Source organism: Erpetoichthys calabaricus, chromosome 3, assembly GCF_900747795.2.
Source record: "Erpetoichthys calabaricus chromosome 3, fErpCal1.3, whole genome shotgun sequence".
NCBI classification, from domain to species: domain Eukaryota; kingdom Metazoa; phylum Chordata; class Cladistia; order Polypteriformes; family Polypteridae; genus Erpetoichthys; species Erpetoichthys calabaricus.
Window position 1 is genome coordinate 247,383,129 of NC_041396.2, and position 576,716 is coordinate 247,959,844.

Genomic DNA, 576,716 nt, shown 5'->3' on the forward strand with positions numbered 1-576,716 from the left:
TTTGCCTGTGCTGTGTGAGAAGCCCGTTGTAGCCTTCGCTGCCATTAACGTATGTCTGAGACGGGAGGTGTTTCGTTTTGAATCCGTGCCTGTTGCGATGCAGCACTTTGATTGATAGCTTGCGTCATGTGGATCTAGGATGTAGATTTGTGCATATTTGCGTTGTTGATTTGTTTCAGGGTGCACTGTTCCAATGCGATGCAGTATTTGTGCACATATGTGAAAGCAGTATGGGCCATTGCCTTTTGGTGGCCTGATATTTACTCCGGTATATGCAAAACCAAATGAACTATTGTAGGATCTAACGCAGTTCATAAAGTTTTTACTTTTAGGTACATCGTTAGTTAGAAGCTTTAGTTGAGCTTTGCGTTTTTGGAGTCGAGACATTTTTTCTTTTAGAAATATGGATAAGTAATAAGGAGAATTGCACTCACTGTTAATATGGAGCCTTTTCTGCGGTTGAACGGTTAATAGTGCCTTATTGTAATGAGATCCACCTATGCTGCATAGCCGTCTATTTTGTTGTTTCTTTCGTTTTCGTGTGTTTGTTCCTGTTATCCTTTCCTTTTCGTTTTGTACCCGTGACCGTGTATTCATGACTTGTTTCTTTCTCAGCATGCGAAATATGGATAAGTAATAAGGAGGATCGCAGTCACTGTTAATATGTTTCCTTTTCTGCAGTTGAACGGTTAATAGTGCTTTATTGTAAGGAGATCCACCAATGCTGACACCTATGCTGTCTAGTGTGAAGGTGTTGATGTTCACTTTAGAATATGTGGCTTTGGGTGTCACTTCTTATGGATGTGTGTGTGTGTCGGGGGGGGGGGAGTTGAGGATTGTTGTTGCGCGAGCGTCTTCTTTCTTTTTGTGTTCCTGTGTCTTGTTGAATCCCCCTCTTTGTGTGTGTCCCGTCCCTTGCTTGTAGGGTCTGTGGGGTGGTTTTGTGTTCTTTTTTTTGTGTTCCATGGGCTTGTTGAATCCCCCTCTTGGTGTGTGTCCCGTCCGGTGCCTGTAGGGGGGGGGGGGGGGGTGCCTTGCTGTTGTGCGCGAGCCTCTTTTTTTTTTTTTTTGGGTCTAGTTTCGTGTGCAATGTGTTTCGTGCTTTTCCTGCGTTTGACTTTGCGCCTCATTTCTCCTTTTTGTATGTGCTCACTCCTTTTTTCTGTGGTCTTGTCCGCCACTCGCGGCCCCTCATCCGCCTTTGTCGCCCTCTTTTGTCCGCCTTTCTCCGACTCTCGCGGACTCTTTTTGCGCCTGCGCAGTACGTCTTTTTGCAGCTACGGCCCATTGCCGGATGTGCCTGCGTCCATCATCCGGTTTAGCATTCTCGGTTAGTAATATGGATTGTACTTTTTCTCTCATGTCTATGTTGCTTTTCAATGAAGTCTGATCAAGACAAGAATTGTGCAAGCAGGTTTGACCAAGGGCAAAACAGTTAAGAATCACATGATGCTCATAATTTCATAGAGTAAAAGTGTAACATAACATTCTCAAACCTGCTTCATCAACCTCAGGATTGTAGCGGACCAAACTTGTCCTGACATCACGAACCACAGTGCAGGAAGCACACACGAATAGGGTAGCACTCCATTGCAAAGCCCCCTCATACACACTCACAACAGGACAATTTAGAGTCACCACTTCACCCAATAAACACGTCTTTTTAGTGATGTGAGAGAAAACAAAGCACTATACCTGCAGAAAAACAGAACTAGCAAACTCCACATGGAGAACTACTTGACAGCGAACTCTGAGCCCAGGAGGCAGAAGCTCTACTTACTAAGCCACCAAGTAGCTGAAAATGTGCTATCTGAAAACTAATAACATACTAAAATGTTTAAATTGTCCCACCACATAAAGTACAACATGGAGCAACATGATGACAGAACTGTGAACTGGATTAAGTAGGTTTGAAAATGAATGATGGGGTGAATGGATTTGTGAACCCCTAATGGCATCCATTTCCAAAGTGACTGGACTGTCCTTTGTTGTGAAGAATCCCAAAAAGTGGAATATGTGGTGAAGCAAATGGCAGCCTCACACCTTCCACAGCAGCAATTTTGAAAGAACCTTTTGCACTAAACGTTTTTGTGCTCAGAACTTCACACTGTTTCCTGTTTCTATGTAAAACATAATATTAATTAAATTTGAAATAATTAAAGATTACCTGCTTTCTAGTAATGTATAATACATTCATATTTCTTTTTGCAATTGCAATTTTAATAATTTGCATTTATTGATTCCTTTAACAAGTACAATTGCTTACGGGTAATTGTTTTTAAATTAATGGACTTCCGGCCATATAAGTAACTTGCTCAGGGTCATACACACACTTTGAGTATAGCTGGGGTCCGGGGTGGTGGATACAAGCTTGTCTGCAATACAAACATAAAATCAATTTCTGACTGACATACAACCATCAGGTAACATCTGATATTTACTACATCAGGTAACATCTGATATTTACTAACAGACACTAAAGAAACATCTGAGCAATGGCACTCGAGGAGCAATCAATTCTCTACTTACTCAAACACAAAGAATTTCATGAACAGACTGATATTTTATTTGCTTGGCTTAAATGTAATTGAATAGCAGCTTAAGCAGTGACTTCTACTGACAAAAATGCAAACTACCTGTGGGGAAATTACATCGGACCTCCAAGCAGGAGTGAATAGTGAATGCTCTAAGATATGAAATTTCTCAGAAATTTCAGACATTAAAGATATTCCATATCAATGGCCCTGATGTTTGTTTCTGTGGTACATGAATGAATATAAAAAGGAAAAATAAAGAAAAAACATTAGAGAAGCAAAGGGGCCAAAATTAGGAGTACACAGCTATCTAAAAACATACAAAATCACTAGCTGTGAGCTGTGAAAAAAGGGACCAAAAGACAGAGAAGAAAGAAGACAAAAGGATACACAAGTTTCATCCTGTTCCCTCATGCTAAACACCCTGCTCTATATCTTTGCTTCCTAAACTTTTTTACTGTAACACTAGCCCCAGTTAAGCATCATGGGGCCCTGGTGCAAATGCCAGAAGCATCAGGGACAAGTTAGGAAGCAACAGTAGAATGAGATGCTAGCACTGAAGGGCACACACAAAATGGGCTAATTTAGAGTCGATTAACTGAAAATATCGAGGGAGTAGAATCCACATCACTAGGGCTGGGAACAGTACTGATCTCTGCTAAGCTCATGTTTGTATGTCTATCTCAGATACTTTAATTTGAAAACATCAATAAACTCCATGAGCTTCCAGTTGTGTTACTCTTAGGATTTGATGGCAATCACCTTTCTGTCAAGTGACATAGAGCTTGTCTCCTTAGAGCCCTTTTTCCTATAGTAAGCGTGTTACTTTAAATAGCAAACTGGCCGATGTTATTTCATCTAAATGAAGGTGATAGATTTAGAATTTGTGCACAATCATCAGAAGCAACAGTTGATCATTAGAATAAAGATCGTACCTTTTCAATTCACATTCTGCTACTGAGAAATAACAATACAATACAAAAGATGTCTTGAGCGGTGGACAATGAGCTAGTTGATGTATCAGTAGAGTCATTCCTAACAACAGCATGCTTTTCATTTATGTTTCTGCATTCCTCACATCACGGACTTGGTAGAACCTCGTTTTCTATTAAAGGATCTTTTTTCATGAACTTGAAATTTCGAATTGACCGCCAAACTCCAATGTAGGCATCACTCACAGATTTCCTGCCATCTCCTCCAGTTTCACTCTCTTGCGTTTGGACTTCCATGGTTCCCACAGTTCCATTCATTGCAGGAGTGTGCACATAGCCATTGGTGTTTGAAGACTCATGCAGAGTTCCATTGGATGTCATCTCTGTGAGTTCACCATCATTACCATTGTCCATTTTGTATGGTTCACCAGGTAAGTCGTCCTTTTTGGCATCTTCTTCCAGGTCCTGGTACTTGCTTTTTTTTTTAGTTTCAAAATATTTGACAATGCAGTAAATGATAGAGCCCACAGTGTTCACCACAACGCCAGCTATAAACAGCGCCGTGGGCTTCACATCGTTGAATGCTAGCATCCCTACGGTGATGGTGGCGATGCTTTTGACCACACCAACAAAGCTGGTGGTGACTGCGGAGTTGATGTAGGTGCAGTGGAGTGTGGTAAAGTTCATGGCACAGCCAAATAAGATACACGCTATGAACGTGCATGACACAAAGGGGCTGGACCACTGGGGATATGACCAGACATTGATGGAGTCCATGCTAGCAAATGAGCAGATGATGAGAAACGGAGAGGCCGTAAAGGCAATGGCGTACTGTGCGGTCAGTGGCCCGTAGTCGTTGTCGGTGCTTGCCTTTTGAATAATTACCAGATACGTTGCATGAATTATGACGGCTAGAATTCCAGTCACGTAACCAACGGGATCTCCAGTTAGATCTCCAGCTCCTGGAAGAGCAAACATCAAAAAATAAGAATTAAAGAATGATGGCTAATCACAAGCATAGAAAAGAAGACAAAAGTAAATAGTAAATATGTTTATTTCAGCTGTCAGTAGAGAAAGATGAATGCAAATCCATTTGCTTTAAGTGCGCTAATCATGCAAACTCTGCAGTAATGACATTCAAGCGGAGCTCTTGGGAAACATCAAGAGACGTTTCCTGGCCTTACAGAAATGACAGTTTGACGCCTTATGTTACAAAATGGTTGAGGATTGAAATATTAACACCAGGATTATTTATACTTACAGGATAGGAGAGGAATTAGAATTGTTCTTGTACTTCCTCCAATCAGAGCACAGAAAGGTTAAATTACTCACTCAAGAACAAACTGTCAGTTGGAAGGTGGACATTGAAGCAACAACCTTGTGGCTGAAAGTGAAACACCAAGTAACTTGTCAGTAGTACCTGCCTGTTTTTCATGATGGCATGATGGCAGAAAACAAATGTCCCACTTCATGTGGCACCTTTCTGTATTGAACCTCTGCACAAGGTACTGTATAATACAGAACCACACTACACGGTGTTATACCTGAGGCATGGGCTGGTGATGCAAATCACTTAGGGTCACAAAATGATCCAGTAGTGGGAACTGAAGTGACAGCCATTTGATTTACAGTCTCAGTCTAAGGTGGAGGGCCAAGCTGTCATCTTACTGGCTAAGCACTGGTTCTTAAAACCCCTGAGCTGCAGGTTCGCTATGTGGCCCTGTACCTCTTTTTCCACTATATGATCCTGAGGTCAGGCTGTACATATAAAACACATAAAGGTGGAGGTCACCATGAAAGGAACAATAAAAAATAATAAACCAGGACCACTGATCGGGCACTTTATGGCCATTGTTCAATGTCTGTTTCTGACACACTGCATGATCCTGAAAAAGGCATTGACGTCTGCTTGTGCACCTGCCATAAAAATATACAGAACTAAATTGGGCTCGTATTTGCAATAAAAAGGAAGTAAAGAAGAAAAACAAGCAACTTTAATAAAGAGACTGGAAAAAAAATGAGGGTCTGATTTATTGATGGGGCCTCACGCTTCATGTCGTCAGTTTGAACTCTGGCCTGGTCAGCATCTGTGTGGAGTTGGCACATTTTTCCAGTTAAGGTAGGCTTATTTCTTCTGGATTTTCTGTTTTTCCTAAGCCACACAAGCTGGGTTAATTGGGAACTTTAACCATGGGTGAGTGCGACTGGGGAGTATTAGAGTGCTCTGTGGTGGACTGGCACCACAGATCTCAGTCCTGCCCAGATGAGCTCTAGGACCCATGGCAATAAAATGGATTAAATGGACTTGAAGATGGGCAAATTGAAGGTTTATTTGTAGAGATAAAGTGTTTTAATTTAGCACATTTAAGAACCAAAGATTAGAAGAGAATTATGTTAAGAAAAACAATGTGCATTATTTCCAGTACAGCAAACACGCATTTAGTTAAGTGTCTAATTGGACATGACTTTGGATATGGAGCAGGCATTTAATGACTCAGAAAATGTCAAATAACATTCATTTCAAATCTTTTCTCTACAAAATAAAAGCATATAATAGACTAGTAAGGCTAGTAGGATCTTTTTTAAGGTACTCCATATGACACAAAAATGATCAAAAGCAGTAAATCCAAGTCAGGGTAATGACTTTAAATGATTCACAAAGACTCTGTACTCTAAACAGGAATTGGCACTAGTGGGGTACATTAATTAATATTGTTGAATTATTTTGAGACAAAGGTTTCCCTGACCTATTTTTATAAATTAGAACCTGAATAATAATAATAATAATAATAATAATTCCAAACATTTTTTCTCAAGTATGTCAGTTGGTCAGTTGAGTGGTCAGGTTTTGGATGGACCCCCTTCTGCACGGCTCTACCAATCTATGGGGCACTTCCGTAAATCTGCAGTGGTGATATACATTACTGCCCTTTATCATTCACGGAAATAATCATGGCATCAATACTGGGTATATAGGTTTACACAACAAGAAAGACAGTCTTTTTTTTCAGAAAATTAAAACCGTCTTTCTGGTGAACACATTATTTTAGCAATTTCGGTCGTTCTGAAAAATGTCTATTTTGCAAATGCGTTGAGCCAAAATTAAAGAAGTTTTAAAGCAATTATCCTCGTTCAGCTTTCCCAGCCCAGTAATTCCAGAAGTGAGATGGGGTATGGTACACGCTGTGCTTGCAGCACTGGGGGCAATAAAGGAACCGACCCTGGACTGGGCGTCAGCGCATCGATGAGCACATATTGGTCGAAGACAAACCCGAAGACTATAGGATTTGAACTACGAGCTCTGCGTCCGCCACACAATAGCGCTAACCGCATGGCGCTAATAATTAACCTGCTAGCCGATCAAGGCGCCCACTCACCAATATCTAATTCTGCTCAGTCCCTGCATCGCGAACAGCAAAACCATCCCGATATGGAATGCCAGGTCGTCGCGAGGCACACTCACCCGACTCTCACAATCACTGCGTTCTCTTCAACATCTCAAGCATGTGCAGGTGAAGATAACTGCCGAAGCTGAACTGGTCTAGTGTTAGTTGGGTAAAGAGTGCCTTGAGATAGAATGGCACCTCTTGCGGGTCTGGTTCAATCCATGCACCCCATACTGCTAGGATATACTCAGGCTTCTCCGCACTGGAATATGTACGTTTGGAAAATTCGTTAATTACCTTGCTGGACTGGTTTCCCGTCCACTGCTGGTTCCTTCCTTGCGCATTCAACTGCCGGAACAGAAACAGACTACCCGCGATAGTGAAATCGAATAAGTGAGCTGGGAAGAGAGGTGAATGTGCGCAAGAGAGGACTGGTCCTGCCTTACACGAGATGCTGCCGTGACGGACGCTGTCTCAGCGCGACAATAATTTGGAATAAACGAGCGACAATGGGATCAGGTCAGCATGACATATATTAAACATATTATGGCGCTAAATACTTTAATGTACCGAGTCCCACAAATCAACCGTAAAACTGACCACGTTTATAAAAAAAAATGCTACTTAATCCATTCGCATACATTTACGTCTTGTACCTTTTTAAAGACGTGAAGAAATTAATTTACTTCAGTTTATTGTTTTTTTTTAACAAGCTGTATATGTAATCGGATATAAATGCTAAAAGCGCACCTTAATGTCCCAAAAATTTTTCCAAGTTCAACTTTATTGAGTGCATTTTTATTAAGTATAATGCTATATTCTATAGCTAATGTTCTATTAATACCTCTCCCTTTCTCTCTGTCTTCCGATATTATTATTATACGCATCAGTGTAATTTTTCACAATTTTCCCGTCTATCAATAATCTTCATTATTCTAAAGTTTTTGAACTAAGGTGCCTCCCAACCCTCATCGCACACAAACACCGTCAAACTCGAGAAGACTGTGAAGAGTCACCTGCCAGCGCCGCTCCCACTGTGGTGATGAGGACTGCGCTAATGACACCGACGGACGGGATGCCGTTCTTTAGCAAGCAGACTCCGATGATGAGGGTGGCCAGAGGCAGGCACCGCTTGAAGATCACATACATAGGCAGACTGAGGCCTCTCAAGGACCAGAGGGTGAGGCTGGACTGCAGAGTAGATAGGATGGTGACACCTGCGAAAACTTTGGCGAGCTGCAGGCTGTAGGGCGGCACGTCCACCTTTCCCAGGCGTCGCAGGATCTCTAAGGTGAGTGCTGCCAGGACGCTGGTCAGGCACTGGATCAGAGTGAGGTAGTGAAATTCGTAGTTCGTAATAAGAAATTTCAGTAAAATGTTTAAAGAGCCGGAAAAAAATCCGTGAGCTATAGCAACCGATATTCCAAGAAAGCGTCGCTTGCAGATTTCCATGTTTCTCTTTTTTGAAGCTGCACTTTATTTTTCCAAGTCTTGATTCCAAAAACATCGGCTTAAAACGCTCAGCCCCAGGTGTGCGTCTCCTCACTCCGCATCCCTCCAGTCGACCTCCAGACAGTCCCTTTGAAGGCAGGTGCGATGGGGCTGATGCTCTTCACTCGGGGTTGCCCAGCCTTTATCGCCTGTGTGGGACCTGGGGGCGAACCTGCGCGTTCCATTTCCTTAATTAGAAGAGAGTGACTATTACTGCGGTCGCCCCCTCCCTCTCTTTCCGTGTGACTCACTGGGCGTATAATGGTGGGGGTTGCGGGGTGGGGGGTGGTTGGCTTTGGTTCTGAAAAGAGGGAGAACATCACGTTTATGAGGCGATCTGCTTTTTTTGGTTTCCTTGTTAACGGTGCTCCCGAGTCACCGATGCTGCAGTACTTTAAGGGCAACCCCGGCGATCACCGCATTCACTCAGCATAATGAGCCGCACTTCTGCCCGGCGCTCCTAATGAAATTAAATGTGAGCAAAGAGGTGGTCGCTTCCAAAGTTAAAAGAAACCATTGATCTTGCTTTAGAAGACTGACCGAATTCATAGCCAGTCGATTAATTAAGAACACAGACCCACACGTATGCAGGCAAACTTTTTCAAATATAATTCGTTTAGATTTTTCATTAAGATCCTGCATTCATAATAAGCGCGCTACTCAGCCTGGCTGTATGAAGTCCAATTCCGAGCTGGCGGCGGTAGGGGCGGAAAAACACCTGGACAGGGACTCGAATTTTATAAAACTGCTATCCAATCTGTCATCTTCATGGCAGGCCATCACTCATTAATACACATTATGTTCCGATTTATCTTGGGGCGCACCTCACGAAGCATTGAATGAACGGAGGGGGAATCCCCCAATAGGAACTGAGTGAGTAATGAATGCGCTTAACGGCCCCGAGGAAGAATGGCATCCAGTCCAGTGATCGTCCCTGCTTCGCACCTTTTACTGCGACGATCGGCTCCACCTCCACACCATCCTAATAGAAAGAAGGGAATATAAATAAATGTACGTACGCACCAAAAATAAAGAATATTGGCTTGGAGACATCGGGGATGCGCACGTATAAATGGTCCATCGACATTTCACACAATACATTCATAAAGAGAACATGCTTTAAAAAGTAATCATGATTAGTTTCAGGAGTTCACCACGCAAACCAAAGTGCAACAATAAGAGCATCCATCCATGTGTCCATCCTTTTCAATCAGGTTGGCATTCACCACTAGCAGGACATGGTGTTTAAAATGTGATGCCATGAGAGCTTCTGAACAAGTACTGTCAGTTAATGTGATGGCAACAAGCCTTCTAACATGTTGGGCCATCAATGGAGAAGACAACTGATCTAGCTAGTGTAAAAACATAAAATGATGTAATTGAACAAAATGTATGTGTGTAAGTACAGAAAATAGGACAGAATGATCAAACTTGTTTGTGTTTTGCGTACGTGACAAAAAGCATATATACTTTCTGGAAGTTTTCTTTCAATGATGTGTGTGACAAGAAAATATACCTTTAGGGTAAGGACTTTACCAATTGGAATAATACAAAATGAGTCAGGACGCTATTTTTATTGCTTACGTGGTCAACGATCAGGAGACTAGAAAGGTATAACAGAACAAGGATATCTGCGCTTGAGGCAGATGAAGTATTGTACTGTATTTCTCTGTCATTTTACCCTTGTCTGGTACACAGCAAAAAGTCCAGTGTTGAATGAACTCCCACAGAGTTGATTTCAACACTTTTTCTGGGTTTATATAGCTCCACACTCTCCAGAGTTAAATTAACACATTCAAAAGTGTTAAATATTTAACACTATGTCAGAGTTCTTTCTTTAACTCACAAAACTGAGTTGAAGTAACATTAAGGGATTAGACAAACAACACTGCTCAGAGTTAATTTCTTTTACTAATTTAATTGTTAGTTTCACTCCCTAAAGTGTCAAGTTATCTGGACTGAAAAAAATGTTATAATAAGAATTGATGTCAACAAAACAAAATAATTTTCAAAAATAACATTTATTTTTGCCTTTTTATACTTTTTCATACAATTTGATTAAAACATTGTAAATGAAGGTACAATGTACAGTCTTTCATCTGAAACATTGTATGAACTTTGAATATCAAATGGTTTATGAATTTTAAGCTCAGACATTTTTGTTAGACAAAATTCCTCACTTTGTAATACTATGAATGCATGATGATGATCATCAAACTTCTCTGTGAATAGCTTGTTTGTCAAGAAGAAAATTTGATCAACCAGAAGTATTTCACTTATTTGAGAAAACACTGGTATGCCTTCCTCAATTGCACTGCAAACAACAAGTCCAGGTTTATATTCTACACCATCAACTTTAACCCAACTAGTTGAGAAAACATCATTTGACAAGATCATTTCAAGCATTTCATTGTTGACCACATTCTCATCTCTGAGAGAAAAAGATTTAATTGGCCCATACTCGTTTTGTTTGAGGTTGAAGGTTTCCCAGTGATAGGCAATGGCCATCTGATGCTTTTTAGCCAGTGATTTTGTGATGTTTTTGAAATTTTTGAAATAATCTTTAAACACCTTGTGTTTGGCTTCAAACCTCATAGACCACATATATAATAAGGGGCCAATCTTCCTTATAGAAGATGGGTAGTGGATCATAAAATGATGCTTGGGCAATAGGTTTCTATGTGGATACAAGTACTTAAATAGCTTATGGTGGTCAACAATTAAATGCTTTAAATATATTGTCATGCCCAGAGTGAGAGAAGGTGAAAAAACTATGTTCAATATTTGAAGTAACAACAGTAACAAATTCCAGTTTTTGTTCCCTGCATTAATGATGTCACCAAACAACAGTGGGATGTTTTTCACAAGACACAATGTCTGAACAGAATTCAAACCAATGCTGTTGCCAGCAGTCTCCAAAATTATCTTTGTGGGGCGGTTTTTTCGTTCTAAAAATCCATAATCATAACAATAAATTCTGGACAACAAGTCCTGTTCTGAAATAAAGTGTTCTGTAAGATATGCAAAAAGCAATTTGATTTCATATTGGGCCACACCTTCTAGGAGATCATGCATTATATCAAATGAATAGTTGTTACAAACATGGAAATAATTCAGTGAATTAAGTACTGAATTTTTTTTCAAACCATATAATGACACCAATTGTGGGTTTTCATATAGAGACTTGCAATGCATTTCAAATATGTCTTTTCCACGAAGGATCACCTTAGGATCATCCTCACTGTATACTGTTTGAGAATCATTCTTTTCAAGTAAACAAAGGCGACAGAAATGACGGCTACTGAATGACCCATTAAAACCAAGAATTTTGTGCATTCCTAGATTATCTCCAGTGATCTGTGAGATTGTACCATATATCTGCTCATCAGAAAAGGGAAGGCTCAGCCCTTGGTTTTCCAGTATTTTCAAATCATTTATAAATGGTTCCAGTATAACATCAAAACCATACTTGTGCAAATCTTGTGCATGAAAAAGCGATACCAAATGAATGTTCATCAAAACCGAATTAAATTTTGGGGGCAAGTTTCTTAAAACAAAATAAAGACAACCAATTTTATGAATGCCATGTTTGGAGCCCAGGGGATTGGCGGTTTCAAAATCGTCATAGTAGACTTGAATTTGTAAGGCATGTCTTTTTGTGCTAAACAAAGGATAGGATTTAAAATAACTTCCATCCATCCATTTTCCAACCCGCTGAATCCGAACACAGGGTCACGGGGGTCTGCTGGAGCCAATCCCAGCCAACACAGGGCACAAGGCAGGAAACAATCCTGGGCAGGGTGCCAACCCACCGCAGGACACACACAAACACACCAAGCACACACTAGGGCCAATTTAGAATCGCCAATCCACCTAACCTGCATGTCTTTGGACTGTGGGAGGAAACCGGAGCCCCCGGAGGAAACCCACGCAGACACGGGGAGAACATGCAAACTCCACGCAGGGAGGACCCGGGAATCGAACCCAGGTCCCCAGATCTCCCAACTGCGAGGCAGCAGCGCTACCCACTGCGCCACCGTGCCGCCCATTTAAAATAACTTCCATCAGAAAAATCATTGTAAGTGTCAGGCTCTGGTTTACACTCTTCTGTTAGGAAAGCACAAATGTCTGGATTTCTGAACATGAATTTCAATGTTTCTAAAACTGGTACATATATAAAAGTATCATTTACTGGTACTTGATCATAAGTACCAGATTTCTGATTTCGCCTGTTGTCATATCTCACTCCCAATGTTATTTCAACTGGCTCGACAACTCCCCATTTTAGGCTGAAGTATTTATTTCGTTTCCATTCAGTATTAAGATTTGTAAATGGGTTTTCTAATTTTTTAAAAGATTCATTTATCTCAGATATGTTGGGGTCATTAATAGGTATAGCAGAAATAGCGGTATGCTTTGCTTGTGAGCGGAGCTCACGTGTTAGTTCCTCCAAATCTCCTACAATTGAGGACACCAAACTGTTAGAAATTCCACTGCCCTGTAATTTGGCCACAATGGATGCACACATTTCTTTGGTTAGATCTTTAAGTCCTGAATCATTGCTCTCAGAAGAAACACTAGAAAAGTCCAATTGATTTTGGGGACCAAATCTGTCTTCCAAAGCATGTGCCTGAGATAAAGATGCAATTGTCTCGCTATCGGAACACACAATAGTTGAAGTTTGAGCAACTTGCTGAACATTGCTATGAACACTATTAAGGTGCTTCCGAAAACCTGCAAAGGTTAGGAACTGACACCTACACCCTTGCTGAGCACAAAACAATTTGAACTTTGGTCCAGGATAGTAACCATGTGTAACTCTTAAATGTGAAATCAACTGCTGACTGCTGGGATACAGTTTCTGACACATGAAACAGGTCAGCATCATTTTAGCCTCTTACTCTCAGAGTGAAAACTGTACTGGCTGGTTAAGCAGTCTGGCTCTCAATTCTCTAACTCTGGGTGACTCCTTCATCTTCCCCACATCAATGTTATATACTGTTGTCTGCAGGAATGTATAAAAATTCACTAATGCAGCATCATAAGACAAATTAAACACAAAATGTGCTTTGAAAAGTTCATCAAATGCCGCAAGGGAGCGGTTTGCCTGGCATGGGACGAGGTGCTTATCCATGGAGATGTAGAAGCTGTCAATCTTGCTCTTCTGACGCCCAACAGTGAGAAGGTATGGCTGCCGACCGTGCTGGCTGCGGACATGCTCCTCCAAACTGCAGCATGACTAGGGTTTAGACAAGGAAACAGAACATTAGACAAGTATAATCTGCAGCCATGGAAAAAACTATATTTAAAGCCATTATTCAAACACTTCACTGGCCAGATGTTAGTGCATATGAAGGCGATTTCATTCACTTTTTAATACTCATTTATACATGTGGCTTAGAAGCTGGAGTGGGCAATTAACCAAAAAAACACCAAAAGTGATTTCCTATTCCTAACTGATGTAATTGTGCTCAAGTCAGTGTATTTGGTTGTACTAAAAAAGGTTTTCTCTGTAACAGGAGAAGGGATGAAATAAAGGAGTAAGAGGGGGGGGTTGGTCGCTTCAGTGCAAAACCAGCTACAAAGATTGGAATGTTTGGGATGATAGCGAAAGAATGTGCAAAAACTTGCTTCTCATAAAGAGTTTCAGAATGTTATGGGAATACAGTCAAGGCCATGTACTTGTTTTTCACTTCGAGGGGCTTCATTGCAAGCAACGCTTGTTATTGTGTGTCTTCTGATACTAGGCACCATCTCAGTGAGGGCCAAGTAGAAGAAAAACAATACTGCGTCCCGTGGAAGGGTGTGTGCTGAAACTGATCACTTCTGTATACACTGCTTACACGTAAGCCATTTTGGGTAAGGACACTCAATTAGTATATAAGGGAAGGTTCCGCCCTCAGTTTCTTCGGAAGCTCAACCATGGGGAACGTGCACACCGCCCGGTATTGGACCAGGCTCACGAGTTGATCCTCTGACGAGACTGACACGCGGGCTCCCTCAGTCTACTGGTCTAGGATGATGGCTCTGGGTCTTTTCATATTACTGTAAGTATAGTATAATTCACATATCTGTATTACTGTAAGTCAATAGTACAATTCCTATATCTGCATGTATATTGCTATTATATTGTATGTAACTGATATTATATTTGAACAAGTAAACAATTGAAGTATTGGACCTTTCCTCTCTGATTCTTGCCTGCTTATTTTCTGTTAAAACCTTTGAACCATTTTCCCAAACTAAAACATTGGTTAATGTATTTGATGAGTGCTCATCACAGCTCTGCTCTTGAGTCCACGTTTGGGCATGCAGAGCAGAAATGCACTCTTCAGCAAGAATGGTTTTCCGCTTGCAAATACTGTTACATGTGTTCATATATGTGATAATTATATAACTGAAGAAATTTACAATTTTTAGAACTAGAACTCCTCAAATAAGTTGTTTATAAAAAGTGTTTGCTTCAGCCAATTGAAGGCACAGTGTACTTCCACATACACACATGCCCATGATCAGGATAATACCACCTCAGCCTCATTTTGACAACTCTGATAAAGGTGATTGTTTTTCATTCTATAGTAGCTTACTCACTTGATAAATAAGAATACAGGCTGCCCCCAGGTTCATTAACACACTTCTCATCACACTTCAAATAAAATAAACACAGTGGATAAAAAGCTATATGGGCCCAATTCAAAATTGTTTTGGTAAGCATGTAGACTCCCAATGGGGTTACTTTGAAAGTGAAATGAGGAGTTCTTGACAAGTGTATTAATCATAACCAAGGTAAAGGTGTCAAATAATCACAAAGTATTCCAGAGCATATGGCCCAGCCCTACTTAGAAAGTGACATGACAAATTATTATAATCCCCACAATATCATTTACCTTATGAAAGACTACAAGTCTCTCAACCGCATCACATGCACTAATTTTAGGAGCCTTTGGTCCTCCAGGACGTGGTGGAAGAAGATGTATCAGCAACAACAGGGAGGCCATTTCTTGGTCATAAGCTGAGTACAAAGATTCACAAAAATTAAATGAAAACTTAAAATTAAAGTTGAAAGAACAAGGAGACAATATGAAATTTTTAAACAGTATTGTTCATATTTATCCAAAATAACAGATCAACTGTCAGAGATGCACTGAATAAACAAATCTAGTAAAAAAAGAATATCATAGATGCTGTTGCTTCCTAATTGTAATCACTTAGTAATAAAAACTGTAACAGAAAATTCTTCAAAACAAATACAACTCACTTGTTGCCTCATCAAGATCACTTCCTGGGAGACTTTCTGCTGACTGCATCAAGCGGCGCAACTCTGGTGTTGAAGTGAGACACTTAGCCTCTTTTATGACATTTGGCTTGAAGAACAGATCCCATTTTTGAAACAGCCTAGAGGACGTGTCATCATCGAATAGGAGAGTGAAATCTTGATCCACCTTTAAGAAACAATACATTAAACTAGTACTACAAGAAATACTTTCAAATCAAGCCATTCTAAACAGTGTATTACAAATTTACCAGTCCTTTTGTATCCAGGAATCTTGGGAAAGTGGAGAGGATATCAACACTTCTGTCTGGGTCATTAACAAGATTCTGACGGTACTGAAAGGTCTCTCTCATCTTCTGAAAAATCAGGGAATTGTCTGTGGTATGGTTGAGCAAAGACATGGCCTCTTTGCAAGCATCCCCATCAAGCTGCCTTTCAACAGTAACCATCCTTTGGAAATTTGGGCCTCCTGGAGAAAAGTCTTTAGAGCTTTTTGTTGGAAGTGCAGATTCTCTGCAAATCTTTCTTTGGACTGTCTTCAGACGCCAAGAAATGTAACCCGTGCTACTTGCAGCATCATAGAAGTGTTAATGAAAGAAAAAGAACAAAATTAATTACATTGTCATACTTGGGTCATAAATAATCTCAGAAAATTTAAATGTGAATGCCATGCACACAGCTTTGCAAGTATGACATGAAAAAATCATGCAATTATTATTGTTATGCAATAATTATGTAATTATTATTTAATAATGATTATTACATAGCCTCTCTTGGTATATGGATCCTTGAGGGAAGGGAACAGTGTCACTATCCCAAGAGCATACTCTTCTCGGATTGCTTTAGTAGGATGGAGCCTGAGAGAAGATTATTAAATTAGTAATCAAAATTTGTGCAGTGTACATGCAGTTATTCATCACAAATAAAAAGAATATAAAAACATACCCATGATTATCAATCATGTGAGTCACCAATATGTGAATCATTTGTCTTCTTGTGCTATCTGTTAGGGTTTCTGATGTTTGGTACTCCTGTAGTACTTTTTCACCACCAGACTTGGCTCTTAGCACATCTTCTATCAACTAATAAAAAGAAAAGCATGAGAATGCAAAACATGGTGATACACAGCTTTTCTAGAGACAGAGTAAAAAATATGTTAAGAAACTCCAGAGAGCTTTGTTAAAACCTGTTTAGAAGACAATGCACCATCCTCAATTCTCCGTCTCTTGCTAGGGACCTCATCTACTATTACAGTTGATGCATTTGAGTTTAAGCTTGAATCAGACATCTCAGAAACAGAAGACAAGGAACATGTAGAGAACTCTAAAGGAATAGAATAGGAATGTAAAGGAATATTCTATAGGGTGTAAAAGTGCTTCAATATACCTGACTTTACTTCTTACCATCATCACAGAAAACTGTCACCACCACATTGCCTTGTCCAACAAGTTCACTGAATATTTCTGCATCAATTTCTGTCCCTGTTGCATCACTATATATAACTTTTGCATCAGGTGGCAGGCAAAATTTCTCAATGACTGAAAAAGACAGTGAGTTAAAAATTAATATGCTTTTGAGGTCAGCACTGTTTTTTTGCCTCACAACCAATGACTGTTCACATTAAATATACCCATCGGCCACTGTATAATCATTACGAGACTTTTCTCTCACAAAACCCATTCCTAGGCTGGGGATCGATGCCTTTTACATGCATTGATATTCAGAAAATTTTCCTAATGGCTATCTATATATCGACATTTTTCCGATAGAAATAAATAGGCTAAAATAAATACTCAAACTCTTAATTATTCAAGTTACAAAGGTTTATCTGTATTCACCGTCATTTAAGGAACTACCACTAGATGAAGCCTGACTGTGAATGTGCAGTTTTCAGGTCAGATTGTGTCTTCACAAGGCCTATGGATTTTATATCACCCCCTTGTCTCCAAAAGCTGTTATTACAGACTACATTAAACAGAAGGCTAACTGAAAGTGTAGATATTAATCATCCCATTTAAAATGAAATATATTAACTTCCTGATCAATAAATATTTTATGACATCACTACCCATTCCCTCCTAAATAGCTGATGTATATTTTACTCTTGAGGCACATGTTGCAGAACTTTAGCAATTTACACCCATTTATGAAATAGTTTGCTAAAGGAATGTAAAGAAATCAGAGTCTACAAGGTGCATTCAGAATGATTTTTTTTTTAACCATTTTTCTAAGCAACGTATAATTTTACCTTTTTCATGGAACTGCAGAAAGTCAAACTGCCCTTCATCCTCATCCAACTTCACATACTTCTGTTGTTGGTTATGCTTCACCTGAACTAGCATGTTTGTACTGAAACGTAATAATGATTGACAAAGTAAATTTTCATTTAAAGGTAAAACTGTGAATAATAATAATAATAATATAGTGAAGTCATGGTCACGGACAACTAAGGCCCAGTCCACGTGGCAAAAGAGGCTCTTAAAAACAATGTTTTTCTTCTAGCCTTTTCAAAAAGGTTCATGTCCTCACGACCTTTTAAGAAACACCGTCCACAAGGAAACGTAAAAACACCGTGGGATTTATTCAGACTAAACAGAAATAAAACTTAAACACCAATCGTTATAAAACCGAAGGAAAAATCACTGAAACAGACAAAGGCAGAATGTGAAACGAACTGGAATGACAGGGAAGTGCCCGAGCTGCCAAAAATAATTTGATTACTGCATCTCCGAGATGTTTAAGCCAATTTTACTATCTGTTTCTTCAGCAACGAAATGTCCTTTTTTCCCCGAAGTCGCATGGATTGTAAATCAAGACAGATACTGTGTGCAGAAAGAATGCAGCCAAGAAGTAATTATTTTAAATTATTTATTTTGAACCATTTTTATTTTGACCAGTCTATGGATAAGTTTAATCAAAGTTTTCACCTGTAAACACGGCGACGACAGTTTTTTTTTTTTTTCAAAAGTCTCCACTCTGGAACCCACTTACAAAACGTTTTGAGGCCCGGAAAACGCCGTTGTAATGTGGACACGAGGCCAAACCGCCGCAAAACTTGGGGGGAGGGGGGGTGTATTCTCCGCAAATGTGTGTTTGTGCATATTACAGTTTACTGCATGAATTTAGGTGACTTTGACTTGATTGCACTTACCGTGTACAACTGCTTGAGAGGAGGAAAATGCCGCCAACTTCTGTCCTTCGTCTCCAACTGAAGTGAAATTCATGGGTGGAGCTTAATTACATTTCTGCAGAGTTGGACTTACACTGATGTGATCAACTCTGTTTAATAACTCCAACTGTGAACACCATTTATATCGGAATGTGTTAAAATTACACTTTGGGGGTGAAAATGAACTCGGAAATATTTAACCCTGAAATTTAAACTCTCCAGTTTTTGCTGTGTATGTATCAATAAAAGGTTTTTACTAATTTTAATTTTCTTCTCTGTCTTCAGTCACAAAAAGTGTCCACAGTTTTTTGCGCCCGGACGTGGGGCAAGAGACGGCCGGTCGACTCCTCCGGCGAGACCATTTCAGTGATCCGTCTTACCAGCGGACTGCCGTCAACTTGAGTACTCCGGCAGCAGAGCATGCAGCTCCGGCAAAAGTTAGGACTGCCCTGTCCTGAAAGAGTTCTTGCGTGAGGAGCCCCTGGTCTCCTCTTTGCTACATCCACGGTGACTGAACGGATTTCCAGACAGAGCTTGCACACTTCCAGGCTGGGGTAAGCACCGGGGAATTTCCGAACATTTTTTTATTTATTTTCTAAATTACGGGAGGGTGAGTTTCCTGTTGACCGTCTAGTCATACTCATATCTCAACGGGTTGCTTAAGGTGATGGAGACTTGACCCAAGCAGTTTGACGCATACGAAAGGTCTGACGAAAGGATACTGGCCTCACCCATATCCTAGACTCGGCTGGACGTATTGATGTAGTATTCTGCTGAACCGAATCGGACACGAAGTCACCTGAGCTGGAATCCGGGGATGTGAGCGGACAGGCTAACGGGACGAGTAACGGGGTGGTATATATATATATGGAAACATAAACAGAAAAAGAGCACAGATTGCAGGATTGCTGTTAGGACGGAATAAATAAATCTACATACTAATAGGAATACCGTGTTCTCCTGGGAACTGGGACAGGACCGATAGTTAGGTGTCTCCCCTTGGGACTAAAGAAGGGAACAGTAAGGGAATAGTGAGTGGCACACTTAATACCTCGCTGATTCATACGTACAAGGGATTAGACGAATCAGTATATAGTTGGAAAATTAAATACAGGACTCGGGAAGAGCAAGGGGACATAATGGGAACTTATAACAGTAGGCCTGTTAATCGCCGCACAGGGGGATCAAAATCATTAATGCTGGAAGAATTATTTTCGGAGGATCAACAGACGCCCCGTAAAAATGGGTCTCCTAGGAAATTTATAGAAAAGAAGACAGGTTTAGATTTCAAGAAGGCATGTAAGAAATGGAATAGACAGAGTGGTGGGCGTTGGCCGATAGAGGGGACAGGAGATGTAAGTGAAATACAGGAAACTAGGAAGATCCTGTGTAGGAATAAGCAGGGTTGTTATAATAGTGGACCGTATCGAATGGATATGTTCGATAGATGGGAATTAGTAATAAAAGACAGAAATTTAGAAGCAGTACAGAAACAGAATGAATTGTTGCGGGCAAATGAGGGAAAGGCTAAAAAGGAGAAAGAGGAATTACTAATTACATTACAGAAAGTTCAGACAGGCACTGAACCACAGGCAGACGGGAGGAAAAGGAAGAATAATCCAAATAAAGACCCCCTTTATCCTATTATTTGTTCCTCTCCTCAGTACCAACCTCAGGCACCTCCATTATCCCCTCCTCTATCCCCCATTCCGACTGCCCCCCCTGCACTACAACTGGCAGAAGTTTCCCCTGATGATCCCCCAGGCACAGATCACTATGACCCCTCTACCCATCGTGATGACCCACCCTGTACTAGACAAACCCCCGTCTCCAAATGCACTCGAAGTCAAACCTCCACTCACAAACCAGCTCCAACTTTTTTCTCTCCAACCTCTTCTGATCCTTCACCTTTACTTACTTGCCCTTTAATAGAAGTTCCCAATCCCCATTATAACCCTGCCCATCCAGCCGGACCCCAAAATCCCACAACAGTTATGATAAATCGGAACTGGGACATCCAAGAACTAAAGGATGTCGTAAATGCACTTCCAGATCCAAAGGAAGTAGGAGGACTAAAATTTGTTGAACAACTTGATCAGTTAGATAGCATGTATAAATAAGCCTAACGCTGCTGAATGGACCCAGGTACTTCGTCGAAAGCTTGGGACCACATGGGCCACTGTTTGCAAGGGTGTCCGCAATGACGTTCCATGGGTATGGAACCCAGCTTTAACTCGAGGACAGGGGATTGGTGGAGAAGGCGAATTTAACCCACAATGGGAGGCGTTGAGACAAAATATTGCAGAAAAATATAAAAAAGGAACGGACTGGTCCCTTATTTCTGCTGCAAAACAAAAGAGAGACGAGACGGTTGATGAAGCGGCACATAGGATTCAAGACCTTATGGCTAATCACTCGGGCTTGGAAAATGTTGATGACCGCACCCGTGCTGCAGTTCCACCTTTTGTTTCCGGTTTGCGCCTTGATATACAAAACAAGGTCCGCACTTCCTGTATTGAGTGGGAAAGTGCCGCGTTTGATGAAGTCAAACGACATGCTGAATATGCCGAAAAACAAACTAAGCAGAAGGAATCGGACTCTCATGCCAAATTATTGGCAGCACAGATGAACTATTATACCAGGAATACTCCTGACCGAGGCCGAGGATATGGCATTAGAGGAAGGGGATGAGGACGAGGAAGAGGACGAGGTGGTTTTGGAGTTCCTCCTGTTGACCACAATAAGAATCCTTTTATTCCCTCTCCCTTTAATCCCAATGTTAATTCCTACTCTTGCTACGCCTGTGGTGAAACTGGACATTTTCGTCGGGAGTGCCCTCACAGACAGCAACAGCCCCCGCCTCCCCCTATTCCACCTGTTTTTTCTGACACCCCTGACCAACAATACTGGCCATAGGAAAACGCAGGGACCTCCAGCCACTCTTTTCAACTACCTTTGCTCACCCATAATTCAGAGACTGATCCTTTACTGACATTGTTCGTTGATGGCACTGAGACTATTTTCTTAATCGACACTGGTGCCACTCGATCTACCCTCTCGCTGGCAAAGGTCCCTGCCTCGAACGAGACTGTTACTGTGCTTACTGCTTCTGGACAACCTCACCTTCTTCAAGTATCAAAACCTCTTCAAGTCCAGTCACGTCCTGGCGGACATACCTTACTGCATCGTTTTCTTTTAAATCAGCTCTGTCCAGTTAACCTTTTAGGAAGAGATCTCATGACAAAACTTTCTCTTTCTATTTCTATGACTGACAAAGGTTTTTTCTGTTCTACCCCCAAGTTGTTGTGTCAAATTGCCCCTTACCCCAAACCCTCTTTTGCAGCTTGGACTTTAAATATTTCCCCACACACCATTCTCCTCAAAGCCCTACACTCTTTTTCCCCCTGTCTCTTTCCCAATTTACAGGCCCCTGACATTTTACACTGTACTGCCCAATACTTCCCTATAGAAGTAGACACCCCCTGGCTAGAATCTTTCCTTACTTCTGGTACTCGCCCCGAAACCCTTCACATCTCCTGTGTTTTTATTTCATCCACAAAGGCAGCTGCTTCTGTTCATCTTACATGCTCACAGCATATATTTTATCTTGGCGGCTCAGTGCCTCATATTTCCTTAGCTAAATCACGCACTGTTAAATGGGGGGAAATAGGACCATGGGTAGAAAAATGCCTTGAAAGAACAGACTGGTTACAAGTTACTCCAGGTATTTTTGATACTCCTGACTGTTTAATAACTAAAGTGGTGCTTCAAACTGATTTTTTAGTACATCGCGCTTTGTGCCGTCCTTCCTCTTTTGCTTGTTCATTGCAAACCACTTTCCCTTCTTGGCTCTCTATGCTCCCTGATTCACTATGGTCCCAGGGAAAGAATGATTATGGAAGGATAGCCCATTGTGAGCCTCTGGTGATCCACCCGAAATCCTCCTTCCGCCCGCACCGTGCCCAATATCCTCTGTCTCCCGAAGCAGAGGCTGGCATCTCCGCCGTACATTCCGATCTCGTCAAACGCGGTGCCATTATTCCAATTGAATACTCTCCAGTCAATTCCCCCATTCTACCTGTAAAAAAGGCTGACGGTTCATGGCGTTTCGTACAAGACTTGCGACAAGTAAATTCTGCCATCTTCCCTAGGGCCCCTATCGTCCCTAATCCTTCCACTATCCTCTCTACTATCCCTCCTTCCGCTCGGTACTTCTCCGTTATTGACCTAGCTAATGCTTTCTTTTCTATCCCTGTACACCCTGATTCTCAATTTTGGTTTGCTTTTACTTTCCAAAACCGCCGTTGGACATGGACCGTCAAGCCTCAGGGATACACTGAAGCCCCTTGTGTATATGGACAAGCTCTTGCCCAAAATTTAGAAGGCTTTTGGCCGGACAGAGGTAGTACATTGATACAGTATGTAGATGACATAATGATATGTAGCGCTACGGAAGATGATTGTACAAAAGATACCCAGAAATTGTTGCTGTTTTTGGGGGACAATGGCCATAAAGTTTCTAAAGTTAAGCTGCAGCTAATCAAAACAACTGTAAAATATCTAGGTCATGACATTACGTGTGGAACAAGAGCTCTCTCTAGCGATCGCATTACAGCCATCCAAAATCTTCCTAGACCGGTCACAAAACAACAGGTTATGTCTGTTTTAGGTATTCTGGGCTACTGCAGACAGTGGGTTCTAAATTTTACTGAAAGAGCACAGCCGTTGCAACAATTGGCTAATACTCCTGGCATCCCCCTTTCTGGCCAGGTCCAATGGAATGAACAGGCTGAGAAGGCTCTCTGTAACCTAAAAACTGCTCTTCTATCTGCGCCCGCGCTTGGTTTGCCTGATCATTCTCGTCCATTCACTTTGTTCGTGGACGAAAAGCAGGGATTTATGAATGCAGTACTGACGCAACAACACGGAGATAAACAAAGACCGGTGGCTTATTTTTCTAAAAAACTGGATCCAGTGGCCGCAGCACTTCCTCCGTGTCTTCGTGCTGTGGCTGCAACAACAGAAGCTGTATTAGCAAGCACGGATGTAGTTCTCATGAGCCCCCTAACAGTTAAAGTGCCTCACGCTGTACATTCTATCCTAGTACAAGCCAAAACTTCACATCTCACTACTGCTAGGGCAATACACTATCAGAATGTACTCTGTACTTTGTCAAATGTTACAATTGAAAGATGCTCCATTTTAAATCCAGCCACTCTTCTCCCAATTAACAACGAAGGAGAACCACATAATTGCCATGATGAAATAGCAAAGGTTGTAAAACCTAGAGTAGATCTACAGGAAACACCTTTAGAAACTGGAGAAATGATTTTTGTGGATGGATGTTCCTTGCGATTGAAAAATGGAGCACCCTCAACCAATTACGCAGTGGTCCAAGGGGGCCGCCTGCTGGAAGCAAATCGAATTTCATCAAGCTTGAGTGCACAAGCAGCTGAACTCGTAGCACTCACTCGAGCATGTCAGCTGTCCGAAGGGAAGATCGTAACAATTTATACGGATTCCAGGTATGCTTTTGGAGTCTGCCATGATCATGGAGCACTATGGAAACTAAGGGGATTTAAGACCAGTACTGGCAAACCCATCCAACATCAGAAATTGATCGAATCCCTTTTAGAAGCTATAACCAAACCATCGAAGCTAGCGATTGTTAAATGTCAAGCTCACACAGGAAAACAGGATCCTGTTAGCAAAGGAAATGAATTAGCTGACCACTTTGCTAAAGAGGCTGCATATAATAACACACCAATTTCTTTATTCCAACAGAGAAATGACCAGGATCCTGATAATCAAATTATTTCTTTACAGAGTGCAGCCACGGATATCGAAAGGAGAAAATGGTCCAAAGAAGGGTCCCTCTCTGATGGAGTCTGGACTCATAAACACACTAACAAACCTTTTCTCCCAAAAGCCTCTTTCCCAGGAATGGCAAAAATCGCCCATGGCCTCGATCACGCAGGTAGAGATGCCATGGTTCGAGATGTTGAAAAACATTGGAAGCTGTAGGTTTCTCTACATATGCAGAGCAATTTTGCAGACGCTGTGCAATATGTCAAAAGTTTAATGTGGGAAAAGGTACCCAGGTAAGTCCCGCCGTTACCCCTAATCCAATGGGTCCGTTTGAACACCTCCAAATGGATTTCATTGAACTAACCCCGTCTAAAGGGTACTGATATTGTCTTGTGATTGTCGATGTGTTCTCCCGATGGGTAGAGGCTTTCCCTTCAAAACACAACAATGCCAAAACAGTAGCTAAAGCACTAATTAAAGAGATTATTCCAAGATGGGGTATCCCTCAAAAGTTACAAACAGATAATGGCACTCATTTTGTGAACTCCGTTATAAATGAATTAACCACCTGGCTCCAAATTAATGTGCACCATTATTGTAAATACCATCCCCAAAGCGGAGGAATCGTAGAACGATGCAATGGCACTTTAAAAGCTAAACTCGCAAAAATTTGTGAACAAACTAATTTATCATGGCCGGATGCACTACCCTTAGCTTTAATGGGACTAAGGGGACGGACACACCGACAACTGGGACAATCGCCGTTTGAGATTCTGACCGGATGTCCCATGCCCATTGGCATGGTTGTAGGAAATGTGAATTTGCATACTGTGGACAATGATCTTCTCTCTAGTCTTGCAGGTCTCCGAACCTCATTGAAGGAAGTCCACCAGCAGGTTAATCAAGCCTGGAGGACCAGCCCACCTTCTAAGGATTTACCAATTCCCTTGGGCACCTGGATCTTGGTTCGAGATACTAGGAGGAAACACTGGCATCAGCCTAGGTGGAGAGGACCATTCCAAATTCTTCTATCCACACCACATGCCGTGAAAGTTGAAGGACTGCCTGCCTGGATCCACGCATCGCATTGCAAGAAATGGCTATCTTAAAAATACTTTTTCTGTTGACTGTTACCCGCACCCTCTCGGGCTACCCAAGGATGGGTGGTGATCTCTATCTAAGTACTTTACTGCCTCTATGGAAAGGGCATATATGCTACATGAGGAGCACATGTCTCGTATAGCTTCTTCCATTTTCTCCTCCCCATCCCCTTTCCCCCCCCCCTTCCCCTTCATCAACCATTTCAATTTAATTATACTGCCCACATCATTTTGTTCAAAAAGGGAGGAGTGTAAAAACATAAAATGATGTAATTGAACAAAATGTATGTGTGTAAGTACAGAAAATAGGACAGAATGATCAAACTTGTTTGTGTTTTGCGTACGTGACAAAAAGCATATATACTTTCTGGAAGTTTTCTTTCAATGATGTGTGTGACAAGAAAATATACCTTTAGGGTAAGGACTTTACCAATTGGAATAATACAAAATGAGTCAGGACGCTATTTTTATTGCTTACGTGGTCAACGATCAGGAGACTAGAAAGGCATAAAAGAGCAAGGATATCTGCGCTTGAGGCAGATGAAGTGCGGTGTCCTAGGACTGTATTTCTCTGTCATTTTACCCTTGTCTGGTATGTATCAATAAAAGGTTTTTACTAATTTTAATTTTCTTCTCTGTCTTCAGTCACAAAAAGTGTCCACACTAGTCTGTCTGTGACAGGTTGCAGCTGCCATTAAATCTGGCATCCCACACTGTTGGCAATACATGTAAATGCCACGTGAAATGACACTCCTTTGTATGGCCACTGCTATGGCCCGATTTTTTACCATCAGCTTCCAAAATTAATCAAAATACAAGAAAAATGTATTGTTTTACAAAGAAATATTAAGACTGTCATCTTTAAAATCTTTAGAAGTTATTCTTGAGATAACTTGTCCATAACAGTTACTGATGGAGTGGAGCTTCTGGAACAGCATTTGGACCAGCAGGGTGAGCTGCATACCACAATGCTTTCAGATTGGTTAGAACTAAACCCGGTGATGTGTTTATCTTTATTTTTTACATTTTTTCCCTTAGTTTTATTTTGCAGGCTAAAATGTCTGAAACTATGAAAATAATTTGGTGAAAGAATGTTTTTAAATTTTGTTTTTTGGCAATAATGGATACAATGAGGCTATTAGAAATAAATTGGATGCATTAGGATTAAAAGTCAAATCGGAGGTAAAAAGCTTAGGGGTAACCGTTGATTGTAATCTGAATTTTAAATCGCATATTAATAAGATGACTAGGACAGCATTTTTTCACATAAGGAACATAGCAAAAGTTAGATCTCTTATATCATCGAAAGATGCAGAGAAATTAGTTCATGCGTTTGTCTTTAGTCGGCTAGATTACTGTAATGCACTCCTCTCAGGACTACCCAAAAAAGACATCAATCGTTTGCAATTAGTGCAGAATGCAGCTGCTAGAATCCTTACCAGGAAAAGAAAATCCGAACACATTTCTCCAGTTTTGATGTCACTACACTGGTTACCTGTGTCATTCAGAATTGACTTTAAAATTCTGCTTATGGTTTATAAAGCTTTAAATAATCTCGCCCCGTCTTATATATCGGAATGTCTGACACCTTATATTCCAAATCGCAACCTCAGATCCTCAACTGAGTGTCTCCTTAGAATTCCAAGAGCAAAACTTAAAAGAAGTGGTGAGGCGGCCTTCTGCTGTTATGCACCTAAAATCTGGAATAGCCTGCCAGTAGGAATTCGCCAGGCTAATACAGTGGAGCACTTTAAAAAACTACTGAAAACACATTATTTTAACATGGCCTTCTCATAACTTCACTGTAATTTAATCCTGATACTCTGTATATCTAATTCATTATAATAACTATTCATTCAAAATTTGTACTAACCCCTACTCTCTCTTCTGTTTCCTTTTCCGGTGTCCTATTGGTGGTGGCTTGTGCCACCACCATCTACCCAAAGCACCATGATGTTCCAACAATGATGGATGGATTAAAAGCCAGAAGTCTGTATAACCATCAGCATCAAGTGACTCCGTGAGAACCCGAACTACAAAAAGGACTATTTCATTTATGTTAGGTAGAATGCCCAGAGGGGACTGGGCGGTCTCGTGGCCTGGAACCCCTACAAATTTTATTTTTTTCTCCAGCCTTCTGGAGTTTTTTTTTGTTTTTTCTGTCCACCCTGGCCATCGGACCTTACTCCTTTTTATGTTAACTAAGGTTGTCTTATTTTAATTTCTTATTTGTCTTTTATTCTTCTTTTCTTCATTTTGTAAAGCACTTTGAGCTACTTTTTGTATGAAAATGTGCTATATAAATAAATGTTGTTGTTGTTCTCTCTCTTTCATTCCCTCTCTCCTAAAATAGATAGTTGAAGAGTCACACTCTCTCTTAACATTTGACATGGTAGTCTGTCTCTGCTGAGAGATCATTTGTTCCTGTGTTGTTCTCTGATAGTTATCAAGCATAATTTTACGTTTTCACATTATATGTTCTGTCTGTCTGTTTCTCTCTCTCGCTATACATATATATATAGTGACGGATGGTGGCTGGTGTCTTTACCCGGCCGGGACACTTACTTAAGGGAAGGACAGGGGGAGATTGCACCCTTCAAAAGCAAAAAAAGCTCTTTGGCAGCCCCCCTGGAGTGTAACGACCCCTCTGAATCCCACAGCACTATGTGGGACTTGGTATTAGTCTGCTCAGTCCTGTTGGGTTCCAGAGATGCTGCCAGGGGGAGCTGTGGGAGTTGCAGAGCCCTACATTGGGCTTCCACGGCACCTCGGAATATCAGACCTCCCTATGGAACCACCTGGAGTTCTCCTGGGTGCGGCTTAAAAAGGAGCCAGTGTTGGGTGGGAGAAGACAAAGCTTGTCAGTGGGGGAGGACAGACAGTCAGTCAGTCAGTCAGACAGACAGACAGAAACAAAGAGGAAAAGAAAGAAAAGACTGTCTGTCTGTCTGTGCTTGTGCTTGTGTACTGTGCTCTGTAGTGGGGAGCGAAGGGAAAGTGCTGCCCCACTTAAAACAAAATGTGTCTTGTGCTGGACTTGTGTTTCTGTGTCTGGTGTGTCAGGTGTTTAGGGAGCTATACATCCCCTGGTTTCCACTATATATACTGCTGAAAAAATTAAAGGAACACTGTTTAATCAGAGTATAGCATCAAGTCAATGAAACTTCTGGGCTATTGATCTGGTCAGTTAAGTAGCAGAGGGGCTTGTTAATCAGTTTTGGCTGCTTTGGTGTTAATGAAATTAACAACAGGTGCACTAGAGGGGCAACAATGAGATGACCCCCAAAACAGGAATGGTTTAACAGGTGGAGGCCACTGACATTTTTCCCTCCTCATCTTTTGTTTTTTCACTAGTTTTGCATTTGGCTATGGTCAGTGTCACTACTGGTAGCATGAGGCGATACCTGGACCATACAGAGGTGGCACAGGTAATCCAATTTCTCCAGGATGGCACATCAATACGTGCCATTGCCAGAAGGTTTGCTGTGTCTCCCAGCACAGTCTCAAGGGCATGGAGGAGATTCCAGGAGACAGACAGTTACTCTAGGAGAGCTGGACAAGGCTGTAGAAGGTCCTTAACCCCTCAGCAGGACTGGTATCTGCTCCTTTGGGCAAGGAGGAACAGGATGAGCACTGCCAGAGCCCTACAAAATGACCTCCAGCAGGACACTGGTGTGAATGTCTCTGACCAAACAATCAGAAACAGACTTCATGAGGGTGTCCTGAGGGCCTGACATCCTCTAGTGGGCCCTGTGCTCACTGCCTGGCACTGTGGAGCTCGATTGGCATTTGCCATAGAATACCAGAATTGGCAGGTCCACCACTAGCACCCTGTGCTTTTCACAGATGAAAGCAGGTTCACCCTGAGCACATGTGACAGACATGAAAAGGTCTGGAGAAGCCGTGAAGAACGTTATGCTGCCTGTAACATCGTTCAGCATGACTGGATTGGTGGTGGATCAGTGATGGTCTGGAGAGGCATATCCATGGAGGAACGCATAGAGCACTACAGGCTAGACAATGGCACCTTGACTGCCATTAGGTATCGGGATGAAATCCTTGGACCCACTGTCAGACTCTATGCTGGTGCAGTGGGTCCTGGGTTCCTCCTGGTGCATGGAAATGCCTGGCCTCATGGGGCGAGAGTATGCAGGCAGTTCCTGGAGGATGAAGGAATTGATACCACTGACTGGTCCCCAAGCTCACCTGACCTAAATCCAAGAGAACAACTCTGGGACATTATGTTTCGGTCCATCTGATGCAACCAGGTTGCACCTCAGACTGTACAGGAGCTCAGTGACGCCATGGTCCAGATCTGGGAGGAGATCCCCTAGAACACCATCTATTAGGAGCATGCCCCGATGTTGTCAGGCATACATACAAGCACGTGGGGGCCATACAAACTACTAAGTACAATTTTGGGTTGCTGCAATGAGATTTTGGCAAAATGGACTAGCCTGCTGCATCATTTTTTCACTTTGATTTTCGGGGTGTCTTTGAATTCAGCCCTCTGTAGGTTGATAATTTTAATTTCCATTAAACAATGTGGCATTCTTTCATTCCTAACACATTACTCAGTCCAAATCAGTATAGATATCCAGCAGGATTTTTTTTGCCATTGAGATCTGATGTGTTTTCAAAGTGAACCTTTAATTTTTTTGAATAGTTTCAAATATATATATGAAAGAATCCAAATGATTAGCTTCAAAATAATAAAACACAAAATAGGACTATATGTATATATATATATATATATATATACATATATATATATATGGAAGTGAAGGTCTGTGATACGGTTTGCATATTAGCAGCTGGAGATCCACAAAAGGAGAAAAAATGAATCACGTATCATAAAGTAGTTTTTATTCCTGAGTTTTCAGCCCCTACCAGGAGTCTTCATCAGAGGATAATGCTTAGACTTACAAGAATCAAAGGCAATATATAGCAAAATTAGGTGAGGGGAGGGGTAGGTATTGGTCATAACGTTTTATTTATTGTGAATATGTTCTACTTAAGTTTGCATATGCTGGGTTTATGTCCAAATGTCTGTTAATGGCGTTTTTGTCTGATAGCCAAGATTCAGCCAGTTCTCTGGCACTTTTAGTACTGGCCTTAAATCTTACTTGTACATTGTCCCTTGTACATCTTCGTACATACTTGTACATCTTTTCACTTCAAACGGATACTCAAAGACATTCATTAAACAATGCCTACACAGAAGACACCAAAAAAATCAGCAAACAATTGACTCGAACCAGACCCCCCCATCCCACCTGGTAGACACTTCCATATCAACACGGTGTGTCTGAAGGTGCAGCACGCATCCTGGCCAAGTCAGGCGTCAGAATAGCACACAAGCCTGCAAACAATCTGCGCACTGTCCTTTTCAATGCTAAAACCAAGAAATCGACAGCAGAAACATGAAACGCAGTTTATAGCATTTCATGCAGTTCTTGCCCAGTGGTATACATAGGACAAACATCAAAAAGAAATGCAAAAATGCAACTCGCATACAGAAACATCGCAACGCCGTCAGAAGGAAGGACTCACGATCACAGATCTATACGCATACAAAATCAACAGGACGTACATTTAACTGGGACAATGTACAAATAAAATTTAAGGCCAGTACTAAAAGTTCCAGAGAGCTGACTGAATCTTGGCTATCTGACAAAAATGCCATTAACAGACATTTGGGCATAAACCCAGCATATGCAGACTTAAGTAGAACATATTCACAATAAATAAAACGTTACGACCAATACCCCTCCCCCCACCTAATTTTGCTATATATTGCCTTTGAGTCTTGTAAGTCTAAGCATTATCCTCTGATGAAGGCTCCTGGTAGGGGCTGAAAGCTCAGGAATAAAAACTACTTTATGATACGTGATTCATTTTTTCTCCCTTTGTGGATCTCCAGCTGCTAATATATATATATATATATATATATATATATATATTGATCACAATCTCAGAAGTCTGTTTCTGTGTTATATACTATATACTTATTGCTTTCTGTCACACTACCAATTGTTATTTAAGGCTCAGCTACTCCTAGAGTTTCAGCTCACATACTAGTTTTTATGTGTGGTTCCCTCAGTGCAGCTAGTTGAGGCCCAGAAAATAATTCAAGTTTAAGGGGCTTCCTTCCTCCTAGACCCACCCTGGTCACCTCCTATACTGATCTGGCCTCATTTCTCAAAGGCACTTCAAAATGACAGTCCTGTCACTGCAGATAACTGGCTATACAGCATATTCAATACCTACTCCTACTATTTGTATTTATATGAAACCTTTCATGCTGCCCAAGATTCATGAACTGCTCAACTTCTTCATTCACACTGTGGTATTCATTTTCAGTTTGATCCTCCTGGCCTTGGTCTTTTCTGTGCTGATCCGCAGCCTGATCTTTGCAACCTCCTCTTTCATGCTTGTGCTCACTTTTTCCCTTAGTTTTATTTCACAGGCAGCCCAGTCTTCACAACCTCCTATTTCAGGCTCCTGGCCGCTTCTTGCGGTTCCTTTATCATATGCGACAGTAGTGAGGTATCATTAGTGAAATCTAGATCAGTGACATGGGACTGGTCCCTTCCAGGGGATACCGAACTCTGGTTTCACCATCATCCTCTTAAATGAAGTCCATCATGAGAAGAAATAGACACAGGGAAAGGATGCAACCTTGTCTGATGCCCGTCTCGATGTTAAAAATGTTAATGCATCTATCCTTAGTTCTCACGCAGGAAGAGGGGTCCTAGTAGAGATTCTTGAAGACATTGACGTATCACAACAGGATGCTAAAGCTTTTTGCTGTGTTCCACAGTGAATCCTGGTGGACACTGTCACACAACTTTTTGAAGTCAATGAGGTTGATCAGGAGTGTCTTCTGGAACTCAGGGCTCTGTTTGATTATATTTCACAGCATTAAATTTTGTTCGCTGCATGATCTTTTGTCTAAGGCCTGACTACTCTTCTTGCAGTCTGTGATTCACTACTTGTAGGACTCACTTAAAAAGAACCACACAGATCACCTTACAGGACATATACCTGACAGGAGTATAATCCCACGCCACCTATTACAGTTGGTAGGTTGCCCTTCTTCGGTAATTTTAAAATCACTCCCTATTGCCAGTCACTTGGAACTTGCTCCACCCACCAGCACTCATTCAGCAGCTTTGTCAGCATTTGCACTGCACCATCGCCACTGTGCTTGAACAGCTCAGCTGGGATTTGGCCTAGGTTAGGGACTTTGTTGCTCTTCAAGTGTTATATTGTCTTGACGACTTCTATATCCATTATCTTGCTGATTTCCAAAGCTAGTTATTCTTGGAAAGGGATAGTGTCAAAGTCATAGATGATGACAGAGGCAGCCTGGTTCAGGGTCTCTTTGAAGTGCTCCACCCAGCGTGTGTCCTGCTCTTCTTTGCTGATGTGAGTCCTTCTTGTCTTGACTTAATTGGTGTGCTGGTGCCACTTTGAGTGCCAGTGATATCCTTGACCATACACAATGATTGATTGACGGTCCCTTGGTGTCATTCCTGTTGGCAACTTCCTGCACCTTGGTCCCTTTCTGCTTCCTGCCACTGTTTTTTGTCTGTACAACAGCTTCTCTTGAACTTTCAGTCCAGTGCTTGGTATTTCTGTGCAGTTTCTTCCTTTTCCATGCCCGCCTTTGCCTGGCCCCTTTGGCTTGTCAAATTTTTTCTCAGATTGATCAGCTCCTACGTCCTATCCTGTATTCACTGTTCTCACTGTGTTCTCTAAAGCCTACCAATCATCATCTCTGCAGGTTCGTTGACTGCCTGGTTGAAACCATTCCACTATTCTTCAACGTCATTCATGCACTGGAGCAGCTGGAAGTGGCTTCTGAGTTTCCGCCGGAACTGCTCAGCAGTATTGCAGTCTCACAGCTCACTGCTTTTGTTTCTTTTTTGGCGCTTCAGGAGGACAGTTGCCACAAATAGTTAGTGATCAAAGCCCATGTCTGCACCCTGGTAGACCCTCAAATGCTTGAACGACAATTGCCACTGTTTATGAATGCAGATGTAGACAATCTCATTATAGGTGTTTCCATTAGGCAACCACCACATTTTCTTGCAGATGTTCTTGTACTAGAAGTAGGTATTCCCCACACAAAGATATCTAGGCTGCAGAAAGACATCATGGCATCCCCATTGTCATATTTAATGCTGTCAATTGTGGGTTATTTATAGAGAAGTATCTAGCTGCAGCAAGGATAGTTTTTAGCCTCTGGACATATCCGTGCACTTCAGACACTCTGAAGCCTGCGAAGAGAAGCTTATTATATAAGCACAAGCATTTTTTCTGGAAGGATGGAAAACTTTTGCCTGTTTATGTTAAAGTTTTCCTTGCATAAATATTCTATTACCATTACTATACGATACTATTCTCGACACAAAAACCGACCTTTATTTATTTTTTTACCTTTATTTATTTTTGAATTTCTACATGAGATTAATAAAGTTTTAACTAATCTAATAAAGTTAGACAGTTTCTTATTGAAGGTAATAAACACAACAGCAAATAAAATGTAAATTTACCTTTAAAATAGACATTGTGAGTCTCACTGTTAAGTGTTACTTTTAAAACACAAAGTTTATAGCTATTGAATTGTATGACCTATATAACACCATATCGTCATGTTTAAGTAAATGTTTAGTTCTGAGGCTTGATAATACCTGAGATTGCTGGAGGGTGGGCAGGGTCTAAAGAGAATACAGGGGCCTCATAATGTCTCATGTTGCTGAACGAACCTGAGACATCAGAGTGTGTCGTCTGCGGCTGGAGTCTACTTTATTGACGTGGTCTCAACCACACCGATTGCTACTGCTGCTGATATGTGCATTCTGGTCACCCATCAGATCATGATATCGTGGCGCAGGATGGTGCTGATCACATTATGCAGTTGTTCATACAATGCGTCTTTCTCTTCATCCCTGCTATCATTCATTTCTGACACTTGCACAAAAGGTGTTTTTGTATGGACTGGAAGCGAGAAGCAATGATGTGATTGCTCATTGGTTTCCATCCAAAGATGACTTGTGTTTCTACCTTTTTCAGGACCGAGCCTACACTGCGAACTTCTTGTGCTCGGAGTACATGATGGGTTTCCCAGGCTGATCAGCTTGCTGCTTCCCTCCCACTACATTTTGCCAGTTCCAGGTATATCGAGCCAGTAGTCCTCATTTTCGCATGCAAGAGTGCAAGCCTTCCACTCAGGTAAAGCTTTCACACATTTCAGGTTCCACTTTTGGTGGTCATTTTGGAGATGAAAATTCAACTTTGCATAGTGTTCTGGACAACCTCATGGCTTTGATCCAGTGCCATCATTAATGAACTTTAAGATTTCCCACGCTGGGATTGTTTGATCTTTGAAGAAATATTTTATTTATTCTTTTGTTTCCATAGTAGTAAAGTAAAAGACAACAGAGTAAGTAAGGACCAGCTGCCACTCAACTGCAGATGTCTTAAATCCCAGCTGATCTGCCCAACTGTCCACCTTCTACGTTCCACTAAAGCACATCCCCTTTCTCAACTCAATCTTTTCCCTCATGACCTTTGTCACTCTTCCTCCTGCCAATTGAGCCTTTAGATCTCCTCTCTTCTCATTTCTCAAATCAGTGACACCTCTGGTTCAGGGCAGTTTTAAAGCCCAGCTGTGATCATTTACAGAGTCAAATAAGTTCTATTTTGCTATAGCAACATCAAGCATGGAGTTCCCTCTGTCATCATCAGCTGTCCCTACATCCCTGACCTGTCAGATTGTGTTAGAGGGTCATGTCTAGGCTGTTCATCAAATAAAGGAGCTAATTGGTCCCTCTTCTTCAGTTCAAGGACTGCTATACTGTATGTACTGTCTTTAGTGGTTAGATAGAAGATTATGTATCTCATGCAAGTCTTATTCAAAGCTCACTTTTGAACAGACAGCCTGGCTACAGCTATGCCAGTGCTTGGCCACATTTTGCTATCTGTCAGCCAAGATGGATGGATGGATGGATGGATGGATGGATGGATGGATAGATAGATAGATAGATAGATAGATAGATAGATAGATAGATAGATAGATAGATAGATAGATAGATAGATAGATAGATAGATAGATAGATAGATACCCAAGGAGAAACTTAGCTTTTAACAGCAGCTCAAGACATATTATAGCAAACAACAACAGTAACTCCATGTTAAACACATACAAGATTTACAAAAAGAAAAACTTCTAACTTAGGTAAAGGTAAGAGTAGTCACAGAAGCATTATAAAGGTGTACTACCACAGGTATATAAGAGCTCCAGTATCATTTCTTGACACATTTCTGCTGAATAATTCCTTCGCTAAAAGTATTCATTGATGGTGTGCCATACAGATGTTGCACAGAATTGTTTATAATTGCCATCAGTTTTGTCTTCATTCTCTTCCTGACTACTACATCAAGTAGGTTGAGAGTACGTCTAACAACTGAGCCTGCCACCTTCAGTCAATTCTTTTTGCACCAAGAATAAAATTTCTTCATGTGAGCCCTATACTCCTTTTTAATACACACTGTTAGGGCAGAATCTTTTCAAAATTTCTGCAAGTGACATGACCTGTTTTTATATTTATGGTCCAAGTTATACAAGGTGAACACAAATACTGTCAGAACTGTTCCTTGTGGTTTTCCAGTGTTGCACACATCCACATCAGAAGCAGTCGTTGAGCCTCATAAAATATGGGCTGGCAGATAGATTGTCCATTATCCAGACAATCTTAAGCTCTTCCACCTGCACATCTCTGAGTTTACCTCTTAACAGAGATGATTGGATGGTATTGAAGACACTGGAGAATCAAAAAACATAACCCTCAAAGCCTTGTGCACCAGACTGATAGCCACATCCTCCACTCCAATCTTTGTCAGGTAGATACACCACAGTCATTCTGAAAGACAATTCCCAAAAGGTATGATATAGTCCAGGACTAACTTCTTGATTGCTTTTCATGATGCGAGATGTCAAGGCCCCTTTTCTGCATTTATTAGGTGAAGAGGTACCTGCCTTCTTTGGAATGTGAACAACACAAGATGTTTTCCACAGCAACAATAGTTTCTGGAGCTGTAGTAACAGACTCAATAGGTAGAAGAGGGTACTGCATAGTTGGTTAGCACTAACTTGGGCATGCCTCTCCTCTTTTTTTCTTGGACACCTGCCTTCTAGTGTCCTGCGGGGACATATTTGCACCCACAGCTCCCTTCATCTGTACTGCTGCCTAGGTCTATTACTCAACTTATATATCAAAGCTTGAACAGAGTATAAAGCCCACTGTCAACCATGCTGCCATAAGAAAGACCTCCATCTTCTCCCTAATTGTGTAGCTTTCTCTGTACTGTGTCATCTGGTACCTCTTTTCATTATTCATTCATTCGCAGAACCCACTTATTCCAACTGCATGAGGCACAAGGCAGACATCAATCTAGGAGCAAATGCCAAACTCATATATTAATATGTTTTGATTTATTATTTTAATTATGGGTAGCTCCAGAGTTCTATGTTTATATTTTACACCCAGTTGCTGTCTGTGTGGAGTGTGCATTTTTCCCCTGTTATCCGTATGAATTTTATACTCACGTCACAAAGGCATGCAGGTTAGGTCAACTGGTGATTCTGTCATTGTATGTGCACTGAGTAAAATTCACTGGTAAAGGGCAAACTGAAATGCCAGGAAAAGAAAATTATGTAGATGGGTGTACATGAAAATGATCAAACTGGCTAAGGTCAGTGGGAAATCGGAAGTACCACAATAAAATCCAACACACAAAGAAAAAGACTTGGAAATCAATTTAACAAAGAAAAGTCCTGACTGTCTAAAATCATGTTCCCTATTTGGCTTTTCGGTTGCTCATAATCCTCAAAAGATTTCAGAAACTTGGATGAAAAATTATTGCTAATGATCTTCCCTACATATATAGTTACTAAATCAAATTAAATTCAGTTTTATTTGTCACATACAAATTATACATACAGTACTCACTCACAGTACACTGCTCAACTCCAATGACTGTGCCTTTATGCAGAATAATAACAATAATCCATAACTTTATAAATAGCAAAAATCATTAAAAAATGTAAATATATGATAACAATAAATAGTAACTAAATAAATAAATTCATAACTTAAACAACCTTGATGTAAGCAAGTTAACAATAAGGCACACTTTCCTTAATCATTATGGATATAGACTGTTGAAAAACAATCCTCCACAGTCTCTGAACTTGTCATTAGGCAGTGGTAGCGTTTACTAGACCACAACACAGAAAACAGTCCATTGTTTGGATAGCTGGAATCATTGATAATTTTCTTTGCCCTGGTCCAGCATCACTTGGTGTAGATGTCCTTGAAGTTAGGGAATGTACACCCAGTTATGCATAAAGCTCACCACTCCACTCTCTGCAGAGCCTTTCAGACCTGATGCATGCTCTTCCCAAACCAAGCAGTAATACTTCCTGCCATGATACTTTCAATGGTGGATGTGAATATGTTCTTTAGTAATTTGGAGGGCAGCCTGAAATCCATGAGGTATCTGAGGTGGCAAACACGTTGCCATTCCTTCTTTACCAAGGTGTCAGTGTTTTGGGACCAGGTTAGGTCCTCTCTGATGTGGATACAAAGGTAATAGAAACTGTCCACCCTCTCCACCTGGATGCTATTAATATTGAGGGAAAGGCAGTGTTAGTGCCTTTGCTGTTTTCTCCCAAAGTCCATGATCAACTCCTTTGTCTTCCTAATAATCAGGAGTAGGATGTTGTTCTGACACCAGTGTGACAGACTCTTCTCCTTATCCAGATAAGTCTGTTCATTGTTGTTAGATATCAGGCCTACCACAGCTGTGTCATCAACAAACTTGACAATGATGTTAGAATCAGATGCAGCTGTACAGTCACATGTGTAGAGGGAGCACAGCAGAGGACTCAGAACACAGACCTGTGGAATACTTGGCTCAAGAGTGAGGAATAATAAGGTGTGGCCACCCACTTGGACCACCTAAGGTCTGTCTGTCAGGAAGTTTGTACATAATCCCCTGTCCTGTTTAGGAAATCATGTACTGTATGTAGGATCAAGGTGATGGCATGCTCTATAGATATTATTATTATTATTATTTTATTTATAGGCACCTTTCAAGGCACTCAAGAACACCTTACAAAATACATTAATAACAATGGTCGTAATATAGAATAAATAAAAAAACTTACACTTACAATAAAAACAGTTATTTAAAATTAAATACAACAACTAAAATTTATATCAAACAAAATAAGCAAGCTTAAAGAGGTGTGTCTTAAGGTGGGATTTAAAGGTAGGAAGAAAGTCAATGCTACGGTTGTCTTGTGGGAGAGAGTTCCAGAGGTAAGGGGCCACTCAACTGAAAGATTTAAAACCCCTTAGTAGTTAGGCTAGCAGAATGCACAATAAGATTAATAGATGAGGAGGAGGATCTAAGAATATGGAAAGGAGTAGAGATATGAAGAAGATCAGAGAAATACGGGGGTGCTAAATTCTGAAGGGTCTTGAAACTAAAAATCTTAAAATCAATGCGATATTTAACAGGGAGCTAGTGAAGATGATGAAGGACAGGAGTAATGTGTTCAGTGGAAGGGGTTCTGGTAATGCTACGAGCAGCAGCATTCTAAACCAGTTGGAGTTTGTGGAGGAGTTTGTGAGGAAGTCCAGAAAGCATAGAATTACAATAATTAATACGAGATATAACCAGAGCATGTACAAGAATAGCTGTGCTATTAGCTGTAAGAAACGGGCGTAGACGGCTAATATTACGTAGATGGAAATATGCAGACCGAGTGATATCATTAATATGTGCTTCAAATTTTAAGTTACTATCAAGAATAACATCTAAAGTGAGAGGAGGATGAGATTAGAGAATTATCAGTAGTCAAAGAAATATCACATTTGGCCAAAACAGTTTTAGTTCCTACTGGAAGAAACTCTGTTTTATCACAATCTGAGAAGGGTAGCAGACAACCATGATTTCACTTCCTGCAGCAGTCAGAGAGAGAAGAGTGTGGAAGAGTGGAATCAGGCTTAGTAACCAAAAAAGCTGGGTGTCATTAGCATAATATAGGAAATTAATATGTGCTAAAAATATATTATATTATATTATATTAAATTGTGCATGGTGAGCATGACCTCATGGGCATAGCTATTAGAAATGTGTCTGTGGAGAGAGTGGTTACGACATTGAGAGGTTTACTTAACTCTGCAGGGACATTCATATCTTTGATGTCTCTTCCTGTGAAGTCAATAGACAGATTGGGAGAGTATAGAGGGTCATGAGGTTGCTGGAAAGGGGTGTGTAGCGCTCCTGTTATCTCTGCAAATGGACAAAGGTCCAAGTGTTCAGAGTCCTGGTGCTTCCTGTTTTGCTAGATGCTAGTGAGACATGAACCTGAGAAGAAGACTGGACTCCTTTGATACTGTGTCTCTTTGGAGAATCTTTGGGTACTGCTGGTTTGACTTGACTTGGTGCTCACGGAGTCCCGTATGAGGCACATTACCTGTATTGTGAGAATGAGGCACATTACCTGTATTGTGAGAGACTGTCAGTTACGGCACTACAGCCATGTGGTGTGATTCTTCGAGAGTGATCTGACTCACAGGACATTCATTGTTGAGGACCTGAATGACTGGACCAGGCCAAGGAGACACCCACGTAACACCTGACTGCAGCAGATAGAGGGTCATTTCCAGAGGGTGGGACTGGATCGTGTGTCTGCCTGGGGGGTTGACAACTGGGATCCTGATCTGCATCATCATGTTGTGTGTGCGCATGCTCTCCAACCTGACCTGAGGTGATGGTGAACATGAGACAATAATTGTGCACCATTGCTATCACAAAAGTAGGTGCTTCCCAAAATAAAAATCAAAATGGTGGAACAATATTGTAATAAACAAAATAAAAAATAATTTTTGCAAATTAAATTATTATTTAAAATAAAGCATGCAAAATGTTATCTGATGTCCAAAACAATAAATCATTGATTAAGGGTGTGGGTGAGAGCAGGCGTTGCAATGTACTGATGTTCTGTCTGCATTTCATACTCACCCTACAAGAAATATCCAGCAGCTCCCCGAGCCACTAAAACGGATGAATCTAGTTAAAAAAAATAGACTGATTTTTAATGTAAAATGGACATTTGAACTTGAATTTAAAAAGTGCCTTTCTATTTAATAGTACCTTTTTATAATACACAGCACCCTCATCTCAGGGGATTTCTGCTCAGTTGTTTCCTTGGCAGTTCCACGCCAGTCTGACCCTTGACTTTGAGCAGGCAGCCATTCTTTATAGTGCCTTATGTCAGACTTCACTTCACATTTTTTCCCATTAATTCTATTTGTTTTTTCTCTGTGGTTTCTGGTCAGCATTGTTTCTGTATTTTAGAGGTTGTTGACATGGCCATTTATCCCCACCACATTGGATGATAATTACAATTTGTACACATAAATTTGCTTTTCAATGCCAGTAACATGCAATTCCAATCTGTGTGAGATCACCTTGGGTACAACATAAACAGAAAACATGTCAGGGTGCTGTTTTCAGAGGAGATCTGGATGGATGAAAACTGTTAAGTCTTATCATATGTGGGGCTCATAGTGAATTTTAACACTGACACTGCAAACAAGATTACATGAGAAAGCAGCACAGTACAAGGCAAGTTCGTAGTGAACATTAACGTGTTCAATTAAAATGTTAGGAAAATATTGACCAGGAAATTAATTCAGTGTGGACACGATGTGTGACATGGCCAGTAAACAGGTAAGGGTCAGACGTGAGATTTAAATAGTTGTTTATCAAAAGCCAAACTTTCCTTTGTTTAAGAAAAGCAATTAACATACAGTATATGTTTATGCAATGATTAGTATATGTTTCAGCACAACTCAAAATGCTCAAAACTACCCTTCAGGAGAGAGGATAATTGGAGACCTCTCTCCTTCCAGAAGAAAAGAAAAAAATATAACAATGTTATATTTTGAAAAACTAAGAAAAACTGTAAATCCAGAAAATGAATGAAAAAGACAATATACAAATAACCAAAAAGGGTATGCCAAAACCCAAGTCCAATCCATAATTCAAAGGCAGAATCAGAGAACAGAGCAAAATAATAAGGAAATTGAAATTCAAACAAAACTTACACAGAACTTGATTTGAACACCACAACTCACAATAAACTATCTGTATAACTTTAGCCCACAGACAGAATTTAAAGGCAGAGGGTGGTCCTACAAATGTGCAGTCAAGGTGGACCCACATCTTCAAATTTCACTCACAGCATGCAAGGTATGAAAGGAAACAATCCTCTTTAATAAAACCCCTGTGTGCGTCCAGTGTCCGTGTGTGTGTGTCTTCTGGTGAAGTGTACATGTGCGGGGCACTGTGCACTTCAAAGCAGATGCTCCAAAGGCCGCCTGACACGTCACACAAGACAGAGAGGGCGGGACCTATAAAATATCACGTGGCTGATCCAATCGGATTTCTGCAAATGAGGTGAGACTTAAAACAAAAGGCACAAAAAATCCAATCGGGTACTGAGATGTGGAGACCAGCTTCCCCAAAGAGGTGGGATTAGTGTTTGTTGTTGTGCAAGTGTTCACTCTGAGGATGTCAGATTTGTGATTAAGAAGCCTGGCCCAGTAAAGTGTAATGTGTCAGTCGTTGAAGGGGTTTTCCTAAATATACGAATTTTCATGATATTACAATAGGGTGACTTTTAAAAGTAGATTTATTTTCGCGCACATAAAATCCATTGCTGGGGAGACGCCACACATACAATAATCAGCTGCACGCCAGCACAGATTAAAATACTTGCTGGAGAGACGCCACAAGCATGATTATCAACTAAACGCCACACATTACATCAGTTGCTGGGGAGAATCTGCTGATTGCCCACTGTTGTGACAGAAAATTAAACGCATATTACGGACATCAAAGCCAGTATTACTGTCAGAGAAAATTACAGGTAGGGCGGCACGGTGGCACAGTGGGTAGCGCTGCTGCCTCGCAGTTGGGAGACCTGGGGAAATGGGTTCGCTTCCCGGGTCCTCCCTGCGTGGAGTTTGCATGTTCTCCCCGTGTCTTCGTGGGTTTCCTCCGGGCGCTCCGGTTTCCTCCCACAGTCCAAAGACATGCAGGTTAGGTGGATTGGCAATTCTAAATTGGCCCTAGTGTGTGCTTGGTGTGTGTCCTGCGGTGGGTTGGCACCCTGCCTGGGATTGGTTCCTGTGTTGGCTGGGATTGGCTCCAGCAGACCCCTGTGACCCTGTGTTCGGATTCAGCGGGTTAGAAAATGGATGGATGGATGAAAATTATGGGCATTTTATGGAAATACAAACCAGTATTACTGCGAGAGAAAATTAAAGACACACAATACAGTGACACATATTACAGCCACATACAAGCCAGTACTAACAACATGCCACCCAAAAAAGAAGAAAAAGATAATGAACGTCAGAAAAACGCTAAAAGAGAAAGACTCAGAAGAACAAATAGATCTATAGAGGAACAGGAAAATAAGCGTAAAGAAAATTCTCAAAGAGAATGCACTACTGTTCTAGCACCTGTTATTGCAACGGGCTTAATGTCTAGTAACAGAATAATTAAACAAAACTATCACCAAAACAACACGTATTGAGTAGACAGTGATACTGCATTCTCTAAACATCAGTGTGGACATAGTAAAAAGCAGTTAAAATATGATGACTATATTTTGATTGCATCAAATTTTGTGATTATATTGGATTAGTCATTTTATTTCAGGGACTTTAATTACATTTATATGTTTATAGTTTTTGTATTTTGTAAGATTATGATTTTTTTTGGTCACCATCACCACAGGCTACTTGTTAGACTAATGAATCATACACAGATCGGGCTTTATAAGTGACCTGTAGCAATGTATACACTCAGACATCTCTGACATAGACTATATTTTGCCATCATGACTTTCCTTTCACTTCATTGCAGGATTGATGGGCAGTTAACCCAATGCCGAAATAGAGAATTCCTAAGCTCAGCTGTATGCAGTCATACCTTGTTATCTGATTCGAATGTGTTCTTGAAAATGGGTAAGAAAATTAAAATTCAGATATCAAACAATTATCTACCAATATATTAAATGGGAAAATTAATATTTTGTGTGCAGCCTTTTAAAAATCCAGACCATGATTTCTCCATGATATTAAACAGCTCATTCATCAATTACCTAATTAAGAAGCAGTTAGTTATGTCATTTTAGAAAATGTTTTTACACATTAGCTTACGTCAAGGATATAACAGAGAATCCAGGTCTTCACTGATGTCTAGCATGGTGAACTCATCTTATAGCAAGTGTAGCTGTTAACTTCAGTTTAAAAATTTCACTACATTTTCAATTGGTTTAATTTCTTTCCACCTCTCTCTAGACATTTTTCAAGATTATCTAAGATAAAACAAATGGCAATGACAGAAACAAATGCCCAATACTAGCAGCAGGTAGCTCACAACTCATGGGCACCAACAGCAGTACAGTGATTTACACAAGCACACTTACGTGGGGCTACTTTCAATGTCATTTTCAGAAGTACATTCATGGAATGTGCCTTATAATGAAAAAAGAGTCTAGATACCAAATTTGTAAAACTTCATGAGCCATTACAGCTCAAAAACAAATAAGTGCAACTCAGATAAAGACGGATGACTGCATTGACAAAGTAAGAATGAAACAAGCAGTTCAGTAGGTTCAAACATTTTTTTTCAGCCCCACTGAACTCCGACAAGTTCACACTAGATGACCATTTGAGGAGGAGGAGAGGAGGTTAGGAGCACACGCTGATGCAGCACATTGCTGCACCCACCACATGGCAAACCACCTCAGGATCCCAGATTAGGACCCGAGTGCAGCCATGCAGCGGGTGACACCTCAGCACCACTGGATTTCACAGAAATCCTACACCAGAGGTAAACTTGTCTGTGATGTTCAAACCCAGAACTCTGGATATATGAGGCAGCAATGCCAACCACTGGAGCCACCAGGTAATTGTTCAGATTCATTTGCACTAGCAAACTAGAGCCTCTAGTGCTCATTATTTGTGGCTTTCCCCAAACCGTGATGTGAATCTCACTTGGATTTTGACAGACCATCTTCTACCTTTCAGACTTAACCTTAGAATTATCGTCTTTATGAATATTTTGTTAATACTGACACTGTGAGATGATTTTGTATTTCCTTCTAAATATGATTGTTGCATCTTCAGAAAAACATTGTTGTGTCCTAGTGACTATAAGAAAGATATATAAAATGTTATATAAGAATGTTATAATCTGCATAGAGCTAACAAATGGAAAGTTGTGTGAGACATACAGAACACAAAGCCTTGTGTTGCACCATGTGTGAAGATATTCCTCAGGGATGACTGGCTAGTTAAACTTTTATTTTATATAGCCTCAGTCACTGTGACCATCGTCACAGTTCTGCTCTTGTGTTGGTGATCACATGCTATTTAAGGGGGTTATGATTAACATAAAAGGACAAGACACAGCTTTCCTAATAAAGAGCAGATCTAGGCCCCTTCATATTTAGTTCCTGTTACTATTGCTCTTTATTTAGTAGACACCTTTACTCAAGACTACTAAATATAAATTTACATTGTCAAGAAACATAAGGTAGTGTAGGAGTGCAATTAGATCACAGACTATTAAAATGTCAAATACACATTAGTCAAATACTGATAATGTTGGGATGAGCTAGAGATAAGTGCTTAGACTACCCAGGACACTTCTGTCATGTTTTCAAATGAGTTCTGCTAAGATTAACCTTAGCCATTTAATAGTAATAATAAAATGTTTAGTATGACTCAATTTGAATTTCATATATTACCTTTCATGTTGAACACCGTCTTGGAGTAAACTTATTCACTGCTGTGCCATTTGGGTTCACTCAGATATATAGAGAATCAACTCCAAATGGTGACCAGTCTAAAGTACACTTACTGTAGACTTGCATATGGCACCACAGTTTCTATTCAAACTAAACACATATTGGAACATAGACTATAAATGTTAGAATTTGTTTGAAGTTATGGGTGCTGATATTTTTCATAAATTTGTCATTTTCAGATTGTATTATTGTTGTAAACATTTTTTAGTCATTTTGGTGACATTATCATGGCATCATTTTGTAACCTCACCTCTGCTGTAAGCACTGCCATATTGTGCTATTCTCATTCTACTGTCACTGATTTTTGTTGTTTGCAATAACTCTGTTGCTAACCACATTACCGGGTGCCTGTGTGATCATCTCTGTACTCTTTAAGATGGTGGTACACAGGACATGGTTTCCAAGCTTTCTGGATGAACCACAAACTTCAGAATGATCATTTGCTAAACGAATAGTTCAAAAATAGCTTATTTACTGTGTAATCACATTTTTGATCTCAAGGTTTGTTACTTCAACTCTGAATTTTACCAAGACTTCTCAGTTTTGCTTCTGGCTGTTTTGTCCCTTGTGTGTTTTTATAGCAACTCATTGTCAGAACTGTATATTTGTTTTGTATTATTTTTAACTTCTTGTGAATTGTGAACTTTTCTCCTGTTCCAATGTTTAATCCTTGTTCATATTTTTGGCTTATTTGTAACTTTGTTCCAGTCCCTTTCCCTAAGCTTTCGTGTGTGAGCTTGTCTGCTCTATATATGCTATTTTATTGCATTAATCTAACTTTTCTGGCTGTTGTTGCTTGGCTCCCCTTTTGTTCAGGACTAATATGACTTTTTATTATTCTTTTGACCATTTTCAGATTTCTCTTTTTGCCCCTTGACTTTGCTTTTGTTTTTGGTTTCTCGTCTTGTTTTTTATGGATATACTGTACTTTTGTTGCTATTGGTGGGCCAGGAAATTATATCAGTACTGGTTTAGCCCCTAATCACTTTAATTTTCTGGTCCATTTTATTGTGTTCAGTCTTGGACAGGCCATTATCTAATCTTTTGGCTACAATAATGAACTGACCACGATTTCAACCCAGGACAATTCAGTGTCTCCCTTTTTGGATTGCGTTTCTTAATTTGTTTAGAACTAAACATACTCATATTTTAATTCTTTAAGATACTATGATACATTAAAGGTGCTGTAGAATACAGACCAATAGCCTCAATATGAATATGACACAATGAGTAGAGTTACTGTCTCAGAGTTGTGAGTTATAAGTTTAGTTCCAGTCTATGGTGCTTTCTAAGAAGGCTTATGGGTATGGGAAGTGCAACATTTTTATCAGAAACTGAAACAAATTTGTCCTCCAACTCTTATCACCCAGGCTTTCTCTGTCTTCTCCAGAGATGTGGGCCTGAATCCCACACTTTAAGGCAGGAAGAAATGCTGATTTAACAAGTGTGAAAATTATACAAATGTGACATTTAATGGGCTGGCATCCCATTCAGGTTTGGTGTCTGTATTACCCCTATAGCTGTTTGCATAGGTTTCTCAGACCCACAGAAAGCAGTTTTAGAAAATGTTTGTGCAACAGGGTGCCATCTGTGTGAACAGAGGGAGGTTACATTGGTGCCACAACATGAGAACTACATCACCTTAGGAAGGTGAAGCTCTGCTATGGGGGACTACATCAAAGCTCATGAAGAATGAACCTGCAGCAGACAAAATACACCTTTGCAGTTAGAAGTTGGATTAGTCAATTAAGACAAAGGAGTTCTCTATTGGCTCAACTATTTTGGACAGCTGGGTTAATTTCAGGTGCCCAGCAGAATTGTATCAAGACAGGATTGGCACATATGTGAAGAGAACTTAAATACAAGTGGATAAATGTACCACAAAGTGAGTTGTTCATTTGTTACTTAACTTCAGTGTTTTGGATACCATTATGTCCCCAGGCTCGCCTCAGTTTCTCACCAATTTCCTGTGATATACTTTGGAAACGGGTATATAGGTTGCACACTGGTTAATGCTGCTGCCTCACAGCACCAAAACCCTTGTTTTTAAATGTAGCCTAGTCACTGTGTGCAGTTTGCATGTATTAAATATATTTTTGGAAGTTTTTCCACTGAGTAAATAATTTTGAATTTCTATGCTCAGTGATACACTGGCACCACCAGTTTTGTATAATATTCTCCAAACAGATGACTAGTGAGTTTTCAGGTGTAAATTTTATACCATACATTTTATTTTGCACCTCTCTTCTTGGGCTGCCCTGCACAAAGGCCTGCAAAAAGCAATGAAACAGAAGATGTCATCAACAGTGGTGTAAAGTAACAATTTAAATTTAATTTTGTTACCGTACTTGAGTAGATTATGAAGAAAACTGTAGTTTTTTTATTAAAAGTATTTCTTAAATGAAAATACTTTTACTCTTTAAGAAGTATATTATTTAATAATGATTATACTTAGTTACATTGTCAAGGTGGGTCATGACAAAGTACAATTATTTGGCTGTACTCAAAATCTAGAGTTTGCAGTGGACATTTAAAATTAAACTGCACACAAAACTTTTTGGGGTCGTAGGTCATGATATTTGAAGTGCAAAATAGTTTACAAAATGGAAACCACTCAATAAAGTGCTAGCAGTGATGCTCTGCATAAAAGAGATGGTACAGTTTATACCTGGTCACATTTAGAAGAGATGTTTTTTATGTGCTGTAAAGCATCCCAAATCTGTGGAGTTATCAGGGTATTTAAAATAATACAACATAAGTGATAGCTCACGTTACTGAAAAATACTACAGTATAATTCTGATAACATTGATAAGTCTGTAATATTTACCAGTAGTTTTCTGTATAAGAATATGGGCACTTGCAAAGTTTTTGGCTTCACCATTAACAAAGGCTACAGTAAAAACCTCCATATTGAGATTTATAATGGTGAAAGTATAGTGCCTGCCTTTTGTCCTCGTGTAACTCCTAAGATTTAGTTTCAAGAAGGGGCTGTCCTGTATTGAGATGAAGTTGTGTATTTAATGTTTTATTATTGTTTTTGATTAATTTGAGCTTTTCTTTTTCAAGTCTTTATGTTATTGTCATTGGTTTCATACATGATTATGGATTGGTGCACTGTCTCTTTAAATGTATGTTCTGTATTCATTGTGGTTGGAACCCAAAGTGGAGAGGCCACTTGTCCATCTCTGTCCAAGCCCTATAAAGGCTGTTAGGACAGGCAGTTCAGTGGGAATCATTGTGAGGTCTATTGGAACTGTGAGTAATGTTTGTTTTTTTCTGTATTTTTGATATTTTTTCGACTTTGCCATTAATTTCTGATATTTGGATCATGTATTGGGACTTGTTAGGTGAGGAACTCTTCTTTGTATTTTCTGCCAGGAGCTTTTATTATTTTCTCATTGGTTAAATGAACACTTTCATTTTATAATTTTTTTTTTTATAGACTGTCTTTCCAAGTCAAAAGTTGTACAATATCTCCTTCTCTTGGAAGGCACTTGGATATTTTGTGGCATTTAAGTTATTCTGAGGCTTACATCCCTTTTGGACTTGTAAGGCCTGAAGCAGGCCTGTGGGGTTAGGAGTTTAACGCATTTGGAGTGAGCCGTAAACCAGCCAGGCATAGGAGGGCTTGTGAAGGCTTTTGAAAGCCTGACACCCTTTGTGCTGTAATGCAGGCTACAATTCATGATAGGAACTGTCTGCAATAACTGGCTTTCCCTTGGCAAAAAAAAAAATAAAACCAACTCCTGTGACATTGTATAGAAAGTGGTTTGAGGCCTTCTAAAAGCTCCACAATCCAGGTGAGGCCTTGTCTGCTCTACTTAGTTGGAATACACCTTAATCCAAATAGCTTAAACCCCAACTTCACTGGCCTGCTTTGGCCTACACAAAGTTAAAGGAGGTTTAGAGTCAAAAATACATTAAATGTCCCAAAATCTCCAAGTGCCCCTCAAGTGAAAGGAAAAAAAAAACTTTAGAAAACTTTCGGCTTGAGGAAACAGCCCACCAAACAATCTTTATAAATGAAAATATTTATTACCAAAACACTACATAATAAAAGGCTTCAAAGGAGCAAAACAGAGCTGCATAAAAGGCAATCCTAACTGAACAAGTTCTAAAATGAAATCCAAATTAGAATTCTAAGATACAGAGCAAAAGGAAGATCAAAATTAGTAAATTCAAAAAAAAAAAATGATGCTAACAATGAATACACAAGACTTTAATTGCTCCACTCCTGAGGGATGGCATCTGCCTGTCTATAGGAGGTCCCGGAGTTCACAATGTATATAAGAGCTAAAAACAAGCCATGAGGTTGAAGGAGTTGCCTGCAGAACTTAGAGCCAGGACTGTGTCAAGGAACAAATATGGAAAATTCTACAAAACAATCCTGCATGATTTAAGGTTCTCATAGCACAATGGCTTCTGTAGTCTTAAATGGAAGAAGTTTGGAACAACCACATCTCTTTCTAGAGCCAGCTGCACAGCAAAAGTTAACAACTGGGGGAGAAAAGAGGAGACCAAGAATCTAATAATCATTCTGGCTGAACGCCAGAGAACCTGAGTGGAGATGGGAGAAACTTCCAGAAAGACAACCAACTCTGCAACACTCCATCAATTTAGGTTTTATGATAGATTGGTTATATAAAAGCCTATCCTTAGTAAAAAGCACATGAAAGTCTACTTGGGGTCTGCGAAAAGGCATCTAAAGGGCTCTCAGACTGTGGGAAAAAAGATTCTCTAGTCTGGTTAAACCAAGGTTGAACTGTTAGTCCTCAATGCTAAATGTCACGTATAGAAGAAACCAGGCACTGCTCATCACCTGTACAATACCATTTCAACATTGAAGCATGATGGTGGCATCATCATGCTGTGGGGTTGTTTTTCAGAGGCAGGGACAGGGAGACAAGTTAGGGTCGGGGGAAAGCTGAATGAAGCAAAGTACCGAAATATCCTTAATGTAAACCTGCTCCAGAGCACTCTGGACCTCACACTGGGCTGAACGTTCATTTTCCAAAATGACAATGACCCTAAGCATAAAGCAAAGGCAACACAGGAGTGGCTTAAGGATAACTCTGTGAATATCTGTAAGTGGCACAGTACTGAATCTGGACTTGAACCCAATCGAATATCTCTGGAGTCACCTGAAAAACAGCTGTCCACCAATGGTCGTCATCCAGCCTGATAGAGCTTGAGGGGATTTACAGAGAAGAATGTTAGAAAATTCCCAAATTTGAGTGTGTAAAGCTTGTTGCAACATACCCAAGAAGACTCCAGGCTGTAATCGCTGCCAAAGGTGCTTCAACTCAGTACAGAGTAAAGGGACGAAATAGTTTTGTCAATGGGATTTTTTAGGTTTTAACTTAATAATAATCTAAGATCCTGTTTTTGTTTTCTTATTCTGGAGTATTGAGTGTTGCTTGATAAGAGAAAAAAATAATTTAAATGGTATTAGTAGAAAACTGCATCATAACAAAATGTGAAGAAGAGAAGGGGTCTAAATACTTTGTGAATGCACAGTCCATATGTCTTTAAAATGCCTTTTGGTTAATTAAATCTATGTAATTGTTATTTACTTTATATTCTGGTTATACCTTCCAATGCACAGCAAGGATATTGGAGGATATTTAGTAATTTAGTTTTTTTTCTAAACTATCTAAATTTTACTTTTAATTAATTTGTTCCCAGCCAACATTTTTTATTCTACTTGAATACAGTAATGTCATATACCTTTACTTAAGTAGTTTTGTCTATATAATACTACTTCTGCTTGAGTACATTTTAAAAAACGAATCTCAGTGAGCTTTCTCCTTTATTTCTGATGCTGTGGTTATTGTGTCCAGCCTCCCGAAACTCCATAAATGTTAACAGCCGTGTAAAAATGAATATTTTGGATATAAAATTCCTTGACTCACCTTACGTAGTGTTGTGAAGTGCAGCGTCTTCTCTTGAAGACGTTATATAAATGAAAAATGATAATGAAACATTTCACTAAAGAAAAGAAATTTAAATCTTTACAAGTGTTCATAACAGACTCCCGGTTGACCCGATGCTTCCGGGGGGTGGCGCCACTGCACACCGCGCTCTTCAGGCACACTCTCCCGCCTTCTGACCGTGTCGGACACAATTAGTCACTGAGCTCGAGTTCAACGTGGCACACACAGTCAGAAATACGTATGAGACTTAAAAACTGAACAGTAATTGCAGACTGTGTGGACTTTAAATGGCGTGCATTCGACTACTTACTTAATCGCGAGTGTGTGTAACAACACGAACACAGACTGAGTTTGACTCCACAACTGAGTACAGGAAGCCATATACTGTTGCTTTAAATGTGTCACCCTTTCAAAACCATGTTCTTATGTGCGTTTTAACTTGCACTGTAGTTGTGTACGTGAAGAAAGGCACTGCATATCTTTGAATGAAGAAGTAATACGGCTTGAAATAATTCCACAGAGTGTAAGTGTAGCCCGCAATACCAATCGCCGTACTCCTCTGACTGACGTGCACTCCACTGCAGGGCTTTCTCACTCACATACTATGGGAAGCATTTGTTCTCCAGCGGTGTGGCCATCCTGTTAGTGTCGACAATTGGTATCTGTTGTGAGCTTTTAACAGTGACCTGGCACGTATCACAGGTAACTATAGTACCGAGTTTTTTTATCTGATCTGTTTGAAGTCATTGTGAGTGAGGTCCCAGGAGCTGGAGTCCACTAAGGGTTGCCAGACAAAGAGAGAGAGAGAGAAAATAATGGACAAAGTGATTTACATTAGACGATCAACGGGAAAACAGTGCACTGGAAACGTACATGAAGTGCCCCACTGATCCCCACACGAAGTGCAACTGTGGCACAATAATTTAATTTGACTCTTGCAGTGTATGTGACAATAAAGATCTAATCTTAAGTGAATACTCATGACGCCAGAATCCCAGCCTGTGTGCTTCTCCTTGTCTCACTAAGGCATAACCGCACAAGAAAGTCCCTTGCCAGTGGCACGCCAGTTGGAGTGAGTGGTGTTCAATCAGCATCATACTGCAGCACTTCACTCCTGCCAGTTTAGTGGTTAGGGTGGGGTACCTTCACTATCATGATCTGGGTTCAGTATCAGTCAGAGCTATCATGTGCTTGTGAGATTCATAAGCCATTTTAAAAGTGCAATTTAACAGCTAAGAAAACTGGCAATGTTTTTGGCAGTACAGTGGTGCCCTGGGTTGCGAGTATAATTCGTCCCGGAAACGTTTTTGTAATCCAAATCACTCGGATATCAAAGCGAATTTCCCCATAAGAAATAATGGAAACTCAGATGATCTGTTTCACAACCCCCATACATTTGTATAAAAATTATTAATACAAAATATAAAGTAAAAATACATCAAACAAATCAACCTGCACTTTACCTTTGAAAAGAATCGTGGCTGGTGTGAGGGAGACGAGAGAGAGGAGGAGGAGGACTTTCACTCTAACTAACGGAATCCTTGCTATCTGTTGGCTCACTGGAATCTTCTTCTTTTTTTGCGACTTTAACAAGGAGCCTCTCCAATGACAGCTGCTTTTGCCTGAAGAGTCACTACGGACACAAAATAAAAAGAAATGCTTTACGCAGTGTAAGGTTTCTAAACTCTTTTGGGATTCCCTTCCAACGGGACAACACGCAGAAGAGCGTCCCGAAGCAGCCGCAGGCTCCCAGCGCTGTAGCAGTTCACCGTAAAAGTGAATCAGAAAAGATTGCGATCGCGCTATAAGCACCTGCCGTCGATGGGTGATGCGAGGAACATTATAAATGTGCAAGGCACGTTATTACTTGCCTGATAGCTGTGTCTGTGTATTGCAGAGTGGCAGATCCCGCTACAATAAATATCTGCGCTGTTCCTGTTTCACGCTGAATAAAGCTGGTGTCGCTAAAGTACTGAGACTCAGCTTCATGTTTTGGGGTGCAAGACGGGGACTCGCACGTTACAACAAACACACACGTGGTCACAATGCTATAGTAAACAGTATACGTTCGTACAGATGTTGACTATATGAGTGAGGCGCTCCTACTGAGAACGAGCATGGGAGACGATTACCCACAATCCTCACGTGACGCTCGTCTGACAAAGCGTATACATACTACTTGTATTGCAAGACCTCGCTCGTTTATCAAGTTAAAATTTATTAAAAATTTTAGCTCGTCTTGCAAAACACTTGCAGACCAAATTACTCGCAATCCAAGGTTTCACTGCATTTAACTTTGATGTTATTATAAAAAGGCAGTTTCTTTTGTGAATATATAGGCCTACTGTATATGCACAGTTCTTGGGAGACGTCTGCATATTCTTGCCAGCACAAGGTGGGCCAGGTTTAATACTCTTCAGGCTAGGATATATATCTAAATCATTTTACAATACGTAAAAAGTTCAGGAAGACCATCTTGAAACCGTAACGTGCAACATATACATCACTCTCAGTAATCAATTTATTAAATGCAGTGCTTTTCTTGGCTGTCACCTTAACAAAGCATTCTGTTGTTATTTTTACTTATTTGGCAGTGTCTACTGCGATGTCTCTGTGTACACTGTAAAAAATCTGGGTGTAATTTAATGGTTAAATGACAGGCAGCTGATCTGACAATCATTTAACTGTCAAAAAAACTGTAAGGAGCATTGACCAGTCTACAGTTTGTCTCAGTAACATTAATGCAGTCAACAATAGTTTCATCATCATTAAAACTAAACTCAGCCAATTCATTCTGCTTTTAAATTACATCTTACAATAATGTCAAATTAAAATAACTAGCTAAATAGACATGTGATGTCATTTTTAACTTGCAATATACCTATAAAATTCTGTTTATTTAACTGTATGAGATTAACAATAATATGTAACAATTCTTAACTAAAAATGAAAAGTTTTTTTTTGTTTGTAAAAATAAGTTTTTATTTACAAATTACAAAATAAATTTGCAACAATACAATTTTACCATATAACAAACACGGTTATTTTCCATTTCTATCTCTTAACCGAAAACCTCATTCCTCTAAAACATTGGCACACATAACCATACTACTCACATATGTTTTGATTTAAAATCAATTCCCATTAAAGCCTTATTCCCCATTCCCCGGTATCAACACCTTTCCATATCTCCTTAGCAGGAGACACTTCTCAATATCCAGATTTTTTTTTTCAAGCTCCTTTTCCAAAATCTTTTTTACCCACTGCACATCTCTGGTCACAAATCTCTTTATTATGATACACCTGGCATCCCATATGTACTTCTTTGCTAGGCTAATAAGCCATATCAAAAAGGTCTTCCTTGAACTTCTGCCATTTCCAGCTAGACCCTTCACTTTCAAAATCAACCCATAGCTGAATCCGTTACCATTATTAGTAATCCTTTCACATTTGTCCACATTTTTTGTGTCCAGCTGCACTCCCAAAACATGTCTGATTGTCTCCCCCTTGGCAGGCTACAGCCTGGTCTTGGACATGTCCTTGTCTGTGTCAAACCTTGCCTATACATCCTGTCCCTCACACATAATCTTCCATAGACCATCATCCAATTCAAAGCCTTTAAAATATTTCCCAGCCATTTTGGCTGTGCCGCTGTCCATATCCTCACTTCAGACTTTATTGTCAGACTCTTTCTCCTCCTCTATTGTACACCCGACAGCTTTATACAAATGTTTCTGTTTGCAGCACAAAATAACATCTGCAAAATCCCTGTACATCATTCTCAATTTTGTTGAATATTCGTAGCCTCCTGGTCTCTCTTCTGCCTTTGGTGTCAAATTTGACCACACTGTCAAGAGTCCTCATTACTGATATGAACCACAGAGCTAGAAAAACTTTGAAAGTTGTGTACAAAGGACGATTGCAAAGCCTTGCATAAAGATGAAAAACAAAACACAGTCCATCTTTATTTGAATGTCTGTGACATCCCTACCTCCATTTTCCACACTACATCCATCCATCCATTTTCCAACCCGCTGAATCCGAACACAGGGTCACGGGGGTCTGCTGGAGCCAATCCCAGCCAACACAGGGCACGAGGCAGGAAACAATCCTGGGCAGGGTGCCAACCCACCACAGTTTCCACACTACATTCCATATCAAACCTTCTTATCCACTCATACCTTCATCCCCATACAAAATGAAACACCACTGATTTAATCTTAACCCCCAAATAATGAGGCAAAGGAAAATTGTCCACAAATGCATACATGAGGACAGTATCTCCGTTTTTACCACTAATGTCTTACCTATAAAAGTCAAATTTCTTTTTTTCTATAAATTCAGCCTATGTTTTATCATTTTTATTTTGTCTTCCCAGTTTCTTTTGCCACTTTTTGTCCTGTAAAAATTATCATCTTTTTATACAAGTCTTGTTAACTTAGAGTCCACAAGGGGCATCTCTCCTCTCCTTCCATTTACCAAAATACATCATAATGGACTTATTCCGATTCAATATGGAACCTGTTGCCTCCTGTAAAATCTCAAAAATATTACAAATTTTCACCAAAACTCTATGATCTGTAAGAAATAGGGACATATAATCTACCTTTTTGGTTATTGGATTTATTCCAATGTTTACAAAAAAGCAGTACAAGTCATCCAGTGGAGAAAAAAAACATTGCTTTGATGATATAAGGTGTGCCACAGTTTTGACAATATGTTGAAAATAACTTGGTATAAATCAGCTTCCATAACCACAAAGAAGCATTCAGAGTGCAATGAAAAATTATTTTTCTAACCATCAATAAATTTTGATATCTCACAGTACAAAATATAGCAGTGAAACTACACAGAAGCGATTTTGCTGGAGGATGTTGACTGTTTTTTTCTCTCTCTTAATCTTAGGTGTTTGTTTGGTGCTTGTCATTCCTCTCTGTGAATTATTATTCTTGTTCCATTGATACAGTGCCTTTAGTTCAGCCATGTTTTCAGTGTATTCTGCATTAAAAACCCAGCATCCACTTTCTCTATAAAATCCTGAGAGAACTGTAGCAAACAAAAACAACAAACCCTGGGGTGCTACAGGTAACAAAATCTTAATGAATTTAGGTTAAGAATTAATTTATTTTACCAAAAATACAGCTAGCTACTTATTTATTTATGGCAAAAGGTAAGGGCAAGTTTTCCTAGTAGAAAATGTATACCCCAGTCTGGGTAGATGCAAAGACTATCTTAGTTTAATAATTCTTCCCTTTTATTTAGATAAAACATATTTGTATCTACTAATAAATTGTTATTAAAATGATTGTTTTATGAGTATTTTTTGAAAATCTGGAGTCTTACTAGAATTTTCAAATCATTAATGATTAGGAAAGCCTTACTGTACAAGTTAATGGTACATATCATTATTGTGTTTGTTTTCCCCTTCAATGCAAGACACAAGATATCTCATCCTCTGTATGTTATGTAAAACTGTTTAGGTTTATGGAAAGGTGTAATAGAAAGCTTTTGTTTTAGAGCAAGATATGTTAACATTTGTAAGTTGGAACTGTTATAAGGACAGTGAAAGCATTTGTTGTAAGTGTGAGTGTGTAATCAGCAAGTTCCTGCCAACCCATGAAGCCAGGTTGACGATATACTTAAGAGTCTGAGACCATACTTTGGCATCATAAACTTGTTACCTCAACTGACAATCCTTGTCCACATCTCATAAACTTAAGGGGCAGATGTCTTCATCACTTTGCACACAATCTTCCCAATTCACTGTTCAGTAAGAATCCAGCATATTTATGGAGTGTTTACGGCTGTGCTAAGAGAGGAATGAAGCATAAACTTATCTTTAATTACACTTTTGGTTCCAACCATATATACCGTGTGTATATTAAGGTTACTTTAATTTTTATTTCTATAGTTTAGTTTTAATAACTCATTCCAACCCAGCCACAGGGGATGCAAAAACCAGTATGTTTCTACATGCCAGTCCCAAGCCCGGATAAATGGGTAGGGTTACGTCAGGAAGGGCATCCGGTGTAAAATTTTGCCAAATCAATATGTGAACAACAATACAAATTTCCATACCGGATTGGTCGAGCCCCGGGTTTACAACGACCGCCACCAGTACTGTTAGCCAACAGGGTGCTGCCGGAAATTGGGCTACTGTTGGCCAAAGAAGAAGAAGAAGAAGAAGAAGAGGGGAGAGACGTGTCCAGAGACAGGAGGAGAGGAGGAAAGTAAAGAGTGGAACTGAGGGTAGGAACTTTAAATGTTGGCAGTATGACTGGTAACGGGAGAGAGTTAGCCGATATGATGGAGAGAAGGAAGGTTGATATATTGTGCATGCAAGAGACTAAATGGAAGGGTAGTAAGGCCAGGTGGATTGGAGGTGGATTCAAATTGTTCTATCATGGTGTGGATGGGAGGAGAAATGGGGTAGGGGTTATTCTGAAGGAACAGTATGTCAAGAGTGTTTTGGAGGTGAAAAGAGTGTCAGGCAGAGTAATGATTATGAAGCTGGAAATTGGAGGTGTGATGATGAATGTTGTTAGTGCATATGCACTGCAAGTTGGGTGTGCAATAGGTGAGAAAGTAGATTTTTGGAGTGAGTTGGATGAAGTGATGAACAGTGTACCCAAGAGACAGAAAGTGGTGATTGGAGAGGACTTCAATGGGCATGTTGGTGAAGGGAACAGTGGAGACGAGGAGGTGATGGGTATGTATGGTGTCAAAAAGAGGAATGAAGAAGGTCAGAGGATAGTGGATTTTGCCAAAAAGATGGACATGGCTGTGGTGACTACATATTTTAAGAAGAGGGAGGAACATAGGGTTACGTACAAGAGTGGAGGAAGATGCACACAGGTAGATTACATCCTATGCAGAAGAGCTGATCTGAAGGAGATTGAAGACTGCAAAGTGGTGGCAGGAGAAAGTCTAGTTAAGCAGTATAGGATGGTGGTCTGTAGGATGACATTGGAGATCAAGAAGAGGAAGAGAGTGAGGGCAGAGCCAAGGATCAAATGGTGGAAGTTAAAAAAGGAAGACTGCAAGGTTGAGTTTAGGGAGGAGGTGAGACAGGCACTGGGTGACAGTGAAGGGTTAAGAGACAGCTGGGAAACTACAGCAGATGTAGTAAGGGTGACAGCAAGAAGGGTGCTTGGCGTGACATCTGGAAAGTGGAAATGGAAACCTGGTGGTGGAATGAGGAAATACAGGAGAGTATACAGAGGAAGAGGATGGCAAAGAAGAAGTGGGATAGTCAGAGAGATGCAGAAAGTAGACAAGAGTACAAGGAGATAAGGCGCAACGTGAAGAGAGAGGTGGCGAAGGCTAAAGAAAAGGCGTATGATGAGTTGTACGAGAGGTTGGACACTAAGGAGGGAGAAAAGGACCTGTACCGATTGGCTAGACAGAGGGACTGTGCTGGGAAAGATGTGCAGCAGGTTAGGGTGATAAAGGATAAAGATGGAAACGTACTCACAAGCGACGGAGAGTGTGTTGAGCAGATGGAATAGAGTACTTTGAGAGGCTGATGAATGAAGAGAACAAGAGAGAGAAGAGGTTGGATGATGTGGAGATAATGAATCAGGAAGTGCACTGGATTAGCAAGGAGGAAGTAAGGACAGCTATGAAGAGGATGAAAAACGGAAAGGCCGTTGGTCCAGATGACATATCTATGGAAGCATGGAGGTGTTTAGGAGAGATGACAGTGGAGTTTTTAACCAGATTGTTTAATGGAATCTTGGAAAGTGAGAGGATGCCTGAGGAGTGGAGAAGAAGTGTACTGGTGCTGATATTTAAGAATAAGGGGGATGTGCAGGACTGCAGTAACTACAGGGGAATAAAATTGATGAGCCACAGCATGGAGTTATGGGAAAGAGTAATGGAAGCTAGGTTAAGAAGTGAGGTGATGATTAGTGAGCAGCAGTATGGTTTCATGCCAAGAAAGAGTACCACAGATGCAATGTTTGCTCTGAGGATGTTGATGGAGAAGTTTAGAGAAGGCCAGAAGGAGTTGCATTACGTCTTTGTGGAGCTGGAGAAAGCATATCACAGGGTGCCTCGAGAGGAGCTGTGGTATTGTATGAGGAAGTCGGGAGTGGTAGAGAAGTACGTAAGAGTTGTGAGGGAAGTGTGACAGTGGTGAGGTCTGCGGTAAGAGTGACGGATGCATTCAAGTTGGAGGTGGGATTGCAAAAGGGATCAGCTCTGAGCCTTTCTTATTTGCAATGGTGATGGACAGGTTGACAGACGAGATTAGACAGGAGTCCCCGTGGCCTATGATGTTTGCTGATGACATTGTGATCTGTAGCGATAGTAGGGAGCAGGTTGAGGAGACCCTGGAGAGGTGGAAATATGCTCTAGAGAGGAGAGGAATGAAGGTCAGTAGGAACAAGACAGAATACATGTGTGTAAATGAGAGGGAGGTCAGAGAATGGTGAGGAAGCAGGGAGTAGAGTTGGCAAAGGTGGATAAGTTTAAAACTTGGGATCAACAGTACAGAGTAATGGGGATTGTGGAAGAGAGGAGAAAAAGAGAGTGCAGGCAGGGTGGAATGGGTGGAGAAGAGTGACAGGAGTAATTTGTGACAGACGGGTATCAGCAAGAGTGAAAGGGAAGGTCTACAGGATGGTAGTGAGACCAGCTATGTTATATGGGTTGGAGATGGTGGCACTGACCAGAAAACAGGAGACAGAGCTGGAGGTATTAAAGATGCTAAGATTTGCATTGGGTGTGACAAGGATGGACAGGATTAGAAATGAGTACATTAGAGGGTCAGCTCAAGTTGGACGGTTGGGAGACAAAGTCAGAGAGGCGAGATTGCATTGGTTTGGACATGTGCAGAGGAGAGATACTGAGTATATTGGGAGAAGGATGCTAAGGATAGACCTGCCAGGGAAAAGGAAAAGAGAAAGGCCTAAGCGAAGGTTTATGGATGTGGTGAGAAAGGACATGCAGGTGATGGGTGTAACAGAACAAGATGCAAAGGACAGAAAGATATGGAAGAAGATGATCCGCTGTGGCAACCCCTAACGGGAGCAGCTGACAGAAGAAGAAGAAGAAGTTTTAATAACTCATTCCCATTTCTTTTTATGTTTTTTTTTTATTGGTGACTTAACTCAAGTAGTTTTTATTTTGAGGGAATCTCTTTTTTTTTGTTTTAGTCTAAACAAATGGCTGTTGTGTTTGTACTGTACAGCAGAGACTGTACACACATTTAATAATGCCCATAAGATTCAATGAGCCTCCTACTGCTTCAGCTGTCTATAAGGAGTATTTTCTGAACGTTTTGTAAAAAGTGTGTCATTTGTGTTGTAGCCATGTCCATCTGTTCCAGAAGCAGGCTGCTTTCTTTGGCAGCACGAGGCATTTTACATTTTAAGTCAAGTACTACATAGGAGGTTGTAAAGGCAGGTAATTCATATAACCTGCTAGACATTCCTCATGCAATAAAAACGTATGGCTCTTGTGTTGATCAACTGAGGCAACTTAAGAGCAGGTTTCTTTAGAAAGAAAGTAAAAGCTTGTTGACCAATGTGAATTGGAATTTTATTCTTTTTGGTAGGCATGTTTTGTCAGCATGTCATGTGTATAAAGAAGTTGAGAACCATCTTTATTAAAAGGATTCTTCCCTTTAACTGAGGTCCATGAATCAGTCTGCTATGTCATCATTTACACACTCTTGTTAATGTTAAAAGTACTCCCAGAAGGTATCTTGCCATTTACAAGAAATTTTTTTGTGTGTATAAATGTACGTATGTTCCGTCTAGACACTGACGAATGTCATGGTCACAAGCTATACAGCCATTTACCGAAGAAATAGGGATAGTCAATAGCAAAGATTCCTGTTAAGGAGTGGGTTGATATGAACAAAAACTTTAGTTACATTACCTTTGAGCACTACTTAATATTATTGATACAATTACTATTGTTGAAATTATTATTCAACACTATCTGTAATGTTGACAGTATTTCTTGTTATTATTTTTAAATGTGTCTGCAACTAGAAGTATGTGTGGGACTGATTTTTTTTTAAAATATGCTGCTTTTTTAACACTAGAATCCCAGAAGCCTACAAAAATATTCATAATGCTGGGCCACCTTAAATTCCTTTGCGGCTCGTTATCAGCATCTTTGTTTTGGAAATATGTCAATCAGCACTGGCAGCAGGCAGCCTGCTATCCAATTCTCCACAGAAGAAGCTGAAATCAATTCTCAAATTCTGTTTATCTAGGAGTAAGGTGTCAGGAACTGTATAGGGTAAATAATATATCATTATTTGGAATACATACATTTCATGTGTGTTCCGTATCTACAACAATCTCTGTAAATGTAGGATGATAGGAAATGTGAGGCAAGAAATGTTGAACAATTATCTAAAGTAAACTCTTTTTAAAATTATTGAAATAATTGACAAAATGTTGATGTGAAGTCCAAATTTCAAATAAACACTTCCATAAAAAGTATAACAAAACAAGTGTTTTTATTCAGGAATATAACTGAAGAAAAACAAATTGTTCAATTTACATGTTACTGGCAATGTGTAAAAACTGAAGCCTGTCACTATCAAATCAATAGAAAGTAGACACTTCCCCTAGGCTGGTACTGAGGTAAGGACTTCTGTCTCATAATCAAGAGGTTGTGGGTTCGATCCCAGGTCGTCCTCACATTTAACATATTGAGTAGTGAGCTGCTATTATTGTTACTATTATATAATAAAAACATACATTTGATTTGAGTCTGTAACATCAAAATGTGTGGTGCTTGTAAATGTTAGCACTGAAGAGATAAAATCCCACAGACAGAAATGAAGCACAATCATTTCTTCTTGGTGTCTTGTTGAGCAGACACCACAGAGTCTATGGTGGATGTTACTTTTCCTTGCATACGGACATTCACATCAACATGTCATTTGAACAATTTTTTTAATGCACAAATCCAAGAATAAAACTGAATAAAAAAAAATTGATCAAATTAAGTTTATTCAAGAATAAAACTGAATAAAAATATTGTTCAAATGAAACGCTGATATGAATGTCTGTGTGCGAGGGAAAGTAATATCTTTTACAAGTACCATAAATTCAATACATCAAATGTATGTTTTTGTTATATGATAATAATAATAGCAGCTCACTACTCAAAGCGCTAAATACAGAAGACACAGGATTTGAACCTACTACCTCACCATTGCTAAATGGTAGCTTATCCACTGCGCCATCTGCACAGATCTGTGACAGAGCAGCATTATCACTGTGACAACTGGTTGAAAATGAAACAAATAAACACACACATATGTGAATGCCTTTTATTTTGTACCGACTGATAGTTGGGCTTCAATAATTGAGCAATTTCTTTTTCTTCAGTTTCAATGTTGAATAAAAGTGTACTTGTTTTGTTACACCTTTTGTGAAAGTGTTTCTTGGATATTTGGGCTTCACACATCCTACTCTTCACGTCAAAATTATGTCATTATTACTATAACATATGAAAACATTTTCTGTTTTAGCCATGTGTTCAGCATCTCTTGCCTCGCATTTTCTCTGTCATTCAATATTTACACAGATCGTTGTAGACATGGAACATGCATGAAATGTATTATTTCAAATCATGATATTTCATTACCTATATACGTAATTCCTTACAAACACATTTCCAGGTAAACAGTTCCATATATACTTAAGCTGTGAGGCTTTCAGCAGGGGCGATTTGACTGAATGGTTGGCGCGGTGGTTGGGAGTTCGGGGTGTTACAGGCTACGTTCTGCTAAACCACACATTTGCAAAACAAAAGTGGGCTGTTAACACAGTGATAAGGAGCTACGAGCTTCTTGGCGTATATCAGGAAAATTTAAGAAGGTCGGGGACAATGAGAAAAATCGTAAGCTTCAGGAAATCTAGTTGTTAAAGGGCGTCCTTTTACTCGTGCATCCTTCCACACAGAAGGATCTTCAATTCCACTCACTCCTGGCTGCAGCATAGCCTGGAGAAAAGCAATGCATCACGGATGATTTGCTACCTTCAGGATTGGGCAAAAAAATAAAAAATTCTGTGAGCATACGAAACACTTTGATTTTAGGACCAGTTCTCAGTTTTTAAATGGAGCTGTAAAATGTTTAAAGGAGAGAGTGCTTCTGACCAAGGTAATTACAGTTTTGCCTTTTTATATTAGTTTTTATTTCTATATTTTTTCTGACCTTACTTAGAAATTCAGTTTAGTTTTAGTTTTCCTTCATCGTGTATTTTTAATTTTAATTTAGTTTTTATTTCACAAAGACATTTCTATTTTATTTTTATATAAAAACAAGCATAATCAAAGCCAGATACTGAATATGAACAATTTTATAGAATTTTATAATCTTTAAAATATTATTTTCTATACAACTTAAATACAGCCTAAATAAAATGTGCACTGACTTTTGGCACTTTTTATCTTTTCCTTTTATTGCCCAGTATGGGCCAATTTATAATGAAATGTATGTGAATTTTAAGGTTTGAGGATTTTTTACTTGAAATGTCTACAGCACACAACATTTCCTGCTTCAAAACAATTTGCTTAAAATTAAAGCCTTCAATATGATAATCAAAAATTTCCCATACTGTTCTTTCTTATTTTCTATCAGCCATATTGATCTCTGATTCCATCTCAGGCACACATGGACAGAATTTTGCCACCGGCAGGCCTGAAAAGATATAAAAAAAATCAGAAAACAAATTCTACTGTGTTCTGACAGGTGTGATCATGAAAATCATGGGAGCTTAGGAAGAACATGACTCTTAGGCTTGAATTAGTGTGCAGACCCCACCTAGCTGTATTGAGAGAAACAACGAAAAAAAAGCATGTAGTGTGAAGGTTAGGGGTAGTGAGACTTGAATAGCTCATACATAAGAACAGTAAACCCTTAATGAGCAGAGCAAGAGCAGGTAATAGGAGTATAGACGAGCACAAAATGACAGGGACAGCATCTGAGATTAAGAACAATGTCTATATTATCTAAACCTGTTTACCCAGAGCAGGATGGCAGTAAACCTGGAGCCTACCCCAGCAGGTTTGGATGCAAGGCAGGGAAATTCCCAGTATGCAATATGAATGATATGGCTGATGTTATGAACAAAAAGAATAAGATATTTCAAGCATCTATTTTGAGAGAGAGAGAAAAACTGAAAAAAGGGGGACAAATATTTTAAAACATAATTCTGCTACTGGATTTTTTCACAATATCAGGTATTTTGAGCTGTGAATATAAACTGAAAAAAATAATAAATTAATAAAATATGTAATAAATACAAAAACACATTAGTATATTTAGCGTTTCACCAGTTGGCAGAATCTCTTCACCTACCAACCTGTAGTTCAGTACAGACGTTGCCAGCTCAGGAAGTTTACAAGGTTTGTGTTGCTTTGTTGTTAAATGACCTTTTTAAAACAAAAAGTGATTGATCAGTAACAATATGCTGATCATGTGTGATGACCTAGTCAGTCTCTCGATCAGTGCTGTTTTATTTTCAAAAATGATTTCTCCTGTGCAAAGTAGCAGGTGAATTATTGTCAACAAAATGCATGCACCTGAGAAATAAACTGAAACGTTAGTCACTCGCAATTTTTCTGTCCATACAGTAAAGGTTTTGTTGACCAGCGCATTCCGATTTCTGGTATCTGAATTACACCTTGATACACAACAAGCACAAAGAAAGGCAGCACAGTAAATCGCTTTCTATTTCACACACTTTACGTGCCTGTATTAAGCTCTCACTGTTACCGCAAATGCTGCGTGAACACTCGTCCTCCGTCACCGTTCAATTGATGAATATATGTGGGCGACTCATGGTGGATGACTTTCGGTGTTACAGTTAACAGTTACAAGGGTTAAAGACTAATGGCAAGAATATTCATTCAAAAACGAAAACTAAAAATATTTTTGGTAAATTGTAATTTTATTTCAGTTAGTCTTTCCAGCTACTTTAATAGCTTTGTTTAATTTCATTTCATTTATGAAAATGTTTTTTTAAGAATAGTTTCAGTTTTGATTTTAGTTTTCATATAACTAAAATAACATTGCTTCCAACAAAAGAGTAAATTTGTGATATACAGTATTTATGTTTTAATAAATATTTCTATATGTTCTACTGAAGTAGAACCTAGGCACTGACTGAGTGAAGAGGACCTCTGAGTGGATTACAGTAGATGGACAATAATGTTTTTGTGGTTCTTCTCTTTAGCCAGTAATACCTCAAATTCACATTCACTGAAGTTTTGTTTTCTGCCTTTTCTCCAATCTTCTTCCGTTGTTGTAGTAAACAAGGCCAGATTCATATAATGATTAGATCAATATACTGTATTCAAAAAAGGAGGTTTTTAAGCCTTATACAGTTAATGGAGGGAAGACAGGGAGTAGTAAAACATTTGGGCACTGGTACATAGTTTCAAGTTGATTTGAAATGTACTAAAGAACTGGCATGGCACATGCCATATGTATGGTTTTATAAATCCAACTTTTTTGTGTGTACATCTTTTTTGCCTTTTGAGCATAAGAAAAATTTCAGTATGGAATTTAAACAGGTTTTTAAATGAGACCCCTGGTGATTCATGTGCAGGAAAAGGCATCGCAAAAAGGTGGCCACAAGACACAGGAGCATAATGAAGAATGGTCCAGATGATCATCCTGAGTGTGCATGCAGAGGGGACAACAGAAGGTGAGCCACAACTTCACTCACCTGTCTGAGAGCTCAAATATGCACATCCTGTGCTAGTCTCTTCTGTACCCATGCACAATACAATATACTGTGTATTATATCTATTCATTCACAATACCACCCTCTAGCAGGAGTTCTGATTACTGTGGTCTTGACCCACAGCTGACCCATTAAGGGTCATAGACTCTTGCCCCAAGCTAACAGCATACAGATCAAATTATTATAAACTACAAACTATTGCAAACTATTTTCAAATATCACGTTAACTTTAAGAAGAAGATGGCAGTCAGAAACAACATTACCAAAATAATTTATTGTCATATTCAATTGCACAGCACTTCTAGTATAAACAGGCATTGGGTAGATACTTTTTTGTTGTCTTCTGCAGAAAGCACCATGATAGGAAATGCAAGGCCTTGACTCTGAGAAAACACATTTGTTGCACTGTCCATCTCCCTGTATGATCCTGTAGTTACAGTAGTTCTGCTTCTTCATGCATGTTGAACACCAAAGTCTTGGCAGTGATAATATCTCCATATTCATAAAGATCTGGTCTTCATAAACTCAAATAATTTATGTTACTTTAAATTGATTGAACAATTTAAACTTCCTTTGTGCAATTGTGAGTTTATATTGTGAACTTCATAACATAATTCTGTATTTGGCAGGATCTTTTGTTGAGTCCTTTGCGCTGTGGCACACACCCGAAAAAACCTGACACTTAACCGGTACATAGATTTATTAATAGATTTTCCAATGATTATTTTTTCTTTTCTAGGCCATGTATTATTATATACTGGCAGAAAATTCACATTATTTACATAACTTGGTTATGCACAATTTTACATACACTGTATGTTGTACAGTATCATTGCATAACAGCATTAGGTGTAAGTTTATATGAAGATGTATCACAAAAAATTCAAATGTCAAATAAAATGCAGAAATTACTGTAGGGGTTATTCCAGAGTGTTTACATCTCCTTGAGTTTAATTTTTTTCATCCAAATGACAGCTGCCTCCTGGTTATATTTTAAAGGTGGTTTACCAAAGTTGATGGGGTATATATTTTCACTGTTTCATCCCAAGCACAATCTGCGACCTGCAAGGAAAACCAATAAAATCAGCAGTGCATTACCATGAAGAATTAAGAGGTTACAGTCTTGGTGGTGTTTTATTGTTGAGCTTGCTAGAGACAATGATTATTTACTTAGATGATTAATGCTGGAGGCAAAGCCACATTTCATTTACCAGCTGTTATATAGTGCATGGCTTTATGTGTTTTTTTCTACACAGCTCTTGAAAAATTGCAGTACTTGGACAAAACACATCATTTTAAAATATGTAGTACTATACAGTATATTCATAAACACATTACATATGGTATTTTATTTTTATAGCATTATGGAAGATTCATAATGAAGACAGTAATATAGGAAATATGTCGCATTCAGTGGATTTCTTTATTATATTAACACATTTACTGAAAGATAATTTACTTTTTCAATTCTTAGCTATAGTTAACTAAAAACTAACAAAAATCTTGCAAAAGTCATAACATCATCAAATAAACCATTAAGCATAATAACTTTCACAATTTCACTGGTTCTTTACACAGTTGAAAAATACTTTTGTATTAAATATGCATTAAACTAATGTTTTACTATTGAATGCAGTGCATATTTGGACTTGACATCAAACAAAGTAAACACCTTTAGTTTACTGAATGCACTTGGTTGATTGAAACATTACATAAATTAGGTGACAGACAAAATAATACACTTTAGCTATGGCTGTAATGCAAATATAATTGTAACCATTGCGATACAGAGATAAAACTATAGCTAAGTAAATAAAGTGTCTCAAGCTCCCAAGATGTGGTCAACAGGAACACAGAAATAATATATTGCTTCAGTATATACCGTGAGCTTTTATTGGGCCAAATATATAATATTCTAAAAATATATAGCAATAAAATATAAAAAGAAAAATATTAGAAAGCAACATATGTAGCTTGTAACAAATATTTCTGTAAATGTGTTATGTTTTTAAAGAGGTAAAAAGACAGCTACAAGTAACAGTCTCCCTTGTCCAGTCTACATTTTCGCTCAGCAGTCTACGAATTGTGGATTATGAGGCCTGATCTCCCAAGGGTTGTAAAATGCTTTCCAAAGAAAGTTTTGTATAGTTTAAAGTAAGAATTAGCTGTCGAAATGACAATATACTACACTATTTGTCATATTACACACTATTTACTTAATATCTGCTTCACTTTGAAAGTATCACAGTTTATACTAAAGTTATTTTTTTTCCAATTAGCATTTTTCCATATGTACTTTTGATAATAAGATTCTATAGATAAATCTAAAGTAATTGTATAGTTGTGCTTGAAAGTTTGTGAACCCTTTAGAATTTTCTATATTTGCATAAATATGACCTAAAACATCATCAGATTTTCACTGAAGTCCTAAAATAATAGTAATAATAATAATTCATTACATTTATATAGCGCTTTTCTCAGTACTCAAAGTGCTATCCACACAGGGAGGAACCGGGAAGCGAACCCACAATCTTCCACAGTCTCCTTACTGCAAGCAGCAGCACTACCACTGCGAAAAATAGATAAAGAGAAACCAGTTAAACAAATGAGACAAAAATATTATACTTTGTCATTTATTTATTGAGGAAAATGATTGAATATTACATATTTGTGAATGGCAAAAGTTTGTGAACCTTTGCTTTCAGTATCTGGTGTGACCCCCCCTTTGCAGCAATAACTGCAACTAAACGTTTCCAGTAACTGTTGATCAGTCCTGCACACTGGCTTGGAGGAATTTTAGCCCATTCCTCTGTACAGAACAGCTTCAACTCTGGAATGTTGGTGGGTTTCCTCACATTAACTGCTCGCTTCAGGTCCTTCCACAACATTTCGATTGGATTAAGGTCAGGACTTTGACTTGGCCATTCCAAAACATTAACTTTATTCTTCTTTAACCATTCTTTGGTAGAACGACTTGTGTGCTTAGGGTCGTTGTCTTGCTGCATGACCCACCTTCTCTTGAGATTCAGTTCATGGACAGATGTCCATACATTTTCCTTTAGAATTATCTGATATAATTCAGAATTCATTGTTCCATCAATGAAGGCAAGCCATCCTGGCCCAGATGCAGCAAAACAGGCCCAAACCATGATACTACCACCACCATGTTTCACAGATGGGATAAGGTTCTTATGCTGGAATGCAGTGTTTTCCTTTCTCCAAACATAACGCTTTTCATTTAAACCAAAAAGTTCTATTTTGGTCTCATCCGTCCACAAAACATTCTTCCAATAGCCTTCTGGTTTGTCTATGTGATCTTTAGCAAACTGCAGATGAGCAGCAATGTTTTTTTTGGAGAGCAGTGGCTTTCTCCTTGCAACCCTGCCATGCACACCATTGTTGTTCAGTGTTCTCCTGATGGTGGACTCATGAACATGAACATTAGTCAATGTCAGAGAGGCCTTCAGTTGCATAGAATTTACCCTGGGGTCCTTTCGCCGACTATTACACACCTTGCTCTTGGAATGATCTCTGTTGGCTGACCACTCCTGGGGAGGGTAACAATGGTCTTAAATTTCCTCCATTTGTACACAATATGTCTGACTGTGGATTGGTGGAGTCCAAACTCTTTAGAGATGGTTTTGTAACCTTTTCCAGCCTAATGAGCATCAACAACTCTTTTTCTGAGGTCCTCAGAAATCTCCTTTGTTCATGCCATGATACACTTCCACAAACGTGTTGTGAAGAGCAGACTTTGATAGATCCCTGTTCTTTAAATAACACAGGGTGCCCACTCACACCTGATTGTCATCCCATTGATTGAAAACACCTGACTCTAATTTCACCTTCAAACTAACTGCTAATCCTAGAGGTTCACATACTTTTGCCACTCACAAATATGTAATATTCGATCATTTTCCTCAATAAATAAATGACCAAGTATAATATTTTTGTCTCATTGGTTTAACTGGTTTCATTTTATCTACTTTTAGGACTTGAGTGAAAAACTTGATGATGTTTTAGGTCATATTTATGCAGAAATATAGAAAATTCTAAAGGGTTCACAAACTTTCAAGCACAACTGTAAATTGAATGTCACATCTACTTCTATACAATCTTTAAAAACTAACAAAGAACAGATGCAAACTAAGAAGATGACATATTTTTGAGAAGTAAACAAACAGATTGCTGATTAATTTTTGTTTTTAAATCCAGAGGGGGAATACTAGCTAATTTTTTAAAATTATAGACTTTTTAACAAACCAACTTGCAAGAGCCAATCTTAGAAAGTTAATGTTAAATTCACATCTAATTTCAATAGAAATAGTTTCTTTTAGTTACTTAGATTTATGGTATAGTCTTTTATCCCCTGTAAATTAACATGAAATAGTACTTTCTTAGCTATATCTGTAAAACTAAGCATTAATTAAGCCAGTTAGGAAATAATCTCATTGCTAGCATGGACTGTTAAATAATTTGCAAATGGGAGATTTGGCATACAGTTTTCTGACTATTTTTAATATGAACGTTCTACACATTGTCACACACGTGCACATGGGAGGCAGCTAAAGAGCTCGAAGGTAATTCCATGCCAGACAAGGGGGGTGGCAGAGTGCACTAAACCTTTTCCTCCTTCCTGTGCAGACCAGTTAGCGGAAATTCTGCCTGGCCCACGATGATGTCACTTCCGGTTCTGGGCCCCACAACATCATTTCCTGTTCCTGCCCTGATGACCTAATTTCCTCTGCCTGACCATAAAACCGCAATTTTTGCATCCTGTAAACCAGCTCCATTTTGAACTCCAAAAAACTTTGTCTTAACAGAATGACCTACAATATACGGGGCGGCTACCCCAAACCTTTTTTGGCTTCTTTTTTCTTTTGTTGGTGTGAAAATGTAATATGAATGTATGACCAAACTTAAAGAGAAATAAAACAAGATAAATAAGCCTTAAACAGAACTGTTCTTAAACAAGAAATTTTCCTTTCTGTAGAATCAACTATTTCTCTATTTTTGTATTAACTGTTTTGCTTTGAATTTACTAAAACTTTTAAAATGAAGATATTTACTCTGCGGAATTATTTGAGAACGTATCATATACTAAGGCCAGAACAGTCCTATAAAGCAAACTAAAATTTTGAACAAATGCAACTACAAGGCTGAAATAATTTTTTAAAATAATTAAGTCCACCAATTCATCAGTGGTGAGGTGAGTAGGGGGTCCGCGGCAGTACATGTTTGTTTTATAAAATAATAACAGTGATGGTGCACAGAGTCCCAAGAATATAAGTGTATGTGTAACAAAAGCCATGTGGCTGCAGAGATTCTTGATAAGGAAGTTGGCTAATTGCGCTAACATGTTCATAAGCGGCTAACACAGCTGCCCTTCATCACAGCTCCACAAATTGTTTGGTGCACCTGCACTCACTAAGGTTAAAAAGGGTCAGTGAATAGATAGATAGATAGATAGATAGATAGATAGATAGATAGATAGATAGATAGATAGATAGATAGATAGATAGATAGATAGATAGATAGATAGATAGATAGATAGATAGATAGATAGATAGATAGATAGATAGATAGATAGATAGATAGATAGATACTTTATTAATCCCAATGGGAAATTCACATTCTTCAGCAGCAGCATACTGATACAATAAATAATATTAAATTAAAGATTGATAATAATGCAGGTGAAAAACAGACAATAACTATGTATAATGTTAAATGTTAACGTTTACCCCCCCGGATGGAATTAAAGAGTCGCATAGTTTGGGGGAGGAACGATCTCCTCAATCTGTCAGTGGAGCAGGACAGTGACAGCAGTCTGTCGCTGAAGCTGCTCTTCTGTCTGGAGATGATACTATTAAGTGGATGCAGTGGATTCTCCATAATTGATAGGAGCCTGCTGAGCGCCCTTCGCTCTGCCACAGATGTTAAACTGTCCAGCTCCATGCCAACGATAGAGCTTGCCTTCCTCACCAGTTTGTCCAGACGTGAGGCGTCTTTCCTCTTAATGCTGCCTCCCCAGCACACCACTGTGTAGAAGAGGGCGCTTGCCACAACTGTCTGATAGAACATCTGCAGCATCTTATTGCAGATGTTGAAGGACGCCAGCCTTCTAAGGTAGTATAACCGGCTCTGTCCTTTCTTGCACAGCGCATCAGTATTGGCAGTCCAGTCTAATTTATCATCCAGCTGCACTCCCAGATATTTATAGGTCTGCACCATCTGCACACAGTCACCTTTGATGATCACGGGGTCTATGAGGGGCCTGGGCCTCCTAAAATCCACCACCAGCTCTTTGGTTTTGCTGGTGTTCAGGTGTAGGTGGTTTGAGTCGCACCATTTAACAAAGTCATTGATTAGGTCCCTATACTCCTCCTCCAGCCCATTCCTGATGCAGCCCACAATAGCAGTGTCATCAGCGAACTTTTGCACATGGCAGGACTCCGAGTTATATTGGAAGTCCGATGTATATAGGCTGAACAGGACCGGAGAAAGTACAGTCCCCTGTGGCGCTCCTGTGTTGCTGACCACAATATCAGACGTGCAGTTCTGAATGAAAGCAAGAATGAAAGCAAGGGAGAAAAAAGAATGGAAGGAAGAGAGACAGGGAGAGCAGGATCAGGGAATCAGACCAGTGGTGTGGTGAGAAGGCTGTGCAGTTGAGGAAGACCCATGGGGAAGTGAGGAAAACAGTGCTACCAGGGTGGATGGACTATGTCGAGCGGACAGAGCATAGGAGATTGTAGGCTCCTAGGTATCCCACAGAAACTGAGGTGGGCATGTGGAAGATGGAGCCGGGCTTGGTGTTGGTCCCAATCTGGGAGTCTCAGCCCAGCTGAGTATACCTGTTAGGGTGATCTTGGGTCATGTTCATGAAGATGATCCTATGTTTATTGTTTTTTCTTCTTACCTGGGTTTAACAGTTTTTGAAAGGATTATTTAGTGAAGGATTTTATCTTCTTCATGAACACTGTTTTTATGGGATTATTTATTGACTTTATCTATTTAATGAAGAGAAGTGCTGCACTTTGATTTGGACACTTTGTTTAAAAATAAAAAGTATAAAGCACTTTTGATTGTGTCTTCAATCGACGTAATCCATCTTGATCTATAACTATTGAGGTCCTAGATTCAAGAATGTTATACCAGCTGTGGGCAACATGGGCATCACACCATCCATCCATTTTCTTAATCCACTTTGTTTAATACAAGGTTGCAGTCAGCTGGAGTCTATCCTGTCTGCAACTCTACAACAAATCAACTCCACAACTGTCTGTCTGAACTAAGATCCTGGATGGCTAATAATTTTCTTGATCTAAATCAAAATAAAACGGAGGTGCTTATAGTGGGTCCATCAGCTAAAGCCCAAATTGGTCTTGGTCTTCTCGGCTCTTTCTCTGTCTTTTCCAAACCTCAAGTCCACAATCTTGGTGTTATCTTTGACAGTAACCTCTCTTTTGAGAAACAAATAAATTCTGTATTCAAGAGTTGCTTTTTCCAACTTCGTCTATTAGGTAAGATAAAGCCTTTTTTATCTTCTAGGGATCTTGAGATAGCTACTGAAGCGTTTATTTTTTCTCGCCTCGATTACTGCAACTCGCTGTATTCTGGGATTAACAAATCGTTGATACACAGGTTACAGTTGGTACAAAATGCTGCCGCTCGCTTTCTGGTTGGGGCAAGAAAGTATGACACTGTCTCTCCTATTTTAGCTTCTTTACACTGGCTGCCTGTCAGTTTTCGAATTGATTTTAAAATCCTGCTGCTAGTTTTTAAATCTTTACATGGACTTGCTCCTGCCTATTTATCTGAACTGTGTGTTTTACATCAGCCATCTAGAATGCTTAGATCTTCTGGTCAGCTGTCTCTGGTTGTCCCTCGTACCAAGTGTAAAACCAAGAGGGACAGGTCTTTTGCAGCTGTCGCACCTCGCCTGTGGAACTCTTTACCTCATCATATAAAGGAGTCGTCTACAATTGAACTGTTTAAAACAAGATTAAAGACTCATTTCTACTCACTTGCATTCAGTTACCTTCAGTAATACTGATGGCTTCCTCTTTGTGATTATATTACATTACTTCTATTTTTTATGTATATAACATTACTTCTATTTATTATGTATTTTATTTTATGTTCATATATTTTATTTCTATTTATGTTTTATGTTAATTTTTTCTATTTTTGTAAAGCACTTTGGCCACAGCATTACTATGTTTGTTTAAATGTGCTATATAAATTGACCTATATTTTTCCACATCAGGTTGATTTAGAAATGACAAATAATTTAATGAATGTTTGAAATGTGGAAGTAAACCAGCTTACTCATTAAAAAATTCAAATGCACAAAAGGCATGCAAAATTTACAGACACAGTAAATGGACATGGAAATAGCTACTAAAAGTAAAACCCCTGGAATCATATACAGCAGTGCTAACTAACAACTGTACCACCACAAAAATTACAATGAAATATTTTTTTTTCTTGCTTTTCCATTCATCTGCACATAAAATTATATGCATATTGATATGGTAAATTCTAGTATGGATAACATGATCAATGACTAGACTGGAATTTTTAGGACTTTAGGTTAAATTTATTCAACTAAACTTTCTGTTCACCATTCTCTATAAGATAGATAGATAGATAGAAATGTGGCAAACTCCAAATATGATACATGAATAGTTACCAATTATTGTTAGGCAGACCTCATCATAATTATTTAATTTCAGGCCATATGCAGCAATACATTAGTTGTTGCATAAACACAAAATATATGGTGATATTCCCCTACTTGTCTTTTGAAAATGCTAAATTCAAAATAAGTGTTCTTGTTGCGGGAATTCTTCTTTTGTTTTATTCTCAGTCTACCTTTCACCACCTACATCAAATCACAATATAAAAAAACAAAGCATCCAAAAGGTACACCAAACTAGTCTAGGACAGACAGGCATTATCCATTGTACTATGGCCGGAGCACAAGTCCTTAGCTTAAAATGCCACTGCTAAACACTCCTAATATCCACTTCTTCTTGACTGGACCTCTCTTTGGAATGCAGCCTCTGTGTCTAATCTGATAAAATGATTAATCACAAGCCAAGTGACATCCCAGAGATAGCTCTCCGAGGTGACATTCAAAGACCCAAACTTAAACATAGAGACACAATTTAACAATTGCAGTCTTGATGGACAAAACTTTGCTCCAACAGTCAACCAAAAAAGAATGGGTTTATGTGCACCTAGGAAACAAATGACAAAATGTCTGTTCCGTCCTTTAAAACCCTTTACACACACAAAATCCGGACCTCTATATGGTCACTGCTCTCAACCTGGCTGTAACTTCTGCTCTAAAGCAGAGACTCCTGTGCTTATAGTGTGTGGCTGTAACAAAGGCTAAGACAATCCCTTCTACTCTAAAGAGTAACTGGCGCTGGACAGGATAAAAGGAAGACAGTCTATAACAGGAGTTCGACCAGGGGTGCCATTAGTCCAAATATTGCTAAGTTAGCAAGTGCCCAAGTAGTCACACGTTTGTCTTGCTGAAAATGGCAGCTGACTTATCACAAGTGATCAGCAGACATGATTTTGTTAGCAACAAGAGGATCATTGTGGTGTGCTTGAACCTCAATGACAAGATGATGAAGGAGAACATCTCCAGAACAGTCAAGGAAAAGCACACTGAAGAAAACTGACTAGGTAAGGAGCAAAGCATCGCTTACTCCAGACCATACATACATCTGCTTTGATTAGCACTGATTATTAATTGTAATTAGAAGTTAGGACAAAGCCTGCGAAAATATTATGGTGCTGGTGTAACTGAAAGGTAACACCATGTGAAGGATTAGTTCTAGCTGTTATAAATTCCTTCCTAAATCCTGTAAGAAAGTGCAGAGAAGTATCGCACACACCGAAACTCTGTGTGGGAGATAAGCAAGTGTAGAACAGCTACGGGTAAATCAACATCACAGTGCGGCACTAGAAACTTAATAAGTAGCTAAAGAAGTAATCCATTGTGAACATATGAATTGAAAGATCAGAATTCATAAATTGTGTACCATTTTCTACTGGAGAGAAACATATTAATCTAAGCCAAGATACAGAATTCATAACTTATGTCTTTTTCTGTATGAGAGTCATAAGTTTATGTTTTATATTATATACTTACATATATCCATGTTCAATCATCATTATGTTATAAATAAATAGTGTTATTTTGGGTATTTCAACAAGTGTGTTTGGAATATTTGCTGAAAAATGGTCTATTGCCATGCCAAATCACATCAGAGAAAGTGTTTAATGTGGATTTTTGACAATTTATGAACCTTGTTCATAAAATTGTATAGATCTCGTCATATTTTGCCATCTCTGTTGTAAAGTGAAAAAGAGATCCTTCACTCAACCTACATTAATTTGGTGTCCCTGATGTTGCCATCTTGTTAACTGAATTAATGATTTACCAGTGTTGCCAAAAGAACTAAAAATTAAGTTTGCTGAGTGATCGGACAAACAGTCTTTTCCTACACTACAGCAGTACAGTTTGGACCAGAGCAGTTTATCAAACGAGGCTATAAAGTGAGATGAGCTCTCATCCTCAAAAGATACAAACACACCTATCTGTACAAAAATCGTGCTATTGTAGGAGTCACTTTGGGAAGCTTTTAAGAGAAAAAATACTTCTTATACAGACTGAATATGTTAATGTGTGTTGCATTTTTGCATCTTTATTTTTCCATTTCCCTATTAAAAAGTAAATCAGCACTTCATAGGTGTCTGGGTAAATCATTTTGAAAAAGGACACTGATATTAAAATCAAACTTACTAATATACAGTATATCCCAGTTTACCCCTACCTCCCCATCCTAATAGCTTTATATAAAGACCCTTACATGCTGATCCAGGTAGATTCAGTACTTGCTACTCAACATTTTACCTATGTCACATTACACAACTTCTTCAGCACTTTTCAGTTGTGGCCTTCTTTTAGATAATCTTTGTGAGTCATTGTCAGTCGGCAGCATGCTTTCATGAAGCCAGTCGCATAATGGTTGCTATGATAAAATCAAAAAGGGGGCCTGTGTGTGCATATGAGCTGACAAGCAATGAATGCTCATCCAGAAGTCCAGTTTATGTAATGCTGTTATGAGGAATAAGAAATATGAGTGTTTTGAACCTCACAAACAGAACATAAACTCTTCTGTCTAAAGGGCCGAGACTGCAGGTGAACTCACCATACATATTAATCCTTTGTTCATTACAAACTCTGCTAGGCTGCAAGTTTACTGGCTGCCAGAAAAAAGGGGAAGCACAACTGTGCTGGAAGGTGGGCACTCAGTCGGTAAATGGGACATAGTCCCTGATGTTCTGTTGTTTAAATGGACATGGTTTGGTGATAAGATCAGCAACTGTGGTCAGCAAGATAGACATGCAATGCTTAACTAACACCAAAGAATCTCCACATGTAGGGAACATACTGGCCAAATGGGGTGTTGTGCCAACGATAAACATGATACAAAGAGATAGCATTATATAAAAAAATAACAACTGCAAAATATTATTTTACTTCATAGAGCTTTGGGCTGACCCTTTTTTAGCAAGAATCATTGGATGACCAACATATATTTAAAGATAAAACTGTGATAATTAAAACATACAGGCTGTTCTTTTACTTTTAAAACACAGTAGATGTGTAAATATTAAAAGCAAGATGGGTGCAAACACTACACATTCTGTGTACCTGCCTTTCCTACTATAGCATATTTTAAATGCATGTGTACATAACAAGATAAAATAGAAGAAAAACATGCATATACAGAGAGCAGAGACTATTTATATAGAGTACAGTATGTTATTCAAAGTGATGCTTGCAAACAGGTATTTGTTGTACCAAGTATATCTACACAAAGGCTGTTTAATGCTGCACCATCCTTCTAGAAGCTATAAAAAGTAATAAAGGACTACTCAGTATGAATATGTAACTGTTTAAATAGCACTTAGTAAAAACTTGTTTCCTTTTTTTCATTGGTTATTTCATTTGAATCTAATGTATTCTTCAGAATGACTTTATTAATGATTTTATTATACTGAATGATTTTATTATACTGCATACAGTACATTCCTTTACTCCATGTACTGAGTGCTTAAGGTGAGTCAGTTAATATTCCTTCCTTATCCGACCGACTAGCTTGTAATGAAAAAGACTGGTTCTGAAGGTTAGGAGTGACTGAAAGCTTTTGCTGTAACCATTTTCATAAATAGGTAGCAATTATTTTGGTTTATGGAGTATGTAATTCATTTAAATAATCTACTTCTTATTGCACCATATCATAAATTCCTTCCAGCCTATAGTTTACTTTTCAAGTAGATTGACAAGGATTACAACACCTCATTCCCTCCCTGTACTCCAAAATACTTAATTCAAAGCAATTTAATTAACAACAAACAAACAGATGGAAATGGCATCAATTTGTCTGATTAGGTGTCATCTCCCTTGTTATTAGCAATTCATTTTTGATTGCATTCTGATTAAAAGGAAACAATAAAGTACTTAAAATTCTTAACAAGTAGGTGAATGAAAAGTAAACAAAAATAAGGTAAAATTATGAGAGTTGTGTGTGCTAAAAGTCATGGAAGAAGTTAACTGCATTTCTGATTTTAAAAAAGAATGGTGGGGGGGGGGGACACAGCAAGTTACTTCTTATTTATCATTTTTACCCCAACAACTGTTAAGTGCCAACATAATAATAGGCTCCTAAGCCAGAATACCTGGCAATTACTTAAGATTATCTTTACTTAAGATTACAAAGTGTCCTCAAATGGTCAGAAGCAGCATCTCACTAACCAAACAGTGAACATTGTTAGCTGGAATGTCAAAGGTCTCAATCATGATCTAGGAGAGAAAAAGTATTTTCTTACCTAACATGTCTAAATGGCAATATAGTATTTTTATAGGAGACTCATTTAATAAGTGAGGACTAGTTTTGGATTCAAAGAGATTGGACTGGCCAAATCTTTCACTCCAGCTATAAAAAGAAAATGAGAGGTGTGGGAATCTTAATACATAAAACAATCTCATTTGTAGTATCAGAAGTAGTATCTGATCCTAAAGGGCGATATGTCATGGTGATGGGTAATTTACTTATGGTAAATATCTACACGCCTGTGAGATTTCATCCAGAATGTATTTGCATCTATTCCTAATATGAATACTCATAACATTATAATAGACGAGAACTTAATTGTATTTTAAACCCAGACATGGATAGGTCTTCATCTACATTGGCGATAACATCTAATACAGTGTAACCACGGTTTGCCAGCATAATTCATTCCGGAAACATGCTTGTAATCCAAAGCACTCGTATATCAAAGCAAATTTCCCCATAAGAAATAATGGAAACTCAGATAATTTGTTTCACAACCCACAAACATTTATATAAAAATGATTAATACAAAATCTTCATTCTAACTAATGGAATCACTGCTATCTGTTGGCTCACTAGAATCTTTTTCTTTTTTTGCGACTTTAACAAGGAAACCTATCCAATGACAGTTGCCTTTGCCTGAAGAGTCACTACACTTGGACACAAAATAAAAAACATGGTTTACACACTGTAAGGTCTAAACTCTTTTGGGATTCCCCCCCAACGGGACAACACGCGGAAGAGCATCCTGAAGCAAGCAACCGCAGGCTCCCAGCGCTGTAGCAGTTCGCCATAAAAGAGAATCAGAAAAGATCGCGGTCATGCTAAGTGCCTGCAGTCAATGGGTGATACAAGGAACATTATAAATGCAAGCGCACAGTATTACTGAGACACTAACCTGGTCACGACCCTGCCTGATTGCTGTGTCTCTGTATAGAAGAGCGGTAGATCCCGCTACAATAAATAACCATGCTGTTCCTGTTTCATGCTGAATAAAGCTAGTTTTGCTAAAGTGCTGAGACTCAGCCTTATGTTTTGGGGTGCATGACAGGGACTCGCACATTACAGCACACACACAAGTGGTCACCACGCTATAGTAAACAGTATACGCTCATACGGATGTTGACTATATAAGTGAGGCACACCAACTGAGAACAAGGATGGCAGCCGATTACCCACAATCCCCACGTGATGCTCGGTGGGCAAAGCATATATGTACTACTCGTATTGCAAGACCTCGCTCGTTTATCAAGTTAAAATTTATTAAAAATTTTAGCTCACCTTGCAAAACACTCGCAAACCAAGTTTTCACTGTACTGTAAAAATAATCACATAGCTTGTAATAGATCATAACTTATCAGACCCATGGAAATGTTTAAATCCAAACTTAAAGAGCATATTTGTTCTTCTCATCAATACATCATAGTTACTCAAGAATTGATTATTTCTTTATAGATAGTAATTTATTGCCCACTATCAAATCTTGCAAGTACAGCACTATTATTCTATTATTTCTGACCATGCCCCTCTGATCATGGATCTTAAATCAGTATGCCCTACACACTCATTTTGTAGCTGGCATCTTAATCCCCTGTCATTAGATAATGAGAACCATACAGAAATCATCTCCAAGCAAATTGATTAATTTTTAGAGACAAATGCATCCTCAGAGGTCTCTGCAGGAATACTCTGGGAAACTCTGAAGGCTTTTTAAAGATAACAGATTATTTCATATCTTTCGAAACAAAATTGGAAACCAAGATGGTGTCAGAGTTAATCAGTGAGATTACTGTAATAGATCTAGGATATGCCAAGTCTCCAAATGAGGCACTTTATAGGAAAAGTTTTACAATCAGAATTTAACCTCTTAACAACAAAAGAAACAGAACAGCAACATAATTACTATGAATACGGAGAGAAGGCTAATAAGTTCTTAGCATGCTAGACATATCCACAAACAGGACGTTTGCAGCACAATAACAAAAATTGCAAACACAAATTGAGATAAAGTCTGATCATAAAAATATAACCCACACATTTAGACAGTACTATAAATCCTTATATTCTACTCAGTTTAAAGACGATAAGACACAACCTAATCAGTTTTTTAATGCATTACAAATACGACAGCTAGATACTCTTACAGCAGAGAAACTGGACAAACCTCTGACAGTCACAGAATTACTAGACGCTATAAACTCACTCCAAAGTATGAAAGTAGCAGGCTCTGATGGAATTTTATAAAAAATGTCAAATATGTTAGCTTCACTATTATTATCAACGTTTGTTGAAGCTAGGAAAAACGAAATTTTAACTCGAAATTTTCGCCAAGTATTAATTACTATCTTTCCAAAGAAAAATAAGGACTTATTACAATATACAGTACATCATACAGACCAATTTCATTTCTGAATAATGATACTCTCCAAAGTTCTAGATAGAATGACTGAGAAAGTGCTTCCTTCTGTAATATCACAAGACCAAACCAGATTTATTAAAGGCAGACACTTATCGTCTGATCTTCGATGTTTGTTTAATGTAATATATTCATCCATAAAATATAACAAACCTGAGATATTATTTGACATGTTTGAATGGGACTATCTATTTACCACATTGTGCAAATTTGGGTTTGGCACAAATATATGTCCATGGATTAAACTACTTTATACCAATTCAGATGCCTCTGTTTGTATTAACAACATTATTTCAAACTTCAAACTAGAACATGGTAGTCGACAAGGATGCCTTGTAACATCATTTCTTTTTGCAATCGCCATTAGCCATTTACTTTCGAAATGCATCAGAGATAAAGGAGATTACATTACCAGAGAAGGACGTGCACAGAAAATCTCACTATATGCAGATGATATAGTACTGTATACTGTATATCACACCCACAGACTTCCATTAGTCCTTAATGCACAAGCAGAATTTCAAAAGATATCTCAACTGAAAATTAATTTGAATAAAAGTGTACTTTTTCCAGTGAACTCTCTGGCACACAATGTTAGACTGGAACATTCCCATTTATTTTAGCAGATCAGTTTAAGTACCTAGGGGTAAACATCACAAGTAAATATAAAGATCTTTTTCAACAAAAAATTGTTCTCAGCATGGAAAAAATTAAAAACATGTGAACAGAAGGTCTACCCTCTATCTCACATTAGCAGGGAGAATCAATACTGTCAAAATAAACATCCTTCCCAAGCTTCTTTTTCTATTTCAGAGCATCTGCATATACATTAACAAATCATTCTTTAAGAAATTACACTCAATTCTAACGTCTTTTATTTGGAATTTGAAACATTCATACATCCAAATGGCAACTCTACAATGTCCAAAAGCAGAGGAGGGCATGACACTACTTAACGTTAAATTTTATTACTGGGCGGCAAATATATAAGCTATAAAGACCAGAAACTGAAACAAATTGATGAACATACTTCAGCCTGGTCTGCAACAGAAATAAAATCTTGCTGCACTTCTTTATATACCCTTCTTTGTGCTCCAATAAATACAAATTATTCTCAATATACTAATAATCCAATTGTCCATTAATCACTCAGAATATGGGACCAATACAGGAAGCACTTTAAGGCAGAGAAGCTTTTATCTGTTGTACCTCTACATGATGATCACCTTTTTCAATCTACACAATATTTAATGTTTTGAAAACATCCAGGATTAATAGAACCTTTGATTAATAGATTATGTCTTTGCATTTTATGAACAATTACACTTCTAATTTAACTTCCCATCAACACAATTTTTCCACAACCTTCAAATCAGAAACTTTGCTTAAAGGAACCTGCCCAATTTTCCTGTTACCACCCAAAATTCCAGAAGAAATATTAGTCAGTCTTGAAGACTGAGTATCTCAATAATATATACAGTTAGGTCCATAAATATTTGGACAGAGACAACATTTTTCTAATTTTGGTTCTGTACATTACCACAATGAATTTTAAATTAAACAACTCAGATGCAGTTGAAGTGCAGACTTTCAGCTTTAATTCAGTGGGGTGAACAAAACGATTGCATAAAAAATGTGAGGCAACTAAAGCATTTTTTTAACACAATCCCTTCATTTCAGAGGCTCAAAAGTAATTGGACAAATTAAATAACTGGAAATAAAATGTTCATTTCTAATACTTGGTTGAAAACCCTTTGCTGGCAATGACAGCCTGAAGTCTTGAACTCATGGACATCACCAGATGCTGGGTTCCCTCCTTTTTAATGCTCTGCCAGGCCTTTACTGCAGCGGTTCAGTTGCTGTTTGTTTGTGGGCCTTTCTGTCCAAAGTTTAGTCTTCAACAAGTGAAATGCATGCTCAACTGGGTTAAGATCAGGTGACTGACTTGGCCATTCAAGAATTTTCCACTTCTTTGCTTTAATAAACTCCTGGGTTGCTTTGGCTGTATGTTTTGGGTCTTTGTCCATCTGTATCATGAAACGCCGCCCAATCAATTTGACTGCATTTAGCTGGATTTGAGCAGACAGTATGTCTCTGATCACCTCAGAATTTATTTGGCTGCTTCTGTCCTGTGTCACATCATAAATAAACACTAGTGTCCCAGTGCCACTGGCAGCCATGCACACCCAAGCCATCACACTGCTTCCACCATGCTTTACAGATGATGTGGTATGCTCTGGATAATGAGCTGTTCCTCGCCTTCTCCATACTTTTTTCTTGCCATCATTCTGGTAGAGGTTGATCTTGGTTTCATCTGTCCAAAGAATGTTTTTCCAGAACTGTGCTGGCTTTTTTAGATGTTCTTTAGCAAAGTTCAATCTAGCCTTTCTATTCTTGAGGCTTATGAGTGGCTTGCACCTTGCAGTGCACCCTCTGTATTTACTTTCATGCAGTCTTCTCTTTATGGCAGACTTGGATATCGATACGCCTACCCCCTGGAGAGTGTTGCTCACTTGGTTGGCTGTTGTGAATAGGTTTCTCTTCACCATGGAAATTATTCTGCGATCATCCACCACTGTTGTCTTCTGTGGACGTCCAGGTCTTTTTGCGTTGCTGAGTTCACCAGTGCTTGCTTTCTTTCTCAGGATGTACCAAACTGTAGATTATGCCACTCGTAATATTGTAGCAATTTCTCGGATGGGTTTTTTTCTGTTTTCGCAGCTTAAGGATGGCTTCTTTCACCTGCATGGAGAGCTCCTTTGACTGCATGTTGTCTGTTCACAGCAAAATCTTCCATATGCAAGCACCACCCCTCAAATCAACTCCAGGTCTTTTATCTGCTTAATTGATAATGACATAAGATGGACTTGCACACACCTGCCCATGAAATAGCCTTTGAGTCAATTGTCCAATTACTTTTGAGCCCCTGAAATGAAGGGATTGTGTTAAAAAAAATGCTTTAGTTGCCTCACATTTTTATGCAATCGTTTTGTTCACCCCACTGAATTAAAGCTGAAAGTCTGCACTTCAACTGCAGACTGCAACTGCAGTTGTTTCATTTAAAATTCATTGTGGTAATGTACAGAACCAAAATTAGAAAAAAGTTGTCTCTGTCCAAATATTTATGGACTTAACTGTAAAAACATTTTGAAGTCCCTTCCTTTCAAAGATCCCAGGGTACGCTGTGGAAAGGATCTTCATCTAACATCTCCATGCATAGAAAAAAATCTTTCATCCATGCATAGAATACACTCTAGCTACATATGCAGAAAGCATTTAATCATTCAACTTACAATCTTTTATCGGTCATATTTATCTAGTTTAAAATTGTCCAAAAGGTCTCCCGGCCAAGATTCAACTTGTGAATGTTGCAATCTAGCTCCAGCCTCACTGGGCTACAGGTTTTGGGCATGCGCCAAATTAACATCATTCTGGACAAAATGTTCGATTGCCTATCAGACAACCTTGGTGTGACAATCACTCCTAACCCTTTAACAGCTGTGTTAGGTGTACTCCCAGATAGGCGCTTCAAGGGGGAGAACAATAATAATATATTTTATTTACATAGAACCTTTCTCATGCTTAAGGAGCTTAAGGACAAATTGATTGTAATTGCCTATACCACAATACTAGCACGTGGACTTACTGTATCTTGCTCAACTGGAAGAATTCTAGCCAACATGTTATAAGTAAGTGAGCAACTAATGTTCTATACTATTTGAAATTGGAAAAAATAATTCTCACTTAGAGGATCTGTTCAAAACTTTTTTAAAATATGTCAACATGTAGTTAATAACATTTTAGAATAAGCATTTATATCAGTGAAAAGGATATTCTCCCTTCTTTATTGTTTTTAAAAGATTTGCTCTTGTTGTTGGCTCTCCTCTTTTTCTCTCAGGTGGGGGTTGAATTCTGGTTTGTTAAGTTTGACTTGATTGTATGTAATGTTATTTTCTTTGTTGTAAAAGTTACTCTTGATTGTATGTAATAAATAAAATTCTAACAAAATTCAATACAACGAAAAAAAGACGAAATAATCACATTAATACTAATTTCTGAGATAATATATAAAAATCTAAAGCGAGCCATCTGATGATGCAAAGAATTCATTTACAAAAAAAATCAACATTAAATGAAGAAGATGGTTATATCAGAAGCCTTTAGCCACTGTGATATTTCGGGACCATGACTAAGTACTCCTACTTCAGTTAATGGAATTGATGTCAAAATACTGGATTAGTATGTTCCTGTCTAAATGCCCAATTCTTCACTAAAGTAACCATCAAAGCAAATGTCCAGACCCAATGTATAGTAAGTAAAACACAACACAGTAACACAAGTAACCACTGCAAAAGTATAACACTGATCAAAACTTTAAATGTATTCAGATATTAGTTTCTATTTCATACCAACGATAAAACATTTAATAGTTTGCACAATTGTAGTAAACTAAATAAATGAAAACGAACATAAATTACTAAGAATAGACAACAGCCTGCCATTATTATTCTTAAACATTCAAAAACAAGTTCCAATTGTACTTTACAGTACAGAAATATGGTGTTGTTGTTCACCTACATTGTTGACATGTGGAACAAGGACGAGTTAAATGAACTGCATAAGGTCACACAGTGAGCTGTTAATGGTAAATAAAGCAGCAGCCATGTCATCATACATCCAGTGTTTTAGCCACTAAGCCACTGTTCCTGCTTAGGCAGAACTGAAAATTCATAATAATAAACAAGCACCCAAAAGTACACCAGTTTTTAATTAATAATAATAATGCAGCACCTAAACAATGTAATAGTCAATGACAACTTAGAAACTTTTATAATGTTATATTGCTTTCATGTAATCTTCTTTCTGGAACAGTACATTTATTTAAATCCAGGTCCATATAGACTGGTTACTAGCTAAGCTTATGTTTGATGAATAATCTCTATCTCTGTAAAATGTAGAAAACAGTTATCAGACAAACAACTACCTTAAATGTCTAATAAAATATCACTGTTCCTCTCAAGTGCAAACTATGCAAAGTGTAGTTGGCCACCAAAATTAGGTGAGGTGTAATGGTGCAGAAAACAACATTTTATAAACCTGCAAGATGTGCCAGTACCATGGAGCCATGTGTAATCAATCAATGAAACTGTCTTTGGTTTTTCTATCCTTGAATGATTTTTCAGACACTGCATTTGCAGTTCACTGATTACAAAGAGTTCATTCTGATGATGATGTGGAAGTATAAGGCCTAGGGCATTCAATTTTTTTCCAGTCTAAAATAAAGCTTTTTATGTACCCATCCAGTGAAGGTAAAAAACCTTTGTTTTTTTGATCATAAAAAATAAAACAGAAATTCTCAGATGTAACAAAAGTTCCACAATTTTCAATAGTCGTGTTCTGTACAGTATAGAAGAGTACAATGACCCCGGTGAGATAGTTCTGTTTATCCAGCCCACTTTAGGTAGCCCCACTCACTCTTGAAAAATTCTATTCATCTCATGTGAATATATATATATATATATATATATATATATATATATATATATATATATCCATCCATTTTCCAACCCGCTGAATCCGAACACAGGGTCACGGGAGTCTGCTGGAGCCAATCCCAGCCAACACAGGGCACAAAGCAGGAACCAATCCCGGGCAGGGTGCCAACCCACCGCAGGACACACACAAACACATCCACACACCAAGCACACACTAGGGTATATATATATATATATATATAAAAGCCAAATATCATTGACTCACTCATCATGAAATCTCCCGAACCATGAGGACTTGGGACTTGAAATCTGGAATGTAGGTCCCTTGGCCCATAGGTGCTCGCTAAGAAATGGTTTTAAAAATTTTGTGATCCAAGCGCATTCTGTCTGTCATGATCTGGTTGTTTTCTATTATTTGCTTGAACTTTCCAGTTGATTTTGCGACTTCTCTCATTGCGCTAAGTACCATAGTTAATTTGCGGTAATGATGTATTTATGCAAATCCAAGAGAGTGGCTGTGGGCTGAGAGCTGGGGGGTGGGGCCTTCCTCATTCACTCGCCAGCCTCTGTTCGAGTTGGTCTACGTCTCGCCACATGTTGCAATGCACCTTGCCTCCACTTAGCTAGCGATACCTGTTTGTTCAACAGACATTATCATCTACAGATTGTTAAGGAGTAACATTTGACGTTTTTGAGAGAGAGATCAGAGTTCCATGTGTTTTAGAGGTTAGCTGCTGATTGCCAGAGATATCATGGCCATGTGCTTTTCTCCCCACGCAGGGAACGCTCTCCTGTCAGAGCTGAACACGATCAGATATAGTGCCAACGTCTATTGATTGTTAAAGTTTGTCCTGTTTCATTACTATGTGGGCACAGCCACGAGGTACAGCTAGTATTTTATATAACACAGAACATCCATCCATCCATCCATCCATCCATTACAGGGTCAATTCTGGCATGATCACGTACAAACAAGGAAACAACCATGGACCATCACAGGCTGCCCTCACATAAAATCCCATACTCATTAACCAAGAGACAATATAGAAATGACAATTAACCTACAGTATGTCTGATAAATATGGGAGGAAAATCCACACAAACCTAATCCTGGTTGAATCACCACTCTATCTCTGGAGCTGTAGGCAGCAGCCTTTTCTGGAAGCATTTGCCACCAAATAGGAAACAATTCTGGACGAGGCACTAGAGTTTATTACAGGGCCCTTTTACATACACCTGCAATTCAAACTCAATGTTATTGAACTAAGCCTGACCTTTAGGGCTGCATCTAATGATTATTTTGATAATAAATTAATCTGATGATTATTTTGTTGATTGATTGATTAGCTGGATTGTAAAAAAAAAGAAAAAAGAAAAAAAAAAGAAATTGATTTGAAATTAAACACAAAGTCCATGAAAAAGAACTTTTCACCACATAAACATCTTTGTATAAAACTTTCAGAAATGTGTTTTCTTAAAAAAAGAATTGTTTGTAGATATTTTAAACAAAATACTTGTTTTTATACAACATTTATATAATAACATTGAAAATAAAATTTCAAACCAAAAGTCATATCATTATGTCTAGTCTAGCAAACATTATGTTCATATATCTGTTATCACATAATGCTGAAGTAACATTCAAAATACTTGGGAAGCTGGCAAGTCTTCCTCCTCCACACAGTGTGTAAAAGTATGTTTCCTATTCAAATGTTTGTGCATCTCTGTTGTGCTCTTGAGCCATATAAGGTCAGACCTACACATTTTTAAATTCACAATCTTTTTTTCTGCCATCAGAGTAAAGTGCTCCCAGACTTTGGAAGTCTTAGGACGCACTGTTTTTTCTGGCACTTCCTTACCATCTGCCTTTTTTCAAATGTGTTCACAGCTGAATTAAATGACGTAATAGCATGTCACAACATACTCAGCTTAATGACGTAATCAACTAATAGATGAAAGTGATCATTGCTAATGTTTTTAAATAATCGAGTATTATTATGATGATTAGTTGCGGCAGCCCAAGTGATTTTCATCTTTCCTACCAGGACCTCAAACTCCACCTCCCTTGAATGAATTCAATTAAGGCAACTGATGGTAAGCTATGATTTGATCCAGATATGTGCAGAACATGTTGGTCTCAGTTCTTGCCTGCTTTCCACTTCTCCGTTGGACAACAGTGATGCTGCATTTCTGACTACTGATTCTTCCACTAATGCTGGGCCAACTTTGACTGAGGAAATGAGACTGGCAGTCAAAGGAGTAAAAAGCTGGAAGTTACAGGATCCTGCAGTATTACAGGAGAAATGCTGAAGGCAGGAGGAAATGATATGATCAAGGGTTTGCATGTAGTGTTGTGCTGTTTGGAAGACTAGAGTTGGGACAATGTGGTCCCTGTTTGGAAAGGGAAGGGTGACGAGCAGGACTGCAACAACTATTGTAACATTATGCTTGTGTTAGTACCTGGCAAAGTTTTGGCTTGCACATAATCACCCTATGTTAACACAGTGGGCTGAATAGTCAGGTTTCACACCCCAAAAAGTCAATGGTTGACCAAATTGTAGAGCTTCATTGTTGAGTGACATTACAAATTTAGACAAAAACTGCTTGCAGCCTATTTTGAGTTGAAGATGGCTTTTGAGTCTGTGCATCAGAAGGAACTTTGGGAAACTCTGCTGTGGACTGTAGGTCTCCTTGGTGAAAACAAAAATCAGATTAGGTGATGTTGTGCAATCATTCCTTGTGTACAATGGGAATGTAGAGGTGCTAAAGAGTTTCACATGCCACAGTAGTGTTATCCATAGCAACAGGGTCTCAGATTCAGAAGTTGGGATTGAACCACAAGGTGATGAACTTCCTCAACTACAGTTTTTGGCAAAGCTGTTACCTTGCCATGTGTTTTCAGCCTTCTTGTTTTTCTCCATTTTTATGGAGCAGGGACATGAACTTTAAGAGGCTCATTGGGTACTAGACTAAATTAGTTTGTTACAGAGGCCCTTTATAAGATCTTGGTATTCTCTTTGGATGACTTTGTTTCAAACAGTAGGTTTGAGAATGTAAGTTGAAGTTTTCTACCTGCGTGATACAGAAACATCAACTGTTTCTTTTTGGTCTTGTGACTTGCTTTCCTATGGTTGATCCTGCTCACCTGGCACTGTATGCTAGAACACCTCAGAACTAGAAACAAAGGGGAGGAGTCCATGGACTAACCTGCTCCAAAAGACAGCTAGTTTCAAGATGGGTATGAGTCAGGAGCTCACTTGGGTGCTTGCTAATAGGGATCCTAGTGATTCGTGACATTGTGTGGATTTCACAGCAAACTGTCTTGTTATATGCTCATATACCTGACTTGAAAGAATTTTATTTATTGTCAACAATTAATTTCAAACAAGAGACTGCCACAACACACGACTGCCACCAGTCTAGACTGGTGAGATGGTGAGACACCATAACAGTTACCAGGTAATGGAACAAGACCTTGCAGATCCTGCAGATCCATGTGCAAAATATTAAAATGTTCAGACTTCATCATTTATATCAGAGTAAGTTTATTGTGCAGTATTTAAAAAAACTCAAAAAATAAATATGACATGAGGCAATAAACGTATGGGCATCTAAATGTTGGTAAAGAATGCACAAATCAAACAATGTTGGAGCAACAAGTCAGCTAATTCATTCACAGTGTTGTACTAACCTAATAGATTATACAAATGGTTCTGCTTCAGTTGCTCTTTCCAGTTCTTTACTACATTAAAAAATAGCTCACAGAGATGGCTCCTGAGGTTCTCCTTCAGGACTGTAGAGATGATTTTGGTGACCTGGTAGAAATTACTGCCACTTTTTGTAATGCTCATTGATTTTCATGTTACAAAAGCTGCATCTGCTACATATTAAACCTGTGTGCTTCCTCTTCTTTGCATAAGATGATTGTGATTTAATTGGTTACAAGCACATTTTCTCAAATTTGAAATGTGGAGAGGGTGAATATTCATGAGTGCAATTTGAAGAACAAAGCAACCTTTTTAGCTGTGAATGACAGAAGTGAGCCATTTTCTTTAAGCAGTCCTCTGTCACTGCCAGGTGGAAAATGCTGGCAGATGTTAAAAAATGAATGTTGATGATTCACTACTCTTTGGCCTACAGTAAGTATGTTAAAAGTCCCTTAAAGAAATACTCCACCCAAAAATGAAATGATTATCCATTACTTACAATGTGTTGTTTGTATTGAGGGCCAAAAAAACATTTAATCTCACGTTTTCATAGAGAACAGAAATGATGCCCAAAGTGTCCCACACACATACATTTTGGCAAAACTATTGTTAAATAAACCACTTCCATGAGAGAGAGAAGTGTGTTCAAACAAATTTAGGCCAGAGAGAGCTGGCTGAATCAAGGCTCTCAAATGAAATTACCATTAACAGATATTTGGACATGAACCCAGCATATGCAGGTTTAAAAAGAAGGACATCTAAATAATAAAAAGATACTTTATGACCAACACCCTCCAAAGCCCACATTACTGATCCACCCCCACCCCCTCATTTGCTATATATTGCCTTTGATTCCTGTATGTCTAATCATTTTCCTCTGATGATGACACATGGCAGGAAATATTACGAATAAAAAAAAATATTTTAAAATACATGATTCATATTGTCCATTTGTGGATTACTATTATATTATTTATATTATATATATATATATATATATATATATATATATATATATATATATATATATATACACATACATACATACATACATACAGGGGGTCCTCGGGTTACGACACAGTTCTGTTCCTACGACAGTGATGTAACCCGAATTTTGGTGTAAGCTGAAACACACCCTTGCCTAAGTCACTTACCTATCCTAATACAGTTGTAAAATCATAATGTGTGAAGCCTGAATTTCAAATATCAAAGAAACACTTTCACAAAAGGTACAAATATAACAGAACAAGTGCGTTTTTATTCAAAAATATAACTGCAGAAAAAGAACCCGCGTTAGGTTGCGACATTGACACGCATTTGCTATGACTGCTTATCCACACATTTACAGGACAAACGACGCTGACAGAGAAGTGTGAAGCACTTTAAGGTGGGACGGATCTACGAGTTTTTTCGTAGGCTCTGGTAATTCTAGTGCTAAGGAACATGCAGGAGACGCTGGAGAGGATTCTACCTGTACTATAGGTGTTTCATCTCGAGAAGCAGCTGTTGTAGAGGGTACAGGATCTGTTGCAGGCCTCTCTACCTTCTTAAAGAATTGTTCCAGGCTAGTCTGGAACTTTAATGACTTCTTCTCTTCCAAAATTTGCCTATAGCATTGCAAGGCATCCATAACAGTTCTGTAGACCTTACTGAATCTGTAATCGCTGGTGTCCTAAGCCTGAAATTTTGCCAACCCATCCTCTATCATAGAAAAACCTTCTGCTAAACCCTTGGGGGTAATTCTCTTCGGTTCTGGGGTTTCTATCTCTTCTTCAATTAGCTGCTTCTCCAGCTGAATGAGGTCCACAGCAGACAGCTCCTCTCCATGTGATGCCAGTAGCTCTGTGATATCCTCAGCCTCCACCTCCAAATTAAGATGTTTACCCATGGCAACAACCTTCTCTGTTACATTCTCCACTCCTCAAAACCATGGAAGTCATACACACACTGGGGACACAGTTTTTAACACACACCATTTAAGTTTGTTCGCCTCACTTCATCCCAGGCAAAAGCAATGTTTTGTACAGCACTTTAAATGTTATAAGACTTCCAAAAGTCTTTGAGTGTCAGGATCTTGTCCTTCTCAGTTGCATTAAGGGCCATAGCAAATGTCCTCCAGACGACAGGCAGTTGATCCTTCCAAATGTACTATAGTGCCCTTGGATTCTCTGTCTGGTACACCAACAGAGGCTTGAGTTTGATGTCACCTGCAGCATTCCCTCCAAGAAGCAAAGTCAGTCTTTCCTTGCCAGCTTTATGGCCTGGTGCTGTGTTCTCCTCCTTGGCGATGTAGGTCTTGTTAGGTATATGCTTCCAAAGCAGGCCTCTCTCGTCAACATTAAACACTTGTTCAGCACAGTAGTCCCCCCTTTAATTAATTCAGTCAACCTATTATGAAATTCGCTTGTTGCTTTCTCATCCCCACTAGCAGGTTCACCCTGCACCTTAAGGTTATGCAAGTTGGCATAAGCTTTGAAACGCATGAACCAACCTCTACTAGCCACAAACTCTTCACTTTCACTCTCTTTCCCCTTTTCACTTTTTACTGCCTGAAACAATCGTTTAACCTTCTCCTGAATCAAAATTAGACTTACTGGTATATGCCGCTGATGCTGGTCTTCCAGCCACAAAACTAGCAATCTTTCCATCTCAATCATTACACCACTTCGCTGTTTAGTAATCACAGTCGATTTCATAGGGGCTGATCCTTTTACATGCTCTAGTTTACAGTCTTTATCCTTGATAATTGTTGTTACACTAGAGCGGCTAAGGCCTAGCATGTGGCTGATGTTTGTTGCTGATTCTTCTTTTTCTGATCTCTTTACAATGTCTAATTTCACTTCCATCATGATGGCTTTCCTCTTCTTCAAAGCAATACCATCTGAAAACTCTGATTTTGTTTAGGAGCCATAATAAGGGCCAAAAAGTTGCCAAACAAAGCAACGCAAACAGAACACTTATGCCACGTGCAGCCAAACTAGTTTGCCAACTCCTTCACTCATACGCCGCGTGCAACTAAACTAGTTCGCCAATTCCCTCACTCATACACCATGTACTTTCACCGCATGCAACCAAATTAGTTCGCCGACTTCCCCACTCATACGCAGCGTACTTCTACCACGTGCAACTAGACTAGTTCGCCAACTCCCTCACTCATACACCGCGTACTACCGCTGTGTGCCACCAACCTAGTTTGCCCATGTAGTCAGTAAGTACGACTCATGTTTTATGGGAGTGAGCGTCATAAACTCGAAACGTCGCATTTCGAGACATCGTAACCCAAGGACCCCCTGTATGTGTGTGTGTGTGTGTGTGTGTGTGTGTGTGTGTGTGTGTGTATGTGTGTGTGTATATATATATATATATATATATATATATATATATATATATATATATATAAATAATAAAATATATATATATATATATATATATATAAAAACATTGGAATGTGCCAGTTAAAGCAAAATGAGTATGTATAACATCAACAGAAAAATATTTGCTATGCAAAAACAGGCAGGATTGAAAAATTACTGATGATGAACTGCTATGTACAACTTTTTATGTACACCTGACAACCTATACTTTTCTTTCTTGTACCTAATATTTTGCAGATATCTTTTTAAAAAAAAAACACATTAGTATTTTTCTATTCAAAAGAAATCTCTTGTGTGTTGAACATTTCAAAAGGGATTTCATTATCTAAGCAGAATGTGTGACTCTTAGGCATTTGATACATTTTGAAAGTATAATGGGGCTGATCAGCTTAGAGGGAAATATCTGGATCCTGCTTCGCATAGTCACTGGAGCAAAAGTTAAATTGTTCTTAAGGTACACTTTGACAATGCCATTGTTCATAGTCTTCATCTTAAAGTTTACCCGAATCAGACAGTTTAATTTATGCTTTGCTTATTTAAGGTATCAGGCTGTACTTTATGCTACATCATTTATTATAACATAAATTAGAATGACAACTTTTTTTCCGTTCCAATAAAAAAACTTGAAGCTGGTAATCACATTTACTTTGAAAAGTATTAGGAAAAACTACAACTACTGTCAGATTGAAGACTGAATACAAGGATCTTAATGCACATTTCTACAAAATGTTTCATCCAAGTGCTTTATCACTGTCTGTTCATCCATTTTCATCCACTTGATTCAATTTTAATGCTGCAGGGAGCGGAGTCTCTCTTAACAGTACGCAGCACAAGACAAAAAACAGCCCTAAAAGGGACACTCATGGCACATACACACTCCTGTCAGGCTAATGGTTAGCAAAAATAAGCATTTTTTAAAACTATAATATGCTCACAGCTGCTTTTTGGGTACCACGTTTGGGTATGTTATAAACATTATGTTGTTGATAATTTTAGAGGGCAAGTTTGTTATTTTTCAAGTCAAAGGTTTTTCTTCACATTCAAAGCATGTCTTATTTTGCCATTTGAAATTCCTTTCTAATGTGAAGCATATTGTATAAATTAAAAAAAAAAATAACTAGCCTGCTCTTGTGCTTTATAGTGGAGGTGAACAGTACCGGCGTTCCATTATAAAGAAAAGCCTTAAAACATAACAAATACGTAAATGTGTCTTTCACATTTCTGAGACATGCTTGAGACAAAAAAGTAAACTGAAATAAGACATTTTGATAGAGATTCTTGGTTCTATTTTCTCAAGGTAAAATATGTTTCTTGCTTGTTTGTAAGCTTGCAGTGGTCGTATTATGACAACCAACTATGGCTCACGTGTCTACACCATGGGAGGCGAGATGTTCTATATGAATAGATTAATGGATGGGCAGCAAATAACACTACTACTAATAATAATACTGGGCAGCAAGGTTGTGCAGTAGTAGCAGTTGCTTCACTCAGGTTTGAAGTTGGAATGTTTTCCCCAGGCACTCTTGCTTCCTCCAGTGGTCCAAGGACCTGCAGGTAGGGTTGACTGGCCTTGATAAATAAAGTGACCTGGGTGTGAAGGTCTGTGTGTTTACTTTGCGATGGACTGGAATCCAAGTCAGGGATTGTATCTGTTTTGCTTCTGAAGCTTGCTGGGGTGCCCTGCTCTGGATAAGTGGATTAGGAGGATGGATGTCTATAACATCTGTTCAGTTCTTGTCAGTTGATTACATACTACGAACAAGCTCAATATTCTCTCTCACTGAAGGACACGCATGCATTATTAATGTAGCAGGGCTAGGCAATCTTTGTGAAATAAAGAAATAAGTTTCCATAATGTGAAAGAATATAAGTGATCATAAGTGTTTCTTTTTGTGATTGTCTTGTTGTCTGCAGTACAGAGTCATCAGTTCACATATGGGCATCAACATTCAATGTAAGTAACTGTGCTTGGCCTGACTTTCTGCGCTGAATCTCCCTCCCAGGAGCTAAGCACCTGCTCCATGTTTCGCGGGTTACAGTGTGGATACCCTTACCTGTGGCACAGAGGAAGACAAATGGGGCAGTAGGCAGGTCCCCTTTTAAAATAGCTGAATCTGACTACAGTCGCTTACTTTTTTTTGCCTTTTTCCGTATTGAAATAACATAGATACATTGTTTTGGAATGTGCAGCAGGTGTAAGCTCAAGATGCAGATTGATACTCAGCAACATTTTTGGCTTAAAAAATATATGTATCTTATATGTTTAAGGTTTCTCTTTATAATGGGACTCTGGTATCCTTCATTACAATTATAAAGCACAAGAGCAGGCTAGTATTTTATTAAAATATGCTTTACTTTAGAACACAATTTGATGAAGCAAACCAATAAATACGATTGTAAAGAAATAACTAACTTGAAAAAAATCAAACTTATGAAGAAATAATACATTTGCTTTTAAATATGTATATTTGTTCAGACGATATGTTCTAAATGTATTAGTAGTAACTATTGCACTTCTTACCTTTCAACATAGAACGCAGCCATTACTTCTGTTGATAGAACAGCAACCTACTGCTTTAACCCCACTGTTATTTGTTTAATTTTATAAAGATACACTTCTTACGTCTTTCATATTAGGAATGCTTTTAAAACACCCATTATGTTTTTGCAAGACTAATTAGGCAAATAACATTATAGGGGGCTGCTCACGAGACTAGTGTCTGTTTCATAGAACACAGCCATTACTTCTGTTGATAGAACAGCAACCTTCTGCTATAACCCCACTGTTATTTGTTTAATTTCATAAAAATACACTTTTAGGAATGCTTTTAAAACACCCATTATGTTTTTGCAAGACTAATTAGGCAAATAACATTATAGGGGCTGCTCACGAGACTAGTGTCTGTTTGATCCATCATCTGCCCCCATGACACATTATTATTTTAGGTAAACACATGCATATTATGAGTACCTCTGTATACACTATGTTGCCATATTTTTAAGACTAGTCTGCAGTGCTGTGAAAATGTATTTGCCCCATTTCTAATATTCTTTTCTTTTATATACAGTATTTATTACAATGAAGTCTTCAGGTCTTTAGACAAAATAACAGTAGATAAATGGTGCGAGTGTAAACTTATAACACTGTTTCTAAGTTACTGCTTAATATACATTACAAGTCAAAAGTTTGGACATACCCATGTTTCTGATAGAAATTGATACATTTTTATCTATCCATCCATTTTCCAACCCGCTGAATCCGAACACAGGGTCACGGGGGTCTGCTGGAGCCAATCCCAGTCAACACAGGGCACAAGGCAGGAAACAATCCTGGGCAGGGTGCCAACCCACCGCAGGACACACACAAACACACCCATACACCAAGCACACACTAGGGCCAATGTAGAATCGCCAATCCACCTAACCTGCATGTCTTTGGACTGTGGGAGGAAACCAGAGCGCCCGGAGGAAACCCACGCAGACACGGGGAGAACATGCAAACTCCACGCAGGGAGGACCCGGGAAGCGAACCCAGGTCCCCAGATCACCCAACTGCGAGGCAGCAGCGCTACCCACTGCGCCACCGTGCCGCCCATTTTTATCTAGATACTTTTAAATTGATTTAAAAATACAGCCAACACATTACTAATGTTCATATTAGCTATTATTGCTTGAAATTAATGATTTTTAATGTATTACTGACACCTGGCTGCAAAGCCCCATTTTCAGTGGCCATTCCTTCAGTGTCCTAATGGTCAGCTACCTTAGATTATCTTTAGTCATTTTACATACTAATTGGTTATTAGAGAAACATTTGCAATTTTATTCTGTTCACTTGGGTACACAAGTTATTCGGCTCCCTTGGGTATTGTCATTCCTAAAGTTTATTGCTGGGTTCAAAAATACCCCAAATGAAACAGCTTCCTCAAAAAACATCTCTGAAGAAGTAGAAAGAGTAGAGTGTGAAGTTGCTGAGATTTTACATATAAAAGGGTATTACACAGTCTCTTAACACTACTTATTTAAATGGTAACAATGTCTGCATTTTCTCAGGATGTTAAGACAGTGCCTTTCTACCCCAACAGCTTTTGAAGATCTTTTACCACAGCACTGTTGAAATTATTCTGGGCTAAGGTTAATCTGTGTGTTATGCCAGCTGCACAGCTGATGATTATAATAACCTGATGGAGGCTGTCCAATGGTTTACTGGGGTACTCCTCCTGAAGCTGGAAAGTGTCTGCAATAGCCAACTGAGGAATAAGGCTAGAGCCATTGCTAGGGACACAACACGTCCAAGGCCATCGTTCTTTTCAACCCATTACCATTAGCAAAGTGCTATGGGGCAATTAAATCCCAAACTAACAGATTAAAGAAAGCTGTGTTGTGTATCTCCTGTCCCCTGCCTCATGGACTGTTAAATAAACCTTTCTGTTCCCCTCTGAACAGCTAACACATACATATGTGCACACATTCAGTCAGGTCCATAAATATTTGGACTGTGACGCAATTTTCATAATTTTGGCTCTGTACACCACCACAATGAATTTGAAACAAAGCAAGTTACATAAGAAGATTTTAAGAAAAATACTGTATGAGCTGTTTAGAAAAGACAGATATTTTTAAACATGGTCCTCCTATTTTCATGGTCAAGAAAGTATTTAGACAAACTAACATAATCATAAATATAATGATCATTTTCAATAAATAAGTTGAAAATCCTTTATAGTCAATGACTGCCTGAAGTCTGGAACCTATGTCCATGCTGGGTTTCCACCCTAGTGATACTTTGCCAAACCTTTACTGCAGCTGTCTTCAGTTGCTACTTCTTTGTTGGACTTTCTGCCTTCAGTTTTGTCTTCTGTAAGTGAAGTTTGGTTGAGGTCAGTTGTTTGACTTGGCCACTGAAGAATATTCTACTACTTTGCATTGAAAAGCATTTGGTTTGTTTTGGCAGAATGTAAAGCGTAGTCCTATCAGTTTTGTAGCATTTGCTGAATCTGAGCAGAGAGTATTGCCCTGTACACTTCAGAATTCATCCTGCTGCTTCTTCCAGCAGTGATATCATCAATAAACACTATTGCTTAAACTTGTTGCAGGTCAAGATAAAAAATGACATCATCACATACATGTTATTTAATTCTTGCATTTTTTGATTATACTTGAAGTCTTGAACTATCACATTATCAGGAGAAAATGGAGTTCTGTCAAAGATAGTAAATATGTATTTGACAGATACAACAAGAATGATAAAATGTTTAACAACGAAAAAAGAAAACTGCTTTTATACTTACCAAAGTGTGTCTGTATGGACATTTTGGTGAGTAATATAAAACTAAAAAAATGTAACAAAAACTTAATCTCTGAAAAAGTAAAAATAAATAAGAAAAAAAAAACTAAAACTAAAAATTATATAAAAACTACAAAAACATTAAGTAGACACACATTTATGTTAACTGCTTTGCACATACTGTGACACTGCTGCATAGGTCATAAACATAGGTCTTTTAATCTAACAATAAGAAAACAAATGATTTAACCTGTTAAATAATGCCTACTCCCTGGGAATTGCCATATTCTAGGAATATAAGTATTACCCTGAGGGAGACACCTCTGGGGAATAACAAGCAGTCCATTTTTTTATTGGTGATGATCTCTTGCTAACCAAATACTACTTTATTTCTTAATACTGTGGCGCAAATGTCACTTTGAATATGTTATCTATAAAAATAGTCTACTAGCAGGCTGCAATACAAAAGAAAAGTCACAATCAGTGTGCACTTTAATAACCTTGTTATTCACAGAAACCTAGTTTCTAAAATGTCATTTAAACCCTTATTCTGATTAACACTAGAGAAGTGTGTACATTGCAACAGGTACACATGTTGTAAATGTAGAAAGGACGGTCCTTGCATGTGTGTGAACTGTTACATGTGAATTTGTTGATTGCATACAGCGCTGAACTGACCCCTCTATACTATTCTTTCCTCTGCACGTCCTGGAGTACAAAAGAAACAGTACCATACAGCAACATGGAGACTGGCAAGATCGGGGAAAAAAAAACACACGGTCACTGATTACAACTGCAAGAGGTTATGCGAATGAATATGAATAATATGAATAATGTTGCATCCATGCCACAATGTTTTCCGAAATGTACTATACAGGTCATAAAATTAATAATTCCAAATATCATATATACCTAGGTCTCTGTTTTTCATAGACCATAAGGTGCATACTAATTCAGCGTGAGCAGGAACACTGAATAAAACCGAATAAAAAAAAATCAAGTGATGGTGAGAAACAAAGAAGGCAGATTCACCAGCGTTTGTGTGTCAGGTTTTATCCATCCAGATCAGAGAATGTTCAGTTCCATTGCCTCAAAACACCACTCACATCTACAGTTATTCCCAGTTTCAAATAAAAAGTAACAGTGTCAGATCCCTGGGTGGGGGGAGCGGGGGCGGTAGTATGTATCATGATCGTGACTGAGAATAAAAGTGAAAAAAAAACCTAACTTTTTCAAGTGCTATAAATGTACACCGTCTGTTACAGATGCAAACCAAATGTATGTGTGTACTGTATAATCTATACTAATAAAAGGCAAATCCCTCACTGACTCACTCACTCATCACTAATTCTCCAACTTCCCGTGTAGGTGGAAGGCTGAAATTTGGCAGGCTCATTCCTTACAGCTTACTTACAAAAGTTAGGCAGGTTTCATTTCGAAATTGTACACGTAATGGTCATAACTGGAACCTCTTTTTTGTCCGTATACTGTAATGGAGTGCAGGTCGATGGCCGTGGGAGGCGGAGTCACGTATCGCGTCATCACGCCTCCTACGTAATCACGTGAACTGAAAACAAGGAACAGCCACAAAGAGCGCTGAAGAAAACATTCATTACACAATTGAGAAACAGCGGAGAAGCTGTGTAAAGACAGCTTCACAAAAAAACAGATCCTTAACAAATTGTTATTGGTATATTTTCCCTCAGTTTAAAAAGGTTTTCTTTTCTTCTTAATAAAAATTTAAAAGCAGAACTTCGCCGCTGCAAAGCGCGCCTGACTTTATTGAAAAGAAACTAAACTTGCAGTGCCGCTATTCAATGACACTTGCCTAACGCCTGACTTTATTGAAAAGAAACTAAACTTGCAGCACCGCTCTTCAATGACGCGCCGCTATTCAATGACACTTGCCTAACGCCTGACTTTATTGAAAAGAAACTAAACTTGCAGCGCCGCTATTCAATCACGCACCGCTATTCAATGACACTTGCCTAACGCCTGACTTTATTGAAAAGAAACTAAACTTGCAGTGCCACTATTCAATTACACTTGCCTAACGCCTGACTTTATTGAAAAGAAACTAAACTTGCAGCGCCGCTCTTTAATGATGCACCTCTATTCAATGACACTTGCCTAACGCCTGACTTTATTGAAAAGAAACTAAACTTGCAGTGCCACTATTCAATGACAATTGCCTAACGCCTGACTTTATTGAAAAGAAACTAAACTTGCAGTGCCGCTATTCAATGACGCGCCGCTATTCAATGTCACTTGCCTAACGCCTGACTTTATTGAAAAGAAACTAAACTTGCAGCGCCGCCGCTATTCAATTACACTTGCCTAACGCCTGACTTTATTGAAAAGAAACTAAACTTGCAGCGCCGCTATTCAATGACGCGCCGCTATTCAATTACACTTGCCTAACGCATGACTTTATTGAAAAGAAACTATATATGTATGTCTATATATATATATATATATATATATATATATATGTAGATATGTATATATATATATATGTGTATATATATATGTAGATATGTATATATATATATATATATATGTAGATATGTAAATATGTATATGTATATATATGTGTCTGTATGTGTATATATATATATATGTGTGTATGTATGTATGTGTGTATATATACTGTATATGTATGTGCATGTATGTATGTGTATATGTATATATGTATATGTGTGTGTGTATGTATGTATGTGTGTATATGTATGTGTATATATATGTTGATGTGTATATATATATATGTATATATGTATATATATGTATATGTAGATATGTGTATATGTAGATATGTATATATATGTATATATATGTTTACATAACCTCTTTAACACACTACTTCTCCGCTGCAAAGCGCGGGTATTTTGCTAGTATTAACAATAAGAGCAGCTCACTACTGAAAACGGTAAATATAGGAGGCAGTTAGGATCGTACCGGGGGACTCTTGATTACAAGTCAGCAGATCTTACCGCGACGCCACGGAAGCTGTTGTATCGTCCTTGAACATTTTGTAAAAGTGTTTATTTGATCTTTTGACTTCTGGCTTCACACATTATATAGTTTATGCCAACATTTTGTCATTTACTACTAAAATATGAAAAACATTTCTGTTTTAACAATGTGTTTACACAGATTATTGTAGAAATGGAACACACACGAAATGCATTTGTTCCAAATAACGATCTATTATTTCCACTCTAAAATTCCAGCACTTCACTCCCAGATAATCAAGGCATGAGCTGGGAGAACTTTGTGCACGGTCTGTGGCAGTGGGGGGGATGGAATAGTAGGCTGCTTGCTGCTTGTCTTTATCGGCACATTTACAGAACAAAAGACGCTGACGGAGAGGTGCGATGGGATTTAAGGTGGGCCAGATCTACGAGTTTTTTCGTAGGCTCTGGTAATTCTAGTGTTAAAGAAACTGGGTTAACCTGCATAGATTTCTCCGCAAGTAAACCTTAACTGGATTAAAGTTAAGAATTGTGTAGTCTGTGCATGTCCATTCAGATCTGTTCGCCTGCTTAGCTTTGCACATGTAGCCATGGTTAGAAGCATCCACAAGATAAACTTCTTGAGGCAAATGTTTGGACATGTGATAAGTGGTCTGTGGTGCTGTACCGATTTTAAATAAATAATCACACCCCTCAAAAATGCAGGCTCCAATAGGGTGCGGTTGGGTGCACGAATGTGTTTCGCTCTGGGTATAGATGGGGATGCCTGGCTGATTGTGAAGGCATGTGTGAATGCAAATGTCATTCAGGCGCCTCATTGTTTCCTCACAGGGAGTGGCATGTTCACACCTGCACCCCATCAGAGCAGCTGACTATAAAAGGAACCTGCACAGCAGAGAGGATGAAGCAGATAAAAAAAGAAGATGGAAGTTAAAGAAAGAAGAGAAGCAGGCAGGAAGGGGAGAGAGCTGGTGTGAGAGAGAGAATGCAAGAAACTGGAAGGACAGCCCCTTGGGGAGTGTGCGGCTGATAATCAGGGGCTAAAGAATGTCACTCCAGCTGAGTGGCTCAGGGGGCTGGAGTGAACCGGTGCTTGCACTGGGGAAGGCAGCAGGAGGCGAAGAAGGGAGGCTCAGCACAGAGCCCTGCTGGGGCCACAGATGGCTGCAGGGACCTGAGCCCAGGAGAGATGTGGTTCAGCGCAGCTTCGTAGTGGGAGCCATAGAACAGTAGGGATCTGAACCTACAGAAGATGGTTACTTGTGCCTGTGAGTTGGTCATCTCCTCCACTGCAAGGCCCCGTGTGGGGTAAGTAGAGGAAATGTCCAATTTAAAAGGGATGAACCAGGGAGTTTTTAAAGAGGATATTCCTGCCTATGTTTTAATCTTGTTTTTTATGAATTATTTATGTAATTTTTTAACCTCCATGAACATTGTTTTTATGTTGTAGTATTTATTGAACTTTTGCACTACACCTTTGAGCATTTGATTTGTTGGATTTTAAATAAAAGCACTTGAGCACTGTTACACCTACCCCTTGCTATGTGAGTGTGTCCTTATTTGCCCAGCTCATTCTAGGTTATGTTATCAATAGTCGTGGGTTCAAGATGCTCCCAAAGGCAAACAGGAACATTTAGTGAACTCGCACCATCAAAGGGCAATCACATTATTCCTTTTCCTGATTGAAATACTCTGTCTCAGTATTTCAGAATTTGCTATATTTCTGTTAATGAGTTGAATGTACACAGCACAATCTCAGGAGCAGTGCTGGTGGTAACATGAACTATGTAGTCTGACTATGTTTTAAAATAACAAGTAATCTAATGCAATATTTATTCTATTGAAGTAAATACCTGCATTAATATCCAAGAAGCACTGGGTGTAAGGCAAGAAGGACACATACTTTGATCTTTTGCAGAGTGTGCTGTAGTAACAAACCTATTAATAAAATGTTGGTTTAGTTTTAGTCCATCTGTTTGCTATAGATATGTTGAAACAGTGTGATTGGGTGAAACAGTGTGATTGGGTAAAACAGTGGCCACGAATCATTGGTGGCTCAGGAAGGTTGAGAATGTAAAAAGGGAATGGATGTTATTTATTTTACTGGTCATGAAGGACTAAATTTCATGTGCGGTAAAAGAGCATGAGGAGAAAACTGTCATGGACATCATGCTTGTTTTCAGACCCGACGCAGCTGAAGATGATGTTTAACTCTTTTTTATAAAGCTTAATGACGTTGGAACATCTGGGATAGGGAAAACTCCAGACGTATACTTGTCCATTTAAGTAAGGATTTTTAGGAAGCCAGATTTCTGCCTTAAATGGGATACTCAACCTTACCCTGGTTTTGTGTGTGCATTTAAACACACTTATTGATTTGGGTGGTCTAGGAGTAGAAGTGTTCTTTTTCATCATACTGCAGTTTTGTACAGACCTTGTTTATTTAAATATTACTTTAAGCTATTATGGTATTGGTGATATTTTAGAATATTAATTTAAACGATACACTGAATATTTCACATTTACTACAGTTGTAATAGGTTAAAACAAAGGTTGGTATAGTAGAAAACAAAGGAAACCTTACTGATTCAGGAAACTGTATAGAAACCCAGGTCCAGTCACTGTCAACATGAATTCTACATGCTCTTCAAGTCTGATGTAGTTTTCCTCCCACATCCAATGCATGGTAGCTGAAATGTCAACTCTGAATTGGATCATTACGAATGTGCAAGCTGACATGTCATGATTGTGCCCTTGACTGCACTGTAGCCCCACTCGTGGGTGGTTTCTGCCTTGTGTGCAAAACTGGCTCTCTCCAACACTGAAGTCAGGCCGACTTTAACATATTATGCTGTTGCTGTGTAGTTTTATGAAATCTAATATATAAAGCTGAATATATGTTTGTGTGTGTGTTTGCCTGGAATGTAACCTGTCCCTACCAAATTTTGCACAGATTGCTTTTTGTACATAGCAACACCAAAGGCTATGCTTCATTCCAAAATTTAATTGGTGTCTCAACCCCAGACAGCACTACATACCCATGCTAGTTTTAAAGTTTTAAATATGTATATAGTAAGTGTTTGAGAAGTGCTTATATAATGCCTTGCAAAAGTATTCAGTTTCTTGATCACTTCTCTAATATTACTGAATTATAAGATAGATAGATAGATAGATAGATAGATAGATAGATAGATAGATAGATAGATAGATAGATAGATAGATAGATAGATAGATAGATAGATAGATAAGATACTTTACTAATCCCCAAGGGGAAATTCACATTATATACATTATAAAAAATGTATCGAAATTTTTTTTAAAGTTATTTGTTTAATGTGGCATGTAAAATGCAAAAAGCATACTGCTGTCCTGCTACTAAACATATATATTAACACAAAATTGATTGTATGGCAAAGGGCACATAATTGCAAAAATCGTCTTGACTTGCACTTCACAGATTTATATACAAACTGTAAAATGCATTGAGGTAGTGATTGGAAAATAACGAACCACATTGCTGTTATCTCTTATATAAATACTGCTTTTATGCTCATTACTCCCTCTGTGACATGTTACTAAGTCTGGTGGAGGTAAGGAGGGTGATACCTGATTAGGGATATGTAGGCTGAAATCCAGGCCACATACAAACTCTGTGTGATGCTCTACTGTTCCTAGTAGCACTTCGGTCTTGGAAAAGTCCCAGAATCTGTGGAATTAACAAGAAAACTCATTTCAATATTTAGATAGATACATATCTTAGTTTTTTTTTCTTTTGTTAAAAAGAGACTTACATAGCTAGACCCTCTGGCTAATATAAATACATTTGGAAAGCATTAACTCTAAACTTCTAAAGAGTACTTGCCAACAAGCAAAATTTATTATGCTGCTGAATTGCTTTCTTTAGGACTCTGTAATTATTTAAATAAAGTGGTTAATAATAAATCACTAGAGAAGGAAAGAAGGCATAGTATGTGTTTAATTAATTTTAATACCCTTAATAAAATCATTAAGTATATTGTGCATATACAATATATGTAGTTCTGTGCCAGGGTAAAAAGCAAATAATTAATGACACTAATTAATATTTACATACTCTTATAACCCAGTGTAACTGCTAGCAAAATTGTAAACAATGCAATTTTAGTCATATACTTTAAAGCTCACACAAAAACTTGGAAAGAATAAATTAAAAATGAGTTTATTATCTCTTAATTGAGTAAGCTATAACTAACACAAAAGATTAGTAGGATAATCCTGAACACAATAACTGACTGATTATAAAATCATATGTGAATGTTAAAGGATAAGTATGGAATTTCTTCATGATCGTTGTATATGATAATTGTTCATATAAAACTTTGTTCTAAAGTGAAAAGTTTTTTATAGATTTGAAAAATACTTTGTTCTTGCATATTGCAGTGGGGCTGTATGGTACCTTGCATCCATATATATTAGAAAAAGCCCTAAAACTTACCAAATACATCCATTTTTCAAGCCACAATTTTTTTATTAAGTATTGATCCATGTCTTGAGAATGCACACATATTGCAAAACAGGCAAAAAAGCCACCACTGTTGTGAGGTTCAGCCATTACAAAAGGAGACCAGCTCTGGGCCTCGTATCTTTACAACTGATGAAATACAACACATTCGTGGTGGCTTATTGGTAGTCTGAACACACACAGTGCAGCGCTCTGCCATTAGACTAGTAAAAGCCAAGATCAAATGAACATGGACACTCCGCTGTGGGATCGCACCATTGTTGAATAACGGGCCTTAATGAAATTTCTTTTGACAGAGGGAGTGAAACCTGCTGAAATTTACTAAAGAATGTTGGCTTTTGCACATTAGTAAGCTGTTTGGGCACCCATCTTTCACACACTTTGTGGTACCCCAAGTCATCATGCACTATGGCATGTGCAGATCCATAGCTAACATCCAAATGTGCAGAAATAGCAGACAAAATAATCCGTTGGCCTTCTCTGATGAGAGCGTGTGCCATGTCAATGTGGGCTTGAGTGTGCGATGTTGATGGTCGACTAGATTGTGCTTCATTGTTTACGCTTGTTCTTCCCACTTTAAACCTTTCTATTGATTCATAAACTTTTTTGCCGAGTTATGTTGTTTTCAGTTCCGCACCGACCCAACATTCTTTTGTGAATTTTAGCATGTTTCACTCCCTCTGCTTAAGGACATCTCACAAAGACTCATTGCTCAATAGTGGTGCAACGCTGCAGCAGAGAGTCCATGTTCATTTGACCTTGTCTTCAACTAGACTAATGGCAGAGGGCGACGTGTGTCCAAACTACCCATAAGCCATCACAAAAGTGATGCATTGTGTCAGCTTCTATCCATTGCTGTTACAGTGTAATTTTTAAATTGCCTTTACTTTCTGATCTAGCCTTTTATACCAGACAAACCATTTAAGATTGCCTTTGATCGACAAAATATCTTTTGACAACATTTGAACCTTGCTATTACTCAAAGGTAGACTAATTTTAACAGTTTTGCCCAGTAACTCATCCCTGATGATTAATGATTTATCTAGCAAGCGTACAGTCATGCGAAAAAGTAATGTCACCACATGAAAGTATTTTTTCTGAATGAATGCGGACATAGAAAGATTTCATCTTCATGTAAACAGTATCTATCAAATAAAGGTTGTGTAATTTAAAAGACAAAACCACAAAAAAAACAATGAAAATCAGACTGCAATAATTTATAATGAATGGATTTGCCATTTCTGCCTGTGGAAAAACTTAAGTACAATAGTAGCTGGTATTACTCCTTTGACAGAAACAACCTCAAATATGTATTTCCTGCAACTGTCTGCCAGTCTCTGATATAAACTGGGAGAAACTTCCCCCACTAATCCATGTAGAATTCTTTCAGCAGTGCAATGTTTGAGGGGTGCCTTTTGTGTACAGCCAGTTTCAGGCTTTTATTTGGTCATTCCAGAACCCTCCATTTTCTTCTTTTTAGTCATTCCTTGGTGAATTTACCAGCAAGTTCAGGGTCATTGTCATGTTGCAAGGTCTGCTTTTGACAGATGATCTAACGTTATCTTCATTGCTCCCTCTTGTACAATGAAGAATTCATAGAAGATTCTATGATGAACTGCCCAAACCGTAATGTATCAAAGCAGTCCCAAACCATAATACTTCCACTACCATGCTTTACAATTGGTATCAGGTACTTCTGGTTAAATGCTGTCTTTGGCTTTTACCAAACAACTTCCAGTACTGTGGCCAGATAACTCTGTTTTTGCCTCGTCTGTCCACAGCACATTGTTCCAGTACTCTTGGTCTTTGTGTTCATGGACAAACTTCAGTCTTGCCCTGATGTTCTTTTGGGACAGCAAAAACTTCCTCCTGCCACACCTCCCAAGTAGGTCTAATTTGGGCAGTCACCTTCAAAATCATAGACTTATGCACTTTGACATCAACAGTGGAAAGAGCTACATTTAGGCCCTGTGATGAAATTCTGGGGTTCTCAGAGACTTCTTTCAGCATATTGTGTTCTGTTCTTGGGCTGAACTGGCTAAGGCAGCTTTACTTGTACATGGCCATCCAGACAGTCTAATGGTTGATGTTCAACTATTTGGTGATCTTTTTACATCATTTTCCAAACTCATAGGCATCTATAACCTTCTTTCTGAAGTCCTCAGAGAGCTTTTTTGACCTAGGCATGGTTATAACACATATATAACACATGGCTCTGAGGCTAAGGATCTGTGCTGGTATCCAGAAGGTTGCCGGTTCGAATCCCCGTCACTGCCAAAAGAGATCCTACTCTGTTGGGCCCTTGAGCAAGACCCTTAACCTGTAATCGCTCCAGGGGTACTGTACAATGGCTGACCCTGCACTCTGACCCCAAGGGGTATGCGAAAACTAACAAATTCCTAATACAAGAAATTGTATAAGGTGAAATAAAGAACAACAACAGCAAAAACCAAACCAAACTAAATGTCTGAGGTTTAAATAAGACAGATTCCTCTATGAGATTCTAATGATGTTCTAATAATTTGCAAATGATCTGGTTCTGATGAGAAATTTGCATCTATGTTTATTTAAATTATACAATATGCTACACAATGTAAATGCGGCATGATGTTTACTATATAAAAACTTTATAGCTACTGTGATGGCTAACGACAAATCCAGGACGCTAGATGGAGACTTCCCTGCAGCTTACAGGTGGCCCGGATTCCCGCAGGGCACCATGGGAGATGGAGTTGGGCTTCACAGCCCTGCTGGATGCCATGGGTGCCGCCGTGTGACGCTGCAGGGAGACACAGGAATTTTTATTTCCCATATAGCCTGGAAGTACTCCCTATTCACGGGAACAGAAGAACAGAAGTACTTCCGGGCTGAAGAAAAATGCAAGTCTTCATCTGACCCGGAAGTGCTATTGAATCACATGGACAGAAGGACAGGAGCACTTCCGGGTCAAGAACTATATAAAGGACTGGTAGAGACCCAGCAAGTGGAGCTGGAGTTAGGAGGGTGTGTGACAGAGCTGCTGGGAGAGGAGGATTGTATTATTGTGATTTATTAATTATTGATTTATTGTTTATGGTGGTGGAGGTGCTTTGGGGCACTTTGGAGAAGAAAATTGGATTACTTCTTAGTGCTTTTAAACCTGTGTCGGCATCTGTCTGTTGGGTTTCACGGGGCAACATCGCACTCAAGCGTCCACTTATTGACATTAGTGTAGTAGGCAGGATTCTGGCCGTCTGTTTTGGTCAGAAAACCTTTTAATATTAACGTGGATGCAAACCCAACAGGCAACACTGAGACACGAGGGACTGCAAACAAACTTTCGCCTTACTTTTCCGGCCGTCATGGGGAAGAACAGATCGAGACAGATCGGCAAGGCTGCTGAAAAGCAAGCCATCAACATCAGCGTCAGAGAAGAGACGGGACGAGGCAGCCGTCTTCGGGAAAGAAAACTTCCGGACAACTACATCCAGGATGAGGTACGTGCGGGAGAGGGACTAGAGAACTTTTTTGAATTAATAAATTTTGTCTTGTGCGTGTACCTCACAGATGATGATGATCCGGAAGAATGGCAAGGAGCCTGGTACAAACCTGAAGACGAGGAATGCCTCTCCGACAGTCAGCCTTTTAAACCTGTGTCGGCATCTGTCTGTTGGGTTTCACGGGGCAACAGCGCCCTCAAGCGTCCACTTATTGACACTACTATTTAAATGAAGACCAAATCTTGTTATGTATACATATGTTAAAAAAAGAAAACATTTTTGGGTGTAGTTAATTTCACAAGATTGTAATTCATAAGTTGAATACAAGGCATAAAAATATGAATATGTAACATTGCCAGTGATGGCCAGCCTACAGTATGTATTATGGGCATTGTGGCACATTCAGTAACTTAATTGGAAGTGAAATAATAAATAGTAATAAAAAAATTCTGATGTGAGCATCAGTAGGTGTTGCGCCCTGGGAACCATGTTACCCAAACTATTCTATAACATTTCAGTAATTATTTACCGCTCTGACGCTAATCTTTCTGATCACAAAATAGGTCAGTATGATACCAATTGATAAGAAGAATTCAAAATAAATTGCAGAATTATGGTATTTGAATGTTCCTCTAGAGTGCTTCTTTCTCTTGCACAATTTGGCTGAAAAACTAACCAGCACATCATCGTCTCATAAAAGGCTTAATATTCGAGTTTGGTATTTTTCTGTCTAGCCATTTTAGCTCTAGACTGGCGTCCTGAAACTGTGACACACAGGCACATGCACACCCATCATCAAGATATCAGTTTTTTCGGTACCAGGGAACCCTAAAACATTGAGATCTGTCGAAAACCAGAGATCTAAATATTTGACGATATTAAACCTTGGCCCCCCACCCAGACAATAGGTTGGGGGTGCAAAGCAAACACATATATATATTTATCATTTCCATATATAGCATAAATTTTCCCCTGGGGACAAATAAAGTTCTGTCAATCTATCTAACGCAAGGCCTTGAGATTCCAAAACACTAAAGCGAGATTTACACTAGACATGAATCCGTGGATCAGATAAGCACTGAACAGTGTCCTATACTCAAAATGGCATCATCATATATGACATAGTTCTTACAACTCTGAAGGTTCAGTGTCTTGCTCAAGATGACATTGTTAGGCAGAAATTGAGATTAACCCTGTTACCATATGGTCTGAAGTCCACTGCTCTTTGTTAAGTGCAACAATTACACCTACATTGCACATCATGGCGAAACTGCTTCTTAACATCTATAATAATGAATTTGCAAGACACAAGCCAGGTGTTTGCTCTAGATAAGAAGGGATTATTCTTTCTTTGCCAAAATGTCACTCATATAGGATACCGATCCCGAGTTTAACGTCCGCATAAGTTTTGCTGTACTTAGAGTTCTATTAAAGTTTGTTAAAATGACTACTTATGTTGTCTGTAGGAGGAACATATTTAGATACTGTATATACATAAACATAAATATGACAAAAATGAAATCTCAGTTTTCACCACACATTTTCTGTGAGCTATGTCTAATTCTTTATATTTGATACAGTGAAAAGCCACTTCTATTCCAGATAACTAATGGAGATTAAAATATAACTATGAATTGACATCAATGCTGCTTTTACTTAAGTACAGTATAAAATTAACTATTCCAATTATTCTTCTGATGAAAACAACAAGGCCATTCTATTCCTAACCTTTAGCACTCTGAGCCACTCTTTGACAGATTATCAATACTCCTCTTCTTTCCACTGAAAAATGGTTACTTTTGACCCACCTCCTCAACCCCTTCACAATGCACACTGCCACCAGTGAGTATAATCAGCTCCTCTCTTCCATACAACTGTTTTATGGTATCCTAAACTATCAGGTAATTCATAGTGGGAAGAAGGAGTAAAGTGAATTCACAAAAGTAACTTGACTGAGTCTTAATAAATGCTCTGTGGACTACTAAAGAAAGATCTAAGCTAACAAGAACTGTCTGTATTGTAAAAGAAACATTAATGTATGCTGTAGGGTGGGGTATTCAAATTAAGGGATCACTAACTAACTATTAAAAACAAGATGACATAGGAAGATGGCACAAGGAGGTCAAATAGAGAATTTAGTTGAGTATTAAAAGTCAGATTATATTCCTGAGATCTTCTTGATAAGACCACTTGGCTAAAAGCATATTCTAATTTTCATCAGCTCTGAGGTATTTGAATTCTGACCACTTGTTTTTAAATGTGTTTATCTGATCTGATGTTATCACTGAAAGCTACTTATAAATCAAACCCCACATAAAACAGTACTTTGTACTGGAGTGTTGGCAAGTTAAGAAACTTGTCTAGTATTACGCAATGAAGCTTGCATTGGGTATTTAACCAGTAACCTTGCCATTACACTCCAACACCTAATAACAGCTGCAGTGCTCAGTCACTTTACATGCTTTGACACTCAGTTTTTACAAGATCACTTGATGTAGTCAATACCATTTTTGACTGTACTGAATTTTGGGCAGACCGAGATTATACAGTTACAATAATGTTTATTCGAAATAATTGTTACTAATTTTTTTAAACCTGTAAGCTTGTTGCTATAAGACAGGTATACATACTGAAAATAGGTAAATACATTCATTATAAACAAAATATATTGAATCTAAATATAAGAATTAAAGGATGACTTGTTTGTAGGTTGGTTACTAAATAAAATTTAGGGTTCATAAACTTTTTCTTGCAACTATATGTAAAATTGTAGTATTTAGTTAAAAATAACAAATGGTGCTGAATTGAAAACAATAATGTATAATAATAAAACTATATCTGATGTGTACAAATCACAAAATATATGTCATTCTTAACATGTTTTGACTAAGCAATATCCCATTCACTATACAAAAGTGAGAGGTTTGACAAGTAATGACAAGTAATTACCTGGTGAAATGTTAAAATTCTCAAATTTGAATGACCAACAAATGAGCCAATACAAAATCTAAGGCAGAAAAACAATTCCTGGCATGTAAATACCAAACAACAGTAAATACATTTTAGGGAAAATTTTAATTCAAAAATAAGCTCTATTATTTTTTATGTATTTTTTATCTATTAGGAACTAAGAATACAAACAAGACTTGAATAGAACTAAAAACATAGAATCCTTCCATTAATTATTTCTTTTGTAACTGGATGTGACTGGAGAAAAATATTTAAAAATCCCTTAGGAGAAAAGTCTTAATTAAGACAAAGCAAAACACCACACCTGTTTGCCACCAAGACTTAATAAAAGAGTTTGAAATTTGATCATTAATATGCTTCTCTTATATTGCACTCATAAACTGTGAATATGATGGCCAGAACAGCAGAATATGTGCAGAACATTTTTTTCTACTTGTGAAGTATCCTATAAAGTAAATCTTTGATAACTATGAAAATGGTTCATTTATTCAGTTAATAAAAAATGGTTTATTTTATTCATAAAATGTTTAGCTGCAACTCAGAAGACTACTTGCCATTGCTGTTTACGTCACAGAGATTTTCAAGACATGCCTCTACTCCTGACACCAGCTTTCTCACTATTCTAAAGACTTGCTTTGCAATTCCCCATAAATACTTATTTATCTTTGTGGCTCCTGTGAAGTCTCACAATACAGTATGCCTGCTTGTCACACTCGAACATCACTGAAAATATACTACCTCACTACATTCTTGAACTGATTTTTTTGTTTCCACTGTATTGAACCTGACTGTACTGTGTGGGCAGCTCATCTTTTCCACCTGCTTACCCTGACTTTTAAAATGGTTGCCTGTAATTTATCATGTATTTAATGATCTTGTATTTAATGTTTTTACTTTGAAATGTAAAGTGTTTTGATGATAGTGTGTTCTTTGAAAGGTGATACATATGTCTGATTAATTTAAAGACAGCCAAGACTCTGTCTTACACTCAAAGGTATAAATAATTTCCTACAATATTTTTCTCCTATAAGTTACTGTGAACAAATAATAAAGAGCACAATTTTTTACACTGTTTATTACTATTGCAGAAAGCTTCCAGTCCTTCTGAGCCATTCTATTTATAAGTTGCACATCTGTAAGATAGGAAAGTTCACCAATAAAAAATAATCATTTAGTTCATCTGACTCATCTGGTTAACTATTTACTAAAAGGTCTCAATATATTAACAAATGAGATTTAAAACAAAGGCAGGGTAACCGCTCAAATAAGACTGGGAAATTTGCTCTCAAGTCCCACTACACACTATGTAAAGGTTTCCACCTGTGCTCCTCCATATCTAATTCATAATTTATTTGAAAGGAATCTGCTGAGTTCATTTTATTAATGCCACTGAAAATTTTAAAACCTGGGCCAGACCTCTATAAACTATTTTGCAGAAAATTAAAGATATTGTGTCATGTTGGAGTAATAGAAGTTCTTCAATACAAGTATGATACCTGGTTCTAGTACTTTCTACACTTTACAATTTAGTAGCCAATCATATAATATTCCAACAGTATACCTATCATTATAATTTGAATTCTTTATTAACTTTTTGCAAGTTTTTCTAAAACTATTTTACTAATCTCTTTATGCAATTATAATTGTTTTTTGATCACATAACTTCTGTATACTTTCTGAAATGCTGTTTCCAAAGAGTTATGGATAAAGAGTCTCATTTCAAAACAATCTTAATTTTCATGCATGTCGCCATTTTAGTAGTCCTGTTATTAGGACGCACTCCTGTGTGCCGGGGGCGTGGCTTTAGACATTGCGGTGCCTGATGTTATTGATGTGACGGGTTAAAAGGTCACCTGTGATGACCTTTTCTCATAGGAGTTTGTGGAGCATTCAAATAAATCTCTGTGTGGTTTTTGTTTTGGCCTATATTAGTATTAATAGACCCCTTTTTGCTTTGACTTACATTTTTGATTTACAACTAGGCTTTGATGACAGATAGGACAGATACTCGGTTATGATCTTTTTACTTATATTTATTGACATTTTTTCTCCCAATCACCTCCATTATTCCACGCTTGAAGGCATTTTAGAAAAAGTAGTTGCATTTTAGCTTTCTAAATCATATCAAAAAGCTACAATGAAAAATTGTTAAATCCTTTTTAAATATTTCAGATGTAGAGAAAAAATACTAAAATGTTGTCCACAACTATTTAAAATCATTTTTAAAAGGGAAAATAATATATTATTTCACTTTATTAAGATTATGTTTATAACGATAAAATCAGCACAAGTTTTCTATACCTTTTCCCATGTAAAATATATCCTTTGAAATGAAATATGGCTACTCTAGATACATTGAATGTTAGGCCTGAATAAAGGTCATTCATTCATCACCTATAACTTAGCAGTCATACAGTAATAGCCAATACTTGAAGCAAACATATACTACCAGATGCTGTGTAGCATGAAATGGTCAGTTACTGTTGTCCACAGCAAGACCTAGTCCAGTGTATTACCACAATTCTGGTTCTGAAATTAGCAAGAACTCTGAAGAAAAAAATGTTAATGTGTTTGGGATATACCGTAAATAGATAATGTCACAAAGTGCTGGGTGTAACTTTCCTCCAACAGAAATAATGATTTATTTTTAAACCAATAAAGTTGTAAAATGTATTTAAAATGTGGCATACTGTGCAGTACACAGTGGATTATGTATTTAACAGGTGGTTTAAGGCAGAATAGGAAAAAAAATGCATCAGCCCAAAGGGGGAAAAAAAAACCTTGGGAAATGAAATACTGTTTTATTAAAAAGCAAACAGTAAAAGCTAATACATCCTGTGTACTTCGCTCCCTCAATTCATTTGATACATTAAATGAAGGTGAAGCTTACTATGTATCACAGCCATAGCAACAAAGGCTTTTCTTCTATTTATTTGCACAACACACAAAGCAAAAAACTAATTTCAGGCAACTAGTACTGTATATACTGTAAGTAATACTGACAAACATTTGGTTAAAAACAATATAAGTGTTTAAAAAATAATTTGAAAACTGCAAAGACCCTGACAGTGAATTATAATTTCTAATCATTTGTCTGTTTTAAGCACCTGCTTAATTATATGCATGATTAAACAGGGGGTCAAAAATCAAAATTACTGGAAATGAGACACCAGTTCATCACATTCTAAATTCACACACACACACACACACACACACACACACACACACACACACACACACACACACACACGCTCATTAAAGTAGTAAATCATCTATTATAAGTACTTGTTAGTGTGACACAAAAAAAATGTACTGGTTAATTATTAACTATATATAGTATATTTCTATTTAGAATTTGCACACTTACAAATCACAAGTTAGACACCATAAAATTTTGAGGTTTTATTTTATGACAAAATGAGATCACATAATTCCTCATTAAAATTTGCCAGACATGTAAATAATTACTGACAAATAAAAAGTAACCTAGCTATCAAAACAAGTGCAGTGCAGCCTCCAGCAAATATATATTTATATATATATATATATATATATATATATATATATATATATATATATATATATATATATATATATATATACATATATACACAGTGCATCCAGAAAGTATTCACAGCGCATCACTTTTTCCACATTTTGTTATGTTACAGCCTTATTCCAAAATGGATTAAATTCATTTTTTTCCTCAGAATTCTACACACAACACCCCATAATGACAACATGAAAAAAGTTTACTTCAGATTTTTGCAAATTTATTAAAAATAAAAAAACTTAGAAATCACATGTACATAAGTATTCACAGCCTTTGCTCAATACTTTGTCAATGCACCTTTGGCAGCAATTACAGCCTCAAGTCTTTTTGAATATGATGCCACAAGCTTGGCACACTTATCCTTGGCCAGTTTCACCCATTCCTCTTTGCAGCACCTCTCAAGCTCCATCAGGTTGGATGGAAAGCGTCGGTGCACAGCCATTTTAAGATCTCTCCAGAGATGTTCAATCGGATTCAAGTCTGGGCCACTCAAGGACATTCACAGAGTTGTCCTGAAGCCACTCCTTTGATATCTTGGCTGTGTGCTTAGGGTATTTGTCCTGCTGAAAGATGAACCGTTGCCCCAGTCTGAGGTCAAGAGCGCTCTGGAGCAGGTTTTCATCCAGGATGTCTCTGTACATTGCTGCAGTCATCTTTCTCTTTATCCTGACTAGTCTCCCAGTTCCTGCCGCTGAAAATCATCCCCACAGCATGATGCTGCCACCACCATGCTTCACTGTAGGGATGGTGCCAGGTTTTCCCCAAATGTGACGCCTGGCATTCACACCAAAGAGTTCAATCTTTGTCTCATGAGACCAGAGAATTTTGTTTCTCATGGTCTGAGAGTCCTTAAGGTGCCTTTTGGCAAACTCCAGGCGGGCTGCCATGTGCCTTTTACTAAGAAGTGGCTTCCATCTGGCCACTCTACCATACAGGCCTGATTGGTGGATTGCTGCAGAGATGGTTATCCTTCTGGAAGGTTCTCCTCTCTCCACAGAGGACCTCTGGAGCTCTGACAGAGTGACCATTGGGTTCTTGGTCACCTCCTTGACTAAGGCCCTTCTCCCCCAATTGCTCAGTTTAGATGGCCGGCCAGCTCTAGGTAGAGTCCTGGTGATTTCGAACTTCTTCCACTTACGGATGATGGAGGCCACTGTGCTCATTGGGACCTTCAAAGCAGCAGAAATTTTTCTGTAACCTTCCCCAGATTTGTGCCTCGAGAAAATCCTGTCTCGGAGGTCTACAGACAATTCCTTTGACCTCATGCTTGGTTTGTGCTCTGACATGAACTGTCAACTGTGGGACCTTATATAGACAGGTGTGTGCCTTTACAAATCATGTCCACTCAACTGAATTTACCACAGGTGGACTCCAATTAAGCTGCAGAAACATCTCAAGGATGATCAGGAGAAACAGGATGCATCCATCCATCCATTTTCCAACCCGCTGAATCCGAACACAGGGTCACGGGGGTCTGCTGGAGCCAATCCCAGCCAACACAGGGCACAAGGCAGGGAACCAATCCTGGGCAGGGTGCCAACCCACCGCAGGAAACAGGATGCACCTGAGCTCAATTTTGAGCTTCATAGCAAAGGCTGTGAATACTTATGTACATATGCTTTCTCAATTTTTTTATTTTTAATAAATTTGCAAAAATCTCAAGTAAACTTTTTTTCATGTTGTCATTATGCGGTGTTGTGTGTAGAATTCTGAGGAAAAAAATGAATTTAATCCATTTTGGAATAAGGCTCTAACATAACAAAATGTGGAAAAAGTGATGCGCTGTGAATACTTTCCGGATGCACTGTATATATATATATATATATATATATATATATATATATATATATATATTTATAAATATATACTAGCAAAATACCCGCGCTTCGCAGCGGAGAAGTAGTGTGTTAAAGAGGTTATGTAAACATATATATATACACATAAACATATATACATATATATACATATCTACATATACACATATCTACATATACACACATATATATATATATATATATATATACATATATATATATATATATATACATATACACATCCACATATATATACATATATATATACACATGTATATACATATATATATACACATATCAACATATATATACACATACATATATACATATACACATACATACATACACATACATATATATATACACACATACATACATTCATACACACATTTATCTATATATATAAAGGAGAGTTGGGATCGGAGAGACTGTGTGTTTGTGGAGGGATGGAGAGTTAAGGCGGGTGTTGGAGTCACGTGATCATCTCCCCTCCCATTCACCTCATTTCATTCACTTCATTTCGCTCCGAGCTGAGCTCCGCAGCTGGCGTGGTCTTGCTGTTCTTGATTTGCTTTTCACATGGCCAACTATACGTTGCATGCTCAAGAGTAAGCTCAGCGCACAACTTGGTCATATTACAACCGGAGGGGCGAACTGACAACATGGTATACAAAGAGATCCTTAACAAATAATTATTGGTATAATTTCCCTCAGTTTATTATTTAAAATTTTAAAGCAGTACTTCGGCGCCGCGAAACGCGGGTATTTTGCTAGTATATATATATATATATATATATATATATATATATATATAAACATACACATACAGAGACATATATATACATATTTACATATCTACATATATATAAATACATATCTACATATATATATATATACATATTTTCATATATATATATCTATATCTATATATATCTATATCTATCTATCTATATATATCTATATCTATCTATATCTATATCTATCTATATATATATATATATATATATATATATATATATATATATATATATATATAAATCCCCGTGAAGTACTGCCTTTAAATTTTTATTAAGAAGAAAACCTTTTTAAATTGAGGGAAAATTTACCAATAACAATTTGTTAAGGATCTGTTTTTTTGTGAAGCAGCCTTAACACAGCTTTTCCGCTGTTTTATAAACGAACGCCATATAAGGTCTTCCTTTTTCCTTGCTTCGCCAAGGAAGGAGCCTTTTTATTAAATCTAAGGGTTCTTCGCTTTTTTTTTTCTTTCTTTTTTTACAATTGTTATAGTTCTGTTTGTATACCACGTTATCAGTTCAGCACTCCGGTTGTAATATGACCAAGCTGTGCAAGCTTACTGTTAAGAATGCAACGTATAGTTGTACAGGAGAAAAGCAATCTTGCCTCAAATCAATCGCAACCTTTTGTAGGTCTATGAACTTAATTTAAACTTTAGGTTTACACGGTGCTTTCTTTCCGAAGTACTTGCACTCATGAATATGTCTGTATGTGTCAGTCGCTCAAATCCGGCACCGGCGAAGTACTGCTTTTAAATTTTTATTAAGAAGAAAAGAAAACCTTTTTAAATTGAGGGAAAATATACCAATAACAATTTGTTAAGGATCTGGTTTTTTGTGAAGCTGACTTCACACAGCCTCTCCGCTGTTTTATAAACGAACGCCATATAAGGTCTTCCTTTTTCGTTGCTTCGCCAACGGAAGCAGCCTTTTTATTTAATCCACGGGTTGTCCGCTGTTTTTTTGTTCGTTTATTACGATTGTTATAGTTCTATTTGTATACCACGTTGTCAGTTCAGCACTCCGGTTGTAATACGACCAAGCTGTGCAAGCACACTCTTGAGAATGCAACGTATAGTTGTACAGGAGAAAAGCAATCTTGCCTGAAATCAATGGCAACCTTTTGTAGGTCTATGAACTTAATTTAAACTTTAGGTTTACACGGTGCTTTCTTTCCGAAGTACCTGCACTCATGAATATGTCTGTATGCGTCAGTCGCTCAAATCCCCGTGCTTCGCACCGGCGAAGTACTGCTTTTAAATTTTTATTAAGAAGAAAAGAAAACCTTTTTAAATTGAGGGAAAATATACCAATAACAATATGTTAAGGATCTGTTTTTTTGTGAAGCTGCCTTCACTCGAGTGATCACTTCGAGCTGACTTGCTGGCTAACCATAAGCGTTACCTGGTAGGTAACCACCCATACAATCAGATTGTGAATCAGACTACGAATGCCGTGAATGTAATTACCCCGATCTACATGCTGTCAAATAAACGAACCACATGCCGTGGTGCAATTTTAGGGGCTTCGCCTCTAGCGCTGACGTCCGAGGTTCGATTCCCGTAAGGGAGTGAAGTGAGTGGGTGGTTACCTACCAGGTAACGCTTATGGTTGGCCAGCAAGTCAGCTAACATCAGCCACGGTGGCTTCAGTTGTGAGAAGCAGATCATAGAATGGTTGAAAATAGTTTACTGTCAAATAATGCAAAGAGTACGTGACACGTGTTTCCCCCTTATTCTTGGCTCATCAGGCGTACACACTCACTGCACTCGTTTACGGTAATCGAACCTCGGACGTCAGCGTTAGAGGGGCTTCGCAGCGGTGAAGTATTGCTTTTAAATTTTAATTAAGAAGAAAAGAAAACCTTTTTAAATTGAGGGAAAATATACCAATAACAATTTGTTAAGGATCTGTTTTTTTGTGAAGCTTCCTTTACACAGCCTGTCTGCTGTTTTATTAACGAACGCCATATAAGGCTGTCTTTTCTCCTTCACAGTCAGTTCACGTGATTATGTGGGAGGCGTGATGATGCGATACGCAACCCCCGCAACCCCGCCTCCCATGGCCAGCGAGCTGCAGTCCATTACTGTATATGGACAAAAAAGAGGTTCCAGTTATGACCGTTACGCTTTGAATTTCGAAATGAAACCTGCCTAACTTTTGTAAGTAAGCTGTAAGGAATGAGCCTGCCAAATTTCAGTCTTCCACCTACACGGGAAGTTGGAGAATTAGTGATGAGTGAGTCAATCAGTCAGTCAGTGAGGGCTTTGCCTTTTATTAGTATATATATATATATATATATATATATATATATATATATATATATATATATATATATAAAACAATTCATGATAAAACCAAGTACTTTTTATTGGGAGTTAAAATAAGTCAATAAATAAATCAATTAATCCATACAAGGGTTAAAATCAACTCTAAAACCAGAAAGAGAAAATTGGATGCCTTCTCTCTAATTAGATCTTCAGTACCTTCCTTTCCCTTCTCACCGACCCCACTCAGCCATCAGGTCTCCTCAGCAGGGGTCAAAACACCAGCAACAATTCTCATCCACTAATTTGTTCACGTCCAGGCCACCTCATTCGTTCATAGCTGGGGACTCCTAAAGCCTGACTCCATCCTTTCACCACCACCTACAGGTGTTCAAAGGACAACCCTTGAAGCCCATCAGCTGCTCCTGGTCCCTGAATGCTCAGCAGGAGCAACTTGCTCATGGAGCTCAATTCTCCTTATTTCTCAGAGTCCCACTTTTCAGTCACCTTACCAACTGTTAAATGCACTGGCGAATACTCCCAATCTTTACTCCGCCTTGTCTACATGAACCTTCTCTCTTGATTTACTCCCTTCTCTGATCGTTTCTTATCTTTCATTTCCTATCCTCTCTTAAAGTCTTAATTCATCAGCACAACATTCTTTTTAGAACACTGGATGCAAAAATGATGTGTTTCATAAGTCAACATTCTAGGCACTCAATGTACCTAGACCATGTTCATACTTAAGTGTTTATTAGGAATGGGTTCAGCTGACCAGAAAGTAATCCTTATACTGTCTGATGTCTCAGGCACTTTCCATTCATCATTCAAATTAGCTTTATGGTGAGAGTAACAGATATAAATCCATCACTTAAAACATATTAACAACCATCGAATGTACACCTTATGAATAGGATTTAGGAGTCGTAGTGGACTCGAGAGTATAAACTGCCAGACGGTGTTCAGAAGCCATTAAGAAGACATTATAAAGCACTAGAGCCTTTTCAGTTTAAGCAAAATAAGACTGAAGAGGAGACATGATTGAAGGACTTAAAAATATGAAGGGAACTAATACAGTGGAACGAGACTGCTACTTTATAATGAGTTCAGCAAGGAAATAGGGAACACAGTTGGAAACTTGTTAAGGGTAAATTTTGTACAAACAATATGAAGTTCTTTCTTTACATAGAGAACCACAGACACATGGAACAAGTTACCAAGTAGTATGGCAGACAGTAGGATATTAGGGACTTCTAAAACTGGTCCTGATGTTATTTTAGAAGAATTAAGTAGATAGGACTGATGAGCTTTGTTGGGCTAAATGGTCCGCTCTCATCTACCGTTCTAATGTTCTTCCCATGCTCAAAGTATAATACTGAAACTAATATTGAAAGCTTAAGTAAATTGACAGGAAAAGCATTATACTCCGTATATAAGTAAAACCTAGTCTTATATTATATTAAGCTAACACACTAATCTACACTTACTAACAAGATCATAAAGACTATAGTAATGTTTTTCCACATTTGCAGCCTAAAGTATTTCTCATAGTCAATGAGTAACTCATTTGTGGGACTGAGACAAGGAACAATGTAGCATATTCATCAATAGGCCACATGCTTAAAATTTAGTTCCCTAAGTAAATTTCCAATTTTTCAAATAATTTTGTATAGGTGGTGGGTTAAAAATAATCTAATGTTTTAAGTTCTCACTCTTGTAATACAGCAGTAATTACTGTGGCACTGTTTAAACATTACACTTTTTTTATAGGGAAGCATGGTCTGCAATGATGGGTGTTCAGTTTAAAACATTACAATACAAGTGCAATAATAGGAAAAAAAACATTAATGCACATTGTTGGACTGAAATTGCAATCTTCAATGCTGAGATAACAATAAAAACAGCACAACAAAACCAACTGAAAAAATAATAACAACTGTGAACATTAAAAACAAGTGTGTCCGTCCTTCACAATCTTACGGTTATGTTTGTTATAATATTAAGTTTAATGTCACTGTCTCTGTGCACACTGTTATGGATTCATTAATATAGGCAGACCAAGTATGGTACGCAGGGGCTCAGCATTTAGAATTGCCGAGCCAAGCACAGGACTAGATAGCCAAAGACAACTGGAGGATTGTATAGTCAGCCTAAAGACAGAATAGTATTCTTCTGTCCTCTATCTGCACAAAATCTTCTTTCCTTGTTGGGAGAATGAGAACTGCATGTAGGCATTGTGCTATTCCTGTATTTTTTGAAGGTGGGGTTTGAGTCCTTTTCTGTCCTTGTTTGGAGACCAGAAAGAGAGCCTGCAAATGGAGCAACCAGTATATAAGAATGGACCTACTGCCAATACACTTTGAAGCTGTCGGGCGGAAGATTATGTTATCCGTCCGGAAAATCCTTTCAGCGTGGTGACGAAAGATGGCAGACTGCATAGATCAAGACTCCCACCTCGATAGAGTCTGTCATAAGCTTCCCGTCTGTAACTGCGTAAAATCGTCAGTAAAGAAAGCTAAAGTATATCTTTTTCTCTCATGTGATTTTTGTACCGCCGTAATCACTATGGGAAGGATATCGCCTTTTATATCATATTTCTATATTTTTCGGTTACTTAACATGCCGCAATTTCAAAAGAACACATTTCTAGACGGCTAATGCCTCCTAAGGAAACAAATGTGACTGCCTTTTGCTGTGGCATCCCTGAATTAATTTTGTTTCATTTTTGGAAATTTTATTTGTGGATTTCTTATCATTTACTACTTTTACCGTTTTGATGGTGACGTCATTATGGAATCACTTTGAACAGATTCTTTACCACTATCATTGCCATTTTGTGATACTACGGAGGGCTGAAGCCGTAATGTTTCTGGTCACTGTACCTGCTGCCATTCATGATGTTTGTTTCATCTTTTTTCTGCCTATATAAGATGGGGTGCACTGATATTTACATGCTGTATCTTTTCTGGATAAAAATATTCATGTTAGTGTTACCACCCAAGGCAGTGTCAGGACTTCTTGCTTATTTTCTTTTTGAATATGATTCCAGTTTTTGCACTCCTGTTTTGGCACTCACATTTGTTAACTTTCTGACATTCAAAATCTCCATTGTTTCTTGATCCCCAGTTTATCTTTCCCTATACAGTGCTTTCCAATTATCTTGATATCCTATTTGATCACCTCAGCCTTCCAGGTGTTCACATTAGCAGCTACCACCACTTGAGACCTGTGTGCACAAAGCCAAGTAGACTTTGAACCTGCACCTGTGTGATGCAGAATGGTCTGGAGAGCAGAAAAGAAGTCATCTGGGCCTTCGCCAGACATCAAACAAAAGTAAAGACACCAATAAGCTTCCTTGACTAAAGCCATGATATAGTGTACTCACTTCAGGTGATGGTCACTCCAAGAAGTTTAGATTTAAACACCCCCCTTTAATTTAGTCCAACGCAATCTATGGCAAATTCTTTGGCTTTAATGACAAGAGAGGGATTATTGTATCAGAGCCAATGTGTCAGAATGAAAATCTATTCTTTATAAGCAGTCTCATGTTTATTCATGATCAGGTCAACAACAGTAATGTTATCGGCTCCTCCTGCATCAGTTTCTGCTTGTAAGCTGGCAGTACAACTAATACGAGTTCGGCTGACTGTTCATAGTGAAAGAGGGGTAAGGAGTGGTAGTGTAAATATGATTCATAGCAACCCATTAGGGCAAATGACATGCTGATGATATTTAGGGTAAATATTCCTTATATCTTTGTTTAAGTTCCTATAAACAATACATAATATCTCAGGATATGTTGATTTGTATCATTCAGCACAGTGTCGGTGACACCTTGGGGAGAAATAGACAAATATAACACTCTCTCTGAAGATAAAAGGTTGTATATCTGATAATTAAATATTGCAGTGTTTTATTGTAGAATTTTCTCTGCATAAAAGTACAAAAGGCAGGGATATTATTGCACATGGTTAGGCACTGGTGTGGATCTGGGATGGGAACCTTTGCCACAGCCACATCTTGGGTAGCTATATGCCTGATCTTGAATATTATGAATTGCCGGCCATATTGCAGTGGCCTTACATGGTTGAGGTCACAGTGTGCTACTACAATTTATTGTGTTTCCTGCAGCTTTTGATCAAACAAAAAAAATAAATAAATAAACAGGTGAGAAATTCACTATATTATTTTTTCTGTTTGTGATTGAATAATTTTAAAAATCAAATTAATTTTATTCCTGCATATTTTTTGGGAAAGAACATTCTTAAATTTCCTCCCTGGTAAATAAATAATCATGCCAAAGTACTGTATTTAAAATATTTTTAAAGGAAAAGCAACAGCTTTCATTTTTTTGTGTCAAAGCATAGCACACCTGTTTCTTTAATTCTACATTTGGGGCCTCTTCCGGTCTTCACTTTCACTGGTGCCAATGGATGTGGTGGTGTGTTTGCATCATGAGCAGTTCTGGATCAAAGCGAATAAGTTGACTTCCAGTACCAATACCAGCTTTAACACCTTATTACCAATACCAAGAAACCACCAAAGCAATTACAGCACTGAGTGCTCCAGAAACACCAACCCGGTTATTAGGGATGCTCCAATCAGATTTTTTAACACTGATACAGATGACAAATTTCTTGTTAATTGATAGGCCAATACCGACTCCGATTTTTTTTCTTTATCCATTTAAAAATTTTTTTTTGCATAACCAGGCACATAGAAGCCTTATGTACTATATTAAAGTGTATTTGTATAATTAAACTATAGACCACAGGTGTTAACAAAATGAAATTCTGTAGGCTTATTGCTCAGTGACCATAAAATACTAAAATAAATAATATTTATTTAAATTACATACTTTAATTATGTACAAACATATTTATTCATAATACATATGGCATATAGGAGAAAGGAGAAAGAGGAGAGGTTGGGAGCATGCACTGATATAGCGTGTTGCTGCACCCACCACATGACCTCAGTGCAGCTGTGCAATGGGTGACACCTCTGTAGCATAAAAGAAAATAAAATGCTTCTCATAATTACAAGCTGACTTATTGCTTATTTTTTTCTGTAATGCACCTATCTGAAACAAGGCTTAATTAAAGGAAGTAGTTTTCACCTTTTCACTAACATCAAAAACTATACATACTGTATATATTCTCACACAATCAGTTAATTGATATTGGCAATTAAATGCTGCTTAAATGTAAATTTACATGCACTTATACATTTTAATCATTTTAAATCACTAATTGCACTACATGTTTTTGATGTTAAAATATACATTAACTATAAATATACAGGTATGTCTTTTTCTTCTGTGTATCAAGTAGACATATGTAATCCTTGAGGTGTAATTATAAATATGGATTACCATTTTAATTATGTTGTACTTGTTTCTTACCAAAACGTATGCTGTATGACACACAGCAACAAATAAAAAACACTGTACAAATATTAAACAAAAAGGCTTTTGTCTACTAAAGAGCAATTTCAAATTTGTCTTTATCTTTTCTTTTTCTAATTAAAAGTGTAGGTTTCTACATTTTAAACAAGTAGTGTCTGTTTTAATTTAAAGTACAAAATAAAGGACTGAATTCCTTAAAGTAGCTTTTCTTGCCATTTGTCTAGTTGTACAGGAGGACTTCTCTGATTACTTTTTTTTTTAGTTTATTACTCCACTTTTTTTAATGTAAAGGCTAATATACCAATCACCTCTTGTTCACTGATAAAACAAGCTTTCACTTGCTGGTATTTGTTTACACCGCCGGAAGTTTGCTGTAAAAGAAAAAAAAAAGATGTGCACTGGCTCAACTACTGTAATACCTCATGTAAAGGAGCACTCCAACTAGATAGATAGATAGATAGATAGATAGATAGATAGATAGATAGATAGATAGATAGATACTTTATTAATCCCCAAGGGGAAATTCACATACTCCAGCAGCAGCATATTGATAAAAACAATATTAATTAAAGAGTGATAAAAATGCAGTGCAAGTTTAAAAAATGCAAGGTGGAGAGTGTGAGGCAGGTATAACAGACAATTGACAAGAGCCTGCTCAGCGCCCGTCACTCTGCCACAGATGTCAAACTGTCCAGCTCTGTGCCTACAATAGAGCCTGCCTTCCTCACCAGTTTGTCCAGGCATGAGGTGTCCCTCTTCTTTATGCTGCCTCCCCAGCACACCACCGCATAGAAGAGGGCGCTGCCACAACCGTCTGATCGAACATCTGCAGCATCTTATTGAAGATGTTGAAAGATGCCAGCCTTCTAAAGAAGTAAAACTAAATTACTTTACATCCGGCCTATTGAAATGGTAGCCCAGAAGCAACCTCCAAGTGGCCCAGCCTATGGTCCTCCTAGAAACGCAATGAAAAACCATGAAAAACACATCTGGCGAGCCTTCAGAAATTCCTACATAAATTTCTGCAATAGTACAGACTATGAATGTAACACTGAACATAGCTTAGCAACATTCAAGCCACAATGCAACACATTGTTGTATGTCTAGCAGTGGTGGTAGTAGTCTAAGATACACTAATTTTTTTTTTGTGATGGTATGCGACCCTCGGCTGCAACAGCTGGTCACAGCATTGACTACATTAAATGATTCTATAATCAATTGTATTCCAAGTCTTGGTTGTATCACTTGTTATGGGTTTATGCACTAATAGCTTTGATAGTTCTGACTGTATATCAACAAGTTAGCGAAGACTAGTGTTATCAACAGTTTTCATCTCTTGTTTTGTAACTGAATTGATGAGTATGTTGCAATGCTCAACTAGCATGATTTGGTTTTCTGCTAGTCATTGATGCAGTACTACTTGCAAAGAATTATCATGCCTTCTCCATGTTGTCCGTGTTTCTTAAAGACACAGAACTTAGTTTTTAATAAAGGCAACATAAAGCAATCACAATCACATTTTTATGTAGTAAGATCAGTGAATTTTACATAATACTGGTACAGCGCCATTTTAAAAATATGGGAACACCGTATTTTTTATTACCGGTATAGCATACAACACTACTCTTTAGCATATGGTATCTTAATCATCAGCAACAAATTCTATAAGTTGCAATAGTCTAAGTAATATAAGTGATTTGCCATTTTTTGATTATTGTAAGCTTCAGCTCTAAAACAATGAAGAATTTGTGAATGATTTGCTAAATATGTGGTTGTTAGCTTGGGCTTTATTACTGTTTACTCAGTGTGTATTACAGCCTAAGATGCCAATATTGCCTAGTGACAATTACCCAGTTAAGTACACTTATGTACTGTTTGTTGTTATTGTTTTTTTTAAATCTGTGTAAAATTTTCTGAGAAGCTAAAGGTTAAATATTGGATAATGACAAAAAGGAAAATACATTGTATTTAACAGTAATGATACATTAACATATTAAATTCCAGTATGCTCATTTTGTATCTTTAACAAAACAGAAATAATGTACTATTAATTCCTTTTAATGTCAGTAGCTACTGTATATAAAAAAGATAAACTGACTGAAAACTACAAAGCAAAAACAAGTTCTTTATGATAGGAAATGAAACATAATTTAAGTAGATATTCAAAAATAATCTTATTTATGTGCTGTACTAATTAAATTTTCAACAACAATGATAAAGTCAAATTTAGCAAACAGCACCCAGACCGCATAAAATCTGCACGTACCAAGGGTATCAACAGCAGCCAAAGAGCATAATTGCTAAGTGCTCCCTTTACATTCTCATTATAATTTGAGTAGACTGTTTATTTTAATGATGATGCTTATCTAGTATTTACAAATACAAAATATTGTAAAAACTAAGGCTAGACTATATTTGGTTAAGTGTACCATAGCATTTTAATTTATAAAATTTGTGGTTAATTAGTCTATGTGAGACGATAGAGCTTAAAATATGCTTCTTAATTTGTATTAACACAAGTTAAACAATCTTTTCCTCTGTCAGTTCTGATTCTTGCTCTGCAAAAAGATGGGAGAGAGAATGACCAAAACAGTTATGCAGGAAAACAGAGGTCAGAAAAGGAGCTGCAATGCTTTGCAGAGAATTACATTTTTACTTCTTAATACAGCTACTGCTTTTATTAATAAATGGAGGAACATAATTTGGTTGTTTCAATGTTCCTTTGGAGTTCTGAAATACACTGTGTGTGTCAGTGATGGAAACTGAACTGTCACCCTTGTGGATGGCAGCCTGGTTGTTAATCACTGTGCCACACTGCCTCCCACAGATCTGAATGCTTTATTGTAACCATAGACATAAAATTATAGCACTGCATTGAGCTCAGTCTCCAACATTCTGGAAAAGGAGAGAATGTATATGATGTTGTAATGATTAATGACTTTTTACAACATCAAACAAATTATCTTATACAGCAAAGGAAGAATAATCTAAGGATTACTATTCTCTTCATAGAGAATTAAAATACTTTTGAATAAATAGTATCAAATTAATTGCATAATACATGACACAACTCTTTCATTGTGATCCATGGGATTTGCTAGATGTGGTTAAATTTAGTGTCAAACTCACATTTTTTTAGTTACTCTTGTGTAGATCACAATTTTATACACACACATTCAGAGAATAACAATCCATCTGCTAGAAATTAATCAACAAAAAGAAAGCAAACTGTTGTTACAAATTTTGCATTGCATGTTTAGTTTCAGCTACAAATGTGACCTGTTCTGAGCGTCCACTAAGCCGTAAATGAAAAAAGCTATTAGGCTGGTCCGTTGCCATTTTGAATAAATGTAAGGAATTACTCCATCGAGAATCATGAATCATTTTCTTAATGAAAAAGCTTCTTAAGTAGATAATCTATCAGAAGTATTCTAGGAAAAGCTATAGTCACGATCAATAAAAAAGGCACAAGTTCAAACTACAGCAATCTAACTGTAACACATACTATAATTTATTACTTACTCTTTCTTTTGCAATATGCAATTACCATCACTGTAAAATATAAAACTAGAAGTGCTTAACAAAACTCTGAAATATTAAAGAAAATTGGACAGAAGTGTTTACAGTATAAGGGGATGCCAAATATCCAAAACTAACAAGCAAAGAAGGACACTGTTAGTCAGTCAGTCATTGTCCAACCCGCTATATAACCAAACATAGGGTCACGGGGGTCTGCTGGAGCCAATCCCAGCCAACACAGGGTGCAAGGCAGGAACAAATCCCGGGCAGGGCGCCAGCCCACCGCAGGCCCCACACACACACCAAGCACACACTAGGGACAATTGAGGATTGCCAATGCACCTAACATGCATGTCTTTGGACTGTGGGAGGAAACCGGAGCACCCGGAGGAAACCCATGCAGACACGGGGAGAACATGCAAATTCCATGCAGGGAGGACCCGGGAAGCGAACCCAGGTCTCCTTACTGCGAGGCAGCAGCGCTACCACTGCACCACTGAGAAGGACACTGTAACAACACTTATTCATTTAGCAAAAATATACAACAATTATTTATGTAAATATAGATTTTAAAAGTATGGAGAGTTATTGTTTGGCATGACATTGCTGTGGTTATTGTTGGTACATTCCAAATCCAGAGACTTGGATTCGATTCTGTCTGTTAAATGGTGTGGATTTCCCTCTTGTTTCAAGCAGTAGCTCAGTATAATTTGACGTTTCATATGCGCAGAGACATAATAATCATAGGGGGCTATTTTTTATTTTGCTGTAACATGTGTCACAAGTAGTGCAAACCATAATATTGTTAGTAAAATCAGCATGTCGGACCTTTCTAGCTACACATGCACATACAAACGTCTAAGATCTGCTACTGGTTTCCTCTGTTTGCTTTTATCTTACAGAGGGAAATTGTGATTCATTACTAGTCACTTGGAGCATTGGGTAATTAGGGACCAGATGCACTCTGAGTAGATTACAACTAAATAGATGCTTTTATGTACATAAGATTTAAAAAGAACACAGAGACAGGGGGGCATTAACAAACAAAAGAGCTCAATCACAGTAAAAGCTAGCCAGTACTGAACATCCAGGCAAATATACTCCTCACAATTTATAATTTATACAATATTCATATGGTGCAGATTTTATTATACTCTTGTCTAAGCAAGCACTTTGGTTAAGTTTGTAAAACAAATGTAAAATAAACAGGTAAAAAACTGCTAATAAACCCAAAACATAAACAACACCCCTTCAAAATCAGACAAAGCAATCTTATCATGATGGCAAATTCTAGTAAACACCATTTTCTTTTAGGAAATGGATAGAAATACACCTGTATGGAATTTAACAGTCTCCTTCTTTTTAAATATAACTCAATTTTTTATTAATAGCAAGAGCAGACCTATATCTGTTTGCTGATATTCATTCCCAACCCCTTCAGTATGTCTCATGTGGATCAAATTGAACAATTACATATTTCAAACCCAGGCAAGGGGTATAATTTGTACATGTGACAATAATGAACCTAAAAACCTATAAAAAGAAGCAGAAATGGAAGATAGTTTATTTTTACATATTATATATATACATACATACATATATATATGTAGTATTTTGATTCAAAGACAATTAATTGTTGTGAGGGAAAAACATTGAATGCAATGTGGTTAGACAATGAATACAAAACTGTTAACTTTAAAAAGAATAAAGATACAGTCGAGCTGTGATAAACCATGAACCTTGTGATTAAATATCTAATTTTACATCAGTACCAAAGGGAAATGCAGCTGATTAGATGACTGCTTGCTTAACACTGGATCCGACCAATCAGTTGGAATTTATCTTCCTTAATTATAATGCAGGCAATGTTGTCTTGTGATTCTGTATTATTTCTCTTTAAAAAGAACTTTCTAAAATGTGTGTGCTAGCTGTAGGAGTGTACTGCTTAGATTAACATTACCCTTTTCATATATCACAAGCAAAAGTACACCTCCATAAAGAGGCAACTTTTCCTAAAGCAATTAGCGAATGATTTAATTCTTTTTTGTTGTGAAAACTAGAAGACTAATTCTAATGGAATATCACAGATGAAAAAGTCTGACTTAAAATATGTGTGGAGTTAAATCAAGTGTAAACCCAACTCGGCACTGCAAAAAGCTAATAATGAAATATCAAGAATTAATATATTGTATATGTCAAAAATAAATCTGTCGTGGTGTATATGGGTCTCACCCCTGAGTTTTATATTTTTATATCTTTTGTATTTCATCATTGTCTTTTTCTCTGAATCATTCTACTTTAGTTTGAGTATTGTTACATTTTTTATGCCAGTCAGGGGGAAACAAAAAACTCTCAAAACATGTACTAGAGACACCAACTGCCCATCTCCTAGCCGCCTACTGTTATAATACACATTGTTTTTGTGTTTTTTTCATTCATTTTGTTTGTTTATGGGCTTCAGTTGACAGGACACATGACCCCAATTCATCGCTTCATTTACGTCATCATTATAAATATGGCAGCGGTGCAAACAGAAAGTATACGTTAGTTGAATAAAAAACATTAATCTCTTAGTGTCAGTTACTTTCATTTCAAGGAAGCAAAATACTAGGTTTGTTTCAGCTTTGGTGATTTTCTTTTACCTGTGAAACAAAATTAAAGGAATTTCTTTCATAAAAGATTGAGAAATAAACTGTAAAATAAAAGATGAACTCTTCAGAGCACATTATGAGCTTTTCCAGTCAGAAGGATTAGTCATAATAATAACAGAATGGAAATTTAAAAGGTCATTTACCAGTAAAATTCTATTGAATAACCAGAGCTGAGACATCAAATGTAAGCAGAGTCAATACAAAGAGCTACAATCAAAACCAGGATGTTGAATACTAAATGTTCACTAGTTGAATACTGTATATCTTGGACAAAGCAGTTTGTGTATCGTATCGGGAGGGCAGTCCCCAGCAACTAGGCAAGATTCCACAGAACCCATATTAACCCATGGGGTTTTTTAACATGGTGATGTGGCACAGATTAAAACAAACAGAATGACAAACTGTCTTGAGCAAGGAAATAAAATTCAAACTTGCAAGTGAAAATAAAGTTCGCAGATTGAACTGTGAAAAAAGTAAAAATTTGCATTAACTAAAAAAGTTAACCAAAAGCATAAAAAAAATTATTTAAACTGAAAAAGCAGGCTTCCAAATTCTCAACGAATTTACTTTTCTTTTCATTTAAATGTTTTGTGTTTGTAAATTACCCTTTGTTAATCTTATCTGTTAGTTCAGCTATTTTTTCCCATATCCCTTTAATTATGTAGTTTATAGCTTAACTGTTTTTGATGGTGGATTCTGAGTCCCTCTAATCTGGCAACACACCTCAGGTGCTCTCATCTTTGCAGCATTTGGGGGGTTAGAAAAAGGTTTTTAGTCACTCCTTGTGTGGACTGGCATTACACTCTGCCTGTGTCCTCGCTCCCCTTTCATTTTTTTGTAAGTTTTACAGTCTCTTAACCATTTTGTTTGTTTTTTTGTTAGGTTCTTTGACTTTATTTTATTTTTTACTTTTCAGTTTTGACTTTGCAAGGACCAGACATTTATAAATAAGGGCACAAAAGTTTTATTTCTTTATGTTAAAATGCTAATGCTTTCAGCCGATGGAAGAGAAATGTCTGACTGGATATACCTTTTTAACTGGAGTTATTCCTGGTTCATGCAAAGCTTTAATCAACTACAAATCAAAGAAGACAAATGAATACAAAAAATGTTAACATATGAACTTTAACGTAAGAAAGATCACTCATTGTTATATAGAATTAAAGGTCATAAATTATTTTGTGTTAAGGAAATCACTACTTTTTCAAATGTATAAGTGTAATCCAGGTTAAAACTATGTTTTACTATGCTAAGAAATTCTCAGACTCTGTTTAGTGAAGCTTTACACAGTATGACCTTCAGCTTTTGAAAAATGTCACAAGGTAAGCAGAGTTGAAATTCTCCCTAAAGCAAAATCTGATTTTCAGAAAAAAGGTCCTGCATACCCTAAAAAGCAGTAAAAAAAATCAGCTTAATGAAATCTTCCAACAATAAAAATTCGATTTCATGAACAGTGAACAAACCGTTCCGAAAAATTTCATTAAACTTAAACATATTTTTTTTGTGCTAAGGAACATCTTAGGTAAAGAGGTTTAAACTGTTCCACTAAAAAAAAATGAAAGGAAATTTTTATTCATTATTTCAGTTTTTTGGCACTGCAACAGTAACACATAGACAAGGGCAAATACATCAAATAAATGTGGGACACATCTAAATTGCATACGCAACTACAAGTATACTGAAGATGAAAGAATTTCTTGTAGAAGGATCAAAGTGAAACAGATGAGGGTGAAGTTAATAAAAAGCATACATATTTATGAAGAAAGTGAGTTTTCCAGAAATCTCTCCTAAAACACAATAAAAAATTGAACCTTTTTAATGTGTGCATATATTGTTGGTACTATTCACTTACCTAAAGTATAAATCAAACATTCACAGCTCACTTTTAACTTTTAAATATTTGAACTGTTTATGTGAACTTGAAAATATTGTTCAAAAAATGAAAAATTTTTCAGTTATACTAAAGAATTTAAATTGCAAGGGTGTGCACACAGTACAGTGGTCAAGGGTCTCAACAGGATTCATTTATTTAAAATGTAAAAGAAGTGATTATTCACTTATGCCTGCCAGGTGGAATTTGTGAAGATCAGTGGGCTTTGTACATGTCTAGGAGAATGAGAAATTCAAAAAAACAAGAACAACAACAACTGACGTTTTATTACCGACCTTCTGTGTTATATTGCCCAGGAAAATTTGTAAGATAATGGGCCTCATTATAGTTTAGGCTAGGTAAGAAGCCCGCACTGATACAGTGTTGTCAGTTAATTGGGTTTATCTGAATACTATGTTACTAAGTACTTTACTATATACAGTATTTGTAAGTAGTTTGTTTTTTATTATTTTTAGTCCAGTACTAATATTACTGATAGGCAGAGTGGAATATTGGTTAATTATTTGGTCCTAGGACTTCAAACCCTTATATCCTGCTAATGACACTGTGTGACCTTGGGCAAATCACAAAAGAATTATAATAAAATGTATCTCAAAGGTTGCAAGTCACCTTAAATGAACACGTCAGACAAATAAGAAATAATTATATTATTAGGTCACTGGAGCTGCTGTTATGCACAATTGTCAACAAGTAAAACATTCCTGCTTATCCTGCTTTACGGCTTTTGTTTATGGTCATTGCAAACCACAAATTTATAGGAAAGTGTATTCTTTAGAATTGAAACAGGTAATAAGTAGGCCCTGGTGCCTTATAGTGTCCTCTCTAACAATTACCATCGCCCTTTAGCTTCACTGATCTTTCTCGTTTCATTTCAAACCTGACTAAACATGCCAAACATGATCATGTCTGTTTTTTTCTTATCCAGGACACCGCCCCTTCTTCAGTCATCTGTCCATCCTATTGGGTAGTGCTGCCGTTCATATACCCATTAATCACTTCTGCTGTTTCCTTTGTTTGCATAAAGTCACCTCTAAGCACAGCACAGAGTATGTATGTTAGCATAATATTAATACTGACAAATAAAAAAAACCACAGGTCAGCTAATTTTCTTTTTTCTATAATGTCATCCAACTTTCAATTAAATCAGTCAAAGCACTTTTGAGATTTTGAGAAATTTAGTTTTTCTATTGTAGGGGGCGGTATCCCTAAATTTTGATATACCAAAATGCCCTTTCTTAGCCGATACCTACTCTCCTAGATGTACCATACAACCAAATTTCATCTTTTCAACTAAATGGAAAATAGCGTTTTTGTTGAGTGAATGAGTGAGTCTGTCTATATATACAGGTCAAATCCCGTTATAGTGATAACCGAAATAACAAACGTTTTCAGAATAACAAATACTTTTTGTTGGCCTGAACAAATGTTCATACAACATCATGTTAAATGAATTTCATTTTAATGAAACATAAGTTTCAGTATAACAAATGCTGTTTCAACCAAAAATGGCCACCAAAAATAATAATGGGATGAAAAAAATACTTGCCATGCTTACACTTTCTGCACCACGGGAACCCTGCAACAGGCTGTTTCAAAGAAAGAAACAGTCTGTTGCAAAATTCCAGGTCTCTAGCAGTCTCTGCAAGAGTGTAGGTGCAACATCATATACATAGCAAACTCTTGAGTCAGTGCTCCACCTAGTGTCTGCTTGCGGATACTATACTGTTCGACTTTCATAGTGCTTCTCACAGTTTTTTTTTGAGATGAACAAAAAAAGTGATAAACAGCATCAGTTTATGGTGAATCAAATATTAACAATCCTGGAAAAAGTTGATTCAGAATGAAGAAAAATAATGTGGTAACAACATTCTGAATCATGCCTTTATCTTCATTTAATATCTCGTTTTCAATTTGTATTTTTATACCTGTATTTCTATTTAAAAAAAGTTACATCTAATGTTTTGTTTTCATTCTGTGTTCATACCTGGATTTCTATTAAAAAAAAAATCTAACGTCTCATTTTTAAATAAAATATTTTTTGCACGTTAAAAATTGTTTTTTTATACAGGTATTTTCAAGCTTGGGTCACAGAGTTGCATGAGAAACAGGAAGGTAAATCCAGGTTTTCAAGGAAAATACAGGTACTTTATTACTGTATAGAGAAGGCAGATACAGTCTCAGGACTTCTTTAAAAATAGGAGCTGTTGCTTCAACCAATTACTTTGCCCTTGGTTTACTTTTTACCAGACGCAGAAGAACAGCTATGGAGATGTTCTTCCTCCGCTGCCGTTAGTGATGGCAAATCCCAGTGACCCCTGTCACAATAGTATACATATTTACCCCATATTCATTATAACAAAATTTCCATTTTAAAGAACTAGTTTTATGATCCCATGTGTTTCGTTACAACGGTATTCCACCTGTGTATATATAGATATTGAGTTGGTTTAATTTAAAATAATATTCTGAAATAGCATAGTAATATAAAAACTATCAAAATAATGGAAGAAATAGACAATGAACGCATGACACAAAATCTGTCTTTGTGCAGACATTGTGCAATTGTTGGTTGGATCAGAACAAAACTAATACTTGCACACTAATACGTGTAGCTTCGCAATCTTCCACTACCTAAAGTATTGATCTCTGCCTAACATATAAAGCATTTCAGGGCCGCACAGGCTTTATACCACTTCTACTCTTGGATATCTGCTGCTATGCAGACCCAAACAACTGGCAAGTGACCGGACTTTTGTTTGAGTGCTAGTTTTCATCTAGTATAGGAACTAGCTGTACTACTACACTTTACTGCTTAACTCTGTATTTTGTTTTCTACTGCTGTAAAATATGTACTGTATAATCAGTCACCACTTCATCAAGGCCCTAATAATGCTAGAGCTGAGGGACTGCCCTCATTTCTATTTAAAAAACACTCTGATGCCTCAGTTCTCAGCAGAAGCATTATGTATCCCCACTTTGTTATTCAATCCCCATTTTTGGATTCCTCTTGTGGCAAGTGTTCATTTAAGATCTTTTTAATTATTTGCCTTTTCTGGCTCTGGTTTTTGGTTATATTATTATATTATGGAGTGGGTTTTGTCGTGGTGAAAAAGGAGCTGAGCCGCAAGGCGAAGCTCTCAATTTACCAGTCGATCTATGTTCCTACCCTCACCTATGGTCATGAGCTATGGGTAGGGACCGAAAGAACGAGATCGCGAATACAAACGGCTGAAATGAGTTTCCTCCGCAGGGTGTCTGGGCTTTCCCTTAAAGATAGGGTGAGAAGCTCAGTCATCCGGGAGGGGCTCAGAGTAGAGCCGCTGCTCCTCCGCATCGAGAGGAGTCAGATGAGGTGGCTCGGGCATCTGATCAGGATGCCTCCTGGACACCTCCCTGGTGAGGTGTTCCGGGCACGTCTAACCGGGAGGAGGCCCCGGGGAAGACCCAGGACATGTTGGAGGGACTATGTCTCTCGACTGGCCTGGGAACGCCTTGGGATTCTCCCGGAAGAGCTAGAAGAAGTGGCCGGGGAGAGGGAAGTCTGGGCATCTCTGCTCAAGCTGCTGCCCCCGCGACCCGACCTCGGATAAGCGGGAGACAATGGATGGATGGATGGATGGTTTTATTTACTTTCTTGTTTGCAAACCATTCCATTACGCACTATACTCTTTTTATTAACAAAACTAATAATTATAAGAGCCCTGTTTGTTTAATTTGGTTCAGGGGTTCTAACCTCTCCTTATTTCTTTATTGTAAGGGATTCAGGCTTAGGACTATGCAGGGCACATTTTGGATAAAAGCTTGTTTAGTGAGCTTACTGAGCCAGACAAATCATAACAACAGCTGATATCATTAAATTAATGCTGTATAACGGTCACTTGAATGTAACTCAACAGTAACTATTAAAATAAAAATAGATTCTATATTAGCTTCAGAAACCTTGAAAGCTTGGGTCTTTTATTAAGCTTAGAGTGATTTTGGATGGTGTGTAACCAAAATATCAGTTAAAAAAAAAAAAAGGTAACAGACCACACATAGGTAAAAGGACTTCACAGGAATGCATCCGGGTAGAAAAGCGTTGCATCTACATGCACCTCTACAATGAAAAAAGATGAATGTCAATTGCACTATAAAACTAAAAAAGAAACCTAATTAATGGTTTTACAGCTTAATCAAGTATACTTCAGTTGTTGAGCCTTTAGCACTGCATTTCTAATTTCTGTTGTATTCTTCAGCAAGGAAGTAATTGCTTAATGTCACACAAGGCTTAAACGTCACTTGCAAAATGTTCCACAACTGACACAAAGTTTTTGCAATCTTTTCCACTAATGTGCAGAACAGATTAAACATTGTATGTTTTTTATTTTTTAACATACAATTATATTTCACCTATTTCTGTTGGTGATCTGACTTTTAATTGTTCCTGGATGCCCAGTTTCACTTATTTACAACAGCAGTTCTCCCGCAAATGCAATGGAGGGAGAATGATTTAAAACAAGAAGCTAAAGCTGGTCTGAATAAAATTATTTACACTGCCGTTGGTTCTCTCTCTTTCTTTAAATTACTTAATGGCTTTCCAGTGTTTCATTATAATGAATAAAGATCAGACAAAGACACGCAGTAGCATATTCAGATCAGAAACCTCCTACCCTACCCATCATGACAGCAGAGACAGAAAAAAATGTAATATCAAGTAATTACTCAGAGATATTTAATATCCACAAAGTTTGCAATAATTCAGTTAATTGAGGATTGCAGTGATAAATGACTATATGACTAAGATTACTAACTGTTCCTGGTAATTAGAATTCATTTTTTTTACTTTAAGTAAAATAGGACACCTCTTCCCCATTGTGTTGTAGAAGGTTAGCAAAACAGGAGACCTCACTAGCTGTATAGTGTAGATTATCAAAGTAGATTGTTCATTAACTAGTAGTGTCCCAACGTTACCCCAAATACAGCCTTTGAGGGATTAAGGAGTAAGGTAAACCCAAGACTGTCTGAAAAAAACCAAAGATTTTATTGCAATAAGCCCTCTAAGACCTACTGAGCATCAAGTAATCTGAACAAATAAATATTTATTTAAATCTTTCGAATACAATCCATTGAATTTCTGATGCAAATGGGTGAGGATTTGTGTGACAGCAATTGATGTTAATAAAAGGACAAGTGTCTGCGTGTGGGTCCTGGGTATGACGTTAAGCTACATCTGTCCTGCAAACAGTCCTGCAGGGAAAACCTGGGGGTTGGTGGAAGGAATGACAGACAGGACTCCTTTCTGCTCTCAATGGGAGTAGCTCTTCTGCAGCCGCCCATAGGAAGGCTGCTCGCATTATGAATGGGATGGGAGAAAGCCCTCTGGACCCTCATCCCCGGAAGAGTCAAAACCATCGGTGGGCCAATGTGGTTAGGCCTGTTGGGGATCGGAATTGATGTGATGCTGAGGCGTCATCTGTTGCACAGCAGCACTCGGGTCCCAATTTGAGGCTGCTAATCTGGGTAGGCACATAGAATGTCTTGTCCCTCCAGCATGATATTCATCCTTTGCCGTCACTGGAGAATCATAAACTCCACATCTCAGTAGTGGCTCACTCTGAGGTGCGCAGCCCTGGACTGGCCAAATCTTTAAAGGTGGATACATCTTTTATTGGACTGGTCACTCTGATGGCTGTCATCCAATATCACTCCTTTCAACAAGCAAATTATGAGACTCAGATTAAGGCAGCTTCGCTTGGTGGTTAATGGGGGCTGGCGAGTTGACACTCCTCTGGTCACGAGTTCAGTGTGACCATCGCCACTGACAGGGCTGGCTATAAGGACTGTGTCGGTCCCCATGGGTCTGGCGACCGTGGTGAAAGTGATCCTAATATGATGTGGGAGACCTTCTGTGACAAGACCCTCAAGGGTGCTGAGGGTTGTGTTGGTGTTGCCAGTGTTTTCTGAAGGAGGTGTTTCATCTCGCAGGGCATCATGGACATCATCAAGAGGAGTCGCAGCACACAGCTTGATGGCAACTCTGGTCTGTACTGGGAGCTAAGAAGTACGGCTGTGAGAGCTCTGAGGGCAGATAAGGAGGCGTTTATTTGAGAAATATGTCAGCAAGTGAAGCACTGTCTATGGTCTAGCGACCCACGTCCTGCTTACAAAGGAATCAAAGCATTACGCACATCTGAACCTGTTCCTTGGAGAGTCACAGGGAGGATGGGTGATAGAACGGTCCTTACAGATGGCGCTTCAATTGTGACCCACTGGCTACTTTGAGCAGCTGTTTAAAGCTGATCCTCTGGCTAGGACGTTGGACATATCTGGGTCCATGGTTCTTAAGGCTGATCCTCCAATTAGCTTTGAACCACCCAGTCTTACTGAGATTGCACAGGTGGTGGACCAGCTGAAAGTAGGGAAGGCTGCAGGGATCTGTAATGTCTGGGGTGAAGTTATCCATTCTTGTGGTAAGGCTGTCCTCCTTGCATTGCAAGCAATCTTTGCATCCATTTGGGAGACAGGCATCATCTCAATTGATTAGAAAATGGCACGTGTCTTCCCTATCTGGAAAGGAAATGGTGATCGCCTGGAAGGTGGCAACTACAGGGGAACAACACTGCTCTCTGTGCTAGGTAAGGTCCTTGTTAGGGTCATCCTCAATAGGATCCATGATCACTTGCTCACCTACTAGCGACCGGAGCAGTCTGGTTTTAAGAAATCTACCATCGACTGTATCCTGGGTTCTCATGGAGCACAAACACGAGTATCGGCAGAGTTTCTTTGCATCCTTTGCCGATGTTTGTAAAGCTTTTGACTCAGTTGATCAAGCTGCCCTATGGGACATCCTGAGACTTCGTGTGATCCCCCAAAGTTGATGGATGTCACGGCTGTTCTGTAAATTGGTACTATGAATGCTGTGTAGAGTGGAGGTAGAACCTGAGTACTTGCTCCTACTTTGCTCAATGCTTGCATGGACCGGTGCTGGGCAGGGTTGTGGAGTCCAGTGGCTGTGGGATATCTGTTGGTAAAGAAAGATTCACTGATCCTGACTTTGCAGAGTCAATGGAGGCTCTGATTGGGGCTCTTGCAAGACTGAGCAAGGAGTCTGAGTGTCTGGGCTTGTGAGTGTCCTGGATAAAAAGCAAGATCCAGGCTCTTAATGACCTCTTGGGCACTGCCATCAGCAGTGTGTCAAAGAGAGAATGTCATGAGATTGCTGGAAAGGGGCGTGTGGTGCTCCCGATATCCTTGCAAAAGGACGAAGGTCCAAGTCTTTAGAGCCCCGGTGCTTCCTGTTTTTACAAGACATGGATGCTATCCACTGACCTGAGACAAAGACTGGACTCCTTCGGTACTGTGTCTCTTCGAAGAATCCTTGGGTACCGATGGTTTGACTTTGTGTCGAAAAACTGGTTGCTCACGGAGTCCCGAATGAAACACATTACCTGCATTGTGTGGGAGTGTCAGTTACGGCATTATGGCCATGTGGCATGATTCCCCAAAGGTGATCTGTCTTACCAGATCCTCATTGTTGAGGGCCTGAATGGCTGGACCAGGCCAAACAGATGCCCATGTAATACCTGGCTGTGGCAGATAGATTGTCATTTCTGGTTTGGGAGGGAGACTGGACCGTGTGTATGCCTGGGGGGTTGCCAACCAGGATCCCAAACTGTTTCATTGTGTGGTGGGTGTGACAACACACTATACCAGTGCATGGTCCCAAGTTTGACCTGTCTATGTATCTGTTTGTCTAGGCAAAACATGTTGAAGAGGGGTAAAAGAAAAGGATAATAAAAATACCAAATAAAGATCTAAAAACAAAAAACTGGTCTTATTGCTGTATTCTGTTGTCCGATGTTATACGCCAGCAACAGCAGCATGATATTGGATTTCTCACACTCACTTGGGCCATATGAATAAGGTTATAGCTGAAATGCTAATGACTGATAACTCTGCGTGGTGGGCAACTGATGAGTGAAAATAACAGTAGATCAACACAAACATTTGGGAAACCAAAGCCCTGACATAGTTAGACAAAATTTGCTCAACCACGCCAATGTGGTAGCGACCACTGCCACATTTCCCAAGCAAAACACTTCGACTTTAACAGTTATCAATTATTATTATACCGTATGAAATTGACAAGCATTGTTTTGAATAAAAAACAGGAGGTCTACGTTGATTACTTAGATTTCAACCCATCTTAGATGGGTAGAACAGATAGTGGCAAACTTTAGATCAAAGTTATCTTGGTCCGTTTCCACTTACTAAAACAAAGGAATTGCAGTTTATATTATTTACACGAACATAATATTCTGTCCTGGAATATAATAGTAATCAATGAAGATATACTGGGTGCAAACCCAAATTCACAAAATGGAGTGAATAAGCAAACTTAATTAATACTGCCAAAGCCTTTTAGTGTATCCAAACATAATAAAACCTCAGGATGCTTGGTTGATGCTGAAATACAGAATATGTTACATTGGTCATGTAGAAAGGTAAACATAAATCTGTATCTTTAAAAGTCCTATTCTGTTCTTGTGAAATAACTAAATATGATCCTTATGATGGTCATTCCATAACGTTTTGATTATTCTTGAAAAAACAAAAATTAATTTCTGGCATAATTTTTGTAGGAAATTTTCCTTTTTAGCTTTGATGAAGATACCATTTAATTACTTAATTTAACAAGGACTGCTTTACTCACTGCTAGATAGCCATCTGGGACTGAAGCTTTTTCACTTTATACGAATGTAACAGTATCCAAAATTTTAGAAAATGTTAAAGGTTTGCTCTGCATATTTATATATAATATAAAGAGAAGAAGATGGTGTATTTGTTTTGCTTAAAAATACTGTATATTTAGAGCCTCATTTTTATTATATCTCAGTGTATATCTGGGCTTTGTGGTTTGCTCTGAGGCTAGGGATTTGCACTGGTAATCGGAAGGTTGCTGGTTCAAATCCTGTAAATGTCAGAAGTGACTCTACTCCGTTGGGCCCTTGGACAAGGTCCTTAACCAGCAGTTGCTCTGTCCTGGGTATGACGTTAATCTGCATCCAGCCCTGCAAGTAGGCCCTCCAACCTGCAGGGAAAAACCTGGGGGTTGGTGGCAGAATTGGCACTCCGGCCACTATAAAAAAAACTCACACTGGTTCCATTCCATCTGAAGTAGTGTGGTGCTGAGGTTTCACCTGTTGCACGGCTGCACTCGGGTCCTAATCTGGGATCCTCAGTTGGTTTGTCATGTGGTGGGTGCGGCAATGCGCTGTATCAGCACATGCTCCTAACCTCTCTCTCTCTCAGTGTGCATGATATCTGTTAAATAAGTTACTTATTTGTCTATATATAACAACTTAGATTCTCATGCACTGTCAACTTCTGCGCTAGACAGACAGGCAGGCAGACAGACAGACAGATTCATTTGCTCAGGGAAATTCAGGAATGTGAGCATTTCAAATTTTCTGCATATTCATAATATGAGTTGACCCATTTATTTTATGGGAAATAAACCAAACTCTGCAAAGCTAGTCATTTTTGTTGAACTTATATTCTGGAAGTAATCTTACTACTTGTCAGGTTTAGTAATATGATATGATCATTCTGTTGCCCTTCTTTATCCAGAAACAGGCTGGTTTCAACAAAATTATGATTTTTCACAGGATAAACCCTAAAAGTCTCTCAACACTGAAGCATAACACCCTTATGTCCATGGATTGATTCTAATCACTTTACTACATGAAATCCTAAATACTACAGGATCAACCCTTATTGTCTTACATACAACCGTAATGTCTACAGAAATTCAATCTGTTCTGGTTTACTGTATTTTAATTCATTCTGTATACTTTACATCTTCTGATATACCCTTTATAAATACAGGAGAAAGAAAACCAACCAACCAACCAACCATTTTCCAACCCGCTGAATCCGAACACAGGGTCACGGGGGTCTGCTGGAGCCAATCCCAGCCAACACAGGGCACAAGGCAGGAACCAATCCCAGGCAGGGTGCCAACCCACCACAGGACACACACAAACACACCCACACACCAAGCACATGCTAGGGCCAATTTAGAATCGCCAATCCACCTAACCTGCATGTCTTTGGACTGTGGGAGGAAACCGGAGCGCCCGGAGGAAACCCACGCAGACACGGGGAGAACATGCAAACTCCACGCAGGGAGGACCCGGGAAGCGAACCTGGGTCTCCTAACTGCGAGGCAGAAAGAAAACCATATTCTCATAAAAATAAAATATTAATATTAAAATAATTACACTTTTGACCAACTCTACATGATGCACTATGTACACATACTCCAGGCAAACACTTTTACTGTACCAAGATTTTCTTGTATTGTACCAAGATTTATATTTTTGTAAGGACCACTTGTTATAATTCCACCTCAGACAGCGCGAGTCCAAAACAAATAAACCTTCAAAAGGTTTAATTTGCATATAAATGCAACATCATTATAGCTTACATTTTAGTTTGTTCTTGACATGAAATCATTTTAAGATTACTACATTATCAAGAAAAATTAAATGTAAAATATTTTAACAAGGTTTTATTTCTTAAAAAGAAATTAATACACTCCAGCTTCCAAAAGTTTGGAATCACACAGAAATTTTCATGTTTTTGATATAAATTAATATATAATGCTGCAAATGGCTATTACTGCTTGGAATGACAGATTTATAATTATTCACATATGACTATAAAGCTTAATTTTCAGCAGTCATTACTCAAGTGTCCCAATTCTAAAATCTCTTAGCTCATTCAAATTAATCATGTTAAAATGCTAATTGGTTATTAGAGAAATCCAAAGCATCTTCATGTCCAAAACCACACTTATTTTAAAACATATTAACAAATGTGTTTATAACTCATATTTGTATGAAAAATAAGCATCGATATAAAAATTAGCCTTGTAAAACAATGGGCCACATTTATTGTGGAAAGGGTCAATTGGATGTTTTAGAAGTACTATGTAAGTAACTGAGCACTTTTCTGTATACAATATTTGCTTTTTTTTTTTTTTTTTACACTGGAGCTTATTATACTTAAAAACAGCATGCCATTTTCTGTGCTTGCTTAATCCTGAGCAGAATAGTGGAGACATGGAGCCTAAACCAGCAGGCATAGGGCACAAAGGAGGAATAATTCCTGGACAGGGCACCAGTCTAGCACAGTTTGAACACGCACACACACATGCATGTGCACATACACTTTGGACTGTGGGAAACTCATGCAAACACTAGGAGAGCATGCAAACTCCACTCAGGGAGGACCTGAAATGTGAATCCTGGTCTCCTTATTGTGAAGCACCAGTGCTAAAACTGCACCACTATGCTGTCCACTTTTGAACATTCTATGTGCAATTGCACATGATTAAAACATTCCTGCCATAGATCAGTTCTTGCTTTTTGTAGTGAGTTGTTGTTTGTTCATGGTCACTGAAAAACTTAATTTTACAGTAAAACTGTATTCTTTTGAATTCAAACAGGCAATTAGTAAGAATGATAAGAATTTTGGGTATAAATATAATTTCACCCTGTAGCACAGTCTTTCTCAAAGTGGGCGATAATGCCCCCTTGTGGGCGCTGGAGTCATCCAGGGGGGCGTTAAAGGGCCCAGAGAAAATTGGGGGGTGCTGAAGCGGTTTAGGGGGGCGATGGCTGATTTGTGTTTTTTTTTCTAATATTTTAAAATTTAAACTAAAATCAAACCTACCTACTATACTACATCGATTATTTCATTCTTATTCCTGTCCTGTTTGATTGTATAAATATAAATAATTTATCATGGCTTTTGTAGGTAGCCCATGAGCAATCAAGTTTTAACAAGTTTTTATTAAACAACGCGATTTGTGCAATCCTGTATCAAGCGGCTGGATCATCGATACTTGTTCTAACTGATTCCGGTCGTTTTTATCGAAAATAAAAAATATAGAAAATAAAAAATATCGAATTAAAAAATGTCGAAATTTTTGTATAAATAAAAAATTAATCTTAGCCCTAGCCTTAACCCCATAGCCAATTTTTTATTTATACTAAAATTTCGACATTTTTTAATTCGATATTTTTTGTTTTCGATAAAAATGACTGTTACTGTTCTAACTTGCTCAGTACGAATTCCGTCGAATGAGGTAAACGAGTTTGTGCATGTTTGTCTTATTCCTGTCGGTGCGTGCTGTATTTTAATCCTATATAAGAGCGTGTAATACTTCTTTTATTCTCATTAGCGTTTTCGCGCGCAATCGTTAGAAAGTTTTTTAAGCTCGATACTTTACTCACATATTTGTAAAGCCAAAACCATGTAGGATGCAAAAAAGAAGAGACGGCAATACAGTGCGGAATATATTAAATACGGATTTGTTGGAAATCCCACAAATCCATCTTCGCCTATGTGCCTTCTTTGTCAAAAAACATTTTCGAATGAAGTGATGAAGCCTTCTAGGCTACAAGATCATTTGAATAAAATGCATCCAGATAAAGAAAAAAAAATGTGGCCTATTTTCAAGACCTGGAAAAGCAGTACATAGCTCAGCCAACTGTATCAAAACTTTTTTCACCGGCTTCTAAGCAAGAGGATGACAGACCTCGTACAATATCTCTTTGTTAATTGCTCAAACAGGCAAACCACACACTATTGGAGAAGAGTTAATTTTACCGGCAATAAAAGAAGTAATAACTACTGTGCTCCATAAACCAGCGGCAGATATTATTCGAAAAATTCCTTTGAGCAATTGTTCTGTGCAAAGACGAATTGATGAAATGGCTGAAAATATTGAAGACTCATTGTGCAATCATCTGAAGACTAGTCAATTCTCAATTCAGTTGGATGAGTCCACTTTACCAACTAATGAAGCACTATTTTTGTCATACGTGAGGTTTATTAAAGATGAGAAATTTTTGTGATTTTTAAGATGTGGTAAAGTTAAAAATTTTGTGGGGCGCTAGAAAATAATTGATTCTCAAAGTGGGCGGTAGACAAAACAAGTTTGAGAACCTCTGCTGTAGCAGATCTTGTAAAAGTGGAAGCTTCAGTCAGATTTGACTGTAATGCTTTGATTTGCAATTGTGTACTTTACAAAGTTTTGGAGGAACAGGCAGTTTTCTGTTTGTGCTATGCAAAAAGGAGTAATGGTACATTGTAGTCTGGCCTCAAAGGGGACACCTCAGTTCACCACAATATTGCATGTATTTTACCACCAAGTTGCCCCACATCCCTCCCAAACCCCCAAATACGAAATACTGCATATACCCAAAGAGGCCACTTCCTAAACATATCTTCTATGAGTTTTGCCTAACTTTTCTTTGACTGCTTCACATCTCATTTTCCATGCAGCTCACCATCTCATCTCTTTTTCCTGTGCAGGGCAGCAGCCCTTTTTCACTCTCCACCAGCTCTAATTCGTCAGCCTGTACAATAGCACTGTGCTGTTCTGCTTGCAGTACTCATTTGTATAAAACTGCATACTCCATTTCCCCATACAATTACAGCCAAGGCTAAAACTGATGCTCCGTCTAAGAATACCCCATTTGTTACAGGTTTATTACAGACAAATATCAATAAATAATTTTTTTTCTATAATGTCACTAAATTTCAATCAAATCCATCAATGTATTTTTGAGATTTTGGGGTTTTTAGTTTTTTGTTAAACCCTTAAATATTGAAATGTAATTTCTTAGTGAATAACCTACTGGCCTGGATGTACTATACCATCCTAGCAAATTTCAGCTTTAACTAAATGGGGAAATAGTAATTTTGTTGAAGAGTGAGTGAGTCAGTCAAATTTGCACTATATATAAATATTGTATGTGTGGATATATATATATATATATATATATATATATATATATATATATATATATATATATATATATATATATATATATATATTGATATATACACACACACACACACAGACACACATGCACACACACAAATAGAGTATATAAACATGCACAAATATTTTGAAACTTCCTTGGTTCAATTCAGCGACATAATGGGACAATGTCTTTACCAGTGGGATTGGGTACATAGCAAGAACCAGGCTTAGACAAGGCACCAGTCTATCACAGGTCCCACCAATACATACCTACATTCGTGCTCATATTGGAGACTTAAAACTGCCCCTTATTAACTTAAAATGCAAGACTTTAGAAATATCTAAAGAAAACAGAACTACCTGAAGGAAAATCTTTGGGTCTGAGCCTGAATCTGAAAGATGTATTATATTATTCTGATATTTGCTTAGCTCCTGTGTGCTAAAATACTGTATATGACTTATAAGTTTCTAGTATTTGTGGTTTATACTGTATGCTTCTTGTTTCAAAACCAGGTCAACAAAAATGGAGAAAAATGCAAAAACAGGTGCTGTGCTATCGCTAAATTTCAAACTGTTTAGGACAATAGGCCTTAAAAGATTCATTCTTGTTAACTCAACATATACAAGGGCCCAGGACCAGTCCTCTTCATACATCACAGTCAAGAGATGGGCTGCAGATGGACTCTTGAAGGTGACTCAAGGTCTGGCTGACCTTTTAGCACCATGGATTAAATTCTAATGGAGAATCAAATAGTAATGGTTTGTAAAATAGACGACACTATGGCGATAGGTTATTGGTTAGTTAAATTCACTCTTCATAATCTAATAAACATGAACAAAGTCTGTGCATGTCTGGTGTGAAAATGACCCCAACCGAGTTTTTTAAGAAGGACTTCAAATGAATGAGTTCAGACTGAGAGATTTAAGAAATGTTGCATGAATAGAGATGAAACTCAGGCACTAAAAATTAATGCAACAAGCAAACAAGGAAGGCCATGTGCGCAATTTTTTTATATTTTAAGTACTCTATATATCAATATTGATTCTACACCACAAAAGACTCCCAGAACCAGTCAATAATATGCTGAAGTGTTGTAATTATGCCTTCCCTTAAGCTTTATCTAAGTAAGGTAAGGAGCATGTGGTGTGACTAAATTGAACAGACTTACTTGAGCCATTTGTTTAATTAATAGCTACAGTAACTGAGGTCATCTCAACTGTTAAGTTCAGAGTTATTTCATTTTCTTTTTCTCTTCTCAATTCTGCTGAAAAAAGAAGCAAATACCAATGAATGCCTGCTTGCCTGCTCACTTTGAAAATGAAACATAATAAACAGAAAGCTGTGTATGTATATATAAGAATAATAACAAATCAGGCTTTAACTTGTATGCAAATGCATTTATTCAGACCATTCAGTGAGCAGATGTTTTTGCATGCTTTGTCAACTAGAAAGATCAATGTAAAGTGTACTTTTCTCTCAACTGAATAGTTACTGTATCCAATAAATTCATCTCTAGATCCTTTAGGTTGACAGAACATTTTCCAATTTTTGCAAATGACTAGGACAAACAAGTTTTGCAGCAGAAAAACACTCTAGAAAAAAAAAGTTCTTTAATGTTGTGTGCACTGATTCATTGCAGCAACCTACAAAATGAATGCTAAACATTTAATGGAGCTTACATAAGTAACAGACCTTTTCACCATACAGTACCTTGCAAAAGTATTCAGTTTCTCTCTCTGATTCTCTTTGAGAGTCATCACCAATGCCTGGATTTGAAAAGATATGTAAACAAATTCCTCCAACAAGTATTTATATTGACAACCTAAGTGTTCTAATGGTTTATTTTTAAAGCCAAAGTAAATACTTTGTCAAAAGTATATATATAAAATATAAGGCAGATTTATACTTCTGCCTACAGTGTAGCTACAGCATAGCCTAAAGTGGACCTCCTGTAATTGTCACACTGATGTGGACCCTTCACAGACCCCTACGAGTCTGATTGGACAGGTTGGTATATATGTATAGAGTATTATACTCTATGCAGATCATTCATTTTAATTGCATTCTACAAACACAGCCAACTAGCATTCAGGCATATGCCTGTAGTGCAATGCAACACAGAAGTATAAACTGCTTTCAGCGATGTAAGCTCAACGCAGAAGCATATATCAGCTTTAAGTATTTAAAATCCCACATATCAACAGTGCATCCGGAAAGTATTCACAGCGCATCATTTTTTCCACATTTTGTTATGTTACAGCCTTATTCCAAAATGGATTAAATTCATTTTTTCCCTCAGAATTCTACACACAACACCCCATAATGACAACGTGAAAAAAGTTTGAGGTTTTTGCAAATTTATTAAAAATGAAAAAACTGAGAAATCACATGTACTTATAAGTATTCAGAGCCTTTGCTCAATACTTTGTCGATGCACCTTTGGCAGCAATTACAGCCTCAAGTCTTTTTGAATATGATGCCACAAGCTTGGCACACCAATCCTTGGCCAGTTTCACCCATTCCTCTTTGTAGCACCTCTCAAGCTCCATCAGATAGGATGGGAAGCGTCGGTGCACAGCCATTTTAAGATCTCTCCAGAGATGAATCCGATTGAACAAGTCTGGGACATTCACAGAGTTGTCCTGAAGCCACTCCTTTGATATCTTGGCTGTGTGCTTAGGGTCGTTGTCCTGCTGAAAGATGAACCAATGCCCCAGTCTGAGGTCAAGAGCGCTCTGGAGCAGGTTTTCATCCAGGATGTCTCTGTACATTGCTGCAGTCATCTTTCCCTTTATCCTGACTAGTCTCCCAGTTCCTGCCGCTGAAAATCATCCCCACAGCATGATGCTGCCACCACCATACTTCACTGTAGGGATGATATTGGCCTGGTGATGAGCGGTGCCTAGTTTCCTCCAAACGTGACGCCTGGCATTCACAACAAAGAGTTCAATTTTTGTCTCATCAGACCAGAGAATTTTCTTTCTCATGGTCTGAGAGTCCTTCAGGTGCCTTTTGGCAAACTCCAGGTGGGCTGCCATGTGCCTTTTACTAAGGAGTGGCTTCCATCTGGCCACTGTACCATACAGGCCTGATTGGTGGATTGCTGCAGAGATGGTTGTCCTTCTGGAAGGTTCTCCTTTCTCCACAGAGGACCTCTGGAGCTCTGACAGAGTGACCATTGCGTTCTTGGTCACCTCCCTGACTAAGGCCCTTCCCCCCCCAATCACTCAGTTTAGATGGCCGGCCAGCTCTAGGAAGAGTCCTGATGGTTTTGAACTTCTTCCACTTACAGATGAATAAGGCCACTGTGCTCATTGGGACCTTCAAAGCAGCAGAAATTTTTCTGTAACCTTCCCTCAGATTTGTGCCTTGAGACAATTCTGTCTCGGAGGTCTACAGACAATTCCTTTGACTTCATGCTTGGTTTTTGCTCTGACATGAACTGTCAACTGTGGGACCTTATATAGACAGGTGTGTGACTTTCCAAATCATGTCCAATCAACTGAATTTACCACAGGTGGACTCCAATTAAGCTGCAGAAACATCTCAAGGATGATCAGGGGAAACAGGATGCACCTGACCTCAATTTTGAGCTTCATGGCAAAGGCTGTGAATACTTATGTACATGTGCTTTCTCAATTATTTTATTTTTAATAAACTTGCATAAACCTCAAGTAAACTTTTTCATGTTGTCATTATGGGGTGTTGTGTGTAGAATTCTGAGGAAAAAAATGAATTTAATCCATTTTAGAATAAGGCTGTAACATAACAAAATGTGGAAAAAGTGATGCGCTGTGAATACTTTCCGGATGCACTGAATATCTAGACATTTTGCTGCAATAACAGCCTTAATTAAATATTTTGGGGGTAAGTCTGACACAACTTTGCACTCTGCTCAAAAGCAATTTTCTTCCATTCTTCTTGGTAGATTTTCAGCAGATCCTTCAGGTTGGTTGGTTTAAAGAGTGCCACAGATTCTCAATGTGGTTCAGGTCAGGAGTTTTACTGCCAATGAAAAAGACATCTAAAATGCTGGGAACCATGGATACAGTGATCCCTTGCTATGTCGCGCTTCGACTTTTGCGGCTTCACATGTAAGCATATTTAAATATATATCACGGATTTTTTGCTGGTTCGCAGATTTCTGTGGACAATGGGTCTTTTAATTTATGATACATGCTTCCTCAATTAGTTTGCCCAATTGATTTCATACAACGGACGCATGCTATTGGCAGATGGCCGAGAAGCTACCCAACCAGAGCACGTATTACGTATTAAATAAAACTCCTCAATGATATATGATATGCTTCCCACGCGATGCTTCGCATACTTGAAAGCCCGAACGGCACGTATTGATTTTTGATTGTTTGCTTTTCTCTGTCTCTCTCACTCTCTCTGACATTCTCTGCTCCTGACGGAGGGGCTGTTCATAGAGGGGCTGTTCACACACTGGTCTAGAGGATATGGACGCTCCTCTAAAAAATGCTGAAAGACTACCTTCACATTGCTCCCTTCCTTGCAGCTGCTTTGTCCGGCGGTGCTTCGCATACTTAAAAGCCCGAACAGCCCTATTGATTTTTGATTGTTTGCTTTTCTCTCTCTCTGTCTCTCTCTGACATTCTCTGCTCCTGACTCGCACTCCTTTGAAGAGGAAGAAATGTTTGCTTCATTTAACTGTGAGATGGAACTGTCATCTCTGTCTTATCATGGAGCACAGTTTAAACTTTTGACTAAAGGGTGTTATTTCATGTCTAGAGGGCTCTAATAATGTTAAAAAACATATTTAGAAGGCCGTAAACAGGATTTCTATGCTCTAACTGCGAAAATATTCGATTTATAAATAAACAATCCTACTTCGCGGAAATTCATTTATCACGGTAGAGTCTGGAACGGATTAACCGTGATAAACGAGGGTTTACTGTATATGGATGGAAATCTTCTATTGTCATATTAGATTCTTCAACACAAACTTTACACTGACCAAGTTGGCTGAGGTATCCAGGACTGTGACAGGGATGCTACTGACTAGAGTTTTATTTTCCTCTTCTTCATTGTCAACTGACCACAGTTCAACAATTAATTAATGGACAGATATTGTTAGGTTCCATTTATGTTAATTAGTTTCAAACTCATCTGTTTAAGGAAATTTGTCTCATGTGAAATCACTATGTAATTATTTTCAAAGTTTGTATTTCCACTTTACTAGAGAACTTGTCACAGCACTGAACTAAATTGATTGTTGTCTTGTTGGAAGGAAAACCTTCTCTCAAGCCTCAGTTTCTCAGGCTATTGGAACAGCTTCTTTTTCTATATTTCCTTGTATTTGGTTCCAACCACTCTTCCTCCAGTCTTAACAAGATTTCCATTCTCTGCAGATGAAAAGTGTCCATAAAGCATTTAAGTTGCCACCACCATACTTCACTGTTGAGATGGTGTTTCTTGAGGCCGAGGCAGTGTTGGGTATGAATCCATACATAATACTTTCAATTTTGTCCAAAACTTTCTACATTTGTTTCCTCTGACAATAAAACAGTTTCCCACAACCTAGCTGAGTCCCACTAATACATTGTGGCATTGTCCTGAATAATGGATCTTTCTTGCCACCCTCCCAATTAGGCTATCATTGTGGAGAGCTCTTGATAATGTGAAATCCAGCTATATGCCCCAGTTTCGGCACTGATTTCAGTAGTTCCTTCAAAGTGATGACTGGCTTCTTTGTTGCTTCCCTTACCAGTCTACATTTTGCTTGAGCACCGAGTGTTGATGGACAGCCTTCTTTACACAGCAGCTGGATGTTATGATAAGTTCACTTATTAATGACAGAAATACTAACTGGGGCATCTAAGCACTTTGATTTGTGTATCCCTTTTCCACCTTAAACGTTTGTATCACTTTGCTTCTTGTATAAACTTCTGTGGCCTGCTCTTTATTCTCCATTATTGCAGTAAGTTTACAGCCTGGCTAATGACTGCTACATAGATTTTTATATCCAGAAAATGTGACTTTTATTCAGTTAGGTCCACATTAGAATTGAGGCAATTGTACCTTGTTTGGGAACACTTTGCTACTTTAAGCCTTTGGAGCTTTAATGGTTTGAATACCCTCCAAGCAGCATTTTTTTTCCAGAATTTATTTTCTTGAAATATACTTTTGACAAATTATTTACATAAGCATTAACACTAAACTGTTAGAAAGCTTAACAAAAATACTTACTTGAGAAATTTCTGTATCATTACAAATATAGAGAATGGAAATGGCTTTCAAGGGGACTGAATACTCCCACAAGACACTGGTATGTTTATTTACAACACTTCCTAAAAATAACTTGTTTTTCTACAACTTTGTTACACACAACTAGTGGAAAATTTTACTAAAACATAAAAAATAAACCTGATTTAAACATTTAGCATTATTGTATTACGTTAATTATGTCTCATATGGCTTGTTGTTTTTATATTGAACCTGAGGAGACAGGGACCCACTGACACAGCAGATGGAGGACTGCCCCAAGGCCTTTATAAACCATTAAACACTGTAATAATTCACTTCAACATCGTTAAAAACATGTAGCAGCATTTATGAATTACTATTAGAAGTATTTGAATTTCATAGGTTTTTGACCCCTTTTTGTTTTTTAGAGTAAGCTTGTAGATTGTGGACTGGTTTTCATTAGCTTTGAGTTACATTTTTATGCAAACCTTTTAGAAGTTATTTTGTACTCTGCTCTTGTTTTAAGTACAGTGGAACCTCGGTTTGCGAGCATAGTTCGTTCCGGAAACGTGCTCGTAGTCCAAAGCACTCGTATATCAAAGTGAATTTCCCCATAAGAAATAATGGAAACTCAGATGATTTGTTCCACAACCCAAAACTATTCATACAAAAATGATTAATACAAAATATAAAGTAAAAATACATAAAACAAATTAACCTGCACTTTACCTTTGAAAAGAATCATGGCTGGTGTGAGTGAGTTTCTAAACTCTTGTGGGATTGCACCCAACGGGACGACACACAGAAGAGCGTCCCAAAGCAATCGCAGTCTCCCAGCGCTGTAGCAGTTCGCCATAAAAGCGAATCCGAAAAGATCGCGGACATGCTATAAGCGCCTGCCGTCGATGGGTGATACAAGGAACAAGGAACATTATAAATGTGCAGGGCCCTGCCTGACTGCTGTGTCTGTGTATAAATAACCGCGATGTTGCTGTTTCAAGCTGAATAAAGCTGGTGCTGCTAAAGTACTGAGACTCAGCTTCGTGTTTTAGGGTGCAAGACGGGGTCTCGCACGTCACAGCACACACATGTGCGCGAGCGAGCGAGCACACAAACACACACACACGAGCGCGCGCGTGCACACACACATATACACACACACACATGCGCGCGCACACACAGTCACAATGCTAATGCTGTAGTAAACAGTATACGCTCGTACGGATGTTGACTATATGAGTGAGGCACGCCAACTCAGACAGAGAATAGGAGACAATTGCCCACAATCCCGCAGCAAGAGAGAGAGAAGAACCATCAGCTCAGTTGTGATCACATGATCACAAGTTATACATACTACTTGTACTGCGAGACCTCGCTCATTTATCAAGTCAAAATTTATTAAAAATTTTTGCTTGTCTTGCAAAACACTTGTAAACCAAGTTACTCGCAAACCGAGGTTCCACTGTATTTCCTTTTGTGTTTAGAAGATTTACTTATGAACGCTTTGAAATCACTTACAAGGAAGCCCTCACATATGACATACCATTCCTCACATCTTGATGTCCAGTTATGCAAGTCGTTTCTCTCTCTAAACCTGAGAATCCCTAATTTTTAGTCCATTTTTGGACCATATTTTGCATAGGAAATTACACCCTTATGATAAAGAGTAAATAGGTGTCTATGGCAAAAATGGATGTGAAGTTATGCATGATACATCAAGCAACCCCAAGGACTTAGCTCCTCATGGAATGCAAAGGGTCTCAGTCACTCCTTTTCACAAAACTTAGAAAAAATGGGGATTAGTTATACAGTACACCCCCAAAATTGGCGGGGGTTATGTTCCTAGAGCACCTGCGAATTGTGAAAAACGCAAATTTTGGATGTGGTTAAAAAAAAATGCCAATTTTTATAGTTTAAACCCTAAATATGCCCCCAAAACACTTTAATTTAATTTTAAACTCAGCTTAATACATTACCTAAAAAAAAGAATGTAAAGGTAAACCTGTATACTGTACTGCTATGTCTCCCGCAGTGCTAGAATGTAAAATGCTGATGTTACCACTATATTTACTGTAATTCATGCAAGCACGTTTTCATTGCCAGAAGCCTTAGAAGGTGCAGGGCATTTCGGCAGCATCTTGGGGCTTTAACCCTTAAACTGCCACATACTTGGGGGTTATTGCATCCCTGGATGCCAAATACTTTTTTGCTGCACTTTAAGTAAACATCACAATTCACAAAGAAAAAGTGAAATTTTAATGGAACACATTTTTTTCATGCAAAGAGCATCACAATTACTGCAACACTAATCATTACACACTGCAAATGGACTGTAAAAACTATTTAAAAAACTACTGGAACAATATGTACAAGGTGCAACTGACGCCATGGATGAAATTCAGTAAATCACCGAGCCAAATGCACTTGAACTGGCTGCACTCAAGCACACAGAGGTAAGCGCCGATGCTTGCAGGCTAGTCTAGTGCAGCGGCTCAATTCCAGGGACATTGAGGTTGCTATGCTGCAGGGTGTCATGCTTGGGTCACAGAATTGCACAGAAACACAGGAGATTGTAGAGACAGGAAATGTAGTTAAGCACTTCAAACAAACGTGCCTCTTTCAGAAGTAAAGTAGTTAAAGAAGTTTAAAGAAGTTCAGTATGCAGTTAGTTCTCGATTAAAGAATAGACAAATATCATAGGGGAACACAATGAGAGCGGGACCCCCAACAGGAGCAGAGGATGTCTGGGGGAGGAAAGAGAAACAAAGCAATCAGCCAAAAATGACAGGTGCTGTTCATGCTTTTATATACAGTATATCATATCACGAAACAGAGCAGCCGCAAGTAAGCCCAGCAAGTAACGGAGCAATGTGAAAGTAGTCTATCAACATTTTTTAAGAGGGGTTTTTTGAGGAGCGTCCGTGTCTTCTAGGGGTGCGTTCAGCCCCACTGCTCACAAGGGGCTGGCAGTGGTCATGAGCTGGCTGCTCAATGAATGTACGGCACTGACTGATCAGCTCCTGCGTGCTCACAAATGGCACTGGGAAACGACTATAGCTGGTTGCAGTGGTTTACGGGTTAAGAGGAACAAAACGGAAAACACAAGAACACTCAGCTGGAGATGCATCACAGTCAATCAGCGGCAAGGAGAAATGAAAAACGCTGTAGCGGTCCGGTGCCGCTAAGATTCACACCGTCAAGAAGACAGTGATTTATTTATTTTTATGGTGGAGATTCCAGGGACGCACCCAGCCTTGGCCCGACCCACATGCACTCACAAACAGAGACAAAAAGAAAGCAAACCGGTAATCAAACAGCAAATAAAGAATGCAATGAAAACAAATGAAATAAATTAAAACAATGATACCACCCCTATTCCCCTTACAGCGATTACACATTAAATACAACAAAGCACAAACAAAACACACACAGTAAATCATGAAAAACGTTCATGAAAAACAGCAATGGATGAAATGAAATGATGAAAATAGATAGTCCAGAGATCTGCATGTTGAATGGGAATATAAAGATAGTCCAACTGCTAGTTCCTGAAATGGTGAAAACGGGCGGACAGGCCCAGGATCACTCCTTTCTTTGCAGGATGGCCATGAATCCACCTACAGTCCTCATGTACATAGGCAGACGACAGACAATCCAGGCGCCAACCACAAAATGATCCAGGACAAAACGAATAAGTACAGGTAACCGAACAGAAGGCAGACAGACAGGAACTTGTAACACAAATTACAAAAACTTTTTTTTTGCTTTTGGTCACCGGCCCCCTTTTTAAAAGCCGCACTGACATCCTTTGACCCCAACAGCCCCAGCACCCTCAGCAGAAGACCAATCAGAGCCACTGCAGGGACTGCTGGGAGTTGCAGTTTCAAATTCTAGTGGCTTCCTGTTCTCTCTACAGTACAGTATTGCCACAAAAAAGCCAAAAAATAGAGGATGATATTTGCGGGTCCCACTAACAATTATTAGATAGGTTCTAAGGATAAATCCGCGAATGACTGAGGCCACGAACTGTGAACTGCGACTTTGCGGGGGTCTACTGTATAGGCATTTGGGGCATTTTTTATGCTATTTTGAGGTTGCTGATCATAAATATATTTTAAACTCTTTACTGGTGGTCTTCACCCTCTAAAAGCCACTCCCAGAAGGTTAAAAATGACGAATTTCAAACATAAATGTGGGATAACATTTTAGACTATTTCAAGGTCAGTGATAACAAATATGATGTTATTTTTTGATTTTTCAATCATTTACTAGGGATGTAGCCCTCTATGGACCTCTGTCAGAGGATGAAAATTTTCTATTACGGTAGAGAATATTTCAGCTTTAAAAATTTAATTTTAAACACACATTATAACATTTCAAATATTTGGATGCAACTATTCTGGTTTATTATGTACTTCTTTATCATGAAGTAAATCATAAGGGTGGCTTATGCTAATTCAGACTATTGTAAATTGTTTTTCACTTATAAAGGAACTTGTTTTTTTTTTACTGGGTAGCAGATGTTTTCACAGTTTCCCTCTCTCATTTCTTGGTTCTTTACATCTAAACTTTTTACTCCTCTATGGGCCCACGCAGGCAGAAATGGCTGCTTCTTGAGTTTTCAGCAAGGCTTATTTTTAATCAGTGGACCTCTTTTGAAGCCTGGGGTTAGGATTTGGAGAAAAAGCCTCGTATTTTGAGTTTTCTGAGCTGGTAGAAGAGAACATCATTTGACTGATACAGCGGACACACTATAGCACACAACTTTCTAATTGTCTATATTACTTAATATGGCAATATATCATTCAACCTGCCTTTAAATTTAGCATTTGGTTATAATTGACTCATACATATTTTACCCAATCAGACCTCCAAAGTTAACATCCCCTAGCAGGTTAGGACAATGTAGATACAGTGCTGTGAAAAAATATTTGCCCCTTCCTGATATCCTTTATTTTTCACAACTACAGCAGTTGTAATTGCACATGGGCTTTAAATGTTAAAATTTGCAATAGGGAGCAAAATGTTACACATTTTACCTTTTGCAAGAAAAACATGGCCAAGTAAGCATTATTTATAATTATATTAGATATTACCACCTGTAAATTCAATTTTTAAAATTTGAAAATAATTATAAGATAAAATAATACAATATAATCTTGTAAATGTACTATTTTTGGAAAGTACTGTATCTACCAGAAAAGCATCATACCTTACTGTGAAGTCATAAGAACATGAAGCAAGAACACTTCTTTGAAAAGGGGAAAACTGTAAAACAAAAAACAAAAAAAAAATATAAGAAGATGTCCATTAAGCTTACAATCTATGAAGGGTACAATTTCAAGTGATTTGACTGAATTTTTAATCTAATTTTCTTTCGGTTCTGAAACAGGTAACACTCCGTGCTATTTAAAGAAACCTTACTGCCTCCAGAGAAACAAATAATGGTAATATTTTGAAGTACTTTTCCCATAATGTCACAAAAGTGATGTACACCATATTATTTTTTTAAACTGGAAAGATCAATTAAAAAATAAATTCACCTTGTCACTTCAAACTTGTACAAGTCATAAATGTTATCACATCAAATCTTTACGATGCATATATATGAAAAAATCAATTACCAATAATGGTTTGAAAATGATCTATTAAAGTATTATTGTACTGAATAAAAAATATCAAAATTTACCATCTCAAACGTTAGTCACAGTGTGATAAACCTAGAAGCAAAGAATTATTTATAGAGGCACACATTAGTTTGGACAATTAACATATTTTCCTAAGGCATTTTATCAGGATGTACAACTAGTAAACCAATGTCCTTACGGCACTTTTTAATATCAAGAACAACAAAGAAAACTGCATTTTAAGATTCCTTGTCAAGACTGTTTCCATTTTCTGGAACTAATACTTTACCACAGTAAATTTCAATGATTTTACACAAATGATGTAAATAAAATGTCAACCATTCTGACTCAGGTTCTGATCATTCCAATCACTGAGTTCTATAGCATGCTCTCCTTTTCTTTTATCTCCAAATTAGGTCTTTTCTTAAATCTAACTATGTTAGTTTGTCATCTTCTGTCATCTTTTATTATCTTAAAAAATGCCTAATCTGTATTATGTGCAGACCTGTAAAAAGTCAAGATGATTTGGAAGTGCAATCATCTTTCCTTAACTCTTTTTGATTAGGACATGACTATGAATATTACTTCTGTATCTAAGAACATAGCTAACTGAAATTTATACACTGCTTGCATTTAGCTCCCCACAGATACTTTGCTATGGGTTTCTTTGATGATTTTTCATGTTCTTGTTCCTCCTGTAACTCCTTTGATACTTTCCTGCACATTTTCTGGGATTTCCTCAAGGCCACGGTCTTCTGGCACACTGTCTCAACGTTTCTATTTATCTGTTCTTCCCTACAGAGTCCCCTTCTCTCCTAACACTTTCCTTATCTTGAAGTACTAAAGTGTCTCTCATCATTCCTTCCAGCTTGTGATATTCTCTCTGGGTACAACTGCTGCAAAATTGACTTCAGCCTGTTGCTGGAAATCTCACCCTGTATGTTATTCTTTAATGTCTTTTATTACATTGTTAGAATTATCTGTGGAGCAGGTCAATGTAAAAAGATTTTCAGGTGTTTCCAGCTCCTGTATTTGACATTGCCTGTCCACAAGCATCTGTTTTGATGTAGTTGCAGAGCCTCTTTGTCACCAGATTTGAATGCTCTCTTCTTCTCATTCAAGTGACCTTTTAGCTCCTTAAGACTACGTCACAGTACACAATTTTTCCAATGATTTTTAGTTTCAGATTTCATTTAAATAGTCTTTTTAAGTTGGAAGTAGCTGCAGCATGCTACACTCAAGTAGCTGAAAACAAACTCATCCATTCAGTCCAACCAGTCTGCCATTCACTCACACTTATGTCATCAGGGCAGACTATACGTGCATGACAGCTGACACCCAATGAGTGCCCTCTTTAAAGTACAATGCATTTGATGCAGGAATGAGGAATAAAGAATGCTGGTATTTTGGACTTCACAAACAAAACAGAGACTCCTCCCTCTGATGTCTTGTGTTTCATGTACCACAATAAAAAAGGAAAAAAGTGGCAGAGATTGAAGCCGAACTTGCTGTATCTGTAAACCCATCTTATGGACAACAGCTCCATAAGGCAGCATGATATTGGCTGTCAAAAAAAAGAAAACTAGCTTCTTTGAAAATGTGAAACTGTGCTGGAATATTAACATGTAGTTATTTAACTTGACATACCCTGCAATTTCTAGTTGCATAATCGGATATTCTCCAGTGAGGACCCAGCAAGTACAGTTTCACATCCCATTCCAACTAAGAATCGTTTATTGTGGCATCGGCTTTAGTAATCCAGGACTTGTTGATTGTAAAGCTGCACAGTATTTTTGAGGACACAATAAGGTCAGCATGAAAGTTTACTTATAGCCAAAGCCAATGGTTTTGATTTAGGTGCCAAATAATAAAATATATACAATATTAATCTTTAAAACTCTTACCCTTCTAACCTGCATGTATGTGTGCCTAATTCTTTTCCTTCTCTTGTGCAGTACATCCTTGCCTCATGCTTTTGTGTCCTTCTTGATGATTTGGGTAACTGAATGTCATTATAACATTCACACTATGTATAATCTTTAACAACCAGTATTTTACTCAGGCTCTGAGTCTGTGTCACTGACCATTAGAATGGCAGTGTATGAGGGCCATCCAGTATAATTTGGTCTTCTTTTACTCATGTTTGGAATGAGCCAGCATTTGACGCAGGGCTCATGATCAAACTGCTCAAGTGACTGACCTTCTGTGTTGATCCTGACAAAATCCTCCAAGATTGAGACATTGAGTGAATTTCACACTTTTTATTTTATTCTGCTCTGTGCTGAAAAGACACATTCACACCGAGTAGCTGAAACAGGCAGAACAAGTGTGATTTCAACAAGATGTAGAATATTGAGGAAAAACTGAGTTTAAGCTCAATTCTACCAGTCCAGAGTTCATTTTGTAAATAGAAGAACATTTCAACAACAAAGGCTCGGCTGTGGAAATGTGTGTCCTCTCCAGTGGATGGAATGGAGAGGCACATTAAATATGAAATTTATATACAAGTCTTTTAAAATACATTTTCAACAATTTTAGCTATACAGTGTTCATTTTGTGAGCAGCTTACAGGGGCAAGGTGGATGGGATGGAGGGCCACAGTAGATATGAACGTGCTACAGAAGACTGCCTGATAGATACTGTGCACCATTTTAACTACCCAGTGTTCATTTTGCAAGGGGCCACAGCAGATTACCACTGAATGCTTTCTGTATGTTTATTAAAAACATTTGATCAGTTTTAATCTGCCATGATCAACTGTGCATGTAATATACAAGAAAAAGAGATTTATAGGATAATGATACAATCTATTTAATTAAATATTTATGGACCTAACTGTATATTATATATACAGTGCATCCGGAAAGTATTCAGAGCACATCACTTTTTCCACATTTTGTTATGTTACAGCCTTATTCAAAATGGATTAAATTCATTTTTTTCCTCAGAATTCTACACACAACACCCCATAATGACAACGTGAAAAAAGTTTACTTGAGGTTTTTGCTAATTTATTAAAAATAAAAAAAACTGAGAAATCACATGTACATAAGTATTCACAGACTTTGCTCAATACTTTGTCGATGCACCTTTGGCAGCAATTACAGCCTCATGTCTTTTTGAATATGATGCCACAAGCTTGGCACACCTATCCTTGGCCAGTTTCGCCCATTGCAGCACCTCTCAAGCTCCATTAGGTTGGATGGGAAGCGTCGGTGCACAGCCATTTTAAGATCTCTCCAGAGATGTTCAATCGGATTCAAGTCTGGGCTCTGGCTGGGCCACTCAAGGACATTCACAGAGTTGTCCTGAAGCCACAACTTTGATATCTTGGCTGTGTGCTTAGGGTCGTTGTCCTGCTGAAAGATGAACCGTCGCCCCAGTCTCAGGTCAAGAGCGCTCTGGAGCAGGTTTTCATTCAGGATGTCTCTGTACATTGCTGCAATCATCTTTCCCTTTATCCTGACTCTTCTCCCAGTTCCTGCTACTGAAAAACATCTCCACAGCATGATACTGCCACCACCATGCTTCACTGTAGGGATGGTATTGGCCTGGTGACGAGCGGTGCCTGGTTTTCTCCAAGCGTGATGCCTGGCATTCACACCAAAGAGTTCAATCTTTGTCTCATCAGACCAGAGAATTTTCTTTCTCAGTCCTTCAGGTGCCTTTTGGCAAACTCCAGGCGGGCTGCCATGTGCCTTTTACTAAGGAGTGCATTCCGTCTGGCCACTCTACCATGCAGGCCTGATTGGTGGATTGCTGCAGAGATGGTTGTCCTTCTGGAAGGTTCTCCTCTCTCCACAGAGGACCTCTGGAGCTCTGACAGAGTGACCATCAGGTTCTTGGTTACCTCTTTGACTTGCACCGTAAATGGAAAAGGAGAAACGAGCGAATGTTTCCCGGTATTGTGAAGTTCTGGTGAACGAGTAGCCGCAGCTCCAACAGTGGAGGCGACGCAAAGGGCTGATCCCTAGACGCCGGCTGGTGAGTGCCGTGGGTCCTAGTGCACTACCGCCGGCACCAGCATCAGCTTGAGGTGGATCCACATGGGTGCAGACGGCGAGGGGTCTCTTCCTTTCCCATAGGGAGACTCAAGCCATCAGGGCACCCCAGAAGAAAGGGGAGGGCCCGAGGAATGAAGCCGGGTCATCCCACAGAGTGAGACGTGAGCCCGTGAGCTCACGTACGGAGACGGGCAGGCCTCTGCAGGTCCAGAGGGAAGCCCCAAAGTCGGCAATGACATATGGAGTGCGAGTGGTCCCCTCAAAAGGGGCATGGAACCTGCGACGACCACCAGTAGGACCCGCTTCGTTGGGAACCTGCCCTCGCGGGAAGGGCCACTCCGCCCGACGAGTCTTTGCTGGCGATGGGGCAGTGTCGCAGGAGGCTGGGGGGACGCCTGGAAGGACCGGGAGGTGGCATGTTCGTCCTCCGGGCCACGAGGGGGCAACCGCCCTGGACCAGAAGAGGGCCACGGAAGGGGAGCAGGGAGGTTCAAGCCCGTTGGGGCCCGTACCCACCGCCAGGGGGCGCCCCAAGCCTCATGAAGCCCGGGAGACATTTACTTCCGCCACACTAATGGAGTGCTTCCGGGTGCTCTCCTGACGCTTCAGCCACACCAGGAAGTGACGTCAGGCAGAGAACCTGGAGCTCATCTGGGTGAGAATAAAAGGGGCCGCCTCCCTCCAATCAGTGAGCTGGAGTCGGGAGCAGGAGCAGGACGAAGCTCCTGTGGAGAGAGGAAAGGCGGCCCACAGACAGTGAGAGAAAGGCCTGGAATATGATTGGTGCAAGGAGCATAGTGTGCTGTGTGGGACAGTTGTGTGTTGGAGAAGAAAATAAACGACAGTTTTATAAAGATGCGATGTTTGTCTGATGGTGTCCGGGCTAGTCTCACTATATATATATACACACACACACACACACACACACACACACACACACACACATTAGACTGATCCCAGCCAGGATGAAGATTATAGGGCATTCCAGCCAGATTATGTCTCCATTCCAGTCCTGGCAAGATTGTATCCTCCATCCCAGCCAGTATGCCTGTCTTTCCTCTTGGGTACTTGCATTACATATTTGGAAGTAAAAGGTTTTGACTTTAAATAAAACAAATGACAGATCTGAAATTTGTATTTAAAACATACTTCCTTAGTGTTACATTTTTTCTTGAAAAAAAAAATGCAAAAAGCTTTTTTTGGCAAAGTCAGAAGTGTAGAAAATATAATAATGATACAAATAATAATTAATAATAATAAAAAAATAATGCTAATACCATATATACTGTGAAAATGTGTCGTTTGTGTGGTATACCTTGAAAAACGGTGAAATACACAATCTAATGCCACAGTCAGGACAATAGTAGTGTGATTCCTTGAAGATTTTCTTTCTAGACTGAAGAGCTTTTGAACAGCACACTACACATGTGCGACTGACACGAGCATCACACTCAGATTCATCAGAACCACTTTTGATTTCACGGTCTGTTTCAGTTTCACTGCCTGAAGACAGATTCACTTTGTCATCACTGCTCGTATCACTATCAAGAGCGTGCAACACCTGGGCTCCATTATGAGGCTAGAAGAAAACACATCTGCACTGTTGCCTACTGTACATCATTTCCCAATCAACGCTTGGCGCTAATGCTGTGGGCACTTTTACAGCCCAAGTGACGCTCGGGTCTAATGCTTACACGAGACATGTCTATACAGTTGCCCGAGTGACGCTCAGGGCTAACGCTTTCAGCACTGTTGTTATAGCCCGAGTGAGGCTCTGCTGTCAGGATCCATTTCATGTGACTGTCTCACTATTGAAATGTTCTAGATACTGGACAGCAGTGCACAATGCAAATAAGTACATTAATTGAGTTAAAAACACCTTGAATCTTTAACAGATTTCAAAACTGTGATTATAGTAATATCACCGTATATGGAAGCAATACAAATTGAAAAAATGAATGGATACATGGATACCTAGTCTTTCAAATGGATTTTAGATCACATAACACTGTAGAATGACATAATTGCATGTTTAACATTTTGATTCACTACTAAACCACATAGCAGTGTGTACTACATAAAACTTCATAGCATGATGCCTAGTTAAACATATAAATGGAATAATTTCATTATATAATCGCAAAGTCATGCTAGTTAGCTTGACTAGCAATTCCAAACTGGCCCTGTGAATGTTTATACCCAGTGACAGACTGGCATCCTGTCCAGAGCAGTTTCCTGACTGGAGCCCAGTTCTGCTGAGATGGGATGATGTGGTGTGGATAATGTTAAAATCAAATGTATATGACTTTATTAAACTAAGCTAATATTTATGGATTACCAAAAGCTCACTCTGATTCTATACAAGACAAGGCCCTTCTGAAATCTGAAGTTTCTGTTTTTTACCATTAGATGAACAGATGATAATTTTACTTATAACCTATGAATATTTGTTTATTGCAACAAAAAAATAATCAAAACACCTGCTAAAGTTTTTGACAGAATAATTTGTCTTGAGCTTGCTTCATTTTTCATTGAGTACTTTAATCTAAAACTATAAAGCATCAGACAGGAATGCAAATGCTCAGGTAGTATGTCTAAAATACAAACACATTCAAAACCATTTTGTGTTGTTTCCTTTACTATTTAAATTCTTAAAATAAATGTCAAATGTCCAGGCTGTAAATTTTATTTGTCATTAAACAGCTGATTGAGCAAAAACAAAACAAAAAATGGCACAGTCTTACGAGAAGAAGCAGTGAAATAAAACATAATCAGTATGACTCATTTTTTCCATCTGTCTGTGCAGAAAAGAACAACAGTGGTATGTAACTCTTTAGAATGATGCTCACTACTGTATTATGAAGCTCAACTAAGTCATTAAATAACATGACGGTGTAGCTGAACTGCTCTAACACCACATAAACACTCCAGTGACTGTTAATCCCGTCATCTCTCTTTTACCAGTTTATCTGCTTGATCATCACAGCTTACTGTAGGGCGCACCCCAGAAGAGACACAGACAAGGTTCCTGCAGGATGCTTAAAGGTAGCCTGTGCCTACTGCAAGTGTTCATAATGATGATAAAAACAGGCAACTGGTCCAAAATCTTTATTCTATCAGAATTTGTAGATGTTTACAACCATAGCAAACTGACTTGTGGTACAGGATGCCCTTGGCCTTCATCAAAAGATGCACTGTATGAAGGAAGTTACAAATGAGAATGGCATTTAAAAAGACAAAACATATTATTTTAAATTATATATCTTTCAAAAATCATTTCATTACGTGCATTAATGTTTTTGTTTCTTTTCTTTTTTGCACCATGTTAGACTGTTTAAGAAAATAATGTGGTGTCACTAGGCTTTGGAAACTACAGATTATTTTCTCCAGATGTATAGATTAGAATTCTATGCAGTACTCTGATTTAACATCTGAAAAACATTCCTTTACATATAAATAAACAGAGTTGTCCAGGAATAAACCTCCTATATGAAAAATATGCTGTGACTTTAGATGATTATTTTAAGCAAGAGTGCGGCTGTGAATAAAAGAGGACAAATGGTTACCTTCAACAAGACCCTGTGGGGACATTACTCAGAGTAAAGAAATGGGAGAAAGGAAAACATGCACACACACAGAATACATTAGGTAATAAGGATCTCCACCAGTCTGATATAATAGAAGATGATCTGTCACAAACAGCAGTGTAAAATGCTCAACTCCTCATCATGCTATGCAAATCACTACAGTTTTTCCATTTTCTGTGTGGGAAAGCAAATCTTCTTAAATCATAGCAAAAATGTTAAATTAAATAACTGTTTCATCTGGACCCCCTTCTTGTGGGCTGAGAATAATTAATTTTTTAAATACCACGCAACATAATGTATTTTTAGATGCTTTACCATGTAGTACATCATATTTAATTATATTCATGAAAACTAGGCCCTGTCGTCTATTCAATGAAAAAGAAATACTATGGGAAGAGACAAACAGGAGGATTATCACAGCCATAAAATGAGATGTACATCTTAATTTCAAGGTTAGCTGCTTATACATTTGGATCCTCTTGGTGCCACTGATAACATTGTCTGCTCACCTCTGGCTGTGGTGTTTTGCATTCTGCACTAATACGGTAGCAGTGTACTTGGTTACACTAAAATACTGTAATATTTTATATAAGTATGTGTGCCTTACTAGACCGTTTTTAATCGATTCCAGAGATATTACAAGCGAAGTCATTATCTTTACATTTATTTTGTTTTTTTTATTATAATCACATTGTAGCAAGGCTAAGTTTGTGCCACTGGGAATGTAACAACCTTATCAGTTTTGAAAATTGTATTAATTGAAGATAAAATGGCAAGGTCAATGCCCATTTTTAAACCTTATTTCACTGATGGTTTACTGTAAGAGTAAAATGTACTTGAAACTGTTTGTCTGTTTAACTAGGACATCCTGACATCTGTACTAGCCCATTTAATTTAGAAAATGAGATGATATATAACATTTACCTTTATATTTTGTTCTCTGATAACAGTTTACATACGACTCTTAATATGTTTAACAATTTTGTGACTTTACGTAATATTTAAAACAGATGTGGATTTTTGGACTTAACATCTGTATGCAGTTTGGTGTGTCTGAAATGCTTTGTAGTCATTATATGTAAATTAACCTGGCTGATTAAAGGAACCTATCCTGTTAGATTTCTACAGTCTGCCATGCTGAATTAACTGGAGCATGGGGTGTAAATAAAGGACATCCATGCTTGAATATCATTTACAATGATGACTCAAAATTGTTCTTCACTAAGTATTTCCCGCAACAGTTACAGGCAGCAAATCAATAAATCCATCATAAGTTATTGTTCTAAAATGTATGTATGACTGCTCAGGTGTTCCATCAAAAATCATCAATGAAAAGGAGCAGGGCAGGCAGTGTGAACCTTTAAAAATTCAGTAAATCCATCTTGGTAAGAGAAAGGCCAGCATGTTTATACCAGAAGAATCCTTTTCAGAAAATTAGAGCCCTGACTCAACATTCAGTAGTCAAAAAAGGCAAGTAAAAATCTTTGAAAACGTAGCAATAGTTTTCAAAAGATACTACACGCAGTCAGTGAAATTATTCTGACATTTTACATGTCACTGTGAGAATTTCTTGGGCCACTCTTCAGTTAATTTTCAGTGCTCTGTATGAGGTTATTCACAAATTATTATTTACAACCCAATTCCAAAAAAGTTGGGACACTGTAAAATGTAAATAAAAACAGAATGCAATGATTTGCAAATCTCATAAACCCATATTTTATTCACAATAAAACATAGAAAACATATCAAATGTTTGAATTGAGATATCGCACCATTTTAAGAAAAGAATAAGGTCAAGAGTTAAAAAACAAGGCACATGGGGGACCAGCTCCTACAGGAGCAGATATTGATGGAAAAGTAGGTCTATCATCGGAAGACTTTACTAACAATATATTTAAGAAAGTCATCACAATTACTGTTAGAAGAGACCAATATATTAGGTGGAACTGGAGAAATAATGCTGGATACTATATCAAACAGAACCTTAGGGTTGTGTGTGTTATTTGATATTAAATTAACCAAGCAGGAAGATCTGGGTGCTCTCAGCATGTTGTTTTCAACAGAAAGCAGATCTTTAAGATGGAGTCAATGCACCTCCAAATTTGTGGCCTTCCATAACCGCTAAACTTGTTGGCAACTACGTCTAAAACTATGGATATTATCATTTATCCAAGGTGTAGTATTAACAGCAATCCTGTGTTCTCAGAATTAAAGGGGCAACCTTATTCAGTATAGCAGTACAACGAACATTAAAAGACTAAACGATGATCTCAACATTATCACTTACAACAGCAGTATTATAAAACATACCAGAGAACTGTGCAACCACTGTTTCATTAATAATTCGTACTTTCCTTTCCAGTTTACGCTGAACAAGGCCGGGATTAAATGACAGAATAAATAAATTCAACTTATGATCAGTGAATGTAAGATCCTTAGGTACAATGCACTCAACAGTTACACTGTGGGAAAAAAACAAGGTCAAAAACACGTCCTTCTGTATGAGTAGAACTTGAAACATGCTGTGTAAAATTTAAAGCCTGAGTGATGCTCATAAATTCAGAAGCTGCATTGCACGAAAGATCGTCAACATGAAGATTAAAATCCCCAACCAAAATTAGTTTGTCAAGTTTTATAATAGAGGTTAGAAAAAAATAATAAAAATAATAAAAAAGAGCTGGCAGGGAGGTTGGTAAATCAAAATACAGTACATAATATTGTGCAGACCAAGTTTCATCACCTGCAGTTCAAAAGAGGTATACAGTATGTACCAACACTAACCAGCCAACAGGTGAACTTGGACCTGTAAACCACCACAAGACCTCCACCACGACCAGATAACCACAGTGTGCTGATATAGAGCAGTCCATTGGACAGAGTTCATTTAGATGGATAAAAACCATGTCCTGCTGCCTGGTCTCATTCACTAACATAAAATCCAAATTTTCACTGCAAAACAACTCCTTAAGAATAAAAGTCTTGTTTGAAACTGAACGCACGTTGAATAAGGCCATCAAAACTGGGAGATTGGCAACTGCCGGCCATGCATCCGGCTCTCCTGCAACAGAGCAGTGTTTCTCCCTTGATGAGCAGTACGTCGACTTGACCAGAGCCATGAGCAGACAACTGGCATGGCAAGGAGAGCTGGTAGAATAGGTCTCAGGCACAGTGATCTCACACAAAGCAAAGTAAAGATGGCCTCATTGGATCTAACATCCTATTGAAAAGTCAATCATAAGAACAAATGGTATAGTATTAATGTTTTCCCATTAAATAAAAAAAGCAAGACAGAACTTGGTAAAAACGAAATTCAAAAAATCCTTATCGATAAACAGAAATTAATTTCCATAGCATTTCACCCCATTCAAGGATCTTTTATTGTCATTCCAACATCCATGTGCAGAAAAAAAAAATTGGTACTCAGGTCCCAGTAATTAAACAGTGCCCACAATAATCCCATTATAAGAAAAAAAAAAAGTAGCCCCTTAATCCTATAGACTTTGTGATAAACGAAATAACATTAATGCATAACACACTCCAGTAACATGTGTGAAATGAACTTAGAACTTACAGTCTATAAATAAATCTAGTGGGACATTGTGTAGTTCCATTATGTTTTGTTTTGAAATTTGTTTAACACATTAACGAAAACTAAAATGAAATATGTCATCAATGAAAAAAAATAATCATTTTGTTAACTAATACTAAAATAAAAATAAAAATCTTAAAACTAGAACTACATAAAAAAAAAATAAATAATGAAAACGAAAGTAGTTCTGGTCATTTTAATTTTCACCAAACAAGTCTTCGTCCTTAATTTGCATGCGAGTGTGCAGTCAGCAAGCAGCATTGATTTATGCACATGTGCAAGTACCCCTCATAGCTGGCATCTGAATCTGAGGATTTTATTGGTCATTTCATCCATCAGCTAGCATTCCCTTTTAGAAATAAGAGTGAATTCTAAAACTTCATCACTTGTCAATGACTTTTGCTGTGGATTTCATTTGCCATAATTGACCGTTACTTACAGATGTCCAGCTGAAAGGAAGTGACAGACATCTTGCACGAAATGTCAATGAAAAGGCACTCAAATTAAAACATACCACACTTTACTTTGGAAGATATACTGTAGTTTGAAAGGTAGTGCCATGGAGGATTTGTCAAGCTTAAATTTCCACTCCCGCATTTCAAATTTATTAGTATTTCAACTGGAAAAATTTTTTATCTATGTAATGTACCAAATCTTCTCTACTGAAATAAACTCCAGCAATCGATTTGTGTGCAGTAAACTCTTTTTGTCTAACACTGATGTGCTTAAACACACTCTTCTTGAGTATATTTTAAATGACTGCTATAAGATTGATTTTAAATTCTGTATCTTTACTGACTTGAACTTTGTATCGTTAAGGTCATTCTCTTAGAACCTTAAACCGATTCTTACAAATACTTTTTATAATTTATTAGACCTCAGGTAATTGGGATCTGAATAGATTAACAGCCTAAGAAAGGCAAACACTTATTGATTATTCTTGTAATCATTGTTAATTCGACGTGAAGTTGGGCCTTTAAGTTTGGGATGCGCACTGAACAAAAAAGACGGAGCAGAATTGGAGACAGAACAGCAAGGTGCGCAGAGAAGGAGAATAACTCAAAGAAATTGGCAATATCCCTGAGGACCGAACACCAATCTGAAGCAACTCTGCACCCAGACTTGAAAAGACTCATCTTCCATCACCTTTATTTTCTGCACAAGTATTTTAAGGAAGATACTTTTTCAAATACATTTCCTAACCTTTTAAGACATTTTTCAAATATATTTTCTACTTTGTTACAATTGGTTTAACTGTTGCTTTTGATAATTTTGCTTTATAATGATATTCATTTTATACTGTTTGATTTAGTGAAGGTGTTGTTATGAGCACCTGGGGCCTCATGTATAAACGGTGCGTACGCACAGAAATGTTGCGTACGAACCTTTCCACGCTCAAATCGCGATGTATAAAACCTAAACTTGGCGTAAAGCCACGCACATTTCCACGGTAACTCATACCTTGGCGTACGCAATTTCTCCGCTCGGTTTTGCAGACTGGCGGCACCCAGCGTCAAAGCAGTGCTACTGTTCCTGTGTGATCACCCTTTCTTTCTTAGACCCACATTCCTGACGCGGCTTTATAAATACACTGAAATTAACTGCATATTGTTTATTAGTGTAATGCATCTGATCGTAATTAACCTGTAGCAATATAATGGGCCAGGGAATAGCCATAGTATTCCAAATACCATAACTGCTTTAGCGTTGTTACGCTCACTGCATCTTGTTCTTCTTTTTGCTGCTCCCGTTAAGGGTTGCCACTGCGGATCATCTTTTTCCATATTACTCTCACTGCACCACTCAGAGTATTTATATAACTGTATCTGAGTGTGAATCACAGAGGCAGATGATCGGAAAGAGAATTATCGGTATACAGTTTCAAGTACACACTACCTCAACCACGGCAAAAAGCGTCAAAGCCTTTCCTGTACGGACCTCGCGTTTCAGAAACAGTTTCATCCCAAGAACTATAAACGCACTCAATCAGTCCATCAAGTGCTCCTTGTAGAACTGTTTGTACTTATAAGTACAATCACCTCACTGTAAACTTACACTACAGTTATAATATTGCACAACCTGCGCTACTTTATAAAGCGCGTATGATGACAATATCATTTTTAAGATGAAATGCAGCAAAATATGTTGCTTATAGTATACAGATAAAACTTTAACTTCATTTAAATAATCTGTATTGTTAATAATTAAACATGTGAGGACACGGTGCCGCAGCGTATAGCTAGTTCAAGGATAGCTCCTGCCTTGCGCTGTATTCTTGCTGGTGCTGACGCGACACTGGAAGGATTGATGAATAGAATAATGAAACATGTACTACGAAGATATTTCAATGTTCCTTAAAAGTTTTGAAGAATCGGCGTTCTAAGCTTACAAATGGCTTAACGTCTATTACAGAGCTGATTGTGTGGCGACTGGAGAAAGAAAAGTATGGACAGGAATTGGAGGTTACTACGTTTGAAAGAGACAGTACTTCTGTAATAAATTATTTCATCGAAGGTCGCACATGGTGCAGCAAGCCTCTTGCGTGAGATATGAACAATCACTGCGCCACCGTGTTCCCATGTTTAATAACATGCTTTCATTCCTATCTCATGAAAATGATATCACGTATACATCTCAGTATTTTAATTATTCAGAGAGCTGTAATATCTCGAATGTAATGCATTCTGTGTCCTGTCGGAGAAAGAGAAAGAATGGAAGCACGTAGTGATTCACACACATAGAGCACATAGAAGATCAAACACAGAACAAAGCATTTAACATGCTACTTGAGAAACTAGTAAAAAAAACGATTTTAAGATGAAGTTTATGATGTTCTACTTTAATGGCAAAATAAACTATGTGATTAAAGTGGAAATTTCGAGATTAAAGTTGACATTTCGTGCTTTTTCCCCACTGTGTGCCTATGTTTTTTGTTTGTACCCTAATACGCTTTCATATGACACTCAGACGGTGGGCTACGACTTGCCTTTTCACGGCGACTTTGATATATGATTTCTTTTTTATTTCGGGCACTGTGCGACTTTGTGAATTTGATCTTTCGAGTTTTTCCGACACTCTGTCACTCGATCAACTTTCTTTTGTTGATTATACCACTGTTTAAACCAACAAATAGTACGTTTTTCCTTTGCCTCCACTTGGTATTCGCTGAAATTCTTATATTTTCCCCTGTGCTTTTCCCATTGTCTTTTCACAGAAGGCTATTTATATTGATTTGCATATTCAAAGAGGCGTAATTCTGGGAGGAGTTGGGGCGGGACAGAAGGCGCGTGCACGTGCGTTACTTTTCACGCTGATCGGGATTTATGTAGTGGAAGAACGTGAAAGTATGCGTGCGCACAGATTCCTGCCTCTGGATTTTTCTGTGCGTACGCACAATCCCGCTTTTGTGCTTACGCCATGTTATAGTGTGAGTTCTACGCACGCCGTTATACATGAGGCCCCTGGTGTGGGTGATTGCCATATTCCCACTGGAGTTAGCAGCTGAGCAGTGACATCTTCAATAGAAAGCAGTGCAGTGAGAGGGCACCTGCTTTAGTGATTGGCCAAGGTGTAGCTCAGGTCTGAAGATAAACATTTGGTCTGCTTGTGCAGATCTATTAAGTGCCTTTGCCTGAATCAGCTGTCCACATGGGGCACTGTAAAGTAGTTACACCAATCATATAAGCAGTTAACAGTAACTACAGTGTAGGCAAACCAAAATAATAAACATAGGAATCTCCATTAATATATATTCAAGTTAAAGTGATAAGAACACCTGGTGTGGGTGACGGACATAATCCCACGGGGGTTAGCACCTGAGGGGGGACATCTCCAATAATAAAAGCGGCATGGTGAGCGGGCACCTGCTTCGGTGACTGGCACAGGTATAGCTTAACTGTCTGGTCTGCTTATGCTGAGGTAGTAAGTCTAGTTATTTAGAGCAGCTGTCCACGTATAGATAAGGCTGTACATGTGAGATGCTATAAAGCAGCTATATTAAGGGAAAATTATAGAATACACAGGTTTAATATGAATGACATAGAATTTGACAACTACTGTACTTCCATTTTTCCCCATTTATCTGGGGAATTCTGATGGTACTCTGAGGAAACTCCAATGGCAGCTCTGCTCTCTCTCTCTCTCTCCAAAATGACTGAAAACCTCTGAAACCCACTCTGTGAAACAAAAAAGCTATAATTTGTTCTTCCTTGGGGAGCTGGAGCCAACAAACTAATCTTTTTGTGAACCAGAGAGCTGAGATCCAATTTGTCAAGCTAAACAATGACCCAGTATGAAGACTGAGAAATAGCTATCACTTCAAGAATGGAACTTCAGCATCTAAACTCCTGTGCCAGAAAGAGTAATGCTTTTAAAACTGAGAAAAGCAGAACACACCTGAACAAGGACCAAACAGTTTGGGATCCTGGTTTGCAACCCCCCAGGCAGACACACGGTCCAGTCCCATCCCCCAGAAATGGCCATCTATCTGACGCAGCCAGCTGTTATGTGGGCATCCCCTTGGCCTGGCCCAGCTGCTTGGGTCATCAACAATGAGGATCCTGTGAGCTGGATCACCCTCGGGGAATAGTGCCACATGGCTGTAGTGCCGTAACTGACGCACCCTCATAATGCAGGTAATGTAACTCATTTGAGACTCTGTGAGCAATCGCTCATTCGACACAAAGTAAAACCAGCGGTACCCAAGGATTCTCTGAAGGAGTCCAGTCTTCATCTCAGGGCATTGGATAGCGTCTATGTCTTGCAACCATATAGTTAAACAGGAAGCACCAAGACTCTAAAAACGTGGTCTTTTGACGTTTTGTAAAGACATTGAAAGCGCTACACACCTCTTTCCAGTGACCTGATAACCTATCGTCCCCATGCTCTCTCAATCCGTCTACTGACTTCATAGGAAGAGTCACCAGAGGCATGAATATCGCTGCTGAGCTAAGTAAACCTCTTGGCAAGGTCAACACTCTTTCCACAGATAGACACACTGCTAATGGCATGGATCTTGGTTTTTACCCAGGACACTTGCAAGCCCAGATACTCAGACTCCTTACTCAGTCTCGCGACAGCCCCAATTAGAGCCTTCATTGACTCTGCAAACATCACAGCATCGTCGGCAAAGTCAATGAGTCTTTCTAAGGATATTATAGTTTACAAAAACTAAAATCAAAACTGAAACTACTGATAAAAAACTAAAAATAAATGAAACTATTAACGTAGCTGGAAAGACTAATGGAAATAAAACAATAATTTACTAAAAATATTTTTAGTTTTCGCCACAACCAGACTTACACAAGGGCTAACCTGGGATGTAGAGTTCCCAAAATTAATCAAAATATATTAATAAGAATTTCACATTTGATTTTTGTATAAATATTCCTGTCGTTAGTCTTTAACCCTTGTAACTTTTAACTCTAAAACAGAAAGTCATCCACCATGAGCCACCTGAATATATTCATCCAGTGATTAGCGGTTGATGAAGGAGAACGGGTGTTCACAGAGCATTTGCAGTGACAGAGCAAGCTGAATAACGGTGTGTAAAGCATGTCAAATAGAAAGGGTGCTGTGTGATAATAGTGACAGTTATTCAGGAGCTGATAGTGACAATATGATAGATTCTGGTTCAAGTGTCAGTGAAGAATGCAAAGGTGATGATTTTGCTTTGAATGTGCTCAGTAGGTTTCAAAGCTACCGCTCACTGGATCCAGAGAGCTCAAGAGTGAAATATTAGATACAGATAATCCCTTACAGAATTTCATTCTGTCCATAAATGACAGCATGTTAGCTGTAATTCTGACTGAGCCCAAGGTACATTATGTACACAGCAACTAATACAGCAGCACACAAAAAGCCAAATTCCAGGCTGTATATGAGTCTAACTTCCATTGTGATGAGCTGCCTCATTTCTTTGAGCTTCTTGTATATCAAGATGTAATTCAAATGCCTGAAGTCGGAATGTTGTGGTCAACAAAACCTTTACTGTATGAATAGAAAAATCACAAGTGAATAATGTTTCAGTTTATTTCTTAGGTGCCTGTGCTTTGTTGACAATAATTTACCTGCCACTTTGCACAGGAAAAATCCTTCTTGAAACTAAAATGGCACTGATCAAGGGACTGAGAAGGTAAACATACAAGATCAGCTTAATGTGGCTGACCAATCACTTTTGATTTAAAAAAGTTGTTTAACAACAAAGCAATACAAACATTGTAAATTTCCTGAGTTGGCAATGTCTCTACTTAACTACAGGTAGGTAGGTGAAGAGAGTCTGCCAACTAGTGTAAAACTAAACATACTAATGTGTTTTTGTATGTATTTATTTATTAATTTATCTTTTTTTAATTTACATTCACAGCTCAAAACACCTGATATAGTGAAAGTAATCTGGTGGCAGAATTATGTTTTAAAATATTTGTCCCCCTCTTTTCAATCTCTCTCTCAAAACAGACAGTTGAAATATCATATTCTTTTTGTTTTTAACATCAGCCATATCATTCGTATTGCATACCAGGGATTTTTCCAGCCTTGCATCCAAAACTACTGGGATAGGCTCCAGGATTCCAGCGATCCTGCTCTGAATAAGCGGGTTTAGAAAGTGTATATAGTGTTCCTAATCTCAGATGCCGTCTCTGTTGTTTTGTGGTTGTCCATACTCTCATTACCTACTCTAACTCTGCTCATTAAGGGTTTACTGTTCTTATGCATGGCCTATTCAAGTCTCACTGCCTCTAACCTTCACACTACATACTTTTTTCTTTGTTTCCCTCCATACACCTAGGTGGGGTCTGCACACTGATTCAAGCCTAAGAGCCTGGTTTTTCCTAAGATCCCATGTGTCTATTTTCTGATTTTTTACATCTTTTCAGGCCTGCAGGTTGCAAATTTCTGTCTATAAATTTTATGTGCCTGAGATGGAATCAAGAGATCAATATGGCTGGTAGAAAATAACAAAGCCCAGTATGGGAGATTTCTGAATGCAATATTGAAGGCATTCATTTTAAGCATATTGTCTTGGAGCAGGATATGCTGTATTCTGTAGATATTTAGAGTAAAAAACCCTCAAACCTTAAAATTCACCTACATTTCATCACAAATTGGCCCATTCTGGGCAAGAACAGGAAAAGATGAAAATTGCCAACAGTCAACACACGTTTGTTCAGCACTAATGACAAATATTTGAAAAATTGTATAAAAATATTCATTTTCAGCATCTGGTTTTGATTATGCTTGTTTTTATCAGACAAAAACAAAACCAGATAGTAAAACACGAAGTGTAGTACGCTTCCACTAAAATTAAACTTATATTATATCCAAACCCGTTAAGTGTACAGTTCTGTCTGATTGTGACACAAAACTAAACTCCATAGTAGCTCTTTAACCATACCATAATTACTAAAACTGAAACTAATAGATATAAAAATAAAACATATGTCTTTGTGAAATATCATAAAAAGCAATTTTGGTGAAGATTTTTTACCAGAATATTCACAGATGTACAGTAAACTTTTTTTGTTTTGACTTAATACTCTGTAATCAACAGAGACCTCACAGTATTTAGGTCACTGAACCATTAGGATCTACTGATCATAATAAAATATAGTTCTGTGAAAATGTAATTGTTTCCTTTCTGATTTCCTCTGATTTGCAAATTTATGATGCCAAATTTTTTCAAGTCTTCAGCCAAATTGTAAGATTATATAAAACATGTCTGAGTAATGAAATAACACCTTTTTGTTTATGTCATTTATTGAATGAGCAAAGCTAACCAATACCAACTACCACTGTGTGAAAAAAAAATTGTTCCCTTACACTTAATAATTGGATATGTCAGAAATTGACTGCCATGGCTGAATATTGATACTGTGATCTACACTAGACTTATAAAGCACAATTGCTCTATAACCTAAGTTGTGATTCATATTTCGTTTCAGGCTTTTTGGTTATATTCACTGCTACGTAGGCTGACCATATTTTCATGGTTCCAAAACTTGATACAACTTATTGAGTGTGCTAGACGCAAATTAAATTGAAGACAGGTTTGGGGGTTACTCCTTGGGGTTTTGTGTGTTTTGTAGAAATGAAGAGCTAAATTGAAGATTTAGTTATGCCCTGTTGTGATCCGTGCACCTTGATAAAATAAACATACTGCATATTTCTGTGTGTGAGTCAACAGGACAAACGGGATATTTTTGTGTCAAATTCTGGGACATCTGTGATGCAATGATTAAAATGGGACATGATCCATAAAAATTGTCTGTCCCAGAAAAAAATGGATATCTGGTCAGCCTACCTCTAAGTAAATATCCACCCATACACACCTTTTTTTTATCCTGCCTACAATTTGTACTCATGACATTTTTTGGAGTCAACCAGATTTCTGTTACTGCTTTAACTTCTTATTTACATGTAGCTAGATACTGGATAATTCAGTGCAACATTTTATTTTATTTTTAATACAACTACATGTTTTTATTTTCAAAATTGAGTGTTATTTTTTCAATTTACAGTATATAAATGCCCAATGACACATTCCAGCCTTTAAACTTGGCCTTTTCTAAATATTCTATAATACCTTGAATTACATTTTATAATTCAATGCAGGATAGTTACCTCCTTTGGTTCAGTGGCCTTGAACATAAATGAGAAAAGAGAGAGGAGACATTCAGTTCATTAAACCTGTTGGATTAGCTAGTAGCGAAAATGTTCAGATAGGTCATCTGCATAATTTAGAATGTGTCAAGGTTTCTGCATGATTTGGAAATTGATTCAGATTCCTGTGATTCTTGGTGAGAAGAAGTGCTTCCATGTTTCTACCTTAATTAATTTACATCCATTTATATTTCACTGGTGTAGGTGTTGGCATGGTTTACTATTTTCCTCAAAAAATGTTGTTGGATCAATTTTCTTGATGTCTCCGAGAATTCTGAGAACCTGGCTTAGATAGCAGTGCACCCTTTCTGCTCAAGGTTTAATTCCCTGACCTCTCAGAGTAAGACATGCCCTGCATTCCCTAGATAAAACAAACAGCTGGTAGCTGTTTTACATCCCACTATTTCTTTTATTTACCACTAAAAAAACAACACAGCCCAAAAATAGAGTAAAGAAAATTTGATTCCAAGTGTATAGTATTAATTAAATGTTTATCCATCTATTCATCTGTTTCTGAAATTAATTATTACTATTCTGAGCCAGTGACAGTAAAAGCTCATCCTTTTGCCATCAGCAAATACATGAACCAACCTTGGACAAGGCGCCTGAGCATGTCCACCCACAAATTTATACTGACTTAGATCTGGCAAATGTATAGTCACCAACAGACTTAATACTTCTTTTGAATTTCTATGTGTAAATTAAGTGCAAGGTATTTTCCACTTTACTTTATTCAAACCAACCATCTGCAAACACAATCAAAAACTTGATTAGTCAAATCCACAATTGTTATTTAAAAATAATAATATTTATTATTTATACTAGGGTTCAGACTTAATAATTTCATAAATTGATAAATAGATACAGACTGAGCTTTCATCAGGAAAATAGCTAAACCTAAAGGTGCAACTTTTGTATTCTATAATATATCTTACCTTCACTCTTCTGATGGCATATGAATGTCCTTTCAGATCGGCAACAGGTTCCTGGATGTTTCTCAAGTCCCAGACCCGCAAGTTGCAATCTACTGCTCCAGTGACAACAATATTCTTTAAGTGACAAAGACAATAATTAACTTCAGTTTTAAATAATACAAATATTATTTTTGATTTTTTTAAAGCAACTTTAAAAATCAATATACAAATATGTTCATATAAAGAAAAAGCATGTTTAAGTATGTTAATGAATCTACATAACATTAGCCTTTAAACTAAAGCTTTAAAACACCTATTCACTACTAATTTTAAAAACTGAAATTCTCACTAGGCCTGCTTATTTGGGGAAAATATCTTATTGTGTTTTTTCTAACAGATACTGTGATTGCAATTTGATTTACAATATAATTTTTTAAAGCCAAGCTTTATTTCAAAATTCACTTTGTAATAGATTTAAAACAATGAATCATTAAAATATTACTTTATTTACTTTATTTATTTAATATAGTATTACTTTTTTAATTGGCATTGAACATAGAACAATCAAACATAAAACAATTATTATAAAAGCTGTGACTTGTGGCTCAGGAGCAGCATCTAAATATTGCGCAATCTGTAATAAATAGAACATTTTTTTACTGATATCCAGCTTTTGGCCTATAAATCGACAAACCACTGAATACTTTTCAAAAAGGTAATCACTAAATATAATAATAGAAATAGAAAATTAATTTTACACAAAATGTCTAGATATTGCACACTGAAAAAATTATTTGCAGATGACCAGCATTTAAATGTTTACCTTTTTTCCCCACAAAGGCTGCCACTATATGATACAGTGCAGTACAACTAAAATCTTAAAATTACTCCAAACAACAGAAGTCTTACATAATACTTGCTTCCCTTACATCTTTACTTCTTCTCAACACTCATTGTGGTCTTGACAGATTTTTTGTCAAGAACACCAGAATGTCAGCCTTTGCTGGTTTCAGACATGAATGCTAACATGTGGCTCCATTACACCCCAACCTCCCACAGCACAAGAACTAGACAGTCTCTCTGATGCCAAACTCTTGGCTGTTATGCACAGGAATTTGCGAGCCAGTTCGCTCCGCATCGTAAAGTTAACATTGTGCACTACAGCTGTCAAATTAACCAAAAATAGGTTTCGATTATATTTGAAATTAGGTAAACGATGCTGGGAGTTAGTACTTGCTTCAAGAACAAACACTAACTTAAGAAAATCCCGGCACAATTGGGCAACTGTTGTATAAAAATAACAGTCATCAAAATCCCATGCTGCTGCTGCCCTATAAAAGGGTAGCATCAGCACCGCGTCTTGTTTTCCTTCTGCTGATGACGGCTGAATGCATAAGTTTAAAACGTACTGCTTGTTTGTCGCGGAAGCACATTCTTATTCCTCACACCAGTCGCCCAACTCGTGTCTTGTACTCTCACAAAAATGCTTTCCTCAGTGCTCCTCCACAGCTCTGCTTCCCACTCCTCACAGCTGTCCATGCAACAGCAAGACGCGTCACAATACACCAGCAGGGCACTACAAACGGGACCTAGGCGACATTGTCATAAGCGCTTCATGCTTTGAAGTCTCAAGTAAAAAACATGGGAAAAATTGTAATAATTATATGGCGAGGCGTAGTGTCAGCTCGTGTGTTTTGTAAGAATGTAGGCCCCTTTTCTTGGCTGTTTTTATGGCTCGCTGTCCTGACATGGATCATGACAAATATGGCCATTTAGTCAGCAAGACTGCGATAGTGTGAGAATAGTGAACGAACTTCGAAGTAAAGCAGCAAGCAGATCGATGGAGGACTTGTGTTATTATTTTAGAAACGCCCACTGCCATTGCACCTGTTCTAATTTTAAATAAAGCGAATCCTATTGCACTTTTTTAATAAAGCACTGATTTCAAAATAAATGAACTGCAGAAATACTGACGCGCTAATCAATTAAACACAAGTGTAAAGAGATGATTTGGAATCGAGAGGTCGGTGCCACTGAGCTCAGCTCACATCACCAGTGCAGACTGCTCGCTCAGACGCTACACGGCCGATTTAACCGACATTTTAGCCGAGGGTCTCCAAATTATAAAAATTAGTCAAGAATGCATTAAAGGCTTTAGAACATTAATCAAATGCAACAGACTATATTAATAACATCAGAATAGTGTATCACAAAGCCATACAGCAGGTACAGAATGTGTTAAAAAAGCAAATGAGACAACGCAGCGGTGGCTGTGCGACACGTGCGTATACGCAGCTAAGCACAGAAAGAGATTAAAGTAAAAACTTGCCCCGTATGGAGCTCCCTCGCTACGACTTAGATAGGAGTGTCCCTGGCCAGGGCATCTACGAACTTGGCACGTTTGTCAACCCGACTCTGTTCGGCGCCTTCGCTCTTAACATTTGATAGCAGAATTCTGCAGCCAATATGAGGATCTTCCGGGGAAATACCACAGTCATGTAATTAAGAAAAGGTGACAATGTATAGCATTTTGCAGTATCTACAATGTATTTTTTTAATTAATAAGCTACACTCTGTAATTATTAACGGTCCACATTGGTGACATTTGACGTACACAGAATCTCCTGCCGAAGGTAATGCTGAGTTACCGTCCGTGCCGAGTCACAGTATATGATATGCGATCATACTAGCTAGAAGAGCACCTGGCAATCAAAAATCATCTATTCGGTTTGTTGTGAATCAACAATAACGTGTACAGTGCATACATTTTATTAAAAAGAGTATTTTTCCTCAATAAAAATATTAATGGATGGCACGGCCCCCTTGTGGATCAGGAGCACAGCAGTGGTGCAGTACAAAAAATGTTTTGAAGGGGTCTAGCTGTACGTTATATTAATGAATAAAATAAGCTAACCATTCAAAATTACGAAAAGGCCGATCATGAAAGTGAAATGTAAAAACAAACCCGCAAAATACTGCAGCTTTGCATATTGCGTCTGGAGTAACACAAAGCCAAAATAAACAACCGTTCCTTTATAACCAAATGTCAGCTTTTGCCTTTGAATAAGATCTTTTCTAAACAAATACTAAATACATTCGTATTGAAACGTTTGATCTGAAAGCCCTATGCTTATTCTAAATCATTGCCTTTGCGATTTGCTAATCGCATTGTTTCAAATACAGAGATCGATTTGAAATCAATTAGTTGTTCAACCCTAATTGTCACCTTTAATTAGCTGGGTTCATTTCTGCTTTCTGCTTATGCATTCTGTGTTCTTTTTTAGTTTTACTAAAATAAGGTGACCATCCGTCCTCGTTTTCCGGGGACAGTCCCCTTTTTCGGACAACTGTCCCCACTCAGAAACATGTCCCCGTTTTAAGATTTGTCCACATTTCCAGTCCTTGCACGATCTTGCGTTAAGTTTTGCATGTTTGTGTACGCTAGCACGTCGTAATGAAACTGCATTTTCACAACCAGGCATGAATTCTTCTTGAGACGTATGTAGTCTACGCTCCACTAGCCACCTCCCCACCAACCCCATTTCCCCGGATTGGCCCAAAAAATTCTGGTCACCTTAACTAAAACAGCATTCAAACGTTTGAACCACCCAGAAATTTTAATGTTTTTGATGTCATTTGATTTTTTTTTTTAATTCAAGGTACCATTAAACTGTTTGAAAATCATAGCCAAGACAATGCTAATGTTTCAAGTGGCTATTTACTGCTTGAAATGACTGATTTATATTTTATTTGTTACACTGAATTTCTACATTGCTTTATTAAAGCAACTGTATGGAACATGAACTGTACACAAAAATAGAGTTATGTGGGTATTTTAGTGTTTTACTGCAGTAATTACAGAACTGACAAGTCTCATTCTTTATGACAGTATCAAGTCAAAACTTAATGGGATACTTTCCTATCAATTTTAAGTGACATGAAACCATTGGAATCTAAAAATTTTCTATGACAAAAGGTCACTTCTACAAGTCCAATATGTTCAAATGATTTCATACAGTAACTATGTAAACCTAATGCTGTTTGAGAGTTTATTATTTAATGCACTGTTTCATATATAATATCTAGAAGAGTAAGTTTTTATATAGTACCTGATCATATTTGCACCAGTCACAAGTTAGAATCTCAGCACAATGTGCTGGAATAATGAGCCTTGCACTTCCTGTCTTCATGTCCCAAATTCTTAATGTGTTATCCCCTATAAAAAAAAAAAAAGTTAACACTGAATGTTTTTGTTGTAGGTCACTTTATTTATATGGCACTAAAAGTATTCATTTTAGTTTTACATTTTATTTTCTTATATTTATAAAAAATAAAACACCTAATAATTAACCACAAGTTAGGTAAAGCACCTATTTAGCTTACCAACCTTGAGATTCACAATCACAATAACTGAACCAACATCATTTTAAGAAACTAGATTAATTAACTAATATATTCAGGTTTCCACATTGGAATACTGTTTTTATTTTTCTCAAGTTTGTGCACGTTCCTCTTGCAGACTTGCTAAAGTATGCAATAACTGAAATAAGTGAGTAGAAAAAAAATCACCATGGACCCCACACATCCAGGCAAAAAGCCTGTTTCAAAAACTCCCTTCTGGCAAACGAACATGCTCATCACAATTACATTTTTTTTTCAGTAGTGGTCAAGTAACTAGCAACAAATACCCAGAAATTACATCTGTCTTAACCTAACTTGCTGTTTAGAGTTGTGGCAGCTATTGTTAATGTTGTGTGTCTATGTATAAAGGTAAAGGTCACTGTTTACTAACAAGTAAGTTTGTACATCTGTATGTTTGCACATTTGTTGGTCTGTATTTTAAAGTCATTTTGCCGATCTGTCACATTAAACTCCTGTATACCAAAGGTATATTTGGTGAATAAAGTAATTCTGATTCTGACAAAAAAAGAGAAAGGGTACAAAATGTTACCAGACTGCATGATTCTACCTACTCCCAGCCAAGCAATCCTGAACATTACAAATGTTGAAAAGTGCAAGACATATCACACATTTTAACTTCTGAACAGCAGTTTGATAAAGGTTGGTTTTCAAATGAAGCATCATCACCATCACATCCTGCTCTGCAAGAGTTACTGTTTGCACAGTATTCTAGTCTTACAAGTGTTTTAATGCTACTGTATTTTAATGATTCTATGCTAGAATGGTGAATACAACATTGTGCCCTGCCCTAGTTTTATCTGCAGAAAGCAATTTCTCCAATGTAAACTTGTATTATATAAGACAAATACTTGGCACATACAGTATGTATATAGACATACATGTAGAGAGATATCAAGGATAGTCTTTTTTAATATAGGGGCAGTATAGTGTCTTAGTGGTTAGCACTAGTGGCTTACAGCTCCCGAGTCTTGGATTTGCATTCTTACCAGAACACTGTCAGTGTGTTTATATGTTCTCCTTATGTCTGAAAGTCTTTCCTCCCACATCTCAATAATGTACACTACATGTCGGAATGTATGTAAATTGGCCGTGTATAGGCTTGTGTGGGTGTGCCCTACAATAGTTTAGTAGTCCATCCAAGATTGGTTCTTGCCTCACACTTGATGGGTCCGGGACAGGCTATATGACTTACATATATACATACATATAGATATATTTACATAGACACACACATATACTAGTCCAATGGTATAAGAAAGACTCTGAGAACAAATGTTTAGCCTTATCAGACACATTTTTAATTTGGAATCTGCTACTTATTAGCCTCTCACTGTGAATTACACTAACAATATGTGTATGGAACTCCTGCATTACAGTGACAATCTTCCAGGGGAACCTGAATGTTGGACCATGTTCCAAAGCTTGACATGGCTGGTGGAGTCAACAAGCTCTTGGAGATCCAAAGTTTAATGGAATGGAATGTATAACTGTATTTGGCTTTAAAATATGGGAACACTCTGGTCCCTTTAACTACAAGAGGCAAGCCTTCACTCGTGATATGAAAATGTAGTTAGCAACTTCAGTTGGCACCAACACAAATATAATGCCACAGTTGCCCTTAAACACAAAATAATAAGAATTTGCTTTTCACATCTTCATTTAGAAACTCGGTATTGTTATAGATAAAATCAGCCAAACAAAATGATTTAACGTATTGTGGCTTAGGTGTTGTACCAAACATCTAAACATTTAGGGAGGCTTTTTCTAGAGCAGTCAAGCAGAAACAGAGGTGGCTGATGGTTTACTCAACGAGCAGTTTATTGATGACTCTGAAAAATGTTTGCTTTATTTTAAGACTATTAAGATAACTAAAATTAATTAAGTTTTGTATGTAACTTGAAAGTGTAAAACCAAATAAAAATGTAAAACTTAAGAATGCAAATTACCCAAACTTGGAGTAAAGGAGAAGTAAATTCTCTATCAGTGACCCCTCATGTGGTTCTGAATTATGTTTTCCTCAGACTGCTTTAGTATTGTACTGTCATATTAATGTCCAATAAAAACTTAGTAGTCAGCTGTGAGCCTGCAAACAGCAATGAATTGTTTAGGTGCATTTGTGTACCATAGTCATAAAAGTTCAAATATAGATATGGAGCAAGGGGTAAATAGGGCACTTCTTTGTAAAATATATTCAACGATATTAGTAATTTTGCTTGTGATATAGGTCTATGCATTTAAAATTATCTAAAGCCAAATGCCTCTGCCAAACGTATTATGCAACAAGGGTGTTCATGAGGTAGGGTTGATTTACATACAGTATGATATTACCCCTCCTCGAATCGCCACTTTATCATGGTGGAGGGGTTTGTGTGTCCCAGTGATCCTAGGAGCTCTGTTGTCCGGGGCTTTATGTCCCTGGTAGGGCCACCCAAGGTAAACTGGTCCTTGATGAGGGATGAGACAAACAGCAGTTCAACAAAACCTCCTATGAAGAACAAAAAATTTGGACAGCATTTTCCCTCGACCAGATGCGGGTCACCGGGGCCCCCCTCTGGAGCCAGGCCTGGAGCTGTGGCTCGATGGCGAGCGTCTGGTGGCCGGGCCTGCACCCATGGGGATCGGCTGGGCACAGCCTGAAGAGGCAACGTGGGTCTCTCTTCCCATGGGCTCACCACCTATGGGAGGGGCCAAGGAGGATGGGCGCAGTGTGAGTTGGGTGGTGGCCGAACGGCGGGGACCTTGGTGGTCCGATCCTCGGCTACAGAAGCTGGCTCTTGGGACGTGGAATGTCACCTCTCTGAAGGGGAAGAAGCCTGTGCGCGAGGTCAAGAGGTTCCGGCTAGATATAGTCAGGCTCACCTCGACACACAGCTTGGACTCTGGAACCAATCTCCTTGAGAGGGGCTGGACTCTCTACCACTCTGGAGTTGCCCTGGGTGAGAGGCGCCGAGCGGGTGTGGGCATACTTATTGCCCCCCGACTTGGAGCCTGTTCATTGGGGTTTACCCCGTTGGACGAGAGGGTAGCCTCCCTCCGCATTCAGGTGGGGGGGCGGGTCCTAACTGTTGTTTGTGCGTATGCGCCGAACAGCAGTTTGGAATACCCACCCTTTTTGGAGTCCCTGGAGGAGGTGCTAGAGGGCATGCCTTCTGGGGACTCCCTCGTACTGCTGGGGGACTTCCATGCTCATGTGGGCAATGACAGTGAGACCTGGAAGGGCGTGATTGGGAGGAATGGCCCCCCCGATCTGAACCCGAGCAGTGTTTTGTTGTTGGACTTGTGTGCTCGTCACGGATTGTCCATAATGAACACCATGTTCAAGCATAAGGGTGTTCATGTGTGCACTAGGCACCAGGATACCCTAGGCCTCAGTTCGATGATCGACTTTGTGGTCGCGTTGTCAGACTTGCGGCCACATGTCTTCGACACTCAGATGAACAGAGGGGCGGAGCTATCAACTGATCATCACCCGGTGATGAGTTGGCTTCGATTGTGGGGGAGGATGCCGGTCAGGCCTGGTAGGCCCAAATGTGTTGTGAGGGTCTGCTGGGACCGTCTGGCAGAGTCCCCTGTCAGAAGTAACTTCAACTCCCACCTCCGGCAGAACTTCAACCACGTCCCGAGGGAGGTGGGTGACATTGAGTCCGAATAGGTCATGTTCCGTGCCTCTATTGTTGAGACGGCTGACCGGAGCTGTGGCCGTAAGGTGGTTGGTGCCTGTCGTGGCAACAATCCCCGAACCCGTTGGTGGACACCGGCAATGAGGGATGCCGTCAAGCTGAAGAAGGAGTCCTACAGGACCCTTTTGTCCTGTGGGACTCTGGAGGCAGCTAATAGGTACCGGCAGGCCAAGCGGAATGCGGCTTCGGTGGTTGCTGAGGCAAAAACTCGGGCGCGGGAGGAGTTTGGGGAGGCCATGGAGAACGACTTTTGGACGGCTTCGAGGAGATTCTGGTCCACCATCCGGCGTCTCAGGAGGGGGAAGCAGTGCAGTGTCAACACTGTATATGGTGGGGATGGTGTGCTGCTAACCTTGACTCGGATGTTGTGGGTCGGTGGGGGGAGTACTTCGAAGACCTCCTCAATCTCACTAACATGCCTTCCAATGAGGAAACAGAGCCTGGGGACTCGGAGGTGGGCTCTCCCATCTCTGGAACTGAGGTCACCGAGGTGGTCAAAAAACTCTTTGGTGGCAGGGCCCCGGGAAAGGATGAGATACGCCTGAAGTTCCTCAAGGTTCTGGACGTTGTAGGACTGTCTTAGTTGACACGTCTCTGCAACATCGCATGGACATCGGGGACAGTGCCTCTGGATTGGCAGACCGGGGTGGTGGTCCCCCTCTTTAAGAAGGGGGACCAGAGGGTGTGTTCCAACTACAGAGGGATCACACTCCTCAGCCTCCCTGGAAAAGTCTATTCTGGGGTCCTGGAGAGGAGAGTCCGTCGGATAGTCAAACTTCGGATTCAGGAGGAACAGTGTGGTTTTCGTCCTGGTTGTGGAACAGTGGACCAGCTCTACACCCTTAGCAGGGTCCTGGAGGGTGCATGGGAGTGTGCCCAACCAGTCTACATGTGTTTTGTGGACTTGGAAAAGGCGTTCGACCGTGTCCCTCAGGGAATCCTGTGGGGGATGCTCCGGGGTATGGGGTACCGGACTCCCCGATAAGGGCTGTTCGGTCCCTGTACAACCGGTGTCAGAGCTTGGTCCGCATTACCGGCAGTAAGTCAAACCCATTTCCAGTGAGAGTTGGACTCCGTCAGGGCTGCCCTTTGTCACCGATTCTGTTCATAACTTTTATTGACAGAATTTCTAGGAGCAGCCAGGGCGTGAGGGGGTCCGGTTTGGTGGACTCAGGATTGGGTCACTGCTTTTTGCAGATGATGTTGTCCTGTTTGCTTCATCAGGCCGTGATCTTCAGCTCTCTCTGGATCGGTTCGCAGCTGAGTGTGAAGTGGCCTTGATGGGAATCAGCACCTCCAAATCCGAGACCACGGTCCTCAGCCGGAAAAGGGTGGAGGATGAGATCCTGCCCCAAGTGGAGCAGTTCAAGTATCTCGGGGTCTTGTTCACGAGTGAGGGAAGAATGGAGCGTGAGATCGACAGGCAGATCGGTGCTGCGCCCGCAGTGATGCGGGCTCTGCATTGGTCTGTCGTAGTGAAAAAGGAGCTGAGCTGTAAGGCCAAGCTCTCAATTTATCAGCCGATCTATGTTCCTACCCTCAGCTATGGTCATGAGCTATGGGTAGTGACTGAAAAAACGAGATCGCGAATACAAGTGGCTGAAATGAGTTTCCTCCACAGGGTGTCTGGGCTTTCCCTTAAAGACAGGGTGAGAAGCTCAGTCATCCAGGAGGGGCTCAGAGTAGAGCCGCTGCTCCTTCGCATTGAGAGGAGTCAGATGAGGTGGCTCGGGCATCTGATCAGGATGCCTCCTGGTGAGGTGTTCCGGGCACATCTAACCGGGAGGAGGCCCTGGGGAAAACCCAGGACACGCTGGAGGGACTATGTCTCCCAGCTGGCCTGGGAACGCCTCAGGATTTCCCTGGAAGCGCTAGAAGAAGTGGGCGGGGAGAGGGAAGTCTGGGCATCTCTGCTCAAGCGGCTGCCCCCGCGACCCGATCTCAGATAAGCGGAAGAGGATGGACATGGACATGGATGGACATGGACATGATATTATCCACATATTTAACTTATTTCAAATTTTCACCACATAACCGGAGACTATCCCAGCAGCATGACATGCAAGGGAGGACACAATAATGGGTATGACATAAATTAGTCACCAAGCAAATTCAGATACTTGCTGAGATTGAGCTAATACAGTATGTAGTCACCAACTAAACTGACTGCAGCCTTTATGAAATTTGAAAACCAAGAAGGCTCAGCTCCAGTCTTTCCGATAGAAGTCTAATTTTGTTCATCAACAGCAGTAATGTTCTCCACAAAAGAGAAACATTCTTTCAAAGTTTATTATCTTCTATACTGTTTACATGCAGAGTAAAAAAATAAATGTATAGCACAAGACAGCAAATGACAATTTCAGGACAATGAGGCCCCCATATGCAGCATTTTCATACTGAATGTGCATCATTTTTACAATTGGCAAATAACAACACTAACATCCAGTATAATGCAAATTAATTCATAGCATAGTATGTTTTATGCAATAATTTCTTATCATCACTTTTCTAAATAGTGATATTTTAGGCCAATAACATGGCTGAAAATGACTACTATATAATACTAAACCTATTACAAAGATGTATCTAGACAATACATGCTTACAATATTTACAGTTTAATTTAACAATACATTTGGAGCCAAGATAAATGCATTTTATCAGTAAAATATACATTGAAAGAATTCAACTGTACATAACAAAAAGAAAATAAAACCTTTTATTTCCTTTCACTACCTAAGCCAATCCACACTATATATTATGAACCAAGTCAGTAAACCCAAGCTATGGTAGTTTTTTTATTCATATTTGAATACTTCAGTATCCTATATCAACCTGGAATTGAAATTTGATTATTGCTAACTTGCTACTGGCATATAAGCACTACTGCAAGAATCAATCTGCCTTGTACTATTTTTTAATGTAGACTTCTTGTAACTGTTACAGCCTTACTACCGATGATCTAAATGGCTACTCAAAAAATCTAAATCTAAATCTAAAAGAACCTTTAGACAGTTGCATATCTATTTCCTTGTGAGGATCACTAACCAGAATTGGAAGAGTAGATTTACATGGAAGTAACTTATGACACCATGCATTCTCAGGTCTCAAAAGACTTTAAATATTTGTAATACTCTTCAATATATAAAAAAGTGTATGCTTTCTAGGAAAATACATTATTCAGACTTCCACATGGCAAGAGAATAAATAATCACAAAATCCCAGAAAAATGCCACAGGAGAAGTGGGCATATGGTGGCACAGTATTTAGTACTACCATTTCACAGCTCTGTCAGATTAAGTTTGAATTACAGCCTAGTGACTGTCTGGTGGTGTGGCTCTTACACATTCTGTGTCACTGTGCCTTTTCTCCAGATTCTTCAACTTTGCACCCATTTGTCAAAGATGTGTTTTAGGGTTACCCTGAATCACTTAATTGGTTTAATGTACTGTATATATATATAAACGTGCCTTGCGAAAAGCTCTTGTCCTAACCAAGGTTAGTTCCTGACTGCTGTCTATACTGTTTGGATATGCTTTGAATCCTAATAAGCTTGACCAGGAATAAGTGGGTTTAGAAATGACCAGAAAGAAAAAAAAAATAACGTCAAACATATAAGTACATTACTTACCAATAATACACAAACAAACAATTGTTTCAATTATTTTTAAAAAACATATAAACATAGCTGTTAAACATTTTTTACATTCAATTTCAGTCTGTTTTACCAGAATCAAATTTTAAAAATGGCAATACAGTAATCCCTCCTCCATTGCGGGGGTTGCGTTCCAGAGCCACCCGCGAAATAAGAAAATCCGCGAAGTAGAAACCATATGTTTATATGGTTATTTTTATATTGTCATGCTTGGGTCACAGATTTGCGTAGAAACACAGGAGGTTGTAGAGAGACAGGAACGTTATTCAAACACTGCAAACAAACATTTGTCTCTTTTTCAAAAGTTTAAACTGTGCTCCATGACAAGACAGAGATGACAGTTCTGTCTCACAATTAAAAGAATGCAAACATATCTTCCTCTTCAAAGGAGTCCGCGTCAGGAGCACAGACTGACAGAAACAGAGAGGAAAGCAAACAAATCAATAGGGCTGTTTGGCTTTTAAGTATGCGAAGCACCGCTGGTACAAAGCTGTTGAAGGCGGCAGCTCACACCCCCTCCGTCAGGAGCAGACAAAGAGAGAGAGAGAGAGAGAGACAGAGAAAAACAAGCAGTCAAAAATCAATACGTGCCCTTTGAGCTTTTAAGTATGCGAAGCACCGTGCAGCATGTCGCTTCACGAAGCAGCTGCACACAGAAGGTAGCAACGTGAAGATAATCTTTCAGCATTTTTAGACGAGCGTCCGTATCGTCTAGGTGTGCGAACAGCCCCCCTGCTCACACCCCCTACGTCAGGATCAGAGAAAGTCAGCGCAAGGGTGAGAGAAAAGTAAGTTGGGTAGTTTGTCAGCCATCTGCCAATAGCATCCCTTGTATGAAATCAACTGGGCAAACCAACTGAGGAAGCATGTACCAGAAATTAAAAGACCCATTGTCCTCATAAATCCGCGAACCAGCAAAAAATCTGCGATATATATTTAAATATGCTTACATATAAAATCCGCGATGGAGTGAAGCCGCGAAAGGCGAAGCGCGATATAGCGAGGGATCACTGTATTTAATCTCAACATTATATCATGAAAAGTTAAATCTTCACATCAACATAAAAGTATTCTAGAATTCAACATAGTATTGTGGTTGAGGTCTGGGCATACAGACTTCCACTTGCCTTATCTTAATGACCATGAGCACCACTGAGTCACAGTGTGCAGGTTTTTTCTTTCTTTTCAGTTTAATTGTCCCCTAGTCTTTGCTGAAATATATGTATTATGGTTTAGTTAAATTATTAAGGTTAATAAATGTAACTGTAAAAAATCATATATATAGTATTTTACCTGCATGTTATATTCACCTGTTTGTTTTATAGTTTGCTTTAATCATATTATTAATATCTATTTGTTAATGAGTTTAGAATTAACATTCTAAATGGAGTAACACTAAAATAAAGACTGAATACTGAAGCAATCTTTACAAAGCTTGGAAATGCTTTACAAACAACACAATGCCTCTTTGGCATTTACTTCAAACACAAATCTCTTGTTTGACAGATCTAGTCCCATAAGACCACTAACATTAAAATAAATTAAACTTGAAACATAATGAACTTTTTGACATGCTGTCAACCTGATTTTTAACTGTGCATTCATGTGTACAATGCTGCTGACCCACCTATAATTATAGACAAATACTAGACAGTATTCAAAGCAAGTGGATCATTACTGCTCTCTTGACAAAACGTTTTTATTATTTATGACATTTCTTTAATCACATTTTCCACTCAATTGCTCTTTCTTTTTGAGCCAGATATTTATCAGCCTTTTGACTAACACGTCAGGTCTCATATTAGTTTTTGCACATCTTATCTGAGGATAAACTCCTGTTGACATCACACAACGGAGTGTTGCAACTTTTCCTGACCATTAGCAGCCAAGGGCTCTTTCAATAGCTTTCCATGATGACAGATAACAGAGATAGCACTAGCCTAGGAAAACAGGTCCAACAAATACATAATTTGAAATTAAGTTGTTTAACGTCAGACCCTGTGTGAGCAGCAGATAAGCAAACAAGAGCAGTTTACCATTCTGTAGCTGTTCATTGTGCTCCGAGATGGAAATGTGATTACTGTGTACATATTTTCTGTATAAACATCCATCCTCAAAGTTATGGTCTGATGTACCTGTTAGTTATCACGTATTTAGAAATAAGGTAGAAAATAGAAACTGATGCATATCGTTTAAAGTAACCTTAAAAGTCAATCTGGGACCTTGTAAAATGAACACAAAGAATACCCCCATCATTTTGGCTAATATGACTTTGAATATGCTGCAATTAATGTATTGAACCAGAAAGTAAGGGTTCATTAAAAATGCACCAATACATAATCTAAAAGTGATGTCTACTTAAATGTAACACACTTTTAAGATCCATAACCATGTTTACTTTGTATTTTAACAATTTTTACAATTAAAATAAATTTCCTGTTGTTAAATAATCGTTCATTAAGAGTTTAAACTTATTATTATTACCACTTATGTGATTAATGTAAATTTACCTTGGGTCATTTAATTGCCTTGCAGAAATTCCAGGCTTAATACACTTATTTTCAGAAAAGTTGTTAATTTACATAGTCATGCAACAGCAGTATCTAAACTACATTCTTATTCTATGTTAACTAATGTTGTCTTATTTTAATTTCTTACTTTGTCTTTTATTTTTCTTTTCTTCATTATGTAAAGCACTTTGAACTACTTTTTTGTATGAAAATGTGCTATATAAATAAATGTTGTTGTTGTTGTTACATGTAAGATTGTTTGACACTCAGAAACAGAACAGCTAAAATGAATCATGCAAGCTTAGTCTGGTAGCATTTCAAGGGTAATAGCGACAAAGCCTGCTAAGTGTGCAATAATGTGCTGAAATACAAAGGCAGTGTATCTACAAAACAGTACCACATAAAAAAGAAATGCCATCTGCAATGCTGGACTCCAGCCTCCTACAACATTGGCAGCATTAGCAAGGAAAACCTGTAATGACTGACACTCATAGGAAATCTCATACTGAGCATGTACAAGTATACAATATGACATGTTCTAATTGAAACAGTTAAAAGAAAAAGGGGTGCCGTATTCCATCTAGAGGCACTGTCACCAGTTGAATAAAAAAACAGTTTATCAAGAAAGTAGCAGGAGCTAGAAAATAAATTAAAAAACAACCAGTTATCACCTGCAAGTTTCCACTTTTGACTTTTACACTGTGCTAACAACCAAGAGATATATCACAAAAATATCACAAAAACATGAATCATGATGACTGACTGTCATGAGATACAGGTCTATAGGGGTGCATGTTTTAAAACAAAAATAATTAAACAAATAAATAAAAACAGTGCAACTCAGGCCCTATGGGTTCATGCATGGCTAAGGAGCAGGGCAGACAAGAGGTGTTTGGTGCGGCGCAGTGGTTGTTTAATTGGTCAGCTGTTTCACATTGGCACTCTGCTGACTGCAATTAGGATGCCATGCCAACAGGTAGATAAAAGAGTCTGAGCAGGACAGGAGGAGGATTGAAAGAGAATGGAATAGAAACAAATCAAAGAAAGTGAAGGCGATTTGATTGCTGAGTTGGGGAGAAGGTAAATGAAGGAAGACAAGTTGGGCGACTCGTCCTGCTGAACAGTTTATAAGGAGTAGTGCGGTGGGTTGATGGTGCTCCAGGAGGTGCTCAGAGCTGAAAAGGCAGAGCTGTCGTGAGCAAGAGATGAGGTGGATAAGTCTATGGTGTCATGGATAATGGACTATCTGTCCAGCAGACCACACTTTGTGAAGCTCAAGAACTCTGTCTCTGATGTGGATGCACTGGAGCACCACAAGGGACAGCCCCCTCTCCTTTTCTGTTCCTCCTGTACACCACAAACTATAAATATAATACCAGGTCATGTTACTTGCAGAAATTCTCGGATGATGCTGCAGTAACAGGATGCATTGGGTTTTTGTGAGATAAGAGTTTTTTGATTTTTTGGTGCAAACTTAAATCAGCAAAACCAAGGAATTGCTTATTGAGTTTTTCCACACCAGGGACTCTATGTCCAGTCAATGCTATTAAAATTTTGGGGTCCACATCAGTAACAAGCTGGATTGGTCTGGTAACACAAAGGAACTATATAAAAAGGGCAAAGTAGATTCTTTAACGTGAGTAATGACATCCTTTAGAAGAGAAAGAAAAAAGTGAGACAAATAATGATGGCCATTATGAACAATGCTCTCTGTGACACATTATAATTAGGGGCTTTTAGCCAATGGATTATGCAACAGAAGTGTGTTGACATACTACTGGGGGTCCTTCATCCTAACACCAATAATGACTTTACAATGTCTCCCAGTGATTGATCTCATATCACCAGCAAAGTCATGTATTTTTTTCTAATGTTTTGTAATTCTGGTCTGTATTTCAGGTAAAATGTTGTAGTTTCTTATAATATTTGTGAGCTTCTGTAAAGGCTAAATGTCCCCTTGGGACCAAAAATCTATTTAGTAATAAGCTTTGATTGAATTAAGGAATTTTGGTAGGCACCTAAGTAAAATGTTGCATGAAACTTTAACAAAGAACCATACAACTTTAAAGTACAAATAATTAACCTATAAATATAAATTTATAACACAAAAAGTAATTCATATACAAGCAACACATGTAATTCTTCTCTATAATTAAAATTTACTCAAAATCACTCTAGCTGAGCATGTCCAATGATCTGAGGATCAACTTTGCTGGTATGTGTGCAGCCCAATGTTAAAACAAAAAGCACTAACTCATGAGAGAAAGGAGAAGCAATGAGAACATGCAGAGGTTAACACTAGTGACAAGAAGTGGTTGATAATTTGAGGATCTCTCTATGCAATTGCTAAGCTTCTTATAACACAGAAAAGTAGAAAATGAGTTTATCTCATTTTTCTACATACTACAAGAGAGTAATAACCAAACAAGTAAGCTTCAAATTAACTGGTAGCGTTTGTTAACTTTTTATAGGAAGATGACAATGTAATTAATCTTATTAATTACTGTATGTCATTTTACAGTAAAGAAGCAGTAACTAAAAACCTATAATCTGCATGGTTAGTCTCTTATGATCTTACATTTTATAGCTTCATTTCTATCTTTTCCATACAGAAGTCTAGTTAAATTCATAAACATGAATGTATCAGTAGCTGTAGCCTTTCCACATATGTTATAACTAGATATATGGCCACATACATTTCACTGTGCTTCATACTGACATTCTCATAGAGCTAAACATTCCAAGAAATTTTGCTGCATAAAATTATTATTATTATTACTATTTCACAACTTTATTGTACTTAAGACAACAATGGAGAAGAAAGTCAGAAATATTTAATCACCCATACAAATAGTTCTATGGGAAAGTGTGAATAGGATAACAACATTGAAATTTGGAGTTATTGTACCAGAACTGTGTGGTATGGTGGAAGAGTGTAGAGTTCAGCTGTCACACCAGTCTATGCATCAAGGTTTATTTCTCATCCTGGCCGCTGTTTCTGTGGAGTCTGTCCTTGGCTAATTGCTATCAGTTAAACTTTGATCTTTCTTATAATCTGTAACAAATAAATAGGCAAACAAAGGCAAAGCATATGCTTTATCATGCAAAATGTTAATATACAGTAAAACTGTTGCAAGTTTACTGTATTATATTTTTTAAACTAATGTTGAAATTGGAAAATCTAGCAATTTCATACATTTAATTACAAGATAAATGCATGAGGAATAATTTGTTCTTAACTTCTATATCATATGCTGTAAAAATGTAAACAGACATATTTTAAGTACTTCCTTTTTTCTCATATTTCAATTAACACATCCAATGAGTAAATTTCAAGTGCCTCCTTTTACTATGACAAATATTTAACGAGTGCAATAACTAAAATGAAAAATAAATATTTCAAGTTAACTACATTTGTAAACATTTAACAACTTTAAAGTACTTCCTTTTCCCTTCACAGCCATGAATATTAATGAAAGTGCAACAAGAATGAAGAAAAGAATTACAGCAGAGATTACAGGCAGGTAAGGACTAATCAAATTAAGAGAGGAAAATAACTGGAAAATAAAGTAACATTTATGCTTTTGAACACAAGAAGCACACAGTCAATTACTTCCTCACTCTTTTAGGATTATAAAAAATGCAGCAGCTGATCTAAACAGTCAGTCTGGAAAGTGCATTTTAGTTAAAATGATAGCACATGTCAACTAGTTGCTGACTTATTGTGAATGACAGATCACATTTCTTAAATAAATGTGGCAATATATTTTTTGGTTACATACAGTACACTGGCACAGATGCAGAGGCAGCTTTTTTGCTCCTGGCGACATTTGCCTGCACTGCACTTTTTGGACACTGTGATTGTTGGAGTAGAAACACTTTTACACTTTAGCATCATTAACTTCTTGTTTATGTTCTCTTTCATCCTAGTCTATCATCGGTTATGACTATCGATGTCCCAGGAAAAGGAAGATGTGCACAGTTGCAAGTATCCTTGGCATCACAGAACCAAGTAGCAAATCAACAGCAATCTCCCAAAAGCCAGATCATAAATTTTCATTAATGCAATAAAGTATGAGGGCCGCAAATGGCAACTCCAAAATTTACACACTTGTATAAACAAGTTAGTTTCATTTGTAACATCAAGTACTAAAGCTTTGTTCTTCACCTTGCATTTCCTCCAACCAAGCCCACCACTGTTTATTTTTAACATCTATAGTGCTTGTGTCTTTACCATCCAATTTTAATTCCATTTCAAATGGAGATTTTCAATCCTGCACTGTATGTTCATGGTGTCTCAAATACCACTGGCATTTATAAGGATGCCATTACACAGATTATTTAAAATGTGTCCAAAACATAAATGCTTGTTGATTTTTCATATGGCTGTTGCTTCTTTAATAAAGCAGCAAAACAACCAGTGAATATTTTTAGGACTCTAAAATGGAAATACAACAGAAAATCAGCAATTTGTTATAAAACATTAATAACTGCACAATGCCAAGAGTAAAAAAATATGAAGAGATAAGAAATAAAACATCACAGGATTGGTTGGCCTGCAATAATTACTCTAAGAAAACAATGGTAAATCATTTGGGAAGTTATAAAGAATCCTAAGAATGTATCAAAAGAATTACAGAGTCTCTCACCTCAGCCAAGGTTTGTGTTTATGACTCCACAACCAGAATGGCACTGGGAAAAAATGTGCTTCACTGGATAGTAGCAAGGTGGAAACCATTGCTATCCAAGAATAACATAAATGCTTGTCTCTCAACTGCCCGGAAGCCCCCAGGAGATTTTCAAGCTTTTTTGGGGGAGTCAAAGTCATAGTTTTAAAACCAACACAGATACTTTGGTAGGACAGTTTAACAATGCTTATGAATTAAAGCAGTTCCATAAAAAGACTGGGCTAAAATCCCCCCACTGTAATGTGAAAGATTGAGATTGAATCTTGCGGTTGCAGTAACTTAATCTAAAGATAGTGCAACCTGTTATTAACACTAGAATCCCTGAAGCCTGTGGAAAAAACTCATAATCCCGGCCCACCTTAAATTCCTTCGCACCTCTCCATCAGCGTCTTTTCTGTTGTAAATGCGTCAATCAGCAGAAGCAGCAAGCCGCCTGCTGTCAAGAGACGGACCCCCAAAAGACGGACCTCAACTCAGGCAAAAAGTTCTCCCAGCTCAAGCCAAGGCTGCTTATCTGCCTGTGAGATCTGGAGTTGTACAGGGTAAATAATACAGTACATAATTATTTGGAATACAGTAGACCCCCCACAAAGTCGCGGTTCAGAGTTCATGGCCTCAGTCATTCGCGAATTTTTCCTTATAACCTATCTAATAATTGTTAGCGGAAACTGCAAATATCCTCCGCAATTTTTATGGCTTTTATCGTGGCAATACTGCACTGTAGGGAGAACAGGAAGCAACTGTAGAGGAAAACGCGGCTTGGGATGGTGAAAATAGCCAATAGAATTTGAAACTGCAACTCCCAGCAGTACCTGCAGTGGCTCTGATTGGTCTTCTGCTGAGGGTGCTGGGGCTGTTGGGGTCAAACGATGTCAGCACGGCTTTTAAAAAGGGGGCCGGTGACCAAAAGCAAAAAAAAGTTTTTGGAATTTGTGTTACAAGTTCCTGTCTGTCTGCCTTCTGTTGGGTTACCTATACTTATTAATTTTGTCCTGGATCATTTTGTGGTTGGCATCTGGATTGTCTGCCATCTGCCTGTGTACATGAGGACTGTAAGTGGATTCATGGCCATCCTGCAAAGAAAGGAGTGCTCCTGAACCCGTCCACCCATCTTCACCATTTCATGAACTAGCGGTAGGACTATCTTTACATTCCCATTCAACATGCAGATCTCTGGACTATCTATTTTCATCATTACATTTCATCCGTTGCCGTTTTTCATGATTTACTGTGTGTGTTTTGCTTGTGCTTTGTACAATAATGATCAATCTTCTCAAATGTACATATTGTAAAATGCCAAATGAAGATTAGATAGTCTTTTGGCTTCAGAATCTGTAGTGGTTCACTTTCTCCTGCATTCCTTTGGCTAGAGGTTTTCTCCCCACTCTCCTCCATGGCCTTTTTACTTCCCACTATAACCATTAGAGACTTCACTGAGTGAACTTAGCCATGCTTTGAGGCTATTTAATTTCTATTACTTTGTATTGTGAATGTCGGTGTTCTGTTCAGGAGTCTTGAATATTTCAAAAAAGGGGAGTGAGCTCACCAAAGTGCTCCACAAAGCAGGCCAGGGGCACCACCACCCTGCACAGACAAGGCTCACCCAGAGATAGCTGGTCCCGATTCCTACCTGCAGAATGAGGAGCTGACTTTAAAAGTTTAATACACAACAAAAGCTCCACAAATATACCAAAAATGCCCTAAATGGGAGAGTGTGACTTCTGGCTTGTGAACAAAAGGGCGATGTTGAATCTTTATGAATGAAGAAACATATTCACAAAATAGAAAAAAATGTTGTATAACAAAATGCTCAAAAACAAAAAAAGGGATTTTCCAAGAATGGTGATCCAATGTGAACTAGTCCCAATACACAAACCAAAAGACAATCAAAAAAAATAGTAATATTAACAAGACTCCTTACAAACTCACCCTATATTTTATGTACTTATTGTCTTTGCCCTACAATGCCATGTTTGACGCCTACTTCCAGCATTACTCTGTTGGATGGAAATGTAGCTTAACATGAAAGCAAAAATGATTACAAACACACTACACTACAGGTCTACAACCAAATTAAATGTCTTTGTAGTTCTGACATAAATATGTCTTGTGAAATACTGCAGAACTAAATATGTGAATGTCTTCTGCAAGGAATTAGCAAACCTTCCTAGGCTGGAAACTAACTGGTGTCTGTTTCTGGTGATACAGAAAAGTGGGAGGAGTACTTCACTGCAGAGCACCAACTAATGACGTCCTCTACAGATTACATTTAGACAAGAGCCTGACCACTTCTCTGTGACTGGTCTTGTTCTTTCTTAGTGCAGACTGTATTGCTAAAGAGATTATTTTAGCACTTTGTTGAAGAAGAGCTCACTCCACAGGTGGCAATACACTGTGAAATTAACAGTTTGCAAAGACGTATGAGGGCAAATATTGTACTACTTGCACTTTTGTACACAGAAAGTAATTTTGCATAGAGTGAAGACTGATTAAGTTTAACTGAGACCTTTCACTATATGCTTTAATTACTTCACTGTCACTCAGCTTCTCAAACATCTCTGCTGTGAGGTAGGGGTCTTCTAAAGTTGACCTTTGTTTCTGTCTCTGAATACAAAATTCAGTAGTGCAAGTTTTCTCAACACCTTGTAAGGTTTTGAGAAGTCACAATCAAAATGAAAAGATGATAGAAACGCGTGGTGGAGCAGTGGTTCCCATGACAGAAGCTTCAGATAAAAAGCAAAAAACAAATCTGGACATGATGACAATCTGCTTTAGGGCACAATGAAAAACAGAACAGAGTAGAAAACAGAATTGAATAGAATAGAACAGAACAGAACAGAGTATAGAACACTAATGGTTATAGATTGGTGCCCAGTAGCCCACTTCACAGGGAACTTATCCTATGACACCCAGCCAATCTGTGATTACAGAGGGGCACTGTTTGTTTTTGTGTACTGCCAATTTGAGACAGAAGGCCTTGTGGTCTAATGAGAATGAAGTGGAGCTTTACAATGTGAATATGAAGCCGTGTGTGTGGTAAAAAGTAAACATTGTGCACCATCCAGGTCACATCATTCCCTGCTGTAAAGTATAAGCAGTGGACTGACAATCATATCAGGATTATTTGAAAGGAAAGGAATAATATGCAATACAAATAATTCATGCATCCCTCTGCCAGAAAACTGAAACTAGAGAAGAAGTTTGTGTTTCAGAGGAGCAATGGATCAAAGCACAATGCCAGAACAACTGTGTACTGGCTCAAAAAAAGAAAGACAGACACAGTTATAAAACCCTTGTAAGTGTAGCTCTTTCCTTATGAGAAGTTGAAAAGAATGCCTTGGTGTCAGTGAGTACAGTTTCCTACACCAGGAACTTGGAAACAGACAGAACAGGCCCAAAGCCACAACAGAATCTGATGATATGTTCCGGAGAGTCAACAGCTTGCGGGATAGGTGTCTCAATAGGACAAAAGCTTCATGCACAGTTTAAGATTTGTGCAGCATTCATTTCTCCAACTGTTTTTACTTTTTTTTTTTTTTTGTTCTATGCTTTAATTTCAGAGTACATTCAGACTGGTGATGGTTCCCTGCCTAGGCAAGCCTCTTTTCTTATTTTTCAACTTTAGCAGTGTCTCTCTTACTACCATTGCAGTAAGTTTCTAAACCTTTATAAAAACATGTTTTCACTTTATCATTATGAGTTACTGAGTGCAGATTGATGGTCAAAAATGATAAATGTAACCATTTAAACCAATTAAATCTACAACACAATAAAGTGTGTTAAAAATAAAGGAGTTTGAATGTTTTCATAATCCACTGTATCACCTATATTTTAAAGAGTATTGTTTTCCTCTATAATTCTGAAAATAAATGGAAAAAAAGTATTTCCCAGGCTTTCCCCAGTTAAGACAAACATGGTATAAAGGGTAACACAAACAAGAGTAAAATATGTGGCGGAGTTAAAACTACAATAAAAGTAATCTTTACTGTCATGCTAAAATGTACTATATGAGTCAAATACTCTGTATGAGAAATGTAAAGCAAAAATGCTACATTACTACATATACAATTAAAAGTAAAATAATAACTTGCCAGTGAAAGGGTAAGAAATGTCACACCTAAAAACAGGAAAATATTTTTGAACTTGGTCTAGGTCCAGGTTAAGTCTGCCTGGATCAGGTTCAATCTTGTCCTTACCAAACTGTATTCTATCACCAAATATAAAGAAGAAGTTCTGCACAAAGACAAAAATATTGCACATGGAATGGAAAAAGCTGACAATGTCATTAAATAGATACACCTTGTTTTCTGCTCTTTGGGGAATGTCAGTGGCTAAAAGGGAAGATTTGCGTGAAATAACGTGATTTTTATGGTTTTGATAGTTGGCTTTGGACTTTAAATATCTGGGTATATTGAAAGCCAAGCTACTGTTTAAAGATCTGGGACAAAAGGGCAATAAAGAAAAAAAAACACAAAACATTAAAATTGTCAAAGATGAAAAGGCATGTCTACACTTATTAAGTCTGGCTGCCAGTATATTGATCAATATACTTAGTTTACTTCCATTTTGAACATTTTTGTTACCTTCATTTTTGATGACATGATAAAACTTGTGAGGGATAAAGAACCACAGGATTTATTTTGTATATGCAGTTTATTGCAATAGGCATATATGCTGTTAAGTTAGTTAATTTGTGGCTAGTGTCATCCGAGAGTTCCTCAAGTGTCCATTTTTAAACAATAAATGATAAAAAAAATAAAAATAAAAACTTCAGTCGCCAATATAAAATATTTAAGCATCACCAGGGAATTAAAGCCTATCTACTTATCAGCATGTGCCCAGAGGAACACACAGGTGGGATCATAAAAAGAGAGTACACAACATAGACCTTAGACTTTGACAAGGTCAAAAATCCAACTTTTTATCCACTGAATGATCAAGAGGTATACAAAAGAAGAATCTTGGTAATCTGGACAGCAAATGAAGAGTGTACTAAGTTAAATAACATGAGCAAATTGTAAGGCAGCTTACCAGATGCAGATGCAAAACAACCTGGAACATGAGGAGACCAAACAGTGCTGTAAATTACACCTTCATGACCTTGAAAAGTGCATATGGATCTGTTTATTGCAGGGTCCCACTGAAAACAAGATTAACTGATGTCAATGTCAATAATTTACTCAATTAGAGGCAGAAAACTGAGATGCTTTAAAAATCAACTTCTCCAAAAGAGGAGCAGCAGTAACCCTGCTCTTGAAAAAGAGCACAGCAAAAAGAAACACACACCTTTAAAAACTAAATATGGGTTTATTTTGCAAATAATATTCAACCCTCTGCCTTTTCAAAATACACAATCCTAAGATTTGAGTAGTTTATCATTTAAAAGAGTGCCTTTGACTATGTATGACTAAATTAAAGTCAGAAAACAAGCAAGCTGATTAAAACAGGTTTATTGTGTTTATGCAGCTGTAACTCATTATAGTAACATAAAGAATACCACGCTTTCCAGCATTTTCATCTCTACAGGTCAACACAATATAAACATTAAACATCATTTTAATATTTCAATGTGGAATTCAACTAAAAGCTCGCTGAACCAATAAATTAACAGATGTATCTGTGCTTGGGCACACATTTACTGAAACAACTTGGTGTCACAAAATAAGTAATTTTTGTTGAAGAGTTTTAGAAATAATTTACATTTGATATGATTTCATGAAGGAGATGTAACTTTCAGATCTCAAATAATCCATTACTTAGTTCACATTTATCAAAAACATAACATTTATTGAAAATGTTATGTAAAATGTACAGTAGAAGTACCAAGCAAATTTAAGTGGGTGCTTTCAACTTAATGGAACAAGTATAATTCACCATTATTACAGTATAGCTTAGAAAATGCAAAATACAAAGAATAAAGAAATTTTCATTGCTGTCAACCTTGCAACAATACCTCTAATAAGTGTTACTTGTTGCATACTCTTCTTATGAAGGCATAATTCAATTCTTCACAATTCTATTTGGCATAAGGTCTGCATCAATTGAATGCACAGCAATAAAAATATATTACGCTTTAAGCAATACCCTTCAATATGCAGCATTTTTTATTTGTTTTTAATATTAAAAATGTTCAAGGTACCTAATAATTTGTTTAACATATAAGGTTAATAAACTAGCTCTTTGATTGTTTACATTCAATATAAAGGATTCTGCTTTACGCCAGCTTTCCCTAGTCTCCACATGCCTCTGAATTTTCAAGTTGGAATCTAAAAGTTGCGAGCACATGCTCAAGCTAAAACAATCAACATCATTGTCACCTGCATTTCCCATTAGGGGCAACAGAAGGACCAATATTGTAATATTGAAATTATAATGAGTGATTGGGACACCAAGGCTGTCTGATAGGCATTCAAAGATTTTTGTCCAGAATGATGTTAATTTAGTGCACGCCCAAAAGATATGGCCCAGTGATGCTGGAGCTCGACTGCAACATTCACAGGTTGAATCTTGCCCTAGATGCACTTTGGACAATTTTAAACAAGATAAATGTGCTCATTAAAAGATTTTAAGTTGAATGATTGAATGCTTTGCACATATGGAGCTAGAGCAGGGATGGGTAAAGTCAGTCCTGGAGGGCCGCAGTGGCTGTAGGTTTTTGTTTCAACCCCAATTGCTTGATTAGAAAACAATTGTTGGCAATAATTTTATTTCATAGCTTGTTAGTGCTTTAACTCTGCCATGTCAGGTCATTCTCATATCCTAGATGTTTTTTTTCCTTTCTATGGCTATCATCCAAATGATTTGAAGTCTAAAACCGGATGAGTTATTCTCAGTCCTTAACTTTTTTTTCTCTTCACTTTCCTTCTAAGTACTTAATTAAACCAAATAGTGCATGATAAATATACACAGGTGTGGAGTCTAAAACCGGATGAGTTATTCTCAGTCCTTAACTTTTTTTTCTCTTCACTTTCCTTCTAAGTACTTAATTAAACCAAATAGTGCATGATAAATATACACAGGTGTAAATGGAAACAAGTTATATGGAGAACTGCTGGTTTCTTTTGTCATTTGCATCTTATTGCTAAATAAGGAGCAATTAAAAACCAAGACTACAGCTGTTTAAGACTAAAATAAACAATAAGCGTTCAAAATCTTAATGAGTGAGGCCACTAAAATGAAGCAGAAGTGTCACTTGAGCAATAAGTGCTTCTTATTAAGAAATCCTGCAACGACTGTGGCAATCCAAGAATGACTTTGCCCACCCCTGAGCTACAGTGTATTCTATGCATGGCTGCCTTCCACTTCTTTTCTGAATCTTTCTTTTCTGGAAAAGATCCTTTCCCCACCATACACTAGGATCTTTGAAAGGAAGTGACTTTAATATGTTCTTATATATTGTTGGGGTGCTCTCTGAGTTTTCAAGACTGATCAGTATTTCTTTGGTAATAGAAATGGATGGGAAGTGTGGAAAATTAGCTAGGTTCCTTTTAGCAAAGTTAGTGATTTGAAAGTAGTGGAAAAATAGTGTTGATGGGATGTTAAATTTGAAGTGTAATTGTTCATGCAAAAATATTATCTATATACAATTATCTAAATGTTTTAATCTCTTGACATTTTCCAAAGATTAAAAACTGTTTAGGCCTGAGAGTATACAAAAGGGTGACTGTCATGTATAGGTGCAAAAGATAAAGCTTCTCAGCCTTATAGTGCTCCCTGCATTGGTTCCATATTCTGAGTGATTGATGGGCAATTGGATTATATATTGCCAATAATTTGTATTTACTGGTCCTCAAAGCAGTGCATATAAAGATGTACAGCAATTTTTAGTTGCTATCGCAGACCTGGCATGTTTTCATTTATCAATTTCTGTTAATATCCAGGTCTTTATGGCCTACACATTTGCCACCCAGTAATACAATTGAAACTTAGGTAGTGCCATGCCACCTTCTGCTTTAGGTTTTTGCAGAGTCACCCAAATAAGGTTATAATTAAGTCTAGTTTCTTAAAGAACGATTTGTTAATGTATATGGGGAAGCTCTGAAATAGAAAAAGAAGCTTGGTAAGGATGATTATTGTGACAGTATTGATTCTCCCCACTAGTCTCATATGGGGGACACTATTTTCTTATGACTTACAACACTGATGTGAAGAAACATATTAAACATGTCTATATGTTAATACATCAAGAACCAGAAACCAAGGTATATTGTGAATTTCCCCATCTATCTATCTATCTATTATACACTGTGAGATCTGTGCATCATTACATCCCAGCACTCCATAATATTGCATATTTGCTCTTTCTCTGTCTGTTTTTTTTGACACTGGACATTCCTACTGTCTCTTGCAGTACTCATGCATATGATTCTTCAATGTACAAACATTATATATGGGTACCATGTTGCAAGACACAAGGCCATACAATAAATCTTTATTTCAAACAGTGCACTTCACATAGTGCACAACCACAAGGCTCAGTTTCCTGAGGGATAGGCAAACCAACATGAGCTTCTCATAGATAATATCTAATATTTCAGACCTTGTTTGGTGTTCTTAACAAGATGATGCTACAGTTGTCTGTTGTAAACATGTTACAAAGCAGTGTCATCCAAAAAAAACAAGCTTTTACCATATTTAAAGGGACAGTGTGTAGTGCTGAAATGTTTACTTCTAGCCTTTGCCTTGCATATGAGTTTTTGAAATAATATGAGTTTCTGTATTGCTGATTTTGTAAATGACATATTTGGTTGTAAGTGACACTCCTAAGGTGGAACTTAATGGGTGACTCTGGGTTTGTGCACAAATTAGTATAAACAGCGCCATTTACAAAAGTGAAAGATTAAAACTAGGAAAGAAAGGTTTTCCAGTAGATGATTTCTGAACATCAACCTGTGTATTTGAAGAGTCAAAGAGTAAAGTGGACCTACTGGCAGAAGGATCACAACAGCACCTACAGTACAAGCAATGTGTGTGTTTTCAAAAATTTCATTAACAAGTCAGAAAAGGAGTGCAGTTATAGTTTTCTAGCTTTTTTACATTTTGATTTTTTTTACCCATTCTTCAAACATACAATAATCAGAGTCAACTGCAACAAGGAAAACCTGTTCATTCTCCCAATATTAAGGATCAGTGTGCAGACAGAAGTATGGACTGAACCAGACACGTAGCTCAGGTTGACATCCTTAGTCATGAATTTGAATCTGAGATTTTGCAATTTTTCATCTTCTTTTTGCTGTTAATGTGGACAATTATCTAGAAGTCTTGAACTGAAAGAAACTGAACTCCAGTGAAATTTTGCTTAATTTCTACAGACTGTATGTTACTCCAGACTTGTTTCCAAGGCTTTTCAAGCTTGCCATGCGTATGGCAACATTACTTGGCAAAATATACAGCTTCAAGTAGGTCTTTTCACAAATGAAAATACTAAAAGTAAGTACAGAAACATGTTGACTAACAGATACAGATCTTTGCAATGAATTAATTGTTGTGAGGACAAGAATCTTGATTTAAACAGTTTGTGTATAAACAAGCAGCTTTATTATTTTGCTGAAACAGTGTCACAAAGAAATCACTCAGGGTTGTTTCCTTTTAGAACCAAATAATGCTTAATTTTCAGGTCATAAGACTGAGTGCGTTTTCCATGCTTTCCAGTCTTGGCTTCCTTAACTCACATGTGTAACTCAGCTTAATTCAAAAGGGTAAGTAAGCCCACAGTCATCAATGTTGACTCGCATAACTTCCAGATCTTTTATTTTAGAATTATTGCTGTCTTACAATTCATGCTACGAATGGAAAAACTTTATCCAATATAGTCAAGCATGAAATCTGAAGGCAACCATGAGATTTTATTTTTTTTAACATAGCTTCCCAAGTCAAGATGTTGTGTGCATGCAATGCAGTGAGAGCTTGAACACACTTTTATGATGTAAATTCAATTGCTAATGGCTTCCACTGGGGGGCTATAAGGACAGATTATTAATTAAAAGGGTGACATTTATAAACATTATTTGCTAGGGAGTAAACTGTCTTATTCATCAAAGCAGAAAGAGGCCAGCACCAATGCTGTGAGATTAAGATAAATGTGTAGTTAACAGGTCCCTTAGACTTGATATAGATTACAATGACTATATGTGTGTACCTCTGAGAGATACACTTTAATGGATTATATGCCTTCAGTAATTCTTTTATAACAGTACAAAATTGTTTTCTATTGAAAAATCAGTCTTATTGTTACTGTTGGCAGAGCTAGTAAATTTATAAACATATAACAATATCTTGCAACATTATGCATTGAAATGTCTGGCTTTGGAGGACACGTTTAAGGTTATGGCAAACTTTACTATCTCCCAATGGATATTAACCTGGTGATGTTCTTATTTTTGCTTAATGCACAAGAGACATGAAGGAAGTAAGAGAAAAAAACAGCACTTATACAAATTATTTATGGAAATTTCATTCAGGTATTATGATCTATATAATTAACTTTTGTCTGTTTTAATGTACTCCCTACAACTGAACAGCTTAACTCCTCAATGAACATAATGATTTCTTATGTCACACTGTTATTGTGCATTGCATAGTTTTACTGCTACTAACTTATAACATGTGACTGCAGAATTGGGTAAAGGTAACATTAAGTGGCATAAATCCATTAGACAACTTTGGGAGAATAGCAGAATGGTATTGGTCAAAGCATATTCCTCTGGGAAATGATGTGAATGTCATTACAGAAAAAAAAAGAAATACCATATATGAGGTCATTCTTTTTAATGACATCTTCTTTCAGATATATATATATTTGTGCTGCTGAGAACCTCATTGAGTATATGCACAGTGTAAGGTAAAAAATGGCTAAACATGTCTTATCTCCCCCGATTGATGTGGAAGACTAGTTGCATGTTCCAAAAAATAAATTACAATACATAAAAGTTTTAAGAGCAACTGATGTTAAAAATAGCATGTTTACATAACCTATCTTTTCTTAAGCTACCTACCTCAAGTCACTACTTTATCAGGATTCTGAACAAGAACATAAAAGGAATGAAGAACTTCAGATAGATCATAACTTAGAAAAACAAGGAAGTTTGGCACTTGACGAAAACATGACCAAAAAAGGAAAAAATATTTCAGAAACTACACAGGCAGTCTGTACATACTTGTAAGAAGGAATGTCAAATACTAATCAGGTGCCCAAGGAAATAAAAAGATAGTGAGAAACAGTAAGCTGTTCTAAGACTTTAATTTAAGCTATAAAAAACTCAACTTAACACAGCTGTGGGCCTGCTGTATGAAAAGCTTTACTCTTTAATAAAGAAGTAAACACCATTCATCTCAAATGCTATATAATGATAATGTCAAAAGTATTGTACAATAAATTGGTTGGAAACAGGACAAATACTCAAGTACTGAGGTTAAAACTACAAAAATAATAGACTTATTGAAAAACAATCAAATAGGAAAATGCTCCTCAAGTTGAAGAATAACAGAGCATGTGATTTGGCAGCTACTCTTAGCTGGGCACTGGGGGAAAAGAAAACTATGAATAACGTCCATGAGTACAGCATGTATTAGCCAGTGTCTGTGAAGAACCTTAACTTAATCCCCTTGCTTATGGATACTCCACCAGCACTTCAGTGCACTAAAATTAAAATGAGTATACAGTATATCAGTGCACTGCATTTCACATGGAGGTTGAGTTTTTGGAAAGAATTTTGAGATCTGCCATTACACTCAGATGAAAAATGAGGCTAGTGGCAAAGTGTTCTGCAAATGGTATTGATAGTATCTAATGGAAGTGAAGGTAAGTCCATTGACCAGGATAGCACTGTAGTGTTTGTCTGATGAGATGACATATGTGTCAGAAACCTTCAGACTTCTTAAAGTAAACTGTTGCTAGAACAATGTCTCTTTGGAAACAGATCAAAGTGGCAAAATCAGGACATGATAGCATAACAGAGAGAGAGAGAGAGAGAGAGAGAGAGAGAGAGAGAGAGAGAGAGAGAGAGAGAGAGAGAGAGAGAGAGAGAGAGAGAGAGAGAGAGAGAGAGAGAGAGAGAGAGAGAGAGAGAGAGAGAGAGAGAGAGAGAGAGAGAGAGAGAGAGAGAGAGAGAGAGAGAGAGAATTCTTAACCTGTTCAGATAATTTAATTTCTCAATCTTGATAAAAGACAATATACTCATAAAAACATGGAAACCCTTCCATATACTACTGATTCGGAACAGGAACAGTTATAATAGGAACAATTATGATCCAGTAACAGTTTGTAACACTTTTGGGTAAGATGACCCATCATTTCTTGATAATTTAACAATCACATCACTAGAGACTTTCAGGATAAAAGACATCCAAATAGAGGAAGACATACTAATAATAAATTGTGCATCCTTGAATGCTTTAGCTACTGATAGAATCCACAATTAGAATAACAATGATATGTTTGAGGAAACTGAGGATTCAGGACAAAAGTGTTACCCCATGAGGTTCATTTGAATTTTAAAAGCAACAACGACTACTAGAATGGTCTCAAAAGCATTAGTTGTTGACAGAGGTTTTGAGGAGCTTGGCATCTATATAATTCCCAAGCACTCACCTACCTGCAACCTTCTCTTTTAGCTGTGATATTTCGGAGCAAAAAGATGTACAGTGCATCCGGAAAGTATTCACAGCGCATCACTTTTCCCACATTTTGTTATGTTACAGCCTTATTCCAAAATGGATTAAATTCATTTTTTTCCTCAGAATTCTACACACAACACCCCATAATGACAACGTGAAAAAAGTTTACTTGAGATTTTCGCAAATTTATTAAAAATAAAATAATTGAGAAAGCACATAAGTATTCACAGCCTTTGCCATGAAGCTCAAAATTGAGCTCAGGTGCATCCTGTTTCCCCTGATCATCCTTGAGATGTTTCTGCAGCTTAATTGGAGTCCACCTGTGGTAAATTCAGTTGATTGGACATGATTTGGAAAGGCACACACCTGTCTATATAAGGTCACACAGTTGACAGTTCATGTCAGAGCACAAACCAAGCATGAAGTCAAAGGAATTGTCTGTAGACCTCCGAGACAGTATTGTCTCGAGGCACAAATCTGGGGAAGGTTACAGAAACATTTCTGCTGCTTTGAAGGTCCCAATGAGCACAGTGGCCTCCATCATCCGTAAGTGAAAGTGGAAGTTCGAAACCACCAGGACTCTTCCTAGAGCTGGCCGGCCATCTAAACTGAGCGATCGGGGGAGAAGGACTTTAGTCAAGGAGGTGACCAAGAACCTGATGGTCACTCTGTCAGAGCTCCAGAGGTCCTCTGTGAAGAGAGGAGAACCTTCCAGAAGGACAACCATCTCTGCAGCCATCCACCAATCAGGCCTGCATGGTAGAGTGACCAGACGGAAGCCACTCCTTAGTAAAAGGCATATGGCAGCCCGCCTGTAGTTTGCCAAAAGGCACCTGAAGGACTCTCAGACCATGAGAAAGAAAATTCTCTGGTCTGATGAGACGAATATTGAAGTCTTTGGTGTGAATGCCAGGCATCATGTTTAGAGGAAACCAGGCACCGTTCGTCACCAGGCCAATACCATCCCTACAGTGAAACATGGTGGTTGCAGCATCATGCTGTGGGAATGTTTTTCAGTGGCAGGAACTGGGAGACTAGTCAGGATAAAGGGAAAGATGACTGCAGCAATGTACAGAGACATCCTGGATGAAAACCTGCTCAAGAGCGCTCTTGACCTCAGACTGGGGAGACGGTTCATCTTTCAGCAGGACAACAACCCTAAGCACACAGCCAAGATATGAAAGGAGTGGCTTCAGGACAACTCTGTGAATGTCCTTGAGTGGCCCAGCCAGAGCCCAGACTTGAATCCAATTGAACATCTCTGGAGAGATCTTAAAATGGCTGTGCACAGACGCTTCCCATCCAACCTGATGGAGCTTGAGAGGTGCTGCAAAGAAGAATGGGCAAAACTGGCCAAGGATAGGTGTGCCAAGCTTGTGGCATCATATTCAAAAAGACATGAGGCTGTAATTGCTGCCAAAGGTGCATCGACAAAGTATTGAGCAAAGGCTGTGAATACTTATGTAAATGTGATTTCTCAGTTTTTTTATTTTTAATAAATTTGCAAAAACCTCAAGTAAACTTTTTTCACGTTGTCATTATAGGTTTAGGTTTCTTTATTTAGTCATGTTTACACAAGAAAACATGAAATTTGCCTGAAAATAGAAATAGAAATAAGAAAGGTTAAGGTAAGGCAGTTAGATAAAACATATTTACACCAAAAAAAGGTTACAGGATATATATCAAAACCTTAAACATTATCTCCGATATTTCTTATTGAAAAGTCGTATGGCACTAGGAAGAAAGGAGTTTCTGGAGCGATTTGTGTGGGTTTTCAAAGCAACTATCCTTCCTGATTTACTGAAGTTTAGTTCTACATGTAATGGATGTCTGTCATCAGTTGAGATGATTTCCAGTTTCTTTAGCATTGCCCTCTGACACACACTAGTCACACCATCTACATCAGCCCCAATAACTTTAGCTGCATACTTCGTAATCTGCTGGTGCAGATTATGTGATGTTGTGTGTAGAATTCTGAGGAAAAAAATTAATTTAATCCATTTTGGAATAAGGCTGTAACATAACAAAATGTGGAAAAAGTGATGTGCTGTGAATAATTTCCAGATGCACTGTATATATAATATACAGTTAGGTCCATAAATATTTGATTAAATAGATTGTATCATTATCCTATAAATATCTTTTTCTTGTATATTACATGCACAGTTCATCATGGCAGATTAAAACTGATCAGATGTTTTCAAAAAACTTACAGAAAGCATTCAGTGGTAATCTGCTGTGGCCCCTTGCAAAATGAACACTGGGTAGTTAAAATGGTGCGCAGTATCTATCAGGTAGTTTTCTGCAGCATGTTCATATCTACTGTGGCCCTCCATCCCTTCCACCTTGCCCCTGTAAGCTACTCACAAAATGAACACTGTATAGCTAAAATTGTTGAAAATGTATTTTAAAAGACTTCTATATAAATTTCATGTTTAATGTGCCTCTCCATTCCATCCACTGGAGAGGACATACATTTCCACAGCTGACCCTTTGTTGTTGAAATGTTCTTCTGTTTACAAAATGATAAAATGCATAATAATTTAGAAGCTACCAGTTGGATTTATTAAAACATGCTTAATGAGTTTTCAGGTACTTACCACTTTAGCAGTGTGATCCCAAGAACCAGATACAACTAACTGTTCTCCTCGAGTCTGACTCCAGTCCACACTGTAAACCTTTCAGTCAAAAAAAACAAGCACAAGTAATACACTTAGAAACAAACTGCCAAACATCACACCAAGACAGGCATTATCATGCAAGAAATATCTGCAATAAATTTAAAGGAATACTCCACTCATAAATTGTATTTTTTTATTCTGTTACTTGCCTTGTGTTGTTCACGACGGGATTTTGCAGAATGAGAAGGCAAATGTATTTGGAAACAAATATATAAAATGATTACACAGCTCAAAAAGACCAAGATAAGTTGCACTGTCTAAACGGTAATACAGATAAATAAAATCTCCATGATACTGTCCTCTTAACCGAATTTGTCTTCATTTCATGCAACAGAGTTCACAGATACTCAAAAAATGAAGGACACATCCAAACTGATGAAACATGTGAATGAACAAAGATGGTCTTCCAAGGGTGATCCAGCCATGACGAATGAAAAACATACAAGATGTTTTAGGATCACCTGCACCAGTAAATTTAGAAGTAGTTTCTACTGACAAGTTGTAAAGTTGATGAAAAGTCAATCATAAGAATAAATATTGACATTTCTTCAGGACATAATGCTAAATAAATGGCAATTCTTGAAAGAAAGAAAAAACAATTGCAGATTATCAAAACCATAACATAAACAATAGACATACAATACATAAGACTTTTTGTTTAAATAACTAAACAGTTCTTCGTCACTGATAAACATCATGCGTTATATCAAATAAAAAACTCAACAACGTGTGTGGAATGGGAATATTTATTTTTACGAATATAAGCTAACTGGATATTTAAATACAAAACTGTGATGCCTACAGGGTTTAATAAATAGATTAGAGTTTTCTTGTTTTTTTTAAAAACTGAGAGACACAAGTGTGTTTCTTATGAACCTGTTACTCACTCATCCTAGAGTGCCCTTTAATTACAACTTTCTCTGTGATTCTATGTTCTGCACAATCTTTTTCAGAAAATATCTGTGTAAACTTTCTTAATTTCTGAGTTTAGACCATCATATAGTGATACATGTAACATTTAGATTAATTCTTGGTCCTACATATTACTATTTTTAGTCTCATATGACTGATGCTTTGTATGAAATCTCCAGCTGGGAGCTTTGCGTTACATTGAAGATCATAATGAGGTACTGATATAAACATCAATTTGAATTTATGCAGCACAATTTACTTTCCAAAATGCATATTCTTTGGCATGAAAGTTATCAAATAATATTAAATAATCCATAAAGACTTTTTAAAAGGCAATATCTTCAGCAATAGCATTTACATAGGAAATAGAAGGCTTCATGTTTTGATTAGACCATTCAATCTAATGTCACTCATCAAGAAAAATGTAATAGTAGTATAAGTAGTAGGAGGAGGAGTATTAATATTATCACATATACAGAGAATAGTGAATTTCTTGTATGCCTGACCAACACGTAATATACCCCAAGATAAACAAGAATTTATTGAAAAAAAAGAACTACATTTTAGCATTTAGTATAAAACACAAATCGTAAAACACCAATCAGCCTATACTTTGTACTCCTTATTCCTGTTTCTATAAAAACCTGGCGAAAACATCCTACCTCTAGTTACATCTGGAAGCTGATTCTATTTTTGCCATATATACACATTTAGATACAGTTTAGATATACTGTACATTTACACAGAAATATACAAGTATTTAAACATGAGAAAAAGCCTCAAACTTAAATGTCAATTGCTATACAAGAATGATTTAGGCATGATTTTTCAGCTGTAAAACGGTCCTTGATACAACGTGTAAGACACCAGCTACATTCTACTCCACATTCCCTCCAGACTGAGAACCATTGCTTGACTGGATGCATCAGCAAACAACACTCAGCCTCTGTAAGATTTAATGCTATAACACAATCATCGCGAAGCAGCTTTACTTGATTATAAATACCTAGCAATATGTAGTCCACTTTGGACTAATACAGTGTATTTTGATTGTGATTTTAGATGCATGTTTTACCCGATTTGTAAAATGGATGATGACTCATCTATTTTTTGTCAGAGTGTGAATAATCCCTAGCTTCTTTGAGGGCTGTGGGATAAATGTTGTTCAGTTCCTGTGACTTTGTTTTTTTTTTTTTTCATAATATTACTTATTTAATTATTTTGTTCCTCCTGCACCGGGCGGCACCCAGATATCATTGCCGAAGTCCAAGACCGGAAACCTGAGCTCATCTAATGTGGCAGGCAAAGTCAATCTTAGCAAGAAGCTTTGCATAGTTAAGACAAAGTCCAAGGAAGAGAAGCAGCAATAACACACACCCTTGGCGCATGCCTGTATCGATGTGGAAAAACTCAGAGACACCTTGGTCAGTGTGAACACAGCAGCTCGACCAGTGGTAGATATTCCAGAAGATGTCAACAAATCATTGAGGGATGCCATACGAACATTTAATCTTCCACAGCATTCCTTGATGGATACTATCGAAAGCCTTAGTAAAGTCGATGAAGTTGATCAACAGCTTTTGCTGCAGCTTGATACTCTGTTCGACAGTTATCTACAAGATAAAAATCTGCTCCATACAGAATCATCCACTGCGGTCCAGTTAAGGGTCTTAGTGTCATTATGATTGGCTGCTTCTTGCACTTCTTGGCCCATCTTCTCAATTTATGCTCGCTTGTCATGTCTACAGCTTCACTTACACAGAGATATCATTGTGCTCATAGAGTTCTAATCTCCAGGGCACTGATTGGCCATGCCATGTAGCATTTTTAGAAGTTGCACTATATGCAGCTAGCACATCTTTTTGTTTCTGATCTCTGCAGATGGTTCACAATTTCTCCATGCATCAAGAAGACAAAAATACATTGTAAATAATAATAACTAAAGATTTTACACTTTTATTTCACAGGGTCACATATGTTTTCTGGCTCTTATTTTTGATTTGTGCTGCTTCACACGGCTAATTTTACTGCATCTGGCCAGTACCACCTTCCCTTACACAGACTCAGTGTGTGGTCAGAAAGCCTCGAAGATCAGATCCTCCATCCTAGCAGTTAAAGTATGCCTACCAGTGATGCACACCAGACCCAGAGAGGCTCAGTTGCAATTACCTGTACACTTTGTTACTGACATTCAACCAGACTGACATATGGCTGGTTCCAAGTGTAGCTGTAAGCACACGACTTTACCCAGTTTTGTATTTAACAAAGAAATCATCATAGGCTGCATTAATAATGGAGATGGGTAGCGAGTACAGGAAAGGTGTGGAGGACTCTGTCTTGTGCAGGAACAACAACCTGCCACTCAACAACAGCGAGACAAAAGAGCTGGTGGTGGACTTCCAACATGCCAAAAAGCCTCTGAAACAAGTCACTTTCAGGAGGAGGATGTGGAAGTGGTGCAGAGCTGCAAGTACCTGGGAGTTCGCATAAACAACAAACTGGACTGGTCAGACAATACAGTGGTGGTGTACAAGGAGGGCCAGAGCAGACTGGACATGCTAAAGAGACTTGGGTCTTTTGATGTATACAGCAAGCTGCTGAAAATGTTTTACCAGTCCATAGTAGCCAGTGTAGTGTTCTATGCTACACTCTCCTGGGGAAGCAACCTGAGCACAACAGAAGCAAAATGCCTGAACAAACTTATCAAGAAAGCCTGCTACATTACAGGTTGAACCCTGGACTGGAAGCTCTGGTGGAAAAAGAGGATAATGGCAAAATTGGATGTCATCAGGAAAAATACCCTCCAGGAGGCTCTGTCTTCAACCACCTTTAGCCCCAGGCTCAATCCATCACAGTGTGCTAAGAAGTACCTCTGGGGGTCTTTTCTGCCCACTAGTATCAGGCTATTCCATGCTTCCACCCGATGTACTTGTTAATTTATTTTTATTGATTGATTGATTGACTGATTGATTGATTGGCTGTATTATCTGTCCTGTAAGTCTTTATTCGTGTTTATGTTTCTGCTGCTGTATGCATTTGAATTTACCCATGGTATTAAGTTTATTTAATCTATGCAATCTATAACAAACATACATGAAATTAACAGTGTTTACATCTCCAACTTGAAGGATCATGGGAATGCTGCCAGGCTCCAGCACGGCATGACTATGAACTAGACTAAGTAGACAAGAAAATGGATGCATGGAAAAGAGACAATTACTGTTGACTCCTTTTCAGTGTGTTAATCATTATATAAACAATACATTTAAGCTTTTGTTCTGAATTACCCATGTGACACCAGCAGACATTTAAGTGCCTTAAAAAATCAGCAATAAAATTCAGAATCAGTCAATTTTTTTGTAAAAGAAATCAGAGATTGGAAATAGCAATAAAAAAATAATGATGAGTGCACTTGCATTTGCAGTGGACACTATTCTTCATTAAAAGCTAAATTAGTAATGAGACAAAAAGGACTATTAGTAGTTAATCATAATCAACACTTAAATGCCTAGAAACAGATGTAATTACCTCTTGAGTGTGCTCCTTAAGCACCTGCAGTGGTCCTACAGGGTTAGCTGTGTCCCAGATCTGAAGTGATCCATCACCGCCACCAGTGACTACGACATGTTCGTTAGACTCACTCCATGTAACATCAAACAAACTGTCATTCCAGTCAAAGCTAAGAGAAACAAGAACAGATTACAAAATTATCTGCCATTAACAATATATATTTCTCAAATATAAATTAATGTATCATCCAAATGGAAAACATTTATTTTTTGTTAACTAAAAATTTGTAAAGAGGCTGAATGAACACAACTGATCAATGAACTATGTGTTTCAAGCTAATCTCCCTGTTTACCTAATACATCAAAAAAAGTCAATTACTACATATCAGGTATTAGGCAAGTGTGAATACAACAGTGGGAGAGATTTGAGACATAATATTTTATGTTTTAACACTTTAACCTTAGTGTTTTAGGTAGGTTTACAATACAGTACAAAAATCTCATAGAACGGAGATGATTTAATCCCTTAAATGTCTGATTAGCCTCTAGCCATGATGCTGCAATACATCATTTGAACATTTAGTAAAGGTCATCAGGATATCTGCTTCAATTACAGTACATGGCTTACTAGACTGCTTCAGGTTCCAACACATTTTATGTGATAAAGCACTTTCTGTATTTCATTTTAAATGCATTTCCATTTAATTCAACAATTAATTTAAATTAAATAATTTTATTATTTAAGAGAAAAAAACTCACTGAGGTCACTTATCTACATCTCTTGAGAAATTTGACAACCATGACTAATAACCCTTAGAACAGTTTTACTATAAAACGACTAGATAAAGACTTTTTTATAGTTAGAGCCACATCAGATTCAATATAATTTTGGTCCATGCCCCCTTAATGTGTGACACAGGCAGAAATCAAGATGAACCTACAAGTCTTTAATATCAGCACAGTACAAAATGTACATTTTATTTATGGCACAGCATTGAAAATTTTGGGAAGCTCCACCTTTCAACAAAAAATTCTGATTGGAAGAGTATATACAATCCATGCATGTGCTGAATGGACATATGAATGCATTAGAACTGGGCTCCAAAGATGAACAGTTTTAAGAAGGAAAAGGAACTACACAGAGAAACTGGCAACACAATGCACATCTCCAAAGTTGCGCTGTCTGATTAAAACGTGCTGGAGAGAAAATGATCACAGAACGCATTTTCGCTCACATAATCTGTAAAGCATGGTTAATCACATGCACTGCACAGATACATTTTTGTATCTTTGTACTTTTGTTAAAATTTAATCATTGTCATTTTATTATTGCTTGCAGTACACAGCCTCTCTTAGTGAAATCAGTGCCACTTCCCTATCACCTGGTAAATTTCTTGCAGGTAACAGCTTTTCTATATATTTTTAAAGTAACGCAGTTATTATTGTCTTCTGGGCAGGTCTGTTCATACATGCATTAATTTATTCTCAAACCCACTAATTCTAGTTCAAGATCACAAGAGGCCAAAGCTTAGCAATACTCCATTTCTATAGATTCTTTCATTTAGCATTTCTACTTTAGTTGGGATACTCATTAGGTAATTTGTTACAAACTTTCCAAAGCACATACCACACCGTTTGCTACTAAATAAACTATATAAAAATAAGGGTTCTTGCTAGAAGAAAGACTGAATGCCATTCACTGTAACAGAGCAGATTAGTTTGATTTTTTCAAGTATCAAGCTACTTGCTTCCTGACTGCAAAAAGTCTATTAGTCTTTTTGGATCACATATGTAAATTATGAAATTATCCAGATGCTTTAAAATAAGAGATTAAGATAGCCACGTCGAGGTTTATATTTAAATCAGAATTTTCTGGGGACTGACAGTAAAGTGCCTTAGTCAAGCCTGACTCAAATATCTTTTCCAAAAAGAGTGCATTACATAACACATATCAGCTGCAGTATATGACTAGATAAACAGGTTGTTATATATTATTATTTATTATTATCTATATTTGTACAACTAAGAGTTAAAATTACTGTATATTGTTCCCACAATCCTAAACTTGTGCAACTCTTTGAATAAATAGGTTGTTAAACAAGGCACATCCTAAGAGGTGGTTTCCTTCTATCAAAATATTAAAATCTATTACTCTCATACATGACATTAAGCCATTTTTAATTCCTTTACAAAACAGCACATTTATGTGGAAATACAGATCATTTAATGAATATTTGACTTCATCTGTTTGACAAAATATCTCATTTGCACCTAAAGATTCTTTTAGGGTTACAAAATTGTTAACTACAGCATTTAAGTGACAAATAGGAAAAATAAGCACAATGCCATTACAAGAAAACTGATTTTTTTGAAGAGGCCATATTATTTTTTTCTTATTGTTTGCTGCCACCTACTGTAGTGACATGGAATTTTATTTTTTCTTCTCCACACCAATGCTACATAGGTTTTTTACTCTTGAAACTTTGTAAAGGATGTTTTGAACATTGGTACAAAGTATAGAGAGAATCAAATCTGCCAAAACATATGTAATTAAAAAGTTAGCTTGTTTGAATAAAGAAGTATAAATATTTAAATAAATAAATCAATAAAGCCAAGACATTTACTGTATCCAGTTATTTACTTCAGCTTCTATTTAATTCCACGTTCTTTCCTCCATTATCCATTCTAAGCTCACTTACAAGAGGAGCAAAAGTAAGACTTTTTTCAGCAGATATTGATCTGTTAGTTTAATTATTTCATACTGATTCAAATTTTTAAAAACGCAATTACTTAATAATGCATTAATGTTCCATCAAAAAAAGCTAATTGAGCAAAAATTAGGATATAAGGTATGGTTGAATGGAGGGGTGACCAAAAATAATTATAAAAGTCTTACACTATGTTACTAGAGGACAATATGCCTTTAAGCTTCATTCTTGCTAGACACCATGATCAAGAAGTTGGCTGTACAATTCCTTTGAGGCAGAATGTCTCCATAAGGTCACCATAGTCCTTACCGTTCTATGACATAAATGACTGAAGAAGATGTTGCCATTCAGAAGCAAATCTTAACAAAGAATCAAAGAATGACACTAAGGGATTTAAGATGAGTCACTTGGATACATCCTGTATGAACCATGTTTCATGGAGAATCTCCAGCTAATGAATACAGACTAAGAGAAGTTTAAGTAGCATTGCATAAATTCACACATTACTGTGACCTAAGGTAAAACATCCATTGAAACAACGGAAGTGTTTGATTCTCCAGCACCAATGAATTTTAAGTTACAAGTCAGTGTCAGAAAGCTAATTTTTTATGATGCTGAGATTGAGATGTTAGTCTATATTCATTAAATGCCTCTAAAAGCCTACATAACCAGTCAATACTACACTATTATTTTTTGGTGCAGAAGTCAGGAAAGTGGGACAACAAAAAGTTGTTGACAGAAAGGCTCCACTGAGAAACTGGATTCAAAGACATGACATGCCCAGTCTACTCTCTAGACCCGGTCCGATGTGTCGACCACCACCTGTTCCCCTGTCTGAATGTCTACATCTGCTGGATGAGCTATGCCAATGAGAAAGATGTCCAGTCGGCTACAGAAGAGTGGATACACAATCAAAGCAAAACATTTGAGTTTCAAAGAAGACCTGTGATCTTTATCATAATTGTAATGGTGTATTGGTGTATGTAATGGTGTATTGAAAAATAAAACTTGTTTGGCTTTACCGGTGTTTTTACTAATGGGTTAAGCTTAAAACTTTTTCAATTAACTGTTGTAATTTTTATGTAGCTGAGAATGGTATGGTATGAATATTTAATATTTCCTTTGCACATTGAAGACTACAACTTATTTTGGGGCATGAAACTCTGGGGAGTCTATAGACCATTAAATATAACAAAGCATTCAGCCAGATGCAGGCTAGAAAATGCTACATACTAGCAGTGACTAACAGGAGTTTAGAAACATTGACCAGCAAAATAAATGATACACTTCAGTTTCAATATTAACTTTGAAAAATTCGTCAGAATAAAAGGGAATCATTACGGACATTTTAAAATGTCAAATGCAATACTGAAAAGGAAATGTTAAAACAGAATTTTAAAGAAGCAAAATGAAATAGAAAAATATGTTAAAAATTAATAAAATAAAGGTCTTTTGAAGTAAGCAAATAAGTGTATACACAGCCATTTATTTTCTGAGCATATTTTTCATTATATTTTCATTACTGAAATATTCATTTCAATTTTTCTCTGCTTACCCTAAAGGTCACAGTGGATAAACACCATCAGAGTTGACCAGATCATCCTATTCCTAGTAACTTCTTCCAGCAACTCCTCCTCTGGAATTCCCAGGTGCTCCCTAGGCAGTGAAGAGATATAATCCTACATGGTTGTCCACATCTCCACCAGGTCTCCTCCCCATAAGCCATGCCTTGTACTGTCCTCAAAGAAGATGTCCATACATCATTCTAGCCAAATGCCCAAACCACCTAACAGGACTACAGAGCCATTAAATAGTACCCACTTGAGCACAAATTTTAAAATATCTCTAAAAAGGACAACTACTTTACATAGTTGTATAATGTATGCAATCAAACTGTAAAAGGATTCTTCTTCTACTCAAAGTAGAATGGAGGTGATTCTCTCTCTCAACATAACAAACCTACTGACACTTTAATGGCGACTATATGGAACCAGCAGGGGGCTTAAGAGTAACAATCACAACCCAACCCAGGTCTCCTATGAAACAATTCAAGCGAGACAGAGATATCATCCTTGATCAAGACACTTGGGTTTCAGAGCAAATGCTGTGCACAGAGGCAAGTTTGATTATATCTAGCTCATATTTTTCAACCTCCAGCACAAGATCTAGAACCTTCCTTTACTAAGCAATTCATGTAGCACCTCCCAAAAGCTAGCATACATTTACAAAGGTTTACAATACCTGGTTCTATTCACCTCTTTCCTCTCACCCTACTGACACTGTATCCATCCCTTGGCCTTTATTTACATTCTGGTTAGTGTGCTCATATAGCAGTTCCATGTGGCATTTTTAGACTGGGCTTGACCAGGCTACATGTGTCACACTACAGTCACTCATTCAACAGTGAACTCCACTCCATTGACTGGCTCTATAGGAAGGAGGTCTCAGAATCCCTGCACCAGGTAAGATTCTCTTTTATTTAATCGGAAATATCATGAGAGTCATTAATGGACTGATTTTGGCTACCCCCCTACCCTCAGTTGGGCTACAATGGCTAGCTCTGTTAGAACCAAATGCCTTCAGATAGTTCTAATACACAAGAACCTCCCCATCAACTCCATGCGTCAAAGTTACAATCCTAGGAGAAGATTTTTGAAATATACATTTATTTATTAAATATTTCATTATGTCTCTGTTTGTTTCATTTATTTATAACATAATCTTTATTTTGTATTTATTTATTAATATATTTATGTTTTACTTTTGTTATTTCACTTTTTCACTAACAAAGAGGACAAATACTTATAAATCTGCACCAACACAGAGAAAACTACAGAGTTAAATGTAGCATGCGTATAACAATGCATACATAAAAAGGTCAATATATTTGAAGCAGAAAAAACATGAATTTTCCAAGATCATTTTTCTTTCTTCACAACAGCGATCAAGTGAAAATGCCACCAAGCAGCCCCATACATTTTGAGCCATTTTTTTTCAAAGCTTGAGGTAAATTATTTTACAAATCAAAACAAAGTGAATTTGGTTTAACTGGCCATCAAAAATAATAAAACAAAGCAAAAGCAGTGTTTTGTAGTGTATTAAAATTCATATATTTTAAAATGTACATAGCGTGTTAAAATGTATAAGCCAGGAAATATATTAAAATATCCTTATTTTGAACAATAAATGCAAAATTGACCAACCTGATAGTTAATTCACTTCTCGTCCCCAAGTCTTCCTGAACACTTATTCAAGTGACTAGAATGATGGTACAATTTTAAACTTACCTGTCTTAAAGAGATTTTCAATTAAAGTAATTGCCTTTATTACGTCTGACACCAAAAAAATAACATTGTGTTGGCTTGCCACTGTTTCAATGCAGAAAGCAAGAAACACGCATCTGGAAAATCATTTAGATAGCAAAAATCTGCCATTAGTGTAAGAGATAATTGTCTGAACAATTACAAGTATGCAACTAAGGTACTGTGGTAATTTTTATAATAACATTCTGCTAATTGTTACTCAAATACCACTGTCAGAAAGATTGTAATAGCTGTGGAAGGAAAAAAAGGACAGTAAAACTTATCTACTAATCAAGTCATGCTAATTGCAACTCACGCTTGAATTAGAGAGAAAAAAGGAGATGGAAAGGGAGCGTGTAACAATTTTAAAATGCATCAGTACCAAATGAAATCTACAATATCTTAGTAATATATTTTTCTGTAAAATTCAGGCCAGTCAATAAATTAAACTTATTACTTAAAAGTTAGCCAGACCTGTATCTAATATATCTAGACTACTAAGCATGGAATTTAACTTCAAAATTGGAGCAAACACTCAAGACCATTACTGGCAAACTATAGTAAGGGGAAATAAATTTAAAGCAGAAAAAGAACAAGTGTGTTTATTTAGAGGAACAAACCTGCTCAGATACCCAGCTATGTTTTAATAAAGTTTTAAGTACAATAACACATTCATCACCTACAAAATAAAGTTCTTTTCTTTGGAGAAATACATCCTCTATTTCTGTTCATCCAACTTTCTTATTCATGAGAAATCAGGATATATAGACAGCTAAGGGCCTAAGAATACTTGGTTGTTTCCTGTGGACTTAGATTTTTGCTTCCCCGATTCAGGTAATTTAAGCCATTAACATGAAGGGTAGTAAAAGATTCTTCCCAGCGAACAAAGTTAACCGGTGAACTAGCAACGCAAATGAATTTAAGCAAGGCCTCTTGTTCATTTGGGAAATAAATTCTGTCTAGGATAGCAAAAAGTGACTGATGGTCTATTGAAATACAAAGAAAATCCAACATACAAGTAAAGACAGAAGTCCCATTAAGTCTTATTCAAAAACAAAACCAGAGAAAGTGAATAATGGAGGAAATGTGGGCTTAACCATGAGTGGAGCTGGGGTATTGAAGTAAGGATATGGTCATGTGAAAAAGTAACAACAGAGATTAAATTTTTTTTTCTTTTTTAACATACAGTATGTAGGCATATCAAGATTTGATCTGCATTTAAACATTGTCTATAAATATCTGTGATACAATATAATAAGAATCATGCCACATTTTTTTTTGTGGTCCATGGCATAATTTGCATAAATATAAATTCAAATTTGTAATGTGGAAAAAGTAAAAACACCCCTACATTTATAATTTCCCTAAAATAACTAACATTAGAATCCGGTGCAAATCATTCTAGAACATCATTATGGGGAATCTTGCAGAAACCTGTCTTATTAAAACCTCAGACATTTATTTTGGTTTGTGCTTTGTTGTTGAAGCGTGTGTGTTATCACCATGTTTAGACTGAAAGAACTCTTTGATGCCTTCACAAAGAAGGTGACAGACACCTGAGAAAGGATTTAAGAAGGAATTTAAAAAGATGTCCAAACAATCAGAAATCAGTCATTCTACTGGCAAGATAATCATCTATAAGTGGAGATTTCACACAACTGACAACTTGTTCAGGCTAGGCTGACCAAACAGTTCAGAACAGTGAGTAGAACACAAGATGCTGGAAGAAGTCTCTAAGAATCCCAGAATTTCATTAGGGAACCTTCAGGTAGTTTTTACCACTGTTGATGTCAAAGTGCTTGAAGCTGCACAAATTAGATCAACATGGAAGGCGTGTCAGGAGAAAAGCTTTACAATCCATAAACAACATCAAGGGGTGACAAAAATCTGTGAATGAACACCTAGGCTAGGACCAGGAATCCTGGAACAATGTGTTATGGAAAAACGAGGCAAATTCAGTATTATCTGGCAACACAACCAGAAGACATGTCTATCCATCCATTTTCCAACCCGCTGAATCCGAACACAGGGTCACGGGGGTCTGCTGGAGCCAATCCCAGCCAACACAGGGCACAAGGCAGGAAACAATCCTGGGCAGGGTGCCAACCCACCGCAGAAGACATGTCTATCTATTATAAAAAGAAATCCTGTCCTGGAAAGCAAAAACCAAGTCTACAATATGTGATCTTCTCGTACGACATTTTAAAGACCCACAAGACCAAAGACACACCCTACTTACAATCTACCTGCGAGACCAAAGAGACGCCCTACTTACAATCTATCAAATAGGATAATAGGCAGCAAAACATTCAGTCTTGTGAAGGATTTGAGCACATACAAATCCAGGGCTCTCGGTGCATATAAAGCATATAAGGACAGTATGTTATAAATTAAATGTCGACATCTAAGCGAAGAAGAGAGCAGCGCGGAGAAAAGAGACTCAAATGCGTTGGACAGAAAAATGAGCAAAAAAGAATAATCGAGGTGCAAATTCAGAAAATAAGGAAAGTAATTATCAGCCCGGAACAAGTGGAATTGAAAAAAAAGCACGTCCAATCCGGCTCAGAATTAAAAGACAATGAGTAAAAGAAAGTAGAACTTCATAAAGACGTTTACAAACGTTGCCGCTAAACACATGCAGAGCAGGTTAGAGACTATGAAACCATGGAAATTAGAAAGGCTCAAAAAAAAAAAACTGTGCTATACACATGTGGAGAAAGTTAAAGGATATGAAAGTAGGAAAATTAGAAAATATAAAAAAGTAAAGATCGCAGTAGCGCAAACAAACAAACTGCCTCATTTAACTATGCACCAATCTAACTTTGGTTTTGCACAATAATTACTACACTACTGCACCTTAACACTTAATTCTACTTTATTCACATAATTGTACTTATTTATTAATAATGTTCTACTATACTGTTACCTTTCAATCTATTACTTTTTGTTAATCTAACTGATATTCTTTTAACTTTGCAGTTTTTGATAAGCGGATCAGGATGCATTTCACTGCGTGTTGTCCTGTATAACTATGCATGTGACAAATAAAGAATCTGGAGAATTTCAAAAACAGAGTTTACCGCACATGCATTTATTGGTTACTTTGTTCATGTATATATATATATATATATATATATATATATATATATATCTGTCTGCTTATTTAAAAAGCTACATTTATCCCAGGAATCAAAAATGTTCTGTCTAGCCCTTGTACAAAAACCTAGACAAAAGCTGGGGTATCACCTTGGTAACCCCATGTACTTTTGGAACTGTGAGAGGAAAATAGCACAACTTTACAGACAGGAGTCCAATGCAGAACTCTAGTTACTTTTTTACTTTGTAAAAAAAAAATTATTAACTGCTGATGATGTAGATCTTTTTGTCTGTGCTGAAATTCCAAAAAGAGAAACCTATCCTGACCTCGTTAAAAAGATTCAGGATATTGGGACTCGCAAGATTACAAATATTGTTTTTACAGAAGTTCTGAAATAAAAGTGAAACTAATGAAATAGCAACAATTCAAAGAAAAAAAAATCTTAAAAACCAAACACGGGGGTTGGCGAGCGAAGCGAGAAGGGGCGAAGCCCCCTAGTTTATCAAAATACAAAGACAGCATTTGACAAGAAAAACTTGACACCACCTTCAAAACATCGTAGTGGAAATGTTACGGTTTGGGGCTGATTTGCTGCATTAGGGCCTAGGCAACTCACCATCACAGAATCCACAATGAATTCTTTATTTTACAAAAGCGGGAGGGGGGCTTGACAACAATGTGAGACCTTCTGTCAGAACATTGCACCTCGACTGAAAGTAGATTTTGCACTGTGACACTTACCGTAAACATATTTTAAATCCACCAAGGCATGGATGAAAACAAAGAAAGACAGATCCTGGAATGGCCAAGTCAAAGCCTGGATTTGAATCCAATCAGGATGCTCTGAGGGGATTTGAAACAAGCTGTGCATGTAAGACTCCCCTCAAACATCACACAGCTGAAAGAATTCTGCACGGAGTAGTGGGAAAAACATTGTCCCAGTCAATGTCAGAGATTGTTAGAACATTATAGGAAATTATAGGAAATGCCCACTTCACACTGTTTCTGCCAAAAGGGGTAATACCTGCTATTAGAGCCAAGGTAATACTTACTTTTTTCATAGATCGAAAAGGCTTCTCTGTTCATATTTCACCGAGTAAATTATTTCAAACTCATATTTTCATTTTATTTTCAATGACATCTTTATCTAAAGATAATATTTAAATGAAGATCAAGCCTTGATATGTCTACATATGTTTAAAAAACATTTTATAGGGTGTACTTACTTTTTCACATGACTGCAGCATATTAATCCATGTCTCAGACAGACTGCATTCTCTGAAGAGTAGCTTTCTACCTAATGTCTAAGAATGCAACTCTAAATCATTTACCACAGTGCTGCTTATACAGCCAAAGGGAGACATCAATAAAATTCGCTGACTGCTTTGTTATCTTAAGGGATCGTTTAATAAGCTTCTGTCTACAGTGGCCTCCATAATGTTTGGGTACTCAGGTGTGTTTCATTGCTTCATTAGTGCAGGTATAACATACCAAGGCTTGCTTCTACTCTTTGGAGTGTGTAGGTGCCACTGTTCAACATGAGTACAAGGGCTGTGCCAATGAAAATCAAAGAAGTCATTATGAGGCTGAAAAACAGGAATAAAACCATAAGAGACCTCCATAAAAACTTAAGATTGACAAAATCAACTGTCTGGAATACCATTAAGAAGAAATCATGCATTGGTGAGCTCAGTAATTGCATAGGAACTGGAAGACTAAGGAAGACCTCCACTGCCGATGACAGAAGAATCCTCACTATGGTAAAGAAAACACCACAAATGGCTGACTGACAGATCAGAAACAGTCTTCAGGCATGACTTGGGCATGTGTGGCTGCCACAGGTACTGGCACAGTTACCTTCATTGATGATTTAACTGTGGACAGCAGTTGCACAATGAATTCTGAGGTGTACAGAAACATCTTATCCACTCAAGTTCTAGGAAATGCCTCTAAACTCATTGGACAGTGTTTCATTCTACAACAAGACAATGATCCCAAACATACTACTGTACTAAGGCAACACAGTTTTTCAAAACTAAAAGGTTGGACATTCTTGAATGGCCAAGCCACCCAATTTAAATCCAATTGGGCATGCTTTCCACATGCTGAAAAGAACACTTAAGGAGACAAGCCCCCAAAACAAGCAGAAGCTGAAAATGGCTGCATTAGAGGCTTGGCAGAACTTCACCAAAGAAGATCCTCAGCACCTGGTGATGTCTATGAATCACAGACATCAAGCAGTCATTCCATGCAAGGGATATGCAACAAATAACTTGGTTCTTTGCTATGTAGGAACATATATTCCAAACTGTAGTCATGCATAGTGCCTTCACCTGGACGCTAGTTTTGTCAGCCAAAGTGTGCCCACTAGGCGGTTGGGAGTTCAGACTCTAAGATACATTTTTACCTATAGTGCTATTTCACCCAAGATAACACTATTTTTAAAAAAACAGTGTTTTTACATTTCTGCTTACTAGACTCAAGGATCATCATTTATACTGTGCCCAGAAGGCAGCTGGGCTTTGGCCACTAAAGGTACACACCCTTGATTACTGTATATGGTGCTGGTATCATTCAAGACTACACTTTGTATGGACTGTCTATTAAAAATGTCTTTTCTCACCTTTAATAGCCTGGGATTAATAATGAGCTCTTAATGCGAAAAATCCACAGGTTGAATATAAGTGAAGGCAAACTGTCCTTCTATTCAATATAATCCAAGTGTAATACTACGGTATAAGATGAAGCACATGCAAAAGTGCTAACATTATGTATACAAAGTATACTCCTGCAGCTGAAGTAGTTTTGAGATGGATTCGATTCCAGGTGGCACATTTCTTAGTTACAGAGCCTCTCCAAGGGTAAACTCACAAACATCTTATGTCATTCTCAGATTAAAAAGAAGACACCATTTCAAGGTTATTTTCAGGTTTATATTTCCTGTTTCCAGGCCTATCCATCCTGTGAAGGGCTAGGTAATGCCTCCTTGTTATACTTATTTTAAGCAACACTAAAACACTCAGTAAATAATGAATATACATTAAATAACACTAAAACACTCAGTAAATAATGAATATACATAAACACCATTCAAATCATTGTACCTTTTCTCAAAATAAGTCAGTACATAATCAATTGTTAAACCTTAACCTAAACACACAAGAATACTAAAACAAACTGTTATACTTTAACCAAGTCAAACATTTCCAGTACAGGGAGTCCTTGGGTTACAATGTTTCGACATACAATGTTTCAAGTTTACAATGCTCACTCCCATAAAATCTTAAAAAAATTGAGACATGACTGTTTCGGCTTACACCATTAGGGGCAAACTAACAGACTACATGGGCGAACTAGTTTGGTTGCGCGCAGCGGAAGAATACGCAGTAACGCAGCATATGAGTGAGAGAGTTGGCGAACTAGTTTTGTTGCGCACGAAAGAAGTGTTCTGTTTGTGTGGCTTTGTTTGGCAACTTTGTTGCCCTTATCATTGCTCCTAAACGAAAGTCTTCAGATAGTAGTGCTTCGAAGAAGAGGAAAGCCATCACGATGGAAGTAAAATTAGACACTGTAAAGAAATCAGAAGGAATAAAGGTAAGGAATTTTTTTTACACTCATTTTTTGTCATTTTTTTCTGTTACTACAGTACAGTATATTTATGTCCTTTTCCTTTTTCTGTGGCTTAGTTGTGCTTTTATGTTCTAGATTATGATTTTGCAAGTGTGTTAGGATAGGTAAGTGACTTAGGCTAGAGTGTGTTTCAACTTACCCCAAAATTCAGGTTATATCACTGTTGTAGGAACAGAACTGTGTCGTAACCCGAGGTCCCCCTGTAATAGCAGTTCAGCATTTCAGTTTGTTAGTCCATCGTTTCAGTCATTATCACGAAGTCCATATAATTTCTGCCATGGACACAACACCATCATCGAAATTGCACAATCCAGTTGCCAATTGTGAAAACTGCAAGTTCCAAACTTTTCATTCACGTATTACTAAGCGTTTCATTGTGAATTGCATTGTTTCAGTGGTTGTAAGACTGTTAAGATGGATGAAACCTGATTGGGAGTTTGAAAGCCCTGGTCATTTTAGGGATAGTATGGTTAAAGCATCTATTCAATGTTGGGTGACCTGTCTGCCAGACACAACTCTTGTGAGGAAAACTGGTTGTAAATATTAAATGAGAGATGAGAGAAGATGAATAGCAAAGTCTGACTGGGTGAAAGGCTTGCGTGGAAGTGCCAGGGAGAGAGGAAGCATTCAAGGCAGGACAGAAGGTGAGAATGGCCAAATATTTTGGGAGAAGAATTCACAATTGCAACCTAGAAGTCATTTTACACATTAGCATAGGTAAACAGGCTGCAAAAGGAAGGCAAGCCAAAGTGAGCATCAACTTACACATTCCATATACACAGTTTCACACTTCTTTGCAAAGATAAAATGTCATGTTGACTGTCAATGTGAGCAACCAGTTTTCTTCTTGATTCAAAAATGGAAATTTAAAGTAAATAAGTAAATATTCTTCTTCAATTTGGATGCTTGGGTGCGAAAACGAATATTCTGCTTTAATTTGTTTTTTGGAAGTAACTATTTTAACAATATTTTATGACGATTTCACATGTGGATTATGCCACAAGAGTAATGTGAGGTTTTCATGGCCACTTTGGTATTGTTTACTGTTGTCCATCGCTGGTCACCATTGACTTCTGATCTATTGATCTATTAGAAACTTTTTTTAATCTTCTTTCTACATAAAAAAATATTATTTTTGATTTTTTTCTCAGAAATAATTACAAACTACCTGGAGCATGTAACATATAAAAATAAAGTGGAGTATTACTTTAATGATAAAAATTCTTATAGGCATAATCCATGAATAAAACCTTTTCTGGGAAATGTATCCTTTCAATGTTATTAAGCCAGGGTGTCTCTTCGTACAAATTATTGATTGTTATCTGATTAAAGAGGGCTGACTATCAATTATGTAATTTGATCAAAATTTGCATCTCCACCAAGAACACCACAAGTGTATGTCTCTTTAAATACATGCTGGTGCTCAGGGATGCAGGCAGACCTAGATCCATCAAAAGAAGTTCTGGTGAAGGGACTGTCTGGGGGTATTAATATCCCCAGAGGTGGTTCCAGAGATTGCCCTAGATATATACCCAGGCTATAGTATAAAGCCACATCAGCTCATTAATTATGAGCTAAAAATCGAGGGAGAAAGGGGGCAGTCAAGTTACTGTAAGGATCAACTTGCAGGTATGTGGGAGGAAGAGGGAGAGGGACAGAGACAGGGGAGTTACAGTCTGGAAGGTGTCTACAGATGTTGTTTGACGGATGCAGCACCCCACCAGGTAGACAGCAACTGAAAATCAGTGTATTAAAGAACAGGGAAGCATCACAGTTTTAATTTCTATTTACTGGTTTGTTATTTTGTGTTTCATTATTCATGTATTTTCCTTTAACAAGTCCACTATTTTTTATAAATATGTTATTGCCCATCTTTGTTCTAGGTTGTGGTGTCAATACAGGCTTCTGCCATTGAAAGATCAAGAAAAACTAATAATTTATGATGGCACAGGCAAACATACATTTCATACGAAAATCTCACAGCCCAAACATTTGCACCCAGGGTGACTGCTGGATGTCTGCTGCCACCATTGCCTATTCCATCTTAGATTTTTTTAAAGTGAGTCTAATTCTTTAATTAAGATAAATGATCACGTAATTGTTTAAAGTACTGAAGGAACATATTGTAATATAAGCAATAATACACTGGAAATATACTGGAATTCTGAAAAAAAAATATTTGAAAGGCATTCATCTTAATTATGACAAATTTATACTGAACTGGTTTAAAATGTTCTACTTGTTGCTTGATAGAAGGAAGCAAAATTTCACTTCAACAAATCTTGGTAGTGTTGTGTTTATGACACTAAAATATGCACATTTTGAGCAAGGCAGGTCTAAGCAGACACAATTTTTCAAGTTTATCTAGAATCAAGAATTTCAGGTTTCACAACAAAATATGAACCTACATAATAAACGGACAAATTTGGTTCAGAGATACAAATTAGGAGACCACTTGTGTAAAACAAAATCATCATTTCTGAGTTTCCTCTATCCTTGCACTGTTAAAAAAAGAAACCACATCAGTAGGGTATTTAAAGCATGTAACATTCCATACAATTAAGTCAAAGTCTACATGCTAATAGTGAAATAAAGGCAATTACAATTTATTTGTCCTTCTCCACTTTAAGTCCATCTTAGGGTACACCAAATGCAGCTGTTAATGGATTAAGAGTGATTGTGAAACCAAAGCTGTCTGATAAGCATTTAAAAATTTTTGTTCAGAATGATGTTAATTTGGTACACACCCAAAACATGTGGCCTAGTGAAGCTGGAGCTTGATTGCAACATTTGCAGGTTAGATCTTGCCCTGGAAACATTTTGGACAATTTTCAACAAGATAGATCTGCTCAATAAGCATAATTGAATACTTAGCGCATATGGAGCCTGAGTGAATTCTGTGCATGGCTGTCTTCCACCCCTTTTCTGAAATGTTGAGTAAAAGATTCTTTTCCAACTGTACTTTGGGATGTTTAAAAGGAAGGGACTTTAAAATGTTTTTATATATTACAGAAATGCTGTCTGAGTCTTAAAAACTGATCAATATCTCTTCTGGAATAGAAATAGGTGGGAGGTGAGGAAAATCGGGCAGATTTTGTTTAGCAAAGTTTCTAATTTGAAGATAGTGGAAAAATTGTGTTGATGGGAAACTAAATTTAGAGTGTAATTGCTTATAGGCTGCAAATACATTTACTGTATATACAAATCTCTAAATGACTTAATCCCACACATTTTCCAAACATTAAAATCTGTGTACATTCGAGAGGGTGGAAAAAGGTGGTTATCATGTAGAGGTTCCACAGATAAGATGTTCTCTAACTTGAATTGCTTCCTACATTAGTTCCATATTCTGAGTAAATGTAGGACAAATGCGTTGTTAGTATATTGACGATACCTTGTATTTTCTGGTGTACAAAGCAGGGTTCTTTTATTTAATCCAGATTTCCATATTAAATGAGCATTTCACACTATATACATTTAATAGCAACAAAAGCTTTAAAAACTGCGTGCTTCAAATGTTTTTTCACCTAGATGACTGTGAAGGGTCACAATAAAGTAGTCTATCTATTGTCGTGGACACCAAGAAGCATGGGCTGGCATCATGGCCAGGATGGTTCAAGGTTCCTTGCCCAGCTGGGAGACTAGTATAAAAGAGAAATAGTGTGAGGCAACCTGTATAGATTATTTGCTCCCCCGACACAACTGGTGTCAGCCTCCCTGATCTACAGTATCTGCATGGATACCCGCAAGGCACACAGGGAATTCCAGTACCATGGGACAGTCCTTTTGGTGTTCTTAGGTGCCACCAGGGAGAGCTGAAAGGGAATGCTACTTCTACTTTAATAAACTTCCGTTTCACCTAGAAGGGCTTCCGTCAGGCAGTACTCTGGGCACCAGAAGTACTCCTTGGTCCGAGATAAAAGAAATCTTGAACTACTGGAGCAATTTTGGAAAGACAGGTGGACACTGAAGACATACAATTTATGGTTGTAATAAGTTATCAATAAAAAAAAAACACTAACAAAAATAGACATTATACAGTATGTTATAAGTGAGCATGTTAAGAAAAGAGGAAAAAAAAATAAATGGCCATAAAATTATTGTTGGTGCACCTGGGAGCATACAGGTTAGCCTGTGTCAACGGAGCTTTTCCCAATGAGAATTGTGTAGCATCCCCTAGGCCTGCACTTACTAGGGATTCTACAAATGGAATTCATCTAAATATCAATACCTCTTTTCCCCAAGTTCTGGAGTGGACAGGAACATCTGTCACAACCTTCTATACTGACCTGCACTGTTATCTTTTAAAACTGTAACCAAAACAAATACAAATAACTCACATTATCACTTTAGCTATTATTTTTGCCATTTACTGTTTCTTATAATTTAATATTGAAACAAACAAGTGATGAAAAGGTTTTTACTTACTTCAAGTTTTATTGCAGCTTCCTTTAGTCAGATGTTAATGTCTATAAGCAACCAATCTGTCGATTTGATTATGCCACTTTAATTGAAATAAATAATAAATAAAAACAAAGCTTGGTTTAAAGAAAAGTACCTTCTGAACAGGTGTATTCCAGCTTCATTTTGTTCCAGTATCAGCAGGGTACCACAACCTATAAATAAATAAATAAAAGATCTACAGTTGTTGGTCAAACCAACACACATTTTTGATATGAAAACAAAATAACTGGATGTTCTGCTCCAAAAAAGGCAACGGGTATCCCTCTGAAGTTTGTATGTAATTGTTACCAATGGGTTCAATCACAGCCTTAGTGATATAACAGCCCCAGGTCAGGTTGATCCAGTGCTTGCTTTGAAGAATGCCAAATTATAATTTGTTACATTTCAACTTATTCCTAAAGGTGTTAAACATCCTACATTTAAAAAATATTATTCAACTTACATGTATTCATCAACTGGACCTGTAACCTGTCGATTATTATAGCTAATTATATCCAGTGTTTCATTCATTCACTAACAAAATATCTACTAACCAATAGAGACATGGACAAGGTTCTAGGTTGGGCAAATATGGCCACTGCCACTGCATATAAAAGACGTGATCTAGGAGGACAGGCAATGTGCAGCCTATTAAAGGACAGAATGTGATACTCAACTACACAGACTAGCAGCGTGGTGTCTTCGAAATGTGGGCAGTTCACAACCTGTTTAAGAGTCCTAAGGCCTCATGTATAAATGGTGCGTATGCACAAAAATGTTGCGTGCTCCCGTTTCCACGCTCACATTATGATGTATAAAAACTAAACTTGGCGTAAAGCCACACACAATCTCATGCCAGCTCAATCCATCGCGTACACAGCTGAATGGAAAGAGGATTATCGGTTTAGCATCTAGCACACGCTGCCTCAGCCATGTGCAAAGTCTATTTGAACTGCTCCCATACGGCAAATGCTTCAGAGTCTTTCCTGTAGGGACCTCGCGGTTCAGAAACAGTTTCATCCCAAAAGCTCTAAATGCACTCAATCATTCCACCAAGTGCTCCTGGTAGAACTGTTTGTACTTATAAGTACAATTACCTCACTGTAAACTTGCATCACAACTGTAATATTGCACAACCTAAGCCACTTATGAACCATTTGACTATCTGCACTATATGTACATGTAAATTGTACTTATGCTTTCATATTGTATATTTTTAATTTTTTTATCGTATTATTATTATTTTATCATCCATCCATCCATTTTCCAACCCGCTGAATCCGAACACAGGGTCACGGGGGTCTGCTGGAGCCAATCCCAGCCAACACAGGGCACAAAGTAGGGAACCATTCCTGGGCAAGGTGCCAAACCACCGCAGGACACACACAAACACACCCACACACCAAGCAAACACTAGGGGCAATTTAGAATCGCCAATCCACCTAACCTGCATGTCTTTGGACTGTGGGAGGAAACCGGAGTGCCCGGAGGAAACCCACGCAGACATGGGGAGAACATGCAAACTCCACGCAGGGAGGACCTGGGAAACGAACCTGGGTCTCCTAACTGCGAGGCAGCAGCGCTACCACTGTGCCACCGTGCCGCCCTATTATTTTATCATTTTATGGGAAAATAAGTATATGGAGGATTTGCATATTGAATCTCATTATACCATACAATAACAATAAAGGAATTCAACTCAATTCAATAGAAGAAAGTGCAAATTTACATACAATGACGAGTGGCTTCTAAGTCAATTTAGATTTCCAAGCGCTATCTTCTTGGAGCTCTTGATATCATTTTTAAGATGAAATGCAGTAATGTATGTATATTACATTATACAGTTACATTTTTAACTTCATTTAAATAATGTAGACTGTTAATAACTAAATGTGTGGGCACAGTGGTGCAGCAGTAGACATTAGCTGGCACCCTTTTCAGGGATTGTTCCTGCCTCACGCTGTATGCTTGCTGGGACTGGCGCAACCCTGGAGGGATAGATGGATGGAACAATTAAAGATGTACTACGAAGACATTTCAATGTTCCTTAAAAGTTTTGAAGAATTAGCATTCTAAGCTTACAGATGGCTTGACATTTATTACAGTGCTAATTGTGTGGCGATTGGTTAGTAGTTGGTTACGAATTGGGGGTTAGTACTGCTGCAATAAATTATTTCATTGAGCACGGAGAGGCAAGCGTCTTTATACATGCTTTAATTCCTATCAGCATGAAAATGATATCAAGTACACATCTTAGTATTAAAATTTTTCAGAGAGCTGTAATATCATGAATGTAATGTATGCTGTGTCCTGTTGGCATAAGAGAAAGCCCATTTAAGAAGCACGTAGTGATTCACTCACATAGATTACATAGAAGAACACATAGAATACGAAGTAATTATTATGCTACCTTAGTTACGATGAGATTTGAGAAACAAGTAAATTAAATGATTTTAAGATGAAGTTTATGACATTCTACTGTAATGACAAAAAACTATGGGATCAAAGTGGAAATTTCGAGATTAAAGTTAACATTTTTAACTTTTTTTTCCACTGTACCCTAATATGCTTCCATATGACACTCACGATGGTGAGCTATGGCTCACCTTTTCATGGCGACTTTAATATCTGACCACTTTTTTATTTTGGCACTGTGCAACTTTCTGAACTTGAACTTTTGAGTTTCTCTGCCAATCTAGTCACTTGATCAACTCCCTGCTGTTGTTTATACCACTGCTTACACCAACAAATAGTACGCTTTTCCTTGCCTCCACTTGGTATTTGCTGAAATTCTTCTATTTTCACCATGCTTTTACCATTGTCTTTTCATAGAACGCTCAACTCAAGGGGCTATCCCCAAACTATGTGACTCTTCAATTCCACCCGGGGGTGGGGGGGGGGTAAACGTTAACATTATTCAAAGTTATTGTCTGTTTTTACCTACATTTTTATTACTCTTTAATTTAATATTGTTTTTTTTTGTATCAGTATGCTGCTGCTGGAGTATGTGAATTTCCCCTTGGGATTAATAAAGTATCTATCTATTTATATTGATTTGCATATTCAAAGATGTGTAATTCAGGGAGGAGTCGGGGTGGGGCGGCAAGCGTGTCCACGTGCGTTACATTTCACATTGACCGGGATTTATGTTGCGGAAGAATGTGGAAGTTGGCATATGCACAGATTTATGCATCTGGATTTTTTGTGCGTACGCACATTTCGGTTTTTATCCGTACACCATGTTTTAGAGTGAATTCTACACATGGCGTTAGACATGAGGCCCCTGGTCTTTCAAGATCTAATAAATATTCAATCAGGTGCAATCAGCTGCATGAGGTAAATCAAGAATGATATCCCCATAGCCAAAGATGGTTCACCCCAGACTCCAGAAATTATTCCAAGTTTTGACTGTATGTGATCTCATCAGAAGGTGTAAACCCACCATCAGCATACTAAGCAAGTACAGAGCCAGAAAGTGATGGTGTATGTGCTCACTGGCACAAAGAAAAGGCTCAGGAAGGTAAAAGGCAGAGACAGTGAGAGAGAGAAGGTGAGATAGGGAGTGCATGTGCAGCACTTGGTAGATGAAACATTTTTGTGCCTGGCAGAGGACTCAGGTCCTGTTCAGAAAGGCTGAGTGTATGGATAACATATTTGTACTTACTGAATCTTCTTTGTTCATCTTTAATTATGTTTTATCTGCAATAAACTTTTTTATACTTAAGTATGTTTGTTAACTTAAGCATGGCATACAGAAAAGCACCAAAACTGGGCATTAATTCAATGACAACATAAATGTTTAATATACAGTGCATCCGGAAAGTATTCACAGCGCATCACTTTTTCCACATTTTGTTATGTTACAGCCTTATTCCAAAATGGATTAAATTCGTTTTTTTCCTCAGAATTCTACACACAACACCCCATAATGACAACGTGAAAAAAGTTTACTTGAAGTTTTTGCTAATTTATTAAAAATAAAAAAACTGAGAAAGCACATGTACATAAGTATTCACAGCCTTTGCCATGAAGCTCAAAATTGAGCGCAGGTGCATCCTGTTTCCTTTGATCATCCTTGAGATGTTTCTGCAGCTTAATTGGAGTCCACCTGTGGTAAATTCAGTTGATTGGACATGATTTGGAAAGGCACACACCTGTCTATATAAGGTCCCACAGTTGACAGTTCATGTCAGAGCACAAACCAAGTATGAAGTAAAAGGAATTGTCTGTAGACCTCCGAGACAGGATTGTCTCGAGGCACAAATCTGGGGAAGGTTACAGAAAAATTTCTGCTGCTTTGAAGGTCCCAATGAGCACAGTGGCCTCCATCATCCGTAAGTGGAAGAAGTTCGAAACCACCAGGACTCCTCCTAGAGCTGGCCAGCCATCTAAACTGAGCAATCGGGGGAGAAGGGCCTTAGTCAGGGAGGTGACCGAGAACCCGATGGTCCTCTGTGGAGAGAGGAGAAAATTCCAGAAGGACAACCATCTCTGCAGCAATCCACCAATCAGGCATGTATGGTAGAGTGGCCAGACAGAAGCCACTCCTTAGTAAAAGGCACATGGCAGCCCGCCTGGAGTTTGCCAAAAGGCACCTGAAGGACTCTCAGACCATGAGAAAGAAAATTCTCTGGTCTGATGAGACAAAGATTGAACTCTTTGGTGTGAATGCCAGGCATCACGTTTGGAGGAAACCAGGCACCGCTCATCACCAGGCCAATACCATCCCTACAGTGAAGCATGGTGGTGGCAGCATTATGCTGTGGGGATGTTTTTCAGCGGCAGGGACTGGGAGACTAGTCAGGATAAAGGGAAAGATGACTGCAGCAATGTACAGAGACATCCTGGATGAAAACCTGCTCCAGAGCGCTCTTGACCTCAGACTGGGGCGACGGTTCATCTTTCAGCAGGACAACGACCCTAAGCACACGGCCAAGATATCAAAGGAGTGGCTTCAGGACAACTCTGTGAATGTCCTTGAGTGGCCCAGCCAGAGCCCAGACTTGAATCCGATTGAACATCTCTGGAGAGATCTTAAAATGGCTGTGCACCGACGCTTCCCATCCAACCTGATGGAGCTTGAGAGGTGCTGCAAAGAGGAATGGGTGAAACTGGCCAAGGATAGGTGTGCCAAGCTTGTGGCATCATATTCAAAAAGACTTGAGGCTGTAATTGCTGCCAAAGGTGCATCGACAAAGTATTGAGCAAAGGCTGTGAATACTTATGTACATGTGATTTCTCAGTTTTTTTATTTTTAATAAATTTGCAAAAACCTCAAGTAAACTTTTTTCACGTTGTCATTATGGGGTGTTGTGTGCAGAATTCTGAGGAAAAAAATGAATTTAATCCATTTTGGAATAAGGCTGTAACATAACAAAATGTGGAAAAAGTGATGCGCTGTGAATACTTTCCGGATGCACTGTACATCAAGTGGAAAAGATCATTTAGAGCAAATACACATCTGAAAAAACTTGTGTAGCATAAAAATTAAAACCTTCTATATATCCAGTGCAATCCATTTAACAAATGAGAAAGCTAGACTGGATTTTACAGATGACACAGTTGTCAATTCTGCATATCTGAAGAGAGAACACATGGGGTTTAAGATAAACTTTCAATAGATAATGAAAGACTTGTCATACTGGATCTTCCAGTCATTTGTGTCAATTCCATTACAAAACAGTGTTGTATTATGAACGATACACTTCAGTTAGCATATTTGTTGTCTAACTTGATTTTACACAAACCTTCAAAAGTTTTTTCTTAACAAAGAGAACTACAGAATCATATCTTGGTAGCAGCAGGTGGGGAACCAGGTCACATACAAACTAATATAGTGTACATAAGGGCCAATTTGGATTTACCAGTAAGCCTAATCAAGTGCACTGAGTGTTTAGCTCTGTACTTAATGTTTGTTAACATGTATGCTTGCAGGAGACAATATATTATAATCGAGACAAAGGCTGCGGGCCGAGGGGAGGAGGAAGTATGATGTCAGGAATGGGGATCCGGGCAGGACCCTCTTCACTGTCCTTTTTCACTAATACGCGGGCACAGCCATGTGCACAGCTAGTCTATGAATAATAAAGGAACAATCTGTTACCCAGGCTCATTTTATGGCCATTTCCAGGAGCATTGGTAGTCAACTATAAAATCTTTGGAGAACAACCTTAACCACAAAAAATGTTTACGCTTTTTTTTTTCTTTTTTCAAGTTCACCAAGAGTATCTGCAGTTTTACAGTCACACTTTGAAAAACTAGAAAGATACAAAAAACAAAATCAAAAGTACCCTTAAGAAACAACATGGCTGTACAAGCAGGGCTGACTGGATCCTACTTCCAGAAAGCATTATTCAGCATTTTGAATTGAGCCAAATCTTTGCTTAAAACAATTGTTGGTTTGATTAAAATAATCATTTAAAAAATAAAACTTAAGTTTGCAAACTTGCTCACCTGCAAAGAAAGAATGTCTTTTGAAACTACATTTAATTCATTTAATACATTTAATTCTGTTACTCTCTGTCTGTGCATCATCGTAGCTACAATTTTAAAGTGCTTCATGCCAAATAAAATGAAGGTAGTCATGCAATACACCTAAACAATTTCAGATTTGGAAACTGGGTAAACATCAGGAACAAGATCATTTTTTACATGATAACTTAAAGTACCAATTTATCATTTCCCATGATGCAGAAAAGTATGGCATTGTGCACTTATTTATTAAGTATATATAATGTATTTGTCAATTGGTAATGGTCAAATGCAAATTGTAGGATGAGTTGAACAATCATGGATTGCATCAGATTTTACTGACTAACGTTAAGGGTTTTTAACATCAGCATTCTGCGTGTTTTGCTCTTAAGTGATAAGATACTGTACTTTTGTGATATTTAAGTGTCCCTGCACTACATTTATAAGTACAGTAGAGTCTCGCTTATCCGACATAAATGGGCCGGCAGAACGTCGGATAAACGAAAATGTCGGATAATGGGAGGTGTTAAGAAAAAGCCTATTAAACGCCAAACTATGTTATAATTTTACACATTACGTGCCTAATACAGTGGAACCTCAGTTCATGAACATCTCTGAACATGTACAAATCGAGTTATGACCAAAAAGTTCACCAAACTTTTGCCTCTGTGCACGACCACACACTCGGTATAGGAACAAGCCAGTTTCCCTTTCGGTTTGTGCGCGCCGATGATTTCTGCACATGTTCAGTCTCTCCCTGTGCAGCGTTAGAGAGAGCGTGCGAGAGTGAGACACAGACAGACACATGCACGCGCAAAAGAGAGAGACACACGCACACACATGTGAGAGAGACACATGCACACGCGCAAGAGAGAGACACACGCGCACACACATGCGCGAGAGAAAGAGAGACACGTACACACGCACGAGAGAAAGAGAGACACATGCACACACACGCAAGAGAGACACACATGCGAGAGAGACGCACGCACACACATTGTGTGAGAGAGATGCACGCACGCACACACACGCGCGAGAGACGCACGCACGCACACACACACACGCGCACAAGAGAGACGCACACGCACATGCACACACACACACGCGCGTGAGAGACAAGCACGCCAGAGAGGGCCAGCCACATAATCCACTGTAATCATGTTTTACAAAAAAACAACAGAAAAATTTTACTGAAGAAATTAACTTAGCAACAAAAAATAGACTACGCTCACGCTCTCAACTTGCAGTTCTTGTTGCCGATTGATGCGGTTTTTTTTTTTGGTTTTTTTTGTTTTTTTGCAGTGGGATGTCGGATAATACAGAATGTTGGATAAGTGAAAGTTGGATAAGCAAGACTCTACTGTATTGATAATGTTGTCCATTGATAGATGGATAGATAGATACTTTATTGATCTCAAGAGAAACTCAAATACCAGTAGTCAAGAATTAAATATACCAAGTTATATACAAAAATTTAAGTACATTTACAACACAAGAAATACAAATAATGCAAATCACAGTACACTAAATGGTAAATATAATAAATGCTAGTGTAGTGAGAATTGTGCAAATAATACTACTACCAAAGTGACAGTTGGCACATAATATCAAAGTCAAAGTGACAGATACTAAAGTGACTTAATGACAAAGTAAAGTAAAATAAAGTGACTTGGCTTATACTGATAGGGTAATAAGAACAAAAAAATAGTGTTATACAATGGCCAAGTAGTGAGATATCAGATGTAAGTAGTGAAAGGCTAACACATCTAATATAGCTTATGAGCAGAGAAGGAGTATCAGGTTCAGAGCTTAGCCATCCCCACCCCTGTTGTAAAGAGTTAAAGAGTCTAATGGCTCTGGAGACAAAAGATCTCTTGTATCTGTCCATACTGCAGTCCTGTAATAGCAGCTTTCCACTAAACAAACTCCTCTGCTTAAGTATTGTGGTGCATAGAGGGTGCTGTTAGTTGTCCTTAATAAATAGCCACTTCTCTCATGCTTGTCCTACTCTCTGCCATTGTCACCATAGGGTCAATTTCCATTCCAACCACAGATCCTGCTCACCTGATCAGCTTGTTAATACAATCAGCATCCCTCTTGTTCATGATACCGCCCCAGCACACCACATCATACAAGAGAGTACTGGCAAATAAAATATCTTGCCATCTGGGACAGTTTTAAATCTATCTATCTATCTATCTGGGAGAGTTTTAAATAAAAAATATCTATAATAAATTTCATCTTTTTTAGCCATGTTTAATGGAACAGCTTAGACCAGGGGATTCCACAGTTTAAGCCAAGGTCCCCCACAAATATGAAGCCAGTGCTGTGAAGCAGAGTACGATTTTGGATCTTAGTTACTGCTTACAGTAGTCGCACTATATGATTTTGTATAATAGTAGACCTGTTAATCAAAGCAAATGCTTAATTACAGCACACTGTTAACACATATGTAATTAAACATTGTGTGGTAACTCCAGGCATGAGGTTTTCTGCCTTTTTTTTCTTGGTGTAACACCTCTAGGAACTAAAATACTTTGAAGTATTCTGTCTCAAATTGTTAAGTACTGAACTTTTACTAGGCACAACTAAAAGTGAGATTTCTTAACTCCCACCACTCACCCTAATATTGCATTTGGGGATTTTAGGAAGATGCACGTGAAATGCTTTTTAATTAATTATTTTTTCAATGTAAGAACAGTAGCATAGTTTGATAAGGAATAAAATAGAAAAGCCTAAAATTTCTGTTTTTTAATTATATGGATATGATTCAAAAAATTTGTATGTGAGCGCCAGTAAGTAGGCTTTGCACCCTAGGAACCAAGTTACCCGATATATTCAATAACATTTCAGTACTAATTTACCGCTCTGATGCTGATCTTTCTGATCATAAAATAGGTCACTACAATAGCAATTGAAGAGAAGAATTCATAATTAATTGCAGAATTATGGTATTTGAGGGTTCCTCTTTCTCTTGAACGATTTGGCTCAAAAATTAATCAGCACATCATCATCTCATAAAAGGTTTAAGTTTCGAGTTTGGTATTTTTCCATCCAGCCACATTAGCTCTAGACTGTCCTGGAGAAACTGTTACACACACACACATCTACAAACACACACCCGTCATTGAGATATTCATGTTTCTGGAATCAGGGGACGTCAAGATCTGTTGAAAACCGGAAATCGAAATTTTTGACAAATCTAAAACTTTTTCTCCTCCTCCATAGACGATAGATTATGGTGGGGGAGGGCGCAAAGCAAAAATCTGAAAAAAAATAACTTCAGGCCAAAAACAGAGGAAAATAACTCAAAGTCAATTGTGAAGTTTGTCTTTATATTTCATACAGTTTTTATTGTCAATGAAGGTTCTTGTTCATTAAGTACAATTTTACTTCTGACTTCAGCCTATTACTGGATTTATTTTTAAAGGAAGGATGACGGCTACCAAACACAGGCATCTCTGGAAACTATCTGAAACAGTTGTACAGTTGCTTTCTGTGGAGGATAAATATTAATAATAATAATAATAATGTGCTACATATTAAATTATGGATAAGTTAATCTTATTTTTAATGATTGTTAAAATTCATATCTGTTCTTAATTTTGTATGATTAGTATATTTATATTATTAGCAGGAGCACAGTAGAGAGAGCAGTAGAACTACAGTGGGGCAAAAAAGTATTTAGTCAGCCACCAATTGTGCAAGTTCTCCCACTTAAAAAGATGAGAGAGGCCTATAATTTTCATCATAGGTATACCTCAACTATGAGAGACAAAATGAGAAAAAAAAATCCAGAAAATCACATTGTCTGATTTTAAAGAATTTATTTGAAAATTATGGTGGAAAATAAGTATTTGGTCACCTACAAACAAGCAAGATTTCTGGCTCTCACAGACCTGTAACTTCTTCTATAAGAGGCTCCTCTGTCCTCCACTCGTTACCTGTATTAATGGCACCTATTTGAACTCGTTATCAATATAAAAGACACCTGTTCAGAACCTCAAACAGTCACACTCCAAACTCCACTATGGCCAAGACCACAGAGCTGTCAAAGGACACCAGAAACAAAATTGTAGACCTACACCAGGCTGGGAAGACTGAATCTGCAATAGGTAAGCAGCTTGGTATGAAGAAATCAACTGTGGGAGCAATTATTAGAAAATGGAAGACATACAAGACCATTGATAATCTCCCTCAATCTGGGGCTCCACGCAAGATCTCACCCCGTGGGGTCAAAATCATCACAAGAACGGTGAGCAGAAATCCCAGAACCACACGGGGGGACCTAGTGAATGACCTGCAGAGAGCTGGGACCAAAGTAACAAAGGCTACCATCAGTAACACACTACGCCGCCAGGGACTCAAATCCTGCAGTGCCAGACGTGTCCCCCTGCTTAAGCCAGTACATGTGCAGGCCTGTCTGAAGTTTGCTAGAGAGCATTTGGATGATCCAGAAGAGGATTGGGAGAATGTCATATGGTCAGATGAAAAAAACTCTACTCGTCGTGTTTGGAGGAGAAAGAATGCTGAGTTGCATCCAAAGAACACCATACCTACTGTAAAGCATGGGGGTGGAAACATCATGCTTTGGGGCTGTTTTTCTGCAAAGGGACCAGGACGACTGATCCGTGGAAAGGAAAGAATGAACAGGGCCATGTGTCGTCAGATTTTGAGTGAAAACCTCCTTCCATCAGCAAGGGCATTGAAGATGAAACGTGGCTGGGTCTTTCAGCATGACAATGATCCCAAACACACCGCCCGGGTAACGAAGGAGTGGCTTCGTAAGAAGCAGTTCAAGGTCCTGGAGATCTCAACCCCATAGAAAATCTTTGGAGGGAGTTGAAAGTCCATGTTGCCCAGCAACAGCCCCAAAACATCACTGCTCTAGAGGAGATCTGCATGGAGGAATGGGCCAAAATACCAGCAACAGTGTGTGAAAACCTTGTGAAGACTTACAGAAAACATTTGACCTCTGTCATTGCCAACAAAGGGTACATAACAAAGTATTGAGATGAACTTTTGTTATTGACCAAATACTTTTTTTCCACCATAATTTGCAAATAAATTCTTCAAAAATCAGACAATGTGTTTTTCTGGATTTTTTTTCTCATTTTGTCTCTCGTAGTTGAGGTATACCTATGATGAAAATTACAGGCCTCTCTCATCTTTTTAAGTGGGAGAACTTGCACAATTGGTGGCTGACTAAATACTTTTTTGCCCCACTGTAAAGCGTAGCTGAGCATGGAGACTTGGGGTCAGCTTCTTCATTCTCTTCCTACGTTGTGAAAGCACCAGTATGCATACATTAACTGCCAGTTAACATACAGGTTACGTACCGGGCCACTTCAAGCTCTGGTTACCTGTATATTAAGTAAAAAACTAGGCAATTTAAAGACGATCTTTAAAATGTATATTGTTTTTGTTTAATAGTGTCAACCTCATCAGGGCCATGGTCCTCAGTTTGGGAACCACAGCCTTGAATAGCAAGGGGTGTCAAAAAGATTAAGGAAAAAATAACATGTTATACCTTTGAAAATGAATCATGTGTTAACGTCAACTCTGACAGCCCTAGTAAATTCCTATTTCTTCTTTATTCATTCAAAGAAAACTACTTTTAATTGAAAATTCCCTTTTGTGTTTATTCATGTTTATTATTTGTTAGCTTATTTAATTGTTGCTTTTTGTTAATGTTATTAAAAAAATAATTGGATATAAGTGTTTCTTTGTTTTATTTAATTTTTATAATGAGAAATAGTAATAAACATCTGTGGAAAATAGAACATCTGTCTGAAAGGCCACAATTACAGGACATTAGATAATTTATTTCTCTGTCTCCATCTGTATTTTCAAATCAGTATTAGATACTTATATGTTTAAATACATAAAATCAAGTAAGTATTTATTGAGAACAGCACTCAATTTGGATGCCATTTTTAAGTTGTCTTTACATATATTAGAGCCTAACATTCAGTATATTTTTTTAACCCTGCCAGTTATTAGGATATTCTGACTAAAACTCTTGCAACCAACAACATGGTTGACTGAAAACAAAATACCATGTTTTGCTAAGGCCACACTAATACTAGGACCTAAACCATAATGAAAGCCTGTGGTGAAATTGAGAGGAAAAACCAAAGAACTTCCAGGATGTGAAATATTTCTATGCAAATGAATGTTTCAAATACTTCTTCTTGTTATTTCTCTAGTCTCACAGGATATAATATAATACATAATATAATACAGGAAAAGATGCCTGCTGTTATCCATGCCACAGGAAGTTACATAACATATTAGACACGATACAAATAATAATTTTGACACCTTATCTTCTTCTGAGAAAAATTATTTTTACTATACATTTAAAAATAATAAGAATGAAATATTTCTAATACAATAATAAACTTGTAATTTTCTCAATCTTCAGCATAAAACATACCTCACTATGTGTGCTCTTTATTTAATATAGAAAATTTTGTTCACCTTTGTCAAGGTTTACCAAAGAAGAACTGTAATTGCAAGGATGCTTTCCTAGTGCTGGACAGAAGTCGAACTGTAAGTTGTCCAGGTTGCAGGTACACTTGACAATGCTTTCATTGTCAGTGAAAATTGTCCACTGTCTACCCCAATAGTGTGCATGGAACCCTGAAGCAAGTGACTCCTGGGACATCAATATATGTCCAGTGCATAGGTGAGGTATAGACTTTTTAGCTAATATATGTATCACTGTTCTCCAGATTAATCTTCAAATGTACAGAAATTGATATCTGGCTCTATATTGGAAGGGTAGGATTCACCTGAAGCTGCTCAAGGAAGTTGATTTTTAAGTAGGAGTCACAAAATGTGATTAATAAATGTAGTTGCGTGTTTTGGAACACATCATCCACCAACTCACTCACTTTGACCGAAAACTGCATGTTGTGTGTTACTTGTGAATCTATTATTGATGTCTGTTCTTTGCACTGAGCTATAAGAGGAGGGTTGGGATTCTTCCAGTAAAGCAAGATATGTCTACGTGCTAGTAGTGTGGTACAGGCTATTATAATCAATTTGACCTTATCCACTTTAAGCCCATCTGGGAGTACACCAAATATAGCTGTTAATAGGTTAGGAGTGATTGTAACACCAAGGCTGTCTGATAAATATTTAAATATTTCTTTTTCAAAATTATATTAATTGTTGCATTCACAAAACATGTGAATGTTGCCAGCTAGTTCTAGCTTCATTCGACCACAAGTTGCATCTAACTCTGGGTACATTTTGGACAATTTTAAACAAGATAAATGTATTTGATGATAACATTTTAATTTGAATTATTGATTGCTTGGCACATATAGAGCTAGGGTGAATCCTACAGTGCATCCAGAAAGTATTCACAGCGCATCACTTTTTCCACATTTTGTTATATTACAGCCTTATTCCAAAATGGATTAAATTCATTTTTTTCCTCAGAATTCTACACACAACACCCCATAATGGCAACGTGAAAAAAGTTTACTTGAGATTTTTGCAAATTTATTAAAAAATAAAAAAATTGAGAAAGCACATGTACATACTGTAAGTATTCACAGCCTTTGCCATGAAGCTCAAAATTGAGCTCAGGTGCATCCTGTTTCCCCTGATCATCCTTGAGATGTTTCTGCAGCTTAATTGGAGTCCACCTGTGGTAAATTCCGTTGATTGGACATGATTTGGAAAGGCACACACCTGTCTATATAAGGCCCCACAGTTGACAGTTCATGTCAGAGCACAAACCAAGCATGAAGTCAAAGGAATTGTCTGTAGACCTCCGAGACAGGATTGTCTTGAGGCATAAATAAGGGGAAGGTTACAGAAAATTTTCTGCTACTTTGAAGGTCCCAATGAGCACAGTGGCCTCCATCATCCGTAAGTGGAAGAAGTTCGAAACCACCAGGATTCTTCCTAGAGATGGCCGGCCATCTAAACTGAGTGATCGGGGGAGAAGGGCCTTAGTCAGGGAGGTGACCAAGAACCCGATGCTCACTCTGTCATAGCTCCAGAGGCCCTCTGTGGAGAGAGGAGAACCTTCCAGAAGGACAACCATCTCTGCAGCAATCCACCAGTCAGGCCTGTATGGTACAGTGGCCAGATGGAAGCCACTCCTTAGTAAAAGGCACATGGCAGCCCGCCTGGAGTTTGCCAAAAGGCACCTGAAGGACTCTCAGACCATGAGAAAGAAAATTCTCTGGTCTGATGAGACAAAGATTGAACTCTTTGGTGTGAATGCCAGGCCGTCACATTTGGAGGAAACCAGGCACCGCTCATCACCAGGCCAATACCATCCCTACAGTGAAGCATGGTGGTGGCAGCATCATGCTGTGGGGATGTTTTTCAGCGGCAGGAACTGGGAGACTAGTCAGGATAAAGGGAAAGATGACTGCAGCAACGTACAGAGACATCCTGGATGAAAACCTGCTCCAGAGCGCTCTTGACCTCAGATTGGGGCGACGGTTCATCTTTCAGCAGGACAACGACCCTAAGCACACAGCCAAGATATCAAAGGAGTGGCTTCAGGACAACTCTGTGAATGTCCTTGAGTGGCCCAGCCAGAGCCCAGACTTGAATCCGATTGAACATCTCTGGAGAGATCTTAAAATGGCTGTGCACCGACGCTTCCCATCCAACCTGATGGAGCTTAAGAGGTGCTGCAAAGAGGAATGGGTGAAACTGGCCAAGGATAGGAGTGCCAAGCTTGTGGCATCATATTCAAAAAGACTTGAGGCTGTAATTGCTGCCAAAGGTGCATCGACAAAGTACTGAGCAAAGGCTGTGAATACTTATGTACATGTGATATCTCAGTTTTTTTTTATTTTTAATAAATTTGGAAAAACCTCAATTAAACGTTTTTCACATTGTCATTATGGGGTGTTGTGTGTAGAATTCTGAGGAAAAAAATGAATTTTATCCATTTTGGAATAAGGCTATAACATAACAAAATGTGGAAAAAGTGATACACTGTGAATACTTTCTGGATGCACTGTATGTATGGCTCATTTCCATTTCTTTTCTGAGATGTTAATTGAAAGGTCCTTTACACAGCGGCGCAGAAGGTGCAGCCCGAGACAGCACACCAAAGTGCACACACGCAGCAGGGAGCCGTGGGATAACCACCAAGAAGCCCCTAAGGACGCTGCGCTGATGGGGAAGAAAAGGTCTGGGCAAACTCAAAGGTAGGCCGCAAAATGCCACCACGCTGGCCGGCACCACGGGTTCCAGCAGGAGGTAGGTGACGGGCCCTGGGGTGATGGGCCCAGAGAATGTTTCTCTGCCTTTTCATCTACCTACCTCCTAGACGCCGAGGGGCGGGATACCCATTGGTGGCCAGAGGACATGTGTCCGTGGCGGGTCGGTGGAGCAAGCTCTGGGGAGAGCAAGGCTGACCTGGGTGTTTTCTTCGGCCTCGGACATCCTTCGGAGGACGAAGGCCCAGACGATCTCCACGGCACGGTGTTTTCCATGGAGGAATAGGGAAGCGTCCCTGTAGCAGGTAAGGGGGTGGAGGGGGTGTGTCGGTTTCCCACCGATAATGGTTTTCAGACAGGTTTACACGGTGTGAATAAGGCGCTATATAGTGCCTGACCCGACACAGCTTGACACGGAGGCATGAGTAAAATAAAACAACTATTTATTTTTCTTCACCTGTGGGGCACATCTTCCCCATGAACCCCACAGACAATACACAGTCCCAATCACAGCACCAACACCAAACAAAACACTTTCTCTTCTCCACCACTCCTCCCTGGCAACCTCATCCTCCTCCTGATTCTGGCTTCTTGAGTGGTGGCTGCTGGCCCCTTTTATAGTTCACCCGGACGTGCTCCAGGTGCTTGATTGCCGTGTTCCGGCTGCACTTCTGGGTGTGGTGAATACGTTGCCCACAGGGGCTCAGGAGTCCCAGCTGCAGCACCCCCTGGCGGTGCCTGCGGGACCCAACAGGGCTGCGGGAACCCAAGGCACATCTCCAACCATCGGGGGTTGGGTGGCCATCTAGCGTCCAGGCGGAGGTTTTGCACCGTCTAGGACTGCTCCCCCTGAAGATACAGTGCAGGGGCGTCCCGGCTGGGTATGAACCCCGGCCGCCTGCCACATTGCCCCTGTCTCAGCTGAGCCCAACGGGGAGGCAGGAGGCAGCGACTGCAGGTTTTTGTTCCAACCCAGTTTCTTAAAGTAGTCAATTATTGCTGATGAAGCACTTATTGCTTAAGTGACATTTTGATGCTTCATTTTAATGGTCACATTTGCTAAGGTTCCCCACCCTTAATTGCTTAGTTCAATCTTAAACAGCTGTATTCACTGTTTTAATGGCTCCTTACTAGCAATAAGATGTAAATACAAAGCAGTCAGCAGTTCACCATCTACCTTGTTTCGATTTAAATCTCTGTGTGTTCATCACACACTGTTTGATTTATTAAAACACTTAATAGAAAATGTGATAGGCTTCAAATCATTTTGATGATATCCTTGGAAACGAAAAAATCTATGATGTAAGAACCTTACATTGCAGACTAACAAGCCATAAAATTAAATAAGGTCTGAGATTGGAAAGGATTGGTTTATAGTTAAGCAGTTGGGTTGGAATGAAAACCTGTAGCCACTGCGGCTCTCCAGGACCGACATTGCTCACCCCTGGGCTAGAGACAGCAACATACAGTACTCTAACAAGATGATCATTTGGTCTACAATGGTAGGACATTAATTTGATGCAATTCAAATGGTTGCTCCTATAACTCATTTTGGTGTTTGGCCACATTTGTGGAATCAGAAAGAGTCAGAAGTGCAAATCAGAAAGAGTCACAAGTGCAAAGACACAGTTCTTTAAAATCATGGTTTAAAAACTCTCCCCTTTAAATATGCAGGTTTTTAAATACAGTGTACTTGAGTTTGAAAAGAGAATGTAGCAATGAATGTAAGTGTAATCTAAAAAAAAAATAACGTTATCCTTAAAAATTAAAAAGAAAGGCCTGCTGTTTATCTGCTGTAATATTTTAACAGTCATACAATCAAATGACCAATTCTAGGATTATAACCCTTGGTGTAGTAGGCAGTGAGGGCTGTGTGTTTCAGCAATCCTTTAAACCATGTTGTCTAGAGATCCTATGATAAGGTTATCTCTGTGAAATTGGTCTAAAAAGAGGGGCTAGGCAAAGATTAATCCTCATGATAGTCTCAGATTTATTAAAAGGCACTTCACTCACAACTGGGATCTCTGGCCCAGCTCCTGGTGTCAGGCATGGCAGTGGAATTCATTAGGAAGCACCTGCTGGCTGGGTGTACCATGTGACACAGTCAGGTTCAGTCTGAAAAAGCTGCTTGGAAATTCCATGTGCTCTCCAACCACGCAGAGTGGAAGATGAGAGTTGGGTGCAATGCCAGTTGGGTGTCTGGATCCGAAAAACAGACAGAGCTCATATATGAGGTTGAAAAAATATTAGCTAGATACAGTATATCCATATTACTAACCGAGAATGGTAAACCGGATGGCATGGACGCAGGTACATGGCGATGGGACCATGAGACATACTGCACAGGCGCGTACAGCGCGCGTCTCATAAACCGCACGCGAAGTCGTATCCACCGCGAACTAAGGAGTCACGGCCCAAAAACGAAAGAGCTCAACTGACGTGAATGAGAAATGAGGCAACAACGCGCCCATAGCTAACGACTAACGACACAGCCATACAAAAAAGAGGATTCTGCACTGCAGCTCAGATTCAAACGGAAGAGGCTACGGCAGCCCCACAGGTCCACAATGATAGTACGGAAGGCACAGGCGTCACCGCCATATTGTGAGTGGCACTACTACGGAAGGCGCAGGCGTCAGCGCCATATTGTGAGTGGCACTACTGCGGAGTGAAGTTAGGAATAATGTGCTGCTTGGGATTGTACAAACCGCTGAACGCTTTACACCGAATTCAAACACAATACAGCTGAACGATACAAACACGAGCCCACCTAGATAAGATCAATGAACGCAGGCGCCTACAACGCGCGTCTGAAACTGTGGAAGCAAAGCAGGCACGGGTTCAAAACGAACAAGCTCGACTGACGGATATACAAACACGAGCCCGGCTGGATAAAATCAATGAACGCAGGCGCCTAAACGCGCGTCTGAAATGCAGCAAGCAAAGCGGGCACGGCTCCAAGACGAACGAGCTCGACTAATGTATTTCAGGATAGATAGATAGATAGATAGATAGATAGATAGATAGATAGATAGATAGATAGATAGATAGATAGATAGATAGATAGATAGATACTTTATTAATCCCAATGGGAAATTCACATATACCCAACGCCGGGGGTAGGCGAGCGAAGCGAGCAGGGGGCGGAGCCCCCCTTGTAGTAATAATAATAATACATTTAATATAGCTCCTTTGTCATAACTGCCTTTGGAATAGGGCTGAGTGACAATATACAGGATAATTATTTAATATTTTAAACTCGTTGACAATAAAAATCATGTGGTAGTTCATTTTTTTAATAAAGTTTTCTTTTTTTTAGTCTAGAGGGATGCATGGGACTTTTTTTGAAACTTGTGTTATAAAGCTTTCACCCTGCTAAAACACTGAAGTCCAGTCTGCAGCACCAAAATTGTGTCTCACTCTGTGAAATATTAAAGTCACTGCTAGCAGGCATGTTAAAGCCCACCCACTGGTCCAAGGGTTGGAAAACTACTAATAGTAGTATCTAAAATTCCAGTGCCGGAGACCCTAACAAAACAATGCTATAGTTGGCTGGTGTAAATTGCCACAATGAGGGGCATTTATTGTTTTTAACTGCTTGCTTGTTTTTGTCTGATGTGTGTATTTTTAAAGAATTTAAATTTGTAGATGGCTGATTTTTATCAAAGATTGATTTGGATGCCAGCAGTGTCAACTGACGGGCCTTCAAGTGTGACTCTGGGTTTGTGTACAAATCAATATAAAGAGTGTCATTTACAAAAGCTAAAGAAGGAGGTGAGGTGGGCAATGATTTTCCAATTGGGGATCAAACAAAATATTACTCCTGTACTTCAAACCATATGTGTGGTGAGACAAGGGGTAAAAATTAACTTACCTATAGTGGCATTGCGACTATAACTTCTAAGCAACTTGTGTGTGTTTCAAACTCTCTAAGGCTGAATCAGAAGATAAGGATAGTTACAGCTCTCCTGCTGAGCTCATTTCAGTTCTGGTACAAAACTTTTCAGTTATCTTTTTCTACATTCTTCATACTTTACAATAATCTGTGTCAGTTTCAAAAGGCATAACATGCTCATTTTCACAACTTTGCGGAACAGTGTCCAGACAGAAGGAAGGTCATTTCCATATATGCACTTCAATTTCCCACCCTTCAACATGAATTTAAATTTAAATTTTAGGACTTTAGGCACCATGACACAGACTGTGCAATTTTTTTTTTTAAATCTACCTTTGCAACGCCCAGCTCCAGGGAGTTATTCAACCAGACTAAGCAAACCTGTGCTGTCGATGAAAATGTTACTTATTTGATTCTTGGGAATTTATCGCACCATACCCCCCTCTTAGAATATCAGAAATCATCCTTACAATTTTTGCCTGAAATCAGGAGCTATACCTGTGGACAATATTTCAGAAGTGTTTCTACTGAACTCGAGGGCAATAGGGAACTTTAAAAAAGCTTACTGAAATACCTTTGCTTGATTTCTACAGAGTGTGCATTACTCAGGCTTGTTTCCAAGGATATGCAAGCCTCCTGTGCACATTATTTGGTGGCCCATGCAGTTGAGACCAGCTCTTCTCACAGACGAAAATGACCAAAAGCCTAGCAACAGATAGACATATTTGCAATCAAATCAATGTTGCGACGTAGAGCATCTCAATTGTTAACAGTATGTACAGAAACAAGCTGTTTCATGTTCATGACTTGAAAAATGTCATTGAGAAATTACAGTGCTTACTATAGTGTGTGGGCATTGCTCTTAATAAGCTTTTTCAAAAGTCTGCTAATTAAACCACTTATTTTAGTGTTAGTGTTTGTTATGAACACGTTAGATTGCCTGGGTTCAGAGTTACACCTAGATTTGACTGTATTAGTCATTATTAACAATTCGCCCCACCATCGTTCTAGTCCATTGCCAGGAAGTTAAAAGTCCAGCCCGCAAACTCGAGTTTCCACAAGGTGCAGACGTATGCGATTACCTTAAAGCTTATTTAAATGTGTTTGTATGCCTATTTTATGTGTCTGTACTTAAACGCATTTCTCAAAAATGAATAAGGTAATGCTGTTCCGTGTACGCATATGCTTAAACACTGTAGTGCTTGTTTGTGTTCACCTGGACCGTGTTTTCTGTATCAGTATACACCCGAATACTGCGATCTGTAGATTGTGCATAAATGAATTCTGTTTATTGCACCTTTGTATTCCTAAACATCGTTTGTCTGCTTACATTTAGATACCCGTTTCTGGGTTTTAATTTTAAGCAGAGACACTTACAAATTCCTTACTGGTACCACTGACAACTGGCTTAACACCTTCACCACCAGTGCAATAAGAAATGACAACTGTCACTCACCTGCTATTCCGTAGTACTGCGAGGAGGCACACGCCAGCCTCGACGGAAAATAAGGAGATATCTCCACGGCATAACCATGACGCCCAACTGCAGTGAACGTTTTAACACAGTGGTCCATTGAACACAACAAAACACGTTCGTTTACATTACCAATCAAAATCAATACTATTTAAACACCGCTATATTTCGATCCTGTGCACATAAGGCCTCACTATGGAGCGCACAACTGCAGGACTGCTACTTAGTAATGTGTCAAAATAAAAGTCACGTCCATCTTAATGTTCACAGAATTGCGACAGGAAACGAATATGTTGGTAAAGAATCGGATAGAGTCTAAAGTCAAGTTTATCCAAGATGTGTGCTCCGTGACATTACTTTCAAAGTCTTTCTTTCTTTTATTTATTTAACGGGCACTGTTAAAGGCAGTCTAGCAAGAGACTGTAAATTCAATAGAAAAGAGCAAGGGGGCCTTTTGTGAATGACGTAAGGTACGTGCTGCGCCACTATTACGTTACTCACTTGAAAGTTTTGAAAGTGTTTCGTGAGCTTTGGACAAGTTTCGCACAGCAATGGATTTTGTAGTTTATATATGCTTGAATAATCATTTTATAAAAATCAACTATTCTTTACGAATAAATATATAAGAAGTATATCAAAATCGTAGCCAGGGAGCAAAATCTACTAGTAGGTAACGTACCGAGCTAAAGTAGTCAGCGAATGGCTTGATTCTTACCGTGTATAGCAAGACTCTGCGTATTTCAGACAGGTATAGTTTGTCCTACTTTTGATCAGATCAGGGGATGTTTTCACAGTGAAATCCTGATATTTGTGGGAACTCGAAGAATGGACATATACGAAAGGTTACGCGTGCCTTCGAAATGAACGCTGCCTGTATAATCACCATAGTTGCCAGATTTCACTCACTTGTATTTTATATGGCGCATTTCAAAATAAGCACACCCCCAAATAATTTTTACAACTATAGAAATGCAGGAATAGTTGTACTAATCACTTTAAAATGAAACGAAAGTCAAGACATAAATGTAGATGTATGCACAATACAAGTTCCTGAATCCTGAGATGCCTTCTTAACCACAAGGACAGTCAGCTGAAGGGCCACAAGTAAAGCAGGTGATGGGAATCAACAACCATGTGCGTGTGAGATCACACATGTAGCAACAAAATAACTGAATCTTACAAGATACTCAGTTTTATTTTGAAAGTGTGACTCTTACAGTCCTAAAACCTGCCAACTTAACAAATCCTGCTCTATTAAGAGAAATTCAGAGCCTTTCTCTGCTGCATTCTCAGAATAAGACATTAAAAACGCTACAGAGGGCATCGATTTTGTCTAGACAAATTGTGACAATCACTGTTTGCTGGGCAGTGGGACTAAAACGGATGGCTTGGCCCAGGATATCAATACTGTACAATTAATCTTCCGTGTAATGGTGCATTCCTGCCTTTACATCAACTTACAATTTAAATAATATTTGGTAATTTCCTACTGCTGCATTTAAAAGTAGTAGCAGTAGATAGTATAGTGCTGTGTCTCAATACTGACACCTTTGAGGCACTAATGTACATTCCTTAAAATGTTTTTCTTTAATGCCCTTTCTAGATTTTAAAAAGTTTGGAATGAGCAGCATGTCCATCGACATTTACCTGAAGTAACTCAGTTGCAGTTACTTTCATGTCATGTTCAGAAAGAGCAATTTTCAAAACATCCACCGGCCAGCTAATATTTGTGAGTAAATGTTCTTTATTATCTATAAGCAACTGTGTGCTTGAGTGACTTCCTGAAAGTTATAGTTTTACCCTTGGAAGCCATCCCATATATTAAATAGAATTAGTGAAGTTTAAAATTTGGAAAATTCTACCTTTCCATTTTCCAGGTTAAATGAACTGTGTGATGGTTGCCAAGTCCGCATATCTAACTAGGTAAGGTAAAAATGTGTGTCCAAAATGTCACTATATTTTTATGTGCTCCTGTTGTTTAAGTCTAAGCCCATTCATTATATTTGCTTTCACAAACACTAGAGTCACTTTGTTTTGCAGGGCAGTCGTATAATAATTGTATGGATTCCGAAATTTGGGAGCTGCTTCTGTTAAACACTGAACATGGCAGTACATTTCTCACTTCACAGCCATTTCCACCCTTGTATTAATGTATTATTTGGTGTTTAATGTTTGATTTTCTTTCCTGTATATTGTTTTTGTTTGATACTAGCAGCAGGACCCAGCTTTGCCCAGGTAAGTAATTTTAAAGCAGAACTATCTAATCTCTATTTGGCAGCAGAACACACTTTCCCAATTGCAGTCCTGCATTTTTTTGATCAAAATCTGGGAAAATGCACTGTCTTTAAAACTCACAGTAGTAAAAAGGAACCCTAATGTACTCCAGGTTCAAAATTGTGAATCCAAAGTAGGCAGTTGTTGCGATTGTGTAAAGGACAGACCCAAACACCCATATTCAACTTTATATGTTAAGATTTTTTTTGCACTTTTTTCTTTTTGTGCTCCTCTGGATATTTCTGAAGTGCTTTGAGCATGGGTAGGAGCTATAGAAATAAAATGCATTATTATTATTGTTATAACTATCCAATCATCTGTTCATTTTTCTGAACCTGATTCTTGCAATATAAGATCACCGGAAACAGAACATGGGCAGAAATAAAAATGTGTATTATTTACATTGTATTATTTGTGCCTTTGTCTTCTCATCAGTGCTAGGCATGGTTCAGTGGGCCCAGCCATGATGGTCTGTTTCTGATGCAAGAAAATCCTTACATTTTATTTCAATCTCTCCTTTCCCCCAATCATTTTAAATTTTTAATTAGTGAAAATCTTTTCTGTCTCCTTTCATTTCTTTTTATTTTTACATTCTCAAAGTTTATATATTGACACTGGTATCATTCAGATGAAATACTTGGATAACTCTTGTTGGTTTTAAAAATACGCTTATTTTGTCCTCCATGCCATATGCAATATTTACAGATATAATCTTACTAAATGACATTATGATCCACATTTCACTTAATAGTTATCTTACTAACTAATTCAAAGAATCAGACAAATGCCCATGTGTTAAGTAGACATTTTAAGCTGTGATACACCCCCATATTTCAAGGAATTCAATTTAGCAGAATTTAATTATCCAAGTTTATGAGAGTTTTCTTTGCTATAGCCAGCCAAAAAATGTGTATGTCAGCATGGCAATAAAAAATACATTAATGAATCTTGGCTTTTATTGCATTTAACACAACACCCGTCACTGTGAACCGTTATTATAGCTACATTTTAGAGTATAATAAAGCTTATTCAAGATAGTAATGTATTATTTATAATTAGCTTTTATCATTAGACCAAACTTAGACCAAACGTTTCATTTGGATTGGATCAGAGGTCCATTATCCGGTGGGAGGCACAGTTGCTACCATTTCACAGAAATGAAAGGTTTGTCTGAAGCAACCATCCAGTGTGCTCATCTGACTGGTGGTGAAGTCTGTTTCAGATGAAAAGTTTGCATTTTGTATAAAAGAGATTTGTTAGGTATTAAAAGGATAGTTATCAGCTATGAGTAAGATGATAGATTAATAACAACCTAGTTATTTCATAGACAGGCAATAAGAGGCCTATTATTTGCGAGTAACCATCTTCAACAAGGACTCCACTATTTTTGAAACTCTGCAGCAGGCTGTGCTACTGGTTACAATTTTATGAGCTAATTATGAAAATCTCCTTGTTATTTAAATGTGGATATGTCATCATTTGTGCAGTCATGCCCTCTGGGTCAGGCTTGGTTTGGATAAACTGGAATTTCTCCGGATGAATACTCATTTTTCCACTTGACCACAGCCTGTAGACCTTTAGACACTACAACTTTCAGAATGCAAACCTGTTTAATAGAAAGCTTGTATGCTTAACCAGCTGCTTGATTTTAGAGTTCTCCTTGCTCATAAATTCTGCATTTTTAATCCTCACACCTTTGACTGCTTTGTTGTGCTTGAATTATTTTTCTCCAGCATACTCTCCTATTCTGAAGTTGGCCAGTATTTTAATTACATTTCAGTTTGTTTCTGAGTTGGATGTCACCTGTCTTAGCGTCCCTCAGAAAGTTGCCCTGTGTGAGCATGCATAGATGTGGGAGTGGGCCCTGCGACAGACTGCCCACTGTGCCCAGTGCTGCTGGGATATACACCAGCCCTCCAGACCTTGAAATGAATTAAGTGGTTTTGAGAGTGAGATGAGATTAATTAGGGTTTGTTTTATGTCCAAAAGTTACTCTGTGTAATAAAAATCTTTGTGTAGATAAAGATATGTAAATGTTTTAAAGCTGTCCCAGATTCTGAAGCAATGTTGATATTATACAGCACCTTTAATAGTGAGCACTGTAAAAGTGAGCTTTTCTAAACTGGTGGTACTGGTGACATTGGCATTTGGTGTGTGTTTAAGAAAGAAACAAACTGAGGACTGTAAGGCATTTGTCTCTCACACTACAGTCTCTGATGTCATCATCCTCTTATGTGGTTGCCCATCCTGGCCTTCCCCCTCTTTTTCTGTCCTATTAGATTCAGTGCACCTTCTACTCTAAAGACAGTAATACACACCTTTGTATGAAATCATCAGTTTGTTGGAATTCTGACATGTAGAATAGACAACAGGCTATCAGCCCATGTAAATGTGGTTTATTTGCTTTATTGAATAGAATAGTAGGTTTTAGCTATGATAACACAATAATAAAGGTTTCTTTAACAATCAATTACCATGTAAATATAATTAATTAAGGATGAGGTAAAAAATTGTACCATTAGAACACTGGAGTAGTGACTGCTGATAATTGAGCTTTGCAGTCATATGTGAAGAAAAAATTCTAAATCAGTTGTTTCAAGCAGTATTAGCCATTATACAAACCAGTAATGCCTTGGCTATATTTTTTAATCAATTTAATAGAACCTCTATCAAAAACATGAAAATATCTGGGTCATTCCAAACATTTGAACACTACAGTGTGTGTCTGTTTGTGTATATATAAAATATATATATATATGTTGTGAGCTGTGGAGCTGATCGCACCCCCAGAGAATACAGACGCCCCTGGGAAAACCCCTAAAAACATTGACAGACTACCTTCACATTCCTCCGTTCCCTTCTGGCCGGCTCTGTCGCGCAATATGCCTCTCGCGCGGTGCCCTGCCTTCTTAAAAAAGCCTGTACGGGCTTCTTTCAGTTTGTTAAGTTGATTGCTTGTTTCTCCTTCTCTCTCTCCCAGACATTCCCTGCTCCTGGCGGAACTGTCATCTCTGACTTGTCATTGAGCACATTTAAACTTTTGAAAAGAGACAAATGTTTGTTTGCAGTGCTTTGAATAAAGTTCCTTTTTTTCTACAACCTCCTGTGTCTCTGTGCAAATCTGTTTCTTTCTTGTCGGTGGAGCTTCGTCTTTGCAGTTAGCTTTGGTCCAAGTCAGACGACTTTCTCCACAGAACCATGGCTTTACAGAAACTTGCTCAGAAGGGGTGGGGTCAGTTGCCCTCAGTGGACGTTTTCTTGGAGCTGAGGAGGTAGAAACAGGTGACAAAGTTAGCAACAGCACTCCCTCTTGCTTTGGGTGGTAAAACATACCTCAACAGGGTCTGGAATGCATTCGGCAGATACACATAGATAGATAGATAAGGCATTATATCATAGATAGATAGATAGATAGATAGATAGATAGATACTTTATTAATCCCAAGGGGAAATTCACATACTCCAGCAGCAGCATACTGATAAAGAAAACAATAAATTTAAAGAGTGATAAATACCTGACAATATAAATAAATAATATGGTTGTTGTTATGTGTACAAGAAATCCTATCCATGCAGGTGGTGCAGTGGTAGCGCTGCTGCTTTGTAATAAGGAGATTGTGGGTTCGCTTCCTAGGTCCTCCCTGTGTGGAGAGCGAGTTGAGTAGTGAGAAAAGCTCTATATAAATGTAAAGACTTACTTGCACATGCTATTCAGTAGGAACACTTACTCACTCACTAACATAGATGTCATTGAGTTTAAGATGAAGAAAATGAATTCAGACATGGATACAACATGCAAACTCCTCACATTCGTAATGTCAGCCCTAAATACTGTACTTACTGCTATGACACACATGTGAGATTTTACAAGCAAGGAAGTCAGAGGTTTTGAAGTAAGGTAGTTATATTCCTCATGATGAAGTGTCTTGCATGTTGATTAGCATATGCAAGTAAGAATTTCACTGTAATCTGCATGTGTGACTATAATCTATTTACTCTATACATACAGTATAATACAAAGTTGAATGACTGACTCACTATTTCGATATATCAATATTTAGTAGTTACAGAAACAGAAAAACTAAAAGCCCAAAAAAATCTCAAAAAATGTTTTGGCTGATTTGATTGAAATTTGGTGACATTATACAAAATAATTAGTTTTACCAGTGGTTTTTACCAGTGTAGTGAGTGGGGTATTCTTAGGCACACCTCTGAAAAGAGATGGCATGGACAAATGGGGTGTGCAGTTCATGTAAATGAACGCTGCAAGCAGGAGTGCTACCATGCAAGCTGATGCTGTCATTGTTTAAAGAAGTGGGGCTGGTGGTAAGTGAAGAAGGGCAGGTTCCCTGCCCAAGAAAAAGAAAGGAGGTGGCAGGGTACTTGGAAAATGACCTCTGAAACGGACAAAAGAAAGCTAATTGAAGCTCATAGAAGACGTGGTTAGCAAGTGGCCTCCTATTCTGTCGGCTTCTTCTTACTCCTCCAAATGGGGTATAAAATACATATAAATGCAAGTCGGATTGGATTGTCGACTGCACTTACAGTGCATCTGGAAAGTATTCACAGCGCATCACTTTTTCCATATTTTGTTATATCCAAAATGGATTAAATTAATTTTTTTCCTCAGAATTCTACATACAACACCCCATAATGACAACGTGAAAAAAGTTTACTTGAGGTTTTTGCAAATTTATTAAAAATAAAAAAACTGAGAAATCACATGTACATAAGTATTCACAGCCTTTGCTCAGTACTTTGTCGATGCACCTTTGGCAGCAATTACAGCCTCAAGTCTTTTTGAATATGATGCCACAAGCTTGGCACACCTATCCTTGGCCAGTTTCGCCCATTCCTCTTTGCAGCACCTCTCAAGCTCCATCAGGTTGGATGGGAAGTGTCAGTGCACAGTTATTTTAAGATCTCTCCAGAGATGTTCAATCGGATTCAAGTCTGGGCTCTGGCTGGAACACTCAAGGACATTCACAGAGTTGTCCTGAAGCCACTCCTTTGATATCTTGGCTGTGTGCTTAGGGTCGTTGTCCTGCTGAAAGATGAACCGTCACCCCAGTCTGAGGTCAAGAGCGCTCTGCAGCAGGTTTTCATCCAGGATGTCTCTGTACATTGCTGCGTCATCTTTCCCTTTATCCTGACTAGTCTCCCAGTTCCTGCCACTGAAAAACATCCCCACAGCATGATGCTGCCACCACCATGCTTCACTGTAGGGATGGTGCCAGGTTTCCTCCAAACGTGACACCTGGCATTCACACCAAAGAGTTCAATCTTTGTCTCATCAGACCAGAGAATTTTCTTTCTCATGGTCTGAGAGTCCTTCAGGTGCCTTTTGGCAAACTCCAGGCAGGCTGCCATGTGCCTTTTACTAAGGAGTGACTTCCGTCTGGCCACTCTACCATACAGGCCTGATTGGTGGATTGCTGCAGAGATGGTTGTCCTTCTGGAAGGTTCTCCTCTCTCCACAGAGGACCTCTGGAGCTCTGACAGAGTGATCATTGGGTTCTTGGTCACCTCCCTGACTAAGGCCCTTCTCCCCCGATCGCTCTGTTTAGATGGCTGGCCAGCTCTAGGAAGAGTCCTGGTGGTTTCGAACTTCTTCCACTTACGGATGATGGAGGCCACTGTGCTCATTGGGACCTTCAAAGCAGCAGAAATGTTTCTGTAACCTTCCCTAGATTTGTGCTTCGAGACAATTCCTTTGACTTCATGCTTGGTTTGTGCTCTGACATGAACTGTCAACTGTGGGACCTTATATAGACTGGTGTGTGCCTTTCCAAATCATGTCCAATCAACTGAATTTACCACAGGTGGACTCCAATTAAGCTGCAGAAACATCTCAAGGATGATCAGGGGAAACAGGATGCACCTGAGCTCAATTTTGAGCTTCATGGCAAAGGCTGTGAATACTTATGTACATATGCTTTCTCAATTTTTTTTTATTTTTAATAAATTTGCAAAAATCTCAAGTAAACTTTTTTCACATTGTCAATTGAGCTGTTGTGTGTAGAATTCTGAGGAAAAAAATGAATTTAATCCATTTTGGAATAAGGCTGTAATATAACAAAATGTGGAAAAAGTGATGCGCTGTGAATACTTTCCGGATGCACTGTATATACATACACTTCAAAGAAAGAGGTTGTGGGGGGTGGGCTTGCTGGTAAAATACATGCAATATTGATAGGAAATGGGTCATCCCCTTGGAGGTCAAACCACAATGTCCCACTACGCTGTGGTTTTGAAAGCAAAAACAGAGAACCGCAGGTAGAGTGTACCAGCCTACTTCAAGCCAGGAGCTACAGTTTAAATGGTCAGTTTAAATATTTGCAAAGCTCAGTAAAGGGCTCCCCCACAGACAGCACATAGGGGAGATGGGCTTTGTACATAGTTTTCAATATTCTTTCTTCTCATCTGTTCTTTTCTGTACAATGCTTAAAACTTTCAGTTTACTGAATGAGCCAAATAAATGTGCAACCTGTAAATGTCAATTCTGTATGTAATAAGTTAAAGGCAACCACGATTCAGTTTATTGCTTTAGATCTAAGCCCTCCAAGCATTTATAATGGTACAAGAGTAAAGATCGAAGTGTTACATTCAAATTTTTACAGGTACAGGGTGAAATGGGGTGGAGTGGTGGCTCTGAGGCTAAGGATCTGCGCTGGTATCCTGAAGGTTGCCGGTTCGAATCCCCGTCACTGCCAAAAGAGATCCTACTCTGCTGAGCCCTTGAGCAAGACCCTTAACCTGTAATTGCTCCAGGGGCGCTGTACAATGGCTGACTCTGCGCTCTGACCCCAAGGGGTATGCGAAAACTTAACAAATTTCTAATACGAGAAATCGTATAAGACGAAATAAAGAACAACAAAAAAAAAAATTATCCATTATTTCCATTATTCCTACTAATTAGTTGTTTAAATTCAAAGGAATAGAGCTTCCATTGTGTTTTACAATGACCATCAACAAAAGCCAAGTCACCAGGAAAAGCAGGGATTGTTCTAGGGCAGGAACATTTAACTCATATTCAATTAAATGTAGCATGTTTAAGAGTAAGGTGCTCCAGTAAATTAATAATAATAGCTACTGGAAGAAAAAAACTTCAAATATCATATACTGTATAAAATAGTATTCAGTTAAATTGTACTTCAGATATATCTGTTTAACATGAGTCCCATAGTCTGAAGAACTTTTCCAGGCAAAGCTAGTGATCCTATAAATTAAGCTACAGCCCCAGTGACACTGAGATTGGACTGAGGACAGAAATGACACATTTAGGGAAAGGTGGGATTACTGATCTACCAAGGGTTACACACTGAGCCAGAGAAGGTGATTTATCTTCTCTTGTGTTGTTCAATTCAGTAACTCGGTTATTAATTCACCCTGTCTAAATAAAGATAGTGGCAGAAAATTAGTTTAAATGTCATAGACTGGACATAAGAATCACTTATGTGCGAGAAGAGTGGGAGGACACAGCATACAAGGCCTCCTCAGGAATTAATAAAAGTCCTGCCCTGTAGATTGTGCCATGGCACTCTGCACACTGAGATGCACAGTTTTTCTAAGGGACAGATTATCCTCACCCCCTGTTGAACCTACACATTGCTTCCACCCATAAACAGCATACATTAATTAGTCAATAGTTACCAGAGATACTCAAGGGAGTTTTTTTTTTTTTTTCTTCTGTCTCACGAGCAAACTCATTAGGTAAAGGCAGCCAGAAAAACAGTTAGAATGCGGAAATCTAAAAATAAAAACTTTTTGTAAGTGTAACTAGACAGGAAGAAGTATTAGTGCAGGAGGGTGAGAGGGATTCATTCCAAAAGCACAGGCTGTTTCTGCTCTTTATGACAGCCAAGTAGCTTGTGTCAAAGAAAATGATGACCTAAGCAGGCCGATAGACGAAAAAGGAAACAAACACATCCCTGACTTTTATAAAAACTAGTTGAAAATGAACTGCACCAGGCCTCCCACTCAGCAACAACTGCAATAAAAAGGGAGTGGAGACTGAATTCTGAATTCAAGGTACACTTGGTGCAATAGGGTAAGCAGGTTCAGTCAGTCAGTCATTTTCCAACCTGCTATATCCTAACACAGGGTCATAGGGTCTGCTGGAGCCAATCCCAGCCAGCACAGGGTGCAAGGCAGGAACAAATCCCAGGCAGGGCGCCAGCCCATTGCAGGGCACACACACACACACCAAGCACACACTAGGGACAATTTAGGATCGCCAATGCACCTAACCTGCATGTCTTTGGACTGTGGGAGGAAACCGGAACACCCGGAGGAAACCCACGCAGACACGGGGAGAACATGCAAACGCCACGCAGGGAGGACCCAGGTCTCCTTACTGCAAGGCAGCAGCGCTACCACTGTGCCACCGTTCCGCCCTTGAGCAGGTTTAATAAAACCTAAATGATTTTTCTGGCATTGAAGCACTCTTAAAGAAATTAATAGTGTGGGACAGTTGGAAGGCATTTTACACTTTGTAGAATAGATAACTAGGGCAAAACACACACTTCCATTCCTCCACCAACCTATCCCTTTTTGAACCCAGTTTTTCCATTTCAGGGCCACATGGAGCAATGTCTACAGATTGGAAACCAGTCATAGAGATGATGACGATCCATAGCTACTCACACTCACATTCGGATAATTTAGCAACCTAAAGTTTACTAACTTTGTATTCTCTGGGATGTGTGAGCTAAGCAGGGAACCAGGACAATCTACACATACAGTGGTGTGAAAAACTATTTGCCCCCTTCCTGATTTCTTATTCTTTTGCATGTTTGTCACACAAAATGTTTCTGATCATCAAACACATTTAACCATTAGTCAAATATAACACAAGTAAACACAAAATGCAGTTTGTAAATGGTGGTTTTTATTATTTAGGGAGAAAAAAAATTCCAAACCTACATGGCCCTGTGTGAAAAAGTAATTGCCCTCTGAACCTAATAACTGGTTGGGCCACCCTTAGCAGCAATAACTGCAATCAAGTGTTTGCGATAACTTGCAATGAGTCTTTTACAGCGCTCTGGAGGAATTTTGGCCCACTCATCTTTGCAAAATTGTTGTAATTCAGCTTTATTTGAGGGTTTTCTAGCATGAACTGCCTTTTTAAGGTCATGCCATAGCATCTCAATTGGATTCAGGTCAGGACTTTGACTAGGCCACTCCAAAGTCTTCATTTTGTTTTTCTTCAGCCATTCAGAGGTGGATTTGCTGGTGTGTTTTGGGTCATTGTCCTGTTGCAGCACCCAAGATCGCTTCAGCTTGAGTTGACGAACAGATGGCCGGACATTCTCCTTCAGGATTTTTTGGTAGACAGTAGAATTCATGGTTCCATCTATCACAGCAAGCCTTCCAGGTCCTGAAGCAGCAAAACAACCCCAGACCATCACACTACCACCACCATATTTTACTGTTGGTATGATGTTCTTTTTCTGAAATGCTGTGTTCCTTTTACGCCAGATGTAACGGGACATTTGCCTTCCAAAAAGTTCAACTTTTGTCTCATCAGTCCACAAGGTATTTTCCCAAAAGTCTTGGCAATCATTGAGATGTTTCTTAGCAAAATTGAGACGAGCCCTAATGTTCTTTTTGCTTAACAGTGGTTTGCGTCTTGGAAATCTGCCATGCAGGCCGTTTTTGCCCAGTCTCTTTCTTATGGTGGAGTCGTGAACACTGACCTTAATTGAGGCAAGTGAGGCCTGCAGTTCTTTAGACGTTGTCCTGGGGTCTTTTGTGACCTCTCGGATGAGTCGTCTCTGCGCTCTTGGGGTAATTTTGGTCGGCCGCCCACTCCTGGGAAGGTTCACCACTGTTCCATGTTTTTGCCATTTGTGGATAATGGCTCTCACTGTGGTTCGCTGGAGTCCCAAAGCTTTAGAAATGGCTTTGTAACCTTTACCAGACTGATAGATCTCAATTACTTCTGTTCTCATTTGTTCCTGAATTTCTTTGGATCTTGGCATGATGTCTAGCTTTTGAAGTGCTTTTGGTCTACTTCTCTGTGTCGGGCAGCTCCTATTTAAGTGATTTCTTGATTGAAACAGGTGTGGCAGTAATCAGGCCTGGGGGTGGCTACGGAAATTGAACTCAGGTGTGATACACCACAGTTAGGTTATTTTTTAACAAGGGGGCAATTACTTGTTCACACAGGGCCATGTAGGTTTGGATTTTTTTTCTCCCTAAATAATAAAAACCATCATTTAAAAACTGCATTTTGTGTTTACTTGTGTTATATTTGACTAATGGTTAAATGTGTTTGATGATCAGAAACATTTTGTGTGACAAACATGCAAAAGAATAAGAAATCAGGAAGGGGGCAAATAGTTTTTCACACCACTGTATATTGGGAGAACATGAAAACATGTGGTAACTGTTCCAAAATCATAACCAAAACTCCATGAGGCAAGAAAATGTAGGGTAAATGCCAGGAAAGTATGTTTTAGATTGGATAAGTCTGGTTTTCAATCATCCTAGCACCCCCGGTCTCCTGCCTGCTTGATTCAAAGGTATTTCATATAGACCTTTTAATGATGATGCAGTTCCTCCTGCACAGTACACAAAATCACCAGTTTTAAGATAATGTTTTAAGTATTTATATGGGTCCTCTCTTTCTATATATACAATTATGAGGGTTAGATTGATGCTTTAAGAGTTAATTTAACTCTGACTATTTTGCTTGTGCAGCTTCCACAAGATACCATAGGGTTGATGGTCCTAAGCTTCTTCTAAGTCTACAAAGCATATGCAAACAGGCAACCTTAATTAAACCCGTGAAATATTAAAGATCTGGCTCGATTTTAAGCAGCCAGGAAAAAATCCACATTTTTTCTTTGAGACCTAAGGTTCTGATGGTTGACTGAGTCTCTATTCTAGTAAACTGTTATTGGCCTTCCCATGGAGTCTGAGGAGTGTAATTTATTGACAATGGGAACACAAAGACAAGGGACCATCGGTGCAGACTGTCAGTCCCAATGCACTATCGCCACCTTCCACAAACCATTAAAGGATGTTTTAGCCTAAAGACCCTCACAATAACCAATATTTCAGAGTTGCTGGCAGACCTCTGTTCCAGAGATGGATCACCTCCAGTTAATGCTTCTGCCACTGTCTCCTTTAAGGAGAATGTGTCTGCCAAGTTTAGGACTTCCTCAAAGTTCTCCTTTCACCTGCCTTGCTCACGCATCCTTAGTCATTACATTTTTTTCAGAACCTGTTTGAGACCACCTGAAAGTCATTCTCCATGGCCTTACCAAAGCCATCATTCAACCTTCCTGCAATACCACTCCACTATCTTGTCCCAATAGTACCACTTGGTTAAATCCCACAACACTCTTGGTAATAATTTTTGAGAAATATCTTTCCTGACAGCTTCCATCATCACTGCTGTTTCCCAATAGTTGCTAGAGTTGCCACTATGATGGGCATCTCATACCTTTTGATAATAGCTCCTTGCAACAAACTCCACCTCCAGCCTCTTCTAGGTACACTTCCCACTTGACAAACATGTGAATGTTAGCTACCTGGGACTCTAACTTGGCCAGATATGAATGAGGGAGACCTCCAATGGACTGGTGACCCAGCCAGGGTGTGTTCCTCCTTAGCCTGGGTAGGCAACAGCTTGTAAGGAAAAAAGTAGGTTTGGTTCAGTTAATAGACCTCACATCTAATGTTTTCATTCTATATGTACTTCCAACTTTCAGCACAATATTTTACCAGGAGATGGTGTCTAACTAACCTAATGATCATATCATATTGCACTACACTTAACCCAATTCAGAGTCACAGAAAGTCACAGCCTATTCTTACAACATATTAAATAAGAGTACAAAAACAGATAAAGACTTGAGGCACCACAGGTGACCCCGTTTAATGTCCAGTTCTGGAAAAATCAGGAGAAATTAGGAGTTTCTCACTAGTGATCCTGAGCCTCTTCATAGGCTTTAAAGATGTCCAGCTAGGACAGATCTGCTCTTGAATCACTCCAAACTTCCTATGGAAGTGATTTTTGTAGCAGAGAAGGTGGAAGGGGAGAAGCTGATGGTACAAAACATGAAGTGACATCAGTAGGCTTCTGGCAAGACCCCCCTCCCCCCTCCTTTAGTAAATGGCTGTGTCACATCCAAATACTTCCACATAACTATTTCAAATGGACCCAGAAATGTGAAAACACAACCCTACTTCACGTGTCTGACAAGCATTATACACAAGTTAGTAAACAACCCTGGGCAGGTGACCGGTCCATCACAGGGTCCACATGTACACACAACCTGCACATGATGGAATTTGGAAGCATCAGTTAATCATATCAGCACCTTTATGGAGTTGCACACATGGAGGAAAATGCATAAACTCTCAAAAGACCACATCCAGAGGATTCACACTCAGGACATTGGATCTGTGAAGTGGTAATACAAGCCGCTGTGCTGGTTCATATTAATTAGCGTTCAATTTTGTATTAAGCAGACCACTAATATTCATCGGGGGTTTTGTCACTGATCACTTGTATGGTTATATGCACTGTCATCTTTACTGGAAGCATATTTAATTTATACATATTGTATAAATATCACAGTATTGTTTTAGATAAATCATAAGAGAGAAGTAAATTTGATAAGATTTGGACTGCTGTCTGTTTGTGCACTTGTACACCCATTCATTTTTGAGCTGGTTTAATGATGGGTTCAGGGCATAGTCTTTATCGAATGCTATTTTCCATATACTTTGGCTGTCGGAGCTGGGATTGATGTCACACCTGAGTTGATCACGTTACAGTAAAACATTCAGAAAGCCAATATGTGCTTGTTTTTTTGGAATAAATAGGAGTTGATAGCAACACATTACATCTATTTTTTACATCAAAACACTATAGGTACATATCCAAAGAGAGGAGTTGGACAGTACTGCATGACTGATTTAATGAGGCACAAATAGACAGCAATCTACAGTTTTCACTAAAGTTCACAGTGTTTGTCTCCATTTGGAATTGACATCATAACCTAAAGTCGGTCAAACTTGGACTTGACAGACCAAGCCTGAGTTTCTGGGTAGAAAATCCAACTTGTGGCATGCTTTCCAATTCAATTCTGACTAGAAACTAGTAACACGGAAATTCAAACTTCCCAGTTCAAACTGAACGCAGCACATTTTTTTTAACTTATCTATTAACAGTCCTGTGGAGAAGAGGTACCTCAAATACTTCATTACCCACAGTACTTTCTCTAAACTTGCTAATGCCATTAAGAGATTGCCATTCAGGATATGTAGCATATCCGGTAACATCAGAAAGAACAGATCCCAGAGGAAGTGCCAGTTGATCACAAGGCACACTCAAATATACACACACCCACACACTGGGAAAATACAAGTCATCGTTTATCCTATCTGCTTTTCTTAGAGATGTGGGGGGAACTGGAGAAGGCCCAAATAATCAATGGAAGAACATGTCAATTCTTTGTAGACAATGACTGGGCTAGGATTTGAAACCATCCTCTATAGCTTTAAAATAGCTGTGCTAATCCCTACTGAAAGCAACATTTATTTATACAAAAAATGCAGGTCAAAGTGGGTTACAATTGAAATTAAGAAATTAAAGTAAAAAAAATGTTGCTGTAGCAAATCTGGTCTGGTTCAGAGCTCTGTCTCTCATGAGTGCTGGTCCCAAATCAGACGCTGCTGCTTCATAGCTCTAGGGACTGGAGTTCATTTGCAAGCCCGTGTTCTCCCTGTGTTCACATGACTTTCCTCCCACATCCAAAGGAATGCAGGTTAAAGTAAATATTGACTCGTAGGTGCCACGGTCCTAGTGAGTTCCATTTGTGTATGTGTCGCTCCCAATGCTGCAAGTTCAGTCTTGGGCTGCTTGCAACTCTAATGGAAAAAAATAGGCATAGGAAATACAAGACTAAGGTCACGGCATCTTATGTATGCTCTGCTATTTCAGCTGTAGAGGGCACTGTCACACTAGTTGGCCACTGATGGTTGCCTTACTGCATGAAGCACTCAGCAGCTGTACAGAATAAAAACAACCACTGGTTTGTGAGTGGCAGAGAATTCTATCAAAAAATGGTTGTAGAATAGACTGACTTGAAGATAGGATCCAACAGAAGAGCCGTCATTCCCAGAGCCTACTCCCATACATATCCACACTTATTCAAACAGACAATTTAGTCACCTGTTACTCTAATATGTTTGAGATGTGAGTGGATATTTTCACACGGTACAATGGTGAATGAACAAATGGATGCCTTTTGAGTAGACCTTGCTGGTTCACCTTGTGTTGACATGGATTCCTTCAAAAGAATGGCATTTTCTTTCTCATTCTAAAGTGTTTTGTTAGACTGGCTAGTATAAATTGGCCTAGTCTGAGTGATTAGTCAGTATTTTATGTACTGCCACTCACAAAGCACACAAAAAGTCAAGGAAGTTCAACATTAGTACTAGGGTGTTGTACCGTGTTAGCCATTGTGAATATAGCGAGAAGTCAACCAAATGACACCTTTTATTGGCTAACTGAAAAGATTACAATATGCAAGTTTTCGAAGTAACCCAGGTCCCTTCTTCAGACAAGATGTAAAAGTTCACAAAGTTCAACATTCATAAGGAAACACACCCTGTGCAAGTAAATGGGAATTGATAAAACACAAGAGCAGAAGGCTAGCCAGGTGACTTAAAACTTGTAGCTATGGGAGGGCTAAGGCTACACGTAGGCAGAAAAATCCAGGACTGTCAGTCACACTGGCTTAAATGAAAATGAATGAGTTCCCTGAGTTGAAGCACATTTTTCCATTCTGCCGAGAGTCTGTGTATAAATCTTGTCCAAGAGGCAGTGTGGCACACATACAGGCAGAAGGCTCTTTGCACTCACAGAAATTTTCCAGCCAAAAGCCAAGAGTTTCACTGAATGTCATTAGCCCACACCAAGACTGTGTGAAGTGGTGACAGGTACTGTGGATTAGGAGAAAGGGAGGAGTAGTGAGTCAGAGCACTGCGGAGGGGTGTGGTGTCCATTACGCTAAGTCAACAGAAAGGCCATTGAGTACCAGACTCTTCAGACAATGCACATTCCAGGCATTTTCCAAATCCTAGTAAGCTAACACAATATTATGTATGCAAGAAGTTAGAAAAAGTGATACCAAGTCTTATAAAGCAAGTGGAAGCATATGGACAGAATTTCCAATTGAAGATATGCCAGCAATGTATAGAGTTTAAGAGTTAAGATGTGCCAAAGGGGTCACAGGTTCTCAGTGGGAATGATTTAGAAAACTCGGTGTACTAGTGGTGCTGCCTCACATCTCAAAAGTCCTGAATTTGAACAGCACTCTGGCAGCTGTCGGGGAGAATTTTGCACATTTTCCCAATGTCTGGAAGAGTTTTTTTTTTCAAAATGTTCACTGCAATGCAGACAACGTGCAATTAAGTTGAGTGGTGTTTCTAAATGTTAACATGAATTTGGGTGTATCTGTGAGACTCCAGCTTCCTACAGCCTTAAAAATCGATTAAGTGCATTTAAACAATGGCAGGATGGACTTGAAAATTACCTGGGAAGATAGCGAACAGCAAACGTCTTTGATCTTATAGACAAGTGGTACAAAATAGGAACATGAAAGCAGTCCAGATCTTCTTACTTTAAACACATCAATCAGCCATTATTCTGTACAGGGCCATACAAACTGTGTGCCATGATATATAGCATTATGTTTTTAAACCCCTTTAATGCAATTTAGGTTCATGGGGGGGCCCAGAGCCTATCTCAGAAGCCCTAGATATGGTGCTTGTCCATCACAGAGCCCAGTCACAGACAAACACTCACTAAGAATTGCCAGGCAACTTCAGCAGCACATTCTGGGGCATGTAGGAGGTAAACCTTGATGGAACATAGTGGAGATAATGGAGAAGGTGAAGACTTAACCAAAGTGGACAGGTGTCAGTGAGTGTACAGTGCTTTGTGCTGCCGCATTCAGAGTTTATTTCTGGCCTTGTACTCAGTGCTGCTAGGGTGGGTTTTGGCTCCTTGTAGCCCTGAACTGGAAAATAATTATTTGTTTTTATTTTTATATTTTACTATTTACAAAGAAAGAACACTCTTGGATTGCTTAATCTACATTTTATACAGTACCTTTGACATTAACTATTTTCATGAAAAACTTCACAAAAATACTAAGAAGTATCATTATCTTATCATTCTATTTAATATGCTGTCTTTTACCGCAGGCATTGCTATAAAAATCAACAAATCTTGATCTGTTGATTGTCATTTTACAATGAGCGTTTCACAGTGAGCATTATCTAACTTAATAAACTGGTAAGTATCAGTGTGTTTGTGTACCTGTGTGTTTACCTGGTTGCAATGTCTCTGTGATTCCAACAGGTGGCACATCAAAAACATTTGTTGTAATAAAATGCATTGTATTTGTCATTCCAACAGATGGCGTATCACAAATATTAACACTGTTTTACGAATACAACACCAAATGGCTTATAATAGAGACATATGAACTGGATTTGTCTTTCCAACAGATTACACTTCACAAACTTTGACACTTCTTTTATGAATTCAATACTGTAAAAGAGATATATGCATTGCATGGTGCACTGCAAATTTGAACACAGGTCTACGTTGATTACTTAGATGTCAACCTGCCTTAGAAGGGTAGCACAGCTGAGAAAACGCTATATAAATTTAAAGAATTATTAGAAACATTTTGACAATTCTACCCAGCTAATTTCACCAAAATAACATCAAGTCTAGCTTTGAAAGTTCTAATGTCCTACTGTTTACCACACTACTTGGTAGCTTATTCCTTGTGCCTATGGCTCTCTGTGTGAAGAAAACTTCATCATGCTTGTACAATAAGTATCAGTGTGTCCGTGTATATGTGAGTCTGCCTGGTTGCCATGTCTCTGTGATTCCAACAGATGGCATATAACAAACATTTGTTATAATAAAATGCATTGTATCTGTCATTCCAACAGATGGCATATCACAAATATTAACTCTGTTTTTATGAATACTGTACTATATTGAATGGCTTATAACAGAGACATATGAACTGCATTTGTCTTTCCAATAGATGGAACATGACAAATATTAACACTGACTTTAATTTGCATATAGCTGAGACATATGCATTGCATTTGTCATTCCAGCAGATAGCACATCACAAACATTTATTGTGATAAAATGCATTGTATTCATCATTCCAAACATTAACACTGCTATTACAAAATCCCATAACAAATGACATATAACAGAGACATATGTATTGCATTTGTCATTCCAAGAGATGACGCATCACAAATATCTGTCATAATATATTTTATGACTGCAAATGTTTGTGATGCACCATCTGTTAGAATGACAAATTCAATGCATTGTATTAGTAAATGCATTACAAAATACATTCCACTAGATGATGCACTGCAAACACTGACGTCCACTTAAATTTCAATCAGTCTTAGAATGGTAGTACAACTAGTCTGTAGAAATAAAGTCATAATACCCTCTGTCTGTGTTTAGATTTTTTGGCTTTCTTTGATGTTATTTATCCATTTGCACACTAAGCACATTATTTCAGCCCTAAGATTGCATCTTCTTTGTTGGTTCCCCAATATCACAAAAATGTCTCAACCAGTTTTTACAAAAGTTTGCATGTACATTATTAAAAATAACAAATGGCACTTTACTGGGTTTTGGGGCTCCTAATACATCCATTGTTTGACAAAGAACCTTCTAATTCAAATAAAGGTTCTTTGCATATGAAGCTGGGCTTTGAAAAATTTCTTACATATGTGGAGAAAACAGAAATCATTATTGTATAGTAGGCTACAGGATACAAACAGATCAAGGAGCTTGAAATGACTCTATGTTTTTGTAATTCACAAGTCCTTTTAAAAAAGGAACCCACTGGTATTTGTCAAATCTGTTATCATCTAGTTATAGAACCTGTTACAGATCTACATAAAGAAACGTTCTGTCTGCAACTTTTATATGGATAGTTCTTTTGGGACCCAAAAATGGTTCCCCTATAGCCAGGGCCGGATTTATATGAAAAGAGGCCCTAGGCTATTCCACTTATGAGGCCCTTTCACCTTCCATTTTTAAGTTTGTAAATTACATGAGAGATAATAAAATTTTGCTAACAATTTGAATGTAGGCCCCTCTTGATCTTGAGGCCCTAGGCTGAAGCCTAGTTAGCCTATAGGAAAATCCGGCCCTGCCTATAGCATCTCTCTTTAGAACCACTATGGCACCTTCATGTTTAAGAAAGTAAGTTGCCATCGCTCCACCTTAAAATACAGGCTACATGGAATTTCAAAAATATCATTGGGAATGGTAGTTGTAATGGGAAGGGACATAAAATGCACCATTTAATAATGTCCAAGTCAAAGTTCATTAAATTTGGCCTGCATATTCATGTTAATACAACTTACAAATCTCAACTGTCAGGCCTTTCAAAAGTTCTGTTGAAAAACAGGGGCGCACTGGTTCAGAGGTGCAAACCCAAAACCACCTTAGCATGGCAAAATGGTTCAGCTGATGGTAATGAATTTGGCATATTGTTTAGGTCTGGCCCTTACAATGAAGGCGATGTTCCACATCATTGCTTAGAAATGAAAGTTCGGGTGTGATGGGGGACGAACACAAAAATCACACATCACTCGAAAACAGCTATGTGTACTTTTGTATTTACATTATTGTTCATGCAATTTAGAATATAGGCGTCACAGACTTTCAAGAATTTCATTGAGAAGTCGTACTGGAAAGACCAATAAAACAAAAACCACACATTACTGCAAAACAACAGGAAAAGATGTTCAGGAAAGTGAACATCCAAGTGAAGTGGATGTTCAGGAAATTTTGCATGTATATTACAGGTAATCCAACTTAACATACAGAGTTCTACGGAGTTTGAAAAGTTTCATCGTGATTAGGTGCTCATTAGAGGGAATAATACAAAAAACGGTAGCTTTGCCCAGTTTACAATGATTCAATTAATCACAAGCCATCCAGTTTTTTAATGTGGGATTAAACATCTCTTCGTGAAAAGTTACTAAACCACAAAATACAATGAAGTAGTGTTCATGATTCAAGGCCAGGGAGGTGTTAATCCAATTGTGAAATCCAATCACACAAAGGAAGAACAAATTCTTGACTGACAAGAGCAGAGAAATTGATGGAGAGGTAGTGTAGATAATGGATGGCACACATGCATTTCAGCTAGCAATTACCAAAGGTTAGTTAGGTTAACCCAATACACAAATATATCTGGGCAATGCCAGGTTCTTTGGCTAATTATAAATAATATAGCTTTATAAAAATCATGAAGAATTATTTACCCTTTAACAAATAATGTTTAGCATATGTATGACTTATGGGGAACAGTGACATGTAAAAACCATCAGCTTTTTATTTAGTGGTTTTGAATCAAAAACAATATGGTCAAAATATGCCAAAAATGTAACTTTGAGCTTACAAAAATTCCAAACGTTCTTGTAATTTTATAGTGCCTTCCACCATGAGCATTATCACACTCCAGCTTGCAAAAATGTTTCAGGCTATCATTATACATGCTGTCACAAAAGGGTTTTCAAATGTTTAAAGGCCAGCACTGCTTCTAAAAAGAAATTAAATTTATTGCATGGCTTATCTGTATGTAAAATAGACTATGGATTAAAGGCGCCCAATATCACTATAGAAGGTGATAAAAGAGAAATGCAAATACTGTGGGTGTGAGTGCCCTCAAAAGTAACACAGTGTCAGAGCAGAATAGGGCTTAGCTGACAGTGGACAGTGATGCTTCCTCATGGCTTCACAGTCCTGATTCATTTTCAAGCCCTGTCACTAACTGTGTTAGTTTTCTTCCACATCCTAAAGATGTACACATTGTAATAATGGGACCAGTTTAAGTAACTATTCATAAGTGTACTGTATTCTGAAAAAGACTGGCATACCATCCAATGTGGTGTCTTGAAATTGTATGAGAATAAGCACATATGGAAAACAAACAAATAAATGATAGCATTTATTTGCAAAACAAATACCAAAGCTGACTCTTCATATGTCAGCACCCTGTGTTCTGTCGCTTCCAGCAGTCTCTGAGCTTACTGCCTTCCTGGCAGTAAGTTATTCTTTACTGCCTCCTACTTCTAACCCAAATGTGTGTGTGGTGGTGGACATTTTTACTCCTGGCTATGTGTGACTTCTTGGACCAAATTAACATGGCATTCCAGACAGTCAGGACTCTACTGCAAGTTCCTCTTCCTCATGGCAGCCCCACATCTCAGATTTTCAATATTCACAACCAAAAGACCGGTCACTCATTACCAACTCAGAACTGTGTGTCACCTTAGTGTGTAGTAGGATGTTCATACTTCCCTCAATGGCACCCATTTTGCCCACCTACTAGGGATAAGGACCCAGTGGTCCTCCCTGACTCACTCACCAAGGCATTTTGCCAACACTTTCATTCCCCCTCTTAGTCTGCTACTCCTTCTTCTGTCCCAGCAGCTGCCCTCTCCAGAGACACTCCTTGACTCTGGCCTGTCACTATGGATGTCACTTATCGGACTGGTTATTATGGGCCCTGTTGATACCCAGGTGTATACATCACTCTGTTCCTTTAATAATTCATATACATTTCTGTAATTCATCCCTTTACTGTCTGTTATTTTCTCTCTATTCTGAGTGATGTATTTTATTGATCTGCGATGTCTGCATAGCACTCTGTATTTGTGATCATCTCCACTTCATTTATATAAGAGATGAAATCTACTGTAATTAAGATAATGGCTTACCCTGACTGTAAAATCAGTTAATGAGTGTCATGAATTAATGTTATTTCTCTGGAAGTCTGGATGAGAATGAGAATCTAGGACAGTTTTTTTCTTGCACTTTTAAAGGTTGTGTGTGTTTAGGAGAGGGGGCTAAAAACTGAGTCTTGCATAAAAAAGTATAATTTTCCTGCAGTTCATCTAATGAGGTCCACCTAATTCTCTGTATGAACTGTCCCGACACTGCCCTCCATGTGGGAGAAAATGGACAAACACTCCACCAAAAAATGAAATTAGACAGGTTCCACATCAAGAATGGCAACAGGGATGTTCCTGTAGCGGCCCACTTCAACAACCATGGACACTGTGAGAGGGACTTTAAAGTCACAGTACTTATGGGCTTCAGAACACAGCAAGAGAGAAAAGAATGGGAAGTCAAACTCATGCTAAAATTTACATTACAACATGGTTTGAATAGAAACAAGAGTTTTATAACAAGATATGAGAATTGTTGGCCTCTCTCTGATTGACCCAGACAACCTGACTACAGACCCACATTGTATGGAAATCTTCAAAAGACTTTGTTGGACAGTTATCTTATCAAAAGATCTTGACTATACATTGTTCTTCTCTCTTGCTAAATGAATCTTAGATAGAAAGGTCTATTAATTTTTTACATTTAAGATGTCTCACTTAAAGGTTTTCCAAAGCTGTATCTGTCCTAGTGTGTATATAAACACAGGAAACTACAGTTTCTGTATTACATCTGGCCTGAAGAAGGGGCCTGAGTTGCATTGAAGGCTTGCATATTGTAATCTTTTTAGTTAGCCAATAAAAGGTGTCATTTTGCTTGACTTCTCATCACATAAAAAGGAAGAAATAATCTATCACTTCTCTAACTTACTTTTCCAGATCAGGGTGCCTATCCCTGGAGCAAAGCGTGCAAGGGGAGAACTAGAGATGACCCAGCGATTTACAGGAAATTGAATTTGCAGCTAGACTTAGAGAAGAGCTGGCAAATTCCATGCAATTGACAAAGGAAGAAAGGTGTTTAGTCCTTGTATGGTGTCAAGATATGAGTGCAAACCCATTGGACGGGAGACCACTTAAAGACCCTTAAACCTAGTTAAGGATTTCCTAAGTTCACCTACCTACTTCACAGGCTGGCTTCAACCTACACAGGCCCCAAAAAAAATCTGATTTGGCCTCAAAAGTAAAATACACAAAAATATCAAAAATGCCCTTCAATGGAGAGACTCATCGGAATCATTATAAATAGACATTTACTTGTAATAAACCAAAGAAGTACCAAAGACACACTGAAAAACACAAAATAAGGCAAAAAGCAAACAAGTCCCAAATCCCAATTTTAGAATTAAAAATCCAAAAATAGTGAATAATAATTTTCTGGATTTTGGATTATTGCTTCTGTGGTATGAACTCTATGGATGACAATGAACCACTGGAGGATCTGCTCCTCAATCTCACATATAAAGGCTGAGGGTGGTCCACCTGTCATGATGTCAGCATGGCCCCACCTCTTGGGGGTTTTACCCACAAAATGCAAGAAACATAAGAGAGTATAAAAGCCCAATTCTTAAAGAACAAAACAAAAAAATAACATGATTTGACATAAATCAAAATAATGAACATAGTCAACAATATTAAAAAGGGCAAATCATATCTGAAAAATAATTAAACCAATAAATAAACAAAAAATAAACTTGAGCCACAGCTAAAATCAGACTAATTTTCTGTGTAGATACTTTCTGAGCTGTGATGCTAGTGTTGTTCTGTTCTTGTAGTACAATGCCCACTTTGCCAATTATAAGATTAATTTCAGCAATTACAGGACCAATACTCCTCAATGGAGCTTGGGGCATTCATTTCCTCTGCTACAGAAATCAAGAAACAGGAAAGTGTGTCTGCTAGAGGCAAGTTCTTCTACAGAAGAAATTCATGTGCATAATGGTGGATTTTGGTGCATCTTCATGAAGAAAAAACATAGCATGTCACATTTTAAAAAAATCCACTGCTCTCCTCTGCAGTGGTGTGAATGAGAACCGTGAAATATAACTCATTTTACTAATGTGCTGCCAATTACTTGTGTCACACATTTGCAGAAAAACACATAAGTGTTAATGATACTTTAGACAGCAATATTGTACATTTTATACCCCACAAATGAATTTTTTGTAGCGTGTTGACCAAAACTGCACACAGTACCTCAGATGAGGCTTCACCAGTACGTTAAAAAGCTTGGACTTGTATTCCAAGCTATATAACCTAACATTTTGTTAGCCTTCTTAATGGCTTCTGAACACTGTCTGGAAGTTGATAGTGACGAGTCCGATTTCAATTATTGGGCTGTTACCAAAATTCCTACAATCATATTATTTTTAAAAATACTTCACCTTGTGTAAGGCTTACCCACTTCCTTTTCTTATGAGTAACAAGAAGATGATACTGTTATGTTTAGTTTTATCTCTTTGCTTCACTTTGTGTTTTAGGCAATCTCTAAGAAACTGCTGGCTGAAATTTCTGTTTAGGTAAATAAGATACAATATCTACGGTGGGCTGGCACCCAGCCCGGGATTTGTTCCTGCCTTGCGCCCTGTGTTGGCTGGGATTGGCTCCAGCAAACCCCTGTGACCCTGTGTTAGGATATAGCGGGTTGGAGAATGACTGACTGACTGACTAAATAAGATATCCAGTCTGTGCTTATCACACTTGAGATACTATTGTGTGTAAAAAAAAAAAAATACTGACAAATGAACAGGAGGCAGCTCCTAAATGCTGTAATCCACAAATTGGCCAAAAATGTGGAAACAACAACAAGAAATCACACAACAGTACACTGAGTCACCAGAACATTTGCTTTATGTTACAGCGTAAGACCAAAGAACATCTAGAATTTGGCAAGAGATATACAATTATTCTACCACAGACAAGTAGAAGGGAAAATATTTTTAAACATTGTTCTAAAATGACCTGCAAAAATGCTTAACTGTCTGATGCCAGGAGGAGAAGGTGAACATGTTCATCAAACCATTAGGTGAAGGCACATGCTCTATAAAGGAATGAAATTCCACAATACGAGATATAAATCATTTGAAAGAATCTTTAAGTATATATTAGCATGGAACTTGTTTCCTCACGAGATACATGCAACTCTTTTGTGCCGAGAAAATGTGCCCACGGTTGGAACCAAATGCTAAGGCTTGTAAGCTTGTACTGTATGTGCATTCATTCATTCATCTGTGGAGAACATGAAGTTTGGATTGACTAGAAACTCTAAAATGATCTTGTGTCAGGGAGTGTGGGTGTGCATGTGATGGAGTGCTGCCGCCACCAAGATCTGTGACTTCCTTGTGACCAGTACTGCTGTGATAGGCAGTGGCTCCTATGGCACTCTGTAGGAATGAGCAGATTAATAAAATAATTGAATGAAGAAATGAATGTGAAGCATTCACATATGTCTACTGCTCAGTAGTATATTGCCTTCACTGTAGCTTTTACAAATTTTCATCCTGAGGTGCAACACTTCAGTTCAGTTTGCCAAAGTAGCTGGAATGGCAGACAATCTGTACAAAGGGGCTTATACAGAATACAGGCTTGGACATATTTATGAGAGATGTAGTTTAATGTAATTAAATATAAGGTATTGTACATAGGAAGTAGAAACGATAGATTCCAATCCATGATGGGAGGTCTGAAACTTAAAAGTACCCCTTATGAGAAGCAACTGCGGGTCATAGCTGAGTCATTACTATCTACATTAAGAAAATATACAGAAGCCATTATGAAGGATGACAGAATGTTAGATTATACAGCACTATGTACAGAGTACAAATCCAAGGAGGTTATGTGTATGCTATATAAGGCACTGGTGAGGTCTCACCTTAAGTCCTTGCTAGAAAAAGCCCATGGTGGATCAAATAGGCTGATTCCAGGAATTAGAAATATAAGGTATGAGGAAAGATTAAAGAACTGCAACTTACCAGTTTAAACAAATAGAGATTAAGAGGGGACAAGATTAAAGTTTTTAAAATTGTGAAAATAATTACAGCAGATCCAGGCTGATACTTTAAAGTTTTTGAATTCAACAAGAACATGAGGACAGAAATGGAAACATGTTAAGGGTTAGTTTTCCATATATGTTAGAAAGGTTTTTTCACACAGAGAACCACAGACATATGGAATGAATTACTGGACATCAAATATTTTCCTTCATGAACAATTAAGGGTGTTATCTTATGGATTTCCATCTGCTCATCACAAAAATTGCCTTTACATTTTCCTATCACTTGCCGTTTTCCTACAATCATTTATTTCTTGTTGTCCTCTCATAATATAAGTATATGTACAAAGCACAGTAACTACAACTGAACCGTTTTTGATGATCTAAAAGTAGGGACACTGCAGTTCGGATGTTTCAAGCACTGTTCCTTCAAGGGGGCAGCCATGCTAAAAAGTCACATTACATTTAAAAGAACTGGCTGCTGCATAAGCATTAGGTTTCAAGACAGGAAAACATGGCACATAAACCACTAGCCAGACCAACAAAGATATTTTGGCCTCTTTCTCCTCATATTAAATATGGATTGATGAAAAATGTTGTGAAAGTGGTGAACAAGGAAGATGAAGGATTTCAAAATTTGAGTCAGGTAATTTCAAAAATAATTGATGCTAAATGAGAACACAGGTGGGACCACCTGCTGGGTATTCCTGCCTGACGCACCTCCAACAGTGCCATCTTGCTGACTGCAGTGTCTGCTGACTCCATGATGTTTTGCTCCTTTAATTCCAGAACATCTCAAGATGGTGGAGCAGCCAGCTCTTAAAATCCTTGATTTCCCCCCGCTTTATCCTTTCTTCTGAGCCAGAACCAGAAGCTCCCTTTTTCTGCCTCCTCTGCCAGATTTTTGAGGGCCTTCCTCAGCTTTAAACTTGTAATCCCAACAGACTTCAGGAACCTCTGGGAGGATGTTCCAGTCAAGCCTCTGCAACCTACCTCTGCTGGGAAGATGGAGGCCCTCCACCCTGCTTGCGAGCACGCAGCTAACAGTTCTGCGTACTTTTCCTCTAAGAGTAAGGAAAGCTTTGTTGTCAGTCCACAAATCAGACACATCATCAGTGACAAGCGGTACAGAGGTCTGCTTGTGGGGCTGGAGGAAATCACTTGGAAGTCATTTAAGAATGTTGAGAATTTCCTTAACAACTACAGAGCACCAAACTACACTCAGCTGGTTGACAGCTTGCTTCAAGCACACAAAACCATGAAGTGTAGCAAGTCACTAAAGGTTAATTTTCTGCATTCACACATGGACTTCTTCTCTGATAGTATTGGTACAGTCAGTGACAAACGTGGTTAAGTAATGGAATATGTCAGCATCATTATGTGATTAAACATGATAAATGCAATAAACGTTAATTTCATGTTTCTCCAAAATACATGAGGCAGTCAACCCGAAATTATATTTGAGTTCTGCTTGAAATTGTGTATCAATACCAGGGAGAAAACCCTTTAGAAAGCTTTGTTGCCCAGCATGGTCCACTTCATTACTTGATAAAAGGATTGTGAGGACCGTCCAAACTCAACTTGATGTTCTTCTGGAGAAATTAGTTGGATAGGATTGGTGAGCTTTGTTGGACTGAACGGCCTGTTCTCTGTGAACTTTTTCTAAAGTTCATTGTAGAGTTCTTCATCCACTGCTACCAATTAAACTGTCTGCTCACAGCCTTCACTGAAATATGAAGTCAACTGTTTATGTGCTGCTTGCCTGTTTTCTTTGTAATTTGAACTAAAGCACAGCTGCATCAGTCAAGGTCACACTCTTTACCCACATTTGACTTTTACTGATGATTTCTGTTACTCTTTGCCCTAATCCTCACTTTTAACACACTTCCTTGTAAGATACCAGCAAGCCTAAATGCCTTTATCATGAAGTGCCTGCCATATCTCCTTTAGTATGAAGGTCACTGACACATCATTTTCTGGACATGCCGGGCCAGAACCAGGGCCATCAGGGTCTGCAAACATATATGAACCAAAGCATGCTGGGATGAAATTGCTTCATTATTTCTGGAATATCCGCTTTCCATGTGCTCTATGTTTCTAATTTTTTAGTCTGGTTGGTAGTTCTTTATAAAAGAAGTTTTCACTTCTGGTTATTTAGTTTGAAATACATTTGTATTTCAGCTTCAGATCTTGTTTTATGTAATCCTAAGGAAGTGTTGGCCTGGGTGTGTTTGTTAGGTAAATGAGGGATTAGCAGTAGGCACACTTGGCTTGTGAGATATTTTTCAGCATTTTTATCCAATGTTCAGCTTACACAGTCCCCATTTACTTAGGAGATACATTACTAAATCAGTATCTTCTTCTACAGTGCAAGAAAACACAAGTTTTCAAACAATTCCTTCAGTGTATAAAATTACTTCCCTGATCCTATAAACCCTTTGCTGGCACAAGTATAGTGGATTTTCTTCATTTTTGTAGTTGTGCTCAGGAGCCTGCTGCTTGCCAACAAAGCTTGAAAAAAGCTAACGAGAGGAGAAAGACGGCTGAGTTAAAGGTGCGATCTGCCATAAAAACAAAAGACAGCTTCACCATGCTGTTGAACCCCCTCCCTGTGCTCTCCTTCGAGCCCTGCATTCAGATCTAAAGTTAAGGCGCTCTTGTTCTTGTCGGTTTTCAAACGCTAACTTCCTGATGGTTCTCTAACACTTGTTGTCACTTTCAACTTCTGCGCTGTCATCTGCCATTGTTTCATTTTTTAGAGCCCCTATTCGTTTCAGCCTGCAAGCTGTATTTGCAAAACCTGAATTGATGTTGGTGTAACATGAACAGGGCCTGTTTTACGCTGTTTTTATAGCAGTGTGACAAAGTGTTCTGTTAGAGGCGCAACTCTGTGTAAACAGATTGGCCAGCGGGTCACAAGCGTTTAACTAAGGGGCTTAAAGGGCGACTTGAACTTCAGCGAATATTGCAATGAATAAACAAATACAATCGCTGGTATCAGAGTCACTGATCGTGGCCGCACAATTACCACTTAAATCCCCGTTGTCCTTATCATAAGATCGCCAGTCCAGTTGCCGGTCATTCGCTTTTTACCAGCGAGTCCGTTTCACGTCTGTACGTCTTCACCCGCCCTTACGCCTCCCACAACCCCCCTACCTCCCCCCCATGGACGCAGCAACACCCGCCCTCACCGGGCTGCAGCGCCGCCGTGTTGGGTGCGGCGTACACTCACCAGTCCCACTGCCTGCCTTCTCCTTGACTCAGGGGTGAGTCTCTCACTTCCTAAGTCAGAAACGCGCTCGAGTGAGCACTGCGACCATGGGAACACCCGGGCGTCGAGTACTCTCCAGGGCGGCAAGTGAAGACAAGGTCCTGGACTCTCTGCTGAAGGAGGTGAGTGCCGCAGCTGCACACGTGGGCTTCGTTACGAGGTGCCGGTCGTCCGCTACTTTAGCCTGAAGCGATCGGCTATTCCGGAGCGGAAAGACGAGACTGGAGGTAGTCGCGGTTAGCTAAGTGATGCCAGCCTGGTACACTTGAAAGATCCAGTAGAGATGATTCACGTCTTTGAACAGTTAGGAAGTCGTAAACCGCGGCGTAAAGTCATAAACACTGGGGGCTTCAGCAGGAGTCTAGAACAGAGGGTAGTTGATTTAAGAAATCCTGAATACCGTCGGTCCATCCATTTGTCCCAGGCTTTTTTTAATTACATTTATATTTTATTTTTACATTTCTGTGAGTATCACACCGTGGGGTGCCCAAGGTACAAATCGTGTAATGATGGGGCAGTAAACGATGCTCGCAGCCAGGATTGTGCCATGCAGCTCGGGGGTCCGATCGACAAGTTTACCGATAAGTTAAACTGTCGCTGCTGGCTGGCTGGTGGTGGTGAAGTGCGTAGAAAAGTCTTCAACTTTTATTAGACTAATTTAGCAGTTTACACGTACTCGTCTCAGTAGAGCTGATTAGTGACGGCATTCACCCAGAGAGGCACTGTATGAAGTTAAAGTTGATTTGATTGATTCAAGAACACTGGGAATTTCAGACCAAGTGGAGTAGTGTACATTTTTGGACGTTTTCCAGGGCCTTTTTAACACCCCGGGCAAAGTAGTGCGCTGGGGCCACTGTTTTGATTGCAAAACAGAAACATACATAAGCATCAGAAACATCGTGCGCCCCAATACTCCTGGGACCCCCGGCCAGTGCCAATTGTGCCCATGCGTTAAGACGGACCAATCGTATCTAAAGGCACCACTTGCCTAGGAGAACAAAGTGGACGCGTCAGTTGACAAAATTATACCTTGTATTTTGTAAAGGTTTCCTAATTGTTGTTTTTGACTTTAACTGCAATACGCTGTTGACTAATAGGTGTTTTCCATGTGTCTGTGGTACATGCGATGAGCCCGTGGACACACAGTGTCAGCTTTATTAATTGTGATTTTTTCCTTCCGCGACACCAGACTGGAGGGCAATGAACTGGTGTTTACTTGCCAAGGCAGGCTTGACATGTTGTACGTAGATTTGTGCAGAATCTGTGCAGTGTATGGCAGGTTTTGTGGCACACCGACAGGGCCAGGACTGGCGCTGCAGAGCGAATACGATCTGAATTCAGCCTATAGACTGGCCACTAGCTGCCCCGTGAAGAGTGGGTTCCTGCCTTGCAATCAGTGTTGTCGGGATAGTTGCTGGCACTCCACGGCCCTAAACTGGATAAACGGGTTGGAAAATGGGTGGATTTCTTAATGCGACTGCCGTACTTTTTGATGTATGATACAATTACACAATAGTTTTTTTAACCACACGTTATTCAGGAATGTGATTAGATGTGGTATGATTCCAGTGAAGATATGCCAACCTGTTAAATAAATATGCCTGTTGAGAATGACTGTGTCCTTTGGAGGGCCGGCGACCCAATCAGGTTTGTTTCTTGAACTGTGACAAATTCTCAAAGATCTGTCGAGAAATAAATGGATCTAAAATTGTGCGAAGGGAGTGAATTTCAACCTGTTCGATGGCTAGTATTAAGGATGCGACCACAGTGTCCTGCCAATGATCGCAGAGCTTTACGGGGACTGTCGAGAAACGTCAGTTCCAGCTACATGATCGCTCTGAACTCAACAGCTGCAGAATTTGCCCAGAGAACAGTGACACTTTTTAACATCATTATTTCTTTCATTTCCCGCATCAAACCGTGCACGAGTTAGCCGGTCCGGTGAGACGTCAAACCCAATGGGGTTAAATCAGCAGCTCGGTTCTCGTGCTCCCTTTTAAAATCGGCCTGGCTCGTGACACGCAGCAATCTGTGGTCAGCACAAAACGCTTTACTAAATAAAAAAAAAAAAAGGTAACTCATGTAGTATGATTGTGCAATTGATTTGATGAGGTTACTTTACTCCTAAAAATAAAGTTGCCAAAGTAGTTCCTCAGCCCTTTTGGTTCCATAAAGAACTTTCTAAAAAAAGAAAGAGCTGTTATTTATTTAGATGAGTAACAGGTTCCCTAAATAACCACGTGAAATACCAAAGGGTTAATCTTTGTAAAATTACTATTTCTGAACACAATAACACAGGCTTAGTTTAGGTTTTCCTGCTAGGCAGTCTACTACACATTAAAGATTTGTTTTGTTCACATATTAGGAAGCTTTTCATAGCAGAAAGTACCAATTTCATGTCCAAAGAACCTTTTAGAGAATGAAATTGTTCTTTGTCAATCAATACTTCTATTAGGAACCGCACAACTTAGTAAAGTGTCAGTTTAGAAGCATTACTTTTAAGAGTCTAAGTGACTGGGGAATTCATTTCTTAGAATTCTCTAACCCACAGTTGTACATTGTTGATAATTTTAAGTAACTTTCCCAAAGCATTTTTGTTGGCCTAATTCAGTCTACCACTAATTACATTCTAGGTGAGGAGGAGGAGCAAGGGCCAAGCAATTGCAGCACTGATCACAAGGCAGGAAACTGCACTGCACAGGATGCCAGTCCATAGCAGGGTCCACACACACAGGGGGCCAGTTAACCTAACTGGCATGTCTCTAGGGATGTGCACAGAAACTCCAAACAGACCTGGCCGTTTTGGGGGGGGCGGTAAGGGTGGAAATGTGTAAATTGCAAGATTTTATTTCATGTTTCTGGATTCATAAAACTGCAAGGCTAACCTAATTGTGGTACCATTTTATCTTGGTCAGATTTATTAATAGGGAATTCCATCCATCCATCCATTTTCCAACCCGCTGAATCCAAACACAGGGTCACGGGGGTCTGCTGGAGCCAATCCCAGCCAACACAGGGCACAAGGCAGGAAACAATCCTGGGCAGGGTGCCAACCCACCGCAGATTAATAGGGAATTGCTAAACAATAAGAAAGTTGGAATATTTATACAGTACATGGGGAAAAAAATAGAAACTTAGCACATTAATCCACCTATTTTTGAGCCTGCAGGTAAAAAACATTGCTTCAGTTTTAAAGTCTTCCGTAATAGTTCCCTTATATTTGCTACAACCGGAAATAAAGGAGCTGATTAAGTTCAAATATATCAGCTCTAAATGATATATAATAGAGGGGAAGGAGGATGAGCAAAGGGAGTAATTCAAAAGTGTTCTAGATTGATAGAGTTAGTATTGTACAGCATGACCTGCATCTGCTAAATAACATGTAACACGTTACTCCATCGCCATGACTAGTGAGTATAACAGCCTTACCACAGAACGTCTGGTTTCCTTACTTGAAAATTTTCAGAACACGTTTTTGATTAACAAAAGCAAAAACCTGCTAAGGCTGACCTTCCATGGGTTTTTTTTCTAGACTACTATGTGGTTACATACCTAGAAAGTACACTCCTCCTTGCTTACTTACTGTACTCCTCCTCCAGGACTTTCAAATCACCTTACTACTCTGTTTTAAATATACACTGAAAGGAGTCTGCCATTTTTTATTCTACTCTGGGGTTAATTTCCAGACCTACCCATCCATCCATCCATCCATTTTCCAACCCGCTGAATCCAAACACAGGGTCACGGGGGTCTGCTGGAGCCAATCCTAGCCAACACAGGGCACAAGGCAGGAACCAATCCTGGGCAGGGTGCCAACCCACCACAGGACACACACAAACACACCCACACAACAAGCACACACTAGGGACAATTTAGAATCGCCAAGACCCGGGTTCTTCCCTGCGCGGAGTTTGCATGTTCTCCCCGTGTCTGCATGGGTTTCCTCCAGGCGCTCCGGTTTCCTCCCACAGACCTACCCAGAAAGTTAAAAATTATTGTCATGAGTACTCATGTGATTTTGAAGTTATTTCCAACAGACTACTGATACTGACATGACACGTTGACCACTGTGTTCCCAATTGGGGTGTTACGACACTCTGCATTGCTACAACCATAATCCTGGGGAGCTACAGAGGCTTGTGTACATTTTTCAAGCCAGTGTTTTTTCAGTATGAATGCTACTGGTATCCAAAGACTGTGTTAAGCCTGGTTTATACTTAAACTTGTCATGAGGACCACATGACAAAAAACTCCCCTTCTCGTGGCTCATAAGCACTGGGCTTTTGCAGTGTGCTATGCACAGAATTGTTTCTAACTACATGGAGGTGTGGACGCGACGCCATGTATTCAATGTAGTGAGTAGATGCTGGTTACTTGAGTGCTAGAATGATGACCGAAGGGATGAATATGATGCAAGTGGCCATCAGTGTAAGGAAGACACGCAAAATATTTGTTGTGTATCTGTTGATCATGTAGGTGACCCACTCACTTGAATGTTATACTTGCTGTCTCTTTGCAGCTTTTGGTTAATGGGTCTAACACTCCAACTCTTCCTCCATCGGCTGTCTCACTTTCTCTGCTCTGAGATTGTTAGATACTGTACGAAATGTTGACCAAGCACTGTCACCAAGCCCGCTGACTAGGAGAATATCAATGTATGGATCGAGCAAGCAGCCACAAGTATATGTGTGTTGAGGTCTGTGCCCAAGCTACATGTGGTAAGCGTACTGCTTGAAGGTTTTAGAAAGTGTACACCACAATGGTAAAGTCAACAACTCAATAAAACTCATACTAGAGTGTAGTAATAATGGTGTTATCATTCCTCTCCAAAACCGTGGCTTTTAAGTAGAATGATACCCCCAAATCCCCCACTGCTTATAACAGTGCATTTGTACAGCTATCCCTTCATCTTGCCCATCATCCACTTCTAGCTCCTTACAGCAGTGCAAAACTTTCTAGAAGCAGGATCTTCTTTCCAGTTATGGTCGTTTGGGCAATTATGAGAGCTGCAGTTGGTGAAGGTGGCAGTGGCGTTCAGTGCAGTGCTGTCAGGTGGCAAAGCAGTGGTTGAGTCCAACACAGTCCTTTTGATAAAGTTGAATCTCACTTGTGGTGCCATTGTAAGCGGCCAGCTGATCATGCTGCACTACTAAGCCTGATGCCCTGCCATCCCACGCGTGAATGGAAGCTGTGTAACATCAACTGTGCTTTTATGGGACACCAATGTGTACAAATATTAGTTAGTTAGTTGTACTATGCTGTGTAATGGCTTGCTATGTAGTTAATTCTGTACATATTACAATTTATCATACTTTTAAACCCCAAAGAAGACATTTTAGTGAGATTCATGGTTTGATAGATAGATAGATAAAGTATTTATCTATCTATCTGTATCCAAGGGGAAATTCACATTCTCCAGCAGCAGCATACTGATAAAAACAATATTAATTAAAGAGCAATAAATGTGCAGTGCAAGTTAAAAAGTGCAAGGTGGAGAGTGCAAGGCAGGTATAATAGTCAATAATCTTGTATAGTGTTAACGTTTACCCTCCCGGATGGAATTGAAGAGTCGCATAGTTTGGGGGAGGAATGATCTCCTCAATCTGTCACTAAAGCTGCTCCTCTGTCTGGAGATGAAACTGTTCAGTGGATACAGTGGATTCTCCATGATTGACAGGAGCCTGCTTAGTGCCCGTCGCTCCGCCACAGATGTCAAACTGTCCAGCTCCATGCCTACAATAGAGCCTGCCTTCCTCACCAGCTTGTCCAGGCGTGAGGCGTTTCAAAGTCTTGTGCAAAATGAATCATGATGTCAATTTTGTAAAACTGTAGTTGAAATGAAGCTCAACTGACATGATTGGATTTCATGCTAATTACTTAATTTTGTACTAGTATTGGGGGTTATTGAGATCTGTTCCCTTTAATATTTTCATGAAGTTCATAATGACTCAGAATTTTTTTCTTTTGCAACATCCTGGATTCAGATTTCAGTCCTCAATTTGCCATCATTTTGTAATCCTGTCATTAGGTCCACTTCCCCACATGTCTAGGGGCATGGCCTCTGAAGTTGTGACCTGTGCTTAATCGGAGTGATAGGATGAAAGGACGTCTAGGAAGTCATTTTCTTATCTGATCTGTGGAAACTAAAAAGGCCTTGTAGAAAACTCTACTTGCGTGTTACTTTAGGTTTCGACATCTTGCTTGTTCTCTTGCCCTTGAATCTCGTCTCTCATTTTGGCTTCAGATTTGCTTTTGCTCCTGATCCCTTTTTTTGTTTTTCCTATGCACATCATCCAGTCGTGCTCAAAAAGTTAATCTGCTAGTGTGCTGATAGAACATCACCATTTGTTATTTCATCGTTGGTGGGTATCGGTTTCACAAAGAAGTTATCTTGAGGTGCAAATGGAGAACCTGCACTCACCCCTTTCACAGAAGTTTGTGTGTGGCACAGACAGACCTCAAACGGGCGTCTCTAGATTTCCACATGTAACTGTAGTGTGTCATAATATATTAAAAGAGTAACACCCTTAAAACTAAGAAGGATAAGAAAATAGGATAGGAAAAGAAAATATCAAGATGATTGTGGTGAAAATGACAAAAGATGGAAGTGTGAGTGAAAGAGAAATAATTGTCCCAACTTTGAGCAAAAATTCTGTGATTACAAAGAAGAAAAACTGTATTTGGACAACTGTTTATACCTGGCATTTAGGTGCTGTGGAAATAAAGATACTCCTAGTCCAAAATGTGTTTTTGTGGTGATAAATTGTCACATAAAGCCATGATAACAAGAACATTAAAGATTGGTTTCACTTTAAAATATAGTCATTTGCTAACAGACCTAAAACATGCATCAATCAATTTTAAGTGACCATAGAAAATAGACTCTGAGGTTTTCTAACGTAGTCAAAGTTTCTGATTAAGCTCAAGTGGCCAGCTACATAGTTGCTGAGCTAAATACTAAAAATATGAAGCCTCATACAAAAGCAGAGACTCTTATATATCTCATCCTTCAGTTCAAACATTCGTGACAATGCCCTGCCTCTAGATAGCCATCTTAGTTCTGTATAATGAAGATCATTAACATTGTTTGCCCTCACTTCTTCACTTACTGTAGCTTGGCAGACAACAAACCTGTTTATAATCTTGTTAACGATTTTTTACAACTGTGTTTAGTTCAGTTTTTAGTTTATTGCTGAGTGTTTTCCTAACAAACACTTCACGTGGAAAAAAATCCATGTATTATTGTGACATTACCATTTACTTTCTTCACTAAAGATACAAATCCTTTTACTGAAGCAACCACTGATGGAGCCCCATCTGTACAAACTCCCATACGTGATTTCCAGCTCAAACCATTAACTGCGAAGTACGAACATAATGCAGTGAATATCTCTTGTCTTTTTAAGTCCTTTACAGCAAAAAATTATCTTACTATTTTAGCATTATGAATGTGGCAAATGATTACTAAAAATTGGGCCTTCCTTCCCATATTAGTAGATTCATCTACTTAAACTGCCAAAAATATCACTTTCCCTTACACACTTTCTTCTGTGTCTGCTGACATATCATTAATCTGCTTGCCAATGGTGTTGTGCGAGAGGGGATTTTTTAACTTTATTTTCTGCTTCTCCCAAAAGCTTGTTTTTTTAACCCTTGAGAAGCAATAAGGAATTTATGAATTTAAATAAAGAATTTACGGGTTTATTCCAACATGAAAAGAAAAGCTGAAAGTATCTTCAACTGAAAAAAATTGAAAACTCAGTTTGTTAAATTAAACTTGTGGGCTGCCATGGTGAAGTAAGTCAGTGTGGATGTTACTACACATTGCTGCAACAGAGAATTAAGAGACAATATACTTGAGCATCTTTAACGTACTGGAAAAAAAATATTAAGTACTGTTTTCCAAACTTGCATACCAAATACAATGACCTGAATGGTAACTTATTTATTGTATTGGTATGAAGCTATTTTAAGTTCAGTCAAACAGAAGAAGAGGAATTATTTGAAATACTAGGGGGCTTTGCCCCCTGCTGCTGCCATGCTGCATGATCTGCATGTCACGCAGCGCTTCGAACATTTAAAAGCCTGTACAGCAGCTGTCGTTTTGTCTCACTGCCTTGTCTCGCAGGGACGTTAAAGTGTCTCAGAGAAAATCATGTGTCGTCTTCTTCTAAGCCTTCCAAGATTTTTTTTTTATAATACAGAGACATAATGAAACAAAGTTCTCCTCAACAAGTTTTGGGTAGAAATGAAGAATGAATATCCTCATATGGTCAAAAGGCTCTGGTAATTCCGTTACAGTTTTCTCCATCCTACCTATGTGAGTTCCAATTTTCTGTGCTTTAAACCTTAAAACTAACAAGCATTTGTAGAAGAAATGAGAGTGTGTGTCTCCAGTATTCCAACTAATATTAAAAAGACCTGTGAATCGCATCAAGCCCACATGTCTCATTGAAAAAGTACAATGATAAACCAATTAGTCTGTTTTGTCTGCTTCATGCTTTGCTCTAATTGATGTATATGTAGTGTCAGTAAAGAAATAATAACATTTATAACTCGGATAACATTGATGTTGGTGGGGTTGGAAGCAGATCAAACAGAAAATTGACTTGGAATGCCATAAAATAAAATGTATGACTTTGTGGTGCTATCATTAAAAAACCGACTGAAAAACACAGTGTTAGATAAGAAATCAAACAGCAGACAATTAATAATCTCTACACCAAGTAAAACATCACATAAAAACAAACAAACACAATAAAAGGTATACTCATGCAGTTGTAAGTATCATTGTGATTTTAATGTGAGGCTGTTGATTAGCCTTATGACCAGACCAGAGTTCACCATGCTCTACAGGGTGTTATTGTCCTGGGCTGAGCAAGTGTCTTAAGTAGACATTGAGAAAATAGGCAAGAGGCCTCCTAAAAGTCCCACAAAGCATGCCAGCACTTCTGCCCATGTGTGGCTTCACCCCAGAAAACCAGCCCCAACCATCACAGGTGGGCTTCAGCCTGCATTGTCCTCCAAAGGGATTCTGGCTTTAAAAGTATGAAATATAATTTAAATCTCCAAAATGCACAATAAATGCTGTTTAAGAGAGAAGAACGATCAAACCTCTGGCTAGTACAGACAACTCTCAGCAAAATTCTTTATAAATTGAAGATTTTATTTTTTTCAAATAAGTGAAAATAAACAGAAAAACAACAAATATGGAAAACGGCCTAAAATATGGAAAAGGAGTTTTTGCCTAAAGAAACAAACCACAGCTCACAAGTTCCAATACGAAATTCCATTGATTTAACTCACCCCTTACAGTCCAACCCAGACACATCATCAGTGAAGTAGCCTGGAGTCATCAGGTGTTTCAGGTCTTTCAACATCATACACTCTCATCCAGGGTAGCCCAGCCAGGGGTTAACAGCCCCCGATTTGTGTCAAGGAAGCTTATATGGTCCACGGATCACTCCTTTTGATCCACAAGCCATCTTGATGCTTTCTCAACGGCATCAGTGTTGTTTCTGATGGCTCTCTTATTGTGCAGTCCCCTCATCCCCAGCTCCTGGAGAGCCCTACAGAGTGACTGGCCAGCAAATCTTTGGTAACCAACCTCAGAGGGGTAGCAACTGGTCTTCCACCCCCTGCTTTGGTATTCACCAGTAAACAGTATCTATAAAAAGAGGACCAAAAGTTCAGAATATTTATTATAAAGAACTTCAACAACTCTCAGTGATCCACTGCTGAGATCCTTTCACTGACCTCAATATACTGTAAAGGCAGAGGGAGAACCCAGCAGCAGTGATGTCATGGTGGGCCCACCTCCTGGAGTTCAGCCCAGAAAACACAAGGAATGGTGGAACATTTAAAAGACATTAAGACATTAATAAATGTAGCAGAAATTGCATAAAGACATGAAAAATAGTCGTTCAAAATCAACCATAGAACAGAACATTTTGTACATCTAAGCTGGTTACAGGATTAGAAATGAGTACATTAAAGGGTCAGCTCAAGTTGGACGGTTGGGAGACAAAGTCAGAGAGGCGAGATTGCGTTGGTTTGGACATGTGCAGAGGAGAGATGCTGAGTATATTGTGAGAAGGATGCTAAGGATAGAGCTGCCAGGCAAGAGAAAAAGAGGAAGGCCTAAGCGAAGGTTTATGGAGGTGGTGAGAGAGGACATGCAGGTGATGAGTGTAACAGAACAAGATGCAGAGGACAGAAAGATATGGAAGAAGATGATCCGCTGTGGCGACTCCTAACGGGAGCAGCCGAAAGAAGAAGAAGGAGCTGGTTAATAAACCTTAGCTGAAGCATAACAGTGCTGTACTAGGTATAAAATATTTGGTACATTGAAAATGAAAAGTAATAAAACAAGTGTACCGGGTACCTGCAAATTTTAATTGGAAGTCAACTGGTCAATATTTATTTTAGGTAACCGTTTGTAGTGTATGCCATCTCAAAATGCTTTGCATAGTAAACATTTTTAAACAGATCCATGTTACAATGAAGAGCTAAATGTGTAATCAATAAGATCATGTCAGTACTTTGGAGTAGGTGGACAGCCTGAGATGACAGTCATAGTCATTTTTGTCATAGATAGATACTTTATTAATCCCAAGGGGGAAATTCACATACTCCAGCAGCAGCATACTGATAAAGAAAATATTAAATTAAAGAGTGATAACAATGCCAATAACAATGCAGGTATACAGACAGACAATAACTTTGTATAATTTTAACGTTTATCCCCCCAGATGGAATTGAAGAGTCACATAGTGTGGGGGAGGAACGATCTCCTCAGTCTGTCAGTGGAGCAGGACAGTGACAGCAGTCTGTCGCTGAAGCTGCTCCTCTGTCTGGAGATGACACTGTTTAGTGATGCAGTGGATTCTCCATTATTGACAGGAGCCTGCTCAGTGCCCGTCGCTCTGCCACGGATGTCAAACTGTCTAGCACCGTGCCTACAATAGAGCCTGCCTTCCTCACCAGTTTGTCCAGGCGTGAGGTGTCTTTCTTCTTAATGTTGCCTCCCCAGCACACCACCGCGTAGAAGAGGGTGCACGCCACAACCGTCTGATAGAACATCTGCAGCATCTTATTGCAGATGTTGAAGGACACCAGCCTTCTAAGGAAGTATTGTCGGCTCTGTCCTTTCTTACACAGAGCATCAGTATTGGCAGTCCAGTCCAATTTATCATCCAGCTGCACTCCCAGGTATTTATAGGTTTAAACCCTCTGCACACAGTCACCTCTGATGATCACGGGGTCCATGAGGGGCCTGGTCCTCCTAAAATCCACCACCAGCTCCTTGGTTTTGCTGGTGTTCAGGTGTAGGTGGTTTGAGTCGCACCATTTAACAAAGTCCTTAATGAGGTTCCTATACTCCTCCTCCTGCCCACTCCTGATGCAGCCCACGATAGCAGTGTCGTCAGCGAACTTCATGTGTACAGACTGCAGTGAAATTCTTACTTGCATATCCGATATAAGCTAATGTCTAATTGCACAACCCCTGGCTGTAGTGTATGTTGCTGACTGCAGTTGCTGATCTCGTTGCCAGACCATGACAATTTACAAGACTGAAAATTGCTGGACATGTGAAATTTAGCAACAATGTGACAACTTCCTTGCACAGCTGTGCTCGCCCCTTTAGCTGACAGCCAATAGAGTCCTGCCTGACAGTGCTGTATAAAGGGTTAACAGGTATGGTGAGTTCAGTCACAATCTCAGCCCATTTTTTATTTCTTTTTTTCCATTTTGTCATGGTACAATAGGCACAAGACATTAGACAGACAAACTTCTGTTTTGTTTGTGAGGTCTGAAATATCCATGTTCCTTATTTGTCATTGCTGCATTCTGTGCATGGTATTTCTGGATGAGCATTCACTGGTGTCCGCTCTCATGCATAAATCTGCTGTTGCAAATAAAGACAAAATCAAACCACAATGACTTTGTCAGGCCAGTCGCGGACTTATTGGAGTGAGTCTTAGGGTATGTCAGACTTAATGGTAGTGTGCTGCCGACTGCCTCCGACTAGCTAAGATTATGTAAATGAAGGCTTCGATTGAAAATCAGTGGAAAATTTAACACACAATGTCACCACTGTCCAACGCCCGTATGGCGGTACATCAAAAGCAGCTTTAGAGCTCAAATTTGCCATGTACACTGTGATGAAGTGTTCAACTAGAGTTTGAAAACCAGCTAACATCCATCCATCCATTTTCTAACCCGCTGAATCCGAACACAAGGTCACGGGGGTCTGCTGGAGCCAATCCCAGCCAACACAGGGCACAAGGCAGGAACCAATCCCGGGCAGGGTGCCAACCCCACCGCAGGACACACACAAACACACAACCACACACTAGGGCCAATTTAGAATCGCCAATCCACCTAACCTGCATGTCCTTGGACTGTGGGAAGAAACCGGAGCGCCCGGAGGAAACCCACACAGACACGGGGAGAACATGCAAACTCCACGCAGGGAGGACCCGGAAGCGAACCCAGGTCCCCAGGTCTTCCAACTGCGAGGCAGCAGTGCTACCCACTGCGCCACCGTGCCGCCCCCAGCTAACATGCCAGATGAGAATATTGTGGTCAATACAAGATCTTTTTCCAAATGCCACCTCTTTTACCAGGTCATCACCACTGTGCACTGCATGCACAATTCCTTTCTTACCAATAAGTTGAAGGCTCACCCCAAATCTGGACAGCAGCATAACAGGAAACCAAATGAGCTCATCAGACATTGCCTGTTGTTAAAGTTTCTTCTATACTCATATACATAAACTTGTTCTACTTAGATATTGGTGGGTTCAGAGTGCCAATATTAAGACTTAAATCCATCAATGCATAGCTGATGTGTAATTTTCCCCTATTATAATTTTTTAAAAAGGACCAAGCAACCATAATATTCCTCATTGTTCTCCTGTCCACACTTAATGGCAGGATTGCATCAGTTGTTTGTTGGCCCCTTCTTTAGCTGAGGACCTGCAGGTGGCCTCATATGAGTGTATCACTTTTGAGGCTGTGGTGTAGAAATCCTGCAATCTGTATTTAATAGAGTTATTGCTCTCTTGAGACACCGGTGTATTCTTGGTGGATTTTGAATTCTACATTCTACAGTAGTCACCAAGTGCAGTTCTTTCATTTGGTTGGTGGTTAGTATTTGATAAATCTCTGTTAGTGCTCAAACTGATCCAGCAGGTCTTGGCCAGATGAGAAGTTTGTTGATAGAGCATCTACTTTTTTGCATTTGTTAAAAAAAAGATGTTCTGTCAAGCATGACTTAAGCATTTTTGTTTATTTTATTATATATTTACAGTTCTGGTGATGTACATGTGCTAGAAGAATCTTTCATTTTCAGCCAGGGAGACAGCAAACCCTCTATCGAGGCCCCTCAGAGCCTACATTGTGTTACGCAGGTTTGATAATGAATGGGTGGATGAAAATGTGTTCAGTTTGAAAGGAAGGTGGTTTCAACTTGGCTAATTGACTGCTTTCTCCAACAACTGAGCCATCAGCCTCTCTTATCTGAACTTCATGCCTCCACTTGTCACCAGTCTCCAGTCGCTGCCCTGAAGGTTTGGCAACTGAACGCCACCAGAGTAAGCTGTTGTATAGGTTGTCAGTTTTTAATTTCAATCCATTTATTCTCTACATCTATCTTCAGTGAGGTTGGATCAAGGACTTAAAGGCTGTTTTCACGTTACCTTTTTGAGGTTTTAATCATTTATGTCTGGCGTCATACAGTATTTATCTTTGATTCTACGCATGGTTTTGTTATATTTCACCTTTCTATAGCAAACACCCTCCCAAGGCACTTTACTTGTAGATACTGTGCTTAGTAATACACCTGTTTAATACAAATAGCTTTTGTTTAGTACACACAAGCTGTAGTTTGAAAAACAGACACCTTACCAGTCCTCAGTTGGCTGCTTCTTTAAATACACACCAAATATTAGTATTGTCTGTAACAGTGAAATAACAATTCAGACTTCCACAGAAAAAGCCATACCTGAAACTGGCAAATAAAAAGAAAAGATTAAAATGAACAAAAGTGTGTAATAACCCAGAAATCCACCATCCAAAACCTGTGTTTTTGCCCATCTTAAAATTTTTACTGTTACAGATGTTACTGGTATTTTGTGCGTAGTATTTAAAGAAGAAGCCAACTGAGGACCTGTAAGATGTTTGTTCCTCAGACTACAGACTGATGTCCTTATCCTCTTATGCAGCTGTAAGTCTTCCCCCTCCTCTCCTATCCTAGTTAGATCCAGTTTGCCCTCCATTGATGGATTAAAGGCCAGAAATCCACATGACCGGCATCATCAAGTTCTTCCATGTGAACCCTGAGTACAATGAGGAGTGATTGAGGTCATTTATGTTAGGTAGAATGCCTAGAGGGGGGCTGGGCGGTCTCGTGGCCTGGAACCCCTGCAGATTTTTTTTTTCTCCAGCTGCTTGGAGATTTTGTTTTGTTTTTTCTTTCCTCCCTGGCCATTGGACCTTACTTTTATTCTATGTTAATTAGGTTCCCAAATTCTATTTTCTTATTTATTTTGTCTTTTTTCTCTTTCTTCATCATGTAAAGCACTTTGAGCTACATCATTTGTATGAAAATGTGCTACATAAATAAATGTTGTTGTTGTTGTTCTCTCAAGAACACCTTTGTATGAAATCATCCAATTCTTGTTAATCTGTCTCATGGAATAGCCTTCAATTCACGAAACAACAATACACTCGATGTGTAACAGCTTTTTTGTTTTGGCCATATTTGAAACCAGAAGTGAATTTAAGCACATTGCAACCCAAGAAAAGATCATTTTCTTTCTTTACTGAACAAAATAACAGGTTTGAGCTCTCCTAATGCAATTACACAGGTTTCTCTAATAACCAATTCACATTTAAACACAATTAATTAAGGAGGGGGCAAGAGAGTTTACCATTAGTACACTGGAGTAGTGGCTGTTGAAAACAGTGCTTTGCTGTTATATGTGAATAAGAAACTATAAATCATTCATTCCAAGAAGCAAAAAAATTTCAAAATTATTCTATATATATAAAATTGTAAGTCTGTCAAGCAAAATACAATGTTGGTCTCTGAACCTTGGTGATAGTCTAAATCAACAGCTTATGCTGTGACATATGCAACATGATCCATTATTTTGACATCTAGTACACTGATTTCCCTCAAACTTTGGGTCTGAGTCCTCCTCACGACCATCAAAGAGGTGGGAATGTGCATCCCATGACGAGGAAATGCACGTCCATGCACAAACAGAACGAGGCATGGGCATGCAGCATTACTGACACAGACTGAACCCCACCGACAGCAACTGGAACATCACAGCCTCCACAACAAAGTCATACACACCATTTGGTCAAGAAAGTATAGCATCCGTGACCTTTCCTCAACGATGGCCTGAAATCAGGAGCTGTTTTACTGGCAACGAACTAGAAACATTAAGACGACAGCACGCTGCTGGAAAAACCAGAGTGAAGGATCAGCTTGAAATTCCATAGGAACTACAAGAATAAATTATTTAGAACACAGCTCCTATTCTTTTGCATCCATTTGAGCATCTATTGATAATCTCTCCTACCTGTGCCCCCAGAAGCAGTGCAAACGTCTTCAAGTGACTCCAGGACGAAATAACCAAATGCCACACATAAACACCAGATAGCTTCAGTAACATCTGTACATACCTGTTCAATTAAAATACTTAAGAAAACACTTTCAAAGCCTACAAACACAGACATCTCTCTTCGTTTCCTTGCAAAGGTACAGGATTTTATTAACGCACACAGCTCTTACACTTACAAAAACCTTACAAATATTAATTTCTTCTCCAAACTTGCGGCAATCCCTACACGAAGGCTACAGTTTCCATCACACTCACACAAGTTCATCAACACTTGCACCATTTCAGTATGAGCACCGGCAACAGCATGTGGTCATCATAGATAGCAGCTCCTACATTTATTCTTTCCTCAACCACTTTGTGATGACAATTTCATTCTCTTGCTGGATTACAGCTTTTATAGTATATTACAGTACTATTTTTCTCATTGTCATTTGTGTTTAGTCAAACTGTGTTAACAGAAGACACTTTGCCCCTCTTTATTTTAATCATCTTTATTTTGTCCCTCCAGTATATTCTGGATCTGCTGCAGATCCTTCGTCCAATGGGATATGAAAAAATTCCCAAAGCCAGTCTCCACTGCTAGGGTCTAGTCAGTCTAGGGCTTTCCTGCCTGTGTCCGGAATTGTACCTGACACTAACTCTTCGTCTTGCCCACAATATAGCTCCACATTGCCATTTCTGGCTGAGCCCAACTCGGTTATGTGGGTTTCTTGATCTCCAGCAGCTCCTCCACCCTCACACTTAGCATTGGCTCCCCTTAGGGCTGTGTACTGAGTCTACATCTCTATGCCCTGTACACTTACAACTGTACATGTAGTTACTCCAGCAACACTATCATCAAGTTCACTGATGACTACACAGTGGTAGGTCTCATAACCAGTGATGATGAGTCAGCATACAGGGTAGAGGTGCAGAAGCTGTCAGTGTGGTGCTCCAGGAACAATCTCTCACACAACACCCACAAAACTAATGAGATGGTCATTGACTTCGGGAGGCACAAAGCAGAACCAGCCAGACTCTATATCAACGTAGACCTAGTGGAGGAGAGCCACCTCCTTTAAGTTCCTCAGAACTTACATTTCTGAGGACCTGTTCTGGACAGCAAACACTCTGACAGTGGTCAAAAAGTTCCAGCATTGACTGCATTTCCTGGGACTTCTCCGGAAAGTGTAAATGAAGGAGAAGCTTCTGTTGACCTTGTAATGCTCAACCATCGAGAGTGTTTTAGCATACTGTATTTCAAAATGGTATGCTGGCTGCACAGCAGCAGACAGGAAAGCTCTATAGAGCGTAGTAGCCGCAGCAGAGAAAATCATTGGCTTCTTTCTGTCCTTCCTGGAAGATGCCTCCAGTGCCCAATAGGCCTCCACAGAGCCTGGAAAATCATTAAAGACCCTTCCCACCCTGACCACTCATTATTTACACTACTGCCCTTTGGCAGAGGGTACAAGAGCATTAAAAGTAGAACAAAAAGATTATCACTGGGCCATCAGAATTTTAAATATTAAAAACTCACAGAACTGTTATAATTTTTTTCCCAGTATATACAATAATTACTTTAGTGGATAATAATTTACACCCCTTATTTATGTATGGCATTTATTTGTTATAGGATGTGTGTTTTTTATATAATTTGCTTTATCATCGCGTGTTGTACCTGTACTGTTTACAGATGTAGCTTTTATAATTTCACTGTACTGGTACAGTGACAATAAAGGCTTCCTTCCCTACTCACTGGCAAATGCCACCTTCATGCCTTTCTCCAGGAGTGGATCCTGGTAACCCTGTCCCGGGTGGGATACTGTACACTGTTTTTTAATTAGCACCTTCATGAGGGTCATTGTGAACCATTTTTTGCCTTACCTTTCAGCCCAAACCTGTTGGGCTCCACATGACCTAGCTGTAAGAATCACTAAGGTGCACAAGACCCACAACCATGTAATATTGAGGGTCCGTGTAGGATATGTCCATTGTTCAAACCAAAAATTGACCTGCACCTTGAGATTACACGCGTACTGTATTATAAAAAACCATATCCATGTTGTTTTAGAAGGAAGGAAAAAAAAACAAACTATTGTGATTCAACCATTTCAGCTCCAGAGAGACTGACCACACTACAACCAGTGGAATGGGCAGGAGGTACTTGGTCCGATGGGTGTGGATTCACCTCGGAAACTCATCACCAAGCACCATTATTGACATTATTGAATGTTGATGCCCAGATGGGAATTGCTAATTGATCTCGATCTTACCTCAAAATAAATAATTCCCAGAATCTGTGATAAAATAATTTCCTTTCATTATCACAAGGATGCTTTATAAATGTGGAAGGCACGTACTGTTAAATCAAAACCTTTGTTTCTTCAAAGTGGATATGTTTGGTAAGTTTTATGGCTTTTTCATTCAACTTAGGACCATGGTACCCTTCATCCTCTTTGTAAGCTGCAAGAACATATACGGTATTTTTAGAATTTATAAAAATGTTTCAACATTAAAACTCCATTTTCTATGGCAAATTAATATATCCAATGACTACGAAGAGATCTCTACAACTTGAAGAGCTTCCCCCTTATCCTTTAATGTGAAAGAATACTACTTGAACTATATGAGGATGAAAAGTGATGTCGACAGATAGGGCAACAAAGAGAAAATTAGAAACCAAAGACCAAAATGCAAAGGCTGGTGGACATTCCCAGAGCACGTGTAGAGATGTGCCTGGGACATTAGCCCAATAAAAATAGAAGTTTGAATCCGAAGCCAAACCTACTGGTAAAGTACTTGTTGGGGGTGAGATGTAAATGAGAAATGAGCTGTAAGAACAACACAGATTGATCATAAAGGATTGGGGCACGTATGTGTTTCTCTTTTATCGTAGAATGCCAAGAAGAAAACAAGCAATATATTTAGTTTTTTTCAGACTGGCATCCGAGACAAGACTGAGGTGAGGTGGCATAGGAGCAGTTTATGTGCAATCTAGTAAGGAAGAGACAGTTCCAGGAGGGTGTTTGAATGAAGTGATGTCAGTGGTGGTATGGTTGTCGGTCTTCAGCCAGCAGACAAAACAGGAGAAAAGACATTAAGCAACAGCACCAAGCCCTGGTCCGGAGGAGAATTGCTATCACCAGAGCCCTTCAGCTGTCCCCAAAACACACACTTGCGACAGCTTAAATTGAATATTTTGATAGTTGGGGTTTCTGGAGAAGGCACAAATGTTCTTGAAAATTGATCCTGAAGAAAGAGGGGTTACAGGTAGGAGGCCACTATGCTAAACAGATTGGCTAGGTAATGGTCTGAATGATATCTCATGTAGAAGTATATATAGACTACAAGTCTTAAGAACAGATCTAGGTTGAAGAGAGAAGAAAAAAATGAAGGCAGGAAAAGTGAGATTGGACCTTAGAGACCAAATTATATGAAGCCCAAGGCTGTCAGAAATACACCAGAGAGTTCTAGTGCCTCAAGATACTCAAGGAGAAAAGGAAATCAGGATACACCAATCCATAAAGCTGGATTATTAAAGACTGGAGTATATTTTTCAACTTTGTGGCAAATATGGAGGATCTTAGCTTCAATACCATGAAACTCAGAGATTGAAGAGGTAAAGGGGCCACAATGTCAGATTAAAAAAGTAAACCATGATGGAGAATTCATTAAGGGGATAAACCACTACAAATTAAATGTTTAAAGTGTAGCAGCACCAAGCCAGCAGTAAGTGCCGCCATCCGGTTATCTGTACAATGTGCCTTAGTGACGTACACGTTCTAAACTGAAATGTCAAAGAGAAGACCACAGCCGTGCACTCTAAGGTGCTGCCAATGTCGGCTTCAAATAGATGTTCCTAACTGCAGCTGCTCGTGCTGTATTTGAATAGAATTTACAAGATTCCAGGATTCTTTGAATAGAAATGGAGCAGAGCAGGTCTGAGAAGATTCTGTACTAGATACTCTTGTCACTGCCGGCTGGCAAGTTTCACATTCACTGGCTTTGTCGGGCTGCACACTGGGAAGCCCCTGGCTCTGCAGATGTTTAAATGATGGGAATCAGTGCTTCTGGGAATCCACTTTTCCAGCATTGATTTTAAAGTTTGTGAGGGGGGAGTAAACAACTGCCCTGTCTGGGTGAACTGTGCTGTCATACTACGGGGCCAAAACATTTGAATGGCTGATCTCCGATTCCACCCACATTTCAGAATCACTCAATCAACCTTTAGATTTTAAAGTGCCTTTCCCAGAGCCCACTTGCACCTCATGTTTTATAAAACTGTTCGAGTTCAAGTTAAGGGTTTCTGAGCTCTTTAAAAAAGAACTGGCAGTTGATTCATTTCGGGCCTCTTTTAGAGAGAGGCTGCCATGGTTACCAGTGGGCATCTTGCCACCCTGGATGTGTTCCTGCATTTAAAAATGCCCGTGACTTGGGCTTCTGAAAGCTGAATATATTATTTCTGGAAAGGGGGGAACATAGTTCTCAGACATTTCTTTGGGTCTCAGCCAGCATGCTAGCACCTTTCTCGTTGTGTTATGGAGGTTTCTTACATGCAGATACCAGTTGAAGGACGCTGTCCGTTAGGCCATCCTTGTATAGAAACTGTGGAAGTAAATGGGATTACAGGTCTGGGTGTGCCATCAGTCTGTGAGTTGACACAACCCCAGACTGACACCGCAGGGCCCTGGCCCAGTGCCAGGAAGGGCGCAGCAGTGGTGAGAATGAGGTCATCAGCAGACACGAGCAGGTAGCTGTGACCTGAGGAGGGGATATTTACAAATGCATTACTCTGGCATGTATAAATGGAGGTGTGTGGAGGGCTGTGTCAGCGTGCATTTGCAAAGATTATTTCCATGGTGTAAGAAAAAAAAAAACACAACATATTCCTGTTTTTCCCTTAATGGTAAAGAGTGTCTTCCAAAAGCATTCATACACCTTCACGTTGACACATTTTGTTGTGTTGCAGCTTTATATTAAAATCATTTACATTCATTTTTTTCCTCATCAAGCAAAACTCAATAAATCAGAATGACAAAGCAACTTTAGAAGTTTTTGCAAATTTATTACAAAAAAAAAAAAACTGAAATATCCTGTTGATGCAAGTATTCAGACTACTTACTCGGTACTTAGTTAAAGCCCCTTTGGCAGAGATTGCATTTTGTAGTCTTCTTCGGTATGATGCAACTAACTTCACATATCTGGATTTGGGAATTTTCTGTCATTCTTCTCTGCAGATCCTGTCAAACTCTGTCAGGTTTGATGGAGACCATCAGTGAACAGTTGCCTTCCAGAGATGATTAGTTGGGTTTAAGTCCAGGCTCTGACTGGGATACTCACTGACATTCCCAGAGTTGTCCGTAAGCCACTCCTGTGTTGTCTTTGCTTTGTGAGTAGGGTCATTGTCCTGTTGGAAGGAGAACCTTCGACCCAGTCAGAGGTCCAGAGTACACGTAGGTGGTAGGTTTTGATTAATTATATCTCACTACTCTTCTCCATTTAGCTTTTCCCCAATCCTGACACTGAAAAACAACCCCAAAGCATGATGCTGTCACCACCATGCTTTACAGTTGGAATGGTATTGCACTTTGAACTGAGGCCAAACAGTTGAGTCCTTTAGGTGACTTTCTTGCAAACTCCAAGCAGGCTTTCATATGTCATCTGGCCACTCTGCTGCAAAGCCAAGATTACAGTGGTAGTTGTCCTTCCAGACATTTCTTCCATCTCTAGATAGGTTCCCTGGAGGTCAGCCAGAATGGCCATCAGGTTCTTGGTCACCTCCCATACCATGGATCTTCTGCCACAATTGCTCAGTTTTGCCAGATGATCAGCTGTGGGAAGACCTGTGGTTGTTCCAAACATTTAATTTAAGAATTATGGAGGCAACTGTGCCCTTGAGAACCTTCAATGCTGCAGGAATCATTTTGTAGCCTTCCCCAGATCTGTTCCTCAGTACAATCCTGTCTCTAACTTCTGCAGGCAAATCCTTTGACCTCATAATTTGTTTTCTCCTCTGATACTCTTTGTCAGCTGTGGGACCTTCTATAAAGAGGTATGTGCCTTCCCTAATCATGTCCAATCAATTACATTGACCACAGGTGGACCCCAAATAAGGTGTAGAAACATTTCAATGATGATCAATAGTGTGGGATGCACCTGAGCCAAATCTGAAGTGTCACAGCACAGGGGCTGAATACTTGTGTCAATGCAGTTTTAGTTAGTTTTAATAAATTAGCAAACATTTCTAAAATCCCATTTTTGCTTTGTCAATTTGGGGTATTCAGTGTTGTTTGATGAGGGAAAAAAATAACTTAAATGGTTTTGGCAGAAGGCTACAGTCAGGATTGTCCAGTGGCTGCAGGTTTTGTTTCCATCAGTATTCAACTAGCTCTGCTAATGGCAGATGTCCTCTGCCTTCATTTTCATTGACTTGATTTCTGGGAGTGAGGACCCTTAATTGTTCATTTTTTTGTTTAGCTTATTATGTATCTAATTCATTTGGTGCTGTTAGTTATGAAAAAAGAAGGAAGGTCTCTGAATCTTAAAAAGCAGTTACATTAAAGTCGGGGACGTAGTGAAGTGACAGGCAAGGTAGGCAGTTGCCTGGCGCCCAGAAGTGGTGGGAGTAGCCTGGTTGGCATCTATTTACATACTAATTAACAGCAACAAATCTGTGGGACCTCCCCAAAAGCATAGCGACATCACAATCGGAAACCCCCTAATATGCAAACAATACCCATTGTGAGAGTATTTGTCATGAATGTTATTTTTTCAGTAACATTAAAAGAATTTACATGTCTGAAAGGAATAATTGGATTGACATTGTTTGTTCAGACAATTTAGCCATTTTTGGTTCAGCTTCTGTCTCTCCAGACCCCACTGTAGTCAATGCAGGGCCAAAATCAGCAACCTCAATGTGGGCAACTGTGAAATAGCACTCTGAATACTCAAAATTTTAGTCTGGCAGCAAGGTTGCCTCAGTGGAGAGAAGTTTTTCATCTTTAAAGCTGATTAAATCTTGCTTGATCTCCCATGTGTCACGGGAGGCCTTCAGCCCGAGCTCTAATTTCAATATAATGTAATGTTAGATCTTGGACAATGTAGTGATTGCATTAGTTATAGCCAAATCCTGAAAACAGGTGATTTTAATACTTTTAAATTTGATGATGTGCAGTGTGTATTTATTTTTTTATTATCACATGCACCTTACCTTTATTTGCTCTTTCTTTACTTTTCACTTCTTTAGACATTTCCTTTATTCCATTATTATTGTTTTACTATTTTCTATGTAAATGTTATGTTTAGGGCGGCACGGTGGCGCATTGGGTAGCGCTGCTGCCTCGCAGTTGGGAGACCTGGGGACCTGGGTTTGCTTCCCGGGTCCTCCCTGCGTGGAGTTTGCATGTTCTCCCCGTGTCTGCGTGGGTTTCCTCTGGGCGCTCCGGTTTCCTCCCACAGTCCAAAGACATGCAGGTTAGGTAGATTGGCGATTCTAAATTGTCCCTAGTGTGTGCTTGGTGTGTGGGGAGTGTTTGTGTGTGTCCTGCGGTGGGTTGGCACCCTGCCCGGGATTGGTTCCTGCCTTGTGCCCTGTGTTGGTTGGGATTGGCTCCAGCAGACCCCCGTGACCCTGTGTTCGGATTCAGCGGGTTGGAAAATGGATGGATAGATGGATGGATGTTATGTTTATGGCGGCACAGTGGTGCAGTACTAGCACTGCTGGTTTGCATCTCCAGGTGCTCAGATCCTTAAGGAGTTTCACAGACCTGCCTATTTGACCAGAACGCTGCCTAGTCTGCTGTTTGCAGGAGGGGTCCATGGGCGGCCTAGGATTTGCTCATGCTCCTCAGTTCAACCCCAGTCCCTTAGGATTTGTAGACTCCCGTCACCGGGCCTAAGCAGGTATTGCGGAACCTCATGGATCTGAGTCTGACACCCCTGGTCCAGGAGAAATTTGCCATTTAAAATTTTCCCCCCAAATGCTGCAGATACGCTGGTTACACAGACTGGTGTTGGTAAACTGTGTGAATGAGTGCAGCCTACTATGGGCTGCTGTCCCATTCAGGGTTGGAACACTCAGTTCTGCCAGGATAGGCTTGTACCTCCTACAATCTTAGTAGAAAGAGCTCAGATTAATAAATGAATGTAAATATTTTACGCAAAGACTCTTTGGCCATACCACCACTTCTGAGTTTTTAGATAAAAGATGGGTAATGATAGGTTTGCTCTGCTGGCCCTGCTGTGTAGTGTATTTTACTAACTACCATTCTTGTTGAACTCTTTCATCCTTCTTCCAGAATGCATTCCTGACAGTGAACACATCGACTTGGCCAGTGAACGTTGTCAGAGACTTGGAAAAGGACTTCGCTCAGGTAAGAGTGTGGAGTTAGGGAGGTGGACCAGTTGGGACAGTGTTTTGGACGAGTAGGAGTGTTTGGGTGCACACTCAGTTTGCTCTTTTTATCCAGGCTGGGGATCAGGGGTACACAGACAGCAACCAGTGGGCTACTCATAGTAATTTTTAATATTCCAGCCCTTGCAAGGTGTTATGAACAAGAAAATTGCTACAGTTAGCAAGTGTAAACATGTTGTGTCATTCATAAAAATAACTAGAAGAGCCAAGCTTTTACCATTCCAGTATGAACCATGTGTGTAGTACTGCCACAAAGAGCGGAGTGTTTATATCTTTCTTTGCTTATGTGTGTGTGTGTTTGAAGAACTTTATCAGTGATTTGTGACAGAAATCAGCTGAGAGAACTCTGGCTACATTGGTGAATGGGATAGCAGGCTGCTTGCTGCCTGTGCTGATTGACACTTTTGCAAAACAAAGACTCTGATGAAGAGGTGCGAAGGAATTTAAGTGGCCCGGCATTACAACTTTTTGTATAGGCTTCAGGGATTCTAGTGTTAATTAAAAATAAGAATCGGCTTCTCATTAAGAAACTGGTTAGAGTGAAATTACTTGGAGTTTGAAGCCCTGATTCTCATTTCTGTTTGACTACTGTTTAATGAAGAAAAGAATCAATTCAGAAGACTGAATCCTTAAAAACAAGGCTATTAAAATAAAGGGAAAAGAAGTTAATTAGCAGTGAAAACTACTCGCTGATTAGGAAAAGGGTTAGAATGAAAACCTGCAGCTACTGTGGCCCTCCAGGATCGTTGTTGGACACCCCTGATCTAAAACCTCCATAACTTTATGATGATACAAAATTAAAGATCGAAGCGTTAAATTTAATTGTGATTCAAGTAACCTTTCTTACACAATGTGGTACAGGGTGAAATTGTAATTTATACCAAAAAAATTTCCAATATTTCTTCTGATTACCTGTTTGAATTCAAAGTAATACAGTTTCCACTAAAACTGTTTTTCAACGACCATCATCAAAAGGCAGAGTTCCTCACTAGGAAAGGCAAAATTGATCAACGGAAGGAATGTTTTTCTCATGGGCAATTGTACGTAGCATGTTCAAGAGTAAGAAGCGCCAATGAACCAATAATAGTCACCCTTGTTTTTTCTAAAAAAAAAACAAAAAAAAAAAGAAAACAAATTATATACTGAAAAGTACTGAGTTAGTTAGTTATACTTCTGATACATCGGATTAACCAACAGCAGTATAATTGAAGCCACCGTCTTACACAGCTAGTCTATGTATAATCTTGAACTGTGTGTGCTGGTAGTTGGTGCTTTTGGAATAATTTTTAATGTGAATTGCCTCAAAAGCTTGCATATTGTAATCTTTTTAGTTAGCTAATAAAAGGTGTCATTTTGCTTGACTTCTCACTTCATCCATAATGGCTAACATGGTACAACACCCTAGTACTACATTTCTGAACACAAAATTCCAGCACCCTGCTGTATGGAAAGGAAGATCATGAGACCATACAGTGGAACGTGATTGGGGTTTATGGGAAACTTTGTTTAGTTGTAATTTTAGTTTTTATTTATTTATATAGCACATTAAAACAACCAGACGTTGACCAAAGTCAACCATAGAAAAAGGTAACAGTATGAAATAAAAGCCAGATAAAGAATTATTAAAAAGAAAAACAAAAAGGAAACATTATACATACATGAATACAAATATACCAACACACAAACATCAATAACTTATATAAAATTATGCAAAATAGAAATACATTCATAAGATGAACACAGTATAAAAAATAATAAATAGAAAGATTTATCCACTCAAACTACAAGCTAAAAGGAAGTGAATAAAAGTGCTTTTTTTTTAGAAACAACTTAAAACTATGAAGTGTGGGTGCCAGCCTTATTATGAGGGGCCAACTGTTCCACAATTTAGGACCAGCCACCTCAGAAGTGCAATCGCCCCTCAGCTTCAACTGTGTGGGTGGGACAGTAAGCAATAGCGGATCTGAAGACCTCAGCTGCCTGGCTGACGAATATGGAACAATAAGATCAGCTAAGTACGGTGGAGCCGACCCATGTAGGGCTTTAAAAATAAACACTAAAATGTTAGAATTCATCGTGTAACTAACAGGAAGCCAACGAAGAGAGGCAAACACAGGAGAGATATGATCCGTTTTTTTTTTTTTTTTTTTTTTTGCTGCTTGTCAAAACTCTAGCCGCTGCATTCTGCACCACCTGCAGGCGAGACAGTGTTGTATGGGATACCCCAACGTGCAGGACATTACAGTAATCCAAACGAGGCACAACAAAAGCATGAATGAGCTTTTGTAGGTCATTGAATGACAAAAATAGCTTAGCTTTATTGATCACCCTGAGGTAGAAAAAACTCCTCTTTACCACAGCATTTATCTGTTTGTCAAATTCCAAACTTTAATCCAAGATCACCCCGAGATTTTTAGCACATGGCTTTAAGTACTGGACAAGTGAACCTAATGTGCTAACAATGTTTCGTGTAACAGTAGGTTGACCAAATAGAATGACTTCAGTTTTTGACATATATAACTGCAGGACGTTAAGTGCCACCCAGTGTTTTATATCATCTAAGCAGTTTATGCAGCATGTAGTAGCGAGGGGCTACAGGTTTTGGATTTATGGCGTAAGGAAATTGCAAAAGTGTAATGTGGGTGACAAAAAAAGTCAAGAAGTGAGAGGAATTTCATGTGTCCTAAGCACAGGCTTCAGCTGAATATAAAAAATAAGAGAAGAAGTAGGAATGGCAAAACTGAATAGAAAGAATTAGAATGATTTGAGTCTTGAAACATTGATGATGACTCATAATGTACAAATACATCTTGTGAGTCAATTACAAAAAACAATTGACTTGCCACCAATATTTAATGCTGGTTTGTTAAACAGAGGGGTGTGGAGATGCCATCTCAGAAACAGCCCCAATAATTTGTTGATATGACACACCTAAATTCTTTTCCTTCTTTAATAACCATTCCATGAAGGCATCAAAATCTGACAGGTAGAAGGATATCTCAACCTTTGCTACAGGCAAGTAAAGTTTCTAGAATCTAATGAGACAATATCATCCTTTGGAGAAAAGCTGATATTGTACCGTCAAGATGGGATTGGTCACATATCCGCAATGAAAAGCTTTTGTCCTTGACATTTTTTAATCAAGAAATTTTATGGTTTACAGAGCAATCTTTATGGACTATCCAGTTTTTAAAGACATTCTGTGTAAATTGGTGGGGAGTATTTATATACACACATATTTCTCCCGTTTCTTACCTTTTTTGATGCTTGTTCCAGAAATGAGATTATTTTGTATCTTTCCTGTTTTTTCTTTCTTAACAGGAGGATTTTGCCGATCTTCAGATTAAGTATCAAGAGGCGTTGAACACCGTCAAACAGCTGCAGAATGAGCAGTTGGCACTTACCTACCATAATGATTTACTCAGTGCCATACTGGAGAGCACGGAGGAGCAACTGGCAGAACTTTCCAGAGAAAACAAACAGGCCTACCAGGTGGGAAATGAGAACATGTAAGCCATGCCAGGGCTCTGGGGGCAGCTGGGATGGGGGGTTTGACTTATTGTGAAAAGTGCTGCAGAGTAAAAAAAAAAAAAAATAATGCTTTGTACTTAAAATAAGCACTTTTATGATGATGGGACCCACATAAGATTTTCTTACAAAAATACTGGAAATGCTCTCACATTCCACACTTCTTCTCACAACAGTGTCACAATGTACTGTGCTGCACAATCATGAGAGTAAGAAGTAGTTGAGGAGGAGAGTGAGAGAAATGGCTTTCATCCATTGCTGAGGATACACCTCAAACAAGCCTTACTTTGCACATGCTATAACAATATAGCTTTCAATTACCACTGTTACTGTAAAGTGACATTTCAGGAGGGACACTCTTCAGAACAACCCTGCCTCCTTCCTCCCATGCAACTGACCCCTCTCAATGTCACTCCCGCTTTCAACTGAAAATAACTAGGAATCCTCCTAATACTACCTTCTAAAAGTTGTGGCGTGTGAGTCCCTGTCTCGCACCCCAAAACACGACGCTGAGTCTCAATACTTTAGCAAAACCAACTTTTTTTAGCTTGAAACAGGAACAGCAGGGTTATTTATTGCAGCGGGAGCTACCATACTCCTATACACAGACACAGCAAACGGGCATAGTTGGAGCCAGGTCAGTGGCCAAGTTATACAGTTCCCTGCCTTTATAATGTCCCTTGCATCAGGCGCACGTATAGCGCGATCTCGATCAGCTCATATTTGTTTTTGTGACGCTATGCTGGAATTCGATGTGTCATCCCTTTCGGGGTTGGTTAAAACAGTTCAGAAACTTCACAAAGTAACAGAATCACCATTGCCAATCACTTTACTCTTCATTACTCTTCTTATTTTTCTCACAAGACCCCTAGGTTAAACATGTTAAACCCATCATTTCGTGAGTGCAAACCTAACTCAACACAGCTGCACAATCAAATCTGCTATTCCGTTGATGATGGCCAAAGTGAGAACACATCCAAGTGGGTTGAAGTGGGGTTCAAAGTATTTTTTGGTGATGACCTTCTGGAGAAGAACAGAGAAAGACCAGGAGGTTGGGAATGTGCAGTGGCACCTTTTAGAGAGGCTGGCGGCAGGCCTAAGAGCATCAGAGAGGTGAAATCTGTAAGAGGGCCTGTTAAGATCAACAGGTGCTTGAAACAGTTTGGACATGTTTAGAATAGGTTTTCAATGTTTTGATACCTTGTAATTTTTATTAATGCATTTATTTATATATATATATATATATATATAATATATATATATATATCTTTGCGACATCTGATGAATCTCTGCTAAGGGTGAAATGGCTGGGATGAGAATCAACATCTCCAAGTCTGGGGTCATGGTTCTTTCTCGGAAAAGAGTGGATTGCTCTCTGCAGGTGAGAGGGAACAACTAGTCTTAGTGGAGGAGTTCAAGTATTACTGAATCTTATTCACAAATGATAAAAAAGGGGAATTTGAGATCAACAAGCTGAGCAACAGCAGCTGGTCTGCAGGTATTGTACCAGTCTATGATGATGAAGTGGCAGGTGAGTCTAAAGACAAAACTCCAGGTTTATCTACATCCCTGTCCTCACCTATGGTCATGACCTGTGTGTAATGACCAAAACGATGAGATCATGAAGTACAAGCAGTAGGAATTAGGTTTCTTCATATGGTGGCTAGGCTGGTGCTCAGTGATAGGGTGAGAAGCTTAGCAATTCGTGAACATCTCAGCATAGCATAGAGTCTCTTTTCCTCCAGATCAAGAGGACCCGGTTGAGGTGATTTGGGCATGTCATAAAGATGCCACCCTGTGGCTCCCCCTGGAGTTGTCTCATATGCTGAAGGGATTATATCTCTTGGCTTGGGAACGCCTAGAAATTCCCCAGGAAGAGCCGGAATCTGTAGCTGGGGACAGGGAAGTCTGTGCTGAGCTGCTAGTCCTGCTGCCGCCGCAACACTTGTTGGGAAAAGCAGTTTCAGAAAATGTGAGGAGATGAGACATTTTATATTTTTTGTGAAGCATTTTTGATCATGTCGTTTGTGCTAGCATCAGGCTGTTTTCTAGACTCTTCTACTGTTGCCCTTATGCTATATGTGATTTAAGAGTAGTTAGAGAGTGAAGGGACTCCAGGTGCACCCCCTGCAAACAATAAGTAAAAAGAAAGTCTCAATCTTGAAAATAAAAATGAGAAGTACTTGTTTGAGAATTTCCACTCCTGACTTTTAGACCTTGCATCTGAAATTTGTCCTTAACATAAGTTTGTCTGGTCAATCAGCTCCTACTTGTTTCTTAGTTTTGGCTTGTGGTTAGTGATTACAGCCTCTGCCACTTAAGATGACAAAGTCAGTGATGCATCTTTTTATGAAAAGACTCAAATGTTTGTAGATGCAGATTGCTTGCAGTTTATTAAAGGTGAACTGAGGCCTGTTGTGTATGGTAACAGACATGGGCAGCCCCATTGGAAAAAGAGAGTCTCCAGAGTGTTCCTGATGAGATGAGATGTTACATCTGCACTGATAACAATGAGCAGCCACTCGGTTTTAGAGGAACACTGGGCTTTTTCCCACAAATGCCTATCTTTAGATGTTCCCAGTACTGTGTGAAGGCATGCAATGGGCAAAGGTGAAGAAGTATGGTGGGTCACAAGATTAGCTTCACCATGTCTACAGACTTGTGAATACCAAGCCAACAGGTTACAACATCTCTGTTCGAGGTTCACTAGTGGCACTTTTGTACCATAAATGGCACATATGTACAGACAAGAGCCATTGCAGCATGGCAGTTCACCTTTCACTTTAGAAGATGGTAACAGTTTCTCAGGTGCTGAGAACACCATGTGAAGACATTTGTCATGAAACATAGCAATGGGTTCATGCACGTTAGTATCATCAGGGTGTACGGCTATCAGAATATTTTTAAAAATTGGCAGGGTCACACAACTAGTCGCACACTCTGACTACTATGTTGGCAACACATCTATATTTCCTGCTGTAAATTTATAAATAGCAAAACCAACGTCAATCCACAGTGGGCAGAAATAAATATGGTATAAGTGTCTGTGAAATGCAGAAGACTGAAAATGGATGAGGTATCACTAGCTGGACATGTCAGGCCTTTTCACTAGTGACTTGATCCTTTCTGTTATTGCTCCAAAAGACAAATTTGCTGGTACCCCTCCACAAGAAAAGAAGAACCAACAATTGCCTGTGAAATAACCTGAAACTGACAAAAGTAATTGGCAGCCATCAGTGTTAATTCTGTATTTAACAAAAATCAGATTTTGCTTTATAGTTTTTGATTCAGCAGAATATTTCAAATAATAACACAAATGAAAATGGCATGAACAAAATGTAACATTTTGTTGCACTTTTAGAGGCAAACAAGAGATTCCTTTTGCTGTCAATGAGACTTCTGTACCTGTCAACAGGTAGTTTGTCCCACTCTTCCTGAGTAAACTTCTCCAGCTCTGTCAGGTTGAAGGGGTCTTCTCCAGGCTGCGTGCTTCAGTACTTTCCATAGATGTTCAATAGGATTCAAATCAGGGCTTATAAAGGGATATGTCAGAATAGTCCAATGTTTTGTTCTTAGTCATTCTGGGGTGCTTTTACCTGTGTGTTTTTAGTCATTATCCTGCTGGAGGATCCATGACCTGTGACTGAGACAGAATTTCTGACAGTGGGCAGTATGTTTTGCTCCAGAACGTCTAGATAGTCTTGAGATTTCATTGTTCCCTGCACAGAGTCAAGGCACCCTGTGCCAGACGCAGCAAAGCAACCCCAAAACATAACCAAGTCTCCTCCATAATTCACAGTAGGAATGGTGTTCTTTTCTTTGTGTGACTTGCCAAAGAGCTCCAGTTTTGTCTCATCTCTCCTAAGGACATTCTCCCAGAAGCTTTGTTGCTTGTCAGTATGCATTTTAGCAAATTCCAGTCTGGCTTTTTTATGTTTTCCTTTCAACAGTGAAATCCTCCTGGGTCTTCTTCCATTGAGCCCACTATCACTCAAATTACAATCAAACACTGATGGATCTTAACCTTGGAGTTCAGTTTATATCTCTTTGGAAGTTGTCCTTGACTTTTTGTTTGCTATTCTCACTATCTCCTGCCCATTCTGGGGTCAATTTTCCTCTTGTGGCCGTGTCCAGGGAGGTTGGCTACAGTCAACGTGGACCTTAAACTTCTTAATATTTGCAACTGTTGTGACATGAACATGAAGCTGCTTGAAGATGGTATCATAGACTGTCTTTAAAAAGCTTGTCTGTAACTTTTCTTCCTGATCAGAGAACACTCTCCTTAGATTTTTCTGGTCAATGTTCAGTGTGGGACACACAATGATACGAAAAGTCAGAGTGACAACTTTTCTACATTTAGATGGGCAGAATGACTGACTGCACGATTGGAGACGTATGTGATTCTAATTAAGAAAACCGTGTGACTCTAATCTAATTACTCTAATCCAATTATTTATGTTCTTTTCTAGGGGTACCAATACATGTGTCTAGGCCACTTTAGAATATCTTTGTAGAATAAGACATAATTGATCGCTTTTCACACTTGTTTTGCTTTACTCGATGACATATCAAAGGCATGCAGGTATACAGGAGACAGTTGCTTTTCATTCACTTTTCAAGAGGCACACAGCACCTTTTCGGTGAGCTTTAAGGGTACCAACAAATTTGTCCATGTGTGTACGCATTTCTTCCAAAAAATGAAATTGCAGTTCTAGTTATATAAAAAAAATAGCATTGAACATTAAATGACAGAAGTGAAAATGGTGTGAATAATCAAAAAGGCTTTGAATGAAACTCGTAGGCCCTTTCATTTTCTATAAGTTTTTTTTTGTCTTTTTCTGAAAAGGGAACTTTTAAGAGTCACATGCAGGTTACATAAAGCCACAATATCTATGAGTAAAATATTATAAGCCAATATTCTGTTACGTGAAATGAAATGGAAGAATGACATCTTGTTTGAAAAATGTGTTCTTCTTTGTCTAGTTATGCTACAATTGGAGCACAAATGTGGGCATAAAATGCAAAAGCACTGTGTCAAGAGCAGTGTCTGTTGAATTTTTTTTTATATGAATTGGGTCCAAGCACCTTACAATGTTCATAACTGCCCCAAGTCCCATTTGGGTTGAATGATTTGTTTTGGAGTAATTGTGTCCACAGATTGGCATCCTGACACACAGCCAGAGATGATCAGTGATGTCTAAAACATGGATGCAACATCAGTCCACCAAAAGGTACTCATACAGTCACACACACCAAGCCAGTCCTCCTAACATGAACATCTTTGGGATGCAGCAGGCCACATCTGGGATGCTGTGTTGTTGACGGGTTTTTAACTGACTGCTTCTTTTTCTCAGGACCTGGAAATTGCACGTCAAGAAAAGCAGCTGCTGGAGTTAAAAGTAGAGAAGGTGCAACAGGAGCTGGGCCTCATGGTCAAGGTGAGTGCAGTCTAACCGTGCTGTTATGACCCAGGGTTCAGGCAGTGCATTTAACCCTGTGCTGTCTTATTATAGGAGAACATAAACAAGGAGGAGCAGGCACCTGAGAAACAGACAAATGTAAAGCTGGCTATGCAAGATGCAAGCTCTCAGACTGACCTTCAGTCAGCTATAAATGACCTAAAGGTAGAAGCATGGGAGACTTCTCAAAAAACAGGAGAAGAGAAGGAGCAGTCTCCATTACCCAGAAAAGCAGGCCTGGAGGACAGAATCCCACAGGAGACAACAGCGGGTGGCATTTTATCTGCCTTTTTTAGGAAGGGGCCATCTTCTGCCTTTGAGCAAAGCCTGGGAAGATCAGAGAAGCAGCAAGAAGAGTCCAAACAGAGAGTGCCATTGGGTAATGGCAGCAGTGTTGATCTTGTCCTGGAAGAAGACGAGCCAGCTTTGACATCCATTGAGGACCATGAACAACAAGTGGATGATTCAGTGGAGTCACCCTCTTCTCCTAAGGATGAACAGGAGCAAGAAGTGGGTGTAAGTCCAGTAATGGCAAGACTTTTCCAACGGTCACTGTTCAAGCTCTCTGTCTTCAGGGGCTTCCTTGATGTGGCCAGAAAGCCACAGGAGGAAAGTCTGGTAAATGAAGACCCCAACAATCCTAGTCTGGTGAATCAGGAAACCATCGATCTTCAGGAAAAGCTCCCAGAGGACGAACCTTTACAACCGGAGTCTGAGGTCAACTCAGTTGCTGCTCCAGTCTGTGAGATTTCAGAGAATGGAACCACCGACCAGCTGGAAGAGGCTGATCCAGGAATTGTGGACACAGCCATTGGGGTTAATGAACAGGAAGACAGTCCCCCCAAGGTGATAAGACTGCCCACCATTGGCCCTGCCAAGTTGCAGGGAGATTTGGGCCAGCAAGCGGGCAAAGCAGGCGAGTGTCGGCTGTCCTAAGACCCACAAAACTGCAAATTTATTTGTTTAAACTGTAAATAAAATTAGTATTTGTATTAACCACTGTTGATTTGTAACCTAGGGCTGTGTGTTTGTTCTGCGAGTGATGTTGAAGGACTGTCAGTCTACTGAGGTGAGAGAAATACGACCACGAGATGGATTGTTAAACCAAAACACGTGTGAAGGTTGTAACTTGAAAAACAAAATGATCTTGCCACCAGGACCAATCTGTATTCATACTCAAAGTCTAAAGGAACTAGCAAAAAAAAAAAAAATGGGGACACACACTCACAAAAATTTTTTAGAAGTGCATCCACAAATTTTGAGCAATGGTTTAAATCGTGACACCATTGTAATTGTGCTGATGATGTCAATAGAAACCACTGCAGGGCAGGTGGGATGGAAGTGGGACACAACAAGGAATAAACATGTCATAGCAATGAGAAGCTAAAATGGCTGTGGCCACAAGAAATCATGATGGCGTTGTGGTAAACTAAAAATGTAATGATAATACAAAACTAGAAGTCCTTAAAAAAGAAGAAATTGAAAATGAATTCTACATTTCCTCTTCACAGTCAAGACAAAAAATTCATCATTACACGCAGTGGTCTTACCGATCAACACTCGATGTCCTTCTTAAACTACATCTGTGAAGTACTGGCATCCTTTTGAAGTTTCTGAAAATACCGTATATCCCACATTCCTGCTTTCTCTCTGTATTTGTTGTGTTAGATTCCTTGAGTGGCCCTTTTCTCCTCTTTATTATGTAGACCCGACTAAAATGTTCTCAGGTCTCTGCTGTAGTCCTCGTTTGTTACGTTACCTTTTATATCTTTGACCTCAGGCAACAAGGCAGAGTACCAGAACAGGCAGGAGAAAAATGTACACAGCTATTCTTATGTTATAGATAATATGGCCAATATATTAAAAACTATAAATGTGTGTGTTGGCAAAATAATACGGCCTGGGTGATAATCAGTTCATTTTGCTTAGTCTACCAGGTGGCTTTCCTGTTTTAGTAGTCTCTGCTCCAGCTTGGTCTTTGTTCCGATGTGGTCTGACGTGGCCCCTGGATGGAATGGCATGCAGCATGAAGAAACTGAGAGATGTGGAGGGGGGGGGGGCTTTCTTTGTTCCCCTGCCTTTATATTCATCCAGCTTCCTTGATGTCCCTCCCAGTCCAAAGAGATAGGTTGACTCCCTGTTTCCGTCCATTCCTGTTTCAGCACAACTCAGCCCCATTCCATCCCCAACGAGACTGGCCTTTCACATTATGTGATGTCCAGGTTGGCTACAGCTCATATATTCCCTTAAACCCAGAGCGTCGACAGTCATATACTGAAATGAGCCGGTGCAATGAGGACTCACACCAGCAGACGTTGGTGAAAATGTGCAAAGTGGTTTTATTTAAAGACCTGGGGCCTCATGCATAATGCCGTGCGTAGAATTCACACTAAAACATGGCGTGAGGACAAAAGCATAAATGTGCGTACGCACAATAAAATCCAGATGCATAAATCTGTGGGTTCGCCAACTTCCACATTCTTCCACTCCATAAATCCCGGTCAGCGTGAATAGTAACGCACGTGCCTGCTACCCCACCCAAACTCCTCCCAGAATTACACCTCTTTGAATATGCAAATCAATATAAATAGCTGTTAAGCTCAGCCTTCTGTGAAAAGACAATGGCAAAAGTACATGGAAAAATGGAAGAATTTCAGCGAATACCAAGTGGAGGCAAGGAAAAACGTACTATTTGTTGGTTTAAACAGTGGTATAAAAAACAAAAGGAAGTTGATCGAGTGACATAGTGTTGGAGAAACTCGACAGCTCAAGTTCACAAAGTTGCACAGTGCCGAAATAAAAAAGTTTGAGTGACACACCATCTGAGCATCATATGAAAGCTTATTAGGGTACAGAGAAAGGAAAAAAAAAAATAGGGACACAGTGAGAAAAAAGCTTGATATGTCAACTTTAATCTCGAAATTTCCACTTTAATCACATAGTTTATTTTGTCATTAAAGTAGAACATCATAAACTTCATCTTTAAATCGTTTAATTTACTAGTTTCTCAAATCCCATCGTAGCTACAGTAGCATGTTAAATGCTTTGTATTGTATGTGTTTTTCTACGTGGTCTATGTGTGTGAATCACTACGTGCTTCTTAAACCGGCTTTCTTTTCCTCCAACTGGACACAGAATCCATTAAACTTGTGATATTACATCTCTCTGAATAATTAAAATACTGAGATTTATACTTGATATCATTTTCATAATGATAGGAGTTAAAGCATGTTATTAAACATGGGAACACGGTGGTGCCCTGTCGAGAGACTGCCTCACGCAAGATGCTTGCTGCACCATGTGTGACCTTCAATTTAATAATTTATTGCAGCAGTACTGTCTCTTTCAAACGTACCAACCCCCAATTCCTGTCCTTTGTTTTCTTTCTACAAGTAAGCAATCGCCACATAATTAGCTCTATAATAGACGTTAAGCCATCTGTAAGCTTAGAATGCCGATTCTTCAAAACTTTTAAGGAACATTGAAATATCTTCATAGTACATGTTTAATTATTCTATCCATCTATCCTTCCAGTGTCACGCCAGCCCCAGCAAGAATACAGCGCGAGGCAGGAACAATCCGTGAATGTAGCGCCAGCTCCTCGCTAGCGCTGCAACACTGTGTCCTCACATGTTTAATTATTAACAATATAGATTATTTAAATTATGTTAACATTTTATCTGTACAGTATAATGTAATAAACATATTTTGCTGCATTTCATCTTAAAATGATATCGTCATCATATGTAAATACGCGCTTTATAAAGTGGCTCAGGTTGTGCAATATTATAACTATCGCAAGTTTACAGTGAGGTGATTGTACTAATAAGTACAAAGAGTTCTACAATGAGCACTTGATGGACTGATTGAGTGCGTTTATAGTTCTTGGGATGAAACTGTGTCTGAACCGCAAGGTCCGTACAGGAAAGGCTTTGAAGCATTTGCTGTTTGAGAGCAGTTCAATAAACAGCATGGCTGACTCAGCATGTGCTTGATGCTGTATACCAATAATTCTCTTTCCGATCAAAGTGCACACTCAGATACAGTGGGATAAATAGTCTGAGTGGTGCATTAAGAGGAACAACTTCTAAAGCAGCTATGGTATTTGGAATAGTTTGGCCATTCCGTGGACCATTATATTGTTACAGGTTACAATCAGATGCATTAAACTAATAAACAATATGCGGTTAATTTCAGTGTATTTGATAAAGCCGCGTCAGGGATGTGGATCTGAAAAAGAAAGGGAAACCACTGGGAACAAAAGCACTGCTTTGATGCTGGGTGCCGCTAGTTTGCAAAACCAAGCACAGAACTTGCATACGCCAAGCATTTAGCTAGCATGAAAATGTGCATGGCTTTACACCAAGTTTAGATTTTGCACATCGCAATGTGAGTGTGGAAACAGGCGTACGCAACATTTTTGTGCATACGCACCATTTATACACGAGACCCCTGGTGTCCAAAAAGTGCAGTGCAGTTTCTTCTTCAATAAATAATCCATAAAAATGGTGATAAAAGTGGAGGTTAAAAGTCATAATAAATAGTTTAGCAATAAAACTTTGGTTAAAATCACTGGCCAGATCTGTCCTTTTAAAACTGACATGAGCTGTGGTGCTTCCTTCTCAAACTGATGTCTCCTCCTCTGCAAGAGGAGATGTCCACCGGCAAGCACAGTCAGCCTTCAAATCCGGCTCGTATTTCTGCCCCCACCCATTGTTGTTCACTTTGAAACTCAGAGCCTTGCTTCTTTCTCCCGCCGCCATCCTTCGGCCTTCAACGAGAGCCCATTCAGAGTGCTTGGTCCCCTCACTCCTTGAGTTCTCGGCAGAGGCGGCCTTACCTCAGTGTGTGCTGTCTGCTTAACCTTTTTAAGTTTTTTAATTTTTTGTGATTTTGGTGGGCTGACAATCACCCTGGGATCTGAGATGGCTGTTGTGCAGTAATGCCGGGCTGCATTTGTAGCTGTACAACACATTGGATGTGGTCATGTGCTTCACCATGTGATGTCACCACAGTCGTTTTCAATGTCCACACAAAGCAGGGACACTTTACCCTTTTGAATAACGTTGGAAAATCAGAGTCTGTTTTTCCTTAGCCTTCCCCTTCCAATTACTTTCTCACATTTACATTTACTTCTTTAGCAGATGTTTTTATCGAAAAGGCTTTAGAAAAGAGATTAGATTAGATTATTTTATATATAAACGTCTACGCGTGGAAGTGCATGTGTCTGTCTGGCCCAGAAGTGAGAGGTGGAGTCGGGGTAAGGGCTCCACCTCCGAGGAAACCGAAAACTCGCTTAGCCGCTAATAACACAAGCGGGGCCAGCATGTCAGCAAAACAAAACCTCAGAAGAAAGATAAAGTCGCTTAGCCGCTAACATCAGCAAAACGGTATCCCTTTTACTTTTCATCCTGCTGCTAATTCACAAGCGAGGTGAGTACGTCGGCAAAATGAATCCTCCTAGGAGAGAGATGCCCTGAGTAGTTCCTTTCGATTTCCTGACATCTCTACATTTCACTTTTTTTTGTTCTGACGATTTCAATAGTTTCTAGGACCCCGGTCTTACACCGCTACTTTATTTATAAAAGCACATTTAAAACAACACAGGCTGTACCAAAGTGCTGTACAAAGAAGCATTAAAATAAACACAATGGAAACAACCAATTATAACATCCACCCCAATCCCATCATACACAGTGAAAGGCATAAGAAAACAAGTAGGTCTTAAGCTGACTTTTAAAAACCTCGATAGAGAATGAAAAGCTGATGTGGAAAGGCAGGTCATTCCAAAGGCTAGGAGCAATAACTGAGATAGCTCTGTCTCCCCTTGACTTCAGTTGAGATCTAGGAACTACAAGGAGTAGTTGTCCAGATGACCTCAATGCTCTCGGTGCCACATAAGGTTGAAGGAGGTCGTAGATGTATTTTGGAGCGAGACCATGCAAGGCTTTAAAAACAAACAACAAGATTTTAAAATCAATGCAACATCTCACTGATAGCCAATGCAGAGAGGCTAAAATGGGGGAGATATGATCCTTTTTTCTTTGAACCAATTACAAATCTAGCTGCAGCATTTGAACTAGCTGAAGGTGTGACAGAGCCGATTTGTGTAATCCCACATATAAGGAAGAAGAGGTTAACACAATCGGGTAAACATCAATATGTGGAACTGTATAAAATGAGCATTACAGGACAAGAGGACAAAATTGATCATCACAAGTGAAAAGTGCAGAACAAAATACAAATAAGGTAAAAAAATCTTAGTTACAAAAACCTAACAATTAATTTCGGTTGGACAGAAATTCTCAGAACAAGTTGGGCCTCAAACTCTTCCTAAAGACATTGAGACAGTCAGCAGCTTGAATGGAGGTGGGAAGGTAGGATCTGCATATGAAGGGGGCCTGGACTGAGATTTGATACCACAGACATCAGCAGACTTCAGTGGGCGAAAAGGAGCATAGGACCTCACTAGTGTCTCCGTACAGACAGGTGCTAATCTGTTTACTACTCTGTAGGCAAGCAGCAAATAAAGTGATAAAGTGATCTATCTATCTATCTATCTATCTATCTATCTATCTATCTATCTATCTATCTATCTATCTATCTATCTATCTATCTATCTAGGATTTGAACTTAATATGTGCTGCTGCAGGAAGCCAATGTAGTGATATGAAAAGAGGACTGACAGACCCCTGCTTCAGCTGGCTGACCACCAGACATGCCGCTGCATTTTGAATCATCTGCAGCAGTTTGGTGACATATGGCGCTACCCCTGCCAGCACAGAGGTGAAGTAGTCCAGCCAAGCCAACATCAAAGTTTCTTTCCTGCAACTGAACACTTTGTTCAAGCTGATACCTCCCTGTAGAGCTGGTGGCTCACTCCAGCCTGTGATTTACTCCTCAAAGACATCTAGCTAAGCTCAGTTGATTCCAATACTTTGGAGTCCATAATGCTTCTTTAGTTTGAATTTCTTACTTAATTTAATTATTTCACAAATACAGATGCAAATAAATAAAGGTAGAGCACCTTATTTAGTGTTTGTTCCTCATGTTGTGCAATCTCCAAGCAGAGAACAGTTTTAAGAATATTTACAAAGAGATACATTAGCAAAACCTTATCTGGAAAGTTCTGTCAGACAACTCAGCCTCTGTGTGTAAACACATCTGTGCCCTTAGTGTGTTAGAAAGGTTAAGCATTTGTGTGAGGCCAGGGAAAGGAAAAGAGCAGCCGACTCATTACACGAGATCACGTCAAGACTGGAATGGGCTTCTGAATAAGAAACTGGAAGGAACTGCAGGTCTAATTAGGACTAGAGTTTAATAGTTCACCAATCTGCAATATCACATTAAATATTAAGAATAAAGAGAGAAGGGACGCAATAAGATTAGACACAACATGATAAGAGGAAATAAGGTAAGACAAGATATGATATGACACATTATATTAAAATAACACAAGAAATAACTTGATAAGAAACAAAAGGATACAATGAGGTAAGATAAGACGAGATATGTTACAGTAAGTTATGATACAATATGATACGACACAACACATTAAGAATAAAATAAGATATGATGTGATAAAATATGGCAAGAGGAGATAAAGTAAGACAAGATACAAAACGTTAAATTAAAATAAGACAAGATGAAACTTGCCAAGATAAGACACAACACAATAAAATAAGATAAGATTGTTGTGTTTCAGCCGGGTTACCCGGCTGGGGTTCAAATTCATTTTTTAAGTTTGTTTTGTTCATTTTTGTTTCTTTTATGAATGTTACTTTTGTTGATTTTTGCACTATGTAAGCTGCCTGGGTTATGTTCCATGTCTTTTGTAAGTGGTCCCCCAAAAGGTTAATTTCGAATGTGCTAAGAACTTTTGGTGAGTTCTTGTGTTTTACTGTCTTGTTGTGAATGTTTCTGGGGTTTTTTTTGCTGGATTCCTGACATTTTTTACTCTGTTTTTTAAACATTCTCTGGATTTGTGATTTGGGACTTTGTTTGCTTGCATTGTTTATGTTTTAGGCTACTTGATTTGGCCATTGTGCTCTTTTGAAATTCACAGTATCACAGAGCATCTTCTGTGGAAATAAAACCTTTTTTTTTATAAAGTTTTTTTGTGTTTCTCCGTTTTTTTTCTAGCTGGGATTTGGTGGTATACCCCCCTCTAATTGGCATTATTGGAAGTGCTTTTGCAGTTTCTTTTGGGGATTTATGTACTTTGACAAAAATCTAGTAAGATCCAACACAATAAAATGACATAAGATAAGAGAAGATATGATACAGTAGAGACCCGGGTTCGCTTCCCGGGTCCTCCCTGCATGGAGTTTGCATGTTCTCCCCGTGTCTGCGTGGGTTTCCTCCGGGGGCTCCGGTTTCCTCCCCCAGTCCAAAGACATGCAGGTTAGGTGGATTGGCGATTCTAACTTGGCCCTAGTGTGTGCTTGGTGTGTGGGTGTGTTTGTGTGTGTCCTGCGGTGGGTTGGCACCCTGCCCAGGATTGTTTCCTGCCTTGTGCCCTGTGTTGGCTGGGATTGGCTCCAGCAGACCCCCGTGACCCTGTGTTCGGATTCAGCGGGTTAGAAAATGGATGGATGGATGATACAGTAGGTAAGATGTGATGGGATATGATGTAACACAACATATGACACAACACATTAAGATAAAATAACTTGACATGCTAGGATAAAATAGAATATACAGTAATATGACATGGTAAAGACAAGCTTTAAAATAAAAGATACATTAAGAGAAGATATAATGAAATAAGGTGAGAAAAGGTATACAATTTTAAGGTTTGATATGACACAGTAAGATATGAAGAAAAGATAAGATACTGTAATGCTCTAATCCCAAGGGGAAATTAATTTTAGAGCTTCAGTGTTCACTCTGTCAACATAACATACAACATAAATATCACTCAGTTGTAAAATTACATTACAATGTATAAACTAAAAACATTAAACCTAAAACAGAATCAATCTTATTAAACTTAAAACCCCATAACCAGGGGTGCGGAAATCCAACGCCCGACTCATCCGACACGGGTAAATTGACCGTCGGGCAAAAGCGTGTTTTTCTGGTTTCAGTTGTCCGCGGACAAGTGCAAGAGACAAGAGAAAAAATAATTATATGTGCTGTGCAGGGCACATCTTTAACACTACTTTCAAATTTTAAACATTTGGGTATGTACTTCGTGCGGAAACCGCCTACTTAAGCATGTTCTTCATGTCTGAAATTGGTCTTCAATATTGTTTACAAAATGACGGCTGATTTTTCAAAGGGGAAGCACTCTTATGGTCTTACATAAGTATTTTACCCTAATACACGCTTGGAGATGCGGTCATTTTTCATGCTGACATTACGATGTAATCTGATGACTTTTCATTTTAATCAATAACTTTTATATATTACCAGTAACGGCGTACTGCACGATAACGTGCAGTGAATACACTTGACTTGAGCATTCCTAGTTTTCATCCTCTTTCTCTGTACGTTTACCATTCGTTTGCTCAGAGGTTGATGCCCTTCTGCTTCCTGAGCAGCTCTTCTTTTCTCCACCCTAGCGGCTCACTGCTTCTCTACTTTTGTTGGCATCTTTTTGCGTTAAAACTGATTAAGTTAGTTTTTGTGTTGCAATTACTTAGTACGTTTTCTTTAATTTTTCACTTAAGCTGGCACGAGTCTTCAATCTGCCTCAAGAATGATTAGCGAAGGTGGTGGGAAATGAGAACGGCGCATATACGCATGCGCCGCACGGCCTCCCTGCTGCGCGGTGCTGAGAGTTGATTCAACAATAAAATAAAATAAAATAAAAATGAAGAGTAATACAAATCATCACCGCGAAAGCGGATAGTAGACGTCACGTAGTATATGTGTACCAAATTTCAAGTCAATAGGTGAAACGGTTTGCAAGCTACAGGTGATTTAAAATCCTGAATAGACAAACGAACAGCCACGGTAGCGTATTATAGAAGACGATTGATAAAATTCATTGTTTCTACATAAAAATGCAGTCATTTTACTTACAATGCAAATGTTTTCACCACATAACAAAGCTTGTTAGGCAGTTAATCTTTCCTGAAATTTGCGATTTCGCGTAGGTTGTGATATATTGAGTAGTTAAGAAATTTATTGCGTGACAACATCAATTTTGATGAGCTGTCTATAGATCGTTTTTGATTAGAGAATTTTTCATATAAAACAAGTTGGTTTCGCGCTGTCAGTTTATTAAAAATAAAGAAGAAAACATTCTAACGGTTTCCAAATGTTATGAAATATCTATAAAAATGTTCACTTAGACGTGATTATTTTTTCCTCTTGTGTGAGATTATTCTCCAATATGAATTTAGTAAAGAGTTCTCTAAGAACCCTACTGACTCAGGAAAACCTTCAAAACCAGATGCGCATTGTTGTCAATGGCAAACCTTTAGAAGAGTATGACCCACTACCAGCTGTGGAATTCTGGCTGTCATCTGGCAACAGGCACATCACACATAAAAACCTGAAAAGTCATCAACAATCCACTTCTGCAGGACCATCAGTCCAGGAACCATGCAGTTCAGCTCAAGCAGAAATGAACAGCATTCAGCCCATGCTGTCTGAGATGGTAAAGATTCTTGGGGGAGAAGATGTTGCAAGACAAAAGCTGAAGAACATGGCAAAAAATGAATCAGGATAGTGTTCTGATATGTAACTGTAGTATGTTTAACAGAACTAGTGTAGCTATAATGAAGGCATTGTTTATTAGTGAGTTAAAATGATAAGAGAATCTTTTATATAATGTTCTAGAGCAAGGTGGCAAAATACTACTCCCTGAAAAAACCTTTTTCAGTTTTAAAATGGAAGGCAGTTTTGGTATCAATAAAAGAGATCAGAAAAAATAAACTATTTTTCACTTTTGTTATTTGTTTATGGGTAAGTGAATTTAATTGGCGGACAAGTGGATTTTCTAAGTTTACTTGTCCGTGCACAAGTAGAAAAAAATTTGATTTCCACACCCCTGCCATAACTTTGGTCAAGTTCTCCACATTGCCATACACTAGACTTGAACTGCACCAAAGAGCCTCTACGTCCAGTCACCATTCAGGTCAGTGGATGTAGAGGTGGTGCCGTCCTACAAGTACTGGGGGTCCACATTGATGACAACTTTGGACTGGTCTTGGAACACAGAGGAGCCACATAAGAAAGAAAGGGCAGAGTGTGCGTGTGTGTATATAGTAGTCCAAATGGCTGCAAATCTTGAGCGTCTAAGCCGCCGCCATGGGGTTAAAGTTATATCGGAGGAGTTTGTCCCGTTGGAGGCGGGGGTGTTGGCGGTTGGTGAAGTAGTCGGATGTGAGAATATTAAGTCGGCTGAGCAGGTCGATTGTTGTTTTCCTGAGCTCTGTTGATTTAGTTCCCACAGTGGTTGAAAAGGGGGTCGTTTTTAATGGCTCCTTTGCACAGGTTTCCCCTTTAGCCGTCCCATCCCGTACAGTGACAATTTCAAATGCGCCGCCCTTTCTGAAAAATGAAAGTATAGCAAAAGAGTTGGAGCGGCATGGACGATTGGTTTCGAAAATTCGTATATATTCCATTAGGTTGTAAATCGCCGGATTTAAAACATGTCTTGTCGTTTAGGAGACAAGTTTATATGGTTTTAAATAGTACTAGGGTGTTGTACCGTGTTAGCCATTATGAATGTAGAGAAAAGCCAAGCAAAATGACACCTTTTATTGGCTAACTATAAAGATTACAATATGCAAGCTTTCGAGGCAACTCAGGCCCCTTCTTCAGGCAAGATGAAGAAGGGGCCTGAGTTGCCTCGAAAGCTTGCATATTGTAATCTTTTTAGTTAGCCAATAAAAGGTGTCATTTTGCTTGGTTTTAAATAGAATGCATGATGAATTAAATGTAGCAATGAAGTTTAGAGTAGACTGTTTCAATTACGTGATTTTCGTCACTTCTAACGAAATGAAATGTTTTGAGTGCGGGAGTGAAGTGCATTTAATTAAACAGTGTCCTGAGAGACAATATGGGAACAAGAAAAATGGCCATGCAGATACAGAAAAAGAGGGGCATTAAGTGGAAGATCATCCAGTTGTGGCTAATGGCGTTGAGGCGTGGGGTGATAAGAATAGAAATGTCAATAGATCTGAAGGACAGGAGAATCAAGTGCCTCCCAGAGATGAGCTGAATGAAGGCGGTAGTGAGATGGTAGGTCAGACAACGGCAGCAGAGAGTGTGTGGAGAGACATTAACATAGACAAGGGAGGCAGCAACGAGCCTGTGGAAAAAAGTGAATTTAAACGTCCTGCTCAAAAGAGGCAAGAAGAAAGAGAAGATCGGGCACAAAAGAAAATTGGTTTAAGTCAGGGCTCGGGGGTGATTGGAGAGGATCCCACCTATGGTCCTTGTCAGGAGGATTTTCCCGTCTTTGCAGAGACGGCCAATGCGGTGAGTGTCGGGGAAGAGAACGATGACGGCAATATCTCCGATGGGTCTGCTGCCTCGGAGCCCCCAGATTTAAAAACCGGGGCTAACAGCGCTCAGAGTGTAAAGTAGTTTTTGGTGAACACTGCCGGTAAAAAGGGGGTGGACGTGGCCTTATTTTTCCCAGACATTGACCTCTTTCTATCGTCTGTCCACGGGTTTCGGAGAGACAAAGCAGCCTCCGCAATGTTTGACGTTAAAGAGCTCGTGAGGCTCAAGAATTTAACTAGTAAACTGAGGAAACAGTCCAATTTAAACAGCACCTAATGGATAAGACCCCCTGTAAAATCCACTCCACAGTCTTTGTGGTGGTCCCTGTGTTTCATTATGGTTTCATTTATATATTCAGGTACCATGGCAAGTATACACATAGGAACCCTAAATATTAACAGAGGGAGAAGTCCGGACAAGAGGGTCGCACTTTTTGATTTTATTAGACAAAAAGATCTGAATGTCACTTTTCTACAAGAAACCCACATTGATGAGCAAAATCAGTGGGAGTGGAGCAGGGATTGGAAGAGGGACATTTTTTTTAGTAATAGGACAAATGTTAGTGCTGGAGTGGCCGTTTTATTTCTTGGAGGGCTTCACGTAGAAGTCTGCAGTACTGATCAGCTGGTGAAAGGGAGACTCCTAAAAGTGACAGTGAAACTTCAAGGCTGTGTTGTCACTTTCATTAACGTGTACGCCCCGATTGAGGGTGAGGAGAGGCTCCACTTCTTTAACAAATTAGATATTTTATCCAAGTGTGACCCTGAGGAAGTGGTGGTGTTGTGGGGGGGGGGGGGGGGGGGGGATTTTAATTGTATACTTGATACCAGAATGGACAGAAACAATGGACTGGAACCGCACCCTCGCTCAGCACGAGCTTTGGGTAAAATAATTAAGGAATTTGGGCTGGAAGATGTGTGGAGGGTTAAAAATGGAGCCTGTCGGCAATAAACGTGGGGGAGGACGAGTGGAAACACAATCTCAATGGCGAGACTCGATCATTTTTACAGTTTTAAGCACCTGTTAGGTTTATTTAAGGTGTGCTCAATCATACCTACAGGCTTCTCTGATCACAGTCTGGTGTGTTGTTCACTTCTTATTAACATGTACATTCCCCGTAGTCCATACTGGCATTTTAACACGCTCCTTCTCAAAGATCAGAGCTTCAAAGAGTTATCTGTTCATTTCTGGGGAGGCTGGAAGGCTATGAAGAAGGAGTTCACCAGCTTACAACAATGGTGGGAGGTTGGGAAGAGTCACATCAGGGCTTTGTGTCAGGAGTATACCAGAAATGTCACCCAAGTATTGCGGACAGAAATGGCAGCTTTGGAAAACAAAATAACTGACTTTCAACAACAACTAGAGAAGGGTCCAAATGAGCAGCTTCAGGCGAGCCTGACAACTGCTAAACTGGGGTTGGTCCACCTGCTTGAGACGAGAGGACAGGGGGCATTAGTGAGGGCCCGCTTTCAGCAGTTGACCGACATGGATGCACCAACACAGTATTTTTTTGGGCTAGAGAAAAAAAAACTTGCAGAGTAAAATCTTGCATTGTATAAGAACACCCAATGGCAGAAAGACACAAGAGCCCAATAGAATAAGGCAAGTGGTCCGCGAATTCTATGAACTTCTGTTTGCTGCAGATGGAAATGGTGGCAGTGAATATCAACAGTCCTTTTTGCAGGACTTACCACAGCTTCCCAATTCAAATGTGGCAGATCTGAATAGTGAGGTGACCTTTGCAGAACTCACCACAGCCCTGGGAGAGCTGAAAACTGGGAAGGTCCCAGGAATTGATGGCATTCCAGTGGAGTTTTATAAAGCGTTCTGGGATGTCATTGGCCTGGACTTGTTGGAAGTGTTCAGGTGGAGTTTTACAACTGGTTTGTTACCTCAAAGCTGCCGTAGAGCCGTGATCACGCTGCTGCTGAAGAAGGGAGACTTGTGTCTCATTAAGAGCTGGCGGCCAGTGTCTCTCTTATGCACAGATTATAAACTTCTCTCCAAAACCTTAGCTAACAGGATGGTTCAAGTTTTAGGGAGACTGGTGCATCCTGATCAAAATTACTGCGTGGCTGGCAGGTCAATTTTTAATAACATTTTTTTAATTTGGGACATTTTGGCTGCTGGAAAACTGTTTGGTTTTTGGACTGGTTTTATTTTTCTTGATCAGGAAAAAGCTTTTGATAAGGTCAGTCACTCATTTTTATGGTATACCATGAAGGCTTTTGGGTTTGGGGAGTCTTTTATTAAATATATTTGGTTACTTTATAGTCACATTTCTGGTATCATATAGGTCAATGGTGGCTTGTGTGCGCCTTTCAGTGTCAGAAGAGGAGTCAGACAGGGCTGCTCTTTGTCTGGAATGTTGTATGCTCTGGTGGTGGAGCCTTTCCTGGTGCAACTGAGGAAAGTGCTGACTGGTCTTTCCATCCCCAGCTGCACTATGGACCCTGTGAAAGTCACTGCTTATGCAAATGATCTCGCAGTAATCATCACAGGCCAGAAGGATTTGGACAAACTAGTGGAAGGTCTGAAGAATTACAGCAAAGAGTCTTTGGCTAAAATTAATTGGAATAAAAACAGTGCAGTGCTGGTTGGGGACTGGACAGCATGTAGTCCTCCTCAACTGGAAGGGGGTCTGCAGTGGACCACTGGGGGCTTCCTGTACTTGGGAGTCCATCTTGGAGATGACCACTACATCCAAAGGAACTGGAAGTGTATGTTGGACAAAGTTACAGCTCTTCTCGCTAAGTGGAAGTGGATACTCCCTCAGTTATCCTATAGAGGATGAATGCTGGTGATTAATAACCTGGTGACCTCCAGTCTGTGGCACAAGTGTATTTGTCCGCAACCTCCACCTTTGCTTGTTCAACAGATACAGGAAGCGATTATTGATTTCTTTTGGAATGGTACCCATTGGATATGGAAGGGCATTTTATTCTTGCTGTTGGATGAAGGCGGACAAGGACTTATTGACATTAACAGCAGGATTATCCTGTTGAGTAGAGCCAGTGGATGAACTTGGCCATACTTTTCTTTAAACAGGCCAGGCAAATGGGACTTGGTAAAAGTTTACTGCTGTGCCACTTGGATAAGGTCAGGACTTTACATGTGCCAAATTTTTATAAAAGCCTTCTAGCAGCGTGGCAACTGCTGTCGATCAAAAAGGACTGCGATGACCTTCCACCATTTTGGGTCCTTGAAGAACTGCTGCTGTATAATCCTGCTGTTAGCACTGCTACAGGACTTTCTGAAAATTGTATTCATCTTTCATAATACATGGAATAACCACAATAAAGAAAAATCATTGACTGGGAAAATTACACTTGGAAAAGTGCACACGTGGCAGCAGAGGAGACAGAAGTACACTCAGTACGCCTAATGGAGAAGTTTCTGTGTCAGATAAGATCATCACTGGACAGGGAATCCATGACACTCCTGCACAGAATTTTCACCTCACAACTGAAGCCGACTGACGAGACGCCTTTTCCAACTCTTAGTGTATCTCCGGCTGCTGAACTGAGGGATGGAGAGACCGATGTTGTTTTAGCCTTACGTTCTTTTGAGGCGTTATTTCTGCCTTCGGTGCCAGGAAAGCAGCTCTACAGGATATGCGTGAAGGTGAACCACCTGGAACAGCTGAGGACACGGAAACACGACACACCTTGGAGAGACAAGTTTGGAGTCCCTCAAGGACTGAACCCCGCCTGGAGGTCGTTGTACAAGCCGCCATTGGCCAGTAAGGTGGGAGACCTGCAGTGGAGGTTGGTGCATGGGATACTAGCGGTGAACTCCTTCTTATCGATTATATGTATGGGGGTTTCTGATTGCTGCCCTTTTTGTGGTCTGAGAGAAACTGTTTTTCATGCTTTTATGTACTGTGAGAGGCTCCAGACCTTTTTTAGTATGATACAAAAAATGGTAGAAAGACTGGGGGTCCCATATAATGGCACGATGTTTGTGTTTGGGGTGAAAATTGCAAGACAAACAAGAGAAAATATGAACTTAATTAATTTTATTATTGGGCAAGCAAAACTGTCAATATGGAAGACCCGTAAAAACAAGATAATTGGGTGTGGGATTCAAGATGTTATTGTCTTTTTTAGAAAGGTGTGTGAAAGTAGGATATTAGTGGATTTAAATTTTATATAAGTCTATGAATAATTTAGGACAGTTTAAGGAATTGTGGTGCATGAATAATGTACTTTGTAAATGTGCTGATGATAATTTGCAATTTGTGCTCTAAATTTGGTGTTTTACTTATAAATTGGGATGATAAATAATACTAAGGATAAGTGGGATTGGAGGGAGGAAACAATTGGAGGGCTTATATAAATATATTTTTTATTACAAAAAAATTTGAATATGTAATAACTTGAATCAGGATATTCACCATTAGGAATGTTTTGTGTAGACTTAAGATTGAGATTGGTTTACTGTTTTTTCAATAAAGTTTGGTTTTAAAAATAAAAAAAATATCTATCTATCTATCTATCTATCTATCTATCTATCTATCTATCTATCTATCTATCTATCTATCTATCTATCTATCTATCTATCTATCTATCTATCTATCTATCTATCTATCTGCAGATGCCCTTTAGTGTACCTTGGAGACCAACAAATGTTAGCCTGACAGACAGTGGCATGGAAACTCCCTCAACCATCAGCAGCACTAACTACTGTGCCATTTTTTTTTTTGTTTATAAAATAAAAATCAGTCCAGGATTGCCATTTCCACTTTGTGCAAATAATTTTCCTAGCACCATCTGTTGTCTTCTACACTGACAGAACCACACACACTCCTCACTTCACAAGGCTCTGCGCATCTCTTTAAGGTTAAGTACAGGCAGCTCTACAGACAGCCCTGTCACCCATGGGCACATCTACCACATCCTGAGACCTGCTCACAAAGGGGCCTTTGCCTGTGTGAGAGGAAAAATATCTAATAACAGGTAAAGTCCAACTTTTCAGCAACAGTACAGGCGCTTGCAGCACTCCCTACACCACTTCAACCCTCACAATTATAAATCTACCCAATCAGCTGGAGATAAAAAGCTTTTAAAAGAAAACATATGAGTGTGTGAGTAGGACACAATCAAAGGGGGTGTCTAATAAGGTCCCTTCAATGTTGTCTTGCAGGGCCAGACTTGCTTCTCAAATGAGGACACACGTCGGGGGATAACTCGTTACAAAAGTTTGTAGTGAACAGTGGCAAAATTCATTGGTGAAAAGACTCCACCTGTAGTGTACTTTAAACGTTCAGGGTTGGAGTGTCCCATTTTTACTTGTGTATTAGACAAATATCGAAACTAATTATGGAAAGACAGGGAGGAAGAGACAAAAAGAAACTTAATCAAGTCTTGTCACTGAGAGAAAATAGAAAGATAACATCAGTTCAGGAGCTCAGTAGCACAAGGCTACAGAAGCTTTGAACAATGTAATGAGCACAGAGACAGACGAGGCAAACACGTCTACACACACACATACAAGTGCATGACTGCAGGTCCTTGGCCCCATGCATTTGAGAAGTGCTTCTCTCTGCTACCATATACAGTATTTCTATCAGTTTGACTATCGCATCACTAAATAGCAAAAAGAGTGGTAGCATTGTGGTCTCTTTATATATTACGTGTTAAAACACTGCAGCTATATTCTGGCTTGGAATGTCTAACTAGACAGTAATGTTAACCTACTTTACTTATTCATTTAGATGTACAGTGAGATATCGGATGCTGTGTAGCCTCATCTGTAGCTTGGCTGTATCAATGTTGTGTGGCCCATAGAGGGCACTCCATCCGCCCCAACCCAACACAGACAGACGCAGGAGGCGCAAGTCCAAGCACACAGATTTTATTTTTCTTTTTCCCTTGTGGGAAACGCCTTCCCCGTTCCCCACAAGTAAGACGCAGTTCCGCAAGCACAACACTCTTTCTTTCTTTCTTTCTTTCTTTCTTTCTTTCTTTCTTTCTTTCTTTCTTTCTTTCTTTCTTTTCATCTCCCGCCTTCCCCAGCAAGATTCGTCTCCCTCCTCCCGACTCTGGCTCACCGAGTAGTGTCCACTGGCCCCTTATATAAGGCACACAGAAATGTTCCAGGTGTTCGGTGATGGACTTCCGGCAGCACTTCCAGGTGTGGCACAAGTGCTGTGCGCCAGGGCTCAGCGTCTGCTGCAGCACCCCCTAGCAGCACCCCAGGACCCCAACAGGGCTGTATCCAATTCCAACTCCTGTGGAGCCCTGCTGGAATCCAAGGCACTGTTGTCATCTGGGGTGGCTGCCACCTAGCGTTCCAAGGGGGAGGTAATGTACTGGCCACATCTTCTCCTCCCCTGCTCCTTCGGTCGTGGAGGTGTCCTGGCCGGGCAAGGGCCCCGGCCATCCATGACAGTTGTTGGGTAAATTCATTGATTCAGGTATGTTGAGTTCTGGAATCTGCATCTCCTGTGACTTTTAATTATCAACTCTCTTAACGGCAGTTCTTTAAACCTCCTTTGACTGGGTGTGACACACAGTTTTCTCTTCATATTTTCACAAACATAGCTTCCAATCCTTTCAACTGTACATCCAACACTTATCATAGTAACTCTGAACACCAGTGACAAGATATTGATCATCTTTTACCACTAGTCCATTGATATCTTCATATGCCAGTGTATGATCTGATTGTACAGAAAGGCTTTTTTTATTTTAATAGGGGTCTTTTTTGGAAACTTTTCCAGAATAGTTCATCGTAATCAGAATCTTACTGTCTGTCGTAATGATGGGTGACACATGAATGATTAATTGTTTTTGAATGACTCTTTTAAGTGAATTGTGGGAATCGATTCACAAACACAAATCAATTCAATAGAGCTCAACAGGAATGTCAAAGTGCATGTGCGTCTCTCATTCAGATGCGTCACGAATGTGCGTCTGTGGATGACCCTTGGGGCTCCTCTAAGGTATGGCGCTAATCGTGTCCTCTCGTATTCCCACCACAGCACCCCGACCCTTCTAGTCTCCTGCCTATAAATCGCAAGGCTGACGTAAGGAGATATTACTATGTAAGCAGAGCACATCACAAGATGGAGCGCCTGCATACCAGACGTTACAAAAGGAATCCAGACCTAGCAGCCTGTATTTCGCTATCCTCATTTTTGTGTTTTCTTTCACTGCCTCCCATGTCTTGGAGAGCTTGTAGGCTACTTATTGTTTAATTTTATTTGAAGTAAATGGGTTATGATCAGTTTGGCGTCCCAACATTTACTGAGCGGACTTTACTCATTTGACCAAAGATCTTTAATGTACATGTGTGATGTTGTCAGTCTTTTTCGTTTCGTATTTCAAGCACATGTGTAAGTACCCCACTCGTCTGATTCATGATTCTTGTTCATGTTACCTGTAGTTCTTTGTAGTCAGAACATTGTCAATGAACAAGAGCTCTGTCACTGATCATTCTCTCATTCATCATACTGTATACAGTAAGTACAATACAGTAACAACATATTTATATTAGAATGTTTCATTGTTTGTTCTGTACAATTCATTATTGTAATGATTTATTTAAATGGAATATGTAAACATAATATTCAACTAATATGGTTGTCCCATTGTATGTTTAACAAGTTAATCAAACAAAACTGAAACTTATAAAAATGTTACTCTGATTTCTAACAATTATTTTGTTTTCAGCTTTACTGTAGTGTACACTCATTGAATGAAACAAGCATATATCATTAATTAATTCTTTTGTGTTCAAACACAATTATTTACCTGAGAACAAGTCATATGATTCTCATTTATTTGGTCCACAAAATGAATCACTAGATCACTTCCTGAAAATGAGTCGCACAATTCTTTTTCACTTATGATTCTCGAACTAAGTGTCTTATTTTAATTATGCGTTTCCACCATATTGTCATCCTTCGATCATTCAAAGAGGTTATTACTATACAATATGAATTACCAGCATTACCCGTGAATAATAATTATATATTATAGTTAAATAAATAAAAATTAATTTACGATTCATTTATGGGGGACAACTCAACAAAAGGTGTTGATTTTAATTATTCAATCAAACGAATTAATGTGAATCAAACGAATTGAATGAATCGATTCACTAAAATCCCGTAGTTTGAAATAATCGAGTCGATAAGGCGAATTGAAACGCCCCTCCCTACTCTGTCCGACCTTGTTAAGAAGAGCGCCATCGCCTTTTGCAGTTCAAAATCTCCGCCCCTACTTTGAGCACCGCCCACATGAGGCTTTGGATTGGTTTAAAAAACGCGAGCCGTCTAATTATGCCCACCCACTTTTAAGCAAAATGTACATCCCCCCCACCCCATGTGTGAATACTGTGTGTCTGACTCTGAGAGACTGTGTTCATGAGATCTTAAATGTGGCGTGTTACAGTGCCGTAAAATAAAAATGACAAAATGAATGGTCGTTGAGAGCGTGAGCGAAATTAGTGAGCGAGAGAGAGAAGCAAAAAAAAAAAACTTTTGTGGGGAAAAAAAACTACAAATAAACAAAGATTTGAACAAGTCGGAAAGACTAGTGAGAGTGGCCTTTTAGATAGTCGGGAGAGGGCTGGTATCACCGCTTTTAGCAGCTTTAGCAGCCATGTGCAGTCTGATAACACCGACACAGACGTGACAGTGTGGCAGACGAGGCCCCTGCTGGACATGAGACGCACCGAACGACGTCAAACCAGAGCAAAGGCACCCACGTCGCTCCACTTATAATCTTTTATTTCACTTCGGTGCTAATATGCGAATCAGTTACTTATCACCTCTTTTCACAAGCTGGCACAGACAGTGTTTAATTAATGTTTGTTAAGTGCGCCATCAGGAGAAAGTTTGACGAGAACCGACCTGTTAATGACAATCCTGTTCACCGAGATTATCCAAAAGAATATGAAATCGATGTTTGTAATTCCCACATTTATTCCGTGTGTATAATGCTCCCTGCGGAAATATAGTTTAGTAACATTTATACGAGATCATTACTCAGAGCATTCTGGACGATAGGTGGTCGGATGTAGAGTTTGTTAATCGGTTAAATGTTTTCTTTAATTGTTGATTTATACTCCTTATCATCCTATAATAACGTCCTTACAGTTAAGCCCCTTACCGATCGGGGCACATAAAGTGAGACGCGCACTGACGGCAGCCCATAATGTGCTGTTGAGTGAGACGAGCTGTTCGTGTAGGCAGGAAGCGGCCCTCTTGATTTCACTGACAGCTCCACCGTTGCCTGGAAAAGTTGAGTATCCACCTCCTGCCCACGCCTGCATGAAGCCATCTCGTTTCCTTCTCTATATTTAGTAATGTACTGCACTTGGGAATGCAAGACTTGTGTTTGGCAGACTGCAAAAAATGTGATTCGTGAGATTTGAATTTTTCGTAATTCTTGCATAGTAAAGTAACGCAGATAGGTGGCGCAGCTGTTCTCCACCGTTCTTAGTCCCTGGCTTCTCAACCTCACTTCTGGTGACCCCCTGTGGATGCAGGTTTTTGTTTCAACCAGCGCCTGTGGACTCCTAACCAAATTATGCAAGCTGTTATTTTCCAGTTTCTATGTTTTAGATTATTGGAATCACAGAACTAAGTTTGGTAAATTTTATTAGAACGTACCAAGGATTTAGGTACAGATTGTTACATGGGGATAATTTTGTGTGTGTGTTTTACTTCTTCTGGCTATTTAAGACATTTTTTCTTTTTTTTTCTAATGAGCACCTCAGTGAGTTGTGGTGCTGAAGGAGTTTGCTGCCTTTCAGCATTCAGTGTGGCATTTGCTGGGGTATCTGCTTTATCCAAGCTAACTGGATGTGATCAATTAGTGCAGTAGTTCCCAAACTTATTTCGTTTACCGCCCCCTTTTCAAAAAAACATTTCACTTGTTGCCCCCGGTAATCTACTTTCTACGACCGAGCAGCTCTACAAGATGGATACATATAACAGAAAACATTATGGAAATCGGATCAGACAGACACAGGGACAAATTTACGTTTTATTCTGCATGCAGTAGAGTATTTTGATGTTTAGGAATAAGACACATTTGAGACTGAAATTTTAAAATGATAAACTTTGAAAATTATTAAAATCAATAAACACAGTACAAGTTTAAACTGAAAATGTAATAAAACATTGTAAATAACGATCAGTTGCATTAAAATAATTCTACTGTAAGTAGAAAGATGAGCCTGGCGCGATGCTACCAGTTTATTCATATTCGGCTCTGTGTTTCTCAGCAGCATTCTTAACTCACCGCGATCAGCTATTTGCAGTCAGTTAACTTTCTTAGTTAAAAGACTTGTTACCGCACTGAACCCAAGTTTCACTAACTATGATGATGGAAATGCGATTCAAAACTTGTTTTAACTACAGCCCACTTTGGCAACCAGAACTGTTGCTATCTGCTTTTGAATTCGAATTTCAGTTCCTCGTTTGTTGTTGTTTCTATCTCTTCTCCTTGTAAATATAAAGATTCTTTGGCGTTTGTACTTGAAAACGGGTCCAAAACCCGGGTGGGTTCATCTTAAGAATAACTTCAAACCGTTGGTTGAAATCGTAATGGAGAACTTCCAAGTGCTGACACAAGCTGAGCTCCCCTTCGTCACTTTTTTCTACTGTTGATGGATTTGGTAACTGGCTGAATTCTCCTCGTCCCAAGTTTCGTTTGTATAACAGAAGTTTTGACACAAACGGCTTTTGTTTTTTTAATAAATTCAGCTCATCTCCTTGGAGTGGTAGATTTGTTTATTTAAATTTGTTAAAGAAATCGGTAAAAAAACGGTGTCACTTTTGAAATTAATCGAGTTGGTTCATAATGAGTAATCTGGGTTATTTTTAGAAACGTTATTACCGAGTCAAAGAGATTATGAAGTCGATTCACAGAGGCACCCTTTGATAGCCAACGAACTTGGGCGTGGAGCAGCAAGCGATGGAATTCTTCATCGTTTTCAATACCAATGAACGATTAATTAAAAATGGATGGACGGCCCAAATAGTAACACGTGGTTTATGAATAAGGTGGGCGTTGCCCCGTTAAGAGACTAATGAACCCACCTGTGTAGATTGGCCTAGAAACGGTCACAACAAGCCTGGTGTGTGAGGAGATCAGCGGCTATCTGGGGGATGCGGTATGGAAGTAAAATCAAAGTACACTTATATGTGGTGGGCTTTAATTATTGTAACGGGTTTAATTTTTAATGTCGATTTAAAGTATTTTTGTATATATTTTTAGAAGTCAAGGTATTTTTAACTAACTGTAAGTTTTGTTTTGTTGGGACAGTGGGGCTTGTCGCGTCTTTCTTTACTCTTTTCACGATATTGTTAGATTGATATGCCGTGCGTTGTTTTTACGCCGTTTATAGTTTTTATTTATTTTGCTAGTTCCTGGGAGGTTTATGGGTTTTTACATTACGAAGTTCATTTGTATTCACGCTTTAATGAAATCCTTGATGAGCTGTGTTAAACTTATATATTTTTAATGCATTTTATTTATGACTCCATAAAGGCAGAAGTATTTATTATTAAATGCCAGACTTGTGCTAAACAAAGTTGTCCAGTCTGCAATTCAATGAATGACGTCTGTTTTTTTTAACTGCTGTAATTACATAATGTCCCCTGTAGGCGATGACACAGGTTTTTTGGTAATTAAAAGTTGGCTATGAATCGCACAATGTCCAGCGAACACATCTGGCGCCGTCTTTTTATAAATGTACAATTAAACTGCGATGGCATCCTACCATCGCTTTAGCACCACCTGTAACAACTGGGATTTCTTTTTCTTGTATATAATATTAAAAAAAAAAAAAAAAAACTCTTCCAATGCCTGAAGTGTCGATTTCTCCTTAGTAATTTTTCAGCAAATAATTCTTGGCAAATGTTTTCTTTGTGTCGTACATAGACTAACATAACAGTAAGGCATCGCTTTCTGCTAAAGTAGACTCTTCAAGCTGTATCGAGAACTGGGTTGTTTTCAAGTAGTCCCACAACGAGTCTTCACCACCCTGGGCACCTCATCAATTCCTCGTTGCACTGTGTATTTGCTCAGAGGATTCTTCTTCACGATAGCGGACGCCGACTTGTGCAGTGTCCATGACGTCACTAACAGCTGTACGATTAGCTCATCACCAATACTGCGCGGCTTTCCCGATTTGACAATCAGTAAGGAAAAGCTGTAAGAGGCGCACAAGCCATCACCGTCTTGTTTGGATGCTGCCGAAAACACAATGCTGGTTGTTTGAAAATTTCTCTTAAGTGCTTCAAAATACGATTAATCCATCTCTTTATCAACATGAACTTTTGTTAAATGTTCTGCTAGTCTTCATAGATTCAGTTTAAAAGAAACTTTGGTAAATTAAACACATAAGTAATAGTTGTGGGTGACTGAATAAAGCCATCTTTCAAATATTTAATATGGCTGAACTCAGAAAGACAGACAATATGTGTCAAAATAGTTTACAATATTGCTAAAATGCAATTCATAAACTATTTTTAAATATAAAAATACTGCTGTTGGAGGAATAAGTTGTTTTCTAAGTGACCTGTGTAGGTTAGGTGCGACTACACATACAATGTGCACTAAAATGTTTAAGTACCGATTGCACTTGCACTACTGAATCAAATTATGAACTGCATGTCACACTTCAGAAACTAAATTTGATTTAATACGCATCGCATATTTATAGTATTGTACAGTCATGACACACACGAGTTCCTGCCCATGCGTACTAGACTAAAAATCCTGATTCCCTGAAAGTTTTCAAAGCCCCCCAAAGTCAACACTTTGCTCATTAAGCCAGTCTGCCTTGAATGCCTATATATAATATATGTATATATGTGTTCAGCACTTAATTATTGTTTTATGCTTTTTCATCCCCTTACTTTACAGCAGGGGTGTCGAACTCCAGGCCTGGAGGGCCACAGTGGCTGCAGGTTTTCATTCTAAACCTTTTCCTAATCAGTGACCTGTTTTCACTGCTAATTAACTTCTTTTCCCTTCATTTTAATTGCCCTGTTTTTAAGGATTCAGTCCTCTCAATTGATTTTTTTTGCTTCATTAAATAACCAAACAGAAATGAGATGTGAGACGAGGTAACAGATGACCAGCTAAATCAGGGCTTCAGACTCCAGTTTCACTCCAACCAGTTTCTTAATGAGAAGCCAATTCTTGGTGTTAATTAAACCCGTTATTTAATTCCACGGCTTGTTGTTGCTCTCATTCTGCTACAGCAGACATTTCCAAAACTGTTGATTTTCTATTTTTTCTAAGAACACCTTCAAAATGTTTTGGTGACCTGAGAGATCAACCTTACTGAGACCTTCACCTTTCTTTATTTCCACATATTGTGTGATGGGCACAGGTGAGCTGGTCATGTGGCGGCTTGTTTTGTGTCTCATTATTGTTTCGCTGCTTAAGGAATAAAATAATTCAGGGGTCAATTAAACTTAAGGCAAAAAGTTAATTGGCAGCAAAAATAGGTCACTAATTAAGAAAAGGGTTAGAATGAAAACCTGCCGCCACTGTGGCCCTCCAGGACCGGAGTTTGACACCCCTGCTTTACAGTACTGCCCACTTTGGGAATTGCTGAATCCGAGGTAAAAATATCACCCAGTAATTGATAAACTGGTTGGAGCCACAGGGGCTCTCCAGGGCTGGGTATGAGAACCTCCTCTTAGTTGAATGCTGTCCCCACCCATCCTAGATGCATGTTTTTTTTATATTCTGAAATCTCCCATACTGGTTAATTGATGTCTAATAACTGTCTAGATGTGTGCGAATGTGACTCCTATGGATTACCACCATGTCCAGTAGTGGTTTTCAGGAACACACACTGACTCCCCTTAGCTGATTCATAAACTGGACAGAGTGATAAAGTGAGTAGACTGGAGTGGTGAAGGATTGGGAAGATGAATTTTAACTTGGTTAATTATCACTCTCACCTTCAATATTGATAATTTAATCCAATAATCCAGTAAGGCTCCTACTTTTATTTCCCTTACCTTTCTCTGTTGTAGGAGGCAGGTTTCCCAGTTGCTTACATCAAGGTAACTGAAGCCTAACTACATACAAGACTGGATGAGGCACACTAGAGAGACAAACACAGAATAGGCTGGCTCTCTATTTAGAGGTCTAATTTATCTTGGCACAGATAAGACTTAGTTTCAGAACACCGTTTTTTTTTTATTTTTTTTTTTTTAATTTTATTGATTTTATTAAAATTGAATAACATTCCATACAAAACTCAAGTTTTACAAAAAAAAGTTTCGAAACAAATCAACCCCCACCCGTGAGAGAGAGAGCTAGGCCAGCAGAGTAAAACTTTAAGCTAGTAAAAATAACTAAATAGATAAATGAATAACGATTAAATGGAGTAAAAAAGGGGAGAGAACCTGCTTCCTCAATTTAAATGCTTATTCTAAAATGGTTATTGATTAGATCTTGCCAGGTTCTGAAAAAGTTTTGTACAGATCCACTAAGTGCGAATTTGATTTTATCCAGTTTCAGATAAGTATATAACATCACTTACCCACTGACTTAGAATAGGTGAGTTAGGATTCTTCCAGTTGAGCAAAATAAGTCTACGTGCCAATAGTGTAGTAAAGGCAATTAAGAGTTTTTGTCCTTCTCCACTTTAAGCCCATCTGGAAGTTCACCAAACACAGCTGTTAGTGCATTAGGAGGGATTGTGACACCAGGGCTGTCTGAAAGGTGAAACTAAGCCTTTGAAGGTGATGTTGTGTGGAGTTGTTGCTTTGGGTTCAAGTGATGATTCTTCTTGCACTGGAGTGCACTCTCTCTGTTTGCTTCTTGATCCTTTGTCTGTGGTCTCATTTAAGCTCTTTGCTCTGTCATCTTCATCCTCCTAGGAAAGAGTATTACTCTTTCTGACTCGACATTAGATGCTGAAGTTCTCTTCTGGAAGTGATGGCTGCTTCTCAGTCTTCAGACCGGCTCTGGGTTTAGCTTGAAAAAGTGAGTCTCCGTTCTCAGTTTCACAAAGAGAAGAGTTTGTTGATTTTGGCTTTCCAATGAAGAGCAGCTTATAGCTTTTTAGTTTCGGAGAGCAGATTTCTGAGGTTTTCAATTATTTGGAGAGTGAGAGCAAAGTGTGATGGTGTGTGTCGGCTCTGTGCTACCAGGTTCTGCAGGACCCTCTTGAACCTGCCATGGCTGAAAATGTACCCAAAGGATGAGCCTAGCAGATGAGGACACACATAGCCAGACAAAGGGTAGGTGCATAAAGGTGCCCAAAGTGTAAACCGTCAAAACAGTGCTGTACTCCAATCCAATAAATCCATCCTTTTAAAAATCAAGTGCTCGTGCAGGTTAAAAATAATAAATTCAATAAATATTTCTTTAAAAGCGAGGCTGAAAAAACAGTCCATAAACGAATGAGCCTTAGTGCAACCCTTTAACAACTCCTTTCCTCTGCTCACCTCTCTTGAAGCCTCATAGCAGAGGAGATGTACCTCTGACAGACACAGCTTTCTTTTCAACTTCTTTTCCCTACAGATCTGAACCAGGCTTGGGTCCTTACTGTCAATGGACCTCAGCAAGGCTCACAATCCGAGCCTCCTCTTGCCAACTTCTGCTGCCTTTCCAGATCATCGGTCACACGCTCTCCTCTTCCTCCTCCTCCTCCTCCTTGGCTGACTGCCTCCTCTCGCACTTCAGCTCATGCGCTCTCTCTCTCTCTCTCTGTCTCTCCTTACTTTGACCTCCTTCATTCTTTTGTTTCTCTTTCCCTCCCGTCCACTCATACTGATTCTACCTTGTATGCCTTCATAGGTGCAGCACCTCAATCGCTCACGGCAGAAAGGTGGTGAAGCAATCAATACAGACCCTCGCATGTAGGTGTGCTCAGTCTCGATCACATTACCAACCTCCCACAGCTGCACAAGCATGCACACCCATGGATATCAAACCGGCTGGTCAGTTATTCATTTATTTTAAATGGACCACTAAGATGTTAAGTCATAGACCCACTATACCACATTACCTCCCCCTTAAGCTCCACTTGCATGGGAAGGCTTCCACTACTCTCAGCCATGTGCAATTGGTGCCTAGGTCTGTGGCATTTCCCTACACTGCACTAAAACAACCCTTTTAAAAACTTACCCAAGCCCCCTCTGTAAAACGAAGGCAGTAAAAGAACAAGAACTTTAAAATGGCAATAACGTTGAAAATAAATGTCCATTTTTAAAAGCTAATTTTTCTCCCTCTGGCTTGAGTCCCACTTGCTGATTCCTTCCAGTCTTCGTTCCTCACCACTGCAGCTCATCCCACCACTGCCACCATATGTGACGGTAGTGTAGGGTGTCACATAGAGCTCACGTGGGAGTTCCCTCAGAGAGCCACCTGAGATTGTCCCAATAGACTATTTAGGATGGTGCTGAGTGTATAACTTCTCCTGATTGGATTCAGTTATTTCCAGTTAAAAATGAGGGTCTCCTCATAGGCAAGTTTTTTTTTTTTTTTTTTTTTTTTTTTTTTTCTGTCCATTCTAGATGTCAGCCCTTGAATCATCGGTCTTTGAGTTATAGGTGCTTGAGTCCATTTTATACCTTCAAGCTCAAGATGTGTGCAGAGGGACCTCTGAAAAGATGTCCGTTCCCCTCTAATATACACCTTTTGTTATCAAATGAGGTGCAGGCAGATCCAGATACAAACTGGAGTTCATTCACATGGTTTGGAATGTAAAGTGAAGGTTTTTTGAAGCTGAATGTCTGCTAAATCTGCTTTCTTAGTAAAGATGTAGAGGGGAAGGACACACAAAATTAGACTAGGCAGGCTTGAAATGGAGAAAAGCTGTTTGTGACTGATCTTGAAATAAAAATGAATGCTGGTCTTTGGCAGTTTAGTGCCAGATGGCAGAATTAACTTCCTTAGTATTAACACCAAGTGTGACTTGAGCTCGTAATTCTGTGCAGCTATGATTTAAGCAGAGTGCCTTTCTGGGATGGATGTATTGTTTACATGTACACTGGTTAGCTTGAGTAACTCTTAGGACAGTAATCTGTTGCCATCTAGTGGATAAAATAACAAGCTGCTGCAGAAAATCATAAACTCTCTTTGCATTTTGCTAGTCCAAGGTAATTGTCAATATTCAAGCGTATATTCATATTCATGAATATTCAAAACACAATGGCATGTAAACAAGATGCTGTAAAGCCAGTTTTAGAACAAACTGAAACTGAACCACTAGTTGAGTCAAGAGATAGTAGTGATAATAATGCTGATCAGATGCTGACGTGGATAGTGAAACTGATGCATATGGCACTGTATAACCACCTGGTGAATTTGGGTGCCTGAAGGTGGTTCATGGTGCAAGCAGGTATGTGACAAAAAGACAAAATGATTGTAATCAAACGGAAGGACAGAGGCGTTTGCCCCCACTGCTCTGAGCATCACTGGCCGTTTCAATACGGGTCACAAGACTAAATCTGCATCAATACAGCAGTGGACATGCTGTATCTTTCTCGCGGTGTTGGTGTTGATATTTTGCTATTTACGTGTTTTGTTACATGTAATTGTTTTTTTTCTTGTTGAAGAAAATATTAATGCTTTTGTTTTTCCTGGGGTAAGCATAATGCTATAAAGAGGCTATCACAATTTTACTGCAGTTCTATAAACTTTCTAGAAAAATCATACATCAATAAAGGTATTGGGCTGCACGTAAAGGAATTTGATAACTCATACAATCTGAAACAGTCTGACACTAAAGGAGAAACCTTAAGGGGATGCAATTGAACACGAAGAATAAAATGGCAGAAGATATCACCTGGTGCTCCCAGGTCTCCTCCAGGACAAAATTAAAAAAGGCAGAGAATTTCTCTCTTTATTTGAATGACATCTCACAATATAAAGCATTTCTTAGCTTTACTGTTTTTACAGTGTATATTAAATCTTAATAAAATAGCTGCTCTGCATACAGAACATAAGGGATCTAAAGCATTTTCTTAAGACTTGTCCAAATCGATTTCTATGCATCCATTTTATAACCGTGTTTGATCCGTTTAAGGGCATGAGAACCAGAGCCTATCCTGCTAACAGTGAGCACAAGGCAGCAGCTAATTTAGACTTGTTAATAAAATTAATCAATTGAATAAGAAAGTTTACATCTTGCCTGAAGGGGCCCGAGTTGCCTCGAAAACTTTCATATTGTAATCTTTTCAGTTAGCTAAAAAAAAGTGTCATTTTGCTTGACTTTTCACTATATTTATAATGGCTAACACAGTACAACACCTTAGTACTAAATTGAATAAGAAAGTTTATTACTTGTTCTTACTGGTAAAATCAGGTGGCCACTAAAACATTGCTATGAGAGTCCCAGCTTGATTTTTTTTTTTAGGTAAGTTAGAAAGTCCCTTTTAATTTTCTTCCTCAATAAATTCTGATTTCACTTTCCTTCACATGTTTATCAGTTCAACTTTTTTATTTATTGCATTTTCCATTTAATCCTCTCCTGCCCAGAACAACATTCATCTTCTAGGTCATTTCCATTTATGGCTGCATAGAGTGAGAGCCTACCAGGGCCGGATTTTCCTATAGGCTAACTAGGCTTCAGCCTAGGGCCTCAAGATCAAGAGAGGCCTACATTCAAATTGCTAGCAAAATTTTATTATCTCTCATAAAAATGGAAGGTGAAAGGGCCTCATAAGTGGAATAGCCTAGGGCCTCTTTTCATATAAATCCGGCCCTGGAGCCTACAAATTTCAAACTTAAAGATAATGGAAAATCTTATGAACGGAGAGCCAATGACCTACTAAGTGCCCCCCTGTTAAAGAGCTGATAGTCCTAGAGATGCAGTTTCTAGTAAATGTATGCCTAGGAGTTGCTTTGTCTGGTGGTTTCACAAACGATTAACTTGCAACATCAAGGACTTGTGAAGTTTCTCCAAATAGCTGGGCACCCTCTCTCTCAAGTTGGCATGTTTGTGCTGTGGGCCGTCCACTATTCCAGTTTTCCTCCCACATTGTCAAATGTGTGTCATGCTGGGGTGTCTTTGTTGGGTCTGTGGGTAAAAATTTGTTCCTGCTGTTCACCTAACACCCAGAGAGAGGCACAGTCAGAGGAAATAAATATTAGAGATAAACAGCCTAATAACAATAAACTGGTGCGAGTTTTACTGGGAGTACACCTGGACAGCTCTAACTGGGAAATACAGTACAGCACTTATGTTTAGGGAGATTGTTTCATTACAGACACATTAATTGAAATTAATATACTGTACTAAAATTGAATTTTTATGTTCAAATCAATTTGTATTCAACAAGATTCAGTAAGCTCTCTTCTATAACTCTTATGATAACTACCATGATTACAACATAATGTGTTGCCGTCATCAAATCCTAACTTCTATTCTTATGAACTTCCCCACTAACGGAGTCTGTCTTATCACTCCATTGTTTCTGTTCAGCTTACTTGGCTCCTAACAGACATGAACCATCTCTTTGGAATTTTCCAGTCATGGTTTGAGCTTCACCACTGCATTCTTTACGAAAATTCTCCTCCTCACTTATGATGATGGATCTCCCTCTGTGATCCTGCTACCTTTGATACTGTCGACCTCCACATTCTCCAAAATAAACTGAAGAGCTGTGCTTTACCTTTTGGATTTTACCTGTCTGGTCACACACATTCAATTGTCTTTGGTGGTGACGTAGACCCCTAGCTTTTCTTGGCTCACAAGCATTAATTCTTGGTGTGCTTTTTTTCTAATGTTCGCACTGGGATATCTGACCAGTCACCAGGACCTCAAATTCCACTTGTATGAAGATGAAACCAAGCCCTACATGAATGTCACTCAAGCTCAGCCTCCATGACATCAGTGCATGGACATTTGCTATCAATGGACAGGTGAAAACAAACAAGACTAAGCAGCTGCTTGTAGGACCACCTCCACCCCTCAAGGAGCCTGAATCCTTCTCCTCCTTCACAACATCCCAGCTTTTGCAAAATAAACTTCTCAAACTGCCATGACAGCACTGACAGCTTCCAATGTCGTATCTCAAAGAAGTCTGAGATCTTAAAATCACTGAAGAAACATAAAAATATAACATTTCCCCTCCTCTCTTCATTCAGAAACATCCCATCACACCTTTTGTAAGCTTTCATGCGATTACAGGAGTTACTTTGCAACTGTCTTTCTCTCTGAACCAGTAACCGTTTAAAACAGCCTTGAAATGCTGCTCTCCGATGCCTGAACACCACCTTCCACGTGACTTTCCAGTCTTTAACTCTGTCATCCCCAGAACTCGGCTAGGGATTAGGAAAGCTGTATTTTCCTGCTAATTGGCCCATGTATGCTCATTCTGTACCTGATATTAAGACAGTGGAGGCCTTCCAGGAACATCTTATTCCTAAGCCTATATATTCTCAGAATTTTAACTACTCAAGCTTGTCTGTGTCACTGTCACAGTTAATGTTTAGTTTATAAATCTACCTTTTCTCTTTGGCATTTTAAGTTTGTCTTACAGTGCCTGTGCTTATTTTCTGGTCTAACTGCTTTTTGTTGGACTGGTGCCCTGCCCAGGGTTTGTCCCTTCCTTGTGCCCTATGCTAGCGAGACTAGGCTCCAGCAGACCCTTGTGACCCTGTTCAGGACTAAGTGGGTTAGAAAATAACTAACCAGCTGACTGACACTTTTGTGTCTTCCTTAGTGATGGTGACTTTGTGGTGCTGCGTATCAATTTACTTTGTCTGCTACTACAGTATGTAAACTCTGTACAATTTGTAACATATTTGGGCTCTTCCTGTTTCCCTGTTGTCTGTCTCAAACAGGAGTTATCTTGTGGTGCACAATATGCTGTTGCCTTCAAAGTTCCAAGTTTGCCCCCAAAGTTCAAATGATTGCTGAGGAGACTCTTCTTAGGATCCTGTCAAATCCATTGGATGCCCAGCACCTCAATTTAAGTATAAGTAAGTCTAAGTATACAAAATTCAATTGATTTAGTATGGCATATTTGACGCCGTTCACTTTTAAAATAAAAAAAAGTGTATGAGAGTCCACCACCCCACCACCCTGGATTAATACCATCGTTCATGGCATCTGCTTGAAAGAAGCATTCCTAACCGACTGGGCTTCTTGTCCAATCCACCTTGGATGCAGAAGTCACATGTCCATCAGAATGAACTCCCATTCTCTTCAGGGGTAGATCTTGGTCCAGCTCACAAGGGGAGGCACTTCATAAATCTGTCAGACAGTCACTGGAAGAGGTCTCGATGAGGACGGAGCCTGTTGCTCTGCTACCTCTTTTGCTGTCCTGCAGACTCAGCACTTGGCTTTTCCCCATTTCGTTAACAGCAGCCTCCACTGAAACACATCCCAGTAGGATGTTCCTGAAGAAACCTTTGGAATAGACCTGTGTGTAACAAGCCAGGTTAAAGTGATGCTGTCTGCCAGTGCTTTGACAATTCCTTAAATGGGTAGCTCATTTGAAACCGCACTCACCTCAATCTTGATTGGTCGACGGGGGTTTCTTCGGTAAAAGATGGCTTTAAGATTGAAATCAGGGCTGCTTGAAGATTTAAATACGGTTGACCTTACTGAGGTTCCTTCACACTTGATCATGGCAAACACATCTGGGTCTGCAAATCACAAGCGAGGCAAGTGTTGTATTAGCAGAAAGTAATGTGTGACATTATATAGAAAACATTTCAAAATATATTTGTATAAAAGGTGGACTGATTTAAAGAGTATTAATATTCAGTGGATTCAGAAAACATTCAGACTCCTTCATTTTCTGCACACTTTATTGTGTCTTGATTTAATTTTAAATGGATAATTTGCCATTTTTGCCCGTTTATCATTTTGGGTTATTGAGTGTAGATTAAGTGAAAACATGTTTACAGAAAGGCTTGCAAGTTGATTAAAAATCAAAAACTGAAATTACTCTTTCACATAAGTGGCAAATTTATCCATTTAAAATTAAATCTACAACACAAAGTGAGCAGAAAGCAAAGGGGTCCGACTACTGTCTGAATTAACTCTCTGCATTATAACCAAGATCAGATTCACTCCTAGAACCTCACATTCACAGTTTGTTGCACAAGTGACATGAGCTAAAGAGGATCTCCTGCATAATGGGTTCACTTATTAGATAAGATTACAATAAATTAGATAAACTATATTAATTCAAAAGAAACATTTACATAGATGCATACAGCAGCAGAAACATACAAAACAAAGATGCAGAATAACAGAACCAATAATACAATCAATCAATTAACAAATAATCCGTATTATTCAGAATTTGAAAAATGAACTTCGAGTATCTGCATTTAGTTTGGAGAGTTAGGAGGAAGTACTGCATTGCCTGATCTCAATGGGCAGGAAAGAACCTCTTCGCACACCGTGGTAGAATAAGTCTGTGGCTTAACAAGACAGCGCCCCCTGGAGGGGGATGGAGGGGATTTTTCATGATGGCATCCAATTTGGCCACCATCCTCTTTTCCATAACCGCTTCCAGTGTTTCCGGGATGATGGAGCAGGCTTTGCTGATAAGTTTGTTCTGGCATTATCAATGTGGGTTACAATATCCCGCCAACACTTGTCTACCGTTGGTGATCCAGTGAAGACATCATGGTCACATTCAATTCTCCTTCACAGATCAGATATGCAGATGATTTTATGGTGCAGTGCAATGCATTGTCTAGCATCATTGTTGTCTGTGAAGACATGTCTGCTTTTATGCATTGATCAGTTATACAAGATCAAGTTCACTCTTACTGTCCATTGTCTTGTATCTCAGCCTTTTTAGTTGAACACAACTGATAGTCCAAATGTTGTTTTTCCAAACTTTTTGTTTTATTTTTTCAGAAAAAAATAACATTTTCTTGGATACTCCATCCATCCATGTATTTTTCTAACCCACTTTCACAGTCCAGGATTATGAGGAGCTTTTGCTCATCCTTGAAGATAGATGTAGATGATAGGAACCAACATATCAAAAAACACATTTGACATGCAATACATTGGAGAACATTTCTATAAGATGGTATATTTCAATAAATGTATTACAACAGACTTCCCAGATAAGAGTAATTAAGCTGGGTGCAATTAATTGTTTTTGAATAGGACATTTTAGAAAGTAATTTTTAGTGTTAGCTGTAATAATGGTCTCCTATGAATTGGTATTATATGAGAATCTTGAATTTATTTTTTCTTTTTGTTTATTACTGATGTTGAAACTCTAATCACAATAGTGATATGTTTCATAATAAAACATATTGGAACAGTGCAGTCATTAGTGTTGATGCTGTACTTGTACACCATGGTGGCATCCATGTTGAGTTTCTGCCATTACATTTCTAGCTGCACACTTGCATTGTTGGCTGCTGGGCCTTCATCAGCTTTCTTATTACTGATGAATGCTAAACATCTGAAATATTGTGCTTCATTATAACATAAAGGTACAGGTAATTGTTAATCTGCAAACCAAGTTACCTGATAGGTAAAATAAAAGATCCTTGCTACTCCATTCTAGATTTATACTTCACAATTATGCACTTATTTGAAACTCTTTCTGTCTCATTTACCAGACTGCCTTCCTACATTTACACTATGTCATACCTATGAATATTAGGCAATTTTTATTTAGTAAACATTTGTCATATTAACCAATTTATGTAATAAACCCAAATCAATTTTAGTGTGTAAAATACTTCAATATTAAAGTCAATATTTGTCTGTACATACTGCATATAGCCTTTTTTAAAAATAGTATTTTAACCAAGCGGCCTAAACCAGATTCATAATGCCAAAGAGAAGTGGACATTTTATCAAAAATCATATTTTTACCAAGTCAAAATAGAAATTTAGGATGAGTACATGGAGAAACAACATACCTAATAAGGAAATTGTAAAATGTCTTCCTGCTCAGCTAGGTTTAACAGCACAATTAGCCACTGAATTGAGTGGGTCTTCCACTTTACAAATACAGAAATCGGTTCTCCCTACTTCCTCTGCAGATTTCTCGTTCGACTAGCTCCCTCCCAGTTCCGTTTTCTGTCCTGTACCACCCATCAGCTCTAGACCCCTCTAGTCTTTGGTAGACACCATTGTTTCAAACCAATTCAATTCTCCACTAATTTATCCTCCAATGATGTCCTTAAATGCTTGTAGTGGTATGCCGGTGCAGTACGTTACCTCTGGGCTGCCAGGTTATAGTGCAATTACCAAGTTCTTGAGCCAAACATTTTCTTTAAAGGGATAAACTCGCTTAACAATTTCTAAAGACCCCCCCCCCTTCTCTATTACGAAACAGGATCTGAAATGAGGCACTTCTACTAGCAGTTACCATGCCGGATGATTCCCTGCCAGACCCACATGACTTCAACAAGCAGGTGCCCCTGTAGAATCTCCACCTGGGTCACTTGCTACATGCATAGGTGCCACCACTTCATGTTGGCTCTTATCTACAATCCGTGGGATCACAGCCTCCTGGTGGTTGAAATCTACAATCATACAATTTGCCTGGTCCTGGTGCCAATATATCTAATCAGAAGGCTGACTGCTAAACTACTCTGCAATCCAAGCCTAACAGTAATGCATTATGTTTTATATATTGTCTTATTTTAATTTTTGATTATACCATACCATATTATATTCTAAACCTGCTTAATCCCAAGCAGGTTGGCAGGGGTCTGCAGCCTATTCTAGCAAGCACAGGGCAGGAACAATCCTCTTAGAGAGGCTGCCAGGCCATTGCAGGGGAAACAATTTTGATTATATTATACACAGTTCTTTTAAATATCTTTTAAGATTGCTTATTTTTCTCCCTATGTCTCCCTTGGCATCTTTACTGTCCTGTTGCATTGCAGCATGAAAGAAACCAGTATCCTATATGAGTGATGCATCAGTTGTTTGTCACCATGCATTATAATAAGAAGAAAACGAGGCAAAGAGGAGCTGCTTGAAGAGCGTGTGGCAAACTGTGTTACCTGTAAAAAATGATCTAGATTAAATGCATAGTCATCTATTAGTTTCTTACCTTTGCTTGCTCCTCGTAGCACCAATCCAACAGCACTTTGAAGGTGAATGGATGTGACACGGCAATAAGATCCCCAACAGCAGCGCCAAAAGGAAGGTTTTGGCTGATCCAGGGTCACCTCCCTGTAAGTAGAGGAAACTGTTCAAGTACCTGTAACAGTACTTGCAACTTCCTAAATCCAACATTGATTTCCTAAGAAGTTTTACACGTACAGAGTGTGGGCTGTAGGGGGCATATCACACACCAAACCCTTGACAGAACGGACCACATGTCAAATCTTGGGCTCAAAAGACCTTTCATTTTAACAAAATAAATTATGACAACTATGTTTCTTTCACAAAAGCACAATTCTTCTTATTTTCCTTTTTCTCATCAGGCTCTCACTAGGAAAGCATTGTTCTCCTGTTCTCCAACTTCCCAAGCTCCTTTTATTGTAGATATGGGCGTACTTCCAGTGTCACAACTTTAAACCAAAGGAGAACTTCCAAGTTAGGAGGAACCTCCTCAGAATCAGGAATCCCATTCTTGGCAGCTGTCCCTGGAGGCAGCAATGGGACATAGCAAGGCTGCAATCCAGGATTACAATTCCCAGGTTGCCCTGCGGGTGTGCACATGGTTGATCCAGACAAGGGCTGCTGCCACCTAGAGCATGGGAGTATGCAACCCTGATAGGCAGTCTCCCCCTTTACTTCTATTTCATAGTCCAGAAAAGGGAACACCATTGATCTCTGTCAGCATATTCATTCATCTGCACCCTCAGTCCAATACACAAGTACTTTGTCTAAGGAAGGAAGCATTTCTCCTGGTCAGGAAGTCAGTCTATCCCTGCCTTTGTTTACAAGGAATTAAATCTGCAAACTTGTAGTTTACGGCCTAGCACCATTGCCAACAGGCCACACTTCCCTCCATTTTAGTTCTAATTTATATATTGAACACTTCGACTATAGCACATTATTCCAAGATGTTTACGGCTTAACCATTCAAAATTCCTTGAGGAAACATAATGAGCCAAAAACAATGTTTTAACTTGCACTTTTGAGAATTTAGATTCATTACCTTAGGCATCGAAGGCCACTGTTTAATGTGACCAGGCCTGTATTGAAACAACGTTACAGAAGATGATGAACCACTATCAATGTATTTATAAAAGCTAAATAAAATAATACATTTCTGCCATATGTGTATGTAGAGCAAAGGTCACCAGCCCTCTTGTTAAATACATCTCACTGAACCTCTGTGAACTGGGGGCAATTTAACAGGAAGAACAGAACTTTTTGATATACACTATTCACAATACTATTAAGAAGAGTTCTTATTGGACAACTTTCAAGTATAACACTAGGTAAAGTTGTTTTAGGTGTCTATTCAGTGTACAGAATTTATTCTTAATATGTGTGCGGAATTAACTTTAAACCAGATTTGATATGTGCCTACTCTTTTTTACTGAAACCAGAAATTAAAGTAAGAGTCAATCATTAATATACATTTGCATACTTATCCGTCAGTCTTGATTTTATATGGTTTCTTCCACAAAGCTCACTAACAAAAAGGTCTTTACAAGGATGAAAAGATTCAGCTCCTTCAGTACTTCATACTTCATCAAGTAGCTCTTCTTTGGATTTTCATTATTGATTTTATATCCTTTGTGATCAAAGGTAGTCACTCTTGAGAAGTTCTCAGTACAGAATAAAGTGTGTCCTTGGAGAGCATTTATGTCACATAATAAAGAGCAGGGGGAGATTTGGACAAATGCAAACAAACTGCACAAAAGATAGGGAAAATTTCATATAACTCTGCAGCCATTACCTTGATCCACTGATACTTGATGGTATGTTTTATAACTTTGTTCATCAAAATATAAATGTTTGTCAGTACTCCTTTCACCTCCTTACTTACTCTAACTTTCCCTTTTCCCCTCACCATTGAGTGCTTCTTCTTCCAACTCTGTATTTGACAGACCTCTGTAGTAGGGAGACATCTACAATGTTCCTTTACTTCTAGATCACTCCTGAATCCCTTCCACGGTGAAGTGAAACTTCAGAACAATAATAAAGATACAAGCCATATAGTGGGCAATCGTCTCCTGCACTCTTTATGTCCAAAAGTCCTATAAAACCCAAGATATCTCGGGCAAATCCTACGTTGCCCATTCTACATAAAAGACTCTGCAGTCCCTGTTTTCTTATCCTAGACTATTTTCCCTCCGGTGACTTGGGGATTTCTTTCATTGTAACATCTCTTTTCCTTCAATAGAGGGTAAGGCAACCCAAGACATTGTTGGGCTACCTGCCCTCTAGGATCCTTGAGGTATTACTTCCACTGTATTTAGCACAGTAGTTTGTACATAGACTGAGGGGTTCATTTATTCAGTTATGTAAGGTTGCTTGTCCATGGAGACAGAGAACTAACTGATTCTGTTTCTACTTCACAAGCAAGTAGAAATTCCCAGGCTCAGATGGAATTTGTATGGGGGTTCTATCTACTATCTGGGACAAATGAACTAGCCCACGTTTTCAAATGCTAAAGTCTGTCACCTCTGCATTTCAAATGAGTTCATTGCTCAGTACGGCTCTGCTCACTCTCCTGCCAAAACAAGGGAAAGTTTAGATGTCTTGCAACTGACAACAGTTGATGTTGCCCCTACATTATCTTTGCCAGCAGCCACACTTTGTTCTTTAGTCACTGAGAAGGCGTTCAACCACATGAATTGGGCTTTTCTCTGACGTATCCTGAGGCAGATTGAGTTTGCAGCTGAATTATTTAATATGATTACAACCCTTTTTTTCATATCTTTTAGTGGCAATTTTTTATCAATTCAAACATATCTTGGCTCTTTCAAATTCACAGAGGTGGTAGTCCTTTATCTACTCTCCTTTTCAGCCGCTCCCCAGGGCCTTTAGCCATTTCTCTCTGCAAAGCAGCCTTAATTGCATCTATATATATATATATATATATATATATACTGTACACGGGGCATTCCACAAAAACACTATTTATATACTAACAATATCCTGCTTTTCTGAGGCAATGCACCTCAGATCATTCTCATATATTTCATTGTTTGGCTAGTTTTAATATTAATTATTCCAAATCTGCTGCTCTCCCTTTAAACCACCTTTCTGAATTCTCCCATCTCCCTTCTTCTGTCCTCATGAAACATCCATCCATCCATTTTCCAACCCGCTGAATCCGAACACAGGGTCACAGGGGTCTGCTGGAGCCAATCCCAGCCAACACAGGGCACAAGGCAGGAACCAATCCCAGGCAGGGTGCCAACCCACCGCAGGACACACACAAACACACCCACACACCAAGCCCACACTAGGGCCAATTTAGAATTGCCAATCCACCTTATCTGCATGTCTTTGGACTGTGGGAGGAAACCGGAATGCCCGGAGGAAACCCACGCAGACACGGGGAGAACATGCAGACTCCACACAGGGAGGACCCGGGAAGTGAACCCAGGTCCCCAGGTCTCCCAACTGCGAGGCAGCAGCGCTACCCACTGCGCCACCGTGCCGCCCCTCATGAAACATTCAATAAGATATCTTGGCATTGACATTTCCAAGTTGGGGCAGAATATAGTCTCAAGTGCAATAAACACCATGCCCTTAAAGACCTTTATCTTTTTGTTCTTCTTTTTTAGCCCTATACTGCTGGAGAATGTGAATTTCCCATTGGGATTAATAAAGTTTATCTATCTATCTATCTATCTATCTATCTATCTATCTATCTATCTATCTATCTATCTATCTATCTATCTATCTATCTATCTATATCAGCTTTGTGAACTCAGTGCTCCTGCCCTCATTCCACTTACCTGAAATTGGCTTTTGTCTCTGTAAACATCCTCAGTAGGAATTTGGTCTTTTCCCCAGCTGAAAAAGTGGTTGGAATGACTATGTATCTGCCCTGCTTCAGTTCTGTTCTCAGAAACACACTCCTCGAGTCAATGTAGACAGAACTTGCAGCCTTTGGTGGAATGGTGTGGAGCCGGTACTTACGATTCACTTCCACCTAATGCACACAGATACCAAAGAGTGACTGTGAGAGGACTTCTATTATTCACACCTTTTCTCAGAAGAGCTTATCACATCCAATACTCCCCTATCCTTGCAGCACAACCCATTAACTCTCCCAATTTCATATCTATCCCTATAAACTGATAATAATTCTGTACCAAAGTCCCCCCAACCTAATATCAGACCGATGGTTTACTCTAATGCTATACCCATCTTTTAATTCTACTCCTCCTCTAGTCTTGTATCTGCCTTCTAAATCCCTTCTAGGGCTTGAATTTCATGTGAGACAGAAAAGGTGATTTCCCCCAAATGTATTAACAGATGAGGAGGATTTTATTGGCTTGGGGGGGTGTTGGGTGTATAACGAATGATGTGATCATTGTGAACGATCTAATTTAACATAACATATCTATGCACTAAAAATATTTATTGTATTTAATCTCCAGTAAGATTGAAACTTCGAACATTATTAAATGAATGTCGCAATGATGGGGTGGTATGATGGCACAGTGGATCAGTGGTAGTGCTGCTGGCTCACAACAAGGAAGTCTGGGTTTATGCCTCAGGTCCTCCCTGTATAGATCCTGAATGTTCTTCATGTCTGTGTGAGTTTCCTCCAAGTTCTCCAGCTTCCTCCTATGGTCCAAAGACATGCAGGTTAGGTGGATTGATGATGTTCTATAGGTCCTAGTGTGTGTGTTTTCACCCTTTGATGGACTGGTGCACTGTCCAGGGTTAGTTCCTGCATTGCACCCTATGCTTGCTGGGTTAGGCTGCAGCTTCCCCACAACCCTGCTTAGGGTAGAGTGGGTTTAGAAAATGGACAGATGGATGTCACAATGATGAATGACTAAATATCAATATAATTCAGGCAGTTTTTTCATTTAAACTATTTTGTAATGAAGGCAGCAAGGTGGCACAGTGGTAGCGCTGCTCTCTCGCAGTAAGGAGACCTGGGTTCGCCTCCCGGGTCCTCCCTGCGTGGATCTTTCATGTTCTCCCTGTGTCTGCGTGGGTTTCCGCCAGGTGCGCTGGTTTCCTCCCACAGCCCAAAGAAAATGCAGGTTAGGTGCTTTGGTGATCGTAAATTGTTCCGTGTGTGTGTGTGTGTGTGTGTGTGTGTGTGTGTGCTTGCGCCCTGTGCTGCCTGGGATTGGCTCCAGCAGATCCCCGTGACCCTGTTTTAGGATATAGTGGGTTGGACAATGACTGACTGACTGACTGACTGTTTTGTAATATTATGTTTTTCAGACTAGGTTTGTCAGAAGAATCACTTTGTCAGGATTGCGACATTTGCTCTGATGAGATTTATACTTGTCTTAGTATATAGGGGAGACATTTGCTGGTTAACACATCTGAAGAGTAATATTTTATGAACAAACCACATTAATTTAAATTTCAAAAGTCACACTTGATGCTAAAATTTTCCAAATCTTATAAGATGGAGTTCATTTTGGGAACCCTCACCTAAGAGTGCATTATAATTCTTCGATAGTGAATTCTATTACTAGAGATATTTACGACAGCCTGTATGGTCATTAACTGTGACTTTGTTTTCATTACATTGATTTCATTAATTTCATGGGGCAAACTCAGGTGGTACACTAAACCTTTTCTTTGTGTTGTCTCCTATCTATCTATCTATCTATCTATCTATCTATCTATCTATCTATCTATCTATCTATCTATCTATCTATCTATCTATCTATCTATCTACAGTATGTGTGTATATATATATAAAATTATAATGTATATGTATACACACACTACTATTATAGAACAAAGGATTTACCTTAGCTTCATCTGAAAGTTGGCATATGTTGAATCCTGTGTTAAGTTGTGTACTTAAAGTTTTTAAAATTACTAGTAACTTTCTACAGTCTATTGGAAAGATATACTACTTGTTAGCTGTTTTTCTTATCGTTGTCTTTATAATGTTAGGAATCTCTTTGTCAAGTCAGAGAGACCTAAGTAGAACATTGAGTTTATTTGTTGCTCTCAACAGATCGATGAAGTTAAAATAAATATATATACTCTAACACCTGTGCAGAATGACATCAGTTATTTCAAATAACTTGATTAAAGTTGAAGCCAGCACAAATCATTTATTTTTATTTTTCAGCTAATTCTATAATCACATAAAAATGGCAATAATTATATCTTCTTTTTGTCTTGAAAGCAAAGTGGAATTTTCCTGTTTTATTAAATTAAACTAAAAGGGAATTGTTTTTAAAGTAGGTAGAAATACAATCAATCCTGTGCCAAAATTCAAGCCCTGCTTTCAAGTCCAGGATCACAAAATTGTATTTCTAGTTTCATCTGATGAAATATATATATATATATATATATATATATATATATATGCTATTAATATCCTAGTAAACCCATAAATGCCATATACTGCCTTCTCAGACTGGTGCACAATTGCAAATCTCCTCTCAGTCCCAAGCTTTCTCCTGTTTTTATGATGAACGTTGCACTCTAAATTCTATAGTATACAGTACCTCTCTCCCAATATCATGTCTGCCCCACTCCTACACAAACTCTGATCTGACTTCTGCCTTTGTGCCCTCACCACAATTCTTTCTCAGTATATCACTAAACTCATCAAGTATGTATGAACCAACTTCCTCCCAACCATACATTCACTGCTTTACTTACTCCTGGCTTCAGAAATATCCTCTAAATCCCTAATAATCCCATAAACAACTCTAAATGCCCTTGATGTCCTCTCAATCTGGTTATTGGCCTTATAATTCACTCCTAATCAAATTTCATCCAAGTTCTGTATCAGCTACTAATCTTATGCCTAAACTTATACCTATCCCCCACATTGCTAGCAATTCTATATCCACACTTTAACTCAGTTTCATTCCCAACTTCTCAGTCTTCTAAGTCATTCTTACCTAAGCCCTACATCCTGTATCCCTCCTCGTACTTGCTGGAATCTTCCATACTGTCTCTAAATCACCCCCAAGTCCACTCCCTGACTTCTTTGAGTCGCGTTGCTCTGCGGTTTGTTGACTCACTTGGAAGACTTCAAAGCCAATGGCCAGGTTCTCTCCTATCCCTTCCTTCCTCATTGCTCGTCTGTCTTCCTGCTGCAGGCAGAATAAAATGTCTTCCTTGTGGACCACCTCAAACATAAACTTAGACACAGAAGAAACACATTATTTACATCATCAGCTTCAGTCACAGGCATGGGTAATCCTTTTTCTATTTTTTAATTTTGTTTTCCATTTATCTTTTAATTTAAAGTGCTCCAAGAAAGTATTCAGAGACAAAAGCCAGAAAGTCACAATGGCTTACAAATAAAATCAAGTTGTTTTTTGGCAAAACCTCCATAAATTGCAGTAAGCTCAAGGCTTTACAGATATTTCTTGGATCCCTCATTAGTAAGAATGCTAAAATGTTGACTGATGCAACTGTAAGCTTTGCGTTGACAAAATATTTGTTATATAATAATGATTGTACATAAATAAACAAAGACGAGTAAAACAAGGTATTGAAAAATGTCTCCAGTCGTTTTTGCTCTGTAGATGGCGGATGCATAAACCTACTTTACTGGTAATTTACCCTTCTTGTTGGGCAGAATGGTGGCACAGTGCTTACTGCTGCTACCTGAAGGATCCAGTGTCCTACCCTCAGTCATTGTTTACATCGAGTCTGCACATTCTATTGATGTTTGTGTTTTTTTTTTTTGCATCTCATATTTCCAAAGCTGTGCTTTTCAGGCTAATTGGTAATTACACAATGGTCTCTGAGTGAGTGTGAGTGCTGGTGTGGCTTTGTGTGATCATTGTGCCCTGCAGTGGACTGGCACCCCATCCAAAACCAATTCTGGATGTGTACTCAATGCTGCACAAATAAGCTCCAGCCACACTGGGTTTGAAAATATTGTGTTATGGCTTAGTTCCCATTTCTCTGTTTTATTGAGACTGGATCATTTTTCTGCCAAATTTGCAAATCTGATGTTATTTTCTACTTAATTTCATGGTACTTAGAGCAGGTGCATTTGGTTCTATGCTTGTTCACTATGTTGTGAGAAATGGCTCACAATTACCCTGTACTGGAATCATCAGGTTCAGGAAATTAAGAAAAATATGAGGGAATGAATTACTCTGTTGCACTCTTCTTCCTCACACCTTCTCCTGTATGTCTAGCATTTTATTTTGGGGGCTTCAAAGTTTGGTTACTTCTCTCTTTTCCTCACCTGCGGGTTCTGTAAAAAAGTATCGCGGTGGTTTATACAACCTCCACTTCGGTTGTTGAGACCCTGGCCAGGGACCCACTCCCCAAAGAGGCATGCCTCCAGCCATGTCTTGTGGAAACTGAGCAAAGAGGTATTGATCCGACGGCAAATCACCAAGTCAGTGAAGTAAGAGCAGAAATCATCGAAGTTCATCCTGTAAATCAGAAGACAATTTTCTTTTGATTTTTCTCAGTAATCCTTGCTAACACTCAAGAAATTGGGTTTATATTTACCAGAACTCTCCATCATCGCTGACGGTCACACCCAGCTTTTCTCTCTCATGTTTGCTGACTTGATTCCACTCTTGTGACCTAAAGTGATGATTCAAAAGAAATTTGCAGTCACTCAAAAAAAAAAAAAACCAGAGGGACAGGTAACCTCTGGGCATTGCTAGACCCATCTAGACAGATGAAAAGTGACACTTCTTTGGCAGGAATGGCAGAGTATGATGGGCCCCTTCACCTTTTCTTCAGAAAATAGATATGACTATTTAAACACAGATTTCTTCCAACCATGCTTAAGTAATATCATTGTGTAAAACTGACTTTATACATTTTAGGCTTCCGAGGACTTTCCTTTGTGACCTTTAACATCTACAGTATTTCTGTTTATGGTCATCAGATGTAATCATTCTTTAGTGATTGCACTTGAAATTATGAAAATACAATCCCTCCTACATCTCCAGGCCCCACTAAAGAAATCACTTAAGAAACACTGCCTATGAGTCAGGATTCAAAAACACACTTGTCATCTCTTGTATCTTTCAATTTGAGAACTTGACAAAACAAGTATCTCTGGTGTTAATACTATGGTCAGGCATTAGATGGACTACAGAAGTTTTAAACTGGATTCCTAGGGACAAGAAGAGACCAAGGAGACAACCAAATTCCACATGGGTGGAAGGGATAAGCAATTTTACTATAACAACCTGGTAGCAGAAGAACATATTTTGTTCCTTGTAGAGAAAACTGGGAGAGACCTTCATCGAGCAGTAGACCGCTGAAGGTTGCAAATGATGATGATGATAATTATGGAAGGTCATGTGGGTTAAATACTGCCAAAATTATTGTTTTTTTTCTCTGCACCTGTGGGTTCTCATGATTTTATACCAATCAAAAATAGCATTGATGTCATGATGTCTACTACAATCCGTTAGCAGCAAAGCAGTTATGTATTTTGTACCTGCTCCCTAAGGAGGGCGTCTTTTGTATGAAGGTTGAGTGTTAAGTATTACTCAAACTAGTGCTCAGGTTCTCTAAGAATTCTCTCCCCAAAATTATGTACAGGGTGTCCTTAAATCAAATACCTCTTTTTGATGACACTAGTTTATTGAGGATTTGCTCTTATCAATTCTTGTATATCATATTGTGACTCACCCATCACTCCATGGTCCACTCCATTCTGTTGTCCCCCAAGGATTGCGCATGCGAATCATATACAGACGACTTGTCCTAAAAAATGACAACAGACCAGTACCGAGTCGTAATTTTCTAACCTCCGTAACACCATATGCGTGACCTTTGACCAGGCCACAACCCATCTGGGATTCAAGGGCTTCCCCTTGTGCTGGCTACAAAGACATGGGGAGAGGGAGAGAGAAAGAAAGAAATAGAATGATAATTGTGGGCACTTAAAAGTTGAATCTGGCAAGAACATGAGACATGAATCCTCACTCGAATGGAGCAGCTGATTAGGGCACCTCTAGAATAAGCTTTCATCAGATTCTTGTAGAGATGTTTTCTTTCATCTTGACCTTCTGAAATTTTGCCTTGGTCAAGGCAGACTGGTTCAGATATCCCACCGGTGAAGTCAACCAGGGCTTCTGCTGTGTTACCACCTTCCAAAGCTTCATAGCAACCATTTAATCTGGAAGTGAAAAAATGAAATATCAGTAAATAAAGCTAAGGGTACACAAGATACACATCTTATGTGCAAATGGGTACCCTCAGCAACATTATTTTGATCCCTCCATGACATTGGAGGGTGAATATTCCCAAATCTTACTTAACTGTGTCCTACACCATATTATCAAAGTAAATATTATAAGACTGAAAACAAAACAGTCATCTTCGGGATTAAATAGGAGATCTCAGCAATATGTGTAACTTTCAATTAATTAAGGATAATTGTTAAAAATTAACTTCTTGCTTAGATCCAATTTCAATTATGTTGCTAAAGAGCACTACTGTATATCCCAAGGCCTTCCCTAACAGCCTTTGTCCCTGAATTTTGCACAGTTCCAGTTTTAGATCAATTCTCCACAAATAACATCTGGATTATAATAACTTTAGATAAACCATGTTTAACCAATAAAATAAAAAATAATCTCACTTTGTTATAATTTATGGTACTGAAACAACTTGAATTAATTAGAATTATTAACAATGCTGCAGGGAATGCATCCAGTTTTCTTGCACTTTCACTGCATTCATATGGACATTGTTAACCAGAAACTGGACCAAAGTTAAGTTCAAAATTGTAAAAGAATACTTTCTAAGCAATGTTTATTTTGTTTTGTTGAGTACCTATTACTGTTCGCCAACTCCACAAAATATATGTGAGAAGCTGATCCCTGCTGCGAGACATGCAGACTAAGTAAATGAGGAGGGCATACAATCGAACAGGGATCCAAACATGATCTTAATATACTTTGCTGTTGGCAGATGTTAGAGCATTGAACTCTATTTTTGCTAATTACGTTTTCTGGTTTCTACCCACTGTCCTACCCATAACCTCTTCTGTAGACATTCTTTTTTTTACAACTGAAGCTGGCAGCCCTAGTGTGGGGCCCACAGTGGGCAAGAATAACAAATTGGGAGAAACAGAGCAACTTGTAAGCAAAGGCATCTGTGATGATTATGTATGAGCTCTTGGTCTGATGTCTCTATTGAATGAATTTTCAATTGAACGGTACAATTAATGATATGTGAGTCTACCTGCCACTGGTCTGCTGTTATCAACACCTCCAATACCTTGGTTTTCCATGAGGTCTATCCTCCATATGCTGATCAGACCCACCTAGCTTTGTTTAGTAATCATAATAGAGATTGGTAATTTATCATCTGATGTGCATAAATGTCTGTCCCATTTGTCCGTTAGTAATATAGATTAATAAAGGAAGACATAGTAGAAATTGCAAAAGATTCAATAACGATCATAAAAGTAATCCCCAGGAACCTCTTCACCACATTCCACTCACCAAGGGAGCAACCAAATTCAAAATGGGTAGAAGTGATAAGGAATTTTACTGGACTAACCAGGAAGCAGAAGACCAAAATTGTTCCTTGTGGAGAATGCTAAGAGAGACAGTAGATGGGGAGCAGATGATGATGATGATGATGCTTGAAGCTCACGTGGGTTAAATACTGCCAAATTGTTTTTTTTTTTCTCTGGATCTATGGGATTTGGTGCCACATCTCATTACTTTATACCAATTAAAAGAGTACTGATGTCATAATTTTTATGACAATTTCCACTGCAATCCAATAGCAGCAAATCAAAGAAGGTATCTATTTTTCTTGTACCTCCTCCCTAAGCAGGGTTTTTTTGTAAGAAGATGGGGTGTTAGTATTACTCAAACTATTGCCCAAGTTCTTGAAGACTTGTGTCCCAAAAATTATGTACAGCATGGTATTAAACCAAACACCTCTCTTGCATGACACTGGTTTCTACCAGAATGTTTGCTCCTAAAGCTATTATATCATAGCAAGACTCCCAAACCACTCAAACCAAGTTCACTCCATTCTGTTGTACCTCACGGATTGTGCAGCATATACAGATGACTTGTCTTAAAAAATGACAAAAAGACCAGTACCTAGTCATAATTTCCTAAAATCCACATGCACGACCTTTGTTGTTCTTACTTAGCATATGCTTTCTCCAGCAGTGCACACCAGAACTCATTTTCATTGTTAGATCGGCAGAACAACAATCCTCCTCCTTTGCTTGTGGGTAGGCGATCATCAATGACCACATCAATCCAGAAACCAAACCTCCAGAAACGAAAGTGGAAAATTCCAGCATATTTTTCTGGGTGCTTAGGATTCCAGTCCTGTTCTCTGTAATTTGGAATCACCTGAAAAAATGGAAAGAAGAAAAAATATTGTTCTGTTTTCACTGTCCAATTTGTGGTCCTTCATAAATGTTATGAAAAAATATGAATAAAATTTTCCAATTAAAAACAATTAAACAGCTGACCATTTTAGTGAAACATTTAGACCTCTTGGAATGAGTTGGTCCTGTATACTTTCAGATGATAGAAGTACAATGGCAGCCAGGTCAATAGTGCTAATGACACTCAAGTGAATTCAAAGTAAAATACAATTTATAACAAGGTTAGCTGAGCTCAACCAAATTTTGCTTGAGACTGTGTCACAATGCAATCTTTTAAAAATGCAACATATTATTGAATGTATACCATATTATGTTTGGAATTATTACAGGAATAATAGGTGGATGTGAGTTCTTGTGCATAATACAGTCATATGTTGAAAACTTCAATGATGACATCCATTTTAAAGTGATGTTAAACCTTTTAAGCTCAGAAAAATGAGGTTTTCTCAAATTAGGAAAGTAGTGGGGTATCAATTGTTATGCCTTTGGAAGGAGGCATTTAAAGTGACCAGAAGATGAGACATAGTCAAAAGAAAGGATGGATTTTTCTTTTTTTATAGAATTTGCCCTATCTTTTATTAAAAACCCTAAAAAAAATTATAGTTATTTATTTGGAGCAAATAGTCTTGAAACCTTAAGTCACCAATCAGTAAAACTGTTTTTATCTGCAATATTGGATAAGCAGGAGTTACACGTTGCTAACTTTTATACCAGGGGTTTCCAACTCAGGTCCTGGAGGGCTGCAGTGGCTGCAGGTTTTCATTCTAACCCTTTTCTTAATCAGCGAGCAGTTTTTACTGCTAATTAACTCCTTTTCCCTTCATTTTAATAGCCCTGTTTTTAAGGATTCAGTCCTCTGAATTGATTTGTTTCTTCATTAAATGGCAGCTGAACGGAAATGAGATGTGAAACAAGCCAACAGATGACCAGCTAAACTGGACTATCACACTCTAGCCAATTTCACTCCAACCAGTCTCTTAATGAGAAGCCAATTCTTGCTGTTAATTAAATCTGTTTTTGAATATCAGGACTTGTTGCTGCTCTCATTCTGCCACAGCAGACTGTTGATTTTCTGCTTTTTCTAAGACCACCGTCAAGATGTTTTATTGACCTGAGCAGACCAACATGACCGAGACCTTCACCTTTCTTTATTTTCAGGTTAGCTGGCCATGTGGTGGCTCATTTTTTTTGTCTTTCATTTTTGGCTGCTCATTGAGGAAAAAGAGGGTCTGAGTCACGTCAATTAAAACCAAAGCAAAACAAGTTATTCATCAGCAGAAATGGCTCACTAATTAAGAAGATGGTTAGAATGAAAACCTGCAGCCACTGCGGCCCACCAGGACCAGAGTTGGACACCTCTGCTTTATACTCTAGCATGGTTGATGTCATCCACCAGACTAAGCAATACCTTGGCAATGATAAACAGACATGACAGTGTACATGGGGAAACAACAATGGTAAGATTTAACATATTTATAATTTTAATAAAAATGCTCTAAACCTAAAAATAGTGATGTATTTGAATTACCCATAATAAGAAATCTTAAACAGAACCCAAACTCAACCCAAAAATTGGATCAGACAACAGGCAGGCGTCTCTAGCCAAAGCAGGTCACGAATATAATTTTTAACACTAAAAAAAATGACTTCAAGTGTCCACACTATCTAAAAAGGGGAGAGAGAAAACTCACAAAAAACTTTGGCCAACAAAACTAAATACTTCAAAGTTTTGTAAGAATTTATTACAGTATAAAAGAACGAAAATAAGATTTGCCTAAAGGGTAGAAACCTAAAGCAAATTGAAAACTGAGACAGTGTTCTGTTCCCGAGGAAAAACATAAGATTTTATGTAAAAGAACTGGGAGAATGATACATGGTCAAAAAATACGGGTCGATAAGCAATAAGTCAAACCAATCATTCATCCATCCATCCATTTTCCAACCCGCTGAATCCGAACACAGGGTCACGGGGGTCTGCTGGAGCCAATCCCAGCCAACACAGGGCACAAGGCAGGAAACAATCCTGGGCAGGGTGCCAACCCACCGCAGGACACACACAAACACACCCACACACCAAGCACACACTAGGGCCAATTTAGAATCACCAATCCACCTAACCTGCATGTCTTTGGAATGTGGGAGGAAACCGGAGTACCCGGAGGAAACCCACGCAGGCACGGGGAGAACATGCAAACTCCACGCAGGGAGGACCCGGGAATCGAACCCAGGTCCCCAGATCTCCCAACTGCGAGGCAGCAGCGCTACCCACTGCGCCACCGTGCCGCCCACCAATCATTCACTAAATCTGAAATGCTAATCAGAAAATCAAGTTACGAAATAACAAGCAGAGATTCGGGAACCAGGAAGACTGTAAACTTAAAGAACCACACGAGATGCTCTTGGAATCCAAATGTCGGATAGACAGGAGTCTCATGTGGTGATCTAAACATCGTCACTCTGATGATATCAGCAATTGTGACCCTGAGGGACGATGGGAATGTCATCATAGTAACAGGAACACTGTTCCCTAAAGAAGGTGATGAATGCACCAAAACAAACATAGCGTGGCAGAACAGTGTGAAAAAATATAAAACTTTCAAATGGTAATTAAAAAAAAAATTTTAATGGCAATTTTAAAATATTTGGAGTAAGAAAACCTAGAAATAATGTATACTTTGCAGGTAAGGGCCATAGAAAGCTTCAGGAACTTTTAAAAAATAATCTAATTATAACAGACCATACCTTAATTCAAAACCTAGGGTTCAAAAAAGGAAAACTGATATAAAATTCTTAAGAACACAAAACATAATTCACCATCCAACAATCCTATAACAGCCATGTCAGCTTAAATACCTGCTGGGGTGGCTCCCCAGATTCCTCATTTAACGGCCTTGCCTTCTTGGGGTTCCACCAACAACACACAAGGGACAAAGAAGAACATTAAGACATCTCTCTATTATAAAAAAAAAAAAAATCTTGGAAGGAGAGAGACGTGATTTTCTCCGAAACATTTTAGCATCCTCCGAGATAAGGCAGTGAGACTAGATAGATAGATAGATAGATAGATAGATACTTTATTAATCCCAATGGGAAATTCACAAAGGACCGCTGCAGTACAGGCTTATAAATGATCGACACGCAGCACAACAAGCAGAACACACAGCTCAGCAGCAAGCCAGCAGCTGAACCGACTGCATCTCCTTAGCATGCAGTCAGCCCCCCCCCCATTTTATAGTGTGAGTGGCAGAGACACAAAGTGGCTGGCGCATAACGTGCCCCCTGGGGGAGGAGGTGGGGGAGCGAAGCGAGCAGAGGGCAAAGCCCCCTAGTATAACACAAAAAATATGTACATTGTTTTAACAGGCACATAATTGTTCATTTTTTATGAACCCCATTATTACATCCACATACTTGCCTAGACCTGATATGGAGTCTCTAAACATTTTCCCAGTTTACATAAAGTAGTCCTGGAGCAATTCCTTTTTAGCCAATGAGAAACAAAAGCATGACTACCCTTCTTGTATGAGCCTGTAGTTTGCTCTCGTAGTCATTCCTTCACTTTTAAAATAACTTTCCAAACCTCTTGCCATGGATGGCATCTTTGAGGGAACTAAAGAGGCTGACATTTGAGTGGTTAAAGTTTAGGTTGTAAAGTGAATAAAGAAGAATGTTGCTGCTTCCAATGCTTTTTAAAGTTGTGTGTGGTATTTGTGTTGAAGAAGGACTTCAGCAATGTTTTTGTGAGCGTGCACTGATACAGCACGTTGCGGCACCCACCACATGACGAACCACCTCATGATGCCAAATTAGGACCCGAGTGCAGCCGTGCAACGGATGCCACCTCAGCACCACACTAGTTTGAATGGAGTGGAACAGTGTGAGGTTTTTTACAGTGACTAGAGTGCCAATCCTGCCACCAACCCCCAAGTTTCCCCTGCAGGTTGAAGGACCTGGCTGGAAGCACCAACCTTAATTCCCCATGCTTAATAATAGAATGATGCTAACTTTCAGTTCCCACCATCCTTCCTTTTACTTCCACCCTGTTTGTCTAAGAAGAATCCAGCAGCTCAAATGCAATAGTGGCAATGAGGGTGACAAAGCACCCCTCTGTAGCTATATAATTTTGGTTTAAATAAAAGAGTGATGAATATTCAGGACTGGTTCCTCCTGTGCTATGAGAGCAGGACGAATTAGGCATTCACCTAGGGTGCAGATTATAAGGGGGGGGGGGGGGGGGAACCCAGCCACACAGGTTAGTTACCAAACAGTTGGTAGGCCTGCTAATAAGCTTGGCCTGGGGTGCAAAATAACCAAGCACTGGCACTGCACGAAAGTCACCATCTCCTCTTAATCTGGACCTGGATGGGCTGCTTAAAATAGATAGATGGCTGTATGAATGGAAGGCTAAAAATTTGCATCCCACAAAATAAGATCAGCATCTGCCACTGAGATCAGTTAAGTGCAAAGTTGAAGTGAGTGTGCATAATTTTAGTTCCATGCATTTTTACAACATGGTACAGTGAACTTGATTCAGCCATTGCCATTTCTTTCTAAAATAATATAGCAGTATTAATTTCTTATGGCTTTATATGAGGGTGGCACAGTGGTAGCACTGCTGCCTCACAGTTAGGAGACCCGGGTTTGCTTCCCGGGTCCTCCCTGTGTGGAGTTTGCATGTTCTCCCCGTGTCTGTGTTGGTTTCCTCCGGGTGCTCCGGTTTCCTCCCACAGTCCAAAGACATGCAGGTTAGATGCATTGGCGATCCTAAATTGGTCCTAGTGTGTGCTTGGTTGTGTGTTCTGCGGTGGGCTGGCGCCCAGCCTGGGGTTTGTTTCCGGCCTTGCACCCTGTGTTTGATGGGATTGGCTCCAGCAAACCCCAGGAGGTTATAACAGGTTGGATAATGGATGACTTTATTGGACAAGTCAGTCTTATAAATATTTATTTTTTTAACTGAACTTTGAAAATTGAAAAGTACAGCTGACATTTTCAATAAATAGTAAAATCACATACAGAATATGATCTTGCATACATTACTGGTTATACTGTTATTGTAATTAGTCTGTAGGAATCATTACTTTATTGCTTTTAAAGATGCATTGGATTTACTTCAGCATTGTGTCAACACACACTGTGCATTCACAAAGCATTCAGATCTCTTTTAAGTTTTTTCACATTTTGCTGTGTTGCAGACTTGTACCAAAATATTTTTTTGAGAATTTTTTGCAAATGTATTTAAATTTTAAACAAACTGAAATATCCCATTGATATAAATATTCACACCCTTTACTTAGTACTTTGTTGAATCACCATTGGCAGCGACTCCAGCCTAAAGTCTTCCTGGGTATGATGTGACAAGCTTCACACATTCTATTCCATTCTTCTCTGCAGATCTTCTTAAGCTTTATTAGGTTGGATGGAGATCACTGATGGACATTTATTTTTGGTTCTCTCCAGAGATGTTTAAATGGGTTCAAGTGCTGGCACTGGTGGGGCAACTCAAGGGCATTCCCAGAGTTGTCCCTAAGCCACTCCTGTGTTGTCACTACTTTGTGCTTAGGGTCATTGTCCTGTTGGAATTTGAACCTTTAACCCAGTCTGAGGTCCAGAGTGTGCTAGAGCAGGTCTTCATTAAGGACATCTCTGTACTTTGTTCTGTTCAGCCCTCCCTCAACCCTGTTTAGTCTCCCAGTCCCTGGCCTCTGAAAAACAACCCCATGGCATGATACTGCTACCACCATGCTTCACTGTTGGAATGGAATTGCACAGGTGATGAGAGGGGGGCCTGGTTTCCTCCAGACATGATGTTAATCTTAGTTTCATCAGATCAGAGAATCTTGTTTCTCACAGTCCAAGAGTTTTTCAGGTGCCTTTTTGCAAACTCCAAGCTGGCTTCTGTGTGTGTTTACTGAGGACAAGGTTCTGTCTGGTCAATTTTTCATAAAGCACAGTCCTTCTGGAAGTTTCTCCCATCTCCACACAGGTTCCCTGGAGCTCAGCCAGAGTGACAAATGGGTTCTTGGTCACCTTTTTATACCAAGGCCCTTATTCCACAATTGCGTAGCAATTGAGTGGCCAGCTGTAGGAAGAGTTGTGGTTTTTACAGACTTCTTCTATTTAAGAATTATGAAGGCAACAGTGCCCTTGGGAACCATCAATGCTGCAGGAATTTTTGGTAGCCTTCCCCAGATCTATGCCTTAATACAATTCCTTGAACCTCCTGGCTTGGTTTTGGCTCTGATACACATTGTCCGTTGGAGGACCTCATATAGACAGGTGTGTGTCTTTCCTAATTATGTGCAATCAGCTGAAATGACCACAAGAGGACTCTAAAAAAAATGTAAAACATCTCAGTGATGATCGAGTGAATGGGATGCTCCTCTGCCAAATTTCAAATGTCATAGCAAGCGGTCTGAATACTTGTGTGAATGTGATAATTCAGTTTTTTTATTTTTAATAGGTTTTCCAAAATTTCTACGATTCTGTTTTTTCTTTGTAGTTCTGCAGTATTGTGTGTTGTTTGATGAAAGAAAAATGAATTTCAATAATTTTAGCACAAAGCTACAACATAACAAAATGTGAAAAAAGTGAAGGGGTCTGAATACTTTTTGAATCTGCTGTGAATATTAAGGTCATTAAAAATAAATTGTTCAAGTAAATTTATATATTATTGATAAAGCTATTAAAACATAAATTAGTTGTGTTATTTTACCATTTTGCTACTGTTGTCAGCTACATGGTCTGATTGTCTTAATATTACACAACTGCCTTATTCATTTCATTCAGTTTAAACAGTTTATGTTAATAAAAACATCTCCAGCTTTTCATTGAAATCCAGAAATAGTTTTGATAGATCACCTTTGTTTCAGATTTCCACTAGTGAAGCAGCTTAACAATACTCAGCGCTGCTTGAAAAGACACCGGCCCTCCCTTCACATAGACAGGTCGCTGTCGTCAGGACCCATTGGCCTGAACAGTTTGTGCTCCAGGCCCGAACATATCTGATCCAACTCATCAACTAATCATTGAGGTGGGATCATTTGTGCTGGGACAGGCAATACCCAATCTCCCTCCACCAGTTCACCCAGGCACCTTACGTTTGTTGTTTAATTCCATTTGAACCTTTAATTGCAACGTGATAAAATCACTTTCGTCCGACGAGATTGTCCTTCATTTTAACTTACCACAAGGTTTATAAAGGCTGGAGCGTAGTGGCATGTTGCATGTTGATTGGACATACAGGTAAGGATTTCAATGTATTCTATTCTGTACACAAAACGATACTGTACAACAACTACAATTATTAATAGTATAATCATGCTTAAATATTAAATTGAATCCATGTGATCTACCTTACCATATTCAATAGAGACTAATCCCTTATTTTTAAGTACATTTTAAAGCTAATTTCAATGGAACCCAATGATCTTTCTTGTGTATAAACAAACACCTTAATTAATTCAAAATGCTTGATGATGCATTCTGGAAAGATGCCTGGCCTTTGCAGACTATATTGCTGCTAAATTGCTTGTTGCTGCTTCAGTGAAATTTCAGATTGTGCATCCTGCTGGGATTCACAGTGAATGTAATTACAAATACACTTGAAATTACACAGAATGCAAAAATATACATTTAATGTATTATTTGAACTCTTATATATCCATAACAGTGCATTCAAACAAAGCAAAACATACAAAATTGTTGCATGGAGCATTGTGTTAGGCACCTGAAACAGAAGAGTGCAGCACAAATGCAACTGTTCATCTTGTAATCTTGCAAGTTGAACTGTAATAACAAAGAAATACCATCCATCCATTATCCAACCCGCTATATCCTAACTACAGGGTCACGGGGGTCTCCTGGAGCCAATCCCAGCCAACACAGGGCACAAGGTAGGAAACAAACCCCGGGCAGGGTGCCAGCCCACTGCAGGGCACGCGTGCGCACACACACACACACACACACACACACACACACACACACACACACACACACACACCAAGCACACACTAGGGACAATTTGGAATCACCAATGCACCTAACCTGCATGTCTTTGGACTGTGTGAGGAAACCTATGCAGACACGGGAAGAACATGCAGACTCCACGCAGGGAGGACCTGGGAAGTGAACCTGGGTCTCCTAACTGCGAGGCAACAAAGAAATGTGTTTGTAAATTTGTAGATGTATTTATAGGTTTGTAGGGTCACAAGACAGCTGTACTACCCACTTTGCTATCATTTCCCCAAAACACTTATTTAGGTAAATTAAGTATTTTAGCTACAATATGTGTATATCGATACCTTAACATAACAAAAACTCCTTCTTATGCCCTTTATTTTCAACTCTGAGGGTTCTGCTTCTTTGCCTACTCTCTGAAGGCAGCTATTAAGTTTGATCAAAATGAAGGAAATCACTGTGTCCTGCGTATTTAAAGAACTTTACACTCATCTGCATAACCTGCTTGTAAAGAATCCTTGATATATACCATATGTTATTTCTAATTATTATTATTATGAGGAAATGTTCAAAAAGTTTCAGCACTTTTGTATTTTCGTTGGAAATGGTGAATGCAGGAGGAGTAGCAATTGGGCATTAAAAAGTTGGTATGATGCTGAGAAAATTGAATCGCAAACGAAGGTAAGTAGAAAAGTGATGTCATTTGTTTTTGAAATTCTTAATATTACTACTACTACTACTACTACATTGCTCGTGGTTTCCTTTTATTATAATTTTTACTTTTTTTCACTATTAATCTGTATCAGTCTTAGAAAAAGCATTCTTTGGGGTCTGACAGAAGCAGTGATGTGAGGTGAGGTTCATGGCTGGTGAGGCACTGACTCCTTCAGAGTCAGATTTACAAATATATGAAACCAAAAGAGTAGCTTATTCACTATTCAATTTGCAGCATGCACATTGACTACTGGTTATGTTTCATATCTCATCAGCATTCTTTACACACACATCGGTAAGGTGCATTTTTGGCTAAAAAAGAATGTTACATTTCTAGCAGTGAGAAAGAGCGGAGAGAGTGGATTTGCTCTGCACCCTCCATGTGTTCTAAATTTGCCTTTGCAACTCCACAATTCAAACTCATTCAATACAAATGAAGTATTGAGTTGTGCACAAAAAAACACATTACAATTTTGACCTTAATTGAAATATTTGGTTGTTTTTAAAAGCTTTTAATTATGACACTTAGTCAAATTTAATACAGACTGTTCAACAAAAGGATAACAAGAAAAAACAAAAGAATATTTTATTTAAGGTCAAAATTTAGTTTTTAAATATTGAATTTTTTTTCTTAGTCTGATCCCATTTTTTATAATATTGAAAAACCTTTATGGTCTTACCTTTATTTATCAATGAAGTCTATGCACCTATCCTTCTCCACAAAAATCTCCATCACTTTCATGTAAAAGTCCTCCTTATTTTCCTTTAGTTTTGCCTTAATCTTCCATTTTGGCATTCAGTCAGAACAAAAAAATAAAAATAAATGGACCGCTGCAGTGCACTTGACTTTCTGATATCGCTAACTTATTGTCGCCCAGAGCCTCTACGTAGAAACACAGCAGCAAAAAAGCACATGTTGGGTTCACATGTGCACCCTTCAGAGCGGCACGGCACTTTTTGCCTCACCTTGTGCCTTTTCACTGGAGCTTTATGTCCAATCAGCAAGACTGAATATGTCATAGACATTCATTAAAGATATTTGAAGTCAGGGTGTATAATAAACGTGTCTGCAAACATTAGATTGGCGACATACAGAGAGACAGCAATGGGCACGTGCCAACTGCATGCATCAACCCCATGTGTGAGGGCGAGCGCAGTCCGAGGTGAGGTGAGGCTCGTCGCTGCTGCACCTTGCGTTTCACCCCAGTATTTGAACAGGAAATGCGCAAATTCAACAATTTTGACTATAGAAATTATCAAACTTATTGGGATCATACAGAAAACAAATTTATAGCACAGACCAGTGGACATGTTTATTTTATATTATCATTATTAGTTTTTTTTTTACTTTTCTTGATGACAGCTGAGGCTCTGCCTCCCCTGACCGCACGTCCCTGGACAGAAGGAATACAGAGAAAGTCCTTTGTTTCCAGAGATTTCTTGCAAAAAGGGGTGAAGGTCCTAGTTAAACACTGATTTTATCTTTTTGTAACAAAGCAATATTGTCTTAAAGCTACAGAAAGTAATACCTGTCCCTGACACTTGACAATCTCCAGGACTACTGAACTCTGGACACACTGGAGCAGCACAACAGACAGACCTGCTCAACCCTGGAACCTTCAAATTGCTCTCCAGCACTGGACCATTCATGTTACTCTACATCAATCGCTCACCTTTTTCCAGACAGCAGGTTCTGTGGCAAGACAGGAGGTGGCAGCAACCATCCAACAGTTCCCAAGGCTGCCCTGATGTAGATCTCGAGAGCTGATGCCATCCACAAAAAGCCTCGGATCCCTGCAGATCTCCTGGAGGAAAAGCATAATTCTCAAACTATTTTACTTGCTGTTTTAAACTATTATACTGTATTAAACCAACCAACCAACAGGGGAAGCACAAACCAGTGTGTTTCTTCACGCCGGTCCCAACCCCGGATAAATGGGGAGGGATTACGTCAGGAAGGGCATCCGGTGTAAAATTTTGCCAGATCAATATGCGGACAACGATACAAATTTCCATACCGGATCGGTTGAGGCCCGGGTTAACAACGACCGCCACCAGTCCTGTTAGCTGAAAGGGTGCAGGCGGAAACTGGGCTACTGTTGGCCGAAGAAGGAGAAAAAGAGGGGGGAGACGTGTCCAGAGGCAGAAGAACAGGAGGAAGGTAAAGAGAGTGGAACTGAGGGTAGGAACTTTGAATGTTGGCAGTATGACTGGTAAGGGGAGAGAGTTAGCCGATATGATGGAGAGAAGGAAAGCTGATATATTGTACATGCAAGAGACTAAATGGAAGGGGAGTAAGGCCAGGTGGATCGGAGGTGGATTCAAATTGTTCTGTCATGGTGTGGATGGGAGGAGAAATGGGGTAGGGATTATTCTAAAGGAGCAGTATGTCAAGAGTGTTTTGGAGGTGAAAAGAGTGTCAGACAGAGTAATGATTATGAAGCTGGAAACTGAAGGTGTGATGATGAATGTTGTTAGTGCATATGCCCCGCAAGTTGGGTGTTTGGTGGACGAGAAAGAAGATTTCTGCAGTGAGCTGGATGAGGTGATGAGGTGGATGAGGTGATGGACAGCATACCCAAGAGACAAAGTGGTGATTGGAGCGGATTTCAATAAACATGTTGGTGAAGGGAACAGAGGAGATGAAGAGGTGATGGGTAGGTATGGTGTCAAGAAGAGGAATGAAGAAGGTCAGAGGATAGTGGATTTTGCAAAAAGGATGGGCATGGCTGTGGTGAATATGTATTTTAAGAAGAGGGAGGAACATAGGGTGACATACAAGAGAGGAGGAAAATGCACACAGGTAGATTACATCCTATGCAGAAGAGTCAATCTGAAAGAGATTAAAGACTGCAAAGCGGTGGCAGGGGAAAGTATAGTTAGGCAGCATAGGTTGGTCGTCTGTAGGATGACATTGGAGATCAAGAAGAAGGGGAGGAGAGTGAGAGCAGAGCAAAGGATCAAATGGTGGAAGTTGAAAAAGGAAGACTGCAAGGTTGAGTTTAGGGAGGAGGTGAGACAGGCACTGGGTGGCAGTGAAGAGTTACCAGACAGCTGGGAAACTACAGCAGATGTAGTAAAAGTAACAACAAGAAGGGTGCTTGGCGTGACATCTGGAAAGAGGAAGGAGGAAAAGGAAACCTGGTTGTGGAAGGGGGAAGTACAGGAGAGTATACAAAGGAAGAGGATGGCGAAGAAGAAGTGGGATAGTTGGAGAGATGCAGAAAGTAGACAAGAGTACAAGGAGATATGGCACAAGGTGAAAAGAGAGGTGGCGAAAGCTAAAGAAAAGGCGTATGATGAGTTGTATGAGAGGTTGGACAGTAAGGAGGAAGAAAAGGACCAGTACCGATTGGCTAGACAGAGGGACTAAGCTGGGAAAGATGTGCAGCAGGTTAGGGTCATAAAGGATAAAAATGGAAACATAGTCACAAGCGAGGAGGATGTGTTGAGCAGATTAAACCCTTTTTAGCTGATATTTAAATACTTTTATTGTGGAATTTGGATTATAAGAAAAAAATCATTTTTAGGAGCTTTTTCTGGTCTAGATGAACTCTTGAACTGCCCAAAAGGAATCCTGAAACCCTCAAAATGCTTGGATAGTTTGGATTTTAAAAGAGGTATGCTAACAGGGATTGTCCAAATTATCTAATGAAGGGAAGAATTCAGACAGAGCACTGCAGAGTGTGAGTGTACACCAGCATCTGTACATACTGTATGGGTTGCCCCAGTCAGCTGACATTGCTGCCATGGAATGCCCTGGTTAAGGTCCAGTGTCAATACAGAGGTGACAGATATCAAACTATAATTTAACTCCCAGCATATGCACTCTTAAAATAACTGTGGTTTCAGTAGCGCAGCAGTCCAGTCCCATTAATATTCCCCAACTGATTAAAGTAAGCTCCAGGGATCTATTTCACACTTTCCAGTGCCTAAGTTAATATTTGTAGCTAAAATAAAAATGCTAGGGCAGCCAAAATCATTACGCCAGTATATATTAAACAGCATTCCTTTATTATCTTTGATAAGCTACTGAGTCTTTTGGGATGACCAATCTAGCTCTTCATCAACTGCATGTAAACAAGTATTATAAGCATATCATAACAGCAAGCCTTTCTATAAACTTCTTAAAATATAAACAGCTTTTGATTTGGTCACTCATTCATGGGCTAAAGTCCTCCAAAAGAAAACAATGAACAAGACAGTCCCTAAAAATAAACACCTGCATTATAACAGTTATATAAAACATTCTTGAAGAAATACATCTTGTGATAAATTCAATGCCAAATACTTAGGAATAAGGCTAAGCCTAAATTCAGTGTCCAACACATTCTAACATCACCAAAATGTCCAAGAAGATCTCTATCAACTTTCTGACTCCAGTTTCTATAAGCTACTGAAAAATAACCACAATGGTGACATCTCTAAATTATTAAAATCCACAGTTCAACATGCATATCAGTCCAATGTAAGAGGGAAATGTATTTTAGATTTCCTTACAGTAATATTTTCAAATTTTCCAGTGATTAGTTGATTACTGAAAGCACATAAGAACTTTATTAATCCTCTGTGATGACCTATTGTATCAGTGATTGACACGATGTTGCAGCTAGTAACACCGTTTATTGATTTTAACATTAAACATGTTGGCATCTAATTGAGCATAGGCAGTGTTAAAAGAAACTGCAGATTTTAAAGTTTGAATCTGTGAATTATGACAATATACCATTTTTTTTATAGTTGTGAATAATGAATCCTTATATGGTGATATAATATACATACTGTGTCACTCCGGAAAATCCTTGGGTACCGTTGGTTTGACTTTGTGTCGAATGAGCAGTTGCTCATGGAGTCCCGAATGAGGCACATTAGCTGCATTGTGAGGGAGCGTCAGTTACAGCACTATGACTGTGTGGCGTGATTACCCGAGGGTGATCTGGCTTGTAAGATCTTCATTGTTGGTGACCTGAGTGGCTGGACCAGGCCAGGGGTCACCCACGTAACACCTAGCTGAGGCAGATACAGGGTCATTTCCAGAGAGTGGGATTGGACCGCGTGTCTGTCTGGGGGGTTGCCAACTGGGATCCCGAGTTGTTTCGTCGTGTAGTGGGTGCGGCAACGCGCTGTACCAGTGCATGCTCCCCAATTGACTTGACTTGAATAATGAATCCTTATATGGTGATATTCTCCAAAATTAGGTGGTTTTAACTATTGCAAATATTTTGCTGAGGTCTGGATTTCTATCACACTGAATAAAATCACAGAGTTAGCCCTGAAATGAAACTTCTTTATGTTTGAGAAATAATTTTATCAACAATGAAAGTGAGTTGTGAAAGTGGCAGCTCTAATCCTTAGCATTGCAAATTAACTGTATAAATGGAACACTTTATTTTTTCTGAAATAAAATATTTCACTTTTTGGTGAAGTTTGTATGTGATTTTTTTTTTTCATTTGGCAAGGAACAAATGAACAATTAACTTCAAGGAGCAGATGCAGTGAAAGTAGACAACTTTTCAACAGTCCAAAGCAACGGGAGAGTGCAGCAGAGAGGTGAAGAAGAAGGGTGCAGGCAGGTTGGACAGGCTGGAGAAGAGTGACAGGAATGATATGTGATAGACGAGAAACTGCCAGAGTAATAGGGAGGGTCTATGTAAAGGTACTGTTGTGTGGTATGGAGATGGAGGCACTAATGAAAAGACAGGAGTCCAAGCTGAAACTGGCAGAGTTGAAGATGCTGATATATATTTATTTAATTTTGCCTGAAATAGTCCACCACAGAAGAGGAGGTTTCTTGGGCGGTATGAGAAAGAAGTCTTGTAGAGGAAGAAGTGTGAGACGATGCAGAACAGAACAGAATTAAAACCAAACACCAAGACATGACTTTAGCCACTGTGTGTTCTTAGGGCCATTTTGCATCAGGGTTTTCATTTTTTTGTGTAGGTGTGTCACCTGGGAGCTGCTTGTATATTGCACTGGTTGCAAACCCATAGCTCTAACTACATCAATATAGGACTACTTTTAAGAACATTTACAGTTATACTTATTTAAAAACTATATTAGATAATTTAAAGACAATGTTTACAAACTTTTTTTTTTTTTTTAATTATCAGCCCCGAAAGTACAATATGGCAGTGGACCTTAGCTTGAAAACCTCTTGACTAAGAAACGCTACGTATTTCTAACACTACTCGCCTCATACACAATATAGTGCATTCTAGCAGACAGGTGCAAAACATTATTTGTGCTCCGTTTTAAACTGATGCACTGAAAAACACTTTGTGGATCAAATTTCCACTGATCAAGTGCAAAATAACTAGGGCTAGACAGAGCGCAAACTGCCAGGGTTAAATTCTGACATCACTCTTGATGCAGCCAAGTGGATTAAGCTTGCAGTGTTAAAGGGGGGTAAATTGCTCATCACTCTCCTAAAAATTCTTAAAATGCCTCTGCAGTTTTACTTGTTGGTATGCTCTGTGAACTGTCTGGTTTTAATTTGCAGAGTTGATCAAAGTTAGTCAGAATCCATCAGTCAATTCTGGGCCATGGGGGCAAGATCACTGGATTTAAGGCAGTAAGCAGCCCTGTATGAGGTGCCAGTCCATTGTAGTGCACACACCCACGATCATTCAAAGCTGAATTTGGAATCAGCAGTTAACCCTAACCTTCTCATTTTTTGGGATGTGGGAGAAAAACAAGAATACATAAAGGAGAGCACAAATAGACATGGGGAAAACATGCAAGCTCTACATGAGCAACATCCACACACAGAGTGCCATATCAATGATGAATCATTGAAGAATGAATGTATAATATAATATAACATACTCTCTCTCCCTCTCTCTGTCTCTCTCTCTATATATATATAGATAGATAGATAGATAGACATCTTCCAGATGTTGCCATGTATTGATAGTACTCCTGACTTGTTGTGATAACTCGATTTGCGTTGGAAAGAAGTAAAAAGAAGTGTTAAAATATTCATCCATCCATTATCCAACCTGCTATATCCTATCTACAGAGTCATGGGGGGTATTAAAATATTGATTACAAAATTTTACTAAAACAAATTCAAGACTAAAAAGTTGAAAATAACATAAATATATATATATATATATATATATATATATATATATAATATAAATACTTTTTAAAAACCACGCTTATATTAAGTTTAAAGGTGTACTAAAAAGTAAAAAATAAGTCTCGCATACATCACTTGTAAAATTAAAGTGTGGGCACTTTTCATCAGTCAGCATTCAAAAAACACTTCTTAAAATCTTTTTAACTTATATAGCTTATATAAGCGTGGTTTTTAAAAAGTATTTTATATATATATATATTATTTTTTAATCAAAGACTAATCCATGAGAATCCTTGAATGTGGTTAAGCATGTTAGGGGTCCATGGCGGTGCAGGATTTTAGCTTGGGGTTACTGGATGTGAGTGAATGCTACTGCAAGGCTGTGTGGCCATGGCGTGAGCAATGGGGAAGCTGGCTGATTGTGTGTTCAAGTGGTTATCTCGCACCGTTTCCTCGTGATGCTCCACAGGTTGTTAAGCTAAGCACCTGTACCCACGCAGTGTATAAAATGTGTGAGTAGGTCTGACGAGAGATTGAGAAAGAAAAGATTGGAGGAAGGACTGAAAATGAAAGATAAGAAAGGATTAGGGAAGAAGAGATCAAAACAGAGAGTAAATCGAGAGAGAGAGAAATGGCTGTGTAGAAACATGGAGTAATTCAGGAAAACAGGAGGCTTGGTGGTAGGGAGGCCCTGCGGAGAGCAAGGTGTATGGAGCTCCAGGGGTGGGTCGCTCCTGTTGATCACAGAGGCTGATTGGCTTTGTGAGTTAAACCTCAGATGGCCCAGGGGTGACCAGCTAATGTGGCTGGGACAAAAGCTGGACAATGGATGATGGCGCTTGCCCATGTCTCACACCCACTGAGAAGACCTGATGGTTAAGCAGGGAGGCACACAAGAGGGGTGTACTGAAGCTCACAGGAGAATAGAAGAAAAGTATCCCGATTTTTATCTCTGTGTTTTTAACCTTGATTTTAACATTTCTTCTGGATTATTGATTAATTGATTTAGACTCACACTGAACACTTGTTTTATGGATTATTTATTTATTGAAGAAGAATACCCATTGCATTTGCTTGAACATTACTTTGTTAAATAAACTGCACTATGCACTTCTGCACTGTCTTGTTGTTGTGTATCCTCATTGCACTGATCAGTTCGTCTCAACTGACTATTCATAACCCAGGAACAGCTGATGCCAAGTCTGTGGCATCACAATAAGTCTTATTGAATTTGTTGATTAATTGTTGTTCTGGTTCTGATTTCAGACTAAAAACTCTAATAGAGTTCACACTCTGGGCTTTGATTTTATACATTTAGAAAACCTGAGTTCTAATAAAGAGATTTAAATTCACAAAGTGATATATTCTTTTTTTATTTTGATGCACTTGTCATTTTCTCTTTCTGTGTAATTTTAAAGCAGGAGAGATCAATTGTAATTAAAACAATATGTTATAGGTAACGAGCCCTCCAAATAAACTGCATATTCATTTGTCACCCTCTCCTCAGCCTTTGCAACACAAACTACTAGCGGTTAAGATTAAGAATATTAAAATACTAAATGAACCTACTGTACCTAAGAGTAAGCACATCTGTGCAGAGGAGCTTGTTGCAGAATTCATACACAGCTTTGTTAAGTTCCATACACCTAATTTAGAATTCACATATTAGAGTGCAGAAGTGGAAATGCATGAACGTGCCCCTGATTAAGAGACTGATTATAATGAAAACTACCATCTGCTTTTGTCCTCAATGGACTGAATTGAACAGCCTGATTGCACTCGATCAGGTTTCTTCAGTCCACGTCTAATTTTAACAAAAAAGCCACTGAAGCAGATGTCCACCTTAACCACCTTATCCATATCACAGGGAGATCGTACACTTATGGAAGAGACAGAATTGGCTACCTTGACTGATACAGACCCTTGCTAGGCTGACAGAACACCATGAGATTTGGGAGAAGCCAGAGAGACTTACCGAAGGCCGTTTCCACTCGATATCACTAGGTGGAGTTCTTTTGTAGTACAGGGACTCCGCAGTGGGTGGAAAAAGAGGATCTTCAAATAGCACCCCATGTTTCAGGCAGTTGCGCTTTAGCTTGTAGTAGTTCTGCTGTCTGAACGGCCTTACACGCTCTTGCATTTTCTCACCGCTGTGCAAGAAAAGTACAATTATCCACTTGCCCACCTTAACCAGTTTTGACAAACTCTTACCTTCTAAGCCCTTTCCAGCATGTAGATGGGATTCATGTTTCGTCCCAATTAATGCTAGTGGTTATTTATGCTATATACCCATAGCTCCTGTGTCCTGGTAACTCCTTAGCTAAACCATTTCAGTCTATGTACTTACCTTCCAGCCGCATGACCTTTTGCAGTTGATTGCCTCAAGCCTCAGAGTGGCACTGCGATTCTGAAGTGTGATGTTCTGGACTTGTGGGCCACTTGTTGTAAGGCAGGATGGGAATCAGTGAAATGTATGCTAAACCAGTTAGAAAACACAGTATGGCAGTGGCATGCAGGGGCTAATTTAGCAGTGGGGCCGGCCACGCGCCGCCTGACACCAGATCTTATCACTATAATTACCATCCCCCGCTGCAGGATTTATTATTGGGCTCCTCAACTCTGCTGGCTGGCTGTCACCCGAGCTGGCCAAGCCCTTATTTGCAAACTGGCAGCATCCACTGGGGCTTCCAAGAAAGTACCTTGTTCATGGGCAAAAGCATTCAACTACTCTCATTTGCAGCAAAGCCTCACCTGCTACCAGACTGGTTGGACAGGAACAGCAGGCATATCTACAAAAATCAGCTAATCCGTGCCCTCCCCACCATGAGAAGATGTATTCAAAAAGCTCACCTGATCCCACGCGCCTCAGGATTCTCATTCTGCCAGGAGAAACAGGAGAATGTTTGGGATGAGGGGATGTAGGCTGTTATGGTAGAGAACCCTGGAAGAGGACTGGCTTGCAGTCAGCACAGAGCTTCGCTGGGATCTCTCGCTGTTTGTCCCACCCACATACTGTTCACACCTAGGAAGCATACCTTGGGTGCTGGTCATTCCTGATTGTGCCACTTGTGACACTTCCTCCAGTTTCACCTTTCATTTATATATAAAAAGTGCGCGACTACACCTGCTGACAGTCTCCGCCTACAGCAGACTGAAGGCAAGTCAGGCCATCGGAGAGCATTTCTTTTCTCTGGATTGTCTTCAAACTCCTGTGTCTCTGTCATGGACATGTTTGTTTGCTTCTCCGGTCACTCTGTTATCTTTAATCTTCTTTTCCTTGTCCTTCACCTCTTCCTTCTGACTGCTAGAACCTGTGAAACTGGAGTAGGCCGGGCCTGAGGTCTCTGGCTCGGCACTCCATTTCTGCTCACCAGTTGCAAGTGCGGCCTGCAGCCTGGCCTCCTGTGGCAGCCAAAGGCAGGGCTCAGCTCTCGGTGTCAATGACACCTGATGCCAAGTGCAATGAGAACTGTTTACCTTGTTGCTGAATGCCAAGGCATCGTGCTAACCCTTTCATTCTGTGGCACACATATTTTTACTGCTTGTCTTATCCCAAAACCATACTGCCCATCAGAAGTTATTTTAAAGCAGCTGGAATATAAAACTTGGCTTTAATAAACAAGTGTAATACCGCTATTTCCAGTGTAATGCTTCTTGTACGGGAGGCACTGTATAAGAGAGAGAAGTTTAACATTGGTTTTCTCAAATCTACCAAACCTGTCCATGACTTTTCTTACCCTTTGTAACTTGAAGTTCATGTCACACCTTAGGGAGATCTAGTATATCTGCACAGATATCCACATTCATGTGCGTCAGGTTACGTGAGAAACACACGAGTCATTTCAATGCATCAAGAGTGCCTACTGAATGGGGAATCCCTCTCTAGGAAAGACTGGGTCGCATTTAACTGAGCTGGGTCAAAGGTGGCCAAAACAAGGGACAACCTATTTAGATGGGGCCTCACAACAAGCGATGAATGTCACTATGATGAGCCCACCCAAACAATGGACCACATTCACTGTGAATGTTCCTGAGGCTCTACATGCACCATTAATAATAATAATTTGCATTTATATAGCACTTTTCTCACTACTCAAAGCGCTCAGCAATTGTAGGTTAAGGGCCTTGCTTAAGGGCCCAACAGAGCAGAGTCCCTATTGGCATTTAGGGGATTCAAACCGGCAACCTTCCGATTGCCAGTGCAGATCCCTAGCGTCAGAGCCACCACTCCGCCACTGTGGAGTGATAAAGATACACCGATAAAGATCTTAAGCATGCTAATGACGCTGCTCTTATCATCATGATAAGATATGATGATGACAATGACAAGCCCCATTGTAACACCATATCGGCTTGGCCATTCCAGACCATAAAAATGGCCACTGACCTTTACATACTGAAGGAATCTCACTGTGCCTGTTTGGACACAGTTCTAATTACAGAGGGTGCCAGTGAGCAACATACTGAACATGACAGCAAGTACCTTGAGAAGAATCCAACTTCAGAGCCGCAGAGCCATATGTCATCGCAGTTTTTGACCGCAGTTTCTTGCCGGAAGTCACTGAATATAATGAGAAGCAGTTTCACGAACAAAGTGAAGTTACCTCACTTCTATAATACACACTGAGCTCCCAAACCTTAAAGACACTAGCCCCTAACCTTAAGTTACCCTAATCTTACTTACACTCTGCGGCTCTGCAGTTGGATATTATTGATTTCCTGAAGCAGACTACTGACTCAGCCTCATAATTATGTTTATGAAGTGCATTACTTCATCTTATACTGCAATCTGATGATTCATCAGCATAAATACACTGCAAGAAGTCAGCACTAATTCTTCGTGTGGCTTTGGAAAAGTCTTTTTCACACTTGTTAAATTAGATAGAAAGCTAAATTGTTCTTTCCCAAATTTCTTTGATTGGTTTCTCAGCACCAAAGACACTATATAAATAAAGTAATAAAATCTGGTGTCAAATATTTATTTTTACAGTATCTTACTAAAATGTTTTTAAAATATTTTCAGTGTAAAAGTGCGATATTAAACAAATGTGAGTATTTATGTTTTTTTGTTTTCTTTTTATTGAGTGCAATGTGTAAGTTCTCAGTATGAAACACTCCACTTCAAGCATCCTTGATGCTTTCATTATACTGCTTTTGATGACACTCAGATAAAAAGGTACCCCATAAAACTAAGCTGGCATTGTGGTGGCTTGGTGGTGCAGTGGTTAGCACTGCTGCTTTACAGACCCCCCAGTCCAGGTCACTGCCTCTGAGCATTTTGAACATTCATCCTGAGACTACTGGGGCTTTTCTGGTATTTCAACCTAATTATACAGGCAGTGTGGTGTAATGGTTAAGGTTTTGTGCTTCAAGACATTGTGAGTTCAAATCTTGGTACTGACACCATGTGACCATCAGTAAGCCACTTCACATGCCTGTGCTCCAACTGAAAAACCAAAAGAAATGTAACTGATTGCATTTTAAATGTTTCAGGTCACCTTGGACAAAGGCATCGTCACATAATAATAATAAACTTATATATAAACGTCTATCTGTGGAAGTGTGTGTGTCTGTCTGGCCTGGAAGTGAGAGGTGGAGTTGGGGTAAGGGCTCCACCGCCGAGGAAACCGAAAACTCGCTTAGCTGCTAATAACACAAGCAGGGCCAGCACATCAGCAAAACGAAACCTCAGAAGAAAGACAAAGTTGCTTAGCCGCTAACATCGGCAAAACGGTATCCCTTTTACTTTTCCTCCCACCGCTAATACACAAATGAGGTGAGTACAGCGGCAAAATGAATCCTCCTAGGAGAGAGATGCCCAGAGTAGTTCCTTGCAATTACCTGACATCTCTACATTTCAATTTTTTTTTTCTGAAGATTTCAATAGCTTCTAGGACCCTGGGCTTTTTACAGCATGGGCTTACACAGCTAGTAATAATAATAATAATGTGACCTGTATGCTACATGAACTGCCTTCTAAATTACCACTGCATGAGTGAGTGCATGGTGTGAGTGTAAAAATATCCTGTGATGGACTGATGGGACCGTCACCTCCCTCTCACAACAATCAAATTTATGAAGTGTATACTTTAATCTTATCCTATAATTTGTTGTTTAATTGTTCTAAAGACTCTGCATAAAGTCATACCGGACTCTTTGCATTTATTTGGAAATATCTTTTAATGATAGATAGATAGATAGATATAGATATGAAAGGCACTATATAATAGATCAGGAGGTAGACCAATAGAATTACACATAGGAAAAGCATTACACAGTAGACAGATATTTAGAGGGTGGCGCAGTGGTAGCGCTGCTGCCTCGCAGTTAGGAGACCCGGGTTCGCTTCTCGGGTCCACCCTGCGTGGAGTTTGCATGTTCTCCCCATGTCTGCATGGGTTTCCTCCCACAGTCCAAAGACATGCAGGTTAGGTGCATTGGCGATCCTAAATTGTCCCGTGTGTGCTTGGTGTGTGTATGTGTGTGCACGCCCTGCCCAGGGTTTGTTTCCTGCCTTGCGCCCTGTGTTGGCTGGGATTGGCTCCAGCAGGCCCCCGTGACCCTGTAGTTAGGATATAGCAGGTTGAATAATGGATGGATGGATAGATATTTAGAGAAGGCACTATACAATAGATAGATTGTGTGGTCAGCGCTATATTATGGATGTCAAATGCTAAAATTTAAAATTTAACAAATTCTTTAGAAAACATTTTTACATAATTTCTTCAAGTGGCAACTTTTTTTCCCTTTAACTCACTGAATTACTAGCAAAATTTCCCATGATTTACAAATCCATTGGACCTTTTATATCTGACACACGTAATGCAGTCAACAGGAACATCTCAGTTATCCTGCAGTTTTCTGCCCTTTTCTCCTGACATTTCCCACCTTGCCTCAATAGATAGATAGATAGATAGATACTTTATTAATAAGGCTGATTTGAAATTTCAGAGGAGTATCTTTCCTCTTCTAGCTGTCACCAGGTTGTAGACGTGTCACATCTACTAAATCACTTAGCCATGGGTCCATAGACTAATGTGAAACCACTGTGTACTTTGGCTGGACCCTCCTTTGCTAACATTTAGCAAGTGTCTCAGTATGTGGCTACAATTCGACAACCATGAAAATTTTATCCAGCAAGGAGCACATAGTTCCCTTGGAATTCATTCATTTAAAATGATACTCGTACTCAAGACAATACAGTATATCCTCTTCAGTAACCACTGCAAACATATCAAGAAATGGAAATTAAGGTACAACATCTGAAACACTGTAAAACAATTGTATAGTCCTATAGGCTTGTTTCCTTAATAGTATTAAATGCAGCATTTAAAAGCAAATTAAACATCCTTTCTTTGGTAACATAATTTCCTTGTCTTAATATCTCTGCCATGATGGTTATTACTGACCGGGATATGTTGTCTTGAGCATGACTACAATTTTAAAAGGACACATTACATGATAGAATACTTCCCTTGCTAGATATATCACCATTCTTAAGAGACAGGCAGGCAGGCAGATAGATAGATAGATAGATAGATATGAAAAGCTACATAAAGTTGTCATGGTGGCTTACCATGAGAGGGGTCAGAAAAGCATCATCTTACACTTTCCAGTTAGCAGAGAGGTGCAGAACAGATCTGGAACCATTAGATGATGCCTCGTTGACAAGGAAATAACCAGACAGTGAGTGTCAGGCTGAAGGTACAGGCCAAATTTAGTTGGACTCACCTCCAAGTACAGCTTTGACTCTGGACTCGGGCTACTTCATAGTGAGATTGTCATCCTTTTAATCTGGTGTTATCCCCTGAAATGAAAGTCCTAGGCAGGTGTCCAGGGGTCCTCACAGGTGCCCGCTTGGGTGCTGTACAGAGTCAGTTTGTTGTAGTAGGTGAAAGGACTGCCTCACCACAAATATAATTTACAAACAGGAAAACTTTATTGTTTGTACATACGTGCCTAACAACTCATTGAGGCATTTTTAGAAGCCGTGGGTGTGGTGCTCTAATGGACGCCGCCTACTGACTCTGTCATCCTGTTGGGAGACTTCAACTCTTAAACAAAGACGCAGACACCTGAAAGGGTGTGACAAGGAAGAAGAATGATCTACTAGACTGAATCTCACGGATGAATAATGAGATAATATGCTAATGTACAATGAACACCATGTCTCAACACAAACCTGTTGCCAGAACACTTTCTTCGAAAGCTCAGTGAATGACTTTGTCTTTGGGGCACTCAGATAAAAAGTGTGATGAGCGAGGCAGCAGTTTCATTTCAAGGGATGTTTTCTCGTTAACATAAATCAAAGTAATGCTGGATTGGGTGCAGCAATATTCAAATCATGTCAGCTCACATTAGTAAAAATCTCCAGAAGTGCCTGCGTATCTAATACAAGAAGTCTTTCCTGGCTGGGATCCTTTTGTCTTTTAGATCATCATGGAGGAGCAGGACACATTACGTGATAGAATACTTCCCTTGCTACTTCGCTACTGGAGACAAACTCTCATGAAAGCATCCTTGAAGGTGCAGAAGGTTTTGCCAAGATCTCATTGTTTAACTTGTCTGAGAAACTATACAATTCCGGTTTGTTTTTAGTCAACTAGATTTCTATAACGCACTCCTAACAGAACTGCTATAAAAGAAATTTACTGTTTGCAGTTAGTTTAGAAACTTGAGCGCTTGAAAAAAATTGAGCACTTCTCACCAGTTTTAGTATCATTATATTGGTTAGCCATGGCCTTTAGAATTGATTCTAAAATACTCCTAATGGTCTAAAAAGCCTCAAATAATCTAACCCCTTCCTATATTATGGAGTGTCTAACAGTTGTGTTGCTTGTTATTCCATGAGTTAAGAATAAAATAAGTGTTGAGACGGCCTTTTGCTGTTATGCACCAAAAAAAAGCTCTTGAACAGTTTTGGGCATATCTTATGGATTTTGGCTTGCTGATTACAAAAACCACCTTTAAAATTTCCTTTCACGTACTGTTTTATTGCAATAGCCTATTATAAACTATACATATACACTAACTAGCCACTTTATTAGGCACGCCTTGCTGATACCGGGTCGGACCCCCTTTTGCCTTCAGAACTGCTGTAATTCTTTGTGGCACATATTCAGCAAGGTGCTGGAAACATTCCTCAGGGTTTTTGGTCCAGATTGACACCATAGCACAGCACAGTTGCTGCAGACATGTGGGCTGCACATCCTTGATGTGAATCTCCAAAGGTGCTCTGCTGGATTGAGATCTGGTGACTGTGGAGGCCATTTGAGTACAATTTATTCATTGTCATGTTCCAGAAACCAGTTTGAGATGATTTGAGTTTTATGACATGATATGTTATCCTGCTGGAAGTAGCCATCTAACGATGGGTACGCTGTAGTCATAAAAGAATGGACAAAGTCAGCAACAACACTCAGGTGTGACATTTAAACGATACTGAATTGGTACTAAGGGGCCCAAAGTGCACATCATTACATCACCACCACCACCAGCCTGAATCGTTGATACAAGGCAGGATGGATCCATGCTTTCATGTTGTTGATGCCAAATTCTGACCTTACCATCCTAATGTTGTAGCAGAAATTAAGACTCACCACACCAGGTGACCTTTTTCCAAACTTTTTTTTGGTCAATTTTGGTGAGCCCATGTGATTTGTTGCCTCAGCTGCCTGTTCTTCGCTGACAGGACAAGAACCTGGTGTGGTCTCCTACTGCTGTAGCCCAACTGCTTCAAGGTTTGACATGTGCATTTTGAGATGCTCTTCTTCTTACTTTGGTTATAACAAGTGGTTATTTGAGTTACTGTTGCCTTTTTATCAGCTCAAGCCAGCCTGGCCTCTGACCTCTGGCATTAGCAAGGCATTTTCGCACAGACAACTGCCACGCTTTGGATATTTTCCCTTTTTCAGACCATTCTCTGTAAACCCTAGAGATTGCTGTACATGAAAATCTCAGTAGATCAGCAGTTTCTGAAATATTCAGACCAGACTGTCTGGCACCAACAACCATGCCATGTTTAAACTCACTTCAGCCACCTTTCTCTCCCATTCTGATGCTCAGTTTGAAGTTCAGCAGGTCGTCTTGACAATGTCTATAGGCCAAAATGCACTGAGTTGCTCAATGTGATTGGCTGATTAGATATCTGCATTAACAAGCAGTTGAACAGGTGTACCTAATAAAGTGGCCGATGAGTGTATAGCACAATTACAACTAGAACCTCTGTGGTTATCTGAAAGTAGTCGCTCTACTACTACTAGGAATGCAGCTCGGATGTATCAGATATTGCAAATGAAACAGCTGTGGTAAAGCATCACATCTCATTAAATTAAAAACAACTGCCCACTTCATAAACTTCTGGAGCCAGGGCAGAAAAGTGTGACACATAATCCTCTTGGCAACGCAACAAAGATATTTTTGTCTCCTCTTTATATTAAACTTGGACTGATCACTAATTTTGTGAAAGTGATAAACAAGGTGAAGGATTTCAACATTTGAAACAGTCGATGCCAAGATTAAGGAAGGGATGTGTCCCACAGTTTTGACACGCCATCGATGACAAGCGGTACAAAGATCTGCTAGTAGGGCCAGAAACAATTGCATACGAAGAATTTGGTGATGTTGTTGAGAATTTTCTTAGGTGCCAGAGAGCACCAGGCTATGTCAAGCTGGTTAACAACATACTTCAAGTATAAACAACAATGAAGTAAAACAGGTTGCTAAAATTCATTTTCTGCATCCACATTTGGATTTGTTCCCTGCTAATCTTGATGCAGTCAGTGATGAACATGGTGAAACCGTGGGATCCAATAATGCTGGAAAAAAAATATATTGTTGGACACAAAAATAAAAGCCTGAGATGCCGAGTACAAATGAAAATCAGCAGCAAAACATTCTTAACTCAACTAAAACAATACAATGTGCCGGCATCATTAAGTGGTTAAACACACTAAATTCAATAAAAGTTAACTTCATTTTTCTCGAAATTCTTACATGATACAGTCAGTCTAACATTAATTTTTTTTTACTTGAAATAGGCTATCACAGTGTTTCCCAAACTCGGTCCTGGGGACCCCCTGTGGCGGCAGGTTTTTGTTCCAACCGGATTCCTAATCAGTGACAACACCTGATAGCACTGATCTCATTTAATTAGCTGGTGTTTTACTTTTATTCCACATTCAGAAATGCACAGCAGCATGATTTTTACATTTATGAGACATTTAGAAATATTTCTGCTTTTTCTATTGATTTAAATGTTTAACTCTTTTGTTGATTTCATTATATTTTACCATTTCTCTGTGCAGTTTGCTCCCTTCATTGTATCTTAATAATTCAAATTAAAAACGAGCAGATCAGACACCCAGGCAAACAACACTGAATAATCAAAGGCTGCAGCTACTTCAGCGTTAGGCCCACTAATTAGAAAAAAATTGGATTAATTAAACAAAAATAGAATGAAAATTAAGATGAAAATACTATTGTTAAAAAGAAAAAAAACATTATTCCCTTATAACTGCTTAGTACATTTTAATATTTTATTTTTACCAAACTTAGTTTTCTAATTTCTGTATTGTTCACAAAACACAGAACTCGGGGAAATAACACATCACTTAATTAGCCAGGGAGTCCAATTAAAAAAGGAAGATGGTTGGAAGAAAACCCTGCATCCACAGGGGGTCCCCAGGACCGAGGTTAGGAGGTTCTGGTCTATTATAAGCACCAACAATTTTTCAGGAAGCAAAACCTTTGGGGAAAAAAAAATATTATCCAGTATTATTAGCTCAAATTCGTATATACAAATTATAAATTTGCATTAGTCTGACCCAAAAATACAAACATGAGTAGTAGTATGTTATGCTAAACAAGCCCACTGCCCATGTATTTTAAGATCAATCATTCTGTAGTGCAATGGATACCATACAGAGAAAGTTCAAGAACTATTGTATGAAGAGCTGTTACTCCTAGAAAATAAGATTTTCTGATCAAATGAAGCTCAAGCAGTCTCCAAGAAATCCAAATTCACATTACAAGAATTTAAAAGGCACCAGCACAGTCAGTGTCGGGGTGCACAAAGAGTCAGAGCAGACACTGTGAAGCACTTTGTGTCTGTGCTTGGTATATGAAACAGGAAGACTACTGCGAATGACATTCCTTGTTCTGTTATAAAACTTTACACTGGTGATCACCATCACACACTTTGTGCTTTGTTGAAGGGCTCAGGATGAACGGTAAATTGTGTTTCATTCCCCATTTGTTTATTACACACGTTGTGTAAAAGGCACTACAGACTATTTCTGTTCATTTGAAAAGCTCTTTGTGATAGTAAACAATATGTTTTGTGTCATATACGGTTACATAAAATGCATTGAGCCAATGACAGTATAACATGCAGTGTACAAAAACCAGGCTTGATTATTGGTATGCTTTTGTAAAACAGTAATAGGCTAAGTGAGGGGTGCTATGTAATATTATATTACATTAAATGAACGAGTTAACAGAAGAACATGTGTACAAAGATCGGTTATCTTTTATGTGTTTACAAACAGAGAGGTTTAAGTAAGATGGCGACAACAACTGGAGAGCTAAGGACAAAGGACACTGTCAGCCTATCCCATACCATGACCCAGCTGATGCCAGGTAAGAAGCCAAACAAGCACACAATTCAAAGGTCTGATCGGGAAAGTGCACAGAGATTATGCAAGATGCACACTGGCCTGGCTGACACTATGAATATCAGTGAAGTGGAAATCCAATCCCACTCTGTGGAACCACCTAAAACCTACCAAACCCCCACAGGAAACTAGTAAAGTGTTGGCAGTGTCCTCCCAGTTGTATGAAACCCTCTGTAGTGAACTGCCATTACAAAGTGCAGTTATTAATGCTGACATATTGATGAAGCAGTATGTCCTAGGACTACCTGACAGTATGTCCCCATACTTCTACAACCCAAACAATCAACTTCTGTTTTTTTTTCTGTCCCAGTTTAGACGGACTGTGTGTTTCGAAAAGTCTACAGACATTTTAAAATGACAAGAAGCTGATCGTGAAAGTTTTGTGGTTGTCAACATTCCACTCTGCTTGACGAGGAGATGCAGTCATTTTAAAAGATTTGTTTTTACATGTATTTAAAAATAAATAAATACTCTCCCATTGTGTTTCTGGCTTGCCAAGCTCCCTTAGTATCTTTTTGAAAGGCTTTTCTGGACAACACCTTTGTCAAGAACTGTCTTTATAGTATAATCAGATATTTATTATTGAACTTCTAAACAACAAATTACTGTATATGCTACGATACAGCTATAATTTGCACAAAATACTGAAGAAAAAAACAGTGTTACTTGGCCTTTAACATTATAACACTGCATGATTACTGGGAATTTTTGACCTTATTGTGAAATCTGCTTTGGCCATGCTGAGGAACCTCATTTTTATACTATACTAATTTAGAGAGGCAGTGTTTTTGTGTTTGTTAGAATGGCACCTTTGTGCTCAGAATTACTATACATATAAATAAGGAATCAAAAAAATTTTTTTTCTGTATTTCACTAGGTTTCTATCACTTTACATGTGATAATAAAGAAGAAAAAACCCACATTAACAGAGTAAACGTTTGATTCCCTTTAAAATAGCCCATGATATCATTGGCACCTATGCTGCACTGAAGTAATTCAAGAAGTCAATTATGAAATGTCATAATAAGTATTTCTAACTTGTAATTCCAAATTAAGACAGTCATTCACATTTAACTTCCTAGTCTCAGATTCTAACAACACTTCAATGCAGGATACGCCTGTAAACCAGATCAGAAAGGAAACCTGCAGCATAATATATGAGGACAATTACCTTCTAGTTTTGTCTAGTATTAAGAAGTGTAGTTACGATCAGCATTTTTCTTCTTACCAGGACTGAAACAGTTTTGTCATCCTTACCTTTTCTTGTGGTCAAATAATTTCCTTTGATTTTTCAGAATGTTAAATCCAACCTGAAGGCATATATTAGTTAAGTTGTTTGTTCAAGCAACACAACCTCCAGATTAGACTGAATTTGAACTAAATTATGGAAGCAAATGCCTATACCTTTGCACTTGACTAAAGATTCATTCAAATTTCCAACTCATTGAAATCTGGGAAGTTAATAAATAGACATCATAGTACTTAAACTCTTTAACTCACATACAGCACATGCCCACTTCCAAAAAAACACATTGTTGACAGTGCTGGTCTTGTATTAATTTAGTTACTGGTGCTCAACATATCAACCACCTTCTCAATAAGCATTTTCTGTTCTATTATAACTGGGAGCTGGAGCCTTTATACTTTAAAACATCATGTTAAGCCATTTGTCATATTCATGCAGGAGGTAGAAAGAAGCAAGGCAAATAAAAACACAGCATACTTTAATAAAAAAAAAAAAGCGAGAAATAGAATGCAAAGTTTTGATGCTTTAAGGAAGTCACATTAGCCCTCTACTCAAAATCAATGTCCGCATGTCAATGAGAAGGCTGTGGAGACTGGTTTCCATTGCTTGGGCTTTCTGGTCTTTCCAGCTTGACTGTGACTGCATTGTTCAAAGATCCCACAGCATTTGCCTCCAGTGCAGCACTGGATGATGGCGACAGCTGGTGTTGACCCATTGTGTTCTGAGATTTGCTATCAGCAGCAGATGGCAAAGAAACAACAATGTATTTTTGTACTGTGCGGGAGACACCACTCCCTACTGTCACAGCATTTCCAGTTCCTTGTGACCCTCCAGGCTCCAGTTTGACAAGCGGCTGTAGACTGGGCACTGTTGTGGTTACAGGGGATGTGCTGGTTGGTGCAGACTGCGCACTGCTTAACGTGATAACCTGCAAAGATACAAAGATGGGTGAGTCAATAATTAGCATGGCGATGATTGATTCTTCTCTCAAAGAGCTAATGAGTCAAAACACCTGCTTTAACCCCTTCAGTGCGCAGCGTTATCCTTACCTGCTGGGAGGATGAACTACCCGAACTTGATGACATCACAATAAACTTGGTAGGTGGGGGAGATGGCTGGGTAGAAGTTGAAGGTCTAGCAGAGACAAGTGTCTGCATGGGTAGAGTGATGGAGTTTGGCATTTTGATGATGCTAGGAGTCCTTGAGGTACTGGAAGGCTGACCACCTTGAGACAAAGTCAAAGTGGGTCTTGGCTGCAGTATAAAAAAAGTGAATGATTAGACACGAAGGGGTGCAAATGCAATAAGATTGGATAATGAGCTCATCTATTAGATCATATCAACATTTACATTTTCTTTATTTAACCAGTATTTGTCAATGTGTCTTACATACTTATTTTACTGGGATTTGCTTGTTTTAATCTATGCTTAGATATTTTTTATTCATTCTATGTCAGTGTTTTTATGTTTACATACGATGACTCAAGCATTTGAAAAACATGTGGCCAAGGGACCGAATTTTACACTATTTATCGTTCCATGAAGAGAATGAAGACGCTAATCTAAAGAGCCTAATATATTCTACAGAAAGCAAAGATGCTTAATGTCAATCTTGAACAAAAAAGACAAAGTATAGACTTGATGAAAGGTAAATAAAACCTCCCAAAGCATGAATAAACATAATGAAATGGGTAATGGGATGCAAACAACATTTAAAATTAACATATTGTGACGTGCAAGTCCCTGTCTTGCACCCCAAAACATGAGGCTGAGTCTCAGTACTTTAGCAAAACCAGCTTTATTCAGTGTGAAACAGGAACCGCACGGTTATTTATTGCAGCGTGATCTGCCACTCTCCTATACACAGACACTGCAGTCAGGCAGGGTTGTGACCAGGTTATTGGCCAAGTAATCCTGTTCCCTGCATTTATAATGTTTCTTGCATCACCCATTGACGGATAGCGCTTATAGTGCGACCACGATCGACTCGGATCTGCTTTAGCTGCAATCTGCTACAGCATTAGAAGCCCGCGGTGTCCAAGTGAGGCTCTTCATAGGAAAAGGCAGGCTCTGCATTCAGAGCTCAACCTCTTAACAACTAAAGAAACTGAACAACTCATTTTTAAATCAAGACATCATTACTATGAACATGGAGATAATAAAGCTGATAAGCTCTTAGCTCAACAGATCCACAAGCAAGAAGTTCGCAATGCAATCCCAGCAATTACCAGCACAAACAGAGACATAATCATTGACCATAAAAATATAATGCACACATTTAGAGACTACTATAAATCCTTATATTCTACTGAGTTTAAAGAAGACAAGACACAATCTAATGCATTGCTGGATGCATTACAGATACCACAAATAGATACTTAGTGCAGAGGAATTGGATAAACCTCTAGCGCTACCAGAATTACTAGATGCTATAAAGTCACTTCAGAGTGGGAAAGCAGCAGGCCCCGATGGCTACCCTGCCGAATTTTATAAGAAGTTCTCCACTCAGCTAGCTCCCCTTCTATTAGCAACATTAACAGAAGCTAGAGACAATAAAATTCTACCTCAAAATTTTCGACAAGCATCAATCACCGTCTTTCCTAAACAAAATAAGGATGTATTACAATGTGCATCATACAAACTAATTTCACTTCTGAATAATGATGTTAAAATACTCTCCAAAGTCTTAGCTAGAAGGATGGAGAAAGTGCTGCCTTCAGTAATATCACAAGATCAAACTGGATTTATTAAAGACCGACATTTAGCATCCAACCTTCGATGCCTGTTTAATGTAATATACTCACCTGCAAAGTCAAATATGGATGCAGAAAAAGCATTTGATATGATTGAATGGAACTACCTTTTCATTACATTGGAGAAATTTGGGTCTGGCCCAAACATTTGTGCATGGATTAAACTACTGTATACCAATACAGAAGCTTCAGTTTGTATTAACAACATTAATTCAGACTACTTTAAACTAGAACGTGGTACCAGACAGGGTGCCCCATGTCACCACTACTTTTTGCAATTGCCATTGAGCCACTGGCAGTTCACTTTAAAAATGCTTGTGAGATAAAGGGGATTATCAGAGAAGGACTTGAACAGAAAATTTCTTTATATGCAGATGATATGGTACTGTATATATCAGACCCACAAAATACTGTGCATACAGTCCTAACAGCACTAACAGAATTCCAAAAGATTTCTGGTCTCGGAATTAATTTGACTAAAAAAGTGTGCTCTTTCCAGTGAATTCTCAAGCACACAATATTAGATTGGACACCTTCCGTTTTACCATTACAGAACAGTTCAAATATCTAGGGGTAGACATCACAAGTAAACATAAAAGCTCTTTATCAATAAAATTTTGCTGTCTGTATGGAAAAAATCAAGCAAGACTTGAATAGATGGTTAACCCTTCATCTCACTTTAGCTGGAAAAATTAACATTGTTAAGATGAATATCCTCCCTAAGCTTCTCTTTTTATTTCAAAATATTCCAATATACATTAATAAATCGTTTTTTTAAGTAGTACTAGGGTGTTGTACCATGTTAGCCATTATGAATGTAGAGAAAAGCCAAGCAAAATGACACCTTTTATTGGCTAACTAGAAAGATTACAATATGCAAGCTTTCGAGGCAACTCAGGCCCCTTCTTCAGGCAAGATGTAACATCTTGCCTGAAGAAGGGGCCTGAGTTGCCTCGAAAGCTTGCATATTGTAATCTTTCTAGTTAGCCAATAAAAGGTGTCATTTTGCTTGGCTTTTCTCGTTTTTTTAAGAAATTAGATTCAACCATAACCACATTTATTTGGAATTCAAAACATCCACGTATCTAAAGAGCGACTCTACAAAGGCCAAAGGCAGAAGGTGGCATGGCTCTGCCTACATACAACATGCAAACATACAACATGTAAAAACCTGGACATTGACACAAATAGATGAACATATGCAGACTTGGTCTGCAATAGAAATAGAATCCTGCAGTTCATCTTTATATTCCTTGCTTTGCGTCCCAATAAATGCAAATTATCGCCAATATACTAATAACCCAGTAGTGCTTCACTCACTCAGAATATAGAACCAATGTAGGAAACATTTTAAGACAGAGAACCTTTTATTGGTGGCACCACTGCATGAGAATCACCTTTCTCAACCATCGCAAACATATGCAGTTTTTAATGTCTGGAAAACATTTGGGATTAAATCACTTAGAGATCTGTACATAGACAACGTCTTTGCATCCTATGAACAATTGCATTCTAAATTTAACTTTCCAGCAACACATTTCTTTCACTATCTTCAAATTAGAAACTTTGTTAAACAGAACCTGCCCAATTTCCCTCATCTCCCACCTCCCTCTATGCTGGAAAAAATACTCATCAGTTTCAAGGACTTAGACAGAATCTCTGCAATAAATAAAACCATTTTACAGTCCCTCCCTTTCAAAGATCCAAGAGGACAATGGGAAAAGGATTTCTCCCTCAACATATCAGAAAAGGAGTGGAAGGTAGCAATGCAGAGAATTGACTCGAGCTCCATATGTGCAAAGCTTACAATTATTCAACTCAAAATTATATATCCAGCACATCTGTCTCGCTTAAAATTATCCAAAATGTTTCCAGGGCAAGATCCAACCTGCGAACGCTGCAATCAAGTTCCAGCCTCACTGGGTCACATGTTCTGGGCCTGCACCAAACTAACATCATTTTGGACCAAGATTTTTAAATGCCTTTCAGACAGCCTTGGTGTCACAATCCAACCCAATCCACTAACAGCTGTGTTTGGTGTTCTTCCAGATGGGCTTAAAGTGGAGAAGGACAAACTGTAATTACCTTTACTACACTACTGGCACGTAGACTTCTCTTGCTCAACTGGAAGAATCCTAACTCTCCCTTTTTAAGTCAATGGGTAACTGATGTTTTATATTATTTGAAATTGGAAAAAATAAAATTTTCACTTAGAGGATCTGTGCAGAAATTTTTCCAAACCTAGCACGATCTAATCAATAACATTTTAGAATAAGCTTTTAAAGCACTGAGGAAGCAAATTCTCTCCCTTTTTTGTCTTCTCCATTTATCTATATTCACTTATTACTCAATCTATTTGCTTATTTTTACTAGGTTTAAATTTTAATCTGCTGGCTATGCTCTCTTTCACAGGGGTGGGGGTTGATTTGTTTTCAATCCTATTCTTGTAAAATTGATGAATTTGTATGGAATGTTGTGTGATTTCAATAAAATCAATAAAAATTAAAATAAAATTAAAAAAAAAAAAGCCTGCGGTTGCCCCAGCAACTGAAAAACTGTCTTCCACAGACATGGTGATTACACTTGGGGACGCACTTTGGCATGTCATCCCGCTAGGGGGAGTCCCAAAAGAGTTTATAAACCTTACAGCACTTTGGTCAGCGGCTGTTGTATGTAAAGTGCTTTATAAATAAAGTTGACTTGACTTGACTTGACAAAATGAATCAGATATTGCATTGTTGTTTAAAACGTAACTGGATGAGATATGCGGAGAGTGTAGCTAATTTAGTGACAAAGCTGGCCAATAATATTCTGTGATTTTAAAAGTTATGTTCTTTTTGATTGATTTCTATTTCTGTACTTAGTATATACTATAATTACGTCTAGTTGAACATGCAGTTCAAGTAGTTCTTAGCTGTTAAATTTTAAAAGTAAAGACCTGCATCTTCCAGGAGAACCTTTCATTGTTGCACACCAATCAGTTTGTTGACTAACAGAAGCAAAAGAGATGTGGGATGAGTTCAACTATGACATCCTTAAAGCTTGTCCTGCGTCTTGCAAGAGGTAAGGGACATGCAGTCAGAGTTGAATCAGTTTAAGAGATCAGTTGTGAGGCAGCTGTAAGCTGCTGTATCCAAAATGTGTTAGCTACATGTTATAGTGACAACTCTAACAGGCACTGCTGGACATCAGTGCTGAGGAAAGCTGCCAGGAGCTCTTCCAAGCAATGTTAGCAGTAAATGTTCTGGATGTGAGACACTGGTAATCCAAGATTGCAGTAACTACAGAAGTGGCTGAATCAAAGGCCTATGTGTGGGAAGGGTTTGGTGAAGCTATGGAGAATGACATTTGGACGGCCTAAAAGGGAAATGAAAGCTCAGGAAAGGGAGCTATTACCAAAGTTGTCGTTAGCAATGTTGGTGAAATACTGTATTGCGGAAATATCACAAAAAAGTGCAAGAAGCACTTTGGAGATCTACTCATCTCTGCAGTGCTGAAATGCTTCCTGGTGGCAAGGCTGCATACAGGTGGATAAGATCCAGCTATAAAGGCTGAAATTACAACATATTGTGATGAGTCCTGGTGAACACATACTGTACTTCAGCATTACATGGAAGACTGGGACAGTTCCTTGAGAATGTCAGAGCAGAGTGATACCCCATTTTTAAAAACAGCAACCAGAGGATGAGCTTCACTTACCACGGAATTAGGGTTTTGTGGTATTCTAACTGTTTGGGAGTGGAATGGAACCCGAGGTGGATAGCAGAGAAAGCGAGTGGTAGCAGCTGGACACGAGATGGAATTTTGTTGGGACCAGCCAGGAGCAAGGCAGAGAGGCACGCTGTTGCTTCAGTATGAGACTATCCCCTTAAACTACAACCCCTAACTTTAAGTGGCTTTAAAACTAACCACTACAGAATTAGAAGGGAAACTATAGCTTGTAGCAAGGCAATGAGCTGAACGATTATGTGGAGCAACAGCTGAAACATGCATTTGTATGGCACACCACGTAGGCACGCAATTCTCTGCCAGTGTTTTGGGTGGGGTTATCCGTTAATTGCTTCAGTACTGTTTCAGTAGTGGTACGGAGGTCCGAAAGCTAGTTTCAATACCAAAATGAAAATTTTAGTATTGATCCAACACTACATGAAATCACACTAATCATTCTCTTTGGCAACTTCTGCAGTACTTAAGTAAAGACTCTGGTCTATAGTCAAAACTCTAGTCCAAGAGGGGCAATGTGGGTTCTCCCCATCCATGGAGAAGTGCACGGATATTTGAAAGGTTGTTGCCAATCTTATCCAAACAGGCTTTATACAGTATTCTTAGATAAAGTTTATTACTATGTTCCTTGTTGATATTTTGCTAAAGTGTTAGAAAAAGATATGGAGTTCTGAATCAGCTTCTTTTTCCCATCAGAATGAGGTCTCTGTTTGATTAGATTAGATTAGTTATACTTAAATTAATCAACAAGGGGAACTTTGCCAAGCCTTGCATTAAGTCTGAGTCATTTAAAGTTGCCAATCGGTTCTAAAACAAGTATGTCTTACTCACCTCTCCAGTTTTTACTGACTAGACATCAAGGCCCAGCCGAGGTCTGGAAGAGCATCCAGTTTGGGAAGCCTAACAATGAAATCTCTACACACTGAAGATAATTCTGGTTCTTGGCCTCAATTGACAATGACCTCCAATGCACAGTAGTGTGGTCACCAGCCGAGTATTAACAGGAATGGGATAAGAATGTTCAAATATGAAGAAGTGGCTTTCTTTAGGAAAAAAGAACTCTACTTGTTGTTTCTAGGTTGAAGACTGCAGCAATGGCTTAAGGGTGGCATTCAGGTATCTCAGGGTTTTGTGGATGCACGAGGGTAGTGAAAATCATGAGACTAACAAACCAGCAATGTACTTGCAATACTTTGTCTATTAAACCAAAATAAGAAATAATTAGTAAAAAGTCACATGTTTCAACTGTGTCTAATTTCAAATGACAAAAATATATATTATTGGCAACACTGCATTAATTACTTTGTATAACCTCCCTTTCCAGTAAAACAACACTGTGTCTCCTCCTATTACATTTTATTAGGCTGGAGAATATAGAACAGGGCATATACTTTTTACAGAATCTCTCCAGATCATCCAGGGTGCTAGGTTTTCTCTTGTGCACTCTCCTCTTCAGCTCACCCCACAGGTCTTCAATAGGCTTTAGGTCTAGGGACTGAAACAACTATGGCAGAAGCTTGATTTTTGGGTTCCATTAACTTTTCTTGTGTTAATTTGGACATCTGTTTTGGATCATTGTCCTACTGGAAGATTCAATGGCTACCCAGTTTTAGTTTCTTGGCAGAGAGGACCAGATTTAAATTTAAAATGTCCGGGTAGTTCATGGAGTCCATGATGCCATGTATCCTAACAAGGTACCCAGGGCCTTTAGAGGAAAAACAGTCCCATATCACAGAACATCCACCCTACTTGACATTGGAGATCAGGTTCTTCTCGGTACAGCCATCATATATTTTTTTTTTTTTTTTACACCAAACCCGAGAGAACTACTTAGTGGATTTAGATCGGGTTTTTTTCTGCAATTTGCTTGAACAATCCAGTTGATTTGGAGACTTCTCTCATCATGATAAGAATCATAATTTGCTTGTAGGAGCAATATATTCATGCTAATCCGAGACAGAGGCTGTGGACCGAATGGAGGGGGAATTGTGACATCAGGAGTGGGAAGTTCGTCTACCTCTGTGTTTTGTAGCGTAACTTGTCTCTGCTTAGCTAGCAATACCTTTTTGTTTATTGATTTTTAAAGTTTGTCCTGTTTCTCTACTATGCAGGTGGAGCCGTGGGGAACGGCTAGTTTGTATATATACTCCCTTTTATATAAGTTGCAAAGCATTACAGGACATTTGTTTTTATTTGGTTAGATAGCCTAATTGGGGGCCAATACATTTACTTGAGTAATCTACAGGAAGTTTTAAAAAATAACGAAAGCAGCACTTTAATCATCTGCTTGCCAGTGTTACATTCATTGTTGGAAACTTGCATTTACGAGAATTTTTATCCCATATTCAAATGGATTAAAACACATGCATACTGCATTTTAACATGAAATGTTGTAGTATTATTTATTAGTTCAGATTACAGTCCCAAATGACATTTTTATTCAGTCACCAAAACTGATTAATTTATAATGTTTACCAATTGGTGAAAAATGCAAACATAATTTAAATTTTAATTAAAAATGAACAGTAGTGAGAACCTTTAAGACTCATTGAATATGTAGACAGAAACAAAATACATAAACTGGGCTATTAATAATTAAATGTACTGGAATGAACCAAGGACTAAAATAAAGAAGTCAGATGTAGTCAAAGTTTACTTTCAACGCATACAGACTACTTGCAATCAGTAAGGTAACAATAAAGACAAAATAATAAATGCTGCTAACAGGCACAGTGCACACTGAAGAGGTGATATTTGTGATCTACTAATAAATCCATTAGCACATATTTACTTTACTTTTTGTAGTATTTGCTTTGGTGTAAATAAAATTATCTGAACTTTCTTTTTTCTTGTGGGGCCCCACCTAGAGTACGTTTTTATCATAATAGATTCTACTATTGTGCATTTGGATAAAATTGGTTTACAAACTTGATTGATGCATTCACTATGTTTATTAAATTTGTTTTTCACAAATATCATTGCAACATACATTGTTTGAATTACACATCCATACCTGTGTTATCGTCAGAGTGGTCCTGTTGACTTGTTGAGCTTGGATAGCTGCTTGTGAACGGGCTTTGACCACATGAGTGCAAAGCATTGGGCCCAAGTATCCATAGTCTGCCCGATACTGCTCCTGGTTGTCTGGGGGTGATCTCAGCTTGGCTATCACCGGTGCACAATGTTTCTAGAAAAAAAGAAGTGATAATTATTATTATTACAAATTTATGCAGAAAATCAATACAAGGTGGACTGTTATGAAGGACACTGAAAGCTAACTCAGTGTAAAGCACTGCTTGCCAAGGTACAGGAGTGCAAACACCTAAACTTGGGCAACTGGAAAGACGTGTCAGCATTAGTTATATGCCACTGCTCAGCAGAAGGTTCAGCTGCCTACAACATTTTCACTGTCATAACTGCCACTCATCACTATCATAATGAATATTTTGGGATGCGATGTTTTAAATTATTTACCAAGTATAAATTTTATTACTGTAGTATTAAGCAGTACAGTTTGACTGTAAGATGTTCAAATCTGCTGCTTACAAGCTATACATGGGTATTTAATATGATTGGTTTTCCAATGTTAAATTGTCTGCTGGACACATGCTTATTTGCTTCAAATAAAGCAAAATGACTTAAGTGTATAGGTCAGGTAAAAGTACCTTTGTAAAATCTGCTTCCATTAATGACACAAAATAAAGGGAATGCACACTGTTTTAATACTGGGAAATAGTCCACAGTTTTTAAAGTACATTTTTTGAATATTACCAGTAAAACATTTAAACAATGCAGTGCACTCTCTTTTACTGTAAATTTAACATTACAAATATTTTAAAACTAAGTATTTCCTTCAAATCACTATTCATAGTTACTTTCAGTACCTATCTACATTCCTCACTGGTAAAACACTATTACAAAATCAATTATTACACAATTTTTCTGATGTTATTCTAAGTTTTATGTGCTACTGTTATTTTTAGCCTAGACTAGATATTAAATAATATCTAGGAAGCACAAAATATTTACCGGTAATATTTACCACTTCTACTGCATTAGTCCGGTCACGCTGCCTAATGTCATATTATCAAAATAGTCTAAGGGATTATTATGGATCAGTGGTTTAAATCTGGGGCTTTGAAATGCAAATCCAGTAAAACAAGACTATAGTTTTAGACACACGCAAACACACACACTGCTTCATTTCTAATTTTACTCCTAGCAGTAAATACATTTACAGTGCACATGCAAAACTGACAAAATTTCCTAAAAGATAATAACTAAACAGTCATTAAAAAAGATATATATATTAATCACATAGCTGACTAAACATCTCATTTAGTAGTTTATTTTCACGAAGATCATGGAAACTACTTATCATCACTGTTAATGTATACTTATTGATATGTTTTAAAACACTCATTTATGATGATCATTGCTTTTTTAGAATAAAAATTGAAACACTAACTTGTAACACAAATTTTCAGTGACTAATATAACAAAGAAAGCCTGGTCTAGGTAGCATTAAGCTTGGTTTACAGGAAAACAGATAGAACAACACCTTAGTGTCTAGTGACACATAATCCACCAACAGCTCATGTGGATTAAATTCTACAAACATACTAAAAGTATATGGCTATCAAGAGTCTTGAAAGGTCAAGTCTAAAAAAATCTAACCAGAAGACAAGGTTTAGATGGCAGCAAGCAATCATCATTTTACTAGCACTTTGAACTACTGCCAACACTTACAAGCAAAAGACTCTGCACATGGTCGGCTCCAATCTTGTCAATGTTGCTCACAACTGGCCCTTCATGTACTGCTTTAATTCGAGCACCTTCTATTTGTAGCCGGGGGATAATGAGAGTTTTTATAACCTACAAAAAGTAAAACATGGAAAATCTCTATTATAGACACACTTGATTATCCAGCATAGTATCCCAAACAATACCATCCCACTTAGAATTAGGTTGCAAACAGACCAATCAAAGCTATTAACTTACATCAGGCCCCAGCTCAGCCAGCCCTGCAATACAACCATATCGTGTTGTCCATTGAGTCTTTTCATCTAGCCAACTCTGTAATAAAAATGTCACGTTTATCAGGTAAAATGATATGTAACCCTTGAAAACCTATCCTATAACTCAACACTTGGCCTATAACATTAAGAAATGTCCAGATAAGTGTAGTTACCTTAGTGAAGGTTTTAGTAATCCTAGACTGAATGTTGTTAGTTGTTGTGCTGAATGTCTTGCATGTCTGTGCCATCAGTCTAGCTGCAAAATCTCTCAAAGCCCAGTGGTTGTCCACATCTGGTCGTAGACAAAGCTGTCGACTAACAATGCAGGTGACAACAGCAGGAATGAGCTCATGAAGCTATGGATGAAAAAAACAGGGAACACTCTATAAACCATCTTGTTATGAACAACAGCTTATGCCTGTTAAATTAAATAATCACATGGATTACATTGGGACTTGGAATGGAAAAACTGCATCACTTACATATTTTTCAAGATACAGAGTTGGGTTGTCCATCAGAGCTTTGACCATCCTCATCAGGTATATCAGCAAGGCTAAGTTATTCTGAACAACGTTTACTCGTACCTGTGCCACACAAGACATAAAAGCCAGATATAACAGAGTTTACCTAGCCATGTACGCTCTAAAGACAAAACCAGTTATTCAGACACTTACCCCTTCAGAGATAAATGTGCTGAAGCGAGGCAGCATCTGGTACAGACCAGGATCAGTGGCAATACTCTGCAAAGCTTCCTTTGCATGGAGACAAAGAATAATATTATTATTCACTGATTACCACTAACCTTCTTGTTTGCTACAACACTAAAAAATGGCTACTTACAGCTCGTTTAGCTTCACAGGAACCAACACAGGCTTCAGTGATCTCTTTGTAGTATAGCTGTTGTTCAACAGACAGTTCATGGGTACTACGAGGTTTCAACTTCATTGCACTGCCCTCTATCAGCTTTTTCTGGTCTTTGCCTGCCAAAATATTAAAAGAAAAGATAGGTCCTCCTACTGACACTGGCCTAAAAAACAACTATTAACTTGCTAAGAATTTTCAAGTGACTTTGGGAATAACTTACAGACTCCAGAATTATTACATGTATAGGAACATGGTAAATCAGTGATGCTCTGTTTAGGTAAATTTTCATGTTGTGCATGAAAAGTTATTTATCCTTTTTTTCTTCCCCCCAATGTCTGTTTGGTGTGTGGAGGGACCAGGGAGACACACACACACGCACACAAAGAGTAGAGCTTAATTCGTATGCCTCTTTCCACTATCCTCAGGTGTCTCAACTTCTTTTGCAATACATGTTCCCTCAATGTTCCTCCTATGCATTTCCTTGGTATCCTTGTGTGTAACAAGCTGTCTTGGCCAGCACGATCTCTGTCAAGCCCATTTTTGTAAAGCCTGGTTCTCAGAAACTGTCATTATGTGGATATTTGCTTGACTTTTGTCCACTTTATGACTACCAGTGATAGACAGCATTCCAATACCCACTGTGAAAAGAGAAGGCATATTCTTGCACATACTTCCTATCTTTGTACACCTAATCAGCCAAGCCAAAGCTAAATGACCAATCAGAATGTTTGCAGTGACTGGACACACACAAAGGTATTGCCGTTTTATTATATTGTAGATTTTTAGTTTGATGTGTTCTCCCTTTTCATATCCTTCTTCTATCTTTTCAGTAAATACAGAGGTGTTCTCTGTCACAATATAAACTCACTTCTTTTTTCTTTTTAAAACTTATTACAATCTATTATAGTTAATTACAATATTGTTCTCGATTTTTTTTTTTTATGGCTGTGAAATGTGATATTTAAAATAAATACTGCTCCACTGAGTGACAGGAAGTCAGTTAGAAAAAGATGCTGCTCAAGTAGTATTGCAAATCAGCGTTAATGTAATTAGCTTTGACATCTTTGTATTAAGTTAAAATTATCATGTGTGGATACTTGAGCACTTTGGGATCCTTGATTATAAAGTATTAGATTTCTGGAAATCAGTTTCAAACATTTTAATAGAGAGTGAAATGTATTATATAGGAAGTTCTTTTTTCAACAGCACAGCCATTTCAAATTGTCTTTCTTATTAAGTCAGATGTCCCAGGGCAGGTAAATCCCACACACAGCACAAACCTACATCATGAAACTATCTTCACACCACCTGCTTAATCTTGGAATTGGTCTTCAGAATAGCAAATTTATATTAAATTTAATATCTTTATCTAATTCAAACAAACAATCTCAAGGTTCTAGTAGACAATGATAATCAAACACGTGTTTTGAGTGAACAGCTCGAAAACTTCTAGGCAGTTATCAGGGCTCTAGTTACAGTAGTTTATATAGCCCTACATCATAATCAGAAATAGCAGCACACAATAATAAACAAACTAGTCTGATTACTAATATGTCATTCTTTGCATGGCTCTTAAAGAAGTTACTGTATACGTTTCATTAGACACAGAATTTTGTTGCATTATTCCAGCTGAGGGAAAATATTAAAATGAAAATTATATTAGCAGATAACAGAATTATGTACTTTAGAACTTTTAACTAAATGGAAAATATTAAGGTCAACTATTATTTGGCAAAAATATACACAACAGTTTAACAGCATTTTGAGACAACCAGGAATCTGAGCTCAATTAACATTAATGTTTAGACTCCAAGTAAAGCACATTATAACTATTATCAGCTATTTTGGAAGTAGCTTTAGAGAAAATACAGACAACATACAGATTAAGGTAGCCTCTTAAGAGCTGGTGAATATATATTTTAATGCTCATGTACAGCTATGAACACGTTAAGTCAATGATTTCAAATTAAAAATAAAGAATATATATATAAAACACAAGGCAGTAGTTTATGTATAATTTAAAGTAGAACTAAGAACTGATTCAGGTGAAGTAATTGAACATATTACTGTTAACCAACACCCTTTAAGGGCCCAATTTCTAAGATAATGTTATAAATATAAGGGAATGTTTGTGTGTCTACGACAGCAGTAAGTGAGAACTGCTAAAGACACCAATTTAAGACTATGGTCTTTACTAGCTGTGTAAAAAATATTGATACACTGGAGTATTGCAATATTATGTTTTTTGATAGTGCATCGATTCTCAATTTTTAATTATTAGTTTACATTCAAAGATTCAAGGCACACAGTTCATTTTGCATTGTGTTTAAACCCCCAATTGCAAGACAGCAGCTAACGTAACAACATAAATTGAGACAGGAAATAGCGTAAGGGGTGATATATGTTGAGTGAGTTTCAATACTCTTGCGAGCAGATCTGGCAGACAACGTGGATCATGCAGTGAAAAACTGAGCTGACTAGTAACACAACAACCGATGGCTGAATCTAGATGAGTTAGACCGGCTCCAGTGGCGTACAGAGCAGAAATGTGGGCTCATTTTGGCTTTCACAATAAAGAAGGCACTAAGGAGATTGGCAAGAGCCATGCCGTCTGCAAATGGTGCCATGCCAAAATCAAATAATCAAACACAATGAATCTTAGAGCACACTTCGCAAGCGTTAAAAAAGTGGGTCCCTCTCAACTCACTAATGGAAAATTCAAACACCGAAGTTAGCACAGACCTCAACTTGTGCAAACAAAGTAACTCGCTCAATGCTCTATTTCATTTGCAAAGATATGCACCCTCTGAGTGTTGTAAAGAGTGAAGGCTTCTGAAATATGGTGAATGCAATGGAGCCTCGTTACACTATACCCTCCTGACAACACATCACTGACATCGATGTGTCCAAGTTGTACGAGGAGGTAAAAATGAAGGTACTGGAATCTCTCAGTTCCACTGTAGGAGACACTGTTACCGCAGAGAAGTGTTCTGAAAGCTGGGCATGTTGACCAGCTCATCTTCCTCCACAAAAACATTGACATTAAAAAATAAGCACTGACATACATACAAACTGTAATAACACGTTTAAGATCTGAAAATGTTCACTATCAATATATACATATTTTCTAACTTTTGTTTAATATTTTGTTTAGGAATCCTGCAAGCAGTTTTAATTTTCACTGATATAGGCAGATGTAGTTCCTTTTTCAGATTGCAGAAAATATAGTGTTATGATGTTGGATGTTACAGGGACAATGCATTTTCTTTTATTAACCACTTCAGATTGAAAAATTTAAAAATGGCCTACATACTACAATAGAATGTGAACCTTTAAAGCAGAATTTAATATACATACTGTCTGAATTTATATGCAACACTGTTTGATTTTTTTTTAAATTTTTGCAATTTGTTAACCTAAAGAATCCTGCAAGCACTTTTATTTTTTATTGATATACTGTAAGCAAATGTTAATTCCTTTGTTCAGATTACAGTGCTATGATATTATGCATTTTCTTATAAACTACTTGAAACATAATGTGGCATATTGTGAATCTTTAAAGCAGGATCAAAAAGTACAGTAATTTTTTAGTGATATAGGAACATTTTAATTCCTTTCCTCAGATTGCACAAAAGGTATTGCTATGATGTCTGAAGTTATAGGGACTGTGATAAATGCAGTTGCTGATCCGACTGTTCTGATTGCATAAAAAAGTAAACTTTTTTTTTTTAACTCAGATTTTATGCATATAGTGGTGTGTACTTTACACTATGATAGTTTTCCTAAAATTAGATAAAAAAGTGCAATATAATCACCTTGCTTACAGTATTGCAATATATCACAATATATTGAATCGTAACCCCTGTATTATGATATGTATCGTATCGCAAAATTCTTGCCAATACACAGCCCTAGTCTTTACTCTGCAAACTTTCAGGAAAATGGGTATGTCAGAAAAAAGATAAAGTTACTAAAACGCTGCCAAAGTAAAATCATTATGAAAATAGATAAACCTATTAAAACTCTGCCATAGTAAAATCACTAAAGACAAAGTTGTTCAAAATTGTTTGGTAGAATATATATGAATATTTACATCCATATACACCAGTGTTTCCCAAACTCGGTCCTGGGGACCCCCTGTGGCTGCAGGTTTTTATAATAATACATGATAGATTTGACCAGTGCCGGAGCCACAAGATAATACTGTCTGCCTGATGTTCTCACTGTGATAAGTTTGCAAATTCTTTGTGTGTTTGTGTGGATTTTCAGTAGTTGTTATTTCTAGGCTACCCTTACAAAAAAATCCAATTTCATTAAAGTCTCCATGCACAATGTACCCTATTTTGAATGGATGATGTGAAAAAGTAAAGGACCCAGCACTTGTTTTACCTGTCTGGGACAAATCATTCTGCTTGCTGATCTCATAGTCAAGAATTGGCAAAACCTGGGTCTCTAATTTTAGCAAGGTGTGAGGTCAAGAGTGAAATTGCACTCACCTACCTTCAAAGACATTAGAGCTATACACTGTACACTGCAGCACACAACTCACACACATATTTGGGAATATATCCATCCATACATTTTCCAACCCACTGAATCTAAACACAGGGTCACGGGGGTCTGCTGGAGCCAATCCCAGCCAACACTGTTTCTGATATTTCAGAAAATCTGAGCAAATGTATACCACTGGATGCTTTTAGTTATTCCCAGATCTGCCAAGGACAGATTTTCGCTGCCTGCTGCATTAGCTATTTTACTTTAATCATGACTTATGGCTTTGGTGCATTGCTGTGCTTCACAATTGAATAAGGCTAGTCAAATATTAGTTACCCAAATCGTAATTAAGAAGTAAACCACTTAACTGGCTTGTGAACACAGTACAGTACTTTACTTTTTTGGTAATTTAGCATAATGACAATTAAGGCAAAGGCCTATATAAGCTAAAGTGTAGCAGGGTAGCCAAAAGTCCTTATACCAAAGTTTAGAAAGTACAAATGCATAAGGTTTCCAAATATAGTAGTTTCTGAATGGCAAAAATAATCAAAAACAAAGACAAAAGATAGTCCACTGATAGTCTGAACTTAAAAGGGCAACTTCTACCATTTTCATTTAACAACTTGTTATTCCAAAAGCTTTATTTTTGCACTTTTCACAGCATATTCTTAAATTAGTTGGGGAGTATTTTAGGGGAAAAAAAACTGGGTATACAGTATATCACATTGCATGGCTCCTAAAGAAATGTCTCTGTTTTATCCACTACCTGCACAGTGTAAATACCTAGTGGGTAGTAACTCAAAATGCAATACCATTACGCACTACTCTCATGGTTGCTTCATCTCCGTAACACAGATACGACATATTACTGCTTTGCAGTAAGGAGACTGTGGATGATTGTGGGTTCGTTTCCCGGTTCCTCCCTGTGTGGATAGCGTTTTGAGTACTGAGAAAAGCGCTATATAAATGTAATGAATTATTATTACCTACATTATAACAAGACTGAAGTTCCCCACTACATCTTTCAATACCAAAAATCAAAAAACATTCAATTTATTCAAGACAAGGGTATAAATGGTATGTCCTATGTCATCTTAAAACAATTATGACAAGTTCTCGTGTCCCATGTCTAAAAATAATTTTGACAAGTTAATCGTTGCCAATGTCAACAAAAACACCAAAAACACTCACCTTGTCAAAAATTGGAAACTGTCACTTTTAACTTCACTTTGAAAATGATATGCTTCAAATATAATTAAACAGAGTAATATCTCCTAGATTAAATCCTAGATTTAAAAATGTTTCTGCTAAGTGAGTCTTTTAGCTGCATTTATCCATAAACAGCTACATACAATTGTGCAAAAGAACAGTGGATTTTTATTTTTATGAACTCTCCTGACATTTTCAGCTTTAATTTTGATGGCGCTAATCTTATCATAAACTGTATTTTGTCACTGCAAAAATGTATGCATTGAAATCATCAAAAAAAATTCTGTAACATTTTACCACTTTGATAGGCAGCTTAAGCATCAATACAGAAATGCCAGATTCTTGTGTATATTGCTGTTAACATATGCTTACATACCTTTGCAGGCTTGTCTCTGTATAATTAAACTTTATTTTCATGGTCTGTTATTGGTGATCTTATAAGAAAATAACTATTCATGGTAACATTATGTTTTGTACTCTCAAGAGTTATTTTCCTATATCTTTCCATGACGTCTAAAAAGAATAAAGCTTACAATTTTTAAAAATAAACTGGTCTGCTTGTAACATATGTGAAATTAGCTTTTTTAATTTATTTGAAGAAAATAACATTCCACATGATCAAGTCTAATGTAATTAAACAGAATTCAGTCCCCACCAAAGAGAGTGCAGAGCCAAAAGCAATGGCAAATCTTTAAAAACAACAAAGAAGGGAGAATGTCCTTTTCCCGATATAAATGCTTATTCTAAAACTTTATTAATTAAATTTTTCCAAAGCTCCACTTAAGTGAAAATTAGAATTTTTTTCCTATTTCAATTAGTACAGAACATCACTTACTCACTGACTTATAAAAGTTGGGTTGAGGTTCATCCAGTTGAGCAAGATAAGTCTATATGCTAGTAGTGTGGTAAAGGCAATTAGAATCAATTGGTCCTTCTCCAATTTCAGCCCAGCTGTGAGTACACCAAACACAGCCGTTAATGGGTTAGGAGTGATTGTGATAGGCATGCAAAACTTTTTGTCCAAAATTATGTTAATTTGGTGCACTTCCAAAACACGGTGGCGCAGTGGTAGTGCTGCTGCCTCACAGTAAGGAGACCTGGGTTTGCTTCCTGGGTCCTCCCTGCGTGGAGTTTGCATGTTCTCTCTGTGTCTGTGTGGGTTTCCTCCCACAGTCCAAAAACATGCAGGTTAGGGCATTGGCAATCCTAAATTGTCCCTAGTGTGTGCTTGGTGTGTGGGTGTGTGTGCCCTGCGGTGGGCTGGCGCCCTGCCCAGGATTTGTTCCTGCCTTGTGTCCTGTGCTGGCTGGGATTGGCTCCAGCAGACCCCCATGACCCTGTATTAGGATATAGCGGGATGGACAATGACTGACTGACTGACTTCCAAAACACATGGTCTAGTGAGGCTGGAGCCAGATTGCAACATGGAAGGATGGAATAAGCCTTTTCAGTTTTCAACAGTGAATTTAGGGTGATGAGGAGATATATTTCATCCTCATAGCCCCCCCCGGTTCCATAATTCCATTTTTAACATAGTTTCATACGCTGCTATAAATATGGCATGTGGAAAAAATAAGAACATGCAAGAGAAACATTCAAGTAGGAACCATTCATACCCTTTGCATCAGTGACTGCTGTCCCCTGTCCTTTGCTATGCATTTGAACCTCCTCCTGTCCAGGTTTCACAGCTTTAAGTGGCTCTGTTGACTCAGTTTTCTGTTGTTCCTTTGAAGCTGGAGAACAACACAATTTTAAAAAACAAAATGAGAAAAGCAAAATGAGCCTCCAAAAACTGAATTAACTCCAACACAATGTACTTAAAAAGAGTAGGCATTAAAGTTTCTCTTTTGAGCTTCCTTATCAGTGCATGCTGGAAACACTCAAAGCCATCTAGCATTGATGCCACAGTAGATTAATGCAAAGTCTAAAATTTGGATTGGGGGGCGGGGTTAATCACATATTTTGCACAATTTCAGCATCTTGCACCCAATACTTAAACTTAGTTTCTTCCTTTTTAAAGTCAGTATTAAAGTAAGTAAAATTTATTTATAACACATCTGTACAATAAAACAAAAAAAAAGAAAATGATGAAGCTAGGCAAGACATAGACACATTAAGATACACAATAGAGTAAAATCTAACCAATACATTAATTAAATTAACATAAATAAAATAGAAATAAAATTTTAAAAAATTAATAACAATATGACTAAGCAAAAGATTTTAACTGTTTTTTTAACTGAGTCCAGAGTTAAAGGAGATTCCTTATTTCTACATTACATGTTCAGTCCCTACAAAAAGGATCACACACAGGTTCAAGCACTGTTGACAATTATACATTATTGGCAAAACTGAAGTTTGCCTCTGAATTGGTAGGTGAAGTAAGAGAAGAAAATATACTCACCTGGAGGTGGATTTTCTGGAATGGCAGGCTGGATACCTTCAATGCTAAGCCAATGCGCTGAAGAGGTACAAATTATAATTTAAAAAATATGTTTGCAATACAGGACCATAAGACAAAAAACATTAAATCATTATATTTTATTGCAATTTGATGCATATTACAGCACATGCAGGACAGAAGGAACAGACTGTGAACTTTGAGGTTTAAAGAGAAAATAACCTGTGGGATGTGTCAATTATAACCATGTATACAAAGATTGAAGCATTAGAAAGTACCTAGAATTCTGGTAAAAAATTGACAATGGATAAAATATGCATTGCACACTGAATTCATATTTCCACCATATGTATTTATCAAACAATGTAACTGTCTTTACAGACTGCTTTAGCAATGATATGAAGTTTCAATATAATTGTGACTGTTACACAAGTATAGTTATTTTCTGGAATAAAGGAAAACTGGAAAGCTTTAATATGGTATACTGCACTGAGTGACTCAACATAACCAGTGGATTAAAGCTCACTTTCACACTGCATGTAAACTGGGACAATATTATGTTTGGTTTGTCATTAAACGACAGCAAAAACAGAGTTTCTAGATGAAGACACTGCTTCAGTCATATGAAAGTTTAGATAATAAACATGCCAGTTCTACTGCTGTTACTTTAAATTACAATAAGGGAACAAACCTTCTAAAAACAGGCCAAAAACATCAGAGAGTTCCATCCTGAGACTTTTTTTTTATTATACAAATGCTAATTTCTGTATAAAAGCATATCATGAAGCCTTTGCCGTTTACCTTTCAGCGATACATCCAGTGGTACCCGAGGCAGTGGAGTGTTGATAATGTCACTTAGCTCCAGCTCTTTTTCTTCATAAAAATATAGCTCTCTACCTCCTCCACTAGCAAAGCGGAAGGGGATAAATTCCTGGGCATGAAACCCGTATAGGGGCTGAATGAAAAAGTGAAAAGTGGTTACTATACACATTTTGAACTTTAATTTTAAGGGATAAGTTCACTATTTTTGAATGGCATACATTAGTTTCCCCCAAAACGTGCATTATTACGTGAATATCTTAGTTAAAAAAATGATAAATGTTGTAAGATACCACACATACTGGAAACATATGTATTCATATATTTTTGTTAACGTATTGCATATTTTAATGAGATGGCACCAGCTATGTATGGTCTTTGTATTACAAAAAAAAAAGACACAGCAGCACTAGAGAAAGTCCTCAGAAAAGCGACTAGGCTCATTTCAGAAATTGAAAGGTGTGCGCTATGACGAAAGAGTACAGGAGTTTAACCTTATTAGTTTATGCAAATAGAGATTAAAATGTAACATGAATGAAACTTAAAAACAAAATTAGTACAGTTGATCATAGCTTTTTTTATATAAAATATGTTGTTCAACAAGAGCAAATGGGTAATGGTAAATTTCACGCAAATAATAGAAAGTTATTTCTCACACAAAGAAATACAGATACATTACACTGAATAAGTTACAATGAACTGTGGTAAATAGTAATGCTTTGGAGAACCTCAAAAGTCAATTCAATAAGTTTATATGCACACAAAACCAGAATAAAGCAAATAACCTGGTTAAGCTACAAACCTGGTTTCTTAAAAATCCACATTTACATGGGACAAGTGTGCTTCTAGAGTTCTCCCTTTACCAGATGCTCTAACACCATAAAGAATAAAGCCTGTGATAATTTATTTGTGTTTTATAGAAACGTTTAGTCCTTCATGTGTGGTGAAGTAAAAAACATCTATTCCCTTTTTACATTCTTAACCAACCCGAGGCACCGATAATTCACAATATGAACACTGGCCACCGCATCATCCAGTCACATTCAATGCATTTACATGTGCTTCAATACCCTAGTTATGCACAGAAACTCGATTTCTAAAATGCCATGTTTACTATTATTCCGATTACAGCAGTTGTTACCTACCTTTTCTATGCCCCTCAGCCCTAGAAAATGTTATGTTTGCACTCCCTACATAAGTAGTATCACATTTGAAGATCAAGAAGGCAAATTTCTAATTTTTGAACTACAAATTAAACCACATAAAGTATGGTGGATGATCACATTGAACTAAAAAATAAGCCTTTTTCTCAGTGTATAAAATGTAATTTGAGCAATTTACCTTTATAAATCTCAAAAATCTTGTAAATGTGCCCCCCGTGAAGCTTCAATTGATAAGTGACACTCGACTGATGAGCATTAAGCGCTGCGAGGAAATAACACACAATCAATCTAGGGGTTTAGGTGCCAGCCTGCTGCTAAGCAAGGAAACACAGTCGACGAGCTTTGTCCCTCTATAACACCTGCACTGCTGTTCAAAAACATGTGTTGCACAGTTAAAACTGCTGTGCTACTTCCAGGACAGTCAGCAGGAGAGATGGGCTGAGTGTAAGCACCAGGTGTTGCATCCAATTCAGTCCCCCTCAAGAATGTCAATTAAACCTTGAGATCAATGACATTTCAAAATCAGGGCTTGCACAGAAATCAATACTAAATCTTGCCTTTCATTGTGGATCATTGCGAGGCTGAAATTACATTCTCTTAAAAAAGGATATTCACCTTAAGAACAATCTGCCCACAGCAAGGAATCCACAAGATCAACATGAATTTAGCGATTTCTGAAATATCGAGACAGATCATTTCAAACTGGAGAAGGAATAATGCGATCGAACGATTATTAGCCTCAGGAAATTCATTTTGTGGGTGCTTCTACCTGTGGCTGTTAAAAGCAAGTGTGGATCTAACACAAGCACAGACTATAAAATCCTTAACCGTAACAAGGTTAAGTGTTAACATAACCAAATAGCGGGGTTACTTGCTGTAAAATCTACATCTGTTAATCCAGTTGTTCTAACCAGAATAAGGGTTTACAGGGCATTAAAGTGCATGTAAAGACACTCAGTGTTATTTTGGAGTAATTAGGTGAACAGGACTAAGCAGCTTTGTTGGGCTGAATCACCTGTTCTAACTTTCATTAAAGTAGGTTTGTTAATTAATCTTGTTACAGCCCAGAGGCATATTGCTCAGCCGTGATGCCACATACCTTATATCTACAGTAAATGGTACACGTCATAGCTTTAAAGATTACTGGAAAGGTGGGAACAAGGTATGCATGAATTCCATTGTTTCATTTTATTCTCCTATCTCAAGTGAAAGACAGTGTTTTGATAAATAGCCACATACATTTATTTCTTGATATTCTACTCTATCACTTTCATTTTGCACTGCAGTTTTCTTTACACTGGCAGTTATTTACATCCTTCAAAATGTGGAAGGCATGCTTTCTAAATCTAAATTTCTGCTGATTCCAACAGGATGTATCTGGTAAGTTTTGAAGTTTTTCCATTTGAGATTTATCTAGACCTCAATTGTAGGCAGGTGGGGAAGACATTTTCTAACATTAACGGTTTTCTAGAGAAAACAAATGTATGCCACAATTGTGAACCAAATAAATTCAACTTCAAAAATACCAAGCTTATCCTTTAAACTTAAGTGAACATCAAGGCATAAATCGATCTTACCTCAACATTCTTCAACTTCAATGCATAGTCAATGTCACTTGTCATCAGTTTCCGCCTCTTCCCATGATGCATGAATTTTAGGGCATCCTGCAAGCAATAACATATGACTAGACAATTAGAATCCATTTTAAGCTGAAAAAAGCAAATTCAAACTAAGCAGACACATATTAACGAACAATATAGTAGCCCAGGAAATCTAGTATTTCACATCAGGTAGGCAAATGTATTATTTTCTGTGCAATTGAATATATATAATACATTATTATTTCTTAAAGAAAACTACAGTTTACATTTAAATAGTGTATATTGGAAATACCTCAATGAGTACTTAAGACACCAAATCATGTTACATCACATTTATCTCATTGATGGGAAAGCTTTAGAAATGGACATATTAATGCTGATTTATTATTTAGAATTAAGGCTATTGTTTGATTAAAAACTTTGTGATTAATCACAAAATTAAAAATTTTAAATGAAATGAACAGCATATTAATCAAACATTTATTTGAATTTCCTTCAAGTATATTCATATTTTTCTATAAAGCATCTGGTTACGTTTTAATAATAAAAAAAACAATTCAATAAACACTTGCACAGGCATATTATATTATTCCAGTAAGTTTGCTTAAAATTAAGACAGTATCACAATGTAAATTATTCCAACAATTGATAGGCTTGGTTAATATTGCTGTATTTAAAGTGATATGAAGTTGAAAAATAAGATATTATTGATTTTCTGACTATTTACTCACTGGTTGTTGAAGGGACGATCTTTTATAATAATCAACATATCCAGATAAAGAAAGCAAACATCCACAGGGGACCAGTGTCAAGAAATTGTACTTATAAACGTAACCTAGTTAAATTATTCATTACTTACAAAAAAGTAACTAAATATGTAATATAGTTAACTATATAAAATGTAATGAACTACAAACAGTCCATTACTTTTCCTTCTAATCTACCTCAATAAAAAGACAAGTATCTATGTATCTGTTCAGTTGCTATGTCTCTGTTACATGTCATTTGGCATGGGATTCATTAAAACGATGATAATGTTTGAGATGCACAATCTGTAGGAATTACAAATTCAATGCATTTATTACTACATGCATCACAAAATACATTCCAACTGATGGTGCACTTCAAACATTAGTGCTGAGACTAAATTGATGACTTAAATTCAAACCCAGGTAGCACAGCCAGTAGAAACCTACACTAGTTATCCAAATAAATCTATTTCTTTAAACAAACAGTAAAAAGAATACTCATTACTACTCCATACCAGGTCAGGATTTTAACATAAAGCAGGATTCAATAACATTGATTATATTATGCAGCTTTTACTACTCCTCATTTTAAGCCTTTGTTATTTCTTATGTCAGATCAAGCAATGCATACAGTACAATAAAAGCATATTTTAAACTTAAATGCAGTGGTTAACTATTTAACTAATTAAGAAAATGTTTCCTCCTTCAAGGGCTGTGTAGTGTATAACATAAACACCCATTTCCCATCCTCAATGCAAGCTCCCAAAGATTTATGGTATGAACATTAGCCACTGCACCACCAAATTACATGGTTTCAAAATATCCATAGCAAATAACTGGATTAAAACTAAACAGATACATTATGTACAGGTTTCTGATACTGCATTGCACAAAGCACTTTTCTGATTGTCTTTATGACTCAGCCCTGCACAGCACCAATATTTGCTTCTTGCCATACCCCCAGAGCTTCTGCAATGATAACTGACTTCTTTGCCCCTCAGCAAATGCAGGCTTAAATACATACTTGTAACTTTGTTCACTTCTTTCCACTTGATTGCATGCTACGCATGTGCTTAACCTTTTCTTCACTAGATGTTACTAGACGGCCAGAGCACAAGTGTATACAATGTTACCGAAAGCCAGCATCCAATGTCTTTGGAAAAAGGAAAAAAAAAAAAAAAAAAGGGCAACACTTCTGTGTGAGGATACAACTCATTTAACAAAAGTTTAATTCTATAGATGCCCTCACCATCTTTTTTGTGTGGAAGTAAAGGTTTGTTTTTTGGTGTCCAGTTGAATAAAATTGAAATGAGTCCTGTTGGTTTTCTGCATTTAAAATAATAATCAATGAAATGCATGTACCTACATCCTTTCATGTGTACATGAAGGGTCGGAGGACGATGTCCAGCAGAGGGCTGGAATATTCATGGATGGGAGTGAACAAAGTTGAGACTGTCTCTCCTAGAAGGGCTCTTAGGGAAAAAATAAGACTAGAGCAGTGTGTCGCCTTCACATCTGTTCACTTCTGAATCACTCACTTGCTGGGGCTAGATAGAAAGTAGCAAGAGAGGAAAATTCTGCAAAGTTTTGAAAAGTGCACTTTTGCAGCTTTATCGAAGCATGTTGACTGGGGTTGCGCTTTGGCAGGCATGGGAAGGGAAATGCTTGAGCCACAAGATGTTGATGTTCATGGATGTTCACCACTAAAGTCTTGTGAGTAAGTTGAGTATGTATGTAAAAGAGATTAGCTTGCTTGTATATATGAATACATACATGTGTGACAGGAGAATGGTGACCAGGTCCCTTGTCAGCTGACAGTAGGACAAGATTAGAAATGCATTGTGAGAATTCAGTATAGGTTCAGTCAAAGGTGAGAGAAACAGATGCATTTTAGATAGTTATAGAGAGTATTATGGATAGGAGCATGAATTGCTGGACAAGTTGGGCCAAATGTCTTTGTAGCTGTAACCCGCTACTGCTATTGATAAACTTGGATTAATTTTGTACTACTTCATTAACGACGAGTGAAGCACAGTCAAATTAACCAGGTTAACTGAACACATTTAGGGGTTATGTTAAAACATTTAATTGCAGACATTTTTAATGCATTAATGGTGATTCATCAGCATCCCTATTCTGAAGCAGCAAAAAATTGAAAGGCAAACTGTCTAAAGAAAAATTTTAAACAAACACAATAAGCTATAATCAATTATACACTGCAGGTCAAAATTTTTAGAACACCTCAATTTTTTCAGATTTTCGTCAAATGTAACCAGTTGAAATGCAATGAACGACCAAAAATATTGAAAAGGTAAGTAGTAAACTGTTAGAGTTTTAAATTTAAAATTAAGGTTAGCAAAAACTGAAAAAATTAAATTTCAGAATATTAGAACTGGGCCTTCTTCAGGGAACAACTAATAGTTTACAATCTATAGATGTTCTGTAGCAATTGAAGTAAATTAAGCCTTGCAAGTCAAAGCAAAGAGTTTGCACCGGTGTCACAACTTCTGTTAATTACTCTTTGTCTGTCTTAAAGCAGAGTTGGAAGACTGTGTCACTACCTTCTGAAGTACCACTTAGACAATATTACACTGGCATTGAACAAATAAACAATAAGTCAAGTAACCCTTAGTGTACAAAATTTTATTCAAATTTTTTGATTTATCAAAATAGCCACCTTTTGCTGATATAACAGCCAAACTGTAGTAACCCTTATGATTCAGAATGTCAGTCACTCTGTGCATACCATCAACTCTGCCTCCAGCAAAAGAACCCCAGACCATCACTCTTCCTCCTTCAGGTTTGACAATTGGTGTCAAACACTGAGGAACCATCCTTTCACCAACTTGACGGCTTAGAAACACATCCTTCGTGATGAACCAGATTTCAAATTTTGATTCATCGCTCCATAAGAATTTGACCACTTTGCAGTAGTTCATAACTAGTATCTCAAGGCCCTATTTTGTCCTTAAAGAAAAAGCTTTCTTACTGCCACTTGCCCTGTTAAACCTGCAGCCCAAAATCTTCTCTTCACAGAAGAAACTGAGACTTGCTTTTTCCAACCACTGTTAAGCTGTGCTTGAAGCTGTTGTGCTGTGAAGTGCCTATCCCACAAATTGGTGACCCTCAGAAACTTGTCTTCTGATTGGGCTGTGACTTTGGGTCTGCCAGATCTCTTTCTATCAGAATTTCCTCCAGTTTCCAATTGCCTTTGGATTGTATAGCACACCATACTTACTAACACTTTGATTTTTTTTTTTTTTTTTTACACAGTTTCTCTCAATGAAAGGAATACACTTCTAAGGGTAATGATAACATTTCATTTGTTAATTGTCATTTTCTTACCTTTCTTATCATAATCAACAGAAGTTGAGACAACTGTGCAAATTGCTTGCTTCAGCTTGTAAGGCTGAATTCTTCTACAGCTTTATTCAGTCTTGCCAATGTTAACACAATATTCTTAGCCATAGAAATAGCTAAAACCCCTTCAGATGCTTCCTTGAAGTGATTTATCCACCACTCAGGAATTTCTGCTGTCAAAGTAGTCACTTTCCTAATACAACAGAAGTGACCCTGGGTGTTGTACCACCTACTGCATTATTTCCAATATTCATATCATTAACACTTTACCAGGACTCCTTCAATGCTTAAAAATTATTTTATACAGTCTTGTCAAATTCCTAGTACACCTGGGTCTTTTCTGCTGTTACTACTACAGCTGCTGCCTTCCTGGCCAAATCTGGAGACATTCATAATAACACTGTATATAAGTTCTCGTTCTAAAACACGAAGGCTTCCCTCTTCATGAATATCAAACAACAACTTCTGCAAAGGATTACAGCCATTACAGTCAGTGGCCAACTTGTGACCATTCTGCCATGTAACCACCTCAAATACAACCCTGATCTAATTAACCATTAAGACGTGATCACGTCACAGAGCAAAACCATCTAGAAAATTCAGCCTTAGATCACTTGACAGAAATAGAAAATTGATCATTGACATTTGGTACACGTTAGATTCATGTGGCAGACGGTTATCACACAATTTTAAATAATGCTTAAGCTTTTATTTTATCAACTTTATATGATACTATTATAGCTAAAGTAGAACTAATATTCTAATAACACACTGCATCATAAAATTTTAAGAAATATCCATCTATAAATAGAACTGAAATTTTAAATAAACTACTAAAAAAATTAACTATGGATAAATGACTGGAAAAAAATATATAGCCACGTCATTCAAAATATTAGCCCACATGCTACTCTTCACCTAAAAGATCTTGTTAAAAAAAAGTCAAACCATGGAAAAGTGACATATTGGTCTTGACTAGTTCATGGGGGATATTTCACATGTGTCACAATGTTAACGTCTCTACCAAATACTTTCTTTGAGGCAGTACTTGTTCTGTAGTGCAAAAATATTTTTATCCCAGATTGCTCCAGAATGGGAATTATTCTCTAGGAACTTGACTTATCGCCACATCAAAGGATTGTGTCTTGTCTACTGTTAAGTACTGCAGGTGCCTTGCTAGTTTCCTACCAATATACAGTATATCTTTTTGCCTAGGGGATGGCTGACACTTTATTCTAGCACATAATATAATATTTGCACATATTTGACATTCTTTAGTATTTTTAGAAAGAATTTTTTAAATTTTGAAATGCGATTAATAAAGTTGCAGCTAATCTAATTTGTTTATAGCTTCATGGTCAGACAGTACATTAGAATACTAGATGTACATACTGTATTTCACACCATTTAACACCTGGTAGGTTTTTGTTTACTTATTAATTAATTAAACTGAATGTATAGTTACTTTTCCCATTTCCTGGGGCCTCATGCATAACGCCATACGTAGAATTCACACTATAAATGGGGTACGGACAAAAACGGAAATGTGCTTACGCACAAAAAAATCCAGATGCATAAATCTGTGCGAATGCCTACTTCCACGTTCTTCCGCTACATAAATACCGGTCAGCGTGAAAAGTAACGCACGTGCACGCACCTGCTGTCCCACCCCAACTCCTCCCAGAATTACACCTCTTTGAACATGCAAATCAATATAAATAGCCCTTAAGTTCAGACTTCTGTGAAAAGACAATGGCAAAAGCACGGGGGAAAATAGAAGAATTTCAGCGAATACCAAGTGGAGGCAAGGAAAAACTTACTATTTGTTAGGTTAAACAGTGGTATAATCAACAAAAGGAAGCTGATCAAGTGACATAGCGTGTCGGAGAAACTCAAAAGCTCAAGTTCACAAAGTCGCATAGCGCTCGAAATAAAAAAGAAGTTGTCAGATATCAAAGGCGCTGTGAAAAGGCGAGTCATAGCCCACCGTCTGAGTTTCATATGAAAACTTATTAGGGTACAGAGAAAAAAAAAATAGGCACACAGTGGGAAAAAAGCACAAAATGTCAACTGTAATCTCGAAATTTCCACTTTAATCACGTAGTTTATTTTGTCATTAAAGTAGAACATCATAAACTTCATCTTAAAATCGTTTAATTTACTAGTTTCTCAAATCCCATCTTAACTAAAGTAGCACATTAAATGCTTTGTTTTGTATTTGATCTTCTATGTGCTCTATGTGTGTGAATCACTACGTGTTTCCGGGCTTTCTCTTCCTCTGACAGGACACCCATTACATCCATTACATTTGTAATATTACAGCTCTCTGAATAATTAAAATACTGAGATGTATACGTGATATCATTTTCATGATAATAAGAGTTAAAGCATGTTATTAAACATGGGAACACAGTGGCGCAGTGATTCTGTGCGACCTTCGATGAAATACTTTATTGCAGCAGTACTGTCTCTTTCAAACGTGCTAACCCCCAATTCCTGTCCTTTGTTTTCTTTCTCCAAATACCCAATCACCACACAATCAGCTCTGTAATAGACGTTAAGCCATCTGTAAGCTTAAAACGCAGACTCTTCTAAACTTTTAAGGAACATTGAAATATCTTTGTAGTACATGTTAAATTATTCTATCCATCTATCCATCCAGTGTCACGCCAGCCCCAGCAAGCATACAGCGCCAGGCAGGACCAATCTGTGAACGGAGCGCCAAATCCTTGCTAGCGCAGTGACACTGTGTCCTCACATGTTTAATTATTAACAATATAGATTATTTAAATTAAGTTAAAGTTTTTATCTGTATAATATAATAAACATATTATGCTGCATTTCATCTTAAAAATGATATTGTCATCATATGTAAATACACGCTTTATAAAGTGGCTCAGGTTGTGCAATATTATAACTGTAGTGCAAGTTTACAGTGAGGTGACTGTACTTATAAGTACAAACAGTTCTACAAGGAGCACTTGATGGACTGATTGAGTGTGTTTATAGTTCTTGGGATGAAACTGTTTCTGAACTGCGAGGTCCATACAGGAAAGGTTTTAAAGCGTTTGCCGTGTGAGAGCAGTTCAAATAGGCAGCATGGCTGAGGCAGCGTGTGCTTGATGCTGTATACCGATAATTCTCTTTCCGATCAGCTGCTGTACAGCTGTGATTCCACACTCAGATACTGTAATATAAATACTCCGAGTGGTGCAGTGAGAGTAATATGGAAAAAGATGATCCACTGTGGCAGCCCCTAACGGGAGCAGCTGAAAGAAGAAGAAGAAGGTGCAGTGAGAGTAACAACGCTAAAGCAGCTATGGTATTTGGAATAGTTTGCCCATTCCGTGGACCATTATATTGTTACAGGTTAATTACAATCAGATGCATTAAACTAATAAATAATATGCAGTTAATTTCAGTGTATTTATAAAGCCGCGTCAGGGATGTGGATCTAAAAAAGAAAGGGAAACCACACTGGAACAGTAGCACTGCTTTGACGCTGGCTGCAGCCAGTTTGCAAAATCGAGCGCAGAACTTGCGTACGCCAGGGTATGAGCTACCGTGGAAATGTGCGCCAAGTTTAGGTTTTATACATCGTGATTTGAGCGTGGAAACATTCATACACAACATTTTTGTTCATATGCACCATTTATACATGAGGCCGCTGATTTGTCACACCAGGTTGCACATAAAATTCACTTTGCATCCTTTAATACACATTAGGTTGCTTAGTGCAGAATCAGAAAATTCTACATAGTAAAAGGAAAATTTGGGAGAATAAGATATTCACATTCAGTGTATTTAATTTTAATATATTTCTTGCATGTGCCAATAAAATTTAAAATAATTTATTCTTCTTTTCAGCATTGACAATAATTACAAAAGCGTGCAGATTACTAAATCGATTATAGAAGATATTGCTGTTGGTATTTACTCATCATCTAACACCGTTAGTGCCTACAATATATGCATGATGAAGCCATGCACAAATGTATGCCACAGAGATTTTCTCCAATGCAAGAAATATGATCATTGCATGAAACTTTCACTAAGTAATTAGAAGAGAAGGGTACAATATGTTCAAAATTACATGCCAATGTTATAAAAGTATCAAGAATAAGCAGATACATGAGAAACAAAATGAAAAACCACTAAAAACAAAAGGAGGAAAGCACTTCTCACACAAGGAATCCAAGATACACCAAAAATCTGCTGCAAAAGTGAATTATGCTAAGTGCAGCACCAAAGATACACTAAAGTGATTGTTACAAGTCACACCCCTAGGAAATCAACCTTTTCAAACAAAGCTCAACAAATAAAACTTAACTGATGAGACTTGCTCACATAAATGTCTGTCAGCATTATATTGCATTAAGCCACATTTCACTGTATGCAGTTAATGTTACTAACCTGAGCAATCTCCTTTATTCTGTAACTGGCTTCCTCACTCAGAACTTGACATGTCTCCTCCTGCATCTGAGACAATCCAATCGATTCCCCTATCACCTTCATTGATTCTGTGGGGAGGAGGGTGTTGATAAGCTTCTGCCTCTTTTCTTCGGCCATGGTGACTGGGCTAAAGCTCCCACAGACAGAGAAGCATCAAGCTGCATGAGAAAGTTGAAACCAAAAAATGTAAGGTCATGAAACAAGATTCCCAATAAAGTGTAATTGACATTAAAATGAAAAAGTGTGAAATGGATATGTGTGTGAGTCAGTAGCATAAATAAACTTGGTGTACAATTAAAACTTTTTGGACTCAGTGGCACTTGTATGCTTATATTTACATGTATAATAATAAGCTAGATTCGCATAAAATATGATGAAACTAAACAAGCACGATGAGATCCACAAGAAAAACACACACGTATAACTATTGTAAATAAGCCAGTGGGGGAAAAAAACTTTCTGATAATTATGGTAATGAAATCTCATAATAAGGACTATACAGACTGTCGCCGGTACCATCATATATTAAATGCTTAGGTTATTAAACCCACCGTACTATCGTCGTACACCAAAACATTACTTCTGAATATCGCTGCAATTGGCTGATGTCTTTTGCTAAGGCGACTTAAAAATTATGGTTACTTTAAAACTGTGTACATTTTTCATATGCTCAGGGTTGCAAAGTGATTCGCAGACAAGAACCGAATTGTCAACCGTGGGGTTTAAAGTCCGGTGTCACTGTCTTGACCACTAGACCACACTGTCTGCAAAGATCTGTCAATATGCATGCGGCAGGAACAAATTTAACGTTCCACCAAGGCAGTGTACATCACAAACTGTCATTGAGCATCATCAACAAATAACCACTCCAATGGTGTCTCCAGTTGTATTATCAAGGGTGCGTATTATCTAACTTAAACACTATAAAGCGTTATACTACCACCTGCTTAGCACAACACTGCGAGCTGCCAAGCTGCATCTGCAAACTTCATAGCAAACCCCTGTCAAATACTGAGCTTTAAAACTCGTGCAGAACAATACTATAATGTGTGTCACTGGGCTTCATTCATCAAGCTTCCATAAACACACCTTGAGGAGCACAGAAGGTGCGCTCCATTCGGATGGGTTAACGGGCCGTTCGATCTTCAATTTAACTGGATGACAAGATCGGAGTTGAGGTTCACTACACACCTTCCACCTTGTGGGAGCGCCGACGAATGCAGCGTTCTTGCCCCCCGAGGTTCTCGCAGTTTCGAGTCCTGTCTCACTTTCCCTCCCGCCGTCAGCCGTCTTCTCTCACTCTCCCTCAGTACAGTGCAGCCCAGCTTCTCCCAACGGCGCCATCTTCACTGTGTATGCACAAGCTGTCAGGTCTAGGCAGGGAAAAGGACTAAAATGTCTCAGACACGAAACAGGAAATATGACCAAAGTTATGCGACTAATGATTAAATCAAATATTAAGTTTAATTTTTTGGAAGAACCTATGTTAGAGGATTAAATCTGTTATCTTTTTTACTCTAATGTTTATATTAATTAATCTGTCATGACCTATCAAGTGCTTCGAGCATCTACTAGTCATGCCTGAATCGCAAGGCGCAATTTTCTCAAACGCCCGTCGGTCTATGGAGATTTGACTGCGCATGCGTGCTGGTTGCTACTCTACATTTTTCTGTATATGTGGCGGTGGGGGCGTGGGTGAAGTTTCAGTAAAATTCAGACGAAGCAGCATGGGGTCATTACTTTTGCTATTTGTTTTGAGCGTATCGTATCCTGCAACATGGGCTGAGGATGAGCGGCTTCCTAACAAGTGCGAAGGTAAGAAGAGCTCAAAAAGTTCGCTACATGACACTTGTCAAAGGAACTTCAGTCCGCAGAAGAAAATACCCCTGGTGGACGACCGTCCGGACACGGAAGTTACGTCAAACTTTTTCTCGTGTGGAACTAGTCAATTGTTCACACGTTACACTCTTTCCTGTTATACCCATTACACTCCTTTTTTAACAGTTAATTTAATTTTTTTTTTTTTTTTACTTTTTTAGGGCCAGGTTATTTCACTGAATATTTATTGGCACCGCTGCCGATCTGACCCGGAACTCTTCCTGTACGGGACGCTAGTGCATTCCCAAGTCACACTCTCACACCCACACTTACTTACATTGGGCATTTTTAGTTAAATCCATTAGACTAACAGTTTATGAGAAAACGATTGATAGGGGCTTTGAATATTGTTGTCAATTCTGAAATGGGTCATGTGGTCGGAACAAGGGCCATTTATGTGTCAACATTTACTATACTTGTGATGGACAGGTCTCTAACTTTTAAATATTGAAGTGCCGCATGCCAACGGATCTTTGCTCTTTTCATATGCGACGACTTCTTCATAATACGTCTGGTACTCGACTTATTGGACAATAATGATCTAATCGAAAAATAATGATTTATTTTGTTCTTGGTATGTCAGAGCATCCGTTTATGTTATGTACATTAAAATTATTCAAATTTGGGAAAAATTGTAAATGTCGTGAAATTGGTTATTAGCATACATATAGTTCCGTTTCTTTATCGCATGGTGCCTCAGAGTTAATCAAGGTGTGAAACATGGGGTCCAATTTCTCTATTACTTTCAGTTATGAAAAAAAAGTTTTTGCAAAACTGATAACGTTAGGTGAGTTTGCTGCTGACACAATAATATTTATGAAGAATATTGAACAAATTCCTAAGATCCCCAAAACAGTTGATTTCTTTCTCTAAAGCCTCAAGTTGGGAAGTAAACCTGAAAAAATGTAAGCTGTTATCAGTTAAAGACTGCCCTCTGCAGCCAACTCATAATACGAGTGTCTGTCAAATCTGTTTTGAAGTGCTCAAAAAGATACTCAAATAACCATAAATAAGTAATATGTTAGAAAAGTCTCAAAACACGGTGCAAACTGAATGAATGCAAATCATGTTTAAATTCCTGGTCACAAAGAAACATTTCCATTTTCTGCTGTGTATGTTTGACAAAATGGAAATTAGATTTATTTATCCTGCTTATTTGGCATTTCCTAAAACAACCATTAAAGCTGTAAACTAGGCTAATTTTTATTACAAATACAACATAAGGAAAGTAGAACGTGTTAAAGAATACAAAGAAAGAGAATTACATGCCATAGGTAATGGACGGTGTTAAGGGTACTTTCAGTGTACCCAGTGTAACTGGGTAAGAGCTTTTTTTAAAGAATCAAAATAATTAATGTTATCAAAAATAAATTCTAAATATTTTTGTAATATAGGATGTACAGATTTCCTTCTAAGATGTTACGTTGATTTAAAATGACTGCCTGTCAAATTATCACAGTTTCATGAACAAGTATTACTATATTTGAAAATAATCTAAAAACATAATTTCAGTCTTCACAACACCAGCCTATGAAACTGCCAGTATGTGTTGATTAGAAAAAAAGTCATTGTTTATAAAGAATTAGTTAAAAAAGTGGATATGGACAGTTATGCACTTCATAGATTAGAGAGATAACCAAATGCTGTATGAAGATTTCTGTTTGAAGTGAAAGATATTAATTGACTGTAAACAGTTTAGTAAATTCGCTAAGGCAATTTCCCAGTAAATATTACTGATATCCTATAATACACCATAAAATGCTTTCAGTTCCACTGCATGTCTTCAGAATCTTTTTGTGGGTGGGCATTGGGCATGACTTCATTGGCCTCAATTTTTCAAATACCACAATTCTGAAAATTATTATTCTTTCTGTTGATTCATTATTTCATTTTCAATTAAACAAATTCAGTTTTTCAGATAATCAATGACAGAAAATAATTTCCAGTAGCACCAAAATTGAAGGAAATCCATTTCAAAATTCTTACAGGTATATATTCTTCTAGATAATTTTCAAGACAGAGATTTGGGTTGGATTGTAATGTTTGTACATTTTGTAACAAAGATTTTGAGACAACAGATCATCTGTTTTATGCATGTAACTTTACTAATGATTTTTTAGAACAACGTACACTATTGGTTGTTTCCAAATATTTTTGGATTGAAAATTCAAGCTTCATAGAATTCTATAAATTTTTTGGTATTAATATGAAAGTCAATAAAGTTAGTAAGTAAAATTTATTTATTAAGCACTTTTCTCAGACAGGCATCACAAAGTGCTATACAATAAAATAAAAAAACAAGTTATAATAAGAAGAAAATAAAGTAAAAATGTACTAACAAAAGCTTGTCTAAAGCTGGGCTTTAAACTGTTCAACTGATTGCACTGATCTCGGTGCGGGAGGAAGACTGTTCCACAGTCTGGGAACAACAGATTGAAATGCTTGATCCCCATGTGACTTCAGCCTGGCACTGGGGACAGAAAGAAGGCCTTGTTGGCTGGAACTCAGGGCTCGACTAGTGGTTGTATTACAGTTGAATTATTCATTTGTACAGTCGCTAATTTAGGAAAATTATTTTTACGTAAGGCTGGATTTATAAAAGTTTAGCCATTCTTTATTTCCTTTCATAAAAAGTGATTGTGTATCCCTACAATACCTGAAGGAGAAAAATGTATTTTATTCTCACTTTGTGAATAATCTGTGCCATTATTGTTATATTGTGCTTTGTATTGTTAATAAATACAAAAAAATATGCAGTGACTCCTTATTAATACAATTTTTATTAGCAGTTGGTAAATCAATGTAAGGTGCATTACCACAACCTACTGAGTAGGAGTGTGGAGCATAGACTCAGGAAGTGTACTGTAACTCTCAGTAGAGAAAGGAGGGATGCCATATCAAAAAGTGTTTAAAAAATAAATTAAATACTTAGATATGTTATATTGAAAACACTGACGAAACCTAATTTCCATAGTATATTGCTAATTTCATAAAGATCACAATTTATCAATAATTTTTTCTTTGATCCTCATACTTGGCACATTCCATCAGGATATGCTTCACTGTTTCAGTAGAAATGCATTTTTTTGCAAATGCCCAAAGATACCAATTTATGAATAAGATATTTTCTTTGATGCTCATAATTGGTACAGTCCATCAGCATATGCTTCATTGTTTCAGGATAAATGCATTTTTTGTAAATGCCTGCATCAAGCTTATTCATTCTGAACAAAAATCATTCAGGTCATTGTGACCAAGATATAATACTGTACTTCTTTCCTTCTATAATTTCCTCCTAAAATTTTATTTCTTAATCATACTCTGAATTTCATAAAAATAACTAAATTTTCTTTGTCCCAACTTTATTGCCACAATGATTGAACTAATATTTTTAATTATGACTTTTGTTTTTCCTTTATGGAATCCTACCATTACATTCACTGTTTTAATTTTAAGTGACTGCTTTGCTTAATTGTTTTGTACCTCGTTTCCTAGCATACCTATGTGAAGAAGAACCCATAAGAAATAAAACCCTATGCCAAGCCTCTTCAGTCTGAACATATGTCCAATCTATAATAAAATATCTGGTCTACATTTAGAATTTCCTGTTTTAATATTAGCTAAGAAAGATAATCAACCTGTGCATACAAGTACCTATTCAGAGGTTAGTGGTATTCTGTTTTTTCCCACAGGGTATTCCTTGTGTGTGATTAGAAATTTTAATGTACACACCTGGTGCTTCAGTTCCCCCTCCATATCCCAAGGACGTGTGTGTTAAATTCACTGTCATTTTTAAATTGGCCTGCTGTGTGTTATTGTGGTTTCTAGTGAGCTTGGACACTGCTGTTTCTATTATAAACAAAATGCTGCCTTGAGAGGTATGGCAGTTCTTGATCTTAAACTTGAAAACCTCTGCAAATGATGGCTAGAAGGATAGATTAGCACACTATTTTAAGAAAGCCCTATGTTCTTAGCATCATTCTAAATGTGAAGAGATATTGGAAGGAGTCTGAAAAGTTAAAATTGACATTTTATAGAACATGACTCATCCCACACAAATGGCAGTCCAGACTTTTGTCTGATTCAGTTGAAGTCAGAGATGGTGCATGAGCAGTAGCAGATATTGTCATGGTTGCTGTGGATGTTTGTCACCTCTCTAAGTCCTTAACCTATTGCCCAAAGTGTTTCTCATTAATTGGTTTAGGGTGCAACATATCTGTAATTCGTGCTAAATGATGATTCAGCTGAAGTGGTAGGATGTTGCACACACCTCATTTTATATTATTTCACTGAGTGGCCTACAGATATTGTTGTCAATACTGTCTCTCTTTCTCACATCAGTGGACTCATAGAAAACAAGGGTTAAGCTCCAGGAGACTTGCTCATTTGTTTATAGAACTAAGCAAATTCCTCATCAATGCATTCTTGGTGGCTATATTGACAGCTCAGTTGTTCCTAATTCTAACCTACCAGTTACCACTTTCATATAGTAAGTCAGATGTGTGGCCATCATAAACACAGGGAACATGTATATCATCTGTATACATAGATGCATGTTTTAAATTTGAACCTCCACTTCTGGAAGCATATATATATATATATATATATATATATATATATATATATATATATATATATATATATATATATATATATATATATATATATATATATATAGTTATCTATGCACAGAATTTAGAGTGTTGTTTGTTTTTCCTTTATTTTTCTGTATTTCTATTTTTATTAGAAATAATAGCTGTGTTCCTGTGACAGATTTTTCCTATCATGCTGTATTTTTTTGAAACTGTAAATCCCTTATTTTTACAAATTGACACTTTTTCAAATACTGTTTATTGAATATGGGTATGTGTGATAAATGGTGCGGCTGATTTAGGACATCTATTGCTATAAGTAGATGATTAACTGAGATGGCTGTCACAGTTGCTAAATTTGAAACAGACTTCACTGACCCCTTTTATATATTGAAATCAATGTAAAAAATAAAGTTGTAATCCTCAGAGCCTTTTACAATAACTTATGGACAAGTGTAATGCCTGGGGTTGCCATTAGTAGATTACAGTTAACCATGGTTAAAGCCATTGTGTCCACAGCAGTACTTTGTTACTTATCAATGGGCCTTCCTTCCCTACAGTGTGCAAGTACTTAACAGCTGAACTGCAGTCTGCTTTGACTAAGACTAGTCGCTCAAAAGAGGTCCTCGAGCTCGGAGAGGTGCTGGACTCTGGGAATCGCAAGCGCAAAATCAAGTACAATACCTCGTAAGTATCTGCGGCAGATACTGTTCAGGAATGTTACACTGGAGCTCATGCATCTTAGAGTTCTAAAGGCTAACTTGTTTACACAGGGAGACTCGTCTTGCAGAAGCCATTGACAACATATGCCAGAGGATCCTTGAGTACAGTGTTCATGCAGAAAGACCAGGCAGCTTGCGGTATGCCAAGGTGCGCACTGTATGGAATGTGGAAGTGAATGGGTGGGCCTGCATTGACCAGTAGCCTGTTCCTAATGTATCCCTGCTTCTGCTGCCCAGGGCACCAGTGAAACAATGGCCACTCTGAAGAATTTGGTACACAAAGGTGTAAAGGTGGACCTTGGAATTCCCTATGAGTTGTGGGACGAGCCATCTGTTGAAGTGTCTGACATGAAGAAGCAGGTACAGGGTTGAAAACGGCAAGTCCAAATACTGAAGAGCACTAACTTGTGTCATGCTTAAATTGTTTTCAAAACAATTTTAATTGTTGACATGTCCTCTGATAGTGTGAAACAATGCTGGAAATCTACGAGGAAGTGGTAGAGGACTGGTACTTTAACCACCAAGACCAGCACCTGGAGGCATTTCTCTGTCAGAAGCATGTTCTAAAGAATAGTGACCAGGGTGAGTATGCTGTGTACATTTGGCCTTGTGAGAGTAGTTTACCTCCTAGCATAGGGAGGCAACACATATTGTACATCTTCAAAATAAGATCACATACTGTCTGTAATTAGATGTACAAAGATGCACATGTTAAATTGAAACCATAAATTGGCCTGGCATGAGTGAGTATGGGTGTGTAAGTGACTGCACCCTGGCACAGATTTAAACCCCGTGCAGTACTGGCTTGAGTCTTGCATTTGGTACTGTCATGACCTTGAAGTGAATGAAGCAAACTCAAGTAACAGAAAGAGAAATTGCATTTGTAAAGCCCATTGGCAGTGTGTCCACCATGAAAGGCAAGAAACAAAATATTTAGTGAAGTTAGAAGTCAAATTTATTACATTGAGTGAACAAACACACTGTGAAGCTCAGCCAGTTTATACAAGTCTGAACTGTGTCATTCTGCAAAAAGAAACTTTGTTTAATTAAGAAATAATGCTCTGAAGCTCATTTTGAATTTTCTCACACATTCTGTGAATCTTTGATGACCAGAAAAGGAATGAATTCTAACCTTCCATGGGCGGATTGTTAAATTATTCAATAAGAACACATTGGTTGGGTGTAGTCAATTACTACCTCTGTGTTTAAGTAAATCTGATGTCCACAAGACTTGTGATCACAGCAGCTGTAGCTAAAAAAAATATGTAATCTGCCCCCAGTAACCTTTATGTCAGTGCTTCTAAAATGCGCAAGTACTGTCTGCTTAGCATGGAAACTTGAATATTACACACAGTCCACATTTTTTTTTGAACAGCATGCAGTTTGTAACTTTATTGTAAATAAATATGTTCTTATTTTTTCCTTTTCAGAGTGTCTCAAAGAGGCATGGAAGGGTGACCCTGGAGAAAAAGAAAAAAGTAAACTACAGAAAAACTCAGAGGAAGCATCAAAAGAGCTAGAAGAAGAAAGTATGGCAGATAATCTCCGAAGTGTGGGGGAATTATAATAGCAAGAAATGGTACTAATGACATGAATTCTCTTGGAGTTTTGATGGACTACTGCAGCATTGGTCTAAGAATAGCATGTGTTTTGTTGTGCTACCTTTCTTATTATAGTGTTAGCCATATTCCTTACCTGTTATATACCCTCAATGGCCAGGTGACTCAAATCTGAGCGTTTTTTTTTTCCTTTCAAATTTTATACATGTATTCACTTCTTCATAAATTACCTTCCTAAATTCCGGTTTACCCATGCAATTAAAGCTTCCTGATCATTATTGTTTTCCATACAGACTAGGGTATTCCAGGAGTTCAGTTATGGCAGGATGCCCGTAGCAAAGGTTGTTATGGTCACAATGGATGTTCATCATCTCTACAAGTCGTCAACCCATGGTCTCAGCGATTCATTCATAGTGTGCAACATATTGTATAAAACAGGAATGCAGTGCATGCGATGACTTGTAATTATCGTCCTCTGTATTTCCCCACTTTCAAGGAGTCTCATTCAGTTGTTCATACAGCTAACACATGCCTTGTGAATATGTTCTTGGAGGACTATATTGGCAGTTGAAGCGTTCATTGATCGCCAGAATCCAAGCCTTTCCAGGTCAATTTTGTAATCTCTAATATTATTATTATTTTTTTATATGTATATAAATACCAATGTGAGTAGGTTATCGTTGCTTTATTGTATGCTGAGAAGCAGACAACAATACATTCATTGCTCTGGTTCTTAGGAGCTATTTTGTGTTCTGTTTTATGTTTAGTCTAAGGCTAAGAAAAAACATTTTTTGCACTCTGCTTAAAGTGTTACACACAACTGGATTGTGACCTTGCATTTAGCTAGTAAAATCTGTTTTAAAATAAATAGTTGTTTTTCTGATAAAGCAGAGTCCTTTTAAATATTTTGTGGTAGGCTTTTAGTTCATACATTTAGTTAACATAGTAAATAAATAAACATACTGTATATCTTTCATGTTGTGTTTTCATTGCATTCATTTAGAAATGTCCAACAGATTTTATATTGTAAAATCACAATTAGCAGACATGCTTAAATATATATATACTGGTTCATTTTCCTCAAATGAATGGTTAAAAGGTTGCTTTACTAGTATCATTAAAAAAATAAATAATTTCTGGGAAATGCATACAAAGACAATTAGTTATGCACTCTTCTATTTTTACTTTACTGTAAATTTTGATGTGTCTGTTTCTAATTTTAGTGCAAATTGTTTCTTTAAGAAATTTTCAACTGCATTGAACAATTCATTGTAAATTAATAGCTAGGATCCACTGTTCTAATTGCCTTCATAATTGTAAATTCTTCCTTTGCTTTAATCACTGTATGCTTTAACTGAAAAGGTTCCACTTCTTCAATCTCTCCACATAACTCTTGCCTCTCAGTCCTGGAATCAGCCTAGTTATTCTTCTGTGGACGTTGTTTAGCACTGCTGTATATTCTTTTGCTCTATGAGACTAAAACTGAACACAGTACTACAGGTGAAGCCTCACTGGTGTATTCTGTAACTTGGGTATTAACTCACTTGGCATGTGCACATTGTGAATATAATACAACATCTGACTTGCCTTCTTGTTCGCTTCCTGGATGTAGAAAGTGTGAGTCCAGTACAAGTCGTAGGCCCATTTCATAAGGAGCATTTTTATGTTTCACACCACCCTTTATGTATTCAAATCTAACATTTTTAATTCCTCTGTGTAATACCTTACTTTTACTTACATTAAATTGCATCTGTCACAAATTTGCCAAAGTATTTATGTTGTCTAGGTCTCTAATAATTCAGCTGGTTCCGTGTTATTCACCAATCTACCAAGTCTGGTATCATTTGTAAACATAACCTGCTTATTATTTATATTATGATCTAGAGCTTGTATATACGGCCTTGGCACTGATCGTCTGAGGGGCACCACTTGTCTTCTTCTTTCGGCTGCTCCCATTAGGCGTTGCCACAGCGGATCATCTTGTCCTCATATTGATTTTGCAAAATTTTACACCGGATGCCCTTCCTTACGTAACCCTCCCCATTTATCCGGGCTTGGGAGCGGCACAAAGAAACACACTGGTTTGTGCATCCCCTGTGACTGGGTTCTGAGGGGTACCACTTGTAATGTCACCTAATTCTGAAAACATTTCTATCACCTAACCCTGTTCAAGCCCATTTTGTATCCACCTCCACACTGCACACTGAAATCCCTGTGTAAACAGGGAAACCAACTAAAAGAAGAAGGCATAGCATACTTAATGCTAGAGAATAAACTCGGGGTGGGAAAAAAAGTTAAAGCAATAGAAAAGAGATTAGTATTCAGCATTGATTTAAATGTGAAACAATATGAAGTCTCACTAAAGAACTGGAATAGATGTAGACTGAAACAACAGATTTAAACATTCACAATCAGTTGTGTAGTGAACCTTAGGTAGAATGTAAAGACAAGTGGATTTTCGCAGTGTGTGAAGAAGCACTGAGGGATATTAAAGGGTGTGGACAGCTTTGAAGAGCAGTGCTGCTTACTAAAACAGTGCGAGTTTAGCAGTAATAGACTAAAAGCCTATTTAGGTATGGTTTCTCCCTTGTACTAATTGTTGCTAGAAAGGTTAAAACTCTCCTTAACATGCACTTGGATTAATGATATAATGAAAAGATATATAATTATGTGTGTAAAATTTCAATGAAAAGTAAATATAGATGAATTTTATATATCATAACCTTTAAAAAGAGTGATATTATTACAGTAACAGCTGTGCTATCCGTCTGAAATCTGTTGTAATCTGAGTAACCAATGTAGACCTCAGCAGTAACATTTATAGTGCACCACATGATGCATATGTCTGTTATATGCCATTTGGTTTGGGATTCATAAAAGCAATGCTAATGTTTGGTGATGTGCCATCTGTTGAAATGACATGCAATTCATTTTCTTACTGAAAATGTCTGTGTTGCTCCATCATCTGGAATGACATGGACATAACTGTTGGATAGACACAGTGACGGACTCGGACAGACATCCATTTATTGTGGTGGATGTATGTTCAGCAATGCAACTGACACAGAGGATGTGAGGAGATCCTTGTTTATCGTATTAATAACAGAACATAACTACTCAGACAACTAAGAGACAAACCTCAAGGTGCAGGAAACGGAACACATTATGAACACATATTTCTCTCGTTTCAGAAAACAACCTTTCCATGGCTCTGCCAAGAATGAATCCCCTATTTAATGGATATGTAAATAGATTTGAAACGGTGACAGTTTACAAACCATAACACCTGGTTGTATGTTATATTTATTCAGTAGTCATAATTTGAGCCAAAAAAAACCCAAGTATGATTACAACTATTTAGCTCCTTTGGGTATAAAATTGGAACACGTATTATTGTGGTTCAAAATCCAGACTTTTTTTTTTACTTGTTCAAGATGTGACATATTTTTAAAGCCCAATAAGCCAAAGCCCGTATAAAAAGTCAGTAGGGAGAAGCCCATTAAACGATTATCTGCCTCCTTCCTTTTTCTTGGCAAGACGGAGGCGATTCCCCAATCCGTAGGGTCCTTAACTTTATGTAAATCTAGAAATGTCATCTGGAAACAAATGAAACGCAACACTGAAAAATTCACTATGCAAAACGAACAGAACTGATTAAAGTTGCCCACAATCAACAGTAAACGTATAAAACCAATCAGTGTGTCAGCACTCAGTCAGCATGACCAATATAGTCGCTTTAGGTTTCCGTCTCCGGGCAGGAGGATTAAATCGATTACCGAAACATCGCTCTCCAAACGGCTGTGCATACTTCGACTGAATCTTTCCCTTCTATGACAACAAGCGGGCGGCCCTTTCCAGAAACTAGGAATTGGGAAATTTCAACTCTAGAAGCATTCCAGATAATGTATATTGTTTTAAATATTCGTGTGTTCGTATATGTAAATATTGCATTTTTTGTGAGTTTCTAATTCTTTTTAGAATTCTAAAGTGTGCGTATGTGCTCACGCAAGAGCCTTCTAAACATTGAATGAATTAAGTTTGATATTCGTGTCTTTGGAAAATTGCAGACATAATTAATTATATATAATTGGGGAGAGATTTGGTGCTTAGGTGTACTTTTGTTGCAAGGTTGTATTTGGCCGATGTGAGTTTCGTTTCTATATTCTTTATACTTAAGTGAGGACGTGAACTCCTGTCATAGGCTTAATACAAAGCAACTTTTACTATCACATACATGAAAGGAGATGCTGTTGAGGAAAACTAGACACGCGAGGCACATAGAGACCAGTGACCTTTTGTTCCGTTTTTCGGGGTGTAGTGGTTAGCGCTGTTGCCTCATAGATTGAGTAAAATCCACTGGCAGAGCCACCGCATCATACGTCACCGCAGTTGTAGACATTCAAGTAGATATCGCTGCAGACCCGGCAGTGACGTCACCGAAGTTTCAGGACCGACTTCGTAAAATTGCTTTCGGAAGGTTTCGGCAGCTCTCGGCAAAGCCAAGAAAGTAACGGCGGGTCAAGGACCCGTTCAAAAATTAATAGATAAAAACGACAAGGAAAAACAGTACATCAAACCAAATAATACGCATCATTGTGAAGTTCGGAGGGTTTCTGCCATGTCGTCGTCTCATACATCAAACTAAACAATACGGATCGTTTCTGTGAAATACACTGTTAGCATTTACGTTGTGTTCGGGTCTGTGGGAAACATTTTAACATGTCGACAAAATTAAAATCATCATCTCCTTGAATCTTTTGCAGTGACCTGCAATGATGTAGAGGTCCAGAACAGACAAACCAGTATCATCATGAATTATTTGCACTTTGATCATTTTGGACAGGTAAATTTGTTTTAACTTTTTATTGCCTGTGATGTTAGACTTAGGTAACTGACCAACTTAATTTTTTTCGGCTTATTTTTGTTAGTGATACCAAGAAGAATTTGGCTGTAGTCTAATGCTTGCTTTGGTGATATTCTGAGACAGAAATTGGGTTATCAGCCTAATTCAAGTTTCAAGACCTTGGATATTTATATTTTCTATGGTAAGGTAAACATAATACTTCCTTGCAGTATTGAATATTTTAGCAAATGAACAGATTTTATACATACAGCATTCACACACTAGTGTAGGGGTCTCTGGCCCAGTTAATAGTGGCTGCAGGTTTTGTTTGGCTTCAATGAATTTGTAAATCATAAGTCAATCCCTATCATTAATGAAACATGTCATTTATTTATTTGCCTTTTCAGGGCTCTGATTCTTCCACATTAATCTTTATAAGTATTGTGGATTCTCCTGTTTGTAGACCAGCACAAATTCCTACTTCAAAGTTTCCTTTTGTGACCCTCTTGTTTCTTTTCTAATATTTTCTGAGACAGATACCTTACATTGAATACACAGATAGACCCTTACTGAAATTAGCTTTTTGTTCCTTTTATTATTTGCATCTCTGTTGATTGGCAATTAAATAGAAAATGAAAAAGAAAAGATTATGAATGATGCTGTTCTAAATTGTAACAGTTAAGTAAACTAAAATTAAGGTTAAGTACAGAATAAGTCCTATTAGTAGCAATAATTGGTTTCAAATAAAGAAAATTGGATGGAAGAAAAATCTGCTGCCCCTTCAGCTCTCTAAAATTTTTAGAGATCTCAGAATGAATGTTTAAGTATCTTGAAAAGCATTTTAAGATATGTTATGAATATCCAGTAATACGTCTTATTTCAAGGTTAATGGAAAAGATATCCTGGTCATTTTGAGATATCTGAAAAGCAGTTTAAGCTATCTCAAATGCAAAGACAGGTAATTTGAAATAGAATTCACGATATCTCCAAGCAACTTGCTGTAAAATTGTTTACATTCTCAATAAGACTTCTTGTGATTTTAAAGATACAGTCAGGTTCATAAGTGTTTGGACAGAGGCACAATTTCTATAACTTCAACTTTGTACACCACCATGATGGATTTGAAATAAAGCAATCATTATGTGATTGAAGTGTAGACCTTCAGCTTTAATTTTAGGGGTTCACCAAAAATATCAAATTAGCCATTTAGGAATGACAGACATTTTTGTGCATAGCCCCCTCATTTCCAGAGGCTCAAAAGTATTTGGGCAGTTGACTGACAAGCTGTTCCCTAGCCAGGTGTGAGCAGGTCCCTCATTATTTCATTAACTATTAAGCAGGTAAAAGGTCTGGAATTGATTCCAAGTTTGGAGTTTGCATTAGGAAACTGTCACTGTGAATTCTCAATACGAGGCCCAAAGATCTGTCCATGCAATTGAAAGCAGTCCATAATTAGGCTGAGAAAAAACACAAACCCTTTAGAGAGATAGCAGAAACACCAGGAGTGGTCAAATCAACCATTTGGTACATTCATAAAAAGAAGGAATACACTGGTGAACTCGGCAACACCAGAAGGTCTGGAAGACCACAGAAGACAACTGTGCTGGATGATTGCAGATTACATCTGTCCTTGGTGAAGAAAGACTCCTTCACAACATTTAGCCAGAACAAGAACACTCTCCTTAAGCTAGACCTATCATTGCCAAAGTCTACATTCAAAAGAAGATTTCATGAAAGTAAAGACAGAGGGTGTATCACAAGGTGCAAACCACTGGTAAACCTCAAGCATAGGAAGGACAGATTAGACTTTGCCAGAAAATATTTTTTAAAAACCAGTCCAGTTCTGGAACAGTTTTGTTTGGGTAAAGGGAAACTAAGATCAATATATACCAGAATGTTGGAAGGACAAGAGCATGGAGAAGAGAAAAAATGGCTTATGATCCGATTAATACCACATCATCTGTGAATCATGGTAGACACAGTGTTATGGCATGGCTGTGCCTGACTGCTAATGGAAGTTGGTCACTGGTGTTTATTGATGACGTGACTGCTGATAGAAGTAGCAGGATGATTTCTGAAGTGTACAGGGCTATACTTTCTAGATAGATAAATAGATAGATAGATAGATACTTTATTAATCCCAAGGGGAAATTCACATACTCCAGCAGCACCTTACTGATACAAAAAACAATATTAAATTAAAGATTGATAATAATGCAGGTAAAAAGCAGACAATATCTTTGTATAATGTTAATGTTTACCCCCCCGGGTGGAATTGAAGAGTCGCATAGTTTGGGGGAGGAACGATCTTCTCAGTCTATCAGTGGAGCAGGACAGTGACAGCAGTCTGTCGCTGAAGCTGCTCTTCTGTCTGGAGATGACACTGTTTAGTGGATGCAGTGGATTTTCCATAATTGATAGGAGCCTGCTGAGCGCTCGTCGCTCTGCCACAGATGTCAAACTGTTCAGCTCCATGCCAACAATAGAGCCTGCCTTCCTCACCAGTTTGTCCTGGCATGAGGTGTCTTTCTTCTTAATGCTGCCTCCCCAGCACACCACCGCGTAGAAGAGGGCGCTCGCCACAACCGTCTGATAGAACACCTGCAGCATCTTATTACAGATGTTGAAGGACGCCAGCCTTCTAAGGAAGTATAACCGGCTCTGTCTTCTTACACAGAGCATCAGTATTGGCAGTCCAGTCTAATTTATCATCCAGCTGCACTCCCAGGTATTTATAGGTCTGCACCATCTACACACAGTCACCTCTGATGATCATGGGGTCCATGAGAGGTCTGGGTCTCCTAAAAACCACCACCAGCTCCTTGGTTTTGCTGGTGTTCAGGTGTAGGTGGTTCTGCTTAAATTCAGCATAATGTGGCAAAACTGATAGGACAATACTTCACATTACAGATGTACAATGAGCAAAAACATACTATGAAAGCAAATCAAGTGTTTTTCAAAGCAAAGAAGTGGAATATTATTCAATGGCCAAGTCGGTCAACCATCCTCAACCTAATTGGACATGCATTTCACTTGCTGAAGTCAAAACCTATGGCAGGAATTCAAACGAACAAGCAGCAACTGAAGACAACTGCGGTTAAGGACTTTCAAAGCATCACTAGGGTGGAACCCAGCACTTGAAGATGGCCATGGGTTCCAGACTTCATGCAGTCATTGACTGCAAAGGATTTTCAGCCAAATATTGATAATGTACATTATATTTATGATTATGTTCGTGTGTCCAAGTACTTTTGAGCCCTTGAAAATAGGGAGCCCATGTATAAAAATGTCTGCCTTTTCTAAACAGCTCATACAATATTTTTGTTAATGCCTTTGAATTAAAGCTGCAAGTCTATACTTCAGTCACATCTTCATTGCTTTGTTTCAGATCTATTTTGGGGATGTACAGAGCCAAAATTATGAAAATTGTGTCACTATCCAAATGCTGAATGGGCCTGACTGTATGTTGAATTACACAGGAAGTTATTGAAAGATCTTGAAATGTATGAGTTTATTCTAAGGTAAAATGGTCTGGTGGTTGTTCCGAGGTATTTTGAAATGTAACTGCAGTCTCTTAAAATGCATTTCAGATATCTTAAATTGACTCACATTTGAGATATGTAAATCACATTCTCAGATATCCCAACATACAGTACATTCCTGATAAATTCATTTTATTTCTCCATGTGAGATATATTATCATGTATTTAAAGATAGTTCTAATTTGATTTCAAGTTTGAGAAACCTAAAACACAGTTAACAATATCTCAAAAGTGGCTCCAGATATCTTAAAATAGCTTCCTGCCTATTTTAAGATACTGTATGTGAAATGTATTTCAAGAGATCTCAAAATGGCTTCCCATGATTTTGTGATATCTCAAATACATTTTGAACATCTTAAAACTAGTAGGAATTCCTGTTGAAATTCTAGCACATTTTACAGGAAGTGGTTTTAAGATATATTAAAGTAAATTTTAGATATTTTAAAATATATAGCAAACTAATTTGAGATGTCTTGAAATGCACATTGTGTTATAAAGACATACCTATGTTTGTGATACATTGAAATTCATTTAAAATGTCCAAAATGTATTCCAGACATCGTAAGATATATTGAACATTTTTTTTCTGTGATATCTTCAAATTAGTTTAATGACTAATTTGAAAAGCTCAACTGCAGTTTAAGATTTTAACATCTTGCAATGCTGCTTCAATTTTTATTTTTATTTTGTTCCTGGGTACAAAGTGTGTTTTCCTAACCCGTTATGCCTAAAAAAAATAGAAAATAGCTGTTGTTCCACAAAAACTTTGCTTTTGTGATCAGGACAATGATATTTTGAAATTTGTCTGTTTTCGAGAAATTCTCGATTCGCATTCAATACTGAGTAGTCTTCTAGAATATTCTTGAACTGTTAGAATTGTCCAGAAGTTTCTAGAACTTTCAAGAAACCTTTAGAACTTTCTAGAACGTTCTTGGACTGTCCAATAGCAGTCATACAAGTATAGACGCACAGGTGACTCGAACCAACAATTCGGTTTATGTTATTTTTTTTGATTTGATTTAGGTGGCATCAAGAGGTTGCTTGCACCCAGTAGATGCATTTTGCTATGTCTGTGGACAATTTATAAAGACAAGACCGAGAAAGTATTCCGTGAAAGCATGTCGTAAGATGTGCGAGGCCTACAAGGCATACTTCGGCATGCCTGTCGGGGATCAAGACAAGCCCTGGGCACCTCCTTTCACATGCGAATATTGCAAGAAAACTCTTGAAGGTTGGTACAGGGGAAAAAAGAGAGCCATGAAGTTTGCTATCCCGCGAATTTGGCGGCAACCGACTGACCACTCAAGCAACTGCTACTTCTGCATGGTGGATCCTACCAAGCGTCGCACTGGCAAGAATGTGCCTCAAATTGTTTATCCAGACATTCCTTCTTCCATTGCCCCAGTACCACACTGCCCCAAGCTGCCCGTTCCCACTCCTCCGAAGAGGGATCAGCCATCTTCAGGAGACAGCAGCAAGTCAGACAGCGAGGAAGATATTGCAGATCCAGATTGCGGTTTCACAGATGCGGCCGAGGAGAGAAGGCCATACTTCCCTAACCAGAAAGACGTCAACGATCTGATAAGAGACCTTGGTCTTACCAAGTCCAATGCTGAGCTTCTGACATCCAGGCTCAAGCAGTGGAACTTGTTGGATGAAAGCGTGCAAGTCACAAATCAGAGAAAGCGTCACCAAACATTTTCCAACTTCTTCAGTCGGCAAGATGGGCTGTGCTTCTGCAACAATGTGGCGGGTCTATTCGAGGCTATAGGTATCACCTGTAACCCGAGTGAATGGCGCCTATTCATAGACAGTTCATCCCGGAGCCTCAAAGCCGTGCTGCTTCACAACGGAAACACCTACCTGACTTTCCCTATGGCTCACACTGTGCATCTCAAAGAGGACTACACCAGTGTCAAGATGTTGCTGAGTGCCTTGAAGTATGACGACTATTTGATGGGAGGTCATCGGAGACTTCAAAATGGTGTCATTCCTGATGGGCCTTCAAGGCTGTTTCACGAAATTTCCTTGTTTCCTTTGCCTCTGGGACAGCCGTGACACTAAGGTGCACTATCACAGAAAAGACTGGCCACAGCGGACCGAGTTTTCTGTGGGGAAGAGCAACGTCAAGTGGGAGCCGCTGATAGAACCTCAGAAGGTGCTGATGCCACCACTGCACATCAAGTTAGGCCTCATCAAGCAATTTGTCACGGCTCTTGACAAGGAGTCAGCAGCTTTCAAGTACCTCCAAGATCTCTTTCCAAAGCTGTCCGAGGCAAAGGTCAAGGCTGGTATTTTCGTCGGACCGCAGATCAAGAAGATCATAGAATGTGACGAATTCGCCAAGCTGCTGAACAGGACGGAGAAAACGGCTTGGAACAGTTTCTTTGCAGTGGTTCACGGCTTCCTGGGTAACCACGAGGCTGAAAACTATGTGCAGTTGGTTCGGACTCTCATAAAGAATTGCGCCAAAATGGGATGCAGAATGTCTCTCAAAGTCCATATCCTTGACGCTCACCTTGACAAATTCAAGGAGAACATGGGAGCTTACTCAGAGGAGCAAGGCGAGTGCTTTCATCAGGATATACTGGACTTTGAACGTTGTTACCAAGGACAGTATAACGAAAACATGATAGGGGACTACATTTGGGGGGCTTCTTTGAGAAAGCTATTTGCAGTACAGTCGCAAATCTAGAACACCTACTCATTTCTGAACCTTGTTGAGTGGTTTTGACTGTCTTTGTCTATTTACCATGCAAGTGTTGTTCTTTATCAGGCCACATGAACAAAAAGATAAAAATTCCTTTGTTTTGTCACTATAAATACAAAATTTTCTGGGCTGTGGTCATAAAATCAAAGTTTTTGCTGAATGTAGTCGTTTTTCCATAGGCTTTAGAGATAAGCAGTTGAAATATAACTCTTGGAAGCCAGGAACAAAAATTGTGTTACATAGTGTAATTTATTGCCCTGTAGAACTGGGTACTACTTCAGTGGCTACAAATGTACTGTATATACTCATGTTTAAGTTCTCCCACGGATAAGTCAGAGTTTGATTTTTATCATAAAATTTCAAGTATTTTATAATGTTGGTCATAAAAGTCGAATGCGGAAAAGTCACGCTATTGGTTCAAGAGATTATGATATGCTAACGCCCACCTGAGCGAGTAACCACAGAGCACACTGCCTTCTTTTTCTATGCATTGTACCTACGTGACCACACGGTAATCCCCAAACTATTCCGAAGTGACATTTGCACGGTTTTGTGTTTTTTGTACTGTATCTCATACCTTTATCGTAACAGCATCCCTTATCTACGATGGAGCGTTCGATCAGAAGAAAATATGATGGTGGTTTTAAATTAAAAGTCATTGAAGTGGTGAAAGAAATTGGTAACTGCGCTGCTGCAACAAAATTTAAATGTGTCTGAGAAACTGGTTCAAGATTGGAGGAAGCAAGAAGATGTAAAAAAATAAATAAATAAAAATTAAGTGTATATAAGTCGGGGTCTGATTTTATGATCGATTTTTTGGGTTTCAAGACCCGACTTATACTCGAGTATATACGGTAATTGTTGTCTGAACTAAAATTCCTGCAGGTCTGGTTTTCTTATAATATTGTAGAATAAAATGTTTGACCAGCACAGTTTCAATTTATCTAAAACTGACCCTTACTTATTAAATGGGTCTACTGTAAAATTACTGTCTTGGCCTTTAAGTATGTAAGATTTGAGAACACTTTATTCTTTTAAGGTCATGGAGATCTTTAACAAAGTTAGTTGATTGATTAGGATTATACCATTTCTACCTTCTATGAAACTTTTTTGCACTGTAGTTGGGTATGGGGGGAGAAATGTTTTATTTTAAATTTCAGTTTTACCACCAATTTTCATATTTTCATTGCTGGGCCATTTAGGTAACAACTAATTTAAATAATAAGATAGTGGGGGGGCTGGGTAGAATAAGTTTGTTGTCTCTTGTTTTGAGATACTTTGAGATATCCCTAAAGGATAATCAGCTTGAGGGTTTGAGAGCCCTGCAATTACCTGCTCTTTCAACAATGCAGTGTTTATGAATAAAAAATAAATAAATTGGGTAGGCCCAGGAAAAGATAAAAGAATTGAGTTTGCTGTTAGGCCAGCAGATGGCTCTCTTTCTTTGCAATCAGAAATTTCCAGTCATACTGTATGTCTAAGTTAAGTTATGAGATAGTGGTTATGTGATACACTGCATAGAGGAAGGACAACTTTTTAAAGGTACTAATAATAATTATTATTATTATAACTATTATTATAATAGAAGAGTCTGTTGCTTACCTTTTAACAGCATGTCTGTAATCGAAGAAGTGTTTTAGTCCATCTAACTTGATTTTTTTGCAGTGCCAGTTTATAAATAATACCATACATGTAAAATCAATGTACAGTATATTCTTAACAGTTTGAGTCTTCCGTTCAAAATTCTGAAAAATATTTTTTTTAATAAATAGATTTATGTCAGAAGTTGCTTCCATTTTTTTTTTCTAAATGAGTTATTATGGAAGAAATCAAATTTCGTTTTCTTTCAAGTTAAACCATCTTACAAATTTTAAATGTTTAATAATACATTTGCTCAAATCTGGACATTAAACCTTTTATTAATGATTGTGATGGCATTTTGGGGGTCATTTGGCTCAGTTGTTTTGTTATTGGAAGTTGTTTTACAAGTATAGAGAAGCAAAGTATTTGGTTCTCATATGTTATGTAGTATCTGTTTTCTTCTTTACTTAGCTCTTCGTTTGTTTCTTTTTGTCATCCTTTCTGCAATGAGTGGCGTAAAAAGTGTGAGAAAAGAGCTCCTCCAAGCAACTGAAATAAAAGGTAACCCCTACTCTGTGTCTGTCATTAAGGAAGGCTACAGCTTCACAGACCATGAGGGCAATTCACGAGCTGACGGCACGATTACCCTTATCAGTGGACCGGTTGTAATCCTCGTGGACACTGGTGGACCATGGGATCGGCTGCACATCCTCAATGCCTTGGCCTCCCGGGGGATGCAGCCTGAAGATGTATCCTATGTTATTTGTACACATGGACACTCAGATCATGTTGGGAATCTGAATTTGTTTCAATCTGCCACCATTGCTGTGTCTTTTGATATTTCACAAGGAGACACTTACCTATCTCATGAGCTAGCAGAGGGAAAACCTTTCATTATTGACCAGCATGTTGAGATTCTCCCCACCCCTGGTCACACTGGCAGTGACACAAGTGTTCTAGTAAGAGGTACAGAGCTGGGGACTGTGGCTGTGGTGGGAGACCTTTTTGAGAACTATAATGATGAAGATGGTTGGAGAGCTGTTAGCGAGAACTCTTCAGTACAGCAGTGCAGCCGTCAGAGAGTGATGGAAATTGCCAATGTTATCATACCTGGACATGGAGGTGCTTTCCAGGTCTACCATAACAATATGCCACCAACTGGAGTATGAGTCCTGCCTGTGAATGTGGGCACCATTTTAATATAGTTTCTGTTACAAGGTGAATGCTTTACCTTGTTAAAAGTGTTCTAAAATGGTTATCAAAATAAAACATTTAGTGAAGTTTATTCTTTATTATTTGTATTTTGTTTGGGGTTGTGTTCTGTGTACATTTCACAAATTTGTTGTGGTTTTGTGCATTTCTTCCAGGGACTTCAGATTCATGGTACAAACAAACTATATGCCATCAGTTTTATTAATTATTGCATGTTACCCCACTGATGTATTGGAATCAAGGTCTTTTTATTGTCATATATATGACATACAATGAAATTATTACTTGCATAATGTTCCTTGCATACACAATCATAAACAGAAAACATCAGCTCAAACTTAAATCTAATTTGAATAATCACAGTAAATAACATTAAGCACAACATTATGTATGCTAGATTCACAGAAGAGTGGCACTTAATTCTCTCAGTTAATTAAAGACTGTTTATCACATATTAGCAGCCTTATTACCTGTTGGTAAAAACTATTCTTAAATCTAACTGTTCAGGTATTAGTTCTATAGCGCCTGCCTGATGGTTGGAGGTAGAAAATATCACTGCAGGGTGACTGGGGTCCTTTATGATTAGTTTTGCCTTTCCCCAATCATCACTTGGCAAACGTCCTGCAGAGATAGTATCAGATGTCCCGGTGATGATCTGTGCTGCTTTCATCACACACTTCTGTGCCTTGTGGTCATTAGCTGAACTGCTGCCATACTAGCACACCATGCAGCCTGTCAGGATGGACTCTACAGTACATTTATAAAACCCGTGACAGGTTCTGATCTTAATATTTTTCCCTCAAATGTTAAGTTTATTTTCTTTGCTTAATTAAGACCCTTTATTATCCATCCATTATCCAACCCAGTATATCCTAACTACAGGGTCATGGGGGTCTGCTGGAGCCAACACTGGGCTCAAGGCAGGAAAAAAACCCCGGGCAGGGCGCCAGCCCACCGCCACCCTTTATTATTACCATTTTTATTCAGAAAATATTGGGCTTACTTCCTGTACGATTTCTCCCTTTAGCTCCTTTACTTCTGCTATTTCTTATCACCCTGAATGTTTCCATTTCAATCTTCAGTTGCTACTTCACATTTTCCTGGACACTGATGGAATACTCTAGTTTAAAGCACGGGTGTCCAACTCCGGTCCTGGAGGGCCGCAGTGACTGCGGGTTTTCATTCTAACCATCTTCTTAATTAGTGACCAGTTTTTGCTGCTAATTAACGTCTTTTGTGCCATAATTTTAATTGACGTGACTCAGGCCCCTTAGTTGTCTCTTTTTCCTTAATTAGCAGCCAAACAATAATGAGACACAAAACGATCCACAACATGACCAGCTCACCTGTGCCCACGAAAGGAAGATGAAGGTCTTGGTAAGGTTGAGTCTCTCAGGTCACCAAAACATTTTGACGGTGTTCTTAGAAATAACTGAAAATCAACAGTTTTGGAAATGTCTGCTGTGGCAGAATGAGAGCAGCAACAAGCCATGGAATTGAATAACAGGTTTAATTAACAGCAGGAATCAGCTTCTCATTAAGAGATTGGTTGGGGTTGAAATCACAGTTTAGCTGGTCATCCATTGGCTCATTTCTGTTTGGCTGTCATTTAAGTAAGAAAGGAATAAATTCAGAGGACTAAATCCTTAAAAACAGGGCTATTAAAATGAAGGGAAAAGAAGTTAATTAGCAGTGAAAACTGGTCACTGATTAAGATCAGGGTAAGGATGAAAACCTCCAGGACCGGAGTTTGGGACACTTCTTTTTCAAGGGTTATTTACCAAACGTTTTTGACCCATTTATTTTTGTAGTGTGTTCTTCTATTTGTTCTATTCTGCCGTCTTTTATTGGGTAAAATGGAAAACTGATGTGTGAAATTTGGTACAAATGTGCAGTAAGCTGCCAATTGTTTTTAATATCTGCTCAGAACATAAAAGTTTGTCAAACATTTCTGCTTGGAAGTAAGTATGCTTTAACCATGAGTAGATTATAATTCTGTTGTGTGATTTCAGATACAATTGTATAAATAACTGTTCTAACAAAATCGTGCAGTGTAAAGAACAATATATTGGTAACCTGCGTGTAAAAAGTGAGTCAAATGTGACTTAGTGCATGTAAAGTGTAAGGGTGTGGCTAGCATCACATGACATGTAGTCAAGGTAATGAGCACCAAATATATTACAATACTGTGCAATGACCTTTCTAAAGGCTTGTTAAATGTTTATCTGTGCTGTCTGCTATATACTGTAGGTGTTCATATTTGTTTTTACTTAATGAGCTGGAAACTCACACATATATATAATAATATACAGTGCATCCAGAAAGTATTCACAGCGCATCACTTTTTCCACATTTTGTTATATTACAGCCTTATTCCAAAATGGATTAAATTCATTTTTTTCCTCAGAATTCTACACACAACACCCCATAATGACAACGTGAAAAAAGTTTGATTGAGATTTTTGCAAATTTATTAAAAATAAAAAAATTGAGAATTTATAAAAAAAATTGGATTCACACAAATAAATCGGTACCGCAAGCGAACGATTATACTTAACATGATGATAGAAGTCGCAAAATCAACAGTAATGTTCAAGCAAATAAAGAAAAAAAACCAATCTAAATCCGTTAAGTAGTTCTCTCGTGAAAAATGGACAGATGTACAGACAGACGTTCGATTTTAAATATAGAGAGAGAGATATTTTGTGATTGAAAAAGTATAAATTACAGCAGCATACCGGTGCTTTGTCCGGCCTGTTTCCTGCCTTAAGCCGGTTGCTGCTGGGATAGACATGAGCTCTGTACATTCCTGAACTTAATTAAGCAGGTTTGAGATGGTTATATAAAAATATTAGCATACTGTTTATCATGAGATTGTTTACTTTCAAAGAAATTTGTCATTAAAACATTATCTTCTGTTGTATTTTACACACAACCATTTACAGTATATCTGAGGTAGACTCTAAAATTGACTCATTATGTGCTGGGAAATAAAAAGTCATGACCTCTGCACTGTTTGCTAGAATAATTTGATTATTTTTTTCTTGTGTGTATTTAATGAAAAACCTGGATTTAGTTTAATTTATAATTTGTTTGCACTTATGTAGTGCAGTGCATTGAACTGACACTGTACCTCTCCAAGAGGCCACATTTGAACCCTGGATTGGTCATTACTTCTGCGCAGTGTGTGTATTCTGTCTGTCTGAGGCTGGGAGGATTTTTCTTCAGGTGCATTGGTTTTCCTCTCTGAATTCAAACGTGAACAGGTCAGATTAACTGACAGCTCCAAACTGACCCCGTGTTAAGAACATTAGAGCAATCCCGACGAGAACAGGCCATTCAGTCCAACAAAGCTCACCAGTCCTATCCACTGAATTGTTCCAAAATAACATCAAGTTGAGTTTTGAAAGTCCCTAAAGTGCTACTGTCTACCACACTACTTGGTAGCTTATTCCAAGTGTCTGTGGCTCTCTGTGTAAAGAAAAACATCCTAATGTTTATGTGAAATTTACGCTTAAGTTTCTAACCGTGTTCTTGCTGAGCTCATTTTAAAGTAACAGTCTCGGTCCACTGTACTAATTCCCTTCATAATTTTAAACACTTCACTCATGCCTGTTCAACTTCTTTTGCTTAAACTGAAAAGGCTCAGCTTGAGTGAATGTGTGTGTGTGTGTGTGTGTGTGTGTGCACAAGTGTTTCAAGGGACTGGCATCTTATTCAGGATTGCTTGCTTTCTAGTTTCCAGTGGTGGCAGGATCGGCTCCAGCCTCACCACAATCCTATATTTAGGTTAAGTGGGTTTTAGAAAGGAAGGGTGGATGGTTTTACTTCTATATAACTGCTTGTTAGGTGGATTGTTGACTTTAAACTGGAGAGTGTGTTTGAGTGTGTTTTATGGTGGATTGGCATTCCATGCAGGGTTGATCACTAGAGTGTCTACTTGATACGGACTCTGTATTGGAATATTTGTGTAACTGAACAAATAAACATTTTTTAGATACTTAAAAGTCTGAGGAAATTATCAAGTAAGTAGCCTGTTGTCAGAGTTGCTTGAAATTTTTAATTCTGTCCTCATTTTCATGAAACATGCTTTTTTTCACTTTATATCTGATGTCTTTACCACCCTGGATGCTGCTTTTTTATTTGGCTTCCTGGGCAGTGCCAGTTTTTTGTGTATTAGTCCATCATTTCTCTTTGTTTTTTGCCAGGACACGTCAGTGCCTGTATTTGTCTCCATAAACTGATCTTTTTTTTTTTTTTACCATGAGGTTAGTGACATGTGGCCTCATTTTATCACAGTAGGTGTGGCTGCCCTCAGTCTGATGGTACAGCTTGGCACTAAGCAAAAAAAAAAAAAAATCCTGTAATCAATGTGAACGGCCAGAAACTTTTAGAAGGAAGTGTTTGTTTACTCTTCATTAAATATAACTCTATGCCAGCTCAGTTGCCAGTAAAGATAGTAGGTGACCATGAGCACCTGTTGTCCAGCCCTCTTCTAGCTCAACAGGATCAATTTGTAAATCATATCAGCACAAAAAAAAAACCCACTCAGTTTTATGGCCTGCGAGGTCAAGTCAGTCCCTCTGGTTACATATTACCAGCATTCTTCTTTGAACAGTACAATAGCTTAGTGTCACAGCTCCAAGTACAAAGTAGCTCTTGTCTATCCTGGCACCAGAAACATGGAGATATATAGTAATGGCTTGAGGACATCTCCCATTTTTAAAAAATGAAAGTAGCTTCTGTTTTTCCTTAAGGTTAAAACACAGAGAGCCAAAGTTAGGAAATTATCCTGATTCTCTATCAAGTGAAAACCCTCAATCTATATGTTTAATGTAGACACTCCTAAAGCTTAGAGGACAAAATCGGCCTATCCATATTTGTCATGATGACACTGTTCACAATTCCAAAAGTCTGATAAATGGTCTTCCTTGTAGGTGTAGTGTCTTTTGCTCCAGCATTCATATTAACACTGAAGATTGCCTACCCCAGGGGTGTCCAGCTCCGGTACTGGTGGGCCACAGTGGCTGCATGTTTTCATTGTAACCGTCTTCTTAATTAGTGAGCCGTTTTTGCTGCCTTTTCACTTGACTTGCCTTCGTTTTAATTGACTCAGACCCCTTAGTTGTTTCTTTTTCCTTAATGAAGATAAAGAAAGAAAGGTGAAGGTCTCGGTTATGTCGGTCGGCTCAGGTCACCAAAACATCCATCCATCCATCCATTTTCCAACCCGCTGAATCCGAACACAGGGTCACGGGGGTCTGCTGGAGCCAATCCCAGCCAACACAGGGCACAAGGCAGGGAACCAATCCTGGGCAGGGTGCCAACCCACCGCAGGATCACCAAAACATCTTAGAAAAAAAACAGAAACTCAGCAGTCTGCTGTGGCAGAATGAGAGCAGCAACAAGTCCTGATATTCAATAACGGCTTTAATTAACAGCAAGAATTGGCTTCTTATTTAGAAACTGGTTGGAATGAAACTGGCTGGACTTTGACATTTCAATTTAGCTGGTCATCTGTTGGCTTGTTTCACATCTCATTTCTGTTTGGCGGCCATTTAATGAAGAAAGGAATTGATTCAGAGGACTGAATCCTTAAAAAGAGGGCTATTAAAATGAAGGGAAAAGGAGTTAATTAGCAGTGAAAACTTCTCACCAATTAGGAAAAGGGTTAGAATGAAAACCTGCAGCCACTGCGGCCCACCAGGACTGGAGTTGGACACCCCTGGCCTAACCTTTAAGGTATATATAAAAAGACCAATCCGCAGGTCCAGCATTATCATTTCCATGACTGTACTGTTACCTTTACCGTCTAGATACAAATGGCTTCTTGTTTGTTTAATTGTACCCAAGCCTTCTTTGGAGGTGTAAACTTCAAATGTATATACCATATTGAGTGATTGATTGTACATTTAGGAAGCATAAAGGTTCAGCTTTTTATAAGGTACTTTTGTTTGTTTTTTCTCGCCTCCTATCATTGTCTGGGGATGTTTAATGGGTGACATACAGTGCATCCGGAAAGTATTCACAGCACATCACTTTTTCCACATTTTGTTATGTTACAGCCTTATTCCAAAATGGATTAAATTCATTTTTTTCCTAAGAATTCTACACACAACACCCCATAATGACAACATGAAAAAAGTTTACTTGAGATTTTTGCAAATTTATTAAAAATAAAAAAACTGAGAAAGCACATGTACATAAGTATTCACAGCCTTTGCCATGAAGCTCAAAATTGAGCTCAGGTGCATCCTGTTTCCCTGATCATCCTTGAGATGTTTCTGCAGCTTAATTGGAGTCCACCTGTGGTAAATTCAGTTGATTGGACATGATTTGGAAAGGCACACACCAGTCTATATAAGGTCAAACAGTTGACAGTTCATGTCAGAGCACAAACCAAGCATGAAGTCAAAGGAATTGTCTGTAGACCTCCGAGACAGGATTGTCTCGAGGCACAGATCTGGGGAAGGACAACCATCTCTGCAGCAATCCACCAATCAGGCCTGTATGGTAGAGTGGCCAGACGGAAGCCATTCCTTAGTAAAAGGCACATGGCAGCCCGCCTGGAGTTTGCCAAAGGCACCTGAAGGACTCTCAGACCATGAGAAAGAAAATTCTCTGGTCTGATGAGACAAAGATTGAACTCTTTGGTGTGAATGCCAGGCGTCACGTTTGGAGGAAACCAGGCACCGCTCATCACCAGGCACACAGCCAAGATATCAAAGGAGTGGCTTCAGGACAACTCTGTGAATGTCCTTGAGTGGCCCAGCCAGAGCCCAGACTTGAATCCGATTGAACATCTCTAGAGAGATCTTAAAATGGCTGTGCACCGACGCTTTCCATTCAACCTGATGGAGCTTGAGAGGTGCTGCAAAGAGGAATGGGCGAAACTGGCCAAGGATAGGTGTGCCAAGCTTGTGGCATCATATTCAAAAAGACTTGAGGCTGTAATTGCTGCCAAAGGTGCATCGACAAAGTATTGAGCAAAGGCTGTGAATACTTATGTACATGGGATTTCTCAGTTTTTTTATTTTTAATAAATTTGCAAAAACCTCAAGTAAACTTTTTTCACGTTGTCATTGTGGGGTGTTGTGTGTAGAAAAATTAAAGAAAAAAATGAATTTAATCCATTTTGGAATAAGGCTGTAACATAACAAAATGTAGAAAAAGTGATGCGCTCTGAATACTTTCCGGATGCACTGTATGTATGTTTTTTAGTTAATGAGTTTTGAGTATCCAGGTGATTCTGTGTGCTGTTTTTAAGATCAGAATGAGAACCATTTTTATTCGCCAGTACTTAATGTACAGGAATTTGACTTGTTAGATTTGGAGCTGCTTATAACGGAACATAACATCACATAGAAATAACATAAATAGCTTCAGTTAAAAAAGAAAAACTTCAAACAAAGTTGTAGAATAATACAATTCTAAAAGAGATGTGCAACTGATGATGTACAAGTGTAAAGTGTGAGTGTGTAATGTGTATGCACATTAACCCTAACCCTAATTTGTGACAGACGGGTATCAGCAAGAGTGAAAGGGAAGGTCTACAGGATGGTAGTGAGACCAGCTATGTTATATGGGTTGGAGACAGTGGCACTGACCAGAAAGCAGGAGACAGAGCTGGAGGTAGCAGAGTTAAAGATGCTAAGATTTGCATTGGGTGTGATGAGGATGGATAGGATTAGAAATGAGTACATTGGAGGGTCCGCTCAAGTTGGACGGTTGGGAGACAAAGTCAGAGAGGCGAGATTGCGTTGGTTTGGACATGTGCAGAGGAGAGATGCTGGGTATATTTAGAGAAGGATGCTAAGGATGAAGCTGCCAGACAAGAGGAGATGAGGAAGGCCTAAGCAAAGGTTTATGGATGTGGTGAGAGAGGACATGCAGGTGATGAGTGTAACAGAACAAGATGCAGAGGACAGAAAGATATGGAAGAAGATGCCAGGAGCAGCCGAAAGAAGAAGTGTAATGTGTATGCACGTGCACACACATATATGTACATATACACTGTGGCGGACAGCTGGGTCCCATGCCCAGCAGGGACGCCTCCTCTGCATCTGTTCCAGGGGAGCAACCATAGGTAGCTTAATACCTCCCCCGGGGTGCTTGGTGGCAGCCTCCCTGGTGGACAGTGATCCCCCAACCTCTCGCATGGCTCCATGGGAGATGGAGTCCTCCACAGCCTAGTTGGGCGCTCGGATGGCCGCTAGGGGGAGCTGCATGGAGTCAGCAGCCCAGCTGGACGTATCTTCAGCCCCACCCGGAAGGGCAATTAGGACCAGGTGATCAAGCACCTGGAACGCTTCCGGGTGGGATATAAAAGGGCCAGCCACCACCACTCGAGGAGTCAGAGTTGGGAGGAAGGAGACGAAGCTTGAGGAGGAGTGGTGGTAAAAGGGAGAAACTGTTGGTGTTGTGGTAATTGTGCTTATGGACAGTGTATTGCCTGTGGGTCACGGGGAAGACGTGTGCCCACGGGTGAAGAAAAATAAAAGTCTTGTTTGTTTATACGTGCCTCTGTGTCCAGCTGTGTCGGGTCGGGAGCCTATATAGCGCCTTTGTTACAACACACACACCCCTTCATAAGTATATGACAGACCACATGAATATACAAAGAAGACCGGCTAAGTTACTGGTTTAACTGGGCTATTGAGGTGTCTGTTAATTTTAGTTTTGACCTGACCTGAAGCATTTACCAGAGGAGAGTTTTTGGAATAAGAGATGAGTCCGTGGTGAATATTTGGACATGGTTAGTGACACGAGATGTATACAGGTCTGTTATAGATAGAAGGGCACAGCCAATTATTTTCCCAGAAGCCCTCACAACATGCTGTAATTTAGATCTGGAGTGAGCTGTTGCTGAACCAAACCAGACCATAATGGAGAATCTGATTACACTTTCAATGACGGCTTTGTAAAATTGAACTAGGATTGGCTGGGAAATATTTAGTTTGTTTAGTTGACATAAGAAGTAAAATGGATGCTGTGCATTTTTAGTGATGGAGGTGGTTTGAATGTCCCAGCTGAGACTGTCTGTGATAGCGGTGCCCAAAAAATTGAAGATTTGTGTTTCTTTATAGTGAAAATCAAATGACAATATGTCATTCTTCATACTTAAAGTTTTTACCACAATTTGCCTCACTGGACAGGTTAAAGAAGGAAAGGTTTTTTTGGAGACTTGTCTAAGCGTTTCATAAAGGCTTACAACTGTTCCTGTTACAAGGTTGTATCTATGACTTTTATTTCAGTGCTGATAAGATAAAATCAGGTTCAATATCCACTCGTTGTCATAGGAAAGGCAAGGACAGCCTTACGTCAGCAGGGGTATATAATCCCACTTGAGGCAGAAAGTTCACTTTTTCACTGAAGCGGGTGTGTGCGTCAATAGTTACCTGCTCCCCGAAGAAACGACCATAAAAGTGGAAATTCACAAAAAAAAAAGAACTACTAGAGAGCATTTAAACAACTGGAACCTCTGAACCTGTATCTGGACCTTTATCTCTAAAGTGTTAGCAGAGTCACTGGCGTGTCAACATGTGTACTGGAAAGTGTGCCAAGTTTATAGGGGTATCTTTGTACCCCTTGGCAGTTGCCGCGATCATCTGTAACATTTTGCTCTTCTTTCCTGCTTGGGATACTAAATACGTGCAGGAGGATACTGAAGGTAGCAACCGCACCATTACAGAAGAAGTGAAGTACATGGGTGGTCTCGTTGGTGGAGGTATCATGGTAAGTAGAGGGTGGGTTAATGTGTGGATGACCCGTTTACAGGGTTGATGTGAAATATTAGAAGATGCAATTTTTTAAACAATATTCAGTTTATTTTTCCTCCCTTTTATAAGCTGAGAATCCACTTTTACAAATATATTCATTAATCCATTTTTTTTTCCTGTGTGGGGTTGTAGCATATCTGGGCAGGATCAGGTGCAAGGTGAGGACTCACTAAGAAGGAGAAGCCATTCCATAGTTTAGTTTAAAAAAATATCAATATACACCAACAAAACTACAAATGTATACATTTAAGTATAGCCTTTCAAAGATTCTTAAAACTTTTAGAGTAATTGTAAAGGGAAGAAAAGAAATATTCAATGTACAGCAGGTCTCAAAGAAACGTCTCAAGGGGCCCACACGTAAAGAATCTGTAGAGCGGCTGCTCATTCAACCCCTTCTTGGCCATTTTGTGCAGGCTACTGGAAATTCTTAGTAGAATAAGCCAGAGCTCATATGTTGGATTTGCCATTGACGATAGAACATCTAGGATGAGATTGTGACCTGGAGGTCAGGATGAATACCACAAGGCAGCAAGAAAACTGAGAAATTGAGAAAGTGGAGGCGGCCACTAATGGTTATGATTTCAAAAATTATGAAACACCCACACAGGCAGCTTTAAGAGATGTATGCTGGTCGGACAAGCAAATAAGATGTCCAGTGTTCTCTTTACACAGGTCAGTGTTATTACTATCATTAAGCGATTTGACTAAAATGCCAAGACTAACACAGACCCCTCTAATATTGGCAGGCAGATCATTTCAGAGGTTTAGTGGCCCTTGTGGCTAATGTCTCTGCCTCTTTTATTTATTCTTGCGTTTTTTTTTTTTAAAAAAGAATGCCTCTTGTAATTGTAATGTACATTTTAGAGCTTGAATGATACGTAGTTCAGTAAGGAAAAGGCAAGGTTCAATCACGAGGCACAGAGAACAAGCTTCTTAGTTCAAGGTTCAGATCTTTAGCAGCTGAAGAGCCATACTGCTACAGATTCAATCATTAAGCTTATCGCCTTTACCAGACAGCACTTCCTGTGACATTATAAAAGAAGCAGCGTTGTGTTAACAGTGGAGATTATGGCAGCCTAAAGGGACGATTATTAGCAGTGCTGACTCACAGATCTAGCTTTGTGGGCTCACTATCTGTGTGAACTTCACATGTTCTCACTGTGTCTGTGTGGGTTTTGTGCCCACATCCTCAAAGACATGAGTGTTGGGTTTAATGCCCAGACTTCCAAACCTGAATTGCTTATGCCATAGGCCCTGGCTAGTTACAACCTTCAAGTGGATTGAGCAGATATGACTATGCTATGTTAATTCTCCAGTATTTCCCTGGCTTTGTATTCCATATTTGTTTGTCTCCTCCAAGTGTCTAAAGTCGTGTGAATTTCTAACAGCTTTTTCAGCTGAGTGCTGGCTCCCTACATGTTTGGTCATATAATGTAGGACCCGTACACAACTGGTTAATATGACACTGTTTCTTGTGCATCCATCCATTTTCCAACCCGCTGAATCCGAACACAGGCTCACAGGGGTCTGCTGGAGCCAATCCCAGCCAACACAGGGCACAAGGCAGGAACCAATCCCGGGCAGGGTGCCAACCCACCGCAGGACACACACAAACACACCCACACACCAAGCACACACTAGGGCCAATTTAGAATTGCCAATCCACCTAACCTGCATGTCTTTGGACTGTGGGATGAAACCGGAGTGCTCGGAGGAAACCCACGCAGACACGGGGAGAACATGCAAACTCCACGCAGGGAAGCGAACCCAGGTCCCCAGGTCTCCCAACTGCGAGGCAGCAGCGCTACCCACTGCGCCACCGTGCCGCCCGTTTCTTGTGCATGTAAGACTCTTATGGTATGTGTTATGGCCAGTGTTAATACTTTATTTGTAAATGTGTTTGTAAGAACAGAATAATAAAATGCAGGGCTTTGACTCAGTGTGGGGTGGAGTACTATAGTTAAAGTATAAAACAGGGTTGTTCCAAAGGGATGATGTCCTCTGATTTTTTTTTATGTGTTATCAGATTGTGCCCTTTAATTGATGCCAACAAAACTGGAACAGCTGTTTAAAGCCAGTCCATTACACCACATGTGAACAGGGCAAGGAACTCAAGGGTCTAAAGCTGATTTAACAAAGACCCCTTGTGTCAAAAACCATGCAATTAATGGGAACAAGGAGCAATGCTGCACAGAGACCAATAGACAAAGGAAATGGAAACCTAACAAAAATGTTAATAATGAACAGTGTTAGCAAACATGCCAGAGAGTGGCGACATGCACTGTACTCTGTACATGTAACAATAATGTCCCTACTAAAGGCCTAATGGAAATAGACTAAAACCAGTGTGCACAGCTAACCGTTCATGGCAACAGGTTACTGGTTAGTGGCACAAACCATGGCAACGTTTATCTCATGAAAACAGAGGCCTACATCGGGTAGATGGCCTTAAATACCAAAAACTCCCTCCATTTTACAAGAAAACTAGCAGGTTGGGACCTACCTGTGAAATACACAGTCACTGGAGGTCAACTCTTCATGGGGGTCCATGACATGTATACCTCTGTCCTGAGTCAGGCTTTAAATTGCTAATAGGACGCAGAGGAGCGGTATCCATTGGAAATTGGAGACTGGAACCTGTTTGCTAAAAAGCCTGAACGACTGATCACTGTTGTAAACAAAGCACAGAAGCCAGTCTCAAATTGTAAATGCTAGATGCAAGAACCATCGGGATTAATAAAGTATCTATCTATCTATCTATCTATCTATCTATCTATCTATCTATCTATCTATCTATCTATCTATCTATCTATCTAATCTGGTAGCAACCGCTGATTTTAAGAAATAAGATTATTAACTGAGGATATTATCGGACAAGCTCATAAAATGCCATCTGAAGCTGTGTACTAATATGATATTCAGTTTGATTAAGTAAAATGTCCTCTGGAGTGTTGGCCCCTTTTTCACATGGGAAATGGGTCATTGACCTTGAACTTTGTGCTACATGCGACTTGTGTAAAAGATAAACAATCGATTGACTTCAGGACCCCTCTGTCGTTTCATTCTCTCGTACAGGGTATCTTTATGTTACAGCTAGCAGGCATGTGCCGTGGTGTAAGTGGATCCCCATGATCATTGTAGCAGATGTGGGTCACAATGGCATTGCTGCCTTTGGCTGATCTCTGTTCATAGTTTTCTTTTTTTTCTCTCCAGGTCTTGATCCCTGCCATTCATATCCATGCCACAGGGAAACGGGGCTGCTGTGCCAATCGATGTGGGGTAAGTTTGCGAAATGGGGATTGGGGTTGAGGGAAATGAATATGGCAAATAAAAGGCTAAGCAAGTGGGAAAAAGAATGGTTTCATGTCATACCTTTTGTATCTTGCAGATGTTCCTGTCCATTGCATTTGCTGCAGTAGGGGTTGTTGGCAGCCTTTACTGTTTGGTGGTGAGCTCTCTGGGCCTTGTGAATGGACCAACATGTGAATATGAAAACAGTGATAAAAAGTTAATATGGGGCACTCCATTTAAGACCAACCAAAAGTTTGGGTAAGTTTGGAGTAACACTAAACACTAAGATATATAAATACACACTTCCGGATCAAAGTGGTGTTAAATCAGAACCTTTCTTCTGCAACCAGACTAAATGCTGGTAACATGTTGCCCATACATGAAAAAACTAGGAACTCTTCATCCTTCTAGTCCTTATGACATAATGCACTTCATATATTTATTATTACTGTTTATCTATTTTAAATGTTGTTATGGACAGACCCTGTTCTGGCAAGAAGGCAGGGACAATCTCTAGATGGGACACCAGTCAATTGCAGGGCACAGTCACACACACCAACCCATACTCATTTGTGCAGTCTCCAGACCACCCAACATGCTGGTTTTTGGATGTGGGAGGATACCCGTAGACGACATGGACACCACACACAAATGGAACTGTGAAGCAGCACTACCCCGGTGTCATCTTACCACCACAACTAGGGAATCCATTCCCGGGAGTGCATGGGCATCTCACATGAGAATGGTTTTAGAACGACCGACACTTATTTTTAATAAAACTACTGCAATATGTTGACACAAACAAAAGACTAACCTTATCTACAAGCAGTTCTTGCTGTCATAAGTACATGTATCTAGTTAGTTGCAGTAATAAGAGCGTAGAAAGCACGCTCTGCCTCAACTGAAGTAGGCGGCACAGTCATCAGATACTGATACACTTGTTCTACACAACACCTGCGCTTGCTGTTGCTCTGAAACACCGCCATTTCAGCTTTTACTGATGCATCCAGTTTCTTGTCATCATTCTGTGATGGCAAGTTTCTTGGCACAGATAATGCGGATGCAACAGACTGACGCATTGCAATTTTAAGTTGCTGTTCAAAGCTGTTGTCTGATGAAGTGCAAACTGCAGCAATGGCGCCACCTTATTTATTTTCAACTAGAACTCTGTTATTTCTTGATCGATTTTTACACTTTTACATGCTATATATGCGAGCTTGGCCATTCCCATTTTTCCGGAAATTACAGCAGTTTCATTCCTGAGAATGCGGGAATGAAAAATGGATTCCCTAGCCACAACTAAGATGAATAACTTGCAAACAAATTTGATCGGTGCTTTTGTTATGTGAGATAAACAAATATGAAAATGAAAATTTGATATTTTTTCATGGGCACCACTAAAAATGTTCGCCTTCTGCTGCATGTCGTCTTTCCACAGGAATGAAAGCTACTTGTTTGATAAAAATTTATGGAGCGAGTGCATAAAACCAAAAGACGTGGTTGAGTTCAACGTTATCCTCTTCTCCATCCTGCTGGTACTCGGCGTCCTGGAGACGCTCCTGTGTGCCTTTCAAATGATCAACGGGCTCTTTGGCTGTCTGTGCGGCACGTGCGGGAAAAAAGGGGTGAGTACCTGTCCTTAGGAGGCTGCTCATGGGCCTCCTAAACATCATAGGTTCATGTTTTTTACGTAGTCATTTCAAAGAAAATCCCATTGTAACTAATTCTAAGTAGAAGGAAGAAAAAATAGTCACTCTATCCCTAAAACGGAGTGTGAAAAAATCACAAAAGTAAATGAATGTTCAAGAAGACTGCTGAGCATCACTTTTTTTTTGTTTTTCCAGCAGCAAGCCTAAGACTCCATTTTGAACTCCTTTCACCCTGATGATGGACGCATTGATGGACATTTTCCAGTTTTTTGACTGAAGGCACACACCAAATTGAGCTGAATGTAGTTAGTCATTTATGTCACTAAAAGCACTTCTTAATGCATGTTTTTTCCTTGAATTGTTTTTACAGTTGTGCTCAGCAAATGTTAAATTCAAATACTGCTTTATTCTCGGAGATACCTGAACTGACAGCAAAGTGCAATTTACAAGGTGCCCTTCCACAGATAGGGTTAAGATGGAGTTGGAAAGTTGTGTAGGCTAGGGCCGTCTTAATGTATGGGCACAATGGGCAATGGCTGGGGGTCCCAGGATCATAGGGGCGCACGATGTTTCTGATGCCTGTGCATGTTATCAAAACAGGGGCCACAATGCACTACTTTGCCCGGGGGCCTATGATGCTGTGAAGACAGCCCTGGTAGGTCCTTCAGGTCAGCAGGTAACAGAAGCCATTACTGAGAGTGTTTCGGCCCGAGAGTGCTTTTACAGAAAACCCCAACTTCTGCTGAGCCAGTCTTCATCTTTGAGAGAAGACTGCCTTTATTTCACCAAAACCATGTTGTTTTTGGCTGTAAATACCAAAACAATGACTACCACTCAGAAACGTGTACTTTGAACATGTGAAAATCACATCCTGTGCGTTCCAATTTAACTCCCGTCCAAGGGTGAAAGTGGAGGTGACCGTCTTACAAGGGTCTTTATCGACCATGCATCCTGTAAGACTGGCATTCCTAATGTCACTTTATATACTTGCAAACAAATTTAACTTTTTAAAAAAAAAAAATCTTAAAGCACTGCACTTCTATTTTGAATTTATCAATCCATCCTTCCATTTTTTAACTGGTTGTCCAGTTCAGGGTCACAGGAAGCTAGTGATCACCTCAGTATGTGGGAATCAATCCTACAGAAACCAACCAAGTTTAGTTTTAACGATGATTTACGTAAAAATCGAAACAGATAAATAATAAGCAAATGTAAAATGAGAACAGGACAGCTTGGTCACTGATGCGATTTCTTTGTGGCCGTATTATCCTTAATGATTAAAGAAATGTTCGGTGTGCGCCAGCTCTCTGCTTTTTAAAGGAGGACAAGGTGGAGGATGAGGAGGCCGACTCCTGTGGCGAGCTGATTGCACATTTGCTCTGTGTGTGAAATGGTGTCAAGAAATGGAGAAGGTAAAGGACAGGATATATATTCAGTGTGAAAACTTAAGCTCAACACATGAAAACAATAAAGCTTTATCATTTATAGAATACTGTTTGATTTGTATATATTGCATAGTACTGCTACGTTTTTATGAAAGAATGAAAATATAATATTGTATTACAGTTTAATGTTCATGCAGATAATATATATATTGTTGCATATGCTGCAATAAAAAGAGCAATATTGTAAAAGACACACTTTGCATTCGTTTTATGTTTCGGTGTTTTCTTTAGCAGACGATCTACCAAAATTATTTTACAATCTACAGACTGACACGGCAGCGCTACATGGTGAGCGGAGAACAAAAGCCAAGTGTCCCCCTGCAGTAAAGAGCATGTCCTGCTGTACCAGCTAAGGGGAATAAGTTGTGAGGTGAAGTTAATGCAGACCTAAAAAAATCCATAAGGATAAGTAGTGTTTATAATAATAATAAGACATGCTGTAAGCCTCAGTTGCAGCAAGTAGCAGGAATGGGATATAAGAGTGCCAGCAAACAAGGCAGACATGTTGATGACAAAAACATAAAACATGTAGACAAATATAGACTGACAGACTGAGTACTGACCAGACCAGGACAGCCAAGATTGACTGACATGCTGCTTCGCCTGAACCGTGCTGAGCTGCTTGAGCTGAACACGGCTGTCCCGTCACTGAAAACGCAAAAAGCAAGGTATCAATTTTAGAAGTTAAATCATATTAGTTATGTCAAAGTTGCTAACTGATATTTTGCATGTAGTCCTCTGTGATTGCAGCCTCCTAAGATGCTTAAAATGTAACAGTGTCATTACTACAAACCAAAATGAGCAACTGTAAGCTTAGCAATTAGGAGAACAGGGACATTTTTTTTTCAGTAATAAAGAGGGACAGGAAGGTGTTGTGAAACAAGAAGCAAGCATCTTTCACTGACGTCACACCTCACAAATATTCTTATGATTTTCAGTCATTGTGTTCTTTTATGTAATCTTAAGGAAAATCAAAGTGAGGTTTAGACTATCGTGGCATGCACCAGTTACTATCAGTTGTGTTGTCACCTCCAGTGATTCAGTCATACCACTCTTAACAGTCCCTACAACTCTCTTCAGTTCAATAAGACAAAATCAAACTGGTTTAATTTTCTCACAGTAAGTAACAAGAGTTAGAAGCTAATGAGTGCTCTACCAGAACTACAATGCAAACAATTCCCAAAAGCTGTGAAGAACAATGGCACCTGCAAGGCAAGATGGAAGGTGCGTATTCTGGGCAGTGCAAACAGACAGATTGTCGTCAGTCTTTGAAGCCAGCCACCATGACACATAGCTGAAGCAGAAATCTTCACAACCTTTAAAAAAAAAAAAAATAACTGCAGGAGATATTATTATTCTGCGGTGGGTTGGCACCCTGCCCAGGATTGTTTCCTGCCTTGTGCCCTGTGTTGGCTGGGATTGGCTCCAGCAGACCCCCGTGACCCTGTGTTCGGATTCAGCGGGTTGGGAAATGGATGGATGGATGGATATTATTATTACTTAGCCAATACCTTTATCCAAGGCAGCTTACAACATTTGATATACAATTGGTTACGTTTCTTTTATTTTTTCAGGCAGGTAAAGTGACAAACTCATTGTCACACAGTGTCAGTAGGGGGATTTGAATCCACAGCCTCAGTCTGAAGTCCTAAGCCTTAACCACTATGCCTGTCAATTGCACAATAACAGCACAGCTTATCCCAACAAACTTAATTGTTTGAATGGTCTCTTCTTGTTGGTGAAATTAACATGCCATTTAGTCCAGCATAGCTTGTCAATAGCATAACTCTTTTGAAGAAAGAACATCAAGTCAAAATTGGCCTTACTAATTTCTACTGTTGGCGTGAATATGCATTGTGGTCTTCCCTATGTTTTGAGATCTACCACCAAGTAGCACATAAAATGCAGCAAAATCCAGCAGACAAGGATAGACCTGGGGCCTCATAATACTTGCATACACACATTTCAAGCCTTGGGATTTATAAAAGAAAACTTGGGGGAACATGTGTATGTTTATGGCAACTCTGACCAATGCGTATGCAACATTTCAGAGAAGCTGGGAACTGATGACACCCTTGAAAAAATATAGAAACGCAGCCAAACCAGCTAAATGACAAATCACATTAATAATAATTCATATCACTGAGCTGTTATTAAAATATGTGTTGACATGACAAACATAATAAAGCTCAAATGTGATGAATAATGATTTCAAAGGAACCAATGCTATGTATTTGCACTGAAGAACTTTTTTGTTTATTTATCCGTTTATGTCAGCTACCTGCTGTCACTTCTCAGGGAACTGGCCAACAGGTCAGGAATATCTCAGTCAAGCTTCACTCCATCATGGCTGCTGCGCTGAAAGCCATTTAACGACCAGCAAAGCGCTACATCCAGTTTTTGTCAACCTAAAGGCAAATTGCAGGAGGGTCTGGTGAAATTTTGTAATTTACTGCACTCATATTGCAATAAGGGCACCTGTCAAGAATGAAGCTGCTTTTGCTAACTATGAGCAGTGGCATTCCATTCATGCAAAAGTCAACTCTGATACTAAGTGGCTAACAAACATCAAGGCTCAGTGGCCTGTATCAACCCGTGATGCTTTATTTTAAGGCAAATTAGCTTTGATGGATGTGACGGTACTGTTTCTGGTGAATGACTTGTTGGTAAGGTAACTGACTGAACCTTTACATGTGGCCTGTACTTGTCATTATAACAGCAATCATTACATGTGCCAGGTGATAGTGTCTACCTGCTCAGACGATGGTGCCTTACACCCATCCTGGACCACCAGAGTGTAGAGGAGAGGTAATTTAATGCTGTGCATTAAAGCCAGATACTCTTGAAGGTGGCATGGTCTCGACATACCAGGAGGGAGGCTGCTCTACCAGCCAGTGAAGTTCAGCAGCATCGTGACTGCATATGGATGAGGTTGATTAGCGTAGTCCATATATGGATGATTCTAGGAGGCATATTCATGTACACATATTTAAAAGGTGATGGGGATTTACAAATAGTAAATTGCATAGAAATATGTGTATGGCAGGTTTTATAAATCTTTTTTATTTTTTTGCCATGCATATTTTTTTCTGTTTTTTTGGCATGTTTCCACACTTGAACTCATGCAAAGTTTTATAAATAAGGTCCTGCCCTAAACATTTGGTCTGATCCCCAAGTATCTTGACCCCAAACTCAACATGCAGGCTTCAGAGCCTACACAGGCCCAAAAATGTGCAGAAGGATGTTACATAATACATGTTGTAAAATGTTTCCAAAAAATGGAGAAGGGGAAAACCAGCACACCTTTGATTCAACAGAAAAAGACAAGAATGTTAAATTTAAAAATAATTACAGAAATACTAAAAGAACTGCAAAAAGTAAAACAGGAGCATAATACAGAACAAAAAATAGGTTTGCCAAAAAGGCAGCAGCTAAACAAAACCAGTATTTTTAAACAAGTCATGTAATATGGTTTAAAAATCATCATCTAATAAATAATAAAATGCAACTCTGTGTGTGTGTTTTGGGGTCTGGTCCCTCCAAGCAATCTGACTGATCAGTCTGGCTTTGGTCTGGCTCAGTGGTAGAGGTGATGACGTGATATTTTATGTATTCAGATAGATAGATACTTTATTAAAACCCAAGGGGAAATTCACATACTCCAGCAGCAGCATACTGATACTAAAAAAACAATATTAAATTAAAGAGTAATAAAAATGTAGGTAAAAACAGACAATAACTTGGGGATTCTCCATAATTGATAGATAAGTTTGGGGGAGGAACGATCTCCTCAGTCTGTCAGTGGAGCTGCTCTTCTGTCTGGAGATGACACGGTTTAGTGGATGCAGTGGATTCTCCATAATTGATAAGAGCCTGCTTAGCGCCCGTCGCTCTGCCACGGATGTCAAACTGTCCAGCTCCATGCCTACAATAGAGCCTGCCTTCCTCACCAGTTTGTCCAGGCGTGAGGCGTCTTTCTTCTTAATGCTGCCTCCCCAGCACACCACCGCGTAGAAGAGGGTACTCGCCACAACTGTCTGATAGAACATCTGCAGACAATCTGACAGATACAGATTACAGATACAGACAGATAGACAATCTGCATTCAATTCCAGATTATGGCATTTTGTTTTTATTTTTTACAAAACCAAACAGCTAAAACTGAGCATTTTAACAACAACAAAGCAAATAACTTACTAACCAACAGTGGGTTGCTAAATACTAATGAGTTGCTAATACTAATAATTTCAAAGAAGGAAAGTATCACCAGAATACAAATGATGTCTCCACAGTGAGTAATGGAGGAACAGTATACCATTGGTAATAGTCAAAAAGCGGACAGGAGGCGAGCAACAAACCTCACAATGGCAGAATCTGAGAAGCAGGCTTTACAGAAATGTAATCAAGAGAGGAAGCACCAGCCATGACAGATTGAGACACACAAGGATACCGCGAAAAGGCATACGAGAACTGCTAAGGGTAAACGTAGATCAAGAAATATCAAGTATTTTTACATTTATTCTATTACCTCTCTTCGACAGGCAAGGTAGCTGATATTAAATAAATAGAAAGACAAGACTGAACCAGGCGGCACGGTGGCGCAGTGGGTAGCGCTGCTGCCTCACAGTTGGGAGACCTGGGGACCTGGGTTCGCTTCCCGGGCCCTCCCTGCGTGGAGTTTGCATGTTCTCCCCGTGTCTGCGTGGTTTCCTCCCACAGTCCAAAGACATGCAGGTTAGGTGGATTGGCGATTCCAAATTGGCCCTAGTGTCTGCTTGGTGTGTGGGTGTGTTTGTGTGTGTCCTGCGGTGGGTTGGCATACTGCCCGGGATTGGTTCCTGCCTTGTGCCCTGTGTTGGCTGGGATTGGCTCCAGCAGACCCCCGTGACCCTGTGTTCAGATTCAGCGGGTTGGAAAATGGATGGATGGACTGAAACAAAAACATAACAAGGTAACATGAAAAATGATATTTAACAAATAGCAAAAAGATTAAACAAACAAAAGATAAACTTGAACCAGGGCAACAACCCTGATTGTACTATTACCTTTTATCTCAATATTTTGAATTTTTATTCTTAATTGTTGCATATTTCTATCATTATTCTCTTGACACCATTTTGATTTCTGCACGGTCACCTTTGCACAGCTGCAGCCATGTTGTTTATAGCTGCTGACACAGAGATCTCACTTCTCCTGTATCACATGGCAGCGCCCAACAGTGTGCGTCCGAGTATCGGATCTCATGCTAAACCTCCAGCCTCTTTTCTTTAGCAATAGTGGAAGTTAAAAGGCGCTTCTGTGAAAATTTTAGTATTAGGATTTTTAAAATGTTTACTTTCCATCTCCTATTTATTTTGTATTTTGAGTTCTTGCACTTAGTTCAGATTGCTGTTTTTGCTCATTTTGATCCTCACTCACCCCATAACTTTGCTCCTATAAACATGAATCCATGTGCTAGCTTTCCAGGGATCAGTCACAACCTTTAGCCCCTGTCGTCTCTTAGGTGTTCAGTACAACTATCTCCCACACTAATCAGTGATATGTTTCACGTATCTATGGTTCTCTGCACAGTAGAAATAAATATAATTCAACCTTAATCAGACTCCATCTGTGTCCTGTTTTCTAGTTGAAGGACACACTTTATGAACAGGCAACCATATTGGTACTAAGCAAAGTGTAGTGTGAAATATTTTAATATGACTTGGGCTAACTCTCTGTAGAAAAGTTACAGGAAAACAAATTCTTCTTTCAAAGTTTCAATCTGTGTTTTGTTATGAGCTTGAGATTTCCCAAGCATGTAAATCCCAAACAGATCCAAAAATGGCAACCAGATACGTGGCTAGTAACATACAGTTCTGTTTGTCAAAAATGAGCTCTAATGAGCATGAAGGCAAGAAAGAGTTGCGAACAAAGGCAATCCAAGGAAAACAAAGTTCCAATATTCCAATATGAAATGCAAAAAATAGTCAAAATTCAGAACATGGAGGTTAAATATCTAATAAACAGCAAAGCAGAAGAATATCACCACTCCCAGATGCATTCCAATGAACCGCAAGGGACTGTGGCTTGCTCCTGCCTTTATAGGGCTAGGGGCCATCCCTTGGCAAATCACCCACAAAACATAAGGAACACAACACAGGCATAGGAAACACAGCAGATAATAAACAAAAGTAACATTAATATAAATCAATGACTCAAAGATTAGCAAAAAAACCATAAACAATAATTTGAACCCCAACCAGGGAAATATAACTTTTTTCTATTAGTCCACAAATAAGTTTTCACAAGCAGACATTACCATTAAATTTGTTTCAGTTAAACACATGGGTGGGTGAATACTAGTTCAATATAAAAAGTTCTGTTGACATAGAATGAGTGGCTAATTTGGTGGTGAAGCTCCATTCTCTGATTTGAATAATACAATTGGATCAAGCCATGAATTTAATTAATATTACCGATATATTAATTCAATTCAATTTATTGTCACTATAGCTTAATGTACAAGAGAAAATATTTGTAGCTAGTCTGGCTAGAGCAGAAACATCAAAGAAGGAGTGAAAATAGAGTATAACATCATACAAGAAAGCCAGATTACTTTCATCTTGACAGGCCTGGCTGCATGTCAAAGTGTTTTTACTAACCAGCCCTGCGTACTGACTGATAAACTGAACAAGGTGCATGCTAATACATATATTATATTATTTTTGCAGATAGTTAGGGTACCTCAGTACATCACAGGACACACTCACTCACACACACAAACACACGCAGACACACGCACACACACGCGCACACACACACACACACACACACACACACGCACACACACACACATAGCTAGGTTAGTCACATCTAACAGAGACCACACAGCTCAGCACTCCTGCAAAGCAAACCACTAACCATAAGCCTCATCCTCTGTTTGGTCTGCTATGCAGAGAAGACAAATGTCATGTTTTCAGATATAAAACTGATAAAATTAAAAAGCTAAAAATACATTATTGATACACATATCTCTAAAGGCCTTAAAGTAATGAATGTTCCACATATTAAATTTCATGCATTTTAGTGAAAGAAGAAATGTACTTTATGACTCAGCAACACGCCTGTATGTTTCATATTCTTAGGAACACTATACTAATACTGGGTTGGGCATCCTTTTGCTCTCAGAACAGCCTCAATTCTTTGTTCTTTGGGATTCTGATATATGTTGACATGATCACATCACACAATTTCTGTCAGCTGCACATTCTTGCTGTGAATCTTCCTATCTCCCACATTCCAAAGGTGTTCTGTGGGATTCAGATCCGGTGACTGGGAAGGACATTGAAGAACACTGAATTCATTGTCATGTTCATGAAAACAATTTGAGATGACTTTTGCTTTGTGACATTGTGCATTATCATTCTGCAAGTAGCCATTAGAAAACGATTCAATTGTGGCCATGAAGGGATGCACATGATCAGCAACAATACTGAAACAGGCTGTTGTATTCAAGGGATGATTGATTGTTATTAACAAGCCCAAAGTGTTCCAAGAAAACATTCCCTACACCATTACATCACCACCACCAGCCTGGACTGTTGATACAAGGTAGGTTGGCTGTGCAGGGTTCATGCCAAAATCTGCCCCTATCGTCTGTGTGGCTGGGCAGAAAATGAGATTCATCAGGTCAGACTACATTTTTTCAGTTTTCAACTGTCCATTTCTGGTGAGCCTATGCCCACTGGGACCTCAGCTTTTTGTTCTTGGCTTACAGGAGTGGAACCTGTTGCAGCCCATCTGCCTCAAGGTTTGGCATATTGTGTGCGTTGTGAGATGCTTATCTGCTTGCCCCATTTGTACAGAGTGGTTATCTGAGTTACCATAGCCTTTCTGCCAGCTTAAATGACCAGTCTGGCCATTCTACTCTGATCTCTCTCATGAAAAAGGCATTTCTGTTCACAGAACTGCTGCTCACTGGACGTTTTTTGATTTTCACCCCATTCTGAGTAAACTCTAGAAATTGTTATGTGTGAAAATCCCAGGAGATCAGCAGTTACAGAAATACTCAAATAAGCCCATGTGGCACCAATAATCTACCATGGTGGAAATCACAGAGGCCACATTTTTCTTCATTCTTGTGTTTGATGTGTCATGCAGGTGCACACAGAAGACAGCTGAAGGGCTCTACTGACTGTAATTCCACTGCCACACCATGGGTTGGTGCTGTGTCTTAACACCTGTCTCTCTCCCACTGCAGAATGGATGGTTGGTGGCTAGAACATATCTGACATCACTTCTGGTGTCTGTCCACCTGGACTCACCTGTTCGTGCTAGGAGAAGTGAAAGCAGAAAGCTCCACTATCTTCACCAGTTCTGTTTTGAACTCGTGTCTGCACAGACGACTCCATAATTGCATGGTTTTTTTACTTTTGCTGCATCTGGTTACACAGTGCGATCATCTTGGTACCCCAATTCTTTATCATTGTTCTTTCTTTTACAGATGTGAACATTAACTGAAGTTCCTCACCTGTATCTGCATTAATTTATGCATTGTGGTGCGACCACATGGTTTACTGATTAAATCATTTCAAGGATATGCAGGTGTACAGGTGTTCCCAATAATTTCCTCAGTGAGCGTACTGCGGATCTAAAAAGCCTTTAAATCTAAACCTGTGGCACCAACTGGGCAGATCCATCCAAAAGCTGATCTATCATACTCCCACCTTCAAGCCTGTTAGTAGATGGCAACAGCTGTCCTATCATTAGTCAAGCCAGAAGATCTTGTGGGAGGTAGGGGGGTGGAAAGTTGTTATTTGTTAATAAATCTATCTATCTATCTATCTATCTATCTATCTATCTATCTATCTATCTATCTATCTATCTATCTATCTATCTATCTATCTATCTATCTATCTATCTATCTATCCTGGTATGGATTCACTATTAAGAATCTAAAAATATGGAAGTTCACTGTCAAGTAATAAAATTAGGCCTCCAAAGACATTTCCTTATTACATATGACACTGTTAAAATATTTTACAATAGTATAAACTATTGTTACATAAATGAATGCTTCTAATTTCATAAAAGTGGATGCACCGGAAAAAGTATGGAATATACAGTAGGTACGATATTAATTTCAATAATTTTCCTTAACTAAATTCTGGTCTGGCTATCAAAATTTAATTTAACATGCACCAGAACAATGCACAATAAGTATTTATGTTTTTGTATTAGTGTAACTCTTAGGTAAAATGAAGCAATGAAAGGGAAATGTTCTAAAGTAGACTTATTAACAGATGTATTAACTAAACTGACTGTAAACCCCAAAGATTATACTGCACTTACTCATTTAATCTGTCTTGTGTTTGCTGCTGCCAGGACAGGCTAAACCCTAGTCATGAACCACAGCTGGACTACTACATTCACACTACTACAGTGTTTTTAAACAAAACCATCTCCATCCACGCTAAAATGACCAAAAACACATACTGTATGAAGTAGATATTTGCCTGCACAATGACAAAGGTGCACACAGGAGGGAGGTAAAAGACCTGACCATATGGTGCCATAACAACAACCTCTCCCTGAATGTTGACAAACAAAGGAGGTTATTGCAAAGACATTCACACACCACTCCACATCAACGGCTCCCCTGTCCAAGCAGTTAGCAGCGTCAGGTTCCTGGGTGTCCAGGTCACTGAATGCATACTCAAAAAGACACAGCAAAGGCTCATCTTAATGAGGAGCTTAAAGAGCTTTGGGGTGGCAATCAAAACACTAGTGAACTTCTACTGCTGCACTATTGAAATCATCCTGGCCAGATGGATCACAGTTTGGTGTGGTAACCTGATTTGCCAGAATCTCAAAGTCCTCCAAAGGACTGTCTTTACAGCTTCTAAAATTATTGGGGCTGACCTTCCACGGCTTCATACCATATACTCTACCTCATGTCTAAGGAGAGCAAAATACATCGTCTTAAATAACAGCCATCCAGCTCTTCCCAGTTTCACTTCTGCCTTCTCTAAAAGCACTACCAGAGTTTCCCCCGTTGCTCCACCCACTTCAGGTACAACTTCTTTACTAGGCCAGATGGACACTAAACTCTCGGTAACCTGTTCTTACATGCTCCATACTGTACCTACCTGCTGATTTACAGGTATGTGTAATTGTACAGTACATTACATGTATACTGCCATCTACTTTTTTTTATTTAACTCTATTTATCTTCTGCTACTCATATTTATTCACTGTATTAATTTATACATCATTATCACCAGCAGCCATACTACATGCATTTCAAAACAAGTCAACCACCTGAAGTATGTTCAAGCCCGGCCAGTACTTGGATGGAGACCGTGTAGGAAAGCTTGGGTTGCTGCTGTAACAGGTGCTGGTGAGGCCAGCAGGGGGTGCTTACCCTGTGGCCTGAATGTGGACCCAAATGCCACAGTGCTGTGATGAGGACAATGCTCCGTAAAAGTAGTGCCATCCTTCAGATAAGACTGAAATTTGAGGTTCTTACACTCTGTGGTCATAAAAGATCCCTGGGCATCCTTCGTAAACAATAAGGTGTATTACGATGTCCAGGCCAAATTGTCCACCACAGCCTAGTCATTCTGGCCGCCTAATCATCCCCTGTCTCTAATCTCTTTCTCATTACTTCATCACCTAACATCTTATGTGTAGTGTGGGTACTGGTGCAAAATAGCTGATGGTGCATCATCCAAGTGGATTCTACACATTAGTGGTGGTGGAAGTGGTTCCCAATAAAGAATTATTATTATAATTATTTTATTGTCTTATTGTATATTATTGTCTGTACATACCTTCTTGCCCCCATCCCTCTCGCTGTAACTATGATACAAGAATTTCACTATGCTCTTGCCGTGTATGTGACAATGAAGATCTCTAATCTAATCTACTAGACAAGAGCACATTGGTGGAATCCTTGAAGGGATCATAATGCCACACACCATGGGATTTATTGCAAAACTGGTAGATTATTTGCCTTTTAGATGCATACAGTTAAGCAACATAATAAGCACCAAGCAACTCTTCTATGTCCACTACGTGGGTTGAAAATGCTGGGGTAGTGAAAACGAAAGGCAAGCTAATGTCTGCACATTTAAACAGAAACCTGGTAGTGTGGATGTAGCCTAAGTGGTTCAGCTACAGTGTATCTGAGATTGTACTCTACTAGCAGTATCAAAACTAGACTATGTACTATGATACTACAGGGAGTGGTGCTCAGGTGTAACTGTTACAGTGAACATGGCTACTCCCACTGTAGTCTCGGGTTTATAGTCTGTGTGGTCAGATTAGCGCCTGCACACCAGTAACTAATGATGTGCTGCTCAGTATTCTCCTATGTTTAAAGGGGCAGGGCACAGAAAGAAATATCGACCTCATGAAACAAACTTAGAGGCACTATTATCGTACATCCGCATCTATATTATTGGAGACGTTATATTAAATTATATCAAAATGTAATTATGAGACGATCTGCAGGTATATTGCAAATATTTATTTCTGAAATTATGAAAAGGCTTTGAAATTCTCATATCAGTACCCTTCAGGTAAGGTCAGGTTTGGGACCATGCACTGGTACAGAGCGTTTTTGCACCCACCATATGGCGAAACAGTTCGGGATCCTGGTTGGCAACCCCTCATCCAGACACGTGGTGCAGCCCCACCCTCCGGAAATGACCCTCTATCTGCTGCAGACAGGTGTTACGTGGGTGTCCCCTTGGTCTGGTCAAGCCACTCTGGTGCTCAACAATGAGGATGCTGTGACCCGGATCACCTTCGGGGAATTGCGCCACATGGCCGTAGTGCTGTAACTGACGCTCCCTCACAATGCAGGTAATGTGCCTCATTCAGGACTCCATGAGTAACTGCTCATTCAACACAAAGTCAAACCAACAGTACCCAAAGATTTTCTGAAGAGACACAGTACCAAAGGAGTCCAGTCTTCATCTCAGGTCAATGGATAGCATCCATGTCTCGCAACCATATAGTAAGACAGGAAGCACCAGGACCCTAAAGACTTAGACCTTCATCCTTTTGCATAGATATCGGGAGCGCCACACACCCCTTTCCAGCAACCTCATGACCTCCCATGTAAAATATCACCTGAAAAATACTGAATTAGGTATCTAATACTGTGTTAATACATCCACGCTTTATCTTGTGTAATCTTATCTTTAGGTCTGGTGTCTTAATTTTGTATTATTGCTTGACTCATTGATTGAAGCAGCATTATCAGGAAATCATATTTTCAGTAATTATGGAGTTAACAAAAACAAAATGGAATAAGCGGAGAAGAATTTGAATAGTTACACATTACTAGAATTGCATCATACACATTATTGCCCCTTTTGTTTGATTCTTTTTCTCATTTTGTTCAATATATAGAAAAGCTGGGGAAAAAACTCTTGCCAAGTCCCTGATAATTTTGATACTTGTCAGCCATTATATGCACCACTTATTCTAATAATGTTCATAATAACTTTTTCTTGAATCACCAGCACACCCTCCTCCCCATTTAAAGGATGTGGTCTCAGTCTTGCCAGTGGGCTGCTGCCAGTCAGACTTCTTGTTGCATCCAGCCTGTGACGCTCTTGCAGACAGCCATATTCCAGACCCATCTTTACTGTGCTACAATATTTTCTTGCAAGCTTAGTCATTTAAAACATGTTTTTAAAATTTTTTCAGGGACTCTGATAAATTTGATTTTTACACCTTACAGCGATCAATAACATAATATGTTACATTGGCCCCTTGTAACATGGCTGGCAATGGGCATTGTACCTATGACATACTTGGCTGCAGCCATGAAATAGAGGGGCTTGTGAAAATAAGCCAAAATAAAATATCAAAAGAAAACTACTAAGTAAGTGCAGAAATGAATTCAACATGAATCAAAACTCCAAAAATCATAACACTGGGTTTTTAAATGTACGATATGTATACATTTGTTATTATTAGGAGTCTTAAAGCATGTAAGGTCCAAAAACACTTCCAAAAATGCACACTAGAAGGGAAAATCCAGTTAAAAACTCTGGCTAGATGCAAAATAGGACCATGTAGAATGTTTACAAAATAAAAGATTTATTCCTTACAAAAATGCTCTTCAATAGCAAAGAAGCTCAGCGGAGCAAAATGGCAATAGGATTTGCCTAAAACAATAAGGTACTCCAATACAACCAAAGTCCCAATGCAGAAAACTGAAATGAAGTCAAAAACACAGCAGGAAGTCAAAATCTGAAAACCACAATAAACGTAGAATATCATAGTAACTCGCCACTCCCTTGGTGCTTTTAAACAAACTACCTGGAACTTATGGGAATCCTTTGCCTTGGTAGGGCTGAGGGCAGTCCCTGGTTGTGATGGGCATGCAGAACCACCAACAAAACACAAGGCCCGTAAGAAAAGCAGCTTATACACAAAGACACCAAACAATACCCCAAACTAATAAAATACATAAGTAATATCAATTTCTAACATAATTCACAATATTAACATAAAAAATTGAGTTAAACAACAACAAAGAAGATATCAGGGATTAATACAATGTAACAAATACTAAATACCCAAGCAAAGCTTTGATATGAACCCCAGCCAGGAGAGGAACCCTAGCTGGGATATAGTTAAATTTTCACAACATGGGTGCTGTCATTTGATATCCATGTTTTGTTCATAATGTTTGTTCCAATGTCTAAACCTGGACTAGAATGCTTTCCTGGGTTGGTTCCACCTTCAGATACTCTAGTCCCTGAGACAGAGTCAGACTTGCTGCCCACCTAAAACTGAAATAAGTAGATTTGGTTAACAGATGGTTTTGTATTTATCTCTATTAGATAGAGACAAGGAGAAATGTCTACAAAGTGGTCAAATGTTTCTTAACAAATACAAATAAGGTACAATCTTTTTTGGGATTGGCCCTTGACAGAATAATTAATTACCAGGCTACAGGAATGAAGCCCATTTAAAGTTTATGTAGATTCACCATTGTACTAAGGAAGACTGAGAGAATAGCCATTACTATATCTGTTGAACATGAGTATGAAAAAGTCAGTCATGTTCCTCATTAAAATTGCTGAAAATGTGTTTATTACTCATTTCTTAGAAAGTGCTGTTGAAAGAGTGGAACTCAGAAGTCTATTTTGTGAAATATCACATCACAAACCATGCAAGAATTACACAATGGAAAAGCATGCAGTTCACTATGCACTACAATGAAGTGAACTTTGTTATTTTCTTTTATGAAACATAGAACTTTGAAACCTTTTACTGCAATCAACAAGTCCTGAGAGATCATGTAAGGCAAACTTAAAAGCTATAGAATTAATAAGTTAGCATAAAGGTGTGTGGAATGGTGGTTAGCACGGCTGCTTCACAGTATGGTCACTGTCTACATGTGGTTTGTACATTCTCCCCACCTCAGTGTGAGTTTCTTCTCCAGTAGCATAAAGATGTGAAATTCAGACAGTGTCACTGCTCAGGAAGTCGCTTAGTGTGACACCACCTCCTTTATTCACATCGCCTTGCTGAGACAGTGGCAGGGTCGGGGATCAAACCAATTCTTCCACTTTGCTAAAGAACAACTCTGTATAGCTTAGCTGACTGAGGTAGGCTGCTTTTACCCCTAAGGTCCTGGATTCATGTCCCACTGCTGTCATCTCAGGGAGAATGTGTTGTGTTGTCTACCTGAGTGAATTCCTGAGAACAGACAGATAAGTTGGAACTTTAAACAGTCTGGATTGTGAGTGAGTGCATTCAACAATGGACTCACAACACGTCTAGATGATGGTTCCTTCCTAGTGCTGCTGTGATGGGCTCTGCTCCCTTGTGATGATGAATTAAATTCAGTCTGTTGGAAAATTAAAGAATGGATAAAATGATGCTAATCTGAAATAAAGAGTAAAGGACTGACATAAGGGGATGTGTGTATATTAGCCGTGTAAATTGTGTTGATTTCTTACTCAGTCTTTGGGAAATCAGTTCTCAGCAATAACAATATTCGAGTTCTTTGCTATGAATGCATTTTCATTTAACTCCTTGAAAACAGAGCACCATAGATGAAGTGGAGAGGAAGCTGGAAGAATGGAGAGGGGCTTTGGAAGATAGAGAACTGAAGATAAGTAGGAAGATGACAGAATATTTGAGGTTTAATGATGATCAGCATTCAGAGATTAACCTGAAGGGTGAGCTATTGAAAAGAGTGGATCAATTTAAATATCTGGGATCTGTTGGAGCCCGAGTTGAAAACTAGATGCAGAGAAGACCCACAGAGTGCAGTGTGGATGGAACAGTTGGAAGAAGGTATCAGGAGTATTGTGTGATTGAAGAATAAAGGCGAAGCTTACAGGTAAGGTTTTTAAGACAGTCGTAAGACCAGCAATGATGTATGGAGCTAAGAAATGGGCAGTAAAGGGAGTACAGGAGAAGAACTTAGATGTGGCAGAAATGAAAATGTGGAGGTGGATGTGTGGAGTTACAAAAAAAGGACAGATTAAGAAATGAGACAATCAGAGGTACAACAAAAGTGGGAGAGATATCTAAGAAAGTACAGAAAAGTAGGTTGAAGTAGTATGAATATGTGATGAGGAGAAACAAGGACTATGTGGGCAAAAGAGTGATGGGGATGGAAGTACAGGGGGAGAGAAAGTGAGGGGGGCCAAAGGGGAGGTGGATGGTGTCACATGTGTACACTTAGGGATCAGCTTAAGGGCTTTTGTGATTGTAATCCTCCACCGAGAAATGAGGGGGAACTGTGTAGTAATGATCTCTTTTCTGCTTTCCCCTCTGCAGAAAGGAACACTAAAGTATATCTACTCGTGATGTCACGTCCGGGATCTGACCTCCTGGACCCACCTCTTCCTCCCAGGAACGAAAAGCTAGCATATTCAGCAGTCTGACTAACTCTTCAGCATGACTCAATATTGTGTTATACAACGTGTTTTCTTTTATGCCTTTTACATACTTATTAATATATGGGATTTGCCTTTGAGGTGCCCAAATCTCTTTCTATAGCTTTTGTGCCTTTACAATAGATAAAGTAAAAGAAGATCTGAAGGAAAAGGACTTGACTGGTGAGAGAAGTACAGGACCAAGCTGTTTGGAGAAGATTGAACAAGCTCATTGTGTTTGGCTACTTTATGTGTGGGGTTTGAACATTCTCTCCATGTCAGGATTGACATTTCTCCCACATCCCAAAGACCTGTGTGGTAGATGAGTTGCTGATTCAAGCTTTGGCTTGTCCAGGATGGGTTTCAGTCTTGTGCTTAATACTGCTGGGTAGTGATGCGCAAACCCTACTGAATTTGTTTCTCAACTTAAATTTATCAAAAATGAAGAAATGTTCAGGAATTTCTGCGAACTCTGAAAAATACACTCTCATTTGGGAAGGAGATGCTGAAGAAATTTTGAGTGGAACACTGAACTAGTTTTGAGTGGATTTGTTTTATTTAAGTCTCTCTGAGGGGTGCTGGGCTGATTATTGTGGCCAAAAATGTGAGTTGAGATGTGAAGCACTGTGCATCCCTAAGATCCAGTTAAACCCCAAGTCATTTATCTCTCACAGTGTCTCCCAAGATCATATCTGTTATAATTTCAGATATTTCTTATTGTTTATTGTATCATTTCAATGACATTTTGGGGAGTTTGACAACTGCTTAAATTGTTTATTGGTTGCTAGGCAACTGACCAAGAAGTCGCATGTTCACACTTCTGAGGTTAAATGTATAAAGTTTTCGTCAATTCATTCATTTGCTATCAAAGTTTGCAGATAAACTAAAAAGAATTCACAAAGTGCCTTTATTATTTTGTTACTGACAGTAAGGTAGAGTACTTCTACACAAATTGGAGAAATAACACAGATCGGGTAGTGACATTCCCAACCAACATGGCTACTACAGCTCTGTGATGTCACACTGGCCTTGTAAAGCATCGTGGGGAACTGGGCAAAAAAAGGTTAAGAGAATTTTCATGAAAACATTCAGAGAACTGGTCAACACTATTGCTAGGATAGGTTCTGGTCCCACACAACCCCAAAATGGATTAAGTGGGTTGTGATATTGTATTAAACAGTACAAAATCTAATGGTTTGCATTTTTCTTACAGACAGTACATATAGTGTTTATTGCTATCTCAATTTCTAAAGACAAGATTCCACTTCAGAGGACACCAAAAGAAAAGTCCATTTTCATTAAAGGCATATTGACGTAATTATGGTTCTGACTCACCCACACTCTAGGGAAGAGTTTCTTAAACTATGGTGGGTCGCCACCATTCAGTCAGGAGTTACTGTTGTACTTAATGGTAATGGATTGAGGATAGTTTGCAATCAACATTGCTCCAAAGGTCATCCTTTAACACCCCCACGATTGTCCTAGACAGAACACTGACAATCACCTGGACATTCAACAAGGAATGAGCCTCAAAGACACTACAAAGAGCAAGAGTGGGTTGAGACAAAAAAAAGGTTTAAGAAACTCTGCTCTAGGGGATGAAGTAGAAACCAATATTAGTTGTTTTAGGTAAATCCATTTTGATAACCACTATACTTTAAAATGACACAGTCTTTAATCTTTTGCCTGTGAACATGAAAAAACAAAGGTTATTAACTGATAATGTGAGCAATCAGCATTAGTTAGGTAACAATTAAATATTTTGTCAGAGTCAGCATTATCTGAAAGGGGAATTTGCAAAGCAACATTTTGCTGAATGGTGTCAACAAGTAATTTTCATAATCTTATCGAATGTAACCAAGGACAAAATCCTATGAAAATGCATAAATGTGACTTAATGAAACTGGACAGAACACCATGACTTTGTTGTCCTACTTATATATGCATCTTCTCTGTTAATTTTTTTTATGTTTAATTTTCTGGCGTCCCACCCACATCCTCCCTTAAGATGTATCTCTTTTTAAAGCTCAGCTAAATTTATGAGCCTGGGTGTGTGGGGTCAGTGGTAGACTGGTGCACCACCCAAGGTTGGTTCCTACCTTATGTCTAGCGCTGTCAGGATAGACTAACCTCCTGTGACTCTCTCCCGGATTAAGTGGTTTTACAAATGTTATGCTGTTAACTATATATCACCCATCCATTATCAAACCTGCCTAATCCAGTGCAGGATATCTGTTTCACACTACAGCTAGGATAGCATACTCTGAAGAGAAGGTGTACACAAATAAACTTTCACTTTCTCAGTTTGTGGTTCAAATGTAGTAAAAGACTACTTTTCAACTAACTAACAAGCATTCATGCTGCAGTGACCAAAATAACACAGCTTATCCATAACATAAGAATAATTGACTTCTTCTTCTTCTTTTTTCGGCTGTTCCCGTTAGGGTTTGCCACAGCAGATCATCTTTCTCCACATATTGATTTGGCAAAATTTTACACCGGATGCCCCTCCTGACGTAACCCTCTTCATTTTTATTCTGTAAGTGCCTTGAGCATGGGAAAGGCGCTATATAAATAAAATGTATTATTATTATTATTATTATTATTTATCCGGGCTTGGGACCGGCATGAAGAAACACACTGGTTTGTGCATCCCCTGTGGATGGGTCGGCAAACATAAGAATAATTGACAATGGTTATATACTGTATAAACATATAAAGCTGCAGGGCAATAAACAAATCACACGTAACATAAATCTAACTTAATCTGGTTTTCTTCCCTTTCTCCTATAAAGTTAGTCACACTGTTGAATGTATTCATTTCTTTAATTCTTGTCTAAAGAATTGCCCAAGGAAACTTTATTTATTCAGGAGGAGCTTTTTAATACTTTTGTAAGAGTGGTGGTCTGTTAGTCGATTAGACAGATCAGTCCTTATCTTGTTATAAGTTTCTCAGGGTCTGCCAGTTTGTTTGAATTTTCTTCACAGCTCACCATGACAGCTCTTATGTGTGTGTGTGGTGTGTGTATCAAACACTCTCTGAAGCTGGAAGCTGCTGTGAACTAATGGGACTTGAGTTTAGTTTTTGTATTAAATTTAGAAACTCATAAAAGCTAAAAACCTATCCTTCACATGGGTTGTTACTTTCAGTTCTGGTAACACCAATGACCAGAAATACATGTGGTAATACCCTCGCTGAGCTAATAATTAGGAACATCCGTACACCTGCTTATCCATGCAATTATCTAATCAGCCAATCATGTGGCACCATCACAATGCATAAAAAACATCCAGATACAGGTTAGGGGCTCCAGTTAATGTTCACATCAAACACCAGAATAGGGAAAAAATGTGATCTCCGTGATGTCGACCATGGCATGATTGTTTAATTGGTGCCAGGCAGGCTGGTTTGACATGGGCAGCAAGCCAAACAGTTGAGTATTTCTGTAACTGTTGATTCTGGGATTCTCACAACAGTCTCTAGAGTTTACTCAAAATAGTGCGAAATACAAGAAACACTTAGTGAGCAGCAGTTCTGTGGATGGAAACACCTTGTTGATGAAAGAGGTCAGGGGAGAGGTGGCAGACTGGTTTTAGCTGACAGAAAGGCTACAGTAACTCAGATTACCACTCTGCACAACTGTGGTGAGCAGAAAAGTATCTCAGACCTTGAGGTAGATGGTCTACAACAGCAGAAGACCACATTGGGTTCCACTCTTGTCGGTCGAGAACAGGAAACTGAGGCTGCAGTGGGCACACTCTTGCCAAAACTGGGCAGCTGAAGATTGGAAAAATGTAACATGTAAAATGGTTTGATGAATTTCGATTTCTGCTGAGGCACACAGATGGTAGGGTCAGAAATTGGCAGCAACAGCATCAATCCATGCACCCAATCTGCCTTGTGTCAACAGTCTAGACTCAGTGGTAGTGGTGTAATGGTGTGAGGAATTTTTTCTTGGAGCACTTTAGGTCCATTAATACCAATCAATCATTGTTCGAATACCACAACCTACATTTTCAGAAAACCCATGTTCAAATGGTTACTTTCAGCATGACAATGCACCATGTTACAAAGCAAACGTCATCTCAAAATGGTTTCCTGAACATGACAATGAGCTCAGTGTTCTTCAGTGGCCTTCCCAGTCACCAGATCTGAATCCAACAGAACATCTTTGGGATGTGGGAGAACGGGTGATTCGCAACATGAATGTGCAGCTGACAAATCCAGCCAAATTGCGTGATGAAAGCATGTCAACTTGGACCAGGTTCTCAAAGGAATGGTTCAAACATCTTGGGGAATTCAGGCTGTGTTGAGAGCAGGAGGAGGTCCTACCCAGCATTAGTATAGTTTTCCTAATAATTTGCTCAGTAAGTGTATGTTGACTGGCTTTACCCCAAATATGCTGTTATAAACTATACCAGTTTTGAAACCAAATATAAAGTAGCAGTGTACTTTTGGGTTGTGTGACTACTATTGTCTCAAAAGGGTGGAGGTAATGCTTTTTCCTGATTCCTCCAGGGCCCATGTAGAGCTTACCTTTAGGACATGGATGATGCCAAAAAGCACAAGTTGTCGGGATGCTTTTCTATCTCTTGGTTTTAATTGTTGATTGTGATTTTAGTCTTTGTCATTTCACACACAGTGGTCTTCTTTTGCTAATGTAAAACTCATCTGCTAGAAGCTGCTCATCAGGCAACTCTTTTTTTCAGTAAGATGGAAGTTATTTTTACATATCGTCTGTCTTGCTTGTGCACCTTGCTGTCCTTTAGAGAGGCTGGACTCAATGCTACCACATCTAACTCCCTTATGGATGGTTTTCAGCCGTCACAGCTGAGCAATGTAGGCGGGTCACTTCAACTTTCATTACAGCCACACCCTTGGCAATAGGGTGCCTTTTGCAGAGAGCGGGCAAAGAGCATGGAATTAGTGCTGGCAGAGGGTTGTAAAGGAAAGAGTGAACATTTGGCCATTGTCTACTTGTGCATACATAAGCCCAACTTTTTATTAAATACATGGCAAAAAGTTTTTTTCCATCAAGGTTCACAAAGATGAGCTATACTCATATTCTTCACTGACCACAGTGATAAACAGTACATGATCAAGATATCTCTGAGCCTTGCATTTATCATTGCCAATGTCATTTAACTGATGGATGCAGATGTATCAGATGGAGGTCAAGATGCTGTAATCCAATAGGAGGCCCCCTGCATAGCAATTCTGTGAAACTTGCACTTTGACAGAGGTTATGTGTCGGGTGGCTAGGAGAAAAATCTCATGTGCAACACTAAAGGAAAAATTAGGGTTATTTATTTAATTATTGGAGTTTACCTATCAATGGCTAAATAAATATGATTTGCACCAGATTGGATTCTGTATTCTGCTAGGAAGAGCAGTCAGCGAAGTCTAGCAAAAGGAGATCACATGAAGTTTAAAAAGAGCAGCGATTACATGATTAAGCTAAAAGTAGTTAACATGGGCGGCATGTTAAATGTTTGTTTTGGTGCTATTGTAATTTAAATAGTCAGTCAGTCATTATCCAACCCGCCATATCCTAACACAGGGTCATGGGTAGGTCTGCTGGAGCCAATTCCAGCCAGCACAGGGCTCAAGGCTGGAACAAATCCCGGGCGGGGCGCCAGGCCATCGCAGGGCGCGCGCACACACACACACACACACACACACACACTAGGGACAATTTAGGATTGCCAATGCACCTAACCTGCATGTGTATGGACTGTGGGAGGAAACCCACGCAGGCATGGGGAGAACATGCAAACTCCACGCAGGGAGGACCCGGGAAGCGAACTCAGGTCTCCTTACTGCGGGGGAGCAGCACTACCACTGCGCCACCGTGCCTCCCGCTATTGTAATTTAAATAGAAAAACATAATCTTGAAGGCTTGGGGGAATTTGGGGAAATTATCATACTGGATTTTAGGTCAAAATTGTATTTTCGTAAAGGCTTACTTAATTAGCAGCAACTTGTGGAACCAAATCTGGAGCAAAGTTTGCAAGGACAGTTTGGTAACAAAGTGTCAGACAAGAGGTGATCTACCAGAACTCATCTTTATGATAAGATGACTTCATGCCCCTATCACTTGTAGTCAAGTATGGGACCACCAAAATGATGTCAAGTATTTCTTTATTTCAGGTCTCACCAATTCAAACACCAGGACATCCCCTAATATTCCTTTTTGTCTCACTCATGCAGATAGATTGTCACTATTATGATTCAGTACATTTAAAATGGCAAAAGGGAATGAGGCTGCCTAGAAGACCCACAAATCAGGCCAGAACTTTCTCTACCCTCACTTCAGGCAGCCAGACCTCAAACCTTATTGGCTGGCTTCAGCCTACACAGGCCTGAAAGGGGTTTTGGCATTAAAAGATCAAAATATATCAGAAATGGCCCAAACATACATAAAATGACCCTCTAGGCAAAGGAACTGTATAATCTCTGGCTAGATGAGAAAGGTCCAAAACAAAATCTGCATAAATTAGGGAATATTTATTCTCAAATCAAGCAAAAATGGCAAAAATAAGATAAAAAGAATTTGCCTATAAAGGCAAAGCAGAGAAAACAAATCCTAATATGCAATTCAATAATTAAAAAGCAAGAACAGAAACAAGAGAATCAAGAAAAAAACAACAACCCCCCCCCCCCCCCCCAGAAAAATCATTACATACAAACACTGTGCTCTAGAATGACAATCAATGAACCATTGAAGGACTTAACCCCCAGCGTGAAATATACATGCTGAGGATGATCCTTCAACAGTGACATCATAGTGGCCCCGCCTCCGGGGGCTCCACCCACAAAACACAAAGAACATGGGAGAACACATAATCCATAGATAGAAAATAAATAAACTGAATAAAAGTGGGAAAAAATATTGTTTACTTATTAGGCTGACACTTTTATCTAAGTCAACTTACCAGATACAATTGGTTGAATTTTTTTCTGTTTTCCAATTAGAGCACAGGCAGACAAACAAACTTGCACATGGTGGCACAGTGTCAGTACTATTGAACCAATAAACCTCAGGGTTTGAAGTTCAAAGCCTTTAACACTACACCACACTGCCTACATAAAGCTTTATGTTTTAGCGAGGGTTTCTTTGTTGGATTGTTTTTGTGTCCTTTTCATTCATTTAGTTAATATGTTTAATGTATGGATTTTGTTATGTTTAAAAATATGTATATACTGTTTCTTTAAATACGTGTATGTTCCCTGTATTTTATGGATGGTTTCCCAAGAGGGAGGGCCATCTGTTCATCACAGCTGAGGGACTTCTCCGAAGTCCAATAAAGGCTGATGAATACTGCAGACCCGCCATTCATTGAATGTGCTTTGGAGTTTGGTGAGTTCTCTTTTTGATCATTTCTTTTTTTTTTTTGGATTAACATTTCCTGTCTTAGTTTTAATGATTTTGTTTTCTAGTTTTGAATTGAAACCCGTTTCCTGAGGATTGCCTTTTAGGCAATTCCTTTTGCCTCATTTTATGATATTGTTTGTTGTTATTTTGTTAAATTGTGTCAAAAAATCCTCTTTTATAAAGATTCTGGTGGACTTGTCTCTGTACAAGACAGAGTTTCACAACACTCCCTTCTTCTGAGCCATATTTTGAGGTATTTGAGAATGTCTTTTGCATGTTGAACTTTAAAAGCACATTAAACATATTAAGGACTAAACAGGCCTGAAGCCTCCCAAATTCGTGTGGTCAGGCTTCAATAGGCTGAGATCTAGTTTTGGCCAGTTAGGTCTCTGGCTTGTTTTCTGTGGGCCATTTTGAAGGCCTCACCTATTTATGCTGTTTTTGTGTCAGAATCGTAATAAAAACATGCCAGACCTTGGGAATGAATCAGCAACCTAAAGACATGCAATAAACATCAGAAAATTAGCGCTTTAAAATAAACAAAAAAGAGGCAGAAAAGGAAAATAAACATAAGACATGGAACACATCCTGGCTGAAACATGACAGTCACCCAATGATTACTAAGTGACAACTTAGAATGGTAAATGTAAAAACATCCATTCTTTTCCTAAGGTCTTTGTCCTGTTTAAAGTAACACTGGGGTGGTGTCTCTCAGGAGCTTTGTGTACAAGCCAACAAACAAACCAGAATGGGATGGCTACCATGATGGAAATGTGTTACATAAAGATGGATCAATCACGCATAAAAGTGTATCACACACCATATTATTGCAATCATAAATAGTTTGTAACCTGGGAGATGATCTTATCAAGTGCATAACACTTTGCATATTGAAATTACACCTTACCCAGCTCACTGTGTAACTCTGAGCAAATAATATCACCTGCAAGGTCACCAGATATGGTACTAAAATGGATCTGGACTTTGAGATCATGATCACAATGATTATATTAAAACAGACTGAGCTTCCCTTTATCTACCTTGATGGGGCCATGCTGTCTCACATCCTTTTCATACCTTAAAAAGAAAGAAACACATAAAGGCCTGTTAAGCTAAGATTAGTAACAACTGCTCCCCTGTAGGTTAAGATCATTGTTGTATAGCTCGCTACTCCTCTGCTTCCATAGTAGCTCTACAACATGTACAATCCTGCTGATATGACTCCTGATTTATTTGCAGTAGTGTCATCAGCCATATTGAAACTTGGCAGGTGCAGCTGAAAGTCAAAGTGTAATAAACCTGTCTGTGGTTTAATGTTCAGTTACCTTAGCCGGGCTCATTACTTCCTTTTTGAAGCCCCATAATCCTTAATCTTCATTTAGTGACAGTTGATGGTCATCCAGCACCTGTAGCAAGACAAAACCTGAAAAAGAGAGCAGGGAGAAATTGGCGTGTACTTTTTCATCAGAACATCGGACCAGGTGAAACTTTAAAATTTTCCTTACTGCATTTCTGTACTGAGTTTCAGGAAGTACTTTGGCCAGCACGTTGGGCACATCACAGCTCTGTGCTTTTATAGGAGTGGCTGACCCACTTAGATTGCAGAAAACTGAATGGAAAAATTCAATGTAGTGTACTGTTCTTCTTTGTGTCACTACTAACTGTGTATTACAGAAGTGTCTATTGAGTGAAAGTGATGCGAGGCTAAGGAGAAGACTGCACTGGAAATTTGGGGGTGATGTGGGAATAATGAATATAGAGATAAGATGAAAACAAGTTAAAAAAAATACTTTTACACAATAGCCATCTTAGTTAAATGCTACAGTGTAGGAGGACTCATGGAATCTTGAGATAAGGACATACAAAATATAAGGGCATTCTTACATTGTTTCTTTTTCTACGACTGCAGTGCACCTAGTCCAGATGAATTGCATTGCATTTTTTATATGCGGCTTTTATTATCCTTTAAGCTATGCCATCAAACGGAGACTCTGGATGGCACCAGTGGCTATAAGTTTTTATTCTAGCCACTTTCTTAATTAGCAACCATTGTGGTTGTGAATGGAATATATTTCTCTTCCTTTTTACGTTTCACAACCTTTAATATTTTTTTTCCTTTAACCAGCAGCGAACAATAATGAGACGGGAAGAAAGCCAACAGATGAAAAGCTAACTTGATCCTCGTTTTGTGCCTGTGTGTCCACCATGCAAAATGGAATGTTTTTTGATTTTAATAAAATAATATACAGTGCATCCGGAAAGTATTCACAGCGCATTACTTTTTCCACATTTTGTTATGTTACAGCCTTATTCCAAAATGGATTAAATTCATTTTTTTCCTCAGAATTCTACACTCAACACCCCATAATGACAACGTGAAAAAAGTTTACTTGAGGTGTTTGTAAATTTATTAAAAATAAAAAAAAACTGAGAAATCACATGTACATATGTATTCACAGCCTTTGCTCAATACTTTGTCGATGCACCTTTGGCAGCAATTACAGCCTCAAGTCTTTTTGAATATGATGCCACAACCTTGGCACACCTATCCTTGGCCAGTTTTGCCCATTCCTCTTTGCAGCACCTCTCAAGCTTCATCAGGTTGGATGGAAAGCATCGGTGCACAGCCATTTTAAGATCTCTCCAGAGATGTTCAATCGGATTCAAGTCTGGGCTCTGGCTGGGCCACTCAAGGACATTCACAGAGTTGTCCTGAAGCCACTCCTTTGATATCTTGGCTGTGTGCTTAGGGTCGGTGTCCTGCTGAAAGATGAACCGTCGCCCCAGTCTGAGGTCAAGAGTGCTCTAGAGCAGATTTTCATCCAGGATGTCTCTGTACATTGCTGCAGTCATCTTTCTCTTTATCCTAACTAGTCTCCCAGTCCCTGCCGCTGAAAAACATCCCCACAGCATGATGCTGCCACCACCATGTGCCTTTTACTAAGGAGTGGCTTCCGTCTGGCCACTCTACCATACAGGCCTGATTGGTGGATTGCTGCAGAGATGGTTGTCCTTCTGGAAGGTTCTCCTCTCTCCACAGAGGACCTCTGGAACTCTGACAGAGTGACCATTGAGTTTTTGGTCAGCCCCCTGACTAAGGCCCTTTTCCCTGGATCGCTCAGTTTAGATGGCCGGCCAGCTCTAGGAAGAGTCCTGGTGGTTTCGAACTTCTTCCACTTACGGATGATGGAGGCCACTGTGCTCATTGGGACCTTCAAAGCAGCAGAAAATTTTCTGTAACCTTCCCCAGATTTGTGCCTCGAGACAATCCTTTCTTGGAGGGCTACAGACAATACCTTTGACTTCATGCTTGGTTTGTGCTCTGACATGAACTGTCAACTGTGGGATTTTATATAGACAGGTGTGTGCCTTTCCAAATCATGTCCAATCAACTGAATTTACCACAAGTGGACTCCAATTAAGCTACAGAAACATCTCAAGGATGATCAGGGGAAACAGGATGCACCTGAGTTCAATTTTGAGCTTCATGGCAAAGGCTGTGAATACTTATGTACAGGTGCTTTCTCAATTTTTTTATTTGTAATACATTTGCAAAAATCTCAAGTAAACTTTTTTCACGTTGTCATTATGGGGTGTTGGGTGTAGAATTCTGAGGAAAAAAATGAATTTAATCCATTTTGAAATAAGGCTGTAACATAACAAAATGTGGAAAAAGTGATGCGCTGTGAATACTTTCTGGATGCACTGTGCATGTATATATATAAAATAGATACATGGCAAAAAAAGTGAGAGTCTGATATATATCGACCCCCTTTTGGTCCATAAACCATTTCATGTTGCTCTCTGGTAAAAAAAACAGTATTAACATGGGTCCGTCTTGTGTTGCAGAATGAGATTTTAAAAAATATAAAATTCAATAACAGGTTTTAACAAAACAAAGAACAAGCTTCTAATTAAGAGGCTATCTAAATTGAAAATGATGACCTTCCAGGAACTAAGTTTCTGCTCATCTGTTGGATTGTTTTTCATCTCATTCTTATCTAACTGTGGGTTAAAGGGAAAAAAATGGTCCTGCATTTTAAAATGCAAGTCAATTAAAATCAAGGCAAATGTAGATGTTCAAATAGCAACAGAAAATGGCTAGGAAAAGAACCTGAAGCCAAGATCAGAATTTGATGCCACTGCTTTAGGATTTTTGGGTACTCATGCATAATGATTTTCCTCCAGCAGGAGGCTCCAAAGCACCAGTTTTGGAATACCTGACGTATATACAGTTAGGTCCATAAATAGTTGGACAGAGAAAACTTTTTTCTCATTTTGGTTCTGTACATTACCACAATGAATTTTAAATGAAACAACTCAGATGCAGTTGAAGTGCAGACTTTCAGCTTTAATTCAGTGGGGTGAACAAAACGATTGCATAAAAATGTGAGGCAACTGAAGCATTTTTTAACACAATCCCTTCATTTCAGGGGCTCAAAAGTAATTGGACAAATGAAATAACTAGAAATAAAATGTTCATTTGTAATACTTGGTTGAAAACCCTTTGCTGGCAATGACAGCCTGAAGTCTTGAACTCATGGACATCACCAGATGCTGGGTTTCCTCCTTTTTAATGCTCTGCCAGGCCTTTACTGCAGCGGCTTTCAGTTGCTGGCTGTTTGTGGGCCTTTCTGTCTGAAGTTTAGTCTTCAACAAGTGAAATGCATGCTCGATTGGGTTAAGATCAGGTGACTGACTTGGCCATTCAATAATTTTCCACTTCTTTCCTTTAATAAACTCCTGGGTTGCTTTGGCTGTATGTTTTGGGTCATTGTCCATCTGTATCATGAAACGCCGCCCAATCAATTTGACTGCATTTAGCTGGATTTGAGCAGACAGTATGTCTCTGAACACCTCAGAATTCATTCGGCTGCTTCTGTCCTGCGTCACATCATCAATAAACACTAGTGTCTCAGTGCCACTGGCAGCCATGCACGCCCAAGCCATCACACTGCCTCCACCGTATTTTACAGATGATGTGGTATGCTTTGGATAATGAGCTGTTCCACGCCTTCTCCATACTTTTTTCTTGCCATCATTCTGGTAGAGGTTGATCTTGGTTTCATCTGTCCAAAGAATGTTTTTCCAGAACTGTGCTGGCTTTTTTTAGATGTTCTTTAGCAAAGTCCAATCTAGCCTTTCTATTCTTGAGGCTTATGAGTGGCTTGCACCTTGCAGGGCTCCCTCTGTATTTACTTTCCTGCAGTCTTCTCTTTATGGTAGACTTGGATATTGATACACCTACCCCCTGGAGAGTGTTGTTCACTTGGTTGGCTGTTGTGAAGGGGTTTCTCTTCACCATGCAAATGATTCTGCGATCATCCACCACTGTTGTCTTTCGTGGACGTCCAGGTCTTTTTGCGTTGCGGAGTTCACCAGTGCTTGCTTTCTTTCTCAGGATGTACCAAACTGTAGATTTTTCCACTCGTAATATTGTAGCAATTTCTTGGATGGGTTTTTTTCTGTTTTCGCAGCTTAAAGATGGCTTCTTTCACCTGCATGGAGAGCTCCTTTGACTGCATGTTGTCTGTTCACAGCAAAATCTTCCACATGCAAGCACCACACCTCAAATCAACTCCAGGCCTTTTATCTGCTTAATTGACAATGACATAACGATGGACTTGCCCACACCTGACCATGAAATAGCCTTTGAGACAATTGTCCAATTACTTTTGAGCCCCTGAAATGAAGGGATTGTGCTTATGCTTTAGTTGCCTCACATTTTTATGCAATCGTTTTGTTCACCCTACTGAATTATAGCTGAAAGTCTGCACTTCAACTGCATCTGAGTTGTTTCATTTAAAATTCATTGTGGTAATGTACAGAACCAAAATTAGAAAAAAGTTGTCTCTGTCCAAATATTTATGGACCTAACTGTAACATTATCAAACAGTTTAGAGTAGCAAGGGTCTCCAGCCTACCCTAAAAAACTGGGCACAAAGCAGGAAGCAAACCTGCAGAAGGTGCCAGTCTGCCACAGAATCAACTGTCACACACACATACACTCAGAGAGCAAATTTAAAATCACCAGCTTATTTAGAGAGTGATAAATGCAACAGATGTTAATAAATGTCACTGGGCTAAAAGGATCAACAGTAATATACTATCAAAAAGGGTGATCACACTGGCAAAAAAAAGTATTTTTTTCACTCCCAACAAAAGCTTTAGGTGTTTTTTACAGATTTACAACTTATTTTTTAAATGTGCTTTTCACTGAGTGCAATTCTCAGCTAAAATACAAATAGATTATACATACAATATAACTAAATACTGGACTGGTACACATATAAATACAGATTTGGTAAAACACACACAGAACAAGTTAGAAACTGATTAAACCAAAAGGGTAACCAACAATATCTGTCCATTAATTAACTAACTATGGCCAGTTGACAATGGAGGAGATTAAAATTGTAAAAGAGAAAGTCAAAGGCAAAGTCAGACACAGTCACAGCTCTGGAGACCTTGGCTGACTGGCTCCTTACCCGCTCCTCTGTTTTCTATAGTGGAGTTTGTGCTGGATGTCCAATCTGAAGAGATAATCTTTTCATCTGATGATTCCAATGCTCCTTTACCCAAAATGACTTTTCAATACACAGGTGGGCCATTTTGGCAACTGCCACATCCAGATACCAAGTAATTAAGCATCTTAATGATTACTTGAATAATCATTCTACTCTTGACAAATTTCAGTCAGATTTTAGTACAAAACACAGTACAGAAACAGAACAGAGGAAGGTTGGTAACAGTTTATTAATATACTTATATTTCTGTACAAATGTCAAATGGAGATGCAGTATGCACAGCTAATCAACAACTCTACTTGGGGTATTCTACACTAAAGTAGTGAGTCCATAGACCATTGAACAGCTTCGGGGTCCAGAAACTAAAAACTCAACCTCCCACTGTTATTTTATTAATCCTTGCAATCATAAGTAGGTGTTTTGTCTTGGTAGAGTAATATATTGCTCTACTTTCCTCTATTGTATTATTAACTAGGGGGCTCCGCCCCCTGCTCGCTTCACTCGCCAACCCCTGGCATTGGGGCATGACAAAGAGTGAGATGTATGAATTAGATATAGAATAGTGTGCAGGTTTGGATGATGCGCATAGAAATAACAAATAGAGTGTTTGGCATATATTAATGTTTTATTGGAATATTTCTTTGTATACAACATTAGTAGTAAAGATGGTGTCTTGTCCTTGAATGAGTCTTCCTTGGCATGGATCATTTCTAATTTTAACTCTAACGTCAGATGAACGTCGAACACGTGAGAAGGCAACATAAAGTTGTCCATGTCCAAAAACGGGTTCAGAGAGGTAGATGCCAACCTTGTCCATGGTTTGTCCTTGTGATTTGTTGATGGTCATGGCAAATGCAGGTTTAATGGGGAACTGTCGGCGTTTCAGTGTAAAAGGTAATTCTAGGTCAGAACTCATAAGGTCAATTCTAGGAATGAGAACAGTATTGTTAGCATGTGATCCTGTAAGAACGGTTGCTTGAATAACATTGTGTGTCATGGTGTTGACGACTAACCGTGTGCCATTGCATAAACCCTGTTTAGTGTTAAGGTTTCTTAATAGCATGATTATTGTTCCGTTTTTAAGGGTAAGGTTGTGTTGTGGTAATCCGGCTGGGTTAATAGTGTTCAAATATTCTAAGGGGAAATTTAGATGTTCATTGTCGTCATCAGAGTCAACTTTGTCAGAGCTTAGAAAGAGCCGTGTCTCTCCAGGAAGTAATGAAATGACCTGGTTATTAATGTGATTAACATTAATATTTTTTGGACATAATATAGTGCGTTGTGTTAAAAGGGGTATTTGGTCTAATGTGATTGCTGTTCCAAATATCTCCTTTACTAAGTCGTCGCAGATAAAGGATTGGGGAATTGTAATAATATCTGGGTGAAGTCCATCTGTATTGGTGAGTGTACCATTTCCCAGTTGTATTAGCCAATTGTTATATTCTGGATCTGGACATCGCATGTTTTGTACCAACTGTATTGTTTTAAAGCAATGCCAATTGTCTGCGTATTTTAAGGTGGACTGAACAATAGCTGAGCGCATGGCATGTGGAACAATAGCCAAGCATTGTCTAAAATCTCCTCCTAATAAAAGTACTTTTCCTCCAAAGGGAATATTATTATTCATCAACGTTTGTAGAAGTTTATCAATGGTGTTGAGTAAGTGACTGGATGCCATTGTACATTCATCAATAATTATCAGTTTCGCAAGACAGATGTCTCGGGCATTGCTACTGTGAATGTTCATAGTGGATACTGATGTCTCTGTGATTGGGACCGTTATTTTGAATAAGGAGTGATATGTACGACCATTTATTAATAGATTTGCTGCCACTCCGGTTGTAGCAGATGCGATAATCAACTGTTGTCTTGCAGCAAAGAAATGTATAAGTGTTTCATAAAGGTATGTTTTTCCGCTTCCTCCAGGGCCGTCAAGAAAGAAGCATTTGGGTATAGGGCTGTTGTCCTCCGTGGCATGAATAATTTTGTGAAAAGCATCAGATTGTAATTCATTTAAAGAGGAAAGCATAGTTTGTGCAATTCCTTCTTCTTGTTGTAGATCAATAGTTGTTGAATTTATATCCGGTAAGGAATCTGGAACATTTGGTAAATGGAAGTTTTCCAATGTATACCCAAGGAGCATAAGAGCTAATCGAATGTCGTTTAGTGCATAGGCTTCACAGTCGATGCAGGAATCATTTGTATCATGAAGCTTGTGGCAAATATCTTCAATCATTCCCATTTTGTTTGTATTCCAGAGGGTGAAAGGATCTGATGGTGATGAGAAGGCACAGATATAAGCAAATAGTTGTCGAACTTGACATGGCATTGAATAGGACATCGCATCGTGTAGAGTTTTTTGCCAAATTGTATCATCTAATAAATATCCTTTGTCATTTACCGCCTGTTGGAATGTCTGACAGAGTTTGATGGTGCAGCCATCTCGGACAGTTCTAATGTCGTGAAATGTTGTAGCTCCAGTTTCATGTTGAAGAAGTAATCGAAGGTAAAACCTTTCAGGTTCTTTAATACTGACAGTGTACATTCGTCCTATGACATTATCACCGTGGTGATGTCGTTTTCTCCAGAAATTGCCATTGTCAATCCAAACATAGTGAAGAGGAATTTCCTAATATTTCCAACGTTGAGCGTTGTGATCGTTTTGATTGAGTTTAAACCACGCGGTTAGATTAGTATCTTTTGTGGCTGCTCTCTTTGCCGCTTGTAGCTCATCACCTGCATGAAAACAGACAGTTTGTTCGTGCTCCAAATGAACTGGCAAGCGACATATTGTGTGGCTCTGATGGTGCATAGGAAAGCAAAATATTCTCCAAATGGCCTCTGGAGCACTGACGTATCGTGAATCAACATACATTCAAGTTTCATCGTGATCATTCGTTTCAGATATGGAGACATTAGCACAATCGTGTCCCTTGTATACGTATTTGAATAGATATTTAACGCTTTTTACTGTAGCGCAGATCTCCACATTTATATGGCAGTTGTAGCGTAAACATAAATAAGGATTGTATGGTACGACCCAGCTGTTGTCAATTGAATGACCTGGACGAATTTGTAATTGACTTGTCTTTCGTCTTCTATATTTAGGGTATCCATTTATATTACCAAGTGTAACGTCTTGGAAGTCTTTGGGGAAGCCTTTTGAACATTTGCCATTAAGCATACATGGACTGTTTGGATTTGTAGCGCCACATGGTGAATGAATCATATTTTTTATAACAATTTGAAAGAGGCGTGGAGAGGTGTCACGGTCTGGAATTTCAGCTTTGACTATTTTATCGATGTCAGATTCAGTGCGTATTTTGGAATCCTCATCAAGTATTAGTAATATATGGGCGTGTGGTAAACCTCTCTTCTGAAACTCGATAACGTGGATAATGGCTGTGACAGTTCCAAATAGAGATTTTTGTTTGATATCTTGTAGGAGGTTATTCAGTTTAAGTCTAAAGACTCTTGCAACTAAATCAGGACGATGTTTGACTCTCTGCCATGGCTTAAGATTAGTTGTAATTTCTGTCCATTTAGGATTGCAGGTCATAGTGATAAACAGGTCAGGTTTTCCAAATTTTCTTACGATAGCCATGGCATCTTGGTAATGTTGTTGCATATTGCGTGGGCTGCCTTGAAAGGATGATGGTAGAATAACAGGTTTTCCAGCCGGGTGCTCCATGACGTCAGCATCCCGATTAATGAAGTCCATCAGTGATTTGTATTTATCGGCTCTAAGTGAAGGCTGGTTGTTTTTTATCCACTGCAGATCATTTGATTCCGCTCGAACATAAACGTCAACGATGTATTGTTGAGTCAGCTTTCCTGCATTGAGTAATGGATTAAAGTCGTCCCTTACTGAGAGTCTGTAGGAGAAATATTCTTTCATGGATACACGTGATCGTCTCTGTGCCTGATGTTTTTTAAATCTTGAAATTGTAGCACTCCATCCTTCCTGTCCAGTTGGAAATAATATGGGGTATGTTAAAGTATCAAGAAGCGGAAAGCAAATGTCTATGCGTTGGAATGTAGGTGTGTTGTTTTTATCAGGACGTAAATGTAGAACAATATCTCTGTGAAATGGAGGCTCCCCATCTTTACTTTGAAAGACAATTGCCACTTCATTAACGACGGGAAGATTGTATCGTCTTGGATCTTGTTCTTTGTCCTTTATCAAGACCAAAGCAATTGTAGTTGCCGCTATACCTTCTGCATTTGCTTTTGTATTTGCCTCCTTTTCAACTTCATGTAGCATTTTTATAGACTTAGCTAATGGGTGATTGTTTATGACATGAGTGACGTTTCTCATTATAAGCTCTGTGCATTGTTTGTTTTCAGGAAGGTTCATTCGTTGATAGATTGCCTCATCTGGATCTAGGATGTAGATTTGTGCATATTTGCGTTGTTGATTTGTTTCAGGGTGCACTGTTCCAATGCGATGCAATATTTGTCCATATATGCGAAAGCAGTATGGGCCATTGCCTTTTGGTGGCCTGATAGATAGATAGATAGATAGATAGATAGATAGATAGATAGATAGATAGATACTTTATTAATCCCAATGGGAAATTCACATTCTTCAGCAGCAGCATACTGATACAATAAATAATATTAAATTAAAGAATGATAACAATGCAGGTGAAAAACAGACAATAACTATGTATAATGTTAAATATTAACGTTTACCCCCCCCCTGGTGGAATTAAAGAGTCGCATAGTTTGGGGGAGGAACGATCTCCTCAATCTGTCTGTGGAGCAGGACAGTGACAGCAGTCTGTCGCTGAAGCTGCTCTTCTGTCTGGAGATGACATTATTTAGTGGATGCAGTGGATTCTCCATAATTGATAGGAGCCTGCTGAGCGCCCTTCGCTCTGCCACAGATGTTAAACTGTCCAGCTCCATGCCAACAATAGAGCCTGCCTTCCTCACCAGTTTGTCCAGGCGTGAGGCGTCTTTCCTCTTAATGCTGCCTCCCCAGCACACCACTGCGTAGAAGAGGGCGCTCGCCACAACTGTTTGATAGAACATCTGCAGCATCTTATTGCAGATGTTGAAGGAAGCCAGCCTTCTAAGGAAGTATAACCGGCTTTGTCCTTTCTTGCACAGCGCATCAGTATTGGCAGTCCAGTCTAATTTATCATCCAGCTGCACTCCCAGATATTTATAGGTCTGCACCATCTGCACACAGTCACCTTTGATGATCACTGGGTCTATGAGGGGTCTGGGCCTCCTAAAATCCACCACCAGCTCCTTGGTTTTGCTGGTGTTCAGGTGTAGGTGGTTTGAGTCGGACCATTTAACAAAGTCATTGATTAGGTCCCTATACTCCTCCTCCAGCCCATTCCTGATACAGCCCACGATAGCAGTGTCGTCAGCGAACTTTTGCACATGGCAGGACTCCGAGTTGTATTGGAAGTCCGATGTATATAGGCTGAACAGGACCGGAGAAAGTACAGTCCCTTGTGGCGCTCCTGTGTTGCTGACCACAATGTCAGACGTGCAGTTCCCAAGACGCACATACTGAGGTCTGTCTTTAAGATAGTCCACGATCCATGCCACTAGGTATGAATCTAATCCCATCTCTGTCAGCTTGTCCCTAAGGAGCAGAGGTTGGATTGTGTTGAAGGCGCTAGAGAAGTCTAGAAACATAATTCTTACAGCACCACTGCCTCTGTCCAAGTGAGAGAGGGATCGGTGTAGCATATAGATGATGGCATCTTCCGCTCCCACCTTCTCCTGATATGCAAACTGCAGAGGGTCAAGGGCGTGTTGAACCTGTGGCCTAAGGTGGTGAAGCAGCAGCCTCTCCATGGTCTTCATCACATGTGATGTCAGAGCAACAGGCCGAAAGTCATTCAGCTCACTAGGACGTGATACCTTTGGGACTGGGGTGATACAAGATGTTTTCCAAAGCCTCGGGACTCTCCCCTGTTCCAGGCTCAGGTTGAAGATGCGCTGTAGAGGACCCCCCAGCTCCGATGCACAGACCTTCAGCAGTCGTGGCGATACTCCATCTGGACCCGCTGCTTTGCTGGCACGAAGTCTCCTCAGCTCTCTGCTCACTTGCGCTGTTGTTATTATGGGTGGGGATGTTTTTCCTATGCTGGTATCAGCAGAAGGATGTATGGAGGGTGCAGTACTCCGAGGTGAGAGTGATATGTATATGATATGTACTCCGGTAGATGCAAAAGCAAATGAACTATTGTAGGATCTAATGCAGTTCATAAAGTTTTTACTTTCAGGCACATCGTTAGTTAGAAGCTTCTGTAGATATTCAGGATATGAATGTAAAGGAGTCAGTCTAATCTGCCCCTTTTGACAACAACGTGTAAATTCATTATTTGTATTGCCAGTTGTTTCTTCTGTGAAGTTAAGTGAATGACAATGATTGCAAATGACATTCATTAATCCCAATGAATTTTCCTCAATAGTGGATTCATTATTGAAGGCGTTTTCAGCCATTTGGCGTAAGCGTTTAACATGTGTCTGGCGTTGATGTCCGCGACGTGCATGTTTTGCTTTTGGCGTTTGAGTGCCTCGTTGTTGCATGTCCATTATTTGGGACGCGCTATTTTTTTCTTTTAATTTATTCTCCTCCGCTTTGCGCAAAGTCCGTTTCAGTCTACGTCGTGCACTGTTTGTATCGAGCCTTGTCCGTTTTTGTATGTCGGTCATTTGAGCTTTCTGCTTTTGGAGTCTTGCTTTCTTTTTTTCTGTCAGTTCATTTGCGCGTTGTAGACGTCTGCGTTCATTTATTCCGTCTCTTCGCTCCCTTTTTTGTATGTCTGAGACGCGAGCTCTTTCGGTTTGAAATCGTGCTTGTTTCGATGCAGCACTTTGACACGCGCGCTGTATGCGTCTACGTTCATTGTGTCTGTCCATTTGGGCACGTCTCTGTAGCGGTGTCACTTGTGCTTTGCGTTTTTTGATCCGAGACATTTTTTCTCCCGGAGTTTCAGAAGTGCATTTTATGCGCCGCTGTCTATTTTGTTGTTTCTTTCGTGTTCGTGTGTTTGTTCCCGTTATCCTTTCCGAATCGTTTTGTACCCGTGACCGTGTATTCATGACTTGTTTCTTTCTCAGCATGCGAAATATGGATAAGTAATAAGGAGGATCGCACTCACTGTTAATATGTAGCCTTTTCTGCAGTTGAACGGTTAATAGTGCTTTATTGTAAGGAGATCCACCTATGCTGCCTAGTGTGAAGGTGTTGACGTTCACTTTAGAACATGTGGCTTTGGGTGTCACTTTTTATGGATGTGTGGGGGGGGGGGGGGGGTGGGGGGGGGGAGGATTGTTGTTGCGCGAGCGTCTTCTTTCTTTTTGTGTTCCTGTGTCTTGTTGAATCCCCCTCTGTGTGTGTCCCGTCCCTTGCTTGTAGGGTCTGTGGGGTGGTTTTGTGTTCTTTTTTTTTTGTGTTCCATGGGCTTGTTGAATCCCCCTCTTGGTGTGTGTCCCATCCGGTGCCTGTAGGGTGGGGGGGGTTGTGCCTTGCTGTTGTGCGCGAGCCTCTTCTTTTTTTTGGGTGGGCTAGTTTCGTGTGCAATGTGTTTCGTGCGGAGCCTGCGTCTGACTACTTTTTTATGTGCCTTTTCCTTTTTTCGGTGCTCGTTGCGCCTCATTTCTTTGACTCCTTTTTTATGTGCTCACTCCTTTTTTCTGTGGTCTTGTCCGCCTCTCGCGGCCCCTCATCTGCCTCTTTTGTCCGCCTTTCTCGGCTCCTCAGCCGACTCTCGCGGACTCTTTTTGCGCCTGCGCAGTACGTCTTTTTGCGGCTACGGCCCATGGCCGGATGTCCCTGCGTCCATCCGGTTTAGCATTCTCGGTTAGTAATATGGATAAGTAGCCATATTATTAGTAAGTAGCCTTTGTCAGAATGCCTAATCCCACAGACTTACCACTGTTCATAAGGTATTATAGTATATAACTTATCCCCACCTTCCCTTCTATATCTATAACCTCAGGCAATTAGGTGTAGTAAAAAGACAAGCAGGAGTTAAGTTACACATAAAATAATGTACTATTGATAATATTCTTAAATAATAACAATATGCAAAGTACATTTGAATATTGGCAACCATACAACCTGATTAAATGGTGATGTGTAGTTCAGGCGGCACACAGACTTGTTAGTTATTTAAAATGTCTCTAGTTAAGGCATCATTGGTGCTCAGCTTTCTTCAGAACAGGCCGCAATCCTGTTCAAATATGGCTGCCGAGCTGTGCTCTTCATTGTGTTGTCCTTTCAGTTCATCAGTTTGGTTTTCATGATCAGAGGTTAGTAAGAGAGAGAGAATGTGGTTGAACAAGCAGATTTATAGATTCTCTGTCCAACCCCTACAGCCAATAGGATATCATGGTACTTAAAAGCTTCTGATAGAAGCCAATTCCAAACTGCCATACTTCAGACCAATGGGGGAATACAACATCTTAAAACCTGCCACCCCCAAGACCATATGTCTTTATGGCTTTCTTGCGGGGGTTGAAAGACTTTAGCAGAGAAACTCTCGCAAAACTGGTTTAAGGCCCACCCTCCCCCAACTCTGTCATAAACTTCAGAGAGACCCATTCCTAAAGGGGGGGGTAAACACTCACTAATGTAACACTAAATTACATTGCTTTGCCTAAATTACAAATAAAGACATACAAAATATTTATCAAGTTATATGCAAAATCTTACATCACAACAGCAGGCCAGCATCATGAGATCTTAATGTATGATCAGATATAGATAGATAGATAGATAGATACTTTATTAATCCCAAGGGGAAATTCACATACTCCAGCAGCAAAAAATATTAAATTAAAGAGTAATAAAAAATGCAGGTAAAAAAACAGACAATAACTTGAATAATGTTCAACGTTTACCCCCTCTGGTGGAATTGAAGAGACGCATAGTTTGGGGGAGGAATGATTTTCTCAGTCTGTCACTGAAACTGCTCCTCTGTCTGGAGATGACACTGTTTAATGGATGTAGTGGATTTTCCATAATTGATAGGAGCCTGCTGAGTGCCCGTTGCTCTGCTACGGATGTCAAACCGTTCAGCTCTATGCCAACAATAGAGCCTGCTTTCTCACCAGTTTGTCCAGGCGTGAGGCATCCTCCTTCTTAATGCTGCCTCCCCAGCACACCACTGCGTAGAAGAGGGCACTCGCCACAACCATCTGATAGAACATCTGCAGCATCTTACTGCAGATGTTGAAGGATGCCAGTCTTCTAAGGAAGTACAGGCGGCTCTGTCCTTTCTTGCACAGAGAATCAGTATTGGCAGTCCAGTCCAATTTATCGTCCAGCTGCACTCCCAGGTATTTATAGGTCTGCACCCTTTGCACACAGTCACCTCTGATGATCACGGGGTCCATGAGGGGCCTGGGTCTCCTAAAATCCACCACCAGCTCCTTGGTTTTGCTGGTGTTCAGTTGTAGGTGGTTTAAGTCGCACCATTTAACAAAGTCCTTGATGAGGTTTCTATACTCCTCCTCCTGCCCACTCCTGATGCAGCCCACGATAGCAGTGTCGTCAGCAAACTTTTGCACGTGGCAGGACTCCGAGTTATATTGGAAGTCCGATGTATATAGGCTGAACAGGACCGGAGAAAGTACAGTCCCCTGCGGCGCTCCTGTGTTGCTGACCACAATGTCAGATCTGCAATTCCCGAGACGCACATACTGAGGTCTGTTTGTAAGATAGTCCACGATCCATGCCACCAGGTATGAATCTACTCCCATCTCTGTCAGCTTGTCCCTAAGGAGCAGAGGTTGGATGGTGTTGAAGGCGCTAGAGAAGTCTAGAAACATAATTCTTACAGCGCCACTGCCTCTGTCCAAGTGGGAGAGGGATCGGTGTAGCATATAGATGATGGCATCCTCCGCTCCCACCTTCTCCTGGTATGCGAACTGCAGAGGGTCGAGGGCGTGTTGGACCTATGGCCTCAGGTGGTGAAGCAGCAGCCGCTCCATGGTCTTCATCACATGTGATGTTAGAGCGACAGGCCGGAAGTCATTCAGCTCACCAGGACGTGATACCTTTGGGACTGGGGTGATGCAAGATGTTTTCCAAAGCCTCGGGGACTTTCCCCTGTTCCAGGCTCAGGTTGAAGATGCGCTGTAGAGGACCCCCCAGCTCTGATGCACAGACCTTCAGCAGTCGTGGCGATACTCCATCTGGACCTGCTGCTTTGCTGGGACGAAGTTTCCTCAGCTCTCTGCTCACTTGCGCTGCTGTAATTGTGGGTGGGGATGTCTCTCCTATGTTGGTATCAGAAGAAGGATGTGTAGAGAGTGCAGTACTCCGAGGTGAGAGTGGGTTAGGGTGGTCAAACCTGTTAAAGAAGATGTTCATTTGGTTTGCTCTCTTCACGTCTCTCTTGATGGTGGTACCCCGCTTTGAGCTGCAGCCAGTGATGATCTTCATTCCATCCCACACTTCCTTCATGCTGTTGTTCTGCAACTTCTGCTCCAGCTTTCTCCTGTACTGCTCCTTCGCCGCCCTGAGCTGGACTCGGAGTTCCTTCTGCACGCGCTTTAGCTCATGCTGATCACCGTCTTTAAAAGCCCTTTTTTTCTGGTTCAAAAGGCCCTTGATGTCACATGTAATCCATGGCTTGTTGTTAGCATAGCAGCGTACAGTTCTTACTGGAACTACAGTGTCCATACAGAAGTTGATGTAGTCAGTAGTGCAGTCAACAACCTCCTCAATGTTCTCACTATGTGATCCCTGCAGGATATCCCAGTCTGTAGTTCCAAAACATTGTCTCAGAGTATTCTCAGCCTCCGGGGTCCACTTCCTGAATGATCGTGTGGTTACAGGTAGGACTCTCACTTTTGGTTTGTAGTGAGGCTGAAGCAGAACCAGGTTATGATCTCCTTTCCCAAGCGCAGGCAGCGGGGTGGCGCTGTATGCGTCTTTAACGTTTGCATACAGTAAATCAATAGTCTTATTTCCCCGGGTGTTGCAGTCCACATACTGGGAGAATGCAGGTAATGTTTTGTCCAGCGTCACATGGTTAAAGTCTCCAGCGATTAGCACAAGTGCCTCGGGGTGCTGCATTTGTAACTTAGCAACAGCAGAATGGATGATGTCACTCGCTATCTCCACGTCCACCCGAGGAGGAATATACACGATGACAACAATGACGTGTCCAAACTCTCTGGGCAAGTAATAGGGACGCAGACTTACGGCCAACAGTTCGATGTCCCTGCAGCAAGATTTGTAAGTAATGATAAGTTCAGTTAAGCAAGCAAGACCTTGGCCATTTGAGGCTTCATATGTTAAAAGGAGGATTTTGAAATCTGCTCTAAACTTAGCTGGAAGCCAGAGTAATGACTTAAGAACTGAAGACATGTGTTCATATTTTCTGGTTTGTGAATTAATTCTTGCAGGAGCATTTTGAATTAATTGAAAGCTGCATAAAGAACAATTTGAATAGCCTGTGAACAAAACATTACAATAGTCAATACTACACCCATAAATGCATGAATTAATCTCTCAGTGTCTTGCCTAATTAAAAAAAAATCTTGTTAATCTTCCATCATTTTTAAAATGGAAAGAACATGTTCTGAATAAATTTGAGGGATCTGAATCTAATTCTGGAAACAAAATTGCTCTATCACTTCCAATTTTTGAGAGACAAAGGTTTAAAATGAAAACACACTATTTTGGAAAAAAAATACTCATTTACACTTACAAAAATGCAAAATACACCTATAATTGTTTAAATATAATTTTTCTTTCATAGCGTTTTTCCTCTGAAGGAGCTTTATAGTGGCGTTAACAACACATGTCTGCCAACGTAGCCTCACTCCACTTTCCACTTGTAACGTCTCTCTATCAAAGCAATGTCTTGGTGAAACCCCTTCCTATGTTCATCTGCTCCTGTGTTATTGGGGAAAAGCCCAAATGAGAGTGTATTAAATGGACTTTTAAAGACATGTTGCACCCAAGTACTTGGTGCATTTTTAAAAACACTGCTTCCTTAATGGCACTTTATTGTGTGTTATGGTTCCTTGTAGAACCTTTGTTGGACAAAGAACCATTTCAATCTGAGAAAGGTTCTTTGAATGTTAAATTGGTTCTTTGGGCTTTGACAATGTTCCTAATATGTGGATACAACTGAAATAGCTAGCTACCCCAGAAGGATTATAACTGATCAAGAAAACCTGAACTCAGTTTGTATTATTGTATGTATCAAAAATTCATTTAAATCACAAATCTGTTAACATTATTCATGGCTATTTATGGAGCCTTTTACGGATCTAAATAAATAAAAGTACTATGTGCAAATTGTTCTTTCAGGAACCAAAAATGGTTCTCCTATGGTATTGCTCTGGAGAACCACTTTGGCACCTTTATTTTTAAGAGTGCAGAAAGAGAGAAAATCCTCAACTAATTCCTTATAGTTTTCCGCTTTTGTATTCCTAAGATTGTATTCTATTTAAAATTGCTGAATATTTACCTGGTCAATACTTTGAATGGATCAGCCCGACCTTGCATACTTCTGTATATAACATTTAAACAACTTTCTCTATTCTGGATAACAAAAATACATCTTTTTAACCTTTTACATATAAATTCTTGACTATTTTGTAGTAATAAGAAGAGAGAAAAAAATAACGATTGAGAGCAAAAAATATGTAGCAAATACTTGATGTTGGGTTGTTTCCACCTGAACTAATGTTAAGAACATGGAGGACTCTCATTTTACAGCTCACAATATACAAATAATATTGTGAGCATGAAAAATACTTATGCCATAAAACGTAATCGTAACTTATTTTTACAGAATCAACAATTTTTCTTTCCAAAAACCCTGTTTTTCACTAAAGTTAATACCTCGTGGAAACAGTTTGTGGTAAAGAAATTCCAATTTCAGAAATGGATTCAGCACACCTAAATTTTTTTTGCTGACCAGTGTCATTAGTTTTTGAATTCTTCTTCTTCAGTATGTAATAATTTGGAGTTTTAGTAGAAAAAGTAAAATTTGCATATTGTGGGATGGGAAAAGCAAACTGACTTCAGATAAGGGTTGCTATCTCTACAGACAGGGAGCCTAAAGGATGGGGGATGAGAACAACAGCAGCCTGAAGATAAGAATCCAGAAAAGAATTTCCGAAAACTGCGTACCAGTACTGAAAGGTGAGGTAGTGTTGATTTGGTCCTTTGACTTACAAGCAGTGCAGAACACACCAGCAAACTACCATTTACTGAAACATTCCCACACACAAAGCTACACAAGTATGCAAGGGGGTCATAAAAACTCAATAATGTTAAGATGTGAAAAACAAATTGTTTTTACACATACTGTAACTGAAGAGCTGCCTCCCAGTATCGGTCTCTGTAATATCAAGGGCACTAGATGCTGTTCATCAATAAGGATATGTTTATTTTCCTTAAAAGACAAAAAAGAAGGTCAAATAAAGGCTTGGATATGGGGTTAACAAAAAACAGGAAACACAAAGCAATAAAAAAAATCCCACTATTCCTTTTGGCCTCTAAGTCTGACTGAATGTTAGATACATCAGTTATTTGCCCATCTCCAAAGAATCACAACAATGTAATGTGGTGTAAGCTAATAATTAATAATAATAATAATTCATTACATTTATGTAGCGCTTTTCTCAGTACTCAAAGCGCTATCCACACAGGGAGGAACCGGGAAGCGAACCCACAATCGCAGTGACATGTCCTACTGCCTTCTAGTAGCTTATCTTCTGAGACTGGTGTGCTGGGGTGTTCTGTTACTGCCAGTGAGGGCCTCTGTCTTTTCAAGAAGCTTATCATAGGACTTTTCTTTTCCCTTTAGCCCTCTAGTGACTCAAGTTTCTGGGCACTTTTTTGTCAGTTGGGAAACTTGACACAAAATATACCATGCTGCTTAAATGTTTATGAATGCTAAATGAAATTATTTGGTGCATTTTTACTATGAAATCCTTATTTAATCATTTTACATTTATTTGCGTAGCAGATATTTTTATCTAAAGTGACTTACAAAAAGGTCAACATAATCAAGTAAACATCATCAGCTACTCCTTATCATCCACTGCCTTAAAATGGTATAACAGATTAGTGTTTATTTTCTATCCATTCACCCATCCAGATGGTGAGAGTAGTCTAAGCAATAATGACTGCAATCCAGGCCTCAATGCACCAGGCCCTCATGACTCAGGTGGAAGGCCCACTGGAGAACAGACCCATGCTGCTCCTTTGGACTGTGTACCACCAGGTTCCACGGGTAAAGGCCTGACCACCAGGTGCTTGCCACCATTTAGGCCTGGCTCCAGGGGGTGGCATGTTCCCCTTTTCCGGCTCAGGTTACTGAATCCTTGTTGAGACTTTTCATAGAGGTCAATATGAACTGCACTTAGTCTGTACCAATTTGCCTTGGGTGACCTTACCAGGGCTCACTGCCCAGAGACAACATAGCTCCTAGGATCATTGGAACACACAAACCTCTCCACCATGATAAGGTGGCCTTTATCTTGCCATGGTCTTTAAAACAGTCAAAGTTGACAAATTCCGTGCTTTATTTAGAGGAAAAGAATTTGAAAAATAAGAATTATCTCGTCATAGCTGTCTTAATGCATGGGCACGCTGGGCAGTTGCCCGGGGGCCCCTCAGGCATAGGGGCCCCATGCTAATCTATGAATGTTGTGACTTGCTGAGTGGTTGTGTAGGTAGGGGCCCCAGTGCACCGATTTGCCCGGGAGCCTATTATGCTGTTAAGACGGGCCTGTCTCTTGTGTAAAAGTAAGACAGCCACAAGATTAATTAGCTTAGCCAACAAATCAAGTCTAGTCAGATTTAAAGACACCTCAGAAAGAGTGTTGTGCATATATAGCAAAACATTTTGGTAATTATTAGCTAATCATCAGATAAAATGTCTAGAAATGGAGAATATTTTAGATCTGCAGTGGATATCAAAACCTGGAATTTCAGTTTTTGGAGCAATAAAGGCTGAAATTGAAACAAATCATGTTAGAAATATATTATCATTAAGATGATCTTGTAACTACCAATATTTAACAAAAAAATATAATTTTCAGAAACTATCAAAATAAAAAAGTAGTGCCTTAGTTGCTTAAACTTTATAATGGCATTGACGTTTAACCAGTCACATCCCAGATCTTTTACAAAGGTAACTCACCTCTACATGACATGAACTGAAATAAATCAATAAAATTAGCTGCTCCTGTAGGATTCATCTGGAAGTTTTTTGCTTGCACATTGCAGAGATATTCATGGTCCACAAGAAGCTAAGAAAAAATATATGTAATTTTACAGTATAAGGTTACTGATGAGGAGAAGTATAAAAAATAATTTCGAAGACATCACAAATATCAGGAAACATTGTAGAGACCATTGTTATGAAGTGGAGAACATATGATACACCCAGGATGCCGGAAAGATCAGGTTACCCTCAGAAATTGATGACTGGACAAAAAGAAGGCCTCTTGGAAGTCTCCATGATGAGCTAATGTCCAACCTTAAAGGAACTGCATGAATATTTGGCAGGAACTGGCCACACTTTACATACTGCATCAATTCTGAAAAGTCTAATATGTGGAATAATGGGGCAGGATGTAAGCCATTTCTCTCAAAAAAGAATATCCAAGTTCATATAAGTTTTACAAGAAGACATATTGACTCTCCCAAAACCATTTAGGAAAATGACATATGATTTAATAAACCAAGAAAAACCTTTTTAGCTTTAATTGTAAATAATATGTTTATCTCAAAGCCTAAATAATTCATTACCCAAAGAAAGTAACACATACACTGGATTCACAAAGTATTCAGACTTTTACTTTTAGTACAATTTAATATGTCGCAAGTTTAATTTAACATGGATAAATTAGCCATTTTTGACTACCAAGATATGCTCAATAAGGCATAACTACAAAGTACAATTATGTTTTCTGAAAGGTTTGAAAATTTATTAAAAATCAAAAACTGAAATCTCCAATTCATATAAGCATTCAGACCCTTTGCTCTCGCTCTCCAAATTGTGGTCTTGTTTCCTTTAATTCTTCTTGAGATGGATCATTTCAGGACAAAACTGAGCCATGCAGTCCAATGGACTCTCTGTAGACCTCCACAATTAAATTCTGCCAAAGAATAGATCAGGGCAAGGGTATAAAACTACTTCTAATGCTTTCTGTGACCTCAGGAGAACAGCGTCCTTAATAATTGTAAAATGGAAGAAGTTGGGAACCACCAGGACTTCTCCTAAAATTGTGTGCCCGGTAACTCTGTGAATACAAGCAGCTGAAATGAGTTTCCTCCGCAGGGTGTCTGGGCTTTCCCTTAAAGATAGGGTGAGAAGCTCAGTCATCTGGGAGGGGCTCAGAGTAGAGCCGCTGCTCCTCCGCATCGAGAGGAGTCAGATGAGGTGGCTCGGGCATCTGATCAGGATGCCTCCTGGACACCTCCCTGGTGAGGTGTTCCGGGCACGTCTAACCGGGAGGAGGCCCCGGGGAAGACCCAGGACACGTTGGAGGGACTATGTCTCTCGACTGGCCTGGGAACGCCTTGGGATTCTCCCGGAAGAGCTAGAAGAAGTGGCCGGGGAGAGGGAAGTCTGGGCATCTCTGCTCAAGCTGCTGCCCCCGCGACCCGACCTCGGATAAGCGGGAGACAATGGATGGATGGACGGTAACTCTGTATATCCAGACAAGAAGGACCTTGGTCAGGGAGGTGACCAAGAACTCAATGGTTACTTTAACAGGGCTTCAGATGTCCAATGCTGAGATGGGAGAACTAGTGAGAAGGACAACCATCTCAGCAGCATTACATCAATCAGGCATTCATAGCAGAGTGGCTACACAGAAGGCACTATTGAGTAAATGTTTACTAAACTGCATTTATCGGACTCTGAGAGCATGAGGACTGTCCTTGACTGGTTCAGTTAACGTCCAGACTTAAACCCCATAGAAACTCTGTGTGATATGCTCTTTTCAATTCAGACCAGAGGCCTTCAACAGAATTTGAGCCTAAACCAGTGATTATGCATTCCCACAAACTTCTCTGTATTTTAAGTCCAAAGTATGACTTATTACATATGTTGTTTGTTTTACAAATTCATTATTTGCTCTGTCAGCCAGGGCTGATGGTTACAAGGAAGTACTTCAGTTTTGGTACAAGTAATATTGAGGGTTAGAGGATTTTGGAGTTTGGTGATGCAATAGAAATGGTTATATAAAACACAGTGATGAAAAACAAGAAAGAAAACAAGATGGTGACATTTGAATCTGTTCATAAAATAGCACAACTCAGTATTTGTTATGGAGGGGAGGTGCTCAAGGAGTAGTGAAAATATGAAGATGATCCCGGGAAATCTTGTATATAACAACATAGATTGATAGTATGAGATTTTTAATATGGAGGCATGGAAAAAGTACTAAGGTTGAAGGTCTTGAAGTTGAAAGAGGAAAGTATGAATGTAAGTTTGCACAAACATTGGAAATATGAGTGAATCAGGCTTAGGAAGCATCAGGTGTGAATGGTAAGTGAGAAGCAATGAAGAATGTCTACTTGAAAACAATGGAAAAGATCTATAGATAAACAAACGTGCAGCTGAGACACAAGGCGATGTGGTACAATGCTGATACAAAGAAGGCAAAAAAGGGGAAAAAGAGATGCTATAAGAAGTGGTAGAAAGGAAAGGTAATGAGGTGATGTACTGTATAAGGAAGCCAAGGAAAGCAAATAGTTAGAAAAGCAGTCGTAAAAGCATGAGAGGCCAAGATGCTATAGTTTACAATTGAGCTGCAGAATGAGGAAGGTAAGAGGAATGTGTTCAGGATCACAAAGCAGATGGAAAGGCCAGATGTAGTAGATGTGAATTGCTTGAAAAATGTTGCAAGAAATATTGTGATTGATAGTAATAGGATCAAGAGTACCTGCAAATCTGGAAGAAGTGTATGGAGATGTTACTAAATGAAGAGAATGAATAGGGTGAAAATGTTTGATATGCCAAAACAGACAGGTCAAGATGCAAGTTTAACAAGAAGTTACAAAAGAAAAGATGATAAAGACAGATAAAGAAGAGGGTCTAACTGGAACATCAGCAGGTCCAGGAGTTGAACAATTGACAAACCTACAAATCATGAAGAATCTTGAAGACTGGAAAAGAAATATTCTCATTTCAGGAAGGGTGACCAAGTCAAATGTGGGTCATATCAAGTGATCAAGCTTTTGGTGCACGTAATCAAGGTGGTTGAACATTAGAGAAAAGAACAAAGGATCAAGTGAAAGTTATCAAACTGCAGCCTGGTTTCATGCATGGGAAGGGATCAATAGGGATGATCTTGGTTGTGAGGCAAAATGCAGGAAATGCATCAGACAATACTGTAGGAAAGAAGCTCCATTATGTATTTGTAGATATGGTGAAGACATCTGACAAAGTGGCATGAAAGGTAATGTGGAAGGTACCGAGAAAGTTAAGTGTGGATTAGCTGTTAGTGTCTGCAGTGATTTCAGTGCATGAGAAAGCAAAAATGGTGGTTAGGACAGCAGATGGAAATATTGAAAGTTTTAAAATAAAGGATAGCCATTATAGTAGAACAACGATCTCACATTGATGGAAAACAATGAAGTGGGAAAAAATGAAATGGAAAGATTCTTTGGAATTGAAAAGCCTCAAGATCAACAAAAGTTAGATCAAGGTGATGGCTGGAGGTGATCGGCATGAGGCATTAAAGTGATGGATACATAGCCATGATATATGGGAAACGCAATTCAATGCATGAATTTTTAGAAGTGGACGCATAAATGATGTGATGGTATCAATGGTTGTGCAATCTTTGTTGCTTGAAAGAATGTGTGTGTGGGGGGGAGGGGGGCGTACAGGATGCTAATATAGTAAATGTAAATTCATGTATCAGTAAAGAAGATGTTTTGGGGAAAATAGAGAAGTTCTGCTACTCAGTTGAATGTTGAGTGTAGACAGAAGTGCAGGCACATCAGTCATAATGAAGGTACAAGATAGAAGAAATTCCACAAGCTGTCCTCTGTTCTTTTTTGCAATCAAATTGTTTATTAAATATGTTAATTGGATAAAAACAAGAAACAAAATGTTTACTTTTTTATAGTTGCTGTTGTTATGTAAAATAACCTACCCTTTGGGCAACCGATTTCTCAAAGTTCCCAGCCTTGTGAAATAGTAAATGTTATTTAAAGAAAACAGAAACAGAAGGAGACAGCAGTCCAAGTAAATAGCAGGGACTAAAGAATAGTAAAAAAAGGACAGACAAATGGGAAACGGCACTGTGGGGGTAACCCTTTACCCAGCTTACGATCAAGTTACTAAACGGAGTTGTTGATCCCCAATGCAGAGAGTTCAAAAATGATTATAGTATGTTAAGAAAGGAAGACTTCTAGTAGGCCAAAGAAAGACTAAGGGGATCTCAGAAAGGAGCCAGAAATGGATTTGCAGCAATAGTGGCTAGAGCAATCACCCTCTGCTGGAGCAGAGAGAGTGGAGAAATACAAAAGAAGGAGAACCTGAGGTGACAGGGGACATGTGCACAAATAATTGAAGACAAATACTGGACAAGCAACTAGAAAACACTGCCAGAACACATGGAAGAAACACTTAAAGAACAAAGATGATAAAGAACATAAGAAATTTGACAAATGAGAGGAAACCATTAAGCTCTCCCAATATCTCATCCACACACTTCTTAAAGGTAGTTAAGGTTTCTGCTCCAACTGTGTGTGTTGCAAGGTTGTTCCAGATTTCCACAACTCTGTGACAAGAAGTGCTTCCTGGCTTCATTATTTAAATGCACTCCTCCTTAATTTCCAGTAAGCAATTCACCTTTAAGCTGAAAGAATGTTGTTAGATCTACTTTATCAATGCTTTTGAGGATTTTAAATACTTGAATAAGGTCCCCATGCAGTCTCTGAATTTATTGGAGTCAATATGTCTTTAAGTCCTGGTACTTAGTTGTTCTCCCTTACACAACTTCAAGTGCTACTATGTCTTTTTTGTACTGTGGTGACCAGAACAGCACACAGACCTCCAATACTGCCTTACAAGTGCATTATATAGACTTAACATAATGTGCATTGATTTATAATCAACAGGTTTTACAATATAAAACTTAATATTTTATTTGCCTTTTCAATTACTTCTTCACATTGCTTATATGATAAAAATGTTATGTTAACAAACCCTAAATCCTTTTCAGATGTTGTCTCCTATAGGACAGTGTCTCCATCTAATCTTTATAATTGACATTCCATTTACGTACGTGTAGCACCAGTTCTTCATGAATTTTTTGCAGCATTTTCAGTGCCTGCCATTCCTCCAATTTAAGCATTATCTGCAAATTTCACAAGTTTACTAACTATACCAAAATGTGGCACTTGTGAAGGTGTTGAGTATTAACAACTTGTAGTTTAGAACAGGGTGTGCTGGTGCTTGTTGTTTTTAAACGAGTTTTTAACATTTCTGAATACAGAATTCCAACACACTGTTGTATGGAAAGGGAGATTTTAACAAAGGAGACTTTGTCCGGCAAAGAATAAACAGAGGCAACAGGTTCACAGTTTGGGGATAAGAAAAGTGAGTGAAAAGAGAACGGAGACATGAGGAAAATTACACGTGCGAACAGCTGAGAATAAAAGAAGAAAGAGGAAGCAGGAATGGCAAACATGGACGACAAAGGCAGAACAACTCAAGTCCTGAACCACAGAAGATGTGTCCTAATCTGAAAATGCTCCGGACTTCTACAGGAGAAGGTGAAAGTTTGAGAGCTGTGTGAAGAGTATTATTAATCTATAGGAGTGAGAAATGGCAGGTAAAAGTGGAACATGAAGCAACGCTGGGAAGAGGAGAGATGAAAATGATCACATGGTTGTCTGGAGTGTCACAGAGCAAAAGGAAGACAAATGCAGAGTTAAGAGAAATTATTGATGTGAAAATTATGCTTATTGTGCTATGGAGATACATTGTAAGGTGGTTTGGGCATGTGGAGTGAAAAGTAGCAGATGAGTGGTTGAAGAGGTCCACCAAAATGGAGTTGGAGGGGATGATGGCCTAGTGAAAGGTTGAGGAAGATGTGGTCAAAAGTAGTGTCAGATGACTTGAAAAGAATGGGTTTCAGCCCAAGGGATGCCCAGGACGGTGTATAGTGAAACAATAAGATTTTTTTTGTGTGGAGGTGCAACAGTCCAACCTGCCTTAATCAGTAAAATGACCATTGAGCCAGTTGTAATGACTCTTGTTCAATTCATGAAGAATGGCAAATAAATCTTGAGTTGACTAATTCCAAACATCTCTTGCACCAGCCAATGCTCTTGTTTATATCACAGTAATACAACACAAGCAACATATCAAGATCATTCATGGGAACAATATTTGCTTCTTTCAGGTTTTCTAAGATAAACTTAATTTTGCAAAATGTTTCTTTGGAAAGACAAGGACAAAATGAATCACCAAAAATTGCCATGGGTGGAAAAACATGACATTATCTACCACTGAATCAACCTTATTCTCAGTTCCACATACAGGTATGGTTATTGAAGTGTCATGGTTTGGGTATGGTTTCTTCCAATGGTTTTGGATGACAATCAATTACTGATGGAAACAATGAATTCAGAGTTACAATAAAATATTAAACCTAAAACTGTTACTCCAGGTTAACAATGATCTGAAACATTCTAGTGAATTAAGAGAGTGACACTTTCTACTTTGGAATGGCCGAGCCAAAGTCTAGATCTCACTCAACTTAAAAGAGATATGAAGTTCATGTAAGACTGACAATAAACACATAGCAGCTGAAACTATTCTGTAAGGAACAATAGATAGAGGCCCACCAAAGTAGTTATAAAAGACTGATTAGTGAGCCCTGGAAATGGTTTGGGTGAGGCCATACCTAGTAAAGGTTACTACATCATTTGTAGCATTATAAGGCTTACTAACAACTGCACCAAATTTAATTTCAGCTAATTGTAGAAACGCAACATTTGAAGAAATAAAATAGAAGGTCACAAACTTTCAAGATACACTATATAATTATTATATATATATATATATATATATATATATATATATATATATATATATATATATATATATATATATATACACACACAAAACTCCAAAAATGAAAGTGCCTATTCCGGACAAAGATCCTTCTTTTTCCTTTATATTTTATATATATATATAGTTAACCACAGGGGGCGCCAGACAGTCCCAGACTGCAAACTCAAACCCCCAACCCACACACATACACGCACGCAAACACACACACATATTTTTACTAAGGACTTGTGTGTGTAAGGCTTATTATTAACAAATACCTTATAAAAGGCTCCTTTAACAATACCCTCCACGCCTCTCAGGCGAACGTTACCTATCTCCAATCAGGAGCTCGATTGGCATTTGCCATAGAATACCAGAATTGGCAGGCCCACCACTGGCATCCTGTGCTTTTCACAGATGAGAGCAGGTTCACCCTGAGCACATGTGACAGACGTGAAACGGTCTGGAGGAGCAGTGGAGAACGTTATGCTGCCTGTAACATCGTTCAGCATGACCAGTTTGGTGGTGGGTCAGTGATGGTCTGGGAAGGCATATCCATGGAGGGACGCACAGACCTCTATAGGCTAGACAATGGCACCTTGACTGCCATTAGGTATCGGGATGAAATCCTTGGACTCATTGTCAGACCATATGCTGGTGCAGTGGGTCCTGGGTTCCTCCTGGTGCACGACAATGCCCAGCCTCATGTGGTGGGAGTATACAGGAAATTCCTGGAGGATGAAGGAATTGATACCATTGACTGGCCCCCATGCTCGTCTGACATAAATCACAACTCTGGGACATTATGTTTTGGTCCATCTGAAACTGCCAGGTTGCACCTCAGACTGTCCAGGAGCTCAGTAATGACCAGGTCAAGATCTGGGAGGAGATCCCCCAGGACACAATCCGTCATCTCATTAGGAGTATGCCCCGACATTATCAGACATGCATACAAGCACGTGGGGGCCATACAAACTACTGAGTACGATTCTGAATTGTTGCAATGAAATTTCGGCAGAATGGGCTAGCCTGCCGCATTATTTTTTCACTTTGATTTTCGGGGTGTCTTTGAATTCAGCCCTCTGTAGGTTGATAATTTTCTGTTCCATCAAATGATGTGGCATCCTTTCATTCCTAACACATTACCAAGTCCATATTAGTATAGATATCCAGTAGGATTTTTCCCATTGAGATCTGATGCGTTTTCAAAGTGTTCCTTAAATTTTTTTGAGCAGTTATATATATATAGTGAAAGACAGGGGGTGCCACTAAGCTCCAAAACCCCAGACACAACTAGACCAAGACAGTCCAGGTGCAAAATATATATTTTTTTATTCCACAAAAACCTTTTTACAGTCCATATTACAATATCCAATTCAGAATACTCCTTTTCCTCTTACAGACTTTGCCTTCTGCATCCTGACTCTGACTTCACTGGAGGAGGCTGGACAGCTTCCTTATACTGTATGTTGGATCCAGGAGTACTTCTGATGCTCGGGCATGGCCCAACAGAAGCACTTTTGGATCAAATGGATGCCCTCCGAAACAGAGATTCATTCTTCCTGTAGCGACCTATGGTGGCAGCCAAGGACCCTGACAGGGTTGTCCCTCATGACTATGAATCACATGGATCTCTGCGGGTGTCCATACTGGGTCCACGCCAGCGGAGCACTGTCTTCTGTTGTACTGGGGGAGGAACCACTCTTGATAAACAACCTCCCACAGTCCATTCACTAATCTTTCCCCTTGATTGGGGTAATAATCCAGCCCCATCCTAGCCAGGTAATGCATCTTCTAATGTTGTCCTTCTGTTATCACATCCCAGCCAGGCAAGGATCCACCATAGCACTTACTATATACTGTGTGTATATAGTATATCCTCAGAGAGTTCTTTGCCATGAGGTGTCATGCTGAACTTCCAGTGACCAGTATGAGAGAGTGTGAGAGCGATAACACCAAATTTAACACACCTGCTCCCCATTCACACTTGAGACCTTGTAACACTAATGAGTCACATGATGCCGGGGAGGGAAAATGGCTAATTGGGCACAATTTGGACATTTTTCACTTAGGGGTGTACTCACTTTTGTTGCCTGCGGTTTAGACATTAATGGATGTGTGTCGAGTTATTCTGAGGGGACAGCAAATTTACACTGTTATACAAGCTGTACACGGACTACTTTACATTGTATCAAAGTGTCATATCTTCAGTGTTGTCTCATGAAAAGATATAATGAAATATTTACAAAAATGTGAGGGGTGTACTCACTTTTGTGAGATACTGTATATATTGCATAGTTGTATGTTGTATACACAGTCTTAAAAGAATCTGTTCCAAGGCATCAACAAATTTTAGTCAATAGTTTGTAACAAGGACACTTGGAGGCAAAGTTTCAAGTGTTACACTGTATCTCTAGGCCAGTCCCCAACATCTGTCATAAGCAGGTCTTTGGAGAAGCACTATCCCTCCTGAATGTAATTGGGGTATGAGGCTCTAGAGAAGTGCAACTAAATAAATGATCTTATGCTTATGGATGCAGGGGAATCCTGACAACATTTCTAAATACAGGTCTTAGCTTTCCCAGTAAGTCAGTGAAGGAGGTCCTCATTGGCCAGGAAGCACAATCTGAAAAATATCCTGGGAATGTAGCAAATTCACATATTCTATAATGGAGTAGTATATTCTACTACATGCTGGATCTTTTATTTGTGGCTAGTCCTTATCACCTTTTTAAAGTACAATATCTGTAATCATGTGTACTAAAGCAATTATAAAATAAACATTGATAAAGAACTTTCTAAACAGACAAGCATGAAGCAAATAAGCTGTTTCCAACACCATTTTTAAAAGGCTACTCCAAGCCAGTTATTTCCAATCAATGTACTCGGCTATAAATTCACAGCAGGGGCCAAAGCCAAAACCATCACACTCCCCTTTCCTTATTATAACCTTTAAAGTTCAATTGTAGAAATACATTGTTTCCTTCAAATCCTTCATTTTGTATATCACCACTCAACATTTAAAAACCCTTGGCAAAAACGGTCTAATTGTAGTGACAGTAATTGCTGAGGGAGAAGTTGGATTTCATCCAAAACTTTCCCTCAAGTCTGATGGTATTCAGTGTTTCTCTAGCTACACAAAACGTAAACTGATCTCCAAGGACACTCTGTAGTAGAAGCATTGTTCCCCTTGGAGTGTTTCAGGCCTATTCAAATGTTACTTTCAAAACATTCACCTAACCTGAAATTCCAAAGCCTATTTCCATTATTTCTCTGCTTCCACATCAAGTAAATAGTACACTTAAAAAATTTCAATCATTTCCATATATTAAAAAACGTTGATGTACAAGAGGAAATAGTGTGGTTAGATTTTGCTTTAAGACTTTTTGAAATTTCTTTCATGATATTAGATGGTTTATCTCATCACACTGCAAAAAATCCTGAACAATTCTAACACTGACAATGTACTTGTTTATTTTTTTTAATTAGCCATAGTTTCATGAAGTGTACTTTTCAGGTTAAAATATGTTAAAATGCTAAACTGAGGAATACTTTAGTGGCTATTGAATTCATCGTGCAAGAGACAGAACCCTTCAATTCTTAAAACTGAAATGTACTGCCAATGAGAATTCCGAAGTCCTTGTTGTTGAGAGTGCTTGCAAGTAATCACATCTTTCTACTTCACGGATTAATTTTATATTGGTAAGTTGGAACAAAAATGTGTTTCATTCTAAGTATTATTTTCAGTTTGAAACATAAATACCCTCAATGTATCTGCATATCTTTAATTTATCTTTATGTTGTAGAGTGGAAAAAAAATTATATTTTCACAGTATACTAAAAGAGACTTCTGATATCCTTTTCTACATTGTAAAAAAATTAAACTGACTAAAAAAATCATAGTTTTCTCTCACCTACTGATATTTTTCAAAGTACAATAAAATTGTCAAATTCTGCGTAAACCTTTAACTGTCTCATTGTCTCTCTGTCAGGATTCTTTAACACCCTAGTGATTGGCCTGTCTACTGCTGAAATTGTCGTTGGTGAGTAGAGTAAGATCTGCATCCCTACCATCAATAAAAGAAACAGGATCATTCCTAGCAAACAGTTTGATTATAATGATTAAACCAGAGGAAATTGCTTTTGGCTCAACATCTCTTTAAGATAACAGCAACATGTCAAATACCATTTTTAGGAACATGAATCCCAAAGCGGCAACTGGGGGAAGGGTTTTCTTGCTGTAGATAATGAGTAAGGATTTGTGTGGCCACGTGGTGTGGCTTCTACTGGAATAACAGCAAAAAGAAGATAAATGGTATAGGACAAGCTGAGGTCATAAGAGAGACTGTTGTGTAGCTCTAGCTGAATTATCAGACAGCACAGAACTATTCCTCAGTAAGAAAAATGTAAAGGTAGCAGCATGGGTCACCTTGAGCAAAGTAGTTGCTGGAACATAAAGTATCACTAAGACAGTGGAGAATGTGACTTGTGGGAAATTTTACATAAGCAAATGGTAACATAAATAGGACTGGAATTTATAATCAGTCAGTGCTGTAAAAACGTATGAAATTATCAATCCTCCTTAAACAATGGCAGATCTGAAAGAGTTAGTTCCACTTAAAACCTTGGAAGACCTGACTGTTGCTGAAAAACGTACATAAGGACTGGGAGAAGTGACAAGAGCTGGAAATCATATTCATCTTGCTTATTTTTCCTATAATTCAGGAAGTACTTCACTTCTGTAATCAAGACACTGTTCTTTGGTCTGATTTAACTGCTCAAGTTAATTTATTATTTTATTAACATTAACAACCCCAAATAATAGATATACAAGGCCCTACAAACATTTGACACTCACTACCTGTGCAAATCTTATTATATCTTTTTTATCAATAAACTTGCTTCTGACTGTACTAAGTCTCCATGTAATATGACAAACATGGCTTCAAAATTAAGTGAAGAATAGATTTGTTGGACAGGTTTAAAGGTAGTGGGTGGCATGTATACCTACAACTAACTCAAATCTTACAAAGTAAATGTTGTGCTTATACTAAAGTGAAGTGGAACCATGGATGGTGCAACACAATTGGACAATGCCTCTCGTCAGAGCAAGATTGAGAGAAAGTGTGAAGCACTGGCAGTTTTCCTCAAACCTGCAACGACTTATAGATATTTCATGTGATATTTTCATATGATAGTGAGGCCTTGAAGAGAATGGAATGTTTTCAACTTTTCCCAGCATGAGTTTGTAACACCATCCCTCTTTTTGTAGGTGCTGTGTATCTGGAAGACTGCCCAGTCCAGAGATACATCCCTCTTTACCTAATAGTTATGGGAGTGGCAGTGATGATCACCAGACTATTCACCTCTTTTAAATGTTGTGAGCAAAAGAGCAGACTATGCCAGGTGTGGAAGGGAGTTCTGTTTTCATTTCTTCTGATGTGGTTCATTTCAGGTGATTTTTTCCCCACTTCATTTCTTAAGGAAAGCTACCATGTGGACTAAGGTAGAAACTGTAGTGATATGTATCTGTTGTTTAGTAATGTATGTGTTGCAAAAACTGCCTCTAACACTGCTCTGCTGTTATAGGGAATGTGTGGATTTACAAAACTAAACTGCAAGTCCTGGACAAAGAGAAGCCTGACTACTGCAACAAGTCCCTCTACCTATTTGCCTTTTGGATGACTACACTACTGTACACCTTTCTAGGATTAATGCTAGTTACGGCCTGCTGCACACTTGGATGCATTTATGCACTGTATGATGAGAAAAGCACCCAGGTTCATAAAGCACAAGAACAGCCTCAGTCAGTGGAGCTTGCTGGTAGTCAGGTGTAGACCCTACCTGACATGTTCCAAATTTTCAAAAAGTATGGTATTTTCAAATCTTGGCACCAGGACATGATAAACGGAAATAATAAAGATGTTGGATTGTGTCTAAGTAGCTCAAAAAACTCAAGGTGTCAGCTCGTCTGAGAACAGCAGAGGAACACAATCCTAAACTTACCACTGACTCAGAAATCCTAAATCCTGTTTCATCTGGAGGTCCTCATTGTCAATCTGTCCCTTAATTATCATCAATAATATCTCTCCTAAATTTTGTTTCTTCATTTCCATGTATAGCTAATATGGATACAGACATAGGATTTTCTTCTGCTTTTGGTACTGTGCCAGGTCTGAATCTATGGAACTGTCACATCCAAGTGTCTAGTCTTCGTTGTTGCCCACCTTCCTATCTATATTGAAAGCAGACCTCAAAATGGGACTATGCCAGCGTATCACAGACTTTAGGTAAGAAAAGGTTTAAGACAATATGACTAGTCAACTTTATTTTTAACCTCAAAATGTGACTGGGGCAACACAGTTTCTTACATTTCACCATGTTAAAGGCATAAATACTACTGAACGTTATCAAAACTTGTAGAGTCCAACAGTCTTCCAGACAGGCCCATCACCTGATAGAATATGCCACTTTCACAGTATAGTGACACACTGGGGCACACTCTAAATAACTGACCTAGACAGATTAAAAGTGGCAGGCTACAGGATTGTGTGGATAAAGTCAGCCTTACACTACATGACTTTTACTACTATTTTCAGTCATAGCCTCAATATACATAATCTTAAGAAATCACAGAAAGTTGTAGACATAGAGTCAGAGAGTACACCTGTTGCTAACAGTTGTGTATGCGATATGACTAGTGACTTGATCATAGTGCTCTTAACAGCCTCCACAAACTCTGCACCTCAAAATGGAAAAAATCAAACTAGATTTTTTTTTTGTAACCAGTTGTACGTTGAAGGGGTGGTGTCTTGTATCTGTGAGAATTAAGAACCAATGGGGACTTAAATCTACAATGCCTACAAACAGTGAAGAACAATGGGGATTACAAAAAAAAAATCAATTGTTTTGGACTGTGCAAATGGATGATAGTCTTGGAGAACTTTGGAGCCAGCACTGGTGTCTTCAATATGTTCACTAACTTTTGTACAGCGTTCCTCTCCTTATTCTGATTAGGTTAGGATGACTGACTGCCAGAATTAAACTAACTCAAGGTACTTTTGTGGTGGAATGCAAGACTTGGAACTATTATGAAAAGTATATGATTTCCTCATGAATACTTCATCGCTGCAATTCCTAGTCATATCATTTTAAGCAACAAAGTTTAACAATTGTAGTTGTGAAATGACATTCTCTATAAAAAGAAGACATATTGAGTCCTGTAATGTGGTACTAGCCTAATAGGATGGACTTGAACATCACAAGGATATCAGCTTAGTTTCCAACCCTGACTCACTGTATGACAGCGAGTGTAACTATGAGTAAGTCAGTTGACCTGAATACACTCTGCTTGTTAAATATATATATCTTATATATAAACGTCTATGCGTGGAAGTGTGTGTATGTCTGTCCGGCTCGGAAGTGAGAGGTGGAGTCGGGGTAAGGGCTCCAACTCAGAGGAAACAGAAAACTCGCTTAGCCGCTGATAACACAAGCAGGGCCAGCACATCAGCAAAACGAAACCTCAGAAGAAAGACAAAATCGCTTAGCCGCTAACATCGGCAAAACGGTATCCCTTTTACTTTTCCTTCCATCCATCCATCCATCATCTTCCGCTTATCCGAGGTTGGGTCGCGGGGGCAGCAGCTTGAGCAGAGATGCCCAGACTTCCCTCTCCCCGGCCACTTCTTCTAGCTCTTCTGGGAGAATCCCGAGGCGTTCCCAGGCCAGCCGGGAGGCATAGTCCCTCCAGCATGTCCTGGGTCTTCCCCGGGGCCTCCTCCCGGTTGGACTTGCCCGGAACACTTCACCAGGGAGGCATCCAGGAGGCATCCTGATCAGATGCCCGAGCCACCTCATCTGACTCCTGTCGATGCGGAGGAGCAGCGGCTCTACTCTGAGGCCCTCCCGGATGACTGAGCTTCTCACCCTATCTTTAAAGGACAGCCCAGACAACCTGCAGAGGAAACTCATTTCAACCGCTTGTATTCGCGATCTCGTTCTTTCGGTCACTACCCATTGCTCATGACCATAGGTGATGGTAGGAACATAGATCGACTGGTAAATTGAGAGCTTTGCCTTTCAGCTCAGCTCCTTTTTCACCACGACAGACCGATGCAGAGCCCGCATTACTGCGGACGCCGCACCGATTTTACTTTTCCTCCCGCTGCTAATACACAAGCGAGGAGAGTATGTCGGCAAAATGAATCCTCCTAGGAGAGAGATGCCCAGAGTAGTTCCTTACAATTACCGGACATCTCTACATTTCACTTTTTTTTTTTGTGACGATTTCAATAGTTTCTAGGACCCCGGGCTTACACAGCTAGTGTATATATATATATATATATATATATATATATATATATATATATACACACAGGGCTATTCAAAATGAAAGAGCAGATTTCAAAAATTTTTTTCAAACAAACTGTATAAGACAGAAACACATTCCACACATCCCCGGATAGAGGAAAGTTCAAAGTTTAAAAATTCAACTTCAAGAAGATTTGAATGACTTCATTTTCATGCAAGATGGTGCCCCGCCTCATTTCCACTTGGAAGTCTGGCATTACCTGAACGACACCATTCCAGGACGATGGATTGGAAGAGGTGGACAACAAGATCTTGTTCATTGTCTATGGCCTCCCAGGTCTCCACACCTTACCCCTGTGATTTTTATGTATGGGGGTACATTAAAGAAACAGTGTTTGTTCCACCTATGCCCGCTAATCTTCAAGATTTGTGACATTAAATTGAGAAAGCTGTATTCAGTAACTAGGGACCAATTGACTCATGTGTGGCAAAAATGGTCTACCGTTTTGATGTTTGTCACGCTACACATGGTGTTCATGATGAGTGCATGCAACCTCAAGGACCAAATGTTGAGCTTTCCTCTATCTAGTGATATGCGGAATGTATTTCTGTCTTGTACAGTTTGTTTGAAATAAATTTTTGAAATCTGCTCTTTCATATATTATATATATACATATATATTATATATTATACATATATATATATATATATATACATATATATATATATATATATATATATATATAATTATATATACACACACACACACACACACATACTGTATATATACACTAGGGGTCTTTACGCATGCTAAGGAGATGCAGACGGATCAGCTGCTGCTACCAAGCTGTGTGCTCTGCATGTTGTGCGGCGCGTCAATCATTTAAAAGCCTGTATAGAAGCTGCTGCTGCTACCGAGCTGCGTGTTCTGCATGTTGCGCTGCGCGTCGATCATTTAAAAGCCTGTACAGCAGCTGTCCTTTTGTCTTACTTCCTTGTCTCGTGGGACGTTAAAGTGTCTCAGAGAAATTGTTTGTAAGTAGGGCGTGACATGCAAGTAGTCTCTCGGGACTTCAAAGTGTCTCCCCGAGATGATCACATCTTTGTGTGTATATATATATATATATATATATATATATACACATACAGGTGCTGGTCATAAAATTAGAATATCATGACAAAGTTGATTTATTTCAGTAATTCCATTCAAAAAGTGAAACTTGTATATTAGATTCATTCATTACACACAGACTGATGTATTTCAAATGTTTATTTCTTTTAATGTTGATGATTATAACTGACAACTAATGAAAGTCCCAAATTCAGTATCTCGGAAAATTAGAATATCAATTAAGACCAATGCAAAAAAAGGATTTTTAGAAATGTTGGCCAACTGAAAGGTATGAACATGAAAAGTATGAGCATGTACAGCACTTAATATTTAGTTGGGGCTCCTTTGGCCTGGATTACTGCAGCAATGCGGCGTGGCATGGAGTCGATCAGTCTGTGGCACTGCTCAGGTGTTATGAGAGCCCATGTTGCTCTGATAGTGGCCTTCAGCTCTTCTGAATTGTTGGGTCTGGTGTATTGCATCTTCCTCTTCACAATACCCCATAGATTTCCTATGGGGTTAAGGTCAGGCGAGTTTGCTGGTCAATCAAGAACAGGGATACCATGGTCCTTAAACCAGGTAGCTTTGGCACTGTGTGCAGGTGCCAGGTCCTGTTGGAAAATGAAATTTGCATCTCCATAAAGTTCGTCAGCAGCAGGAAGCATGAAGTGTTCTAAAACTTCCTGGTAGACGGCTGCGTTGACCTTGGACCTCAGAAAACACAATGGACCAACACCAGAAGATGACATGGCACCCCAAACCATCACTGACTGTGGAAACTTTACACTGGACCTCACGCAACATGGATTCTGTGCCTCTCCTCTCTTCCTCCAGACTCTGGGACCTTGATTTCCAAAGGAAATGCAAAATTTACTTTCATCAGAGAACATAACTTTGGACCACTCAGCAGCAGTCCAGTCCTTTTTGTCTTTAGCCCAGGTGAGATGCTTCTGACGCTGTCTCTTGTTCAAGAGTGGCTTGACACAAGGAATGCGACAGCTGAAACCCATGTCTTGCATACGTCTGTGCGTGGTGGTTCTTGAAGCACTGACTCCAGCTGCAGTCCACTCTTTGTGAATCTCCCCCACATTTTTTAATGGGTTTTGTTTCACAATCCTCTCCAGGGTGCGGTTATCCCTATTGCTTCTACACTTTTTTCTACCACATCTTGTCCTTCCCTTCGCCTCTCTATTAATGTGCTTGGACACAGAGCTCTGTGAACAGCCAGCCTCTTTAGCACTGACCTTTTCTGTCTTGCCCTCCTTGTGCAAGGTGTCAATGGTCGTCTTTTAGACAACTGTCAAGTCAGCAGTCTTCCCCATGATTGTGTAGCCTACAGAACTAGACTGAGAGACCATTTAAAGGCTTTTGCAGGTGTTTTGAGTTAATTAGCTGATTAGAGTGTGGCACCAGGTGTCTTCAACATTAAACCTTTTCACAATATTCTAATTTTCCGAGATACTGAATTTGGGACTTTCATTAGTTGTCAGTTATAATCATCAACATTAAAAGAAATAAACATTTGAAATACATCAGTCTGTGTGTAATGAATGAATCTAATATACAAGTTTCACTTTTTGAATGGAATTACTGAAATAAATCAACTTTGTCATGATATTCTAATTTTATGACCAGCACCTGTATATATACATATTTGAGAGAGCTTATCATATTTAGTTAATGAAACAACCATTATTGCTCCAGGGGAATGTATACTCATAGGTTCTTCTAACAGTGAGAGGCATACTGGCTAAACTTGGACTTTACATACTGTTAGCAGATTTCAGTGAAAATGTGATACATCTACATGACGTTTAGTTTGTTTACTGTACAAGACAGGGATGCTTAATAATTTACAAATGAAGAACAGACATGTTAAGTAACTTTCTCAGGGTCACACAGCAAGTCAGGGCTGGAACTGAACTAACAATCTTGTGGTTTAACGTTCAGTCCTTAGCCAATTACAACACTGCCTGCCTGAAAGTTTCTTGCAGACATTCTGAAAAACCAAGATGCATTCATGCAAATAGACAGACATATCGATATTTATTTGTCCCCAGGGGAAAGTTTTGCTTCTTATAGAAGTTCTTTCAAAGAATAAATACATAAATATGCAGATATGTAAGGTTTCAATATGCTGCATTTTTTTCATCAATCACTAAAATGCCAAATCTATATAGTTCCATTAATGTGTAAGGTCACTGACTGAAGCGGACAGTGCAGTAACATGGAAAGATATTATTTTGTATGGCATTTTAGAGAATTTGGATACCAATACAGTTCCGGATTAAGCAGCTGTCTGCATCTAGTTTGCATATTCCCTATGTATGTTTCCATCTACAGTCCTAACTTATTTAAGTGCACTTAAGCTCAGAAAATACCTGGAAGAATGAGAGGTTGAGACCATAGCATGCTGCCACACCCACCACATGACAAATCACCTGGACTGGGACCTGAGTACAGCGGAAAACACCTCAGAACCACACTGGAACAATGGCAGTTATTTTTAAGGTGGCTGGAGTGCCAATTCTGCCACCAACCCCCAAGTTTTCCCTGGAAAAGTTGGAGGACCTGCTTGCAAGGCTGGATGCAGTTTAACATCAGAGTCACTTCTGGCGTTTACGGGATTCGAACTGGCAACCTTCCGATTGCTGGTGCAGATCCCTAGCTTCAGCGCCACTACTCCGCCCAGTGAACGTAACAAAGACAATAATCAGACAAACTGCCTAAACACTAGTTCCAAAGATACGCCAAATGCACCAACAGGAAGTAAAACACAGGTAGCTTTGGACCAGGTCACTTTCTTTAGACATTTCACTGGGGCAAAATGCCAAGGAAACACTTCAGCAGCAAAAGGTCATAACTGGTTACACACACATAATTTTTATACAGAAATGTTCCATTTGTAAATTTAGACTTGTCAACACCAAAGGTCAGAAAGCAAACAGACTGACGTGGAATCCTGAAAATGGGCCCCTCCCTGCTCTAAGCTGTGCTATTGTCCTTAATGTGTGCAAGTGGGCGATCACTTAAACAAGTATAAAGCAAGTCTGATTTAGGTAGATACTGAATAGATTTCATCTGGGAACAGTTCACTGACTTTTACAAGGATGAAAGGGAGAGAACAAAGACAGTAACTCACCTCACACAGAAATTAAGTGACTGGGTGGGGTTCAGAATATTTAAGAACTTATTTGGGTGGCTCTACTCTATCCTTCCTGATCTTTTATTGTAGCCTACTGAAAATGTCATCCTCTAGATCAAGACATTTTATCAATTTCAACTGAAACAATCTTGCACTGACAGGAAACAAGTCTTGCTTTGTTTAGAATATTTATTTAGTTTAAAACTGCCCCAATTAGGATAGCCTTCAAGACACCACAGTTCTCAAACAGGGATTTTCACTTTAATTAATTGTAGGTGCCTGTGAGCTGACTAGAGTGACCTTGTGCTAATATAGTATATGTGACAAGCAAAAGTTATAAATAAACAGAAGCAAGGCCACATTGATTAGAAGTTGCTGCCCTCAAATCAAAAAAGAACCTACAAGCTTATTTTTAACCACATTCTTTATCTAGGAAACCACTGGGTCCTCTGAGAAGCCAAACATAAGAATGCTGCAGTTTGAAAATTATTCAATTTAATCAAAACCCGTACAGCCATAGGAACACAAGAAATTTGACAAACAAACAATAGCAGACCATTCAGTTTAACTGGAGCTTGTTTGTTTAGCTAATAGCTGAACTGTCCCAATATCTCATCCAGATACTTCTTACAGGTTGTCCAGGTATCTGCTTCAGAACAGGCCATATAAATTAACCCAATCCAGCTCAAAAAGCTATGGTTTCACTCACTTGCCATTTTTATAGCACAATTGAAGCAAGAATCCAAAGTACAATTGTATGTTAGCTTGTATAACAAAAATGGGATGTGTAGGAAAATAATGCAGTCTGCCATACTACTCTAAATAGGTTAATTTTATTACATGCTCTAGAAATTTGGGAACCTTGTATACATGTAGACATGCACAGTACTTGTAAAGTGCGCTCTGCTGATGTAAGATCATTTTGTATTTTAAATTACTCTACTAAACCTGCACAATGAATGACCTAGAATCACAGTTCTGCATAATCTGACTGATGATGTAATCTCGAACAAACATAGAAGGCCAAAACATCTATTATCACACTGATCCTTACTAACTAGAACATAATAGCAAAAAACTGTGAAGTGTGAAAACTCCACCAATGAACTTTCCTTTCTTTTGGCCTTCAATGAATTAATCTGTTTTATACTGTACAGTGCTATTAACAGCATGGACTAGCACAAAGCCCTTAGCTGGGTTTACATGATTATAATACAGTATGAAAATGATGCACTAATGAGAATAAGTAAAAACAACAATTCCCCCTCTATAAAATGGGGTCAAATAAGAATGGACAATTTATGAAACACACAATCTTTAGGATGTGATGAGAAACTGTACAAGATTGTGGAAACTTTATCCAGACAGCACTCAGGTCCACAGAACACTGGAGCTATGAAGTTGCAGCTCTAATTATTATGCCATCAGGAAAACATTACCTTCAATTCAGAGTATATTCCTTTACATGTATTTACTGCATAGTTTTTATCCACTGTAAAGGATCAATTGATCTATTTTATGATCCAATGTAATGGTCACAGTGTTATTTGAGGTTGAACAACTTTTATACAATAAATTAAAACTAACATTGATCCGAACATCACTATGAAACTTTCAAACAACTTTTCAGTGTGGCCACGTTCTTTCTGTAAAGGTTAAATGAAGTATCCAGAAGCAGAGTGACTTACCATTTTCTTATAAAGATGCACAGTCCTTGCAAATCTTGACCCAGTCATTCTAAAGATACCTTACTGGTTTCTTATAAGATAAAGTTAACGGGTGTTTTACTGAGTGGGTTGGCAAAGTTTCATTTAGCATTTTGTAAGAGCTAAATCCTTTATAAATTTACCTTAGTTTGTGCTTAGTTTGAACTTAAGTAAAATTTTGCTTTGACATAGATATTCAAAGATTCTGTTCCATTCCCTCTAAGTTAAAGGTAATGAAATGTTCTTAATGTTAGCTCATTGTGACAATAGCATAGCTCTTAGATTGAATTTAGACAGCTAGAAAGGAGCATGAACTATTAGTCGAATAAGCATTCAGGGCATCAACATCAACAACATTTATTTATATAGCACATTTTCATACAAATAATGTAGCTCAAAGTGCTTCATATTGTTTTCTAAACGTATGAACTGTGAAATAGATAACATATAGAAAATGTAACCCAGATAATTAAGCGGCAGGTGGAATACCATAGACAAGAAGATTCCCTTTTTCTGTGTGCATTATCATCTTTTTTCTTTATTTTGTACGAACGGTTTGCTTTGAATTTAACTAAAATCTTTCAAATGAAAACACTTGCACTGTGAAGTTTTTTGTAAAACAAGTCAAACTTTTGCTGGAAGGCCTTTCAGATACCTGCATTTGAAAGATTTTGAACTAATTGGAATCCTATGACAAATGCAGTTACATATTGTAGACAGAGGTAGGGAGAGCTGGAAACTATCCTGATATAACAAATTCCATCCATCCATTTTCCAACCCGCTGAATCCGAACACAGGGTCACGGGGGTCTGCTGGAGCCAATCCCAGCCAACACAGGGCACAAGGCAGGAACCAATCCCGGACAGGGTGCCAACCTACCGCAGGACACACACAAACACACCCACACACCAAGCACACACTAGGGCCAATTTAGAATCACCAATCCACCTAACCTGCATGTCTTCGGACTGTGGGAGGAAACCGGAGCGCCCGGAGGAAACCCACGCAGACACAGGGAGAACATGCAAACTCCACGCAGGGAGGACCCGGGAAGTGAACCCAGGTCCCCAGATCTCCCACCTGCGAGGCAGCAGCGCTACCCACTGCGCCACCGTGCCGCCCGATATAACAAATTTTACAATTTATTTACTGTGTACGATACTTTTCACTCACTCAAAGTGGCCAAACAACACATTTAAGGCAAGAACCAGTCCTGAATAGGTTGGCTATATTAGAAATTGCACTCATGCATACACATAATCCAAGTCAATTTAGAGCAGTGGTTCTCAAAGTCTTTGGCGCGAGCACCAAGTGTCATGGCCAGGATATGGCAGACCACCTGTGGCACAGTCACTTATTAGTGTAAATATGCCGTTGAAATGAACATATACCCTTTTCCTAAATGCACTGAAAAACAAATCCTAACATTGGTCAGACATGAAGCATGCGCTTTACCATACTCAGAATACACAATACTACTATTATGACTAAGTAGCAGTGCTGATGTGTGATCCACGATAAGCTATCGGCATTGAAGAGTTTAATGGCAAGCACATTTACAAAACTAATTCAGCAGAAGGAATTGATGGAATCAAGACACTGCTTTTGTCAATAGTCAGGTTTCCAGGTTGACACCAGTATAGATTTATAATGGAGTCCCATGTAGGGCCAAGATTGGCTGCATGAGAGAGGGAACCAGTGTGTTAAGAAACGTTTAAACAGAGGGAATGATTGCTGCAAACGAACAACAGTACAGTAGAAGATTAAGTTGCTATTACTTGAAGGAAACTTGGACAAAGGACTCTGTGGTGGTGCAGTAGAGTTACTGATCGGCCCTATATAGTAAAAAAGTTATATTTAGTAGCATGTAGGTCTGGCAGCAGCTTGACTGTTATAAATAAAAACAGAAGTACATAATAAATATAACACATCTGGGAGACGTAATCATTTCCTTCTGGACCAATTAAAATCACCTTTAGGGCCACACTTTGAGAACCATTATTTAAAATAACGCATGAAACGATTTTGGGACAGTATAGGTAAAAAGTGAAGAAGCCCATATAGACATTTGGGGCAAATAGTGTCCACACAAGCATTCATGCAATCAGGCGGTTAAACCGAGCTGCCTAATAAACCACCGTGTCACAAAAAATATAAATATACTAATCATAAGCAAGGCACTGATATTTATATGAAAAATGAAAAGAAGTAAAAATGACAACGTTGAACTAAATTAAGCGTTCGGCGTAGTGTAACTATTAACTCCTGTGAAAACATGCACTAATATTAGATTAAATAAAAAAAAATCTAGTAATTCCCAATTCCTATGGCTTTTACTCTGGTACTTGGCAGATGCAAACGAAAACGAGACGAAAGTTTGGCAACCACAAACCGTTTAAAAGGCTCTGCATTCATCCCACTTTTACTCCTTCACTTTTCACGCCACTCTTTGCACATAAGAGGCGATTTAGAACATCTATGAAGCGTCGAAAGAAAAATTAAAACGGCTCACAGCAGTGATGCCCGCCCAGGATTTGTATGTCGACGCAGCTGGGAACATTTTTTAAGATTACACGAAGGCGTTTTCCTTTGCTTTATTTACCTCATTCGACTATTTGAAAGCGTAGGGTCCGCGGGCGTAACGCCCATAAATCCCTCCCCACTCCCACATTGGCACAAACCCCAGTAAGTGTTTATTTCAATTGGCTAAACTGGCTGCCAATTTCAACCTGCCATTGGTGATTGGATTCTGAAAATTACTACATTGCGTGAATGCCGACGCCTCTTCAGAGATGAGTCTGCTATACCCTCTTGGTATTGGTTAACTAATCTAACAGTCTTGAACCCACCTACAATTTCGGAGAAGTATTGGGCGAGATGTGCCTGTTACGGGCTCCCGATGGCTAAAGCTGCTGTCCGTCAATTTTCATAGGCGGGGCTCGGAGCTGTCAGACTCGAGAAGTGGCGCTTCCGTCTCGAATCTGCGGAAACGAGCCAGTTCGAGAGTCGGTGGCTTGTGGTAAGGGGGGAGTCGGCCGCGCACTTCTAATAATCACATTATTATTGATCCGAATTTAAAGAGAGCATAAGGAGCAAGTTAAGGAGAAGTCAGCAACCATTGGGGGAAGTCGTACTGGACATGGGTGATAAGGCAGGCACCAGGTAAGCAGTACGACGCTTCTCTTTGGGGGGGTTTGATGCGGGTTGGAAGAGAGGGAGGGGAGCAGTGTTGTATGGGGGATCCTCCTTGGAATTAATTCGAAAATTGTGACATTTACAAGCAGTAATGGAGACGCGTTTACAAATGCCTGTGTGTCTGTGGTTAAAGAACCTAGGAGCCGATCGCAAGGAGAGAAGTGGCGAGAGGAGAAGGCGCTGCATATTAATGTAGTGATTGATGATTGTCAACCCGAAAAGCTCACGAGACTGAGCAGAGTCGTGACGGCTCTTCTCGGAGGGAGGGGTTCATCCCCCCGCCCCTCTGTGAGAAAAATATAAAAAAAATCAGTCGGCCTTGCGTTCCAGATGCGGAAACATAAATATTGAATCAGTCACCCTCTGCAAAAATGGGGAAACATACTCGTAAGCGTCCCGTAGGGTCCTGGGGATAAAGCGATGCTTGACTGTCTGGCTTTATTTTAGGATGCTGCACATGCATGCGCATCTCCCATCTGTTTCATACACATTCGCATACATTTGTACACCTCTTATCTGTAGGTTGTCTGCACCTTGTCTGTGTATAAAATCTACTTGTCTACAATTGGTTTCTGTGTACAGTAGGGGGCTTTATTTCTGTTACCTGCTAGATCCATGCTTCGGCAACCTTCATGTAAGTATGGAGGTTACCAGCGAGCCCACTTTACGAGTGCCAGTGACATCACACCGGTAAGTGACTTTATTTTGGTGGTGGGTGTGCTGCAGCTCCAAAGACGCAGTATATCCCCTCAGCTAAATATGTTTTTTAAAGTGTCCGTCCATTATTTTTATTTATCACCCAATTATTTAATACAGCACCACTAACAGAAAAGTGTGCTACGTGACGCTTTACAGAGAAAACAGCTTTCCTGTAATAAAGGGAAAATTAGTGGGCACAATACAATTTATAGTTATAGTGTAAGCAGAAACAAACGGCTTAGATAAGCTTATGCTTCAAAGGTGGAGAACACGTTATGCAGCGTGTTAATACTCCTATAATTCCATTTTAGGGAATTTAATGTAGTAAGAACAAGTCTAGAAAGCCAGACTAAGTTGGATTTTCCGCCTTGATTTAGATTTTACAGCTGAGAAAGTTTCAGTATGTAGTGGCTGCAAAACTAAATGAACCTTCGACGAAGAAGTCTTTCATAGTGTTTCTGAATTCCATCACAAGAATGCTTTCCATTTGTCAGTTTTTAGAGAGATGGACAGTGTAATTAGCATTAGCTTGTGTAGTTAAAACTAGTACTGTTTACGTGCTTTTAAACTTGTTTGAAATGGTAAGCCAAAAAATTTTTATTTTTCTGTCGTGAAATCTTTAGGCTTTACACTGGAAATAATTATAATTCCATCAGAACTCTTTTACTAGTGGGAACTAGTCCCTTTGTATATCATATCTCTTCTCAAGTAAACTATTGACTTTATATCTTCTTTGCTTTTGGAAACCGAGTTACTTCCTCCATTTGTTCTAGGAACCTGTTTAATCCATTTGAGGGTTGCTGGGAGCCAACACCAGTCCTGACAGCATACTCATGTTCTTGAGTTATTCAGGTCTAAATAACTATCTGTGCCATTTACTCTGCACAAATTTGTCCTTTTGCTGCACACTTCTGAAGCTAGTGTTCTAGCTATCAGTCAATCTATGCCCATTTAGGGCAGATATGCTTTTAGTGAACATGAGCACTTAGTTGCATTCACCTGCTGAACATTATGGGGCAAAGATAAACCAACGATTTATTTTCAGATCAGACAAAAGGAGATAATGGGTAAAGTATGACAATTTACTGCTAGAAAGAAGAAAATTAATGAACACAAAAAATAAGTTGGTGAAATATATGCTAGAGGAAAAGGTTTTTTTTTTTTTTTTTTTTTTTTAAAATGAGTTTCTTATATATTGTAATGATGGTATTTCCATCACCCAAAGGTAAGTACTTTTGAGGAGGCTGGTCTGGCTGGTTTCAGTTCATTCTTCATGGCTAAGCTATCTAAGTCTGAGTCTTTTTGACACCTGCTCTTTAATATATGTCCGGTCTTGCTCATGTCTGCCAGTACTGGATTTCTAGTATGTGGCGCTTTTTAATTTACTATTTAATTTACTATTCAGTTTTTTTTTTTTGATACTGTATTGTGCTCTTGTTCACCCTGTAAAGCATCTTGTAATGGCATACGTTGTTAACTGCACTATGCAAATAGAGATTGACTCATTATTAGAGGAAGAAGGTGTCAGTGCAGTACTGGATTCTGAGTTGTGTTTGTCTGTACCACTTGTTCTTTTTATATATATATATATATATATATATATATATATATATATGAAATGAAGTTCTTCTTTTTCTCCATTTCATTCTAATGTGAACAATTTTGAGGAAAACAGGCCATTCAGACAAACTACATTATCTTAACCTGTAACTCTCCTTGCTGACTCTTCAAGGTTACGTCTTTCTACTTATTTAATGGCAATGTGACAGCAAGGTACTGTATATATATTTTGGCCTCATTCTTAGAACACCATTGTCAGATGATAGATTCATCATTAACCCTAAGTTAAATGTAAAACAGTCATGACCATGTCTGGTACCTAGATAGGTGTAAAATGGCAAAGGTGGGTAGAAGTACATTCTTTTTTATAAATTGTTATTGAATAGTTTATAAATTATGGTATACAGTCAGGTGCTGACTTACAGTTCCATTTGGGACTGAACATTTGGCCATATGTTGAATTGGCTGTATGTCCGTCGCAAAGTGTACAGGTCATTATGATTTAGGCACTGTGAGTCTGGTGTGGGTCACCAGTATGCACACTTTAACTATTGGTACAGAGTAGCATAAACTGATATTTGAGTTTCTGTGGCCTTTTTTCATGGTGCCGTGTAGTACTTCTGAACTGCCACTCCGCTGTTATTATGCCTTTCAATACCCATCCTGTGTAGCAGTTTGGAAGTGCTGTTAAGTTGTGCTCTCCAAACTTCATGAGAGAACCGCTCATTGTTCATGTGCTTTTGCTTCTCCATGACCAATTGATGCTTCATGGGGGACCCTTCCCATGCTCGTCATTCATTTGTTGGTACTTCTTAGCAATTGACCGACACTTTAATGGAGAAAGCTTGTGTAATGTAGTGGGATTAAAGAAGTCGGTCATGAAAGGAAAGTACCAACTCATCTGTTATTCACACCTGCTCATCAGTAACAAAAAATAAAATTAAAAGACATGTTCACCATAAGTAAGAATGGCTTTAACTCAGTCGGCTATAAATCATCACATGACTGTGTATCATTTAATTTACATTGATCCTTTTTTGTGAATATTTAGTTTTTATATTAAAGGTGGTGCCCGACCTAATCTGAAATCTAGGGTCAGACGTGTTACACACAATTGTATGACATTTCTAATAGTTCCCAGATTGTCAAGAGACAAAAAGAAATTTATTTAGATATTTGTAATCGTAAACACTCTGGGTATTTTAAAAGTAGTGACTGCGTTTCCATGTTCCCAGTGAGACCCTTGCCCCTTATCTCACTTTTGGTAGTGTTTCTGAGTCCTCGTAGACATTCACACATTCAAAGGAGCTTCTTCCTTTATATGTTGCTTCTATAACCTCTTTACAAAGCTGGTTTGCTGCTCAGGTATCTCCACGAGGCCTAGTCCCACACATGGGGACAGGTGAGCTGAGTAAGATACTAGCTAGTGCCCTTTTGGATCAATACATACTTTCCTATTGCTGTTACTATTGCCATTACTAATGAATTTTTGTTTAATATTACTATAATTTATTAATAAATTACTTGGTTAGTTCATGGAAAGCAAGGTGTTATTAATTTAAGATTACCTTCTGAGACTTGCAAATCTAGTGCTGTTTGCTAGCCCTCATAATCATTGTGTTCATTGTTTTTTCGGAGGCAATCTACTTTGCATTTGGGACATGAGAGTAAGAGTCAGGGACCACATTGCTAGCACCTATAACATTTAAGCTAGATAACACTGCAGTGTGAAGGTATGTGTCCAGAATGTAATATCCCTTCTTGTAAGGTAGTACACAAATGGAGTGTTTGGATGCAGAAATATTTAGTCTGAGATGGCTATGTTTACACTTGACAAATCATGCCCTTGAATGTTATGTAGATCAACAAATTGATTATTAATTGATTGTGCTGTTGTTAGGTTAGATAAATTGCTTATCCTAATTCTGTCTAAAATTCACTAGTAGACCTCTGTTTCTTGGCAACCTTGACCACATATCATGTATGCTTTCCTGGCACTATTGTAATACAGAAAATCATCTATTAAACAGATCTGCCCTCTTCCTTCCTGTGGGCCATCACTTGTGCCATTGCTTATTTTTGATATCATCTGCAAGGTACCTCAAGTGGAACTACAGTAGAAATGGTTGAAATTGATTAGGCCGTTCTGAGTGGAATATACTATAGCATACCCTTTGCTATTACTGAGGGCCCTTTCATAGTACAGTAACCCTTTATAACCATAAATGCAATAAAAAGGACACATTTGTAACAAGTGTTTTTTTTAACCATTAAAAGTGCAATGCAAAGGAAAACAAATGCATACTGTTACCCAAGGACAGCCTATTTAGGTCTAATGTCTTTGCCAACCTGATGAAGCGGCTTACAAACTCCCAGAATGTCAAAAGTACACCAAAAGATACTTCACTTCCTCTCTCTCTCTCTCTTTCTCTCTCACCCATTTTTTTCTCTCTCTTCCTTCCACTAGTTGAGGTTTTGTCCTGAAGTCTCATTTTGCTTCAAAGACATCACTCCATTAGAAGCTTTAAGCCTGCTTGCAGGGTCACTTCCCACATCAGAATGGCTTTACTTCTGTGACAGTAACCGTTGGTCTGTTCATCCCTGACACTTTCTTTCATCTTAGGAGGCAATGTGGTCTCTCTTGTTATAGCTCTTTGGTCTTTCTCTGTCCTAGTCATAAGGGAGGGTCTTACTCTGTCCTATACATGTGCGTCTTTCTCATAGTCCCCAGAAGCATGTAGCACACAATTGTACCATCAGTGGCAGTCATATGCAAGACTGCTCCTGTGGCAGCTGTGATTCTCACTCTCTCATCCCCAAAGATATCTCCTGTGGGACATTCGGCTACCTTGTGCCATGCTGGTGGTACCCTTGCTCCTAGCAAACAATTGCTCCTCACTCATTTTACAATTGTGTCTCTTCCCTTCTTGCATTCCTTTTTCAATCTTGCGTACCTCCCTCATAATAACTGCAGTTTAAAAAGTGTACTATTTCCATTTTGAGTTTTCTATTAACGAGATGCCTTTTAACATGTTGGTCATTGTTAAGACAAACCATAGTTTAATTTGTGACTTTTATTTAGGACTGTACAGTGATAAATATGAACAAGTTAGAACTGGCAGACCTAAACACTATGCCATTACTGCTCTGCTGTGTGGGCAGTAGGGACAGGGTGTTACGGTATCTGAATGCTCCAGTACCATAGCCAGCTCTGATACATATGGCAAATGACATTCATCGCAGGCTGTAGTTCACTGTACACTGCTACACTACACATTCAGCTTGAACAGCTTGCTATTTTTTTTATTACCCACTTCTTCTCTGAGTGCATTTATTTGAAACTCTCACACGCCTTTAATACTTTGATTACAGTTGAGAGGCCGCTGACTATAAAGACTTGCATACCTTTGCCCTTTTAAGTTGGCAAAGCCAGCCAAATAAAGTAGCCTTATCACTCTGATATAGTGATTGCGAATGACATAAATATATAATCAGTCACTCAAGTGATCTTTGCTTAAAACGTATGCAGAGAGATTACTGATGTATCATTACATTTTTCCAAGTGCTTTACAAATCATCCATCTGTATGTTATTCAACTCACTTAATATAGGTGTGGGGTACAGAACTTATCTTGACAGCATTAGGTGCAGAGCAGGAACCAAAACTGGATGAGGGCACCAGCCTTATAAATCATGGTGGCCTAAATTAAAATTGGAAATAAATATTCAATTACTAAACTCAAGGTACGTTGCTGTTCAATGATATTCCATAAGAACCCTTTCATTTTTACTTTGAGTTAAGGAAAGTTGTAGTTATGCAATGCAAATACTTCTGATATATCCAGTACAGAAAATACAAAAAAAAATGACATCAGATGTGCAACAATAGACTTACAACAAGGAGGAAGATAAATATAGAAGTCAGTATTGCAGTTACTAAGATATCACACTTCAGAAGATGCACTCTGAATAAGTATCTTTTCAGTGCTATTTTGAAATTGGAATTGGATGTCAGGAGGTTCCCCCTTTACATCTTCTCATTTAATTTTAGCCCCTTTCCTACATGATGCTTTTACACTTTTCTCCTTCTTTATTGAGGGAGGAATAGAATGGTGGAGCAACAGCCAGGTGCATCTACTTTTTTTTGCTTTATTGTTGGTATGCCATTTAGATAGAATTTATTTGTCTCCAGGGGAGAAATTTGGTCTTTTACAGAAGCTTTTTAAATGAATACACACACACACACACACGCACACACACACACACACACACACACACTATGGTCTGAACACACACCAGAATGACTAGAAAGAAAGAAAACTTCTGAATTGACAGTCACAGTCATAGCCACAGGAAGGCATTATGCAGACGTATTGCTGTTGGTATAAAGGAGCCCAAGTTGTGTTTCCTGAGAAACTTGTGCTGAAGAATTTGTTGGCTGAAAGTCCTTAGTGTCAGTGTTTCAGAGAGAGGATGTGCAGCATTGTTCATAATGATGCTTGGTATTAATTTGCTCCTTTGCTACTACCTCCAGAAGGTCCAGAGTGCAACCCATAACTGAGCTGGCCTTTTTGATTAGCTTGTTGATTCAGTGGGCCTCTCTTGAAGTGATGTTACCAGACTAGCACACCACAGCGTAGACAATTTCACTGTCTATTGCAGAGTTGTAGAAGATGTGAAGGATGTCATTACCCACATTGAAAAAATGCAGTCACCTAAGGAAAAAAAAAGAGCCTGCTGTGTTCTTTCTTATATACTGTAGTTCCTCTGTGTTCCGAGACCAATCCGTTTTTAGTCTGAAGTGTACAGAGTGAAGAGAAAAGGAGAGGGGACTGTTCCTTGTGGTGCTAAAGTTTTGCTCACATCTATATCCGAGACGCAGTCCTTGAGTCTCACAAATTATGGTCTGCCCGAAAAATAGTCTGTTATCCAGGACACCATAAGCTCCTCCACCTGCATATCACTGAGCTTACTCCTTAACAATGATGGCTGGATAGTATTGAAGGCGCTGTAGAAATCAAAAAACCTAATCCTTCTAGTGCTGCCAGTTTTGTGTGGGCCTTGTGGAGCATATAGGCAATTGTATCCTCCACTCCAGTCTCTGTCTGATAGGCAAACTGCAGTGAGTCCAGGTGGCCTACTACAAGAGGACTCTTGTAGTCCAGGACTAGCCTTTCAAAGGTCTTCATGATATAAGATGTAAATGCCACTGGTCTGTAGTCATTAGGTGAAGAGACGTCTGCCTTCCTTGGAACAGGAACAATGCAGGATGTTTTCCGCAGCAGAATAATTTTTTGGAGCTTTGATGCTGTGATTGGCAAACATATTCTGGTCCCATAGTGGATGTATCTGATGATGGTTTAAGGAAGCATTACCCTGCCTGTGGTTATGGGGGGGGTTGTGGTTTGGGGGGTGTCCTTGGAATCATTGTGTCAGACCATCACTCCCAAGAGCGCTTTGAGTACTGAGAAAAGCGCTATATAAATGTAATGAATTATTATTATTATTATTATTATTATTATTAGAGGTTCTAAGTGGAACTAATACCAAAATAAATCTCACTAAGTCTCCTCACGTGGGGCACTTTTTTAATTTCAAAATGGCAAAGTTTAAAAGGAATCTAAGGCTGGGTTTATACTTCATGTGATGCATGCGGATGCTGCTGCTACTCAAGCAGTGTACTGTTTATACTTGAGCACGTACTTTACGTAAATCTGGAAGATTTTAACAAGTGGCAGTGCAAGATATCATCACAGTGAGAAAACAATATTCAGCTTCCCTGTGTTTTGAATTGTTGAAACATCCATTAAATTCCCAGGACACCTTGCCCCAGTATCACTGAAAAGAAGGAATGTTTAATGATTACAACCATCAGTGCAGGGACGCGTCCATTCCAGCTAGCATCGGGCATGAGGCTGAAACGATCTCTGGATAGGGCATCAGCTTATTGCAAGGAGCGAGCAAGCGCACATATACACTAGTGTCATTTTAGCATGACCAAATCCCCAAACCTGCATGTCCGTGGAAGGAAACTGGAGCTTACTCTGGAAACCCACCAGGAAAATGTACAAACTTCAGGCAGGGAACACCAGGGACCAGGTGACTCCCTACTGCAAGGCTGCAGTGCCACTGCTCTGCCACGCCCCCACATGTGGAATTATTAACAGTATTAATTATTGTAATGAAGTTAATGATTTATCTGTAAAATGTAATGTACATGCTTTAACACATTTCATCATGAAAATGATATCAAGTATAAATCTAAGGATTTTAATGTGCAGAGATCTAGAGTATCCTAAATTTAATCTATTCTGTGTAGCAATCACTGCCTGCCGCTGCTGTCAGCACAGAAGGAAACCCCAGAAGCATGTAGCGATTAACATCTGGGTCAGTTTTAAGATGATGTTTATGATGTTCTACTTTAATCTCATACTTTATTTTGTCATTAAAGTCAACTGAACGCTGGGAAAGTGTTGCAGCTATGATCCGAGTGTGCATCCGTATGGAAGCCTATATTTAAAAGTGTCAGGTCTAGCCTGCAAAATTCTTTAAACTGAGTAGCACTTGTTACAAGAGCATAACTGGGCTTTGATCTTCTGGGTAGCTGTATGTAATTTTTAAAAGTACCATTGTCCTCACCACAAGGAAAGAAAAGTTTAGAATGTGGTATAGATATATGATGTAATTCACTCCTCCCCGTAGGAGAAAGGGAGAAGTGCTGTGCACGTTAGGCCAACAGCTGAGACTTGGTTGTGGATGGTGTGTTACTTTGTTTTAAATTTTGAAATTGCATTGTGACAGGGTTTTCTTAATTGTGTGCCTTTTATCTTCTTAGTTTGATTTTTATAAATTAATTTTATTTTGAAAAATTTTTATAAAGGTTGCATTTGCTGCAACATTACTTTTGTATCCTCGGCACATGAGGGCATCTGTGCTGTAGTATATTCTGCATTGAAGGGTCCTTCTATTTAAGATGGCTTCTCGCTTCCCTCCAGTGCTTCTAGCTTCTTCTGTAACTGTGACCAGTATTAACATGTAAGAAAATCGTGTTGTGCCACTGTTCCTGTAGTGATGCTCCCATCAATCGTCCACCAATCTATCCATCCATCCATCCATTTTCCAACCCGCTGAATCCGAACACAGGGTCACGGGGGTCTGCTGGAGCCAATCCCAGCCAACACAGGGCACAAGGCAGGAAACAATCCTGGGCAGGGTGCCAACCCACCGCAGGACACACACAAACACACCCACACACCAAGCAGACACTAGGGCCAATTTAGCACCGCCAATCCACCTAACCTGCATGTCTTTGGACTGTGGGAGGAAACCGGAGCGCCCGGAGGAAACCCACGCAGACACGGGGAGAACATGCAAACTCCACGCAGGGAGGACCCGGGAATCGAACCCAGGTCCCCAGATCTCCCAACTGCAAGGCAGCAGCGCTACCCACTGTGCCACCGTGCCGCCCTCCACCAATCTAAATCGGCTGATTTTCACTACAAAATACACTTTATCAGTAAATTGGTCACAAAAATGTTTGTTTTCAGCTTTTGTTTTTCTAAGCTTTAAAGTAATTAATGGTGGTAGTCTTTTATTTGAGGTATTACACTAGTTGAGCTAGGCACATCATTTTTTGCAGTGAACTTGAAAGCAGTAAGGCCAACTTTACTGAAGAGAGAGAAGATTCGAATATTAGGCTTTTCATTAAATAAAGTGGAGTAATAAAATGAGAAAAAGAAAGTGGAGGAGTCATCCTCTGCTATTAGACAAGTGGCAAAAAAGCTATACCTTTTTATTTTGTCCTTTAATTAACAAGAACACTGCTTGTCTGATTTTTGGATAGGGAGTGATCCTGTGTGAGATACAGCAGTTTGAATTTTCAATTAGAAAAAAGAGATAAAGGAGAATTTGAAATTGCTGCCTAGTAAATTATAGGCTTGTTAGCTTTACAGCAAAATTGGTCTATTTTACTTGTAAACTTGTTAAGCATGTTAGTCTTGTATCCTCTTAATAATCATGAATATATGATTGATTTGCATCTTTTTTTTAAGGTTTCTACTGTGTTTATTATTTTTTTGTGTGTGTCAAACAGTAATTTTGGGTAAGAAATTATTATTAATGGTAATCTGTGTTTTTATAATTATATCTCATAAATTAGAAATGCCTAGCTTGTTAATGGAAAAAACAAACACAAAAAAGTGTATAAATATAGTACATGTATATTTTAACAGCAAAAAAAGCTGTAGTGCAATCAATGATTTAAAAATGATTAAAACCTGTAAGTGCATGCATTTTTACACTTAAGCCTTGTTTAGCTGCCAATGTCAATTAACTTAATCAATATGTGAGAGAACAAAATGTTAGACAAATGACAAAAACTACTTTTTTTTAAATTAAGCAATGTTTCAGATAAGTACATTACAGAAGAAATGAAACAATATGATGGCTTGTAATTATGAGAACCATTTTATTTCCTTTAAGCCATATGTTTTACAGTATGGATAAATATTTTATCTGCATATTTTATTAGTTAAAAATGCATGTATTTTAATGGTATTTTTTATTTTGGTATTTTTATGGTCGGTGAACAATTTAATTTTAAGAATTTAATTTTGTTAATAAAGCATTAATGGATGACACCTGTGGCCTATAGTTTAATTATACTGTACAAATACCAAAGTTAACACTTTAATATAGAGCATACATTTTCTTTGTCTCTGGTTATGTAGGAACTTAGAGTAAAAGCTGTTTAAAGAGATAAAGGAAATAAAATCTGATTTGGCCAGTCTAGTAACATCATATCGACGATTGGTATCAGCCCTAAAAACAATCCTGATAGGAGCATCTCTAGTTTCCTGCTCAGCAGTGCACAAGACCGTGCCATTACCCAAATTTGTCAAAGCTGTGAAAGAGAGTAAAACACATTTTGAGAATAGGGAGGTATAGATAAGTGTGTGCCACCACTGGTAGAAGGGCTCAACTAGGATATGAAAGGCCCTGTAAATGTCCTGGGTATCCTGGAAGAACAATAACCATAAAGGCGAGTACAGGAAAGGAATTGTTGTGACTGGCAGAAACAACACCTTTAGAGCAGTAGCCACAGGTTTTTATTCCAACTAATTACAAATCAATGCGTCATTCTTACTTTAAATTAAATTGTATTAAATTGTTTAGTGAGCTGACCTTTTTATTTTCTTTTTAAGAAGTGCAGAAATATTTTTAACGTTTGGCAAAGATACTTACTGTACTTAAGTTTTTGTTGCTGTTTTATGTTTAACTTGCTGTTTTCTTTTGAAGAGTGTGTTGTCTTGATTATATCCAAGTTCTGACAAACACGGAATGTAAGGGGCACAACTACTAGAGCGCCATATTCACTTGTCTTCTGAGTTGTATTTCTCAATAATCAGGCAAGTGAAAATGGCAATAAAGTAAGTATTCATTGTTGTTTATAATGGAGTCTACACTGCTCATGCTAATTATCAGCAGACCCCCGTGACCCTGTATTAGGATATAGCGGGTTGGATAATGACTGACTGACTATGACAATTACGAGTATTTCTCATCCCGGTAACTAAACAAATCGATCCATTAAAAGTAAGAATGGTTCTCTGACAGTGCAATTGTTTGGAATAAAACACCTGCAGACATGGGGGTCCCCAGGGCTGAATTCGAAACCCACTGTGTTAGAGGGCAAATGACCCAAAAGACAAGAACATTGATTAATTTTCCAGGGACAGTGCACAGCAACCTTCCATGGCTCTTTTAAGGGTGAGGTGCAGAACACCATTTGTTTCCTTCTGCCCTGTTAGGTGCCAGTACTATGAATGAGTAGAAGCATGTGGCCCTTTAAAGTAACAGGCCTGGCAATTAAAGAGCTATGGATGGGCATAGGGGTGCAGTACTTTCAAGGCCATCAGTGGGTACTGAGCATTTGTTTTTAGCAAGAAATCCTAGATCTGCCCCCTTCGAAAGAAGAAGAACTGGGCATAGTTGGATGTTCTGTGAAGACAATTATAGCTGCACTCAAGCTAAAAGCACTTTGAGCTTAGGGTTGGGAAGTGACCTTGGGCAAAGATTCATTGGCAAGAGGAGCAGTGATTAGGATTGAAAGTATGTATCAGATTAGGAGTGAGTGCCCGGGCATCTGAGAAGGTAGTGCTTTGTGTGCCATTCTGCCAGGTAGCAAGTCTTACATAAATGGGCCCAGAGTGGCAGTAGATGTGCTGTTTTTTGTTGACTTTGTCCTGAAGTGTTTATGTCTCCCTGGGTACTTAATTTTGTTAATAAGTGGACAGCTTTATACTTTTTGACAGGGGTGCTAAGTTATGACAAAATGAATAGTTGATGAGTACTGCCTTTGATACTACAATTGCAGTTTTTCATAACAGTTAACACCACAACAGTGAAATATGTACTTTATCTTACCAAATGCATATACTACGGTCTTTTTGCATAAAGTACAGTAGAATTTTCATTTTGCAGGAAACTACTTAAAACTATGTTAATGTGAAATTGATAAATGGTTGATTGGTTGAAAAATTATTGTTTAGTATTGCTTCTTTTTTATATTCATAGTAAAGATACAACACATTAAAATATTTGTGTCACTTTTTTGGAAAACAGTAAATCATATACGAATAATTATGAAACAGAAATTACCCATCACTGTGCAGCTTGATTAGCATTTGCAGTAGATTACACAATTGGCAGCTCCGCCATTTGTGTCCCGTTGAGAGCAGGTTCACATTGAGCATATGTGACAAACGTGAAAGAGTCTGAAGATGCCATTGTGAATGTTATGCAGCCTGCAACGTCATCCAGCATGACTGCTTTGGTGGCAGGTCAGTGATGATCTGGGGAGGCATACCCTTGGAGACTTGCACAGATCTCCACATGCTAGGCAACAGTACCCTGACTGCTGTTAGGTACCGGGATGAAATCCTATGAGACATTGTCAAACCTTACACTGATGCAGTGGGCCCTGGGTTCTTCCTGGTATAAAAAAATGCCTGGCCAGAGTGTGGAGGCATTTCTTGGATGACATTGGCTTTGATGCCATTGACTGGCCTGCACATTTCCTAGACCTGAAGCCAATTGAGAACCTCTTGGACGTTATGTATCACTGATATCTTGATGTAGGTCTGGAATGAGATACCCCAGTACATCATCCACCTTCTCTTCAGGAGCATGCTCAGATATTGTTGGGAGTGCATACAGGCACGTGGAGTCTATACACACTACTGAGTGACATTATGACTTGCTGTGATGAAAGTCAAGCAAGTTGGATCAGCCTGTGACTTCAATTTTTGACTTAGATTTTTGGTGTGATGTTGTGATTTTGGTTTCCATTGACTGTTGTTATATTATGTTATTACATTATTACTCAATAAAGATTTTCCACTTGAATATTTTGTTCATTGAGATCCTATGAGGGATCAAGCGTTCCCTTAGTTTTTTTGAGGAGTGTACATTAGAACAATCTAGACGAGAACGGGCCATTTAACCCAACAAAGTTTTCCAGTCCTATCCTCTCAATTCTTCCAAAATAACATCAACTGTAGTTTTGAAACTCCCCAACATCCTACTGTCTACCACACCACTTGGTAACTTATTTCATTTGTCTGTGGTTCTCTGTGTACAGGAAAACTTCCTAATGTTTTTGTGTGAAGTTTACTCCTTAACAAGTTTCCAACTGTATCCTTGTGTACTCATTTGAAAATAACAGTCTCAATCCACTGTACTAATTCCTTTCATAATTTTAAACACTAAAGTCATGTAACCTCTTAATCTTATTTTGCTTGAAATGAAAAGGCTCAGCTCTTTTTTAATCTTTCCTCATAATTCATCTCCTGTACCATGGAATGAGCATAATTACTCTTCTCTGGACCTTTTTCTAGAGCTGCTATGTCCTTTTTGTAGTCTGGTGACCAAAACTGTACACATCACTACAGATGAGGCCCAGCCTATGCATTTTAAAGCTTCAGCATAACCTCCTTGGACTTGTGGTGTGAACTTTTAAAAAGTTGCAAAAACGTTTGTGTGCATTGCTGCAACAGCTTGTATGGTTGTCTTTTTTGATCAACATTGTTGCTATTGAAAACAAAATAGTTTCAAATTACAGGTAATTCTTTTCATTTTGACATTCAGTCTTATAAAAAGCATCAGGTCAACATTGCTTGTCAGTTTTTCTGGAGGCTGCTGCAAACACGAAAATGAAATGTACATTTTTTTAAAACCATTGTTAGAGATCAGACATGAAAAATGCGTTCATTGTTGTCGCCTGTAATTATTCAGATGATGATGGTGCCTCTAGTTTGCAAATTTGCTAACTAAATGTATCTCTGCTTGACTACAACATGTATTTGTTTATTCCTGACAGAGCTGGAGTACTAAATAGAATGTAGTAAGCACAACTTTTTGTTATTTGTATATTGTAGAAGCTTTAATCTTAATTGCGATTAATACACAATTAGTTGTGCAGTCCTGCTTTTTGGCCACTTTGGTATTTTTTTCTGAGTATGGCAGGCTACCAAAGAGACCATCTTCCAGTCACACTGGACTGATTGCCGTTTTTTTTTTTTTTTTTTTATAAATTAAAGATTGTGTTTCTTCTTAGAACCCCAAGGCATAGTCTAGGTGTCAAATGTATCTCTAGACTACTCTGACTTGATTATACTGTATCTGTGTTGTGTGTTTGTGCTTGATAATGTTCTTGCACAATCAGCACAGCTATAACTCTTATACCTGTTTCTTCTTGGGAAACGATTTGGGTTTGCACTTTGATGCAACAGGTTGTTTGTGACAGAAAAAATGAGTGGATGCCTCTGTCAGCTTTATTTCTTTCACAATTACAATCTCTTCCACACATTTTATCAGCTTCTCTTTGAATGCTTTGCTCATGTTTCCATATTTATTCCTTCTCCCTTAAATATACAGGATGGGTACTTGAATAAAATTGTATTACCCTTTGTTTTAGGTATAGGACAATGGCTGTGAACTGCATCTTTGTGGTGCAATGCATTTTTACTTAAGAATACATGTAAACAAAATTATCAGTACATATTTGTAAAGACAGTAGTAACAATTAAATAAAGAAATATATATGGCATTATAGAAAACTATGAAAATAAATGTGTGTGGTGACACGCCAACTCTCTGTTTTAAAAAAAAACTTAAAGGCAACTGTTCTACCAATTGCATGTGAATGTGAGTGTGTTTATTGTTGAGCCCTCGGATGAACTGGTGGCCTTTACAAAAATGGATTGCGCTCTGTGCCTTATACTGTGGAGAATGCTTCTTGTCTCCAAAACCCTGAATTGGATTAATCAGGTTTGATAAAGCTTTTCCATTTTATACAAAGCCCTGCAACAGCAAACATAGTGATAACGAGCCTTAAGACCTCAAAGCTCCTTGTTCTTTCTACAGTAGCCACATTATTATCTGTAAGAGCATGACTCTATTCAATTCCCATAACCTCAACAATCAGTTTGCTTGTTTTGCTAATGCTGAAGGACAGATTGTTATTTAAACAGCATTCAGTGAGGAGTGTAATGTCTTCCAGGTAGGATGTCTTGTCATAGATGATAATGATTACTATTAACTGTTGTGTCATCAGCAAACTTTTTCTTACAGAGTTTGTGTCATGTTTGGCAACACAACTGTGTGTTAGAATAAACAAAGGGGAAAGCAGTTGACTGAGCACTCGACCCAGTATGAGAAATACCCAATCCTGCTTATATCACTGTCTGACACCATGCAGTTTACTTGTCTTTTGGGTCTGAAATGGTGAAGATGCTGGTGCTAATCAGGTAGACTGCATTGTTGTAAAGCTAATGAATAAATAAATTTCCTTTTCAGTTGATTGAGGAGACTTTTTTCAGAATAGCAATATTTAAATTTGGAGCACTTCTTTAAAAACAATGGCCAACAATGTTGTTTGCCAAGCATGCACCAGTTGTTGTTTTTACATCATTGTGTAAAAATGTCCTGCCACTAGTTAGGATACACTTTCCTGAGGAAACTAGTCAATCATTTTTCTCCTTTCTCACCCTCCTCACCTGTATCCTTTCACCATCCTTTCTTTCTTATCTCAGGGTTTTCCATTTCTGCTTCTCCTATTCCTTATTCACTTATTTCCTTACTTAGTCCTCTTTCCATCCCACTCCCACTTGCCATCTCCCTCACAAGCCCCACGTAAGACTCTTAATCTGTTTTGCTCTCTTTACCTCATGCCCATTCTCTCTTTCCCTGCACGCTACCCCTAACCTTTTTACTCTTTGTCATTTGTTTTCCTTGTCACATTATAAACCACATGCTTCTGCAGTTTACAATTCTCAGTTTCTTCCATTTAAAGTTGCGTAATTTTTGTGGTGAACAAGCAGTGTCAGTTTGTCTTCACAAATGAACTACTGTTTAGAATATTTATTTAGATAAAGTGGTGGTAAACATATAAAAGCAAGCAAAAAGAAAATAGGTTAGCAGTTTTTATGATGTACCTATGATTTAGAAACACATCTTGCACCTTTTAAAAAAGATTAATGATTTTTGTTTAAAATTTTGAATTGTTGATTAAATTGGTGGATATCCCAGTCTGTATTAATAAGCCACACTTGGTTCAAATGCTTTTAAACATTTCAGCCTATTCTTACACATTTCTTTGATTAATCCACTCCTCTCCATAAAGTTGTAACATCTATGAATCAAGTGAGGCTTTGGCACCTTCTGACCATAGCAATCTGATTACTGCACTTTGTTCACTAAAGTAAAGCTGACCTTGATAGTTCAATATGGAGTTAGTTCAAACTACTGAAGAGACATGTCTAGACAGTGTAGTAGGTATGATCACCTTGGCAGCATCTTCTGAGAAACGGTTTTATTTTTTACACACACGTTACGTTTGCTTTTTGATTTACCCTAATAAAAAATGATTTCAGGATCGCTTCTAGGTTAATTTCTTCCAACTTGCTCGTGCTCTCTTTGTTTTATTTTGTCTTGGCCTTTAGCTAGCAAGACTGCCAAATTATTGTAACCAAAAACACATGTCAGTAGTATTGTCTAGTTTTTTTTTTTTTGAAGTGAACACTAGTTCCTTAGGCTCTTAGAGGTGAATTATACAACACAACTTAACCAGTTCAATACTTCTGTAGACTCTCTGTGTTAATTAGCCTGACGTCCTGTCGTATATATCTTTGTATCGAAACTGTTTGGGCATGGAGTGTACCATAGGAGGATGTAAAATTTGTTTTTGCTCCAGATTATAGTAAATGCCCACTATCTATTGATTCCATTCTTGCAGATTTGCCCAGCCGCTATTATAAAAGTGTGACACATTTCACAATACCTGCAGTTTAATTGTGCCTATTTGCAGATAAAGTCTTTCCTTTGGGCCTCAGGATGGGGTGGGGATGGACATCAGGAGGTTGTATTGTGGCCATTCGCAGCAGAAAAAAAAGTAATAAAATAAACAATAATATTCCCAGAGGCCTAACACGTGTGAGCGACATGTGAGATTGAGCAATAACAGGTCTATGATTCCCATAGATGTCATGGGTTGCAGATGCACTACAGTGAATGGATTAATGTGCCACTACTCAGTGCTGAGAAGTGTAGGAAAGTCGTTGCACCCCACTTGTGATAAGGACCAGGGCTTTCAGTTGTTTCCCACAAACTAGGAATTCCTAGTAGTCATCGTCCTAGTAATATCCTTATTAGCACTGATTATGTTCCTGCCCTTTGTACACACTGCCTGTCACTACTACCATTTGGATATTTTAGCGAGGCCCTTCGATTGCCTTGCTACAGCCACTTAAGGGCCTCTGCTGGAGCACCTAGAAGAACTTGACTATACACAAAATTAAAGTTGCATCAAATTTACTGGAGATGAGCTGTGGAAGGATCATTACTGAGCCTCAAGGAGCAAGAGTGGAGGGCTGGCATATCTGCCCAAGCTGGTATCCCATGGGAACCTTACTGCATTTTTCCCATAGGATCAATGCTTCAGTATCTGTATTTTCAATATCCACAAGGTGTTTCAGGAACATAACCCCCATGAATAACAAAAATTGACTGTAACTGGTATTTGTGTATATCTGCTGTGTAACTGTTGTATATCTAGTAAAAGATTAAAGAAAAGAGGGGTATAGAAACACTACCTTAAATACAGAATATACAACACAATTTGTTTAAAGAGATGTATTTATATATTAGTATACAGAAATGTTTAGTATGCAGTGAAAAATGTGACACTGAACAGTTGCAGTGGTAAAGGATAACAATTGGTACAACTGGTACATTTTTAGCCTTTCATTAGATGTTCTATAAACTGTTCTGAGCTGTGCTTTGAAGCTGTGGAATTATGAGGACAGTTATAATCTTATTAGCATGGCTATCTGGTTTCAGGCCCCCCCCCCCCCCCCCCCCCCCCCCCCCCCCACCAAAACAGCCAGTTAATCTTTTTTTACCACTGTACTAATTCATTGCTTGGCTTTCATCTATGTTCATGTCCAATGATGTCCGGATATTTTATAGATGTCTTCTAGATTGTGATTAAGACCCTAATAACATTCTCTTAAGAACATGACAGTGCCATGTTGATGTGAGATGAAGGCATTAAGATATAATAGAAAGAAATAAAGAAGTGTAGTGAAGATGTGCTGTGAAACTAAGGCATACTATGATACAGGCATCCCATGACTTACACACTCCAGCTCCGTTACTTTATTCCAGAAACCTGATGAGAAACTTGTATCAAAACAGCATCCAAGAATTAACTACATAGGGAGAATATCTCTTAAGCAATGAAGAACCCAGGGGCTCCTTATGGGTCAATATGTAGTGCTAAATTAATTAAAAATACATATGTTTTACAAACAACGTAGACCATTTAGTGTACTTTTTTGATTAGCTATTAATTAAATTATCCAAAAATCTCATCCAGATACTTTTTAAAAGTACATGGGTTTTCACTTTAACTATATCATTTTTATTCCAGATTTTTGACACCTGGCTATCATTTTGAATGCACATTCTCTTAGCTTCAACCATTGTCCTTAAATGTTATATTCACTGTTTGGCAGGGAGAAAAAACAGCATAATCAACTCTTGCCTTTGCATTTTGTGAATTTTGGAAAGTTGTATTGAGCCCATACTTAGCCTTCTCTCAATGGTTAATTCATGCATGGTGTCCTTGGCCACTCATCTCCGTATAGGTTCTGCTGCTACCAGTAACCCCGCGATTCTCGAAAGAATCGCAAATCCAAGAATGGCAATCGCTTTCTGTTCCCTCCGATATTTGGAGGGATGCAATATCATGGAGGGTGGGTGCGTCCTGGGACATTTTGTATTTAATTAAATAAACATATTTGTACTAAAGCGGGTTCTTTTGGAGCCGTGACGCATCTGGTTCTGGTGTTTCAGAAGCACGTTGTAGGCGCCTTCGTTTATTGTTTTTATCCATGCAGTCTGTTTTTTGTGTTTCTATGGCTGTGTCATCAGCTAAAAGTTGTTTGCTGACAGTGGCGGATTTGCGGGCTGAAGTGACCATGGCAGCGGATCCGGGCGTGGAGGGCTACATCACTAAACGAAGGTGGTATATGCGGTGGTGTGGGCGGTCGCATTCGGGCGGCTGTACAACCTGGCGTGCACGCTTTACCTCAGGTTTAGTTCATAGGTCGTAGCCATTCGGGCTCGTTGTTGTATTTCTAATCGGTGAGCTATTTCTTTTTGGAGCCGTGACTCCTTTGCCTGTGCTGTTTCAGAAGCGTGTTGTGGGCGCCTTCATTTATTGTTTTTATCCATACGGGCTCGTTTTTGTATTTCCGTTAGTTGAGCTCTTTCATTGTGGAGCTGTGACGTCTTTGCTTCTGGTGTTTCTGAAGCTTGTTATAGGAGCCTCCGTGTATTTTCTTTATCCATGCGGTCTCATCTTTGTTGTTCTGTGGTTGTGTCGTTAGGTAGAAGTCGTTTACTGCTAGGAATCATAATCCAACTTACTTTTAATGCTGAATTACCGTTATGTGATTCAAATATGCCACACTGACTGCTGGCACAGTGGATTAGAGCAAGTTTAGTTTACAGGTTGTGTTGTTTGGGCGCCACATACTGACTCTGGGAAGTACGGGCTCGGTTTTGTATTACTAATCGTTGAGCTCTTTCCATTTGGAGCCGTGACTCCTTTGCCTCTGCTGTGTCAGAAGCGCGCTGTCGGCGCCTTCGTTCATCGTGTTTATCCATACGGGCTCGTTTTGTAATTCCGTTAGTTGAGCTCTTTCTTTTTAAAGCTGTGACTTCTTTGCATCTGGTGTTCCTGAAGCACGTTGTAGGAGCCTCCGTGTATTGTTTTTATCCATGCGGTCTCGTTTTTGTTTTTCTGTGGCTGTGTTGTTAGGTAGACGTCATTTACTGTTAGGAATCATAATTCAACTTACTTTTAATACTGAATTACAGTTATGTGATTCAAATACGCCACACTGACTGCTGGCACAGTGGATTAGAGCAAGTTTGGTTTACAGGTTGTGTTGTTTGGGCGCCACCTACTGACTCTGGGAAGCCGCTGGGTTTGACTCTGGGGCACTGAGGCGCAGTGCACATGCGCTTTGATGCGTCCGCCGTCTGTGCATAAATTAAGCTGTCGTTTAGTAATATAGATTAGGTACCTGCACGCAGTAATCTAGATGTGGTGTCATGACCACATTATAGAATCAAAATATTTCAACCCTTGATTTATATTGAACAAGTTTTAAAATCTTCAGCAGTATTCTCCTTTTTATTTATACGTAATTGCTGTAAGTACAGTATGTGAATGTTGCATCAATATAAGCAGTAAATCTTTCTCAGAGGGGCGGCACGGTGGCGCAGTGGTAGCGCTGCTGCCTCGCAGTTAGGAGACCCGGGTCCTCCCTGCGTGGATTTTGCATGTTCTCCCCATGTCTGCGTGGGTTTCCTCCGGGTGCTCTGATTTCCTCCCACAGTCCAAAGACATGCAGGTTAGGTGGATTGGTGATTCTAAATTGGCCCTAGTGTGTGCTTGGTGTGTGGGTGTGTTTGTGTGTGTCCTGCAGTGGGTTGGCACCCTGCCCAGGATTGTTTCCTGCCTTGTGCCCTGTGTTGGCTGGGATTGGCTCCAGCAGACCCCCGTGACCCTGTGTTCAGATTCAGCGGGTTGGAAAATGGATGGATGGATGGATCTTTCTCAGAGGTTGCTTCATATGTTGCTAGTATTGTATTTATATATTTATTTGATTAACTTTGTCTCTGTTTTCTAGTGTTTGATCAGAATTAAAGATTGTCCAGATATTTTTAAATTAATTTTGTGTTTGTTATCCCACACTACAAATATCTCTGGAGGTTTCCTCTACATCAGAGTCAATGTTATTAATATAAATTCGAAAGAATAAAGGATAGAGAACAGAACTCCTAAATGACAGCACTGATGACCTTTCCTCATGTGGCACATCTTCTGTTTTTATGTACTCTTTGACCCCTTCTGAATACTGTACTCTGGTAACAGTCTTGATCGTTCCAAAAATCTTCCATTTCATAACTGTTGATACCACTGTGCTCCTGGGAACACAAAAAGCTACAGAAATGGTTTTATACCCTTGCCCTGATCTGTACCTCAGCACATTTTGATCATGGAGGTCTACAGAGAGTTCCCTGAACTACATGGCTTGGTTTTTGTCCTGACATGCAGTGTGAATTATGGGACCTTTTTTATACACAGGTTTGTGCTTTTCTAAACGTTGTCCAAACTTTTCAGTGTGAAACAGGTGGACTGTAATCAAATTCTAGACACATCTCAAGGATGATTAAAGCAAACAGGATGCACCTCACCGCAACTTGGAATGCCACATCAAAGGTTCTGAATACTGATTTAAATTAGCGATTTTCAGTTTTTGGTTTTTAATAATTTTGAAAACCTTACTGAAAACATGTTTTCCTTTCATCATTATGGGTTACTGAGTGTAGATTGATGAACAATAATAGCAAACATCCATCCATCCATTTTCCAACCCGCTGAATCCGAACACAGGGTCACGGGGGTCTGCTGGAGCCAATCCCAGCCAACACAGGGCACAAGGCAGGGAACCAATCCCGGGTAGGGTGCCAACCCACCGCAAATAGCAAACATATATTTTAAAATTAATTTACAACACAAAAAAGTGCAGAAAGTGAAGGGGTCTGAAGGCTTTCTAAATCCACTGTACCTCACATGCAATTGAATTTTAGCACCAGAACTGTTCTTTAGTGTCTAAGGATTTTTAATAGTCTAAGTAAATGCTATACTTTTGTTTGCTATTCTAGTAGCCTGTTTTAAAAAAAAAAAAATAAATAAATAAAGTTAACTGATTGGTTCAATAACATCTTATTTTCCTAAACCCATGCTGGTTGTTCTAATTTATATGTAAATAGTCTTCTGATGTACAACGTATCTTTGATTATCATCTAAATATCCCTGCAAAGCATAAAGGTGCATTTTTCTATAATTACTGAGGTGTAAGGAATGTCAAGAATGAAATATTACACTCTGCTATTGTTTATAGTGAAGTCTTGATTGTATTTGGCAATCTTATTTTTCCAGAAACAAATGTACAGTAATATAAAGATTGCTATATATTAAACTATAAAAACATACATCCTCAAACCTGCCCAATTTAATTCAGGGTTTGGGGAGATGTTGAACTTATCCTGGCTACATTTTAGCACAAGGCATAAACCAACCTTGGACAGGAAACCATTCTTTTCCAGGGCTCACTTATGTACACGCCCACACTTTGTATCCCACAGTCCTGTTTTAGAATTGATAATTAACCCAACATGCATGTCTTTGGGGATGTGGAAGGAAACCAGAGCACACAGAGAAAAATCTACATAGATATAATGAGAATTGCATCCAACATTGATGTGGTATGGGATTCAAACTCAGGATCCAGGATTTGTGAGGAAAAAGTGCAAACCATTCTTAATGAAAACAGAAACAAAGATGAAGGGTTAGGACACCAAATGGTGATCATTGTATATTGTTGTATGCAAAAACCAGGTAAGTCTTTACAGATGGAAGTCTTCAACCAGTCTTGGGAGAGATGCCAATGGTACTATTTATAAAGTCAATGTGGTGGAAGGGGCAGGTTTAGGTGTGACGGCATGCGTCGTTAGCCCATGATTCTCTGGATCTGCAGAGGGAAGGAGAGGAGAGATGCTTGGAGGAAACGCTAATCCACGACTCAGGGTGATATCGCCACAAATCAAAGAGACCTACATAGAATTTGTAATGAAGAAATGTTGACAATAGAGCAGGTTTTAAGCAACAGAATAGTCAAATGGTCACAAGGCATTGGGATAGACTAATAAAGTACTGTAAGTAAATGTGTGGTGTGCAGGTTATTGCTATATTTGCTGGCTGCATCTGAAAAAGTATAAGAAGCCATTACTCAAAATGTGTTAGATTCACCATTTTCATTTTCCATTCAATCATTCTATCTACTAAGCATCTTTTTCTTTCTATTTCATTTCAGCGTTACATATAACATAAGACTCTTCAGAGCTGGTTCATAACTTGGACTAGATGCTGCCAACACAGAGTACTGCTTTGTTACAAGGACACTTGCTCACAAACACATACTCTTTAATTACCAGGAATACAACATGATAGAATGTTATCCCAGTATGGCAGTTTGTTTAATGTACTGTTAATTTATTTTTTTGTTATGTTGCTGAAGATAAAGTTGAAATCATATTTCTGCATGAAGAAATATCAATGTATTATACTTAATCAGAGAAACCGCTTGGTTAAGTCCATTTTTTTAAATAGTGAAAGTGGATTTCACTATTTATATCTCAACAATGTATTTAATCAAATTGGAAATATTCAGTTTCAGTAGTTAAACATTGATACAGTATATTCTCTGATCATTATGCTGGCAGAGTCCTTATGGGTTGAGTCTGTTTGTAGCAATTACCTTGCATTCAGTACAATCAATTCTCACAAGAACAAAACTGGAATTGCCAGTTAACCTAACCTGCTTGTTTGTGGGTATGTTGGCAGAAAACTGGAGTATGCAAAGGAAAACCGAGGCAGACATAAAGAGAATGTGCAAACTCCACAGTAAACAGATGTGAGATTCAAACTTGGGATGCTAGATATGTGAGCAACAACACTAACCACTGTGCTATTGTGCTAACCTATATTAAGAATGCCACTTTAAAATATTTAATATTTATCATTAACAGTTTTAAATGGAGTTTGCACAAGTTAACACACAAATAAATGGAGCAATACCAAATTCTTACTGGAATTTGTTGAGTTGAATTTAATTAAGCCAACAGAAACTGTTTAAGGTATTATGGTGTAAAATGAGGAAACCAGAAAGGGTGGTATTTTTGCTATTTACTATATGACCACGCTTTGTTACAGTGGTTATTAGATTCAATCTTAATCCTATTTGAATTTTATAGCTTTATTTTTTTGCGAACCCTTTGCTTTATTGTTTTTATTTTACATGTATTTTAAGTCTTTGTTATAGAAATGTCTCTTCTTTGTTTTCCTGCTAGAGCTAGGGTTACATTAAGATCTTTGGTCCTTTGGTGGTGTTTTCATAGAGTTCATGTTGGTCAACTTCTGTGTTGGAGGCAGTGGGCACAAAGAAGTGCACAGAGTTTTCCTTCCTTTTTTATTCTTCCACCTGGCTATTAACTTTGTCTGTGTGTGACATTTGGGATGGGCAGCATATTTCTTTTACCCTTTCCATTCTTGTTTTTTTTTTTTTTTCTCCACAACAAGTATCTTGGTTGCCTTGGATCTAGGAGCATTGCCAGTAGAGTACATTTGTATTATTTTTACTTCCACTGCTTATTGCATGTGCCAGTTTCAGACCAGCAACAGAGAGAAGTCTCGTTGCTTCTGGGACTTTCATCAGTTTCCTGCTATTGTTAAATCTTAGTTCTGTGAATCTAGTAGAGCTAGTGCCACAAGACAGGTGAGGAATGCGATTTTGAATTCCAGTTCAAAGTAAAAAAAATGTGTAGCATGTCCAAACTAATCTTGACGCTATGACAAAGAATTCTGAAACACATTGTGTATGACGTTTATCAGAAGACAAAGAGGTTTCCAAACATTTGCAAGGGTACAATTATTTATGCCAGAAGATTGCTCTTCAGGTCAGCTAACCATAGCTGTGATATTTACTGGGGAATTTGAGGCTGATTGCTTTGATTTTTGAGATGTTTTAAATGATGCCCTGCCTTGGGACTTTTTGCAAGGTCTGTGTCCTCTCTTTTGTCAAGAATGTGAAGAATATAGCATATTGTCTGTTTTAAGTATTCAGGCAACATTCTGCATAAGACAAGAGGGTGAGCCTGTCTTCCTTAAAGGTGGACTTTTAACCTGTATAACCTGTCTGCTTCAGCCAGACTGCAACAACATGTTTGAAAGTTTTTGGTTTTTTTTTGTTGTAGAAATGTTGTATTCTAGGAAGCAAAGTTAGGGAGTTGGTACTAAAATGTGCAGTTATCTAATATATTTCAGACTTGCTTAATTCAATTCAGAGTCCAAGCTATTCAAGCAACAATGGATGCAAAGTAGGAACCATTCCTGGGCAGTGTGCCAGTCCATCACAGGCCCTACACACGCAAACCTATTTGCACTTTGGCCAATTTACAATCGCCTATTAACCCAGAATGCTCATCTTTTAGGATGTGGGCGAAAAAAAGATAAAACTTTTGAAGTTGGGGTGGATTAACACATACATGAGGAAAATGTGCAGACTCTACCCAGGCAGTGAGCAGTTGTAGAATATGAAGAAAATATGCTGGGTCAGTGTATAGTGCCAAGCCCAGCCCCACCCAGCTTATTCCTACAGTGAATTGTGCACCTTTTTCAGCACTCTAGCAATCCCCTTGACTAAGTGAAATGATTTTTGTCAGTTGGAAGAATGATGTCCTTAAGTTAGAAGGTGGTATAGACATGTAAATAGGACATTCCCCACCCCATCTTTAACAGAAAATCTTTTACATCAACAGTCCGAATTCCTGTGTACCCAGTGGTTGCGTCTTGTGTAGCTGATGTGGTTATTTTTTGCTTTTGTCCAAACAAGGTTCATGGATAAGACTTGATTGTACTATTCAGTTTTGTCAGAAATTATTTTCCCTTAACTAAAGTTTACATTGTAGTATTGCCTGCAAATGAATGGTTAACGTGAAAGAAGCACCCCATGTCACTGACAGGTTGAGGACTCCTTATGACTTGCTGGACACTTGATAGTTTAAAATGTCTGTAATGCATTTTTGTAACGTGAGAACAATGCCTGCATGCTCACATTGCAAGTGTACCTGTATAGATATGTCTTTCTTTGCTGTTTCAAAGATGTTGTCATCCCAGGGGGTGGAGGGCAGTTGGTTATATTGAGTTGCGTCTTGCTAGTTGAAAGAGAGACGGAGGGAAAGAAAGAGAGAGAGAGAGAGACAAAGCCAAGTTCCTCTTTCACACAGATGCAAGCTGAATTGTGCGTTTGCAACACGAACACACACATGTGCGCACACACACTTCCTCTCCCAGCGCAAGACTGCCCAGTCAAGATCTGACGCTAATCTTTTCTAAATTCCAGTCCGGTCATGCTCTAAAAAGAAACAAACCCCATTCTCCCCACCCCCTCTTATGAGTGAGTGCACAAGAAGCAGAAGTCCCACGCTGCAAACCTAGATGGAAGCGTGAGCCTCTCGCTGCATACCACCCATCTGTGATATTCTGTACTGGCCTTTTACCAATAGGTTGCCATACATAGACTATGCGCAAAGAGCACCCAATCTGTATGCATAAACTTTAGTACACATGTTCTACATATAGGTACACTCACAAACGTGATTTCTCATGGTTATGTGTGAATACATGCATGCATGGCATCACATTCAGTATGCATGGTTGTGCTTATGTATATCTATGTGCCTGTATTTGGCCACACTCCAGCAGCAGAGTATGCATGAACTATACATGTATACAAATAGGCTTGAGAGTATACATGCACATACATTGTATGTTTTCCCAGATATCATACTGCTATAGACTTGTGCATTCTTTCAGGTAAAATTGGCACATGCTCCCAAGCATATGCGCTGACGGGTAATGAAGGTTCTTGTTTTGTAAAAATGATAAGAGTTGAAATCCAACTAGTTGAATGCCCAGAGGGCGTCTTAGCTCTTGTGTTGTGTGCTTGCCTCAAATTAAAATGAATTGCTTTGCTTTTAATGAAGTTGCTTTCTTTCAATTAAACCTACGCTCGCTAATTGCAAAGTGCATCCCAGTGGCGCATGATGTCAGTTAATCTGCCTGATAGGCGTTCTTCCCTGGGGTACTGGTATAGTATCCCAAAAAGACATCTACTTGAACTAAAAAAATATGAACACTCGCAAGCAAGTCTTCTTTAGGGCACAGTTTGCACAATAAGGAGATACGTGTTTGTTTGATGTCTGAGTGTTGCAATACTTCCTTAGTTCTGAATTACCACACCACTGATGGACACTGAAGGCATACCACTTCCTCAATTCAATATCTTCTTCAAAACTCTACAGTGTTCTGGGCTCACAGGCTGGCACCCAATGCCATATAATTAAAGAAGGGATAGTCTAGATTCTCTGGCCTCTAGACAGCTGCAGAATATTGAGGCATGTGTTTTGTTTAAATAGCCCCTAAAACTGCTGTTCTAGAACAATATGGTCCCAAGGCTTTAGTCTTTAGAGGTTCATATCACATTGTGTCACTCACTGAGTTAAACTATCAGTCACTGGGAAGTGATTTTGTTTTTGCAGTTGTGTATAGTTTTGTAAATTCGAGACTTTGAAAGTGTAGTCTCGGTATCTGAAAGTGCAGGTATCTGTTTAGCTGCTTTTGGAATGGTGTAGATAGAATCTGGATGTGTAGGGCTGCTTGGGGAAAAAAACATACCTATCTGGTAGAGAAGGGGGTGAAGGATATCCCAGGCACTAACCAATAGAGAGGCATAGGGCAGGGTGAGGAACTCAAAAGAAGGAAGGAAGAAATGGCCACTGTGGGGCTGCAGTGGTGGGATCTTGGGTGGTTTGGGGCACTAGTATGCTATATATGTGTGCTACCAGTTCTAGGCAGAGACCAGAGTTGTAACCTGGCTAGAAGTGTGCAGTACTCCCCCAGGATGCTGCATGCAGGGCAAGAGACCTTATCAACACCCAAGTCCCTGAACCTCACCTTAAAGAGAGACAACAGCATGTGGTCCCAGGTAAACAGAATAGGGACTATGCTGCCTTTTTAAAAGCTGGGACTAGGAGGCTAACCATGAACTTTAGTGTTTGGCTGGAGGGTAGTGCATGGTCCTCAGCTGGAAGGATGGGAATGGTGGCGCCAGAGAGATGAGGCCTTTGAAGGACAACTGTGGGCAAAGAGGAGCACGGAGGTCAGTGGCCACTAGGGGCATTCTAGCTTTTCTAGCTTAATGTTCCAAGAGCAAATTACATTGAGCACTGAATTTGGGTAGGGGTGTTTTAAGGCCATCTCACAGCCAAAAGCAAGTTTAGAGTTTGGGATGGCTCGGGGAAGAGATGAGAGACTAAGAGAGTGATTAGAATGGAAAAAGTTGATTTTTAGGGTAATCTGCTGTTCATGTGTAAGGAAAAAAACAACAGTTTACATAGGCCCAAAGAAACTATGTATAATATGTTTTGCTTCTGATTATTTAATACTTTGTAACTTCTGTGTGTTCATATGTTTATTATGTTAATAAAGATGCCATTTTGCCTCCTGTTAGCTTTTCCTAAATGTGGAGGGAAGCAATGAGACCAGTGAGCCACCAATAATCTGGTGAAGGTACCTTTAAAACTAGAGGATTCAGAACGCAGTGTCCTATGGAGCCTCATATTACCCTTTTTTTCACCCCTTTCTCATTTTATAGAAAATGTGAAAATATTCCAGCTTGTGTTAGGCTGACTTCTGGTAGAGTTATTAGGGGTAACAGAATGTATTCTGGTATGATGTGGCTGTGCCAGCTTAATAGGTACCGTGTCCATTTTTCTTCTTATATAGCCCTTCCAGGCTTCTTGTGTCACCTTCCACTAGTTGGTTCATGAGAATTGCCATGCAGTCATCTTATTCGTAGTCATCTTTCTTGCCTGGCACCTGCTTCACATTACTCTAATAATTTTTTGCAACTTGCCGTTTGAATTTCCAGCTGCCTGCAGCAGTGCCTTTCTGTTTTGCATGAGTGACACAGTTCTGAGTAGAACAACTCAGTTAGTTCAACAGTCCCCTCTGTGACCCCAGGAACTCAAGTGAAAGTCACACTGGGACATTTATTTAGGGAGGACATCAATATGGAGATCTGTACTGATGTCCACAATGCACTGAATTGAATGGTTGTATGTGCTAGAGGAGAAGTAGACGATGGATGTTAGAGAAGAGACTTCCATCCATCCATCCATTGTCTCCCGCTTATCCGAGGTCGGGTCGCGGGGGCAGCAGCTTGAGCAGAGATGCCCAGACTTCCCTCTCCCCGGCCACTTCTTCTAGCTCTTCCGGGAGAATCCCAAGGCGTTCCCAGGCCAGTCGAGAGACGTAGTCCCTCCAGCGTGTCCTGGGTCTTCCCCGGGGCCTCCTCCCGGTTGGACGTGCCTGGAACACCTCACCAGGGAGGCGTCCAGGAGGCATCCTGATCAGATGCCCGAGCCACCTCATCTGACTCTTCTCGATGCAGAGGAGCACCGGCTCTACTCTGAGCCCCTCCCGGATGACTGAGCTTCTCACCCTATCTTTAAGGGAAAGCCCAGACACCCTGCGGAGGAAACTCATTTCAGCCGCTTGTATTCGCGATCTCGTTCTTTCGGTCACTACCCATAGCTCATGACCATAGGTGAGGGTAGGAACATAGATCGACTGGTAAATTGAGAGCTTCGCCTTGCAGCTCAGCTCCTTTTTCACCACGACAGACCGATGCAACGCCCGCATTACTGCGGATGCCGCACCGATCCGCCTGTCGATCTCACGCTCCATTCTTCCCTCACTCGTGAACAAGACCCCGAGATACTTGAACTCCTCCACTTGGGGCAGGATCTCGCTACCAACCCTGAGAGAGCACACAAAGAGCGGTTAAACAAACCTCCTATGAAGAAAAACCATTTTGGACGGCGTTTTCCCTTGCCCGGACGCGGGTCACTGGGGCCCCACTCTGGAGCCAGGCCTGGAGGTGGGGCTCGATGGCGAGCGCCTGGTGGCCGGGCCTGCACCCATGGGGCTCAGCCGGGCACAGCCCGAAGAGGCAACGTGGGTCCCCCTTCCCATGGGCTCACCACCTATGGGAGGGGCCAAGGAGGTCGGGTGCAGTGTGAGTTGGGTGGTGGCCGAAGGCGGGGACCTTGGTGGTCCGATCCTCGGCTACAGAAACTGGCTCTTGGGACGTGGAATGTCACCTCTCTGAAGGGGAAGGAGCCTGAGCTACTGCGCGAAGTTGAGAGGTTCCGGCTAGATATAGTCGGGCTCACCTCGACGCACAGCTTGGACTCTGGAACCAATCTCCTTGAGAGGGGCTGGACTCTCTACCACTCTGGAGTTGCCCCCGGTGAGAGGCGCCGAGCAGGTGTGGGTATACTTATTGCCCCCCAACTTGGAGCCTGTACATTGGGGTTTACCCCGGTGGACGAGAGGGTAGCCTCCCTTCGCCTTCGGGTGGGGGGATGGGTCCTAACTGTTGTTTGTGCGTATGCACCGAACAGCAGTTCAGAGTACCCACCCTTTTTGGAGTCCCTGGAGGGGGTGCTAGAGGGCATACCTTCTGGGGACTCCCTCGTTCTGCTGGGAGACTTCAATGCTCACGTGGGCAATGACAGTGAGACCTGGAAGGGCGTGATTGGGAGGAATGGCCCCCCTGATCTGAACCCGAGCGGTGTTTTGTTATTGGACTTCTGTGCTCGTCACGGATTGTCCATAACGAACACCATGTTCAAGCATAGGGGTGTTCATATGTGCACTTGGCACCAGGACACCCTAGGCCTCAGTTCGATGATCGACTTTGTGGTCGTGTCGTCGGACTTGCGGCCACATGTCTTGGACACTCGGGTGAAGAGAGGGGCGGAGCTGTCAACTGATCACCACCTGGTGGTGAGTTGGCTTCGATGGTGGGGGAGGATGCCGGTCAGGCGTGGTAGGCCCAAACGTGTTGTGAGGGTCTGCTGGGAACGTCTGGCAGAGCCCCCTGTCAGAAGTAGCTTCAACTCCCACCTCCGGCAGAACTTCGACCACATCCCGAGGGAGGTGGGGGACATTGAGTCCGAATGGGCCATGTTCCGTGCCTCTATTGTTGAGGCAGCTGACCGGAGCTGTGGCCGTAAGGTGGTCGGTGCCTGTCGTGGCGGCAATCCCCGAACCCGCTGGTGGACACCGGCGGTGAAGGATGCCGTCAAGCTGAAGAAGGAGTCCTACGGGACCCTTTTGTCCTGTGGGACCCCGGAGGCAGCTGATAGGTACCGGCAGGCCAAGCGGAATGCGGCTTTGGTGGTTGCTGAGGCAAAAACTCGGGCGTGGGAGGAGTTTGGGGAGGCCATGGAGAATGACTTTCGGACGGCTTCGAGGAGATTCTGGTCCACCATCCGGCGTCTCAGGAAGGGGAAGCAGTGCAGTGTCAACACTGTATATGGTGGGGATGGTGCGCTGCTGACTTCGACTCGGGACGTTGTGGGTCGGTGGGGGGAATACTTTGAAGACCTCCTCAATCCCATTAACATGCCTTCCAATGAGGAAGCAGAGCCTGGGGACTCAGAGGTGGGCTCCCCCATCTCTGGGACTGAGGTCACCGAGGTGGTTAAAAAACTCCTTGGTGGCAGGGCCCCGGGGGTGGATGAGATACGCCTGGAGTTCCTCAAGGCTCTGGATGTTGTAGGACTGTCTTGGCTGACACGCCTCTGCAACATCGCATGGACATCAGGGACAGTGCCTCTGGATTGGCAGACCGGGGTGGTGGTCCCCCTCTTTAAGAAGGGGGATCGGAGGGTGTGTTCCAACTACAGAGGGATCACACTCCTCAGCCTCCCTGGAAAAGTCTATTCAGGGGTCCTGGAGAGGAGGGTCCGTCGGATAGTCGAGCCTCGGATTCAGGAGGAACAGTGTGGTTTTCGTCCTGGTCGCGGAACAGTGGACCAGCTCTATACCCTTAGCAGGGTCTTGGAGGGTGCATGGGAGTTTGCCCAACCAGTCTACATGTGTTTTGTGGACTTAGAAAAGGCATTCGACCGTGTCCCTCGGGGAATCCTGTGGGGGGTACTCCGAGAGTATGGGGTACCGGCCCCCCTGATAAGGGCTGTTCAGTCCCTGTACAATCAGTGCCAGAGCTTGGTCCGCATTGCCGGCAGTAAGTCGAACCCGTTTCCAGTGAGAGTTGGACTCCGCCAGGGCTGCCCTTTGTCACCGATTCTGTTCATAACTTTTATGGACAGAATTTCTAGGCGCAGCCAGCGTGTTGAGGGGGTCCGGTTTGGTGGGCTCAGGATTGGGTCACTGCTTTTTGCAGATGATGTTGTCCTGTTTGCTTCATCAGGCTGTGATCTTCAGCTCTCTCTGGATCGGTTCGCAGCCGAGTGTGAAGCGGCTGGGATGAGAATCAGCACCTCCAAATCCGAGACCATGGTCCTCAACCGGAAAAGGGTGGAGTGCTCTCTCAGGGTAAAAAGAGAGAAGAGACTTATTTTATTTTATGCTGTTTCTGTGTAAAATATGTAAATTAGCTTTATGAAAAGCTGCTTGAGTGCAAATGTGACTGGAACATATGCAAATGAGGCCCACTATAAAGAGAATAAAGGTAATGTTTAGGAAAAGCAATTGGCAAGTGCACTCATAATTCAGGGCTTCAGGAATGTGACTGTTGGTTGCACTGTTCACTGGGTGAAAAGCACTTTAGCCTTTTTTTGCTTGGTGAATAACAGGTGCCATATTCTTTGCCTCAGGTTTGGTGATACATACTGTTTCCTCTCCAGCTTGTGGGAAACCAGGAGCAATATCCTGTTCTCACTGGGCACTGTCACATCTGCAGAGATGCATGTGGCACTATATCCCCTCCAGCTCACTAAGTAATAATGCACTAAATCCTTTCCCAATCAGTGAAGGACAAAGTCTATAGCCTCCCACTTTGCTGTAAGTCCTGGAGACATTGCATCTTCTCCTACTTGTAAAATGATAGAGCCACTACCTTTTGTTTGTAGGGTGACTGCACTGTACTCTCCCTTGTACTTGCAGGCGGAGAGGTGCTACTCCAGCTCCTCTGTTGCTCGCTGTTCCTCTGGCACTATGCATCCTGATTTGTACAGCCAAAGTGCACACTGGGGAGTGATTGAAAAAGTAAATCTCAGCTGCTTCTGTGCCAGTTGTGGAACTTCCTCAAGGTCACCCTATACGGTTCTCTCTGCAGGAGAGACTGAGAGGGCTTCAGTGTAGTAAGACATGCCACTGTCCAAGTGTATCCTCTCACAACTTGTTTCCTGAGGGTTATGGGGTGAGACCCTGGGTGGGAGAGTGCTTTCTGCTTCCTTTCTCACTCGCTTATCTCTGCTGTGGCTGGGATATCCGCTGGCTGCCCCCACATGGCAGGAAGTGCCTCTGCAAAGACACGAAGTGGCAGGATGTGGCGAATACATGACCTGCCCTGTCAAAACAGAGAAGCACTTTTTTCCAGTTTAAAAGCTCAGTTTTCTTACCCCGATTTGGGGAGTGGCAGGACCAGGGCTATGCTGTCTACCCAGATAAATGAGTAAACTTTTTAAAGGTATGATTTATAGAGTGGAGTGGAACAGTAATATAGAATTTTCTGCCTATATGTCGGATTTTCTCTGGACTTGAAATGGCAGAGAGTGCTACTTAGAGAGTCGGAGATAGGGCAGAAGAAAGAACGGCAACCAGACAAGAAAGGCAAATGCTAGCAAATCATTCTATTTGAGAGCAGGCGATAAAGAGCTGAGTAAAGTAGCAAATAGCACTTGATGGAGGTAAGTCAGTGGAGCTGCACTTTGCTGTCAATTGCGAAAAATGGATTAATGCAAGGCTACTCCCATCAGGAGAGCCATAAGTAAAGTGTGTGCCTGTTCCACTGCTTGCTGGGCATCCCAGTTTCTCCTTTACACCAGGAAGGAAGGTGTTGTTTGTAACTCCAAGCATGTGAGCAAAGTAACAAGGTTCATCTGTATGTGTGAGAAGAGCAAGC

General features: G+C 39.0%; 10 protein-coding genes and 1 pseudogene across 19 annotated transcripts in view; 6 read left to right on the forward strand and 5 right to left on the reverse strand.

Moving 5' to 3' along the window:
* LOC114647575 (solute carrier family 35 member D3) overlaps nucleotides 1–8,540 on the reverse strand; it is a 1,087,183-nt gene extending 1,078,643 nt beyond the window's left edge. Inside the window, exons 1-2 of one of the 2 annotated variants that reach the window (XR_007934325.1) lie at nucleotides 7,869–8,540; nucleotides 3,134–4,428 (exon numbers count right to left, since the gene is read on the reverse strand). Coding sequence is in view for 1 of the 2 variants with exons in the window: in XM_028796192.2 (XP_028652025.2) it covers nucleotides 3,614–4,428; nucleotides 7,869–8,304 (1,251 nt within the window). In the remaining variant the exon portion in view is untranslated. Of the gene's footprint in view, nucleotides 1–2,449; nucleotides 4,429–7,868 lie in introns of those variants that run through there. The other variant, XM_028796192.2, reaches the window with a different exon arrangement.
* A 58,036-nt stretch (nucleotides 8,541–66,576) lies between these two features.
* pex7 (peroxisomal biogenesis factor 7) lies at nucleotides 66,577–258,883 on the reverse strand. The gene is made up of 10 exons (XM_028797947.2): nucleotides 258,637–258,883; nucleotides 237,727–237,784; nucleotides 220,451–220,601; nucleotides 215,930–216,007; nucleotides 205,746–205,854; nucleotides 185,870–185,976; nucleotides 181,782–181,895; nucleotides 160,594–160,649; nucleotides 106,109–106,208; nucleotides 66,577–67,384 (listed from the first exon to the last, which is right to left on the reverse strand). Exons 1-10 carry the CDS (start codon nucleotides 258,752–258,754, stop codon nucleotides 67,316–67,318), a joined length of 960 nt encoding a protein of 319 aa, XP_028653780.1. The 5' UTR covers nucleotides 258,755–258,883; the 3' UTR covers nucleotides 66,577–67,315.
* A 741-nt stretch (nucleotides 258,884–259,624) lies between these two features.
* On the forward strand, nucleotides 259,625–473,143 carry LOC114648745 (transmembrane 4 L6 family member 5-like). 3 transcript variants are annotated; one of them, XM_051924209.1, is made up of 6 exons: nucleotides 259,625–259,634; nucleotides 466,183–466,523; nucleotides 469,781–469,846; nucleotides 469,956–470,116; nucleotides 471,297–471,483; nucleotides 471,703–473,143. In XM_051924209.1, the coding sequence occupies exons 2-6, from the start codon at nucleotides 466,329–466,331 to the stop codon at nucleotides 471,712–471,714; spliced, it is 621 nt and encodes a 206-aa protein (XP_051780169.1). In that variant the 5' UTR covers nucleotides 259,625–259,634; nucleotides 466,183–466,328; the 3' UTR covers nucleotides 471,715–473,143. The 3 variants fall into 3 exon arrangements, with proteins under 3 accessions (XP_051780169.1, XP_028653795.1, XP_028653794.1); XM_028797962.2 differs by lacking the exon at nucleotides 259,625–259,634 and having other exon boundaries at nucleotides 466,144–466,523; nucleotides 471,706–473,143; XM_028797961.2 differs by lacking the exon at nucleotides 259,625–259,634 and having other exon boundaries at nucleotides 466,145–466,523.
* On the forward strand, nucleotides 288,926–323,023 carry LOC114648740 (uncharacterized). The gene is made up of 5 exons (XM_028797949.2): nucleotides 288,926–289,132; nucleotides 312,925–312,999; nucleotides 316,362–316,532; nucleotides 321,923–322,006; nucleotides 322,082–323,023. Exons 1-5 carry the CDS (start codon nucleotides 289,058–289,060, stop codon nucleotides 322,961–322,963), a joined length of 1,287 nt encoding a protein of 428 aa, XP_028653782.1. The 5' UTR covers nucleotides 288,926–289,057; the 3' UTR covers nucleotides 322,964–323,023.
* Nucleotides 352,308–395,555, reverse strand: LOC114648741 (calpain-5-like). 4 transcript variants are annotated; one of them, XM_028797952.2, is made up of 13 exons: nucleotides 389,972–390,458; nucleotides 389,600–389,774; nucleotides 382,217–382,348; nucleotides 371,624–371,835; nucleotides 369,434–369,626; nucleotides 369,137–369,330; nucleotides 367,994–368,071; nucleotides 367,722–367,914; nucleotides 366,538–366,657; nucleotides 363,307–363,503; nucleotides 359,487–359,608; nucleotides 355,946–356,082; nucleotides 352,308–355,856 (listed from the first exon to the last, which is right to left on the reverse strand). In XM_028797952.2, exons 2-13 carry the CDS (start codon nucleotides 389,762–389,764, stop codon nucleotides 355,680–355,682), a joined length of 1,920 nt encoding a protein of 639 aa, XP_028653785.2. In that variant the 5' UTR covers nucleotides 389,765–389,774; nucleotides 389,972–390,458; the 3' UTR covers nucleotides 352,308–355,679. The 4 variants fall into 4 exon arrangements, with proteins under 4 accessions (XP_028653785.2, XP_028653787.1, XP_028653784.2 ...); XM_028797951.2 differs by lacking the exon at nucleotides 389,972–390,458 and adding an exon at nucleotides 395,356–395,555 and having other exon boundaries at nucleotides 352,309–355,856; XM_028797950.2 differs by lacking the exon at nucleotides 389,972–390,458 and adding an exon at nucleotides 390,475–391,034 and having other exon boundaries at nucleotides 352,309–355,856.
* On the reverse strand, nucleotides 401,512–435,685 carry taf6 (TAF6 RNA polymerase II, TATA box binding protein (TBP)-associated factor). 2 transcript variants are annotated; one of them, XM_028797956.2, is made up of 15 exons: nucleotides 435,239–435,685; nucleotides 434,111–434,307; nucleotides 425,565–425,651; nucleotides 422,807–422,960; nucleotides 422,009–422,065; nucleotides 421,221–421,337; nucleotides 413,878–414,017; nucleotides 413,712–413,789; nucleotides 413,520–413,621; nucleotides 413,211–413,393; nucleotides 413,021–413,095; nucleotides 412,769–412,894; nucleotides 411,033–411,206; nucleotides 402,594–402,797; nucleotides 401,512–402,472 (listed from the first exon to the last, which is right to left on the reverse strand). In XM_028797956.2, exons 2-15 carry the CDS (start codon nucleotides 434,264–434,266, stop codon nucleotides 402,116–402,118), a joined length of 2,010 nt encoding a protein of 669 aa, XP_028653789.1. In that variant the 5' UTR covers nucleotides 434,267–434,307; nucleotides 435,239–435,685; the 3' UTR covers nucleotides 401,512–402,115. The 2 variants fall into 2 exon arrangements, with proteins under 2 accessions (XP_028653789.1, XP_028653788.1); XM_028797955.2 differs by having other exon boundaries at nucleotides 435,341–435,684.
* Nucleotides 435,802–443,874, forward strand: cnpy4 (canopy FGF signaling regulator 4). Its single transcript, XM_028797957.2, has 6 exons — nucleotides 435,802–435,964; nucleotides 441,180–441,306; nucleotides 441,393–441,489; nucleotides 441,579–441,701; nucleotides 441,806–441,923; nucleotides 442,772–443,874. Exons 1-6 carry the CDS (start codon nucleotides 435,877–435,879, stop codon nucleotides 442,906–442,908), a joined length of 690 nt encoding a protein of 229 aa, XP_028653790.2. The 5' UTR covers nucleotides 435,802–435,876; the 3' UTR covers nucleotides 442,909–443,874.
* Nucleotides 446,665–456,859, forward strand: mblac1 (metallo-beta-lactamase domain containing 1). Of its 3 annotated transcripts, XM_028797960.2 has the most exons (4): nucleotides 446,666–446,804; nucleotides 447,664–447,743; nucleotides 447,829–447,950; nucleotides 456,048–456,859. In XM_028797960.2, the coding sequence occupies exon 4, from the start codon at nucleotides 456,083–456,085 to the stop codon at nucleotides 456,743–456,745; it is 663 nt and encodes a 220-aa protein (XP_028653793.1). In that variant the 5' UTR covers nucleotides 446,666–446,804; nucleotides 447,664–447,743; nucleotides 447,829–447,950; nucleotides 456,048–456,082; the 3' UTR covers nucleotides 456,746–456,859. The 3 variants fall into 3 exon arrangements, with proteins under 3 accessions (XP_051780167.1, XP_028653793.1, XP_051780168.1); XM_051924207.1 differs by lacking the exon at nucleotides 447,664–447,743 and having other exon boundaries at nucleotides 446,665–446,804; XM_051924208.1 differs by lacking the exons at nucleotides 447,664–447,743; nucleotides 447,829–447,950 and having other exon boundaries at nucleotides 446,667–446,804.
* A 24,327-nt stretch (nucleotides 473,144–497,470) lies between the features above and the next one.
* On the forward strand, nucleotides 497,471–532,376 carry LOC127526960 (transmembrane protein 272-like). The gene is made up of 5 exons (XM_051924214.1): nucleotides 497,471–497,705; nucleotides 515,801–515,895; nucleotides 528,781–528,831; nucleotides 530,061–530,243; nucleotides 530,378–532,376. Exons 2-5 carry the CDS (start codon nucleotides 515,817–515,819, stop codon nucleotides 530,623–530,625), a joined length of 561 nt encoding a protein of 186 aa, XP_051780174.1. The 5' UTR covers nucleotides 497,471–497,705; nucleotides 515,801–515,816; the 3' UTR covers nucleotides 530,626–532,376.
* On the reverse strand, nucleotides 505,381–506,472 carry LOC114649528 (uncharacterized; annotated as a pseudogene).
* Nucleotides 532,377–542,001: 9,625 nt separating the features above from the next.
* The window catches only part of LOC114648746 (arrestin red cell), a 109,294-nt gene continuing 74,579 nt past the window's right edge, over nucleotides 542,002–576,716 (forward strand). Inside the window, exon 1 of the mRNA XM_028797963.2 lies at nucleotides 542,002–542,226. Within this exon, the coding sequence (XP_028653796.1) occupies nucleotides 542,204–542,226 (23 nt within the window). The 5' untranslated portion in view covers nucleotides 542,002–542,203. The remainder of the gene's footprint in view (nucleotides 542,227–576,716) is intronic.

What these genes read in the sequence shown, in the direction of transcription:
- taf6 (XM_028797956.2), bottom strand. Translation starts at nt 434,266, where the DNA reads ATGGCCGAAGAAAAGAGGCAGAAGCTTATCAACACCCTCCTCCCCACA. An exon ending in GAATAAAGGAGATTGCTCAG is followed by an intron (nt 425,652 to 434,110) that starts GTTAGTAACATT and finishes TATTGCTTGCAG; the next exon opens with GATGCCCTAAAATTCATGCA. An exon ending in CCTGTGAAGCTAAACGAGCT is followed by an intron (nt 413,790 to 413,877) that starts GTAAGTAGCCAT and finishes CTCCATGCAAAG; the next exon opens with GAAGCTTTGCAGAGTATTGC.
- LOC114648745 (XM_051924209.1), top strand. Translation starts at nt 466,329, where the DNA reads ATGTGTACTGGAAAGTGTGCCAAGTTTATAGGGGTATCTTTGTACCCC. An exon ending in TCGTTGGTGGAGGTATCATG is followed by an intron (nt 466,524 to 469,780) that starts GTAAGTAGAGGG and finishes TTTTCTCTCCAG; the next exon opens with GTCTTGATCCCTGCCATTCA. An exon ending in AAGACCAACCAAAAGTTTGG is followed by an intron (nt 470,117 to 471,296) that starts GTAAGTTTGGAG and finishes GTCTTTCCACAG; the next exon opens with GAATGAAAGCTACTTGTTTG.
- LOC114648740 (XM_028797949.2), top strand. Translation starts at nt 289,058, where the DNA reads ATGGGAACACCCGGGCGTCGAGTACTCTCCAGGGCGGCAAGTGAAGAC. An exon ending in TGGACTCTCTGCTGAAGGAG is followed by an intron (nt 289,133 to 312,924) that starts GTGAGTGCCGCA and finishes TCCTTCTTCCAG; the next exon opens with AATGCATTCCTGACAGTGAA. An exon ending in AGCTGGGCCTCATGGTCAAG is followed by an intron (nt 322,007 to 322,081) that starts GTGAGTGCAGTC and finishes GTCTTATTATAG; the next exon opens with GAGAACATAAACAAGGAGGA.
- cnpy4 (XM_028797957.2), top strand. Translation starts at nt 435,877, where the DNA reads ATGGGGTCATTACTTTTGCTATTTGTTTTGAGCGTATCGTATCCTGCA. An exon ending in GCAGCTTGCGGTATGCCAAG is followed by an intron (nt 441,490 to 441,578) that starts GTGCGCACTGTA and finishes TCTGCTGCCCAG; the next exon opens with GGCACCAGTGAAACAATGGC. An exon ending in TCTAAAGAATAGTGACCAGG is followed by an intron (nt 441,924 to 442,771) that starts GTGAGTATGCTG and finishes TTTCCTTTTCAG; the next exon opens with AGTGTCTCAAAGAGGCATGG.
- mblac1 (XM_051924207.1), top strand. Translation starts at nt 456,083, where the DNA reads ATGAGTGGCGTAAAAAGTGTGAGAAAAGAGCTCCTCCAAGCAACTGAA.
- LOC114648741 (XM_028797952.2), bottom strand. Translation starts at nt 389,764, where the DNA reads ATGCAAGAGCGTGTAAGGCCGTTCAGACAGCAGAACTACTACAAGCTA. An exon ending in TCGAGTGGAAACGGCCTTCG is followed by an intron (nt 382,349 to 389,599) that starts GTAAGTCTCTCT and finishes CTTTTCCTCCAG; the next exon opens with GAGATCTGCAGGGATCCGAG. An exon ending in AACCTGCTGTCTGGAAAAAG is followed by an intron (nt 371,836 to 382,216) that starts GTGAGCGATTGA and finishes CCATTTTTTCAG; the next exon opens with GTGATTCCAAATTACAGAGA.
- pex7 (XM_028797947.2), bottom strand. Translation starts at nt 258,754, where the DNA reads ATGGACCACTGTGTTAAAACGTTCACTGCAGTTGGGCGTCATGGTTAT. An exon ending in GGAATACACCTGTTCAGAAG is followed by an intron (nt 220,602 to 237,726) that starts GTACTTTTCTTT and finishes TGTTTCTCTTAG; the next exon opens with CTTTGACTGGAATGACAGTT. An exon ending in ACTGGTGCAAATATGATCAG is followed by an intron (nt 181,896 to 185,869) that starts GTACTATATAAA and finishes TGTCACTTAAAG; the next exon opens with AATATTGTTGTCACTGGAGC.
- LOC127526960 (XM_051924214.1), top strand. Translation starts at nt 515,817, where the DNA reads ATGGGGGATGAGAACAACAGCAGCCTGAAGATAAGAATCCAGAAAAGA. An exon ending in CTGCGTACCAGTACTGAAAG is followed by an intron (nt 515,896 to 528,780) that starts GTGAGGTAGTGT and finishes TCTCTCTGTCAG; the next exon opens with GATTCTTTAACACCCTAGTG. An exon ending in TACTGCTGAAATTGTCGTTG is followed by an intron (nt 528,832 to 530,060) that starts GTGAGTAGAGTA and finishes CTCTTTTTGTAG; the next exon opens with GTGCTGTGTATCTGGAAGAC.